General features: G+C 37.0%; 1 protein-coding gene, 3 long non-coding RNA genes and 1 pseudogene across 10 annotated transcripts, besides 6 other annotated features; 1 reads left to right on the top strand and 4 right to left on the bottom strand.

The window, feature by feature from the left end:
* Positions 18,525 to 18,725: a silencer, noted in NCBI's record as "peak693 fragment used in MPRA reporter construct". NCBI's record gives its function as "represses an SCP1 promoter by STARR-seq MPRAs in K562 erythroleukemia cells {active_cell/tissue: K562}" and the evidence as "EXISTENCE:reporter gene assay evidence [ECO:0000049][PMID:32103011]".
* On the bottom strand, positions 55,664 to 67,537 carry LOC124904598 (uncharacterized). The gene is made up of 3 exons (XR_007067047.1): positions 67,426 to 67,537; positions 67,146 to 67,241; positions 55,664 to 55,801 (listed from the first exon to the last, which is right to left on the bottom strand). It is a non-coding gene; the product is annotated as an uncharacterized LOC124904598 (long non-coding RNA).
* Positions 75,330 to 75,993: an enhancer, noted in NCBI's record as "OCT4-NANOG hESC enhancer chr1:215588487-215589150 (GRCh37/hg19 assembly coordinates)". NCBI's record gives its function as "activates a minimal SCP1, AML or CMV promoter by ChIP-STARR-seq in primed H9 embryonic stem cells {active_cell/tissue: H9 hESC(primed)}" and the evidence as "EXISTENCE:reporter gene assay evidence [ECO:0000049][PMID:30033119]".
* On the bottom strand, positions 112,899 to 114,639 carry VDAC1P10 (voltage dependent anion channel 1 pseudogene 10; annotated as a pseudogene).
* On the bottom strand, positions 254,047 to 485,595 carry KCNK2 (potassium two pore domain channel subfamily K member 2). 7 transcript variants are annotated; one of them, XM_017001249.2, is made up of 8 exons: positions 485,182 to 485,595; positions 454,783 to 454,870; positions 404,459 to 404,769; positions 366,387 to 366,504; positions 321,778 to 321,938; positions 318,954 to 319,140; positions 296,045 to 296,184; positions 254,047 to 256,309 (listed from the first exon to the last, which is right to left on the bottom strand). In XM_017001249.2, the coding sequence occupies exons 2-8, from the start codon at positions 454,784 to 454,786 to the stop codon at positions 255,992 to 255,994; spliced, it is 1,239 nt and encodes a 412-aa protein (XP_016856738.1). In that variant the 5' UTR covers positions 454,787 to 454,870; positions 485,182 to 485,595; the 3' UTR covers positions 254,047 to 255,991. The 7 variants fall into 7 exon arrangements, with proteins under 7 accessions (XP_016856738.1, NP_001017424.1, XP_011507826.1 ...); NM_001017424.3 differs by lacking the exon at positions 454,783 to 454,870; XM_011509524.3 differs by lacking the exons at positions 454,783 to 454,870; positions 485,182 to 485,595 and adding an exon at positions 408,995 to 409,336.
* Positions 338,846 to 339,383: an enhancer, noted in NCBI's record as "NANOG hESC enhancer chr1:215325097-215325634 (GRCh37/hg19 assembly coordinates)". NCBI's record gives its function as "activates a minimal SCP1, AML or CMV promoter by ChIP-STARR-seq in primed H9 embryonic stem cells {active_cell/tissue: H9 hESC(primed)}" and the evidence as "EXISTENCE:reporter gene assay evidence [ECO:0000049][PMID:30033119]".
* Positions 407,520 to 408,042: an enhancer, noted in NCBI's record as "H3K4me1 hESC enhancer chr1:215256438-215256960 (GRCh37/hg19 assembly coordinates)". NCBI's record gives its function as "activates a minimal SCP1, AML or CMV promoter by ChIP-STARR-seq in naive H9 embryonic stem cells {active_cell/tissue: H9 hESC(naive)}" and the evidence as "EXISTENCE:reporter gene assay evidence [ECO:0000049][PMID:30033119]".
* Positions 408,813 to 410,955, top strand: LOC124904511 (uncharacterized). Its single transcript, XR_007066878.1, has 2 exons — positions 408,813 to 409,047; positions 409,178 to 410,955. It is a non-coding gene; the product is annotated as an uncharacterized LOC124904511 (long non-coding RNA).
* Positions 435,062 to 435,780: an enhancer, noted in NCBI's record as "OCT4-NANOG hESC enhancer chr1:215228700-215229418 (GRCh37/hg19 assembly coordinates)". NCBI's record gives its function as "activates a minimal SCP1, AML or CMV promoter by ChIP-STARR-seq in primed H9 embryonic stem cells {active_cell/tissue: H9 hESC(primed)}" and the evidence as "EXISTENCE:reporter gene assay evidence [ECO:0000049][PMID:30033119]".
* A 2,408-nt stretch (positions 485,596 to 488,003) lies between the features above and the next one.
* LOC124904510 (uncharacterized) lies at positions 488,004 to 542,616 on the bottom strand. Its single transcript, XR_007066877.1, has 4 exons — positions 542,501 to 542,616; positions 503,386 to 503,549; positions 493,736 to 493,852; positions 488,004 to 488,498 (listed from the first exon to the last, which is right to left on the bottom strand). It is a non-coding gene; the product is annotated as an uncharacterized LOC124904510 (long non-coding RNA).
* Positions 489,195 to 489,464: an enhancer, noted in NCBI's record as "active region_2534". NCBI's record gives its function as "activates an Ori minimal core promoter by ATAC-STARR-seq in GM12878 lymphoblastoid cells {active_cell/tissue: GM12878}" and the evidence as "EXISTENCE:reporter gene assay evidence [ECO:0000049][PMID:35858748]".
* Positions 542,617 to 576,716: the final 34,100 nt, after the last annotated feature.

Below are 576,716 nucleotides of genomic sequence, written 5' to 3'. Positions count from 1 at the left end.
AACCTTCTATCTCAGTTTTCTCATCTATAAATGGGGTAATATCTATTTACAAGATGCTAGCAAGGATTCATATTCGGCTAAAATCTAGGTAAAATTGATTTATCATTTATAACTATCATTATTATAGTAGAGTGGTTGAAGGAGCTTTGAGATTAGAGACTTGAATCATAGTTAAGTCTCCTTAGATTTTAGAAAAAGCCAAGCTAGAGAGTAAAACAGCAATCCAGCTGCTGAAATCCTCAATAAATACAGGAAACTGTCCTACAAAAGTAGAAAATGAAGCTAAGTTGCTATCAGTTGGAAGCAGGAGGTTCAAAGAAGGAGCTCTTCTTGCATGAAGATAGTTGTCAAAGGCCTAGAAGCCACAACTAGGAGCCAGGACAATGTGAGCCTTTCCTCGAGGCCTCATGGTCAGGTGGAGCATGACCAGCACAGATACAACTGGTTTTTAGTATATCAAATGGTATGACCATCTAAGGAGGGAGGAGAGTGTTAAATGAAGGTTAAAATAAAATGAAATGAAAGGAGTAATGGGGGTGGGGGTGGGGGTGGCTAGAAGAGTGCTTATCAGGCATTTGGACCCTGCAGTTCATGGGACATAAGAGAGTGAGAGCTTCACATTGAGAGGGTTGTACAAAAAGCAATACCCTTGAAGGATCCAGGCTCAGTTTAAGGAAAGGTAGTGGAGGGATGTTCCTTGAAGAAGTGAAAGTCAAATGTAGATATATTCCATTGCAAATTCCTTATTTGCAACATTTAAAAATATTGTCTAGTCATCATTTTTTCCCAGTTTTTATCCTCCTTTCTTCTTAGATTCTCCCTTACTTTCTACTGCTCCAAATGGATTTTTTGGAAGAAGGATAAGGAACACTCTGGTACCTTATATATCCTATCTCAGATCTTGAATTGCGTTAGTCCAAACAAATCATGATCTGATCATTCTTTGCCACAGGCTAAATACATTCCAGAAACCGAGTCCTAAAATACTTGAAAAAAGTAATCCTCTAATTATAAAGGTCATTTCCTCAGATTACTCAGAATTGATTCGTGACTCCCAGCTGTAATGTTAAATGTAAAGTTCTCATCAGTCATTGTTCCAAGCTGAAAGAGCATAGCTTCTATAACTCAAGAATAACAAGAAACCACTTACCCTGAAACAGAATCAGCCAACTTGTTCATATGCTCCAGCACCTCTTGAATAGCACAGAGCTACTCAAAACATGTATTAATTGTTTCTTTTTGGAAGGCCCAAGAATTATAATTGTCATGTATTAAACAGACCTTTGCAAATGAAGCCCCTTCTTTTTATATTTAAATCTTTTTTCTTCCACTCCTTAAAAGGAAGATTATCTTTACAATAAAGAGCTAGTTATTTTCCAATAACATTTTGAGTTACTGGAGTTCAGGAGTTAGATGTTTGGTTTCAAAAACATCTGGATGCAGTGGCACATGCCTGTATTTCCAGCTACTCAGGAGGCTGAAGTGGAAGGATTGCTTGAGCCCAGGAGGAGTTTGAGACCAGCTTGGGGAATATACTGAGATCCCATCTCAAACAAAATAAAACAAAACATCTGAATGTGCATATATTCATGGAATAGAATAAAAACAACAATAGTAACAAAAAAACTTCAGTGACTCCTGCTTATCATTATAAGAATAAACGTCTTCAGATTTTATGGGTACAATATGGTTGCTTTTGATACTTCTGTGATGGAATACCACACTAATATCTGATATTAAGAGTTAGCAATTTTGAGTACCACTACATGCTGTACTACTCTGATTTTGCAGATGAGAAAATCAAAACTCAGAAAGCTTAAATAACTTATCCAATGTAAGATATCTAGTGAGTTGTAGGTTCAGAATTTTAAGCCATGCATTTTTTTTCTCAGTTCTATACTGCTTATAACCAAAATGTTAATGATTTCTTCCAGAAACATAATTAAAAATACCATACTGTTATGTTAAAAACAGTAGTGGAAAGAGCAAACAAGTTTTACAGACATTTATTTAAATTAATGCTGGTAAACTGGAAAGATTGTTGACCAGGTATTTACATTTAGATGACAATCTTCCCCTTATTATGAAATAAGTAGAGAAAAATGCATGATGACTTAATTTCCAAATATTTTCCTTCCAAGATATTGAGTGAGAATGATACATTGGAAAATTTATCACGAGTTAACAATTTGCATCAAATTAGACAGCATTTAGGAAGCAAAACAATTGGCTTTAAGACAAAAAATTTCAAATTATTTTCATATATCCTCAAAGATTGGGGGAGAATTACTAAGGGTTTACAGACGGGGCTTTTCCAGCCAACATTTTCTCACTCAGCCATGTTTCTAACCTGCTGTCTCTGTTCTAGGGTCTTCTCTGACTCCAGGCATTAAGTCAGTTGTTTCAATGTGATGTCCTAAGCCATTTCCCCAGAGTTTTGTCACCATCCGCACCACCCCATCAATTGTGACTTCCACCCAGCCACCTGTCACTCTGAGTTCTGAACTTGACTTTGAATGCTAAATTTGGAATAAGAGGTCGTCCCAAAATACTTTTGAAGGATCACAATTTTAGGTGGCTACTCTTCAAAAATTAAACTCTGCTGATTTCAAGTACAGTTCAAGTAACACCAATTACTGAGAAATAGATCAATTCTAATAAATTTTAAGTTGCTATTTTGTACAGCTAAATTGATAGTTACATAAATTCTTGCAAGGCTTATAATTAGTCGTCAGAATCGAAGTTTGCCCTAAAGCAATTCAAAATGAGCTCTGATTCTAATACATTATTGGTGTTTCTGTGATCTTGCCTGAGCAAGGTGAACTATACCACCTTCAGGAATATCTCTCTCTTCTTTAAAGCACAGTGACATGATAATTCATGTAATCTGTCTAGATATCTTCCTTAGGTCCTGGCTTTGGATGTGTCATTAAACCTAATGGTTTGGATGCATGGGAAAACTTGAATGGATCTTCACACTCTAAGGTGTGAAGATAAAAGTTGTTACAAGCATATTGAAAAAGCTCGTGAGTCAAGTTTAACTTGTTTTGGTTTAATATCTCTTAAAGGAAAGTAAAACATTCACCTCTATTCAATCTTTTGGCTAAACAGTAATCTAAATAATTTAGCTTTCATTATCTTTGTATTTAAAGTAAACCATTTTCTGACTTGAATTTTCTGTGTTTTGGGATACATAGGCAAAGTCAGCCATTGTCAAAAAAAACTGCAGAGAGAGAAGACTGAAAGTAAAGGTAACAGGAGATAATGGTGGGGATTTAGAGTAGAAGGAAGAGGGCTAGAATTCAGTGAAGGGTACTGGAAACAGTTTTTGGATAGCAATTTGGGCTAATGCAATGTTGTACACCTTTTTTAAGATCTTCATTGCTTAGGTTAAAAATTAATGTTAGTCTCAAATAACTCAGAAAGAATGAGAAAGTTACAAGATGTGAGTTTGTTTCAAAGAAAATATGCAAGTCATCTTTCAGTCTATTTCAGAAATGTTTGCCTTTCAAAATTATTTGTTATCTTCTTGCACCTTTTGGATATCCTCTGGACATAGTGTACTTTCTAGCAATTACCCAGAAAATATCTTCCAACTCATATCCTTTTCTTACAATGTGACTTTTTCATTTCCTAGCAGGAGGTAGTGCCTGTGTCGTTTCTTCTTGAAAACCGAGTGAATCCATGTGCCTATCATTATCCCGTGTAGATGTGTTGCTATGTGACTTCTAAGACTAGACAATAAAAGGAGAAATAGCTTCCTTCTGGCTCTTTTTCTTGGGACACTTGCTCTTGGAACCCAAACCTCATGCTGTGAGGAAGTCCAGGCTACATGTGGAGGCCTTGTATACATGGCTCTGGCTGATAGGCCCTGCTGAGATCCTAACTGAGACACAGGTAACTACTGAGGTAATGTGAGGAAGGAAGGTCTTGCAATGACAACAGTGCTGGACATCATCTGGTTGTAACTTCAGGAACATCTATGGAGTAAGAATTGCTTAGCTCTGCCCAGTCAACTCCTAGAACTGGAAGAGATGAGAAATGATTGCTGCTGTTTTATGTTTCTAGGTTTGCAGTTGTTTGTTATGCAGGATGTCAGAATTAGACTCACCCAGATGAAAGCCTTTCAAATAAAAGCAAATGCACTAATTGTAAAAAAAAATGCATTATTGAAATTAAAATTTAAGAATACTATATTTCATGTTTAAATAGAGGGAGGTTAGAGGGCATAAGAAAAATGGTGGATGCATTTGTTCTGTCTTCCCACTTAGTTTTTTCCTTTTCAGTAAATGACTAGGACTGATAAACATCGCCAACATCATGGCTCCATCAGCAGCCATTCTTGTCTGCTATTGCAGCAGGGCTTGGGCTCAAAATAGGGCAGCCAGTTTTTCTGGGATAGTCTTGGTCTATATCTGCATGGTCTCAAGGTTATTACTGAAGACATTCCCCTGTCCCTCCCTTTTGTTCTCAAAAGGGTCCTAGCTTGGACAGTAGACTATATAGTTATTGTGGTCTAAGGGGACTGGTCAAATACACAGCCACATAGCTTATTATTCTCTGCATTTTTCTCACACAAATTGAAGTGATGGTAAGTGTGTGAAAACTGCTTTGTGTTGATTAACCTAGTAAGAGCACATCCACGGATCATGTCTCTATGGAGGGCACAATGGCTAGGCTTTCCCACATCCTGGTCAGGGAACCCATGAACATTTGGGTTACATGGTTGTCCATCATAGTCATACTGAATTTACAAAGGTTATATATCCACTGCGAGGTTTTGCTCTCATGAAGCATCATTTGAGCTGTGGGCAATAATCAACAGAGTACCAAGGACGGCATGCAAGGTTCATTTGTATACAAGGTAAAGCTCAGAGCTTCCTTCTGTGAGGCATTGCCACATATCTTACTACATGCAGTAAAAAAAGTAAGGAAAAAATTCTTGAAGTACAAAAGTCCTCAAGCCATCATATACTGCCTAGATTGTATTCTGACTTGCTAAAGAAAATGGAAATAGGAGTCCAAAGTCAAGACAACTTGCAGAAACCAATATTAATCTTGTAGTCTTATTAGACAGTCTTACACAAAGGCAGAATGAAAAAGAGCCTCAAAAGTTGTGCAGAATAATACTCTCTGTTCAGGAAGGGGTCCAGACAGCTCTTTATTCTGGTTTAAAAAGTATACAGAGAAAGAAATTCCACTGTTTTTATCTTGCTGAGCTGTTCTAAGGTCTAAAAATTTTTACAATCAGCAAAGTTTTGTTTGGACATTCACATAGATTTTTCAAAGTGCTTTCATATATGTCATCACTGACATCGGGTAGACAAAACAAACTGATTGAATTTTTTACTCCAAGTATATAGTTAAAACCTATAATAGATCTAGTTACTCTTAAATTTCATGAGATTCAAGTCTCTCACTCTCATATCTCCTTTTTTCACATTTAGATCATTTTGAATGACTTTTCAAATCAGACATTTTCCTCAGCTTTCTGCTTCCTTCTGGCAAAATACACAGAAGTCCCAGTCCATGTTTTTATCAAGCATTTTAATTCATTATTTTAATGTAATATAATTTCCCATTATAAAATGTACATAAATGCAACTTAGGTTATTTTACCTTTCATATGAGTAAATTTATAAACAGGATATGCTGGTCACAGAGAAGGTCTTGAATTCATGAGTATGCACACAAAATAATGTACAACTGAAATAGTCTCAGCATTTTGCTGCTCTCACAACCTGCTTCTTTCAGCTCAGCTATTTAAGTAACATGTTGATCATTTTCAATAGAGTTTTAAACTGTTAAAAGCACTCACATTTTTATAAATCTTTTAAAATAACAAATATCCTAAAATTATATGCTTAAAATTTATATAAACACTAGATATACACAGGCAGTTTAGAATTATTCACATTTACATGTTTATACACATTTTATATTTGGCGTATACAGGCAGAACATGATAGCAAAAGAACCTAGATATTATAAAAAGAAAAGTAAGATTTAGCCTATTTTCTATATTTGTGCTTTCTTAAAAATGTCAAAATCTATTGCCGCAAAAAATACCTCTATTGATAAACATTGGTCCATATCTGCCAGCATCTGTAAACCTAAACTATAGTATCACAAGCATTTGATTTAAAAATTATTAGAGAAGCAATTTCTTATCTTTAGCCCCTTGCTTGCTCTATATTTCTGATGATATTGGGTAAGCTGTCCTTTTTCTAGCATAGTTCATAGGCCAATGTTATATTAATCCACTTTTAGTTCTTTATTTATAGTAGGAGAGGATAATAAATAATAGAGCTAAGAAAGTGAGGAGAAGGAACTATCAACAGCACAGTGTTGGTAGGGAGAGTGATTTATTTCTCATTGTTAAACATCACTGTTGAAATGTGTCAACCAGCTTGAAGGTCAACTATAAAATGTCAATACATATGAAATGCAGACCTCATGCAGGAGAACAGTAGAGAATAATCAGAAAACATTCCTTTCCATGGCTGAGATAATGAGGCACTTGCAGAGACATAATAGTTTCACGCGATTTCCTTTGACAGCTCCAAGTTCAAGGATAACCCTGCTCTCACACTACGGGAATAAGAGGAGCTTTGTAATAACTTTAGCCTAGGACCCCATAATACTAGGATTAAAACAGTATCAACTTTGTTTAGTTGAACAACATACACTGAGGTTTCACTGTGAATAGAGAGCTTTACACTAGGCTAGAACACATTCCTTAAGGAAGAAGTGGAGAAGGAGAAGGAGGGAAGGAAATCAATCAGCGGACAGCAGAGACCAGAGCAAGTCATGAGGGAGGCACTCAAACAGAGCTGGAGGATTCAGAGAAATTCTTATCCAGTGAAACCACCCCCAAGTCCCAGACCTTCCTCCTGTCCTGCTCTTTGTTCTGGCTTTTTTCAATCTAAACTTCAAAGGAATCTCCATTTCCTGACTTCCTTCTCTTCCCTCTTTTTTAGCCTTTATAGAAGATTGGAATCAGGATCAGATCAGGCGCACAAAGAAAATTTAAACCTATGTAAAAAAGAAATCTGCAATTTCTCCTTGTCACCTGTGAACCATATCCCACAAACAAATTCTAATGGCGTAATTTAATGAGGTTTCCTTTTTAGACTTCTGAAAATCCTTTAGCATAAGAAATTTTTAAATTGAGATTACTGTTCTTTTGGGTCTTGTGTCTCAAATTTGGCATTTAGAATTGATCTCCCCAAAGCCATCCTTCTTTTAAATAGAGAGAATTTGTTAAATATACAACTATATTTGATTTTATTTTTATTTCAGTGTGAGGCTTTTTATATAAACACAAGTCAGAAAAATATTTGTAGACTGTAGGCATTAATTAGCTATTTAGAAAACGTATATAACAATGTAATTGGTCACGTGAGACAGTAGACTAGAAAGCGTGGTTCCAGCACATTAAATCCACTTCCACTCATGGAAATTCACAACACATGAATTGCTGCTGAGTTTGTTCTGGTGTCTTGGTGTGATGGTTAATAGGTGTCAACTGGATTAAATTGAGGAATGCCTAGATGGCTGGTAAGGTATTGCTTCTAGGTGTGTCTGTGAGGGTATTGCCAGAGGACACTGACAGATGGGTTGGTGGACTGGAAGAGGAAGACCTACTCTCAATGTGGGTGGGCATCATCCAATCTGCTGCCAGTCTGTTAGGACAAACCAGGCAGAAGAAGGTGGGATAAGTTTGTTTGCTGAGTTTTCTTGTCCTCTTTCTCTTCGTGTGCTGGAGGCTTGCTTCTGTTCCTCCTGCCTTTAGATATCAGATTTCAGTCCTTAAACTCTGGGACTTGGGGGCTCTCAGGCCTTCAGCCACAGACTGAAGGCCACACTGTTGGTTTTCCTGGTTTTGAGCCTTTTGGACAGGGACTGAGCTACTATTGGCTTCTCTCTTTTCCAGTTTGCAGACAGTCTGCTGTGAGATTTTTCCTTGTAATTGTGTGAGCCAATTCTCCCTAATAAACTCCTTTTTATTCCTATACATACTTATATCCTATCGGTTCTATCCCTTTGGAGAACTCTGGTCAATAATACACTTGGCTTGATATAAAAAGACAGGAGGGTAGGGCATCCTTTATTAGTGGAACAGGAGTTCCCCTCTATGATAGGTTTCTAGAATTCCAGTGGACTCCCCAATGCTTCATTACAATTTATAATTTCTTTATGGAAAGAGACTCTTCAATCTCATGGTAAGAAGTCAGGCTTTAAGGCCTGATGCACTGTGAGGTGTAAACATACTGACATTATAAAAGATATAAGTATTTTGAGATCAAATGTTAGAGCTGAGGACTGCTTAGAGGCCATCTAATCTCACTTACTGTGCAATGTAGGAATCCTTCATTCCTTCCAGTTGTGGATCATAACTCATTTCACAGATAATTTTGAGAATCCGATGAAAAATATGGACCCTTGCCCCAACATATGCATATACAATATGAAACGTCGGACAAAATCATTGAATCCAAATTGTCATTTATTCTGCCATTAAGCAGATGTTTATTGAGCACTTACTATGTGTGAACCAGGTAGTGTTCTAAACATTTGGAAGACATCAGTAACTTCTTGCCTTCACAGAATTTATATTCTCTGTTCACACTGCTGGATTATCTTTGTTTTAAATTTAATGTTTTGAAAATAACTGACTGTTGGAACATGCCACCCTTGCCAAGTTGTGAACTGTAAAAATAAGAGCTATGTCATGATCTCGTAGGGGCTCCTTGCTGGATACAAGAAGCCATCTGCTCAGTGTAACATGCCCTGCCACACTCATCAGTAATCATGCTGTTGAAGTCAAGCATATTTCCACTGAACAACCTGTCTGTCCGGATTGGTAGGTTAATGTCTCATATGGTTATTGTGAGGATTAAATAAGATGCTCTTCAGATAAAACATGCAGCATAGTAACCTGGTATGGCTCTAATGCTATCTGGTCATGAAGTGCTCTAATGCTGTCTGGTCATGAAGTCCCTTTAAATATAGACTAGCATATTTGAAATAAAAAAATATGATTCAAGCTAAGGAATTCAATCAATAAAAATAAAGGACAGTGTGGGATATGTGTGTGTATTTATTTTTTTTAAATTTACTTTCCCTCTTTTTGCCAATAAGAGCTAATTTAGAAGTATGTTTCCTCAAGTTTCACATTTACTTATAATTCTATCCTATAGGACTTATCCACACTGGATTTTATCTAATTACTTTTATAATACTGAGAACCTCAGTGGGTGTGCCAAGACCAGCTCGGTTGGGGAGACCCTAACCCAGTGGCGCTAGAGGAATTAAAGACACACACACAGAAATATAGAGGTGTGAATTGGGAAATCAGTGGTCTCACAGCCTTCAGAGCTGACAGCCTCGAACAGAGATTTACCCACATATTTATTAACAGCAAACCAGTCCTTAGCATTGTTTCTATAGATATTAAATTAACTAAAAGTATCCCTTAAGGGAAACGAAGGGATGGGCCGAATTAATTGCAGCAGGAACACACCCTTAAGACACAGATGGCTCAGGCTTTTGTTTGTGGCTTAAGAATGCCTTTAAGCGGTTTTCTCCCCTGGGAGGGCCAGGTGTTCCTTGCCCTCATTCCCGTAAACCCACAACCTTCCAGCTTGGGCGTTATGGCCATTATGGACATGTTACATTGCTGCAGAGACTTTATTTATGGCCAGTTTTGGGGCCAGTTTATGGCCAGACTTTTGGGGGCTTGCTCCCAACAGGGTGAAATAAAACCCATTTTGAAATAGGTTGACCAGACATGTCTGTATAGTCAATGAATTCCTCAGGTGCAATGTCTTGACTTCAACAACCTAAGGTTTTCTGTAATTGGTTGTCGAACATGCCCCATCCTTTGGTTTCAGAAGCTCAGGTTCTCCAAGTTTGAATGGAAATCTTAGTATTTTAAGAACACAAATGTATTTGGTTGTCTCAGGTCCTTCAAGGTGATGAAATAGTTGATCATTTGTTCTATACCCTACCTTTCTATCATTTCTCTATCAATTCCAGGACTTTGCAATAACTAAAACAATTTGTAGGATCTCAGTACTTTCAAACACAATATTAAGATAAATTGCATTTGTTAAGATTGTTATAGTGATAATTTTTCTTCATCATTTAATGGCTGTGACATTTAATAGAGGAATGTAATCTGAAATTGGTAATCATCTCATATTTGCATATTATGTGATCTAGGTCCCATATTCTGTTGATCTTTTCCTTCACTTTCAGTTCGATCCAATTTCAATTTTCAAGAATCCTTGTTCTATTCTAACCTGAAAAATGACCCAGATTTTGTAATATGATTTTCTAGCCTTACATTTATCATACTGCTGACAAGCCAAAATGTATTAAACTGTTTAAGTCAACATAATTTAAGTTTAGGAACTTTCCTTTACCCCCTCTTTGTTTTTTACCTAGCTCTGGGCCTTGCTCATTGGGTGCAGCTTTTTGAATTTAATATATGTCTTGTTATGTGTAAATTGTCTCCTGACATCTGCCTTATGCAGTGTGGCACCATTCTGAGTAGCTGACAATCTACCCAACACAAAACACCTGACATTGCTTGTCTGTTTTGAATGAGCTCAGGCACGCTTCCCAAGAAGTCCATGATTCTTTGGAAATGAATAGCAAGAAACTCTTAAGAGGGAAACGAAACATTTTGTTGTTCTTGGGGAAAAAAATACAGAAACACACAATAAAAACTTCTCTAGTATGAACATGTGCAAGTTTCACAATCATACTATTAAATTTTGCATTCGCAGGTTGTTCAAAGTGTAGTTTACCTGATCAGCCTGTGTCAGATAGCTTGGTAGCCAACAGCAGTCTTTTGAAAACATAACCAATAAAAAATACTAGATCTAAGCCCAAGGCTAAACTGACATAGGGGTCTTCTCAAACTAAATTATGGTAGAAAACATGAAGATGAGGTTTTGATAATTCAAAGCAAGACTCACCATTATAAAACTGCATGATGATTAGGGCTAAATAGTTACTTTCATTTAAATAAAAATATTCATATACTGTTATGTCATACAGTCTTATAGTACTGAGAATTGAAATGCCTATCATGTACATGGTGAAGATATATGTAATGGAATACATTTGTAGGGTTTTTTTTTGGCATTTTGAAAATGCATTTTGTATTATTATTGTCCTTTATCTTATGTGGTAAAAAACACAGAACATAAAATTGACTTTTAACCAATTTTAAGTGGACAGTACAGTAGTAACTATATGTACCTTGTGTAACAGATCTCTAGAACTTTCTCATCTTGCAAAACTAAAACTGTACACATTAAATAGCAACTTCCTTTGTCCTCCTTCTTCCCAGCCCTTGGCAATCACTATTCTACTTCCTCTTTCTAAGAATTTGACTGCTTTAGATATCTCATATAAGTTAAATCAGGTAGTGTGTGACTGGCTTATTTCACTTAAGGTAATGTCCTTTAGGTTCATCCATGCTGTAGCATGTCATAGAATTTTCTTCCTTTCTAAGCTGAGTAATATTTCATTGTAGGTATATATCACATTTTGTTTATTCATGCATTCATTGTTGATGAACATTTAGGTTGCTAGGTTGCTTGCACTTTTTAGCTATTGTGAATAATACTGCAATGAACATAGGTGGGCAAATATTGCTTTGAGATCTTATTTACAATTCTTTTAGATATGTCCCCAGAAGCGGGATTTTTGGATCATATGGTAATTCTATTTTTAAGTTTCTGGGGGAACTTCTATGCTGTTTTTAATAGCAGCTACATCACTTTACATTCCTAAAAACAGTGCACAAGGATATAACAAGTGTCATAAACAACACTTGTTATTTTGTATAGCATAAGTGTTATAACCAACACTTGTTATTTTCTGTTTCTTACTTATTTTTAATTATTGAGAGTGCCCATCTTAACGAGTGTAAGGTGTTATATCATTGCAGTTTTGATTAAAATTTTCCTGGTGACTAGTGATGTTCAGTGTCTCTTCATATGTCTTTTGACTATTTGTCTGTATTTTTTGGAGAAATGATATTCAAGTCATTTGCCCATTTGTAAAAATCAGATTTTATTGTTGTTGTTAAGTTATAGAAACTTTGAATATATTTTAGGTATTAACCCTTTGTCAGTATATGGTTTGCAAATATTTTCTCCCATTTGGTAGTGATATGGTTTGGATCTGTGTCCCCATACAAATCTCAGGTTGAAATCTAATCTTCAATGGTGGAGGTGGGCCGGATGCGAGGTATTTGCATCATGCCTACAGTATATCATGGTTAACATCATCCCCATTTGTGCTGTCATCATGAGAGCGAACTCTCATGAGATCTGGTTGTTTAAAAATGTGTGGCACATGCCCCCACTCACTTCTTTCTGCTTTAGCCACATAAGATGAGCCTTCTTCCTCTTCCCCTTCCACCATAATTTAATTTCCTGAGATCTCCCCAGAAGCTGAGCAGATGGCCAGTATCATGCTTCCTGTATAGCCTGTAGCATTGTAAGCCAAATAAGCTTCTTTTCTTTATAAATTACCCAGTCTCAGGTATTTCTTTATAGCAGTGTGAGAATGGACTAATACAGAAAATTGGTACTAAGGAGTGGGCATTGCTATAAACACACCTAAAAATGTGGAAGCGACTTTGGAACTGGGTAATGGGCAGAGGGTGGAAAAGTATGGGGGACTCAGAAGAAGAAAAGAGGATGAGGGAAAATTGGGAACTTCATAGAGACTTGTTAAATTGTTGTGACCAAAATTCTGATAGTGATATGGACAATGAAGTCCAGGCTGAGGAGGTCTCACATGGAAAAGAAGAATTTATTGGAAACTGCAGTAAAGGTTACTGTTGCTGTGCTTTAGCAAAGAGTCTGGAGGCATTGTGCCCCTGCCCTAAGGATTTGTAAAACTTTGAAATTGAGAATGATGATTTAGGGTATCTGGTGGAAGAAATTTCTCAGCAGCAAAGTGTTCAAGATGTGACCTGGCTGTTTCTAACAGCCATGCTAATACACATGAGCAAAGAAATAACCTGAAACTTGAACTTATATTTAAAGGGGAAGCACAGCATAAAAGTGGAAAATTTGCAGCCTGGGCATGTGGTAGGAAAGAAAAACCTTTTCTTTCTGTGGAGAAATTCAAACAGGCTGCATAAATTCACATAACTAAAAGAAATGCAAGTGCTGATAGCCAAGACAATGGGGAAAAAGCCTGGAAGGCATTTTAGAGAACTTCTGGCAGTTCCTCCCATCACAGGCCCAGAGGCCTAGGAGGGAAGAGTGGTTTTGTGGGCCAGGCCCAGGGCCCTGCTGCTCTGAGCAGCCTTGGGACACTGCTCCTTGCATCACAGCTGCTCCAGCATCAGCTGTGGCTAATAGGGGCCCAGGTGCAGCTTGGTCTCCTGCTTCAGGGGCTGCAAGCTATAAGCCTTGGTGACTTTCATATTGTGTTAAGCCTGTGGGTGCACAGAATGCAAAAGGAGAGGCTTGGGAGCCTCTGCCTAGATTTCAGAAGATGTATGGAAAAGCCTGAATGTTCAGGCAGAAGCCTGATGCAGGGGCAGAGCCCTCATGAACGTCTACTAGGGCAGTGTGGAGGGGAAATATGGGTTGGAGCCCCCACAGAGAGTCCCCACTGAGGCACTGCCTAGTGGAACTGTGAGAAGAGGGCTCCCATCCTTCAGACCCCAGAATAGCAGATCCACCAACAGCTTGCACCATGCACCTAGAAAAGCCACAGGCACTTAATACCAGCCCCTGAGAGTAGCTGCAGGGGATGGACTCTGCAAAGCCACAGGGATGGAGCTGCCCAAGGCTTTGGGAGTCCACCTCTTTAACCAGTGTGCCCTGGATGTGGGACATGGAGTCAAAAGAGATCATTTTGGAGCTTTAAGATTTAATGACTGTCCTGCGGGATTTCAGACTTGCATGGGGCCTGTAGCCCCTTTCCTCTGTCTGATTTCTCCCTTTTGGAAAGGGGAAAATTACCCCATACTTGAACTCGCATTGTACCTTGGAAGTAACTAACTTGTTTTTGGTTTTACAGGCTCATAGGCAGAAGAAACTAGCCTTATTTCAGATGAGACTTTGGACTATGGACTTTTGAATTAATACTGAATTAGTTAAGACTTTGGGGTACTGTTCATTGCACTTTGAAATGTGAGAAGGACATGAGATTTGGGAGGGGCCAGGAGTGGAATGATATGGTTTGTATCTGTGTCCCCACCCAAATCTCAGGTTGAAATGTAATCCCTAATACTAGAGGTGGGGCCTGGTGAGAGGTGATTGGATCATGGGTGCAGTTTCTCATGATTAACATGATCTTCATTTGTGCTGTTGTTGTGATAGTGAGTTCTCATGATGTGGTTGTTTAAAAATGTGTGGCACCTCCCCCCTTCTCTGTCTTCCTCCTGCTCTGGCCATGTAAGATGAGCTTGTTTCTCCTTTGCCATCTGCCATGTTTGTAAGTTTCCTGTGGAACCCTGAGCCAATTAAACCTCTTTTCTTTATAAATTACCTAGTCTCAGGTATTTCTTTATAGCAGTGTGAGCATGAACTAATACAGGTAGGTTGCCTTTTCACTCTGTTGATTGCATCTTTTGTTGTGTAATTGTCTTTTGAGAAGATACTCTTGCTTGTTTGTGCAGCTGTGGCTTTTCTTATTGAATGTATGTTACGTCAATTTTTTGATGATTGATTGTGTTCCTGTTTAAAGCTGTTGAGGATATTTAAGATTTTTGCTTGTTGGTTGGCCTCAAGATTTGGAACAATGCCATTCCTCCAGGCTGCCACAAAATGCCCTGTCACTATTGCAATTTATAATCTATCCACATACCATGTAAAGTATTTTCTGTTTTCCAGTTGTGAATCACTTCTTTTTGTCCACAGTTAAACAGCTCATTGGACATTGCCTATAGCTGATTCTTTACATTCTCCAGTGCAGATTGGTTTTACCATAAAGTACTGGAAAATTGTACATATCAAAGATCTCATTCCTGGTGATTTTGTGCTGTCATTGATTATAAAGTTAGAAATACTTTTTAAAGCCATAAACTATGTAAATTCAGAATCTTATTTTACTTTTTCTGGAAGATGTTTAGTGAATGCTGAATCACTGTCATTAATCACTAAATATAATCTTTGTGGTCAGCCCAAGGATCCTAGCTTGGAACACTCTATCCTTAGTTGCCTTCATGGCACATTCCTTTGGATCTCTGCTCATTTATCATCTTTTCATTAAAGCCTTTCCTTATCCTCACTTCACCCAACTTCCAAGCTGGCACTCCTTATAAACCTCACTTTGCATAGTTTTTGACAATAGTTCATATTCAAAAAATGACCTATACAGTAGTTCCTCACTTAACGTTGTTGACAGGTTCTTGTAAACTGTGACTTTAAGCCAAACCACCTATAACAAAACCAGTGTTACCATCAGCTAATTGATATAAACAAGAGCTAAGTTGCTATGGCATATTTCTTGTCACAAAAACACCACTGAACTTCTTAATAAGGACCAAAACACTTCTAATATTAAATATTGAAATAAACATGAGCTGTTCATACATTTAAGAAAATTTAATCAAAACAATCAAGGTAATTATTTACTGAAGTTTGGTGAATCAGTGATTGATGGCGGTCATAATGGTGGTGGGTTAAACCAAGAAATAAATGTCTGTGAAGTGAAAATTGGAAGGAGAACCTCCTAACACCATGTAGTTCAAAAACAAACAATTGCATATAGGCAGGCTCACTAAGGGCCTGCCTCATTTATTGTCATGCATTAGTATGTTTATCTTAGACATGAAAATTTATTTTTCGACAATAATTTGTACTCATTTTCTGTCACACTTAACTCCAGTTCAGGGTTGCAGGTGGCTGGAGTCCATTCCAGTAGCTCAGATGCAAGACAGGAACCAGCCTTGGACAGGCTGCCATTCCACTGTAGGGTGCACTCACACACACCGACACACTCTCACTGGGACCATGCAGGAACACTGATTCACCTAACGGGCACAGCTTCGGGATGTGGGAGGAAACCGGAGTACCCGGAGAAAACCCACACAAATGTGGAGAGAATGTACAAACTCTGCACAGGCAGAGTCCTCCTCCGGGAATCCAGTTCTTTTCTCATCAACCTTATAATCAAATGACATTGAACGAAGTGATACAATTTGAGGACATGCTGTATATTTATTACTTATTTGTTTATAGCCTGACAGGTAATATATTGTAATATGTACTACTGTCTCTAGTGTTTAAAATGTTTAAAACAATGTCTGTAGTATTTAAGGAAGAGGATATTTCATTTTCTGCTCTATTCCTAACCCTTAGAACTATGCCTGGCAAGTAGCGAATATCCAGAGTATAACTATTAATTAGATGAATGAATAATAAAAGAGACTAATTACTCACAGACCCATACTTTTGCTGGAGCCTGCCACCATACTATGGACCTTTTGGTTCATTCCTTGCTTTGAGGATAAATGCCTCAGTGGACAGAGGGTAGCTTAAGTAACAGAATTTAGTGCTAGCTTCTCAACCTGTAGTCTTGATAGAAATTCAGTTTGAGTGTTTCATTATTGGAACATATGACATATAAGATATATCTTCTTCAGATTTATCATCTAATTCAAAATATCTTTTTGTTTTGGTAAAGTCCAACAATAAACAGATGTGACTGGCCTTACGGATTAAACTACCTTTTGCCTACTTAGGTAGGTGTCATGGTATGTATTTAGGCTAGGATTATAGAGATTTAAGCAAGAATAAATGGGCTTAAACTGAGTGAAAGAATTTTATTAACTACAGCAAGCTTCCCTGATTATCATAGTGATTTAAAAACTGCAAACTGCACAGTAACAGTTGTTTCCTAACGAGTCCTCAGCATGTGCCAGACATGGTGGGAAGAGGCTTATATCTCACGTAATACTCGTGACAGCCACATGAAGGAATTCAAATGTGAACTCCCATTCACATCTAACAGATGAGGAGCCAAGGCTCAAAGAATGGTATGAAACTTGTCCATGGCCAAGGTCTGGGACCTGGCAGAGCTGGAATTTACAATCTGATGCTCTTGACTGCAAATTTTGTCGTCCTGACCTCTGTGCATTTCTGTTTATGCTATTACTGAGAGAGAACAAAACCTGTCTACTCTCAAAGAACAACTCAACAAAATAAATAGAATTGACCTGGAAATATAAAAGAGAATGACTTGTTTTAATTAAAAATCATCCTTCTTTTATAAGTCTTGACCTATACAGACCACTACTCTGTCTTTTATGGTTCTCATAACCTCCTCACTTTCTCTCTGTGCTTTGTGCAATTTCTGCCTGAGACACTGTCAGAAGAGCAGTTTCCTCAAAAACCAGAAGACACTGTACACCGAGAAGATGACTTTAATAGAAGTGGGAAAGAGGGCAATTTGTCTTATGTTTAATTTCATGATAATAGACTGATCCTATTGATGGAAAAGTTTACCTTAAACCTCTCCTTTCCCCATCCCATTTTTCTCACAAAAATAGCATCCCTCACTCCAGGCTTTCCTAAGTATTCTATAAAAAAATAGTCTTTTTGAAACTCAGACTTGAAGACAGTGCTTAAAAATCAATAAATAAAAGATAGGTTATGAACCTGATCCATTAGTAGCCAATCAGGGGCTTTCATCCATGAACTTGCTCTGAAGTAGGCCATTGGTATTTTAAGTGCTTTTTCATGATGGAAAATAAATTACTAATAGGAGACATTAATATGGAAAAATATTGTCAGTAAAAAAAAAGTAGTGAATTTAGTTGCTCAATCTGATTTTAACAGAAGCTAAAATCAAACACGTATTTAAAGATACTTTAATTAATATTTTAAAAATCTATATATATTTTTTTCTGTTGTTAATTAAGAAGACAAAATTGCTGAGGGTGACCTGCAATGTGTGCTGAGGACTTCCTTTCCCCTGAGAAACAGATGTCCTGTGTAACCTTGTATATCTGTAACCTGTCCAGGGGGCTGAAATACCTTTCCATGGAAGAATTTTGGGGGAAAAATGGTACAATGTTTGTTCTAAATCTCAATTCAGAGCAATATCTGATAAAAAGATGAACAGGCTGGCAAGTAAGATAGAATATCTTAGAATGAAGGAGGGCTTATTTATAGCTAATACTAAAAAGTGTCTCTACAACTTGACCAGAAGCAAGATAACATCACTGGAAACTTACCTGGCAGGAAGAAAAATGTTATAGACAACTATCTTTGATGAAAATTGTTCCTGATGTTAATAATCTGGATTTACTCTTAATCCATATTTCAATGTACTGTCTTTGTTTAGAAAATTTTACATGTATCCTGAAATTAATATCTTTGTTTATGAGATAGAATAGAAGCTATTTAAAAAGTTAAAGTAGATTCTCTTTTATTTGTTGATGTCTGCATACTGCATATTTACTGACTCATAAATTATCTTAACTGGTTGTATTGGTTTCCTATTACTGTTGCAAAAACTAGCACAAACTTAAAGGTTCAAAACAGACACAAATATATTCTATTACAATGCTGAAGGTCAAAAGTTGGATACGGATATCAGGGCTGAATACTTCCTGGAGGTGCTAGGGGAGAATCTGGCTCCTTGTCTTTTCCAGCTTCTAGAGGGTGCTTGTATTCCTTGACTCTTGAAAGCCAGCAGTGTAACCTCTTCCAGTCTCTATCTCTGCTTCCGTTGTCATATTGCCTTTTCTGACACTACCGCTTCCCTCATATATGAACCCCTTATGATTACATTTGACTCACTCAGATAATTCTCCTCATCTCAAGATTCTGAATTTTACACATCTGCAAAGTCCCTTTTGCCCCGTAAATTAACATATTTACATGTTCTAAGGATTAGGGCATAGACATCTTTGAGGGACCATTATTCTGTCTCTCACACTAGCTAAACTGCTGGATATAGATATCTTCTTAATCCCATTCCAGCTGAGTCTGAACATGCCAAGATGTTTTTCAGTTTTATTTTTACTACATAATTAATAATAAATATATGAATGAATTCTCACTGTAAAATATGCAAATATTATGATAAAATCAAGTTTTACTTGATTACCACCACATTTAATTTCCAGTCCCTTCCCTCAAGTAACCATTATTATCAATGAGCAACTTGTATGCTACTAGGACTTTTTACATATTTGCATATATATTGCTATTCAAAAATGGTACATAGAATTGATTTTTGAAAGTATAAATGAGATGCTGTACATTTTTATGTTCAAGCAACTTTTTTCTCACGATATATTGGAAGTTCATAGAATGAATATACTATTAATTTCCATTTCTCTGTTGATGTTTTTCTTATTTTTTTAAAACAAGCACTTTTAATTCATGCTGCAATACATTACATATGCCTCTTTGCAGACTTGTCTGAGTAGTCCTTTAGAGAAAATCTCCAGGACTGGAAGTGATGAGGCCTAGGATACATGTTTTAAATAATTTAACAAATGCCACATAGGACTGGAAGTGATGAGGCCTAGGATACATATTTTAAATAATTTAACAAATGCCACAAAATGTCTCTCTGAAGTAGCTACACCAATCTGCCACTAGCAATTTTGGGGAGTTTCTTGTCTTCCTTAGGCGAAACAGCATTGGATATTACAATGCTTTTTTACATTTTCCTAATCAAATTGTGTTTAAAAAAGCTATCTCATTCTCATTGTAATTTTCATTTTTTTCCTAACCAATGAGGCTGCATATCTTCTCATGCTTACTGGTTATTTAGGTCTTCTCTCTTGGAATTGTGTGTTTACATTCTGTCCCATTTTTGTGGGTCTTTAAAATATTAATTTGTAGGAGTTATTTTCACATACTGTATACTAACTTTTTGCTTATTATATACATTTCAAATATATTTCTCCTTTTTATTGTTGGGTTTAATAATCTATTAATGGCATCTTTTAACATAAATAGGTTATAATTTTTATGTAGGCAAATTATTCTTTTAATATTTTATTTTTTGTATCTTGTTGAAGATGACCTCATTTATTCCATGTTTGTAGATGTATTTTTCATAATTACCTTAAACATTGCTTTATATTTGTATCTTCAATTTAAAACTTGTTTTTATTATTTCTGTGAGGTAGGGACTTCACTTTTTATTATCAAAGTTAACATTCAATTACCCCAACCCAATTTTTTGAATACCATATCATCTCCTCAGTAGCTTGAAAAGTAGTTTGAATTATGTTAGTCTGTTTCTGAAGTCTGTATTCCGATTTATTGATATCCTATTCTATTCTTGTTTTAATACTAGCCAATTTTGATTTCTTATGTTGTTACTATGTTTAGATATATTTTGATAATCCCTTGTCTTTGTTCTTCTTTTTAAAAATGCCTTTTATATTCTTATGGTGAAGACCTCCTACATGAATTTTTGAATAAGCCTGTCAAACACCTTCAGAAATCCTGTTGGAATTTGGATTTGGATGATACTAAATTTAGGACTTGTTTTTGGAGAATTATAATAATAAATTTCTCCAGTTATTCAGAATGTCACTTCTGTTATTATTGATAATTTTATGTTTTTTTTTATAAAAGCCTCAATACTTTTAGCTAATTTATAACTACTTCAGAAGGTTTTAAAAATACTTTTATTTATTGTCTTAGCACTCCATTACAGTGTTTTAATTAAGAAGTGATAACAAAGAAAAAATTTTTTCCCGTTTCTGATTTTTTTTTTTTTTGGAGATACAGTCTTGCTCTGTTGCTCAGGCGGGAGTGCAGTGGTGGGATCTCAGCTCCCTGCAACCTTCATTTCCTGGAGTCAAGCCATCCTCCCACCTCAGTTTCCCAAGCATCTGGGACCACAGATGGACGCCACCATGCCTGGCTACATTTCTTTTCTATTTTTTGTAGAGGCAGGGTTTTGCCATGTTGCCCAAACATGGTCTCAAACTCCGGAGCTCAAGTGATCTGCCCACCTTGGACTCCCAAAGTGCTGGAATTAAAGGCGTGAGCCATAGCAGCCGGCTTGTTTCTAATTTTCATCAAACACTGTGATGTTTACTTTAGGTATTTTGTAGAGACCTTTTATCAGTTAATGAAATTCATTTTTAGTTTTCCTGAAGAATACAGTGGTGACTTCGTTTGTAATAATTTGTTTAGGCTGTTTTATTATAGTTGTGTCATTGGCATTTAACTGCTGTGGCCTCAGTGAGAAAGTTTCAGCACTGTGATCTTCTGACCTGACCTTGGCGAGTGCCACCAGATACCAAGGAGACCATTCTGCCTTTCTGAAGTCTCTACCTGCAATCTTGGTTCCTACTTGAGGGAGATACCTCTGTGGCCTGCTCCTTTGCCCGTGTGTGGATATGATGATGAAGAGTAAAACTGCTGGGCTATTTCTACTGAAGTGCCCAAATTAATCACCCAGAAAGTGATTAAACCTGGCCATTCCTTTAGCCTTCATCATCTATGAGAATTTGAAAACTGTAGTCTTCTTTAAATCTACTCCATGTGTCAAAGAAGATGAAGTGCATTCAATGAATAAAAAAAGGTACAAATCCTTTTTTCTCTGGAATGTTACATATTTGTACATAATAAAAATATATTTTCTCTCCTTTGTGGTAATTAATGGTGGGAAGGGGAACTAGCAGCATGTCCTCAGTTTGTTCTTGAATTAAAAATACAGAGTTCAGGAGAGCTTGGAGAGTTGTTCCATTTAAAGTTTTTGAATATATGCACAGCTGTTGCCCTAAATAAATAGATCATGTGGCAAACATCTAATTGCCCCTCTGAGACAATGCTTCAGCATCTTTGTTTTGCCAGTCACATTCATATCACTTCTGCTGTCATTTGCTTAGCTATAATTCAGTCACCTGTAGCCTTGAGTAACTGTAATGGAAACTGGGAAATGGAGATACCACATTGTGGTATCTCCTCTTGCTATCCAGAGGAGAATGCTGTTGCATCCAAATGTACTCCTAAGGGAGCATTCTTTGCTTTGATTGTGGTTGAAGGTTGCCAAGACCACAAGAAAATATACCTTACTGAACAAGATGTGGGTATTCCAATCATTTCATAGTGGACAAATTTTACTCCTCAGGCTTCTGTATTATATTTTGAATAAGCTACTAGAACTTGATGGGAAGTCCTAGGATGACAGAAGTCTAACTCTGAAAACATGACTTTAAATAGAGTTTGGAAAAGCTTGTTTCATTTTAATTTTTTAACAGTATAAATCATGCAAGCTCTTACGCAGATCACCAATCAAATAATCAAATGCTTTATTGCTCTCCCAGATTACCCCACCATTATCTTTGCTAGCTCTCTTTTTGTTTAATGTTAGATGTATCATCATTAGCTATGTTTATGAAGTAGCTGAATAAGAAAAAGGCCCAGTCTGTATATTCTGAATTACCAAAATTTCTTAACCAATGCATTACTAAACTAGCTACATCTTCTTTAAAAAGTCTTGATTGCCTTTTCAGTCAAATTACTGGTTATTTGTGATAACTTTTGCCATTTTAACTTTGTGGCATTGCAACAAGCATCTTGAGTTTTCTGTAGAATTTTTTTCTGAATCATTTTAAAAAAATGAGGTATGTGAAATGCAAAAGTTTTCTTTTGTTTGTATTTTTTCATTGTCATCATAAAGAAATTCTCCTTCAGTAAGTTGAAACAGTGAATAAAAACTGACCTAACTTATTACCTCACACATTATGAGGCTGGGAAAATATAGTACTAAGATTCTAGATGTATATCTTACAGTTCATAAGAGCAGTTTAGGACAGTAAAACTCTGATTTTCTAGGTCTCATGGTAAATCAACATGCAAAGCCATGAACTCTAGGCTCCAAACCTGAGAGTTAAAAGGATCTCAGATAAACTATTTTTAACGAAGTATCTTATTGAACATGGTTGAAGGACAATATTTTATATTTTTAGACATCCATTTAGGTACTCATGCAGCACTGTGAATATTTTCAGCTGAAGCCATTAATATCTATTAATATTAGCACTTACTACTGTAGTAATATTAGTGGCTATTGCCTTAGTTCCTACCTGATCAATTAATAATAACCATTTATCCTCTGGGTGCCTTCTATGAGCCAGGTGGCATTTTCCTGCTGCCATATGCCCATCAGTCTGTAAGTATTGTTCAATATTTAAGTGACATTTAGTTCAATTCACTTATGAGGTTGACTTTGGTGTCATGTATAAAAGGCATTTGATTTTAGTGATTCTTCTTCCTTCATTAGCACAGTCTTATTGAAGAAAAACAACTAATGCTTGGTCATGCATCACAATTTAAATGTGGTAATAAGGCACATATATCTACTGAATGAAAACATTTTTAAAATCATGGCTTTGTGTATTTTTCTTAAGAAACAAATTCCTTTATTTAGAAATTATTTTCCTAGAGGTGTTAGAAGAAATTTACAACCCGCAACATGTCAAAGCTCTTCATCTGTTCTCAGTGCAACCAATTAGGACTATCCAATAAAAGTAATAAGATGCTAAAGAAACAGCAGGGAGAAGATACCATGGCTCTGCCATGTTTAGACACCAAAGCCATCCAATAGTGTGAAATTGCGAGCCTTAAATGGGTCTTATACTGGGCCCCTATGACTTAAACAGATGAATCCTGTCATACTAGTAAATGTAATTACTTTCACGTTTTTTAGCAATTGAGATTGGAAGATCAAACTGGAAGTCAAAGTAATTGTATCAAATGACTGTGATAGTATTTTTCCTGAAGGTATACAATTGTGGCTAGGATTATTAATTCAGAAAATGCTTGCCATGGTGAAAGCACCAGCAACTTGCAGTTCTGAAGTATGTTCCTCTTTTTTCCTTTTCATTAAATTCTGTCTTTGGGGAGCTCCTTATAGGGGTGAGTTTCTACCAGTTGTGTGTGGGTCCAGAGAACTGATAGAACTCTTGCCCCACTGAGGGGATGGTTATGCCAAAACACAAAGAGACGAACCAACAATTGTCTTTGGTTGAAGACTCAAACCAATAATATATGCTTATTGTAATTGATATTTTTTCATTTTATTCCAAGAATTTAGTTAAATAAACCATATCTAAAGTTTTATACCAGTTGGAATAATCTAGAAATTCCAGGAATTTATTAGTCAAAACCAGAGATTAAACAAATAATATTCTTCTAATATTTGTTTTATAATTGAAATTTAATTCTGAAAATGATAAATAATTAATATAGGAAATAAAATTGGTCTTACTTTTTCATCTTATTTTTTTTCATCAGGTTTATTGAGTATAATTTACGTGAAGTAAAATTTACTAAGTTTTAGTGACAGTTCTATAAGTTTGACAAAGCATACAGTCGTTTAATCACTACCACAACCTAGATAGAGAACAATTCTATCCTTCTATCACCACCTTCCCTGCTCCCACCAAATTTCTTCTTGCCTCTTTATAATTAACCTCTCTGAACTCCTAATCTGAGGTAACCCTGATCTGTTTCTGTGACTATAGTTTTGTCATGTAAATGGAGCCGTACGGTATGTAGCCTTTTGAATCTGGCTTTATTTAGCATCATGCATTTGTGATTCACCACGTTGTTGGGCATATTAGCAATTTGTTCATTTTATTTGCTGAGCAGTATTTCATTGTGTGAATGTAACTCTGTTTGTTTATCCATTCATCTTTCTGCCCATGCTGAAAGACATTTTAGTTGTTTTCAATTTTTGCTGACTGTGAATACAACTACTATAGACATTCACATACAGGTTTTTGTATGAATGTAAGTTTTCATCTTTCTTTTGTAAATATCTATGAGTAGGATTGCTAGTCATGTATAACTACATAGGAATCATTTTGCATACTAAACATACAAATATAATAAATTATATTTATATGTCCCTTAGTTAATTACTTTAAATATATGGTTTTTAAAAAAATGTCATTAGTAACTCCAGCTAATCTGACTCATACGTATCATTTTTTTGTCACATTATAAAAGTTGCCCAGGTTAGCTTTGTTCACTAACAGTATCTTTTTGTCTTGATTAATTTCAGAATTAAAATGTAGAAAAGATTTTTTTAAACAAACCACTACATTTTTAAACTGATTTATTATGCTACAATATACTTTTCTTACCTTTTGACACTAGTGTCATTCATTGCAAATTTAAAAAGTCAGCTTTGATAATGGAAAGACATATTGGATAATGGGAACACACAAACAAAAAAACTCATCTTATGTCCTTTGTCTATCAAGTAAGTCCTTATAAGGACTACCAACATGTTGATGGATGTCTCGTGTTATCTTCACATGTTTTATATCTCCTGATCTATTTGATCACATAAGAGGGAGGGATGGGAATGGAGGGGATCCAGAGAGAGAGAAAGAGAGAAATAGAAGAGAAAGGAGGGAAGGAAGTAAGGGAGCGAGGAAAGAAGAGGATAAAAACCTGAATAGTTCACAGATTACACACTCAATGTCTGTTTGCGCTACACTGAATGACCAGTTAGCTAATAATATCAGTATATTTAATGTTAATAAAATGATAGAAATATTGGTACTTTTTCTATTGATTTGTATTTTATTTTTCTGCTCTTCAAGAATGGTAGGAATAGAGGTCATTTCAACTATGTTTATAACGTGAATGCTTGAAAGAAAATGCTTTACTTCAAAATATGAATTCCACACTGAGATATAGTCGTCAAGTATGATTTTTATTTCCTAGGAGATTTTAACAAATTAGAATGAAATGAAAGTCTTGTTGATTTCTTAGCACAGCCACGACACATTTAAGTTATAATGATTATAGTTAACAATAATAATAATTTCCCGTGTGAGATCCCCCTCCTTGCACTACATCCAGAAACTGCCTCCAGGCAGAACACTAGAGTAATCATAGCGCTCACCCTGCTGTCTTCTCTTATCATGGAACTTAGTCCTGCACTATCCATTGTACAAATTAATGTTGTATAACAGATTTTGTCCAATTTTTCAGGTGTCTACATGAAAAGGGTAATTTTAATTCTAGTTATTCATCATGGTGGGAATCAGAAATTAACACAAAACTTTTTAATGAAGGATACTGCTGTTCTTCCCCTTTGCGCACAGGACCCTTTAGTGTGTTTCAAAGTGTGGTCTACAAATCACCTGCATTATTATTTCCTGATGAATCTATTGAATGCAGATTCCTAGGCCCTAGTCCAGTATTTGAAGGGAAAGGTAGAAATCCAATCTGAAAAGCATTCTAGGTGATTCTTAGCACTGGCAAATCTTGAGCACCCCAGCATTGGACTGTCCATTTATCTTCTGTACTTAAGACATCACCATTTTCTCAACTTGCTAAAATAAAATGTATAGGATGCCAGAGTGGGACTTCACTTAAAGAGCTCAGGCAAAGCAGCTCATTTACATAGAGAGCAGAGCCCTGGAGATCAAAGCAATGGGTTTATTCCTTGAGTACCTTTCACAACTGCTCCCTGATGTATGGACATTCAGTCTGTGTTGTAGGTATACAGGTAGCATCTCCTTTATATCTAAAGATAGCACATTTTCACTAGGATTACCAGCTCACTGTGATGCCTAAGAAAAATTTCCTTAAAGTAGCCTGGGGGGTGGCATCAACTACTGAGTGATGCACTTAGATGACTGTAGAAAGAGCCACCTGGTGCCCTAGAGATGAAAACATAAAAAACATAATACTAATGTAAACAACTGCTCAGAAGACAATTATAATGGCCAAGGTATCTGTTTTGTTCCCTCCATTTCCCTTTTCTGTCTTCTTTCTTCAATTCTTCCAGATACCAAGCTTCAGTATTAGTCACTTATCGAGTTACTGACTGAAGCTACCTGCATTTGAACAGAACACATCCACAAATAAAGTATTTTAATAGTGAAAAGATAATAATAGTTTCCTGGCAATAATAACAAGCACATGGGGGCTATTTCATCTATGAGAGAGTGTGTATGTGTGTATACTGTGTGTATGTTAGTGCTTCAGAGATGCTTGATTTCCTAACAGGTAAATAAGAATTACATGTATTATTATGTATAGTCCCACAATAGAATTCTATACAGTCATTACAAAGAATAAGGTACATTTATACATGTATTTTTTTTTTTTTTTTTGAGATGGAGTTTCACTCTTGTTGCCCAGGCTGGAGTACAATGGCATGATCTCGACTCACCACAACCTCAGCCTCCCAGGTTCAAGCAATTCTCCTGCTTCAGCCTCCTGAGTAGCTGGGATTACAGGCATGCACCACCATGCCTGGCTAATTTTTTGTATTTTTAGTAGAGAGGGGGTTTCTCCATGTTGAGGCTGGTCTAGAACTCCTGACCTCAGGTGATCCGCCCATCTCGGCCTCCCAAAGTGCTGGGATTACAGGTATGAGCCACCGCTCCCAGCTATACAGGTATGTTTGTGTAAAAATAAATAATAGCAATAATAATAGATAAGCATATACATAAAAAAAGATGAAGGGATATGTTACATTCTATTATCAGTGGTTATCTCTAGAAGATGGATTTTTTGGTGGAAAATTTTCCTTTTCAAAGTTAATTACTTCAGTCATGTTTGAATTTTGTATAAATTGAGTAATCAGAAAAATAAATACTAAAACTCAGGAGGACTGTCAACTTTGCCTAAGTAAAGGCTTGTCTGATAGATCCATAAATTAAGAAACAAAATACGGCCAGGCGCGGTGGATCACGCCTGTAATCCCAGCACTTTGGAAGGCCGAGGAGGGCGGATCACTTAAGGTTAGGAGTTTGAGACCAGCCTGGCCAACATGGTGAAACCCTGTGTCTGCTAAAAATACAAAATTAGCCTGCCGTAGTGGTGGGCACCTGTAATCCCAGCTACTCGGGAGGCCGAGGCAGGAGAATTGCTCGCACCTGGGAGGTGGAGGTTGCAGTGAGCTGAGATTGCGCCACTGCACTCCAGCCTTGGCAAAAAGAGTGAAACTCTGTTTCAAAACAAAACAATACACCAACAAACAAACAAACAAAAAACAGAAAATACATCAGCTTAAGAGTTTAAGTATTTACCATATTTAATTAAGAGAAAAGGTGTCTTATCTTAAGAACGTGAAGCTGAAACACGCGAGTTACAGTTTCTGTTTCACAGATACTGATCATCTCATTCCCAGTGAGTTAAAGGGAGGTTTGATAGAGAAAGGGAAGGGAAAAACTTATAAAGTGATGTCTGGGAGAGAGGAAAGAAGAGAGTGTGACATGAGTATGCAACTGGACTAAAGTATTAAAAGCCAATTTGGGGAAGGTAATTAATATAGATGATGACAGCAGCAGCAGTAATAACTGTTGCCAAACAGTGTGTGAAACACTTCACTATTTTATTTCATTTAATCTTCACATTGATTCTTGTGAGGAAACAACCTCTCTGAACCTCAGTATCCTCCTTTGTAAAAATGAGTATTACAACAGTGTCTAATTTGTAAGCTTGCTGTGAGAATTGAATGACAAGGTGGGTATAAAACAATCAGCACGGTGTTTGGGACACAGCAAGAACTCATTGCTTGTTGCTTATGGTTATTATTATCCTTATTTTATAGATGTGGAAACTGAATTTGAACCTTGACCAATATCCAAGAAATAGTAGGTGACACAGATGTGGATATTGAATCTGAACCTTAATCAATGTCCAAGAACTGCTAGGTGACAGAGCTGATATCTGTGCCTGGGCTTATCTGTTTCCAGATCTGCTTCAATATTCATGGACAACAGTGACACTTTGGAGTCCTGTATAAACTCCCTGCATATTTCATCCATTTCAATTATTGTCTTTAGAGCGGTAAAGTACAAAGGTATCTAATTAAGATCTATGGTAGTAGTGTTGGTGATACATTCATTAGAAACATCAACAAAAACAGATCGTACATTTTCTAAAGACAAGATCATGTTCTATAGGTAGAGTTTTAGGTTGGAACTAATTTTTTATAGAATAGTACCTAAGTTACTAGGTACTTAGGGTGTGATCACCTTGCTTTCAAAGGTTAGTTAGGAGAGATCAGCGTGTTGCCTGTGCAGTGACTCTGGCACCAAAGTGACAGATGGCCCAGTCCAGGGCTCTGACCTGCTTCCTCCTGTCTGCTGCTTTCCTGGCATAGTAACTTTGCCAGTATAATGGGAACTGCTCCAAAGCAGAGCTTATAGTGGGGTTAAGCAGGGCAGGGCATTGCCTTTGCTAGCCATGATATGTAAGGATAAATTGAGACAAGTCACCTTGACCAGGGAAAAGTTGAAGCTGAATGTTGGGCTGCCTGGCCAGGAAGCATTTTTTTGTTGTTGTTAAACAGGCAAATCTGTTGTTATGTGTGCCTTAATGGAAAATGCAGAGCCACAGCATAGCAATATAAGGTGGTGTTGACTCCAGTTCAGCTTGTCCTGAACCATTGATTTCCTAGCTTTGGATGCTAAAGAGAAACTCCTGGCTCAGTTATTCAAACTGAAGACATATCCCCTGATGGAGGAGGGGGTGAGACATGAAGTTGGAGGGAAAAGGTAGCAACAATGGGGCTCACAACACTGACAGTTTAGAAGCAGCCCATATGCCTGACACAGGATGACTACACGATGGGAAGACAAGCCTCACTTGAACACAACCCCAAAACCAGAGGAGTTGAGTTTGACCTACTCATCTCTCCTGTCTGGCACCACCATCTGCTTTGAGCCAAAGTTGCTGTGGGACACAGTGGTTGGTATATGTGTTGATGTGTATCTATCTGTCTAGGGTTACTAAGAGGGAATTGGAAGCAGAAAGCAAATTCTTGAATGTCAGTCACCCATATAAAGTAGGTTGCCATTCTACCAAATCTCTGAACAGAGGAAAGTCATGGATTTGTAAAGATGACAAGAGAATGTCCATTCACTTAGCCCCATAGGAAGGTCCTGGTTCTCTCATCACCAGGCTGGATCTATGATGAAGAGCAGAACTTTGAGCCAATGGGCCTACAGTGAGAATGGCTATTGCTGCATACTCAGAGGGACAACATTTTTCTGATATCAGGAGGTAGCAGGAGTCGGGGAAGGGTTGAGGAAACAAAAAAGGGAAAGGAAAATCAAGGAGTGAATCAATAGGGAGGTGTGTTTGCAGGTGAGGCCTCGAATTTTCTAGAGTATGCAGCTGCAGCCACTCTGTAACTACTTAAAAATTTGATAACTCTTATTATGCCACCACGTAGCAATGGCTATCTCTGGTGGTAAGATAATCAAATTTTTTGGGGGGTAGTATGTTTACTTTTCTATGTATTCTAGCTCTTCTACAGTAAATATATATTACTTACATAAGTAAATAAATGAAGATCCCCCCAAAATAACTTGTATTGAGTGGTAGCTATAAAGAAAAATAAAGCTGTGAGCAATTGTCTGGTATGTAGGCTTTAGAAGACGATCTGAGATCTCATTTTCCTCACCATGTCCTTTGCCTCCCTTGCCAGGTACACAGACACATTGCTCCCAATCAGCTTTCAAAGAGCACATTTGTGCAAATGGAGAAAGACATGTAAAAAAAGACAGTTCAGTAATCTCACTTCAATTCTAAATGAGGGATTTTGTTTAGACCTCTTAATACAATTTTACAGTGGTTTACTAGGCATTATCCTTGAGTGACATCAAAATATCATTGTCTTCTAGTACTTGGTAAGGAATTAGGTATGCTTGCTAGCAGCCGGGTTTAAACCACACAGAAAGTGAAGGAGACAGTATTTCAGCTTGTGAATGGCTCCTGCTGTTGAAGATCAATATGCTTATGTGTACCATACACACACACACACACACACACACACATGCATTTATATAAATGCATGTATATTATGTATGCATGTATATTATATGTATATTAGTTTTAAAAGCAAATTCAGAGATAAGGCACTATAGTTTGTCTTTACTATTTGTGTTTTTTTTTCCATTTTATGGTGCCTTGAAGCAACAAAAGATGTTGACGAAAACATGTTTTTTTATGCCAGCTAGGAAACCTAATATGTGGAAAATTAAACTGGCTGTTCCTTTCTGAGCCTTTTTGGATATCATAGATGCATGATTCTTATTTGAATGAAAAGAGAAAAAAGTTTTTCAGAATGCTCAAAATACTAGGGTTTAACGGTTGCTTTGATTTAATTTCCTTTAGGAAAACAACATTGCCATTGCTGAAAATTAACAAATAGATGAATCCATTAAAATTCTTCCATTAATTGGAGGGAAATTGTTTCTCTATTACAAACTACCGTAAAGTCACTGTAGTAACTACCAGAAAAATCACTGTGCTTTTAGTCTTGCCTGCCAGTGGCACAGGGAAGACAACACCATTCCTCTTCTATTCAAGCTACTCTCACAGGCAGCAGCTTGAATATTTCCATCTCTATTAAGACCACAGAGAAAGGCTTCCTTCTATAAGATCCTGTGAAAAATCAGTGTTGAAGAACTCCTTGTAGACTGAGAATTCCTTAGTGTCAGTCAATGGAAAACTCATTTGACCCTTCAGAAATACGTACTTTTAAATTTTGACTCTTCTGCTCCAGCAGGTAGCTTGTAGCAAAAGACAAACTAGTGGGCGTCTAAGAGGACAAGGAATGGTACAAATCCAGGCATTAATGCATTGCTTTGATCTGGCTTTACAAGTGACTTACCATTCCATTAGATTTTCCCCATGGGAAATTGAAAAAAAAAATGCTTCCACTGGCTCCTGGCACAGTGCTTGTTTCCTTCAAGGATGACCATCTCAGGAACACACCTGCACTCTAGCAAAGATTTTGTTCACCGGAACAAAAGGGAGGCACAAAGTCATTCTGAAACATTCCAAACTGCTTGGAACATGCCACGTATTAACAAATCCTCTTGTATGTTAGATCATTCTAATTGGAATGTCTGCTAATGCCTTTTGTGAACAGGAACCTTTGTAATTTTAGTGAGGGGAAGAAATGACATCAACAGCTTTCATGAGATCTAAAACATATATAATTGTCATCAACATGATAAGTTTTTTACATCAATAACAAAATGAGTTTTGGGGGGTAAATAAACTACAGGAAGATGTTTTTACATTTATTTGAAAAACAAATATTAAAACAAGCAGAGATGTGCAAAACTTTTTTTGGAGCTGGATTTTAGCTTTTTGTACAAGATCATGCAAATCAAATCAAACTAAAAGCAAAATGAACATTATATAAACGATGTACATTTCTAGTGAAAGGAGGTGTTAAGAGCTGTGAAAGGTCTCAGATTTTACTCTATTTACAAGTTAACAAGTTTCATGGATGCTGGCAGAAGACATGAGACTCCTGAGTCAGATTTGAAGGGCAATTTATTATTCACCTCAATAGCAGTAGCCAGAGTATCTGCACTTTGTGCTGATTCTCTGAGTCTTCATTCTCACAGGGTGATGCAAAGAGAGCCAAATGATATCAGTACATACAGAGCATTGTATTATAGGGAAGGAATTCTGAGCTTTGGGTGCCTGAATTTTTTATAAAGGGTAGTAAGTATACTTTCATTTTGCTCTCAAGTAAGACATTACCTTTATTATGCTGAATAGTAATTATACCTGCCCTTTGCTTCAGAATATTACATTTATCTTACAAGGCCATAAGCAAACTGTCTCTTAGGCCTGGAGGGAGACATTATATTCCAAGGCTGTTTGCTATGTGAGTACACTTGAACTAATAGTCCAGAACAAAGGGCAGCTGGTGACTTACTTGCAAGATGTGTAGAAATGTGAGAAATCCATGAAGAATTGTCCCCCAGTGGAAGTATTTGTTTGGCAGCGACGTTACATTCAAGGCTTAGCATTGTTATAGGCTGGCGCAAAAGTAAGAGCGGGTTTTGCCATTTAAGTCATGGCAATTACTTTTGCATCAACCTGATAGTACACTTCAGACAATCAACCATTTATTCGGTGAGTCAGTGAGTCACTCATTCATCCAGTCAATGAGTTAGTCCGTCACTTAATAAACATTTATAGAGTGCTTGCCATGTGCTTCATATTGTGTAAAGAACTAGAGAAACAAAACAGATGAAAAAAGTTGAAAACTGTACTTTAGGAGTTTACATGCTAGTGAAAAAATAGTAATTAAAAAGAGGACATTAATAATAATATTTAGTGGAGATAATGTTGCATGTTCACCGTAGTTTTCTTTTCCTGGGTACACATAAAGTCTGTATTTCAGCCTTCTTTGTACTTGTCATTAGGTTGGAGCCATGTGACTGAGTTCTGGTCCACTGTATGTGTGTGTAGTGATGTAAAGTAGTAAGAGACCATGTGTTTCAAAATATCCCATAAGACCCTGAAGTTCTATCTATTTCTGCCATGGAATCCATGGAAGCCAACCAGAGCCACAAAATATTTATTATCTCCTGTTCACAAGTGAGGAAACAGCATCATAATACAATGTACTAAATATGATAATGAATATGATACAGGTTGAGCATCTCTAATCTGAAATCTGAAATGCTCCAATATCCAAAACTTTTAAGACCAACATGATGCCACAAGTAAAAAATCCTACACCCGACTCCGTGTAATTGGTCACAGTCAAAATGCAGATGGATAAAACATTTATTCAGTGTTCTCAAGGGAAGATTCATTAACAAATTTGCCAGCGTCATTACTAACGATAGCCTCATGTCAAAACAAATCTACAATACTGATAAGACATCACTGTTTTGGGGTTATTGCCTCAGAAAGACACTGACTACAGTTGATGAGACAGAACCTATGGGAATTAAGGCTGCCAAGGACAGAATAACTGTGCTGGGATGTGCTAATGCAACAGGCACACTTAAGTGTAAACTTGCTGTAATAGGCAAAAGCTTGCGTTTTTGTTTTTTTCAAGGAATGAATTCTCACCAGTCCATTATTATGCACACAAAAAGGCATAGATCACTGGGGACATCTTTTCTGATTGGTTTCACAAACATTTTGTACCAGGGGTTTGTGCTCACTGCAGGGAATTGGACTAGATGATGACTGCAAGATTTTGTTATTCCTTGACATCTGTTCTGCTCATCCTTCAGCTGCAATTCTCACCAAAAATAATTTATGCTATGCACTTTCCCCTACAAGTGACCTTATTAATTCAGCCATGTGACCAGCGTATCCTTAGACCAATGAAGCATAAATATAAAAACAATTTCTTGAACAGCATGCTAGCAGCAATGAACAGAGGCGTGGGGGTAGAAGGTTTTCAAAAGGAGTTGAGCATGAAGAATTATGTTCAGTGATGATGAACAAGTGGTGATTTTGGAGGATTCTGCACACCAGTTGAGAAAAAATGATATCTGACCTCCTGAAATATGCAAAATTATACCTTCAATATGCAAAAATTATACGTTCAGAGTCCATCAGTAAGCTGGAAGAAGTGAATATCAATAATGAGGCTCCAGTTGTTCATTACCAACAGTGAAACAGCCAAAATGGCTCTAAATCAAGGTGATTGTGATAATAATGACAATGAAGATAACATTGATAACCCTGCTGAAAATGTGCCTAAAAACAACATGATGAAGATGTGTGATGGGCTTATGGAAGGACTAGCTCAGTCTGCAATCATAACAAAACAAGAAATCATGTCAGTTTATAAAATCAAATAGAGACTTCTGAGAAAAAACTGTCGTTAATGAGGCAGATGACTCTGGAGGAAACATTTAAAAAAGCCATTTAGCAGAGTGTCTCCTTATCCCTAGAAGACTCACTTTCTGATTCATCAACTGCTTCTGATGTTTCTTCTCAACTGAAAAAATAAAATAAAATACAGTGTATAGTACACTTTTAATTAAAACACAGCATCATAGGTGGAGACTGCCATTGTTTGTTGTTGCTGTTTAACAGTTGATACAGGTATTTTGGGGATGCTACTGTGCTCCTTAGTTACCCTGGATGCATATTTTTTTCACTGTGTTAATGATTTGACATATAATTTACTGTTAAGAATTTATGTATGAGTAAGTACAAGAAAGTGGTTGCTTATTGGTAGCAAATATATTTAGAGTCAGGAATAATGGTGACGCCAAACAACCACAGTTTGTCCACATGGGTGGCTGAGATAGCAACATCTTTGCTTTCTGCTGGTTCACTGTACACAAACTTTGTTTTATGCACAAAATTATTTTAAAATATTGTATAAAATTACCTTCAGGCTATGTATAGAAAGTGTATATGAAACAAATGAATTTTTTGTTTAAACTTGGGTCTCATATTTAAGATATCTCATTACGTATATGCAAATATTCCAAAATCCAAAAACAAATATTCGATATCTGGAACACTTCTGGTCCCAAGCATTTCAAACAAGGGATACTCAACCCGTATATCTTTTCAAATACCATGACCAATGACCAACTTCTGGGTAAGAATCCTGACTTATTCATTTGATTTACAATTCTTACCAAAGGGCTTAGAGGAAGACATAAACTTGTCTTTCAAGTCAAAAAGGAGATTGTTCTATTATTTTAAATTTTAGACTCAGGGGGTACATGTGCCGGTTCGTTACATGTGTATTTTGCATGATGCTGAGGTTTGGACTTCTATTGATCTTGTCACCTAAGTAGTGAACATAGTACCCCATAAGTAGTTTTTCAATCCTTGTCCCCCTTCCTCCCTTCCCATTTCTGGAACCCCACTGTCTACTGCTCTCATCTTTGTGTCTGTGTGTACCCAAGGTTTAGCTCCCACTTTTAAGTGAGAGCATGAGGTATTTGGTTTTCTGTTTCTGCATTAATTCGCTTAAGATAATGGCCTAAGAAGGAGATTGTTAAAGTAATGAAGGGCATAGAATTAAGGGGAATGTTTATTTTGTTTGCTTAATTTAGTTTTTCTTCTAAGATAAGAAATGCTTAAATATGTTCACAGGTAAAATCATAGAGAGGAAGAGAATCCAGTTATTGAAAGAAAGGTCTTGAAGGGAGGGTAGAAGAATAAGATCTAGAAGAGCTGATAAGTAGGTGAAAAACTTACCTGGCCATATGAAAAAGAAAAACACAACAGGAATAACCATTTGAATGATAGCTTTGGGGAGAGTTTGTTTTTATTTAAGATAAAGAAGGTAGAGAAAACACTGAAAAACAAGCTTAGGATATAGATTCCAGGCATTACAGAAAAACAATAATCAGGTGTTGTCTCTCTTTTACATACCAAACTCCTTGTTGGGGCATTCACAAATATCTCATTTAATCCACCTAGCATTTTATAAAGTAGCTATCATCATCACTATTATTTTATAGATGAAGTCACAGAGATTCATAGAGGTGAAGTCATTTACCAAGGTCATATAGCTATTAAGTGTGAGAACCAGGGTTCAGATCTGATCTGATTGACTCCTCGCAGCTTCCACACTAGAATAATCTGATAGGGGAGACAGAAAGAACTAATTATGTCCGCACTTTTGGGGAATTTAACTCAAGTTACCTGTCAGTGGCCTTCATGTTATACCACCTAAGTCAGGGGCAAAGGAATCTGCCCATGCACCTCCACTCAGTACCTCCACAAAGGCACTGAAAGAGTTTTTATGAGGTTTGAAAATTGGACAATTGGTCAATTAACTGATTGTTATAGAGGTCAGCTCACCAGTGTTTACCAATTTAGGTTCATGATATTAAGTGATTTGAAAGGTAGTTTAAGCATCACTTAGTTACAACCTCCCCAATGTGAATGCAAATACAGAGAGAATTAAAAGGTGATGCCAAACCTTCAATATCTTAGCAGTAGCATTTCCTTATTATTCTTTTCAGAGCCATCCTGATTTCTTTGAAGAGGTAAGCATATATTGCATAACTACAAGAGATTTATCAAGTCTGAATTAAAATTGTGGAAAACAATTATTATCTAAACTTATTAAAAAGACCCTTAGGATCTAAAATTATAGCTCCAGAATTTTATTTGTTATAGTTTCTAAATCTAAAAAGTACATTAGTTCACAATAAATTCCAAAAGTAACCTATAAAATAAGTCTTTAGAATGGAAAGAAATAAATAATGATAGTGACATTTTCAACCATGCTGGGAAGCTGGCAGGATGATGATAGAAGAGGTTTGGTACAGATTTCCCGTAAGGTACCTGAAGCATCACAGTGAGCACTACTCAGCAATGGAAAGAGATAACAGATTACGAGGCAAGGTAAGTGAACAGCATTTATAATATAGGCTTGGAAGATATTCTGCTTACTCTGCCTTTCTTCCACAAGGCACTGCTTGCACACTCTAAGTTTTTGACCTTGATGAGACTCTGGTTAAAGTGGCCCATCTAATCCAACATTATGCATTTCAACAGCTGCCCAATGAAGGAACCACTTTTCTGCTTCCAGGAACACACTTTTCCCAGAAGAGTTCTCCTGTCTGGCAACATGACTGAAAAATGTCTACAAAAGCCTTTCTCTATTTTGTGGCTTAGAAATAGGATCTACATGCTAAGTACAAGCCCTTCACTGAAAGATGCCAGAGTCCTCCTTGAACTCTAAACCATCTCTCAAAGAGTCTTCCCCAGGTGCTTTGGGGACTGTGCAGCTTCACTCTAAGGAGGAGGAAAGCCTGAGAGTTTTCCTTGTTTCAACATCTGCCTTCCTGTGTGGTCCAAGTATAATGGTCTGTTCTTAATTTTTCAGTCTTCAGTCTTGCTTCCTGAAACTTGAGTTCTGATTCTTGCTTGGTTAACTTTCTCTTGACTGGTGGGGACAGTGCTCCAGAAATGTGCTACACACTGCAGCCTTGCCTATGGTTCTAATTCTGGAAGTTATCTGGTCCTACCAGGATATGCCCTATGTTCCATCTCCTACTTCTGGCACTCATTTAAAATCTCTGGAGATTTAACACCACCGATATATATCAAGAACCCACTAGATCTCGGCTAACCTCTGCAAGGCATCCAAAACATCTGAGTAAAACAGTCCTTTTAAAATTTTTATCAAATAAGCTTATAATTAGAAATTCGGTAAATCTGCTTTAAAACAACCCTAGGATCTGAAATCATAGCTTCAGAATTTTATTTGTTATACTTTCTAAATCTAAGAAGTACATTAGAACTACAGTCCTTAATATAATCTAATATACTTACTAGCATTCCAATAAAGCTCTTGAACACATAATAATTTGCAGTATTCTTTATTAATTCAACCATAGAGTGTGACAATGCAGACTTGGAACTACTCCATCTCATCCATAGCTGCTGGGCCGCTGCATTCTATATTCTGCCCATGATGACCCCCTTTGATTCCTCAGACTGTACTTTTCCATCTCTTGATTTTATTTCATCTGTGTTAGAGTTCTCCTTCTCTAGAAAGACTTCCCTGACCCTCTATCTCTCTTCCAAATCTGATTTTGACCCTGCTCACTTGTTCTACAACTCCACACTTCCCTCATCAAAGACTTTATCACTGTATATTGTGATTATTTGATGATTTTCTGATTCTTTCATGATTTGTAAGTTCTAAAACAACAGTAATCACTGGTTTTATTCTTGTATTATTGTTCCTATCACAGATAATGCCCGTCATTTGTAAGTAGTCATTACTTATTAGAAGATTTTGTGAATGTCTCAGAAGCCTGGCATTTGAGCTCAGGTTCCCATTTTTGTTGATTCTGCCAATAGAAGTTTCAATAATAGCACTGAAGATAATACATTACTGCAAGTGGTGTTTCCAGGATCAAATGATATAGTGTAGGTGAAAGTGATTTATAAGCTATAAATATGTTAATTATTACTCAGTCTTCTTAGCTATGTTTGTATTCCTCTTACAGTATGTTAATTTCTACTGCATTATATGTTCCTCTTATGATTTGCTTAATTATTTCATGGGAAAATGTTGCTTTTTTCTTTACCCTGAAAATTATAAGTAACAGAAGATTTCATTTATTTTTTTCCTATGTACAGCCCCCACTATCACCTGAAGAAAGTTATAGAAAATTTAGGGCAGAATTTTTTGACCTACCAATTGGTTTGCTGTTATAATTTCCACACCAAGAAAATACTTAACCAAACTGTATTTTAATTCTAAGACTTTATCTGTTTCTGTTTAACACAGTTAACAGCATAAATACACAGAAAATGATAACTTAAATACGTATCAAAATTAAAACCTCTCATTTCAGACCTATTGACATTTCATCTCTGCTGTGTGATCCAATAAAAAAGCAACTACGTAGATTATTTGAGCAATATTGGGGTTTTCATATATACTAATAAGATGCATTCTTTTCAAAGTAAATATAGAATTTATTTTGCAACAAATATCATTATTAATGGTGCTTTGGAAGAGAGAGCATATTGAATTAATCATAGGTTTTGGCTATGGAGAGTACGTTGAATCAGACCAAATGTCCTACCATGAAGAATTATAAGAGCTAGAAATAATTTAAGAGAGGAAAACAAAATCATAAACAAAGCTCCAGCTGTTTAAATATATTATAGAACAAGTAAACAGAGAGAACTTGTAGGGTCAAGATTTTAGAAATAAGGAAAACATATAAAAGTAAGCAATACAGAACTCCCATCAGAGTATCTGCCCATTTGCACTGAGGGATATAAAGCCTGAGCAGAAAATGGTAGCCTTGCAGTGGCGACAACCTGGTTAGGCTGGGAAGATAAACATTGGAGCTCCAGGCTCCCAAGGCAACCAGAATTTGTAAAAAGAGAACTTACCCAACCTAGCAAGACAGGCCAACATTCAAATTCAGGAAATACAGAGAACACCATAAAGATACTCCTTGAGAAGAGCAACCCCAAGAAACATAATTGTCAGAATCACCAAGATTGAAATGAAGGAAAAAATGTTAAGGGCAGCCAGAGAGAAAGGTTGGGTTACCCACAAAGGGAAGCCCATCAGACTAACAGTGGATCTCTCTACAGAAGCCTTACAAGACAGAAGTGAATGGGGGCCAATATTCAACATTCTTAAAGCAAAGAATTTTCAACCCAGAATTTCATATCCAGGCGAACTAACTTCATAAGCAAAGGAAAAATAAAGTCCTTTACAGACAAGCAAATGCTGAGAGATTTTGTCACCACCAGGCCTGCCTTACAAGAGCTCCTGAAAGAAGCAACCTGACCCTAAAGCCAACACTTTACTGCTTCCACAGTAAAAATGGGGAAGATGCAGGCCTTGTAGGAATTTCCAAGGAACAAGTGAAATTAATATCAGAGCAAATACATTTTATTAGTGCTCTTACAATCCTAAAAGAGGCAATAACTTAAATGACTGGAACCACCAAGGAATTTGAAATTTACTTTACCAGTGTCTTTCAAATACGTTGAGGAGGTCCAGCCCCTGAAAACGATGGCATTCTTCTCAGAACATCATGAAATAACGATGTAGCCAAGGACATCATTGGAAGTAGGAAAAAACTTTACTCTCAGAAAATATGCTTGCGTTCTGAACCTCTAAATAGGACCACTAATATATATAATATTTGGAGAAATCATGTCTGTTATCAGGTTTTTACTTTCATATTTTTGCCTATTGGTCATTCCTTTTACCCTCTGTTAACAGGAGACAAATGGTAGCAAGTCTCATTTTTCTGCATTTAGGAAAAAATCAAAGATGAAATAAATAATATTCTGTATTATTTCATCTTTCTATAATTTTGGAAAAGAACATGATGTCCTATGGCAAGACAATAAGCTTGTTCATCTTTTGGAACACTCCCAGAGAACAGTCAGGAACCACTGGACAGACCAGAAAATGTCCTAAGCTTTGTTACTTTGAGAATACCTTTGCCATAAAAGCTTTTTTAGTTGTATATTTTGAAAATAATTGTATAACTAAGGAATATTTATTGAAAATTTTTGGGAAATAAAGATACTCATAATATGACTTTTCCAATATGCTCTTAATACTTTGGAAGAATTTTCATCAATAAATATAAATCCTGTTTATTCTTTGGCCCTTTATAGAGGAGATAGCCTGGAGTATGGTCTTAGAGAATTTGAGTTTGTGCTGGAGTCTGCCACAAACTCCTTGTGAACTCAAGAAAATATTGCTCTTCCTGGTCTCAGTAGAGGATGAGGAGGAATCTATGTTGCCAACCAATTTCCAGGGCTTTTCGTGTGAATACATTTTATATTAGAGCCTGAGCTTTCTAAATGCCAGTGTTATAACTAGTGCCAGGCAGCCCCTAGTGTAGATGAAACAGATTTCTATACAGCATAATGTGTGTAGGTCCAACTACCCAACTTCTTTGTAGGTCCAAAAAAAGAGAGAGAGGAAGAGCTCAGTAGGATACTGGAAATGTTCCAGAGCTGATGGACCCAGAAGTCAATAAGTTAGTAAACATGTGTTCAGCACCAACAGTATCATTATAACAACCATAAACTTAATTGGCACTATTTATTGGACTGTAAGAAAAGGAAAAACAGAGAATCTGAATTACTGTCTGACACCCTTTCCTTATACATTTTCCTACATTTAGGAAATATATATTATATATTTCCTAATATATATTATATATTTTATATTTCCTGATATATATTATATTCCTAATATAATTCCTAATATATTCTGAATAGGAATCAAGCAGCCTATACTACGGCTGAGAAGCCACACTCTAAGGGCTACACAGCTGGTGCCTTAATATATTCCTAACATATATTATATATTTCCTATATATATATATTTCCTATATATTATACATTTCCTATATTTATTCCTAGATTACATAACTTAATGTAAGGAGTTGAGGTTCTCCACCCATCAAAGTCTTGAAACCACACACTTCAGAAAATAAAACCTATATTATATTGGGAGGAGGCTGCTCTTTTCAACCCAAATTTAGCAGAGTCTAGGTCTAATAGTATAGGAATGTGGCAAGCCCCAGGGGATAATTCTTCAGGTTTACTCATGGCATGGTAAAATAACAATACATGGTTGTTTCTCTAGAAGGTTACCTTTTTTTTCTTTCTTTTTTTTTTTTATATGGAGTCTTGCTCTGTCACACAGGCTGGAGTGCAGTGGCTTGATCTTGGCACACTGCAACCTCCACCTCCAGGGTTCAAGTGATTCTCGTGCCTCAGATTCCTGAGTAGCTGGGATTATAGGCGTGCATCACCCCACCCAGCTAATTTTTGTATTTTTTTTAAGTAGAGACGGGGGTTTCACCGTGTTGGCCAGGCTGGTCTTGAACTCCTGACCTCAGGTGATCCACCTGCCTTGGCCTCCCAAAGTGCTCAGATTAAGGCTACTTTTTAAAAGGTGTTTTTAAAAGGGCTAGTAACAAAGACTTGAAGGGCACCCTGTAACCAGCACGTTTTGACAGAAAACTGTTACAATACCACCAGCAGCTCCCTTCCTACTCTCCACATATTACTGGCCACAAAGACTATGCTACACTGTGGCTTCAAACTCTGTATAAGACTCTAAGAGAGCCAACTTCAGCCTGGTGTTTCCTCATGGAGTCCCTCACTAGGTTCCACACATACATTTGGGCAAGTTCCTTAAAGTTGCTATATTACAGTATAAAGTGAGACGCAGTCAACAAACCTCACAATCTTTGCAAGCCTCACTCTTCAACTAGTCACAGCTGATAACTATTCTCCTGAAGTCTTGTTTTTCAGAGACCATTTACCCCAGGCCACTACAAGCCACAGATTCTGAGTATCTCATTTTGTTTCATCATGGAAGTTGTTTCATGTTCAAGCACAATCTGGTTAATAACAAATCCCAGATTTCTAACTTTGAGGTTTTGTTTCCTAGGATCACTGTTGGTAGGTACCACGTGTTTTTATCTAGACTAGTGAGGAAAATAGAGCTCACTTTAGATTTTTGAATAAAAGAGATTGAATGAAGGGAATTGCTTATAAACGTGCTTAAGGGGATGAAAGAGCGAAAGGAAAAAGAGGTTACTTTAAAATGAGGATATTACTATTGCTTCTGAACTCGAATCTGGCATGAATGTCAATGGTACTGATGTTCTGCTGCTGCAGTTAAAATTGCACAACCTCTTCTGAATAGGAATCCAGCAGCCTATACTACGGCTGAGAAGCCACACTCCCAGGGCTACACAGCTGGTGCCTTAGCATCAGCACAAGCAGAAAAAAACATCTGAGGCATTTTCCCTTTTTCCTATCTTCCATTTTTCCATGAAGGCCTCCCGTTGCAGGACCCAACTAGAAGCCAGCTTACAAAGCAGTCTTGGGAATGCGATTATGCAGTTTGCAGCTTCCACATCATCCCCCATACCTACTTGCAGGGAATGCAGTTGAAAATGGAGCTGTTCAGAGAGAAACGACAGCTGAAACAAGAATGCTATTAACATATGTCAGCTCACTTATTTCCCCCTCACCATCCAGGATGGCCATGCTATGTAGGTGTCCATCTTCAACTTTCTGGCAGTCCTATTGGCCTGGAGCAAGGCAGGATAGAAGTTACAAGAAGAGTAGAGTTTACCAAGTTGTATGAAAGTGTAAGATTTTCTGTTATATTTCAAGTAATGAAATTTCAACTTATATGTATGTCTACATATAGCTAGCATACTCTATCAAATAGCATCAGTGCAATGCCTTAGATAGGCATCTTCATTAATGAATGTTTTTGGAGTATCCTCTAACATGCTGTTTTGTCAAAGGAAAAAGAAGCAAAATAAGTGCTACTGATTAGCTTCCATAAAGCATATACCTCTGCTTTAAATTCTGGCCATTAAATGTCAGTCTTCCCATATCCTAATTTGTTGGCCATCCACAATATCTAAGAAAATTCATATCACTTTTGTGCACCCGAAGATGAATACTAACTTGATCAATCAAGTTGAATATTCTGCACAAAATCTCCGTTCAAGAAATTTACCAATTCTTAAGTTCTGTATGAGAGGTGAGGGATCACAAAACAAGCAAAAGTACCGCCACGGGACTAAATATCCAAGCCAGAGTTTTGTTTGCTTGTTTTTTATTATTGACATTTTATGGTGCTGAGGGGTCAACTTAAATTCAAGGATGCTCAAGAAGGCAGAGCCTAGTAAACACATCATGTGTTCAGTTGAGATGTCTGAAGAGCTACACTCTGGATAAGGAAAACAGTAAATAGAATAGCATTCACAACATCTAAAATACCGCTTGGAATCATCTCAATCCGTGATGGGATCAAAATCACTTACTCATAATCTATCCAATTATCGGAAGAAAATTAAATTCTCTCTGGAGAAAGTAACATAATCTATAGCTTCTGAAGTTTCTTACATAAAATGTCAGCATCCAAAATTAATACACATGTAAGAAAACAGGGCCAAACGAATGAAAGTCAAGAGAAAAAAGACAGAAGAAACATACCCATAGATGATCCAGATATTAAAATTACCAGTCTTTAAAAATGATAATTAATATGTTCATAAAACAGGGGAAATATTAGAACTACAGCAAGAAAGCTAGAAAATATTAAAAAGATCAATTAAAAATTTTAGAACTTAAAATTTTAATAACTGAAATTAAAAATTTAGTAGGTGGACTTAACAGCAGATTAGACAGAGCGGAAGAAATGATTGATGAACTGGAGAATAGGCTCATAGGATACACACACACATACACATATACACACATATATGAAAGCATCCAGAAAAAAACTAAGGCAAATGCAATGTGGGAAAAGGCCTAAAGATCTAACAGAAAGGTAATCAGAATCCCATAAAACAGTAAAGAATGAGATATAAATAAATTTGAAAATATACTGGCTAAGAATATTCTAAACCTGGTTCTAAATGTCAAGAGAGATTCAAGAGTCTCTAGATTCCATACAGAATAAAATCAAAGAAAAGCACACTTAGGCAAATCATAGTACAGTTGCTTTTTAAAAAATAAATTCTTAAAGTATCCAATACAAAGAAAACAAAGATACATTGTTAAAGGAACACATTAAGACTAAAGATGAGGTTTCAGCAAAAATAATTAAAACTTGAAGACAAAGAAAATAATTTTTAAAGTCTTAAAAAATGACTACCAACTCAAAAATACATTCTTCGAAAATGCAAGTGAAATAAGCAACAACAAAGAACCCTGGAAGGATATGTCATCCGCTGGCATAGGCTAAAGAAAATATAGAGCAAGTTTTTCATTAGAAGGAAAAGAATTCCAGTTTAAATCATGAAAATCCAAGGAAAAAAAAAAGAAAAATGAAGAGTGTAAATATGGGTAAAGCTATACAAATACTGACTTTTAAAAACAATTAAAATGGTCCTATGGCATTTCAAATATATGTAGAATTTAAATATATAAAAATCATAACACAAATTTGAGAATAGGGCATATGAAACTAAGAAAGTAGTGAAAGTAAGAATTTAAGATAGACTCTACAAAGCAAAGGATGCCTGCTGCAATCTCTAAGATAAACACTAAAGAATAATATAAAGAAGAGGAGGGCAAGATGGCAGACTAGATGCAACCAGGTGGAACAGCTCCCACCAAGGGACCAAGACTGCTGGTGTGCTCCTAACAGATCTCCCGAGGGAAGGCACTGAGAGTGGATGGAGGAAAGACACTAAAGTTGGGCTGAAGTGGAAGAAAGCTGGGAACCCTACATAGGGCTACCACACACCAGGACCTGTTCCTGGCCCACAGTGGTTCTGGAGGAATGGGTGAGTTGAACTGGCAAGAAACAACCTGCTCTTACCATGAGCCTCTGAAATCCCAGCAGGAGGAGATCAATCACCAAGGACACTGAAGTTTGCAAGGACAGCTGCTTAGAGAGGTAGTAGTGGCAGTAAGCAAGATGATATGGAGCCTAGAGGGTTTGGTGCGGGAGCATCTGTAGTGGTAGAGGGTTTGGTGCAGGAGCATCTGTAGTGGAGCACAGCCAGGGATAGCCATTTCCCTAGGCTCAACTTGCTCCCATAGGAGATTTTGGTTCTGACCTCTGTAGGGTGGTCTTGCCCATCGGATGGAGCTGGTCCAACCTGAGCACCCCTTGGACTGCTGGGCTCTCCCAGAGCCCTACCCTGGTCACTCCTGGTGGCAGGGCAGTCTTGGGTGTCCTGAGATCATAGCTTCTGCACTGGTGCACCACCATGCTTGAGCAGCAGAGAGCTCCAGTGGGGCAACCCCTATGGCCACACACCATTTTGCTCGCCCCTTCTTCATATTGTAGCTTCCCAAGGGCCCATGGCAACTCCACATATCACTTTTCTGCTGTATGTCTGCATGGATGGGTTTTGCTTTCCTGCACCTCCTGAGTGTGGGAATGCAGTCTGTCTCCCCTCCACCCCTGTGCTAACCATCATTGCAGATGGAGCCTTGGTGGGCACAGAGCCAGACAACCCTGCCCCCACCAGTGCCCTACACTTGTGCTAACACTGTGCAGAGAACAGTGGATCCTCCCCTGCCCTGAGCAATTACTACTGTTTGTGGGGCACAGAAAAGGCATCCAGACCTGTGCCTGCCAGTAGCCCCCCCCAACCCCCAGTCAACACACTACCTCCAGCATGACCTGGCACACCAGTCACCAGCAGGCCTCCCACCCATACCTAGCTGTGCTGCCATCACTACTGTGGTGAATGCTGGCAAAGAAGCCGGCATTCCAACCCCTGACAGCACTCTGCCACAGCCGCTGCACCTCGGCACCCCCCACTGCAACAGATTCCTAACCTCCAGGAGCCAGAGAACAAAGTTGGGGCCCAATACAAGTCCCCTTATGTTAGAGCACCCACTCCAGGAATTGGGAGCTGAGTGTTGGCCACTAAAATCTTCCAGAATTGAAGCCAGTCAGCTGAAATCAGCTTACACTACAATCAAACCCTCAAGGTCATCAAATAGGATAAAAGGAAAAAAAATTCAAAGGTCAGCAACCTCAAAGATTGAAAGTATATAAACCCACAAAAATGAGAAAGAATCATTGCAAGATCTGCTCCCACTCCCCAAAAACTCAAGAAGATAGAGTGCCTTTTTTCCTCCAGACAACTTCCAAAGCTCTCCAGCAGGAGTTAACTGGGTTGAGATGGTTGAAATGACAGAAACAGAATTTGGAATATCCATAGGAATAAAGATAATTGAGCTACAGGAGTACATTGAAACTCAATCCAAAGAAGCTAAAAATCATGATAAAACAATGCAGGAGCTGACATACAAAATAGTCACTATAGAAAAGAACATAACAGACCAGATAGAGCTGAAAAACACACTACAAGAATTTTATAATGCAATCACAATAATTTAATAGCAGAATAGAACAAGTGGAGGAAAGAATCTTAGAGCCTGAAGACTGGCTTTTTGAAATAAAACAGCCAGACAAGAATAGAGGAAAAAGAATGAAAAGGAATTAACAAAACCTCTGAGAAATATGGGATTATGTAAAGAGCCCAAATTTATGATTCATTAGTGTCCCCGAAGGAGACGGGGGGAATGGAACCAACTTGGAAAACATATCAGGATATCATCCATGAGAAATTCCCCAACCTAGCTATAGAGGCCAACGTTCAAATTCAGGAAATGCAGAAAACCCCAGTAAGATACTTCACAAGAAGATCATTCCCAAGACACATAATCATCAGATTCTCCAAGGTAAAAATGAAAGAAAAAATTGTTAAAGGTAACTAGAGTGAAGGATCAGGTCACATACAAAGGGAAGCCCATCAGACAACAGCAGACCTCTCAGTAGAGAAACCCTATAAGCCAGAAGAGATTGGGGGCCAATATTTAACATTCTTAAATAAAAGAAATTCGAACCCAGAGTTTCATATTGGGCCAAATTAAGCTTCATAAGGAAGGAGAAATAAGGTCCTTTTCAGAAAAAAAAAATGCTGAGGGAATTTGTTACCACCAGACCTGCCTTACAGGAGTTCCTGAAGGAAGCATTAAATATGGAAATGAAGGATCATTACCAGCACTACAAAAACACACTGAAGTACACAGACCAGTGACATCACGAAGAAACCACATAAACAAGTCTGCAAAATAACCAGCTAATATAATGATAATAGGAACAAATCTACTCATATTCATACTAACCTTAAATGTAAATTGGCTAAATGCCCCAATCAAAAGACACAAAGTGGCAAGCTGGATAAAGGATAAGACTTATTGCTATGCAGTCTTCTAGAGATTCATCTCACATGTAATGACATATATGGGCTGGAAACAAAGGGATGGAGAAAAATGTACCAAGCAAATGGAAAACAGAAAAAAACAGGGGTTGCAATTCCAGTTTCTGACAAAACAGACTTAAAACCAACAAAAATAAAAAAAAGACAAAGAAGGGCATTATATAATGGAAAGAGTTCAATTCAACAAGAAGGTCTAACTATTCTAAATATATATGCACCCAACACAGCAGCACCCAGATTCATAAAGCAAGTTCCTACAGGTCTTTAAAGTGACTTAGACTCACACACAATAATAGTGGGAGATTTTTAACACCCCCCTGACAGTATTAGACAAATCATTTGGACAGAGAATGAACAAAGCTGTTTAAGACCTGAGCTCAGCACTGGATCAAATGGACCCGATAAGATATCTACAGAAAGCTCTAACCCAAAACAACAGAATATACATTCTTCTCATCGCCACACAGCACATACTCTGCAACTATCTGATATTCAACAAACTTGACAAAAACAAGCAATGAGGAAAGGATTCTCCACTTAATAAATGGTGCTGGGAGAACTGGCTAGCCAAATGCAGAAGATTGGAACTGGACTCCTTTCTTACACCACATACAAAAATAAACTCAAGATAGATTAAAGACCTCGCTGTAAAACCCAAACCATAAAAACCCTGGAAGACAGTCTAGGCAATATGATTCTGGACATAGAAATGGGCAAAGCTTTCATGGCAAAGACACCAAAAGCTATTGCAACAAGAACAAAAATTGACAAATGGGATCTAATTAAACTAAAGTGCTTTTGCACAGCAAAGGAAACTATAAACAGAGTGAACAGACAACTTACAGAATGGGAGAAAATATTTGCAAACTATGCATCCAACGAAGGTCTAATATCCAGCATTTATAAGAAGCTTAAACAAATTTACAAGAAAAAACAAATAACCCCAGTAAAAAGTGGGCAAAGGATATGAACAGACACTTTTCAAAAGAAGACATATATGTGGCCAACGATTATATGAGAAAAAGCTCAACACTGATCATTAGAGAAATGCAAATCAAAACCACGAGATATCATGTCACACCAGTCAGATTTGTTTTTGTCAGGTTTGTAGAAAATCAGGTTGTAGAGTATGTGCCATGTGGTGATGAGAAGAATGTATATTCTGTAGGTTTTGGCTATTATTAAAAAGTTAAACAATAACATCCTGGTGAGGTAGTGAAGAAAAATGCTTATACACTGTTGATGGGAGTGTAAATTAGTTCAATCATTGTGGAAGACAGTGTGGTCATTCATCAAAGACCTAAAAGCAGAAATACCATTCAACCCTGCAATCTCATTACTGGGTACATAACCAACGAAACATAGATTATTATTTTATAAAGACACATACACACATATGTTCATTGCAGCACTATTCACAATAACAAAGACATGAAATCAACCTAAATGCACATCAATGGTAGACTGGATAAAGAAAACGTGGTACACATACACCATGGAATACTATGCAGCCATAAAAAACGAGATCATGTCCTTTGCAGGGACATGGATGGAGCTAAAGGCCGTTATCCTTAGCAAACTAATGAAGACAGAAAACCAAATTGCATGCTTTCATTTATACATGAGAGCCAAATGATGAGAACACATGGACACATAAAGGGGAATAACACACATTGGGGCCTATCAGAGGGTGGAGAGTGGGAGGAGGCAGAAAATCAGGAAAAATAACTGATGAGTATTAGGCCTAATACCTGGGTGATGAAATAATCTGTAAAACAAACCCTATGACACAAGTTTACCTTTATAACAAACCTGCACATGTACCCCTGAACTTAAAATAAAAGTTAAAATACATGTACATATATATATATATATATATATATATATATATAATTGCAAAGTTAATGACAATTGAAAAGTCTAATAAATTCCCCTAATCCAAAAAAGCAAGAAAATTTTGATAACAGAAAACATAAAACACGTGAGTCAAGTAGAAAACAAATAGTGAAATATAATACTTAAATTCAAATATAGCATACCTTACTCTTGACTCCTTTTAAGAAACAATTTAAAATAAGGACACCAAAATGTTGAAAGCAGAAAATAATGGAAAATATACTATGCAAATATAATAAAAATGGGTTTGACTTGGTTAGACTAAATGTCAGATGCAACAGATATTGAAGAAAAATGACTATTACTCAGGACAATGGAAACATTTGATAATGATAAAGTGTTAATTCATCAAGAAGATATAATAAATATTCATTTGTATCCAAGCAATATTTCCTGCTTCTGTATCTCTCTCTCTCTCTCTCTCCTGTGTCTCTCTCTCAGTCAATGTGTGTGCATGTGATTTTATATATATATATATGTTTTAAACATTTTTATATGTATATATCAGGTACTGTAAGAGATATAAACAAACAAAAATTAAAATTTGTCTTAAGTGACATATATGAAATATTGTTCATAAAACTATAGAATACGCATCGTTTTCAAGTGCCCATAAAACAAGTCTCGACACAATTCTAAGAGTTGAAATTATAAACCTTAGAAAAATAGTTCAGAAATAAAAGAGACAATCTATAAATTACCAATATCAGCAATAAAAAGGGTAAATTACTGAATCCTAGAGAAATTTTAACAATAGAAAATATTTTGGACAACATCATGGCAATAAATTTGTCAATTTAAATAAAATGGACAAATTTCTTGCAAAACACAATATAGAAAAGTTAATGTAAGAAAAATATTAAAGGTTGAATAATTTAAAATTTATTATGAAAAGCAAATTTATAATTAAAAGCCCTCCAGAAATAAAATTTTCAGGCCAGAAAGCTTTGGTGGTAATTATTTCAAATATTTAAGACTGAAATAACACTAATCTTGTACCAATATTTCCATAAACAGAAAAAGGTGAAACTTTTTTCAGCTCTTAAAAAATGATTCCAGCACAATTTTTATACAAACATCTGACAAGAAAATTATCAGAAAATAAAATTACAAGGCAAACTCTGTAATACAGATAAAAAACACTGAATTTGGAAATAAAGGCGTAGACAACTTACTTAACAAAATGATAGCAAAAAACTTCCCTAGTCTTGCAAGACATATAGACATCCAGATACAGTAAGTTCAACAGTTTCTGAATAGACTCACCCCAAAAGTTCTCCAGGGCATATTATAATGAAACTATTAAAAGACAAAGATAAAAAGAATTCTAAAAAAAGCAAGAGAAAGTTATCAGGTGATACATGAGACAATTCCCATCAGACCAATAGTGGATTTCTAAGCATAAACCTTACAGGTCAGGAGAGAATGAGATGACATATTTAAAGTGCAAAAAGAAAAAGAAAAAAAATTACTGTACACCAAGAATATTATACCCAGCAAATCAATCCTTCAAAAATGAAAGATAAATAAATCTTCTTGGATAAGCAAAACTGAGGGAATTCACCACCATCAGATTAGCCCTATAAGAAATGTTTATGTAAGTTCTACATCTGTAAGTAAAAGGAAAATGTCTACTATCATGAAAATACACAGAAGCACAAAGCTTCATTGGTAGAGAAGATACACAAATGAGAAAGAGAAAGGAGTCAAATGTCAATACTACCAAAAAAAAAAGCACTGAATCATAAAGGTGAACAATCAAAAAGAAAAGATAAATGACATACAAGACAATCAGAAAACAATTAACAAATGACAGAAGTTCTCACCTATCAATAACAAAATTGAATGTAAATGATTTAAATTCCTCAACTAAAAGATATAGACTGTTAAATGGAATAAAAAATTATAACCCAATTATATGCTGTCTACAAGAAACTTATTTCACTTGGAAAGACATGCATAGACTAAGAGTGAAGGGATGAAAAACTTACAGGCAAATGGAAACTAAAGACATGCAAATGGAAACTAAAGACATGCAGAAGTATCTATACTTATACAAAAAACCCCTGTAAGTCAAAAAACATAAAAAGAGACAAAGAAGATTATTATATAATGATAAAGGGATCAGTTCATTAAGAGAATATAGCAATTGTAAATATGTATGCACCCAACACCAGAGCATCCACATTTACAAAACAAATATCATTAGAGGTGAAGAGAGAGACAAAATACAATTATAATTGGGGACTTTAACACTCCACTTTCTGCAGTGGGCAGATCATTTAGACAGAAAATCAACAAATGAACATCAGATTTAATCTGCACAATAGACCAAATAATCCAAACAGATATTTACAGACATTTAATCCAACAGTTATAGAACACACACTTTTCCCATCAGCACATGGAAAATTCCCAGAATAGACCACATGTTATGCAACAAACCAAGTCTCAAAAAATTAAAAACAATCAACATCCTATCAAGTACCTTCTCAGATCACAATGTAATAAACTAGAAACTAGTAACAAGAAAAACTTGAGAAAATACAAATACATGGAAATTAAACAACCATTGGTTCAATAAAGAAATTAAGAAGGAAATTAAAAAATTTTTTGGAACCAGATGGAAACACAACATACCAAACCTATGGGATACAGAAAAATCAGTGCTCAGAAGGACATCTATAGCAATAAATACCTACTTCAAACAAATAGAAAGATTTGATATAAACAACTTAATGATACATCTCAAGGAACTAAAAAAGCAAGAATAAGCCCAACTCAAAATTAATAGAAGGAAACAAATGATAAAGATCAGAGTAAAATTGAATGAAATAAAGACAAACATAATACAAAAAAATCAATGAAACAAAAGTAAATTCCTCAAAAAGATAAACAAAGTGATAAACTCCTAAGTAGACTTACCAATAAAAGAGAAGACTCAAATAAATAAAATCAGAAATGAAAAAGAAGACATTACAACTGATAACACAGAACTACAAAGGATTATTAGAGACTATTATGAACAACAAAATGTTAATAAATTGGAAAACCTAGAGGAAATGGATACATTCCTGGACACATACAACCTACCAAGATTAAATCATAAAGAAATCGAAAACCTGAGTAGAACAATAATGGGTGATGAGATTGAATCAGTAATAAAAATGTCTCTTAATGAAGAAAAGCCCAGGACCAGAGGACTTTACTGCTGAATTTTATAAAGAATTCTCAAATTACTCCAAAAAATTGAAGATAAGTAAATTTTTTCTAACACATTCTACAAGGACAGCATTGCCCTGATATAAAAACCAGACAGACATAAAAAAAGAAAACTACCTTTTTGGGAGATAGAGGCAGGCAGATCACCTGAGGTCAGGAGTTCAAGACCAGCCTGGCCAATGTGGTGCAACCCCATCTCTACTAAAAAAAAAAAAAAAAAAAAAAAAAATCCAGGTGTGGTGGCAGGTGCCTGTATCCCAGCTACTTGAGAGGCTGATGGGGAGGTGGAAGATTGAAGTGAGCTGAGCTCATGCTGCTGCTCTCCAGCCTGGGTGACAAAGTGACTCCATCTCAAAAAATCCCCCCAAAAAACTGCAGGCTAGTATCCCTGATGAATATAGATGCAACAATCCTCAACAAAGCACTAGCAAGCCAAATTGAACAATTCATCAAAAAGATGATATACCATGATTAAGCTGGATTCTTCTTAGAGATGGAAAGATGATTCAACACACACAAAATAATATATGTGATACATCACTTTAAGAGACTGAAGGACAAAAACAATATAATCATCTCAATAGACATAGAAATTCCACATTTCTTCATGATAAAAACTCTCAATAAATTAGGAATTGAAGGAATATGTCTCAACATAATAAAGGCTATATATGACAAACCTGCAACTAACATCATACTGACTAGTGAACAGCTGCAAGCTTTTCCTATAAGAACTGGAACAAGAAAGGTATAATGCCCACTTTAATCACTCTTATTCAACATAGTACTGGAAGTCCTATCCAGAACAATCAGGCAAGATAAAGAAATAAAGAAATCCAAACTGGAAAAAAGAAAGTCCCTCTTTGCACACAACACAATCTTATATATAGAAAAACCTAAAGACTCCACCAAAAATCTCCTAGAATAGATAAATGAATTCAGTAAGTGCACGATATAAAATTAGAATACTAAATCTGTAGTACTTCCATAAAACAATAACAAACTAGGTTAAAAAAGAAATCAAGAATTCAATTCCATTAATAATAACTATAAAAAATAAAATACCTAGGAATGCATTTAACCAAGGAGGTGAAGACTTCTATAATGAAAAACTACAAAACAGTGAGAAAAGAAATTGAAGAAGACACAAACAAATGCAAAGACACTATTTGCTCACGGATCAGAATAATTAATATTGTTAAAATGACCATATCACTCAAGGCAATCTGCAGATTCAGTGCAATCCCTATCAAAATACCAAGAACACTTTTCATAGAAATAAAAATATCCCCAAATTTGTATGGAACCAAATAGAGCCAGAATAGCCAAAGCAGTCCTGAGCAAAACATAAACAAACAAAAACCCAAAATTTAAGGCATTACACTACTTGACTTTAATCTAATACAAATATATAGTACCAAGAACAGCATCATACTGTCATAAAAATAGACACATACACCAACGGAAAAGAATAAAGAACCCAGAAATAAATCCATATACTTACAACCAACCATTTTTGACAAAGACGTGAAGAAAATACATTGAGGAAATATCCACATGCAGAAGAAGGAAACTCTACCCCTAACTCTTACCATATAAAAAAATTCAAAATGGACCAAAGACTTAAATATAAGATCCAAAACTATAAAACTACTAGAAGAAAATATAGGGAAATGCTTAAGGACATTGGTCTAGGCAAAGGTTTTTATAGCTAAAATTTTGAAGACACAGGCAATAATAAAAAATAGACAAACATGACTACATTAAACTGAAAAGCTTCTGTACAGTCAAGTAAACAATAGAGTGTAGGAACAACTTGCAGAATGGGAGAAAATATTTGCAAGCTATTCATCTGTATTTAGAATAGACAAGGAATTCAAACAAGTCAACAACAAAATAAATAAATCCATTAAAAAGTGAGTAAAGGATATGAATAGCCATTTCTTAGAAGAAGACGTACAAATGGCCAACGGGTATATGAAAAAATGCTCAACATCACTCATCATCAGGAAAATGCAAACCAAAACCACAATGAGGTATCATATCACTCCAGTCAGAATGGCTATTATCACAGAGACAAAATGTAACAAACGCTGGCAAGGATGATGTGAAAAGGGAACTCATACGATGTGGATGGGAATTTAAATTAGTATAGCCATTATGGAAAATAGTATGGAGGTTTCTCAAAAAACTAGAAATAGAACTATACAATCCAGCAACTCACTAGTGGGTATCTATCAAAAAAATGAAATAAGTATATAAAACGAATACCTGCACCTTCATATTTATTGATACACTATTCACAAGAACAAGGATATGAAATCAACCAGTCTATCAATGGATGAATGGATAAAAAAGGTATAAATACACAATGGAATACTATTCAGCCCTAAAAAAACATGAAATCTTAGACTGTGTGCAGTGGCTCATATCTATAATCCCAACACTTTGGGAAGCTGAGGTGGTGGATCACTTGAGCTCAGAAATTCGAGACCAGCCTGGGCAACATAACAAAACCCCATCTCTACAGAAAAATACCAAAATTACCTGGGAGTGGTGGTGTGCACCTGTAGTCCCAGCTACTTGAGAGACCGAGGCAGGAGGATTGCTTGAGCTCAGGATGTCAAGGCTACAGTGAGCCATGATTGCACCACTGTATTCCAGCCTGGAGGACAGAGCAAGACTCTGTCTCAGAAAAAAAAAAAAGAAAGAAAAGAATGTCATTTACTGGGACATGGGTGAAACTGCTGGTAATTATGTTAAGTGAAATAAGCCAGGTAGAGAGAAACAAATATTGCAAGTTCTCACTCATATGTGGAAGCTAAAACTCTTGACCTCATGGAGGTAGAGCATAGAATGATAGTTACCAGAGGTTTGAGTAGTTGTGGGGAGAGAGGCGATGAAGAGAGAGGTTCGTCAGTGGTCACAAAGATACAGTTGTATAGAAGGAATAAGTTCTATTGTTTGATAGTACAATCAGGTGAGTATAGTTAACAATAACTTATTGTATGTTTCAAAACAGAACAGAAAATTTGAAATTTTTCCATCACAAATAATAAATTTTTGAGGTAATGGAGATGCTAAATACTCTGAATTGGTCACTACACATTGTATGCATGTATCAAAATATCATATGTACTCTATAAATAGGTACAAGTATTATGTATCAATAAATAAGGAAAGAAGAGAAAAAATATTCTAATACAGATGATTGAAAGGGAAAATGATAATATCTACAATGTACTAGAAAGATAATACATCCTTGTCCAGGTGGTTTATTCTGCAAATGAAGGTTAGTTTAATATGTGAAAATCAATCAATGCTATTAACAACATTAAGAGAATAAATAAGATAGATAATATGGTCATCTCAATATATATATTAAAATATTTGATCACGTTTGTACTTATTCATTGTAAATAAAAATCTCACAAAATTAAGAACAGAAAATATTCTCCTTAATCTTATAAAGGGCATCTACAAAACATCTACATTAACTTTATATTTAATAGTAAAATATTGGAAGATTTTCAGGTGAAATCACAGACTGAACACAACTTCTATTCAACGCTGTAATACAAGTCCCAGCCACTTGAGAGAAATAAGAAAGAAAATCAGGTAAAGTCAAAGAGAAATGAAGATGTCATTTTCAATTGTAATGATTATTTATGTAGACAACCCCAAGGAATCTATAGATAAACTGTTAGACTTAATTAATGGATTTAGAAACATTTGTGATATAAAGTCAATGTCCAAAAATCAGAGGTATTTCTATATATTGGTAAACAATTCTTTAAGACAAAGCTTATATTTTTTATTATAAAAATTAGTTTTTAATATGAAAATTATAATTACCAAAGACATAAAAGTAATTTAATGAAAGATCTACAAGAACACAGAAGACCTGAAAACATTACTGAAAGAAACTAAAGAAGTCCTAAATACATGAAATAATATATTGCATTCATGAATAAAGTTGTTAAATATTACAATATATAATTTGTTGCTATATTTATCTATAGATACAATGCAATCCCAGTGAAAATTACAGTCGTTGTTTTAGAGGAAATATAAAGCTGATTAAAATTTATATCAAAAGGCAAATAATTGAGAATAGGCAAAGTAACTTTGAAGAACAAAGTTAGAAGACTTAAATTACTAGATTTCTGGTCTCATTTAAATATATAATTATCAAGTGTATAGTACTGGCATAAGGATAGACAAATAAGTCAATGGAACAGAATGTGTAATTCAGCAACAGATCCACACATATTTGGTCACCTAATTATAATCCAAATATTACCACAACAGATGGCCTTGTCTATAATAGTGCTAGAACAACAGGCTATTCCTATTGTGAAATGAAGAACATTGATCTTTACTTCATATCAGCCATAAAAATGAAATTCAGGGAAGATGGCCGAATAGGAACAGCTCTGGTCTGCAGCTCCCACTAAGATTGACGCAGAAGGCAGGTGATTTATGCATTTCCAATGGAGGTACCTGGTTCATCACACTCGGACTGGTTGGACAGTGGGTGCAGTCCGCGGAGGGCAAGCTGAAGCAGGATGGGGTGTCATATCACCCGGGAAGTGCAAGGGGTCGAGGAATTTACTCCCCTACCCAAGGGAAGCTGTGAGGGACTGAGCCTGAGGAATCGTGCACTCCAGCCCAGATACTGTGCTTTTCCCATGGTCTTCACAACCCACAGACCAGGAGACTTCCTCTGGTGCCTACCCCACCAGGGCCCTGGGTTTCAAGCACAAAACTGGGTGACTGTTTGGGCAGACACTGAACTAGCTGCAGGAGTTTTTTGTTTTGTTTTGTTTTGTTTCCATACCGCAGTGGCACCTGGAACACCAGTGAGACAGAACCAGTCACTCCCCTGGAAAGGGGTACCTAAGCCAGAGAGCCATGTGGTTTGGCTCAGCAGGTCTCACCCTCACAGAGCCTGGCAAACTAAGATCCACTGGCTTGAAATTCTTGCTGCCAGCACAGCAGGAGTCTGAGATTGACCTGAGATGCTGGAGCTTGGTTGTGGGAGGGGCTTCTGCCATTGCTGAGGCTTGAGTAGGTGGTTTTACCCTCACAGTGTAAACAAAGCCACCAGGAAGTTCGAAATGGATGGAGCCCACTACAGCTCAGCAAGGCCACTGTGGCCAGACTGCCAGATTTCTCCTCTCTGGGCAGGGCATCTCTGAAAAAAAGGCAGCAGCCCCAGTCAGGGACTTATAGATAAAACCCCCATCTCCCTGGGACAGAGCTCCCAGGGGACGGTGCGGCTGTGGGCGCTGCTTCAGCAGACTTAAAAGTCCCTGCCTAACAGCTCTGAAGAGAGCAGCGGGCCTCCCAGCACAGCATTTGAGCTCTGCTAAGGGTCAGACTGCCTCCTCAAGTGGGTCCCTGACCCTTGTGTATCCTGACTAGGAGACACCTCCCATTAGGGGCCAACAGACATCTCATACAGGAGAGCTCTGGCTGGCATCTGGCAGGTACCCCTCTGGGACAAAGCTTCCAGAGAAAAGAACAGGCAGCAATCTTTGCTGTTCTGCAACCTCCGCTGGTGATACCCAGGCAAACAGGGTCTGGAGTGGACCTACAGCAATCTCCAGCAGACCTGCAGTAGAGGGGCCTGACCGTTAGAAGAAAAACTAACAAACAGAAAGGAATAGCATGTCCACTCAAAGACCCCATCCGAATGTCACCAACATCAAAGACCAAAGGTAGATAAATCCACAAAGATGGGGAGAAACCAGTGCGAAAAGGCTGAAAATTCCAAAAACCAGAATGCCTCTTCTCCTCCAAAGGATCACAACTCTTCACCAGGAAGGGAAGAAAATTGGATGGAGAATGAGTTTGATGAATTGACAGAAGTAGGCTTCAGAAGGTGGGTAATAACAAATTCATCCGAGTGAAAGCAGCATGTTCTAACCCAATGCAAGGAAACTAAGAACCTTGAAAAAAGGTTAGAGGAATTGCTAATTAGAATAACCACTTTAGAGAAGAAAATAAACGACCTGATGGAGCTGAAAACCACAGCACAAGAACTTTGTGAAGCATACACAAGTTTCAATAGCTGAATTGATCAAGTGGAAGAAAGGATATCAGAGATTGAAGAACAACTTAATTAAATAAAGTAAGAAGACAAGATTAGAGAAAAAAGAATGAAAAGGAATGAATAAAGCCTCAAGAAATATGGGACTACGTGAAAAGACCAAATCTATGTTTGATTGGTATACCTGAAAGTGATGGGGAGAATGAAACCAAGTTGGAAAACACTCTTCAGTATATTATGCAGGAGAACTTCCCCAACCTAGCAAGACAGGCCAACATTCAAATTCAGGAAATACAGAGAACACCACAAAAATACTCCGTGAGAAGAGCAACCCCAAGAAACATAATTGTCAAAATCACCAAGGTTGAAATGTAGGAAAAAATGTTAAGGGCAGCCAGAGAGAAACCTTGCGTTACCCACAAAGGGAAGCTCATCAGACTAACAGCAGATCTCTCTGCAGAAACCCTATAAGCCAGAAAAGAGTGGGAGTCAATATTCAACGTTCTTAAAGAAAAGAATTTTTAACACAGAATTTCATATCCAGGCAAACTAAACTTCATAAGCAAAGGAGAAATAAAATCCTTTACAGAGAAGCAAATGCTGAGAGATTTCATCACCTCCAGGCCTGCCTTACAAGAGCTCCTGAAGGAAGCATTAAACATGGAAAGGAACAACTGGTACCAGCCACAGCAAAAACATACCAAATTGTAAAGACCATTGACACTATGAAGAAACTGCATCAACTAACAGGCAAAATAACCAGCTAACATCATAATGATAGAATCAAATTCACACATAACAATATTAACCTTAAATATAATGGAGTAAATGCCTCAATTAAAAGACACAGACTGGCAAATTGGATAAAGAGTCAAGACCCATCAGTGTGCTGTATTCAGGAGACCCATCTCACATGCAAAGACACACACAGGCTAAAATAAAGGGATGGAGGAATATTTACCAAGCAAATGGAAAGCAAAAAAGAGCAGGAGTTGTAATCCTAATATCTGATAAAACAGACTTTAAACCAACAAAGATCAAAAGAGACAAAGAAGGGCATTACATAATGGTAAAGTGATCAATTCAACAAGAAGAGCTAACTATCCTAAATATATATGCACCCAATACAGGAGCACCCAGATTCATAAAGTAAGTTCATAGAGACCTACAAAGAGACTTAGACTCCCACACAATAATAATGGGAGACTTTAACACCCCACTATCAATATTAGACAGATCAACAAGACAGAAAATTAACAAGGATATTCAAGACTTGAACTCAGCTCTGGAACAAGCAGACCTAATAGACATCTACAGAACTCTCCACCCCAAATCAACAGAATGTACATTCTTCTCAGCACGACATCGCACTTATTCTAAAATTGACCACATAATTGGAACTAAAACACTCCTCAGCAAATACAAAATAACAGAAATCATAACAAACAGTCTCTCAGACCACAGTGCAATCAAATAAGAACTCAGGATTAAGAAACTCACTCAAAACTGCACAACTACATGGAAACTGAACACCCTGCTCCTGAATGACTACTGAGTAAATAACGAAATGAAGGCAGAAATAAAGATGTTCTTTGAAACCAATAAGAACAAAAACACAATGTACCAGAATCTCTGGAACACATTTAAAGCAGTGTGTAGAGGGAAATTTGTAGCACTAAATTCCCACAAGAGAAAGCAGGAAAGATCTAAATTGACACCCTAAAACCAAAATTAAAAGAACTAGAGAAGCAACAGCAAACAAATTCAAAAGCTAGCAGGAGACAAGAAGTAACTAAGATCAGAGCAGAACTGAAGGAGATAGAGACACGAAAAACTCTTCAAATAATTAATGATTCCAGGGGCTGGTTTTTTGAAAAGATCAACAAAATAGATAGATGGCTAGCCAGACTAATACAGAAGAAAAGAGAGAAGAATCAAATAGAAGCAATAAAAATGATATAAGGAATATCACCACTTATTCCACAGAAATACAAACTACCATCAGATAATACTATAAACACCTCTATGCAAATAAACTAGAAAATCTAGAAGAAATGGATAAATTCCTGGACATATACACCCTCCCAAGTCTAAACCAGGAAGAAGTCGAATCCCTGAATAGAACAATAACAAGTTCTGAAATTCAGGCAGTAATTAATAGCCTACCAACCAAAAAAAGTTCAGGGCCAGACAGATTCACAGCTAAATTCTACCAGAGGTATAAAGAGGAGCAGGTACCATACCTTCTGAAACTATTTAAAACAATAGAAAAAGAGGGAATCCTCCCTAACTCATTTTATGAGGCCAGCATCATCCTGATACCAAAACCTGGCAGAGACACAACAAAAAAAGAAAATTTCACGCCAATATCCATGAAGAACAGCGATGCAAAAATTCACACTAAAATACTGGCAAACTGAATCCAGCAGCACATCAAAAACTTATGTACCACGACCATGTCGGCTTCATACCTGGGCTGCAAGGCTGTTTCAACATACATAAATCAATAAACGTAATCCATAACATAAAGAGAACCAATGACAAAAACCACATGATTATCTCAATAGATGCAGAAAAGGCTTTTGACAAAAGTCAACATCCCTTCATGCTAAAAATTCTCAATAAACTAGGTATTGATGGAATGTATCTCAAAATAATAAGAGCTATTTATGACAAACCCACAGCCAATATCATACTGAATGGGCAAAAACTGGAAGCATTCCCTTTGAAAACCAGCACAAGACAAGGATGCCCCTCTCACCACTCCTATTCAACATTGTATTGAAAGCCTGGCCAAGACAATCAGTCAAGAGAAAGAAATAAAAGGTATTCAAATAAGAAGAGAGGAAGTCCGAGTGTCCCTGTTTGCAGATGACATGATTATATATCTAGAAAACCCCATCATCTCAGCTCAAAATCTCCTTAAGCTGATAAGCAACTTCAACAAAGTCTCAGGATACAAAATCAATGTGCAAAAATCACAAGTATTCTTATACACCAACAACAGACAAATAGAGGGCCAAATCATGAGTGAACTTCCATTCACAATTGCTACAAAGAGAATAAAATACCTAGGAATACAACTTACAAGGGATGTGAAGGACCTCTTCAAGGAGAACAACAAACCACTGCTCGAGGACATAAGAGAGGACACAAACAAATGGAAGAACATTCATTCCATGCTCATGGATAGGAAGAATCAATGTTGTGAAAATGGCCATAATACCCAATGTAATTTATAGATTCAATGCTATTCCCATCAAGCTACCACTGAATTTCTTCACAGAATTAGAAAAAACGACTTTAAATTTCATATGGAACCAAAAAAATAGCCTGCATAGCCAAGACAATCCTAATCGAAAAGGACAAAGCTGGAAGCATCACACTACCTGACTTCAAACTACGCTACAAGGCTACAGTAGCCAAAACAGCATGGTACTGGTACCAAAACAGATATATAGACCAATGCAACAGAACCGAGGCCTTGGAAATAACACCACACATCTACAACAATCTGATCTTTGACAAACCTGACATAAATGAGCAATCGGAAATGTTCCCTATTTAATAAATGTTGTTGGGAAAACTGGCTAGCCATATGCAGAAAACTGAAACTGGACCCCTTCCTTACACCTAATACAAAAATTAACTCAAGGTGGATTAAAGACTTAAATGTAATACCTAAAACCATAAATATCCTAGAAGAAAACCTAGGCAATACCATTCAGGTTATAGGCATGGGCAAAGACTTCATGTCTAAAACACCAAAAGGAATGGCAACAAAAGCCAAAATAGACAAATGGGATCTAATGAAACTAAAGAGGTTCTGCACAGCAAAAGAAACTATCATCAGGGTGAACAGGCAACCTACAGAATGGGAGAAAAGTTTTGCAATCTATCTATCTGACAAAGGGCTAACATCCAGAATCTACAAAGAACTTAAACCAATTTACAGGAAAAAAGCAAACAACCCCATCAAAAAGTGGGCAAAGGATATGAACAGACACTTCTCAAAAGATGACATTTAAGGAGCCAACAAACATATGAGAAAATGCTCATCATCACTGGTCATTAGACAAATGCAAATCAAAACCACAGTGAGATACCATCTCATGCCAGTTAGAATGGTGATCATTAAAAAAGTCAGGAAACAACAGATGCTGGAGAGGATGTGGAGAAATAGGAACGCTTTTACACTGTTGGTGGGCGTGTAAATTAGTTCAACCATCGTGGAAGACAGTGTGGCAATTCCTCAAGGATCTAGAACTAGAAATACCATTTGACCGAGCAATCCCATTAATGGGTATACACCCAAAGGATTATAAATTATTCTACTATAAACACACATGAACATGTATGTTTATTCCGGCACTATTCACAATAACAAAGACTTGGAACCAACCCAAATGTCCATCAATGATAGACTGGATAAAGAAAATGTGACACATATACATCATGGAATACTATGCAGCCATAAAAAAGGATGAGTTCATGTTATTTGCAGGGACATAGATGATGCTGGAAACCATCATTCTCAGCAAACTATCAGAAGAACAGAACACCAAACATCACATGTTCTCACTCATAAATGGCAGTTGAACAATGAGAACACATGGACACAGGGAGGGGAATATCACACACTGGGGCCTGTCAAGGGATGAGGGGCTAGGGGAGGGAGAGCATTAGGAGAAATACCTAACGTAGGTGATGGGTTGATGGGTGCAGCAAACCACCATGGCATGTGTATACCTATGTAACAAAACTGCACGTTCTGCACATGTACCCCAGAACTTAAAGTATATATATATAAAAGACTGAAAGAAGGGAAAGAAGAGGTCAAACTGGAGCCATTCTAGTTATGTGACGTTACCCTATATACAAGGAACTTGGATGCATGGATAGTAGATAAGTCAAGCTATAATCCCCTGAAAGGAAAGTATGTATGTTTATATGATAAATATGTCAAGTATCTAAATAAGACAAATGTAAAGACATGAAAGTTTACAATTAAAAAAAATAAAATTCAGATAGAATTGAAGAAAATAAAAACAATAAAACTTCTAGAAGATAATATGGGACAGGGAATATCTTTATGGCCAATACACAGGCAAAGATTTGTTAAACAAAGATTTAGTAAACAGAAAACAAACAGCTATAACCATAAAAGAAAAGCTTAATGAATGAATTTGATTATATTAAAATTAGAAATTCTTTTTTATTAAAAGTTACTATTAAGAGAATGAAAGTCAAAACATGGGAAGAATACATTTATAACATATATCTAATACAGGATTGTACAGATGAATGAAGTCCCACAAATTAATTTTTAAAAAGTAGGATAATCTAATTAATACATAGCAAAATATTTGGACCAGAACTTCCCAAAGGAATTTATCCAAATGGCCTATAAATATTCAAAATAATAGATACTCAACTTTTAAATCAACAGGAAAACGTAAGTTAAAACATGAAAGGATACTATACATCTCCCAGAATGGCTAACACTAAAAATCTGACAATGCCAAGAGTTGATGAGAATGTAGAACAACCAAAACTTTTATATACTGCTGGTAGGAAATCAGATTTGCAAAATCATTTTGGAAAAGTGTTTGACAGCACACATAATCTTCAACTCAGCAAATCCACTCCTGGGCTTATTCCCAAGATAATGTTTACACAGTATATGATCACCAGAAGACATGTATTGGAATGCTTACAGTGGTGCTATTTGTAACAGCAGCAAGCAATTGAAATGCACATCAATGGAATACATTAGTAAGTTTTGATACATTTTGCAGGGGAGCTAAGCAATGGGGGAAATTGCTGTGGTACCATGGGTAAATCTCACAAAGATACCTATTGAGTGAAAAAAGCAGACACCTAAGTGCCCATGCAAATGCAGTTTGAATGATTCCATTAGTTTAAAGTTCAGAAACAGTCAAAATTAATTTTTGGTGACAGAAGTTGAAGCAGTTACCTTTGAGGTGGTAATTACTAGGATGCGGCACAGAAAAGATTCCCAGGATGCTGGTAATACTTCATACCTTGATCTGTGTGGCAGTGGGATAAGGATGTTTTCTTCTAAAAATTCTTTGAGCTACATAATTAAAATTTACATACTATCGTGTATGTCTGTTATACTTAAAGCAAAACTTAGAAAAATAAACAACGCTAAATTTCTGATATTTTGTGTTAGCCATACTTGAAGGGATAGTCTTGAACTCTTCTTATTTGTAATGAAAATATTTTAGCATTTCTATAGATAAACAAATGGGCTTGGCTAATGTATAGTTCTAGAATTTGTGTCACATATTAAGATACTGCTAAACCTATTTCATCAGACTATCCGAAAAATAAGCGTATTTAGTGCAATGCACATATTTTTCCCCAATAATAAAGGGAGCAATTTGTTTTTTCGGTACATGAATTGTTCATTTATTTCCTGTGCTTCTTTCCTGAGTTGACTACTTCAAATTCATTTATTTTTAAATGCCTACAAGGAAAATGCAATAATCACAACTCAATTCTACAATAATTTTTTTTGTCGGCTGCAGTTTAGTGTCTGACCATCAATTTACCTTGGTGTCATGATGTGCACCCGTCCCTGCACCTGAGCCCTATGTCACCGTGACCCAGAGGACCAGATGTCTTCACTCTTGCATAAACTGCGCTCACTAGCTAAGCACCTGCTACTGTTAAGTTGGCTATCCAAATAATTAATTATGTAATTGTCATTTGTGAATACTGTTTTCTAAAGAAAGTAACAGGAAGAAGTAAAATGGGAGGGAAACTGAGTTTTGGTTGACTTTAAGAGGGAAGAAACTCCCAAAGCACATTTTCTTCTTGGAGCAGAAATAAATAATCTTTCATCCACAGTCTGCCTAATTATCCCTCACAGCTCTTCATCATAGAACCCCAATCTCATTTAGACTTGATTGATTTTGTTAGAAGTCTCATCTAATCAGGATACCCTTCTTGATTTAACCTGACTTCACCCTGAAATTGTGCTCCAATATAGCGAGAGAGACAAGACGATGCGTAAAGAAAAGCAGGGTCAGGGGAATGTGAGTTTTGTTCCTTTCACACTCCATTGTAAGAAAAGTGTATGTAGTCAGGAATAAAATCTCCAAAACCGTTTTGCTGCTGTTTTGGTGTGGATCAATTTAGCAGCTACTGCGGATAATGCATTTGATACTCAAACTTCCTTACATTAGTGTGCCCTAAGGACATTTTTTAAAAAAAAATTCTAAGCTTTTTGTTTTAGTAAATATATATGCATTTTCTTAGATGTTTATTGAAATAACATGTAATGAAAAATATTATAGAGTAGTCATCCGACTAAAAAAATTGAGAATAAATGGAATACTATTCATAGTACTTTTTCTGTTTTCATCCAGCCTTCAGAAAGATACATACTGCAGTTGCACAGGAAAATTACTTTCTTAGCTATAATGCTATGGTCAAATAACTCCCCTCACAAGCTACATCTCACTGCCTTCTTTTGTCAATGAAATTGAATTGAACTGTAGGATAAAGATTTGTCTCTCTGATTCTAAGGCTAAACCTGCTATGCACTCTTTTTCACCAGAAGGCTGTCAATAGGGTGTTGGCTGACTTGAGCTTCCTTCTGTTCTATTAAATGTAATGAAACACATAAAATGGAGGAAGTTTAAACAGAGTTTTAATGCACCAGAGGCAACCATCAAAATCAACCCCTCCTCTTTTTCCTCTGAGGGCTAATTTCAGCATTATCAATTATGGAGTAAAAATGGGGTTCATGAGTACATTACAATCATATAGAGAAATGAAGTTGCATTTCTACATTATCTGTGACATGACTTTAAATTTAAACCTATGCTTGGCCAAGAAAAGAAGTTTTAGAAGAAAAAAGAGAAAATATGGTCAATTTTTAAAATAAAAGATGGCAAGCTAATAATAGCAATATCACTTTACATCTAGGGATAAGTAACTTACTGGAGGTCACGTAGCTCACAGATGGTGGAGCTGGGCTGCAAATCCAGGAAAATGGTCACCGTGGTGCCTACTCAGGAACTCCACATCTCACTGCTTCTGTAAGAGTGAAAGATGATAGATAAGAAATAATAGGGTCAAGGGTAATTTTTAAAATATGAAGAGAACTGACATTTGGAAATAAAGTTAGATATGATTGAAATTTGGGGAGGGGTTGGGGAATTAATGGAATGAGGTTTCTAGGAGACAGGAGGGGAAAGCATTAGAAGTGAGAAGTATCAACCTAAATAACAAACAGAGAGGCTCTCTAAAGAAAATGATATTTTTGGGGGGGAATAGGGCACTGCAATGGTAATATTCGTGCCATAGTGACCTATGTGCACTAGTTTTAGGGAGGTAAGGGAAGACAAAAGTTTTGAAAGGAAAAATGACATAATTGTTTTGAGATAATTATCCTTGGCCTCAAAGATCAATAACAAGGGTGGCACCAGTTCAAGGTTGGACAGGCAGTTGCTGGGCAGATGTCCCTGCAGAAGTATTTTTTTGTGTGTAAAATTGTGATGGCCTTTGTGCAAGTTCACAGTTTTTAGTCTTTTGTGATAGTTTCTGTTATGGGGCATTTATTTGTGAGAATCCTTCTCTCCACGGCCTTCCCTGTTTCTATCTGCCAGGGTGTTTTTTGTTCTATGTGTGAGTGTGTGTGCATTTTTACACAAGTGACTCTATTTTGATCTTGACAAATTTCACAAAGCAAGGGAACCTCTTCCCTTGGGATAGGAAATAAAAAAGAAAGAAAAGACAAAAGGGCTTGGACTGATGAGAAATGATGATGAAAGGGCTTTTCTTAGGAGGCTTCTCATTTTACAATAAGGAAAGAGAGTGCAATCCTTTGAGAGTCAGGAAGGGTAAAATGTGGGTTGGAGGGAGAGTGAGATGTAGAACAGAAAAATGTATGTGGCGAAGGAGAGGTCTGTGTCTGAGGTATTTGGAGAACCCCTTGTTTGTGCCTATGAACTGTTCTTCTGGTAATTTAAAAAAATCCTGAAATCCAAGTGATTTTTATCTTGAGATTAAGTTAGATGGCTGAAATACAAAAATGATATCCCAGTCCACATCCTTGTCTGTATGACTTTCATAAGCAGCCATTATTAGAGTCCTGCAAAGCTTCTACTGAAAGAACAGATTTTATTGTAGTTAGATGACTTTTCAAAGTATCAAGGAAATATGAAATCAAAATAGATATAAGTAATTCTAAATCAGACTCCCCATCTATACACAATGAAACCAAAGAAGAGGAAGACAGACTGGAAATGCTTTCTTAAAACAAGAACATTTCACTCTCAGTATAAAGATTTTAGTGTCTGACCCTGCCCCTAAACAAAAGTCTCTAAAAATATTTATTTGAAATTATAAGACAAGAGATAAGATTATTTGAAGATGAAAGAGCTAGAGGATAATGTTTGGATTGTCATGACAGTATTTTCTAGACATTCTATTTATAAGTAAAAAAAATCAGAATTTGTAGCTGAAGCTTAAAATATGTTGTTCAAAATATCTTAATGCACACTTGCTGCTGCATTTGTCTTTTAAAGTTGCATATTTAAAAATAGGCAAAATAATGTTTCATCTTAAAATGCTTAACTTTTACATTATTTTTATATGTTTAGGTTGTATTTTTCAATGATACTTTATTCCATTTTTATCACCTAATGGTTATATCAGAATTAGAAAATGTGTTTAAGATTTATATCTACATTAATTTACATTTTTATTTAAGTTTTTTTCTGTTTAAAATCTATTATATTTTTAATTTCATTGGTTTTTAAAAATATGAATCCTGAGTACTTTTAAAAATGAAATATTGGCATTAGTGTGGTATTTCAAAATTATAGTGAATAAATACCAAAATGCTAGTTTGTTATTTTTGCGGCAGTAATCCAATCTGAGCAATTGAAGAGACTAGCATTAAAATGACTGATCATGAGTCATTTTTGACATTAATTAAAGCCAAAGGCATCTAATAAACTGAGGGCAGAGGGAGGGGCATTGAAGCTGGAATCTAGTTAAAACAGGCTATAATTCTCTCAGCTGCTATATCAGCCAAGGGCCAGTTGGAGGAATAAGAATCACTTTGGCAATTTTAAGTGAAAAGTGGCTTACTACAGAGAATTAGATGCTTAAATAAATCACTGCAAAGGTTGAAAGGAATGGGCACTAGGTTATGTCCCTAGGGAAGACTTGTAGAATGAAATGGCTAAGCTGACCTGCCAACAAAGCAGCCACCCTCTATTACAGTTAGAAAGTTGGGGGATCATCATCCCTGGTGCCTGTAATTCCAGCTACTCGGGAGGCTGAAGCGGGAGAATTGCCTGAACCCAGGAGGTGGAGGTTGCAGTGAACTGAGATGGCACCATTGTACTCCAGCCTGGGTGACAGAGCAAGACTCCATCTAAAACAAACAAACAAAACCCAAGAAAAGAAAAGAGGATCAGGAGGGCTGCTAGAATTGATGAGTTCAAGAGCAATCTGCTGTAGTTGAATCCAGGATCAGGAGGCTCCCACTTTTACTGCTCCAGCTGCCTCTTGACACCAACAAAGTTGGCACCGGGATGCCAGAAAACTGATTTGATTCCAGTTGCCACCAACACTACTGCAACTGCTTTTCAGTACCCACAAAGCTAGTGACTGAACATTGATACGCCACTGCAGAAGAACCTATGTCTCCATATTTTTGTGTGCCAGAAGCAACTTCCAAAAGCACAAGGATTTCAACCTCTGTCTTACTTCTGCTTCCAAATCTTACATGAATGGATCTAACTGGCAAAACCAAAATCACATCCAGAACTCAGTTGTGAGTGTGGGAGATACTGATTCTGGTTTTCAGTGTCCACAGTTCAGGAAGCTACAACTAGAAAGAAGGTACAACTAGAAAGAAATATAGTTGAGCAAATCAGTCCACCATATCCACCACAGCTGGGATGATAAAACTATAGCATAAGGAGCACATATTAATATTTACTGTTATGACATAATGGAAAATTACCCAAAGGAGACCGATGTCTACTTATATAAAGTATCTAAAGTAATCAAACTCATTGAAACAGAAAGTAGGTGATTGTCAGGGGCTGCAGGGAGGGGGAAATGGAGAGTTGTTCACTGAATATAGAATGTCAGCCATGGCATATGAAAGTACTAGAGAGATGTTATATGACAAAACGCATATAGTTAATAATACTATAATGTACACTTAAAGCTGTTAAGAGGGCACATTTATGCTATGTTTTCTTTTTTATTACAAAAAATAATAAAAGAAAAAAAGAAAAGAGAGGCCTATGTAGTTCAGAGACTTGGCAGTAGCCTGAAAATTCTGGTTATAATAATCATTATTTATGATGATTTATACTTGAAATGATGCATGTCAGCTATTCTCACTGTAGATTCAAATGTCAAGTGTTTGGACTTAGTTTGCAGTCTTTTTTTTTTTTTTTGTAATGTTAGGGATAAAAAATCACATCAAAGCAAAATCTTCCTACAAATGCAATTTTTGATTATTTCATAATTTTAAAAAATAATTAACTGGCCCTCAAGTTAAAATAGAACATCTTCCCAAGAATCTCTGGAAACTAATTCAGAGTACTGGTATCATATTTTACTTAAGCAGTTCTGTTTATATGGAATTTAAAAGGTATGAGATGGTATTTCCAAATTAATCAGCAAAATAGAACAGATATAACACAGAATGTTTTAATTACTTATTTACAAAAACATTAATTGTGAAGTTTTCACTATTGTGAAACTTGTCATTTTTTTTTTTGTATCTAAAGCACGTCTGAAAATTTAAATTACATAGATACAGCAGGAGGACCAGATTTATCTTTGCACCTAGATACTTATTTTATGTGTAAAAGGGCCAAGCGCCTAAGGCAGAAAATTAAATCCCTTCTGGAGATTTTTAATGGCTATAATCTTGTAATCCCAGACAGCCAAATCCTTATAAACTTCATTTTAAGAATTGTTTTAGTATTTCATGGATTTTGTTTTGTTTGTAGACTTGTAGGTTAATTGATTTTTGGAGGGAAAATAAGGATATAAATTTTTAGTTATTTTATCATTATGAAGTTCAAAGAAGTGAATTAACCCAATGATCAAGAGTTCTATATCATAAAGCCTACATAAATTTATTAGGAGTATTTATTTTTAATTTGTGAATTATATTTTATTTGTAATTTCTAGATTTGATTTTTCTAAATATTATTTTCAATTTTCAAATATGGTGGCAATATCTTTGGGAAAGTCAAAAATGGAAATTACATGGTCCATTGCATATATTGAGAAGTAATACTTTCCTTAATCAAAGAATATGAAATTCTATTGCATTGTTTTATTCAGTCTAAGCTTCTGCTTTTTCCAGGGATATGGTTAATAGCTTTTAAAGAGGAAGTTTATCCTCCTACCCCTCTCTGGGATGGAAGTTCTTAGCATATTACAAAAAAGAAACAATTTCCTAACTGTTCTCTGACCTCACCCCCTCAAAGGTTCAGTTTCTAAACAAAAGGCATTTTAGTACGCAGATATAGATTTTGCAGATGTTTCTTATCTCAGTAAAACTGACAGCAAAGGTCAAGTTTAGGATGATCTCTTTAAACTCACTGGATTCCCTCATCCTTAGGTCTGTTTTATTCTTCTTTACAGATAATTTGACAATTCCCAGAGCTGAACCAGACAATACAAAGACTCTGTCTAAATCACAGGCAAACTCTTGGAAGGAAAATTAAAATTTCAGTCCATTATATGATATCCAGATATCTGGATGTTTGATATGGGGCAGACAACACATCTGAATGTTGCTGTCTGTGCCAAGACCGTGGGTGGCAGCAGAGGTAGAGAGAAAGAAGAACCAGGACTACAAGAATGGAGAGGAAACCAGGAAAGGAGGAATGGGGAGAGGGAACAGGCCAGACCACACACAGGAAGTTCCTGGAATACTGAGGTTGAGGAAGAGAGGTGAAGCTTGCAAAGGGGCTGAAGGTCAAAGCAAAGCCAGATTATTTAGGCAAATGTTAGGTTTTGGCTTTGTTGAAATGAACAATAGATTCTTCTAATGTTATCAATAATGCAGCACCAAGGATTTTCAAACCTTTTTTAACAAATGAAAAGTCAAGAAACTAATTGCATCAGTTTTTTTCTAGATCACTTAAGATTTTTCATATTTTCCTGACTGTAGGATCAACGATCAGCCTTTTGTTCAATCACCTCTGTCACAGGACTAAGTGGTTCAAAGGCATCCAGGTTCCACAGAAAGTGACAGTCACACTAGTAGATATCAAATCTTTGTTTTCAAATTAAAAGTCTCTTCAGAGGAGTGGCAAATTAAGTCAATAACGATATAGGTTGTTATTAAGATAATGCTAACCTCATGGAATGAGGAAATCTCTTTGCTTCTATTTTTTGGAAGACTGCCTTCCAAAGAGATTGTAGGAAGTTAGCATCATTTCTTTCTTAAATGTTTGGTAGAATTTATCTGTGACAACATCTAGGCCTGATGCTCTTTTTTTTTTGGAAGGATAGTAATTGATTCAATTTCTGTAACAAATATAGGCAGATTAAGATGACCTAGTCTTCCTTGTTTGAGTTTTGGTAGTTTGTATCTTTGAAGGAATTAGTCCATTTCATCTAAGTTATTAAATATTCTTTTACTTTTAAGTGTCCATAGAATCAGTAGTAATGAATCTTCTTTAATTTCTGACATTGGTAATTTGTGTCTTCTCTCTTTTTCTCTTGGTTAGTTTGCTGAGAGATTTATCATTTTTATTGATTTTCTTCTTCAATGAACCGGCTTTTGGTTTTATTGATTTTTCTCTGTTGTTTTCCTGTTTTTAATCTTATAGATTTCTACTTTAATTTTTCTTCTACTGCTTTAAGATTAAATTATTCTTCTTTTTCTAGTTTCCTAAGGTGGAAACTTAGATGACTGATTTTTAGATATTTTCTTCTAATGTATATATCCAATGTTATCAAGTTCCCTCTAAGCACTGCTTTTACTATATGCCCCAAATTTTGGTAAATTGTAATTTCATTTTTATTTGGTTGAAGTCCTTCTAAATTTCTCTAGACTTTTTCTTTGACCCTCTCTAGTTAAAATCATAACTTTGACATTTGATACTCCTAATTTCTTTGTAACCTTCAAATATACAATAAAATTTCCTTATTATGCATTACTTGTTTCTCTCTTTCTGTTAATATAGAAATTCTACAAGGACAAAGTCAGGAAGCATCTTTAGCTTTGCTTAATGAGGTAGTACAAATACTTAAAACTGTGCCAGATATATAGTAGGCACTTAAATATTTGTGTTGAAATAATAGAAATGTTATAAAAAGCTTGACACAGAATAGGAGAGGGGAAGAAATAGTCTTTGAATCAGGCTCTTAAAACTTTGGATATCGGATTTTTATTTTAAAAAATTGCTTTTCAAATTCTGTGTAGATTTTCGATAAATTTAACTCCATCGATGTCTGAGTAAAGATCTTTTGCCCATTTGATCTCATCTAATCAGAACAGGAGATGTTTTTAATATAGTACACTAGACATATTTTTACATCTCTAGAGTCTGATTATAAATTCTGGCAACCCTGAATCAGTCACCAACGACTTCCAGTCAATTACAAAATTATTGACTCTGTGAATCACAGCACATGCATCACATTTTTTATATCTATAAAGAAAGGAAAATGTACGTAATGTGATTGCTCAAGTTAGTATTCATCTTTGGGTGCACAAAAGTGATATGAATTTTCTTAGATGTTGTGGGTGGCCAACAAATTAGGATATCGGAAGACTGACATTTAATGGCCAGAATTTGAAGCAGAGGTGTATGCTTTATAGAAGCTAATCTGTAGCACTTATTTTGCTTCTTTTCCCTTTGACAAAACAGCATGTTAGAGGATACCCCAAAAATATTCATTAACGAAGATGCCTGTCTAAGGCATTGCACTGATGCTATTTGATAGAGTATGCTAGCTATATGTAGACACACATATAAGTTGAAATTTCATTACTTGAAATATAACAGAAAATCTTACACTTTCATACAACTTGGTAAACTCTGCTCTTCTTGTAACTTCTATCCTGCCTTGCTCTAGGCCAACAGGACTGCCAGAAAGTTGAAGATAGTCACCTACATAGCATGGCCATCATGGATGTGGTGAGGTGGAAATAAGTGAGCTGACATATGTTAATAGCATTCTTGTTTCAGCTGTCGTTTCTCTGTTTGAGCAGCTCAATTTTCAACTGCATTCCCTGCAAGTAGGTGTGGGGGATGATGTGGAAGCTGCAAACTGCATAATCGCATTCCCAAGACTGCTTTGTAAGCTGGCTTCTAGTTGGGTCCTGCAATGGGAGGCATTCATGGAAAAATGGAAGATAGGAAGAAGGGAAAATGCCTCAGTTGTTTTTTTCTGCTTGTGCTGATGCTAAGGCACCAGCTGTGTAGCCCTGGGAGTGTGGCTTCTCAGCCGTAGTATAGGCTCCTGGATTCCTATTCAGAAGAGGTTGTGCAGTTTTAACTGCAGCAGCAGAACATCAGTACCGTTGACATTCATGCCAGATTCGGGTTCAGAAGCAATAGTAATATCCTCATTTTAAAGTAACCTCTTTTTCCTTTCGCTCTTTCATCCCCTTAAGCACGTTTATAAGCAATACCCTTCACTCAATCTCTTTTATTCAGAAATCTAAAGTGAGTTCTATTTTCCTCACTAGTCTAGATAAAAACACGTGGTACCTACCAACAGTGATCCTAGGAAACAAAACCTCAAAGTTAGAAATCTGGGATTTGTTATTAACCAGATTGTGCTTGAACATGAAACAACTTCCATGATGAAACAAAATGAGATACTCAGAATCTGTGGCTTGTAGTGGCCTGGGGTAAATGGTCTCTTTAAAACAAGACTTCAGGAGAATAGTTATCAGCTGTGACTAGTTGAAGAGTGAGGCTTGCAAAGATTGTGAGGTTTGTTGACTGCTTCTCCTTTATACTGTAATATAGCAACTTTAAGGAACTTGCCCAAATGTATGTGTGGAACCTAGTGAGGGACTCCATGAGGAAACACCAGGCTGAAGTTGGCTCTCTTAGAGTCTTATACAGAGTTTGAAGCCACAGTGTAGCATAGTCTTTGTGGCCAGTAATATGTGGAGAGTAGGAAGGGAGCTGCTGGTGGTATTGTAGCAGTTTTCTGTCAAAACGTGCTGGTTACAGGGTGCCCTTCAAGTCTTTGTTACTAGCCCTTTTAAAAACACCTTTTAAAAAGTAGCCTTTGTCAGGCCTCTGAGCCCAAGCCAAGCCATCGCATCCCCTGTGACCTGCACGTATACGCCCAGATGACCTGAAGTAACTGAAGAATCACAAAAGAAGTGAATAGGCCCTGCCCCACCTTAACTGATGACATTCCACCACAAAAGGAGTGTAAATGGCCGGTCCTTGCCTTAACTGATGACATTACCTTGTGAAAGTCCTTTTCCTGGCTCATCCTGGCTCAAAAAGCACCCCCACTGAGCACCTTGCAACCCCCACTCCTGCCCGCCAGAGAACAAACCCCCTTTGACTGTAATTTTCCTTTACCTACCCCAATCGTATAAAACAGCCCCATCCTTATCCCCCTTCGCTGACTCTTTTCGGACTCAGCCCACCTGCACCCAGGTGAAATAAACAGCCATGTTGCTCACACAAAGCCTGTTTGGTGGTCTCTTCACACGGACGCGCATAAAATTTGGTGCCGTGACTCAGATCAGGGGACCTCTCTTGGGAGATCAATCCCCTGTCCTCCTGTTCTTTGCTCCGTGAGAAAGATCCACCTATGACCTCAGGTCCTCAGACCGACCAGCCCAAGAAACTTCTCACCAATTTCAAATCCGGTAAGCGGCCTCTTTTTACCCTCTTCTCCAACCTCCCTCACTATCCCTCAACCTGTTTCTCCTTTCAATCTTGGCGCCACACTTCAATCTCTCCCTTAATTTCAATTCCTTTCATTTTCTGGTAGAGACAGAGGAGACACGTTTTATCCGTGGACCCAAAACTCCGGCGCCGGTCACGGACAGGGAAGGCAGCCTTCCTTTGGTGTTTAATCATTGCAGGGACACCTCTCTGATTATACACCCACGTTTCAAGGGTGTCCGACCACCCAGGGATGCCTGCCTTGGTCCTTCACCCTTAGCAGCAAGTCCCGCTTTTCTAGGAGAGGGGCAACTACCCCTCAACCCCTTCTCCTTCACCCTTAGCGGCGAGTCCCACTTTTCTACGGGGCAAAAACCCCCAATCCCTTATTTCCACGCCCCAACCTCTTATCTCTGTGCCCCAATCCCTTATTTCCGCACCCTGACCTCTTACCTCTGTGCCCCAATCCCTTATTTCTGCACCCCAACCTCTTATATCTCTGCACCCCAATCCCTTATTTCCACACCCCAACCTCTTATCTCTGTGCCCCAACCCCCTTTCCCACTTTTCTGGAAGATAAGAACCCCCAAACCCCTTCTCTCCATTTCTCTACTCTCTCTTTTCTCTAGGCTTGCTTCCTTCACTGTGGGCAACCTTCCACCCTCCATTCCTCCTTCTACTCCCTTGGCCTGTGTTCTCAAAAACTTAAAACCTCTTCAACTCACACCTGACCTAAAACCTAAATGCCTTATTTTCTTCTGCAATGCCGCTTGACCCCAATACAAACTTGACAGTAGTTCCAAATAGCCAGAAAATGGCACTTTGAATTTTTCCATCCTGCAAAATCTAAATAATTCTTGTCGTAAAATAGGCAAACGGTCTGAGGTGCCTGACGTCGAGGCATTCTTTTACACATCAGTCCCTTCCTAATCTCTGTGCTCAGGGCAACTCATCCCAAATCTTCCTTCTTTCCCTCCCGCCTGTCCCCTCAGTACCAACCCCAAGTGTCGCTGAGTCTTTCTAATCTTCCTTTTCTACAGACAAATCTGACCTCTTCCTTCCTCCCCAGGCTGCTCCTCGCCAGGCCGAGCTAGGTCCCAATTCTTCCTCAGCCTCTGCTCCTCCACCCTATAATCTTTTTATCACCTCCCCTCCTCACACCTGGTCCGGCTTACAGTTTCGTTCCGTGACTAGCCCTCCCCCACCTGCCCAGCAATTTACTCTTAAAAAGGTGGCTGGAGCCAAAGGCATAGTCAAGGTTAATGCTCCTTTTTCTTTATCCCAAATCAGAAGCGTTTAGGCTCTTTTTCATCAAATATAAAAATCCAGCCCAGTTCATGGCTCATTTGGCAGCAACCCTGAGACGTTTTACAGCCCTAGACCCTAAAAGGTCAAAAGGCCGTCTTATTCTCAATATACATTTTATTACCCAATCTGCTCCCGACATTAAATAAAACTCCAAAAATTGGAATCTGGCCCTCAAACCCCACAACAGGACTTAATTAACCTCACCTTCAAGGTGTACAATAACAGAAAAAAGTTGCAATTCCTTGCCTCCACTGTGAGACAAACCCCAGCCAAATCTCCAGCACACAAGAACTTCCAAACGCCTGAACCGCAGCGGCCAGGCGTTCCTCCAGAACCTCCTCCCACAGGAGCTTGCTACACGTGCCGGAAATCTGGCCACTGGGCCAAGGAATGCCCGCAGCCCGGGATTCCTCCTAAGCCGCGTCCCATCTGTGTGGGACCGCACTGAAAATCGGACTGTTCAACTCACCTGGCAGCCACTCCCAGAGCCCCTGGAACTCTGGCCCAAGGCTCTCTGACTGACTCCTTCCCAGATCTTCTCCGCTTAGCGGCTGAAGACTGACACTGCCCGATAGCCTCGGAAGCCCCCTAGACCATCAGGGACGCCGAGCTTCTGGTAACTCTCACAGGGGAAGGTAAGCCCGTCCCCTTCTTAATCAATACGGAGGCTACCCACTCCACATTACCCTCTTTTCAAGGGCCTGTTTCCCTTGCCTCCGTAACTGTTGTGGGTATTGATGGCCAGGCTTCTAAACTTCTTAAAACTCCCCAACTCTGGTGCCAACTTAGACAATACTCTTTTAAGCACTCCTTTTTAGTTATCCCCACCTGCCCAGTTCCCTTATTAGGCTTAAGACACTTTAAATTATCTGCTTCCCTGACTATTCCTGGACTACAGCTATATCTCATTGCCACCCTTCTTCCCAATCCAAAGCCTCCTTTGCGTCCTCCTCTTGTATCCCCCGACCTTAACCCACAAGTATAAGATACCTCTACTCCCTCCTTGGCGACCAATCATGCACCCCTTACCATCTCATTAAAACCTAATCACCCTTACCCCACTCAACGCCAATATCCCGTCCCGCAGCACGCTTTAAAAAGATTAAAGCCTGTTATCACTCGCCTGCTACAGCATGGCCTTTTAAAGCCTATAAACTCTCCTTACAATTACCCCATTTTACCTGTCCTAAAACCAGACAAGCCTTACAAGTTAGTTCAGGATCTGCACCTTATCAACCAAATTGTTTTGCCTATCCCCCCTGTGGTGCCCAACCCCGTACACTCTTTTGTCCTCAATAACTTCCTCCACAACTCACTATTCCGTGCTTGATCTTAAAGATGCTTTTTTCACTATTCTCCTGCACCCCTCGTCCCAGCCTCTCTTTGCTTTCACTTAGACTGACCCTGACACCCATTAGGCTCAGCAAATTACCAAGGCTGTACTGCCGCAAAGCTTCATAGACAGCCCCCATTACTTCAGTCAAGCCCAAATTTCATCCTCATCTGTTACCTATCTCGGCATAATTCTCATAAAAACCTACGTGCTTTCCCTGCTGATCGTGTCTGATTAATCTCCCAAACCTCAATCCCTTACAAAACAACTCCTTTCCTTCCTAGGCATAGTTAGTGCAGTCAGAATTCTTACACAAGAGCCAGGACTGCACCCTGTAGCCTTTCTGTCCAGACAACTTGACCTTACTGTTTTAGCCTAGCCCTCATGTCTGCGTGCAGCGGCTGCCGCTGCTTTAATACTTTTAGAGGCCCTCAAAATCACAAACTATGCTCAACTCACTCTCTACAGTTCTCATAACTTCCAAAATCTATTTTCTTCCTCATACCTGACGTACATACTTTCTGCTTCCCGGCTCCTTCAGCTATACTCACTCTTTGTGGAGTCTCCCACAATTACCATTGTTCCTGGCCCAGACTTCAATCCGGCCTCCCACATTATTCCTGATACTACACCTGACCCCCATGACTGTATCTCTCTGATCCACCTGACATTCACCCCATTTCCCCAAATTTCCTTCTTTCCTGTTCCTCACATTATTCAGGCCCCCTCCCTTCCCTACACATCAAGCTCGAGGATTTGCCCCCACCCAGGACTGGCAAATTAGCTTTACTCAACATGCCCCAGTCAGGAAACTAAATACCTCTTAGTCTAAATAGACACTTTCACTGAATAAGTAAAGGCCTTTCCTACAGGGTCTGAGAAGGCCACCGCAGTCATTTCTTCCCTTCTGTCAGGCATAATTCCTCAGTTTAGCCTTCCCACCTCAATACAGTCTGATAACAGATGAGCCTTTATTAGTCAAATCAGCCAAGCAGTTTTTCAGGCTCTTAGTATTCAGTGAAACCTTTATATCCCTTACGGTCCTCCATCTTCAAGAAAAGTAGAATGGACTAAAGGTCTTTTAAAAACACACCTCACCAAGCTCAGCCACCAACTTAAAAAGGACCGGACAATACTTTTACCACTTTCCCTTCTCAGAATTCAGGCCTGTCCTCGGAATGCTACAGGGTACAGCCCATTTAAGCTCCTGTATAGACGCTCCTTTTTATTAGGCCCCAGTATCATTCCAGACACCAGACCAACTTAGACTGTGCCCCCACCGCCCAAAAAAAAAATCTTGTCATCCCTACTATTTTCTGTCTAGTCATACTCCACCATTCTCAACTACTCATACATGCCCTGCTCTTGTTTACACTGCCAGTTTACACTGTTTTTCCAAGCCATCACAGCTGATATCTCCTGGTGCTATCCCCAAACTTCCACTTTTAACTCTTGAAGTAAATAAATAATCTTTGCTGGCAGGACTATGCCGAATCTCCTTAAGCACTCTCTAATCAGATATCCTGAGTCGTCCCAATTCTTAGACCTTTTATACCTGTTTTTCTCCTTCTGTTATTCCATTTAGTTTTTCAATTCATACAAAACCGTATCCAGGCCATCACCAATCATTCTATACGACAAATGTTTCTTCTAACATCCCCACAATATCACCCCTTACCACAAGACCTCCCTTCAGCTTAATCTCTCCCACTCTAGGTTCCCACGCCGCCCCTAATCCCGCTTGAAGCAGCCCTGAGAAACATCGCCCATTCTCTCTCCATACCACCCCCCAAAAATTTACACCGCCCCAACACTTCAACACTATTTTGTTTTATTTTTCTTATTAATATAAGAAGGCAGAAATGTCAGGCCTCTGAGCCCAAGCCAAGCCATCACATCCCCTGTGACTTGCACGTATATGCCCAGATGACCTGAAGTAACTGAAGAATCACAAAAGAAGTGAATATGCCCTGCCCCACCTTAACTGATGACATTCCACCACAAAAGGAGTGTAAATGGCCGGTCCTTGCCTTAACTGATGACATTACCTTGTGAAAGTCCTTTTCCTGGCTCATCCTGGCTCAAAAACACCCCCACTGAGCACCTTGCGACCCCCACTCCTGCCCGCCAGAGAACAAACCCCTTTGACTGTAATTTTCCTTTACCTACCCAAATCCTATAAGACTGCCCCACCCTTATCTCCCGTCACTGACTCTTTTCAGACTCAGCCCACCTGCACCCAGGTGAAATAAACAGCCATGTTGCTCACACAAAGCCTGTTTGGTGGTCTCTTCACACGGATGCTCATGAAAGCCTTAATCCCAGCACTTTGGGTGGCTGGGGCAGGTGGATCACCTGAGGTCAAGAGTTCGAGACCAGCCTGGCCAACACGGTGAAACCCCGTCTCTACTAAAAAAAATACAAAAATTAGCTATGTGAGGTGATGCACGCCTGTAATCCCAGCTACTTGGGAATCTGAGGCATGAGAATCGCTTGAACCTGGGAGGTGGAGGTTGCAGTGAGCCGAGATCGAGCCACTGCACTCCAGCCTGTGTGACAGAGCAAGACTCCATATAAAAAAAAAAAAAGAAAAAAAAAGGTAACCTTCTAGAGAAACAACCATGTATTGTTATTTTACCATGCCATGAGTAAACCTGAAGAATTATGCCCTGGGGCTTCCACATTCCTATACTATTAGGCCTAGGCTCTGCTAAATTTGGGTTGATAAGAGCAGCCTCCTCCCAATATAATATAGGTTTTATTTTCTGAAGTGTGTGGTTTCAAGACTTTGATGGGTGGAGAACCTCAACTCCTTACATTAAGTTATGTAATCTAGGCATAAATATAGGAAAATGTATAAGGAAAGGGGTCAGGCGGTAATTCGGATTCTCTGTTTTTCCTTTCTTACAGTCCAATAAATAGTGCCAATTAAGTTTATGGTTGTTATAATGATACTGTTGGTGCTGAACACATGTTTACTAACTTATTGACTTCTGGGTCCATCAGCTCTGGAACATTTCCAGCATCCTACTGAGCTCTTCCTCTCCCTCTTTTTTTGGACCTACAAAGAAGTTGAGTAGTTGGACCTACACAAATTATGCTGTATAGAAATCTGTTTCATCTACACTAGGGGTTGCCTGGCAGTAGTTATAACACTGGCATTTAGAAAGCTCAGGCTCTAATATCATATAAAATGTATTCACACGAAAAGCCCTGGAAATTGGTTGGCAACATAGATTCCTCCTCATCCTCTACTGAGACCAGGAAGAGCAATATTTTCTTGAGTTCACAAGGAGTTTGTGGCAGACTCCAGCATAAACTCAAATTCCCTAAGACCATACTCTAGGGCAGGTCTTCTATAAAGGGCCGAAGAATAAACAGGATTCATGTTTATTGATGAAAATTCTTCCAAAGTATTAAGAGCATATTGGAAAAGTCATATTATGAGTATCTTTATTTCCCAAAAATTTTCAATAAATATTCTTTAGTTATACAATTATATTCAAAATATACAACTAAAAAAGCTTTTATGGCAAAGGTATTCTCAAAGTAACAAAGCTTAGGACATTTTCTGGTCTGTCCAGTGGTTCCTGACCGTTCTCTGGGAGTGTTCCAAAAGATGAACAAGCTTATTGTCTTGCAATAGGACATCATCTTCTTTTCCAAAATTGCAGAAAAATGAATTAATGCAGAATATTATTCATTTCATCTTTGATTTTTCCTAAATGCGGAAAAATGAGACTTGCTACAATTTGTCTCCTGTTAACAGAGGGTAAAAGGAATGACCAATAGGCAAAAATATGAAACTAAAAACTTGAAAACAAATGTGATTTCTCCAAATATTATATATATTATTGGTCCTATTTAGAGGTTCAGAATGCAAGCATATTTTCTGAGAATAAAGTTTTTTCCTACTTCCAATGATGTCCTTGGCTACATCATTATTTCATGATGTTCTGAGAAGAATGCCATCATTTTCAGGGGCTGGGCCTCCTCGGCATATTTGAAAGACACTGGTAAAGTAAATTTCAAATTCCTTGGCGGTTCCAATATTTAAGCTATTGCCTCTTTGAAGATTTTAAGAGCACTAATAAAATGATTTGCTCTGATATTAATTTCACTTGTTCCTTAGAAATTCCTACAAGGCCTGCATCTTTCCTATTTTTACTGCAGGAGCAGTAAAGTGTTGGCTTTAGAGTCAGGTTGCCTGAGTTTAAAGTCACTTTCTGGCTCTGTGACCTTGCATACATTATTGAACAATGTTGTACCTTATCTGCACAATGGGGCTTGTAATAGTCCCTGCACCATAGGGTTGTAAGGATTAAATCAGATAATCCATGTTTGTTCCTTAGTAGAGGGTTGGCATTCTTTACCACTATATACAGGCACAGACATAACATATAGTTGAGCCCATTTGCTCAGATTAAGAGGCTCTTTCTTAAATAAGAAAGTTTAAAACTTGGCACAGTGAAGCCAAATTGCCAAATACATATCCTGATGTTCTGAGTATTGTTGTACCTCATCCTGGTCAGCTGCTTCCCCACTAACTATAGAGATTTCGAATTTAGGAAGATTTATAATTATTTAGTCATCTGGCTTTGACTTCTTGCCTAGACCTTTGTCTGCACTGGCCAAGAAATAAGAAGACCAAAACATTGTCAATTTACTTGTGACTCTACTTGCACAGTAACCAGCAGGCCTCCTCTACTCTCCCCTCTTTGCAATTTCCTGTTTAGGCAAAGTCACTACATCATACTCACCACGGATTTCCAGTGTAAGTCAAGACTTTCTCACTAAATAATCTGAATTCTGCTACCAGGATGTTGTTGTGTTTCAGGTGATGGCTAAATCAGCTACTGATGTGCTTTAACTTATAATAACTGTAATATTTTCATTTCATTTTGATGTTTTATCCTCATCAAATTGATTATTTTCTCTGCTAGTTAAAACTGAAAAATCATAGGCTACTAAAATAAAGAATACCCAGTCAAACTGCCTGTCGATCACGTTAAATTTTAGCTTTGCTCTGCTAACAAGGTGAAAGGCAAAGTATAATTAGCACTAATAGCATACTTTTATAGTCCCATCTCTCTCACTCCCAGAGAAAAGTCGATGTATTCCACATTTGAATAATGAACAATGAGCATGTAAGACGTGCAACTACATTTCGGGAGTCAGTGGTTTAACCTAGATTATCCTTTTTTAGCGTTTGGGTTCTGCTTCTGGGAAAAAACTTGGAGGCAGGCTAACTTTTGAAGCTGTTTTAAAAATGACCTTGTTTTTGTCTCCTCACTCAAGTTTCTCCTGGGAATATTTTGTTCTAGGACATCATGCTCAAGTCCAGGGTGGGTACTCCAGAAAAAAAAAAATCTTCAAATAAGAGCCTTCAGTTTCCCAGAAAAAATAATAATGACTAAAGAGAAATGAATAAAGCAAAAGTTTTACAAGGGGAAAATATTATTTTCAATACTGTAATATAGCAATGCTAAAGATCACTCCTTAGCCCACCTCTGTTCCCATCCCACTTCCTCAGTGTTGAATCTATTAAGGAAGAATTCAGATCTGGTTGTTATTAAATTAACGAACTCAGCTCCATATGGGGGCTTCTGTGAACTCAGTTTCACCCCTTAACTGGCTTCTGTGCATTACTATTACAGAGTTGCTTTATATTCAAAATATCTCGTCAGTCTAATAAAACTCTTGAGTGCATACTAATAACAATTAAGCACAGTGTTAGGTGTGGCAAACAGAGATGTAAAGATGAGTGACACAGGTTCTTTTTTTTTTTTGCCAGAAAAAGACAAGTGGTTACATAAAGAAATAATCACAGGACACTGAGGTCCATGGAAACACAGAAGTTTGGATAATGTCAAAGGAAAGAAAAATGGAGGAATTGGATTGAAAGCCAGCAGAAGTTTAGATGGGGTAGTAGGGAACACTTCATAGAGAACATAGGAAACCCTGAATAGGGTTTGTAATGTTGAGCAGGAGTTTTTCTAATAGAAATAGTGAATGTGTTATGGGAAGGGAGAATAAAAGAGAACAGAAAGAATTTCAAGGAGAGGGAACAGCAGATATCTAAATGTTTGGAAAAGCATTGACTAATGAATGACCCTCTCAAAATTTAGGCAAATTTGCATCTCCAGACAAACTATAAATGTCAGTTTATACTTAGGAACTTAATAATGAGATAATCTCACATGGGTTGCAGAATTTTAGTGACTGAGAGGACCACAGAGAGCTTTTATTTTTCCTTTTTTAAATTTAACTTTTATTTTAAGTTCAGGAGTACAGTGCAGGTTGTTACATAGGTAAACTTGTGTCATAGAGGTTTATTGTACAGATTATTTCATCACACAGGTGTTAAGCCTAGTATCCATTATTCATTTTTCCTGATCTTCTCCCTCCTCCCACCCTCCACTCTCCAAAATGTCCCAGTATGCGTTGCTCTCCTCTATGTGTCCATGTGTTCTCATCATTTAGCTCCCACTTATAAGTGAGAATTATGCAGTATTTGGTTTTCTGTTTCTGTGTTAGTTTGCTGAGGATAATGATCTCAAGCTCCATCCATGTTCCTGCCAAGGACATGATCTTGTTCTTCTTTTATGGCTGCATAGTGTTGCATAGTGTATATGTACCACATTTTCTTTTCCCAGTCTACCACTGATGGGCATTTAGGTTGGTTTCATGTCTTTGCTGTTGTGAATACGGCTGCAATGAACATATGCATGCATGTGTCTTTAAAGTAGAATGAGTTATATCCCTTTGGATATAAATCCAGTAATGGGATTGACCACAGATTATTTCTAGATGAGATATGTTCAGTGGTTTGAGAAGCCTGAGTTCCAAGGAGGGGTCCCAAGGAACACTGGCATTGCCAGAAGAAAGTCTGGGGGCAAATAGGTCAAAAGAGGCAGGCTCTGCCTCTGCAACTGCTTACTTCAATCAGACAAGAGTCTCGGTAGCTCTTTTGTTGGGCTTCTGGCTTTATAAATGAGGAAACTGGGGTCCAGAGAGGTTAAGTGACTCACCCAAGACCCTTTGGCTAATTTATCATGAAGATGAATCAGAAAACCATAACACAGTGAATGTGTTATGGGAAGGAATGTGTTATGTGTTCCAGTTCAGTTCTTTCCTTAAATTGTACTATATTTCCTCCTCCATATTCAAGTCATCCATGAATTACAACTTGTAGAACAAGAGTTTTAATTTTTTTTTTGAATGACCTGAGCACAGTATTTATAGGCCATATATATTTTTTCATGATTTGCATTCCCACAGTAACATTAGTAGGGAGGGCTACTCTTCCTCTACTCAGTATCAGAGAAAAGCCTGCAATTCAATACTATCGCATAGATCTCTGGAATGATCCAAGGATGTTATTTTTCCAGGTATTGTTGCTATTATTACCACACAGTAAAATGATTACTATCATTCTACTAGTGACAGTTGTTACTCCCTTATCTTTAGCATCCTCCCTATACCTCAAATTCTAGTGGCTTTCTGGGGCACTGAGAATTTTTTTTTAATTTGCAATTCTTTCAATGACATTGGTTATCCAACCCATTACTAGTAGGGTAGTAATGATGAGGCTAAGTAGATAAGAATTGTGGAGGTGTGTGTATTCATATCCTAGAAGTATGCTTCTTTCTGAGACATCTCCCACATATGAATGCCATCTTCGAGGAGTTTTATATATATATATATATATTTTTGAGATGGAGTCTCGCTCTGTCACCCAGGCTGGAGTGCAGTGGCACAATCTTGGCTCACTGCAAGCTCTGCCTCTTGGGTTCATGCCATTCTCCTGCCTCAGCCTCCCGAGTAGCTGGGACTACAGGTGCCCGCCACCATGCCTGGTTAATTTTTTGTATTTTTAGTAGAGACGGAGTTTCACCGTGTTAGCCAGGATGGTCTCGATCTCCTGACCTCATGATCCACCTGCCTCAGCCTCCCAAAGTGCTGGGATTACAGGCGTGAGCCACTGCGCCCGGCCTGAGGAGTTATACTTAATATTCTTAGGCTATGCAAATCCAGTCAGTGAAAGGTTTTGGATTTTTGGTTCTCATTCATGAATTGTTCAATGTATTTATTTGACTATCACAGTCTTTTTTAATAAAAAAATGCAGTTTTTGTTTTTGCAGAGGTTATATTTTATTAAATGAAATAAAAATCCTATTTATTTGATCAATTATACACATTTCTATAGTTGTTTTGGATCCACATGGATGTAGTTGTTGGATATTGATGACCTACAAAAACTAATAATAAATGATTCTATTTTTTTGACCCCAAATGCCAGGTGAATTAAGTTGGTTTAGATACTTATACGATATCATCTCAAACTAATTACTAGCTTCTGGTCAAAATCATGGTTACAATAGAGGCTTATATTTCTGCTCGGTAAGTTAGGTAAAATAATGCAGCCTAGATCAAGTGAGCAAACATTACTATTAATATTATGGGCTGACTTGTGTCCCCTCAAATTCTTATTTTGAAGTCCTAACCCCTAATATCTCAAAACATGACTGTATTTGGGGATAGGGTATTTAAAGTTAAAATGAGGCCATTAGGGTGAGCCCTAATCCAACGTGACTGGTAAAGAAGAGAAAATTAGGACACAGATGGCCACAGAGGGAAGACTGTGAAGATACAGGAAGAAGATGGTTATTTATGAGCCAAGGAGAAAGACGTCAGAAGAAATCAACCCTGCCAATACTTTGATCTTGGAATTATAGCCTTCAGAATTATCAGAACATAAATTTCTGTTCAGTCACCCAGTCTGTGTTACTTTGCTATGGCAGCCTTAGCAAACTAATACAATTGTTTATATGAATAAAGGAAAATTGCATTTTTATCAGTCAAAATATGCTAGGCTGCACTTTGGTAATAACTGACAATTATCAGTGTTTAAAAAAATTATTTCTAGCTCATGTTATATGCAAATTTCAGTTCAGTAGGCCCTGTTCCTAGTTGTTCTCATTCAGAGACAAACTGATGGGCCTTCTCATGTGAAACACTACTGCCATCCTGGGAATGTGAAAGAAAAGGACAATTTTTGTTTGGTTTTAAAGACTCCCACTGCGAAGTGACACGTCGCCTCTTCTCATATCTCACTTCAAGAGGGACATGGGGAGGGCAATCCCCATTACTTGATGAATGGATGACAACCTGAAATATCAGTGAATGGTACCAACAACTACTATGATATTTAACATATTCTCTATTTCACTTAGGATTTCCAGTGCTCAGTAAAAAAAGAAACACTTTAAGTTCAAGGGAAAAACTTACCAAGACTGTTGAGATAAGAACTGTCACAATCATCCTGATGACAAGCACAGTTATAATATCATGTTTTTAGATCTAGATGATAATATTTGTTTCCAGTCCTAGTTTACCATGTCACTAGCACAGTAAGAAACTACAGAAGCAAATGAAAAAATTAAAAAGAGGGGAGGATAAGAAAAACCTTATATTTATCAGGAGAGGAACATTTATTGAGTGTTTCACATGCCAGCCACATTACAAGTTAACTATCAGTCAACTCATACTATCACCCAATAAAGAACAAGATCATTTTATGAATAAAATATGAAGCTCAAAAGATGTTAACCTGCCTCAGGGCAAGAGTATAAGTCCACACAAACCCAAAACTCTTGCTCTGTTCCTTAAACCATGGGTTTTTCAATCTCCAGTTGTAAGCTATTGGCGGGTTAAACAATTGTGGCCAGTATTTTTTTAAGTGCATGAATGTAATAGAAAGGATCAGTGATTCATAAATAATATTTCTTAAAACTTTTATTTCATTGATACACATATAATGTTACTGTGTACATTTGAAATATACACTTTATTCCATACTGAAAAAGGAATCCTGCATCAACCAAGCTTGATGGTCTCATCCTCAATTCCTGTTCCCTCACATAAAATCATTTATTCCTTTAAAATGTCCTGACTGGGTCTATGATCAAGAATAAAAAGATTTTATAAGTCAGAGAAATGCAGATCAAAACCGCAGTGAAATACCATCTCACACCAGTCAGAATGGCTATTATTAAAAGGTCAATAAGCAACAGGTGCTGGTGAGGCTGTGGAGAAAAGGGAACAATTATACGCTGTTGATGGGAGTGTAAATTCATTCAGCAACTGTGAAAAGCAGTTTGGAGATTTCTCAAAGAACTTACAACTACCATTTGACTCGACAATCCCATTACTGGGTACATATCCAAAAGAAAACGAGTTGCTCTACCGAAAAGACACATGCACTCATATGTTCATAGCAGCACTACTCACAATAGCATAGATATGGAATCAACTTAGGTGCCCATTAATAGTGGATTGGATATAGAAAATGTATTACACATACACCATGCAATACAACACAACCATAAAAAAGAATGAAGTCATCATTTACATTAGTATTTTTCCTAATGCTATCCCTCCCCCTAGAACTTAAAGTATAATAAAAAAATGGAAAAAGAAAGAATGAAGTAATGTCCTTTGCAGCAGCAACATGCATGCAGCTGGAGGCCATTTATCCTAAGTGAATTAACATAAGAACAGAAAACCAAATACTGCATGTTCTCATTATAAGTGGGAGCTAACCATGGTGTACTGATGGCCATAAAGATGGCAACAATATACACTGGGGACTACTAAAGGAAAGTGCTGAAAAACTAGTACAGGAAGGAAAGGGTTGAAAAACTAGCTTTTGGGTACTATGCTCAGTACCTGAGTGACAGGAGTGTTCATACCCAAAACCTCAGCATCACACAATAGACCCATGGAATAAACCTGCATGTGTACCCCCTGAATCTAAAAAAAAAAAGTTTTAAAGAAAGAATATAAAGATTTTATTATAAGGGATTATATAACTTTTGATAGAGCAAGAACTCCGTGAGGATCTCTTTTTATATTTTTTAAAGTCTGGAGTTTTGAGAAATATTTTTGGTCAGGAAAAGTTAAATTGGGGGAGAAACATCAGCTTTTGTTACTCTGAATTCTCTAAGTGGAAATTTGACTCGTTGGGCCTGATTCTTCTGCACTGAGCCTGGAGTACACATCTGAGCACAAAATCATTGCCTGAATAATAAAGGTATTCAGTGGATGTTTAGTAAATACTTACTGATGTAGGGCACCGGTGAGTATAAAGTATTATCAGCCTATTTATCAAAAAATCTGGTAGATATTCAAGAGATGTCACTGTGGCACAGTGTGCTAGCTGCTACTAAAACCTTTGTTGTCCTTTTGTTCCTGGGCACCCAGCTAAATTGCATCTCCCAGCCTCCTTTGCAGTTATGTATGGCCACAGGGCTGAGTTCTAGTCAATGAAATGTGAGTGAGTAGAAGTGATATGTTCAACTCCAAGATCTAGCCCATAAAAACCTTACATATGTGCTCATTCATATTATTCCCTCTTTCCAGCTAGCTGGAATGCAGATGACCCCAGCATGGACTTGGAAGTCATATGTTGACGATGACAGAGCTTCTGTCATCCTGGGTCTCTGAATAGCTATGTGAAATAGGACAGCCCCACCCATGTGTTTTACCACACCAGTACTTTTATACAAGCAAAATTTTCTAAAACTGCAACAAGAAACTTCTGTTGTGTCTGAGCCTTCACCCATTGTGGGCCTCCCCTAATTAATACAGAGTGAAAGTGAATATTCCAGATAAGTAAACCAGTTTAGGTAAGAATTATGACCAGTCCTAAAAGTCTATGAGAAGAAATCCTTGTAACCAGAAAAAAAATAATTCAACTTGATTGATTCCCTATTGATGTCTTTCCACAGATTTTATCAGATACCTTTGAGGCTTCTATTACATTACAGGTCAATGGTGATAAAATGATGGTTAAATGTTTTATATACATAAATTTCAGAATGTACATTTAAGTATAAGAATGGTGTATTGTATTCTCAAAACACCCAATGCAACATGCCTGAGCTTGTACTCAACTAGAAATGTTCTATCAGCAAGACGAATGTGATTATTGGTTCTTGAGAGTATTATTTTAAGGTTGTGGAACAAAGTCAAGAGTGGTTGCCCAGCTCTCAGTGTGAAGCTTTGCCCCATGACATGTTTTGCAGGTTAGCATGCCTTCTTGGTGATTTGAGATCTTTTACACAATATAGTAAACTCTCAAGATTGTTAATAATAAAGAATTGAAATTTAGTAATAAGATCCAATGTCAACTGTGAGGCCTAAAAATTGTTCAAGTCATGATACCAGTTATAAAAAATGCACAACATATTTATAAACTCTTGATGATAATTAAGTTCACTTATTTATCTTCATATAATATATTACACTTTGCTTTTGAATAGTGGGTTATAACCACCATCACATTTGCTTCACAATCTGCCCACAAGATCGAAACACAAGTTGTTAGGTCAATTAAATAGATGAGAATAGTAAGGCCTAAATAAGTGAAGCAATTTTCCCAAGGCTACATAGCTGGTAGGATATAGGACTGAGTCTTAAACATTGGTGTTTGTCTATTTATACCATTTGTTTAAATATAGCTCCCTGCATTTTATGACTTTTCAAACAAACTACCTGCCAAACAAAATTAAGAATTAAGAGAGCTACATTCCCTTAATTTGGGAACTCGAGATTGAAAAGACTCAAAAAGACCAACTAAGAACATTTATTAATAGGCAAAACTCATGGTTATGGCTTTACAGGTCAGCAAAATATATGTGCGGAATGCATTCAGAGACTTAGACAGTAAAATGTGCTAATGTATATAAAGCATCAAACACAGTGCTTGGCATCTATGCCCTCAATAAAGGCTAGTAGGAGCTGAGTCCTCATAAAGTATTGCGGGTGACACCATTTCAGCAAAATCCTTACTTTCTTGAATAACTCATTTGCAGAAGATAAACTTCTGAGAGTTTGTAACTGAAGGATCATTGATCAGTGTAAGTAAAAGTTAATAAAGAAAAGCTAGAGGCAAAACAAAGGAGGCAACCTCAGCCAACAGGTTCCTTTTCTATCTCCAGAAATACAAACAAGGACTAGGCAGCATTTGCACTGTGAAAAGCAAAGACGAAAATGTTAGAAGGCCCTTTCCTTAATTCAGAATTATGGCACATATGCAGTTGATTCTTTGAACAACATGGATTTAAAGTGTGCAAGTCCACTTATATGCAAATTAAAAAAAACACTGAAAATTTTTCGAAGACATGAAAAATAATTTTAAAACACTCAGACAAACTGAGTAGCCTAGAAACATTCATAAAATTAAGAAAAAGGTAAGTAATGCATAAAATGTATGTAGCTACTAGTTTACTTCATCATTTACTACTATAAAATATACAAAAATCTATTATAAAAAGTTAAAAGTTATAAAAATTTCTGCACACAAACACAGACCTTACATGGTGCAGTTTAGTAAAATGTGAACAAAAGTAAAGATGAAGTATTAAATCATAACCGCATACAATTAACTGTAGCATATACTGTATGAATTTTATAGCCACCTCCTGTTACTATTGCCTTGAGCTCAAGTGTTGCAAATACTGCTCAAAATTTCATGTGATGCTAATTATCTCCTGATGAACATTTTGGCTCTCTAGCAAATTTCATGTTGCAGTAGAAAGTGATCTTTCATGGTTCTCATGTATTTTCCATCAAGTTTAGTGCCATACCTGTAAACCTTGAATAATAAACTGGAACTCATATGAAGTGCCACTTGTGATGCTGAAAGTGCTCCTAAGAAGCAGGGAAAAGTCTGAGATTAAAAGAAAAGCTGAATTGCTTGACATGTCAGATTGAGTTCTATAGCTACAGTTGCCGGTCATTTCAAAACAAATGAATCGAGCATAAGGACTATTGTAAAATAAATAAATAAAAAGGAAATTTGTGAAGCTATTGCTGCCTCTATCCCAACAGGCAAGAAAATCTTGCACATTTTGCAAAATACCTTTAGATCTTGTATTGAAAATGCAGCTTTTATGTGAGTGCAGAATTACTATAAGAAAGGTATACCTACAGACTCTAATATGATTCAAGAAAAAGCAAAGTCATTCTATGACAACAACTTGAAGAGAAGGTGGAGGACTTAAAGCTGGAGAATTTAGTGCCAGCAAAAGATGGTTTGATAATTTTAGAAAAAGGTGTGGCTTTTAAAAATGTCAAGATCATAGGAGAAGTAGCTTCTGTCAACCAAGAGGCAGTAGATGATTTCCCAGATGCCATTAAGAAAATCATTGAGGAGAAAGGAATCTGCCTGAACAGATTTTTAATGCAGACAAAAGTGCCGCTCTGAAAAAAAAAACCCACAAGCCAGAAAGAACATTTATTATTAAGGAAGAGAAACGAGCAACAGGATTTAAGGCAGGAAGGGATAGGCTAACTCCACTGTTTTGTGCAAATGTAATCAGATTTAGGATCAGGACTGCCTTATCTATAAAGCCACTAACCCTTGAGCCTTGAAGGGAAGAGGTAAACATCAGCTGCCAGTCTTTTGGTTGTATACGAAGAAGACCTGGACAATGACAGCCACTTTTCTGGGTTGTTTCCATTGAAGCTTTGTCCCCGAAGTCAGGAAGTACCTTGCCAGGAAAGGACTGCCTTTTACTATTGGACAATTATTTTTGCATTGGACATGCCCCTGGCCACCCAGAACCCCATGGTGTCAAAGTGATCTGCTTATCTCCAAGCACAGCATCTTTAACTCAGCGTCTAGATCAGGAGTTCATAAGGACCCCTCAGACTCATTACACACAGCACCCTATGGAAAAGATTGTCAATGAAAGTCTAGAAGGATTGCAGGACTGAAAATATCACCATTGCTATAGAAAAAGCTGGGAAAGCCATCAACCCGAAACAATAAATTCCTGCTGGAGAAAACTGTGTCCAGATGTGTGCGTGAATGCCGAAGATACACAACAGAGCAAATCAAGGAAATCATGAAAGAGATTTGGATATGGCATAAAATGTAGTGGGAGAAGAGTTTCAAGATATGGATCTTAGAAAAATTCAAGAGTTAATAGACACCACGCTAGAGGAACTAATAGGAGATGACTTGATGGAGATGAGTGCTTCTGAACCAGTGCCAGACAATGAGGATGAAGACATAGAAGAAGCAGTGCCAGAAAGCAAATTGACGTTAGACCATCTGGCAGAAGGGTTCCGCTTATTCAAGATTGCTTTTGACTTCTTTCACGACATGAACTCTTCTATAATATGGACACTAAAACGAAAGCAAATGGTGGAAGAAGAACTGGTACTGCACAGAAACCTTTTGAGAAATGTCAGACAGAAATTACAAATTTCTTTCTTTCTTTCTTTCTTTCTTTCTTTCTTTTCTTTCTTTCTTTCTTTCTTTCTTTCTTTTCTTTCTTTCTTTTCTTTCTTTCCTTCCTGCCTTCCTTCCTTCCTTCTTTCTCTTTCTTTCCTTCTTTCTTTCTTTCTCTTTTCTTTTCTTTTCTTTTTTTGAGATAGAGTCTCGCTGTGTCACCCAGGCTGGAGTGCAGTGGTGTGATCTCAGCTCACTGCAACCTCCGCCTCCTGGGTTCAAGTGATTCTCCTTCCTCAGCCTCCCGAGTACAGGTGCCCGCCACCACACCCAGCTGATTTTTGTATTTTTAGTAGAGACAAGGTTCCACCGTGTTGGCCAGGATGGTCTGGCACTCCTGACCTAGTGATCTGCCCGTCTCGGCCTCCCAAAGTGCTGCGATTACAGGCATGATCCACCGCGCCCGGCCTTACAATGCATTTCTATAAAGTTACACCAAATGTGCTTGCCTCTCCTATCCCACCTTCTACCTTCTCCGTCTGTCCCAACTCTGCCACATCTGAGATAGTAAGACCAACCCTTCCTCTTCCTCCTCCTCCTTGGCCCACTCAAACTGAAGATGATGAGGATGAAGAACTTTATGAAGATCCACTTCCACTTAATGAATAGTAAATATATTTTCTTGATGATTTTCTTAATAACATTTTATGTTTTCTTTATTTAAGAATACGGTATATAATACTTATAGCACACAAAATATGTGTTAATTTACTGCATATGTTATCAGTAAGGCTTCTGCTTCTCATCAACAGTAGGCTATTAATAGTTAAGTTTAGGGGGAATCAAAAGTTGTACAAGAATTTTTCACTGCATGAAGGTTGGAGTCCCTAATCCTCACGTTGTTCACTGGTCAAATGTTTTACTAATTGTATGATTCTATTGGAATTTAAAATGTCTTTTTTTTTTTTTTAGTTTTGGTCTTTTGGTCTTTTTTTTTTTTAAGACACAGGGTTTTGCTATATTGTCCAGGTTGCAGTGCAGTGGCTAGTCACAGGAATAATCCTTGTGCTCTATGGCCTCAAACTGCTGGGCTCAAGTTATCCACTTGCCTCAGCCTCCCAAGTAGCTGGGACTACATGCACGTCTAGCTCAATAAAATGTCTTTAAAGAAGCAAAACCGGCCGGGCACGGTGGCTCACGCCTGTAATTCCAGCACTTTGGGTGGCTGAGGTGGGCGATCATGAGGTCAGGAGATCAAGACCATCCTGGCTAACACGGTGAAACCCCGTCTCTACTAAAAATACAAAAATAATTAGCCAGGCATGGTGGCAGGCGCCTGCAGTCCCAGCTACTCAGGAGGCTGAGGCAGGAGAATGGCATGAACCCAGGAGGCGGAGCTTGCAGTGAGCAGAGATTGTGCCACTGCACTCCAGCCTGGGCGACAGCAGAGCAAGACTCCGTCTCAAAAAAAAAAAAAAAAAAAAAAAAAAAAAAAAAAAAGAAGCAAAACCATGAATGCTTTCTTAATTCCTTAATGTTCTTCTTGAGACTAATTTTTTTATCTGACTGTAAAAATTTGTTTTGATATTATCATCACACAGCTACAAAACACTAACTGTTGTGATTACAATGACATTGGAGCACAGTAAAGCCCGGGCATCAGAAGATGAAGCCTTGGCTCAGCTGCTTATTTCCAGTGTTAACCTTGGGCAATTTACTTTACTTCAAGGATTCTCAATTTTCACACCTAAAAAATGAGGAGGAGTTGGCTGGGCATGGTGGCTCACGCCTGTAATCCCAGCACTTTGGGAGGCCGAGGTGCATGAATTGCCTGAGGCCAGGAGTTGGAGAACAGCCTGGCCAACATGGTGAAACCCCGTCCCCCATCTCTACTAAAAATACAAAAAAGTAGCTAAGCGTGGTGGTGCATGCATGTAGTCTTAGCTACTCAGGAGGCTGAGGCAGGAGAATCACTTGAACCAGGAAGGCAGAGGTTGCAGTGAGCCAAGATCGTGCCACTGCACTCCAGCCTGGGCGACACAGCCAGACTCCATCTCAGGAAAAAAAAAAAAAGTGAGCTTAGATAAGGTAACTTCAAATGATTCTTTCCAAAGGCAAACGTCTCCAGACCAACTATAACATTCCCTTATTCTGTGTCTGCAACATTTTCTAAACATTTGGAAAGATTTGAGAAATAAGACACTTTGTTCATGTCATTATGAGAGGTGACAACGTGCTGGCGGCCCTCGCTCGCTCTCAGCTCCTCCTCGGCCTCGGTGTCCGCTCTGGTCCTGCTCGGGGAGCCCTTCAGCCCGCCACTGCGCTGTGTGGGCCCCTCTGCGGGCTGGCTGAGGCCGGAGCCACCTCCGTCAGCCTGCGGGGAGGTGTGGAGGGAGAGGCCCCGACTGGGGCTGTGCGTGGCGCTTGCGGGCCAGCGCGAGTTCCAGGTGGGTTTGGGCTTGGCGGGCCCCGCACTTGGAGCGGCCGGCCAGAGCTGCCGGCCCCAGGCAGCGAGGAGCTTAGCACCTGAGCCAGCAGCTGCAGAGAGTGCGCCGGTTTGTGTCTAGCTAAAGGATTGTAAATGCACCAACCAGCACTCTGTGTCTAGCTCAAGGTTTGTAAATGCACCAATCAGCACCCTGTCAAAAAGGACCAATCAGCTCTCTGTAAAACGGACCAATCGCTCGCTGTAAAATGGACCAATCAGCAGGATGTGGGTGGGGTCAGATAAGGGAATAAAAGCAGGCTGCCCGAGCTAGCCAGTAGCAACTCTCTCTGGTCCCTTTCCACACTGTGGAAGCTTTGTTCTTTTGCTCTTTACACTAAATCTTGTTGCTGCTCAGTGTTTGGGTCCGCACGGCGTTTGTGAGCTGTAACACTCACCACGAAGGTCTGCATCTTTGCTCCTGAAGCCAGCGCGAAGGTGTGCAGCTTCAGTCCTGAAGCCAGCGAGATCGCGAACCCGCCAGGAGGGACGAACAACTCCCGCCAGGAGGAACAAACTTCTCCAGACGTGGCGCCGCCTTTAAGAACTGTAACACTCACCGCGAAAGTCTGTAGCTTCGCTCCTGAAGCCAGCGAGACCGCGAACCCACCAGAACAAAGAAACTCCGGACACATCATCTTTAAGAACTCACTGGGAGAGTCTGCGGCTTCATTCCTGAAGTCAGCGAGACCAAGAACCCACCAATTCTGGACACAATTGGATACTATAATCGATAAAGGTTTGCATCTTCTCTTTTTATTGATTCGACAGTAAAATGTTCAGGGAATCTTTGGTGGGCTCTTTGCTTTTTTCCAGTCTCTTGCTCTCACTTCTCAGAATGCTGATATCTAAAAGTTTTTAATTTTAACTTTGAAAGAAAAATTTCTTACCCTCTTCTGCTTTCCTCCTTCTCATTTGTATTTCCCCTAGCTTGGCCTTCAGAAATTCCCAGTCTTGCAAAGGCAAGAGGGAAACACAGCAAGGAGCAAGGTTGTCTGCTGAATATTTGCCAAGAGGAAGTTTGGGGAAATGCCACATGCATAGTAATTCCAAGTAGTATGATGTCTCTTCCTGTAACTCTTCAGATTCTCAATCCGGTCTCCTGAGAAAGACAGTAAGTAGTGCTAGTGCTTTGTTTCTTTATGTGTGAGATTTAGAACTTCATACTCAACTGCAGTTAAGAGTCATTTACAATTCCACAGCAATCTATAATTGTTCCCTTTTCTCTGTAAACTCCAACATTTTCTTTGTCTTGATAATAATTTTTCTAACTGGAGTGAGGTAGTATGTCATTGTGGCTTTTATTTGCATTTCCCTGGTGATCAGTGATGCTGAGCCTTTTTTCATGTACCTGTTGGCCATTTGTATGTCTTATTTTGTGACATGCCTATTAGAGTCTTTTGGCCATTTTTTGTGTTGGGTTATTTGTTTTTTTGCTGTTCTTTATATATTCTGGATATTAACCCCTTGTCAGATGTACAGTTTACAAATATATTCTCCCATTCTGTCGGTGTTTCTTCAGTCTGTAAGTATGGCAGTGCGAAAGCTTTCTAGATTGGTGTGCCATTTGTCTATTTTTACTTTTGTTGGCAGTGCTTTTGAGTCTTATTTAAAAAATGCTTACTTGACCAATGTCCTGACGTTCTCCTCCAATGTTTTCTTCTAGTAGTTTTATAGTTTAGGCTCCTAGTCTGAGGCAAGGCAGGTGCACAAACTCCCCACTACTCTCCAAACTAGATTTATGGCCTGTGAGGCCTGGAGAACTCTCCTGCCGCAAGGACTTCCGGCGTGTGTGGCCACAATGAAGACCACTAGGCATCTTCAGTTTACCTTTTTCCCATAAGATAAAGTACCCCGACTCCAAATTGATCCTGGCAGGGAGACAAAGTGGCAGAGGCAGTGTGCGTTGCTCCTCTCTCTGTGGTGCAATGCTAGGCTTCCATGCTCTATAGGGCTTTCACCACTTCCCTGGTGCTCTCCAATGTATTTCCTCAGTCTCTCTACTCAAAATATAGGTGTTGATTTTTAGTTTTTATTCCTTTTTGTGAGGGGGGAATAAGTGCCATGTACTTCTAGTTGGTCATCTTGCTGATATCATTCTGATTACTTACTGCTCTTAACTTGAGTTGAAATTTAGTTCTTGAACTATTCAGATTTAATCAAGACTACTTTCTGGCAGTGTATGGGAGAACTAGAAAGTTTCTGTTTGTTACTGTGTTCATGGGTATTCTTCCAGTGATTCTGTTTTCATTTCAATAAGGCAACAAGTCTGGTAAATACGGCAAAGGATAATAGCTTCCATTCTGAAATTGTATGCTAGATTTTATTCTAATGTCAAATATTCCACTTGCTTACAATAAAATACAACTCACTAAAGAGACACTTTTAAGTTTTACTTTTTGGAAAATTGGAGAAAACTTGACTCCTGTCTTTCTCCCTCTGCTTCAGCCCTTTCTCTGACTCTCTTCCTCCTTTTAATTCATGACGAGGTTGCTATAGTAACAGATTATAATCAATTGTTTTACACAAGGTAAGTGCCTATTAATTATCTGAATAAATGAATTTCTATATTTTGCTTATTTAACCAGTTTTTCTTAATGTCGTAATAAATGCTAGGTCAATCACATTTACTTATTGAACATTTATGTTTAATAAGTTTAAACATAAGTTTTATAAGCTTATAAACATAATATGCAAGACATTCTAGTACTAAAATGCAAGTAGAAAATCATTTCACTAAGTGATTATAGTACTGTAGATGACTCAGTAAAACTTACATACAATCATCAATAATGTGGCATTGTATATAGATATTTGAAAATTAATAGAAAAGAAGTTATATGAGCACAATGATTGAAACAATGCATTTTGAACTATCTGGACTGAACAGAATGAAAGAGAAAAGACTTGAACATGGTTAATAGCAGTTATTTTTCTAACCTTTGATAAAATAAGTTAGCCAAATACAATTAGGGGTGCATATGTGACGGTTTCAGTGAAGTAATTTGTTCAAGCAAGGGTAGACCGCTTACACACTCCAACCCATGGCAGTTGCTTTCTTTATAACCTACTTAACCAATTGAAAGTCATAGTCACATATTTTTAGCTTAATCAGGAAACATCCTGACAATTAGAAATTAGTATAGTTCTCTTTAAAATACTATCTACTGTTCAAATCCAGGCTCAAATATGAATCACTCATTAACTATTGCTCTCTCTCTGAACACCCATAGTGTTTCATTAGTTATATATCTGTGCTTGCTTAGATTATTTGTGTATTTGGCATAGCTATTATTATTATGAATGTTTACAGTACCCAATCTTTGTGTAATGTTCAAAACAGCAGAGACAATTGGGTCGCACTTACTGAATGCAGCTTGCAGATATGTTTTGTTGGTCCACATCACATTTGTTCATATTGAATCAATAGCCATCCTTTTGAAAAGATAATATTTATGTAAACATTCAGATTTCTAGTAAGTTTAAGAAGTTGGATAATCTGGCAACAAAGGGTTGTCATTGTCATTAAGGGAATTTTTTCACTACAATATTTGGTCAAAGATGGTGATATGGTTTGGCTCTGTGTCCCCACCCAAATCTCATGTCAAATTGTAATTCCTAGTGTTAGGGAGGGTCTGGGTGGGAGGTGATTGGATCGTGGGTGTGGATTTCCCTCTTGCTGTTCTCATGATTGAGAGTGAGATTTCATAAGATCTGGTTTCTTAAAAGCATGTAGTAACTTCTCCCTTTGCTAAATGATTATAATACAGTAAACGATTGAAGAAAACTTACGTACAACAATTAATAAGATGTGGTTGTATATAGGTGTCTGAAAGTTAAAAGAAGTTATAATAGAAAAGAAGTTCTCTCATGCTTTACATGGTAAGACATGCTTGCTTCCCCTTCACCTTCCACCATGATTGTAAGTATCCTGAGACCTCCTGGCCATGCTTCCTGTATAGCTTGTAGAACTATGAGTCAATTAAGCTTCTTTTCTTCATATATTACCTAGTCCTGGGTAGTTCTTTATAGCAGTGTGACAATGGACTTAACACAGAAAATAGGTACCAGAGAAATGGGATATTTCCATGGGACATTGCTAAAGATACCTGAAAACGTGGAAGCGACTTTGGAACTGGGTAACAGGCAGACGTCTGAACAGTCTGGAGGGCTCAGAAGAAGACAGGAAGATGAGGGAAAGTTGAAAACTTCCTAGAGACTTGTTGAATGGTTGTGACCAAAATGTTGATAGTGATACAGACAGTGAAGTGGCTGAGGAGGTCTCAGATGAAGGTAAGAAGCTTACTGAGAACCAGAATAGAGGTCCGTCACTCTTGCTATACTTTAGCAAAGAGCTTAGAGGCATTGTGCCCCTGCTCTAGAAATCTGTGAAATTTTAAACTTCAGAGAGATGATTTAAGGTATCTGATGGAAGAAATTTCTAAGCAGCAAAGCACTCAAGAAATAGCCTGCTGCTTCTAAAAGCCTATGTTCATTTGCCCAAAAAAAGAAATGACCTGAAACTAGAACTTATATTTAAAAGGGAATTAGAGCATAAAAATTTGGAAAATTTGAAGCCTGACCATGTGGTAGAAAAGAAAAACCCATTTTCTGGGGAGAGGAATTCAAGACTGCAGAAATTTGCATAAGTAAAGGAGAACTGAATGTTAATAGCCAAGACAATGGGGCAAATGCCTCCAGGGCATTTCAGAGACTGTCACAGCAGTCCCTCCCATCACAGACCTAGAGATATAGGAGGGAAAAATGATTTTGTGTGTTCACTGCTTTGTGTGGCCTTGGGACATGGTGCCCTGCATCCCAGCCACTCCAGTTCCAGATGTGGCTGAAAGAGTGCAAGCCCCAAGCCCTGGGAGCTTCCAAGTGGTGTTGGGCCTGTGGGTGTGCAGAAAGCAAGAGTTGAGGTTTGGGAGCCTCCACCTAGATTTCAGAGGATGTATGGAAACACCTGGATGTCTAAACAGAAGTCTCCTGCAGGGCTGGAGCCCTCATGGAGAACCTCTGCTTGGGCAGTGTGAAGGGAAAATGTGGGGTTGGAGCCACCACACAGAGTTCCACTGGGGCACTGCCTAGTGGAGCTGTGAAAAGAAGACAACCATCTTCCAGACCCCAGAATAATAGTTCCACAGACAGCTTGCACCATGCACCTGAAAAAGCTGAAGGCACTCAATACTAGCCTGTGAAAAGAGCTATGGGGCTGTATGCTGCAGAGTCACAGGAGTGGGGGTGCCCACAGCATTGAGAACCCACTCTTTGCACCAGTGTGACTTGGATGTGAGACATGGAGTCAAAGGAGCTTGTTTTGGAGCTTTAAGATTTATTGACTGCCCTACTAGGTTTTAGAATTGAGTGGGACCTGTAGTCCCTTTGTCTTGGCCAATTTCTCCCATTTGGAATGGGAGCACTTACCCAATGCCTGTACCCCCATTGTATCTTGAAAATAACTAAGTTATTTTGATTTTATAGGCTCATAGGCAGAAGGGACTTTCCTTGTCTCAGATGAGACTTTGGATTTGGACTTTTGAGCTAATGCTATAATGAGTTAAGATTTTGAGGGACTGTTGGGAAGGCATAATTGTATTTTGAAATGTGAGAAGAAAATGAGATTCAGGAGGGACCGGGGGTAGAATAATATGATTTGACTCTGGGTCCTCACTCAAATCTCATGTCAAATTGTAATTCCCAATGTTGAGAAGGAGCCTGGTGGGAGGTGATTGGGTCATGAGGATGGATTTCCTCCTTGCTGTTCTCATGATAGTGAGATAGTGAGTTCTTATGAGATCTGGTTGTTTAAAAGTGTGTAGCACTTTCCCCTTTGCTGTCTCTCACCTGAGTCACTGTGGTTAAGATGTGCCTTCTTCCCCTTCACCTTCCACCATGATTGTCAGTTTCCCGAGGCCTCCCAAGCGATGCTTCCTGTATAGCCTGCAGATCTGTGAGTCAGTTAAACCTCTTTCCTTTATAAATTATCCAGACTCAGGTAGTTCTTTATAGCAGTGTGAGAATGAACTAATACAGCTGGGTAGTAGCTGTCACATTTTGTCCCCCTTCAGATGATGTGCCAACTCTCTGCAGTTTGTATTCTGCCTACTTCAAACATTTATGATACTTGTCTAGCAATTGCAAGAATTAGAGTTTAAAATCTTTGATTTTCAGTGATCAAATTTTATTCTCATTTGATCACTGCAAATAGCTGTGGGATATAGAGGGTAGGTATTCAATAGATAAGAAAATTGAAGACCTGGGGGTAAACTAAATTATCTAAGTTCAAATAATTAGTCAACAATACATAATGTTTTTTATCTTCACCTTCCAGTTTTTCTACTCAATGATACTGTATCTATGAAAAAAAATAATTATTTCTAAAGTCTTCAAATTACAATTGAAATAAAAATTGGGACATTTGGTTAATTTTGAAGATTAAAAAAATAGCTTTGTCAATATCTATAAAAATGCATGCTTGGATTTTGATTGAGAAGGACTTAAATCTATAGATCACTTTAGGAAGAGCTTTTTAACAATAATGAATCTTCCAGTTAATAAGCATAGTATATATTTTAGTTTAATTTGTCATAAAAATATTGTTTAATATTCAGCATCTTGGTCTTTTTTTTGTTAAATTTATTCCTAAGAATTTCATTATTTATGATATTTTAAATATTATTTTATTGTAATTATCAATTGTTTATTGCTTACAGAAACAGTAGATTTTGTACTTTACCTTGCAAACTTAACACTTTCACATAATTAGTTCTAGTATCCTTTTTGGTAGATTTTAAATAATATTTTGAATATATAATTATGTCATCTATGAATAAAGATAATCTTTTTTCTAATCCTTATGTATATTATTTTTTTTTTGTTGTTATAGCACTGGCTAGTACAACATTAATAGAATGGTGGCAGAGACTATCCTTACTTTGTTTCTGATGTTAACAGGACAGCATTTAGCCTTTCACCATAAAGTATTATGACAAATGTAGGTTTTTCATAGATTCCCTGTATCAGGTTGATAAAGTTCACCTTCAGTCCTAGTTTGATGAGGGTTTAAAGCTTTATATGAATGGGCCTGGACCCTCATTTATTACTGATATAATCCCTACTTCTAAAGAGATGGTTTCTGACGGGTGTACCGGTGACCCATGTATTAGGAGGTTTTTCCTCTCTGCCTCATGGGAACTATTCCTATTTTTGTATTTATTGTTTATTGTTTTTTTAATTGGCTCTTCCCTGGCTTCAGAAAGTTTCTTTTTAACTTGTTTAATTTTTAATTTTTGTGGGTACATAGTAGGTGTATATATTTATGGTGGTACATGAGATGTTTTGAAATAGGCATGCAATGCATAATAATCATATTGTGAAGAATGGCATATTTATCCTGTCATTTGTCCTTTGTATTACAAACAATCCAGTTACACTCTTCTAGTTATTTTAAAATGTACAGTTGTTATTATTGACTATATTCATTCTGTTGTGCTATCAAATAGGTCTTATTCATCTTTTGATTTTTTAGAATTATTAACCATCCCCACCTCCCCTTCACTACCCTTCCCAGCCTCTGTAAGCATCCTTCTATCTTTGTGTCTATGAGTTTAATTGTTTTGATTTTTAGATCCCACACCCTTCCCAGTCTCTGGTAACCATCCTTCTATCCTCTGTGTCTATGAGTTTAATTGTTTTGATTTTTAGATCCCATAAATACATGAGAATATGCAATGTTTGTCTTTCTGTGCTAGGCTTATTTCACTTAACATAATAATCTCTAGTTCCATCCATGTTGTTGGAATTGATATGATCTTGTCATTTTTTATGGCTGAGTGTACTCCATTGTGTATATGTATATTTTCTTTATCCAATTATCTGTTGATGGACACTTAGGTTGGGTCAAAATATTAGCTATTATGAACAGTACTGCTACAAGCATGGGAGTACAGATATATTTTTGATACACTAATTTCCTTTCTTTTGGATATATACCCAGCAGTGGGATTGCTTTCTGGGGACCATTTAAAGTGTTCTCCCTAGTAACTGTACTCATTTACATTCCCACCAACAGTGTATGAGGATTCCCTTTTCTCCACATCCTCACTGGCATTTGTTACTCCTATCTTTTGAATATAAGTTATTTTAACTGGGGTGAGATGATACCTAATTTTAGTTTTGATTTGCATTTCTCTGATGATCAGTGATGTTGAGCACATTTTCATATGTCTGTTTGCCATTTGTATGTCTTCTTTGAGAAATACCTGTTCAAATCTTTTGCCCATTTGTGATCAGATTATTGAATTTTTTTCCTATAGAATTGTTTGAGCTCCTTATATATTCTGATTATTAATCCTTTGTCAGATGGTAATAAGGTTTGGTTGTGTCCCCACCCAAATCTCATCTTGAATCGTAGCTCTCATAATTCCCACGTGTTGTGGGAGGGACCCAGTGGGAGATAACTGAATCGTGGAGGCAGTTTTCCCTGTATTGTTCTCATGGTAGTGAATAAGTCTCACGAGATCTGATGGTTTTATAAGGGGAAACCCCTTTCTTTTAGTTCTCATTCTCTCTTATCTGCCACCATGTAAGACACACTTTTCACCATCCACCAGCATTGTGAGGCCTCCCCAGCCACATGGAACTGTGAGTCCATTAAGCCTCTTTTTCTTTATAAATTACCCAGTCTTGAGTATGTCTTTATCATCAGCATGAAAACAGGCTAATACAGATGGGTAGTTTGCAGGTATTTTCTTTCATTCTGTGGATTGTCTCTTCACTTTGTTGATTGTATGCTTTGCTGTGCAGAAGCTTTTAAACTTGATGCAATCTCATTTATCCATTTTTTTGCTTTAGTTGCCTGTGCTTATGGGGTATTTCTCAAGAAATTTTTGCCCAGAACAATATCCTGGAAATTTTTCCCCAATATCTTCTTGTAGTAGTTTCGTAGTTTGAGGCCTTATATTTAAATCTTTAATCCATTTTGATTTGATTTTTGTATATGATGAGAGTTAGGGGTCTAGTTATATTCTTCTGTATATGGATATCTCATTTTCCCAGCACCATTTATTGAAGAGACTGTCTTTTCCACAGTGTATGTTCTAGGTACCTTTGTCAAAAATGAATTCTCTGTAGGTGTGTGGATTTGTTTCTGGTTTCTCTATTCTGTTCTATTGGTCTATGTGTCTGTTTTCATGCCAACACCATGCTGTTTTGGCTATTATAGCTCTGTGGTATAATTTGAAGTCAGATAATGTGCCTTCTCCAGCTTTGTTCTTTTTTCTTAGGATAGCTTTGGCTATTCTGGGTATTTTATGGTTCCATATAAACTTTTGGATTGTTTTTCTATTTCTGTGAAGAATGCCATTGGCATTTTGATAGGGATTGCATTTAATCTATAGATTGCTTTGCCTAGTATGGACGTTTTAACAATATTAATTCTTCCAATCCACGAACATGAAATATTTTTCCATTTTGTGATGTCCTCTGCAATTTATTTCATCAATGTTTTATAATTGTCATTATAGAGATGTTTTATTTATTTAATTAAGTTAATTCCTAGGTATTTAATTTTATGCTTGGCTATTGTAAATGGGCTTACATTTTTTATTTCTTTTTCAGAATGTTCACTTTTGGTGTATATAAATAGTATTAATTTTTTTGTGTTAATTTTGTATCCTGCAACTAAACAATTTATCTGTTTGTTTATTTGTGGAGTCATTAGATTTTTTTCAAATATAAGACTATATCATCTGTAACAAGAGAAATTTGTCTTCTTTCCCAATTTGGATGCACTTTATATCTTTCTCTTGTCTGGTTACTTTAGCTAGGACTTCCAGTACTATGTTGCATAACAGTGATAAACGTGGGCATCATTGTCATGTTCCATATCTTAGAGAAAAGTCTTTCCAGTTTTCCCCATTCAGTATGATGCTAGCTGGGGGTCTGTCATATATGGCTTTTATTATGTTGAGCTATGTTCCTACTATACCCAGTTTTTTGAGGGTTTTAAATAATGAGGAAACGTTGAATTTTATCAAATGCTTTTACAGCATCAATTGAAATGCTCACATTGTTTTCATACTTCATTCTGTTGATATAATGAATCACATTGATCGATTCACATATGTTGAACCATACTTATATCCCAGGGATAAATCCCACTTGGTCATGATGAATGATCTTTCTAATGTATTGTTGAATTCAGTTTGTTAGTATTTTGTTAAGGATTCTTGCATTAATATTTATCAGAGATACTGGCCTGTAGTTTTCTTTTTTTGATGTTTCTTTGTCTGGTTTTGGTTTCAGGATTACACCATACTTGTAGAATGAGTTTAGAAGTATTCTGTCCTCCTCTATTTTTTGGAATAGTTTGAGTAGAATTGGATTAATTTCTCTTTAAATGTTTGGTAAAATTCAGTAGTAAAGCTGTCAGGTCCTGGGCTTTTGTTAGCGGAAGACTTTTTATTATGGCTTCAATCTAGTTACTTGTTATTGGTCTATTCATATTTTGGATTTCTTCATGGTTCAATCCAGGCAGATTGTATGCATGTAGTAATTTGTGCATTTCCTCTAGATTTTCCAATTCATTGGCATATACTTGTTCCTAGTAGCCATTAATGATCCTTTGCATTTCTGCAGTATCATTTGTAATGTTTCCTTTCTCATTTCTGATTTTATTTGTATTTTCTCTCTTTTTCTTAGTCTGGCTAAACTCTTTTTCTTGTTTAACTTTGTTTTGCTTTGTTGATCTTTTGTACTTTTTAAATTTCAACTCTATTTCTGCTCTGACCTTTATTGTTTCTTTTCTTCTACTAGTTTTGAGTTTGGTTTGCTCTTGCTTTTTTCTTAAGATGCATCCTTAGATTGTTTATTTGATGTTTTTTCTTTTTTTATTTTGATGTAGGCACTTAATAGCTATGAACTTCCCTTTTAGTATTGCTTTTGCTGTATTCCATAGGTTTTGGTATGTTGTGTTTCTATTATTATTTTTTTCAAGAAATTTTTCAACTTTCTTCTTAATTTCTTCATTGATCCACTGGTCATTCAGGAGCATATTGTTTAATTTCTATGTATTGGCATAGTTTCCAAAATTCCCCTTGTTTTTAATTTTTAGTTTTATTCCATTGTGTTCAGAGAAAATGCTTGATGTTATTTCAATATTATTGAATGTCTTAAGACTTGTTTTGTGACCTAACACATGGTCTCTTCTTGAGACTGATCATTCTTGGAATGATCCATATGCTGAGGAAAAGAATGTGTATTCTGCAGCTGTTGGTTGAAATGTCTTTAAATGTCTATTAGATTTATGTGGCCAATAGCACAGATTAAGCCTGATTTTTTTTGTTGATTTTCTGTCGGAAAGATCTGTCCAATGTTGAAAGTGGGTTGTTGAAGTATCCAGCTCTTATCATATTGGGACCTATCTCTCTCTTTAGCGCTAATGATATTTGCTTTATGTATCTGGGTGCTTCAGTGTTGGGTGCATATATATTTAAAATGTTATATCCTCCTGCTGAATTTATCCCTTCATCATTATATTGTGGACTTTTTTTTATCTCTTCTTAAAGTTTTAGTCTTGAAGTCTATTTTGTCTGATACAAGTATAGTGACTCCTGCTCTTTTTTGGTTTCCATTGGCTTAGAATATCTTTTAGCATCTTTTTATATTCAATCTATCTACATGTATCTTTATAGGTGAAGTGTGTTTCTTGTAGGCAACAGGTCAGTGGATCTTGTTTTGTCATCTATTCAGCCACTGTGTGTCTTTTGATTGGAGAGTTTAGTTCATTTACATTTAATGTTGTTATTCATGAGTAAAGTCTTACTCTTGCCATTTTGCTATTTGTTTTCTGCTTATTTTGTGATCTTCTCTTCCCTCTTATCTTCCCTTAGTGAAGGTGATTTTTCTCTGAGGATATAATTTAGCTTCTTGCTTTTTATTTTTTGTGTATCCATTGTATGTTTTTTGGTTTGAGGTTACCATGAGGCTTGCAAATACTATCTTATAACTCATTATCTTAACATGATAATAATTTAACACTGTTTTCATAACAAAACAAGCAAAAGGAAAACAAACTCTAACTTAGTGTCCCTGCTTTTTAATTGTTTTTTTAATTCATATCTTATTGTACTGCCTATGTCTTGAAAAGTTGTTTTTATTTTTGATGGATTCATCATTTAGTCTTTATACTTAGGATAAGAGTAGTTTACACACAACAGTTATCATGTTATAATATTCTGTGTTTTTCTATGTACTTACTATTACCAGTGAGTTTTGTACCTTGAGGTGATTTATTATTGCTCATTAATTTTGTTTTCTTTCTGATTGAACAACTCACTTAAGGATTTCTTGTAGGACAGGTCTGATATTGATGAAATCCCTCAGCTTTTGTCTGGGTAAGTCTTTATTTCTTCTTTATGTTTGAGGGATATTTCTGCTAGATATACTATTCTAGGGTAAAAGTTTTTGTTTTTTCCTTCAGCAGTTTAAGTAAGTCATACCACTCTCTCTTGACCTTAAGGTTTTCACTGAAAAGTCTGTTGCTCCATTGTATGTTATTTATTTATATTCTCTCATTTCCTTCAGGATCTTTTCTTTATCCTTGACCTTTGGGAGTTTGATTATTAAGTCCCTTGAGTCAGTCTTCTTTGGGCTAAAGTCTTGGTGTTGTATAACCTTCTTGTATTTGAGTATTGACATCTTTCTCTAGGTTTGGGAAGTTCTCTGTTATTATTCCTTTGAATAAGCTTTCCACTCCATCTCTTTCTCTACCTACTCTTTAAGTCCAATAATTCTTAGATTTGTCCTTTTGAAGCTATTTTCTAGATCCTGCTGGTATTCTTCATTGTTTATTATTTTTTTCTTTTGTCTCCTCTGACTGTGTATTTTCAAAGAGCCTGTATTCAAGTTCATGAATTCTTTCTTCTGCTTGATCAATCCTGCTGTTAAAAGACTGTGATGCATTCTTCATATGCCAATTGCATTTTCCAGTCCCGAATTTCTTCTTGATTATTTTTATTTACTTCAATCTCTTTGTGAAATTTGTCTGATAGAATTCTGAATTCCTTCTCTGTGATTTCTTGAGTTTCTTTGAATTTCCTTAACATAACTGTTCTGTCTGAAAAGTCACACAACTCTGTTTCTCCAGGACTGGTCTCTGGTGCCCTTATTTTGTTCATTTGGTGAGGTCATGTTTTCCTGGATGGTTTTGATGCTAGGAGATGTTCTTTGGTGCCTAGGCATTGAAGAGTTAGGTATTTATTGTATTCTTCACTATCTGAGCTTGTTTTTACCCATCCTTCTTGGGAAGACTTTCCAGATATTTGAAAGGACTTGAGTGTTGTGATCTAAGTGTATTTGCTTTAAGAGGCACCCCAAGTCCAGTAACACCGTGGTTCTTGCAGACTCTTAGAGGTACTGCCTGTATGGTCTTGGACAAGCTCTGGGAGAATTCTCTTTACCAGGCAGAGATTCTTGTTCTCTTCCCTTTCTCTCAAACAAATGGAGTCTCCCTTTCTGTTCTGAGGCATCAAAAGCTGGAGATGGAGTGACACAGCACCCCTGTGGCCACCACCACTATGTGCTGGATGAGACCTGAAGTCAGCATAACAGTGGGTCTCGCCCAAGGCCTGCTGCACCCACTCCCTGGCTACTGTCTATGTTCACTCAAGGCCCTGGGCACTACAATCAGCAGGTGGCAAGGCCAGTCAGGCCTGTGTCCTTCCTTTCAGGACAGTGAGGTCCCCCTGGGCCCTAGGTGGGTCCAGAAGTATTGTCTGGGAGTCAGGAACTGCAGCCTAAAACCTTAGAAGCCTACCTGGTATTCTATTACACTGCAGCTGAGCTGGCACTTAATCCACAAAATGCAGTCCTTCCCACTTCTTCCTCCCCTTTACAAAGGCAAAGAAGGCTCACCCCATAGCCACCACCACCACCACAGGCCACAAAGAGTACTGCCAGACTACTTCTGATGTTCCCTTAAGTCCTAAGGGCTCTTAAGTCAGCCTGTGGTGAATGCCGCCTGATCTGGGACTCACCCTTCAGGGAACCTCCTCTGGCTCAGGGCAGAATGAGAAATGCCATCTAAGAGTCAAGTTTTGGAACTGGGGACCCCAGGAGCCCACTTAATGCTCTATCCTCCTGTGGCCATGCTGGTACCCTGGTACCCAAGAAGCAAGACAAAGTCCCCTTTACTTTTCCCTCTACTTTTCTCAAGCAGAAGGAGTTTTGTCCCATACTTGCCACAGCTGGTAATATACTTAGTCTCCCCTGAAGCCAGCAAGCTTCGGAGGCTCACCCAAGGCCCTTGATGTAGTACTTGGGTATCACTGCTGGTTATTCAGGGCCCAGGGGCTCCTCATCTAGCAGGTGATGAATGCCACCAGGTGGGGGTTCTTTCCTTCAAGGCAGCGGGTTCCACTGTGGCCCAGAGTGTGTCTAGAAATATCATCTGGTAGCTAGGGCCTGGAATGGGGGCCCCATGACACTGAATGGTGCCCTATCCTGCTGTGGCTGAACTGGTATCCAAGAGGCAAGACACAGTCATCCCCACTCTTCCTTCTCTTCTCCTCAAATGGAAGGAAGGGGTGTCTTTTGGAGCTGTGAGCTGTGCAGCCTGGGGTTAGAGGAGGGATGATTCCACTACTCCCTTATCCACTCCAGCTGGTATATCAGTAGGTCGTGTTCCCCAGCCCACCAAGCCACCCACTGTCTCTAGGCCTAGTTCAGTACTAGGATTCATAAGAGCTGCAGTCCTTGTGGCATAGACTGCCTTTCAAGTTTACTTAGAGACACAGGGCACTGTTGCCCTTGGAGGTGAGGTTTGCAAGAACTCAAGTTCTGACTGCTGGGATCTGCGATTCCACTCTGGCTAGGGCTGGTTTAAATGTTCCCTCTGTGGACAGGTGTCAGTGGAGTTTGGTCTTGTTTTTCTTTTTGCTATAATAGGACAGCACTGAGTGCAGTGCCTCACAGTGGCTGTGTTCCCTTCTCCCAACACCCAGAGATGCTCTCCATACCAGGCTTCTGGTACTGCCAGGGCCAGGGGAGGGGTTGTGTTGGTGATTCAGGACTGTTTTGTCTATTTCTTCAATGCCTTTTTCAGTGATATAAAGTTAAAACCAAGTACTATGTGTGCTCACCTGATTTTTTGGTTCTTAGTGAAGGTATTTTTGTGTGTTTGTATGTAGATAGTTGCTAAATTGGCGTCCTTGCAAGGGGACATTCAGTGGAGCCTTCTATTCCACCATCTTGCTCTGCTTCTTCCCACAATGTTTCTTTTAAAGTATTTTCAGATCACTACTCAGACAAAAGACCTGAAGGAATACTTGTGGAGATCACTGGAGCTATACCTCTCTGTGGCTTCCTTCTCTCTGATAGCCTGCCCATACATTCTATTAAACCTGAGCTCCTTGAATTCTGACCTCTATCAGAAACTCAGCAGGATGGCCAAGCTCTATTTGGCAATCCCAAGTGTTGGACTCTCAGTGCTGCTGCCAGGAAAGCACCTCTAGGCAGGAAGCTACGTCAATCATAGGGCTTACTTTGTTTCCCTTTCCTTAGAGATTATAATCCAATGCTACCTGCTATATAGTGTATTAAAATTCTTATTTATTTAATTTTTCCAGTTTATGGAGAAGAAGGTAAATCCATTAGCTGTTACTCCAATATGGCCAGAAGTTAGCTTGATTCAATTTCAAGGCAGAATTATAGTAATAGTTTAGCAACTTAAACTGCTTATGTATGTTTGCAATTTTTCTAATATTCTTTGTAAGACTACTTTGTTTTGGCTTGAGATATTACCAACCCAATGTTGTTAGAGGGACTGGCTTATTACTTGGTCCACAAAAATGAATTAAAACTTTGAAAATGGATTAAGAAACTGTAGTTTCTCCCTCTAATATCAGGGAGTGTAGGATATTCCCCAAATTTTAAAAACAGGTGATTATTTTCTAAGAGATCTACATTATTATATCTAGTTGCCTGGTATAAACCTATATGAGCTAATCTTTCATTTGATTGTGTAAAAAGGAATCAGAATGCACTATATGAGAGCTCTCAAACCAGCCTGTGTGGCTTTTTGAAATTCTGATTATTGTAACAACTTTTCATTGTGGTGAGACATAAATATATAGTTCTTTATTTGTATTTGACCTATGAAAGTCATTCCTATAGAATATTAACATAAAATAGTGGGTCAGATAAATTTATCTTTGGTTAATTTTGATTAACTACTCCCTTGTAATTAAAGCACTGAATAAAATACTAAAACTTTGTCTTAATTGTTGTTTTGGGTAAAAGTAATTCTTTAGCATGAATTTTTAATTAGATTTCCCAGAAAAGAGTTTGATTATAGAGTATGTTACTCTGTGTGAATAGGACATAGCATAAAGCTGGGAAGTAGGAACAGGAATGGGAAGATGGCAGAGAGGGAAAAACCTTCTCTCTCTTCTTTTTTAGGTTTCAATATTATGTTCAAGTTTTATTTTAAGTAATGTCAATTGCAACATTTGAAGGGGAGGATTTAATTCCACAAAAAATGGAAGACTTTAAAATATACCCATTAAACTACTAAAAAATAAATGGAGTGGTGACAATACAACAGAAATTCAATTTAGATTCTGAGTATTGTTACCATGTGATTAAAATCACACAGACTCTTCCAAGCTTATAGCTGGAGCTCCTGGAAGCTATTTCATATTCTGGTGCAAGGGCAAAAAACCACAACACGAGAAGGAATTAAGTCCTGAATTACTGGCTTCATCACATTCATCCTCTCTACTCCTAAATGGCCAAAATAAACAGTTACCACATCCTGCAGACCTTTTGGTGTAAAAGAGGTGATGATGAACTGAGATGGGGAAAGGGTCATGAATATCTGTCTAAAAAAGTCCCTTTCAGGTGAGTTCGTACACACCATCAACCAATGAGCCTCTCATCTATTAGGGTTAAGAAACCAAGGTTTGCTTCTTAGGAAACCATAATTTTATTCATTTACTCACTATGAATTTACAAAGTGCCTCTATATTGTCAGCTTCCATTTGCAAACATTTCTACATAAAAAATAAATCTGGCATTTCTACAAAAGCCAAGTTCCCTCCAATTCTGCAGCCGAAAAGACCTTCTTTTGGAATTGAGTTTCTTCTGTACCTTTGAAAGGGTAATACCTTAAAGCTGAATCATTTTTAATCCAGAGGCCTAAGATGATATTTAGCAATACCTGCATCCCAGAAATATGACATTAAAAGATACATTAAATTATGAAGATACTTATGCTGCAAAACAATTTTAAATTAGACAACTATACAGCATGCACTTACACTTGAAATTCCAGTCTTAGATCAAGCTTGTGAGCCTGAACGTTCTTACCATACAGGAAAGCTGACAGTGTCAGTCTGATACCTGGCTTTAGGGTCTGAATATATCCTAAACCTAACAGGCTGAAGTTGTTCAGTTTATCCAAAAAGCAAGCATCAGGGTTGATCTGATACTTGGCTGCTATTTCAAAGCAAGTTTTACATTTTTCTGCTGTCCAGCCAAGATTCACAGTGCTCTCAACTTCCTTTTCATTTTCTGGTAAATGGAGCCACCAAACACTATCCCGTCATTCACATTAGTGTGAAGCTGGAATTCATCAGTCTTCTAGCTAACCACAAAGTTGCTCTGGGTCCCTTGGGACTTTGCAGTCTCAAAATTCATCTGGTAGCCAGCCAGCCAACCCTTGTACACAGCACCAGAAAGCCTCTGATTGAAGGCTCAGCAATTTCAAAATGCATGTCACAGCTCAGGTTGATGTGCTACCACAAATATTCTGTCTTGATTTTAGCATTTTTGTCTCCAGGTTAGGAAGAGTCAAAGGTCAGCTTTACTTTTTCTTCCCCAGTGAGTAGGATGAATCAAAGGTCAGCTTCAGTCCATGTGTGTTATTCTTCATGGTAATCTCAGTGCCTAGTGTATTGTCAGTGTTCCATTTCTCTGTAAACATCAGGCCATGGTCTGTCTGTCTGTACTTGGTTTCCAGACTGCCCTTCACTTTGGTGGTCTCGGTGTTGACTGAAGCTGAGCTTGTAAATTCCAATCCATTCTCAGAATTTTCTTTCAAATCAAGCTTTATTAGGCCAAATCCATAGCCCTTGGTGAAAACATCCCTGGCAGGTTTGTCAAGATCAGCACATGTGGGCAGCACAGCCATCTTCTGCTCAGAGGTGATAGCCACGTGAGCTCAGAGGAAGCTACCACATGAATTGTGGTGCAGAGGTAGTAGTGGAGCCAGCAGTGGGGCCAAGGGTGGAATGGCACTGAGAAGGAAAGACTTTCAAAAAGCCGAAGAAAAGTTGAGTGAAGATACTGAAGTTTGACTAGTGTTGTGGGTTGAATTGTGCCCCACTCCTAAAAAATATGTTGAAGGCTGCTATGGTTTTAATGTGTCCCCAAAAAGTTTATGTGTTGGAAACTTAATCCCCGTTGAGATAGTATTGAGACATGGAGCATAACAAGAGGTCATTTGGTCATGAGGATGAAGCCCTCAAGAATGGATAAATGTCATTATCATGGGAGTGGATTAGTTATCATGAGACTGAGTTGTTATAAAGTGAGTCTGGCCCTTGGTGTCTCTCTCTGTCTTGCACCCTCACTCACCAATGATGCCTTCCGCCATGGCATGACCCTTTCCAGGTGCTGGCACCATGCTCCAGGACTTCCCTCTCCCATTCTGTGAAAAAAAATTTCTTTTTAAATAAATTTCTCAGTTTGTGATATTCCATTACAGCAGCAGAAAATGGACTAAGACAGATAATTCGTACTGGGAGGAGAGATATTGCTATAATAATAACTGATAATGTGGAAGTGGCTTTGGAACTGTGTAATGAGCAGAGGTTGGAAGAATTTGAAAGAGCAGATTAGAAGAATCCTAGATTGCCATTAATGGAGCATTAGGGGTAATTCTTGTGAGGACTGTGAAGAAGACAAGAAGTGCCAGGAAAGTCTAGAATTCCTTAGAGATCACTCAAGTGGTCATGATTAGAATGTTGATAGAAATATGGTCAGTAAAGGATATTCTGATGAAGTCTCAGACAGAAATAAGGAATACCTTATCAGAAACTGGAGTAAAGGCCATCCTTACTATAAAGTAGCAAAGAACTTGGCTGAACTGTGTTCATGCCTGGAGGCTTAATGAAAGGTGGAATTTAAGAGTAATGAGCTAGCATATCTAGCAAAAGAAATATCTAAGCAATGAAGGATTCAGTCTGTGTGTCTACTTTTCATCACTTACAGTAAGATGTAAGAGGAAAGAAATGACTTATAGATGGAATTTATAATCTAAAAGAAAATACAACAGAAAGATTTGGAAAACTCAGTCTGTGTTAGAGAATGAAAGAATTTTCAGGAGAGAAAACCAAAGTCATGGCCCCACAACGATTTGCTAAGGAGATTAGTACTAATACAGGGATTATCAAGATAATGGTAAAAAGACATTGCAGGCATTTCAGATACCTTCAAAGTTTTCCCTTCTATCACAGGCCCAGGCTCTAGAGGAGCAGAATTGTTTAGGGGACTTGCTTCCCAGATCCACTTCAGGTCTCTGCTCCCTGCATTCTGGCACAGCACTCTTCACCTGCCCCAGCCATGGATTAAGTGGCCCCATGTGCAGCTCAACCTGCCACTTCAGAACATACAAGCCAGAAACCTTGACAGCATCCATGTGGTGCTAATTCTGCATATGCACAGAATGCAACAGCTATAGGGACATGGGTTCCTCCATGTAGATTTCAAAGGATGTCACAGAGAGCCTAAGGGCCCAGCTAGAAAACTGTTTCAGGAGCAGAGCTGCGGCAGAGGTTCCCTACGAGGACAAATCGTAGTGAGACCATGGAAGTGGGGCCACTCCGAAGACCAAAGAACTGTAGGGGTCTCAGCATGCAACTCTAGCCTGGGAAAGCTGCAGCCGTGAGACTCCAATGCAAGAGCACTGAAGCGTGGAATGAGACCAGCACAGCCATAGTGTAGGGCTGTCTGAAGCTTTGGGGGCTCAACTCCCTCCTCAACCCAGGGTGTCCAGCAAGATGAATGTAGAGTCAAGGAAGATTATTCTGGAACCTTCAGATTTAGTGTTGTTTGACCTGTTGTGTTTTAGACTTACTTGGGATCAGTTACCCCTCTTTTCTAACCTATTTCTCCCTTATGGAATGGGAATGTCTACACTATGCCTGTCCCATCATTGTATTTTAGAATCAAGTACACTGTTTTGATTTTACAGGCTCAAAGCTGGAGGAATTTGCATCAGGATGAATTGCACTTAGAGTCTCAGCCATGTCTGATTTAAAATGAGATTCTGGACTTTAGAATTTTGAGTTAATGCTGAAATGAGTTAAGCCTTTTGAGACCATAGGGATGGATTGATTGTATTTTGCACTGTGAGAAGGACATGAAGTTTGAAGCCAGAGTGGAATGCTATGGTTTAAATATGTTCCCCCAAAAGCTTATGCATTGGAAACTTAATCCCTTAGGAAGTAGTATTGGGAGGTGGAACCTAATAATATTGATTAGGTCATGAGGAAAAAGCCCTAAAGAATGAATTAATGTCATTAAAGTGGGAACAGGTTAGTTATCATGAGAGTGTGTTGTTACATGGATTAAGTAACAGGATAAGTAATAGGATAATAAGTAATTAAGTAATAGGATAGGAGTATTCTCTTTTCTCATATCCATGTGATGCTTTCTGCATGGGATGACTCTCACATTGTGCTGGTGTCATCATGCTCCTGGACTTTCTAGCTTCTCAAAACAGAAATAAATTTCTTTTCCTTACAAATTGCCCAGTCTATGGTATTCTGTTAGAGCAGCAGAAAATGAACTAAGACAAAGTTCTAACCCCTGGTAATTAACTTAATGTAACCTTATTTGGAAATAGGGTCTTTGTGGGCCTTTAATCCAACCAGACTAATGTCCTGGTATGAAGAAAGGAGTGGACAAAGCAGACGCACAAGGAAGATGTCATGTAACAATGGAGGTAGAGATGAAGGTAATGCATCTACAAGCCAAGGAACACCAAGGACCAACACCATCACTAGAAACTAGGAACATGCAAGGAAGGTCTTCTGCCACAGCCTTCAGAGAGAACGTGCCCCTGCCGACACCTTGACTTTGAACTTCTTTTAGCCTGCAGAACAGTGAGATAATAAATCTCTGTTGTTTAAGCCACCTGGTTTGTGGTGCATTGTTATGTAAACCCTAGAGAAAAGGATATAGTACCAACATTATAGGTCCAAGAATAAGAATTTAGAAGTATTCATATATGTGTGTGTATATGTGTGTGTGTATATATATATACACACATACTATATAGAGATATACTATATAGAGTACTATATAGAGATATACTATATAGAGTACTATAGAGTACTATAGAGAGTACTATATAGAGAGTACTGTATAGAGTACTATATAGAGATATACATACACATGTGTGTGTATATACACACATATGTATGTGTGTGTGTATATATATATATGGCACGTAGCATTGTGCCTGGCAAATAGTAAGCATTTATTAAATGCTAGCAAATATTAGCTTGAAGGGAGAAAACAATCAATGGTAAATCTGACTTTAAAATATGCCAAATACAGACCCTGATAATTATAATACTGAAGGCATAGCATTAGGGTAATATGTAATAAGTGATTAGTAAGTTCCTTCTTAACAAGTCTTTTTGGACAGTCAGTTCAGAGATATATATAAAAAAAAAACAATGAACCTATCTAGCTATCCATCCTTTCATATAATGATTTGTTTGGAAAACCAATTTCAATGGTTTGTGAAATGCAAACTAAGTGTAACCATTTAGCACTTATTTTTTGCCTGTTCCAAAAATTTTTTATGTTAATCTTTTATGAATCCGAAGTTACTTTTTTATCTTTTTTCAAAAATGTTCTGCAAGGCCTTTAAAAATGGCATAAAATGCCCTGTTCTTCATGCCTTACAATAGAGCAAGTTTGGCAATATCAAAAATAACTGGACCACATGTTTCTCTGGAAGCCCAGGTATACTTTATTTAAAAAGAAGTCAGAGAGAGAAAATTACAATGCTTTTTTTCTTTTCAGGCCTGACATCCAGAATAAGAAGACTTTTTCATCCAGAATTGTATTCTGGCATAATAGTAGCTGACAGGTGAAAGCAAAAGATACTAGAGAAGTAGTGCTATAGTGGAGTACTATATTGAGATAATAGAGAAGAAATGAAGTGGTATATAGAGACACCAGAGAAGAAGTGCTATAGTGGAGTACTATATAGAGATACCACAGAAAAAGTACTATAGTGAAGTACTATATAGAGATACTAAAGAAGTGCTATAGTGGAGTACTATATAGAGATACTAGAGAAGAAGTGCTATAGTGGAGTACTGTATAGAGATACTAGAGAAGTGCTATAGTGGAGTACTATATAGAGATACTAGAGAAGAAGTGCTACAGTGGAGTACTATATCGAAATACTAGAGAAGAAGTGCTATAGTGGAGTATTATGTAGAGATACTAGAGAAGAAGTGCTATAGTGGAGTATTATGTAGAGATACTAGAGAAGAAGTGCTATAGTGGAGTATTATGTAGAGATAGTAGAGAAGAAGTGCTATACTATATAGAGGTACTAGAGAGGAAGTGCTATAGTGGAGTACTATATAGAGGTACTAGAGAAGAACTGCTACAGTGGAGTACTGTAAGAGTGGTGAAGAAGATTCACAATCTCCCGGTTTTAAGGAGCTAGTGGGATAAACTGGATATGTAAATAAACTATTACAATAGAATGTGATAAGTGCACATGTGATAAACTATTACAATAGAATGTGATAAGAAAGTATAATAAATGCACTTGTGAGGAACTCTGAAGCTTACAGGAGCGGCATAAAAGCCAGACTTGAGAGAATCAGTAAAGATTTTCTATAAACATGTCATTAGACTGATATCTTAAAGAATGTTATTAAGTTAATACCTGAAAGAAATACTTACAGGGAGTCAGACAAGAGGGAGAGTTTTCCTGGCAGAGAAAATAACATGTATGAGGACTTGGAGATGAGAGAGAGATTGGTGGATCTGAGAAAAAATGGGTTAATATTGGCTGCAATGTAGATTATAAGGCATAGTGACTTGAATGATCATGTAAAGATGATAGGTAGTCAAATATTATGAAGAATCTTAAGCACTATATTAAGGAGTTGGAATTTTATCCCAGGGGTGAGAAGGAGCCATTTTATGATTTTAGGCAGGTAAGTGATATGATTAGTTCTGAATTTTAGAAAATGTACTTTTGCTACTGTGGGGAAAATAAACTGAAGGGGGCTAAGATGACAATGAAATATGAGAAACAGAGATGAGTCTGATGGAGCAGTAGAGGAGAGTCACGGTAATGACTTTAATTAGGGTAGAGTTCATCATTAAAGAGGCAATGAATGGATTTGAGAAACACTTAAGATGTAGAATTAACTGAATTTGTATGTAGGCAGTGAGGCATAAAATTCAGAGATGGGGAAAATTAACTTTAGATAGGAAGACAAGCAATTCTAATATAAAACACAGAATGGGTATGGATTGAACTAACTTTGAAAGTAATTGGCCTAATATCCAGAATTTACAAGGAACTTACACGTATTTACAAGAAAAAAACAACCCCATCAAAAAGTGGTCAAAGGATATGAACAGACACTTCTCAAAAGAAGATATTTACGCAGCCAACACACATGAAATAAAGCTCAACATCATTGATCATCAGAGAAATGCAAGTCAAAACCACAATGAGATACCATCTCACACCAGTCAGAATGTCGATTTTTAAAAAGTCAGGAAACAATAGATGCTGGTGAGGCTGTGGAGAGATAGGAACACTTTTACACTGTTGGTGGGAATGTAAATTAGTTCAACCATTGTAGAAGACAGTGTGGCGATTCCTCAAGGATCTAGAACCAGAAATAGCATTTGACCCAGCAATCCCATTACTGGGCATATACCCAGATGAATATAAATCATTCTACTATAAAGACACATGCACACATTTGTTTACTGCAGCATTATTTACAATAGCAAAGATATGGAACCAACCCAAATGCCCATCAGTGTTAGGCTGGATAAAGAAAATGTGGTATATATACACCATGGAATACTATGCAGCCATAAAAAGGAATGGGATCATGTTCTTTGCAGGGACATGGATGAAGCTGGAAGCCATCATCCTCAGCAAACTAATGCAGGAACAGAAAACCAAACAATGCATGTTCTCACTCATAAGTGGGAGTTGAACATTGAGAACACGTGGACATAGAGAGGGGAACAGCACACACCAGGGCCTGTTGGGGTGTGAGCAGGGGGGGAAGGGAACTTAGAGGATGGGTCAATAGGTGCAGCAAACCACTATGGCACACGTGTACCTATGTAACAAACCTGCATGTTCTGCACATGTATCCTGTTTTTTTTTTTTCTTTTTTTTAAGAGAAAATAAAGTAATTGGAAGCTGGGTATGTTCCCATCTATAGACTTCTGTTTTCTCTGGAAAGTAGGAGACAAAGGTATTGGCTGAGAGTGAGGGAAAAATGGTCAGATCTAGGGCTTGAGATAGAGAAAAATTGAAAATAGTGAAGAATGAGAATATTGAGAGCTGAAAAGTTAAACATAAAAAATTTCAAGGAATACTTGAATGTCCAGTTTAGACTGTTTATCATTAACTTGTGATAGCACCTGTGTGTGTGTGCACTTGGGTGTGTAGTAGTAGTAGTGGTGGTAGTAGTAGTCATCGTATTTAACTACATAGGTTTGGAAAAGGCAGATACTTTGATTTACTTAGAGTTTGCTATACAGAAGAATAGTTGATCAAGAGATTTGAGTATTAATAAGAGATTTGTATAATGATGAACCAACTAGTACAAACTAATCAAGACAGAAAATGAAGACAAGAAGAGAAAGACGGGTCTAATGACTGCAGATATCTGTGCAAAACCTAAACTATGTAAGTGAAATGAAAGAAGCACAGAAATGTAATAAAAAATGAAGAAGATTGTAGAACTGGAAAGCTCTAGTTAATGAATAAGTCCAGGGCATAGCCCATAAATTTCTCTGGATGTCTAATGAAGAGGTAAAAGTCCCTGGAAATATAAAAGTGAATAAACTTGGAGGCCAGAGTACTGGACGGATCAAGAGGGAGTTTAAAATCACTGGAATTGTGGTAAGACTTGGGGATGGAGAAGAAAATCTTGAGTCAAATAGTAAAGCCTTTATATAGAAAAAGGAGCTGACAGATGAAACAAAAATGAGACATTGAGGATTATATACAGAAGTAACATAAACTTTAAGGTTTAAGAAAACCTTTGGATGGGAAAAATAATGTTCTGAAAAGGGCAATAGAGAATAAGAAGAACATGAGTATAGGATGAAAGAGTTTCCTAAAATTTCTAGATAACAAACTTATTGCATTGACAATGCACAAAAAACTGTTGCACTAATATTGTGTTTTCCAGTTTATCACTATATACCTTTATGTATCTTGAATTATACATAGATCTATGTGTTTTTGTTGAGGGTTTTATGAATTGTATACTTTTATAAGTGGAGTGCCATATATCAGTAATAGGATGCCAAAAATGCACGTTTTCTCATAACTCTTGAAGTTTAAATAATGTTTCATTTCCTAGCTACCGTGTTGGCCATTGCAATTTCCTCTGGTCGCAAATCAGACTGCACTGTCACTATGGTTCTGGGAAGAAGACTGAACCCAACAGTTTTGAAAAGTTGTTTTGAATAAGATAGGCTTCAAAAAGGTGATCTTGCAGTATTTATTATTTCAAATCATTTGAAGAGTTTTTATTGTCCTGTTTATTATGCTAAGTTAATTGTTTCTATGATAAAGAGATCTCCCAAAGGAAATATTGTCTTGCCTAAAAAAAACTAATGAAGCTCAAACTGTACATTTTGGCCTCACTTCACAGGTTTTGGAGAACCTCAAATCTCAAAGCAAATTTTTATTCTAAAATAAGTGAGAGAAAGTCACAGATGACAGATCAGTTCCATTACCTGTAGAGTCTACCAATTAAATAGATGTTCCTTGGCAATATTTTAACCTGCTATTAATCATTCTGGTTCAATTTGAATTCATGTAATTGGATGCTCTCATTTCCTGAGATAAAATTATAGTGAAAAGGAAAATAATCCCTCTATTTTCCATACTTTTAGGCCCCCATCTCTGTCACTTCTTTGTGGTTACTTGCCAAAATGGGCTCCATTCAACCAAGTTATACTGTCTTAAACATGCTGCTCTTCTCCTTCAGTCTTCTCCACAAATTCTTTCTATTCTTCAAAAGCCTCACTTCATTTGGTGTCACCCCTATGGGAAGTCTTGAATAGATTAACTTCACCTAACTGTATGCATGCTTCTGCTTTCTAATGCTTTAGTAATATTTGTAATTCCTGTCTTAGTGGAAAAGGATATATGTATTTCATCTCCGTATCCCCAACTCCCAGCACAGTACCTGACACATAGTGGACAGGCATATCAAAATTGCTCCTTTACACCATTTGTCTTTGGGTCATATTTTTTGTCCATCTCTGGATTCACTCTGGCAAGCTGCATAAGTTACTATAGTTTAAATAGGACCAGATATAGCAGCATAGGATCCCTTTGGCAAACTATGGATATCCACTTCTACAGCTGTCCAAAATTATTCTAACACTCTTAGATTCAGGTATTACATGCCTAAGTGTCTAGGAGTCTCTCTAAACAGAAAGATAAATTCTGACTTGAGTTTTCTCACAGAATGAAATTAGAATTCTGAAAGTTAGGCTTAAATGTCAATGAATAAGCCAAAAGTAGACCAGTTTCTTTCAAAGTCTAAGTTCCTTAAAGGTCTGTGTCAAGTCTATAAAACTGACACTGCCTAGTACTTTGGAAATACATATAGAAAGAGACATTAAATATGTTTTAATAATAATTTGTATATAACTACATAAAGATTAAAATATTAAAGGCAACTATAATAATCAAAAGAATGGTGAAGCTCCAAAGTAGAGGCAATGTGTGTAGTGAAAACAACACTGCATTAAGCATGACAGGACTCAGATTCTAATCTATCACAGTTGGGTGGCCCTGAGCGATTTGCTTAATTTTTTTGAGCCAGATTTCTCTTATTTGTCAGATGAGATGGTTTGAGATGTTGAAGGATAGTCTTTAAGATTCTTACAGCTTTTTTAAGCTGTGATATTTTACAGCATTTTAGAAAAGTATAGAGAGTAGTATGATATAATTATGGTTATTAGAATACAATGAATATATCAGAGCTGCTTCCCTACAGAGAAGAATATACATTATTAATTTCACAAAGGCTATGAAAAGGTGTTCCAAAGTGCCTAGGAAACTGAACATACAGTAAATATCTGTATAGTTTATAAAGGTTGGAAAGTATCTCAGAGTTATCTTTTAAACATTTAGTTTTGCAATTGAGGAGCGTGAGGTTAGAGAAGTTAATTTACTTGCTTAATTTCACACTTAGCAAGCAAATTGTGAAAATTACACCAGGATTCAAGTAGGTGGTTAACAACAAGGTAAGTAGTTACTCTATTTTGCCAGTCATTTGCATCAAAGAGAAAAAGTGAGGTTTGGGCAACATCACCAACAGCTAATATTCAGTGTGATAAAAAGAAAATTACTTGCAACAAATATTGTTAATATCTTCAATACATAGAGTTCTTACAAATCAATAAAAACTTAACCAGGCCAGGTGTGGTGGCTCAAGCCTGTGATCCCAGCACTATGGGAGGCCAAGGTTGTGAGGATAGTTTTTGCCCAGGAGTTTGAGACCAACCTGAGCAACATAGGGTGACCCTGTCTCTGGAAAAAAATGCAAAAATTAGCTGGGTGTTGTGCATGCCTGTAGTCCCAGCTTCTCAGGAGCCTGTTGCAGGAGGATTGATTGAACCTAGAGGTATAAGCTGCAGTGAACTGCAGTGGCACCCCTGCAGTCCATCCAGGGTGACACAGAGATACCCTTTCTCAAAAAAAAATAGGTAATAAAATAATTTTTACAATGTAAAAGTAATGCTCATACAAGTGATGGAAATGATTAGAAATTCTGATTAATTTGAAAATTTATTTGCTAATTTGTAAAGAACTGCAAATGAAATCAAACCAAATGAATTCCTTGGTCAGAATCAATGCTGTATGGAAAAGCATGATGTCATGTAAGTTAGATATTTTGTAAGCCTACAAATGAGGTTTGGGAATAAGTAGTATGGACAGGGAAGACAAATACATATCAGAAGTGTACTCCAATTAGTAGCATTTTTTGCCCTTTTATAAGGGGAATGTTCTAATTTAATCAACCTGTCGCATGGTTGCTGGATGACCCCTCTCCTGCCCATCCCCCACTCCCCTGAAAAATCAAGGGGCTTTGTTGTTAAAAGTTCAAATATATTGCAATGTCTATAGCAGATTAATCATGAATCCATTAAGCTAAAAAGGAGAAGGCTGGGAAATCAACCATGTGACAGATTGATTAAATTAGAACACTCCTACCCTGGAAGGCCAATTTCTTCTAACTGGAATCAACACTTTGGATATGTATGTGTTTTCTCTGTCTGTACTATTTATGCCAAAACCTCATTTGCAGACTTACAAAATATCTATTTAGAGTCTTCAGCTCCCAGTGTGAGTGACATAAAAGACAGGTGATTTCTGCATTTCCAACTGAGGTACCAGTTTCATCTCATTGGGACTGGTGGGTGCAGCCCATGGAGAGTGAGCTGAAGCAGGGCGGGGCATCACTTCATCTGGGAGGTGCAAGGGGTTGGGAAATTCCCTTTCCAAGCCAAGGGAAGCCATGACAGACAGTACCTGGAAAATCAGGACACTTCCGCCCTAATACTGCACTTTTCCAACCGTCGTAGCAAATGGCACACCAGGAGATTATATCCCACACTTGGCTCGGAGGGTCCCACGCCCACAGAACCTTGCTCACTTCTAGCACAGAAGTCCGAGATTGAACTGCCAGGTGGCAGTGAGGCTGGGGGAGGGGCATACACCATTGCTGAGGCTTGCCTAGGTAAACAAAGTCACTAGGAAGCTCAAACTGGGTGGAGCCCACTGCAGCTCAAGGAGGCCTGCCTGCCTCTGTAGACTCCACCTCTCGGGCAGGGCATAGCTGAATAAAAGGCAGCAGAAACTTCTGCAGACTTAAACGTTCCTGTCTGAGAGCTTTGAAGAGAGCAGTGGTTCTCCCAGCACAGAGTTTGAGATCTGAGAACAGACAGACTGCCTCCTCAAGTGGGTCCCTGACCCCCGAGTAGCCTAACTGGAAGAAACCTCCCAGTAGGGGCTGACTGACACCTCACAGAGCTGGGTGCCCCTCTGAAACGAAGCTTCCAGAGGAAGGATCAGGCAGTAACATTTGCTGTTCTGCAATATTTGCTGTTCTGCAGCCTTGGCTGGTGATACTCAGGCAAACAGGGTCTGGAGTGGACCTCCAGCAAACTCCAAGAGACCTGCAGCTGAGATTCCTGACTGTCAGAAGGAAAACAAACAGAAAGGAATAACATCAACAAAAAGGACATTCACACCAAAACCCCATATGTAGGTCACCATCATCAAAGACCAAAAGTAGATAAGACCACAAAGATGGGAAGAAACCAAAGCAGAAAAGCTGAAAATTCTAAAAATCAGAGTGCCTCTTCTCCTCCAAAGGATCGCAGCTCCTCTTCAGCAATGGAACATAGCTGGACGGAGAATGACTTTGACAAGTTGACAGAAGTAGGCTTCAGAAGATCTGTAATAACAAACTTATCCGAGCTAAAGGAGGATGTTCGAGCCCATCACAAGGAAGCTAAAGACCTTGAAAAAAGATTAGATGAATGGCTAACTAGAATAAACAGTGTAGAGAAGTCCTTAAATGAGCTGATGGAGCTGAAAACCATGGCACGAGAATTACGTGACACATGCACAAGCTTCAGTAGCAGATTCGATCAAGTGGAGGAAAAGATACCAGTGATTGAAGATCAAATGAATGAAATGAAGTGAGAAGAGAAGTTGAGAGAAAAAAGAGTAAAAAGAAATGAGCAAAACTTCCAAGAAATATGGGACTATGTGAAAAGACCAAATCTACGTTTGATTGGTGTACCTGAAAGTGACAGAGAGAATGGAACCAAGTTGGAAAACACTATTCAGGGTATTATCCAGGAGAACTTCCCCAACCTAGCAAGACAGGCCAACATTCAAATTCAGAAAATGAAGAGAATGCCACAAAGGTACTCCTCGAGGAGAGCAACCCCAAGGCACATAATTGTCAGGTTCACCAAGGTTGAAATGAAGGAAAAAATGTTAAGGGCAGCCAGAAACAAAGGTCAGGTTACCCACAAACAGAAGCCCATCAGACTAACAGTGGATCTCTTGGCAGAAACTCTACAAGCCAGAAGAGAGTGGGGGCAAATATCCAATATTTTTAAAGAAAAGAACTTTCAACCCAGAATCTAATATCCAGCCAAACTAAGCTTCATAAGTGAAAGAGAAATAAAAGCCTTTACAGACAAGCAAACGCTGAGAGATTTTGTCTCCACCAGGCCTGCCTTAAAAGAGCTCCAGAAGGAAGCACTAAACATGGAAAGGAGCAACCGGTACCAGCCACTGGAAAAACATGCCAAATTGTAAAGACCATCGATGCTAGGAAGAAACTGAATCAACTAATGAGCAAAATAACAAGCTAACATCATAATGACAGGATCAAATTCACACATAACAATATTAACCTTAAATGTAAATGGGCTAAATGCTCCAATTAAAAGACACAGACTGGCAAATTGGATAGAGTCAAGACCCATCAGTGTGCTGTATTCAGGAAACCCATCTCATGCACAGAGACACACATAGGCTCAAAATAAACAGATGGAGGAAGATCTACCAAGCAAATGGAAAACAAAACAGAAAAAAAAAGCAGGGGTTGCAATCCTAGTCTGTGATAAAACAGACTTTAAACCAACAAAGATCAAAAGAGACAAAGAAGACCATTACATAATGGTAAAGGTATCAATTCAACAAGAAGAGCTAACTATCCTAAATATATATGCACCCAATACAGGAGCACCCAGATTCATAAAGCAAGTCCTTAGAGACCTACAAAGAGACTTGGACTCCCACACGATAATAATGGGAGACTTTAACACCCCACTGTCAACATTAGACAGATCAACAAGACAGAAAGGCAACAAGGATATCCAGGACTTGAACACAGCTCTGCACCAAGCAGACCTAATAGATATCTACAGAACTCTCCACCCCAAATCAACAGAATATACATTCTTCTCAGCACCACATCACACTTATACCAAAATTGACCACATAGTTGGAAGTAAAGCACTCCTCAGCAAATGTAAAAGAAATTATAACAAACCGTCTCTCAGACCACAGTGCAATCAAATTAGAACTCCAGGATTAAGAAACTCACTCAGAACCACTCAACTACATGGAAACTGAACAACCTGCTCCTGAATGACTAATGGGTATATAACGAAATGAAGACAGATATAAAGATGTTCTTTGAAACCAATGAGAACAAAGACACAGCATACCAGAATCTCTGGGACACATTTAAAGCAGTGTGTAGAGGGAAATTTATAGCACTAAATGCCCACAAGAGAAAGCAGGAAAGATCTAAAATTGACACCCTAACATCAGAATTAAAAGAACTAGAGAAGCAAGAGTTTCTATATATATAACTTTCTCTCTATATAACTTTATATTACTATAAAACACTAATGAAAGAAATCAAAGAGGACACAAACAGAAACATATCTCATGTTTATGGATTGGAAGAATTAAGACTGCTAAAAAATCCATATTGCCCAAAGCAATCTACAGATTCAGTGCAATACCTGCCAAAATTTCAATGTCATTTTCCACAGAAATAAAAAAATCCTTAAGTTCTAATGGAACCACAAAAGACCATGAAGAGCCAAAACACTCTTGAGCAAAAAGAACAAAGCTGGAGTCATCATACTGACTTCAGAATATATTATAATGCAATTGTAATCAAAACAGTATGATACTGGCATAGAAACAGACTCACAGACAAATGGAATAGGATTGAAAGTCTAGAAATAAATCCATGCATTTATGGCCAATTGATTTTTGATAAAGTTGCCAAGAACACACAATAGGGAAAGGACAGTTGATTTAGTAAACAGTGCTGAGAAAACTGGCTATCTACATGCAGAGTAATGAAATTATAACTTTATCTTACACAATGCACAAAAGATCCACTTACAATGGAGTAAAGACTTAAACGTAAAACCTGAAATGATAAAACTACTAGAATAAAATATAGGGGAAATATTCTACAGTGTTGGTCCAGGCAATGATTTTTTGGATATGGCCTCAAAAGTTTAGGCAACAAAGGCAAAAACAGACAGTGATTACATCAAACTGAAAAGCTTATGCACAGCAAAATAAGAAATTAAGGAAGTGAAGAGACAACCCACAGAGTTGGAAAAAATATTTACAAACCATACATCTCATAAGGGGTGAATATCCAAAACATATAGAAAACTCAAGCCATTCAACAGCAAGGAAAGAACCCAATTAAATAATGGGCAAAGGACCTGGACAGATATGTCTCAAAAGAAGACATACAAATGGCCAACAGGTTCATGAAAAAATGCGCAGCATCACTAATCATTAAAGAAACACAAATTAAAACCACAATGAGATATTATCTTATACCTGTCAGAATGGGTTTGATTTAAAAAAAAAGTGTTGGCAAGAACATGGAGAAAAGGAAACCCTTGCACACTGTTGATGGGAATATAAAATTAGTATAACCATTACAGAAAATGGTATCAATGTTCCTCAAAAGACCAAAAATGAAACTACCATATGATTCAGCAATTCCAATTCTGGGAACATATCAAGATGAATTGAAATTAATATGTGGAAAGGATATCTGCATTCTCATGTTTATTGCAGCATTATTTACAATAGCTAAGATATGGGATCAAACTAAGTGTCTATCATGGATGAATCAATAAAGAAAATGTGGTAATATATACACAATGGAATACTATTCAGCCTTTACAAAGCATAAAATTTTGTTATTTGGTACAACATGGATGGGTCTAGAGGAAATTATACCAAGTGAAATAATCCTGGAACAGAAAGATAAATAGCTACAACCTCACTTACCTGTGGAATCTTTTAAGAAGTTGAATTCATGGAAGTAGAGAGTAAAATGATTGTTACTAGAGGGTATGGGGTGGAGAGAGAAGGAATGGGGAGTTACCCATCGAAGGGTACAAGTTTATAGCTAGACAGAAGGAATAAAATTTTGTCATCTATTGCACAGTAAAGTGACTATAGTCAATAATAATTCACTGTAAATTTCAAAATAACTGAGAGTAAATTTCAAATGCACCACTACAAAAGAATCAAGTGAGGTGATATATACATTAATTAGCTTGATTTAATTACCTCACATTGTGTACAGATATCAAAACATCACACTGCACTTCATTATTGTAACATAATTATGATTTGTCAATTAAAAATAATATAAAAAATAAATACCCACTTTTCCAATAAAAATAAATGGCCTCGATCAATTCTTTTTCTTCGGGTGTGCACATGTTGCCATTTGCATCAAGAGTCTTACAACTTTCACTTTCTTTTCATGGCATACTTCCACAGGAGAGACCACAATTGAGAACTGCCCAGTTGAGCTAAGCCAAGCCACAGAACAATGAAACATAATAAATTACTGTCAAGTTTTGGGTGGTTTGTTACACAGCAACAGATAACTAAAACAATGGCAATACTAACAAAGACCATGCATATTAAACTATGGCAGGGCACTAGAGAGTTGACTTAGTCCTAGGGCATGATAATGAAAGTGTATTGCTGTTCTGCTAAGTAAATAAAAAACATTTTTAGTGGTCTTTCTAACAAACACAGGGAAAAAGTCATCTGTCAGATCAATAGCTGCATACCAGAGACTATGTCCTGTGTTAATTTGCTCCAGTTTAGAAATCACATTTGAACTTGAACATAGTTGTAATTAGATTCACAACTAATGAAGATTATGATGAAGATTATGATAACTTGCTGTTGTTCTCCAGTGACAGTAAACCTGTGTGCTATACAGCAAAATAGGTTGGTTAGTTGAGTGGGCAGACAATATAGATACCACTTCTGCAGGCTTCAAGTTTTTGCTGGTGGCACTTATATCTGAGATCCCTTAAAGAACGTGATACTGTTTTTGTTTACTCTTTTGGCAAGAAGAAGTTTTCCAGTTTCCCACATGGCCTTTCCTACTATAAAACTTTCACTCCATAGCTAGCAGAACCAATATGGAAACCCTGCCAATTGCTGAGTAGTTCTGTTACCAGAATGCATTCTAGAACTGAGAAAATAACCAGAAGTTTGGTTGGGTAAACAATGGACCCACTGTAAGATGGACATAAGCCTAGCTTTGGGGTCCTCAGGGGTCAAATCAAGTGACAGCCAGTTCCTGAGAACTCCTGGACATTCTGAATATACCTTTTGTTTCCAAAAGCACAGTCACCCTGGTAAGGGGAAGCAAGTTCTTTCAGAGTGGAATATTTGTAGTATAAATGTTTGGCAGTGTAGCAGGGCACTTCTTCAAGAGGATATATAATTTTCTTAATTCAAGGGGTGCTGTGTTTGGGAACTACCTGAAGCCTGGGCACTGGATAAAAAGTATGCCTCACTATATTTGTAGCTCAAATCATCATACCCAGAGATCTGTTTGTTTTTGTTTGGTTTTACTTGCACACATCATTTATTTCAGTCACAGGGACACCGCTGTCAATTAGCCACTGCCGAATGTCAAATTACTCTGATTACTGCTCTTCTGCAGTACAACGAAGAAGTTCCAACATATCAACTTAATTTAATGTAGGCCATCTTTAAGTGAAGGTTTTAGTCAACCAACAAAATGAAATTCTAGAATCTACCCCCTACTTACTTGAGCCAATGCATTAAATCCAGAATTTTTGATAGTGCACTCATATCAGTAGAATTAGCCTAACTGAACATTACATTCATTCCATCTCAATTGAATACCCAGACAAATTTTCTGTGTTTTTGTTCATAGAAATTGGCAGCATTTTGCAACTTTGTGTTTTCTTCCAGGTCAGACTTTGTACCTATTCCTCTAGAAACTGCTGGGATTCGAATCTAGTTATTGGTCATAAAAGCAATGAAAAATAGTGCAAGTAGATACCCTACAAGGCATCTCTTTCAGGGTAGGTCATTACATGTTTTTTTTTTGTTTTTTTTTTTTTTCAGGAAAATGGATCATCATTAGAAGAGGAAGGACTGTTTTACAAGCCATGGAGGTTTAGTAGAAGTTGGAGGTTAAAATTGCTCAGTACAATTGGAATCTATTCAAATATCCCATCTCAGTTTTCAGGGACTCATTGTTAACACCCAAACTTTAACAAAAGCAGCTCTTCAAGGATTTAAATTTTAATTTGTATTATAATTCAACCAATTGCAGGATTAGATTTTGAGTTCAGTTTTCAGAAATTTTAACCTACAGATACAAAATATAAGGGATTGTTTCTGGGAATGCACAGAAGTCCTATAAGACATGAGCTCAACTTTTCTCTAAGTTCTCCAGCACAGACAGGGATAGCTACCTGACTCTACAACCTTATATTGTTTTTTTCCCACTCTTATGTTCCAGTGTGCCAGGAACTTGGCCACTCAACCTTAACAATACCATCATGCATTACTTCAAGTGATTACAGATGGTAATTTAAGTAACTGATTTGTCACTACAATGAATAGACAACTGGTGTCCATTTGTCATTACCAGTGGGGTCATTAATGTCTTTAAATCTGATCATAGCAAAAAACTATATGGCCTCATTTTTTAGAGTTTTGACATCTTCGAACAGCTATTGGTGCTAAAAACAGTATCACTCTAGATTTAGCCAGAAGACAGCAATAATGTAAGTATTACAAGAATAAGGGGTTTAATTAAGAAGGAGGACTGACACAAATGTGAGAATAGTGCAACTGAAGTTTGGAAGAGGATCAGAGAAAGTCACCAGTTGCTGCAGCCTGGAGCACTGAAGCAGATGGAAAAGCCAGAACATGTGGGGGAAGTCTGAGAAGTCGTGAGTATCTAGCCACCAAAGTAGGGCTAGGAAGTGAGAAAGAAGAGTGGGCAGTAGAGAGGCCTGTGAACCTGGCACATTGTCTGTTTTCCTGTCTAGTGTTATTGTGAGAGATCACCTCAGTCTCCTAAGAATAATAACTTCCCCTCTCTTCTGAATTCTAAATCTTAAATGAAATTTTCCCATTGGTAAACTCTAAATTAGAACCATTCAAAGAAGGTAATTTTGGACAACATAAATCCAAGCCACAGCTAGAAGTGGAGGTGCCACTCTAAGTGTCCCTTAAATGATACTAAGTAAGAGTCTCATATTTTCCTGTGGAAATGTATCAAAGTCTGTAGGCTTCTCTTCATAGACATCTTCCAATTCAGAATCCAATCTTTCCCAGCAGCTGGGACAGGAATCCTGATCATGGGAGCTTCACCAGAATTCCTTGAATATATCCATCAGGAATACAAGTGGTCAGAGAACAATGTGCTCTCTGTGGGAACTTCTGCATGAAATCTTGTCCTCAATGAACTTAAGCCTTTAGTGCCCTCAATAATCTTAATTGTCTTTTTACGGTTAAACTTCCTTAGCAATCGGCTGAATTTTAGGTAATTTTTCAATTGACACTTTACATATAAAATCAAAATGGTAGATGAATGTTTATGTATATGTGCTTTAAAAGCTAATGGAGAAACAGTACAGCATAATGAATCAAAGATTCCAAAAACAGGTGCACATCAACACAGTTCATGTTTTAGTAAAGCAAGTGAAGACACTCTGGAAGTAGTGTGTTGGAGTTAATTTGTTCCAGCTTATAAGAGCCAAATATTAAATGTTCAGGAATTTTGCAAGCTGACTGACATCACCATCTTGAAATTGGCCATGGTGGTAGCATTTACACAGTAGAAATTAGAAAACAGATTTTTTTTTAAGGCCTAGTTGTTAAATATCTATCAGCAAACCACTACACTCCTGATATCCCAATTTACCCTTTGCCAGCTCTAAATTCTATGCAGGATCAACATACTTAAGTAGTACATTTTTCATTACATCTAAGTTTTATTGTCTTTTGAATTTAGAAATGCTGATTTGATGCGGGAGCAATTAGCAATTAGAATTTATTAATATGGAGGGTCCATTTTAGAAAAAGCAATTAATAAATTTTCTACAGATAGCAGAGATAGACTGCAGGAACACAGTAAATGGAAGCCATTTGTAAAAAGAAGTAGGTGATATCTGGGTTCTTCCTTTTACTATATTTACTTTGTAAATCACAACATGGTACATGTTGTGATTCTTAAAGAGATTTTGGATGCATATCTAGGGTAACTACACATTGTATATGTACAGTGGCAGAAAGAAATCATAAGTAATTTCATGTTAACTCGATTTGTCAGTGATGATGGATCTTTCAAAGAGTGTTTTTGTCAATACAAAACCTGAGTCAAAAATGAGTAATTAGTTAATTAGTCTTATTTTCAGGAAGCCTATTTATTTTTATGGTTGAACTTCCTTAGAAATTGACTGAATTTTAAGTAATTTCTCAACTGGCAATTTATATATAAAACTAAAATGCTACGTAGAGTTACTGAATTTTGATGAATATTTTTGCATATGTGCTTTAACAGTTTTATTAGGGTACGATTTATAAACTATAAAAATTTTCCATTACAATTGTACAACTCAGTGACATTTGGGATATTTATAGAGTTGGCAATCATCACTACAATACAGTTTTATAACGTTTCTATCACACAAGAAAATGTCTTTTAGGCTGTCATTAATTCCTGTTCCAACCCTTAACTTCAGACAACCATTGATCTGTTTTCTGCATCTGTAAATTTGTGTATTCTGGATATTTCATATAAATGGAAACATGCAACATGTGGCCATTTGTATCTGGCTTGTTTCACTTAGCATAATGTTAGGAGATTCATCCATGTAGAGCATGTATCAGTATTTCATTCCTTTTTATTGCTGAATAGTATTTGATTTTATAGATTTATCACATTTTGTATATCCATGCACCCGTTGATTAATATTTGGATTCATCATTTGCATTAGTTAATGTAAATAATACTTTCTTGAACATACACATACAAAACTTTGTGTGGACGTATACTTTTATTGTTCTTGGGTACATTGCCAGGAAATGGAATTTCTGTGTTGTTTGGTAAACTTATATTTAACATTTTCAGAAACTACCAAACTGTTTTCCAAAGTAGCTGTATCATTTTACATTCTCACCAACAATGTTAGTGAACTCCAGTTATCCCATATCCACACATATACTTAGTATTGTCTATGTAATTGACTATAGCCATTTCAGTGGAATAATGCACAAAAATGTTCAGGATTCACACAGTGAAAACTACAAAATATAAAGCTGCATCTCATGAATTGTGATATGTTGTCTTTTCATTTTCGTTAAATTTAAAATAATTTCTAATTTTCTATTTAATTTATTATTTGGCTTATTTAGAATTATTCTATTTAGTTTCTATGTACTTGAGGGCTTTCCAGGGACCTTTCTGTTAGTTATTTCTAATTAAATTGCGTTGTGAACAGAAAACGCACTTAGTATGATGACCTTTGTAAAAAATGTATTGAGACTTATTTTGTACCCCACCCTATAATCTATCTTGGAGAATATTTTTTGTGTACTTAAAAAGATTATATATTTTGCAGTCATTGTTTGGCATGTCCTAAATATGTCAGTTAGGTTGAATTGGTTGGTAGAATTGTACAAGTCTATACCCTTGCTGAATGTTTTTCCGAAGTTGTTTTATTAGCTATTGAGGGCAAGATATTGAAATACACAACTATTACCTTTGAAATGTCTATTACTCTTTTGAGTTCTGTCTATATTTGCTTCATGTGTTTAGGGATTCTGTTGTTAGGCATCTATCTATCTATCTATCTATCTATCTATCTATCTATCATCTATCTAATTGATATGTTGACTCTTTTATCATCATGGAATGCTCTCCTTTGCCTTTAGTAATATATGTCACCTTAAAATAAATTATTTTTATATTAATACAGCCACTCCAGTTCTCTTGTGGTTAGTTTGTGTGATGTATCTTTTTTTATTTTACTTTAAACCTATTTATGTCTTTGAATTGAATGTGTGTTTTTTATAAACAGCATATAGTTGGATCTTGCTACTTATCCCATTTTACAACCTTTATCTTCTATGTAGGGTGATTATTCAAATTTAATGTAATTATTGATATGGTTGGATTCATGTCTGCCATTTTATTTGTTTTGTGTTTTTCTTTTGTTGTTGTTATTGTTTTGTTACTTCTTTTCTGCATTCTTTATATTAAGCAAATATTTTTTAGTATATCAGTTAATTTCTCTGTTGATGCTTTTACTGTATTATTTTCACTCATTTGCTTACTATTTGCTCTAGGGATTACAGTATGCATCTTAACATATCAATATCTATTTCAGAATAATAACACTTCTTAATAATAATAACAACTGAATTCTGGTAAAAAATAGACTTTGCTCTAAATTATACATCCTCTCCCAACTTTAGGTTATTATTGTCAAATCTATTATTACATCTACATGGAGTATGTTATAAACCCAATAATATAAGTGTCACAAGTATTGACTTTTTTATTTTTTTAAGTCTAAAAGAAGAAAAATATATTTATGAAGTCCTTTATTACAACCTACATATTTACCATTTCTAGTAGCTTCATTTCTTACTGTATTTCACTTATATCTGCTGCCCTTTTCTTTTATCCTTAAGAATTTACTTCAGTATTTCTTATAAGCCAGGTCTGCTGGCAACAAGTTATCTTTGTTTATTTGGGAATGTCTTTATTTCACTTTCACTTTTGAAAGGTATACTTGCTACATAGAATTATTGTTTGACATTTTCCCCTTTCAGAATTTTCAAAATAACCATTTAGGTATAATGCACACACTATAAAATTCACCACCTTCAAAGTACAATTTAATGGTTTCTTGTAGATCTATAAATTTGTGACTTGATCACTATTATCTAATTCCAGAACATCTTTATCACCTGAAAACAAACTCCATACCCATTAGAAGTCACTACCTGTAACCTATTCTCCTCAGCCCCTGGCAACCACTGATCTACTTTTTGTCTCCATAGACTTGCCTAGATTGGATAGTTTATGTAAATTCAGTCAAACATGTGGCCTTCTGTGATTGTGTCCTTTCACTTAACATGTTTTCAAGTTTTATCTATATTAGTGACATGTAACAGAATTTTATTCATTTTTATAGCTGAATTACACCTCGTTGTTTAGATATATCACATTCTGTTTATCCATGCATCAGTTGATAGAAATTTCGTTTGTTTCCTGTGTTTGAACAGTATAAATACTGCTGCTATGAACAATTATGTAAGACATTGTTTTCATTTCATCTTAGATATTTAAGTAGGAGTGGAATTATTGGATCATAAGGTAACTGTATGCTTCGGTTTTCGAGAGACAACTACTTTCCAGAAGTATGCTTCTCTCTCAGCACTTTGAATGTCATTCCACTACCTCTAGCCTCTACTACTTCTGCTAAGAAGTTAGTTTTCAGTTGCTTTTCTCTAGCTGTTTTCAAAAATTTCTCTTTGTTTTTAACTTTCAAAAGTTTGACCATGATATTTCCAAACGTGAATCTTTTGGTGTTTCTCCCATTTGGGTTTCATTTATGTTCTTGTATTTGTACATGCAATAGATAATGTTTTTTATGTAATTTGGGAAGTTTTCAGCCATTATTTCTATATACACACATCTCTCTCTCCCTCTCTCTCTCTTTACACACACACACACACAAATATATGCATATATATGTGTATTATATAAATTAATATAGCCTAAGAGACCTAAGGGACAATAATAAGTACACCAGCATACATGTAATGCAAGTCCCAGAGTACTGAAAACGTTGTTTATTTTTTTCTATGAAAATGCTTTAGTAGGTGAAACCATATACTATTAAAATGCTTTAAAATGCAATAACATGCAGTGTGAAGATACGACAAATATCAAGTGCACACACCGTGAGATGTGGGTATCCTAGAACACATTGTGAGTAAATAAAGAATTCACACAACTTCCACCCTTCCCCAGTAACGGAAAGCTCTAGGGCATCTCCTCCTCAGCCCACTTCTCAGCTGTGATGTCCTGGTACTGTTGGTACTCGGACACCAAATGATTCTGTATCACTCTCAACCTCAGTGAACTCCATCTCATATCTTTTCTTACTTGAGACTTCCATTCCGTGCATATTAGTATACTTATTATTCTCCCTTAAATATCTGAGGCTGTATTTTATTTTTCAACCTCTTTCTCTCTGTTCTTCTGATTGAAAATTTCTATTGATCTTCGTTTATGGATTCTTTATTCTAGCTCAAATATTCTGTTGAGTCCAGTCATTATAATCTAAAACTTTTGAATTTCCATTTGATTATTTTTAATATAGTTTATATTTCCTTATTGAGAATATTTTGATGAGATGAGTTATTGTCATTATATTTTCCTTAACTTCTTCAAAGTTTTCTTCTGTTCTTTGACTATAGTTATAATAGCTGCTTTTATGTCATTGTCTTTTACATCCAACATCTGGAGTCACTTGGACTCAATTTCTATTCACTGCTTTTTTTCCTCAGCATTGGGCACAGTTTCCTGTTTTTTTCTTCTCTCATAAATTGTGTTAAAACCTGGAAATTTTAGACAATATATTGTTTCCAGATTCTGTTTTTTAAACTTGTTGATTTTTGACACAGTAAATAGTTTCCTCTGGCGTGTTTTTTATCTTTTAAGTCTGAAAGATTTCATGTATACCAAACAGTGATGTATGTAATATATATGGAATTTATGACTTATGGTAACAGCTTAAAAAAGATGTTCTCAGTCTTTCTAAACCTGCATGTGTCTTCACCCGAATCTTATCCCTATACATTCCTAGCCCCTTAGGTATCTTCAAATAAAAAATAAGTCCTTGATTTTCTTTACTCTTGCCATATATGTATACATCTGTAAAAGATATGCCTTTTTTGTTTTGATTTTATTAAAATGCTGTCATGATGAATGTAGTCATCTGCAACTATATTTTTTTTCCAGACAAAACTGTGATTCTAAGATTTATCTCTATTGATGTATTTGGTTATTATTTGTTTATTTTCACTGATATGTAGTATTTCACAAAGTGTCTCTTTTGTTCTCTCATGATTGATATGGTTGTTTTTAAATGTTTGCAATCGTGAACAATGCTGATTAAGAATATTCTTTTTTGTGTCTCACCATGCACATGCATGTATATTTCTTTAATGTATAAATCTAGAGTATTGCTTGCTCATTAAGTATGAACAAGCTCAGCTTTACAAATTAATGCCAACTTTTTGTTTTTTCCCCATAGTTATGTTTTTAACTTCCCATCAGCAGTAAGGGCTCTAGGAACTACACATTTTTGCTCACACTTCGTATTGTTAGTTTATGTTTCTTGTAGGCATGCTGAAAGTTTCTCCTGTGGACTTTTTATTTCATATCATTGGTCATGTGCTTACTTATACAGTAAGCAATTTATGAAATGTAGGTAGTTGCATGTAGATTGACAGAGTCATCTGCTGTATTTATCCCTTAAGCTGCAGAAGATCTGTTATTACATCTATTGCAAGTACCTAAGTTGAAATTTTGTTGGTGTTAATAGTGTTAAGATTTAGCATAGTGGATTAATTCAAAAAACTTTGATGAATTATCTAAACAGAACCAGGAATAATAAGGTGGGTAATGAGTCCAAGTGGTTAGCCGAAATGCACTGAAATTGGCAGGGTGGTAAATTAGATGAAACAAACACTCTATGGAATACTTTGTGGGCACAGAGTGCCATGTATAAGGAAAACTGCAGTACCATACAGTTTTCTGTAGATTTCCTGCCCTGACTTTCCATCAAAGGAAACTTATTCATCAGAAGTCAGTCTCAACAGGAAAGGACTGAAAAATAATACTTGATGGATCTGAGGCAGAATGGTGTTATAGAACTGAATTGCAATTTCAGTTAAGGATACAAATTGGTTACTACAGAGTAACATTTGTGTTCACTCTCTCATTGGCATGAAAGCAGAGAAATTATATTGTCTTTTGGGTTTACTGCCCAGTTCAAGGGGGAATATCTCCTCCTATTGCCTTTAGATATTAAAAAAGGACATCGAAACTTAAATTCCAAGGCTATTCAACATCTATTTAAATTGAATGGGATATTTGAAACATGCTAATATTAGAAAGTATTAAACAATTAGAGTAAAACTCTAAATTGTACAGTACTAGCAATAAAAAAACCCAGATCATTAAAAGGTCAATGGGATTGCTGAAAGCACAATGACATAATACAGTCTATCTACCAGCATCATTAAACACTCAGGAGGGGCAAAACTCCTTTGAGAGAAGCACGTGAAGACAACAAATCACAGTGAGCTTCTGAAGCTGCAGCTGCTTTTAGTTTCTTCTAAACTTTGAAGTTATCTTTGATTTTTAAAAAATCTTCCTTTTATTATCAACTTCGTCCCTTCATAATATCTCTGGTATTCATCCTTTCGGTGTTAGTCAGAGTTCTCCAGACAAAAAGAACCAATAGGATATATTTATATAGGAGATATATATCTATATAAATATCACACACACATGCACAAACGCACATATATATATAATGGATATCACATGTACAAACGCACACACACACATATATATATATATATATAATGGATATATGTGTGTATATATAAAGTAGTGTGTGTGTGTGTGTGTATATATATATATAACCAGTCCCTACCATCTCATGAATCTATTCCTTAAACCAGCTCCCTAGCCTATCACATATATATATGTCTCCTATCATATATATATAAAATATATATATATCTTATCATATATATATATATATCATATCATATATATATATATATATCATATATATATGATAGGATAGCTAGGGAGTTAGTTTAAGGAATAGACTCATATGATTGTAGGGACTGGTAATCCAAAATCAGTGGGGCAGATAGGTGGGATGGAAATTCAGGTGACAGTTGATGCTGCAGGCCCGTGTCCAGGCTCCACAGGGCAGCAGGCTGGAAAATCAGGTAGAGTTTTTAAGTGTAGTATTGAGGAGAATTATTCCTTCTTCAAGAAACCTCAGTTTTGACTGTTAAGGCCTTTAATTAATTGGATGAGGCTCACCCACATTATAAAGGGTAGTCTGCTGTACTCAAAGTCTAATGATTTAAATATTGACCAAATGGCTATGGTTTGAATGTGTCCTCCAAAGTTCATGTGTTGGAAACTCAATAACCAATGCAACAGTGTTGAGAGGCGAGACCTTGAAGAGGTGACTAGTTCATGAGGGTTCTTCTTTCATGATTAGATTAAAGTCATTATCTTGGGAGTGGGTTCATTATTGCAGAGGAGAGTTCCTGATAAAAGGATGAGTTTGGCCTCCTTTCCCCCACTCTCTCTTGCTCAGGTGTATGCACACATAAGCAGGATCTCTTGCCCTTTCACCTTTCATGATGGGATGATGCAGCAAGAAGGTCCTCACCAGATGAGAGCCCCTGACCATGAATTTTCCAGCCTCCAGAACTGTAAGAAATATATCTCTGTTCTTTATAAATTGCCTAGTCTCAGTTAATCTGTTATAGGGGCACAAAATGGACTAAGACACATATCTAAAAAATACATTAACAGCAACATTTAGACTGGTGTTTGACCAAACTACTGGGTGCCACAGCCTTGCTAAGTTGATGCATAAAATTACCCATCACATTTTCCTTTCCGTTTCCAGAAACCACTACCTCAAACCTATGCTTTTATTACCTCGTGCTTGAAATGATTAAAACGGGTCATCTCACCCCTGCTCCCCACAATGCTGGTCTTTCCTCTCCCAGTCTCTTCATTCTTCAATTCACCTCTTTTTTTTCTTGCTATTGCTATATTCCTAAAATATTTTCCCCTCAATATTCTTTATTATCTTACCCAGGATATCAGACCATACTGATTTACAGCTATTCTATGACTCTCTTTTTGCTTCATTCTTGGTGTTTTTCTTACCCTTCTCCACATGACCAGCTCATTCTGTGCTAGTCAAATCATAGCTGGGCTATTGCATTTCCTCTTAGTTTTCTAATACTCTCCCTATTGCAGACCCATTCTAATTATATCTATTCCAATTCCCATCATGGTCTCATATCTCTGGAAAATTTATTCCATCCATCCTCAGTAGCATATGGTTTAGCAAATACTATTCTCCATTTGTTTCATATGTTAACTTTGTCCTCTTGATCAAATTGTAAAGTACTTAAACTTTGGAATTGTGTTAAGTTTATCTTGTATGCATCATCTTATTTAGAACAGTGCTAGCGATGGTTGCATGAAGGAGCTATTTGGCCATTGGTTTGGTTATAGTAAAAAAAAATCTAATATATTGTGCAAGTCAAATTTAAATGATGCATAAAAAATGCAGTTAAGGAATAAAAAATTACAGTATCCTGGGCCAACCTTTACACCATTGAATTAGAGCCTCTAAGAATAAGCTCAACAATCTGTCCTTAAAAAGCTCCCAAAGGTGACTTTGATCTTGTGAATCTAAATACTGATATTTGGAAATTAGTGTACCGATTGCTTACTATTTTTTTAGTATCCTAATAATTGACACAAACATTTTGAGTATTTTTCCACTGAATAGCTCTGAAATGTGTTCATATTGTCTTTGCTTTGCATTAAGCTTCCTGTTACTTTTTTACCGATATTACATCAATATTTTCTTAACTATTCTCCATACTTCCTATTAGGCTCCTCTTCAATATTGCCTCTATATTGCAGTCAGAAGGTTTTGTGTTTAAAAATTGTAAAGTTGATTGTGCTATTTAAGCATACAATGCTTTATGCTTTCCCCTCTGCAGGATGAAGCTCAGTCTTCTTTACATGGCTTATAAAGCTACTCAAGATGTAATATCTGCCTGCCTTTACACGCTATGCTTCTTTCATTGCCTTCATCCATTCTGGACTACTCAAAACAGCTATATCTTCTTATGGGTCTCTGCCTGTGTACCTTCTTAGGAGACACATAATTCATGCCATTCATCCAAGTAATATTTACTGAGTTAATAATACGTAGTCCAAGCATTTGCCAGATACTAAGGCTCCTGAGACTAAAGATACAGCCCTCTTCTTCTGAATGAGATAAGCAAAAACTCATTCACAAAAGTTACTATGGAGAGAAAACATTACTGCCAAGACTAAACTAAGAATTTTGCATGAATGATCAATTTTAATCTTCACAATGATACTAGAGGGAGCTGGGCTAGAGCCCAGGTCTTTTGGAATCTGGAGCTCATGTCCTTAACCATTATGCTCTCCTGCTACTGTATTGAAAGAGTTAAGGGGAGCCACAATCATATCATAGGGAACTTCATAAATTACTCATAGTACAATCTCCTAGATTAACAGAAAAGAAAATTAGATGAGATAAGACTACTACTTTCCCCTATCTCTTCTTTGTGTTGCATTGGGACTAATATTTTGCTTATTTTAATAGTAACAGAAATTAACAAATTGCCTCCCATGTGGCAGTTACCAAATAAAAACTTGAAAGTTCCAGTTCTTTTCCTTCAGCTGTCTCAGATCACGTTACCAGCTTTCAATGTTTCGGCACTGACAGAGTTGAGTTTGAATCCTAGCTGTGGTCTTTTATTAACCATTTACTCTTAGGAAAGTTATTTAATTTCTCATTCTTAGTTCTTTCATCTGTGAAATGGAAAATACAACAGCTTGTAAGCCATATTAAGTTTTCATGAAAGGTTTTAAGTAGGAGAAAGACATAATTAGATTTGTATTTTGGTATAATTAACCCTAGCAACCATGTGCAGTGGTCCAAGTAAAAGGTATTGATGGACTAGACTATAATGTTAGCAGAAGGTGTAAACAGAAGAAAACTCAGGGATATCTACATACTAAAGTCTTATCAACAAAGTGATAGAAGTAGGACTTGGTCTTCACAACACTAACCCAATTGTATAGACCTGAACATAAAGCCTTAAGTTTCAAACTTCCTCCCTATTGTAATTCTCAATTCGCTTGAATTAGTCTCTGAGTCTCAGTCTACTGAATGAAAGGTTTGTATAAGATAATAGCTAAAACAATCTCTTATTAAAAATTCCATAATTCTGTGAAACATGTAGCTATCCATTTAATGAGACAAGAAGTCGTTAAAGAGTAAACATTTATAAACCTCACATACATACAAAGAAAGCATTTTGAGTGGTCTAAATCTCCTCTTTTAAAGTAGAGCATTGAGAAACATCTTAAAGTTGAATAAACAAGAAATAGCAATGAATGTATGTTATTGAAAACCTGGAGGTAACTAGCAGAATAAATACATAGAACTGCTTAAAACTGGTCTATTTTGAGACACCCCAGAAGGTAACTAGATCCTGACTAAAGATTCTGATGAAGAAGACTTGGGGCTCTATTCTGATATTTCAAGGCAGCTCAACCAGGTTCTAAATAGAGAAGTGCCTAGGAGACGCTAACCTTCAAGGGGGAAATCTAGACTACCCTTCTAGAAAAGGTCCTGAAGTTTGCAGAATGCTCAAGAAGACATATCCCACACTAAGAGAGCTCCTCTATCCCTAAATAGTTAAGGAGCCTTTAAACTTCCAGAGCTCTATAACGGGGTAACTCTGAGCATAACTTTAGTGTTCATTAAAGGAACATGTACAAAAATATATCAATAAAAGTCTAGGCCAAGCTTGATGGCTCCCACCTGTAATCTCAGCATTTTGGGAGGCTGAGGCGGTGGATAGCTTGAGCTCAGGAGTTTGTGACTTGCCTAAGCAAGATGGCAGGACCCTGTGTCTACTAAAAATACAAAAACACAGCCAGACATGGTGGTGTATGCCTGTGGTCCCAGCTACTTGAAAGGCTGAGGTGGGAGGATAGCTTGAATTCCAAAGGCAGAGGTTGCAGTGAACAAAGATGGCACCATTGCACTCCAGCCTGGGTGACAGAGTGAGAACCTGTCTTTAAAAAACAAAAAAACAAAGACTCTAAAAACTGGGCATATGCAAAACATTTTCTGAAAATTAAATTGACTTGGTATTATAATTTAAATTTTATTTTAATGTCATTTTTTGAGAAACAGTTTTCAGTAATGAAAAATGGCATATGCTTGACTTGAATATTGAGTTAATCTAATCAATAAAATTACTTTCTTAATTACTTTATGCTGAAAAACTGCATAGCATGCTAATTTATCAAGCTAAAAAGAAATCAGTAAAAATTAAATAATTAATGATATGTGAAACTGTAAATAAGAACGTAAACTTTATGTAAATGGAAGCTTATACTGATTATAAACATGAGTAAGAATGAGACCTAAGAATAAACTTATGTCTGTAGTGCAATATGGGTGAGCTTAATATCAATATGTTGAAATGTGATCAGGGTTTATTATACACATCAATGTTACATTCGCTTTTAATAGAAGACATCTGGAGCAGTGTTCTTAAAGAGAGAGGAAAATTGTTTGTTATATATGCCTTATTGCCAGCATTGGAATTGAGGCTAATATTATTAGACTTCTCCATAGGGGATTTTCATTGGCTAAAGTCCAACTTGCTTAGCAGAACAGCTACTGTTAACAGCCGTCTCTGCGGATTTCTTGGGCTAATGTTCATTATGTTCATAATCTTTTAAAACTATTTCAGTTCTTTACAGAATGGGTATGCAAATTTAAATAGTAGAAAGGTCTAGACTTTAATTATAATAAACATGTTACTGGTAATGTACAAAAGGGATCATACATTATCTTTAAGTGCTTTTGTGTTTCAATATAAACCAAAATATGAGAAATTAGAGAATTTTTTTCAGGCATTGGGTGTTCAATGCACCAGGCTGAGCAAGAAAATACAGTCATGAAACTAAAACTATATCCATACATATTATATTAATTGTGACATTTATATAAAAACTAAGTCTGTTTCTAGAAAAAATTATGAGTCTCTGCTAAATTCTAGACATTGTCATAAACACTGGAGATATAAACATAAGGAAGACATCCTTCCTGCCTGCAAAGGCCTCATCATGTGATGAATAAGAGAGACATAAAAATAGAAACATAGTAAGTCAACAGAATATGCCTGGTAATAGCTATGCACAATGGAAATTTAAAAATTTAAATAAGAATGTGAGCTGATGATGAATGAAAACTTGTAGTATCTCAATATTTCAAGTCAGACATAATAAAGAAAAAAGGAAGGGAATATAATATCTAAAATAAGAGTGAAACAAATAATTTTTTCTGGTTACATATACATAACCATCTGTCTATCTATCTATCTATCTATATATAATAGGAAATAACTGGATTGACAGATTTTCTTAAGTTATTAATTTTTAAAATTGAAATAATAGAAATGATGGTAGGTTTGTACATTGGGTAAACATGGTCAAGTAAAGAAAAGGCCTTATAAACAAGATGCATTGCTGGTACGTGGAATCTAACTACACATCCTCTCTCTTCTGGGAGATGATGGTTCTGGGTGACCTTAGCCTGTATGCTTAGATATTAATGAAGCACTCTGGGATAAAGAGTAAGTTGAGTTTGAACAAGACAGAGATGGAAAGGTGCCAAAGGAAAAACTAAAGTGGGAGGGAGAAGAGGTAGAGATAAGGAAAAATTTATATGTCTGGTATTGCCAGCCAGACTCCTCCCTGGTTTTAGGCCAGGCTGCAGCTGATGACTGGCTCCCTTGAGAGGCAGGGGCTCCCAAGTGGGGATAAAGTCAAAATAGTTTCTGCTGTCTTGTTTCCAAGTTATTAGTAGGTCAAACTGCTGGCTGCTTGTAGGACCAATGGGAAACTGTCCATCTGGACAGACTTAATAAAATGTCTTAGTGGCATGCTGTGTTTAGGCCACTAGCTGGCCTTTGGGTCAGAGGATCTACAATTTCTAGGGCTACTCTCCTAATTCTTCATACCCATGGGATAATTTCAACTACTCTGTGATTTCTGCTTTTCTTTACTTGACCGATTGTAAGATGGACACCAAATTCAATTTTTTTCTAACATTGTAAATGAAGTGTTCAGTTTGGTTACATTAGCTTGATTCATTTGATTTTTGTGAAACTAGCACATTAGAGAAATTCAAATTTAAATGCGATATTTATGACATTCTTCATGGATAATAAAATAAATTTCTGGTCTATTAATGTTTTATGGTTATTTATTTCACTGATTTACTTTATTACTGTCCACTCTCTGAAGTGGCCGACTTAACAAAATTGTTAAGGAATATAAATTATTCATTTCAATATATTCTTCCCAAAGTAAGTGATATAAGATTGCACATTTCCCTTTAAATAGTAAGATTACCGCATGTTAAGCATAGCAGAGATGTACAAAGTCACATTAAAAAGTTGCAAGAGCACCAATATTTGTAAGATCCAGTTGTAACTTGATGAGCACATTGAAATAAAGAGTCAATTAGAAGGTGAATTTATTCACCTTATAAAAGAGATACTAAGAAGTTGAACATTGGCAGGATCAACAGAAGCAGGTTGAGAGTTAGAAGAGTTGACTCACAGGTACTCCAGTCCCATTTGAAGGCATAAAGTGTGATGGCTACTATGGTGATGAATATATCATTATCAAGGCTTGACTTGATTGAATGTTGGCTATTCTGACTTCTTGATCTGACTTAGTCTTTGTTCACCAAGAAACTTGTTGATAAACACATAGCTCCCCAAGCTATTCTCTGTAGTCAAATGGGCAAATTAACTGCCCATAAATAATTATAAATTAATAAACTGACAGTATAACAACATGCTAATAATATAATAAAAAATTTAAATTAGCAAATTGAAATTTTAGATTTACAAACCACCCTTGTATTCATTTACTTCTGGCTGAGAGATGTAGCCAGCCCTAGGATGCTGTCAACTTCTTAACCCATAAAGTTGAAGTTACATTCAAAACAATTAATCACCAGAAAATGAGTGCTCCACAATGAAACATCCAAGAATAGAGTTATTTAATAGCTCTTTCCTCCTTTTTTACTTCATTGACTCAGCAAGGCTTCCTGAGCAACCATATGCTCATGTTATCCCTTCTATTTGACAGAAGATCCTGGAGAGCAGATATCCTGCTTAATCAATCTCTTTAGTTCCCATGCTCCATAATGCCTTATTCTTAGTAAATGTATTCAGTGAATGAAAGAGTAAAAAACAGGTATTTCGCCTTCATCCTTAAGTTACTACATATAGGACTGGATGTCACTAGCAAGAGGAAAAGCTCTAGTTAAATATTTGCTATATTTTATTTCAGAAAGGAAATTATAAGTGATTTTTATCTCTTTGCTTTATGTTACAGACTCTAGAACTATGGAACTTGAGATACAGCCATGGGAAAAGTCCTATGGAACTGAAAGATTTATGGACATAGAATATTATAATGTAACCATGAGAATGGGCTATTTAAATGGCCTGGAGATGAGAATTTCTCATTAAATCATTGTCACATCCTTAACCACTAATTTTCAAAATATGAACTTGAGACTCCATCTATTTAACATTCCAAATAAAAATAACCAGGAGAACTAATAATATGTAGTATGTAGTAAAATTTTACATTTATTGAAATTATTTAAACGACATATGAATCCATGAAACATGGAATAATGGTAGTAATAATTTCTGCTATATAATAGCACTATGTGTCAAGCACTGTTCTACATGTTTTAAAAGTATTAATTTGCCTACTTCTCACAACAATCTTAATATTATCCTCATTTTATGCTGAGAAAACCAAAGGGCATAAATGTTAAATAATATGCCCGAGGCCACTTTCCTTATAAGGGTCGGACATAGAATTTAAGGTGAGGCACTCTGGATCCAGAGTCCATGCTCTTGATATGGTTTGGATCTGTGTCTCCACCCAAATCTCATCTCAAATTATAATCCCCATAATCCCCACATGTCGAGAGAAGGACCTGGTGGGAGGTGATTAGAGCATGGGGGCTGTTTCCCCCATGCTGTTTTTGTGATAGTGAGTTCTCACGAGATCTGATGGTTTTATTAGTGTCTGACAGTTCCTTCTTCGCATGCTCTCTCTCTTCCTGCCACCTTGTGAAGAAGGTGTCTGCTTCCACTTCCACCATGATTGTAAGTTTCCTGAGGCTCCCCAGCCATGTGGGACTGTGAGTCAGTTAAACCTCTTTTGGTTATAATTTAGCCAGTATCAGGGAAGTTCTTTATAGCAGTGTGAAAACGGACTAATAAAGCTCTTATCCATTAAAATAAATAAAACAGCGGTTGTTAAAGTTGGCATATTAGAAGACCTACTAAATGTTATTCTTCCTTATTTATTCTAATGTGCTAGTTTAGTCATTCTAAGGTGAGAAACAGCAAGCCAAAAATATTGTGGATACTTAGGAGGATTACAGCTGTAGGATATCTAATTAACACATTTAATTTATATGCTTTATATAAATCTGGCAAAAATAAAATTGATACACTTAATTATAAAATATTTTAAACACTCAAAAAAGTAGCAAATAATATATTCTGTATTTTTCCTTACTTAGATGTAACAGATGTTAACATATAAATATATGTACTTTAGAATTCCATCTTCAACTAACTTAAGAGAAATATGAAACTCCAAATCACAGAATTAGAGGAAGATCTGCCAATATTAATAAAGTTAATGTGTATGAAGATGTGGAGTGAGAATACCTATGGCTGCAGATCTCAATGAAAGCCATGAGAGAGCACTTTCCAAAGAAATGATTCCCCTTCTGGGTCACGGAGCTAACAATTTCTATTAGCAACACTGGGAAGGAGCGGGGGGCTCATGGTGGGTCCTTCCTTGTGCTTACTAATGAGTCACACAGTGTTGGGAAGGTAAATGCAGAATTAGTGAAGGAATCATGCAGGCAAAACATATTTGCAGGAAGCAGTGTTTGGTGCGGCAGGAGTACGAGAGAGGGCACTGGGCCTCTCTGTAAGTCCCAGTGGTCAAGAAAGAAGCAAAGGCTCCCTAAACGTAAATCCCTGTGGTCCCTGTGCCATAAGGAGAGTTCCTCCTTCGTAATTCCCTACTGCAAACAATGGGTCCAAGGAGACCTTCCTCATTCAAAGATGAGTCATTAAACATAAACTAGTATAGGATCCACATACAAAGATAATCAAAGATAAAAATAGCATAAGAACAGAAAAAAAATGACAGAGAATATTTATGAGAAAAATGTTGGCACGGAATAAAAGAAAAATTTAACCAAATATATCACTGTGAATTTAAAACCCACAAAAAACCATAATGAAAAAAGTACACCCTACAAAAAGAAGAGCTTAAAGCAGAGATATAAGATAAGGGTCTCACTCTGTCGCCCAGGCTGGAGAGCAGTGGTGTCATCTTGGCTCACTGCAACCTCCGCCTCCCAGGTTCAAGTGATTCTCCTGCCTCAGCCACCACCAACTTTTTTTTTTCTTCTTTCTTCTTCTTCTTCTTCTTTTTTTTTTTTTTTTTTTTTTTTTAGTAGAGATGGAGTTTTGCCATATTGGCCAGGCTGGTCTCGAATTCCTGACCTCAAGTGATCCGCCTACCTGGGCCTCCCAAAGTGCTGAGATTACAGGCATGAGCTACCATGCCCACCCTAAGATCTTTAGAAATATATGATAGGGTAAAAAAAGAAAATGAAAGATGAGCTGGCATGGCCCAGAATAAAATAATAAAACCATGACAAAAAGTACCAAATTGAATGTGACAAATACAATAACATATTAATTTGTTCATGCTACAGTGAACAAATTAATATGTTACTTTAATGTTAATTTAATTGTTTGTCTCAATGAATGAACAATTGAGAAACTTCCATGTGACAGGCCCTGGGGATATGGCAATGACCTAAAGAGTCAAAAATGCTTGTCCTCAAGGAGTTTGTATTCTAGTAGGGGGAGACAGACAATAGACAAATACACATGTGCACAGATGCACACTCATATATAGTTTGTCATATGCTGATTAGTGCTATGAAGAAAATAAAACTGTGAAGGGGTTTAGGGAATTCTGGATGTCGAGATGTATGTAATTTTATATAGGGCAGTTGGGTCCTTCTTGGGTGGATGATTTTAGAACAAAAACCTAAAGGAGGTGTAGGATAAGGCATGCAGGCATCAGGATGAAGAGCTTACCTGGCAGAAGCAACAGAAAGTTTGAGGAGCTGCAGTGTTCCAGTGTGACTGCAGAGGGGAGAGCAAGACAAGGCAGAGAGGTGTTGGAGATGAAATGAGAGAAGTAGCAGAGACTTGATATTTTTAGGGCCTTGTGAGCCAACATTGGACTTTAGTTTTAATTCTGGGTGCAATGGGCAGTCATTTAAAGATACTGAGCAGAGAGGAGACACTATTTGACCTACAGTTTAACAGGATCAGTCTGGCTGTTGTGTTCAGAATATGTTATAATGAGGGGAAGGAGAGGGTGGAAGCAGAAAGAACAGTTAGAAGGCTATGGTTACAATTTGGTGAGAGATTAGGATGGCTTGGATTCTGGTGTTAGCAGTGAAAGTGGTATGATTCTGATATATTTAAAGGTAAATTCAAAGGATTTACTCTTCTCTGATTGGATATAGGGCAAGAAAAAGAAGAGTCACAATGACTCCAAGGTTTTTCCCTGAGCGGTTGGAAAGATCTAATTGCCATGAACTGAAATAAAAAGAGACTGAAGAAAAAGCTTAGGAGAGAAGATCAGAGGTTGAGTTTTAGGACATGTCAATGGAGATGTCTACTAGACACCCAGGTGAAGATGTTGATTAGAGAATTGAATCTATGAGACTGAAGTTCATAAGTGACCAATAATAAAGTATTTTTAAATGATGCATATTTATTTTAAGGTCACTAACTTTTTATTTTATTTCTTTTGCTCTTCACTAATTTATAAGGAAACATTCAGAACATAATTTACTATTAGCAGAAGGCTTTTTATGTACAAGCAAATTCACACTCATAGTTGTATTTGCTCATCATGGAACACTGCTATGGCTGCTATATACTAGCCAATCGTCTTAATGGAAGGTACTCAGTATTCATTGCACAGCACTCGGTTTACCAAATTAGTCCTCACGTGGTATTCATTGCTCTACTCACACTCTTTTTCCCCTGCTTCCCATCCAGAGGACTCAATTCTTTAGGTTTCTTGTATTTATAGTTTGCTCTTGTATATATACATAATGCTCATAACTAATAACAAGTAAAGAACAGTTCCATTCCTTAGTCTTGGACTGTGGAACTAACTCATGTCATAAAAGTATTCATTACCCTTCAAAACGGTAGGAGTTCTGCTGCCAGACTTTGGTTTATATTGTTAGGTTTCCAATGTGCTTTTGGGTGGTTCTCTCTCCTAATAATTGCCATTAATAAATCCATCCCAAGTTAAGTCCCAGAAATGTTGCCACCTGCTTTCTTTGTTCCTTGAACTTTAATTTTAGTAGTACTTTAATAAATTATTGACAAGTGGTTTTCTTAAAAAAGTCTATGTGCTGAAATATTCCCAAATTTGCCATAACTGTTTATTTCAGAGCATGCATTTTTCCAGAATGTGAAAGGAGAAATGTTTCATATCTCATAAATATGCACCTATAAAACTAGTACTTTGAGTGGCAATTGACAACAAAGGAGTGTAAGATCAGAAGTTTCCTTCCAAAGTTAAATGTCACCCTGAAGCTAGCTGTAGTTCCAAGTGAAAGACAGGAGGTGGATTTATTTTAGTCAGAGTAGCTGGTTTAGAAGCAAATTTTGGCTTTGAAAATTTCTATTATATTCTTCATCTTCTTTGGAAAACAAATAATTTCATCAGGATACTGATTATTGATCACATTTCATAAACTATTAAGGATAAAATATTCAATATCTTTCATTTCATAGATGTGAAAGGCAAGCCACAGATAAGTTAAAACTATTTGTATAAAAGAGAACAATTTTTAAATAGAAATGTATCTTCTCTCTAATAGTGAATGAATTCATTCCCTACCTTGCATTGGCTTTATAACGTTTTTTGAGTGTACAAGAGATGATTTCTAAAAAAGGGAATTAAAGAAAAACCTGTCTGAAGATAAAGCTATGATTTCTCTTCTATTCTAGATTTGCTAACATTCGAATGGTGTGAGCTCAGCACTGCTTGTTGTTTAAAGGACTTCTTGTTGTTGACATTTTCTTCTTTGTTGAGATAGTCATTTTCTAAATAAGTTGAGAGAGTCATTTTCTGAACCAAAATAGAATAAAATTGGATATCTACATTGCATATTCTTCTGTGTGTAAGTAACATTTGAAGTTCTTTTGAAAAGGCTGTTTTCAAACGTTTTTCAAGGAGTCAGAATGGTCATGAAGGAAAGTCATTAATCAAACGGAGTATTCATGGAGACCACTAAAGAATGCAGAAATCAGTGTAAGGTAAAGGAAAAGAGTACATAGGTAAAATTTGTTGAGGTAGGAAAAATTGCCATATATTCTCTATGGTAAAGTATAAAAATGTATCTAGGTTGCAACACGAGGCAAGGCAAAATTTCTCAGTCCTAGACAAATATTAAAATCATCTAGAGAGCCTTTAAAAAACCAATACCTGGACCCCAGCCCAGCCCAAATATATCAAAATGGGGGTGGCAGCCAGACACTGTAATTTTTAAAAGTTCCACAGGTGATTCTGATGCGCCACCAGGGCTGAGGGCCACCAGAGTAGGGAAATAAAAGGAACACAAAAATGTGAGGCTTAGATAAAAGAATAGCTACTCAGACTGAAGGGTAAAAGTGGGTCTGTCTTAATGTCAAAAGAATAAGTTCCTTTCTTGATTTTATAGGATCTATTATTTTTCTCCACCAAACTGAAACCAGAAGGTTTCCAGCCTCTGAAAATGCTCTGTGGGGCTACCAGAAGACATGTAATTCTTTACCATTTGTAAGCTAAGTCCACCCCAAAGCCACCCTTTTTTCTCTCACAGTAGCATGATTCTTCTCCATCTCCCTAGCAATTTTTTTCCCTTTAATATCATTAGCACAGACATTGCACTTTTCCATGATAAGCAACCATTGTATTCCTTTGGTATTTAGTGTAGAACCTCATAAATCATTTTTGCTTTATGCGGTCAGCTGTCACCTTCAGCTTTGCTTTTAATTGTTCATTCATTCATCAAATATTAAATGAGTGCTTACTATGTGCCAGGCATTGTTCTAGGTGTTAAAGATGTAGCAGTGAAGAAACCAGGCAAAAATTACTGTCTTGTAGCACTCATATTCTATTTGTTCTTTTAGTTATTTGACTGACATACGCAAACTTTTTAAACAGATTTATGTACTTTATAGCTACCTTGATAAAAGTCCCTAAGCAGTTGCTTCTGAATAGTTGATGCTGTTTTTCTTTTCTTTTTTATATCATAAAACTGAGTTTTGTTCCTTGAACAAGAAAGACATAGTTCCTTTGATGAGGCCTGAGCAAGAGTCACCCTCAGGAATTCTCTCATTTATCCAGAATGGATGAGTCTTCAGATGAGAACAAGTCTGCTTAGACAGACTTGTGTGATTTCAACTACTCAGATCTTTTAGTGGGGAATGAATTTGTGGAAAAGGATTTTTCCTAGAAAAGGCATCATGTTAAATTATGCTGTAACTTTACCTCATGCATTGGGCAAGAAAATGTTCAATAGCTATAAGACCTTTTTCTGTCTTTAAATTTCTTGAATTATTGCAGTTAAATGACAACTGGCATCTTTTGAAAACGAATCATGTTGTTTTTTAGCTACAGGAGGGGAAAAGCTTTGAAGTAAAATTAACCATCTGAGATTCAGAATTTTAAAATCTCCCCTGGGGATAGGAAAGCCAGTCCTGCTCCACTGAAATCCATGGGACTAGATAGTCACTTCCATTACGCAGAAGGCAAGCCATGCAGTGCAGCAACCTCACTGGAAAGGCAAGATAACTGAGCAAGTTGACATCAGCAGTTGAAGTAGCAGATGGTGACAGCACTGGAAAGGAAGAAACCAAGGAGGCCATTGATCCTGTTGCCTCATGGTTGGCTCTTTATGATGGGGGAACTGGAGGAAATAAACGTCTGTTAAAAGTCTAAGTAACCTGTGGCAGAGAAAAAAATGTAAGCTTGAAAACCTAAGTTCTGTGCAGTGAATGTGGTAGCTTTGTGGCATGAGGGGGAGCTGAGCTCAGGATAATATAGTGAGATGCAAATTGTTAAAAGTTTGAAGAGATAAAAGAGAACAAGAAATCATAATTACATTGCAAATAGCACCTCTGGACTGTAAACTCCTTGAACTCAGGAGCCTTGTATTATTTATCTTTATATTCTCAGCACAGTGCTTGAAGCAAGGATGCACTCAGTTGATAACTGCAGAATTAAAGCCAAAGTGAAGAGTAATAGCTGCAGTTGCAGCAAAAGTAGCAGGAACTAAAACTGGACTCTTAAGTTGGCATAGTATCGTGGCTTGGTATTTGGATGCTAGATTAAATGGCAAGCCCCTGCAACATTTAGGAGATGCAGAGAGAGAAAGAGTGAGAGAGACAAAGAGAGAGGGAGAAGACTCATGTGGATAGGGTCAAAGTACAAAAATGAGTAAAGAAGAAGGTCACAAAAGGATAGTGGAGTTACACCATATTACATTTAATTGATGAGAATTCAACTACATACATTTGCTTTTTTTAAAAAAAATATGTATATATAATGGGAATTTTAGTCCTCCATGAGACTCAAAAAGCAAAAGCCCTGAAGGTTGCCTGAGAGAGGACACAGGACCTCTCTTCAGATATCTCTTTTGGTCTCAGGATTCTCTTAGTGCAAGTGTTTTGCCAAGCTTGGGGAGATTGTATAGTTTAAAGACACATTTTTTTTTCATATAACATGGTTCTTTCTTCATTTTGTGCTCAAAGCTTAGAGAAAACCAGTGTGTTGGATGGGTCAAGAAGATGATGTAATGACCCCTAGGGTAACTTTTTTTTCTCATGTGTAGTATACTGTCTGTTTTCCCTCTACATTAAATGGAGAGAGGTGACATTTTAATCTTATTTCATGGTTACTATGCATATAAAGAGTTATGATTTTATTTTTAAAAAATTAATCAGATAAAATATATTGACTGTTTTTGCCCTATGGTTCATCAACATGTCTACCGGTGAAATAGTGGAAAAAGAAATGAAGCTAGAGAACTGGACTGTTTGCCTTTGGAAGCAGTCGATTAAAACTAACATTTTGTGATCGTTGCATGCAAGGCAATGTACTGGCTTCAGTAAAAGTACAAAGAAAACAAGAAAAATTTTCAAGATTTTTTTGGCTTTTTGGGGAAGTGCATCTAAATACATAACAACAATTCAAGAATCTTATAAAACAAGATAGTTACAAATCAAAGCCAATGCAGTATCAACCAAGTACATGTGTATCAAGAGGCTTCATAGTAAATATGTAATTTGGCATAGGAAACATTTAGTGAGGAAAAGAGTCGCTAGTAGAGATATCTTGTGGATCTTATTTTGAAAACGTCGGGAGCATAAATGAGGGAAGAAAAGGGACGTTATTTTGCCAGGTAGAGGCATTTCGTGTGTAAAGACACAGAGGCAAATGACATGTAGATGTTCAGTATAGGAGTATCTCAGGAACAGAATGAAATATTGGGAACCATAAGAGATCAGGTTAAATAGACACTGTAACTGCAAGTATATTCCTCTTAAATTAGACTGATGATAGATACAAACCTTGCGGTAAATTTCAGATATTGCTTAATCATTAGGAAAAATATAAGAAACTTTCTAAGCCAGAAAGATCTCCCTCATTTCTTGTACATCATGCTTTTATATCATTCCTGATTTTATGTAGCGATTCAATGACCTCATTTCTCAGCAACCCCCACACCCCAATCAGTTTAGATTTCCTTGAGCTTTTCAACGCACCATAATGGTTTTTCCTTTATAGCTGTTTGGAGGAGAGACTGCACACCTACCATTATCAGGGCTCTGCCAGCCCTCATCCCTTCATTGCAATCACACACTGTCTGCCAAATAAGCAAACAGAAGCCCCAGTTTTTTTGAAATAGACACATGTCAGAGACAGAACCATTATCAGCTTCTCCAAAATTGCATTTTCACCTGCTTCTGTGGAGTATGATCCTCTTATTTAGGAGGAAATTATTCTGAATATTATTTAGGGGCTGTCTATCATCATAATGAGCCTTTCCTTGCCTCTCCTTCCTCCCCAGTGATCTCACTCACTATTTTCCCAAGAATTCACTTGCTATGATTTTAAAAGTTACAGGTCTAGTCCTGTCTGCTTTCAACACAAATGAGCAAGTGTCGTTATTTCTCAGAGGTGAGACCACTGTGGGGCAGTGGTTCCCAATCTCAAAGTCAATTTATTCATTAGAGTTTACTCTGTACTCTGGCACTGTTAGGAATCAGGTTTATCCTCTTCTCCAGAAGGGTCATACCTCACTACAGAGCATCTTCTTAGGGGAGGAGGGGAAGCAATGGACAGAAAACATATGGAATCAGAGGCCAGCAGAAAGAGCACTTGTAGTCCATTTCTTAGTGTTATTAACCAGCTGCCAGGCCAATCCATTCATGTCTCTGGATTTCATTATGACCTCTAAAATGAGATATTTGGGCTACATAATTCTAAAAAGTTGTTCCAGCTCTAAAATGCTATGACTTTGTTTTTTTTCTAGATTATAAGAAAACCCCCAGAAAACAGACACACTGAAACACGTGTTTGTCCTGAAGAAATTGTTTGTGATTTTTTATAGTGTCCTATGAGTACATGAAGGAGTAGAAGATCTAGAAAGAGAGAAGCTAGATTCTCAAACAAAGGCCTCACAGTTTGCTCTAAATGGCTTCTATTTAATATGCTCTCTATCTTTCCATAGGGGCAAAGTTACAAGCAGGACGTTCAAACAATATAATTTCTAAAAACCAACTTCCGTATTGTTTTCTAATAACTCTGTCAGAATCATATGACTTACATGAAAACTGACTTCCTGTTATCATCAAGAAAAATAGCAGCCTTCCTATTCTGTATCAAATATTTAAGTAAAAACAGTTGTTTACTCAAGCAGCAGCCGAATTCCCTATAAAATGGCATTGCTAATTATGACAATTTAGGAAACATGCTTTATTTATTTTTAGCTCAGTGGTAATTGAAGATAAAATTGTATGGAAAATGTGACACAGGGGCAAAAACAAACCACCAGTGGGAAAGAAAAATGAATGCAGCCCTATTTTACAGGAGGCCTCTCTGTTTTAGAAATGGGATTTTAAAACTATGTTAATAAAAGTTCTCTTTTAAAAATATTTGGTTTTAATGGGCTTTGAGCTAGATCTAATGAAATATCAGGGAACACAAACACTAATGTCATTACTTCCCCTACAATTTGTTTCAATTTATCCTATGAGTATAGCCAAATATTCCTAGGTTTCTGTACCATCTTTCTCTAAAATGGGAACATGGGACTGATGTACCTCATGTGGTTAATATAAGAAGACAATTACAAAATGTTCTACTAATGATTAAAGGAAAGAAATGATAACAAATACAATCATTTATAAACAGGAGCAAAATAAGTTCTCCAAAAGGCTGAGTTCTGTGCAGTAATAAATTCCTTGATGTTTATTTGAGTTAAACAAATTGCTGGTTACTAACTTCAAACATCGGCAATGATGTAAGGCCAGTTGGGTGGGTTTTCCAATGGGACACCAAGTCCTTAGGCCTCTTAATTGATGGATGATGTGTTCCGCCTATTGTTACTTTGGCCATATCCTTGCTACAATAATTCAGAAAATGTAAGGAAAATCTCAGATATTGTCAATAGGCTGCTTGATTAAATTTAAATTATTTGAAATGTTTGATTAATTTAATATTTTAATAATTGAATAGTTAATATGTTTATTTCAAAACCAAAAATATAATGAAGCCTCCCTCCCCCATCTGCTCAATTCCTTACTCCACCTCATCCTCAAGAAACTCCTGTTTAACTGAATTCAAGCTGACTTGTGTACATAAACAACTTCTTTTATTTGTCTTTTTAAATGTGTTTCATTAAGATGTTGCTGTCTAATGAGTGTAGGAGAGAAACAAGTAGTACAGAAATAGAAAATATCTTGTCCATTTGGAAATAAAATAAGTATTATTTTATTTTCATATCTAAAAAAGGAACAAATCTCTATAAAAATATTATCTTCCCAATGCAATCACATAGTTGGAAATAACTGGCTTAATGGCAACAGGAAATTACTAAATATTGGCAGTAAAGTCTATTACTATAATTGATTTTATTGTATGTTTGTTATTATAATGTTTGTAATCAATCCTAATTAGAAGCATATAAACAAGTAACCTTTAGCTGTATATAATAAGACCACCAAATAAGAACAGCTGTAGCCATTTCTTCTTTGTTGTTTTAAAAACACACATTGGCAATTATATTAGCCTTGATAAGGAATAGGACCATCTTTGTTTTTTAAGTAGTGGAAGTCTAATAGATTTGGGCTAAGCATGGTTTTAGAGTTATGGTGTGGTGTTGTGCACATATAATGTGATGATTCAAGATTGTATAAAATTATTTCTAAAGCATTTATTTTGAAGTAGGCAACAGGGTAGTGTACCAGTTCAATGTGAGTAATAGTCCAAACTGCCTCTCTGGATGTATCTCTTGAATGATTCTGAAGAATTTATGCCAATTGGAGACTGTCTTGTCTTCAGGTAAAAATGCATCTTTAAGTTCAAATTTATAAGCCAGAGGAATAGGGTTCTTCTGTATGCTAGAGATGCCGACTTTCATTCTCAGCAATCATTTGAGAGACATCTTGATGTTTATAAATTGTCTTCATGCCTTATGAAATTCAATGAAAAACTTGCCTCTTACCTGCTTTTGCCTCAGGGATGGGTTTGAATGTCTTCCTCCTAACCCTGCCTTGCTTATCCTACTTTAGAATGTCACTTTAAAATGCTTCTTCACAAAAATAAATATCTTTATTTGTTTACCCTTCTAGAATCTTTCAGCCAACTTTTATTGATAATGCTTTTTTCTTGCTTTTTAATGTTATATTCCTAATACTCTATATTATCTAACATTTTAATCTTATTTACTTCATTTTTCTTTTCTATTCTAATTTTTATCTTGCCATTACATTGTATTTATTTTTTTCTATTATTTATTTTGCATTTTGCACATCAGAGGTCAAAATAATTACTACAACCAAAATTGTGATTTTCATTAAATAATCATGGTTTCAATATACTGGGTTTTTTTGTACCATTATTTAAGGTGAAAAGTAAATTTTGGTTCTGAAAATTTTTGAATATATGGAGTCATATGAGTAATTTGAGCGTTCAGTTTATTTCACTTAAAATAAGCCACATCTATGGAATTTGGGGCCAGCATGATAAAATGAGGAGGGGGGACAGGGAGAATGGTTGTACTGTTGTCACTTTATGCCTGCCTTCTTTTTCAGTGGCAAGAATGACATTTTTCATTCAGTAATTTTGACACAAAATCTCCAGGGAGAATTCCAGCTTGGGTCACTTGTTTATTCTTAAATTACTGTAGTTAGAGTCATGAGATAGCTGATTTACCAGGTCTAGATAGCAGGGAAAACTCTAACCAAACCACATAGAATGTGTCCTCAAGAGGATATAAGGATACTGTTAGCAGAGGAAGAAGGGGTTTCTAGGCAGGCAAAAATAGCACATATTTGCTGTGCACTGTGATAGTTGGCTAAAAGCTAGAGGCAAAATTCTATCAAGCTGACTTTAATATTTTGAGCTTTCAAGTCATTCATGTCCATTGCAATAGAAGATAGATTTCATGTGGCTTGAAATGAAGCTCAGGGAGAGCTCTTATAGTTTAGTCAAGCACAATACAAGAGACAAAATTGATGGCACCCCTGAATTAGTGAGAATAAGACAAATGCTTCACTCTTCAAGAATGTAATTTCTATCCTGCAGAGCTCTGCTGGATGAAAACAAAGAGGAAAAGAATAAGTTTAAATATATAAATCACCTGATATCAAGCTTTGCCTTGATTCACTGACAAAGGAGCATGATATGCAAGCAGATGAAGGGCTAAACATCAGACATAAGTAATGTAAGAACAGAAACAAAACTGGAGAAAGGTAGGCATGAACGACAATCTCTTACTTAATAAAAGCAATGACAACTTAAATAATATTTACCTGATGAATTGGGCCATACTTTAGCCATCATGTTAATCAGCATATCAGCATACTCCATCATGTATATATCAACATGTCATATACATATTAATGTAGTTTGGATGTGTCTGCCTGCCCAAATCTCATTTGAATTATAATCCCCAGTGTTGGAGTTGGGGCCTGGTGGCAGGTGATTGAATCATGGGGGTAGATTTCTCATGAGTGGTTTACCACCATCTTGGTGCTGTCTTTGCAATAGTAAGTGAGTTTTTGTGAGATGTTGTCATTTAAAAGTTTGTGGCACCTGCTCATTCTCCCTCTTGCTTCTGCTCCAGCTATGTAACGTGCCTCCAACCCCTTCCCCTTCCACCATGATTGTTAGCTTCCCGAGGCCTCCCCAGAAGCTGAGCAGATGCCAGCATCATGCTTCCTGTACGGTCCATAGAACGATGAGCCAATTAAACCTCATTTCTTTATAAATGACCCAATGTCAGGTATTTTTTATAGATATGCAAGAATGGACTAATATGCATACACACACAATATAATTTAAAATTAATGAAAGAATAGAAGAGAAAGTAATACTAGCAAGACAAGATCAAACTAGTATTTAATCTTATAAAATTCCATGCCATAGGTATGGAGAATCACAAATTTGACTTGCAGTCTACTAGAAGCCTAGGAGGAAAGAGAAATCAAATCCTTTACACAACTCCTAATATCTGGTTACTTAGAAGAAGCATAAACACTTATGGCACTGCCACAAGAACAAATCACCTTATCACCAGAAATAGCCCATGTGATATTATAGTTAGTGCTCTCAGTGACAGCATTCTTAAAAACATTCCATGTGATAACAGAATGGCTGCCTCCAGCCATTTTGGTGTTTTCTGCTTTTTTGGATCTTGCAATTCTGTGGGTGTGATGTGGTATCATTTATGGTTTTGATTTGCATTTCCCTAGTGAATAATGATGTTAGGCATTTTTTTATGTGCTTGTCGGCCATTTCGATTTCTAATTCAATCTCTTTGCATTTAACAGGTCTGTTCAAATTTCCTGTTTCTTCCTAATAAGTTTTAGTGGTTTGCATGTTTCCAGGAATTTGTCCATTTCATCTAGATTATCTCACTTATTGGCATAAAGTTGTTTGTAGTATTCTCTTAAAATCTTTTTTACTTTTGTAAGGTCTATACCCCACTTTGTTTTCTTAGGCTAGGAATTTGAATCTTCTGTCTCTCTCTGTCAGTTTTGCTAATTGTTGAACAGTTTTGTTCATCTTTAAAATAAAACAATTTTTTGTTTTGTTAATTCTATTTTTTCTATTATCTATTTCATTTGTCTCTACTTCAATCTTTATTATTATTTCCATCCATCTGCTGGCTTTGGGTTTAGTTTGTTCTTCTTTTACTAGTTCTATAAGAGTAGATATGGTTACTGATTTGATATCTTTCTTCCTCTTTAATGTAAATATTTACAGCTATAAATGGTTCTCTGAACACTGCTTTTTGATGCATGCCATAGGTTTTGGTATATTGCATTCTTCTTTTCATTTATCTCAAAGTACTTTGTAATTTTCTGTATGATTTTTTCTTTGACCCATTGGTAGTTTAAGGCTGTATTGTTTAATTTCCACATATTTGTGATTTTTTTTCAGTTTATCTTCTGTTGTTCATTTCTAATTTCATTACATTATATTCAGAAAACATACTTTGTATAGTTTCCACACTTTTAAATTTATTAAAACTTATTTTGTGGTCTACCTAAAAGATTGTCTATTCCTGAAGAATATTCCATGTACACTAGAGGTGAATGTGTATTCTTCTCGTTTTGGCTAGAGTGTTTGACAGATGTCTGTTAGGTCCACTTGATTTTTAGTGTTATTCTAGTTTTCTCTTTCCCTGTTGGTTTTCTGTCTAATTGATTTATCTATTATTGACAGTGGTATACTGAAGTTTCCAACTATTGTTTTTGAACTGTTTATTTCTTCCTTCAATTCTGTGAGTTTTGCTTCATGTATTATGCAGATTTATTGTCTGGTGCTATATACATATATATACAGAACCTCTTAATAGATTGGCACTTTTATCATTATAAAATAAACTCTGTAGTAACAATTTTTGTCTCAAAGTCTATTTTGTCTGATAATGTAGGCACTTCAGCTTTCCTTCAGTTACTGTTTGTATGGTATGTTTCCACCTGTTCACTTTTAATCTGTTTGTGTCTTGGATTATAAAGGGTGTGCATCATAGAAAGCATGTACTTGGATTTTTTTTTTTTTTTCGTAGTTTCGCTCTTGTTGTCCAGGCTGGAGTGCAATGGCGTGGTCTTGGCTCACTGCAACCTCCGCCTCTGGGGTTCAAGTGATTTTCCAGCCTCAGCCTCCTGAGGAGCTGGGATTACAGGCGTGAACTAACATGCCTGGCTAATTTTTGTATTTTCAGTAGAGATGGGGTTTCACCATGTTGACCAGGCTGGTCTGAAACTCCTGACCTCAGGCGATTCACCTGCCTCGGCCTCCCTAAGTGCTGGGATTGCAGGTGTGAGCCACTGTACCTGGCCGGGTCTTTGTCCTAAAATCAGTTCTGTCAGTTTCTGCCTCTTGACTAAAGTGTTTAATTTATTTGTAGTTAAGGTAATTACTGGTAAGGTAGCACTTACATCTGCAATTTTACTATTCGTTTTCTATACCTCATGTCCTTTTGTTCCTCTATTTATTTATTTTTATCTTATTTTGTGTTAAAGAGATATTTTCTAAAGAACTGTTTTAATTACTTTGTAATTTCTCTTATTACATATTTTGAGTTTTTTTTTAACTGACTGTCCTGGGGTTTATAGTTAACATGTTAATTCATAACAATCTGTTTAGAATTATTATCAATTTAATGTCAATCACATATAAAAACTTTGTTCCCATATAGATTCATTCTTTCCCGCTCCTTTGTGTTGTTATTGTCACTTTAATTATGTCTTTATATATTGTATAACCATCAAAACAGATGTATAATTGTTACTTTATGAAGTTGCTTTAAAATTATATTGGAAAAGAAACAACAAAAATATTTTTATATTGTATCTTATGGTTATCTAGCTTGCTACGTTTACCATGGTCTTTATTTCTTCATTTATATTTTAGTTGCTGCCTAACATCTTTTTATTTCTGCCTAAAGACACCTTTCTAGTATTTCTTTTACAGAAAATCTACTAGTTAAAAGTTCGCTCAGTTTTTGTTTATTTTGGAATGTCTTAACTTCTTCATTTGTGAGGGGCAATTTTGTTGGATACGCAACTCTTAGTTGACAGGGTTTTTTTTGTTTTTGTTGTTATTGTCTTTGTTTTAGTCTTGGCAATTAAATAGGTCATACCACTGTCTTTTGTCCTTTATTGTTTCTTATGAGATACTGACTGTTAATCTTATTGAGGATTACATTATATCATTCACTTCTCACTGCTTTCAAGAATCTCTCTTTGTCTTTGTCTTTTGACAGATTAATAATGATGTCACCTAGCAAAGATCTCTTTGAGTCTGTCTTACTTGAAATGTGTTGAGCTTCTTGAAAGTGCAGAATAATCGTTCCCATCAAATTTGTGAGGGTTTGGTCACTATTCAATTTTTTTTCTGCCTCTTTATCTCTTTCCTTTTTACACTATCATTATGTGTATGTTGGTGTGCATGATATTGCTTCACAGGACATTATTATTTTGTTTTTTACTTTTTTTCTTCCTGTTTGCTTAGACTGAATAATATCAATTAATCTGCATTCACATTCTTGGATTCTTTCTTCCCCTGATCCAATGTGGTGGTGAGCTTCTCTAGTAAATTTTTCATTTCAGTTAATGTATATTTCTATTCCAGAATATCCATTTTATCCTTTTTTATAATTTCCATGTTTTTATTGATATTCTGTCATCGATGAGACATAGTTATTACTTTCCTTTAGTTTGTTAAGCATGGTTTTTCTTAGCAGTTTGAAAATATTTAAAATAGCTGATTTAAAGTCTTTGTCTATAAAATCCAATGTCTTGGCTTTTTCAGGAACATTTTCTATTTACTGTACTTTTTTGGTCTTGTGTATGGACAATACTTTCTTGTTTCTTTGTCCATCTCTTAATTTTTTATGAAAATTGCACATCTTAAATAATAGAATGTGGCACTCTAGGAACCAGATTCTCTTCCCTTATCCAGGTTTGTTGTTGTTGTCACATTGTTTCTTTAGAGGCTTTTCTGACTAATTCTGTAAAATCGATATTATTTGTTATGTGTAGCCACTGAAGTCTCTGCTTAGTTAGCTAATGATTAGACGAAAATCTCCTCAAATACCTCCAGTCAAAGTCTCCCAGGCTTTAGAAAGAGCTCCACGTGCATGTTTGTCAGGAAGTTGAGAACTCTGACTTAACCCTCACATCCAGCTTATGCAGAGCTTCAAACTCAACCAGAGCAAGATTTAAGGCATTCTGGTTCCCAGGAATATGATAGGGCTTTAAAAAGCCCCATATCTTTAGTTTATTGTGGTTTTCCTTTTAAACTTTTTAATTAGCATTTTGTTTTCTTCAACTTTTATCCACTGTGTCATGCAGCAGCAAGTTAAACAATGGCCAGTGATTGTTTTCCACAAATGACTTAGGAAAAAGACAGTTCACACAAGGAGAGGTCCAAGTCAGGTTAAATAAAGGCAAGACTTGTGAAAGACTCTTAAAGGGAATGACTAGATAGGTCAAATGATAACAATTATCTGGAAATGGGGCTTTCAAGGAGCTCCAACACCATTCTGCCTCCTGCAGTGTCTGCCAGCCTGCTGATTTTCACTATGATTTCAGGCAGTTGGTTTTTAAGATTACTGCAGGATTGTAGGAGATGATTGTAATAGGGGAATTAGAAATTTCATAAAGCTCACTTTTCTTACCAGTATTTTTTTAAATGAATGCTCCCAGGGTTCTAAGCCTGTGGTTAATTTCCAAAGTTCTGAAAATGTTGATTCTGACAGTGTTTATCAGTGATCTCATGACTTTTATGAAAGGAAAGATTTTTGGAGCTCTTCACTCCACCATTTCTGGTGATGCCATCCCAAAAAGTTTATTTAAATAAACATATTTTAACACTTCATATGGCCATTCATATTTTACAGCTGGATATCAGCCTCACTGCTAAGCACACTTGGTATGTGATATGGTTTGGCTGTGTCACCACCCAAATTTCACATTAAATTGTAGTTCCCATAATCCCCATGTGTTGTGGGAGGAACCTGGTGGGAGGTAATTGAATCATGGTGGTGGGTTTTTCCTGTGCTGTTCTCGTAATAGTGAATAATTCTCATGAGATCTGATGGTTTTATAAAGAGCAGTTCCCCTGCACATGCTCTCTTGCCTGCCACCATGTAAGATGTGCCTTACTCCTCCTTCACCTTCTGCCATGATTGTGAGGCCTCTTCAGCCATGTGGAACTGTGAGTCCATTAAACCTTTTTTTTTATATATATATATACATAAACTACCCAGTCTTGGGTATGTCTTTATTAGCAGCATAAGAAAGTACTAATGCAGTAAATTGATACTGGTAGAGTGGGGTGCCACTATAAGGATTCCTGAAAATGTGGAGGCAACTTTGGAAGTGGGTAACATGCAAAGATTGGGACAGTTTGGAGGGATCAGAAGAAGACAGGAAGATGTGGGAAAGCTTGGAACTTCTAGAGACTTTTTGAATGGCTTTGACCAAAATGCCGACAGTGATATGGACAATTAAGTCCAGGCTGAAGTGTTCTCAGTTTGGAGATGAGGAATTTGTTGGGAACTGGAGTAAAAGTCACTCTTGTTATGCTTTAGCAAAGGGACTGGTGGCATTTGGCCCCTGCCCTAGAGATCTATGGAACTTTGAACTTGAGAGACATGATTTAGGGTATCTGGTAGAAGAAATTTCTAAGCAGCAAAGAATTCAAGAGGAAGCAGAGCATAAAAGTTTGGAAAATTTGCAGGCTAATGATGCAATAGAAAATAAAAACCCATTTTCTGGGAAGAAATTCAAGCCTGCTGCAGCTATTTGCATAAGTAACAAGGACCCAAATGTTAATCCCCAAGACAATGGGGAAATGTCTCCAGGACATGTCTGAGACCTTCACGGTAGCTCCTCCCATCACAGGCCCAGAGGCTTAGGAGGAAAAAATGGTTTCATGGGCCAGGCCCAGGGTCCCCCGCCGTATGCAGCCTAGGAACTTGGTGTCCAGCATCCCAGCTGCTGCAGCCATGGCTAAAAGGGGCCAAGGTACAGCTCAGGCCATGGCTTCAGGGCCCCAAGTCTTGGCAGCTTCCATGTGGTTTTGAGCCTGTGGGTGCACAGAAGTCAAGAATTGAGGTTTGGGAACCTCCCCCTAGATTTCAGAGGATGTACGGAAATGCCTAAATGTCCAGGCAGAAGTTTGCTGCAGGGGCAAGGCACTCATGGAGAACCTTTGCTATGGCAGTGCAGAACGGAAATGTGGGGTTGAAGCCCCCACACAGAGTTCACACTGGGACACAGCCTAGTGGAGCTGTGAAAAGAGGACCACCATCCTCCAGACCTCAGAATGGTAGCACCATTGACAGCTTGCACTGTGCACTCGGAAAAGCTGCAGACACTCAATGCCAACCCATGAAAGAAGCTGGGAGGGGGGCTGTACCCTGCAAAGCCACAGAGGCAGAGCTGTGGGAGCCCACCTCTCACATCAGCATGACCTGCATGTGACACATGGAGTCAAAAGAGGTCATTTTGGAACTTTAAGGTTTAATGAGTGCCCTATTAAATTTTAGATTTGCATAGGACCTGTGGCCCCTTTGTTTTGGCCAATTTCCATTTGGAATGGGTATATTTACCCAATGCCTGTACCCCTTTGTATTAGTATCTAGGAAGTAACTAACTTGCTTTTGATTTTACAGGCTCATAGGCGGAAGAGACTTGCTTTGTCTCAGATGAGACTTTGGACTGTGGACTTTTGAGTTAATGCTGAAACAAGTTAAGCTTTTGTGGGGGTCCTGGAAAGGCATAACTGGTTTTGAAATGTAAGGACATGAGATTTGGGAGGGGCCAGGAGTGGAATTATATGGTTTGGCTCTGTCCCTACCCAAATCTCGTCTTAAACTGTAGCTCCCATAATCCACCACATGTTGTGGGAGGGACCCGGTGGGAGGTAATTGAATCATGGGGGTGGGTTTTCCTGTGCTGTTCTCATGATAGAGAATAAGTTTCAGGATATCTGATGGTTTTATAATGGGCAGCTCCCCTGCACAGGCTTTCTTGCCTGCTACTATGTAAGATGTGACTTTGCTCCTCCTTCTCCTTCTGTCATGATTGTGAAGCCTCCCCAGCCACATGGAATTCTGAGTCCATTAAACCTCTTTTTCTTTATAAACTACCCAGTCTTGGATATGTCTTTATTAGCAGCATGAGAACAGACTAATAGAGTATGGTTTCCTAATTGTGAACTACTAAATTTAAGCATTATTTTTTTTCATAAGTAAAGAAAAAATTAATGACTTTTCCTTCAATCTGGTGTTATCTGGAAATCTGTAGATTTTTAGCTGGTGTTTGCTCTAATGTTATGCAGATGGAAGGTGTTAATTATTTTTCTAACACCTCTTAGTGTGTAAGGACTACTGGCTTTTATTTTCTTTTTGCTGAGACTATGCTTGTCCCACTGGTGGGAGCATCATGCAGAGCCTCTGTTTCTATCACTTTACCACACAGAACTCTGATTCCATAATATAGAGGTCTTATCTCAGATTTAGCACTAAATCACTTGCTGAAAACCACTTTCAAATAATCTCTCCACATTAAAAAAAAATGATTTTGTAAAGAGGCTGCTCTAGGTAACAATTTAAATTTTTTTTCAAACTGAGAAGAATGAGATAGACCATGGGCATGCACATTTTGCATTTGTAACTTCAGCATCTTTTAGACAGAAAAGGAAGAAATTAAGAGAGCAAACAATAAAGGTGCAACAACTACTTAAAGCAGTGCATCTCAACCATGGATATGCCTTAGAATATCCTGAAGAGCTTAAAAAATATCCATGCCTAGTCTCCTCTCCAGAGCAATAATATCAGAATCTCTGGGAAAAGGGACCAGGCTTTTGCATCTGTTGAAAGCTTCCCAAGCGATTTTTAAAAGGCAGTCAGGAATGAAAACCACTAGCATAAAGCATGTATTGAAGCACAGTGCCATGCCATGTGTCCTCACAAAAAATACCTGAGAAACCTCAGCACTGGAAGATCTGCCCTTGAAAACACTTGGAATATGTGGAAGAACTGGTACCTTGAAGGAAATGGTCAGAGAAACTACAAGTTTGCAGGCAGAACTAGAAACAAAACCAGGCTCTGAGTATCTGCATAATATGTAGGGTCATTAGTCACGGGGTGAGAAGGCAAGATTCTTGGATTCTATTCAGCAACTAACACTGAAGTGCCTAATTGTGCTGGGCTCTATCCTATGCTAACTAGCCCTGTGATCTTAGATAAGTTATTTGTGATATCTAAACATTGGATTCTTCCACTAGCCCAAGGCAAAGTTCTTAACTTATGCCTATTTGGCCATAAAGTCTATTTCATCTTTTTGTGATTATGTCCTTCCTACATTTGAAGGGCTTACATATAATTTTGTTTACTAAAAAGCAATGCTAGAAAGTGGTAAGTTTTATTTCTAATGCCCTTTGTCAGCAATATCAAAATCAGAAAGTCATTTATTAGTGCTTAAAATTAAAAAAATACTTTTAGTAATCTTTAAAATTTGGAAGTCAGGAAACCACTAATTTGAAAAATAACTAATGTCTATATTTGATGACTAGTTTGAGGAACACTAACCCAAATTATGCCAACAAAAGTGTTTGTAAAATATTATGGTTTTTGAAATGTGAAATGTCAGATGCCTTTGTTTTTCTTATTATGGTTTAAGTGTAGGTCCATTTAGAAATTCTTTTGAATTTTTAACTATAATTTTTATTTTAGTTTACTTTATTTTTATCAAAGGTGGCACTGGAGCTGACTTGAAGAAATAATAGTGCTAGTTAAAAAGGCTAATTACAAATCTAATTTCTTTCCAAAATTTCTTTTAGAACTAAGCTAAATGAAAAAAAAAATTAGACCTTTTTTTTTTTGAAAATGATGGTTTCCTAATCCTATATTAGTGAGCTGTTAATTTTATTTTCTGAATTATTAACAATCACTTGGAAACATTATAATAATTTTGGTAATTGGGGCAGAATACTCTAGTCATGTCAGTGGAGTTCCTGAAATGAAGGAATCATCCAAGTGTTTAAAGAATAACCCTCCACCTGGATGTGGGAGCAATTGAATCTGTTTTGTTTTTGGTTTTTGGTTTTGGGCTATAATTTTTTCTCTAAGCAGGCCTATTTTAGATCCAAAGATGCAGGCTCTCAAAGACCATAGAAGATAGGACATTTCCAAGAGTAATACCAAAGGTTTTTCCCCAGTTCTTTTCTACTCTGTCTGCCTGTCTTTTCTACAAAAGCAAAGCAAAGAATCAAACACTGCCCAATGAATTCAATACATGTAAACGAAACTGGGCAATGAGACCCCAATCTTCATGGCTTAAGCATGTAATCATCAGATTTGAGTTAATGAGATTTAAAAAACCAATTTTTCTTCATAACTAGAACAGTACATGGCTTAGAATAAGTGCTCAATCAATATTGGTTGAAAAATGCATGAGTTGTGGTCAGATAATTAGACAGGTATCCAATGCCTTTGAACTTTTTGTTGTTTCATAACAACTTTAATAACACATCTTCAGTCCAGTATTTTCTCCTACAATTCTGAAGAATTGTCCACTTCCATGTCAGATGAACCATTTAATATTTGGACCAGTCTTCAAACTTTTCTAAAGTGATTTCATATTTACTCAGAGAAAAAAACTGGGAGATAAAGGTGCAGAAAGGAACCACCAATTCTTGCCAAAAAATAAAAGCTTTGGCTGAGCACATGCAAATGCCCAAATAGTCCAGTTTATCAAAGATGACAGTATTAAAAAATGGTCAACATCAGGTACTCCAAAAGGAGAGAAACAGGAAGAGAGGCAAGGGTAGAAAAACCACCTTATTGGGCTCACTATCTGTACGATGGGTCCAATAGAAGCCCAAATCTCAGAATTACACAAACAATATATCCATGAAAAAACCTTACATGCACCTCCTGAATTAAAAAAAAAAAAAAAGTCAACGTTATACCCCAGGTCTGCTGATTTCTAACACAGATCAGGTATTTCAGTCTTAAAGCCTATCCTTCAGCTTGTACATTATTAAGTTTTCTGTCATTTGAGTGACTAGCTAAGAAGATCAAATTATGTGTTTTGAGGGCCAACCTGTTTAGAGTTAGTGAGATTTACTGGCAAGCACATGATTTTTTGGAGTCAGATACACTTGATTTCCAAATCAGGTTTCTAACTATTGGCTGTATGTCTTTGGTCATGTTATATCCATTCTATTTGAATTACAATTTATTCATGTAGAAATAAGAATACCTGTTGAAGGCTTGTGTAAGAATCAGTTGAGTTACTGATATATAACGTCCTTGGCATATAAAGAGCACTCCAACTTAGTTTATTTACCACTTTCTTTCATCAATGACATCTTCATAATGAATATTTCTTTGTAATAATGAAGTAATGAGCTCGTGAATGAAAAAGAAACAATAACTATAGAGGAGGCATAAATGGAGCACTTGCTGTATTTAAAATTCCAAAATGTGATTGTCACACAGCTTTGCTCTGTGTTTCTGTGTGTCTCATATAAGTTCACTGTCACTGGACTTAGGGACCATTCTAATTCAGTATGATCTCATATTGATTCTTACCTTAATTATATCTTCAAACACCCTATATCCAAGTAAATGAAGTTCTGGGTAGACATGAGTTTTGGGGCACTATTCCATCCATTATCATCTTATAGGATGCTCTCATTCATTTATTGCCTTCTAGCTTCCTTGACCTTTCAAAGATATCTATCTCAATCACTTCTTCAAGGCTTTCTATTTCCCCTTTCCTCCTCACAGAGCATGTTTCTACCTAAATTTTGCATGAAGAATTAGTTCTTCATGCTCCTTAAAATCCAGCTTCTTCAAAAAGACCATCCTTGACTTTAATTATTTAAATAACACCCACAAGCCACTAAATAACTTCTTACAAGTCACTTGCTATTTCATTACCTTGTTTTATTATCTTTGCTGTAATTATGACATTCTAAAATTGTATGTTTTTATTAATTTGTTTTACTTGCTGTGATGGCTAATATTGAGTGTCAACTTGATTGGATTGAAGGATGCAAAGTATTGTTTCTAGGTATGTCTGTGAGGGTGCTGCCAAAGGAGATTAACATTTGAGTCAGGTAACAGAGAGAGGCAGACCCACCCTCTATCTGAGTGGGCACCATCCAATCAGCTACTAGCATTCTAGGATAAAAACAGGCAGAGGAACCTGGAAGGACTGGATTGGCCTGAGTCTTCTGGCCTCCATCTTTCTCTTGTACTGGATGCTTCCTGCCCTCAAACATCGAATTCCATGTTCTTTAGCTTTTGGACTCTTGGACTTACTCCAGTGGATTGCCAGGGACTCTTGAGCCTTCAGCCATGGACTGAAGGCTGCACTCTTGGCTTCCCTACTTCTGAGGTTTTGGGTCTCAAAATGACTTCCTTGCTCCTCAGCTTGCAGGCAGCCTATTGTGAGGCTTCACCTTGTGATTATGTGAGTTGATACTCCTTAATAAACTCTCTTTCGTATATACATCTATCCTATCAGTCCTGTCCCTCTAGAGAACCTTGACTAATACACTTGCTTTTTTGAAATCTTACACTATTCTATTCCAAGAGAATATAAAGTATGTGACAACATAAACATGGTTATATGTTTTATCATTGCATCTTCTGTGCTTATCTTAGTAATAAGAACATAGTGGCACTCAACAAGTATATGTTGAAAGAATGAATGGTCAATAAAAACAAAGAATATGAATTGGGAAGCAACTGACCTGACCCTAGTCCTAACTTTGCCACTACCCAGCTATGTGACCTGGAGTACCACATGCTACCTCACTGGTTATCAATTTCTCCATTTAGTAAGTGAGGAGGTTGATTGCTGAGTAACTTTGTAATTATATGATTCTGTTACTACAGATTTCAATAAGTCTTTGACTACATTTTTATCAGAGACAAAATTTTCAGGTAAGAACAACTGTTATAACTGTGAATAAACCTCATACTGTGGCTCAATTCATAAATTAATTGGAGAGTTCTAAGTTTCAATACAATTAGGAAAACAATTTGTTTTTCTTTATAAGTTGGTTTTTTATGAGGGAGGTCATCAATTATATTTGCTATTTTGTCAACTGGTTCCTGAGCATATTTCGGATAGTTTTGATCCTATTAATATCGTGGGTCAGAAACTCCACTGGGCTGAAAGCAGGGTGTTGATTTACCCAACCACGTTATGCTACAGAGAAAATTTCTGATGGGAGTGATAACTACTGAAACTCCCATTGATTTTAAAAAGAAGGTAAAATTTGAATCTTTCTTCTAACTTCCATAACTTAACAGAAATTCAGGTTAAAATGTGGCACATATACACCATGGAATACTATGCTGCCATAAAAAAGGATGAGTTAATGTCCTTTGTAGGGACATGGATGAAGCTAGAAACCATCATTCTCAGCAAACTATCGCAAGGACAAAAAACTAAACACTGCATGTTCTCGCTCACAGGTGGGAATTGAACAATGAGAACACTTGGACACAGAAAGGGGAACATCACACTCTGGGGCCTGTAGTGGAGTGGGGAGAGAGGGGAGGGATAGCATTAGGAGATATACCTAATGTAAATGACGAGTTAATGGGTGCAGCACACCAACATGGCACATGTATACATTTGTAACAAACCTGCACATGTACCCTATGAACTTAAAGTATAATTAAAAAAGAAAAAAAAATCTTCTCTATACATACCCCTCAGACATTGTTTTTTCTTGAGAACTCTATGCAATGCAGCCTGCCTGTGTACAGATTCCGAATACACTTTCCAGAGAATAGCAGATATTTTCTGCTCTTAGTTGACCTCCTCTTGGAACAAAATATCAGTAACAATACTACTCCAAAGGCAGGGAACGTCAGCTTTCAATGACTATTTCAGTGTCAGCCACCGTGCTCATTATCTGACTAACAAAACTAATTTTGTTGCAGCCTTTGAGAGAAGATAATGTAGGCCCCTGAACACATAATAGCTGATCCTAAATCCAAAAGTGTTTTATATCCAGAGCAGCTGCTACCCTCTTGGCGATCTCTGAGATGTATGAACTTGGAAAATCTATTTCTTTATATAACATATTGAAATTTTCTTCTCTATAATAAAAATTTATACATGCCATGCTTCAGCTCACTGCTAGGAAAGCATGCAACTATTAAAGTTATGTAAAAATAATGTGAATTGCCCCAGGCTATTCACAGTCCTTCATCCAGTCCTCATTTGACCCATGGTGGTCCGCTGGATATTAACCAACATGCAGGGGTGGTTTGTGATCACGCAACCAAGCATCTTTCTCTATGAGTTGACTCAGACATGATATTTTCAGTTGCTCTCAGTAACCAAATAGCTCTATATGCCCTTTTAATATAATAATTTAGAAATGAATGACAGTTGTATAGTGGTTCCAAATGTCATACTCTATAGCAGTAACATGGTGAGTCTTAAAGTTATTTATTCTGAAAGAAACATTTATTCTCTGTGTCATTGGTTTAATGATGAAAGGTATTCTTCATGGAATGAGAGTTGTGAGGGAGGAGGAACATCCAACTCCACATATTGAATGAGATTGTTAAAAGAAAGCATGGTAGCATGGAAGTGGAAGCAAAAATTATAGCATCTGTATTGTAAAACTATACATCTATCTGCACCAGAACCCTTCACCTTCCTTTTCTCTTTTTTTCTTCTGCCCACTTCCCTTCTTCCCCTATTCCTCCTTCTTGTTCTGTTTAGATTAATATTTTTGCCTACTCTTTATTATTACTTAGGATATATTTCTAGAAGTAAAATTACTGGGCCAAAGAGAAAATATCAACTTTTAAATTTTTCTAGCAATTGATTTTACTAGCTTGGTTGGCAGCATCTGTGGCTTATCATTAATGGAACCCATACACAGGAGTCAGGAATCCTTGCTCTATGAAGTCTACATTAATAAAAAAGCAGTTACAGATAATTATTTTGTGTCAAAAACAGGGCATTGTGGCAATATAAATAGTCCAGGAAGATTTTTGATTCCAAGTTTTCAATCAAGATATAAGAATAATACATTTTTAAGAAGTGAAGGTGCAATATTGACCCTCACCTCTCAGTGTTACAACTATGAAGATACAGGGATGCTTTGTCTGTTTGATGTAGAAAAAGTTCTGGTTAGTTTATTTATTTATTTATTTTTTTGAGACAGAGTCTCGCTTTGTCACCTTGGCTGGAGTGCAGTGGTGCGATTTCCTCTCACTACAACCTCTCCCTTGTGGGTTCAAGCAATTCTGTACCTCAGCCTCCCAAGTAGCTGGGACGACAGGTGCGCACCACCACACCCAGCTAATTTTTGTATTTTTAGTAGAAACAGGGGTTTCATCGCTACTAAATCTGTTGGCCAGGTTGTCTTCGAATTCCTGACTTCAGGTGATCCACCGACCTTGGCCTCCCAAAGTGCTGGGGTGAGCTTTTTAATTATTGTTGTTAAACTACAAAGTAGAGCATAGCTATGTGGGAAATCTCAGGTGGAGTCATCAATCCTGCCTCTGTACTAGTGCAGAGCAGAGTACTCTGGTCTGGATTTATGATGAGCTCTGCCTCACTTCTCCTCTGGAGTCTCTCTAATATAAAGGAATGCAATTCCAAAACCCTCAGCTAGAATAGCTAGCCTCCACTTTTTGTCCTAGTTCCAAGCCTTTACTGCAAAAACATTTAACAGTACTCTTCTGTAAACGTTGCCTCCTTTCTCTCTTCCCAACCTTCATTTACCTGTTTTTAAAATTACCAATGTGAAGACATGATGTAATCAGGCTTTACCACATTTAGTGAAATATCACATTTACTGTAGATTTTCCGAAAATAAAAAATCAATGGAAGTTGAAATCATCTTGAAAAGCCTAAATAAAAGCATCTGTCTATCTAGATTAGAGTCTGACACAAAGATAACTCTTAAGAACAATTAACCTGTTAAAAATAATAAGGGTGAACCTTACTGATAGAAGATAATACAGGAGCTCTGCAAATTTAGCAACTTGAACCCTCTGCCTATATTCGCATGAAAAATCAGATGGTACAGTTAGATGATATATATAGTATATGTATGCAAAATGTAATAAACAATTTAGTCAAAATGTTGGAGGAGAACAATTTAATGGCTACACATAATCTCAAATTTTTAAAGGTCACAGTTCTCTCTTTTTTTTTTTTTGGTATGATTAGTAAGATGCCTAGAATATATTTGGGCTTCTATCAGTAAAATAATATAGAAATACTACAGAGTACAGAGTGTATATAGGACTTTCGACTGGGCCTTTGACAATTCAGATCTTCAGAATGTTTTCCATTATTTTAATGAGAAGTTTATTACCAGTTTTAAAAAGATATTTGTTTTAGGAAGAATTTAAGATGGAATTTTTTTGGTTCATTTTAAACATAATTTGTCAGTTTCAACATATTTTATCTGTTTCTTGGGAGATTAATTTACATATAATAAAATTTACCAATTACAAGCATATAATTTCATTATTTTTGACAAACATGTATGGTTGTATAACCACCACCACAATCATGATATAAAACACATCAATCCTGAAAAAGGTTTCTTCGCTGCCCTTTTCTGCATACCTTCTCTACACCTTCCAACCCCTGGGTAGCCACTGGTGTATGTAAGTTCTGCCTTTTCTAGAATTTTACATAAATGAAATCATATGGTATGGGGTCTTTTGTGATTGGATTCTTTCACTGAGCATCATGCATTAGATGTTCATTCCTGTTGCATACATATATCAATAGTTTATTCCTTTTTGTTGCTGGGTAGTATACAAATATTAAAAAATAAGACTAAAATATATAAAAAAAAACAATGTTTTCTGATGATAGTAAGCATTTTGGAGTAACTACCCTAAAGATTCTTAAAGAATTACTTTGTAGTCCTGCTTGCAACTAAATCATCAACAGAGAGATGAGCTCATTGTTATGACAAGGAAATAACCAGAAGATTAATTGGGCCTAAACAAATTCATTTTAACTTCTATTACTCCTCCAACATAGACATGTCTGTTTTGGGCACTGAATTAATCAGAAAAAGTCTCTAGCGCTTCAAGTATGTTTATGTTTTACTTCTAAAGTAGTTAAACAGCTTATAAAAATTTTTCCTTGAACTGAATGAAAATGCTCTTCCTGGGAATAATAACATAAACTCATTTACCTTTTTGATTGTTTATTCTGCTGTTTGTGTTAATTAGCATAGACATCTGTGCTTGTAACTGAATTTTTCTTTATAGTATAACCTTTTTGCTGCTAATGGCTTAAACTGCAGTGAAGGTATATGCCTGGACTTCATGGAGAATGAAATTGTTAGTCAAGCAGCACAAACATCATTAGAACAAAAATATGAAATAAAAAGTTCTTACAATGAGGAAAAAAATATAGACAAGCTTCAAGTTTTTAGTTCCTTTTAATTTCCATTCTTTAAGCTTAGAAACCAAAGTTGCTGTACTTCAAATATGTTCCATATTGTAGAGCATAAGTAAGATGTAAAAATTTAGTTTTGTTTCATAGGATCAAAAAACTACCTATCAGTTACTATGCTCATTACCTGGGTGTCAAAATAATCTGTACAACAAACTCCCAGGACATGCAATTTATTCATGTAGCAGACCTGCACGTGTACTTCCTGAACCTAAAACAAAAATTGGAAATAAAAAAATAAAATCCACCTCCACTCATTATTTTTAAAGTACTACTAAAAAGCCAATGATAAATTAAGAATAGAAAAATATACATATTCAAATATTCCCAAAAAGGCAGGAAGTGGTAAACAGAGAAAGAAAAAAAACAGATAAGCATGAAGCAAATAATAAAATTTTAGACCTAATTCCAAACATATCAATATTATATTAAATATTAATGGATTAAACATTCAAAAGGCAGAGATGGTCAGATTAGTTAAAATTGAAAAACTCCATTATGCTATCTACAGGAGATGCTGTTTATTTATGTATTTATGTATTTATTTTTTATTATTTGAGACAAGGTCTCACTCTGTTGCTCAGGCTGGAGTGTAATGGTATGATAACAGCTCACTGCAGCCTCAACCACCAGGGCTCAGGTGATTTTCCTGCTTCAGCCTACCAATTAGCTAGGACCACAGGAACCAGCCACTATACCCAGCTAATTTTTATACTTTTTTTTGTAGGGACAGGATCTCCCTATGTTGCACAGGCTGATCTTGAACTCCTGGGCTCAAGTGAAGAGATGTGCTTTAAACATAAAGACACACAGAGTGAGAGTAAATGGTTAGAAAAACAATATGCCATACAAAAAAAAATCAAGCATAGGAAGGCTAAAATGGCTCTGTTAATAGCAGAAAAAAAAGCTTAAGGCAAGGGGTATTATCAGAGATAAATAGGGACATTACATAATGATAAAGATGTCAGTTCATTAGGAAGACGTAACAATTATGAACATACATGTACAAAATAAGAGTTTCAAAATACATAAAGCAAAAATTGGCAAAACTAAATGAAGTCAACTGTTCTACGATCATAATGAGGGAATTTAATATTATTGACATTCAGTGGATAAAACCAGGCAAAAATTTAGTAAAGACAAATGATTTTAACAATATTTTCAACCACCTTGACCTAGTCGATATTTATAGAGCACTGTACTCTGTAATTACAGACACACATTTTTTTCAAGTACAACCACCTTGACTTAGTTGATATTTATAGAGCACTATACTCTGTAATTACAGGCACACATTTTTTTTCAAGTACATGTGGTACATTTATTAAGATAGACCACAGGCTGCAATCAAAATCAAACAAGATAAATTGTCTATCTAAAGGAGCAGAATTGAAGTAGAAATCTCTCTCTCTTTCTCTCTCTCAATATATTATATATATATATATATATATATATATATATATATATATATATATATATGTATCACCAGGTGTTTAAAAATTGAAATCATCACCCTTCTAGGCAATAAATGATTTAATAAAGAAATTATAAATTAAGTGAGAAAGTATTACAAACAGAATGATAAAAGTACAGTATAATAAAATTTATAGAATCAGTGAATGCAATGAATTTAGGAAATTTATAGTGTTAATGCTTATATTATTTTTAAAAAGTTCTCAAATTAATGACCTAAAGTTCAACTTCAAAATGATAGAAAAAAATGTATACATAAAATCAAAAAAAGGAAAAGGGCACAAGTCAATCAAATATAAAACATACAAATAGACTTTAAAAGGATCAAAAAATTTTCTAAACCCCTAGAGACTAATTTTGAAAAAAATGGAGACAACAAAATCACCAAAATCATAAGTGGGAGATTATCACTATAAATCTCATAAACACTAGAAGTATAAGACAACAAAATGATAAAATTTATACCAGCAAATCAGACAACTAAGATTCAATGGTGACATTTATTTAAAAAATGCAACTTACCAAAATTGATACAAGACAAATAGAAAAAATCTTAATTTTCTTAAATTTATTAAAGCAATTTTATCTGTTATAAAAATTTCCACAAAGAAAATTCTAGACTGATTGATTTCATTGGTAAATGCTATAAAGTATTTTTTTAGATAACAACTTTATTCTAACTTTTTCAGAAAACATAAGATGAAGAACTACCTTTGTTTGGTCATGAGACAAGGAAAACCTTCCTATCCAAATCTGACAATTATATATAAACATGTTTATTCATATATAGGTAACATAAACATAATATTAACATCTCATTAAAATCAACGCATTACTGTTTTAAAATATTAGCAAATAAAGTCGAACAATATTAAAACGGACAAGTCATAATAATCAAGTAGAGCTTATTCCTGAAAGGCAAAGTTAGATTGACATTCAAAAATCAATTTCATTCATCATACTAACAAAATAAAGAGTAAAATCATATGATCATTTTGATAGATGTCCCCAAATTCTCCAAAATTTTGACATAATTAAACACTTCTTAGTGATAAAAACTCTCAGAAACTAATGAGCAAAAGGACATTTTTGAATCTTAAAAGGACATTTTCAAAAAACTTCACATATTAATTAATAATAAAATACTGAATGTTTTTCCTCCAGGATAGGGAACAAGCAAGAATTTCCATTCTCATCAGTTATATTAAACACTACACTAATATCTGAGGTCATTATAATAAGGCAAGAAAAAAATACATTCAGATTGAAATGGAAGAAGTAAAACTGTCTCACTTAGTAGATAACATAAACATTGTCATTTAGAAAATGCCTATTAAAATTTAGAAAATTATTTGAAGTAATGGACAAATTTAGCAAGGATGTGAGATAAAAAGTTACATTACAAAAATCAATTTTATTTTTATATACTAGCAGCAAACAATTGAAATTTAAAAACAATTCTATTTGAAACAATACCAAAGCACTTTAAAAGTATTTAGAAATAAACTAACAAAAATACACAAGACCTGTACACTGAAAACTACAGAATGTTCCTAGGATAAACTAAAGGACACCTACAGAACTGGGGAGTCATATCATATTCATGAACTTAATATAATTAAGGTGACAATTTTTCTCTAATTTATCTGCTAACTCAGGAAAATCCCAAACAAAATGCCAGAAGATTTTTTTATTTGTGAAATTGATAAGCAGTTACTAAAATTTATGTGCAAATGAAAAAGATCTAGATTAGACAAATCAGTTTTTTAAAAAAGAATGTTTCTCAACTTCATTGGTCATCAAAATGCAAATTAAATCAATAATGAGGTACCACTTACACATCCATTAAAATAGGTAAATTTTAAAAGACAGATTGTACCAAAGTGAAGATGTGGAGCATCTGGAACTTTCGTATACCTCTGGTGATAATGTAAAATGGTACTATCACTTCAGAAAATGTAAAATTATGAACATTTAAGTTTGACATTAAGTGTACATAAGGATTAAACATACACCTACCATAAAAACCAGCCATTCCACTCTTAAATTTACTCAGGAGTAATAACGACACGTTTTCACATAAATAGGATTTTTCATAGTAGCTTTATTCATAGTAGCCTCCAAATGGAAATAACTTAAATGCACATCAAAAGCTGAATGGATAAAAAAAATGTGAACACTACTCAGCAGTAAAAAAGGAAAAGAAGTGAAAGTAGACAGATACAAAAGAATACATAGTACATGATTCCATTTATATAACATTCTAGAAAATACAAACTATAGTAACAAAAAGCAGATTAGGGTTTTCCTGGGAATGGGATGGAGCAGGAAGGAATGGTTACAAAAGTCCATGAGGAATGTAATATGTGTGGTGGATATGTATCTTGATGGTGGTGGTGATTTCATGGGTGAATATATGTATCAGAATGCATTTGATTGTATACTTTAAGCAGATGCAGTTTATCAGATGGAAATTATACCTCAGTAAAGTTTAGTTTAAAGTGATAAAATGGTTGGCTGAACATATACTAAACCTCCTTCATGGTGAAAAAGAAAAGCAAGGTTCAAAAACGAGAAGAGTTTCTGTGTATGTTAGAAATGAAAAAGCGTCAGTTACCTGGGAACAGCCATACCCAGATGCTCATACCTGCAGCAAGATATAAGGTGCCAACCTATGACCAGGAGCAGAATCAGCATCACCTGTAAAACTGGGACTCAGGCCTGTGCTACAGATGCAGGTGAAGGACCCAGAATTGCACCACCAGTAATGAGCTAAATCCCCAAACATAGATGCCCAGAGCTTGTTGGGTTTGAAGCTGTGTCCTGAGCAGGCTTCAAGACCCACTCACAGGATAGCTGTCATAACTCTGGACACACATACATAAATGAGATTTTAAACCAATGTAAAAGCAGACAGTAAAAGATTCAACAAACTGAAGAAATATGGTCAAAGATTAAAAAGTTTTCAATAAAGAACTTTTTAAAAGTATTTTTAAAACATCCCAGAAAAATCAAAGGAAAAATAAAAATAGCATCCATGAATGATGACTGTATATTGGGTAGGTATTTATCCTCTTAGATCAAAATTACTATCCACAAATGTGGAGATTTAAAATAATGTAATTTTTTTAAAAATAGAGAGTGAAAGTATTCAAGACTATCCCTAGAGTATGTTCAGTCTGTGTGTGTGTGTGTGTATGTGTGTGTAAGTGACAGTGATGAAGTGTATCCTTTAAAGAAGAGGAAGAAAAGACTCCAAAGGTAGAAGGAAAAAAAATAGTGTGGTAAAAAAAAATGTGGTAGAAAAAAAGAAGACAACATTAAGAGAGAATTTGTTAAGAAAGAAAGAAGCAGCTGGATCTTGGTGTTTTCCTAGGTTCAGAATTTAGTAATTTTCTCTCTTTAATGTTTCTCTCTAAATTACTTTATTTATCAATATGTTTTATTGCCATTTACATAATGATAATTCCCCAATCATACATATATACATTTCCATATATTTATATACATGTTTATATATAAATGTATTCCCACACTTATATCTGACTTTCCCTCTGAGCGCTAGACATTATATCTGACTGCCGACGTGAAAAGTAAATTTGGATGTCTTAGAGATGTTGCAAAGTTGACTTGTTCAAAACTGAATACTTATGTTCCACCACCAACTGGCTTTCCAACCATTCTTGCCCTTCCTCACCTTAGTATAATACCACAGCTTACAACTTTTTTGAGCCTCACATGTGGATGTTCTCCATGATTCCTTTCTGTATTTTATCACCAATACATTAAGTCACTAGAATGTTATTGGAATCTATCTGCAAAATATGTCTACTTTTTTCTACCTCCACTACTATGTCCTGGATTAAGCCACCATTATCCCTTGCCTTGGCTCTTTACAATAGCCTCCTCTATTCTCCTAGCTTTATTCTTGCATTTCCTGTCATGCTCAATGTAACAGATAGAAAGATTCTTCGAAAACACTAATCAGACCTTATCTCTCTCAGGCTTAAAATCCTCCAGTGTCTTACTGTTTCACTTAGAATCATATGTAAACCCTTTACCACGGCCTATGATGTTCTGCTTGATATCACCCCTCCGCAACTCTCCAAACTTGTCTTATGTTCCTCTCTCCTTCCTCAGACTGCTCAAGACACAATTGCATTTTTCCAGCTCCTTGTCCACAGAAGCTCTTTTCACTTTGCTTCCTGCCTCATTCCTCAAGCAGGAAGGCGCTTTCTCCATTCTTCATGTTGCTAGGTCTTGCCGACTCTTCCAGGTTCATTTTACTTTTTATCCCCTAGAGAGGTCTTCTCTGACACTATTTAAGAGTACTTCCTTGTTACTCTTTATCTCAGTCACTGATGATCTTTCTACACAGCACTTATCATAATTTTAACTATTTTTAATGTATGTACTCTGCTTTTGCTCCATCTCTCCCTGCTTGGCTGCAAGCTAGTGCGTGAGGACAGGGACTCCATCCATCTTCAACCTACCATGGAGGAGACAACTAGCACATGCTGTTTAAGCAATAATTCTGGTTATTTAGGCATGCTGTAATTAAAAAAGAGCTTGGAATGGCAGAATTAATAATATTTGTTTAAATTTCAACCATCTCGTGTCATCAATGACCTAAAAATAAGTTACATTTATTTATCCTAAATCAAAATTAGTTTAATAAACTTAGGAAAACAAGGTTTCTCTGACACTTTTTTATGGAACAAAAGATTCTCTAATAGACAAACAATATTGAGAGGTGGAGGGGCATTCCAGGATACTTAGTGAGCATTTCCTATGAAAGAGTAATTCATCTTCAGTGTAGGAAGGGCCTGACTAGCTCTCTGAAGACATAAAATTATACAAAGTGAAGCCATTAGGTTGAATTTAAGACATTGAAGCAATATTTTAAAATGGCCTTGTTTTGTGAATATGAATAGCAATTTGAGGTTATGTGAGGTCACTGGTAGAATAGCTTTTTCTGCTGTCTCTTTTGGGATTTTGGATAGAATGGGGTGGTGGGGGTGGGTGTTATATTACTACCATTGAAAGCAGCTTCAAACTCTGAAACAATGCATTGAAAGGCCCATTTTTTTCTTGGCAGCTCCCAAGTTAGAGAGTGTGGGTGGCAGTTGATTTTCCATTTTCACCATGTGCCAAATTCCCCTGGATTTGATTTGATCCAAATAGCAGGTAACTTTAGTTAAGTGATAAGAAGTCTAGTTGAGGAAGAAGGGGAGAAGGAAAGGATAGAGGTACCATCAACCTGTCATTCTGGGTTTATTTGTTGTTGTTTTTGTTTTACTGGCAAGTGTAGACATCAAGGTCTACTTATTCAACTAAATGCTTTAGTTTTGGTTTTGTTAGTATTGGCAGTGGCTCGATAAGATTCAGCTCAAGCATCTGAGATCTTGTGAGAAGCTATTAGCTCTGATTTACTTCTTCATGGCATAAGTACAAGGGTGATAGGTCAGTGTATCATAGGGCGGAAGACATTATGGTCTAATCATTTAAACTTTTCATGTTGTGATATTGATAAAAGTGTCATGTAGGGGCAACCCCTTGTCCAGGAGATGCCATTATAGGAGGCAGAAGGAAAAAACTAACAGTAGTGAATTGATTGCAGTAATGACTCAGATTTTTTTACTCTTCTTAATAACCTTGCTCTCTTGCAGTATCCTTCCACAATGATTGATGTGACTTGTTTTGACCAAAGAGATGGAAACCATGACACAAAGACAGATTGGAAAAACACTCACAGTAGAGCTTGCTCCCTTGCTGCTCTTGAATTCTGCCACCATATGAACATACCCAGACTAGCGTCCTAGAGATGGAGAGGTCATTTGGAGAAGATTCGAGGTGCCCTAACTAGCCTTCTAGTCTAACAAGAAGCTGACATCTGACTGAAAACACACTAGTAAGCTAGACTGACAGAATTGGAGAGCTGAGTATAGCCCAAATTTTTGATCTGCTGATCTGTACATGTTGATAAATGGATGGCACAGCCACTAAATTTTAAGATGTTTTGTTGTGTAGCAAACACCAGCTGATACATCAAGGTATGAGTAATAGATCCATTCTAAGAAGGGGAAACGAAATCAAGATCCACCAGATATTTGTATCTACTATTGAAAATCACTGGATTAACTGTTCTGTGAGTTGGAAACCAGATTTGTCTTTAGGAACATTTCAAGTGCTCCAGTATGATTGTATATGCTTATACAGGAGAGGTCACTAAACACCTCTTTACTGACTATATCTGATGCAGAGGAGCTAGGATAGTTTTAAGGTGTTTTAATTAAAGTGGTTTTGCTCTTTTGAAGTTGAGTGGAAGGCTATTCACCAGGAGGCTCTTTCCATTGCGGTCTAATTCTTGTGTGGCCTATTTTCCATAACAGTACTGGAAAGAATCCCTAGGAGACTTTATTACAGATTGCAGGGGTGGCCTGTACTGAGAAAAGAAAATATTGAATTATAACTTAAAATTTGCTGCAATATTTCCCCAAATCATCATTTTTTTTTAAATTCAAGAAGCCAGGTGTGAGTTTATGGGGATAACTGAAGGCCAAAACGAAAGCTCTGCTGTCTCTTAGAAATTGTAAATACCTTGAAGCATGCCTTCCAAAAACACAGCACAGCAAGAGCTCCTAGGAGAAGATAGCAGCTGAAAGACCAGTCTGGTATCCAATAAAAAGGAATTTTGCAAATAGTAATAATGACTCTGAGGACCTGCCCTGTGCAAGCCACTGTAATTTGGCATGTCAGTGAAATAAAATAGAAAGCTTTAAAAGAGTTTTAAATTAAAAGAGTTTTTAAATGCATCTGAGGGCATCACACTCAAAAGGGATGTCATAAACGTGAGATCCTGTGCAAAGTATGTTTATGCAATACATAGAAGACAATGCCTAAGGGACAGGTATTCTTTACTCTCCCCAAAACAATGTGGGAGAGGATCAAGACAACAGAAGGTACTGCAACAGCATCTGCCATGCAAAACATGGACTGAATATATGTGGGCTCAGGAGCCTTTTCAGTCACATCTGCAGATACTGACTGGATAAAAGTCAAATGTGTTGGGAATTTTATTAATTATTCAATCAGGCAACTGTCTGATGCTAACCAATATATAATCCACCAAAATTTACATCTATCTAATACTCAGCCTTTCTACAGGATTCTTCTCATGCAAATTTTATGTTCAAAAGCTGCAGTTTCAGAGACACCAAAATGATCCAAATCATTTCTATACTTCTTACAGAGCATAAAAATTGCTAGGATTCCTGGAGTTCATACTATTTGTGTTTGCCTAGGCACTGTTCTAAGCTTCAGGTATGAAGGGAACAAAATATGTTAAAGGGTAGTGTTTCCCTTGCTATTCTTTAGATGAGCTTTTCCCCTTCAGTCTCCCTTATTCATTAAGGTATGTTTTGTTTTGCCAAGCAGGTTTTCAGATTTGGGGGGTTTTTGTTTGCTTGTTTGTCTGTTTTTGGTAATGCAGAAGAGAGAGAATGGACAGACGAGAATAGAAACCAGCAGTGCTTATCCTAGTTAGATATCCTAGTTTGCCTGTTGAATCAGAGCTAAAGTGCTCTCTCTCTTTCTCTCTCTCTCTCTCTCTCTCTCTCAGAGAATGTGGGAAATTGATGAAGCAGGCAAAATAGAACTTTAAACATTCGGAAATGTTTAGTTTTTTTAAATATGCATTGAGAGTTGGGAAGAAGGAAAAAAGATGGGAAAGTCGTGGGTAGTCTAAGGAATTGGAGAGAATGTGGGGGAATTTTGCCATATAAAAAGGATGCACAGCAGCTGTGAGTATGAGAGACTTGCTTGGCAAGGGGTTAGGAATTGAGGGGGGAGCAGAAAATATTTGGAAAGTGTTGCTGTGCTTATGAATTGAATATTCTCTAATTTCTTTGAGGGATACAAAGACACTTGGAATTCCTTTTTATTTATGTTAGGTTGTTCTTCTTTGAAAATGACTTCATGCAATGACTGAGATATCTTATATAACCAGGGTAGTTGCTGAGAGGCGACAAATAGAAAATGGTGTTACTTCTTTTTCCAATGATTATAATCCATTTTCTGCTGACTCTCACTTACCGTACCAATGACATCTTAGGTGAAGTCCGTAAACTTCCTCTCACTTCCCATTATTAAAGTCTAGGTTGGTTTTAGTCAAGCTTAACATTCAATCCTGTTTCCACATGAAGAGTTTTTTCTCTCTCTCCTTTTGGTATTTAGCTCCTCAATACAAGGAGGATTCATCAAGAGAAAAAAGGTGTATCAGTCAGATTCCATCAGGAAATATACCATAACTCAAAATAGGATAATCAAAGGAGTTTATTCACAAAAGATATTTACAAAGGTAAGTGTAGAGAAAACAAAAAGCATAACGCAAAAACATAGACAGGGCTTAGTGGCAGCCAAGCTTTTACCACACCTGCAGGGAGAAGGGTCAGATGTGGCCACTGGGACTTGGAAGGAGAGTTATGTAGAGTCAGCCCCTTTAAGAATCGTGGTGACCTGTGTCAAGGGACACAGCCAGCTTGTCTGGTCTTGTAGGAAGGGAGCCCTAACCTTACTCTTCTATCTCACCAATTTCTTTCCAGGGTTCTCAACTGGTGAAACCCAACTAGTTTCAGGTTTCAAAAAAATCTACTGATGTAGTTCATGCAGTTGATTTTCTGGGATCAGAATACAGGGGAAAAGGGTGAAGAATGGATCTGGACAGGCAAAAGAAAGCTATATCTTTATCCTATCAAGAGCTGCCCTTCTCTTTCATCTAATTCATGTCTCCAGCATAGGAAAGCAAAAGGTTCTACCAACTATCATAACAGGGAGGAGTTATTTCCACCAACTTATAATCCAAGTTGGGAGCTAAATGTTTGTTACTGCTGGTATTCTTTATATAAGGAAGTGTGGAGAAAAAAAGAGTACAAAGGAAATGGTCAAGTAATAAAACAGATTCAACAGTTCTTGCCACCCTATCTGGTCATGAGGCCTGAGATGGTAATAATTGCTGTCGACTTCCACCACTCATTCCATGTTCCCCTTGACTTTTGCCAGCTCCTCATTTAGAGGGTGGTTCGTTTATATCTGCAGGATCTGAGTGTTTGCTTGTTTTGTTGTTGTTTGTTTGTTTTGGTTTTTTTTTTTTTGAGATGGAGTGTCGCTCTTGTTGCCCAGGCTAGAGTGCAATGGCACGATGTCAGCTCACTGCAACCTCCGCCTCCTGGATACAAGCGATTCTCCTGCCTCAGCCTCCTGAGTAGCTGGGACTACAGGCAACTGCCACCACGCCCAGCTAATTTTTGTATTTTTGGTAAAGATGGGGTTTCACCATGTTGGTCATGCTGGTCTCGAACTTCTGACCTCAGGTGATCCACCCGCCTCAGCCTCCCAAAGTGCTGGATTACGGCGTGAGCCACTGTGCCCGGCTGTTTGCTTGTCTTTTCTTTGTTGGATTTATGAGTTTTTTAATTTACCAGACAATGGGGCAAAGGAACAATAAGAATAGCCCAGTTAAATTATTTGGGTTCTAAACATAGCCATCCTTACCTCAATTGTGTAGCAGCACCTTAATTTCTTCCAGCAAATGGGATCAGCACTGTAACCACTGATTCTGCCTCTGTTGGTTCACCTTTATGAGGAGCCCAAAATGGCCAGGAGATGTTTTCAGCTTCAGTGTATCAGGAATATTACTGTTTCATGGTGGAAGTCTCTTGGGGATTAGCAACCACAAATCTACTAAACCTCAGTGGCTTAAAATACTTTGGTTACAATTTTGTTCTTTTTTTTTCCCCCCCATTTCTTCCTTTTTTAAAAAAAACTTTTTTTTTATTACTATAAGTTCTGGGATACATGTGCAGAGCATGCAGTTTTGTTACATAGGTATACAAGTGCCATGGTGGTTCACTGGACCCATCAACCTGTCATCTACATTAGATATTTCTCCTAATGCTATCTCTCCCCTAGTCCCCCACCTGCCAACAGGCCCCGGTGTGTGATGTTCCCCTCCCTGTGTCCATGTGTTCTCATTGTTCAATGCCCACTTACGAGTGAGAACATGCAGTGTTTGGTTTTCTGTTCCTGTGTTAGTTTGCTGAGAATGATGGTTTCCAGCTTCATCCATGTCCCTACAAAGGACATGAACTCATCCTTTTTATGGCTGCGTAGTGTTCCATGAGTATGTGTGCCACATTTTCTTTATCCAGTCTACCATTTATGGGCATTTGGATTAGTTCCAAGTCTTTGCTATTGTGAACAGTGCTGCAATAAACATACGTGTGCATGTGTATTTATAGTAGAATGATTTATATAATCCTGTGGGTATACATCCAGTAATGGGATTGCTGGGTCAAATGGTATTTCTGGTTCTAGATCCCTGAGGAATCTCCACGCTATCTTCCCCTAACTTATTGTAGTTATTCCACCTTAACTTTGATTGTCTGAGTGGCCTTTACCAATCTGAGATGCCATAATTCCCACTGAGATTAGTGAACCCAAAGTGTAATAGCATATTTCTCTGCTACTTTTAGTCTTAAGGGGACAACCACCACAGAGAGCTTCAAAGCTACTGACATCCTTTCACAAATGCATTTCTTAATGCATTGTCTGTTTTCCAGGCGAAGTGGCTGAGCAAGTTGCACATAACATACACCTACTTCCTGAAATAATTGGACATTTTTTTCTTTTCTGTAGTATGTATGTGAATAAATTTCTGGCAGTTTGACCTCAATAATTGTAAGCCCTGATTAAATCCATATTTTGATTATTCAGCCCAGCAAACTATTAACCCACTTTCTTGAGCTCAAGGCAACAAATTAATTCTGAATCTCAGGTAGATGGGACATAGGACAATGAATTTGGCTCCATCAGGTCTTATGTTCTGTCCCTGTTGGCTTAACCCTCTTAGAATCTGTTTTCATAAATCCACCTCAGTTCTTGATGGCATACATTGGTAATGCCTTGTCATTGCATTGATGTAAAGGTTTTCTCCTTGTAGAATAGGGCTTCCCTCACTCAGTCTGGGCTAAGTGTTTTATTAGGATTAGAGGCAATGAAAGCTGGCAGAGTATGTCTTGAACAAACATGGGCATCAGCTTGAGAGCCAATCATTAAAATATTATTTTTTCCAGAGAATAACAGTTGAGATTTCTCTACTGGCAAAGGATGATCAGAAGAATTTTGAAGTTCATGTTTCTCAGTTATAACTTCTGGGTAAGATGGAGTAACAGGGATTGAATTCACCTTCCAACTAAAAAACTGAACACCATGACTAATTAATGGTTGTCGAGATATTGGACATCAGAAACAACTGGGTTTGTTGCCTAGAAGATGAGAAACAAATAACATGAGTGCTATGATTACCCATCTTACTTTCTAGAGAATGTTTCCAGCCTACAGTGTATTGAAGAAGGCCCCAGAAAGAGCTTGGTGGCCTCCCAAAGATAAGCAGACTTTAAGAGGTCAGGAGGACAAGTCAGCTAGAGTACAAAAAGCAGAGTACCAGAGAGAAGAGAGCTACATAGAGAATGAATTGCAGAAATCTGCAGAGGCTTACTTAAATTGAACTAAAGTCAGTTTAGTAGTGACCAACATATACAGGTAAGGAAACTATTCAGGCTAAACAAGGAACCACTCTAAAGGATTAGAGAAAACAATTCCTGGTGCTCCAATAGGGCTGAGAATAGTACCTGTTCCCATCAATGGAGCAACCTCATAATTCAAAAGGCATTTTAGAGTCCTACCTCAGCAGTAGTGAGGTTACCTCTAGAACAAAGCTTTAAAACAAGACCTGAAAGAATTGAACTAGTTTCAAATAACTTAGCCATGTTCTTTGCTCTTCATTTTCTGTGCAGGTTTAGATTTCCATCTGATATCATTGTTCTTTTCCCTAAAGGGCTTTCCTTTAAAATGTCTTGTAGTGTAGGTACACTGGCAATAAATTCTTCCAGTTTTTCTATGTCTTAAACAGTCTTTATTTCACATTTTGTTTGAAAAATATTTTACTAGATAAGGAATTCTAGGTTGACAGTTATTTTTCCTTTCAGTACTTTAAGGATATCTTCTAGTTCGCATTGCTTCTCATAAAGGTCTGTTGTCCTCTTTATGTGTTCCTCTGTACATGATGTGCTTTTTTTCAGTCTGTCTCTTGTGATTTTCTTCTTTTGTGTGTGTGTGTTTAGAGTTTTCTGAGCTTCTGGAATCCATGGGTTTATAGTTTGTATAAAGTGTGAAAATTTACCAGACATTATTTCTTCAAGTATTTTTTCTTCCCTAATTCCTCCATTGAAGACTCCAAAAACAGGTATATTTGGTTGCTTGAAGTTGTGCCACAGCTCTCTGATGCTCTGTTCATTTCTTTCAGTCTAATTTTCTGTCTAAATTTTGAACTGTTTCTATTACAATGTCTCCAACTTTCATTACTCTTGGTTTTTTGTTGTTGTTTATGTTGTTTTTGTTTGTTTGTTTGTTTTTGAGATGGAATTTCGCTCTTTTGCCCAGGCTGGAGTGAAGTGGTGCAATCTTGGCTCACTGTAACCTCTGCCCCCTGGATTCAAGCAATTCTCCTGCCTCAGCCTCCCGAGTAGCCAGGATTATAGGCACATGCCACCACACCCGGCTAATTTTGGAATTTTTAGTTGAGATGGGGTTTCAACCATGATGGCCAGGCCAGTCTCGAACTTCTGACCTCAGGTGATTCGCCCACCTCAGCCTCCCAAAATGCTAGGATAACAGGCATGAGCCACCATGCCAGGCAGTTCATGAATCTTTTTTTCTGCAATGTCTAATCTGCTGTTAATTCATTAAGTATAGTTTTCAACTCAGACATTTTTGCTTTTATCTTTAGAAATTTGATTTGTTCTTTTTATATGTTTCATGATTTTTCTTATTGCATCTTTTCTATAGCTTCTTGAATGTGTGCAATACACATACAATAATTGATTTAAAATTGTGTGATTATTATATGTCATTTCTAGGTAGATTTTAATAGATTGATAATTCCGAGTTTTGATGAGGATGTGGAGCAACTGGAACTTTCAAATAATGCTGATGGGAATGTAAAATGATATAACCACTACTGAAAATGTTCATATCTCCTATATAACCCTGCTATTTTACTCTTAGGTATTTATCCAAAAGAAGTAAAAGCATATGTCCACATATTGACTTGTATATAAATGCTCATAACAGCTTTATTTTTACTAGGCAAAAACTGGACACAACTTAAATGCCCATTAGCAAGTGATTGGATAAACAAATTATGTTATGTCTGAAGAAAGGAATACTACTCAGCAATAAAAATGAATGTTACAATCAACAACATGTATAAATCTCCAACAACATGTATAAAACAATTGTGTTGAATGTAAGGAGTGAGACAAATTAAAGTAACATAAACTCTTATAAAATCCTGGAAAATAAAAACTAATCCATAGTAATAGGAAGTAGATCAGTGGTCTGCATGGAGATAAGAAAGGATAGGAAGTTGCAAATGACAGAGACTACAAACTTTTGCAGATGGTGGTTATTTTAATTATCTTTATTGTAGTGATGGTCTTTATGTATGTATATAGATGTGTGTGTGCGTGCACGTGTGTCAAAATTGATCAAATTGTACAATTTAAATATGTGGGGTTTATTTTTATATAAGTTATATCTCAATAAAGATGCCTAAAATGTAAAAAAGAAAAAAGCAACATAAAACGAGCAAAAATTTTCTCTCCCTCATTCTTACCTGCTTAAATGTCTCCCACCAATGCATATGGTTCCCAATCTTTCCTCATAATGCTCTTTTAATAGTAAGAAAGACTTGGCAAGATTGAGCATTCAATTGTTGCAATAATGCTGCACTCATTACAATCAGACTTGACTTTGTCCTCAGTCATATCTTCCCTGAGACTGCCAGAGATGATGAACTCTTTCAAAGCCACCACCAAGGCCTTCTGGTTCTCCTCACAGATTTTAATTGCATGTTCATGACTTTTAATGTTTTTTTTTCATCCTATGCACACTCACTAGGGTAGTAAATGGAAGGTGGATGGCTCCACAATCTGTTGCCATAGAAGGTAAATACCAAAACCATTAGTTATTCCTCCACCTTCCCTCTGACTGCATCTCATCTCATGTCATATTAGTAATAATTTGAGTACCTGGGAAGCTCATCTGGCAGTCAGAATTTTGGGGTAAGTTATTGTAATAATGATTTGGTCCGCCTACCTTCTGAGGTATCCCATTGATGTATGGGATGTCCACACATCCAGAAGGGCTACACTAAACCAATCATAATTCTATTCTTAAAGAATTTAATTAAAAACAAAAAGTGAAGGGTTGACCTAATAACAAGATCTTTTTACTTCTTTACGTTGAGTTACTTGATAGCCGCAATGGGTTAAATGATTTCAACATTAATATTTATAAGCTACTTGGAAATTTTGAGGAGCTTAGGCCTAAGAAAATACGTTAAATGCTAGCACAAAAAGCGAAACAAACATTTATGTCAGCAAAATCTAATTATATCTTAACAGTCATTCCCATATCACTTCCAAGGTAGAATGATTTTGGACAATATGGATCATAAGATGATTTAATGTCTTAGATGTTACTACTACAGACAAATCTAAGTCTCCTTTTAAGCCTTGTTACAATAAGGTCAAAAGAAGGTGAATGACAGGAGGAAGCTTATTGCTTTCCAGGGTAATAAGAACAGGAACTCAAAATTCCAGATGTTTCTGGAAAGCTAGATAATAATCACAGATTTTGTGCTTCCAAAAGTGTTCTTCAGTCTCTGGTTTTGTGCTTTGTTTGTAAAAAGGACATGCATGTGTTCAAACATACGATTTTAGCAATTGGCCCTAAATCAAAATGAAATGTTTTTATTAGCATGTGTTTTCCTTGAGGGTGAAATTAGGCCATCTTCTTCATGCTATGGAAATTCTCAAGGTGCCCAGAGTTTGACCAGAAATGTAGTAGGTTTTCAATAAATAATGACAGTTGGTGATGATGGCATGCTAAGTAGAGAGACAGTTTTTGGATTTGCACCTAAGGATGCAGGACAGTCTGAGTGGTGGTGCTAAGTCCACATGTGTCCTGTCTTATGCGCCCCTCCCCCCTGGTGCTCAGGTTGTTGTAAGGGTCATTTATATTTTAGCTGCGAAGGAACTACAGTTACCATTAAGTAGCATCAACTTAGTTCATAATTATGTTTGTAACCCAGGGAAAGCCCATGTGTTTGTCCATGCTACTATTTTTACTGCCTGTTGAAACATTTTATTCATATACCTCTACAGTTTTGATTGTCTGTTGCTTATCCTTGTAGTCAAGGCTTTTCACTTTCTTACTCTACTAAGCATTTTCAGTTTTATCTTCTGCTTCTCATTATAAATCCTCTAACCCACTAGATGGGCCACAGTGGGTTCGAGGATTTATAATGGTCCCAGTCTTCGCCTTTTTTTTTTTTTTTTTTTGAGACAGAGTCTCGCTCTGTCCCCCAGGCTGGAGTTCAATGGTGCGATCTCAGCTCACTGCAAGCTCTGCTTCCCAGGTTCACGCCATTCTCCTGCCTCAGCCTCCCGAGTAGCTGGGACTACAGGCACCCGCCACCACTCCTGGCTAATATTTTTGTATTTTTAGTAGAGACGGGATTTCACCGTGTTAGCCAGGATGGTCTCGATCTCCTGACCTCACGATCCACCCACCTCGGCTTCCCAAAGTGCTGGGATTACAGGCATGAGCCACCGCGCCCGGCCCTAGTCTTTGCCTTTATATAACCTTCCAGAGCATTTACTATCTATTTGATTTGAATTTAGCAATGCACTCATGCGTTCATTGGATTCTATCCCTGGTCATTGCCTGACTTCTCTAAGATTGGACTGTGACTTTTCACTCCCTGTCAATCTTCTTTCTTTATCTTGACACTTCTCAGACTGTCTTAGAAAAATGGCTGCAGCCTGTAATCCCAGAACTTTGGGAGGCCAAGGCAGGCAGATCACCCTAGGTCAGGAGTTTGAGACCAGCCTGGCCAACATGGTGAAACCCTGTCTCTACAAAAATGCAAAAAAATCAGCCGGGTGTGGTGGCAGGTGCCTGTAATCCCAACTTCTTGGGAGGGTGAGGCAGGAGAATCACTTGAACCCAGGAGGCAGAGTTTGCAGTGAGCCGAGACCACGCCATTGCACTCTAGCCTGAGCAAAAAGAAACTCTGTCTCAAAAAAAAAAAAAAGAGAAAAGGAAAGAAAAGAAGAAAAAGAAAAACAGCTGCAGTCTCTAAAATGAAGACAATAATACCATGTGTCTCATATAGTTGTTCTGAGAAGTAAATGAGTCAATATATGCAAAACTCTCAGAAAATTGCTTGCTGGAAAGTGCAATATAAATATTAGCTATATACAAAGCTATATAAAATTATAAAGTTTTATATATATTTGTTTTATATACACATAACACATGTATGTGTCGTGTGTGTATGTATCTGTTGGTATCATACAAACCTCCTCCCCTTGGCTATCTGGTTTTTAACATTCTTTTTCCTCTTCACATGTAAGTTTGGGAAGTGTTTACTGACATATCTTCAAACTCTCTGATTCCTTCCTCTGTTTAGTCTATTGATGAGCCCATCAAAGGCATTCTTCATTTTAGTTGCAGTGCTTTTGATTTATAGCATTTTCTTTTGATTCTTTCTTAGAATTTCCATTTTTTGTGGATGGAAACCATCTAATCATGTATGTTGTATACTTTCTCTATTAAAGCCTTTGACATATTAATTATAGTTATCTTAAATTCCCTGTTGGATAATTCCCAAATTTGTGCCATACCTGAGTCTGGGTCTGAATGCTTCTTTGTCCCTCCAGACTATGTTTTTCCTTGTCTTTTAATTTTTCTTGTTTTGTAATTATTTACTTAAAGTTGAACATTATTTGTTAGTTGATAGAAAATGAGGTAGTTCTTTAAAGTGAGGTTTTGTGTTAATCTGGCTAGAACTGGGCTGTTTAATTTTTGCTGTGGCTGTGGGTATATAATACTTCAAATTTTTTAGTCTTTTGTTGTGTTTTGTTTTCATCTTCCTTGTTGTCTTTGGGCTTCCCTAAATACTCCTCCTTAAATAGAGGTGGCATCTTGCCACTCTTTCAGCTATGATCCACTGCTTTACTATTGATGTGGTGTAAGCCCTGGAAAAGGCAGACTTTTGTTCTATAATCTTATGATTAAACCTCAGCCTTCTAGTAGGCCTGTGTTTTCATCTGTTATTTCAGAAGCTTTTCTTAGCTCCCCTTCCACCTTAGATGGGACAGAAATGCTAGAGGAGGCTGGAGTTGGCAAATTGCCATTTTCCCAGGTGGGATAAGGCTCTGGTAAAGTCTTTCCCCCTACATAGTAGGTCTTGGTCATGGAAAATGCTCTGGGCATATTTCAAAATGGTTACCTTACCCCTTATTCTGCCAGAAACACAGGAATTTTTCCCAGTTCTTTACCATGAGAACCTGGTGGAGTTCCTGAAGATAAAAGCTATGAGAGTGAGGGAGCTCCCCTAAGACTGTGGTCCCCAGGAGATTCTCATTCTCACATTAACTTATTCTCAGTCTCCAGCAATTTGGCAAGATGATCATTTAAGTTTATGGCCTATTAGTTTATGGCTCCTACAACTTCTGCTCCAGGCAACCACATCTCAGTGGTGATTCTCTGTATTCTCCTGTCTCTCCAGATTTTGGGATAGCAGTTTGCTCTGAGACCTCAATTTTCCAATGTTCCAAGACAAGGTATTGACTTTCAGTTTGTTAAACTTTTTTTCTAGTTGCAAGGACATGAGTGACAACTTCCAGGCTATTTACGAGTGAGAGCTTGGCAAGTGAGAATATTAACTCAACAGAGCTTTGAAGACTCATCCACTCTCCTTTATTTCAATTTAGTGTTTTGTTATTTTGTGATCCTTCTTGAAGGGTAATATTATAACGAGTTTAACCCAGGTTTGTGTCTTTGTTTCAAATTCAGTAAACATTTACTATCTATCTACTGTATGTTAGGTGCTGTTTTAGGTTCTGGAGACACAATGTGAACAAACAGATGAAATTATCTATTTTTTCTTTTGGCCAAAACTCTCAAATAGTCATAGTCCTACCACCTCCTTTAGGTTAAGACCTCTCTGCATTGTTACAAAATATGTCACTCGTTCATACCATCTCTCTCTGCCATGGAATTTCCTTTATATTCTTCACATCTCACCCCGCATTTGAGGCTCAATTCCCCGAGAAGACAGAACTTTTTATCTACAGTGACCTTTTTATCCTTTGAGTTCTTATCACTTTGCGTGTATTTATATATATCTGTTGGGGTAAGGTGAAGAGGTGTTTATTTAGGTCATAATAATATAACACCTTGAATGGGAGGTTTTCTTTTTAACATCACCTATGTTTCAGAACTTACAAATTTTGTAAACAATTAGGATGAAGAACCTGGTTGTCCTGTTCTTTTTCATTTATCAGTTGAGAGCTTTCATTAGTATAGAAGACACAATGAGGTACCACTGAAGAATTCGGTTGTACCCATCACTAGAACCCAAAAAAAGCAAATTCTTTATCTAGTAGGTTCTCTGCTGCACACTGATGGCCATAAAAGTAATGTGGCCAATTTCTCAAGCTCATTTGATTTATCTACAAGCATGAACCTCTCCTTCTTCTTTGACAGCATGCACTTTTTCTGACATCAAGATCCTTGCTTATTAGATCTTTTTGTCTGATGTCCAGTCTGCCATGTATGGTAAACACTTGACTGTATAGCTATTGGATGATATCAGAAAGTGTGAATTCTGTTGCAATCAATCATTTTATTTGTAAGACAATTTATGCATCTGCACTAAACAACTTCAACTCTTTCTTGTTAAAAATAACTGCATGTTATATAAGCATTTCTATAAATACATCCAGTTTTACAATGCTTCTCATATATAACCAATGTGGTTTCTGCACTATCGACCATGGAGACACATATGTGTCCTGTACTGCTGGATTTGCCAAGAAGTGTTTTTGATGAATGTGTGGAATGCCCTTTTTCCAAAGTCAAACATCTGGTTTTGGCACCAATTATCAGGCCAGCTCTATGCTCAGCACAAAAATGGAATGTACTGGATTTGCTTGGGTAGAAGTTGCTCACACAATCCACATTTCCAAATGCCAAGGCTTTTGCAAAATTCATTTGAGTTGATTTTAGGTGTGAGGTGAAATCAAGAACAATACTGCTTCTTGCCTAGCCTAGATTTTTGCTAGTTCTGCCATTCCATATTAATCATTATGTTGCAAGTTTCTGTGTTACAAGGGAAGGCCTTATTGACCAGTGGCATCAAATAGAGACTAATCAGTAATTTCCACATCAATAATCAAGGAGGGTACCTGCAGATTTTTAAAATTGCAGCAGAAGCTGAGTTTAACAGCTTTTATTATTACTAACCTATGTTCAGATGTCAAAATGGAAAAGGCAATTTTGAGTTTTTTTTCTTATCTGTATCATGTAATAGTAGATTGTTCGCTTAAATCTTTTGGCTTATGTTAAATGGCCAGTGCTGGACTTTGAGTCCCTGGAAGTGAGCTCATGCCATATCCTAGAGCTCCTACTATATCCTTTAGTGACATCTTAAAAAAAAAAAAAAAGAAGAAGAAAAGAAATGCGTGTTGAGTTCTAACTATGTGTTGGTCACTATAGTAGGTGCTCAGGATATAGCCATGAGCAAAACAAAGTCTCTACAAAAAAAGGGGCAGGACAGGTAAGAAAATAAAACAATAAATAAATAAATGCACAATACATAAGTAATATAAATCAAAATAAATTAGAGTGAGAGGATAGTGACAGGTGGGATAACATTTAAGCCCAGACCTGAATCAAGTGAGGGCGTGAATTACTCATGTGAATCTCTGAAAGGAGGGTGGTCTGCACTGAGAGAGCGAGAGTGCACAGTAAATACTCCAAGTCAGAAGGTAGATCAACCTGCCCTACCAGAGGCCAAAGGAGCAGTGCAGCTACAGAAGAGTATGCATGGGCCATGGTTGTAGGAAATGGGATCAGAGAAGTAGCAGTGGTGAGATTTTTGTAGATCAAAGGAAGAACTTGAATTGTCCCCAACTGTGATGGGAAGATGTTGGGAGATGCATCCCTATGGGCCTAGCAGGCATAGCAGGGTCAGCTTCATAGTAAATGCGTGTTGAATGGAAATAAAAATCGTGAACATTCAACTACACATTGTATAAACTTTCACAATCAATAAGGACTTTAGAAAGACAAAGTAAATAGGATATAATATCTCGTTCTTTGCCCTACGTTTTCTGCATCTATTTTGAATATGTTTTAGATCCTTCCATATGCCCAGTGACTTTTACCAAATAGTCACTTTAATTCTTTCATCAGCTACAACAGTGGGACAAGATTTATCTGGATCACCCTGAATGACTTGCTATAGAAGGTCTTGGACTGTTTCCACATGTGCCTTGACACTAGTTTATTGCTTCAACCCACCATTCTGTCGTGGAACACAACAGAAGCATCTCTGAAGTCAAAAAGGGAACAAGTTATCTGATTTTTCCTTTCCCACTCAGAGTGTATGCCTGTTTCATTCACATAATCAAAATAGTTTTTTGATTTTTGGTTTTATTCTGGGTCTGTAAAACAGAGAAGGCAGCCAAAATGTATTTTTAGATTTTTACCAGACCTAGAGGGAAAAACATAGGTTTAGAATTTAGACATAGGTTTTAATTCTGAATTATGGCTCTAAATCACAGAGAGGCAGTAAGTGTGCAGGCTCTGAAGTTATGCTTGGGGGCATGCATCTCACATTGCCATTTACTAGTTATGTGGCATTGGGAAATTTACTGACATTTTCCAAGCTTCAGCTTTCTAACCTATAAAACATGAAAAATAATAATAGTATTTTCTTCATAGAGTTGATGTAACAATTACTAAGTTAATGCTATGCATATAAAATGCTTAGAAACTACCTGGAATATAGATTATAATATGTACAAAATAAATATTAGTTATTATTATTGTTATACTCACTGTGTGTCCCTATACAAGTTGCTTAGTGTCTATGACCCATATCTGAAAACTGGGGATTATTGGTACATACTGTTCAACATTAATAAGAAAAACAAATGAGATACGATATGTCAAACACCTAACACACTGACACATAATAGTAATGATCATATTGAAATTGCTATTATTTGAGGTAATTTTAAGATAGTAATTTATGATTTCCGCTTTTGAATATGATTAATTACTAGATTCTGCAAATCACACCTTGGTCTATTGTCCCTGTCCAATAATGTATGTTGAAATGGAAGACCCCAAAACAGTTATCATTCATTTGTTTGCAGTTTAAAAATATCTGATTCAATAAATAAGAAGAAAATGCATGACTGCCTAGAGGCAGCCATCCACAGGGAAGGTGAGTTTCAACATTATTGTGTTCACTAGCTGAAGGCGATTCAGAGATGCAGGGTCTTTCTATCCTTCACTTGGGTATTTGCCAGATTTATCTTCAGATAAGCTATCCTTGGGGTTGGAGGAGGCATCACATCTAGGTCCAACAATGCCCGGAGGCAAAAACAGAAGCTGAAACATGTATCTCAGAAGCCCCCAACAACTCTCCTGTTACGTTTCATTGGCCAGAACTGCATCATATGCCCTCCAATAAATCATCACTAGTATGGAGAAAGGCCTACCTTGACTGGTTTATACCAACCAGGATCTACCTCTGGAGTTAGGTAGGGGCATCCTCCACTGAGTCCTATGGGGAAAGGGTGGAGCAGAACAAAACCAGGGCTCTGCCCTCAAGGGAGAAAGAATAAGATAAATGGTTGACAGCAAATACTGTCTGCAATAGATGATCAACCAAACCTTGCAAAACTACTTGTATTATCCTCTAAAATGAAATTGTGTTAAGATTCTTTTTATATGAGTCCAAAGCACTGACTATTAGCTTGGAATGTAGCTGTTCTCATATTTCTCACCCAAAACTATTACATAAGAAGTGCTTTCCAAGCCTTAGATATTTTCAAAGCAACCCTGTATTTTTAGATACCCAAAGACAACCAGAGGTGGCAAAGAACCTCTCATGGACATTTCAAGTGTTCTGGGTCAGAGACTTTCTTATGGCCAGTTGAGTTGGATTTTTGCCCTAAAACCAAGTTTCCACCTTCCACGATGCCAGTGAAATGTGAGACAGCCAATGCAGAAGGGAGAATTTGTCCTCAAGATTGTTCTTTTTGAGTTTGTAGTAATATTGTTACTGCTATAAGAGGGAAGGAACATGCTAGCTTTCCTCCTTGTTTATTGAATACAGCCTGCCATAAACTCAATTTTATTTTTCTCATAGCTGTATTTTATTTTCATCTGTGTTGGTGCCTCAAATAAATGTCTGGAAAGACCAGCTGGGGAGGATTTGATACCAACAGGAATCACTTTCTAAAAAGTAGTTGAATATAAGGAGCACTGAGAAAGTTAAAAACTAAACAGTGGGGAACTTTCCTGCTGGGAGTTTAAATTGTACCGTCAACATCAACCATACACTGGCTACAAGGACATAATTAGAGAGAGAGAGAAAGCACTTCGATTTGAAATTCCATTATAGACTTTTATAAAAGGAGTTAAATAAGATGCTGAAGAAAACTCACTGTAAATAAGCACTTTCTGACATAGATTTAATTTCTGTAAATGGAGGTACCTACTCTTCTTTATCTCTTAATAGTCTTTATTCTGCTCGCAACACTCTACTGTCTTTAGATATCCATTATTCATTACCAAATCCAATGATCCTTTCTCTATTATCCTTCTCAGCCTCTCTGCAGTATTTCACTTATTCCCTTGCTGAACTTTTCTTGCCCCTTGGGGCCTGAACTAAATATATTTGAATTAAAGATGTCAATTCTGCATTCTAAATGGAGTGATGGAGCCAGTGGCCACTGGAAGTCAGTGGAGGGTCAGAGATGGGGAATAGTCGCTGATTATCATATGGGGATAGGCAGTGTGAGTCTATCACCAAATCCATAGTCATAAGAGTCAGACCCTCTGAGCTCAGACAGAAAGGTAGAGATCGAAGCAGTTAGACTGAAGTCTTGTTGGATTCAACTCAGAACAACTCGATCAATGTATAGTTAAGTCACTAGGATGAAGACACAAGACAAACGAAGGCACAAGTAAATAAACCGGAGGTACTAGAGTTAAGAAGTAAAGCAAAGAACTTTCCCTGTGTAGCACGAATCACAGAGAGAGGTATGGAGGAGCTATAGTTACAGTCTGTTTCATTGTCATAATAATTGCTTTTAAGATCCAGAGCCAGTCTGGTGTTTGGAAAACAAAAAGAAAATAAATATATTTTATCACAACCCAAGAGTCTTCTTTTCCTTTACAAATTGTCATCTCAGGTGAGTAGAAAAATTCTGAGGAGTTCTATGCCCGGGGAATATACATGGTGGAGGCGCACAGACACAGAAGGGCGTGCTACATGGCTCAAGTGACATTGGCCTCTCTTATTTTTCTCTTTCCTTCTTTCTTGAGGATTAATCATTTTCTATCCCCTGATTTGTTTAATCATTTCTCTCCTATGGCATAATAGTAGCTCTTCCACCCTCTTCTCTTCTTGAAAATTTTACTTACTTTTCTGTTTTCAAATCTACATACCTGGTCCCAACCTCACACTTAACCTCTAGTTATGCATTTTAAAACCACTTGCAAAATATCTCCACTGAGCTGTATCTAGCTGTCACCAACATCTCAAGGTGAACTCCCTTTCATCAAACCTAGACTTCCTGAATTCCTTATTTTTTTGGTTGTTGTTGGTATTGTCTTCTCAGTCACCCTGTCTTGAAACCTCACTAGCCTTTGAATACACATTCATCCTTAAACTTCAGGCAAATCCTTCTGAATTCTAGACATTCTAGCTCTTCCACCTCTCTCATATCCATTTACTCCTCCATACCCACAGTCATTGCCCTTATTTAGGCCTTACTTCTCATGTAGTCCATTATAATTTTCTTCAAACTGATATTTCATTTTCCAGTTGCTTTCCCTTTCATTCTGTCCTATACAGACTTGCATAGTAATTTACATAAGGTATATTTCTGATTACGTAAGGTATATTACTGCATAGTAATTTACATAAGGTATATTTCTTCAATGTATCTCTATCACCACTGCCAATACTATAGTCAGTTTTTCATCTGGATTACTGCAATAGACTTTTTATAGCCTATTTACTACTTCTAGTTACCTTGACTCCAATCAAGTTGGTAACCTGTGAATAAGTGACTATTTCTTAAATCAAGAGTAAACACTTTAGATCTCCATGTATAGCGCTTCAATGGTTCTCTAATATTCCCTCAGAAAAAAGTCTGAATTCCTTTACATAGTTTTGAAGGTCTTTCAAGATCTAGAATCTTTTTTCATCTTTGATCTTACCTTTCACTATCACTAGCCAACCCCTCCACCTCCCACAACCCTCTTAGGGTACAAAACAAAGACGTAACTAATAGCAGATGTTCCCTCTTATCAGACAGACAGCTCATGTGGGTAGGCACCAGTTTACTCTTTAGCAATTGGCTTAGGGCCACTGTGTAAACAAAACCTGATGCTGTGTTTCCACGACACCAGAAACCATGTTGGTTGAAAATGAAAAATTCAGTCAATCATCTGGAGGCATCCCAAATATCCAGATGTTTGGCATCATTTTGACAAAACAGCCAGATGATTCAAAAAGAAATTTTCACTTTTTCAGTTAGAATATGTTTTGGTCTCCTGTAGTTATCAAAGGGGCCAACATGTCCAAGTGACTTTGTTGAGATAATGAGTTCCAAGTGGAATTGAAAACACCAAAGGGATAAGGAGGAATGAGAACTGTGGTTATTGCACTTGTAGGACTCTAAAAACAATAAAATCTTCTTTCTTGTTGTAAATTGTTGTTAATTAACAATAATCTTTGTTGTTATTTGTTTATGCTCCCAACGGGAACTGTGGCAATGGCATCCATATCAAGAAACTTTCACAAATACACTGACATGCATTAGGCATGAGTTGACATAAATTGCTCTGAAATGACTGGAGTGTCTTTTATGTACAAACCATTTAGTTACCTGGTAGAATTAGCATTACATTAAGGGTTTTAATTTTAACTGAGCTAATGTTTCTGTGCCTCATAGCCAAGACAAACTGAAGAGTTGAGGAAACTGATCCAATGGAAAAATTTTCCTCCAAACACAATAAAGACTTTATATGAGCAGTCAATGGGAAAATTAATATTTGTTTTACATCACCTGAAGAAGAAAAATAAGCAATAATTTAATTTACCTATAAAATTAACAGTAAAATTAAAAGAGGTGCTTCAACTACCCTGCATACTGTAAGGTAGAGGCTTAAGAATTGTAACAGAAAAGTTTGTCTAGTCCAAAAAACACTGAGACATGTGGACAAACCAAAGGAGAACCGATGAAGGTAGTTTGTAGAATAAAACTGACATTTATTTAAAATCTAAGTTTACACAGTCTGTTACTGAAATCTCTGCATGTACTAGAGATATTCATTAGTGATTTCAGATTATCTGGGCAAACACACACTGCTAGGGGGATCAGCCGTAACCATTTGTGACTTGGAGAATCTTTGGTTAAAAATGGCTGCTATCTTAAATGTGTTTAGAATTATTCAATGTTTAACAATGGAAAAGTTCCATTGCAAAATTTATCACAAGTTGGTTGAGATTCATGGAAAAAAATATTTTCATTGAACAGAAAAGTGATGGGAAAATTTTCAAGGTAGGACATTAGCGATACACATAATGCGGGAGATTAACAAACACCAACACAGGAGCTTCTGTTAGCGTTGAGCAGCGATGATAACAACAGAAAACTCATCTCAAAGCAAGAAATAATCTAAGCAGAAAAGTGATAATTCGCTACTATTTTTCTACTATATAAATGCTTTATTCTGTTCAATTGTGTGGAAAATCACATTAATGTGTTGTTTGGTTCTTTATTTTTTTAAATTTTTGTGGGTACATAGGTGTGTATATTTATGGGATACATGAGATGTTTTGATACAGGCAGGCAATGTGAAATAAACACATCATGGAGAAGGGAGTATCCATCCCCTCAAGCATTTATCCTTTGAGTTAAATGTGTTGTTTAAGTGAATATAATTTCTATTTTCCTCAGAGAAGAATTAGTTGAGTAAAAACATCTCGTGTGCTCACTGCACCAATTACATCTGTAACTACATCAGTGATATATGTCTTGGAAATCATTCACCTGGCTAGAAACATGGGGGCTAAATCAACAGAACTTCAGATATTCTTTCAGCTCTAGAATTTTCTGATCATGCTGAAAAATTGGCAGATCTGCCTGGTCTATGTACAGGAAAGAGTGAGGCTTTATGGGAATAAACCCTTGTTTTTAAAGTCATTAAAGCTATAGGTCTTGAAGAATTTTGTGAATTCCAAAAACAACATGTGGCCCTGCTTCTATGAGACAGATGAGGGCATTTTATTATCTTAGAGAAAAGGCAGCAGTTGATGGCTTCCTGTGGGTATAAGTTATTCCTTGGGAATCAGGACAAGACTCAAAGGCCTATTAATTTCCATAGATACATACATCCTGTCCACTCACGCACATGCATAAGAGTAATTAAAGTTTTGAGTGGAAAACTCTTTACCACATGGGACACAAATACGATGTTGAGACCAAGTACATGGAATATATACTCAAACATTTGGTTATAATTAGCCCTAACTAGCATATAATAAAAATACATTCAAGGAACTAGGGTGCGTGCTGAGCTGAAAGCTGATAGTTCTTTAAAGTTCTGTTCTATTATTAAATTTCTTCCTCTTTCATATTAAACTTCAATTAAATAGTCTCATTGGTTCATTGGAGTAGGTTTCCATTCAAAATGAACATTTGTCAACAGATACATTTATAAACAGCTGTGGTTTTCTTTGGGTATATACAGTGTCATTATCCAGACCATCTGGCCATTCTATGATGGTGTTTCTTATTTGAGCTCTCTCTCTGACATAATAATTTGTCATCTTCAGTCTGCCTCATTTCTTCAGACAGACCTTCTCCTGCTCTCACACCTCATGAAACAACAAAAACAACAACAAAAAGCAATAAATTATAAAGGTTACAGGAGGTGAATAGATATTTCTAAAGGTCACTGAATGGCCTGATAATTCTTCTTTTTTCCTCTTTTTACGATTAAATGGAGCCTGATTAGAGAGAAAGGTCAATTTAAAAACAGAGCAATGCAATATTAATATTTTTAAAAGAAATTGTTTCCAAATATAAATATTTGCTGGAGTTTATTTGTCTGATTTATTTGTTTCTTTAATTTTAGAATCCTTGGCCAGTTCTCAAATGATTAAGAAAAAACAGTTTTATTTTTCCAGGGCTTATCATGCTAGCCCATGCTTTTCTTACCAGCAATTTTAGTCAGAATGATATAACCATGGAAAGAAAATGAGAGGGGAGTGAATGTGTTTGCCTTAAAAGCTCCATAAATGAGCAATATAAGAACCTAAAAGTATGTACTTTACCTATGCAGAGATAAAGAGCAAATAAATGTTTAAAATGCAGGAAGTTATATGGAAGTGGCATTTTTAATGAATATGAGCCAAATATAAGCCAAGTGTATTGGTAGTCAAAGAAATATGAAAACAAAAATTTAAGTCACATTCTTATCTTATTATGAACATATAAATTATTAAACTTTGGTTGTCAAAATTATGTATAAATTTTAAATAAAATTATATTAGGAAACAAAATATTGAATATGAAATAAGAGATTCTTATTTCCAAAGTGTGGACTGAGGTTATCAACGACCTAGAAAACCCAGCAGGGCAGCTTGATCACTGTAGAAAACTAAAACATAAATAAGCAAATTAGAACTTTCAGCCTTCCCAATGTCAGTGAACATTCGCCGTCTGTAACATCAGTGGAATGAGTTTGACAAAAAATGGCAAGACTTTATTTAAAGGAATAATTGATGACATGGAAGAAACAAAGGAAACAGAAAATACTTACAGGTAAATGAGCTCTGTGAAACTGCACACCTACTGTATATAATTATTCAAATAACCAAATACTGTTTTCTAACTTTTATATTATTAAAAAAATTTTTATTCTTAAATTACTTGTTAAATGAATTATTTAGGACACAAAAATATGTTATAAGAGATAAATAAGGAAGAGTTGAAATTATTGGTAATTCTTTCAAAGCTCCATGAAAGCAATGTAGGTGCTGAAAATGTTTAGCATTGTCTTTGTGAATAATGTCTTGTGTAAAAATTTACACTATGAAAATAATCATCAAAGGCTGCTAACATCACAAAAAGAGGGACAACCAGACATCATGTATCTTCTAATGGGGCAAAACACCACCTAAGAAGTAATTTTGCCTGAAAGAAAATTGAACCTGACACTGATTTAACTACTCCAACTGTCTAATAACTTAAATGAAATATAGAGGAAAGAGACAACGGTAGAATGACACCCATGGGTGATGCAATCAGAAAAATTCAGACTGTGAAGAATTCTATAGGACAAAATACAGTCCCTTTAACCAAAAGAAAAAAGGAATAGAGATATCAGAGGAGTATATATAGATTTTAAAATATTTAGGAAATATCCCAATAAAATACAATGTATAGACCTAATTTGGATTTAGAAGCAAAAAATATATTATAGAACTATAAGATAGCTGGGTATTCATGATATTTTGGAATTTTAATTTTGTTAGATGCAATATGACATCGTGATTATATTTTCAAATGATTTCATATATTTTATAGATGCATACTGAAATGTTTAGAGATAATATGCTGTATAGAATTTTCTTTAAAATAATTTGAGATAGGGGCTAAGTAGGTAGGGAAGAGATAAGATTGTCCATTACTTGAAAATTGCTAACAGTATATGTGATTTTCTTTTATACACGAAGGAAATTCTTCATATTAAATATTTTGTGAAAGAAGTGACTGGTCATGTAAGAGAAATACCATTATACCACATTCTCTTTAACATAGAGTATTATTTTTAATATACAAATTTAATATACAAAAAACTAAACAATATTATAATGTAATTTTAAAGACCTTAAAGAAACTTACTCACTTTGAAAACCAGTGCATGACTTGCTGCAAACAACAATGAAATAGTGACAACATCTAAAAACGTCAAAAAATTATTTTGCTGTTATTAATTTAAAAGAATAAATAGAAAGTTAACAAAAGATGAAGTGATAAGAAGCTAAGGTAGTTTAATGATTGTCTCTTCAGACAATAGAAATGAAATGGAAGAAAAGCTTTTCACTCACTAGGGCTATAACTCTGCACATCTCTGAATCATTCTCTTCAGGAATGCATCTCTCCTAATCTAAGAGGAAATCATCAGGAAGGAAATGACACAGAAACTTTTCAAATGCTTTCAGGATGTTCGCATCTAGATTCCATAAAATACCTTACCAACTCCTCTGTTCTGTCAATGGTATCACCATTCTCTTAGTCCACAGACTTGAAATCGTCCGATAATTTTGGATCCTTCCTTTTTTTTTCAACTGCAATTGCAGTCAGTGAACAAGTCCTGATGAACCTTGTTTGTCAATGGGTCATGTATTGCCCTCTTTTTCCACCTTTACTTTCTAAACTTCACATCTGGCTCCTATTTAATAGTTGAATCCTCACAGTACTTAACTGACAGCCTAGTCTTCCTAAAATGCTGATTTCATCACATCATCCTATACTGAAGAAACTCCAGTAGTCCCCTCTGATGTCAAACTATATTTCTTTGCCTGGCTGTCCACATTCTCCTAGATTTGTCCCCGAGTTATGGATAGATTTTGCTTCCTTCCACCCTGAAGTTTTGATCTATACTCCAGTTCCACTCTTCACCCTTCTCCACTCTTCTCTTGTCACCTGGATGTCTATTTTACATGACTCGCTTGTCCTCTACCTATTGAATTTGGGACTTCTAGGTTAAATAAACCCTAAGTCAAAGGACTTCTGGGTTAAATAAAACTAAAGACATTTAAAAGATATTTGCCTTTAAAATAAACTGGAAGAAAACGAAACCAATTAGTTTTCTCTCTGTCCTAACTAGAAACACAGTAAATTATATAGAATCTCCAAGTAAAGGGGAACATAAAAGTTATAAACTCCAATCACTTTCCAAAGCTAAATTCTTCCTTAGCGTAGTCTCTAGCTTATGTTCCCTTTTTCTCCCTCAAGAAATTCTTTCCAAGTTTTGGCAGTTTTCAGTTTTTGAAAGTTTTTTCTTATGTCAAACTTTCTATCTTCCCAGAGTTATGTCCATCGCAATCCTATGTGCTACTTGGAACCTTTATGACAGCACTTCAAATATTTTATGACAGCTATTACTTTGCCTACTTTCTCTAGGCTGGAGATTTCCAATTTTTAAAACTGTGCCTGAAAGAACATTGTTTTTCAGACCAGTAAATTTCCTGACCCACAGAGCCTGTTGACCAAGCCTTCCCTATAGCAGTCACGCTACCTGATGAGAGCTCCATGCTTCATATATGTCACAGGTGCCTGGCTCCTCTGTCATATGTGAGCTCCTTAAAATCAGTGACTGTGTCTTTTTCCTGCTTGTATTCTGAGTGTTTAGTCCCAGTTACTAGTGTTTTCGTTTATTTATTTTTTAAAAAAACATAAATGGATGGATCATAGTTATTTCCCCTTTTAATGCTTTTAGTGTGTTTCTCCTCTCAGAAATGAACTCAATAGTTCAAGTGAAGTCTGACCAGTATAGTGAGGATTGGAGCCTTCCTTGTTCAAGATAGAATATCACACTTCTTAGAATGCAGCTAGAGATTACATCAGCATGTTTTCTTCCAGCTATACCCACTATTTACTCATGTCAAATGAATTTTAAGTTAAAATCCAATTCATTTTTTTCATATTATATCAAATCATATATTCATAGTATATATTAGTGCAGAAGCATTTTTTATCCAAATATACAAAAATTGATGTCACTCATGGTAAATTTATTCTTACTGGATCTATCAAACCATGCTTTAAGAACATTCTGGATTCTGACATTATCGTCGTTTATGTTTGTTATCTCTCCTATTCTTGTTTGCTAGTTGTGAGCTAGTCCTCATAATCCTCTTTCCAATATATTGATAAAAGCATGTTTATTTATTTACTTATTCAGTGACTATTTATTCTGTATCTATGACATGTAAGCACTTTTCTAGGCACTGGGGAATTCATTGGTGAGTAAGAGACATGACCTCAGGCCTCATGCCACTTATATTCTAGGCCAGTGGTTTTCTAACTTTAACATGCATCAGATCAACCTAGAAGACTTGTTAAAATACATATCACTAACCTGGCCCCACCACCAAAGTTTCTGATTTAATAGGTCTGGTTTCCAGGGTCTTGGGGGAGGTGAGATTTTATATTTCCAGCAAGTTCCTAGATGCTGTTGATGTCGATAGTTCAGGGACCACACTTAGAGAATCACTGTTCTAGGGAGGGACATACATTTAAATGCCAAGGACTTAATTAAAAGTGAATGTGAGTTCACAGGACTGAAGACAGATCCTTGCCTATAGAATACTCCAAGGTTTATTTCATTCTATATGTTTGTGTCTAAAATAAAAACAATAGGTTGGCTTAATTAATTATGCTAAAAGAATGATCCAATATATTGAAGATGAGTAGAGGGCAAATTAATAGAAAATGAAACTTGTCTTAGATGAATTAATCAGTTGATTCAATTAAAATAAAATATTTAATATAATACGAGCTAGAGTGCTACTTATGCAGCTGGAGTGATTTTTTAAAATAGCAACTAATATACTAGATTGAATAATATAGTCTCAAGTATTTGGTTCAAAACTAGTAAATGTCTAATATTAATATAACTGTGAATAAAGAAATGAATGAATAAATAAGGATCAAAAAGTTAAGTGATTTTCTGAGTAGTGATCCATAGATAAGTGGCAGAATCTGAACTTGAACTCAAATCTTCACAAGAGAGCAGAGTCAATAGTACATTAAGAAAAGTAAAAGCTTATTTCAAAGTCACTATCTATCTCCTAGGTAGATATGAGTTACTAAAAGTTTGAGCACTTATTTTCACAACTGCTCTTAAGTTTAGGCACCCTGTGAGACATGAACAATGGTGCATCTGAATGTCTTGGAAAAAATCCCTAATCTCAGATCATTAACTATTGCTTGGATGAAAGCCAAAGAATTGTACAACCAGTACTGGCAGCTGTGATGTGGCAGATAGGCTTCTAGGAAAATTCACGGGCTGACCCAGCCAGCTAGGGCCTATTTGGTCTGTTGACATGTGCGCTCTCCACACTGACTGCTGAGCTGGAAGTGGACACTGAAGAGATGGGTGGGTGGGTTTTAAAGGTTCTAACTTAGGGCCCTTTCTGTAGCCTGTAGGCAGGTGTTCCGCTTCCAGAGTGATAAGTACACCATAGACCTACCACAATGGTTTGTTTGAACCACTCTTTGTGCTATTCTGGGGATGAGCCTAATAAATTATAAATCACACTTACTAGTGAGCTAAAATATGCCTACACAATGTCAAAACCTCTGGTGTTTATTAGCTCATCAGATGAATGGTTCAGCTTCCAAGCACTGAAATGGCTCTGGCTTCTTATATCAATGACTTTGAATTTTTCACCTGGAAACTTACTTTGGTTTGTTTTAGTCTATGTCTATTTTGGGCCCAGTAATAATTATTACTCCATTATTTTATAAATATTTATTTACCCTATTAGTGTCCATGTTCCCCCAAGGATGAAGGCTACATATTTTATACTATTTAGTTTAAAGTCAAATGAAATCAATTTTAGTTAAGAGTCTTATACCATTGACTGAAAAGGCTTGAAAGACTCCGGATAGTCTACACATTCAGAGCAAGAAGCTGGGGTTTGTATAAATAGTGACAAAGCAGGCTGCTATGGACTGAATCATGCGTCCCCCCATTCATATGTTGAAGCCTTAACTTCCAATGATGTGATGAGTACTTGATTTGGAGATAGGGATTTTAGGAGATAATTAGTTTTAGATGAAGTTCTGAGGGTGGGTCCCCTATGATGGGATTGGTGCCCTTCACTAATCTAAGAAGAGACACCAGGCACAGCATGGTTGCTCATGTCTGTAATCCCGATACTTTGAAAGGCCAAGGTGGGAGGAACGCTTGAGGTAAGGAGTTTAAGACTAGTCTGGGCAAAATAGTGAGACCACAGTTCTACAAAAATAATGAAAAACAAAACGAAACAAACAAAAGGTTGCCCAGACATGGTGGTTCGCACCTGTAATCCTAGAATTTTGAGAGGCCAAGGTGGGTGAATCACTTGATGCCAAGAACTTGAGACCAGCCTGGCCAACATGATGAAACCCTGTCTCTACTAAAAATATAAGAATTAGTCAGGGGTGGTGATGCACGCCTGTAATCTCAGCTACTAGAGAGGCTGAGGCACAAGAATCACTTGAATCTGGGAGGTGGAGGCTGCAGTGAGCCAAGATCGCAACATTACACTTCAGCCTGGGCATAGAGTGAAACTTTGTTTCAAGTAAAATAAAATAAAATAAGATAAGATAAGATAAAATAAAATATAAAATAAAATAAAATAAAATTGTAGTTGAAGACACACCAGAGAGGTTAGTCTTGCTGTCTCTCCCACTCACCCTCACTCCCACCTCCTCAGCCCCCTACTCCCACACTCCCACCATGTGACAGCATCTATAAGCCAGGAAGAGTGCCCCCACCAAAACCCAACCATGGTGGCATCTTGATCTTGGACCTCTAGCTCCAGAATGGTGAGAAAATAAATTTATGTTGTTTAAGCCACGCAGTATATGTCAGCCTGAGCTGACTAAGACACAGGCAAAGTGTTTTAAATGAAACTTTTGGATGAATTAAACTGTCTCCACTAATAACATTCTTACAATTTTTCTGCAAATGATACGACTCAATTTAACTTTTTTAAGACTCATTTTACTGGATGTTTGGTCACTGAGAAGTCATGAGTTGATTATTTTATTGTATGACATTGCAGGTATAACCTATTAAAATAACAAGATGACTCTAAATGACTTTTGATGCGGTTACAAACTCATCAACAGCAAGAAAATAGTGGAAAATTCATATCCCTTCTCTTTTCTTCTGCAAGAAAATCATTGAAATTCAGAGCAATGCCCGGAATCATGATTAACTAAGTTGGATGTGCCATTCTTAGAGTATATAATTTGAAATGCCACACATACTCCACCAAACTACAGCTGTATCTTAATAGAACGTGATAGCAAGCTAAATTGTGTATAAGATTCTGAGGGCTTAGGAGGATCTGATTGGCAGAGAACCAAACAAAGCCATCCTCTGAGTCAGTCAGATGTTCAGATTTCCAGTAAAGGTTCCACAAACAACTACCCAAATGCATTGACAGTCAACTGCCAAAACAACAGCTTCTCTTTTTTTTCCAAAGCAGTACTTGTGTACAATCCATAAACAAACTGTCAAAGATGTTGTACATCTGGACGACACAGTTGCAAAGTTAATTTTGGTTGGAAGAAAACTACATCCCTGGTTTTCATTTGAGTGGAATTTTGATCAGGGAAAGAATTATATTGTGGGCATTTCTAATGTTTCTAAGGACACGTGCAATAGTGCCACAAGCTGCCAAACACAGAGGATTCTGATAAATAAAATTAACCCTTTGAGTGAAGTCTAGGAAACAGTGAAGGCTTCAACTCATGGACTGTTTAGCTTCATGGACCAGCAAGTATCCCGGAGCATTCGACATCACATTATAGACTTGAAAGTTCAAGATTCATATTACAAAAATAACTTTCTTCTTATGTATGTATGTTTTCTAAAAATTAGATAGGTGTCTACTAAGTGGATGATGCTACCTAGTGCATGAGAAATACTGAGTAGTTTCTCTTGCCTTACAGGATTGTGGTAAGTTTTGTACTCTTAGAAGGAGTAACCACCATTATCAAAATAGTCAAAGTCCTCTAGCACCTTTGCTGATGCAGAGCACTTAGGGCATTAAACCTCTCTAATATTTCTTTCATTCCTGATATTATTGAGATTCATCTAAATCCAGTGTCTCCAGGAAATGACAGAGAGTCAAACATCTCTTCCCATCTGAGTCCTTTTCAAAATAAAAAAAAAAAATAACCATGTGCATAATGACAGGACTCACTGAAGAGTAATTATAAGTGTGGAGAAAGAAAAAAGTGAATAACTTTCATGATATTGCACAACTGAACCCATATAAAAGCCAGATTCTTTCCACCATGTTCTTAATCTTTCCCACTTCTCCCCTGAGTAGGTTATGGTCAACTGCATAATACAGCTGCCTTCTATTCTGTTGTTGCAATGGGCTCTTGATAGTTTCCATCTGCAGTCTGGACCACCTCTGAAGTCTACTCAGTTCAGATTACCACCGAACAAAGTGTCTGAGGTTCTTTCAACACTCAACTATCAGGTTCACCCAAGAATATCTGTCCTAGCAGCCTTCATCACCATTCTAAAAGAAGTGGCCTTCCACTTCCATACAGTTGAGTAAAATATTTATATAACCTGGGCTCAAGATCCTGACTTAAAATATGAGTAAAGTCAACAACAAAAAAAAGGTTATAAATGGATGAATTGGAGAAACTATTTATTTTTACAAGGATTGAAAACTTGGCCAAAGAATCACCACAATTATCCTAAATAATAATAACTCCTAGTATAATCACTGTATACAACTTGTTTAATAAATTTTACCTGCAACTGTATATGCAAGCAAAAATATCACCTTTTATGTCAGTATTTCATACTTTTCAAGTGTATTAACTCATATTTTCTTAATAACAATTTTATAACCAATTTAGAGCAAGAATGGTGTCAATTTTATAGCTGAAGATTCTGAGAGAAATTAGAAGACTAGTCTAAGATCATATTGATTGGGAATTAAAATAAAAAGTCAGGTTTTAATTTCAAGATCTCTGTGTTTTCTACTATACAGTGTCTACTTCTGAACCTTTATACTTAATAAAAATATTTAGGGGAATTAACACATGACAGCCGTTGCTATTTAAGGTTTAATGATTAGGGATCCTAAGTATTAAGGATTATGAATATTAACTCATGATCAACATTATAGTCCATCCATGACTTTATATATTTTTCAATGTCATCATAAATGGCTGTCTGTTGACCTCAACACTTCTTAATTACACCTTAAGCACAAGGACAGGCTCCATCTGTATCTAGGAAATATGAAGCCCTATATATTTTCTAGTGAGCAGGGAAGCAAAATTTGCTATTAATCTCATATTCACCTGTGACTTACTTCTAATAACTGTGCTTCTGTGTTGATCTTCTTAAAAAGCTACTCTCTTAAACCTTTGTTCTGGTATCTCTTTCCTCTTGCCCCAGTTCTTATCTTGTTTTAATGCCAGGCACTTTAGTTCCTTTAGTTTGAGGGATTTTTCTTGTCCTAATAGTCCCTGTATCTTCAAACAGTACTCATCACCCTTGCACAAGCATTCTCAGCCTTGGAGGGAGATGTCCTTCATGCCAATGTTAGTCTCCCTGCTGGGCTCAGGAGGGCTGCCTGGTGAAGATACCATAGACGTGGAGTCCAATCGTGATGGGTTTAGTCATTCATTCCTCACTTTCATCCACTAGCTTTAATCTCTACTACAAATCCATCAGGTAGGTATTAAATTCCCATGTACAAATTATGAAACCAATACAAGTCATTTGGCCTCCAGAAGTCTCAGTTTCATAATTTTTAAAATGCCACTACCATTATTACTTAACCAGGGACTCTGTAATATTGACTAGAGATTGAACTGCCCTCGATCACTGCCTTTCAGGCTTTGTGGATTCTCTATAGATCCTAGAGCATGTGTCAAGGATCCCAGATCCCTTTCTTCCTGGTTAGCTATACTTTATGGCAATCTGGGCTTCCAAATGTCTCCAGGACAAGTATAAACTGACAGAGCAAAGTATAGCAGTTTAGATGAGCACCTTCTTCACATAAGTTTAAAACAGCAAACACACATTATGTACTATGCAATTTAAAACAATTATTCACTTTAGTTCACTTCAAATTTCCCTATGTTATTATTCCCCTTTGTACTTGCAACAGTCCCATGTTCACTTTACCTTGTTTTGTTTTCCCTCACAATGCATATTCGTCATTGCTCTCTGGCATTATGTTGTAGATTGATTTGCTTATTGTCAGGGCCCCTTTCATGAACAAAGACTCCCCTTATGAAAAGAAGGTTTTCTGTTTTGTTTACCTCTTTTTCTCCATACACATAGAGGATTATGGGGCATCCATAGTTTTTCAATAATATCTGTTAAGGAAGAAGGGAGTGAAGGAAGAAAGGAAGGGAGTGAAGGAAGAAAGGAAAGAAGGAAGTAGGAAGTGAAGGGAGAAAAGAAGGAAGGAAGGAACGAAAGAAGGAAGGAGCAGAGGGAGGGAGAAAGGGGCATGTTTGGGTTAAGTTTGGGAAAGATAAAAGTTTTAATTTTGATAATGATATCTAAGACTTACTGAGTACTTATATGTGCTAGTAAGAAATTGATATATACTAATTAATCTAATAGTGCAAATACATGTTAAGAGATAGGTAAGATTGGGAAACTGAAACACAAAGAGGTTCAGTTACCAGTTGATGGTCACACAGTTCATAATTTAGTTGAGTTAACATACAAACCCAGGAAATTTAACTTCACGTCTCATACCCTTAATCTCCATGACGTATTGCTTCTTGCCAGTAGTAACTGATTCACTGAATAAAAAATGAGACTGATCATCTATACCTATTCAACAAAGTAACCCGATGAAGCAACTCCAAGAATGTTATTAGCAACTATTACTGAATTCCATAAACTCAAAAAATCCTCCTTGTTTAGGCAACTTTACTGTGAACACTTGAAATAAGAAGACTTGGAGAGCAAGAGACAGAGAGTGAGAAGGACGAGTCTGGATTACACATTTCTTATCCAGACCCAGTATAGATTAATAAATCACAAACCATTGAATTCATAAGACATCCTCATGCAACTCCAAGGGTATTTCAAGGAACCTTCCCATCTGGAATCTGTGCTGATTCTTTTCATATTGTATTTCCCTAAGGATGACTCACAGGAAATTGAGGTTTCAGAAATATGTTGTGTTTTTTTATGGCACTTCTCTACCTTCACCAAAAAGTTTTAAAGATAAGCGACTTTGTGGTTATGTTTTTTTCTCACTGAGTTTAAATAAAAAAACACTTTTTCAATTTTTTTTACAGCTTCTCTAATTGTAATGATGTTTATACCTACACGATGATGATGATGATGGCAGTGATGATGATCCTCTTGATTGTGGTATAAATATTCCAGTAAGTGAGGGTAAAAAGAGGGTGGAAAAAACCCTCAATAAGAGATATAATTGCAGTCAAAAAACAGTTGTTGGGCTTAAGTATTACATATATGGAGCTATGCTATATATTGTGAGAGTATGAAAAATATATGGCATCACCCTGTCTCACAGAGTACACAGTGTTGGAGTCAAAGGTAGACCAGATGTCTCCAGCATGAGATGAGGGCAGTAGGTATAAAACAGGTATCAGGTACAATGACCACACATTCACTGGGAAATGATTGATTTCAACTGGAGGATCACTCAAGCTTTTGGGAAAGGGTGACATTTGAAATAGGTCCTGAGAGATTGTATAGACTTTCTTTAAAAAACACCATGAGGAGTAAAGAGGAAATTTGCAAAAGGTGCCAGTATTAATGGAAGGAGTGGCTTCCCTCCCTCTATTTTTTCCTTTCTTCCTTCTTTCTTTCATTCCAATGCCTTATATACTCTTAAATGTTTAATGGGCCAGTACAGAAGTTCATGAATCTCTTTTCAGTGCCTAGAGTGATGTAATGTTCAATAAATATTATTATTTTATTTTTAGTTGACAAATAATAGTTGCATATATGTATGAGGTACACAGTGATGTCTTGATACATATATAGTGATTAGATCAGGATAATTAGCAAATCCATCATCTCAAATACTTATTTCCTTGTGTTAGGAACATTAAATATTCTCTTTCTAGCTATTTGAAACTATATATTATTGTTAACTAGAGTCATCCCATAGAGGTACAGAATAATAGAAATAATCCCTCCTATATAGCTGTAATTTTTTTCTTTGAGACAGAATTTTACTCTTGTTGCCCAGGCTGGAGTGCAATAGCACAAGCTTGGCTCAGCACAACCTCTGCCTCCCGGGTTCAAGTGATTCTCCTGCCTCAGCCTCCTGAGTGGCTGGGATTACAGGCATGCGTCACCATGCCTGGCTAATTTTGTATTTTTAGTGGAGACGGGGTTTCTCCATGTTGGTCAGGTTGGTCTCAAACTCCCCACCTCAGATGATCGGTCCACCTCGGCCTACTGAAGTGCTGGGATTACAGGCGTGAGCCACCACGCCCAGCCATAATTTTTATTCTTTAACAGATCTTCCCATATCCCTCCTTTCTCAGCCTCTAGCATCCTCTGTTCAACTTTTTACTGCTATGATATTAGCTTTTCTTAGCTTCCACATGAGAGTGAGAATATTCAGTGTTTATCTTTCTATCCCTGGCTTATTTCACTTACCATAATGTCTTCCAATTCCATTCATGTTACTGTCAATGACAGGATTTTTTTTCTTTTTTATGGCTGAATAGTATTCCATGGTGTGTGTGTGTGTGTGTGTGTGTGTGTGTGTGTGTGTGTGTATATATATATATATATATATGCCACATTTTCTTCATCCACTTATCTGCTGTTGGACACCTAGATTTGTTCCGTATCTTGGCTATTGTAAATAGTGCTGCAATAAACATGGGGGTGCAAATGTCTCTCCAATATAATTATTTTCTCTTCTCTCAATAAATATTATTGAAAAAAAAGGTTATCATGTGTACGAATGGGCACCCAGATAAACAATTCTAATTTGCAAATTAAAGCAAAACTTTCATCTATCTAATTTATTATTTTGAAGTAAAAAAAATTATGAAGATCTATATGAACCACCCATTATGTAATTGCAAGAGAGAGAAAAGAATGAATAAGAATTCAGGCTCTGAGCTATCTGGAACAGGAACCATATCTTTACTCATTCAATAGATATTTTGTTTAGTACTTACAATATGCCATCTTCTGTATTAAGTATTATGTACAACAATGAATGATATGGTCTTTGCCAATGCTGTGCATGCATTTAATGGGAAAGAAAGATAGGTGATATAGGTGTATGATGCTAATGATTATTAGATAATGTCTACTGTGTCTATTTCCAGGCACTATATTAGGCACTACAAACACACCGTTTATTTGGTCACCCATCCTCTACGGAAGGTATTATCTCCATTTGACACATAGGATTTAAAGCTTAGATAAGTCACACAACTTGTCCAAGGTCACACAGATATTTTACTTTTTTTTTTTTTTTGAGACAGAGCCTTGCTCTGTTGCCCAGGCTGGGGTGTAGTGGCGTGGTCTTGGCTCACTGCAATCTCCATCTCCCAGGCTCAAGCAATTCTCATGCCTCAGCTTCCCCAGTAGCTGGGATTACAGGTGTGCACCATCATGCCTGGATAATTTTTTGTATTTTTTGTAGAGACGGGGTTTTGCCATGTTGGCCAGGCTGGTCCTGAATGCCTGACCTCAAGCAATCCGCCCCCACCCCAGTCTCCCAAAGTGTTGGGATTCCAGGCATGAGCCACTGTGCCCAGCCAACACAGCTATTTTAAGTGATAGAGTTGGGATTAAACCTTTCAGATTCTGAAATCTATGCTCTTAGCTGTTCATTCTACAGTTATAGGCGTTGGAAATAGTCATTTCTTAGATTGTTGCCTATGTTGAATCTTAAGGAATAATTACAAACGTATATGGAAGGAAAGGAGTGGAATGGATGTTGGAGGCAAGAAAACAAGTATTTCATGAAGACTAGGGCACATGGTGTGTTGGAAGAAAGGTGTCGGAGATATGGTTAGAAATACAGAAATGAGATGGCTTATAAGAAGCACTGGATACTTAGGCTCAGGCAGTGGCTCACCACCCTGGCAAAACAATAGAATCAACTGGGGAATGTTTAAAAAATGTAAGAGGCTGGGCACCTGTCCAGACCAGTTAAAATGAAGTCTCTAAGGGTAGGGTTCAGGCATCTGCATTTTTAAAAGTTTTCCTGGTGTAATTCTAGCACGGTGTTGGGTGAAAAGCACTGGGCTGAAGTGATGGGAACCATTGAGGGAGTTTAGGCCGAGAAGTGTGGCAGATGGAAAGGAGAGGCCCAGAGTAGAGGCCGGGAAGTCATTGAGAAGGAAGCGCATCAGTGATGGCGAGGGGCTAAGGAGAGTTAGGAGCAAAAGGGAAGGAATTAAAGGGGGAGATGTAAGAGATAATTAGGGAGTGGAATACACAGGTTTGATATCCACTTGGATGGGTGGGCTGGATAAGATGAGGAAGTAATAGTGACTCTTCCATTTCCAGTTTGGGTGACTGCATGGAAGTTAATCTCTTTTATTGAAAGGGCAGATACAGGAGGAAGGGCAGGTTTGCGGAAAAAATGATGAAGCGAAAATTCTGTGAATTAGACTAAGATGGAACTCTCAGAGGAGTTGCAGAAGAGCCAGGGAGAGTGACACTCCAACAGCTAGGAGAACAGGAGCAAATTGTCAACACTGTCAAACATCTCTGGAACAAGGGACGACATGATTTTATTGAACATATTTAAAACAAAATACCATCCCATGATGTAGTTTTTCTTCCTCTGTCTATCTTCTAAGAAGATTCCTGCTCGGGATGTATAAACAAATGGGGATAAGTGCATAACTGGAAGAGGCCTGTGCCATTTATGAAGTCATTGTCCCCAGCTCCAAACTGACCCTCTATGCTCTGCTTTTTGATGCTAGGGCAGAATTCCAGAAACCACATTTCTGCTTTGTTAGGCTCTGCCAGTGAGGGGCACTAGTGAGAGACTGCAAGGCTGGAGAAGGAACAAGCAACAGTCTTGGCTGTATTCTCCCTGAGGGCTGTGACTACTAGCAGCACTTCAGAGTTTGTTGTTGTTGTTGTTGTTGTTGTTGTTGTTGTTGTTGTTGTTGTTTTGACTCCATAGTACACCAGTTTGCTTGTTTGTTTCAACGCAGCAGGTGAAACCCGTTCGTAGTTTTTCCCGCACTTGCAGATCAGCTCCATTATGTTCTCTGCCTGAAAACACCAGCACCAACTGTCTGCTGACCCCTTTTCCGTAGACAAAGGTCTCAAGTCTACAGGGCCTTTTCTCCAAGCTCCAATGCACCAGCACTAGCTGAACAAGCACCTTCTCATCAAATGGCTTAATTTCTGCAACAGAGAGCCCCTAGCTAAGGTTCTAAAGATTAATAATTGCAAACTCTCCCGTTTGTTCCCTCAGCCCTAGGGGTGGTAGCTACTTTCTGCAGTTTATATCTTTAAAAAAAAAAATGCTTTCTTTTATCTGTTTAAGAACTTTGTAAATAGTTAACAGTTCTTTACATTAAATTTTCTGGGTTCAAATAGCCAGTACTGTGTCTGTCTCCTGAATGGGCCCTTCCTTACACAGTAATTGGTTCCATAACCAGAAATTTATTTTAGGAAACAAATCCTTAAAGTTATGTTGGATTAATATGGTCATGTCCTTAGATTGAACGCAATATCAAGATCCTTGCCAATGGTAAATGAGGTGCTAATCACTAATTGCATGTAGATGCACTACACTTAATCACATCACCACCTGTGGTTGATTGTGATGAAGTGTCTACTGAAGCAAGAACCTTGGGAACCCAAGTGACTATTTCATTTGACTCTTACTGGAGTAAGGATGCCTATGTGGACTGTGGTATGGGATGGATTCTTATGAGCATCTACTTATTCAATCCCCATGCCAACCCTAGGAGGAAGCATGATCACAGCTTAAATAAGGTCATATCATGGCTTGATCTTCCTATCATGATGCATCCTCATTAGCTTTTTGCTGTCAAGTGCACAAGAGTGGTTAGAAGATGGAAACTATAAACATAGGTCTTTAAACTCTCAATTCAAGTCATGGTCAGAGAACCACAAACTTTTCATGACAACCCTAAATAAGTCTCATTTTTCTGCAGCCATGTGACCAATATTTTAAGAAGCTATACTTAAAATACTGTGAAGTTTGCAGAATTACAATACGTATTGAATTCATAGCCTTACAAAGTCTCTCACAAGAAAGTGAAAGCATTGATAAGGAAGAAATGGGACTCAGAAACTTGAAATGGACAAATTAATTCATACTCAGATGAGGCTGAGAATCTTAGATTCAAGTCACTCTGAGCCCCCCTGTAAATACATGCCAATTGCTTACCTGAACAGGCTGAGAATTCCTAATCTGAACATCCAAAATCTGAAATATTCCAAAATATAAAATTTTGTGCATGCCAACATAACCTACAAGTGGAAAATTCCACACATAAGTACTTAACACAAACTTTGTTTCATGCACAAAATTATTGTAAAATATTATATGAAGTTACCTTCAGGCTACGTGTATAATATTTATATAAAACATGAGTTTCATGTTTAGACTTGGATTCCATCCCCAAGATACTTCGTTATATGTATGCAAATATTCCAAATCCCCAAATTTGAAACACTTCTGGTCCCAAGCTTTTCAGATAAGGGATACTCAGCCTGTAGCTGAAAAGACAAGCTTTCCCTTGCCTGAAAACTCTGCAACCATCTGTCTAGGAACTGGACTGTTGTCTTGCAAGTGAATGCTCATTTTATGTAAGATTAACCTCAGCCATCTCTTATTGTCACTATAACTGACTTATAACTAGGTTCAGAACTCAGCATGCTCCATGGGTCTGGTACAGAATCTGACCCAAAGAAAAATAGCTTATACATCAAAATAATTGCAAGATTTTGTAAATAATATTGATAGAAACCTAGGAAATATGTGTAGGAGATAATTCCAATGGGGAGTTAGAATAAGGATGGTGAAATGTAAAACTAGATCAGGTCTAACTTATTAAATAAGTGGAATTTTGAAATATTCCTAATATAGTGGGTTAGGCTGTAAAGCCAGAAGTGATTCTAACAGTTTCTTTGTTTTGTTTACTTAAAATTGAACTTAACAGTGTCTTAAATTGAATAAATTGAAGTAGAAGGAGATAGCAGAGATTTCATGGTAAGATGAAGTGGAAGGAATCCAAAGACATAGGGAGAGAAGAATATTAGGCAAATTGTATAATATGCAAACGTGACACCTATCCTCCAACTACATCACCCTAACCAACCCAATACCTTCATTACATTATTGAGAAACACATACATGTGCAAAGCACCTACATCTTTACATAGCTCTGTGATGGCTGTCTTCTGTAAGCCAACTATGAGTATGGAAAATAACATAACTGAGATGGAATTTCTGATTTTAATGGAAATGATGAGATCCTGGGGTAAAAGGAATGTTTGTTTTACTTTTTTGTTTACATTTGTTTTACTTTTTCTGTTGGCAGTATTTAACCACCAAAGATAAGACAGGCACATTTACCATAAAAGTTAGCCATGGTTGAGTAATATAATGGTTTTTTTTTTGGTTTTAATTTTTTCCCCTGCTTTATTAAAATATAATTTACAAATAAAATTGTATATATTTATGGTGTATAACATGATGTTTTACTACATATATATGATATATATGAATATATATATTTGATACATATATAGTGAAATGAGTACCACAATCAAGCTAATTAACATATTCATTACCTCACATAGTTATCTTTTTGTGTACATGTGATGAGAATACTAAATCTACTTTCTTAGCAAATTTCAAGTATGCAATATGTTATTATTAATTATAGATACCATGCTGTATTTCAGGTCTCCAGAACACATTCATCCTGTAACTTAAACTTTTTACCCTTTGATCAACATTTTCCCAGCCCTGGTAACTACCTTTCTACTCTCTGTTTCTATGAATTAAACTTTTTTAGATTCCACATGTAACTGAGATCAAGCACTATTTGAATTTCTGTGTCTGGCTTTTTTCATTCAGCATATTGTCTTCCAGGTTCATCTGTTTTGTTGCAGCTGGCAGGATTTCCTTCTTTTATAAGGCTGGATAATAATAGTCAGAATGTTTTAACTTTCAGGGATTTTGGGAAGCAGGTAATTAATCAAGTTGTTCCTAGAAATGAAATATATGGGGAGTCAAATAAAATGTTTCTTAATCTATATAACGGGAAAAACTCCAGCGGTGTGGTGGCCAAAAGCATGACTTGAGTTGCCACAATGGAGAGTAATGGCTTCTCACTTCGCTACCAGACCTAGGCCAATCCATAAACCCAAAGTCCTTCTGCTGAAGAAGAAATTGGGTTCCTTGAGAATGGATGCTGCAGCACTGCTATACATACATCCTATAAATATTTCGCTAAGTTTTCCCCAAAGGAACTTATAGATATTTACTAGAGTTAATGCACATTGGGGAAAAAGAAACACCCAGACCTATCAGGGATTTTTACACTGGTCCTGAATTAACATTAATTCCTATAAACTCCAAATCCTACTGTAATCTATCAATAGTGAGGGATTATTGTACTCAGGAAGGAGATGGCATCTAAGCCCAAATGCAAATCACCATGAGATCTGAATGTTCATGGCCCACCCTGTGATTATTTCCCCAGTTTCTGAGTATGTAATGGGAATTCATGTACTTGGACACCAGCAGCATTCCCACATTCGCCCTGTGACTCATAAAGTAAGGCTCAATATTGTAGGAAGGACCAAATGGAAGCCACTAGAACTTTTTCTTCCTACCAGGATAGTAAACCAAAAACAACTGCATCCCAGGGAGAATTGCTGAGATTAGTGCCATCAAAGACTTGAAAGATTCATGGATGGTCCAGGCGTGGTGGTTCACACCTGTAATCCCAGAACTTTGAGAGGCTGAGGCAGATCTCCTGAGGTCAGGAGTTTGAGACCAGCCCGGCCAATATGGTGAAACCCTGTCTCTACTAATAATACAAAAACTAGCTGGGCATGGTGGTGCATGCCTGTAATCCCAGCTACTCGGGAGGCTGAGGCAGGAGAATCACTTGAACACAGGAGGCGGATGTTGCAGTGAGCCGAGATCGTGCCTTTGCACTCCAGACTGGGCAACAAGAGTGAAACCCTAACTCAAAAAAAAAAAATTAATGTATGGTGATACCTGTAATATTTTACTTAACTTGCTTATTTGGCCTGCGCATAACGTAGATGGCTCTTGGAGAATGACTGTGATTATAATAAAGTGAATCACATGGTAACTCCAATTACAGTGGCTCTTTTATGTTATATCTTTACTGGAGCAAATGAACACAACCCCTAGCACCTGATAGCAGCTACTGACCTGACAAATAATTTTTTCTCCATACCAGTTTTCAAGGTCTGCCAGAGTAGTTTGCTTTGCTCCTTGGCAGGGCCAAAAATACACATTTGCTTTCTTGCCCAGAAGTATGTCAACTCTCCAGCTCTCTGCCACACAGCATTTTGTAGAGATCTTAATGGTCTTGATAATTCCACACATCACATTAGTCTATTACATTGATAGCATTTCACTGATTAGATTTCATGAGAATATTTTAGGTACTTCCTGAAATGGGAACTAGAGAATGGCAGATAAACTCAGTAAAATATCTGGGATCTGCCAACTCAGGTCCAGAGATTTTGAGAATATCATTTTAGTGCTCTGTGAAATGAAGCTGTAAATAGACCCCAGGCTTTCTAGATGAGATGGACTCTGTGCGGCTTACAGAGATGCCCAAATCAAGATACTAGGAAGCCAGTGGCTATGGTGAGAGAGAGAAAGGTGGTCACTTACCCTTTGTTCTTGAAGAGAGCAGCTCCAAATAAACCTGTTTGCACCTCTGAGCCAAGATAGTTCCAGAGCTGAGACACCATGACTGGCTGGAAGGCTCCTCCTACCAGCCTGAAAGTGGCATGCAGAGACTTCTGGTTTGAGGCTTAGAAACTACACAATCAGGACTCAGTTATTTCAACCAATCAGGATGGAACAAATTTAAATTCTTCATTTACATATACAGGCCTGATTGAGGGCTGTGATGGGAACTTTTCCTATTTACGCCAAATCCCCTCTTTGTTCTCTGCAACTGTGCTTTCATTATACATCCAAGGCTGTGTCTCCTCCAGCATCGGATGTATATGTAAATATATATAAAATATATACAATATATTTATTTTAAATATATATATTTATTTAAATATAAAATATATTTTAAATATATATTTATTTAAATATAAAATATATTTATTATATATATATAATATATAGGCATATATTTTATATATACATATAAAATAAATCGCTCCCTTTTTCCTCTGGAGATCTCATGGTCTTTTGTTAATACTTCTAATGTGAAAGACAAGTTACTGCACCTTGGACCATCTACCACAAAAAAAATGAAAAGGCATAGTGCTTGATGGTTTGTGTGTTTGTTCATGTTTCAACCAACATATAACAAATTTAACTGTGCTAATTTTACCTCCAAAGGGCTTTGAGAGGGACCTGGGAAGAGAAGGCTCTGGTGCCCTGCAGTATAAAGCAGCATTTACACTTTACTTTATGACCCAGCAAATCCAGTTGTATTAGTCTCTTCTCACACCAATAAAGACGTATCTGCAACCGGATAATTTATAAAGGAAAGAGGTTTAATTGACTCACAGTTCGGCATGGCTGGGGAGGCCTCACAATCATGGTGGAAGATGAAGGAAGAGCAAAGGGACGCCTTACCTGGTGGCCAGCAAAGAGAGAACTTGTGCAGGAGAACTCCCATGTATAAAGCCATCAGATCTCATGAAACTTACTGACTACCACAAGAATAGCATGGGAAATACCTGACCCCATGATTTAATTACCTCCCATGACATGTGGGAATTATGGGAGCTAAAATTCAAGATGAGATTTGGGTGGGGACACAACCAAACTGTATCACCAACGATACCTGAAGTGCCTGAGTGAAATAGGAATGCCTATGAGCCTCTTATAAATGCCAATAGGATAATCATTGTGAGGGCCTTTAGGATTTTGGAGAAAATTTATGCCTTCTTTTACAGATAAGTATTTTTCTTTTCTCTTGAGAAACAGCTTCTGGCTTTTTCCTAAACTAGGATTAGAGACTAAACACCAAACCATGGGATATTGAATGGCCAAGTAACCTTAGATCTCCACCATGATTTGGCACTATCTGACTCACTAAGACGTAGGTTGCACATGCACCAAAGCAACCTGTCATCAAGTGGAGACAGTATACAGTCATGCATTGCTTAATGACAAGAATGGTTTTGAGCAATGCACTGTTAGGTGTTTTTGTGATTATGTAAACATCATAGTGTGTACTTACACAAACCTAGTGTGATAGTGTAGCCTACTACACACCTAGAATATCTGGCACAGCCTATTGCTCCTAGGCTACAAACCTGTGTGGCATGTTGCTATATTTAATACTATAGGCAACTGTAGCACCATGGTAAGTGCTTGTGTATCTAAAACTATCTAAATGTAAAAATACAGTATAAAAGATAAAACATGGTTCACCTGTATAGGGCACTAATGGAGCTTGCAGGACTGAAAGTTGTTCTGGGTGAGTCAGTGAATGAGTGGTGAGTGAATGTGAAGGCCTAGGACATTACTATACACTACTGTAGACTTTATAAGTACTGTCCAATTAGGCTACATAAATTTATTTAAAACTTTTTTTCTTCAATGATAAGTTAATTTTAGCTTTCTGGATGACCACCATTGTATATGCAACACATCATGAACTGAAACGTCATTATGAGGTGCGTGACTGCATATGAGATTGTGCTTGAGCAGGTCCTGAAGCCACACAAGTAATTTGCATGAGCAGGTGCCTACAACTCCTTTGAGTAACTCCTGCTGCCTTCCTTCCTTTCTTATAGTCTCATGATTTTATGACCAGGTGACTGAGGAAAAAAAAAAAAAAAAAACTCAGGCCTAGTACAGATGGTTCTACACAATATACTAACACTACTGAAAGTGGACAGAGGCAGCATTATGGCATCATTCAAGAGTGGCCTTGGAAAACTGATGAAGGCAAACCTGACAGGGTCCAGAGGTTGAGTGGTGCATTTGGTTGTCTATCTTCTCTGGGCGTAGACATACCCAATCGGAGGGATGAGTCTACATTGATTCATAAACAGTTACTAATGGTTGAGCTGGATGATCAGGGCCTTGGGTAACAAAAACCCCATAGAATGAGAATACAGGGGACAAAAAGGTCTGGGAAAGGGGTTTGCAGATGGAACTTTTAGAATCACAACAGAGTGTTAAAGTATTCATTTTACATGTGAATGCTCACCAAAGGACTTCCATGGCAAAGGTGGATAAAATGACACACTTTGTGGGTGTCAATCAGCCTCTTATCTCAACTACTAGAACACATGCTAAATGGATCAATGCAAAAAGTGGCCATAGTGGTAAGAACAGAGGCAGTCCATGGCCTCAACAATATGTTGAGACAACAACATGCACGACATGGACAATGAGTCCATGTCTCAACAATATGTTGACATGGACATGTCTCAACAACATGCACAACATGGACAATGAGTACATGTCTCAACAATATGTTGAGACAACAACTCACCAAGGCTAGATGCCCAACCTACCAACAATAGAGGCCAGCACTCAGTGCCATTAAAGCATGATTCACTAGGGGCATTTTCTAGACACTTGAGGTAGCAGACTGATTACATTGGACACCTCCCCACTTGGAGGGGCTACAAATATGTCATCACTGGAATAGAGACATATTCTGGATGCACATCATATTTTCTCCAGAACAACCATTTGTGGGTTTACAGAAAGTCTTTTTCATTTGTCACGTTATTCCACATGGCATCTCTTCATAAAAAGAAACTCATTTGGAGAACATATGGACACAGGGAGGGGAACAACACACACTGGGGCCTGTTGTGGGGTGAGCTGGGGGGAGAAAGAGGATTAGGAAAAATAGCTATGCATACAGGTGCAGCAAACCACTATGGCACATGTCTACCTATGTAACAAACCTGCACACCCTGCACATGTACCCCAGAATGTAAAATAAAAAATAAAATTAAATTTTTTAAAAAAGAAACTAATCTCACTGCAAAGAATGTAGCAACAGACTCATACCCATGGGGTTAATTGATCTTACCATGTTCCCTCATCACTCTGAAGCATCTGGCTTAATACAAAGATAGACTGGCATGTGGAGAATTCAGTAACGGCACCAGTTAGAAGACACTTTGAAAGCATTAGGGTTCTATTTCACAAGATACAATACATGATTTTACTATTAAACTTGGGAGCTTCTCATTTTGGGGACAGGATAATAATGTCTTCATTTGTGAGATAGATAGTTGCATTGCCTTAGGCAGGAACAATGTCTTTTGTTGTTGTAGAAAAGTGTCAATATGTGTAGAAGACTTTATATGGATGCTAAGTAGTCAAAGGGAGAGGACTGTGCCAGTTTTTAAGCTACTCCCTTTTAACTTCAAATACACACCTGTATAATCTGCTTTATGACCCCGGACACGGGTCTCAGTAAATCATGTTCTGCTTTGCCACCTGGCTCTATGTTAGGCTCTGCCGATAGGGGTTTCTAGAAGTAGATTATAAAATTGGAAGAAGCGGAGCAAGAGGCTTGTTCCTTCCTCTCTGCTTTCTGTGAGCTATTTGTTTGTTTGTAATGCCTGTCAGAGGCACCTCAGCACAACTTTTTCATCCCAGAGACAGAGTTCCTTTCTAGAGCAGTGCCTGAACTCAGTTTACAGCTTTTTAAAGATCTGCAGAACCAGCTTAATTATGCTCTAGCTTAGGGACCCCAGCACCTGCTAAGCAGTACCTTGTCCTCAGAGGTAAGAGTTTCAGCCATGTGGGGCCCCTCCTTTAAGTTACTAAGTTTTAATAATTCCAACTCCTATCATAAGAAGGTAGGTCCTTCTTATGATGGCTTCTCTATGATATCTTGAATTTCTCTTTTTATCCTTGCATTTTCTTGGTCAATAATTTATTTCTAGTTAACAAATTCTCTCTGTTCTCGCTTTGTTCCTTGACTGGACTCCTACTGATACAAAGCCTTAGAAAGTCTACAGTGATGTGTATTAGAAAACAATGGGGCAGGGGGTGGGGTGGGGCGGATTCAAGATGGCCAAATAGGAACAGCACTGGTCTGCAGCTGCCAGGGAGATCTACGCAGAAGGTGGTGATTTCTGCATTTCCAACTGAAGTATCTGGTTCATCTCATTAGGACTGGTTGGACAGTGGGTGCAGCCCATGGAGGGCAAGCCAAAGCAGGGTGGGGCGTCTCTTCACCCAGGAAGCACAAAGGGTCGGGGAATTTTCTCCCCTACCCAAGGAAAGCCATGAGGGTCTGGGCCCAAGGATCTCCAGCACAGATACTGTGCTTGTCTCACGGTCTTCATGTCTAAAACACCAAAAGCAATGACAACAAAAGCCAAAATTGACAAATGGTATCGAATTAAACTAAAGAGCTTCTGCACAGCAAAAGAAACTATCATTAGAGTGAACAGGCAACCTACAGAATGGGAGAAAGTTTTTGCAATTTATCCATCTGACAAAGGGCTAATATCCAGAATCTCCAAAGAACTTAAACAAATTTACAAGAAAAAAAACAAACAACCCCATCAAAAAATGGGCAAAGGATATGAACAGACACTTCTCAAAAGAAAACATTTATGCAGCCAACAGACATATGAAAAAATGTTCATCACTGGCCATTAGAGAAATGCAAGTCAAAACCACAATGAGATACCATCTCACGCCAGTTAGAACGGTAATCATTAAAGAGTCAGGAAACAACAGATGCTGGAGAGGTTGTGGAAAAATAGGAATGCTTTTACACTGTTGGTGGGAGTGTAAATTAGTTCCACCATTGTGGAAGACAGTGTGGCGATTCCTCAAGGATCTAGAACCAGAAATACCATTTGACCAGCAATCCCATTACTGGGCATATACCCAAAGGATTATAAATCATTCTACAATAAAGACACATGCACACGTATGTTTATTGCGGCACTATTCACAATAGCAAAGACTTGGAGCCAACCCAAATGTCCATCAGTGATAGACTGGATTAAGAAAATGTGGCACATATACACCATGGAATACTATACAGCCATAAAAAAGGATGAGTTCATGTCCTTTGCAGGGACATGGATGAAGCTGGAAACGATCATTCTCAGCAAACTATCACAAGATCAGAAAACCAAACACTGCATGTTCTCATTCATAAGTGGGAGTTTAACAATGAGAACACATGGACACAGAGGGGAACATCACACACTGGAGCCTGTCGGGGGGTGGGGGCATAGGGGAGGGATAACATTAGGAGAAATGCCTAATGTAGGTGACGGGTTGATGGGTGCAGCAAACCACCGTGGCACGTGTATACCTATGTAACAAAACTGCATGTTCTGCACATGTAACCCAGAACTTAAAGTAAAAGTTAAAAAAAAGGAAGCAGAGAGAACAATTGTAAGAAGATAGAGAGTAGATATATCAGATAAGCAGAGAAAGAAACGTATTACGAGAAATTAGAAGAGTTTGTGGAGAGAAAAAATTGGGGGAATGGAAGGTTTGAGAAAACTGTCAGATTGTGATAAAAAATAGATTTTTGAGGAAATAAGTGGATGTGAAGGTTTTTACACAGTTTTGCCACACAGAGTGACAAAATTCCTCTCTTTGGCCTTTCACACAAAGTTGTATAAAGATTTCAATTGCTTTACAATTCACTGTGGACGTGTATTGCAGGGATGTGTATTGCAGGGCACCTGGCAGGGCAGCAAGTAAGTGGCAACCCTTAAGGACACAGACGCCTTTGGAGACAGTAAACATAAACAAATTAGAGAGGAAAGAGGGGACAGTAGCTAGCTCATTTTCCAGACTCAAACCTCAGACTAAACATAGTTTGGAATAGAGAATTTGTCTGGAAATCTGGGTGTCTAAGCACATGCTAACAATAAGACTGCTGAGGTCCTCCAAAATGCAAACTGAAAATGAGTGATTATTTGTGAATACATTAAATTAAAGGAAGAATGTAACACTAGTATCAGAGCATAATAGTTCATTTTGAATCTCTATGTAATGTGTAACTTGGAATGATTTTAGATTAAGTTATAATCATACATTCAAACATGTGATGTATATACAATCAATTTCCTTTCTCTTTGAAGTGATACATTAAGAGAAAAGCAATGGCCAAAATAACACTAAATCTCTAACATTGTCTACTGAATCCAAACTGGGGTCTCCCCCACCCTATGAGGAGACCCTCTATGACAGAGTTTTTCAGTTCAGAAACTACCCTTTTGTGGAGGGACTCCGGAAAAATAATTGCTATGTATTTTTAAGTCTGTTCTCCAATAAAGAGTTTACAGTATACGCTTTCTTAACTGAATGTTTTATTCGTAAACAGTAAAAAAATATCATGAGAAAGGGAGGTCCTAACTTCTGTGCATATTCCTCTACTCTGAAACATGCTACAAACTTGTTCTTCAACTTGTACTTCACTTAGGGTTGCTAGAGTTGCCACCGACAGGGGTCATTAAGTACAAACCCAGGGAGCAAAATCATGAATGCCTCCCCTTAACACTCAGAAGCTGGTGTGCATCGTCCCCCTTCAAGAAATTCTGTGAGGTTGCCAATGTGGAGCATAGGCATGGAGACCTTGGAAGTATCTGCAGTTTTGTCTCCCAAAAAGTCATCCTTAGCTTGGTTGACAATATATGCTTGGTATCTTTCTGCTTAGCCTCTGGCTATTAAAAGAAATTTGGGCATAAAAAATAGATTGGCTTCAGGGTGATCACGAGGGTGAGTTTGAAGTAGCATGCATCTGTGCAATAGGGAAATTGAGAAACACCTGACAGGATCGAATACAGAAAACTGGCAAATCGACATCGTAACAGAACCAGGGAAGGACCCTAAATAAATCCATCTTATTCATGCTTCACCCTATCTATGTCTCTTCTTCCCATTCATGTTACTTTAAAAGTCTAAATTTCAGATAAATTATAAATATATATAATTAATGAGAAATAAAAACTGAAAAGTAAAATTCTTATCAGCCTATGACTAGTTAGCCTGCATAAAGTTGATTCTTATCTCAATCAATGCTTAAACCTTATGATTAAATGTCAGTATTTATAAAATTTATGATGGTGCCTAATACATAACACATGCCCAGTAAAACTTACTGGTTCCCTCTGTATACAGAGGGAAACAAATAAACACATTTCAGTCTCCCCAGGCAGCCAATTCCAAAATTTGTACAATTGGTCAAAAGAGTAATATTGTATGCACAAGTCTGCAACTTAGAATGCAAACTCCTTGTATGTGAAATTGAATCTTGGTAATAATGTTGTTTTCCTATTACATGTTTCTTTTACTGTGAGCTTCTTCAATATTTTTGGAATATAATTTAAATTTTGATTTAAACACTGGGAAAGTGACATTTAAAATGCATTTTCTCCAAAATTGTTAACCTAGGTCAGTATACTTACAAGGTTGGTCTTTGCTGGAAATGCAAGATTGAAACATTCAACCACACTTTTGCGTAATAATGACCATAAGCAAAAAAAATGTCTCACAGTAGAGATTAAACAACACTAGCTGAAATATGTACACTCTGGGAAAAATTATATGTTAATAATCAAGAACCAGCTAGCAATTCCATCTCTATTCACTGAATGTTAACATCTCTCATCTGTTTTGTTCTTGCCCATATTTATTCCCTGACAGCCAGTTGATCACTTGGGTCCAATAGGGTTTTTTCAGTCTTTCCTGACTCTAAGCTTCTAATCTGCTTCTGAGACATTACAGTTGGAATTGCCTTGGAGACAGATAAATAGCTACTGTATGGGAAATCAGAGAAACAAATATTCCACTTGGCAGCATGCTGGCCTGCTTTCTAAAAATCTTCTATAGCAAAGTGACAATTAAGACATGCCAAACATGTTTACAATCTCCACTGAATGAAATGCCTCTCGAAATCGAACAAATGCCATGACACCTTTTGTCTCAAATATTAATGGCCAGCATGCCCTGGACTTTCCTCTCTCAACCTTGAATGAAAGGATTCTGCTATAGTGAAATAAGGTTGAAAATAAGAGTAACTGAGTTATTCTCTGGTGTCCAGATAAACTAAGCACTCATTCCTTCTACTGGAAATATGAGACTGTGCTAATTTTCCTTTCTGAATGACTTAGCTGGTCTGCCCTTGGTCTTTTTCCATTTCCCTTTCTACTTTTCAATATGTTAGATGAATTTTTTTTGCTCAGGAGATTACAAAAGAAGGTATTTTGACCCTAAAGGTATAATAGAATCAGAAATTTTTATCTTAAAGATATTATTCGGTCCCAGCCCCTATATTTGCAGGATAGGGAAACTGTAGCTCATCTTACTTATCATCACACAGTCAGGCAGTGTCAGGATTACGACTAGAACCAAGACTAGGGCACTTTCTATTCCAACATAAATAGTTCTCAAGTTCAACTTAATATACATTTCTCTGCGCCAATATCAAATTGGAAAATTTCAGCAAAGATTATCACTAGACAAATTTTCTAGACTGAAAGAAATAACAATTTTCCAAGGGACATTTAATTCAATTCAATTTAATAAACATTGCTGAAACACCAGTATTTCAGGCATAATATAGATATTCTTCTTCAGGAAATGATTACTTTGTTAAACCCTTTGACTAGGTCCACATAATAGGACAGATTGTCTCTTAGTGATTGAAAGGGCTAGGAGCTAGTTTATTGCATGCAAAGAGCCTGAACTTGTTCTAACTTCCATTCTGTGTCCTGAAGTTATGTTGTTGTGCCATTACATTTGAATCCCTCAAGCAGTCAAAATATAATCATTCCTAGGTTGGAAGCCTCTTTCAACCCATTAGTGTATAGAAATACTCACCAGTTAAAAGATATTTACGATGTTAGCTTCCTGAGCCACCAAGGGTATGCCTTGTACATGCATGAAATAAAGAGTTTACTTAAAAAGGTAGCAAAGAAGAAACTGCTATTTGCTATCATTTAGATGTTACTCTGGTGTCCTTTTAATTTGAGGAAATACCTCATTTATTTTGTTATAGTAACCTGAGGATATACCTATTCTGGCCTCCAGTATACTTGGAATCTTGAAATGATTCTACCTCTTCTCTATTCCTGCTGCCAGGGTGTTTTTGTTTTGTTTTGTTTTGTTTATGGGGAGGGGGTGGATTAAGAGTGACAGTGAGTTTGCAGGAGGAAGAAGTTGCACACTTTACTGTTCCCCAAACATACACCCTAGAGTACCAATAGTGGCAACGTAGACTTGGGATTTTTGGTTTTTGTTTTTTAAAGGAATAGGCAGGCACGGTGGCTTATGCCCGTAATCCCAGCACTTTGGGAGGCCAAGGCAGGTGGATCACTTGAGGTCAGGAGTTCAAGATCAGCCTGGCCAACATGGAGAAACCTTGTCTCTACTAAAAATGGAAAAATTAGCCAGGCATGGTGGCAGGCACCTGTAATCCCAGCTACTCGGGAGTCTGAAGCAAGAGAATCACTTGAACTGGGGATGTAGAATTTGCAGTGAGCCGAGATCACACCCCCACACTCCAGCAGCCTGGGTGACAAGAAGACTCTATCTCAATAAATAAATAAATAAATAAAATAAATAAATGGCCTGAGAAGTTCGGCTGAGGTTGAAATTTAGGCTCCTTCCTGACGTAGGGCAGGATTAAGGAAGTGGTAGCAAAGCATCTCCATTCTGTCTGTGTTGATTGGTCCTTAGGTAATCTGAAAGAGCAGGAGCTGCCCTCCCAAATCAGTCAATGATTTTCTGAAAGAGCAGGAATCTTGGCTCAGGAAGTAGCTGGTGTTTCTCATGGACAAATTCCCTGAAGCATTTTTATAAGAAAAGTATTGCTGACAACCACTGAGACAGTAATCTACCATGGGAACTGTGTGAATATAGGTTATAGGGCTTTCTGGGATGCAGCTTAGCAAAGTGGGAAAACCAGCCTCTTTATAGTCTGACAGATCTGGTTCCGATATGTGATTCTGTCTGTGCCTTTTAGGCATTAAATGGTTATTATTGTGATGATAGCTATTATAATGATGAGAACATAATCCTGGGTGTGGAGAGGCAAGACTATCTGCAGATACCCAGGGTATGGCTGAACTTGACTTGTAGAATCTGATACCATTGGTAAACTTTAGGAAAATACGCAACCCAATGGGCATTTGAGGACAAGGTACCCTGGTGCAGATCTCTTCAAAAGCATCTCAACTCTAATAAAAATTATAAACTCACGGCTGCCAGGCTCAGTGGCTCATGCCTGTAATCCCAGCACTTTGGGAGGCCGAGGTGGGCAGATCACGAGGTCAGGAGATCGAGACCATCCTGGCTAACATGGTGAAACCCCATCTCTACTAAAAATACAAAAAATTAGCTGGGTGTGGTGGCGGGTGCCTGTAGTCCCAGCTACTTGGGAGGCTGATGCAGGAGAATGGCATGAACCCGGGAGATGGAGCTTGCAGTGAGCCGAGATCGTGCCACTGCACTCCAGCCTGGGCCACAGAGTGAGACTCCGTCTCAAAAAAAAAAAAAAAAAATTACACTCATGTCACAACCTTCCTCTGACACATTGCTAGTTTCTCCTTTCCTCCCCGACCTACCTCCCTCTCACCCCAATCCCCTCTCCACACACACAAATATACACTCCAAAAAGCTTAAGCCACTGGGCATAATGGATGATGAAAGTGAAAAAAAAAAGTGCTGTATTGAGGAATTATAATTCAATACTCAAAGAAAATGTGTTATATAAGCCATATATAAACTCCCAGTAAAAGAAAACATATCTTCTGTGAGTAGATTAGAAGGTATTTCCATCTCAGTTCATCAAGCAACTTATATCAGTAGACCAATATTGTCTACGAGCTTCTTCCCTTCCTCTCTGGAGACCTGAAATATAAACATCTCTTATTTCCAGTGATCCATGGAGTACAGTCAGGAAACCCAATCAATCTTGGTTCTGTTCTTTAGGTGAGGTTTGAGGGGTCATTACTAAGCTTTTTTTGTTTGTTTGTTTTTCTTTTTTTTTTTTCATACAGGCGCCTGCCATTAAGCTCTTAAGGCTCATTCCAGAGCATTCCATTAGGGACGTTTCCTTTCACTTTAAGGTAGGATTATTAACATTTAATCACTGTACTTACGTTCAGCTTGCTAACACTTGATTCAAGAGCCTTGGACCAACTTTAGATTACTTCTTCAGATTTCAAAAATATATAAGAATGTATTGCAACTCTGGAACTCAATGAGCAAAGATGAGTTTTTCCAGTTAATTAGAGATATTATTAGGAAGTGTCCTCTTACTCTTTTTATCAGAACATTTATTGGAGAGTGTGACTTAAGTCAGACCTTTATGGTTGCTTCCATGTCATTTATTAAATATAATTACCTAATTTCCACAAGCTGTACAGATGTAATGAGCACACAGGTTTTTAAAAGAAGGATCAAAGCATTGAGAAACTCTGAGAATTTAGAGTTCAGACGAAGCACAAAATGCAGTGCAATTTTAGAAGTTTCCTTTAGCTTCTGAATAAGGTCCTTTATGACACTCTAGGAAGAAACAAATATTTTAGTTCAGGTCAACTCAAAACAAAATGAAAAAGAGACTAAGGTACCGTTAGTCCCCTCCTTCCATGAACAAATCATCTCCCTTGTAGTCAAGATTCTCCTCCAGGGCCATAGCCCATTGTGTCTCCCGTCTGGGCCACCTGCCATTCTCTGGATCTGAATTACTTTCAGTCTCTGACAGAATTTCACAGGAAAATTTCTTTCCCTTTCCCTTCGGATTTTACCTGACTTTCACTGTGCTTTTAAAGTGTCAGTGGGTTACTATACATGTTTCTCTCTGCTCCTTAGCATAATTTGGGGGAATTGTATAGTTTTAATATATTGTTTTTTCAGATATGCTTATTACTATAATCTCTGCATATATAAGATGTGATTGCTAAATAATGATTTTTTTCAATTACCATACAATGACATACACCCTGTAACCCTTCACCTTGATATATCACTCTGTAATCATCAACCATATAAAAACATGTATAGTGCATATTTTTATATTTAACATGAAAGTCTATATGGTTTTAAATATTTCTCATACATTTGCAATGTTTTAATATTTAACATTTTTAATATTCATATTTGATTGAATTTTTCTCTTATAATTTACTGATACTGTTTGATTTTAGTTTTGATAATAAAAATGTAGCAGAGATTAAACTTTGAGCCTCAGCTGAAATTTAGATAGCTCTAGACACGTCTTGCTAACTGATGTTCTGTGCCCAACAGAAGCCTGTCTGGAAAGGGAGTGCTGGAAGGGAAGCACAGCGTGATGATTTTAGATTTTAGCACAGCAACAAAATTCCAGGACCAGAAACATTAACTTTCAGTTCAGCATGGTGGTTGCCATTTAAAATCTGTATATACCCAGTCCAGCACATAGACTCATTTCTGTATATGAGAGGCAAAGGGCTGCAAGTAAAAATGAATATAATTTTGTTTTTACTCAATTTCTCAGTAAAGTATTAAGGTCACAAAGCAAAATTGCTCTGGGATATTTACCATCATTTTGCAACCAACAGTGGCACGGCTTAAGCAATGAAGATTCACAGATCTGATGTGTTTCATAACAGCAGTAGCATCTAATGGGAAAAGGGAGACAGCAGTGCCTAGGGAGTGCAACACCTACTATTTGTGGGAAAAATTAGAGACACCTCTGAAGATGCCAAGAAATACCTGTGAGGTGAACATTTGCCAGAGGATAAGGAAAAGACCCCAACAACTTCAAGTTCTTACTAATCATGGTGACCTCATTAGTTCTTCTTCTCTAATGATGACTGGAGAATATGGTTACATATCTACACTCCTAAAACATTTTTGTATTTGAAGATTTTTTTCCTTCTTAAAATCATTTCCTTGGGATAATATCCCAGAAGTGAGATGACTTTGTAAACACTGGAGTAATATTTATGTGTCTTTAAAAAATACATTTTACTTCTAATGGGATTTTCAAAAGACAGGTCCTTTAGGAGACCAATGGGAAAAATACTTTGGGGCAAATGAGACATTTGAAACCACTAATATTCTAGGCTGTATCAATCTTCATATTCTTCATTCTCAGAGGGCTGGCACTAATTAACATCTCCCTTTACTAACTTTAATTGATCAAAGAAAGAAGTATGGCTTCTGAATAGATGTAATTGAATATGCTGTAATTATACCAACTTATTTGAGATGATTGCATCTAATCTAGTTTTGGAGACATTAAACATATAGATTAGTTTAAAGCATAATGGAAGATTCCCTGTACCTTTGCTTTATGTTCAGCATCAGCCGTAGGCTATGCCAGAGACTTCCTTGCCTTTTGGTCAGTCCTGATACGTTTAATGTTTTTTCTTACCTAATAATCTAGTTCCTTGGGATCTGGAAGGTAAATATTTCTTTTATTGAAATTGGATAACAGAACTAAGTAAACTAGGTTTACCTGCAGAGATTATTCTTGGTAGCAGAAGTGAAACCCTGCAAAGAATCACGCAGAGATATTCACCCCGATGCACTTAAAAAAAATAGTAAGTAATGAAAGGATGCACATTTTATTTCATACTTAATATTCTTTCAAAGAGTGGGAGACATCATTTCTACTTTTACTTCTACAGTGAGGTGCAATGATAATTTCTTGCCCATGGTATGATGATTTTTTTTTTTTTTTTACTGAAACCATTATTAATACTCCATGACTGTATAAATAGAATGAAAGCCAAAGGACCTCAAACTCAGAGTGTCCGCAACCTAACTTCAACTTACCCTTACATTTTTATCACTCACTTTCTCCCTCAAGCCATACCAAGTTAATTCCTTTGTCACAAATATGCTTTTAGTCATAGATGGTAGATATGAGTCTACATGGGATCAGGAGTAAGGCCAGGTCAAAATAAAAGTGGGAGGGTTCTGGGTTTGTCTAAGAATGGGGGTAGACGTGGCCTATTAACTACATTCAACTCAGTCAATCACTGAAAATCTGGGAAAATAAAAATATTATAAATTCTGGAAAGTCTGTCAGGCCAGCAGAGGCTGTTGCAGTAGGCAACCTCTAGAAGGAAACAGGGTGGGAAGAGGTTGTTAGTGCTGAGATATGGTGCTCCAAGTATTGGTGTTCACCGGAAAAACCAAGGAACAAGGAACCATCTGCTATCTTTATTTGTGCTTGTCCTCTTGTCCTCTGCCTACTACCCTATAGGTCGTGTGGCATAAAGTCCTTGTGGCAGTCACAGAAGTGCCGCATTCAGATCTCCCTTCAAGAAAACTTATGTTTATTGCAGGACTATTCACAATAGCGAAGACTTGGAACCAAGCCAAATGTCCAACAATGATAGACTGGATTAAGAAAATGTGGCACATATACACCATGGAATACTATGCATCCATGAAAAATGATGAGTTCATGTCCTTTGTAGGGACATGGATGAAGCTGGAAACCATCATTTTCAGCAAACTATCGCAAGGACAAAAAACCAAACACCGCATATTCTCGCCCATAGGTAGGAATTGAACAATGAGAACACATGGACACAGGAAGGGGAACATCACACACCGGGGCCTATTGTGGGGTCGGGGGAGGGGGGAGGGATAGCATTAGGAGATATACCTAATGTTAATTGAAGAGTTAATGGGTGCAGCACACAAACATGGCACATGTATACATATGTAACTAACCTGCACATAGTGCACATGTACCCTAAAACTTAAAGTATAATAAAAAAAGAAAAAGAAAAGATAACTTGCTATTTGATATATAGCTGTTGAACCCCTTTTAGCTTATGAACCTTTAGCTCTACTACATTGTTCACACCAGTGCTTCTGTAGGACGCCCCTAGGCAGCAGCTGAACATGGTAGTTATAGTGGGACCAGACCATTCCTGCTCAATGCAAGATTTCTACAATGACAGCTTTGGTTGAGGGCCTCACACTTTTAAAAGCCAATCTAGCTACTGCTGCTTCTGAAAGTCTTAGATGCCAGCAGCAGAGATTAGCATTGAACTCCCAATATGGCACTATTCATCAAGAAGACCAACTGGCCACTTGGTTACAAGTTGACTACATTGAGCCCCTTCCATCCCATCACTGAAATGCTAGCAGTTTGTCCTCACAGGTATAGATAATTACTCTGAGTATGGGTTTACCATTTCTGCTTACAAAACCTCAGCAAGCACCACTATCCAGGGACTTACAGAATGCCAGATCCACAGGCATGAGATATTACCCAATATAACATTGGAGCAAGGAACCCACTTCCCAGTGACAAACGGGTGGGAGTGGGCTCATGCCCACGACATCAACTTGTGTAATATGCCAGACCATTCAGAAACAGCTGGTCTTATAAGTGCTGAAACAATGATTGAAAATACAGCTAAAGCACCAGCTTTGGGGGAAATAATTTTCAAAGATGAAGTGTCATCCTTTGGGATGCAGTACATCCATTAAGTTAAGTCCTCTATATGGTGTCCCCAGTAGGAAGGATACTTGTGTCTGGGAACCAAGGGATGAGAGATGTGGTTCCATTTTCCATCATTTACAATGGCTCATTGGGAAACGTTCTGCTTCCTGTATCTGAGCTCTGCAAGGTTGTATATCCTGGTCCCCATGGAGGGGGTGGGACGTATGCCCTTACAAGGAACACAAGGGTCCTGTTAGACTACAAGCTTCAGTTGGTGTCAGGGCACTTTGAACTCCGTGTCCAGTGTTCAGCACATGAGAACAAGAGACTATTTTCATGAAGGTTATTGACGATAATCACCAGAAGAACATAGGATGGCTTTTGCACAGTGGAGGCAGAAAGGGATGTGTTTGGAACCCAAGTGATTCAGTTGTGTGTCCTTGGTACTCATCCAATGTGACTGTAAATGGATAAGAGCAAAATCCAGTGTGAGATGGATATAATTATCAAGGATTTGGGTACCTTCAGGAATAAAGTTTTGAGCCACGCCATCAGGTAAGGCACAAAGATCTGCTGAGGTTGAGGGAAATTTAACATGAATAGTGGATTAAAGAGACAACGAGTACAAGTTGCAACCCCAAGCCCAACTGCAACAATGAGGGTCATGGGTCATCCTACTACCCTACTTCTTCTAAGTTTCCTCTCAGGAAGAGCAACTCATAGCTACTGAGCAAGTGTGCTTGCAAAAGCATACTGTGGTGGCCATAGATATGTCCTGCTCTGATCTGCCTTTAATAGAAACTGCTATGAGGAGCAAGCATAACTGATTTTACAGCCTCTAGCTGTCAGCTTTTGGGCTTCATTCATGCCAGGCTATGCTTCTACCAGGCTGTTCCAAGCCAATATCTGAACATGGCGGGTGGGGGTGCTGGAACTAGAACATTTATTCCTGATGTGGAATGCCTTTAATGGTGAACTTTGGTTGGAGATTCCTCAGTGGCCTGACCAGAACTTTCTCAGAACTGTATTGTGATCTGAGTTTCTTCCTACCCAATCTGTCCTTCCTCCCTCCTTTCACAGGGATCACACTGCACTGCAGAAAGAAGACTCTCCTTGAATATTTCTCTCTCTCCCCATTCACACTTCATAAGTATTATTATGGATTGAACTGTGTCCCCTCAAAAGATATTTCCAAGTTCTAACCCCTGGTACCTGTGAATATGACCTTATTTGGAAATTGGGTCTTTGTAGATACAATTAAATTACAATGTGGTCATTAGGATGGGCCCTTCATCCAGTAGGACGAAACACTGCATGTTCTCACTCATAAGTGACAGTTGAACAATGAGAACACATGGACACAGCGAGGGGAACATCACACACCTGGGCCTGTTAGATGGGGGAGGGAAAGGGGAGGAAGAGCATTAGGACAAATACCTAATGTATGTGGGGCTTACAACCTGGATGATGGGTTGATAGGTGCAGCAAGCCACCATGGCACATGTATACCTATGTAACACTTTCAGCACATGATCCCAGAACTTAAAGTAAAAATTTTAAAAAAATAAATTAAAAAGAAAAGAGAAATTTGAAAAACACAGAGGGAAGAAATCCATGTGAAGGCAGAAGCAGAGACTGGAGTTATTATACCACAAATCAAGGAATGAATGCCTGGGGTTACTGGAACCTGAAAAAGACAAGGAAGAATCCTCCCCTAGAGGCCCTGGAGGGAGCATGGCCCTGCTAACACCTTAATCTCAGACTTCCAGACTCCAGAAGTGTGAAAGGGTAAATATCTTTTGCTTTAAGCCACTCTGTGATATTTTGTTATGAGAACTTTGGGAAACTAATATAAGTATTTCCTCAAATAAATCTCTTGCATGTCTAGCCTTGTTTTCATATCTGATTCTCAGAGAACCCCAAATATGACATTTATCTACTAGTAAGGAGATAGACACAACCTGATATCATGACCCATGGAAGTGAGAGAAGAAAAAGGTGGGAAGTAAAATACTCCACAAACATTCACTTTTTCCTTTATCTCAAAATCCCATTACCTTTGCATTACCATTACATCTTACATATTAGCTCCTCCATGATAGCTTCTGGGAACCTTGAGATGAATGAACTCTTACCTCCTCCAAACCTAGTGGTTTCTTCATAACTCTGATGGCATATACCATTGATAATCTTGTATTCTTTCTGCATATATCTTAAAGAAATTCCATTTAAACCTGGGTGTGTGTTATTTCAAAAATGATATTAGAGCAGATCTGATTCTTGAACACATTTGCCTTAAAGCTTAATGTGTGACATCCGTCCAACAAAAACCAGTATTTTGTGTTCAAATGAATGGAAAAATCTGAGGTTCTGGGATATGTTCTGAGAGCTTGGAGCAATTTTCTGTTTACATTTTTGGTATGATGTGGTACATTAGACACATTAAAATATGGGGTGATGAATTTATCGACTTTTTAAAGTATAAGTAATATATAAAAATTAATGTTTGTTTTATCTGCAGTTATGACTTGTTTTGATATGTAGTTTTTATTGAGCTATCCATATTCTCTCACATCATTTCTTAATTATTCTAAGCAAACATCTGAAAAATGACTAGCCAGGAACTCTGGAGTGTGCCTATGAAACAGAAGGCAACTCTCTGGCAACTGGGAGCATTTACACTGTTGTCACTACTCTGCTCTGCCCAACTGAGCAAACTCATCCAGACAAAAATTAAGTTAATCATTCTTGATCTTCTTCTTTGCTAAGAGCCATTGTCACATATTTGTCTGAAAGGTGGAAAAGAGTGACATATAATATTTGCATCTACAACAGATTTGACAGACTTGATCCTTAAGGTGCATATCAATTTCTTCCCAGTCTCTTATGGCCATTGACACACCCCTTCTTATTTACCTTAGGCAAAAAGGAATTGCGGCACCTGTTAAACCTATCATTCATATGCAGAAATGTTTTTCTGAGGATAAAGTATATATATGATATGTAATAAAGGCATACTTAAATATTCAGCAACATAGAATGCATTTCCCCTTGGAGAACCAATATAACCTACACCTCTAATAACCAGTTTTTCTTTGCTTTTGCAAGATTTACATTTAACTACACAGGATGGGTTATGAATTATCTGAAAGTAATAGTCTACCCCAAAATTATTGTATTAGCTAATGTTATTAAGAGCTTGAACTTACATCTGAAACGAAATGTAATTTTCTTGAATGTAGAATGAGGTTTAATTGTTTTAATCAAGAGTATTCATGTCTAACACATCTGTGTATATGTGTACTTCCTACTTACCTACTCTTCGAGTATAAGCTTGACTTAGTGATTCATTTTTAATGAATAGAGTAAAAGTGGAAGTGAATATGTGTGACTTCACAAACTAGATCATAAAAAGCACTCTGGCTTCCTGCTTGCTCTCTCTTTCTCAGATCACTTATTCTATGGGAAGCCTGCTGCCATGCTATGAGGACACTCAGGCAGTACTGTGGAGAGTTGCACATGGTAAAGAACTGAGCTCTCTTGCCAACATCCATGTGAGTAAGCCATCTTTGTAGTAGATCTTCCTGTCCCCCTTCAAGCCTTCATATGATTGCAGACCTGGCCAACAGCTTGACTACAACCACATGAAAGACCCTAAGCCAGGATATCCAGCTAAGTCATTCCCAGAGTCCTGATCCTTTGAATCTTTTTGCGATAACAGATGTCTAACTTGCCAAGTTTTGGAGTAATACAGATTATTACGCCATGTTTTAGGGTAATACTGCGCTATTAACTAATACAGATTCCTTACTGTAGGACTCCTCAAAACCTTTAAAACCTGTTGGTGTTAGTTGTTTAGGTGTAGGGTACACTGTATTCCAAATTTTTTGACCACAAAACATTCTTTCTTTCCCCAAAGAATCTTAAAGGATAATGTTTCTGTAAATATTTTTGGGAATGGCTGTCATAGAGATTTTTGATAGTTCACAGTAACTTCAACAAGAGATCAGATTCACCTAGTTAAGTAACAATTTCAAAGTGGTCAATTTAGAGAAATTTTGGAGAGCCCAGATGCACTTGGCTAAGTAGGACGTAGAAGTCAAAAACATTCCCAATCTTTGATTTTCAGTGCATTTCCTGCAATATGCAGAGGGCATTGCTGCACCTAACTGGCAGAAATACATCAGTATCTGATTAAATAGATATTTTTTCTGCTAAAATCCATTGCCATAATAATTCATGAAAATTTACGTCCTTCATTGCAATGTTGGTCATGTTCCATAGCTGGTTGTAAGAAATTATCATGCTGCAAATGTTAAGCCTTTATAATTCAGCTTTGTCATGGGGAGAGAATTTACAGATTAATAGGAAATGTATTTTTTCTTTCCCTTCTGAAACTCAAAGAGCCTCATTTTGCTGAAGAAAATTGCTACTTGAATTCAGATGAGATTAAGACCATTTCACGGAGACTACGCCATTGCAGCAGGCTTCTTCAGATAACACATGTGGAAAGGCTCAAAGAGGAATTACATGATTCTTTGGGTAAAAGGGTTTTAAGAAAAGTTTATTCCTAGGCTATTTAACTCCAAAACGCAAACACAGCAGATGGAACTGCTTACTATCTGACCACTTCCCTTGGTTTTAACAGTTGCCCATGGATGAGGCAATGTAATTTTGGACCACAATATCAGAAAAGGGTTTGATTTCATTCAATCTGAACATAATCAAGGAAGCTCTCTGTTTAGCCCTTGAATTGAGTCAACTCAAGTCAATGAAACTGCAGGCAACTTAGCTAGCTTCCTTCATTTGTCGAACTCATTATCTTGATTTGAACTAATTTTTGACCTGAACCAATTCTCTAACAGTATGTCTTAGTTCATGAGTATCTCTCAACTGCATATGTTTAATCAAATACTCACCTGTTTATATTCCTGGAGCATGTAACTTCCTCTTGGTTGACATCGCTTAACTCCTTAGACAACATATATAATAGTTTACTTCAGTGGTGCTAAGCTAGGTGTGATTCCCCCAACAGGGGGAACATTTGGCAATGTCTGGAGACATTTTTGGCTACCACGTCTTGGAGGGTACTACTAGCATCTAGTGGGTAGAAGCCACTATTACTACCAAACATTCCCATAGTAATAGCCACTATTACTACCAAATAATTATCCACTCCAAAATATCAATAGAATAGAGATTAAGAAACTCTGATTTGGAAGCCAAGTGATATTTTTCCAAGTCGTGTACTGCATTTAGCTATTAATCACTCTCCCCTAGTCATAGTTTATATATAATTGAACTTCACTAATTTAACCATTTCGTGATTGGCTTACCCTGCTTGTTTCACTTTGCTTCTGTTGAAGTGCATGAGCTAAGTGAAAAACTTCAAATCCCTCCAGCCTAAACCACAGCTATATAATTTTGATGCATCCAATATTTCTTTGTGTCTTTCGCAACCTTTTCAGGATCCTACCTGAAAAGTATTCCAAATGGAATCCTTCATTGCTCTCTGTTACCTATATGAAGCCGTATGTAAAATTGTATTATTAGAATTCAGTTATGAAAAGGCTCTGTTTTCATGAGACCTGGATGCACTTTCTCATCATTGCTAATGAGAACAAAGTCATGATAAATGTTTCACTTTTCACTATGGTTGCCCAGAGACTAAAAGCCACATAAATGGCCGAGTCATCACTTCTGTATTTTAAAAAAATGTTTATGTCTCCCACCCTGAACCTGACCTTCTCTTCCAATATATGACTTCTACAGTCATCTTCAAAACAGAGCATGAGATAGGGATTCAGGTGCATGTGATATTTGGGTGTGTGCACTCTGAAGAAAGAGTATGAAGGCAACAGGAGAGGACAGAGAGAGGCTCTAAGCAAAGATGTTATCTCAGCTAGAGTCTAGCCTCAGCCTGGCCTCATGGGGAGCTCTGGAGTGTAAGTCTGCTTTTTGTCATCCTTATGGCAGTTATTGGCTGTGGGTCACCCGTGTTGGGGTGGGACTGAAGCGGCTTCAAGTCTGCAGAGGAGTGTGCTTCAGAAAATGCAGCAGCTGTAAACTGTTAGCATCTAACACTAAGAGCAGCTGATGATAGGGCTTCCAACTCAGTAAAGGCAATCTGGCTCAGGCAGCAACAGAGTCCACTACAGTTTTCAGGCATGATTTCATTGATGTTTTTCCAGTTTCATGCATGAGTTAGTTGTGTTTCTCTTTTTCAAGAAGAGATGTCATGGGAACATATGTTAAGATTAATAAAACCAAAAGAAATAGTTTGGCAGAGATAAAAAATATACACACATATACATGCCTTGCTGATGAAAATTGTTTACCATAAAGAAAATGTACACAGTAATTACCATAGTGCCAGCCAGTAATTCTTGATTAATGTTTAGGAGGAAAATGTTCTAAGATCATCCTATTTAATTCATATGAGGTTTTTTTTTTTATTTGCAATGAATACCCCTAACTTACATAGGTCATTCAAGGCTGGGTTAATATTTAGAAGAGAACAGCCTTTTATTTTTAGCAGTATTAACTATAGCGACTTCAACTTCTCATTATTAATATGAAGTTCTTGTAATATCAGCAATGCCTACATTTGTTTCTTTACCTAGGACCCCTGACCTGAGCTCATTTGAGTATTCTAACTGCCCATGGAGGGTTTTCACTTTGGTGATCCCACTGGCACCATAACTTCAAAACATCTGTTTCACTTTCAAACTTTCTCTTCCTTTCTGGTAGCTTCACGATCCTAATCTGAGTTGAAGGCACCAGTATCCACCCAGTGCCCCTCGCATGGTTCAGACTCAAATCCCGCTCACAGACTGCTCCAAGAGTCCTCTGACTTCCTGCCAGACATTGCATCCCCTCACATTGATTTCCACATCATTGCCAAGGTGACTGTTCTACAGCACAAATCTATTCACATCACTCCCTATTTTAAAGTTTGAAGTGACTTTTCACTGCCAAATCTAAACTTCTCAGGAAAGAATTACAGTTCCTTCTGAGGAGCCTGGCTGCAGGCCAAAATCCTATGTGCGATCTTTCAGGCCCAACCATAGGCAATTTCAAGGATTTGCCTGGCAGGACTCATGGGGAAGGGTGCCTCTCCATATTAGATGTGATGCACAGCCAAAGCATTGGAACTTTCTGGAGGGAGTTGCAATCAGGAACTCAGGAGCTTCCATTTGGAAAGTTCCTTATTGGGAGCCTGGGTTGAGGCACTTTTCTCAACTCTGACTTAGTATTTCAACTCCTATCCCTTCTTTTCTTCCACTTTCTGCCCCCAGCCTCCAGAGTCTGTGGGAGGCAGGAGGCTTTGACTGGGAACTCCTCAGTGCTGAGATGATTCCCCTATCTGTGCTACTAGTTGTCTGATTCTCACCCAGTGCCGTTCCATGGGGAAATAGGGAACACTGGGGAGCCTTTCTCATGTGTTCTTCCAGTAAGTGAATAAAGGCTTGATTGTTACTTTAAGTTTACTTCTTTGTCCTACTTGACCACCTCAACCTCTGGCAGCTGAACACCTTCATCACCCAGTTCTCATCAATTCTTCTAGCCTCATTTTCTCTAATGTATATGGGATTTATTATTATTAGTTGTAGTAGTAGTATCATCATTAGCAAATATTTATTGAGCCCTTAAAATGTTCCAGGAATTACACTAAACACTTCACATGTATTTGTTCGTTTAAACCTCTGAATAATCCTAAGATTTGGAACCCATCGTCATTTTACATATTAGGAAAATAAGGTATATAGATGTTGACAAACAAAAACCTTACTTAGGGTGTGGCAGGACAGAGGAATGAACTCAGGCCAACTGGTTCCACACTTTGTGTTCTTAAGCATTTTGCAATATCATCACACACACACCCTGCTCAGCCCACACAAAACAATCTGCTAGTGCCTAATCATGCTAAACTTTTGTTTGTCCTTATACCTGAAATCCAATGAAATTCTATAGCTCTTTTGAGATCTAACTCAGACATGAGTCGCTCAATAAAGCCTTTCTTCAACTCAAGTTGATAGCTTTTCCTTCCTCAGAGTACTTGTACTACTCCTAGTACTTCTTTGCACACCTCATTGTAATATTTATCACCTTGTATTTTGGTTGTTTGTTTTCATTGTTGTCTTACCCATGGCTTGCCATTTCCTAGAGAGCAAACATTGATTTGACTTAGTGTCTAATGATTGGCACTCCAAAGAGTCTTGATAAATGTTGACTTGATAAACCATAAGCAAGATAATATTTTGTTTGCATATACAATTTAGTCAGTGAAGAGATTCATACATTTGGCTAATTTACTTGTCTACATATCTAGACTCTGGCAATATTAGAGAAAGTTTTTCAATGCACGCGTAAATTCTGAATTGCTGTTCCCAACTGACTGAGAATCAAAATGAGTTATTTGGATGTCTTGACAGTATCTTGGTGTTGTGTCTTCCCAATCCTGAAGTACTTGGTCAATGACAAAATTTGAATCGGACCAGATAATGTCACTTACTAATACTTGTTTTAAATTTTTCAATAACAATCTCAAAACATACAGTCTAATGTGAAAATTACTTAAAAGTCTAAAATGTTTTTAAACAAATTAGACAGAATGATAAAAAATCTACATATTATTCTCTATTAATTGTATAGTGCAAAAAGGGATACCATATACAAAATCAAGAATCAATTGAATGAAATACAATAATTATTCTATGAATTAATTTTACAATCACACCATGTAAGTGATTAATATTCTCTATTGAATACTGTTCAAATGTGCCAAATAATGGATTGCTTCCAAGACTTTATCAATTTGTTTAAGCATGAAAAAGCTGGATTTTATTTGGCAAGGATAATAATTGTGCATTTAGCTTTCTACTAATAAAAAGGCATCCACTTACTAGCATTAGCAAATATGTTTTGAAGTTAATTTCTAAACAAATCTTCAAGATTAAACTATAATTGAAAAGCTTTGATAGTATCTATTGTGAGTTTAAGTTTAGAAATACAAACAATAAATTTCTTGCTTATAAGTAGCAAGAGTATATAATGACTAATAAACTGCAAGTCTGTCTAGTGTGAGAATTGGCTTTAATTCATACACCCACACACATGCACACACACACACACCACACAATAACTAGTACCAGCTTATCAGTTAATAGTAGTTAATAGGAGAAATAACTGCTGTTTGTATTTCATTTACTAGTAATCAGTGGAAGAAGACAGATAAATGTGGAGCTAAGAAAATATGAGTTATTTATGCACAAGGAAACTTCAGATGTTTACAACAGCCAAATCCCTGTTTTTATTCATTCATTTATCATGTATTTATCGAGCACCGATTTTATGTACTCTGCTAGTATCTGGGAATAAAATAGTAAGCTAAAACAAATGAATTACATTCTAGTGATAGAGACATATAATAAATAAGAATAGTTATGAATATCTAATCATAAACTGAAGGAAAGAAAGAGGTTTTATAGAGCATATTACAAAGTTACCTGAATTGGTGTTAAGGAAGGCTTATCAGAGAAAATGATAGTGTAGCTGGGTTCTGAAGGATGAGTAGAAGTTTTTTAGGTGAAAAAGGTTAAGGAGGAAAAAGAGAGTGAGCATTCTAGGTAAAGGTACAACATCAACACAACCTTGTGACAGAAGTGAGAAATCTAGTGGAGCTGGGGTTCACAGAGGTAGAGAGGGATACAAGATGAGTCTGGAGAGGGTGGCATAAAGTAGACTAATTAGAAGAAGGCCTTGTAGACAATTTGCAAATTTAAAAACAACTCTTCACCATCAATGACAAGAAAAGAATGATATAAAAGCAGTTGAGTGAAGGGAAAAGATGGTGTTGACTTGGATTAAGGCAATGGCTGTGTACAAATTCAAAACATATTTAGTTTACAAGTCAACAGCTTGGTGATAAGTGGAGATAGAGTTGAGGAAGAGAAGAAGATATCAAGGATGACTTGCCCAGCCAGAGGGATGGTCATGCCATCCGCTCAAATAGATGATACCAGAAGAAGGCCAGGTCTGGGGAAAGATTATAAAAGAGTCTTGGTTCTGTTGAGGTCCGTTTTAGAATTGAAGATACCCATGTGAGTTAGCTTGATGAATCCAGAGCAAGAAGTCCAAGTCTAAAGGTTCAAAATAAACAGAATAAAGACTAGGCAGTGAGTTTTTGGTGACTATACAAAAATACTTTAACAAGGAATGCCAGATAAAAAGAAAAAATAGTTGTAAATTGAGACAAGCCTAACACAATGAAAACATTTTGTAAAGCTAATACTAGGAAAACAATAAACGGCTTTATAAATATTAGAAATTGTAAAAGCCGGGGTTTAGTGAACAGAATCAAATCAAAACAAAAGAGCAAGACCAAAACTCCTGTTCCATGAAACCAATCCCTGTCTTTCAGGAAGTGGTAGTTGAGTTATGGCTGGGGAAGTATCATGTATGAAACAAGAGGGGAAAATCTTTGAGAGGGTCGTTGAGGTGGTTGGGGGAGGAAGAAAGCAAGTGTAGCTTATGAAGCTCCCCCTATATTAAGATAACTACAATACGTTACCCTCAAATGTTTCTGTCAGAAATAACCAGGTTATCCTGTTCTATCTTGGAACTGACACATGAGCATATGCAAGGCCAGTTTCACTATGAGAGGAAATTTTATTTTATTTTATTTTATTTTATTTATTTAGTTTTATTTTTTTGAGACAGAGTCTTGCTCTGTCGCCCAGGCTGGAGTGCAGTGGTGCAACCTCCACCTCCAGGGTTCAAGCAATTCTCCTGCCTCAGCCTCCTAAGTAGCTGGGACTACAAGCATGCGCCACCACGCCTGGCTAATTTTTTTGTGTTTTTAGTAGAAATGGAGTTTCACCATGTTGGCCAGCTGCATCTCGAACTCCTGACCTCAAGTAATCCACCCGCCTTGGCCTCCCAAAGTGCTGGGATTACAGGTGTGAGCCACCGCACCTGGCCAGTTTCACTATGGGAGGAAATTTAAGTAAAATCATGCTAAAGCAAATATCACACATTAATTGTAATGGAGTTATGAACGTTCAAATAAAAAAACCCTTTAGTTTATATAAAAACAAAGTCATACTTACATTTTAATAAGAAATGCAAATCCCAAATAAGTTACAGCTTTACTAGACCAGCAAGAATTAAAAACAACAAAAAAAGAAAGACAAGTTGATCTAGACCTCTAATTCTTAGGAATAAACAGCTATTTCAAATCTTCAGAATGTCTAAATTTGTTTTTTGGTATTCCATTTAAAACTTTAAGTCTCTTTGAACTTTAAGCTTTAAGAGTCAAATAATTCTACTGATTTTTGACACAGAATTAGATGGGATTTGGTCTTTTATGTCATGTGTTCCTTAAAATTTGAGAAATAAACAAAGCCTTACACACGGTTCTTTCTTTTTTTGAAGGCCAAGATGCACATTATTCAATTTCCTCTTGGCCTCAGAAGTTTTACTTTCTTCTGCATTACAAGAGTGAAATACTATTGGAAAACAAGGTGTGTCACATGGACTATGTAGCACAGTATATAGATCTATGTAAGAAATTGAAAGAACTCCAAAAGAACCACTTTCACATTTAGTGGCTGTAAGGTTGGATAGAGAGCATATTCTAAAATCTACATCTAGGGATATAGATTAGGGAGTCCCTGATACTTTCTGTTCTAGTAGTTTTTTTTCAAATATCTTTCCAGGAAAAACTACTCACTCTTATATTGGCCTAATGGAAAAATAAACTCACTAGAAAATTCCACGTTTTGTCAAAATCTTTATCAAGTTTCTCCCTACAAGAAATAAACAAAATAAAGCTTGAGAAAATAAAAGTGATTTCAGTTCACATAATACACACTTTCTTAAAATTCCCCTAATCCTAAGGGTAATGTGGGGGGCTAGTTTCAGAATACTTACTGAGCATCAAATTGTTTAGGAATTAATCAATAAATCTATGTAGGATACGAACAAGGTAAGTAGTCCAAACATTTGTGGTATAAGGTCTAGAAGATCGGTTGGTAACTACCTTCTTTAGACTTCAATACCACCAGGATGCTTACTTGTCTTTTTCTTACAAAAAACACATTCAGGCACCTGTGTTCAGCATTCAGTCTACTTCAGTGTCAAGACAAGGTCTAACAATGATAAAATATGGCATAAATATATGGTAATATAATAGAAACAATCTTGAAACTATATGCGATTTCAAATATCTTATTTCAAAAATGAATTTCAGTATATTTGGTTTTAGTGAGTAGCCACTGAGGAAAACAGTCTGCATGTATTTAGCAAGGGTAGTATCAATGCATCAAAAATATTTCTTAAATATTTTGAATAAAGGAGGGACACAAACTCAGCATGAAAAGTAACATCCTGGAGTTCTACCTACCTAGATCATATCTGAATTCTCAGCAGCAAGCAGGAGACTCAGAAAATGCTGACTTTAATTACAAACTTTATTTGTCAATACAATTCACAGTTTATACATGGCGCATTCCACCATATAAATTTTCGGAACAGTTATTTGAGGAAATGGGTGTAGCTTTCTTTCTAAAAGAGCCTGACTTTCTAAAATTTTGGTTGGATTTTTTTTAACTTTATAAAAGTACTTTTAACAAATTAATTGAATATTTACATTTCTAGCTTAAATTTAAATTTTGGAAAATAAGCGTCTATTAGTTTATTTGCTTCTTTTAAAGATTCTGGGTTTATTTTTCAAGACCCTAATCTGAATGCCACTTATTCAGATACAGCTCCCACCCCCACACACAAAAAAGTAAAAGAAATCAGTTTGCAATTATATTTAGGGAAATTATTTTCTTTCTGCATTTTAAAAATTATATATATATACAATGTACAGCAGATCTAAGTATGAAAATAAAGGAAAGGGTAGCAATTTACGGGGTGCATTTACTGAATTTTTTCTGAATCTTGGAACCATCCAAAGAATTACAGGATATAAAATTAAACTAAAAAGAATAATCAGCCTCTTTTATGTGAAAAAAAAACACAGCAAACTCTCAAAATTTAAATTGTGCTATAACAGCTTTTTCTCTAATGTCAGAGATGAATTATGCCTGCAATCTGCATTTTTCCATGTGCAAAGTCACAGTGATCCCAACTTCAACTTCTGCCCTCACAGCCAAGTCACAACTCCAAAAGTATACCCACAGAAGGCTAGGACTGTGCCCTGCACTCACCACTGTGCCACCTCCTCTCATCTGGCAAAAGTCACCCAACGAAAAGAAAATTATATAAGCCTTTCATACATCAAAAAGCAATTAGAAGCTGGCAGTATACTGTTTATTAGCAAATACTTGTAACACATTGTTTTGCTATTTTCTTTCCATCAGAATGATAATTCACACCCACTGTTTTAAATCCCCTCCAATAATATCCATTTTTAACAGTTTTCTTCTGTCAGGTCATTTAGATAGATAGATAGATAGATAGATAGATAGATAGATAGATAGATAGATAGATTTTCTTCTTCTGCCTTTAAAAATGTATAGTTATTAATAAATGATAAATTCCAAATACTGCCAGGAAAAAAGGGGATTGTTTGCGAGCAGCCAATTTTACCAGCCTGGTCATAATTACACTGTATATATGTACCACTGGTACCTGAGTCAAATAAATACTCAGAGGGGCCACCTCTGCACCTCATTTCTCTGCAGTGCCTTTAACGCTAGGCAACGCTGAGTGTTGCTTCAATGTCCATCTAATTTGGCATCTATTTCATCTTCGGGCATCATCACTTCAGTCATTTTACACACTGTTTCCAGCAAGGTATGGTATTCAAATGGGAGAACTGGGGTAAAAGACTGCAGAGGTGAGCCTAGGGGTGGGGGCAGGGAAGGAGAAACCACACATTAGCTAGAGAGGTTCTGTTTCTTCATAAGATAAGGCACTGACAGAAAATTTCTTAGGTAAAAGGCTGCATAAGAATTTCTTGTCATTTACAAAAAAAAAATTGTTGTCATCCATAAATGGTCCATATCTAGGCTCAGTTAGGTAGACCCTGAAAAGTTAAGAACTGATCCCTCAAAGCTACATTGTTACCAGAAACAATTCTCATTCATTCTGAGGCCTTATGGCACATTAGGGAAAGAGAGAGGAAAACAGTCTGGGCACAAAAAGGCATCAGACATTGCTTGTCATTCCACTCATCAAAGAAAGTGGACCGTTCAACAAGCATCATCAGAAAGAAAGTGCTGGCTCAGAATTCCAAATTCTCTTGATGATAGATGACCATGATGGGTGTATCTATTTTGTTCCCCCTTTGAGCTCATGCACAATTTAAAAAATGCTACCAGCAACAGTCATAAAGAGCATAGAGAAGTCCTCACCTATGGCTATGCCTAAGGTTATTTAAAGAGAGGGCTATTTGATGTTCTCAATCACAGCAATCTCTTCACCAGCACAGTGTGGCGTCAAACCATTCAGATAGATACTCTCAGTCTTCAGTAAGGGAGGCAAGACATCCCTCTCGCTGGTCAGGTGGTTCACTGACAGGGTCCTCCTACAAGGAGTCAGCTCCTGATTGTGGTTTCCAGCCAGTTCTGCCGAGAGCTTCCGCTTGATGGAGGTGGCCCGCTGGAACTTGTCATAAATCTCCACACTCAGTCGCCTCCTGGTTTCTTTGAATTCGGCTGTGACGTTGGCTGTCCACTCAGCAGCGTGTGCTCTGAACTCTCCCACCTGGAACATACAAGCAGAGAAAAGATAAAGATATTGACATGCCGATCAACATTTTCTATGCTTTATCTTCAGTTCATTTTATTTTGGGATTTTAAAAAGAAGAGTGGAGTAGTCTTTTACAGCACTGGTGGTCTGAGAATTGATGAAATTAGGCAGGGTATACACAGCAGGATTCTATCTTATATAGATATAGCTCTAAAATTAATCTATGAACTTAAACTCTATGAATCAAACAATATTTCAGGGGCTCTACATGTGCTTGTTTTTTATACATGAATCCTGTCATTGAAATTTTTGATGCTGTAAAAAGGCAATCTCTAGCTTTTAAAAAACATTTTTAGTATTTTTTTCACTTGTATCTAATTTCAAGAAGTATTGGAATGTACAAAGGGCAGTAAGATATAGTAGAAGAAGCAAGGCAGAATAAAAGAGTCTGCAATATGAACCCAGGTGACCTTGTTTAGTTCTGAAAACAGCAATGCTGTTTGCTCAGATGTGAACCTAGTTTTCAGAGATCAGAAAAGGTGTGTGCAAGAGCGTTGTATCCAACCTCATACTGGTCATTTAGGAATTCTCTTTTTCCTAACTAAGCAACAAAATATTTTGTTTCTGCTTTCAGGGAATGCAAATAAATAATAACTGTTAAGTCCACCTTGAAGCCCACTTGGGAAACAGTTAAACCCAAGGCACAGTTTCTCAAAAAGTGTTTGTGGAATCCGTGAAGTTACTCAACCTGTGGGCTGCCACCTCCTCAGCTGTAGAACAGACATCTTCACAGTACACACCTAACAGGATGGCTGAGCTAATGAACTTTACAAACTGCAAGATGTTATGCATTTATTATTATGTAGTTATCTTTTGAGAATTAAAGAAAAAAAAGTGCCATCGATCACCCTGAGTCCATCAGACATTTTCTTTGACCTCTTTCAAAACTGCATCCGTATGTTTGTGTCCTAAAACAGAAAATATGACCAATTGTATGGGAATCTTTATAATCCTCTTAACTAACCAGAATTTAATAATCTAGACTGTCGCTTAAAATAATCTCCTAATATGGAACAACTCCTCCATTTTCTTCTAGCACTTCTGCTTTCAGCTTGGGAAACCCACTGAACTCATTTCTTAAGTGACCCAGGCTCTCGTTTGCTTCACAAGCAAACAACTACAGCTCTGTCTAATGTGTTTAATTTTTGCCCTCTTGATTTTTCTTTTAAAAAATCAACAAAGGAAATATAACTGATAGTTTCTAAATGTTTACACTCATCTGAATTATTGGAGGGGATAGATATTATAATATGATATGTACACATACTTGGAAGTAAGGCTATAGATATAAATGTGTGTGTGTGTACGTGTGTGTGTGTGTGTGTGTGTGTACTCAAAAACAGAAATGAAACTTCAAATATCCAAGGTGGATAGGAGGATGGTACATGGCAAATCAACTCTTTTTTTAATCCACACATAATCATACAGACACATACATTTGGGGATCTATTTTTTATTTTAACAGGCCTTTTATTTCCTAGTTATACTGTCTTAACAAGAAATAATTGCTTGATATCTAGGTCTGGCTCTGAAAAAAAAGCAAAGCTGGAAAAATGAGAACTCTATGGCATGTAGAATCAGCAAAATCAAGCTTTCCTTAACCACTGAGGCAACTTAGGGGAAGCTTGCTGGGAAAGAGGTGCAAATCTACAGGAATTTATCCTGGAGATACTTACTGTTCCTATAAGGGATCCTGTCCAACTATACTTAGATATAGAACTGATTACTAAACATGTAATTCTGTTTTGGGGGGACTCCCAGGTTAGGAAGGCATAGGCAGTATCTATCAGTGGTAGCACCCAGTCATTCGGATTTGGCTCCTACAAATTTCATGCACACTTACAAATAAACCCTCCCACAGTTTATATTATTTTTCTATTTTTTACCTAAGTCATGTCTCAAGTCTTGGGGCACAGTCAGAACTGATGGATCTAAAATGAAATCTATTCCATCAGGTTTATTTTGGTTACCACCAGCCTCTTACCTCACAGCCAGTCTTTCATGAACAGAAGGGCTGTAGACTTTCACAGAACCCGCCACCACTTTACTTTGGTAATTGTCTTCTTTTTTGTGTTATCTTAAAAAATATGTTTTTAATATAAAAGTAATAGGCTTTGTGCATCAAAATTCAAATGTTCACCTATATACTTGCTAATTTTGTCTTTTCTAATGAGAATGTAAGCTCCATATACATCCTCAGCACCTAGAACCTCGTATGTGGCACATTTCCAATAAGTACCTGTTAAATGAATAAATTTATCACTGGAAATACACATACTCTGTAATCTCATAACACAATGATAGTAATTGGCAGTATTATTTATAGCACACATGCTATCAATTGTTTTTCTTCTATCTGTAGACACTAATCTTACTTTCTGCCTCTTCCATCTCAATTGTCATCAACATTTTGCAAAAAAAGGTCTTATAGTACACACATTGTTTTGTACATAGCTTTTTTCTCATCGAATTTTAGTCCTTTTATCATGTTAGTACTCATTATTTCAGCTCATAGTTTATATCAGCCACCTAGCACTCCCCAAGGATAATGGCTATGGCATGATTTAATCATTCCCCTATTGATGAACATTTGGATAGATTTAATTTTTTTAGCTGTTACAAATAACACTTCAGTGAATATTCTTGTACCTACACCTTTGCTAATGTGTACAAAGTATTACCGCAAGTGGAAACACTGGGTCGAAAGGCATGAGTATTGATATGGCTTTGCTGTGTTCCCACCCAAATCTTATCTTGAATTGTAGTTCCTATAATTCCCATGTGTCATGGGAGGGACCTGGTGGGAGGTAATTGAATCACTGGGGTGGGTCTTTCCCGTGTTGTTCTCATGATAGTGAATTAGTCTCATGAGATCTGATGGTTTTATAAAGGGGAGTTCCCCTGCATTTGCTCTCTTGCCCGCTGCCACGTAAGAAGTCCCTTTGCTCTTCCTTTGCCTTCTACCATGATTGTGAGGCCCCTCCAGCCATGTGGAACTGTGAGTCCATTAAATCTCTTTCTTTATAAATTACTGAGTCTCAGGTATGTCTTTACTAGCAGTATGAGAACAGACTAATACAAATATTTTCTGATTTTGCAGACACTGATTTTCTGTCTGATTTTACTGGAGAGGCAGAATAATGTGCTGGATCTAAACCTCTAAGTTTGAATTCTGGCTCCACCACATATTCATTGTGTGTCTTAGGGTAAGTTTTTTAATGTCTTTAGCCTCAGTTTCTCCTGTGAAGTGGAGGAAACCACGGAATCGTCCCTATAGAGTTGGTATAACAATCAAATAAGTTAATATATTTAAAAGAGCAACACCGAGCACATAGCAGGCACTAGATACACATACAAAATTTTACACAATCTCATGACATAGACCTGTATTACCAGTGAGAGTCCTTTTTATTATGCGTTTATTGCATAATATTTATTGCCTACTATTTATTGAGCATTATTTTCAGACTCAGAATTCCCAGCAGCCTCACCATTTCTTTTCTGCACACTTAGGTATAACCTTTGCATTTTTGTAGCAAAAAGCACCTTATCATTGGCACCTGCATAGAAAGTATTTTAAATGTTTTTATCATCTCTTTATTGCAATTTGAATCTTAAGTGGTCCCAATAAGTTGGACAAAGAATGAAAACCTTTCTTAGACTTGACTGAATTTTCTCGAGAAGTTTCACAAAGTCACCATGATCTCACAGGTTTGCACTAATGGCAAACACACAGGAAACAGGAACATGTAGAGCCGAGTGCTTCTACCAGTTAGTGATTCCTGCCAATTAGGAAAAGGCTGAATGCAAGAAAAGCTCAGACTTGTTGGAGTCCATAAATTATTAATACTTAGTTATCTTTAATTGCATTCAATTTCTGTCAGAGGCTGGTATTTTTGTCTAATTTTGGAAACTTTTTTTTTCTCATTTCTGTAGAATTCCCAGAGGTGGAAAAGTAAACTCTGCAAATCATAAAAGCTGTAGTAACAATCTGTCAGAAATGGGGTGGGACAGGTGGGGGGATGAATGGGAGCCTCACCTTCTAGCTCTATAACCACATTCTGTGTGCCCACAGCCATGCAATTTAACCTTCTTTAAGCTTCAGATTCCTTATCTATAAAATAGGGCTAATAACCTATTTCACAGGACAAATGAATAAGATATATATATACGGCTATATATATATATATATATATTACGGTCTTGTATATATATATATATATGGCTGTTATGTGTGTGTATATATATACATATATATATATATATATATATATACAGCCGTGTGTGTGTGTGTGTGTGTGTGTATATATATATCTACAGCCATGAGCTACACGATTTTTTGGTCTGCATATACAGCAGTGATCCAATAAAACTATAATACTATATTTTTACTGTACCTTTTCTATATTTAGGTATGTTTAGATACACAAATACTCACCATCGTGTTACAAGTGCCTGCAGTATTCACTACAGTAACATGCCGTAAAGATTTGTAGCCTAGGAGCAATAGGCTATAGTATACAGCCTAAGCGTATAGTAGGCTATACCATGTAGGTTTGTGTAAGCGCACTCTATGATGTTGGCACAATGGTGAAATTGCCTAATGCCACATTTTCTCATAACATAGCTCCATCTTTAAGCAATGCATGACCGTGTGTGTGTGTGTGTGTGTGTGTGTGTGTGTGTGTGTATACACACACACAGATATATATATCTATATATATATCTGTGTGTATATATATCTATATATGTATATATATATATAATCTGTGTGTGTGCATATCTGTGTGTGTTCTCAAAATATAAAGGGCTATACAATTATTAATTATGATAATAGGTGAAGATGATATGGTTTGCCAAGGGTGCTTTAATTATTTATTACTTCTAAGGCCTAAACATCTTTTAGAGGAGTGCAGAGCAAATTCATGCTATATAGAAATCTACCCTATAGCGGGTTACATTAAGGTGAGGATACACTGCCTCAATTTCCTAAAGATACTGAAAACAATACATTGACTCATAAAAGTGTGCACTTGGGCAACTCATCTAAACCACCAATAATAGTATCTGTTCCTTTTTAAAAACAAAATCTTTTTTTTTCTTTTTTCACTTTTTTTTCTTTGTTTTGAGACAGGGTTTCACTCTGTCTTCCAGTCTGTGGCATGATCATGGCTCACTGCAGCCTTGACCTCCTGGGCTCAAGCAATCCTCCTGGCTTAGCCTTCCAAGTAGCTTGGACTATGGTGCATGCTCCCATGCCCAGCTAATTTTTTTAATTTTTTGTACAGATAGAATCTCCTGAGGTTGCCCAGGCTGGTCTCAATCTTGTGAGCTCAAATGATTCTCCTGCCTTAGCCTCCTAAAGTGCTGGGATTACAGGTGTGAGCCACAGTACCCAGCCTGTTCCCTCTTTGTTGTACCCTTTCTACTATTATTTACAATGCTTTAGGAATATAACTGCCCAAACCCAAAGCTTGAAAATCAGGAGAAACAAAAGAGAAAATAGAGGAGTCCCTCAAAAACTAAACCAAGGCAAGAAAGAATTAATCATTCACATTCAAAAAAAAAAAAAAAAGAAAAACAATCTTGACCTTATAAGATTATAGCAGGGGTATCTAATCCTTTGACTTCCCTGGGCCACATTAGAAAAAAAAGAATTGTCTTAGGCCACACATAAAATACACTAACACTAATGATAGCTGATGAGCTAAAAATAAATATATTGCAAAATATCTCATAATGTTTTAAGTTTATGAATTTATTTGGGGCTGTATTCAAAGCTATCCTGGGCTGCATGCAGCCCACGGCCCATGGGTTGAACAAGCTTGGTTTATAGCAATGTAGTCATTATTCACCAAGTAACACATAATCCCCTAATGTACGGACTCATATCTTTTCCTGGTGATAAAATTGTCTACTCAAACTCTAAAGATGCTTTTTTGTTTTCGAAGAAATTCAAAAATAAGTTCCTGAGAATATCACATTTATATAAATAAAATTTTTTCTTAATAGAAATAATGCTTTTGGTGTTCTGGATAATTAAAATTAATCCTTGTGCATTAAAATACTTTTGCTTCATCAGATTTTTATAAAAAATATTTCAGCAACTTAATCAAATAGTGTTTCATCTTCCTATGACCAAGCAATCTGCATTACTTACTAAACCAAGCTGAGGACAAAAAGTGAGGAAAAACAGCTCCAAAAAATCACAATGAATGTTCCTACAGGTCATGTAATTTACGGAAGAAAGAGGTCTTTACTGGAATTCCATGTATTCTTAACTTTCACATGATGCTCACAGCCCAGGTGATCTGATTTACAGAAGAAAAAGAAGGAAATGGAGTGCTATATATAAACAGGCACTTGTTCTCCGACTCTACTGGAACTGTTCTCATCCACCTCACTAAGTTCTCTGTCCTTAACTCGCCGGATCTTCACAGCTGCAAATGGCACTGCTCCGTCCCTCCCAATCAGTGTTTGCTCTTAGTTTCTGAGTCAGCACACTCTCATGGCTGTTGTCTCACTGTTCGGGTCAATTTTCTCAATCATCTTTGTAGCTTCATTTTCCTTTACCCTCCTCCTTAACTACCTTTGTTCTGCAGGGTTCTATTTTCATTCTCCCCGGATAATCACATCCTTCCGATTGTTTCAATTACCATCTATTTGCTGATGACTCCCAAATCCATATTTCTAGGTCAAATCTTTACTGAATTCCGCATCTGTATAACTGACTGCTTATTAAGCCTCTTCACTTTCGATGGCTCCCAGGCATCTCAAACTTATGTCCCTAAGTGAAATCATTTAACTTCTTTAACTTTTTTTTTTTAACTTAATATCACATCATGGTACCACTAAGTTTCCTAAGGTGAACTTCAATATAATCCCTTGCTCCTCCTCTTACTGAATCTTACATCAAGTTCTTACTCAGATTTGTTCATTAAAGCAAATCTTACAACCAGCTCCAATTCTTGCTTATTTACCTCTTTTCCTCTCAATTCCTTCACTTCTTTCCATTCCTATTGTCAAAACCGTGGAAGAGTCCACCATTTTGTCTCATGTGTATTACTTCTGTGGTCTGCTAACCAATCTTGCTGACTTAATTCCCTATCCCCTCAAATGCATTCTCCACGCAGCCGCCAAATTGCCCTGTAATGAACACAAATCGACCTAGTACTTTCCCCTGCATAAAACCAATTGATGCCTGTTTCACTTACAATAAAGTTCCAACTCTTTAAAGTGACTCATGTAATCTAGGGCTTACCTGCTGTTTCAGCCTCAATTCTAATTACCATCCCTCTCAAACTCCATGTCGGGGGCCATCCTGAACGTTTCTTTTATTTCCTCAAAATTCTTCTCTCTCTTTTGCCTTTGTTCATTCATTACCTGTTTTTCTCTCATCCAGAATGCTGTTTCCCAGTCCCTCTCTAGGATATTTCCTACTCATGTTAAACTGGACATCCTCATGGAGCCATTTCCCAATCCTCTAGAATACATTAGAATCATTTGCTAGTTGTGCCCATACCCCTCTGTACTTCCTTAGCATTACTGCTCAACACAACTTACTACAATTACTAGTCTGATTGCTCTCCTGACTTCATGACACTAGAGAGGATATGTCCACCATATTCTATTCAGTATTCCCAGCTCCTAGAAGAGTGTACATAGTTAGAATTCAGTCAGTACTTGCTGGACAAATAAATGGGTAAGTGAATAAAGGACAAATGAATCAATCACATTTTTGATACACAATCCAGTACAAAGAATCTGCTTCCTGGTTGACTCTGATGGGATAATCTTGATCCTCTCAGCAGGAAGATGCAGCCGGTGAAAAGCACTGACTCATAGCCATCTCTATTCATAGTAAAGGTCCAAAATATGTTTCCTCAAACTAACTTTTTAGTCATTGCAGAGACTCCTCAGCATTCTAAGAAGCCTATGATGCTAATATCTCATTCTCAAAGTGAAGAACATCACGCCTATTGTATATATAGATCTTTTAAATCAGATTTTCTTTCTTTCTTTTTTCCTTTCTGCTTACCAGCCCTCTAACTCTTTTCACCTCTCTCACCACTTTTCATGACAATATCTCACCAGGCTATTCCAGAACCTGAGCTTTATCATCTTTACGGAATGCAATCTTTGAAGTTAAAGAAAGGTTGGCCGGGCGCGGTGGCTCATGCCTGTAATCCCAGCACTTTGGGAGGCCGAGGTGGGTGAATCGCGAGGTCAGGAGATTGAGACCATCCTGGCTAACATGGTGAAACCCCGTCTCTACCAAAAATACATAAAATTAGCCAGGCGTGATGGCACGCGCCTGTAGTCCCAGCTACCCAGGAGGCTGAGGCAAGAGAATCGCTTGAACCCGGGAGGCGGAGGTTACAGTGAGCCGAGATCACGCCACTGCGCTCCAGCTTGCGGACAGAGTGAGACGCTGTCTCAAAAAACAAAACAAAACAAAACAAATAAAAAACAAGACAAACAAACAAAAAAGATATGTTAACAATTTCACTTCAGAAGAATCACTAACATCTTCCTCTGCAACTATAAATGTTAATCCTCTGATAGCTTTTCAATGGAGCAAAGTATCATGATTACAGAGGCCTAGAATCTGCCTCCTCAATAATGGTTCCAAACCTTACTGTCCTCAGGTTATCTAACATATCTCAAATAATGTCAAGAAAGCCCTTGTCATGGTGGCAACATAATTTAAAAACAAGCACTTGCCATATTTCAACATTTTTAGAGTAATTTTCCTGAAGTACATAAGATTGATAGGGTGGCCTAAGAAGGATAAAAGTTCTCTATTCTAGAAGTTTGAAATGTGTGAAATTTACAGTAAGCTCATTTATAACCACAAGGAATATTTATTACTCCATTGACTCCAGTCAGCTACGTGGCCAATTTTTTGAAGGTAAGGACCATTGTTCTGTTTCTTATCAAGTTCAACCTTCCTTCCTACCCTCTCCACACTGCAACATCTTGGATAGTGCTGTGAGTATAGTAATTTAATAAAATAAGTTTAGTCTTCCCAACTAGATGGTAAGTTAATGACAGAGACTATGCATTCTATCAATTTCTTCTCCTCATAAAAGTACCCAACATGGTAATTTGAATAGACCAGACTCCTACATACATTCTAACTGACTGGTAAGAGAAATCTGTGACCATTGACTGACATAGCCCTCCTCCTGTACAAAAACATTCTGGAACTTTCTTATAAAGGTGATATTTTCATAGGTTCTCTACCAGTGTGTGTTGGTACGGCCTGAAGAGAAAGCAACTTATAAACCAATTTTAATCAGACTAAAATCTTCATATCCTTTGATAAAAGTCAATAATTTATAGAAATTAATTCTGACCACGAATTTCCAGCAAAGGAAAAGGCAAGTATGTAAGAAGATATTCTTTGAGCCATATTTTTAATAGCATAATCTTGAGGCTAATAAATGTCATGTATGAAGTCAATGTTTATGAGAAGCCTGTCAGCTACAGAAACCATTTTTCTTACTACTATGGTTGTATTAAGTAAACTGATAAAAAAATAAAATTGCATTTTTACCAACTGATTACAGCTTTGTAAAATAATGGATGCATATCATGATATACAAAGTACATAAAAATGGAAACTATGGATTTTAGCAATTACCTGTTGAATATCTATTATATGCCAAGTCCTGGGCTTAGTGTTGGCTTTCTTGAGGTAAAAAGTTATTTAAGTAGTATTTTTATTCCCTTTTAAGTCTCCCTTTACTGGTGTTATATTATGCAGTATATAGCATATCCAGCCCTAAATAAACCTTGAGGAGGCAGAGTTCTTTATGAGGTGCTATTTATTTGCTCAACGCAACCCAAGTATCAGAAGTGGACTGCAATTGCCCCTAGGAATTTCTCTGATTCAGATATCACAGTAAAAAAATACCTGAAGAAGGTATTTAATTTTCAATGGTATAAATTTTAAAATGATTGAGATTATTTGAGTCTATATTTCCAAATTGTAGCTCTACATTTTTGACTAAAGTGTAATTCATTATATTTTACTACACACACGAGTGTGATAAAGGGTAGTTGCCAGTCCTGAATTTCATGTTTGCATAATGTTTTCACTTTTGTAAGTTTCCTTGGCTCCCTCTAGCTCTACTCCAGGTCATTTGAGTAGTTATTTCCTTGTCACAAAAAGTGTAACATGATTTAAAGAAAATTTTCAGTCTTTTCAGTTTGAAAAAAAATTTTTTTCATTGCATTTTTTAAGTGGTCTTTATTAACTGCATTTCTAAGGAGATGATTTGCCTCCAAACGACTCTGCAAAATGCCAACTCCCTATTTTTGCAAGAAAGTAAAGCCAATTTTTGAGGAGCAGTACTTCTTAATACTTTCTTTCTCCCTCTGCTGTTTTTGAGCCATGCGTCTGTAACATGAGTACGTATCATCCTACCATGACTTTTGATAGAATAGCGTCCAGAGTCCGTTTCATGTAAAAATGTTTTCTCCACATGGCAGAAATTGTTGTCTCCCCTCTAAGTGGGGTTACCCACTTAGAATTTCATTGTTGAATTTCTAATTTTGAATTTAGAATTTCATTGTTGAATAGTAGCTAATACCCAGGAGGTTCTCCAATTTTAGATAATGCTGTTGCATGAGTCCTGTTTTCCATAAAACTCAGCAATCTCCAAGAGATTAGACATCGTTTCATTTTCAATATGCTGCTTAACTTATCTATATAAACTTAGACAACTCCTCAAATTTAGACTAATTCTAAACAAAATTATTTACTTAGCTTAATTATCTGTTTCACTTTGACTTTCAGAGCCATCCAAAGCTTTGTCCTCCTGAACAAGGCTTTCGCACTTCCATGCCTTTCCATACATTGGAAAACCTAACATTCTCTGCTTCAGTTTTTTTTTTACCCAGCATACTTTGCCCAACTACCTGTGAGCTTTGAAATCCTGCAATACTCTTTATAGAATTTTGATTTCTGGTCATGAATAAAAGTGTAAAAATAAAATTTTCTAGTTTTCTAAATAGTCCATCTCCAAAAGATGAGTGTCCGAACAGCATTATTACAATTATTTGCAGTCAGCTACCTTAGAATAGAAGTATGTGGTGTGATTTGGAAATGTGAAAATAGCAATTCTTCCAGGTGTTCTATGGTAAGAAAGCAATTCATATTTTATTTCTCTCAAAGCCCCTTCCACCATGCATTCCTTTGACTCAGGGCCTTCCCTTCTCACTTTATGTACAAGGTCACTTTTTTTCCCTTGCAGTCCTACAATCTTGTCCTAATCAGTTTCTTCCTATGGAGCTTACCCTGCCTTATCTATATTTTTCATTTGAATTGGCTATACTTTCTCTTCTTAAGCAATCTTCAACTGACTATAAACTGTCATTTGTCAAAGGTAAGCCAGTCCTGTCCCAGAATCATCACTAGATAAGGGATTTCTACCTGAAACTCTGAACTCTGTAAGGTTTTTCCAATTACCAACAGCCAACTCAAGTATCGATAATACTTGTAAGAGTTTTGACTTTTTTTTTTTTTTTTTTTTTAGAAAAGAGCTTATTCTGTACAGATATAATCATTGTTTTTGATGTGGGGAACCTTTTCCACCTAACGGATGGCTTCAAAAGAATCTGAAGCAAAGCTGAGAATTTAGGATTTAAGAATGACCATTTGGAAATTTTCTTCACCAGAAATAAAACTACTGAAGTCTTCCTGATCTTTGACCGGGATTTTTTCCTGTCCCTTTTGGAGGTGGTATTTTAATTTTAATTTGCTTTTCTCAGTGCTCGAATGCTTATATACCTTAATGCTTTGAAGAAAGTTAAATATTAAAAGTAGCTGAGTTAAAAACATCCCTCTAGCTAAATTTGTAAAAATAATTAGAAGCCTACTTTGCATTCCAATTTCAGCGGTTGCCTAGACTAAAATTCCTAACAATTATCATTAATTCATTTTCTAAAGTATTGACATTTCATTGTATTGTTGAACTGTGCTGGTAAAAGGAACATTTCCAATTATTCTCTTTACCAACCAGGTTTAAAGAAAAAAAAAAAGCCTAAAAGGATTATTTAAGTATCACATTATCTTGACAGAACAGTACATGATGTTTTCTCTGGTTTTCTGAGAAGTATATGTAATATTCATAAGGTCTTCTTAACCTAACCTGCTTTTTTTGGCTAGTAATTTCTCTACTTCTTAATGTTACATATATTAATGTAATTGTGTAAAGATTAATTACAAGAGTACTTAATCTTTTTAAAGACAATGTCAAGAAAAATAACACTAAAATTTATAGCATTATTTTAAATAATATCTTTCTTCTAAAAATGTCTAAGTATGAAATACAGTGTTAACTGTCTTAATGATGAGGTGTGGCTGCAAAATCAAACACTCACTTGTTGCAGAGTAAACTCAACTTATTTTTGTCATCATATCACTGAGCATCCTTGAAATTCTCTTCACTGCTCTGCTATTGGGGTTTCTTTAACAATCCATTTTATGAAGCTCATCCAAATTACACGATTGCATTGTAAAGATGATAATATAGTTTGGATAGTTGTCCCCACCCAAATCTCATGTTGAATTGTAATCCCCAATGCTGGATGGAGGTGGGGACTGGGGGGAGATGTTTGGGTCATGGGGTCATGGGGGTGGATCCCTCATGGCTTGGTGCTGTTTACACGGTATTGGGTTCTTACGAGATCTGGTCATTTAAAAGTGTATGTCACCTCCCACCCCACTCTCTCTTGCTCCTGCTTTTGCCATGTGACATGCCTGCTCCCACTTTGCCTTCCACCATGAGCAAAAGCTTCCTGGGGCCTCCCCAGAAGCAGATGCTTCCTGTACAACCTGCAGAACCATGAGCCAATTAAACTTCTTTTCTTATAAATTACCCAGTCTCAGGTATTTCTTTATAGCAATGCAAGAATAGCCTAAATATAGATGAGGATACTGAATTTCAGAAACAATATAATTTGTGTGCTTAGATAAATTTTCATACACTGTTATATGATTGAGTTATAGTAACTAGATACGGTTGATTCCTGAACAATATGCATTTGAACTGTGTGGGTCTACTTATATGTGGATTTTGTTCTGCCTCTGCAATCGCTGAGACAGCAAGACCACCCCCTCCCTTTCCCCCACCTCCTACTAAGTCTACTTAACATGAAGAAAATAAGGATGAAGGCCGTTATGATGGTTCATTTCCACTTAATAGTAAATATATTTTCTCTTTCCTATGATTTTCTAAATAACATTTTTATTTTCTCTAGCATATTTTACTGTAAGAATATAGTACATAATAATTATACAAAATATGTGTTGACTGTTATCAGTAAGGCTTCTCAATAGTAGCCTATTAGTATTTTTTTGTGTGTTTTTTGTTGTCGTTGTTTGTTTGTTTGTTTCTTTTGAGATGGAGTCTCACTCTGTTGCCCAGGCTGGAGTGTAGTGGCGCGATCTCAGCTCACTGCAACCTCCGCTTCCCCAGTTCAAGCAACTCTCCTGCCTCAGCCTCCTGAGTAGCTGGGATTACAGGCACCTGCCACCACGCCTGACTACTTTTTGTATTTTTAGTAGAGATGGGGTTTCACCATGTTGGCTAGGCTGGTCTCAAACTCCTGACCTCATGATCCACCCACCTTGGCCTTGGCCTCTCAAAGTGCTGGGATTACAGGTGTGAGCCACTGCGCCCAGCCAAGTAGTTTTTTAAGGAGTCAAAAGTTATACAAAAATTTTTGACTGTGCAGGGAAAGGGGTCAGTGCCCCTCACTCCTGCATTGTTCAAGGGTAAATTGTTATTTGTCAGGACAATGTGGAAACTCTACAAGTACCACTGTCTGATGACCCGGGTGGTAATAGTGATGAGGCGGTGGAGGGTAATCATCTGTTTGTTGTTCAAGTTCTTAAGGTATTCAGAAAATGCCAAGTCAAAAGTAACAACTGAATAAAGAGGTGGACTGCAACTTTAAGTCATTTGCCATAATATGCATTCATTATGTATTTAGCAAAACCAAAACATTTAATGATGTTTCAAATCTCATTCAGGAAACCTAGATTTAATAGTATTTATTTATAACAAAACGGCATTTTATGTTCACTGCAGCAATACAGGACCAGTCCACTAAAACATGGTTTTGCTTCCTTTTCTCTTCCTCTCCCTTTTCTAAACAATTCAGTCCCAAAGCAGTGAAATGGAGCAGAACTAGTTAGCCATCCGTGCAGTTGCTTTGGGAGAGGGCCATGGTACCAGAGTGAAATGTCAGAGCCAGACCAGCATGAGAAGAATGTCTACTCAAGGGGTGGTAGCAGAGTGTGGGTTTCAGAGTCTGAGATGGGTGACGAGGTCAACCCAAAGAGGGAGGCCCAGCACATAGTGTCAGAAACCAAGCAGGGTGGAGAGGGTGTCCCTGCAGGGTTCCTGGTGGTGGCAGTAGCGGCAACTCAAGATTGGCTACACACAAGGAGACTGATCAAATAACATATTGAGAATAACAAGAATCAGAAGCTTCACCATGGATGAGAAAGGAATTACAAATATAAAAAAGCAGAAAACCAGAAGTAACTCTATTATATCAGATTGGAACTAGAGATACCAGTATGAATTCATGGTTCTCAAAATATATAGATATAAAATAAACAGATATGGAAATATGCATATGCATGAGTATAAAATATATTCCTTAGCTCTGTCAACTAAGAGTGTGTAAGAGCAGTGATACCCCCATTAGCCATAAACACTCATATATTTTCTCTAAATATTATTGTCCTTTATCCACTAAAAGAAATCATGGCACCTTGGAGAAATGGAGGATTCAGGGCTAAGGTAGAGAAACTGTAAGTTGAGTCTGGAACATCTAATGTGCTGCAGTATAAGGAATTGCTCAAGGAATAATGGGGATATGCCAAAAATTCAGAGAAGTTTCAAGGGGCTCCCAGTGGCCAAGCCTTAGACAACTTGAAGATCAAAATAAATGATTGTAACAGATTATAACCCATTGGATTACGGCAGAAACCCATGAGTCTGTATTCACATAAATAAACAAACAATAAATTGACAGTTTGATGATGAAAGGGATAAACATAAAATCTCAAAATGCCTTTCCAAAAAAAATATGCATTAAATAGACAGAGAAAAGAGGAGATTTCCAATGGAAAAGGCTAGCAGACAGCACCTTCTGTCATCTGGTTAATAACATGAGTCATGGGATGAATCAAAATTCTGCATCACCTGATGGATGCAATGAGAAGAGCTTTCCCTGTGCTATTTAGCCTTATGTTGGGTATCAATTCACTTTGGCATTTATGTTTCAGTGGCACATTTAAGGAGATACATAATAGTTATAATTAAATGTCAGTGTTTAAATTTCAGTGATAATTATATTTTTTCTAACTATTTAACCTAAAATGAAGAATGTATTATTTAAACTAAAATCTTAAAATAGGCATGGACAGGATTGGATCTTCAAAATATCCTCAGAGAGGCCACATGCAACATATATGAAGGCCAGTGCTCTGGAACACTGCTGGGCAACTCTAGTACAAACCTCTTTTCTTTATGAATTATCCAATCTCAGGTACGTTTTACAGCCACACAAGAATGGACTGACACAAATGTCTAGTTGGTAAAATCAAAGATGTACTTCTTTCATCCAGATCTATGTGTCTCTGTGAGTTATCTTTTTCAGACATGACAGCTATTAAATTAATCATCAAAATAAACTGCATGACGAAGCAGAATTGGGATTTGCTACAAGTTTTAAATCCAGATTTGAAAAAATAATGAAGCATACAAATCACATTTCTCCTATTATTAATGTTTAGTGAGAGCAAAAAGGTTTTGTATGATCAATAAGTATGATTAAAATATTTTAGCACTATTTCATACTCATCATTTAACATTTGTACTTTTGCACACATTTTAAACATGTATAATATATTAGTACAGAAACAGTAGTACATCTTTGCAACTTACAGATATGCATACATTGCAGGCACATGCTAAAATTTTTTTTACTACTAATAATTTACAAAATTTGAAGATCATAGGATAAAAGAAAGGAGTTGATGAGAAGTAAGGAGGGAAACAGGACATTTAGGAGGGATGCTACCGTGGTGGACCAGGGAGGTGAAAATGGTAGTTTTGGAGATAGCGAAGCATGCATCAAAGTGGTGGTATAGAGACTGAAAATGGAGGAGAGCATTTACATGCTTTGTTCATGGAATCACTAGGACTTGTGATGCATAAGCCATGGGGGTGAGAAAGAAGACAGCATCAGGAATGACTGAGAGGATTCTGGCATGAGCTACTGGATGAATGCGGGGTGATATTTACTAAGACTGGGACATTAGAGTAGGACATAGTCGGGTAGCGATACTAGGATTCCATGTGGGTTATGTTAAATTTGAGGTGGTAAATATGTGGTTGATTTATAAAATATTCCCCTTCCCAGCAGCTCCTGCCATCCTCTTGGGGAAGTTTCCATTTCTATGTCAGTGACTCACCTTCAGACTTCCCAGCACTTTAACCTTTGCTGTAGGTCAATATCCACTCCCATGTTCATAGATAGGATCTAATCTCTGACCACAACTCTAATCATTCCAGCTGTTTTACTCTATTTCCCCTATTATCCTATACTGTGACTGCATTAAGTCTTGCAGACATTTGGTCCATTAGTGCCTTAGTGAAGTGGTCCCCTTTTGACTCCTTCCTTCACTCCTCTATTCCCCTGTGAAACATCATCTCTTCACTGTCCAGGGTCTTATGAATTTCTTCTTTGGACTTCTAGCACTGTATCATGGCTACTGGTTCATGTCTATCATCATGTTTCCTATTAGAGTCTTGTCACTGAGGGCTTAGATTGTGTCCTATTCATCTTTCTATCTCTAGCACCAATCTCAGTGCCTGAAATATAATGGCTGCCCAACAGAACTTTAAAACCCTGAATTGTGCAGATAAAATTTACCGCTTTTTCTTTAAACTACCCTAAGTCCATCATAATAATTAAAACAGACTTAACAATGTTCAAAAATCCAGTTTAATAAACTAAAGGTGGTTATTTTAAAATTTAAAGCCATTAAATCTACTTTGTATTCATATTGGAAATTCTATTCCAAGAAGTGACAGATTTCTTTTTCCTGGGAAATCAAGGGAAGAAATTATTTAGGTTTCTTGGGCTAAAGTAGTCTCTGATCTAGTGAGTTACCAGAATTAGTGTCAGTGCAAGTTAGAGATGAGCAGCTGGAGAGTTTAAGAGTGTGAAAGGAAGATGAGAAGTGAGTAATAAAGATGTGAGAAAAGAACAAGTCTTCATTTTGTGGTTCTTTGTTGCTGTTGTTTTCAGAGGTTAATGCATGTATATCTAAACACATGCTCCATTGGTTTAATAATATCTTTATCATATTTAAACTCTGCCTAATGGAATGTGGGAGAAAATATTCAACATGGTTTAAGCAGATCCAGGAAAATGATTTTTCCAGTTTCTTTTTCAAAGGTGAAATTGCTTCCAGAAATTTGTCTTAAAACTCTCCCATGTACAATTGCATGGGTGTGGGTGGTGGACATTTATAGCAATCCTCTGAAATAATTGACAATCCACTGATGAGCCAGTGTTCCCTTTGACACTGGATAAAATGAAATACCCAGGCAGCAAAAGAAATAGAAGCCCAAAGATATTTCCCAAGACTTGCTTTAGATTTGGAAAAAAATAAGTAATGTGTATTGATACATTTATGTCATTGTCCCTGCAGTTAGTCTTTTACTCCTCTTCTTTCTGTTTGCAAAGATATCAATTACAGACCATAACGTTTCTAGGAGGAGAAACACAATCTATATCATTAGCACAGAAGAAACAGCTTTGGTTTAAGACAGGTTACTGCCAGCAATTCTGATCTTAGTCTATAGCTGTGCTGTGCGCTTCAGAGCCACTGCCATTGTGGCTCCTGGGTGCTTTAAATGCGGCCAGTCTGATTTGAGATGTGCTCTAAGTGTAACATACACACCGATTTTGAAGATTTATTATTAAAAAAGAGCATAAAATAGCTCATGACTTTTATGTTATTCAATATTTACAGGTCAAATGATAGTAGTTTAGATATGCTATTGGGTTAAATACAATATATTATTAAAATTAATTTCACCTGTTTATTTTTACTTTTTTAGTAAGACTATTAGAAAATTAAAAATTACATGTGTGGCTTGCATTTCTATTTTTATTGGAAATAGAAATACAACATTCTATATATGATATATAACATATATAACATACAAGTAACATATAGCATATATAATAGTATTATGTATAAAAATACAACATACTAATATGTTACATATAATAATCTGATATACAAATATATATTATAACATATAATATACAATATTAATACATTATATGCACTATAGAATATATATTATATATTATCTAATATACAATATTAATATATATTCTATATTAGTGGTTACTTTATGAAGTGCTAGTCCACAGAGCCCTTTCCACACCATCTTTAAACTGGACTACAATAAATCATGCTTTTATTCTTTTATGAATATGTAAAAAAAAAGTTCAGAAATCAAGAAAATAAACCAAAATTGGAAAACAATGCAAAATCAGAAATATCCCTCATCCTATTTCAACAAGTAAAAGTAGCAGTGAGGGTCTAATAATGCAGAGTATTCATGCACATTAAGTGAATGCTCACAGCTGCCTTTCCCAAACTAAATATAGCACTGCCAAATTAGTTCTACAGAAATGCTGCTCACTGTGCAGGACATGCCCTGTCTTACAAGCATGCTGCTGTATTTTAATTAACTTGGCTAAACTGTAATGACGATGCCTAAGAAACAGGAAGAAAAGGCAGAAAATAAAATAAGGGACAATGGAAATATTGTGGAGGTGACAGGAAGGCAAAGCTGGCATCTCACCCCAGAAGAGTGCAGGGGCTTACCCTGAGCCTGGTGAAACAGATCAGAAGTGCCGTGGGCCTGTCTCCCCAGCTGTGTCCATTGATGACTTCTGAATTTGGAATATGGGGAAAAATAATGCCTCTGAATGTAAGGATAAAATATGGGACTCTTCCATTGTGAAAGGAAATCAAAGAGCCTAATACTTTAGTGTCCTTTTAACAAATGTTCCTAAACAGTATCCTAAGGTAGCATGATAGACACACACATGGCCACCCTTTGTCTGTGGCCATCAGAGCTGTCCAAAGCATCTACTTATATTCCATGAAAAGTCAAGGACTGTGACAAGAGAGAAAATGAAATGGAACTCCTTCACTCCCACTGCTAGTCACCTCAGGCAAACTTTCATATTTAGCACTTATGATATCACTTTATGCTTTAGAGAACATGATTTGACCTATTTTTTTGTATCCATTTAACAGGGAGCTGTGTTATAATGGGTTTCTGTTAAACCTTGGTCTAGTTATTTTATGAAGCCTGTATTACATCAAGTAATAAAGGGGTAAGAAATATTCAAGAAGGAGACAAGAGGCAGAGGAGAAGCAAAGACAAATTCAAATGCCTCTCCTGGTGCCTTACCAGTATTACCTATTGCCTTTTATTTGGTATTAACTGAAAAAAAAAAATCCCCCCAGCTTCATTAGCTTCATTATCTCTTATTAAATCAATGCTTAGTGAGAAGAAACTTCTTTTTTGCCTTTGTCTGATTTTAACATCTTCAAGGTTCATAACAAAGTTTCTCAAAGGCTTTAACTATTCCCAGGTTTCTCTCTCACTAGCCTCCTTATCTTCTTTCTTTCAGATGTAAAAGTTGGTTGCTCATGCATTTCAAATAACGGAAGATAAAAACTGCCAGAGAAAGAGAAAGCAGGAGAGAATTAACCAGTTCATTTTTCTCTAGTTTTAAAATACCTTCAAACTACCAGTTTCTCCAATAGGGGACAATCCATATAGACATGATTTTTTTTTGGTTTTTGGTTTTTCAATTTTTTATTTTTTTGAGACAAGGTCTCACTCCCACTGCCCAGGCTGAAGTGCAGTGGCATGATCTGGGCTCCTTGCAACCTCGACCTCCCGGGCTCAAGCCATCCTCCCACCTCAGCCTCCTGAGTAGTTGGGGGTACAGGCATGCCACCACACCAGGCAATTTTTTTGGTATTTTTTGTAAAGATAGGGTTTTGCCATGTTGCCCAGGCTGGTCCTGAACTCCTAGGCTCAAGGGATCTACCTGCCTTGGCCTCCCAAAGTGCTAGGATTACATGCATGGGTCACTGAGCCTGGCCATGATTGCTTTGTGAGACAACATACCCAGCTACCTGATAGCTTTAGTAAACACAAAAATATGACGCTATTCATGGATGCTGATATGGTTTGGGTATGTATCCCCACCCAAATCTCATGTCAAATTGTAATTTCCAGTGTTGGTGGTGGGACCTGGTGGGAGCTGATTAGATCATGGGGACAGATTTCACCCTTACTGTTCTCGTGATAGTGAGTGAGTTACTGTAAGATCTGGTTGTTTAAAAGTGTGTAGCTCTTCCCGCACTCTCTCTTCCTCCTGTTGCAGCCATGCAAATCATGCCTGCCTCTCCTTAGCCTTCCACCGTAATTGTAAGTTTCCTGAGGCCTCCCCAGCCATGCGTCTGTACAGCTTGCAGAACGGTGAGCCAATTAAACCTTTCTTTATAAATGGCTCAGTCTGAGGTATTTCTTTACAGCATTGCAAGAATGGACTAATACGACGCCAACCATGGATAAATAGAACATATTTGTAACAGTAAACAGGTTCAAAGAGGCAATGGTGTAGAAATATAAAGGTAGAGTTCTTTCAGCCCCAATTAGCAGTGTCATATTAGAGATGAATGCAAAGACCCACAAATGGACAGTAGGATAAATTAAGATAGAATATTTATTAAATATAAAATTCTAGAGCTTTGACATTACCCAAGAACTTTTGAGACAACACTTTTTACTTAGTTGCTTTTCATTTATAGACTCTACACTTTTCATCATAAATCCTTGGGTTGATTTGGCAAGGTGGGGCGATCCACAAGCAATTTCAAATTTACATGTCTAACAATTCCTCTGTGTATTTTAAGGAAATACTGTTTCATGAGACTCAGCTTTAGCTAATTACTATTCATTTAATAGTAATTAATTAGTAATTTATTTAATAGTAATTTTATAGTAAAATTAGGATAACTTCTTTTTCTTTGAGACAGAGTTTTGCTCTTGTCACCCAGGCCAGAGTGCAATGGCATGATCTCAGCTCACTGCAACCTCTGCCTCCCGGGTTCAAGCGATTCTCCTGTCTCAGTCTCCCGAGTAGCTGGGATTACAGGCATGCGCCATCGTGCCTGGCTAATTTTTGTATTTTTTTAGTAGACGTGGGTTTTCACCATGTTGGCAAGGCTAGTCTCGAACTCCTGACCTCAGGTGATCCACCCACCTTGGCCTCCCAAAGTACTGGAATTACAGGCGTGAGCCACTGCGCCCAGCCCAGGAGAATTTTTTTATAAAGTTTAATCTGCTTATTTAAAATAAGAAGAGTGCTTTTAGTTGGCAATTTTTTATTAGGCCTCCTTTCAAAAAACCATTACCCTGCCCCTACACAAAAAGAACTGCAGGAAGTGTGTGAGTATTCCCACTGGTAAAATGCAGAGTAACAAAAGCATTGTCTATCTTTGATGTAAAACTATATAAAACATTTCCATTTGGATAGCCTGTAAACTGCATGATGTCTCAAAGCCAGGAACGCATTTATTCCAGTCAAGCATAAGCCCCCCTCACTTTTCCCTCTCGAACTGTGAGAAAACATACTGACTTGTTTTATGTGTAGTCCTTAATGCAGCACTAATATAAAATGTCCACATTAGCATTCAAGTGCCAGAAATAGCATCAGTACTCTGAAGATCTTTTAGTATGAAACACTGTCAAAGGGAGAGAGAGGTAGAACTAATTCTTTCCTGGAGCTGCTCATTCAGAATTCCTAAGTGGATCAAAGGGAATCTCAGATACATCATCTCTAATAAAGAACATTCCTGCTAATTTCCACTGGAAGAAGAAAACTTGTGTTGTTTGGAATTAGCAATCATTGTGAAGCCAGCATTTCTGAGCAAAAGTTTTTAAGTTAAAAATAGAAGCAGTTGATTATTTAGCATTATCCATCAAAGGTAACTATATTTTCTCATTGGAGAGGTTGGAAAAACACACCAGTTCCTCATTTAGAGAACCATAGTGAATTAATTTCATGTTAAGAACACACTTTCTCTAAGCACCCTTTCACTTTATCCAATACTATTACTATGCTTATTGTTCTCTAGAAACATATCAGCTGGATAAAAATAGCCCTTCCTGCCTGCATTTTTCTTCACTCAGCCATAGATTTCACCTTTCAAATCAAATACATGCCCTTCAAATCAGCAAATTTGTCATTTTACACAGTTTAGAAAGTTTAAAAATATTTAAAAACCTTGAAAATGTTATTAATACTTAAAATAGAATCAACTGTTATAAGGGGCATTTCATACGTAGGAAGTGGGTACTCTTTAGCTAGAAAACAGGGAGTCCTAAGGACCAATTATTTAAAAGTAAAACAATGTAAGTATTAAACATGCAAAAAAGCTTCCAGCCATAATACCATCACATCAGGAATAAAAATGAAATATTCCTGACATTTTGCTGCAGCTATAAAGTTTTGAACTAGCTTCTTGTTTGATACATCAAACTTTGTACCACCTCTTACAGTAATTTCTCAAGATTTTCTTTATTAAAACATGAATCATTTTAGCCTCTTGAAAATTTTAAGTAGCTTATTTGCCAAGCTACTCAAATATAAAATTAATCACTCCTTAAATATTGTCATTTGATTTTATATCTGTAAGCAATAATAGAATGAGTATAAACCACCAAAATAAGTACAGTTTGGTTCTACTGAAAACATTTTTAAAAATGAACAAAATTAAAATCTTATCTTTAGTTTGACAGAGATGAAAATCTAGCCCTTCAACTTTTATCAGTGAGATATAGATATATTAATATTGAAAATAAGCATGAAAAACAAAATCTCTACATTATTAAAGATTTATCCATTTTTTTCTGAATTCTATCCCTTCTGAGTTGAATCATTTTCTCTCTACACCCATTCATCCATTCAATTCAACAAGCATTTATTGAGTGCCTGTTATATGCTAAGCAGCATGTCACTTGATTTTGATAAAGCAAAACAGCAACAATTGCTTGTCTTACAAGAAATACTTTCTAGGAAGAGAGACAGCCAGTAGACAATGGCACATAGTAAGTTAGCACGTTGTATGGAATGTTAGACGTTGGTGAATATGATGAAAATGCAGAGCTGGGAAGGGAGAACCAAGGGTGCTTGGGGAAAAGGATGTCAATCTTAAATAGAATGGCCAAGGTGGGCCCCATTGACAAGTGGTGTTTGATGAAAAGACTTGACGATGTTGGGAGGTGAGCCAGGTAGGTACCTGGGAAAAGAGCACTGCTGACAGAGGGAACAGTCAGTGCAAAGGCAGCAGGACAAGAGTGTTCCTGGTGTGCTGGGGGAATCACAAGGGGACTAGCGAGGCTGGAACAGAGTGAGCACTGGGAAAGAGAAGAGGAAGAGAAAAGGCTGGAGGAATGGGGGCTGGATCATCTAAAACCTTTTATGCTGCTTTACAGACATTCGCTTTTACTCTGAGGAAAAAGGGAAGCCATCAAAAACTTCCAAGCAGAGAAATAACATGATACGACTCATGTTTCAAAGGATTATTCTGGTGTCTTTGTTGAGAACAGACTTTACATAAAGCAAAGGTGAAAGCTAGGAGGTCTCTGTAATAATCTAGAGTGAGCTCATGGTGGCACAGGAAAAAATGATGAAACAAGTGAGAAGTGATTGGATTCTGGATACATTTTCAGATCACTGTTGAAGGGCAACTTGATAGATGAAATGTAAAACAGGAAGAGAGATAAGTCGGGGTAGTACCTTCTTTATGCAATTTTCTCCAGTTCACCCAGTTAAATTTAGTAATTATCATTTTTGTGCACCATTGCATGTAAAGCATATTCTGTATATCTCTATTACCGTATCTACCCTGTAGTGATTATTAGTACATGCTTATATACTCCCTTGTACCTATAAATTTCTCCTTGAGGGAGAATGCTACTCTCTCTCTATATATATATAAAACTGTATTCCCAATACCTAGTAAAATGCCTGACACATCATAGACAATCAAACCATGTCTATGAACAAACAAATCAATGAGTACTCCTGGAATGAAATAATTAGTGCTATGCATCTTTTCATAACAGTCCTCAACTTGCAAATCAGAGACACTATTCAGCAAAATCATTATTTTTTCTGTAGTCAGACTATACTGACTTTTGTTGAACTTGTGTAGTTTGCATACTGCACTTCATGAAGCTTCAAAATAGGAAAGCAATTCTTACCCTGCCCTGCTTATATATGACCTTGTTGCCTTGCCTGTTCATTCAGAATCATGTACTGAACATGAAACAGTAGTTATTAAACCAAAGTTGTGTTTAAGTTAAATCCATTCATCAGGTTCTCAAAGTGTGGTAGAAATGACACAAATGAGAGCTAAGATGAATTTATACACATACATATGTGTGTACACACACATATATGTACATACACACACTATATACTATATGTACTATATATTTATAGTGTATATTTATATATAGTATGTATAGTACATATATATTTATATATAGCATATCTATAGTGTATTTGTATAGTGTGTGTATATATATATTATATATATTATATATAATATATATTATATATTATATATAATATATATTATATATTATATATAATATATATAATATATATAAAATATATTTTCCTATTTTGAAGCTTCATGAAGTGCAGTATGCAAACTACACAAGTTCAACAAAAGTCAGTATAGTCTGACTAATATGTACATATTTTATATATATTATATATGTTATATAATATATATTTTATATATAATATATATTTATATATATTATATATTTTATATATAATATATATTTATATATATTATATATTTTATATATAATATATATTTATATATATTATATATTTTATATATATTATATATTTTATATATTATATATTTTATATATAATATATATTTTATATATTATATATTTTATATATAATATATATTTTACATATAATATATATATTATATATATTATATATTTTACATATAATATATATTTTATATATAATATATATATTATATATATATTATATATATTTATATATATATTATATAATATATATATTATATTTTATATATATTATATATTATATATATGTATTATATATAATATATATTATATATAATATATAATATATATTATATATTTTATATTATATATATTATATATAATATATGCATATTTTATATATAATATATATATTTTATATATAATATATGCATATATTATATATAATATATATATTATATATATAAAAATATGTGTATATTTCATATATATAATATATATTATATATAAAATATGTGTATATTTATATATTTTATATATAAGATATGTGTATATTTATATATATTTTATATATAAAAATATGTGTATATTTTATATATATATATTTATAACTAGATATCATAAAAAATGCCCTCACTAAAAGAAATAGCTTCTCAAGAATAGGCAACAGGGCCAGGCGCAGTGGCTCACACCTGTAGTCCCAGCACTTTGGGAGGCCAAGGCAGGTGGATCGCTTGAGGTCAGGAGTTTGAGACCAGCCTGGCCAACATGGTGATACCCCATCTCTACTAAAATACAAAAATTAGCTGGGCGTGGTGGCAGGTGTCTGTAATCCCAGCTACTATGCATGCCGAGACAGGAGAATTGCTTGAACCCAGGAGGCGGAGGTTGTAGTGAGCCAAGATGGTGCCACTGCACTCCAGCCTGGTCCACAGAACGAGACTCCATCTCAAAACAAAACAGAAGAATAGGCAAAGGGAAATTGAAGGGGCCACTGACATATTACAAACTTTGACATTCGTGAGAAATTCCTTGAAAAAAATCATCATATTTATACTCACAGTTTCCAATTTTGAAAATGGATTTCTTTATATAGTAAGATATCCCAATAAACTTTATTTTCTACCTAGCTTTAGGGCAATATTTCATACGTAGCATTTTTCTCAGAAGATACTCAAGGGCTTGCTGATGTCGGGAGCTTATGAAAATAGCAAAACTAGAGTGGTTATGAACAAACAGCTGCAAGATGTGAGAAGCATTTTTGTTGTTTTTGTTTTGTTTTTAAACTTTTATTTTAGGATGGGGGATGCATGTGAAGATTTGTTACATAAGTAAACATGTGGCATGGGGATTTGTTGTACAGAATATTTCATCACCAAGGTATTAAGCCCGGTACCCAATAATTATCTTCCTGTTCCTCTCCCTTCTCCCACCCTCCCCCTTCAGGTAGGCCCCAGTGTCTGTTGTTTCCTTCGTGTTCATAAGCTCTTATCAGTTAGCTCCCATTATAAGTGAGAACATGCAGTATTTGGATTTCTGTTCCTGCGTTAGTTTGCTAAGGATAATATCCTCCAGCTCCATCCATGTTCCCACAAAAGACATAATCTCATTCTTTTTTATGGCTGTGTAGTATTCTATGGTGTATATGTATCCATTCTGTCATTGATGGGCAGTTACATTGATTCCATGTCTTTGCTATTGTGAATAGTGTTGCAGTGAACATTCACTTGCATGTGTTTTTATAATAGAATGATTTATATTCCTCTAGGTATATACCCAGTAATGGGATTGCTGGGTCAAATGTTATTTCTGCTTTTAGCTCTTTGAGGAATTGCCACACACTGCTTTCCACAATGATTAAACAAATTTACAATCCAACCAACGGTGTGTAAGTGTTCCTTTTTCTCCATGACTTAACCAGCATCTGTTGTTTTTTGACTTTTCAATAATAGCCATTCTGACTGGTATGAAATAGTATCTAATTTTGCTTTTGATTTGCATTTCTCTAATGATCAGTGTTTAACTTTTTTTCCATATGCTTGTGTTGCTGTTTAATTAAAGGTGAAAAACCAGACATTTTAGGAATCCAAAATAACTTGATATGCTGGATGGGAGCTAGAATTTATCAGTGTAGTAAAACCTCCTTCATTATGAAAGTGACTACTTTGGTGAGCGTATTTGTTTATTTATTTGCTTGTTTACTCACAGACATGTAAGTCAAGTACCTGTCCACCATTCTTGGGAACAACCTTACATAAGGAAACAATTCAAATGCATGTGCTTCAGACTAAGACAGCCAGTGTCACAGTTAATCATTTAAAACAGCAGTCCCCAACTTTTTGGCACCAGGGGCCGGTTTCATGGAAGATAACTTTTCCACGGACAGAGCTGGGGGAATGGTTTCAGGATGAAACACTTCCACCTCAGATCAACAGGCATTAGATTCTCATAGGGAGTGTGCAGCATAGGTCTCTCGTGTGCACAGTTCACAATAGGGTTCCCGCTCCTATGAGAATCTAATGCCGCCACTGATCTGACTGGAGGCAGAGCTCAGGCAGTAATGCTCACTCACCCACCGTTCACCTCCTGCTGTGCGGCCTGGATCCTAACAGACCATGGACCAGTACTGGTCTTCAGCCCAGGGGTTGGGGACCCCTGATTTAAAAAGCTATCTCCATTTGGGGGAGAGTATGTTTGCACATACATTATCATTGTGTCAACTGGTCTGCTAATGTGGCCTCTATACCACAGGGGAGGGGATATCCAATAGAATGAATTTGTCTGGAGCGGTAAGCAGAGCCCTATAAGTATTGAGAAGTGAAATGGCCAAGAGGAAATTCTTTAAGAAGATAGCCAAGAGATTCTAGAAGCAGCACTGTCTGATTACCAAGCATGGAGTTTTTATTTTCTGCTCTGTAATTCCCTTAAATTATCTGCAGGACTTCTATAAAGTTATAATCTGTTTCAGCCTTATATTAACTGTGTTATAGGGAATAAAGTGAGGGATCAATATGCATTATTAGAATGTCATGGCCCCAGAGAGAGCTTCAGCAGCAGGAGAAGCAGTTATGATGTGCTCACGTGAACAAAGAAGAGGGAAACCTGGAGTGACAGTCTTAGAGGGACACATGACAAGTCTAAAAGGCAGAGATTTGTGTAACATGCAGATGCAACACATTGGTCTGTGGAGTTGAGACGCAATAATTATTCCATAGTCTGTATGTAATCAGAACAGGATTTTGAAAAGTTTTAGTTAACTAATGAATAAAGAAAATATAACATAGATGTGTGGCTAAATATGATTTTCCATAATGTAAAGGTTATAATCTAGTGTGAATAGATTTTATAGTACTTGGAAATATGAGTTTCAAATATATTTCCTTAGAATATTACATTGAATCATGTGAGACTGTGATTCTTAAGGTCAAAAACAGCTGAATGTCAATAATTTCACACAGTTCAACTTAATAAATTTCAAAAATAATATTATATAAGAGTATTCTACTCTTCCATATCTGAATGCTTTGATATGCATTGATTTTTTGAAAACACATTCAGTTCAATATTTCTTCTTATGGAAATTTTACATACAAAACCGATTCAGCATCACTGGACTCAATCTTATATGAGTATATAGAATCAGAAACAGAGGTAACAGTAAGGCTGAGAGCAGAAACTGCCTTTTTACAGGATCTGGTCTCTGGAATTTACAGCCCATGAAGGGTTTTCTTAAAAGGCTGGTTGCTCTATTTTACTTGAACTCTTACCTTGATGCTTCCGTTTTACTAAAACTACTAGTGAATCTTAAATAAGATAATGTAGATAATACACCTAAGCCTGTCAGAGATTTTGGAAGCTAAAATAAAACTTACCAAATATGAATGTGGCACATAAAGTCTAAATCTCCCAAATTATTATTTTAACTCTTTCCTTGAACAATACTATTATTAAAATAATAATATTATCCTTGTAATTGTGTCCTTGAATTAGACAAACAATGATTGGTGTGTTACCAAATTAATCAGGATAGCAAAGGTTATATAGAACAAATAGCCCCTTCATCTTAGTGGCTTAAGGCAACAAAGGTTAATCTCTTGTTCTGGCTAAATATCCACAACAAGTCAGCAGGGGACTCTGCTCATTGTAGTTACTCAGGGACCCAGGCTGACATGGCATCCATGATCTCCTATGGTAATTGTGCTGGAGGGCAAGAAGATCTTGAGGCACTCACAGATGCAATTAAATCTTCTTCCCAGCCGGACACAGTGGCTCACGCCTGTAATCCCAGCACTTTGGGAGGCCGAGGCGGGTGGATCACCTGAGGTCAGGTGGGGAGTTTGAGACCAGTCTGGCCAATATGGTGAAACCCCGTCTCTACTAAATACACAAAAATTAGCCGGGCGTGGTGGTGTGTGCCTGTAGTCCCAGCTACTTGGGAGGCTGAGGCAGAAAAATCGCTTGAACCTGGGAGGCAGAGGTTGCAGTGAGCCGAGATCATGCCACTGCACTCCAGCCTGGGCAACAGAGTGAGACTCTGTCAAAAAAAAATCTTCTTCCCATTCACTCATATGAATTCTGCCCACAAATCCTTGGCCAGATCTATTTATATGGTTAACCAAACACAAAAAAGAAGAGGAAGTAACAATCCTAATATGTATCTGGAAAGAGAGTCAAATGAAAATATTTCATGATCAATACTAATGACTAGCACTTTTGCTGGAGAAAGAATAGACATTCTACCTGGTTTTGAAATAAGAGATTGTATGTGTGCACATGCACACATGGGCACACATATACATGTATACACATGCATGTGAGTCGTTTATTAGAAGCTGTTCATTTGGTTCAAATCAAGTTTGAGGCAGGAGGAGCTAAATTCTCTTATTACAATTAGGGTCCCATCCACTGAAAGCTAAACAAATCATCATACTTTGTTGCAAAAGATGATTAAATAATCCCTGACTTGATTATTCAAAATGCCCCCTACTCTCAGTCCCAACCAATCATAAGCTAATATTCATTTAGAAAAAGCCATCTTAAAGAGGAACTAAAACCAAGTTCATTTTGATCTATGTTTGAAAACACATTTTCTTCTGTTCTCAGCAAACATAGCTTGATTTTTTGTAAAATGAGATTTTTTTAGCTCTGAATACAGGCAAGTGCAATACTTTGGTTTGCTGAAGAAAGTCCAAAAACAATTTTGAAAGCTAAGTTCATGGTGGCCACTTTTCCTAACACAAATTCTCAAAACAGGTAACAGTCTCGAAATAATCAAAAAAGAAAAATAATATTATATCTTGATGCACTAAATCCTCATAATGTGCTCTCTAGCTAAAGAAAATGAAATTACTTATAAAGAGCTTTGAGACAGAAACTATTAACTTATTTTCCTATTATTTACAAAGGAATAGAAAAAAAATTATTCTGAATTTCCATTACCAGATGACATTCTGTGAAATACATGAATCAAAAAAAAAAGTTACCATTTATACTGAGAATTCAACCTAAAATTTAAAAAAAAGGAAGAAAACAAAAGTAATCTTCCTGCACATTTTTATTTTTTTAAGAAAACATTGAGCTATTGCCTCTTAGTTTAATAAAAGGAAGAATCCAGACAGGGTCTACCTCAATAGAGACAGCAAGACACTAGAAAATGTGTGGGTCTAATTCAAGAAAAAAAAAAAATGAGCATGTGGGTAGATTTTAGGAACATTTAATGTAGAAACTAGTTCTTTTTTTTTTTTTTTTTTTTTTTTTTTGAGACGGAGTCTCGCTCTATCGCCCAGGCTGGAGTGCAGTGGCGCGATCTCGGCTCACTGCAAGCTCCACCTCCCGGGTTCACACCATTCTCCTCCCTCGGCCTCCCGAGTAGCTGGGACTACAGGCGCCCGCCACCGCACCCGGCTAATTTTTTGTGTTTTTAGTAGAGACGGGGTTTCATGGTGTTTGCCAGGATGGTCTCGATCTCCTGACCTTGTGATCTGCCCATCTCGGCCTCCCAAAGAGAAACTAGTTCTTTAAAAAGTCCATAGAATATCCAACATATTTGAAATTTCTATATTCATTTTTTTACTAGGCTATTTTGGTCTCTGGTTTTGTGATTAAATTCTAGCCATATACACACCCTCAATAGTTTTTGTTTGTTTGTTTATCTTTTCTTTTGTGTTTACTTATTATTTCAACCAGGTAAAATGTTTAGACCTATAAGCACTCATGATATTTTATGTTCTACATAGAACAATATATGATGATATTATATATATATATAGTCTTAAAACTTTATAAAATTGATTTGAGATAATTTGATATTAATTTATTCAGAAACCCATGTGGAAAGAAACAAGCATTCAGTAAGCATTCAGCCACATCACATACACTCCTCACCACATCGTCACAGCAAACTCATAAAGGAGGTACCATTACCTTAATTTTACCAAAAAAGAAATAGGGATTCAAAAGAGATTAGACATTTTGGTGATGTTTGCAGAGCTAGTAAATAGTTGAGATAGAATTAAATCTCAGTTCTGTTGGCCTCAAAACCCACTCACTTTTCGGAAATCATACAAATCATTTCTTTTCACTTGAAAGAATATAAAAATTTTAGGTTGATTTCACTGATCTATACCATAAATAATTAGTAACCAAATTAAATACAAAAATCCCTTCTCTGTAGTTACACAGTAACAGATGGGTAAGCCTTGGGCACAGGTTTCTGATGAGTCAGTATTACCCACATAAGGAGAAAAGAGGAAAGAAGGAGGAGAAAGGAGAGAGGAAGAGGGAAGGGAAGGAGGGAGGAGAAGAATGGGGGAGGATGGGAAGAAGTGAGATGAGAAGGCAGAGGCAGAAATAAATAATAACAACAACAGATAAGAAACATTGTGAGCACTTGGGAAGCAGCATAGCTAAAACGTTAAAAGGCTGGGCCATGGAGTCAAGTCATCTGAGTTCATTATTGATTCTTCCACTTTACTAGCTGTATAACCTTTCACAAGTCACTGTACCTGTGTGTGTTTCTGCTTCCTTATTAGCCATTATTATTTGACAGCTGTGCATTTTACATCATTCTCTCATTTAGTATTAAAAGGGAAATAACTTACAATGTATTCTAGAAGTGTTTCCATTTCTGAACGTCTTCAAGTCCTATTTCATTTTTAGTATACATTTTGACTTATTAAGGCCTTCCTGAAGTTAGAAGCACAAAGGTTCATACATGCAACATAATACTGAGGCTACATAGAGACATAATTAGGGTCTTGGTTCTGCAGAAATGACTGCTCATACAATTCACTTAGGAATTAGACATGTCTGGGCTTCTGGCAGTTAATGCTGCCTTCAAGCATAATTTAATTCTTGCCTTGTTTTATTCTCCTCTCCAATTGCCTATTTACTAAATAGACAATAACTTGCTGAACTCAGACTGTGACTAGAGAAAGAAAGAACTTTCTCCTTTGCTTGATTAGGCAGAGCCAACATTGACCAGCAGATGAACTTCAAATCTGATTGCTCTGACCTTTTCCCCATCACATAGTGAAGGACACCCCTCTCCCCGTGGGAAAGAGAAGACGGGTCTTTTGTGTATTCCTTAGTTTGAACAGCCCATTGTGACGCTTCCTGCTTCTATTTTATTTTATTCTTATCCTTTGGTCAAAGAAGAGTTACAAGTGTAAGACATAAACCTGAGAAATTTTACAGTCAATGAATAATATGCCCATAGTCCAATTTCAAGTAGTCATTTATAACTACTTGAATATCTCAGTAAGAGAACAATAACAACAAGAAACACTGCCAGAAAAATTGTACCAAACAGTATTGCCCCCCTGCCCTACAATATGATAGAAATCAAAGCAATAATTACAAAGTCTGATATATAGTCTGAAGATCAAAGAAAAGAAGGAAGGGAGTGATGGAGGGTGGGAAGAAGAAACAGAAAAGAAAAAAGTAAAAGCAGGCTACATTAAGAACTGATCTCCAATCAAAGACTAAGTACCTTCTTAGTCAAAGCTTCTTTTTCTAGCATTGGAGGAAGAAAAGTAAAAGCAAGCATTATAAAGATCAGTAAGCGAACACACCACCTACGCAATCCTCCCAATAAAGAGATGGACTTCAAACTACCACAGATGAAGAGTTACTCCCAGCACCCAATACAGCACTCATCACATAGTAAGAACTTAATAGCACTTTTTGAATGAATTAATAATTTAGGAACTCAACATTAAATAATTCTAATTCCTAACTGGTCTCCATGCCATGGCTCAATTCCCCAGGGCACCATTCATATGGATTTCTATTAGTCATGCTCCAAGGGCTCCCATTTCCATAAAAACACTGTGACTGTTGCCCTTTGAAATTGTGTTTTATGTGGCCGGAACTATCTTAAGATATAGCTACTGTATTGCACCCATGCCAGGGAACAAGATTTACATTGCTTTCTACAAGAGTGGTGCATCAGGAGCACAACCTAATGGGGAATTCTAGTTACTTTATTCATCGATTTTATGTTATTATGTTAGCCTTTTCTTGGATTCTTTTTCTTCACCATTTTCTTTAGCCAATATGATCTACCACTGTAACCATCTTCCTCTCTTCAAAACCTCGATGCCTTTGCCTTTCCAACAGACCCAACCACAAATCAATTTATTTAACTACATTATTTGCTAAATAGTCTCCACATCCCACACCTTAAGTGAAGGTGTTACTCCAGGTTCTGTTTTTACCTCCACTATTGACTAACTTTACGAATCTTCATTAGGTGAATTCGTCTATATTCACAGCTCTCAGGTAGTGATGGCCCCAAACTATCTTCCCAGCTTTAATTTCTCCTACATTCCAGGCACGCAGATGCAATTTTCTAGAATTTAACTACCTGGATATCGGCTACGTCTGCAATCACAACATGTCCAAAATAAAACTATCTCATTGCTCCAATTTACGCAAAATCTCTCATTTTCCAGCATTCTGTAATCCCACCCAAAGTTAGAATTATGGATGTCATTCTCCTTTTCTCTTTATTGTGCACAATTAATGGGTTACCAAATTCTGTTCCTTTTATCCCCCAAATATGTTTGAAATCTGAACTTTCATCTCTATCCCACTGCTACCCTAGACCCTTCGTTTGATAGTATCTGGATACTTGCAATAACTCTCCCAACTGATTTTCCTGAATCCAGCTTTGTTTGCAACTAATTCATCTTCCTCACTGTTGCTAACATCATTCATTCCACTTACTTAAAATCCTTCAATGGCTCCCTAAAGTTTTCTGAATAAAGTCTAAGCTATTCAAATGGCATATAAAATCTTTCAGATTGAAAGCACTTCTCCCATAAGAAATAATGATAAAGTGATCTACTGCAAACTTTCCAGGGCCCAGGCTGCAACTATTTCTTAATTGCTCATCTCTGGCAAAGATAAAGAGCCTCCAAGTCCCAGCTCTTTTCCTGAAACAGTCATTGCCACCCAGAGTGAAATTTAGAGGAGACCAAATGCTGCCACCAGGTAATTAGCAAAACAAAACAAAGCTATGTTCTTTCACATTCTCAGGCCCCTTCACAAAATTGGGGTGAAATAAAAATTCAGGGACAGTCTTTCAAGGCTTCTTGGCACTAGCGTTGTCCAGTCAAAGGGTGTAGTTTTCATACAATACAATGCCAACTTACTAAAGTGAGAGCCTCTATTTGCATAAACATCTCCGGAGACTAAGGAAATGATATTGGTAGAGAAGCATTGCTTGCCTATCAATTCACTGTGGCCAGCTGTGGTGCCACCCAGCCTGACAACACTAGCATGCTATGGTGTGGGCCGCAGTGGTGTTTATCTCATATGTGCACAGGAACACCCAAACACCGGTGCTTGGGCATCGATAGAAGAAATATGTAGAAATCACAGGCCCTTTCAAGCTCAAGAAATGTAAACAGTAGGAACCTGAGGTATGCCTGTGTGTAGTAACGATGCTCTACTCCCTGCTTTCCTCCTAAGCAAGCACAGATTTTACCTTCTGAGTCTTGTGGTCACATCTTATTTCTATTATGCCTCCCTCAGGTAGCAGTATTATTGTATTATCCAGAATATCTAAATAAGTTTTATTTTGTAAATGGAAACATTATTTCCTCAGAAGAGAGTACATAGTTTCATAGAAAAGATAAGTTAGCTTACCAATCCTTTCTGTTAAACATGTGCCTACCCTCCACTGGAGCTTAAAAAATAGACAAAGAAATGCTTTTACAGAAATGCATATGTTTCCATGGAAAACTGGAAAATTACCAAGCTCATTATTGTTTTCCTTGATGCAGATCAACTATAATTATATGTGGCACTTTTGAATATATAGTATGTTTCAACAAATCATTTCCTCTTCAAATATTTCAGATGGATTAGCTATACCATGTTTTATTTCAGCATGTTGATGGAAAACAAAACATAATTTCATTAAAACTATTCTTCATTGGAAACAGAATTTATTTTATTTTTTATTTTATTTTTATTTTTTTGGAGATGGAGTCTTGCTCTGTCACCCAGGCTGGAGTGCAGTGGCATGATCTCGGCTCACTGGAACCTCTGCCTCCCCGGGTCCAAGCAATTCTCCTGCCTCAGCCTCCTGAGTAGCTGGGACTACAGGCACCCACCCCCATACCCAGCTAATTTTTGTATTTTTAGTAGAGACAGGGTTTCACCATATTTGCCAGGCTGGTATCAAACTCCTGACCTCTGGTGATCCTCCCGCCTCAGCCTCCCAAAGTACAGGCATGAGCCACAGCGCCTGGCTGGAAACAGAATATGTTTTAACATAAAAAACAGAAATGGAATAAGGGCATATATGACTAGATCTATATTTTCACACTTAAACCTGTATGGTTTAAGCAGATTTGTTTTTGAAAAAATAATATAAGACTGGGGTTATTAGCCAAAATCTTTTCATTCAGGGAAAGCATGTGTCCAAGTATTATCACTTGGAAAATTTGAAGCTATATTTAATTTTGTATTTTTTATATTTTGTACCAGTTAAATCTTTTAGTGAAGAAGATTCCCAGTTATCAAAAATGTTTAGTGTTTTTATTCATCAAAACTGAAAACTAGAAATAACTTTGTTATTTCTTAACACTTTGGGAGTTTTTAAAACTAACAGCGCCCAGAATGACTTGGGCATGGAAAGTAAGGAATATCTATTGAGCAGTCACCTGGCATTTGTTCATTTACACAGAGATGACAACTAGAATATATTTAGTTGGCTTTTATTGATTTATACCCTTTAGTGAGTTATTTCAAAACTAAAATTGTCTAATAATCGTTTTCCATTGCTTTAGAAATTTTAACAGTATTTTGTTTATAAAAACTTTGGCCATGATAATATTTTGAAAATTATAAGGGGCCTTTCCCTGTCTTTCTTCACATTCTCTGTTGAATTCATGACCCCATTTTGCAGTTCCCTAAATTACATTATAAATCAGAAAATACACATATCTACTCCAATTGAAAGCTCCATTTCAACTGGCTCCCCTGTCCAGAGCAGCTGAAACTTTGGAGGGTTCACTTAAAGCTCTGGTCATAGCCTTGACTCATGGGAGCTTTCGACAGATGCAATCACCAGAAAGTACATGCTACCCAGAATATTAGGTACATGCCAAAAGATGTGTGGTAAGAAAAAACAAAAAACAAAACCAAAAAACCCTGCAATGTTTAACTAGCATGAAAACACAATGCTACACCTCATACTTTCAGTTGAGAGTCATGAAGATCACTCATAAGTAGGGACACAACCTTGTTTTTTTTGTTTGTTTGCTTGTTTGTTTGTTTGTTTGTTTGAGACAAAGTCTGGCTCTGTTACCCAGGCTGGAGTACAGTAGCGCCATCTCTGCTCACTGCAACCTTCGCCTCCCAGGTTCAAAGGATTCCCCTGCCTCACTCTCACTGTAGCTGGGACTACAGGCATCCACCCCCATGCCCAGCTAATTTTTGTATTTTTAGTAGAGATGAAGTTTCACCATGTTGGCTAGACTGATCTTAAACTGCTAGGCTCAAGTGATCTGCCTGCCTTGGCCTCCCAAAGTGCTGGGATTACAGGCGTAAGCAACCCCACCCGGTCTTGTTTTCATTTTGAATAAATCAGTTATGTAGAAATTTGTATTTATTTGAAAAGATGGTGTTATGGCCTGATTTGTGTCTCCCCAAAAGTCATATGTTGAAGCCCTAAGCCCCAGTGTGACTGCATTTGGAGACACGGCTTTAAAGAAGGTAATTAAGGTTCAATGAGGTCAAAAAAGTGGGGCCCTAATCCGATAGGACTGGTGTCCTTTTAAGAAGAGAAAAATATACCAGAGTGTGCATGCTCACACGATCTCTCACTCTCTCTCATGCATGCACACAGAGAAAAGGCCATATGAAGACACAGTGGGAAGGCACCACCCGCAAGCCTAGCAGAGAGGCCTCACCAGAAACCAACCCTGCTAGCACCTTCTTGGACTTCTAGCTTCCAGAATTGTGAGGAAAAAAAGTCCCATGTTATAACACCCAGTCCGTCCTATTTTGTTGTAACAGCTAGAGCAGACTCATTACTTTGGAAAAGTATGCTAATTCTTTGACCCAGCTAGTCCTATCACAAAAAGCACTGTTTTTTAGTAATACAAGTTTTAAACATTTAAGCAGATATTCTATACCAATTTCATCAATTTATAAAGGTACAAAATTTCCCTCTGTACTATCTGTGCCTTAGTGGCTTTCAAACTTTTGGATTGTGGACCACAAAAATATTAAGATATTAAGTGTGTATGTATATAATACATAGTTTATTTATAATATTATATCTGTGTATTTGTGTATCGCAAAACAATACTTTTCCTAACTACCTGACCGTATGAAATAGGTTCTGCTCAAGTCTGTTTTATTTAAGAAATACATGCTTGTGTGCATGTGTTTTCAAATCCATTTGAAAGCCAGATTATTGCTTGATGTTTGAGTAGTTCTCTTTTTAGCTATGTTGTCCAAAACATTCCCTAGCTACAATTTCCATTTTTTCCCTTAGCATCTCAAGATACACATGAAGTACACATGAAGAATAACCATCCATTATACTTCTCTCTCTCTCTCCCATCTCCCACCGCCCCCACACACACCACACTCACACACGCACACCACATACAATGAGCCTAAGGTTAAGGCAAATCCATTGCGGTCCTATTCAAAGCAAGGCTTTTCATACAGTTTAAATTATAGTGTCAAGCATATTGTCTTACTGACTTGTTTATAATAAAAATATTTCAATTTGATGATGCAACTAAGATATAGACTAATGCATACAGACTGAATAAGTAAATTCCCAATTAGGAAATATGGTATCCTTGAAGTAAAGTATGGATAATTTACATTCTTGCTAGTTCACACAGGCACCTTGGGTATGAATAAAAAATTGTATGACTTGGCCTGGCACGGTGGCTCATGCCTGTAGTCCTGGTACTTTGGGAGGCAGAGGCGGGCAGATCACTTGAAGGTCAGGAGTTCTAGACCAGCCTGGCCAACAAGATGAAACTCCGTCTCTACTAAACATACAAAAAATTTAGCTGGGCATGGTGGTGTGAGCCTGTAGTCCCAGATACTCGGGAGGCTGAGGTGGGAGAATCACTTGAACCTGGGAGGCAGAGATTGCAGTGAGCTTAGATCATGTCACTGCACTCCAGCCTGGATAACAAAGCGAGACTTCATCTCAAAAAAAAAAAAAATTATATGACTTGATAATTTTCAAAGAAAACATTTGTAAAGGGAAGTTAATTTCATCATTTTCTATCTTATTCTATTTCTTTTGGGTGTATACTTAAAGAATTCATGCTTATAGCCATGAAAGAGTCTGACACTGATATCTGTGGTCTAGGAATAGATAGTTAAACGAAGGCAATGGGTACTATAGGGACAGGTTTTACAGATTTGTTGTTCTCTGAAACAATTAGCAAAGTTGACTAAGACCCAGAAGCAAGAAATACACATTTCATAATAAAACATTACCCTGTCACATTCAAACTAATAGTGATCCTGGATATGTAAATATGAAATCAAAATTTAATTTCCAAACAATAGAATTTCAAAATCAATATTTAAATTTCAAATTTTCCCAAATTTCATGGGTCAAAATTCTAATGTTCACTTCTATATGTTTAGTTGTATAAGATAAGTAAATTGACACCTTTTAAAATTGTTAAAATCTATATACAGGGAAAACGGCCATAATGCATACAGCTTTGGAATATATATACATGTGTACGTACAAATTTATATAGACATAAGAAAAATAAAATAAGTTAAAGGTAAAAAGCCTTCCACATTATTTAAAACATCCACTATTTCATGCTACTGATATCTTGATACAAATATTTTCTATTATATTTTTATTTACAGAATAAAATTTATTTTGTGCTCTTGAGAACAAAAGAAAGAAAACAAAAAAAAAAAGAAATAATGAAGAAAATGTTTCTAGTTACATCCTTTTTCATTAGAAATTACCCTCAGTTCTGAGACAGCAATTGGCACAGAAACATTTTCTAAGTGAATAAATTACAACTCATATATTTGCTCATAGCCTAATACAGCAAATTCATGCCAAATAGAAAATATTAACATTTTAAAATGTTTAAATATTTTAAATGTAAACATAAAAATAATTTAAAATAACCTTTATTGAATTAACTAAATAGAAGTTTTTTGCACACTTCTTAATTCTCACCTCTTCTTTTGTCTTTTTAGATATCACTCGGAGCCAATCTCCAATCATGCTCAGGACAGCAGCAAAGTAAGCAAGCCCTACAAGGATCCAGAACCACACGACAGGCTTATAGAAGTCCAGATATTCAATATCGGATCCACCTGGAGACAAAACAAAGTAAAACAAAATAACTTCATAGTCTTAAAAGTAAACAATCTAGGTATTGCTAAAATTACTAACTAAATTTTGGTTTGCAAAACATAGAAATCTAGTATTCTTATCAATGGAGTTACATTATTTTCTTCATTTTGAATTTCTCCTTTTCACTCGTAATTCTTACCTATTTTTCAAGAACAAGTTGTTTTTCTTAATGAAAACTTTCATTGCTTCTTCAGATCATCATGATTTTTCCTTGCTCCATGTTTCATTTACATTTATATAATCCATCTCAGTCTAGTACTTAATTATTCTATGTGTACTAAGTTTCTTTTTCCACCTCTATTTTAACAAATAGAAGATAGGGATTACACTTTTATTGGTGTGCATTTAACTTAGCATATTTACCTCATTGCCAATAAATACATGCTAGCTAATCAACTTAATGCCAAACTGAACAGCAAGTGAACAACTCTAGTGATGGTTCTTATTTTAAAGTCATCAATACAATGAATCACTAACAAATGCCAGAGACAATGACTTGATGGTTCGAATGAAAACAAATAGAAATTTGCAGGTAATACTACCATTCATTATTCTCTGACTTTTCTGAGAAATTCCCATGACTGTCATAAAATAAAACCGTAGCTCTCAAGAAAAAAAATATTGGCAAGGCTCTTGTTTTTTTTTACTCTAATCCTTGAAGTACTTCTCCATCCACTTGGAACAATAACTGTACCTATAAGAATCTGGGTTCATTTCAACACACCCTTTGTTTAGTACCCCATTAATATGGGGGCATTTATTAAGTCCCAACAGTGAAACTATTTTTATTTTCACAAGTAAGAAATCAAATACCTCCCTTGAAAAATTCATAATTTAGCCCAAGAAATCCTCATATAGACAGTTAACCTCAATGGGGTATATTGCATGATGGCAAAGAGAATAAAAAAGTACTATGAGAGGACATAGAAGAAGTGATTTTTACTTCTGGAAGAAGGAAAGTAAGAAGGGGAAAAGTGAGTCTTAGGTAATGAGGATCAAAACATGGAATAGCACAGTGTGGAAAATATATAGTATAGTCAAATGACTTTTAGTCATGGATGAATCTCCACATGTATTGGGCCAAAGAGCAGATAAGTAGAAGAGAGAAATCTAGAAAAAGTAGGCTGTATCAGATTGTAAAGATTTGATCTTAACTCCATGGAGAATAGGTAAAAGTCTCTCGGGAGATAAGTCCTGTGTATTCGTGTTTGACTATCTCCACAGAAAGATCTAGTGGCAGAGAAGAACAAATTGACAGGGAAGCCCCATGAGAAGCTTTTGTTCTGAATTAGCTAAGAAATTATTGTGTCTGAGATAGGGCAGAGATGGCAAGAAGAGTCATTTTACAGGCCGAATCATCAAGGATTCATGGCCAATTACTTGGTGGGATAAGTGAGAGGAAGAGCTCTCTGGTGACCAAAGACCAAAGATATTGTAACTGAATAGGGGAAGAAAGAGTGACTTTAAAAAAAAAAAAAGTAATTAAAACTGAGAACTGACAGGTTCGAAGTGCTTGAGGTAATAACCAACAAGATCCTTACATGCAAATCTAACACTTAATAGAACAGGGCAGAAGATAAGGATTTTAGGACCAACAGCATAGAGACTGGAGGTGCTTAAACAGAGCATGGATTTGCCCAATTCACAAAAATTCAGCCAGTAAATTGCAAGTATATCAAAGATCAAGTATAAAATACTGAGTATAACATTATTGTAGAGAAATTAAATTTTGCTAATAAGTTGCAGGTATATATTAAAAATCAAGTATAAATTGCAAGTATATATTAAAATCAAGTATAAAATACTGAGTATAACATTATTGTAGAGAAATTTAATTTTGCTAATAAATTGCAGGTATATATTAAAAATCAAGTATGCATTGCAAGTATATATTAAATCAAGTATAAAATACTGAGTATAACATTATTGTAGAGAAATTAAATTTTAAGTTGCTCATAATGACATTTTCAAATAATAAAGGGTCAATAAAAAGCATTTTTCTGTCAGGTAAATAATTTGAATAGGCATCGTTCAGCTTTCTTTTGGGACAAAAATAATTTTAGAACACATTTTACAAAGTGAATAATATTACTTTCAAATATTATAAAATTTTTACTTTTTGCAACATTAAAAGCTTATTTCTGGGAATAATTATAAATGCATCTCGTGATGGTTAAGAGTTGGCCCATGGAGGATACGGCTCTAAAACTTCACAGAACTGACTTAAGAAATATGTGTGTAAACCTGTTACATGATAGTCTCACCAGTGAATTTCATTTTTTCAAATGTTTCCATTTCAATGAAACCAAAATGACATTTTTTCCCAAGTACTTTCCCTTTCAAAACCAGAAAAAATCTTCATCCAAATATTTGTGACTCATTTAACACATAAGTTCACCAAGATGTTGACTTTAGAAGAGTTAGTTCATGCTCAGATTACTTTTTATAAGTCTTCTTTCTTATAAACAGGATGTCACAGTTTGAAAAGAGTAAATTAGCTTAATCACTAAAAGGTCTATATTTGGGTAAAATGTTCAACCCACAAGTTTTAGTGGAGTCTAAGCCCAGGGGAAAAAAATGCTTTTCCTTTTTAAATTGCCACTCTCAAGATGAAATACTGGCAGTCAGATGATCTAGGAAAAACGAATACTATATATAAGAAATATTGTCAAACAACTCCCAAATCCTACTCACTTGCTGATATCTAAGATTCATGAATTAATTTTCACATTAATCAATTCACTTCATCTAAGAATCTTATCCAAATTAACATATCTGTGATGTCAGGATAACTTGCTAAGAAAAAATGTTTTATTTTTAAATTAGGAATAAATTAGGAAATACCTTTTAAAAAACTTCTTGACTTTTACAAGCATTAATTTCAGTCTAGCTATGTTGAGGAAACCTACCTATTTGTCTCTGGCTTACTAAGAATCGAGTGTAATTTCTATTATTGACTTCTTGTTATTGACAGGGCCACTGCCCCTGTCTCCCACGCTCTGTTTTTTCTCTTTCCACAGACTTCTGAGATGCAGCCTACAAGATGCTACAGCCCACTCTCCCCTCCTAGGTTCCCCACCGACCTGGCAGAAATATTCACTCCACTGCTCTTTTTTCTTTACTACCACTAAAATCATGCACATAAATCCTTTCCATTTTAAGAGCTTTCTGGCTAATCATAATAGGACAGTAAACAGATGGTAATAAAAATAACAAAAAAGTGTGGAGGTATAAAGGTTTTGGGAATCTTATAAACTTTTCCAAGTAGTTAAAATAAGTCTACTCATCCTGACATTCTTATATGACATGTGACAGCTTCTTTTAGATGGTGTAATCTCTCTCCGGATCTCTTGCCCTTATTGCTTGTGTAAGGAACTCAGTCAGAGCCTAATCCAATCTAGTAGATTAAACTACAAAAAATATAGCTCAGGAAAGTTCAGGCTGGTATTATTGCTAGGAAACCATTATCTCCACAAAGCAGGTTTCCTAAACATTTGCTGGAAACAGTCCCTCTACCCAGCATTAAGAAAGCCCTATTCTAGCTGGCTCCAAAGAATCATTGATTAGGCAACAGAACAACCCATGAGGCCGTGGCAGACACCTTTTAAAAGGCATTTTTTTTTTTTTTTGAGATGCAGCCTCACTCTGTCACCCAGGCAAGAGTGCAGTGGTGCATTTCGGCTCACTGCAACTTCCACCTCCCGTATTCAAGCGATTCTCCTGCCTCAGCTTCCCGAGAAGCTGGGAATACAGGCACCTGCCACCACGCCTGACGAATTTTTGTATTTTTAGTAGAGACAGGGTTTCACCACGCTGGCAAGGCTGGTCTTGAACTCCTAACCTCAAGTGATCTGCATGCCTTGGCCTCCCAAAGTACTAGGATTACAGGCATGAGCCACCATGCCTGGCCCCTAGAAGACTTAAAAAAAAAAAAAGAAAGAAAGAAAAATTGGCTCTGTAAACCCTGCCTAACCCAGTTAATATGCTCATTTCCACTGATTTACAGAATATTCAAAATCAGATTGGAAGAGTGGGATGAGAAGGAAGACTTACTGATTACCTCCATGAACGAAATCATTCCATCCTAACACCCTGTGGGTAGGTGTTGAGGGGAGTTGCATTCTCACGCTTCACACTTCCATTGACTTAGGGCAGGGCTGTTAGTTAAGACCATGCGGCCATAGAACTAAGTCACATTGCCAGCTTCCTTTTGCAGCAATAAAGCTGATGATCCAATTGCCATCACTCTCATGGTCTCTTTGGAACTCAGGAATGAAAGACCAGTTTGTATGGGCTCCTTGAAATCCCAACAGTAAGTATCCCACTTTAAAATGGAGATATCACAATCTCAGTAGAGAAAATAACATATGTCAGGCCACCCAAGAAAGGGGTAGCAGAGCTAGAGTTTAACACAGGTGTCTGAATAGCTCCAAAACACAGGCTCCTTCATTGAACCCAGTGGTCCACGTCACCTATGATGTCACCTACTGTCCTTCTTATCATTTATCCACCAACCTATTTTGCTCATACTGCCTGGGAGGTACTTAGCTAAGGCAGGAAATACCAAATTGCACAAGGCATGCCTCTTCTCCTCAAGGTTCTCACCTAGAAACCACGTGGGTCTGAGGACAAGCATCATTCCACCAAGAGCCTCCTTACCTTGCTCTGTCCTCTCTCCAGCGTTCCCAGCCATCGGCCCTCTTCGATGCTAAAGAACTTGGGCATACAACATCCCCTCTTAGTTAAATATAATTTTCTTTTTCTGTGAATTTTTTTCTGAATAACAAAATATTTAGGAAGGAAGAAAAAAGATATATCCTGGTTTTAAAGGATAACCTAGCCACTCCGGACTAAGGTTATCAGTTCCATACATCTCTTCTGATTTTCTAAAATGGCATATCTGTTACAGAATATAAACATAGATATATAACTCCATTTTAAAGAAAGTAGGGATCATTCCTTTAAATCAGCCTATAAGTATTTTAGCTTAAATATCAAACATGGATTTTAATTTTGGGGGGTTTACTTGACTTTACTTTTATTAATTAAAGCTATCCTGTCTTAATATGAAGGAGGGAAAATCTTAATTTCTGTTTTAGTATATCTTATTGTGTTATTAAGTAATTTTACTGAATAAGGTGTTTCTCACTGCTTCAAGGACTGAGAACCCCTTTTAATGATGTTATAAATTCTATTTTCTTTATAACAAATGGAAATATGACTTCAGTATTAAACAACAGCTTACCTACTAAACTAAACTTTTCATATGCCATTGAGTCGGAAAACCAGAATGCCAAAAAAGGTGTCATTTGAACTTATATTTGGGGATTTTAAATTTTAGCATTCAAGAAGTTGTCCGTGTCCCTGTAGGTACTTGTTCTTAAATTGGGAAAACTGCCATGAGAACAGCAGTCTCATGATCATAAAGAAAGAAAAATCAACACATGATGTCACTCACTCATCCTTTATAAAGATGGAACAGTATATAGATGTACCCAATTGTTATTCTTAGAAATTGTCTTTAAATCTCAATCTAGAACAATTTGGAATATTTTTCACGGAATGTAGTACAATTTACTTCCTGCCTCACAAAGCCGTAATTATCAATCACTGAATGCTTTTCTCCTCAATTTTTTCTCCACATGTTTTTACAATACTTCTATATATCCATTCAGAACCCTAAAAGTTAAGTAACTTTTTGGTTTGTCCACAGTCCCTAAGACTTCTGAACCATTTGGGTCAAATCCCACTTATTAAATCATGCAGATGGCCATTATTTCTGTTGTGAGTTCTCCGAGAGTCACAAGTTAAATCAGGGAGTGACTAAACCCTCTACAGAATTTTCCTGTATTATAAAACAGAGCAAATAGCAGGAAGAGAAAAAGATTCCCTACTTAGTTGTTGCTCCTGGATTTCATACATTCTGTCTTACAGGAACAGGAACTAGAGCAATTATTCTCACTAAGTGCTAAGCACAGTATCTAATATACAATATGTGTCCATTAAACACCTAACCAAACAAATGACCAATGAATATAAAACATCTCCCTAGCAGTCACACAAACCCTCCTTTTCCAAACAAAGCAATTTTTCTGAGCCATTGTGATGGTGGTAATGACTGCTCTTCAACAGATCTCACTCTTTATCAGGTACTTTCCTTGTTATCTGTTAAATTCCTGGCAAATTTCTACTCAGTTATCAGCTCAACAATAGCAATTTTAATACCTGGCCTTTGACATGGTTGCAAAACTCTTAGTCAACACAAGGTGCTGTTTTCTAGAGGGTCTCTACTTGAACTAACTGCTTGGGGGTTAGGGGAGAAACATGCCATGGTTTTTTAAAGAGATTTATGTTTTCATAATAAAATTCTCTTAAATTGAGCAAGCTCTGAGCACTCCACTGAATGAGTCATAATTTCAGTTATACAGGAAAGCAAATAGTTTGCTTACTAAAAATTACATTTCCAATAATGACTTTGAAAATGTAATTCCAAGAAGACTGAATCCTTAATATGAGACATACAAATGTGTGCTTCCCAAGTAAAAAATGTGATGGCAAATGATTATAACACTGTGAAAAACTATAAAAATGTAGTAAAGGTAAATATGCCAGAAGAGGAAAAATTTTACCTGGGAAAGTCCCAAATTGTATTGTACCTCTATAGGAGGGAGCACAGGGTACTAAGCAGGAAGCCTGACTGACCTGGTAAGCATTCAAAACTACATGTGTGATGAAGAAAATTTCATTATTTAACCAAATATACTCAATTTCACTGATCAGAATTCCATGATGATGTATTTGGATGGTTAAATAAATTCATGCTCAGATGGAATATGTGTTTTCATAATATTAACCATGAGGATTTCTTAGAACATCTGGATTTTTGCCTAGAACTTTTGGATTTTATTAGAAAACTAGGTAATGTGAGGACACTGCTTTGTGAAACTATAAATTCTTCTCTGGTTTTTTCACTCTTTCACATTACCCTTTACAAAATATTAACCTCAGGTTTATGAAAAGGAGTACTATTTTTCTTTCTTTCCTCTTTTTTTTTTTTTTTTTTAAATTTTTGAGACAGGGTCTTGCTCTGTCACCCAGGCTAGAGAGCTGTGGTGCAATCATAGTTCACTGCAACCTCGAATTCCTGTAATTCTGAAAAGGAGTGTTAAGGACTTCACTGGGCAGCTTCTAAACAAGCTGTGGAAATGAATTCACTGGCTTGTATGACCCCTTTAAGGTATAGACCCTAAGGGTTTATATTAAAGGAGCTACCAGCCTTGAAAAGAAATTTTAAATTGTGTTAGGTTGGGTAATTATTTCACTTTTCTCTAATTTTGAAGAAGAATCACTAACACTTTATGTGTTTTTTTTTTAAGTCTTGGACCTTTGTAAAAGAAGACAAGTTGTAAAAAAGCAAGTGTTCATACATTACCGTATAATTAATAAGACTTCTTAGATTTTAATAAAGAAAGAGAAAAGTTGATTTAGCTCTCAGGAAGGCAAGCATGACTTAACTTATCACCTGAGACTTCCAGTCAAATAAAAAATAAAATGACAAAAGTTAGGAAACAGAACGTAGAGAATCAACACTAATTCTCACATACAATTTTGCCATTAACTTTAACTTATCTGTACAAATTTGATTATACATCATTATTGATGCTTTTAAAATCCCAGCAATTTGGGCAGCCAAGGCAGAAAGTTCGCTTGAGCCCAGGAGTTCAAGACCAGCATGGGCAACGAAGGAGATCTCATCTCTACAAAAAATACAGAAAATTAGCTGGGTATGGTGGCATGTGCCTGTGGTCCCAGCAACTTGGGAGGCTGAGGCAAGAGGATTACTTGAGCCCAGAATGTCGAGGCTGCAGTGAGCCACGATCACACCACTGCACTCCAGCCTAGGCTACAGAGTGAGACTCTGTCTCAAAAAATAAAAAGATAAAATAAAATTAAGTAAATAACACTTTGCAAAATAATTTCCTTTCTCTCTTCTCACCCTTTAGGAAGAATTACTCTGCACTTGCCACTCTTAGCAACAGGGGTCTGCTTACTCATATGTCAAATAAAAGTGTCTACAGATTCTGTGGCCTCCCAAGTGCTTTTTAGCCCCAGAACACTGAGCACTGAGAGAGAACAGAAAGTGCCATCGGGAAGGAGCAGATACCAATCACTAAGGTAACCAGTCACTAAAACATGTTCTCTGCATAAATAAATATGAAGTTAAAATTTTCTGGGAGATCTCTTCCTGTAGAGAAAGTACTAAATGCTGAATTCCTATATTCAGTCACATACACAGAGACACCTGAGCACTGCCTATTTATCTGCACCGGTGATCTCTAAATGCTTTTGATTCATCACTCACAGTGATAAATGGCAAAGTATTGCACATTACTTATGAATTAGAAATGTATTATGCTCTACTATATCATAAGTATTACGATATATAAAAATAAAAAGTGAAGAAATAATGAGATTTAGAAATACATAGAAATAGGAGTTTTCATATTTTCTTTTTTTTCAAGATGGGGCCTCGCCCTGTTGCCCAGGATGGAGTGCAGTGGCACCTTCATAGCCCACCGCAGCAAGACCTCCTCCCACCTCAGCCTCCCAAATAGCTAGGACTACAGCTGCATGCCACCATGTACAGCTAATTTTTAAAAATGTTTGTAGAGACAAGAGTCTCACTATGTTGCCCAGGCTGGTCTTGAACTTCTGGCCACAAGTGATCTTCCTGCCTTGGCCTCTCAAGTGCTGCCATTTTGCCACCATACCCAGCCTAATCGTCATGTTCTCTTATCATAGAAAATCTACTTTTCTTGCTCATTCCCTGGGGACAAGCACTATTTCAGAGTTCTGGTCTAAACCACCCCATCATCACTTGTTCTTAAGATGCTTCTAATAATTATACTGATGTTAAGAAATACAGATCTATTACAATCTGCATCCTAAACATTTATAAATCACTTTCCAAAATATACTTCTTTTCCTTTAATAACACCACAGTTTGAAGAATACATTCTTTAAGTTGCCTTCAGAAAAGTTCAATATAACAATGTAGCTGAACCCTGATCCTCCTCAGAGCAGATTTTGCAGGTTTTGCAGATTGACATCAAATATTAAGTGTGCATTATGGAAGGGACGTCTTTGTTTCCTTATGAGATTTATAGCCCAATAGAAAGATGAGGAGGTTCAAGTTAGAGCAATTCCTCTTGCTTTTCCCTGGCAAAATAGCAAAATTAAGCGAGAACACTGTCTTTAGGACATCTAATAGCAAGAGGGAAAGTTCTAAACAGTAAATAATTGATATTTCCCAGATGGGAAACTCACTCAATAGCTAATTTTACAGTCATAAGGTACCCAGAAGCAAAGTCTAATTTTGTGTACTCTATTGGACTATATGAGGCAATTCTTTTCCAAGATCCTTTAAAAAAATTCACAATTTCTGTTTTTCCAAAGACTCTTGCAAAGGGCACACATCTGCTACCCAGCCGTTGCCACATCTGCCCCCCAATCCACATTCTCATTCCAAAAACACTCCCTGGACACAAGGACCTGGAATGTAAAGATTACAGTACTAGAAACAGGGTATCATAGCTTCACAAAGACCAACACAGCCACAAAAATATATAAGTTAAGGAGATAGTGATGAATCAGCAAAAATAGTGTCAATTTATCTTACTCAGCATCTGTCATATTAATCACATCAAATTCTTATGCTAATTATAATTAACGTATATTTCTATAAGTTTGTATTATTTCCTCTGTCAAATAAAAAAAAATTAACAGATTTGAAGATGGGTAACAATATAATAAAAGCTAGTAAAAATAAAGTTGTTTATTTGATTATTCTTATTAGCACACAGCTATCATTCTCCTATTCTCCTATGATACTATGCCATGACTCTGAATTTTTCATCTTCTACAAAATGATAAAGAAAAATATTTTTTTCCTAAGCTGGTTTATACAATGGTCACAAATATAATATTGTTTAGGACTCCACCCACATTCATTTTTATTTATACTTTTTGTATTTTTTTTGGTCTCAGATCATGAGGGCCACATACTGAATTGACACTGTTAGTTGTTTAAAATAACACTGATATGGTTTGGGCTGTGTTCCCACCCAAATCTCATCTTGAATTGTAGTTCCCATAATCCCCACCTGTCATGAAAGGGACCCTATGGGAGGTAATTGAATCATAGGAGTGGTTTCCCCCATGCTATTCTCATGATAGTGAGTAAGTTCTCATGAAATCTGGTGGTTTTATAAGGTTCTCATTCTTCTTCTCCCTGTCACTATGTGAAGAAGGACATGTTTGCTTCCCCTTTTGCTATGATTGTAAGTTTCCTGAGGCCTCCCCAACCATGTTGAACTATGAGTCTATTAAACCTCTTTCCTTTATAAATTACCCAGTCTCAGGTATGTCTTTATTAGCAGCGTGAGAATGGACTAATACAAACACATACAATACGACATCAGGCCTGAAAATATAAAACGTGTCACATAATACCTATATATTCCACAGTTGCCATAAGGCCTTGTTAGTTATATTTAAAAAGTGATAAGACAGCCTAAGATTAATGCATCACAAGTATATTTTTGTTATCATCACTATATCTCACTTTCTCCTGTAATAACAAACTTTCCATTTCTACTTAAGCCAGTTATACACTTTGAATAAGAGGTAGAAAAATGAGTGTTTCAGGACACAAGCTTATCTTATACGGAGTTAGAAATGTCTCAAATTCTCCTTCCCACATTCTACTAATTATGAAACTAAAAGATCTTCAGCAGAGTGATGCACCCTCCTTTCCCAGGGTCCTCATCCAGAGAGGATATACACTGGTACATCTAGACTGTAGATGTCCTCTGTACATCTACAGTGCACAGAGAGGTGTACACTGTATTTTTGACCAAAAGCAAAGCTTTGTTCATAAAAGTGTCCCCATCTTCATGGATATTAGTGGCTTTGTCTGGTTGAACCTTAATTAACAAATCAATAGAAACAGATAAATATTAGCCCTCTCTGAGATCTTACAGAACTTCAGAAAGTATTTTCTGTTCTAAAAATATTTAAGTAAGAAATTTGCGTCAAGGAAGAACAGTAAACAGCCAAAAAGTATAAAACTCTCTTAAAACTAAATTACACTAATGAGAATTTTAATAACACATTCCTACTCTAATTTTTACCATGTTTTTAATACTTCAAACTGAATTTTTTAAGAGAATGGTTTAGATTTATGGTAGCTGGTAAAAATGATCCATAATAGATTAGCACACTTACTTTTACCATTATTGTATTTTACTTAAAATTGGAGTTAGAACAATAGTAATAGTGGGAAATATAATTGCGAAAAAGAGAACTGAACTAATAGGCACATAGGACCTTACAGATACAACAATAAAGCAAATGGCAGTTGAAATAACACATATATCATAGAAGAGGAAAAGTTTTTAAAATTTGAGTAGAAAAACGTAGACACTTTAGGTCTACATGACCTATTTTAGGTTAAGTTAAAAAATGCTGTCCTAAGTTTGAAAATTAAGTGGGTAAATATCTTAGAGAAAAAAATATTTTACGTAGCCAAGAACTTCTTCTGAAGTTTGCAGCTGTTTTTAAAACTAAGGCAGAAAAGAGCCTAAGTAGAAAGGGCAAAGATAAGTTAAACCTGAATTCTTGTGCCACTAAAAATAATAATAATAGATTCATTTTTTTCCCCAAGATGGAAAAAATGATTAATGGCTTTTAGTGTGCTTCAGTCACTTGAAAATAGCAAGATAGTGCATAAAGATCAACCCCGTAAGCTTTAATTCAAGAAGGAAAATGAGAATTCACTGGAATCATGTAGGAAACCCCAGAACCCGGGGAGGAGAACATGGGCAAACAGCCCCCATGACAGCATCTGGCTGATAAAAGTGAGTGAACCCTCAGGATATGAGAGAGGCAGATAGCCTCCCTCTGTGACTCACCTTCCACTGGGATCCAAGCAACCCAGGCCAAGGGAGAAAGCTTGTTTCTCCCAAGCCCTGGAACTAACTTGGGGAGAGCTTGGAAATGCAGTGAGGGAAAGGCACTGGGAAAAGCTGCAGCCATTTTCCCAGACCTGGGACAGAGAGCAGGAGGCTATTTTTAATCTGGACAAACATAAAGTCAACAATTATGTGGTGACCCAGTAGTGTGCCCGCACAGGATTTTAGTCGTGGGCCAGAGACTGGAGTGCTTGCTCTCGAGTGGGGTAGGAGCTTCCACAGTCAAAACTGTGGAAAGTGCCTCAGCAGTAGGTGCTGGAATTGTGCTCTCCTCCGTCACAGGCCTGGGTAGGGTGGGGAATGCTGCTGCTGCTGCAGTTTCTCTTGGGCAAGGAGACTTGCAGGCAGGGGCAGAGTGGTGACCTGGTACCAATCTGTATGTGTCGTTACTGAGTGCCCAGGATGCTCCCCTGAGATTGTAGTGCAGTGGGCCCTTTCCACTGAAACCCCAGGGAGAACTCCAGGCATTCAGAACACCCACTTGCCTGGCTCAGCAGCCTAAGCTTCCCAATGCTTCCTGGACATAGATTGTTGTGCAGCAAACCCCTCTCCACTCCAACCCTAGGCAGAGCTCCAGGCATTTGGAGCACCTCCTCAACTGGATCAGCAGCCTGAATAGCTCTGCCCTTCCTGCGCATAGATCATGGTGCAGTGGGGCCCTCTCTGCTCCACACCCAGGCAGATCTCCAGGCATTCAGAGCATCTGTTTGCCTGGTTCAGCAGCCTGAGTCATCCCACCCCTCCTTTGAAGAGATCTTGGTGCAGGGGGGCACTCTCTGCTGCATGCCCAGGTAGATCTCCAGGCATCTGGAGCAACTACTCTCTTGGATTAAGAGTTTAGATCTCCCCCATCCCTGTATAGAGAACATGGGGTCAAGGAGTTCCCCAGCTCCATGCTTAGGCGCACTTCTGGACACTCAGTGGCCATGCACTGGATTTTCCCTCAGTGCTAGTGCCTGTACCTGCCATCAGGGGACCTGTATGCAAACCTGCCAAGCCCAGCCCTGCCTATCGTGGCCTCCCCTGGCCTGAGCAGAGAGCTCAAAACACTGAGCAATCCAAAAATCAGCCCATTGCCTTATGCAACAGAAAGATATTCCCGTTAAAAAAGGATTAAGTACATACCCAGCCTCACTGGCCACAGCTGGCTCTTACCCATAAGTGCCATCTACTGGCTTATAAGTTGACAGCATAGCTCAAGATAAAACCTGCTGAGAGAAGTACATAGGGCTATAGCAGCAAAGTCAAAATACCCTGCCCAGTATTCTCTACAGTCACACCCCGTGTAAAAAGCAGGGGAGAGGAGGAAAGAAAAGAGGAACATAGCAACATTATAGAGAAAGAAAGAAAAATAAAAATATGCTATTCATATAAAAATAATTACAATAATTAGAAGTGGCAGTGTCTCCAGATGAGAAAGAACCAGGGCAAGAATTCTGGCACCATGAAAAAATCTGAATGTAGTGACACCACCTAAGGATCACAATAGCTACCCAGCAATGGCCCCAAACCAAAATGGAAACTCAGAAATGACAGATAAAGAATTCAAAGCATGGATTGCAAGGAAGCTTAACAAAAGCCAGTACACAGTTGAAAATCAACACAAAGAAATTTCTAAAACAATCTAGGAAGTGTAAGAGATAAACATATTAAAATAAATCAATCAGAGCTTCTGAAATTGAAAAACTCACTTAAGGAATTTCAAACTAAAACTGAAAGCTCTATCAACAGACTGGACCAAAGAGAAGAAAGAATTTCAGAGCTTGAACTCTAATCTTTTGAACTAACACAGTCAGACAAAAATAAAGAAAAAAGAATTGTAAGAAGTAAAGAAAGTCCTTCAGAAATACAGGATTATGTAAAGTGGCAAAATCTAAAAAAATTATTGGCATTCCTGAGAGAGACAGAGATAAAGAAAACAACCTGGAAAACATATTTGAAGGAATAATTCAATAATATTTCCCTAATCTTGCTAGAGAGGTGACATTCAGATACAAGAAATCCAGAGAACACCTGTGAGAACTATACAAAACAAACATCACCAAGGCATACAGTCACCAGACTGCCTGAGGTCAATGCTAAAGAAAAGATCTTAAAGGGAGCTACAGACAAAGGTCAAATCATATATAAGGGGAACACCATCAGACTAATAGTGGATTTCTCAGCACAAACCTGACAAGCCAGGAGAGACTGGGGTTTTTTTTCAGTATTTTTAAAGAAAAGAAATTTCAACCAGTAATTTTATATTCCACCAACCTAAGCTTCAGAAGTAAAGAAGAAATAAAATATTTTTTCCAGACAAGCAAGCATTAAGGGAATTTGTTACCACTACATTAACCTTACAGGAGATACTTAAGGGAGTTCTAAACATGGAAAAAAGAAATGATACCTGCTACCACAAAAACACACTTAAGTATATAGCCCACAGAGGTTATAAAGCAAGCACAAAGTAGAAACTACAAAGCAACCAACTGACAACTACATAATCGGATCAAAACCTAACATATCAATATTAACCTTGAATGTAAATGGTCTAAATGCCCTCGCTTAAAAGGCACAGAGGGACAAGTTGGAAACACAATCCAAGACCTATCCATCTGCTGACTTCAAGAGACCCATCTCACAGATAAAGACATCCTTAGGCTCAAAGAAAAGGGTTGAAGAAAGATCTGTCACACAAACAGAACATGAAAAAGAGTAGAGGTCACTGATTTATATCAGATAAAACAGACTTTAAGCCAACAACAGTAAAAAAGGACAAAGTAAGGTATTACATAAGGATAAGAGGTTCGATTCAACAAGAAGACTTAACTATCCTAAATATTTATGCACCCAACATTAGACCACCCAGATTCATAAAACAGGCTCTTCCAGATCTATGAAAAGACTCAGCTAGCCATATAATAAGAGTGAGGGACCTCAACACTGCACTGCCAGCATTAGAAAGATCATCAAGGCAGAAAACTAAGAAGTTCTGGGCTTAAATTCAACACTTGACCAAATGGACTTAACAGACATCTACAGAATACTCCATCCATCAACCACAGAATATACATTTTTCTCATCTGCACATGGAACATATCTGAAGATCAACCACATGCTCAGCCATAAAGCAAATCTCAATAAATTTAAAAAAATTAAAAGCATACCAACCATACTCTCAGACTACAGTGGAATTACAATAGAAGTCAATACCAAGAAGATCTCTCAAAACCACACAATTATACAGAAATTAAACAACTTGCTCCTGAATGAATGTTGAGTAAACAAGAAAATTAAACTAGAAATTAAAAAAATTATTTGAGATAAATGAAAACAGAAACACAATATACAATATACAGCAAAAGCAGTGTTAAGAGAGAAGTTTATATTGCCAAATGCCTACCTCAAAAAGTTAGAAAGATCTCAAATTAAAGATCTAACATCACACCTAAAGGAACTAGAAAAACAAGAAGAAACTAACTCCAAAGCTAGCAGAAGTGACTAAAGTTAGAAGAGAAAAAAAATAAAAGAATAAAATCAGAGCAAAACTAAATGAAATTGAGACTCAAAAATCCATGCAAATAATAAAACCAAAGGTTGGTTCTTTGAAAGGATAAGCAAGATCAATAGACAGCTAGATTAACAAAGAAAAAAATGAGAGAAGATCCAAATAAGCACAATCAGAAATGACAAAGGTAACATTACAACTGGTCCCACAGAAGTCCAAAAGATTCTCAGAGACTATCATGAACATTTCTATGCACACAAATTAAAAAATATAGAGGAAATAAATAAATTCCCATAAACACACAATCTCCCAAGACTGAATCAGAAAGAAATTAAAACCCTGAACAGACTAATATTGACTTCCAAAATGGAATCAGTAATTAAAAAAAAAAATCTACCAACCAAAGGAATCCCTGGACTAGGTTAATTCACATTCAGATTCTACCAGATGTACAAAGAAGAGCTGGTACAAATCCTACTAAAACTCTTTCCAAAAAATTGAAGAGGAGGGACTCCTCCCTAACTCATTCTATGAAGCAAGCATCACTTTGATAACAAAATATGGCAAAAGACACAATAACAAGAAAAACTATAGGCCATTATCCTTGATGAATGTAGATGCAAAAATCTTCAACAAACTGAGTCCAACAGCACATCAAAAAGTTAGTTCAACATGATCAGGTAGACTTCATTCCTAGAATGCAAGGTTGGTTCACCATATACAGATCAATAAATGTGATTCCCACATAAATGGAATTAAAAACAAGAACCATACTATCATCTCAATAGATGTGGAAAAAGCTTTTAATAAAATATAACATCCCTTCCTGATAAAAATCCCCAAGAAATTAGGCATTGATGAAACATATGTCAAAATAATAAGAGCCATCTATGGCAAACCCACAGTCAACAGCATACTGCATGGGCAAAAACTGGAAGCATTCCCCTTGAAAACAGAAAGAAGGTAAGGATGCCTACTCTCACCACTCCTATTCAACATACTACTGGGAGTCCATGCCATAGCAATCAGGCAAAAGAAAAAAATAAAAGCATCCAAATAGGAAAAGAAGAAGTTAAACTATCTTTCTTCACTAACAATATGACTCTATACTTAGAAAACCTTAAAAATTCTGCCTAAAGGCTCCTGTAATAAACAACTTCAGTAACATTTGAAGATACAAAATCAATGTACAAAAATCAGTAGCATTTTGTATACCAATAACATTCAATATCAGAGCCAAATTAAGGACACAATCACATTTATAATAGCCACAAAAAAACAGGAATACATCTAGCCAAGGAAGTGAAGGATCTCTACAAGAACTACACAACACTGTTTAAAGAAATTATAGGTAACACAAAAAATAGAGAAATATTCCATATTCATGGATTGAAAGAATCAATATTTTTAAAAGTACCATACTGTCCAAAGCAATCTATAGACTCAACGCTATTTCTATTAAGCTACCAATATCGTTTTTCGCAAAGCTAGAAAAAGCTCTTCCAAAATTCATATAGAATCAAAAAGGAGCCTGAACAGTCAAAGTAATCCTAAAAAAAAAAAGCTGGAGACATCACATTACTCGACTTCAAACAACACTACAAGGGTAGAGTAACCGAAACAGCATGGTACTGCTACAAAAAAAAAAAATATATATATATATATATACACATATATATATAGGCCAGTGGAGCAGAATAGAGAACCCAGAAATAAACCACACACCTACAGTCATGTGATGTTTGACAAAGTCAATAAAAATTAGTAGTGAGGAAAGGATTCCCTATTCAATAAATGGTGCTGGGATAGCTAGCTAGCATATAAAGAAGGATGAAACTGGACCCCTAACTTTCACCATATACAAAAATTAACTCAAGATGGATTAAATATTTAAATGTAAGACCTCAAACTATAAGAATCCTAGAAGAAAATTTAGGAAACACTATTCTGGACATCAGCCTTGGGAAAGAATTTGTGACTATGTCCTCAAAAGCAATTTCAACTAAAACAAAAATTGACAAATAGGACCTAATTAAACTAAAGTGCTTCTGCACAGCAAAAGAAACTATCAACAGAGTAAACAGACAACCTATAGAATTGGATAAAATAAGTATAACCTATGCATCTGACAAAGGTCTAACATCCAGAATCTTAAAGGAATTTAAACAAATCAACAAGCAAAAAACAACACAATTAAAAAGTGGGCAAAGCACTAAAAAGTGGGCAAAAGACATGAATAGACACTTCTCAAAAGAAGACATTCATGTGGCCAAGAAACATATGAAAAAAAACTCAACATCAGTGATCATTAGAGAAATGCAAATCAAAACCACAATGAGCTACCATTCCATGCCAGTCAGAATGACTATTATTAAAAATTTAAGAAACAACAGATGCTGCCAAGGCTGTGGAGAAATAAAAACGCTTTTACACTGTTGGTGGAAATGTAAATTAGTTCAACCATTGTAGAATACAATGTGATTATTCCTCAAAGACCTAGAACCAAAAATACCACTGGGCCCAGCAATCCCATTACTGGGTGTATACCCAAAGGAATATAAATCATTCTATTATAAAGATACATGCACACATATGTTCATTGCAGCACTATTCACAATAGCAAAGACAAGAAATCAACCCAAATGCCCATCAGTGATAGACTGGATAAAGAAAACCTGGTACATATATACCATGGAATACTATGAAGCCATAAAAAGGAATGGGATGATGTCCTTTACAGGGACATGGTTGGAGCTGGAAGCCATTATCCTCAGCAAACTAACACAAGAACAGAAAACCAAACACCACATATTCTCACTTACAAGTATGAGCTGATCGATGAGAACACATGGACACATTGGGGGAACAACACACACTGGGGTCTGTCAGCGGTGCAGGGGTGGGAAAGCAACAGGAAGAATAGCTAATAGATTCTGGGCTTAATATCTAGGTGATGGGTTGATCTGTGCAGCAAATCACCATGGCACACGTTTGCCTATGTAACAAACATTCATATCCTGCACATGTACCCCTGAACTTAAAATAAAAGTTGAAGAAAAAAAAGTGGGCAAAGGGCATGAACAGACACTTATCAAAAGAAGACACACAAGTTTCTAACAAACATATAAAAAAATGCCCCACATCACTAATCATCAGAGAATTGAAAATCAAAACCACAATGAGATATCATCTCATAGCAGTCAGAAAGGCTATTTTTAAAAAGTCAACAAATAATAATGCTGGTAAGGCTCTGGAGAAAAGAGAATGCTTACACACTGACGGTGGGAATGAAAATTAGTTCAGCCTCTGTGGAAATCAGTTTGGAGACTTCTCAAAGAACTAAAACAGAACTACCGTTCAGCACAGCAATCCTATTACTGGCTATATATGCAAAGGAAAAGAAATCTAACAAAAAGTCACATACACACATGTGTTTATCAGAGCCCTATTCACAATAGCCAAGGCATGGAATCAATCCAAGTGTCCATCAGTGGTGGATTAGGTAAAGAAAATGTGGTATATACACACCACGGAATACTTTGCAGTCATAAAGGAGAATAAAACCATGTCCTTTACAGCAACATGGATGCAGCTGGAGACCATTATCCTAACTGAATTAATGCAAGAACAGAAAACCAAATACCCTATGTTCTCACTTATAAGTGGGAGCTAAACAATGGGTACTCATGGACATAAAGATGGCAACAACAGACACTGGGGACCACTAGAGTGGGAAGGGAGGGAAGGGGGCAAGGGTTGAAAAGCTAACTATTGGGTACTAAGCTTGGTACCTGGGTGATGGGATCAATCTTACCCCAAACCTCAACATCGCACAATATACCCAGGTAACAAACCTGCACATACACCACCATATCTAAAATAAAAGTTGAAATTATTTAAGAAAAAAATCAAAATATGTGCTTAACAAAACAAAAAAAAAATCAGAGGCAGACATTTGGTATCAAAAATTAGAGAGGAAATGTAAAATTCTGAACAACCAGTGATTATATTCCCTTCATTAAATAAAAATAAATATTTAACTCCACCTTTCTGTATACCTTCAGTGTCACAGAGTCACTATTTGTCTTTGCCACTGTTATGGGCTGAATTGTGTCCTCCAAGATATGTTGAAGTCCTAATCTCCAGTACCTCAGTAGGTAACCTGATTACCTCAATAGATGCAGAAAAGGCCTTTGACAAAACTAAACAGCCCTTCATGCTAAAAACTCTCAATAAATTAGGCATTGATGGGACGTATCTCAAAATAATAACAGCTATTTATGACAAACCCACAGCCAATATCATACTGAATGGGCAAAAACTGGAAGCATTTCCTTTGAAAACTGGCACAAGACAAGGATGCCCTCTCTCATCACTCCTATTCAACATAGTGTTGGAAGTTCTAGCCAGGGCAATCAGGCAGGAGAAAGAAATAAAGGGTATTCAATTAGGAAAAGAGGAAGTCAAATTGTCCCTGTTTGCAGATGACATGATTGTATATCTAGAAAACCCCATCGTCTCGGCCCAAAATTTCCTTAAGCTGATAAGCACCTTCAGCAAAGTCTCAGGATACAAAATCAATGTGCAAAAATCACAAGCATTCTTATACACCAATAACAGACAAACATCCAAATCATGAGTGAACTCCCATTCACAATTGCTTCAAAGAGAATAAAATATCCAGGAATCCAACTTACAAGGGATGTGAAGGACCTCTTCAAGGAGAACTACAAACCACTGCTCAACAAAATAAAAGAGGATGCAAACAAATGGAAGAACATTCCATGCTCATGGATAGGAAGAATCAATGACATGAAAATGGCCATACTGCCCAAGGTAATTTATAGATTCAATGCCATCCTCATCAAGCTACCAATGACTTTCTTCACAGAATTGGAAAAAACTACTTTAAAGTTCATATGGAACCAAAAAAGAGCCCGCATTGCCAAGTCAATCCTAAGCCAAAAGAACAAAGCTGGAGGCATCACACTACTTGACTTCAAACTATACTACAAGGCTACAATAACCAAAACAGCATGGTACTGGTACCAAAACAGAGATATAGACCAATGAAACAGAACAGAGCCCTCAGAAATAATAGCACACATCTACAACTATCTGATCTTTGACAGACCTGACAAAAACAAGAAATGGGGAAAGGATTCCCTATTTAATAAATGGTGCTGGGAAAACTGGCTAGCCATATGTAGAAAGCTGAAACTGGATCCCTTCCTTACACCTTATACAAAAATTAATTCAAGATGGATTAAAGACTTAAATGTTAGACCTAAAACTGTAAAAACCCTAGAAGAAAACCTAGGCAATACCGTTCAGGACATAGGCATGGGCAAGGACTTGATGTCTAAAACACCAAAAGCAATGGCAACAAAAGCCAAAATTGACAAATGGGATCTAATTAAACTCAAGAGCTTCTGCACAGCAAAAGAAACTACCATCAGAGTGAACAGGCAACCTACAGAATGGGAGAACATTTTTGCAATCTACTCATCTGACAAAGGGCTAATATCCAGAATCTACAATGAACTCCAACAAATTTACAAGAGAAAAACAAACAACCCCATCAACAAGTGGGCAAAGGATATGAACAGACACTTCTCAAAAGAAGACATTTATGCAGCCAAAAGACACATGAAAAAATGCTCATCATCACTGGCCATCAGAGAAATGCAAATCAAAACCACAATGAGACACCATCTCACACCAGTTAGAATGGCGATCATTAAAAAGTCAGGAAACAACAGGTGCTGGAGAGGATATGGAGAAATAAGAACACTTTTACACTGTTGGTGGGACTGTAAACTAGTTCAACCATTGTGGAAGTCAGTGTGGCAATTCCTCAGGGATCTAGAACTAGACATACCGTTTGACCCAGCCATCCCATTACTGGGTATATACCCAAAGGATTATAAATCATGCTGCTATAAAGACACATGCACATGTATATTTATTGCGGCACTATTCACAATAGCAAAGACTTGGAACCAACCCAAATGTCCAACAATGATAGACTGGATTAAGAAAATGTGGCACATATATACCATGGAATACTATGCAGCCATAAAAGAGGATGAGTTCATGTCCTTTGTAGGGACATGGATGAAGCTGGAAACCATCATTCTCAGCAAACTATCGCAAGGACAAAAAACCAAACAGTGCCTGTTCTCACTCATAGGTAGGAATTGAACAATGAGAAAACCTGGACACAGGAAGGGGAACATCACACACCAGGGCCTGTTGTGGGGTGGAGGGAGCGGGGAGGGATAGCATTAGGAGATATACCTAATGTAAATGACGAGTTAATGGGTGCAGCACACCAACATGGCACATGTGTAACAAACCTGCACGTTGTGCACATGTACCCTAGAACTTAAAGTATAATAAAAATATATATATTTTAAAAAATAATAGTAATAAGATTCTTAGGCCGGGCGTAGTGGCTTGTGCCTGTAATCCCAGCACTTTCAGAGGCTGAGGCACCTAAGTTCAGGAGTTCAAGACCAGCCTGATCAACATGGTGAAACCCCATCTCTCCTAAAAATACATCAATTAGCTGGGCCTAGTGGCACACGCCTGTAATCCCAGCTACTCAGGAGGCTGAGACAGGAGAATCACTCGAACCCAGGAGGCAGAGTTTGCAGTGAGCCAATATCGTGCCAGTGCACTCCAGCCTGGGTGACAGAGCAAGACTCTATCTCAAAAATAAATAAATAAATAAATAATAATAGAAGGCTCCTGTAAATGTAATTAGTTAAGATGTGGTTATGTTATACTTGCGTAGGATGGGCCTATAATATAATTTGACTGGTATGCTTATAAGCAGAAGGGAATTTGGCTGCAGAGACAGAGAGGCACAAGAAGAAAAACATGTGTTGAAGGAGGTAGAGATGGGAGTGATACAGCTGCAAGCCAAGAATTGCCAAGGACTGATGACCTCTACCAGAAATTAGGAAGAGGCTAAGAAAAATTCTACTGAGTCTGAGAGGGATCATGGCCCTGCTGGTACCTTGATTTCCAACTTCTGTGAGACAATGAATTTGCTTTGTTTAAAGCCACCCACTTTATGGTACTTGGGTATGTCAGCCCTAGAAAACTCATACAGCCCTTGTGTTTCGTTATAAACCTAAGTGAAAAATCTATCTAATAAACCCCTGTTAGAAGAGTAACATGGATGCCAGGAAAAGCTTACCTGCAACGTAGTCACCAAATCCAATAGTTGTTAGAGTGATAACCACAAAATAAATGGCGTCCAGGGCACTCCAGCCTTCTATGTGTTTGAATATGATCGCAGGCAGAGCCACAAAGAGTACACAGCCAAATAGTATAAATATGATTGTTGAGATGATGCGAATCTTGGTCTGACTAACATTCCACTTCTAGGGATGAGACAGAAAGGTGTGTGTATATATATATATGTATATAAATGGGGGGAGAGAGAGAGAGAGAGAGAGACAAAGAGAGAGAGAGAGAAATTACTTGTATACCCACAAAGTTAACCTATACACTATTATGAGCAAATTAGCAAGTAAGCATGTTATTTTATTTTCTTTTACACTTAGTTTTTAATTGTCTTTACTTATGAAAATTAGGTATCATCAATAAATCAATCAATGCTAACAATGATGCTACTTTATCCTCACATAGCTTTACAACAGGTGAAATTCTTTTGAAAGGGTAAATTACATTTGCCCTGAGAATGCAATTTTAGATTTGCATCATTATTTGTTTACCTAGAGTACTTCTGAAATATTTCTATTCTATAATCATACATACAACTGATTTCAGGCCAAATACAATCCAGAACCATATGAAAATGGAGACACTGAAACAAGAATTAAGTATTTACAATTGTTCATTGATAAACATTAATTTCATAAAGTTTTTTTCTGTCACTTCCATCACTTTTTCTTATCATCAATTTAATTGATTACAGCATAATACTAACAGCTTAACCTTCACAGTTTGATTCCAACATGAACCAGGTGAATTCTCTGTTCTATGATACTAAATTGTATAACTAACAAAGCTATAAGATCAGCAGGTAAGGATAAGTCTTCAATATCCCTAGGCCATAGCTGTCATCAGAATACCCATTTTTTAAAACTCCTTCTCCAGTAAAAAAATCTCTATAGTGTAATGCATTAAATGAAGTTGGTATATATACAACAGTTTATATCCAGATTTCTATTCGAGGCTAGTTACCATATATTTTAAATCTGACTGGATCTGTCCTATTTACTGTAAAAAATATAGGTCACAAACTACACCATCTGAAAATCACTGAATGTTAGAGCTTGAGAATTTTTAAAGACCTATGAAATCACAGAATGGAAAGGGTACATAGACATTCCTCTAGTCAACCATCCTCATCTTACCTGTGAGAGTTAAATGAGTTCATGTTTACAAAGATTATACAATAGTGCTTGGTACCAAACACTGAACCATGATTACTGGAATGTCATCACCATAAGGGCATGGAACTTTTTTTATGCACTGGTATATATGCAACATAAAAAATATTACCCAGCATCTAGGAGGCACTAAAAAATTTGTTGAATGAATGAACGAAGAATTCAACATTACCATGTTTATGCCGTCAATCTGCCCTCTTGATTAATATAAACAGATAATTCTTTTAAATAAAAGTATAATACAAAAAAAGAATAAAACTCCAATTTTGGAATAACTGTGTGATTCTATTTCAACACAATGTTGAACAAAATGCTTGAGATCTAACTTTGATCTTAAATCATGACTAGTGCTAAAACTGGAACTGTAATCCAAATTGAGAAAACAATACTCGATATTTTATTTCATCAGTAGAGTTAAATGTAAATATTTTGTTGAACTTTGTGTGAAAGTATAAAACATTACTAAACAATGAACAAAATTTATTTGCAACAGTGGTGCTAGAAGTAACAAATCCTTTATAATCCCACCCTCTAACAGGAACAGTTACTTTTTCCATAATTTTCTTCCAAGAACTCAAGTTTATCATCATAGTATTCTTATTTTTCACTTAAAATTCTAACAAAAGCATTTTCATTTTTTGTTGACTATAATACAACTTGAAAATCTCCATGTATTCTACACCTTTGGTTCTACTAAATTACATTGTGTAGATACATTCCTATCAATGGCATTACTGAATTAAGTTATATGATCACCTTTATTATGTTTGTTATTTAGACTACATCTTTCCCAAAGGGGCTTTATAAGGGTATCAAAACAAATTTTAAAATAATAAAGTACAGTCAGTCATTTACTACTTATGTTAAAGTTAAATTTATAATGCCACCTACCCTCAGAGTGATGCCTCCATAGTACCATTATTCAAGTTATACAAATAAGAAAATGTAGGTTTGATGGGATAATAACTAGTTTAAGAGAATATAGCTGGGAGACACTACATATGAAATTTAAATCTGGCTGGGCACGGTGGCTCAAGCCTGTAATCCCAGCACTTTGGGAGCCCAAGATGGGCAGATCATTGGAGGTCGGGAGTTCAAGATCAACCTGGCCAACATGGTGAAACCCCATCTCTACTAAAAAATACAAAATTAGCCAGGCATGGTGGCGGGTGCCTATAATTCCAGCTACTCAGGAGGCTGAGGCACGAGAATTGCTTGAACCTGGGAGGTGGAGGTTGCAGTGAGCCAAGATTGCACCCATTGTACCATTGCACTGCAGCCTGGGCAACAGAGCAAGACTCTGTCTCAAAAAAAAAAAGAAAGAAAAAGAAAAAAGTAAAAGAAATTTGAATCTAAGACTTTTGAATTCCTACTTTTTTCTGTTTATACTTTTGAGTTTTTCTCATGCATCAATTTATTCATTCAGATTAAGTATAAACATAATTAAAAAACAGTGAGTTACATGCCAGTAGAGATGCATATAAATTGTTATGGAAGCCCTAATAATTGAATGTCTAATTGTATCTGAGGTGACAGAAAAGATATAATTTTTTAAAAAAATCAAACAATAAATATACGTAGTTAAATATCTATCATACTCACAATAAACGTATCTTCCACTTTGGCAATTCCTTTTCCAAATATGGTGCCTAGCTGATCTCCAACTCCAGCCAAGAGAAAACCAAAGAGGGGAATTCCCAGTAAGGCATAGATGATACAGAATATTTTGCCGCCTTCTGTGCGTGGTGAGATGTTTCCAAATCCTTTAAAAAAATTACATTGTTTACAAATGAATAATAGTTGTTTAAAACATATGAACTCAAGATTGATTCAGAAACTCCAAAAAATTGCAAGATATCAATAATTGATTTTGACTAGTTAAGAATACGTTTGTATTACATACTATTGTAATATGTTCTAATATAAGATATTCTTATAAGCAAATATTTCAAAAATATACAAAGTATAGTTAATATTCCAATTAAACTGTGAGATGATGAAAACTGAGGTGACGACACATGCAATAATGTTTTCATTATCATTATTATTTTTTCAAAATCATATTTTCATTAAATATTTCTTTTTTCTTTCTTTTTTTGCTTTAAGTTCTGGGATACAATTGCAGAATGTGTAGGTTTGTTACCTAGGTATACATGTGCCATGATGGTTTGCTGCACCTCTCAACCCATCATCTAGGTTTTAAGCCCTGCATACATTAGCTATTTGTCCTAATGCTCTCCCTCCCCTTCCCACCACCCCTTACTGGTCCCAGTGTGTGTTGTTCCCCTCCCTGTGTCCATGTGTTCTCACTGTTCAACTCCCACTTATGAGCGAGAACATGTGGTGTTTGGTTTTCTGTTCCTGTGTTAGTTTGCTGAGGCAGATGGCTTCCAGCTTCATCCATGTCCCTGCAAAGGACATGATCTCATTCCTTTTTATGGCTGCATAGTATTCCATGGTGTATATGTACCACATTTTCCTTATCCAGTCTATCATTGATGGGGATTTAGGTTGGTTCCATGACTTTGATATTGTAAATAGCGCTGCAATAAACATATGTGTGCAAGTGTCTTTATAGTAGAATGATTTATAATCCTTTGGGTATATACCCAGTAATGGGACTGCTGTTCTAATGGTATTTCTGGTTCTACATCCTTGAGGAATCACCACACTGTCTTCCACAAAGGTTGAACTAATTTACATTTCCACCAACAGTATAAAAGTGTTCCTATTTCTCCACAGCCTCTGTTGTTTCTTTACTTTTTACTAATCGCCATTCTGACTAGCATGAGTTGGTATCTCATTGTGCTTTTGATTTGTATTTCTCTAATGATCAGTGATGTTGAGCTGTTTTTCATATGTTTTTTGGCCACATAAATGTCTTCTTTTGAGAAGTGTCTGTTCATATCTTTTGCCCAGTTTTTTATCGGTTTTTTTTCTTGTTAATGTGTTTAAGTTCCTTGTAGATTCTGGATATTAGACTTGTTAGATGGGTAGATTGCAAAAATTTTCTTCCATTCTGTAGGTTGCCTGTTTGCTCTGATGACAGTTTCTTTTGCTGTGAAGAAGCTCTTTGGCTTAATTATACTCCATTTTTCAATGTTGGCTTTGGTTGCAACTGCTTTTGGCACATTAAACTTACTTCTATCTCTCTATTGCTGATAATCCTGTTGACTATAAAGCTTTCATTATCATTCAGAACACACTGAGAATACTATATTGCCTTAATTCGAGAGTATTCAGATATGCTTAAGTTATTTAAAGATTAAAGTTTAGTAGCAACTTTAAAGTATTTTTATTCAATATTTACCAAAAAGCAATATCTAAAAACTTAAAATTATTAAACTTCTTTAAAGTTTTAAAGATCTTAAAGCCTTTCCAGTTTTGTGCAAGGATATCTACTTGTTACTATTCAAGTAGCTCAACTTCATTTACTTTTAATAGCAGAAGCACTGTCTACACATATATGCTTGGGTTAAAAAATATACTTCTAGAAGTACATAGAGTACCTCTTTTGATCAGCAAACCTCTTACTGTCCTTCATATTAAATTAATTTGGAACTTTGATTTTAGTTATCTGTTACTCAAAAATGTGAGCAGATATTTTGGGATTGGTTTTTTTTTTTTGTCGTTGTTACTTTACTTTCCAGTTTAATGACCATTGTAGTTCAAAGATTATGGGCCGTGTGATTTTTACTTGTTGGAATCCATTGAGATTTTCCTTGTGGCTTTATTATGGTCAATTTTTGTATTTATTTCATTGTTATTTGAAAAGAAAATGAATGTTCTATTTGTCTGATACAAAAAGAACATGGAGTGAGGGTGAGCTAATGTTTAGTCACTTTAACCCACATATTTTCCCCTACAATATTTCCATCTTTCTCTTCCTCCTACTCAAACAGTTAGTCAATTCCGTGTTCATTGCTAGTCAACTCATCTACTGAGGGATTTGTTTTCAATGTATCTAATGTTCAAGAACTTTGACTTTTTTTTTCCATTAGCCTGTTCTTATGCCATGAAAATAATAATTATATTAATTTCTTTTTCAGTGTTGAACCACGTAGTAACTCAATTCCTTGAGAGAAATCCTACACTTTCTTTACTTAGGACAATTTCTACGAGTAGTTGAAAATTCCTGGTCATATCCTCATACTTGTAAGCAAAATACAATACTAGATTGGTTAGTATTTTAGTAGAAATTTATTTTCTAGCCTTAGTGGGAACCATGATTTTTCTGGTGGTATATGGAAGATTCTGGTTCAAGGAGCCCAGGCTGAAGTAGTGCTGGTGAAGGAGGGGAGACTGGAGTCTGGACTTTCATGTAGGAGTGCATTGTACAGGATTTCTGGGGACAGGTTCTCCCAATTCTCAAAGCAGCCACCAGTGTACAGCTGCCTTACTGTTTCTCAGGCCTGCTGCCTGCTCTGGGAATATCTGTAACACAGCTCTGTTTGGAAAACACAGCTTGATTCTGGAGGCAAAGACTGGAGGCAGCTACCAAAAAGTTAGGATTAGTGGTTCCACAGAACTTGAACTAATTTATAGGCTGACTGCCCTTGGACCCATTTCTGCTTTTAATTTTGGTGACTTTATGAAGTTCTCTTGGAAATTTTCATCTTTTGAATCCTCTGTTTTGCTTCTATGGGGGATGTGGGCTCCTCAACTCAAAAAGAGTTCATGGTCCCTCTGCATCGGTATGACTCATAACATCCCCAGATCCACTCCTGTTGTGTCAGTCACAATGCTTTCCCTGCCCTCGAGCACACTATGGAAATTTTCAATAATTATTTTTCTATGTCTCTGTCATCTCAATGCAACTTTTTGGTGATGTGAGGTAACTGCATGTTTACATAACAAGGAATTCAATATCTGAATTTACTGAAATCTTTTAAGATGTTAGATATCGATTATCTAACAAAAATTCCACGGTTTACAATAAGGCAATCACACATCATGTTGTTTAAAACCATTTTACGTTAGAGCCTAAAATTAACTGATTGAAAGATATCAGTCAAGAGAAAACCTAGCAAGAGTTTAGCAGTATATTATAGCCATTCCTGGAACCATCATTCCTTAGTTATGTGACCTTGGGCAAATTATTTCCTCATCTGTTAACAGGGCATATTGTTATTACATACTTCATTGAGTTTTAAGTCCTAAAATTAACTGATTGAAAGACATCAGTCAAGACAAAACCTAGTAACAGTTTAGCAGTATATTATAGCCATTCCTGGAACCATCACTCCTTAGTTACCTGGGCAAATTATTTCCTCATCTGTTAAAAAGGCATATTGTTACTACATACTTCATTGAGTTTTAAGTACCAAATAAAGTACTATGTGAAAAGTGCTTACTCTATTATACTATATGTGCTCAATATATGTTAGGTATGATAATAATTCTTATAATCACTATTAATAATAATATTTGTAGAAGCAAAGGTTAGAGGATCAGTGTATTTAGCCTCATCAGTATGCAAACTATTTAATAGCCAGGTTAATGCAGTCATGATTACACATTGTTCTTCCACTATGTTCTGAATGTTTTGTCAAATTATAGATGCCATTCTTTATAAGGGACAATGGCAAAATAGCATGCTGTATGCTAAGGCAACTTTTCACATATAAAAGTTGAAGGAATTGGAGGTGTTTGTGCTGAAGAAAAGAAGGCTGAGAGTAGAAAGATGCAGGCTAGCTGATTCCAACTATGTGAATGATTAAAACATGGAAAAGGAAACAGACCTATTCTGATGCTTCAAGGCAAAGAACAAATCAATTGGTGCAAGCTATGGAAAGCAAGCTCATGCTAAAGTAACTGTGGCCAAAATAGAGTAAAGGACTATAAGAGTCAGACAAAAGCCAGATAATCACTTGCAGTGTGTAATACTTTGGACTGATGGTCTTCTAGGATTCCTTATGATACAAAGTTGTAATGAATCAGTAGGCAAATGTACATGCATAGTAAGAGTAAGGTTCTCTAATATCTGCTTTTGCCATGGATTACAATTACTCATTCATACATTCAAAATTTTTTATTAAGCATCTACTATTTGCCAGGCACTCTGCTAAGCACTAGGGCTGCAGCTATGAAGTAGACAGACCTGATCTCTCAAGTTGACAATCCAGTGAGGACACCTGCAAGAGACTGATACAAACGTGTGATAAGTGTGTGCCACAGAAAGTACAGAATGTTCCTGATGCACAGGATGTAAGAGAATGAGACATGCTGCACACGATAAGTGACCCTGAAGCTGTGATCTGAATCTGAGTAGAAGTTACTCAGGTAGCATAAATAATGAAATTAAGACAGAAATAAATAAGTTCTTTGAAACCAATGAGAACAAAGACACAATGTACCAGAATCTCTGGGACACGGCTAAAGCAGTGTATAGAGGGAAATTTATAGCACTAAATGCCCACAGGAGAAAGTGGGAAAGATCTAAAATCAACACCCTAACATCACAATTAAAAGAACTAGAGAAGCAAGAGCAAACACATTCAAAAGCTAGCAGAAGACAAGAAATAACTAAGATCAGAGCAGAACTGAGGGAGATAGAGACACAAAAAACTCTTCAAAACATCAATGAATCTAGGAGGTGGTTGTTTGAAAAGATTAACTAAATAGACCACTAGCTAGACTAATAAAAAAGAAAAGAGAGAAGAATCAAATAGACACAATAAAAAATGATAAAGGGGATATCACCACTGATCCCACAGAAACACAAACTACCATCAGAGAATACTATAAACACCGCTACGCAAATACACTAGAAGATCTAGAAGAAACAGATAAATTCCTGCACACAGACACTGTCCCAAGACTAAGCCAGGAAAAAATCGAATCCCTGAATAGACCAATAATAAGTTCTGAAATTGAGGCAGTGATTAATAGCCTACCAATCGAAAAAAGTCCAGGACCAGACAGATTCACAGCCAAATTCTACCAGAGGTACAAAGAGGAGCTGGTACCATTCCTTCTGAAACTATTCCAAACAATAGAAAAAGAGGGACTCTTCCCTAACTCATTTTATGAGGCCAGCATCATCCTGATACAAAACCTGGCAGAGACACAACAACGCCAAAAAAAATTCAGGCCAATATCCCTGATGAACATCGAGGCAAAAATCCTCAATAAAATACTGACAAATTGAATCCAGCAGCACATCAAAAAGCTTATCCACCACGATCAAGTCGGCTTCATCCCTGGGATGCAAGTCTGGTTCAACATACGCAAATCAATAAACATAATGCATCACATAAACAGAAACAATGACAAAAACCACATGATTATTTCAACAGATGCAGAAAAGGCCTTCAATAAAATTCAACTCCCCTTCATGCTAAAAACTCTCAATAAACTGGATACCGATGTAACATATCTCAAAATAATAAGAGCTATTTATGACAAACCCACAGCCAATATCACACTGAATGGGCAAAAGCGGGAATCTCTCCCTTTGAAAACCGGCACAAGACAAGGATGCCCTCTCTCACCACTCCTATTCAACACAGTATTGGAAGTTCTGGCCAGGGCAATCAGGCAAGAGAAAGAAATAAAGGGTATTCAAGTAGGAAAAGAGGAAGCCAAATTGCCTCTGTTTGCAGATCACGTGATTGTATATTTAGAAAACTCCATCGTCTCAGCCCAAAATCTCCTTAAGTTGATAAGCAACTTCAGCAAAGTCTCAGGATATAAAATCAATGTGCAAAAATCACAAGCATACACCAATAATAGACAGAGAGCCAAATCATGAGTGAACTCCCATTCACAATTGCTACAAAGAGACTAAAATATCTAGGAATACAACTTACAATGGATGTGAAGGACCTCTTCAAGGAGAACTACAAACCACTGCTCAAGGAAATAAAAGAGGACACAAACAAATGGAAAAACATTCCATGCTCATGGATAGGAAGAATCAATATTGTGAAAATGGCCATACTGCCCAAAGTAATTTATAGATTCAATGCTATCCCCATCAAGCTACCATTGACTTTCTTCACAGAATTAGAAAAAACTATTTTAAATTTCATATGAAACCAAAAAGAAGCCCATATAGCCAAGACGATCCTAATAAAAAAAAAAAACAAACCTGGCAGTATCATGCTACCTGACTTCAAACTATACTGCAAGGCTATAGTAACCAAAACAGCATGGTACTGGTACCAAAACAGATGTATATATAGACCAATAGAACAGAACAGAGGCCTCAGATATAATGCCACACATCTACAACCATCTGATCTTTGACAAACCTGACAAAAACAAGCAATGGGGAAAGGATTCCCTATTTAATAAATGGTGTTGGGAAAACTGGCTAGCTATATGCAGAAAACTGAAACTGGACCCCTTCTTTACACCTTATACAAAAATTAACTCAAGATAGATTAAAGACTTAAACGTAAGACCAAAAACCATAAAAACCCTAGAAGAAAACCTAGGCAATACCATTCAGGACATAGGCATGGGCAAAGATTTCATGACTAAAACACCAAAAGCAATGGCAACAAAAGTCAAAATTGACAAACGGGATTTAATTAAACTAAAGAGCTTCTGCACAGCAAAAGAAACTACCATCAGAGTGAACAGGCAACATACAGAATGGGAGAAAATTTTGGCAATCTATCCATCTGACAAAGGGCTAATATCCAGAATCTACAGGGAACTTAAACAAATTTACAAGAAAAAAACAACCCCATCAAAAAGTGGGCAAAGGATATGAACATACACTTCTCAAAAGAAGACATTTATGTAGCCAACGAACACATAAAAGAAAGCTCATCATCACTGTTCATTAGAGAAATGCAAATCAAAACCACAATGAGATACCATGTCATATCAGTTAGAATGGTGATTGTTAAAAAGTCAGGAAACAGATGCTGGAGAGGCTGTGGAGAAATAGGAATGCTGTTACACTCTTGTTGGTACTGTAAATTAGTTCAACCATCGTGGAAGACAATGTGGTGATTCCTTAAGGATCTAGAACCAGAAATACCATTTGACCCAGCAATCCCGTTAGTGGTTATATGCCCAAAGGATTATAAATCATTCTACAATAAAGACACATGCTCATGTATGTTTATTGCAGCACTATTCACAATAGCAAAGACTTGGAACCAATCCAAATGCCCATCAATGACAAACTGGATTAAGAAAATGTGGCACATATACACCACGGAATACTATGCAGCCATAAAAAAGGATGAGTTCTTGTCCTTTGCAGGGATATGGATGAAGCTAGAAACCATCATTCTCAGCAAGCAACACAGGAACAGAAAACCAAACACCACATGTTCTCACTCATAAGTGGGAGTTGAACAGTGAGAACACATGGACACAGGGAGGGGAACATCACACACTGGGGCCTGTCGGGGGCTGGGGTGCTAAGGGGCCAGGGGAGGGATAGCATTAGGAGAAATACCTAATGTAGATGACTGGTTGATGGCTGCAGCAAACCACCATGGCACATGTATACCTATGTAACAAATCTTCATGTTCTGCACATGTATCCCAGAGCTTAAAGTATAATTAAAAAAAAAAAGACAGAGAGGGAGAAAGAGCAAGCCCCATAAAAAAAGTTTCCCAAGTAGCAGAAATAAGTAGGGTTCATGATAAGGCTGATGAACAATACATGTAAGTTCTTGGAGGAAAAATCAAAACGTAATCCAGCATCTCTGAGAAACTGAAAGAATTTCAGATGGTTAGAAAAGAGTGTGTGAGAGTTGCAGCAGATAAAGGAAGAAAAGAAAGCTAAAGCTAAATAATGAAGAATCATATCCATGCTCAATAGTTTGGGCTCTATCATGTAGGCTGACTGACCAATGCAAGACTTTTAGATGGATCCTATTACATGTTTATTCCGGCTATAAAGAGGAAGATGTTTATAGAGAGGCAAGAATAAAGAAGTGTCAAGTCCAGGTTCCGATATGAGTAATGGATGATCTCGGCAACATTTCTCTGAGACGGACACAATGAAAAATGACCAGGTCTGGGGGATACCAGGGTAGGATCAAGGAAGGTAAGAAAGATAACAAATTTGGAGTAGGTTGATTTTGATATGCCCAGAGGAATAATCAAAGGAGAGAGCCACAGAATATGGCATGTATAAGTCTGAAACCCAAGAGCAACCTGAACTAGATCTACAAATTATGGGGGAGATAAAACAACCAGGAGGAATGTACAGACTCAGAAGGAAAGAGAGCCTACGACAACATTCCAAAAAACACCAACACTTAAAGTGTAGAGATGGCAAAGAGGGCCCTCAAAGAGACTGGTTATAAAAGGATAAAGGGAAGTGAGTTGTTAGGAAAGTCACAGGAAGAGCAAGCTAAAAAAGAAGAGAATGATGAACATTACCAGCTATTTTTGAAAGGTTGAATAAGATCATCACTGAAGAATGTCTAATGATTTAGCAACAAATTGGGTATCAATGACGTCAGAAGTGGTCATTTCCATGGAGCAGTGGAAGGAGAAGCCATACAATAAACCTGTGCTCCTGGAGCCTGTTTTCTTTCTTCTCTGTTTCACCTTTTATTTTCAAAATATCTTTAACTCACAGAAAAGTTATAATTGTACACAGAACTCCTGTATATGCTTCCTGTACATGTTAATATTTTCCCACTTTGCTTTCGCACTCTCTCCACATCCAGACATTTCTTTTTTCTGAACCATTTTATAGTAAGCTGTAGACATCATGCCATTTTATCCCTTAGTTCTCTGCTGTGTTATTTCTTAAGAAAAACAGGGCTTTCTCTTAAGTAACCAAAGTACAATAATCAAATTCAGGAAAATTAACACTAATACAGTATTATCATTTAACTTACAGTCTACATTCAAATTCTTCCAACTGTCTTATTAATTCAAGATTATACATTGTATTTAACTGGCATATCTGTTTAGTTTCCTTTAATCTCCCAGAATAGTTCATAAACCTTCTTTCATCTTTTGTGATTTTTATGTTTTTGAAGAATGGAGGGCAGTTATTTTGTAAAATATTCCTTGATTTGAATCTGTCTGATACTTTCTCACAAATGGGTTTAAGTTATGCATTTGGGGCTGAAATACCACATCCTGCTCAGTGCATCACATCTGGGTATATATGATATTAGCTTGTCCTATTAAGATGATATTGACTTTGAGAACTTGGCTAAGGTAGGTCTGTAAGGTTTCACTACTGAAAAGTTACTTTTCTTTTCTTTTGCAATTAATAAGTTATTTGTAGGGAAACACTTTATGAGTATGTAAATATTATGTTCCTCAAACTTTTATGCACTAGTTATAGTATCAGGAAAAAACAAAAATGCAAATACTGCTAGAAAAGAACACATGAAGGGAAATAAAACCATAGGATAGTAAATAAGATGATAATCCTTTAAAATGCTCCCCAATTGTATTACATATATAGCAAGGATATTCTTCTTTAAAAATGTACTTTTCTATTTTAGGTAGTAGAAAAAACCCTATAACCGTCCGCCTCTGTCCCCAGTAGATCCTGATAGGGGAAAGAAGGAATTAGAGAAGACGCAAGTAAAATTCTTGTCCACCCAGTGTCTCCTCAATGGAACACAGCTTCAGAAATCTCCACAAATTGTAAACAATCCAGAAGTTCCTATATGCTCTGCGCAGAGGACAAGGAGAAGTTGAGAGCCCTGGAGTACAGAAGGGTGCCTAGAGTCAAGATGAAGAATCTGCCATGACTGGCACCTTGACACCTAGGAAAGTCTGGCAGGACCATGGGCTTTGATGTAAGGAGTCTCCGCACTTAACTCATTTGTCTCTTATCTGCTCTTATCCACTAATGCCTTGTAATGTTCTATAGCAGAGCAACATGCACAAATAATTCATCAGGGCAAGCATGACAAAGGCCTAGAAAGCTTGCATGAAGGTAATTTAAAGAAGAAAAAGGCCATCCCAAAGTTTAAGAAGTCAGGAAATGTTCAACTGACCTACTTGGGAGGGTGAACCATTTCTGTACATGATCCAAGAATAGAACTCTAGAACTCAACAACCTCTAACCCATCCTCTATTCTAACATCAATAAACTGAGTACCAAAAACTTGAAGGACTTGCCAAGTCAGCAGGGTGCACTATTTTGACATGGGTTCACTGATTATCTCAGAGTCCTGCTAAGATCCAACACTGTCCTTTATTGCCTTCTCCAGGTCAATAACTATGTGGCCTGGGGTAGGGCAGGCGTCTGAGTTATCCTATTTCATCCAATTCTTTTTTGTTTGTTTGTTTGTTTTTGCATAAGACGACAAATGTCTCTACAGTCATATTCATAAGACGTAACCTACCTCTAAGATGGCAAATGTCTTTAGAGTCATATTCATAAGAAGTAACCTACCTCCAGGAAGGATCAGGGAAAAAAATAAATAAAAGATACAACTTTGGTTTTATTTTTATCCTCCCTGTGGCATTGCTAGAAATAGGCTTTACTGTTTTAATAATAAAATCCTAGCTGTCAAGAGGACTTAATTTGATCTACCCCACGTAAGTTAAAAGAGCATAAGAAATGAGAACCCCAAGTTTACATCAATCACTGACTCAGATTTACCCTGGAGGCCGCTATGGAACATCCTCAGAAAATCTGTCAAAGAATGTCCTCAGGAAGTCTATTTACATCACCTATAAAATGGCCCAAAATCCAAAGAGAATTCTAGATGTTAGGATAGCCAATCTACCTTTCACTGACCACAAAATGGAGACAAGTCCCTTGTCTGGATGTGGGACAAGTCCCTTGTCTGTCTCTATGACAGACAACAGAAGAGAGACCTAAGAGAGGAAGAATGAGGGATCCTGATAGAACCCTTCTCTGAACATTCTCTGCTTCACTTGTCAAATATTTCTTTAGCCGCCATTATACAGAACTCTAAAGCTGAATCTGTGTCTTGGAGGAGGCATCCCTCACAGAGTGATTACTCCCCATGGCACCAAAAAGGTGACTTGGCAGTTTTTCAACACAAAGGGCTTAATTAGAGCTCCCTCATCCATTCTCCTGGTGACCCAATCAGGTGGTTCTTTAGAGAAGGCTTCCTGATGCTTTCTTCCCTCTCTTCCCTGTGTACAATGAAAGTAGACTTCCCTCCACAGATGTACCACAGGTTCTAACCAATGAATACAGACACTAATTAAATGATGTGATATTGTTAACGGATTTATAGGCATCAAATGAAAGATGTCCATTGACTATAAGCGGTAGAGTAGACTGAGCTTTCTAAAATATTAATATTTTTAATTGTCTGGACTCCTGATCCTTTCCCTGGTCAATCAGCAGCATCTTCATTGCCTTAAGTAAAATAGTACTATCACAGCAAGAAGAAAAATGGGCAGAAAAGTATTAAATTTTGTTTTAACTCTTAAAATAAGGTATTCATACTCAAAATGTTTCCCTTGAGGAAAGTAAAGCTTTCAGTTTATGGCATAATATATGCATAACAAGAGAGTGGAAGGAATGGCAGTCATTCTGGCTTCCAAAGAGCTTGAGGAATAGAGAAGATTGCAGATTAATGACGCATAATCTTCAAGGAGGTGGGGAGGGGCAGTGGCCAGAGGACTGAACCTTGGATCTGGTAGGGAGAAGGGGTTTAATACTACAGCTGGCTTAGCAGCTGTTTGGGGGGCTCTAATCATGCATTTGTGTCAGAAAACTGCTAGGTCACTTCTTTTTGTGCCTTGGGGAGTGGTCACCCCGTGAGGGATATCTCCTCTGAGACAGATTCAGCCTTAAAGCTCAGTATAATGGTGGCTAGAGAAATCTCTGAAGGAATTCTGCATGACGGCTTGAAATTATCTTTAATAGATGATATGGTTTTGCTCTGTGTCCCCACCCAAATCTCATCTCCAATTACACTCCCCAAGTGTCAGAGGAGGGGCCTTGTGGGAGGAAAATAAATTTCTGGGGTTTTTTTGAGACAGAGTTTTGCTCTTGTTGCCCAGGCTGGAGTGCAATGGTGCAATCTCGGCTCACTGCAACCTCCACCTCCCAGGTTCAAGTGATTCTCCTGCCTCAGCCTCGCGAGTAGCTGGGATTACAGGCACGAGCCACCACACCCAGCTAATTTTGTATTTTTAGTAGAGATGGGGTTTCAACATGGGGGTGGACTTTCCCCTTGCTGTTCTTGTGATAGTAAGTTCTCATGAGATCTGATGGTTTAAAAGTGTGTTGCACTTGCCCCTTTCTCTATAGCTCTCTCCTGTTGCACCATGGTAAGACATGCTTGTGTCCCCTTCACCTCCGCCATGACTGTAAGTATCCTGAGGCATCCCAGTCATGCTTCCTGTTAAGCCTGCATAACTGTGAGTCAATTAAACCTCTTTTCTTCATAAATTACCCAGTCTCAGGTAGTTCATTATAGCCATATGAGAATGGACTAATACAGTAGAAATATTTGTTCCACAGAAATTGGCAAGCTCTGTAATTTAGATCTTTTTCCCCATCAGCCAGCTAACATTTACCAACACATTACAGAGTCAAATGTAGGGGACTGCAGGCAGTCTGTGCCAAAGAGCTGGATGGATGCCAAGCCAAGGCCTCTGGAATTTAGATGAGTATATCACACAGAAAAGTTAGTATTTCTTTTTCACATCACTTTCAAGGAAGGCCTTCATGGACAGCTATTGTTAAGTTCACTGCAAGCGGCAAGGGGATCATCTAACAGGAGGCCTGCATATGCTGCTCCTGGCTGAACAGTCTCAAGTGAACAGGCATTTTTATGATCAGAACTTAATAACACCACAAATAAATAAAATTCCCATCAATACTGTGTACTTTGTAATTATATACTTATTTGCAACAGTTCATTTTAATGTCTATCTTCCCTACTCAAATTTGAGCTCCGTGAGTGTAGAGACTGATTGATTACATTATATATATATATACACACACACACACACACACAGACTACCTATAATATATCTACAAATATATACACACACACATAATTTTTCATAATGATAACTCCAGAACTTTGCATGAGTACTTCCTTATTAACTAATGGATAATTGACAATCAATAAATATTCTTGACTGATTGACACGCAAATATAAACACCTCAAGATACTTTAGAGAGTGGGTATAGTAAAAGAAAAACTTAGTGAAATACAGTGTTTCTTTGTGGGAACTCACTAAAAAATTAAATCTCGGCCTGGCGTGGTGGTTCATGCCTGTAATCCCAGCACTTTGGGAGGCCAAGGCGGGTGGATCATAAGGTCAAGAGATGGAGACCAACCTGGCCAACATGGTGAAACCCCATCTTTACTAAAAAATACAAAAATTAGCTGTGTGTGGTGGTGCATGTTTGTAGTCCCAGCTACCTGAGAGGCTGAGGCAGGAAAATCACTTGAACCCAGGAGGCAGAGGTTGCAGTGAGCCGAGATCGCGCCACTGCACTCCAGCCTGGCGACAGAGCAAGGCTCGGTCTCTAAATAAATAAATGAATGAATAAATAAATAAATATCTTCCTGAATAAGTAACAAATTTACTATCTTTGCAACAAAAATTCGTAGTTTTAAAAATTATATAATTTAATGAAATTATTCTAAAATCCATCTGGAATAAAATGAATAATAATAGTCAATAAATATTTAAAAGGAACACTAATAGGAGATAAAGGTTGCTTCCAAATTATAAAGATGTTATCAACAGTTTTAAAAATTAAGTTATGAAGCAAATTAATGAATGAAAACAATATAAAGCATAAAAAGGACTCCAGTATGTAAATGAATTTAATATTTGATAAATATGATATTCTAAGTCATTTTAAAAGAGTTGATTATTCACTAAATAGTGATGGGGAAAGTAGTAGGCTACTTCAAAATAAACTGTGTCTTTATCTCACATTATACACTAAATATTATCAGATGGATTAAATCATCAAATATTTAAAAACATGACTGTAAAATATTATGAAAAAAGGACAAGAGAATAATTCTTTAAATGTAACTACTAGGTAAGAGCCATAAAGAAAACAAAGGATAAATATGAATACTAAAAATATAACAGTGCTGGTACCAAAACAGACATACAGGCCAATGGAACAGAATAGAGACCTCAGAAATAGCACCACACATCTACAACCATCTGATCTTCGACAAATCTGACAATAAAAGAAATGGGGAAGGATCGCCTATTCAATAGATGGTGCTGGGAAAACTGGCTAGCCATATGCAGAAAACTGAAACTGGACCCCTTCTTTACACCTTATACAAAAATTAACTCAAGATGGATTAAAGACTTAAACGTAAGACCAAAAACCATAAAAACCCTAGAAGAAAACCTAGGCAATACCATTGAGGACATAGGCATGGGCAAAGATTTCAAGACAAAAATGCCAAAAGCAATTGCAACAAATACCAAAATTGACAAATGAGATATAATTAAACTAAAGAGCTTCTACACAACAAAAGAAACTATCATCAGAGTGAACAAGCAACCTACAGAATGGGAGGAAATTTTTGCAATCTACCCATCTGACAAAGGTCTAATATCCAGAATCTAAAATGAACTTAAACAAATTTACAAGAAAAAAAAAAACCCATCAAAAAGTGGGCAAAGACACTTCTCAAAAGAAGACATTTATACAGCTAACACACATATGAAAAAAAGCTCAACATCACTGACCATTAGAGAAATGCAAATCAAAACCACAGTGAGATACCATCTCATGCCAGTCAGAATGGCGATTATTCAAAAGTCAAGAAACAATAGATGCTCACAAGGCTAAGGAGAAATAGGGACACTTTTACAGGTTGGTGAGACGGTAAATTAGTTCAACCATTGTGGCAGACAGTGTGGCGATTCCTCAAGGATGTAGAATCATAAATTAACATTTGACCCAGCAATTCCATTACTGGGTATATATCCAAAGGAATATAAATCATTCTACTATAAAGACACTTGCACACATATGTTTATTGCAGCATTATTTACAATAGCAAAGTCATGGAACCAACCCAAATGCCCATCAATGATAGACTGGATAAAGAAAATGTGGTACATACATACCATAGAAACTATGCAGCCATTAAAAAGGAATGAGATCATGTCCTTTGCAGGAACATGGATGAAGCTGAAAGCCATCATTCTCAGCAAACTAACACGGGAACAGAAAACCAAACACATGTTCTCACTCATAAGTGGGAGTTGAACAGTGAGAACACATGGACACGGGGAGGGGAACAGCACACACCAGGGCCTGTTGGAGGGTGGGGAGTGAGGGGAGGGAATTTTAGAGGACAGGTCCATAGGTGCAGCAAACCACCATGGCACACGTATACCTATGTAACGAACCTGCACGTTCTGCACACGTATCCCGGAACTTAAAGTAAAATTTAAAAAAAATTAAATTAGACTTTAAAAAGAGATGTCAGAGAAAAAAAAATATATATATATATATAACAACGCTATATATCGAAAGAAGAACGTAAACAGCATGCAAAGGCCTAATGATTTTGCCAAGAGACAGTAAAGAAAGACCCAGACATCTCTGTAATTGGTCCTACCAGGACTCTTTTTGATCAAAAAGCTAAGCTTTCATTTCATTTTCAGGACTGAAGATGGCCCAGATCCATCATGTTTGCACTTGTGATTTGAGATATTCTCCTAATTTAGTCTTCCACCACAGTTATTTAAACCTTGGATCGTGACTTAAGAATATACCTAGTTACTGAGAAATTTCAGACACCCATAATGATAAATTGACAAACCCCACATACGTTTTTGTTTATGTTTACTTGGGATACTTAATGAAAGCCTATCAAATAGCTGACTTTTACAAACAAGTTCACCTCCACTGAAAGATGTCAGGCTAAACTTGTAGTAAGCAACACTTTTGGATAATAGCAGCCTTTCTACCCTCTATGTGAGATTTACTGAAATTAAGTCACAGAGTTAAACTGTTTAGACTTGTTGGGTGCAGTTTATATACTCTGGATTGAAGAGTTCTATTTGACTAATAGGAAGTTCCTGAAAATCTTGAATCTCTTAGCCAGCTTCAAATGTGGAGGCAGTAGTTTATTGTTACATTTATTGACAATAGTAATGATAAAAGCAACAATAAATTAAAATTGCGTTGGTATAGACCCTTCTAGAATTAAACACATTTTTAAAAACATGTAAGTAACTCTGACTAAACATGTGGGAGGTAGAACTCTATTACTCCAATCTCATGGAAAGAAATTTTAGATAAGAAAAAAAGTGCATACTATTATGTTACTCTATATCATAAAGTACTAAGCTATACATAGAAACAAATCAAATATCACTACAGCAATCAATAAGATTTCTGTTCAATTAAAAAATTTTCATTGAATACCACTTGCCAATCACCATGCTAGTTACTGAGGAAACTCAGATGAAGAAACTGCTGATACAAAATTTTCAAAATTAATAGTAAAATCAGCTAAATATGCCACCCACTGGCTTTTCTTTATACCATTAATGAAGGCACACAAAGAGACAAAGATTTACTACACTGAAAACCAGGGAAGACAGCATGCATATGAGAAACATTCTCATTAAAACACTGCACTTAAATAGCTGGGACAGTATAATTTTGGGCTCCTGATGACTGTGATCTCTGAAACTCAAGAGCAAGCCAACTAGGAAGTGGAGAGGAAACTGTTTTTGCATTTCTCTACTATCAGTTGTGGTGCATTTTCTGGTAGTGCCATATGTCTCATTTTCTCTACCTCCATCATAATTTATCCCTAAGTTAGTTCTACTAAAATGTTCTATCTACTCAGAGGCCACACGGCTCTCAGTATGCAGCATTTAGGCACTGAGAGTAGAACAAATTCAAGACAAGCCTTGAAATAACTCCATACTGGGACAAAAAATGTTAATGTACTATATCAGGGAATTCTGCAAGGATCTAAGGATAAATGAGGAGTGAGGAGTTAAAGGAGTGTGAACAAAAGAATGGAACAAAAGCCATCCTACTCAACATAAGCCTCTAAACAAAAAGTCCATGAATAAATCAAATGCTTACAAAGGTAAATACAATCAACACTTAGAAGAAGAATTACTGTAAATGAGAATAATTTCATGAAGTAATGGACAAGAGTTAAAAAGATGTAGACGTTCAATAAGTAAGGTAAGCATGGTTAGGCTAAAATTCCTGGGTTCTTATTCCCCACACTACAACATTCCTACACTCCCAGAAATAACCATCACAAATATAATAAAAAACAAACAAAAAAACCTCAACAGCAACAAAGATTTATAAGAATAAATACAATAATATGAAAGTACTGTATGGATAAAATTACAAACGAAAGTTCCAAAATGAATGACATAAAAAAAGACCTGGAGGAATGAAGAGGTATCAATTTTTATCAAATCTATGCATAAATATAATGCACTTTACAATAAATATTTTGGAATTGTTTTTAGTGGAACTTCATGAACTTATATAAAAATCATCTATAAATGTTTTTAAAATGGACAAAAAATAATGAAGTCAAAAGATTTGCCTTACATGATATCAAGATTCACATTAGCAATTAAAAAGCAATATGATTAAGACAATATGGTATTGGACAGGGTACTGAACAGAGAGAGGCAGACCAATCCAAAAGAATAAAGAGCTCAGAAACAGAACTAAACATATTTGCAGGCATCAGATTCTACCAAAATTAGGAGGATGAACTAACCAATGAATAAGGGTGGCCTACTCAATGAGATTGGAAGGGCCTTCAACTGTCTATATTGTGTTTTGTTCAATAATAACAACAAAACAGCATGAAGCAATGTTAACATCTGATAAAGGTAGATGTGCAATATTTTTTTCTCTAGACACTTCTACACATTTGAAATATTAACCAATAGCAAAATAATGAGAGAAAAGAATACCTATAAATATATTACATTTATAGATCAAGAAGACATTGGACAATAGTCTGTACTACTTCTTTTATTTCTTTAAAAACTAGAAATATAAAATTATTTTATCATGACAAAGAATATCTATCTCAAAGTATTTAATATCATATTCAATATTACAGCACAACTGGATGAATTCTCTTAAAATCAGGAAAAATGATATCCATTTTACAACTATTTTTATCATTACTCTGAAAGTTCTAGCAGGTATAATGAAAGAAAAGAAATAAAAATATAATTATTTTAAAGAAGGAGACAAATATATTAGTTGTGCGTGGAATTAAATACCTAGTAAATAAAGGAGAATATTGAAAATTGAATAAAGAAAATTGGAAGATGAATAAAGAAAAGCTTAGTAAAATAGCTGAATGCATGATTAAAATATGGAAAACAACATCATTATAATATTTTAGCATTATCTTAAATGTGCTAAGTGAAATGGAAAAATATTTATTCATGATATTAAGGGAAATATAAAAATTACCTAAAAGTAATCGTTGTAAGTTATATGCAAGAATTTTAGAGAACAGCTTGAGCTAGTGTAGAATGGGATGAAATGAAGCAGAAAAGAACAGAATAAGGTCAGAAATGCTGCATACTAATTTTTAAACGTATCATTACATTTAAAAACATCACAAACGTTGGAAATTAAACAATTATTCAATTAATAGTGATGGAGAAATTGATTACTCTTTCAGAGAAAAAAAATTCACCCTATGTGAAAACAAGCAACAGGCAAAATACACATAAGATAACAAATAGAATACAAATAAGTTAACCAAACCGAAATATTTCCCTATTGGTCCCCTCTGATTATGTTACTTTCCTTGCTTCAAATGCACATTCTCCCATGCCCCCTGCTCTTACCTGGCTCATGCCTAAGAATTATTTTGTTGTTACTTGGGTTAGATATCAATTCTCCAAGAAGCCATCTTTAAGCCCTCAATACATAGTCCCAAGACTGGATCTGAACCCCTCCTGCATGCAGGGTTCCCTTTACTAAGACTGATCTTACTAGATCATAACGATCAGTTCTATAATCAGAAGTTCCGTAAGGTCAGGGGCCATGTTTTAGTCATCATGATAGCCCTGGTATTCCCACTGGATATCTAAACAATACCTAAATGCTTCCTAAAGTTATCTTCCTACAGTCTATGCTTCGTGGTAGCCCTCTCTTCATTCTACTCAGGCAGTCTCTCATCTTGAATGTTGAGGTTTTCAAGAATACCTGATAAAGTTTCAGAGTGTGGACCTAATTGTCAAACAGCTTTTCAATGTGGCCTTCACTGAAATGGTGGGGTTAAGAAAAATATTACATGAAGATATCCCACTAGTGACTCCTGATTATCTTTCAAAATCTCTTCTGCACATGAGTTTTATCTGCACTTCGTACTTATTGAGTTAACTTCTGATTAGCATGCTTCCTTTAAAAATAATCGTACTAGCTTATTTCATGTTCCTCCCTTTAGTAATTCAGAGTTTTGACCTTAGCGAAAGGCTAGCAGATAACTATGGCCATAACTCACTTTGTCTTGCCATTCTTTGTTAGTGACCTTTTTCTTTAACACCTCATGGGTTGCATTACAACACTTTCTTCATAAAGTATCTTTTCATAGAAGATTGTCTCTTCTCCAGCATCCCTATGCCCACTGACAGATGTGCCGAGGAAGTCTCCTAACTCTGTGTGCTCTGGGGAATACCTTAATCTTTTCCTTCTCCCGAACACTCATGGCATCTATCACCACCATTTGATTATGTTTAAATAACATAAATTGTCACCACAGGGCCAGAGCTCCTGAATCTCACTCATCCTCAGACGACAGAAGGCTTTGTAGGCAATGAGGCAGACCTCCTTACCACCACAACCCCTCCATTCTCCTTCCCTGCTTCCTAGCAGTTCCACCGCCACTACCTCAAAGCATTAAAACAGCCTGTCTGTGTTTTTTCTCACACAAATCCATCTCCTAATAACCAACTCTTTCTAAAGCGCAGCTTCAGTTTTGATATTCTGTAGTTTCAAAACCCTTAAGTGTTCCAAAATCGTTCAGCACAAATCATCACTCCCCTTGTGCCAAGACTCCCCGGTGTACCATTGCTCTCTACCTTTTAGAAACTTCAGAGTCATCATTACTCGCTGAAAAAAATAAGCTGAACTTTCCCGATTCCTTCATTTTTATGTTGTTTTCTCCCTCTAGCTGACACAAGGGTGGACCTTCAATTATCGTGTTGAAATCCTGTCTGTCCTTTCCTCCCACCTCACACCACTTTCACACACAGTCATTCCTTACCCTTTCAACCAGCTGTGATCTTGCCTTCTTTCAACATACATAGTACTTTTCTGCCATTAGAGGAACTATGTATTACTCTAACGTGAACTCTCATCATTCGGTTACAGGCTTTGTCTCTCTTCTTAATCATAAACTTGTTGGGAGCAGAGAATCTCTGGGAATTATTTTTCTTTCCTTTATATATCTTGTATAGGGATTTGCTCAGAGCAGATATGCAAGAAAATATGCTGAATTGAAAAGAGCAATCTATAGGTTTTTATTAATACCGCATATTTTAATTGAATAGACATATTCAGATCTAGATAGTTCTACTGTTCTAATTACTTGTACTCATTTTTATTTTATTCTGGACAGCAAGGAAAAGCAAAATTATTGATACGTACATATTTAAAAAAAACACCCTTAAAAATAATTAATGTACAGGCATGGTGGGTCATGCCTGTAATCTCAGCACTTTGGGAGGTTGAGGCAGGTGGATCACTTGAGCCCAGGAGTTCAAGACCAGCCTGGGCAACGTGGAGAAACCCCATCTTTGAAAAAAAAAATTAGCCAGGTGTGGTGGTATGCACCTGCAGTCCCAGTAGCTCAAGAGGCTAAGGTGGGAGGATTGCTTGAGCTCATGAAGTTGAGGCTGCAGTGAGCCATGATCACACCACTGCATCTCCCGCCTGGGCAACAGAGCAAGACCCTGCCAAAAAAAAAAAAAAAAAAGGAAAAGAAAATAAAAAAATAATAATTAAAATATCATTTCAATACAGAACCATTTAAATTACTTTAGAGGCAGAAAAACAACATTAATAATACAGGGCAAAAGAGTTGAAAGTAGGATGAGAAAAAAGAGCAACATACATTTAGGAGATGCCCTCAATAAGCAACCTAAAAAGAGCAAACCTTTTAGAAATCAGAGTGAAATGACAATCACATCTCGTGTTTTTGTTTGTTTGTTTTTTGTTTTTTGAGACAGAGTCTCACTCTGTCACCCAGGCTGGAGTGCAATGGTGCAATCTCAGCTCACTGCAACTTCCATTTCCTGAGTTCAAGCAATTATCCTACCTCAGCCTCCCAAGTAGCTCAGATTACAGGCACCTGCCACCACACCCAGCTAATGTTTGTGTTTTTGTTAGTATAGACAGGGTCTCACCATGTTGGCCAGGCTGGTCCCGAATTTCTGACCTCAGGTGATCCGCCCGCCTCAGCTTCCCAAAGTGCTGGGATTACAGGCATGAGCCACTGCGCCAGGCCACATCTCGTGTTTTTAGAAAAGTGAGTCAAAGCTACTGTTATGCAGAGGAAAGAGCCTAATCAAACACTGAAGAAGAAATATGATTCCAGAAAAATATGATTCTAATTACAAGACAATATCTTTGTGAAAAGATCTGTTCATTTTAGAATTTTCACACATCGTACACTGTTCCTCTATAACACCAGTTTTAAACTAAGGATCCATAGCAAAATCATATATGGAACTTTAAAAATCCACTTCAGAACAACTAAATTATTTTCTTCTGGAAAGGGAGGATGGTACATGTGCATTTTAAAATACCTACAGAGGTGATTCTGATTCATGCCCCTGTCATAGATGCAAGGTTTATGGGTCGCAAGCTATATGAGGCTCTGTAGGAAAAAAAATGAATAAAAATTAAAAAGAAGACCCATACAAATGAGGAGTCTTAATTTTCAGTCTCGAGGTAAACCTGCCTCTGTCTCTTTGTACATAGAACAATATTGATTAGATTTATCTCTTCTAGACAGCTATGACATCACTCTATTACTATATTTTCATCAATAATAAAATAATTTTCATTACCAATAAAAAGGGTAATTGCGAATATTTCTTGAATGCTCACAATCTCACTGCATATCAGATACCATGCTGATCCCTTCATGTGTACGCTTATTTTAACTTGCTCAACAATCCTACGAGGTTTAAGTACAACTAGTTATCCCCACTCTCTGAATGTGGAAAGTGAGATTTACTGAAGTGAAGTAATGTGTACAAAGTTAAACAATTGTTAAATGTTAAAGCTGAGATTTAAACTATTAATTCAGTTGCTTGGAGCAAGTGTTTGAGATTAAGGCGAGAGATATGGGTCCTCAAACTTAGCGTTTTTCTCAGTTGCATAACTACAACATATAAATCTGGTTTGGGACATGCCATTCTGCAAATATGCACTGTTTTACCTTGTCAGACTGGGAAAGTATGTATATATAGGTGCATCAAAACAAATGCATTGATTAAAGTAGGTAAATCAAAGGGATGTTTTGACATTTTGTGTCAACTTTAAGTGATCAAACTTCCTCTTGGCCCAGAAACAACCGCGCCTGCAGTTCAAACAGTATTTCACAAGATGGCTCCCTTGCTATTTTTAGTTGCAACTTACATAATAAAATCCTACATGACAGTTGTAAATTTCAAAATCTATAGGAAGTTACAAGTTTCTTATGTTATTTTTTGAATGAGCTTCTACCAAACATTTTTTGGTAGCAAGATACATTCATATAACCTAGAATTGCAGCTAAACGTTGAAGGGCTATTCCTTTGCAAAGAAATTTTGCCAAAGAACAATAATAATCTACCTGTAGATTGTTTCCAAACTTTCCCAGCTGTTTCCTGAATACATTTGAAATGCATGCTGTTCTCATAGTCCTTCTCAGGCTCCACAAGTGTCTCACAGTGAGAATATTTAACTATTCTGGATTTCATTTCGAGTGTTTAAAGATATGCATTTTGTTAATAAAACACGAGCACTAAATATTGGCCAACTATTTTATCTGAAGCTCAAGCCAATCAAGAGAGAACTGTTCAAGGCGTAATAAAATTATATTTCTGTCAATTGCTGTAAATTCATGTGTTATTTAAATACTGATGATCTGATTCTCCTCTTATTCCAAGAGGAGAAGAAAAATAATTCTGTAGCATTAAGGAAATGGAGAACTATTTCTTAGCACAAAATTTGAGTAACTTAAGTTTTCCTGTGTATTGAAAGAGATCATAAATTAGGAATCTGAACTTCTATCACAAAGCACTTTCTGGAAATCACACTTTAAAGAGTATTGTTAAAAGACTTTTCCAATATAATTTGATGTTGTATTCCTGACCAGACTTGGCATCAAACAATAAACCATAAAATCAATAAATAAAAGTCTACTATAGCAGTAAACTGATAGAACTATATAATTCCTCTGTCATCAAATTGTCCTAAAGTAACACATTAGACATAACATATATTTTTTTCATTTTAGAAAGCTGGATCTTGGTGGACATAAGTAATCTAAAGTGCCAAGAAATCCATGCTATCTTTGATTCACAGTAATTTTTCTCAACTGCAAATAGACTTATTCAAATTTATTTTCAAGTGTACTGAAGGTAACGTAGCATAGCAGTTAAGACTTCAGGCTCTAGAGCCCAGGTGTCTTGGTTTAAATCCTAGCTCTGCTACTCTGTCACTGAGAAAGTTACACACTGCTATGTGCCTCAGTCTCCCCATGTATAAAACAGTAAAAGGAATACATAATATAACAAACATAAAGAACTTAGCATGAAGCATGCCACATAGTAAGCAGTCCATGAGTATCAGCCAGCTAAAGTCACTTTCATGGCCACCAAGCATAGCTCAGGTAGTACCACTGAAGCTCAGAATAAGGGTCTGATGTCAATAAAAAATAATGGTGGCAATGATGATGATGCTAATGATGATAGCACTTTCTCTCCTGAAACATATTTCAAGTAAGGAGTGGTTGAGTCAAAATTCTCTTTTCACACTCTTCACTTTGCAGAATACGCAACCATAGAAAACAGCTACTTGATATTCAGTCAAATAATCTGTGAAATGAAGTGCTCTAAATTACTGTTCACCTTTCATTCTCCTAGCCAAACAGACATTAGCAGCTGTGAGAATATTTAATCCTTCATTAGTAAGTGGTATAATAATTTTATGACAGCAAAGCCTGTTATTTTGAAGGCGTTAACTTTGACATCCCTCACAGAATTGCTCGACCGTATCTTGTTTAAGATGGCCTATTAATTTTTATATTCACAATATAAACCACCACGAACTGAGGTGGGAAAAGCCTCTGAATTTTTTAAGCAAAATCATTAAATGTAAGCATAGACACAGCCAATAGAATTCTGACCCCATCACTACACAAAGTGGAAAACTGAGGCCAAAAAAAATGAAATATTGGTGGCAATAAGGCAGAATAGATTGAAGAGATAAAACTCAAGGTTTTCAAGTACTGACTGTCTATATTGAATATAATTTTACTTGAAATAAGGGTGTAAGGAACGAGCCGTGCCTTGACTATTACCTTGTGGTAGCAATTCAAAACTCATCAACTACTGTCTGTCTCAGACAGGAGAGAGAAAGCAAGTGACAGCCAACCCACCTGAATGATGTGTAACTATACAGATCCTGAATCTGAGTGATGACAGCTGAAGTTGGGTCATTTAGATGAAAGGCTACATCACTAAAACCATTAAGGGGCATCGATTAAACTCAATTTAATGCAATATCCATTACCATTTTTAAAATTCATCTCTGGTATGGGATTCGGCTCCCATGTACACTTTTATTTTGACAAATATCTTCAAAATAATTTATTTCTGTATCTTAGTTTTTAAAAGATACACATTAGAAAAAAGGGCATATGTTTACATTTTTAAAAACTGTACCCTCAGCATCAAAAGAGTAATGCCATTTAGCCTAAATATCATACAAGGTTTTCTCACACATGGTAAAGGCAGATATACTTTACTTAATTCAATATTTACAAGTAAACAAAGTGTTGGGAGACACATCAGAGATATAGTCCAGTGTTTTTCATACTGATTTCTTGCAAATTACTTGTAGACAGTAATTTTCCAAAGGTGACGATTTTTACTTGTAGAAAGTGTTTTCCAAAGGCAACAATGGCATAGCCCTTCCACTTAGAAAGATAGGGTCTTAGAACTAAGTCCCTAAACCATTAGGAGGAAAGGCGAACATATATCATCAGTTCACTTAAAATTTGTGGTACAACATAGATACTCTACATTTTTCAAAATGTAATTCAATACAGGTCTGGCTCCCCTGGCCACTAGAGGCAGAGGTCAGAGTTAAGAGGTTATAAGTGCCAACACTACAAGCTAGGCTCTGTAGGCTTAAAACACCACAATGGCATGTGCCTGCTGCATGATTAGGCACATTGTTTAATTTCTCAATGCTTTGGCGTACTTATCCAAAAATGTGAATAATGGAAACAACCACCTTATAGGGTTGTTATAAGAATGAAATTTCATAACATATGTAAAACACTTAAAACCTGGCACATACCACATGCTAAATACTGTTACACAAGAGACCATACAAAAGGCAAGTCTTTCAATCTAATGCCATAATTTTTCTGACCTATGACATTTTAAAACCCACTGATACCAAGGCCTACAATGTTAAGGGCAAATCAAAAGTGGCCCAGCCAGTGTACAAAGGCAAATCTGTGTGACCTCAAAGTCCTGCCCTCCTATAGAAACAGGCAGCCTTCCCTTGGATACAAAACACTTCCACTTCTGCCTCACCACAGATACACTTACACAGACACACACACGCATAGCACATGCACAAATAGATCTATTTATCTGTTTTATACATGTTAGAAATTCAATTTAAAAAAAAGGATTCTAGGGCCTGGGAGGCAGAGAAGAAATATGAAAGCCACTATTCCACATCACACTTCGTCTTCGCACCTTAGTTTCCTACACACTTTCTCATTTGATCTTGAAGTGAAGTACAAACACAAAAAAGATAATTATGAGAAGGCCCACCCTTGCTCTAAATGTGGACTCTTAGTGTGTTTTCCCCTTTCTGTAATCTCTTCACAGCTATGATGACTACCTCAGATTACATCCTTCATCCTAAATTTAGTCTATTAGAAAAGCAAATGCTGGAACCCAGGATTTTAGCAAGAAATCAACAAAACAACTTTCAAAGACAACTAAGAAAAGCAGCTAGAAAAAAAAAATATTTCTTCATTTCCATAACAATTCAGAGCCTACAGAGAGAGAATATGGAAAATTTTATACTCAGCAGAAGAAAGTAGACTGAAATGCACTCATTGGCAACCAACTATAACTATGCTATTCCACTACTGAGCCTGCTCACATTGAATCAAGTAGAAAGAACATTTGAGGCTCCAACTTCACTGTCTGTCCACAAATTAGAAACACCAATCCAAAGTAAAAACAAGTAACGTAAAAAAACAGAAAAGAAAGATCACCTTTTAGACTCCATTAAAATTGTTCCTCTCATTCCCAGTCTATTTTGCTGTTCAGTTTTCCCCAAAGCTATATAATTAACACATAACATGCTATATTACTTACTTTCCTATTAAGTTTCTAACTAAATTTTTGTCTATTTTAATATAATACTTCTAGATTATGTACTCCAACCATGTAGAAGTTGTTCCATGAAAACTCTGTAAATATTTTGTGAGGAAATGGAAGAATGATTCAAAAGAGCATGTCTCCAAAAATAGTATACTGCAGGACCCAGAATATGTTTGGAAATCACAACAGGAGAGAATAAAACGTAAAGCCAACAAAAAATAAATTCACTGTGATTTAAAGACAAAATTAGGAAAAGAGATGAGTAAAAAAATAGATGATTGAAAGGAAACTGAATATGCAATTGCAAAATTAAAATCTGTATTCAATGTAATTAAGGAGTAGAAGAGAAATAGTACAAACTCAAGTCAGTGATGCAGCTCACAGAATATAAAAGATTTCCCAGAATTACAGAAAAAAAGTAATGGAAGAAAGAATTTCAAAAGACAAATGAAATATAGACAGAACTGAGGATACGAAAGCAACAGAAAATTTTCCAGCGTCTTTGAAGATGGAAAGGCAGAACCATCAGCATAGAATAGCTGAAACTATAATGTAATAGAAAACTTTCTCTAAAAACAACGAATTAACTGGAATAAGTGCAGGATTTTTAAAAAATCTCTTAAAAAATGAAAACAGCAGTTAGTTGGAAAATAGATTACTAATAAAAGAAGAAATTCAGGTTAATATCAAACTTCTCCCTGCAGTTGCCAGGAGACAATAAAGAACAATTTATAGAGTTGTGGTAGGAAAAGTTGTGATCCCAGAATTTTATACCCAGCCAAATTAGCTTTCATGTGTGAAAGCAAGAGAAAGCCATTTGCAAGTATGAAATATTTATTGCACCTATGTACCTTCATTTAAGAAAAGTATCTGAGGGTTATATAAACTAATCGTGAGATAAATCTTCAGAATAACAAGATACAGTCATGTGCTGCGTAACATTTGGTCACAGATAGACCACATATACAACAGCAGTCTCAAAAGATTATAACAGAGCTGAAAAATTCCTATCGTCTAGTGACATCATAGAACAACATATTACCCACGTTTGTGGTGATGCTGATATAGAAAATCTACTGCACTTCTCATTATATAAAAGTACAGCACGTACAATTATGTACAGTACATAAAACCTGATGATAGAAAAAGTTACTATGGTACTGGTTTATGTATTTACTATATTATACCTTTTATTATTATTTTAGATTGTACTCCTTCTACTTATAAGAAAAAACGTTAACCGTAATAGATATTCTAGGAGAAGTTATTGTTATCATAGGAGATGACAGCTCCATGCATGTTATCAATAAAGACTTTCCAGTGGGAAAAAATACGGAGGTGGAACACAGTGATATTGATGATCCTAACCCTGTGTAGGTCTAGGCTAGTGTGTGTGTTTGTGTCTTGGCTTTTAACAAAAATATTGAAAAAGTTTTTAAAAATTAATAGAAAAAAAGCATATAAAATAAGAATGTAAATAAAATATTTTTGTACAGCTGTAAAATGAATTTTAAGCTAAGTATTATTACAAAAGAATTAAAAAGCTCAAAAACATTAAAAAGTTTATAAAGTAAAACAGTTATGGAAAGCTAATTTATTATTGAAGAGAGAAAAATATTTTTCATAAATTTAGTGCAGCCTAAGTGAAGAGTGTTTTTTAAAGTCTACAGTATTGTGCACCAATGTCCTCGGCCTTTACAATCACTCACCACTCACTCACTGACCCATGAAAGCAACTTCCAGTCCCACAAGACTCATTTATGGTAAGTCCCTACACAAGTGTACTATTTTTAAAAAATCTTTTATACCATTTATTTTGTGCATCTTTTCTATGTTTAGGTATGTTTAGATACACAAATACTTACCATTATCTAACACTTGCCTACAGTACTTAGTACAGTAACATGCTGCACCTGTCTGTAGCCTAGAAGCAATAGGCTATAGCAGATAGCCTAGGTGTGTACATCTAGGTTTGTGTAAGTTCACTCCATGATGTTTGCACAGTGAGGAAGTTGCTGAATGACACATTTTTCAGGAAATGTCACTGTCGATAAGTGACACATGACTGTATATGGCACATCACACTGTTTTTCTCACAGTTTAAGTGACATATATTGGATCTCACATTGGATGATACAACAATTTAGATGACTGAATCACCTTGCCTAAAGAATGAGTCAACAAAACTTTTTTCCCCCTTAGAAAAGTAAAGACAGACAGTATAACTAGTAGCCACTGTAAATGACAAGTAATGGCTTTCTGTATCAGTGAAGTTCATATTATAATACCTGAGTCATTGTTTATTTTTATGTTTTCATTTTGAAGCCTAATAAGTCAATGAAAGACAGATACTTATGCCAGCAAACTCAAATTTATAACATCCATAAAGACCAATGATACTGGCATGTTAAATATCTCTAAAAATCAGTGATTATGGTATAATATCAACTAAGTCAACTATACATAGGAAAATCACTGTAAAAGAAACATGGTCCTATCTAGTTATTTCCCTTTTTTATACACTTCTGTATTATTCTATTTTTATGTTAATCACATATTACCATATATGAGAAAAGACCAATCTATATATATACTTTGATAACAAGTCACCTCATAATATTTTTAAAAATCGGGGAAAAAGGCATTAAAAACTGGTACTGGATTAACTCATACATATATATGTCATACCATACATATACTTTTTTTTTGAACCTCCACCTCCTGGGTTCAAGCAATTCTCCTGCCTCAGTCCCCCAAATAGCTGGGATTGCAGGCATGCACCACCAAGTCCAGCTAATTTTGTATTTTTAGTAGAGATGGGATTTCACCATGTTGGTTAGGCTGGTCTCAAACTGCTGATCTCAGGTGATCCACCCACCTTGGCCTCCCAAAGTGTTGGGATTACAGCTGTGAGCCACCACACCCAGCCATGTATATATTTTTTTAAAAAATACCCATTGCAAACAAAAAATGGTCATCAACATGGGATTCATGAAATTATGACCTATGCCTAAAAGGAAAACTATGTAGCTGCTAAAACAATAAAGCAAATCTTCAACGAATGATTTTTTAAAATTTCATGACCTCTTATTATGTGGAGGTAGCAAGATATAGTGAGCTTCACTTGTATAACAAAGGAATGTATCTATATTAATTATAGACACACACACTTTCACACACACATATCCATACATAAATGATTCCTAGAATGATAAGAAATGGTAATCATATTTGACTCTGTAGGGGATGAGACACTGAAGGATCAGCTGCAGGAGGAAGACTTACCTGTCACTCTACATTCTTTACACTGCTTGTTTGTTTCTTATTGCTTAATGATGTATAGACACTCCTTATTAATTTTTAATAAAAGCATATAGTATTTTATTTTAAATGAGTATGCTATTAATTCCTCACTATTTGTATGCCCAAAGTTGCCATGTGAAAGAATATGATTTTCTTTCTGCATTAACATAAGCAAAGCACCTATCTTAAGTTGCCTTGATTTATATGCCCTTCCTAGAGTTTCCATGAATTTAAAAAGATAACCAGCACTGCACATCTTTGGACTTTCAGCAAACATTTATAAAAGTCAGCCAGGAAATACTGTAGAAAGACAAAGAGTGTATGCGAAGTGATTTGCAATCAAGTCTATGCTATTACTTTTCTTTCTCTCATCATCCACATCAAGAGTGGCTTTATCATAACAATCTCCTTTCTATTATCATAAACTCATAATTTTCTTTTTTGAGACAGGGTCTCCCGCTGTTGCCCAGGTTGGAGTGCAGTGGCATGATTATGGCTCACTGTAGCCACCATGCTCGGCTAATTATTTTTTCTTTTGTAGAGACAAGGATCTTGCAATGTTGCCCAGGCTGGTCTCAAACTCCTGAACTCAGCAATTCTTGGCCTCCCGAAGTGATGGGATTATAAGAGTGAGCCGCTGTACCTGGTCTATACACCCACAATTTCTATCCCCTGATTTTTTCCTCTAAAAATATAGTGATCCCTTTTTCTGACACTTAGATTTCATTTTCTTGAAATTTTTCCCCCAAAGTCTGAATTTTTTAAACCAGAATGTCATGGCTTGAGATTGGTAGCACTCTAGTTTTCTTAAATGTAACATTTTGTATCATATTTACAGAAAACAACTCAGAATCTGCAGGAGAGGAGTACTGAAAATATCTGACACTATAACATCACCCAGAGCTAAGCAGTAGAATGAGATTTTCTTATTTTTAGAAATACATTTCCCTGTGGTTTCCGTCTGAGCCCTATATACTCAGTTTTTGAAGCAGTTATTTTGTCTGCTAGCACCTACATTGGAACATGTTACTACGTTTCTAATACAGTATTTTCTCTCAATTTTTGAAGTAGCACAAAATTGCACTTTTTATCAATCTGAAAATTAAAACAAATTATACAAGCCAATGGTTCTAAACCCTTTTGTGGTTTATGGACCCCTTTGAGAATCTGATATGTGCTGTGGACCCTCTCTTCAGAACATGATTTCAGGCTCTTAAAGCTTATCCAGCTGTCTTCCAATAGTTCATAAAAATTGAGTCACAAACCTTATTTCAATCTTCGATGAAAAACAGGGAAAAACAAATACAGCAGCTTATTTAAAAATGAGAAATTTTATTTGCATAGTAATTAGGTTATTTACCACTGTTAAATACATTATCCTTTTGAGTTTTCACAAAACCCTGTGAGATAGCAAGTGCAATTATTATCATTCATCTATTAGAAAGTCATTTAGACTATTCACCTGAAGGAAGTAAATAACTCGGAAAAGTTCAATGACCTGGTCAAAAGCACAAAGTGAAAAAATATTAGAATCAGGATTCAAATCAGGTATTCTATTTATAAATCTTATTTTTCTTCACCTTACATTCTTTCCTTTAGTCCAGTATTTGGCAAACTTTTTCTGTAAAGGAACTGATAGTAAATATTTTCAGCTTTGGAGGCCATACGGTCTCTGCTGTAAGTATTTGATTCTGCCATTATAGCATGAAGGCAGCCAAAGTCAATACAAAACAAATGGGCATGGCTGTGTTCTAATAATTACATAAAACAGGTGACATGCTTGATTTTGCTCATGGGTTATAGTTTTCTGACCCTGAATTATCACCTTTATGAAATAAATGACCTAAATCTTTTAACTTATTTTCCTAAATAGTTTGAATGTTTTTATCATCGTGATATTGACCTTGTTAAGTGATCATTGGTACAATACTCTAAATGCTAATGGAAACCCTAAGTAATATCATCACCAATAACAGCAAAATCTCTGCCAAAAACCTATGATAAAACTGTTACATATTAATTTTCATTTTTATTTTGAGACAATTTCACTGATGAAACCATCATCTAGGAAGGTACTTTTGAAACATAATCCCCTTCAATAACACAATAGGAGTCAATATTACATGGAAAAAATTAAATTTTTTTGGCATTAATAAAGTTAAGAAGACACAGTTTGGAAAAGCAAATTAAAATATAAAATACAGTTTTTTATCATGTTAAATGACTTTGGATATTGAATAACATTAAAGGAGGGTATAATATTAGTATACGTGTTTACAAAAAGATTATGGAAGTCATCAAGGCTGTCATCAGATATCCTGCTTCACTTGAGCACCCTTGAAGTTGGTTTGGCCAATGTCATATGAGTGAAAACAACATGTGCACTTGTATAAAGCTTTATCAGCCGGTGTTCAATGTGCCTCATTCTGGTCCCTAAGCCACAGGGATCATGGAAGAACCTGGAACACCACCTGCAAAGGTCTCTTAGCGAGTACAATGAGGAGAACCCTCCTGCCTATCCACACTGGACACTGACTGTAAACAAGAAATAGACTTTTGTAAGGCCATCATGATATGGGAATTGTCACAGAATATATCTTAGCATATCCTAACTAATATAAGAGCATAGATTTTAAAAAATCATTTAAAAAGGTTTATACTAATATTAATCTTTATTATGCTTGGTTAATTAAAAGAAATACCTCAAGATAACATTATATGCTATTTTGAGGCCAGGCATGGTGGCTCACACCTGTAATCCTAGCACTTTGAGAGGCCGACGGTGGGTGGACTGCTTGAGCTCAGGAGTTCGAGACAAGCCTGGGCAACATGATGAGACCCTGACTCTACTAAAAATATAAAAAATTAGCTGGACATGGTGGCACACACCTGTAGTCCTAGCTACTCAGGAGATTGAGGCAGGAGAATCACTTGAACCTAGGAGGTGGAGGTTGAAGTGAACCGGGGTCATGCTACACCTGGGCGACAGAGTGAGACTCTGCCTCCAGAAGTAAAAAAAAGGTGGTAACATTATACACTATTTTGAATGATCACATTTTGGATTATCTAAATATCATTAAAATAACTGGTTGGTAGGCCAGGCACGGTGGCTAACGCCTGTAATCCCAGCACTTCGGGAGGCTGAGGTGGGTGGATCATGAGGTCAAGAGATTGAGAACATCCTGGCCAACATGGTGAAACCCCGTCTCTACTAAAAATACAAAAATTAGCTGGGCATGCTGGCACGTGCCTGTAGTCCCAGCTACTCGGGAGGCTGAGGCAGGAGAATTGCTTGAACCCAGGAGGCGGAGGTTGCAGTGAGCCGAGATCACGCCACTGTGCTCCAGCCTGGGTGACAGAGCAAGACTCCATCTCAAAAATAAATAAATAAATAAATAAAATAAAAAATAACTGGTTGGCCATTTCATTAAATTAAAATAAAAATTAACTAGGTGAAGAAATAGTCAAGTGTGACACAGTCTTGTGGGAATAACTGGTTTGGGACTGAATTTTGTACATTCAAACTATGCTAAACAATTTTTTTTTTAATTTTTATATTATAAAAATTAGGGGTATGAATTAAAGCTATAAGAAACAATCAATTTTATTTTTTAAATATTAGTGGCAGAAATAAATATGTAAAAAATAATATTGGCTTACACTAATAATAAAATAATAAAAATTAGTCAATAATAAAGTTAGCTTACCCTAAAAATTAGTATACAGTCATTCAATATACAAACTATTTTCATATATGCAGCCTCATTTAGTCTTCACAACTCTTGAGAAATACTAGCCCCAGTTGACAAATGAGAAAATTAAGGATAATAGAACTGTGATTTGCCCAGAATCACACTAGCTTTGCCTAGCTAGTGGCAAAGACAAAACCCTGAACCTAAGTTTTCTGAAGTGAAATCTGATGTTCCTTGTACTGTATCACTCCTTTAAAAAAATGTAGAGTTATTTTCCTTCTAAGCAGCATAAGCAAAACTAGTCTGCATCAATATGTACAGCACATGATTTTAGTTGTAGTATAATGCTAATTAGGAGGTCATGTCTGCAGTCTTTTTTTCCATCAAGTTAAAACATAGCTTCACAAAGTTGTCTACAGGTACCACTGAAATTATCTATTAAAACATGTATGCTTTAAACATAGGCTATTTAGGCTGAATATGACTTATTTCATATTCCTCATGATACTATAATTTATAATAAGAAATATATATATATATAGGTCTTCATCCCAAGTTCCTGGCACAGAGCCCCCTAAAACCCTTGTAATTTCTAGAGCAAAAGGGTTACTAGGAGGATCTTTTATTCTAATAATCGGTCTTTGATCCTGGTTCTTGACACAGAGCTCCAATCCCTTAGAATTTCCTGGGTGATAGGAGCATCTTTTGTTCTAATGAGGTGATTCTTACTGGGTTCCTGGATAGCTTCAGGATGGCGGCTGGTCACCAGAAAAAAAACAAGCCATGACTACAAGTTTGGAACTTTCAGCCCCATCGCAATTCTCCAGAAAGGTGAGAAGAACTGGAGACTGATAATCAACCACACTTAGATGATGAAGCTTTCATAAAAATCTCTGAACTATGGGGTTTGGAGAGCTTTGGGGTTGCAGAACACATGGATGTATCCCAGAGAGGTTGTGGAACCTCCTCACCCCTTCCTACATCCCTTTCCCTATGTATGTCTTTCATCTGTATCCCTTGTAATACCCTTTGTAATAAACTGGTAAATGTCAGTAAACTATTCCCTGAGTTCTGTGAGCTGCTCCAGATGAAACCCAGGGAGGCTCGAACTTGTGACCAGCATGTGGAGTGGGGACAGTCTTGCGGGACTGAGCCCTTCACCTGTGGGATCTGATGCTAATTCCAGGTAGACAGTGTCAGAATTGAATTGAAGTAGAGGAAACCCAGCTGGTGTCCAGTGGAGAACTGCAGAAAAATCCCACACATCTGGTGTCAGAAATGCCCTGTGTCAAGTCGTAAGAACACAGTGGGAGAATTTTTTTTTTCTTTTACACCCTTACTTTCATTTTTTCTTCTCTAACTGCTTGGCTTTGGCAATTTCACTCTTTGTTAGCATCTTCAATAAGGGATATTTACGCCTAGAGGGGAGAGGTAGGACACACCAACCAAACTTGGCCTCTTGTTTGTTGTTTTTGCTTTAAAATTAAAGTTGGAAGGGGAAGAAATTTAAGATTAGCAATTAATGTGCATTTTTGGATAACCTGTGGCTTTCAGTAGTTCATATCATCACTAGTCCTCCCAATGCTCTGTTAGAACCAAGAGTTGGCTGTATGGAATTCCTTTCCATTTGGAATAAGTCACGTCAGCATTGTACTTTAGGTGCACATAAACCACAATAGTTAAACATGAACTTCATTTGGCACAGGTACTTTTTTTGTAAACATCATGCAATATGCACCCTACCACATAAATAACAATGCCAATTTTCCAAGAGTAAGTAAGATTGCACAAGTCTAAAATTAAAAAAAAAAAAAGAATTAGGAAGAAAACAAACATGCAGCCTAATTACCAGCTGAAAGTAGACAGGCCTGAACATTGCCACATTCCTTTCTTATCAAACAAAACACCCGAGACACATAGAAAAAAAGTTTCTGATAATCATTACACCTAGTTTTAATCACATTCAGAGCAATACTTGGATGTCTGGTGGTCAGTCAGATGCTCTGCAAAATCTATAATCTAGAATGAACAGCTCTGCATTTCAGAAGTTAGGAAGGGGGAATGACAAGAAAAAATAGGTTCTGTATTTATTCAGGGCATGAACTTCATGACTATTCCTTGCTTCCAATTTTTGGATAATTTCAAGATCACAACATTTAACAGTGATTGCTTTTCAGACGATTAAAATATGCTATTGAAAACTTTTCAAAATTATTCAGGAATGGGTGAAAGTGTGTTTTGTTTCAGAATACAAGCAATTCCTGACTTGAATTACACTAGAGATATGGGCAACTATGATGCTGCTACCCAATATGCAAACTTTCTCTTGCTGAAGCTTCTGTTAGATCTATAATATATTGTTATGTTTTCTCCTGTTACCAAAAACAAACAAAAAAACCCAAAACAAAACAAATTATGCCTAACTTCTGGGAAGATTATATCCCTAATGTTCTCAAATCCCTTTACAGCTAGCACAGGATTCTGGGTACTAGGTGCTCTTCTTGCCTGATGTAACATACATAGGCAATGAGAAGAGAAGACTAATCTATTTCATTATTGCTTTGGAGTCTACAATACTATTTATGTAGTAATTCAGCTTTATTCCCTATCAAATATACTTTTTCACTCTGCCAACTTAGCTATCATTCATAAGAAATTTTCTCTGAGAAACACATTTTAACTTAGAAAATAAATAAGCCTACATGAAGATTTTTGAGTGGCAGGAGCAAACGTTACTAATAATATTCCGATATGGGTTTTGTTTTCATTAATTTAAGTAGATGGGATAAATAACACAAAATAAAAGACCCAAATTTAATTTCAATTTTTGTATTTCAAATACACAATACTGAAAGTACATATTTTGGAAAAATAATCATCTACTTTCACGAGCTTGCATAAAGAAAAATGCAATGAGATTGTAGAGTAGGAACTGGAAGTCACCTTGCAAAATTCATTGTCTTTTAAGCTGCCTGAGAGAACCTCAATGGACTCCCAAAATCCAATACACAATTCTCTGAGAACATGCAAGAGACTAGTGAAATGCCACAGAGTTATGAGTGTACTAAGTTAATAAGTTAGCACCCAACAGGCAGAGCTACAATGACGACATCCTTTGGGAAAAGGCTTACTGACAAATTCCACACCACTGCTTCAGGTCCATTCATTTCCAAGTTCAGGCAGTGGCTTCTGTGGTCATAAAGTTGAACAGAAAACACAATTTTTCCTCATCCTTTCAAGTTATAGTTTTGTCCCACATCCAACAGAAAGAAAGGTATTAGACTCCCTGCTGAAAACAAGCATAGGCTTTGCGGTGTTCAGTATACTTTCTGTATTTCCAAAAGTGACTCCTTTTTATCTGGAATTGCTTGTTAAAATTACTGCAAACTTTTAATTTTCTTCCTGGTGTTTTTTTGTTTTGTTTTGTTTTCGTAATTACTTAAGCATTATACCAAACTGGAAAAATACAAGTTTGCAGTAAGTCTGTGATTGTTATCATAATAGCTTTAGCAATTCAATCTAGGTAAAAGCCAACTGAAAGCCCCAGTGGCAGGTTCAAAATATAGAAACAAAAATACAAACAGAAAATCACAGAAACTGTTTAGCCAAATTCAATCTCTACACTCCGGTGATAGAAAATAAGAGTCATTTGAAAATATGAGAAATGTTGCTCTAAGGAAAAATTAAGTTTTTCATTAAGACTGAAGAGAAATGCTTTGGTATCTTAAAGTCACTGTAGACCATAGTGGCCTTCTTGTTATTTGCATTCTGACACTCAGATATAATAATTGAGTGATAAATGCAGGCAACTCCTAACCCTGACATTGCAGTTTACTTTCCACTGGAGAATATTTTATTGTTTTAAATATAATTATATTAAATTATATTAACATATAACTAGATTAATATATAATTATAATTAATATAATTTTATATATTAATAATTTGCATACATTAATATCAATATATAATTTATATAAAATAATATATGAATATAATACATAATAATATAATTATATAAAATATAAATATACTAATTACATATTACTATATCAATAAAATTAATATGTAATATATAATAAATTGATATTATATTTATATAATTATAAAAATTATAATTTTAATGCTTCCAAGTAATAAAATCTTCTTACATTTTATTCTAATCTTTAAATTGGTCTTGAAATAGAATACAGTTGTCCATACGTCATTTTTGCCAACTGCCTTTCCCATAGTTTAACTGATAAGATTAAAAAAAAACTTAAAAATAAAAAAAACTTGCTGGGCGCGGTGGCTCACGCCTGTAATCCCAGCACTTTGGGAGGCCGAGGCGGGCGGATCACAAGGTCAGGAGATCGAGACCATCTTGGCTAACACGGTGAAACCCCGTCTCTACTAAAAATACAAAAAATTAGCCGGGCGCAGTGGCGGGCGCCTGTAGTCCCAGCTACTCGGGAGGCTGAGGCAGGAGAATGGCGTGAACCTGGGAGGCGGAGCTTGCAGTGAGCCGAGATTGTGCCACTGCAATCCGGCCTAGGCTAAAGAGCGGGACTCCGTCTCAAAAATAAATAAATAAATAAATAAAAATAAAAAAAACTTAAAAATTAAACGCTAAGCCCTCTAAAGCATTATTCTGAGAGGAGTATATCTCCATCTGTAAACTTTTTTTAAGACCACATATCTGTCCACCTTTCACCCTCCTCACTGCTACCTCCTTAGTTCAAGTCAACATCTTTTCCCATATGGATTAATAGATTAACAAGTCTGTGAGATGTTTCCTCCACCCAGTTCTCTGATTCTCTAACAACAACAATTCAATTCAATTCTGTAGGAGTCCAGACCTACAGATTAAGAGCTCAGTCCACAGGACAGCTTCCAAGTCAGACACCAGTAGCAAATGGCATGCTGTGCTGCTCACATTTCTTTCTGCCTGGCCAACTGCAAATTCAGGGGTTCCTAGGACCTCTCCTCAGATTGGTTAACTCCCTAGAAAGATTCACAGAACTCTGGAAAGCATTTTCCTTACTAATGCTGTCTATCATAAAGGATATAATTTAGGAACAGCCAAATGGAAGAGATGCATTTGGGTATGCGTAGAAGTAGGGGGTACGGAGCTTCTATGTTCCACAGCTTCCCCCACCATACTACCCTCCCACCACCAGTATTCACCAACCCAGAAGCTCTCTGAACTCCATCATTTAGGGGATTTTATGGAGCTTTCATGAAGTAGGCCTGACGATTAAATAATTGGCCATTGGTGATTAAACTCAACCTCTGGCCATTCTTCCCTCCCCAGAGTCCTGGGAGTGAGGCTGAAAGTTCCAATCTGATAATCACATGGTTGGTTTCTCTGGCTATTAGCCCCCATCTTGAAGCTATCTAGCAGCCCACCAGTAGTCACCTCATTAGCATAAACTCAGACATGGTTGAAAGAGGCTTGTTTTGAATAACAGAAGACATTCCCATCACTCAGAAAATCCCAAGGTTTCTAGGAGCTCTGGGCCAAGAACCTGGGTCAAAGACCAAATATATTTTTGTATTATACCACATTTTTCAATGGTCTTCTGCTTCAGCTTTTGCCTTCTGAATGACAGCCAGCATCACATCATGCTTGTTTGTCTTTTGCTTAAATCTTTCAGTGGCTGCCTACTGAATTTAGAATGTTACCAGGACCTATAGAGTCCTACATGATCTTGCTGCCTCTTATCTCTCTAACCTCACTTCTTTCTCCGGCTCCCCTTCCTCCAGTCCCCCAGGCACTGCCTCATCTGTATTCTTTGAACATGCCAAAATCTGTCCCACCCAGATCTTTGCATTGTTGTGCCCTTTGCCTTCATTAATCTTTCCACTTTTCTTTACATAGCTGATTTATTTTCATCATTCAGGGTTCAGCTTAAATGTCACCTCCTCAGAGAGTTCTTGAATCAGCCTCTTTAGAACACCTCCCACTCCTTACTCTGGCTCCATCATCTACTCTCTGTCATGAGTTTCTTTTGCTACATTTATTGCAATCATTCATGGTCTTGTTTTTAATGTACTGATTGATCATTGGTTTCTTCAACCCCAATATTTCTAGTCTTGCTGAATTCAAGAAGAAACAAACAAACAAACAAAAAATGGGGGTAGGGGGAGAAGGGAATGACTAAAATGAATCTTCCTAAAATAATACAACATATAAAATCTTGGCCATATTTTTACTCCTTTCTCACAAAAAAAATCAACTAGCACTGTCCATGAGTTACAAGACTGCTGCCTAAATACTCACTTCACTTTCAATATTTTGACTCTTGTCTCTTCATTCTATTAGTCACCAAGGCCTATTGATTCTTGTATCTAATTATTTCGACATTTTGTGGTTACTCCTGTCCTTCCACACCAACTCCAATCATCCCAGTCAATACATCCCTCCTTCCCTGGGTCACTGCAATGCCTCCTAACTGCTCTCTCAGACAAACTGTCAGTATTTGCTAATCCTCTTCCTGACAAATGTCACTTTTAAACTTTTACTTCACTTTTATTAAAAATCCATGTTCCATCTTATTGTAGTAGATCCTCAAAAATGGGATTATTTTCAATGCATTCTTTTCATCTAAAGCAGTCAACATTACTTCCCCCTACTTCTTTAAACAATTCTTCTTTAAACAATTCCTTTAAACAAGTCTACTCTAACACTTACCTTTCTATCACCAAAACAAATCCAGCTAACTTCTCTTTTTGGATTTTTGCTTAGTCATGCCACAGACTGGGAGGCTTTTTCCCCTTCCTCAGTCTAAATCAAAACATTTTCTTCAAGTCACAGTTCAAATCCAACTTCCCCACTTAAGCCTTTCCTTTCAGTTCCAGCCCATGTATTCTTCCCTTTTTCTCAATTCTCATAGCACTGAAACCCCTGCTCTGTGTTACATTTGATTATCCAAGACTTATTTTTGTTATTCTTCAGTCATTTCATACGTGGAAATGTTGTCTCCCAAATGAGATTGCAAGCAGGGACTACGTCCTTACTTCCTTTGTACTCCTGGCAGCAGCAGAAGTAGCACAGATCCAGCAGGAGCTTCTTACATTGACTTACTGATTAAAATGATTCTGAGGATGAATCCCATCAACTCCCAGCAGCCATTCTAGATAAATGGCAGTAGCCAAACAGACCACACTGTCTTTTACCTCTGATCTTTTCCACATGAGCTCCCGATGCCTGCAAGCCTCCCTTTCCAACTTTCTTCACCCAGCAAATTCCTAATTCTTTCCAGTCAACTGGGACAATGCCTACTAAGGAAAAGGAAGCATCCCTCAACTCTTTCTCACTCACCTACCCACCCAATATCTATGTAAAGTGTTGCACCAATATGTTCCCATTAAATGCTCTTAACTCACAACTCTTGGCACACTGTATTGTAAATGTGTATTTATTCACACTTCTCCCTGACTGATCTATGTACAACTTAAAGTCAAGGAATTTATTTTTTATCTTTACAGCAACAGAGTGATAGTGTTTTATTATTTGTTGAATTAATAAATAGACAAACAAACTGGCAATGAAATCTGTTGAAAGGGCTAATAATTTAGCCTCACAGGTATCAATATGGTGTTATGTAATTTCCAATAAGTCATAGTTCAGACCATATGAAATGCCTATTTGTTTTTAGTTTCAAAAATAATTATTATGCACCCAATATGTATCAGGCATTTGGAGATACAGACAAGATGCAAATAATTAAAAATCCCTAACTTCATAGAGCTTGCATTTTACTATGAAAAATCAGCAAGGGACTATGGCTTTTGCTCTGACTGAGCTGGAAACCACAGCAGAGTTCTGAACAGAAGGTTTCTGCAATGCTGCTGGCATGTGATGATGCTGCTTTGGACAAAAATGGTGGCAATTTGAATGTGGAGCAGTGGTTAAAGTATGTATATAATTTAAAGGCAAAGCCAACAGGACTGGTATATGGAATGGAAGTGGCATATGAGAGAAAAGGAATGGTCAAGAATGGATTTCAGTCTGTGAAACTATGGAATAGAATTTGTGAAGAATTTGGAAGGGTATAACTTTGGAAAGGATGTTTAGATATATGAAGAGAATTCTAAACTTTGGTCTTAAATTTTAATATTTTATTTTGTATAACTTCCTTGGGCATATTTCCAAGGAATAGTAAGGATCATGTCTGTTTCTTAGAAAAATTGATGAAATTGAACACAAAAACCTTGGACAACTGTGGCCAACTCAGCTCCGTGAAGCACTGCCTGTACCAGGAACCCTATAAAAGCCACTGCAATTTATTTTCCAAAACCCTCCCAACTTCTAATGTCATTTTAAAATGTCTTATGCAATGCAGCTATTGCTAAAGGTCATAATTTCTATGATTGCTAAAAATCACTTCAAAGTTCACACAATTATTATCATTAGCAATATTATTAATTATACTTTGAATTTTATGGAATAATGACTTTAATGTCAAATGCACACTTAGGGAAGAGGCCAAATTTTTTCCCTTGCCCAAGACCACCATAACCTAGTCCAAGATTAGAGGACATGGTGTTGACCTCAAGAGTAAAAGACCATGCAGTAAAAAGTCCTCATGTGGGTCACTCAGAATGACTTAATCCACTGAAGACTAAAGCCTGAGATAGAACAGTAGGAGATCTGGGCTGTCAGGCAACTACCTAAAGGGCCTAAATGATCAGCTACTGTGCTTAATGGCTATAATTTGGAGTAAGGCTGGTAATAATGGTTTATTTTTTTTCATGTGTTGAAGTGTATGTCTGCAAAACTTACTGTATTAGGGGATTCAAAAAATGAGACTGTTTATAAACATACAGGGCAACAGTAAGTCTGTATAATGACTGAGTCTCCTGCAAAATAATTTAGTGGTGGTCATGATGAGTTATAACTTAGACTTTTGAATTTTCGTTGGCAGAAACAAACCATTCTCACTCAGTCTGTAAGCTTTTTTTCTTCTAGACTCTAAGTAGTTTACACAATAAATAGTTATTTCCATAGTAGAAATGGCCAAGATGTCTAAGCCCCAAACTTAACCTGTTATTATGGTTAGAAATCAAGGTTGCCATTCTTCCAGATTTTCACAGCCACACAACTTTTGACCTAGCTGATGGAAATGTAAGAGTAAACATAGTTTCTTGACCTCTTAAAAAAGGCAAAAAATCAGCATGCTAAAGTATGTATTTTGCTGGCATGTGATCCAGCGCAAAGAGGCACTATAGTGGACTCATAACAATAGAACAGTACAAATACCTGTAAAAGGAAAACTTTTAAGTCAGAGTTCATCCGTAAATTTTCCATGTTCTCTTATTTAGTACTTTGATATAATCTACTGATATGAAAATGTTATACATGTCATAATTTATGAATGACATCAAAAAATAAGATTAAAACTTTTAGGGTCTCAATTTATCCCATAATCTGAAACTAGTCCCATGAGATGAAAATCTCTTCACAAAGGTATGTGGAAAGAAAAAACTCCCTTTTTTACATATATTTTCTCACACCTGAAATTCCTTCATAACTATGATGAGCCCATTTCCTTCTCTTTCTTAAAAAATATGCTTGAAATGCATCTCTTTCCATGAACAAGGCAGCTATTACCCTTCCCAAGTCTCACAGAATGACAAACATGGCTTTCTTTTTTTTTTTTTCAAATTTTATTTTATATATATATATATATATATATATATATATATATATATTTATTATACTTCAAGTTCTAGGGTACATGTGCACAACGTGCAGGTTTGTTACATATGTATACATGTGCCATGTTGGTGTGCTGCACCCATTAACTCATCATTTACATTAGGTGTATCTCCTAATGCTATCCCTCCCCCATCTCCCCACCCCACAACAGGCCCTGGTGTGTGATGTTCCCCTTCCTGTGTCCAAGTGTTCTCATTCACAAACATAGCTTTCACTGTGGGGTCTGTGTTTAGGTTTCCTGAATAGCTTTTGGGCACTGAATGACAAACTAGCAGAGAGAGGACATTTACATGTACCCATTCTGCCGCTTTAGAAGATGTCAAACATATGTGTCAGTGAGTTGAAAAAACAGACCACGTTCCATTATGCAACCCTTTCAACATTATAACAAACAATGCGATTAAAAGGTAAAACATCAGGGGTCTAAACTTTCATACTTTTTATAATCCTTACATTTCAGTGTTAAATTTTTATATATGTGCTACGGGCAAAATATAATGTATATAAAAAAAAAGCCCTGAAGTAATCATCATAAATGACCATATAACAGGCACAATCTGTTAAAATGTAGAGTTAAAATTTACAAATTCGAAAAGGTGATATCACGTAAGAACTTCCATGAAAAGAATGTCAAAATTGCTACACAAAAAATATCAAAAATTCAGGAAAATTAAAAACTAATTGCCTAAAGAAATAATCATTTTAAGCTGTTTCTTGACATTACTACCATTAGTCAAATGACTGCTGCATTGCTTCTGTTTCACATGTATTTTAAAGTCAACTCAGTATTCTAAAATAACTAATTCATTTCCATTATTCTTTTGTTTAAATCTTTAAATCCCCTTTTCAAAATCAATTTACTATAATCTAGTTTTTCTACCTTAAGTAGATCATTTTGCCCAACTATACAAAAAATTCAAACAAATGGATTTTAGCTCACAAACGGTATCAAAACAAAAAACAAAAATAAGTTGTCTCCTACCTATGGTTGTAATAACAGTGCCAGCAAAGAAGAAGGAACTTCCCAAATCCCAGTGACTGATTTGATTGGAGGTGTTTCCTAACGGTATAATCCCTGCATTTATTGCTGCCACTATTTGCTGCAAGTTTAAAAAGAAATTTATCAGTACACATGAATCACACAGAGGCATCAAACAGCATATATTCCACCCCAGAAATGACTTATTTGACAAAGAGAATCAACTCTAACATTTTGCTCTTCCATTTAAAATGTATAATATAGCTTAAAACTTTATACTGGAGAATTTAATAACAGTTAAGTTATAAGAAACTGACATGTGATATCAAGTGAATTGATTGGCATGAAGGTTATAATATTGCACCAACATGCTTTCATATTGTCATCCATTAACATATTTAATGACTTATTTGAATTAACAACTAAATTTAACAATGTCCTCCAGTAACCACCACAGCATAAAAATAGCAGGTTGCAAACTATAGTTACAATAATATATAATAGCTTCATCATAAAGAAAGTATTTCCAAAGTGCTGCTCATTTCAAATGTTAAATATATGATCCAAGTCTGGGTTGGCTATAACTGTACCAAGCCTATATCATAAAGAGCTAGCAAAACAACTTAAGATGAAAAGGAAAAGGCAACAGGACTTCACTTTCAAGCTTAAGGCAGTCCATGTAGATGTAGACTCTTAGAATTTCTACAGATTTTAATAAATTCTATGACAATAAGAATCACCAAAGCTCTGTAGATGACAATCTGCCAGCAATATTACATAGAGACCACTAAGATCTATTGCTGAGAATGTTGAGTAGTACTAAGAGAAAGACAGAAAGATGACATTATAATCCCTTCTTCAATCATCCCATGTTGGGAGGTGGGGGTTGGAGAAGGAGAAGCACAAAAGATAAGACAATATGTTAGGAGAAAATGTACAGTAGAAGAGAGACAGATTACAGAGGATGATGTTTCAGTTGGAAATATAGCTTTGGAGATCTTTACTACTTAATCTTCATATTATAGAATTGGAAGAAACATCTTTTGATAAGGAAATTAAAGGCCAAGAGAAGAAAAGTGTTTGGTTTAAGGTTACACAGTTTGCTGGCAAATGGACAATAAGTACACTCTGAAAACGGGGTACTACTCAAGGAAGTCACAGGCACATGAAAAAGAACAGGTAACCCATAGCTGAAATGTAATACAAAATCTCATTTCAGAACTGACCATTATGAAATATGTCTGATTTGTCTTAATCTATGAATTAAAATATCAATAGTTCTGTGTAAATTAAATTACATTGCTTTTATTTACTTTAACAGTGATATATGATCTTTGTAAAAAAAAAAAATAAGAAAATACAAAAAGGCATAAAGAAGATAATAAAAAGTACCCATAATTCCAGAATCCAGAGATAACCACTTTTAATGTATTACAATATCTACCCCTGGTAGTTTTATATCCTCTTTTACATATTTGTATTCTCTACTCTTACTTAGTTAATACTATTCCACATGCAGGTTTTTTTTATTACCATATTTATTTAATCATTGCCCAATATGTAGATATATATGTTGTTCTAAAATTTGAATTAATATAAAATGTGCTGTTGTGAACATATTTATGTATAAATATTTTCCTATTTCTGAACATTTCCCCAGGAGAGATTGCTAGGAATAAAGTTGTCACATTAAAGATTATGAATGTTTTCGGTGGGGCGTGGTGGCTCACGCCTGTAATCCCAGCACTTTGGAAGGCCGAGGCGGGTGGATCACGAGGTCAGGAGATCGAGACCATCCTGGCTAACATGGTGAAACCCCATCTCTACTAAAAATACAAAAAACTAGCCGAGCGTGGTAGCGGGCGCCTGTAGTCCCAGCTACTCGGGAGGTGGAGGCAGGAGAATGGTGTGAACCCGGAGACGGAGCTTGCAGTGAGCCGAGATTGTGCCACTGCACTCCAGCCTGGGCGACAGAGTGAGACTCCATTTCAAAAAAAAAAAAAAAAAAAAAAAGATTATGAATGTTTTAAGCATTTGATGTATAGTAGCGAATAAGTATCTTAGAAGGTTGTTTCCATTTACAACTGCCCCCCAACAATTTACAAATGCTTAGCAATATTTCTAATATTAATGACATTTATCTTTAATGAAGTGATAAAATATGGTTCCATTTATATAACCCTTATCATGAATAATACTGAACATGAATGATTCCTTTATCTAATATTAAATGCACAGAAGTATATACATATACACACATATGCACAACACACAGTGAAGCTTGAGATAGCTAATTCTATTCATCTAACTCTGTGTTGTAACTATAGTATCAGATAAGGCAGGTTTCCCTTCATTATCTTTCTTTTAAATGTTTTTGTAGTTATTGCTCTCTTATTCCTGTATAAACTTTAGAATTTAAATCTTACAAAAATTTTTATTTTCATAGATTTAACACATTTCCATTGAAATATGTTGAATACTTCACATATGTTAAATGTTTGGAAATAGATGAAATCTATAAATGAAAAAGTAAACACTATTATAATACTCAAACTTCATACCAAGGAAGATGGTATGAATCTCTATGTATTGAGTTCCCTATACTATACTGATTATATATACCATATAGATCTATAAGGTTATTCCCAAATATTTCACTTTTTTTCCACTTTGAATTATAATTGGTTATTGCTGTTGTATACATAAATATATATTGCCAATCCTCTGCACCAGCAATTCTCAAAATTTTTATCTTAAAATAGTTTACAGTCTCAAAAATTAATGAAGATATCAAAGATCTTCTGTTTGTGCCAGTTATAACTGTTCACATTTCCTGTATTGGTTTGAATTTCTGATTTTTAAGATGTTCTTGTAAAAATATCAAGAAAGCCCATATATGTTAACCTAAGTGATCTATTTTTACAATAAATAATTATGTCTCTAAAACAAAATACATAGTGAGAAGAGAAACAATTTTACAATTTTATAAATCTCTTTTAATATCTAGCTTAATAGAAAACAGGTGTATTTTAATATGTTTCTGCTTTCAATCTGTTGGAATAGCACATCACATAGCTGCTGGCAGACTTCATTGTAAACTCAAAAAGTGAGACACATTATTATGTATTTTTTATATTGAAAAGACAAAAACATCTTAGTACTATAGAGAAAATATCTTTGGCCAAGTGTGGCGGCTCCTGCCTTTAATCCCAGCACTTTGGGAGACTGAGGCAGGTGAATTACTTGAGCTCTGGAGTTGGAGACCAGCCTGGGCAATACAGTGAAACCCCATCTCTACAAGAAATACAAAAAATTAGCTGGGCCTGGTGGCATAATCCCAGCTACTAGGGAGGCTGAGGTGGGAGAATTGCTTGAGCCTGGGAGGTCAAGGGGACACTGAGCTGTGATCATGCTCTCCAGCCTGGGTGACAGAGCAAAACCCTGTCTCAAAAAATAAATAAATAAAATAACTTGGATCTTAACAAACCTCTGAGGGGGTCTTGAGGACCACATTTTGAAAACAACTATTCTGTACTGAACTTGTTATTTTTGTTTGTTTGTTTGATTTCGGTTTTTACCTGGAAAACCAAAGTAAGCAATGCTTTAAAATAATGGCATTTTATCTCCACATCTTTCAATAGCTATATATTATTGATTTTCAACTCTTATTGGACTGAACAGTCTTTCCAGAGCTAAGTTAAATAAGAATAATGACAGCAGATTCTTCATTTTTGTCACATAAAGTCATCAATGGTTTAAGTGTTTAATCACTAAATATATTGGCTGTTGGCAAGAAAATGGCATTTAATTAAATAAAATATGACAACAAGCAAACAAAAAAAGACATAAAACTTTAAAAAACTAAAAAATAACTTTGGAAAATATTTTAAGATAGCAATAAACATACAGGGGATGGAACAGAGGTAATAAGTGAAGAAATATAAAATGGTTCGATTTTAGCATAAATCAAATAAAGTTATTGGTTCATACACTCTAATCTAGTGAACTCATAGGCTATGTAGCTTAAAAATATATATCAAGGCTTCCATAAATCTGAAAGAGTTGCTTGTGATCATCATGCTGTTATCTAGTTACTCTGGAGGGAATGGTTTCACAGTTAATAAACATGGAAATGCCACAGATTCACGTGCACACAAACAATTAGGCACAGGTACAGGGTCATCTAGGTTTGTAACTCTCAGGAAGAACTAAATGTTTCCAGTAAAAATCAGGGAAGGGGAATTTAGACAGATTATACTTGCATCAAAAGTATATTTTTAGATTTTACGTACATTTCTTCAACACGTTCATTTATTCAAAAATATTTAGCAGTTGTATATGGTACTAGGTGATGGGGAAGCAATAGAAAAGAAGAAACATACATGGTGTTGTAGATGAGAAAAGATAAGGTAAGTCTTCAGACTCCGCCCCCATTAATTAAAATTATTTTATTGACTATAGCAATTGATTTAATATAGCCTTCATAACCAGCACTATGATTTTAGCTTATTCTTTTTCTCATCAATAATGAATTACAACATCACCCAGACACTTGGATAAAGTCCACAAATTATTTAAATTCAAAAGAAGACTATAATCAGAAACAGTAGTGTCTGGCAACATGTGGGTTGTAAATCATTATCACAGAGCTGTAATTATTGAAACAGAGGTTTGAGATAGAGCTGAGGGTATGTCAAATCACTATGAGAATGAGTCTACCATGAGGTCTTTTCTCTAGAATATTCTTGTAAGTCTATTTTGTATTTTTGTATGAGGTGTCTTGGTCAACATCCACAGGAAACTGGATGTCCTTTCCCACTCACTGACGTAGAGCTAAGAATCTCTGAAATTTCAACATCAGTTCAGGTCATCAGAGTACTTTTCCAATGCCTTCATGAGAACTGTTTCTGGGTGTGTCACATTATGTGGCTAAAGTAACATAATCACCGAATAGATAATAAAATTTCACTTTTTCATTAAAAGCAACATTTCTGTACAATCAAGTCATGTTGACAACTTATGAATAAGTTGAATGGTTTAGGTTAAGATAAGCGAAGATGGAATCCTATATATTTCATCCTAATACATGATTACCTGAAGTGCTGATTAATAAGAAAGGGCTTCCAAACTTAAAACTTGCCACAGAAACAGTAAAAGATAATCTTGATTGGATTCACATTTAATTTTGCTCCTCCGTTTATAGACAAGTATAGGATGGACACTAGGAAAATTAGTTGAATACATGGTTCCACTTAAGAGTGTAGCATTAAACTTAAGAAATAGAGCTCTAGGAGGCTTATACTCATACACATGATAAAGATAATTATGGAACATCTTGATTTCCATGACAATGGTGGCTTTAGAATCAAAGTTCACAAAGTTCCACTGTGAATTTGTGGATTTTTGAATTGTAAATTGTAAATGCTGTCTCAATGCCATCTGGCATTCTGGAGCTTTATTCACTTTAACACCAAACAATGATAAAACACACTTACTTGTAAGTATATGGGACTAGTACAGACTTGGCATTCAAGGAAGTGACTGACAATCATGAAAATGTTTCTGTCAGTCCAACTCCAAGGAACAGCTTTTTGTGTGCTATAAAGTACTAGAATGGCCATGTTTTCATTAAAGAAGAAGATATAGGGAATTTAGCAATTTTGGAAAAGGCTGAAGAATGTACTGCTTTCAGAGTAGGCTATATTGTGGATCTTAAAACACAAATGGCACCAGAAGTTCTGATTTTACTTATTTTTCCTATACTGAGATGTTTATGTTCATCAAAACAGTACAGAATGTTTTGAACAAATTCCTCCTCTGTTATCATCAGGATTTCATTAAAATATGCTGTCACACCTATCATCCTAAAAGTAGAATCACATTAATAATTTGAACACTTTTAAGTGATAAAGAAAATTCTGAACTGCAGGTACAAGGGGTTAACACCTAATTAGTTTATACCAATGATATATGTATAACTGGTTCGATGCCAACTTATTTTAATTGGATATTTAAGATTTTTTCCGCTTTTTCTCCATTTTTAAAAACGACATAATTTCCAATAAGTTGTACAATGGCCAAATCCACTTATAATTATACTGACATATATACAGTAACACAGCTCCTGAAACAGTAACAAGTATCATCTTGCCAAATTTCTGGTAGTTGCAATTATAGATTTTTATTTGCGACCATTTCTTTGCGGGGGAAGCCAGTTTCCACACTGAGAAGAAACTAGTCTTTAGATAACGAATCCAATCACACATCCACAACACTACATGTGACCACTTCAACCCATGTAAGCAAGATTATTTTTAAAAACTTGAAGAATGTGGGATGAGGAAAGTAAAATAATAAATGATGCTCTCATTGCCAAAAGACTTTGTGGGGAGATAATAGTGGGTATCATTACGATTTATGGTTGCAGCACAAAAATAATCATCACCCATCAATAATACACAGTCATGTGTGAGTATTGTTGCCAAAGGCTACAGGATCCTCATGCATCTCATTCTTAACCTCTGGCTATGTGTCAACACTATGATTACCTTATTCCAGATGATGTGAGCTGTTTTGAATGGTCCTGCTATTAAAACCAGAGAGTATCTCAACATGGCCCTTACTCTTACAGGCTCAGAATTTCACAGACTGCACTGGTGGAGCCTAGGCAACCTTGACTGGCAGGTTTGAAACAATGAGGAACCACACTGGATTATCCATTTTCTAAGTATTTTTAAAATTTACTGGACATATATATCTGGAATGTTATTTATGGACATCATTTACACAAGACACTCCTCCTCTAACATCAGTAACATGTGGCAGTCTTAATGATTGGGCTGCTTCTTGGGCCATTTTACATATTAAATTAGGTTCCACTAAGGGGCAGCAGGATACTAGACCCATCTTCTTTACCTCTTTGTCCTTTCATGATATTCTGGAAACTAAAGTATGTCATTGGGTTCCTTGCATAAAATAATATTCCTGTCGAGTGCCACTAGGACCCTTAATAACCGAACAAGGAAGCAAACAACTTCTTGAAAACCACACTACACTAGCATATTGCTCTTCAAGAATATTCCATGAGCAGTTCTCAGTTAATGCTAACACTAGGCTGAAGCATATAAAATTGCCAATATCTGAGCATTTGGTGCAGGCAAAATGGCAATTAAATATGAGCATGCAAAAGAATAGTACTTGTGTTTTGATGAACAGTGTGTATAACATACTAAATTTCACTGCAGTATGATATTTATTACTGCAGAATTAAGGCTAATTTCCATGAACAGGAAAAACATTGTTACTAGCATATCAATCGATTAGGCTCTCATTACAGTTCTACAGTGAAGGATACATACTTATCAAAGGAAAACCCTTTATTGCCTAGAATGTTATTCTGAGAGAACACAGAGTGATTGTTGAATCCTTACTGGAAATTCAAGTTGTATTCCATTTTTGCATACATCTGAGAGATCCAGAGATACTATTTAATATTTAAGATAATTAAATTTTATAGAAGTTAATTCATATATCTGTGATTTGATATCAAATTTTGTGACTCATTACATGAAACTAGTTTTTCAGAAATTCTGTAGTTATATGGACATGGTACTTGTTTTATTTTTTTCTAGGAAAAATAGAGGCATCTGTCTAAATATAAAATGCAGAAATCACAAAGTTACATTCCACAATTAAATGTAATGTTATAGAGTACTGACAAATGTTAGATTTTCAAAACCTAGCATCAATAATCTTTTTCTTTATAAAAATATATATTTGATTTCATGTGGAGAAAAGAAATGGAGTAGTACTTTGCATATTTTATACAAAACATAGGTGTTTAAATCATACTACACTTAGAGACTGATAAGCATATTTTCAAGGTTCCCCCCCCAGCATATTTTGTAAGGAAGATTTTGTAAGAAACAATATGCCATAATGTTTCTTACAAAAATATGAGTCAAAATATATTTATTTCATGAAGACTTTATAAAAATAAAATTTAATTCTTATTACTTAAAAGGGATATTATTTTCTACAGAAGGCAGTTTCTGCACACCAGACTTTAAGGAAGCACGTCTAAAAGTAAATATCTTGCTTACCTTCTGATATATTTCCTTCCATTTGGGGATTATGCAATCGAGTGTCAAAGCTATTTTTAAACAGACTAATGAAGTGTACAGCTTTTTTCTTGCTCTTTTGAAAGTGTAAATTTATTTTCTGTTAGTAGAAACAAAAGCTTAAAATCCAAAGCAGGGAACAACAGATTTGAGAGCAGATATCATTGAAGGGCCAGAAACCATGAAGCATACTGCTGGGTATTTGGGTTGTCTTTCCTGGTCATATCCATTTAGGGAGATTTTTTTAATCATAAAAGTAATATACATATTATTGGACATTTGGAAAAATAATACTAAAGAAAAAAAATCAGTCACGGTTCCTAAAACAGTATTTTGCAACATGCATATATTCACGTTTTAATAGTTGTAACAATAAATCTGCTGAAAACTCTTTTCATATAACATAAGCATATTCCAAGGCATTTTGTAGTCTTCAGAGCTATCATTTTTAAGGACTTCAATATCTCACTGAGTAGCTACATTTAACATAGTTTACATAACTATTCCTCTATTATTGAGTAAACCTGTCTAATGTCTAAGGGCAAGTAACCATTAGCTGACTTGTTACAGGGAAGATTTATATATCAGGCAAGGGCTGAACTTGAAACACTGAAATTCTTTTTCCTTTGAGCCTCAATGAAATGAGCACAGTGGTGTATAGAAAAAAAAAAAAAAAAACATGATGAAGACCCTGTGCAACTCTAAAGGAGCCAGTCTACATATGTGAAGCAAGCACACTGAAGCGGCATTTCCCTGGTGTGCATTTTTCCATGAGTCTTCCTAGATTCCATATTACTGTATGGAATAATATTTTATGGGACCATTAATCTTTGTCTATCTTTCTGGCCACCTTCTACCCCATCTCAGCATGAGTGGAAGAAAAAGATTAATTTTTTTAAAAAAAAAAGGAAAGCATGAAAGAGAAGGAGGTAGAAGAAGAAGTCAGAAAGAAACCAAAAGGCAAGGAGAGAGGAAAAAGATCAAGGTTGTTTAGTTAGTAAGGAAGACACAGTTCTAGGACAGTAAGATATTTATCTAGGCAGTTCCTTTAAAAGAGGTTGTCCTTAAAATAGGATTTGAGTAGGCAGGAGACTGAGATCAGGGAGACAGTACCTGAAACAATATTTTTGTACCATGTTGCCCAAGGCGTGCTACACTAACCAACATTTATTTACACATTATTTTTCTAAGGCCTGAATTTCTAAACTGATGAGAAGAAAAAGGCTAAAATGTGAAAAAGGATGTTTTTCTCTGTCAGTTACACACATCCATAGGGTTCCTAAATTTGGAAAACCTCTCGTTTTTTTCCAATATAATGTCACTAATCTCTATTCATTTGATTTCCCAATGCACTTAAGCCTATAGTTCCATAATGGATACAAGTTTAAACAAAAAGAAAGTGTTTTGTACCTATATAAAGGTAATCACAGGCAGGGGAAATGGTTATGAAAATTATTCAAGTTTCCACAGAAAGGCAATATTTTTATGTAAGTTTTAAAAACAAAAGGATTTTTTCCTGTCCTTCCAGAATCATAGTGAGAACTGAAATTAAAAAATCATAGTAACTAAAATATCATAGTGATGATTGAAAATCTCAAGCTTTGTACACACACACACACACACACACACACACACACACCTGACAAAGTAACCAGTTAACACAATTTATATTTGAATAAATCAAACTTCCTACAACCCAAATTAGTCATGAGTAAAGGCACTATACTAAGACATTCCAATAATATCCTGATAGACAGATCCTGTTTCAGGCCCCATAAAATGTGTATTTCTCACTTTGAGTGAGTTGACTCATTGCCATTAATAACCTACAAGAAATTTCTGTGCTTTTAGGCTCCAGGTAAAACTTCTTAATATACTGCATGGGAAGTTTATTAATGACTTGCTAACATTATGCAGAGAAAAGGAAGTCTTGCAAAACTGTTTAATATGTTTATATTTCTTGGCTCAATGTCACAAAATCAAGACAGCAAAAATAATATATAACTTCCCAAAACATAGTGATTCATACTGATTCTGTCTTAGCTTCTTAGCTTTTTCCAAGTTTCCCCCGCCTTTCTCAATTACACACCCATACACTCACCAGTTATAGCAAATACTGAATTGGTTGAACTCTATTTTGTTTGAGAAACAAGAACCTGATAGAATTTCTTGCCCTTTTTTGAGCCAACTGGAATAATGGAGCTACCCTTTGACACCTGTCCAGTAGTTATTACACAAAAGTGCAATTAAACCTTTCCCTCAGGCACCTCTTTGGCTGGCATGAGAGTGTCACACCACAACCATCAGCGCTGAAAATGAACTTGGCACCTTTCCTCATGTTTTCTACATTAGTCACTCACTTATACTGTATTGTTTGTCTTCATTCACAACTAAGATACTAATCTCAACAATGCTTCAGAGCACAGCACCCTATGAAAGGGAAGATGCTTCAGAATTCTCATAATAAGCATGAGGCTGGTGGGTCTTCTCTCCACTTCATCTGTCTCCTAACTCCCACAATCCAAGAATATGTTTATGTTGGTGAAACATGCAGAAAACTTTTAAACCAAGCAGGGAAAGAGAAAAGTCAAAAGTCACAAAAAAGCAACATGCAGTCTCTCGAGGATTCAGAAGAGGCATGAAGGGGAAAGGTTATGGGCATTAGGAGATGACTAACTACACTTGAACCTCACTCACACTTTCATTTTTAATCACTTGCTGTATATCTGTTGGGGCTGTACATCTGTTGGGATTACATGCCTGTAGTCCCAGCATTTTGGGAGGCCGAGTTGCGCAGATCACTTGAGGCCAGGTGTTCAAGACCAGCATGGTCAACATGGGAAAACCCCATCTTTACTAAAAATACAAAAGTTATCTGGGCGTGGTGTTGCACACCTGTAATTCCAGCTAATAAGGAGGCTGAGGCATAAGAATCGCTTGAACCTGGGAGGAGGAGGTTGCAGTGAGCCGGGATCGTGCCATTGCACTCCAGCCTGTCAACAGAACAAGACTCTGTCTCAAAAAAATAAAAATAAATAATATGTTGGGTGTCCTCTAGACAGCTACTTCTCTTTAAGCTAACTATTTGAAACAGCAGTGCAAGACCGGAGGGGCTTCACCAGAACCTTGTGAGCATTATGCATATAGTGTTACTTAAGAGGAATCAGATACATACTTATCTTTCACAAAAGCTGAGGCAGAAAGAGGCTAAGTGGGTCACTTGGTCAAAATAAGTAAAATATGCCAAAAGAATAATAAAATAACTTGGCAAGCCAGGTTCAGGTCTTGGGGTTATATTAATAGTTCAGTTGTATTACTGCTTTGGTTGCCTCACCTTGCATATAGCTATCATTTACAATATTATTTCTATGTGGAAATACTGAAAGTTCTAAGCAAAAAAAATACATTCATAAATGAATTTTTTAAAGAACTAACTCATAAAGTTGAACGTCGGTGAACATTTTATTTTATCCACGTGTATGATGCATTCTAAATAGTCATCAGGCCTTGTCTTATATGTTTATGTCGCATATGGCCTATGTGTCCAGTATAATGTTAACTACTCAAGAATCATTTGTAGTATATTCTATGCTTACTGATTTTTGAGTAGACATAAAATCACTATCATGAACTGTCAGAATACAGTATAGTCATCTACTGTTAAGCGACACGTGACTACACTGTATTCTGTCAGTTTGCGATAGTGAGAAATGTGATACTGAGAAAGGTGTGGTTAGGCAATTTCATCATTTTGTGAACATCATAGAGAGTACTTCCACAAACCTAGATGCGATAGCCTACTGCACACCTAGGCTATATGGTATAGCCTATTGCTCCTAAGCTATAAACCTGTACAGCATTTTTCTGTACTGAATACTTAAGGCAACTGTAAGACAATGGTATTTGTGTATCTAAGCATATGGAAACATATGATAGATACAGTAAAAATTGGGTATAAAAGTAAAAAATGGTACACTTACATGAATGGAGCTTGCAGGACAGGAAGTTGTTCTGGGTGAGCCAGTGAGTGAGTGGTGAGTGAATGTGAAGGCCTAGGACATCATTGTACACTTAGGGTACACTGAATCTATTTTTAAAATAAAACTAACTTTCTTCAATAACAAATTAGCCTTAGCTAATTGTAAATTTTTCACTTTATAAACTGTTTAATTTTTTGACTTTTGTACTAGCACTAAGCTTAAAACAAAAACACATTGTACAGCTGTATAAAAATATTTTTTCTTTATATCTTTATTCCATAATCTTTTTTTTAACTATTTAATTTTTTTAACTTTTTAAGCACTTTAAAAAAAAAAAACTAAGACACAAACAAATCATCCTAGGCCTGCACAAGGTCAGGATTGTCAATACTACCGTCTTCCACCTTAATCATGTCTCACTGGGTTTCTCCCAGGGGAGGGAAAGAGAAGACTGACTGAAACATATGTCCAGCAAGCAGACTTTCCAAAAGGCTTCTTGAGGGACTGGTGCCTGTCTTGTCCAGCTAACAGCATTAACAGGACCTAACACGCTCTAGAAGTCTGGGAGCCACTGAGAACAAAGAAGAGCTGAGCAGCATGTGGTAGCTCCAGAGAGAGCAAGAGATTACAAGCCCCTGAAAAAGAAAAGAGTAAATCCCTGTACTTGGTAACTTACAGGCACAAGTCCAGAGAACGCACAACTATAAAAAAGATTTGAGGCCCACAGAATCTCTAGGCAGGCTGATTAGGGCTGATTGGTGATTAGGTATTTCCCCACATGAATCCAGTCCTTAGAGATTTACAGAGGTGACTCTTTATTTCACATGCGTAGATCCAATCATAAAAGTTACAAGGCACATAAAGAAACAGGGAAACATGGCCCAATTAAAGAACAAACTAAATCTCCGCATACTGATCCTAAAGTAACAGAGGCATATGAATTATCTCATAAAGATTCAAAATAACCATCATAAAGACGTTCAACAAGCTCAGAAAAATAATGTATGAACAAAATAAGAATGTCAACAAGAGACATAAAATATAAACAAGAACCCAACAGAAATTTTGGAGCTGAAGAATACAATAATTTAGTGGAAAAATTTACTAGAGTGGTTCAACTGCAGACTTGATCAAGCACAAGAAAAAAACAGTGAACTTCAACAAACATCATTTGATAGTATCCAGTTAAAAGAGCAAAAGGAAAAAAATAATTTAAAAGAGTAAAGAAAGCCTAGTGACAGAGGATAAACCATCAAATGAATGAATATATACAACAAATAATAGTCATATATAACACCCTACAGTTAACATTATACTCAATGGTGAAAAACTGAAGCTTTTCTTTTAAGATCAGGAACAAGACAAGGAGGCCCACTCTCACCATTTCTATTCAAACAGTACTGGAAATCCTAGGTAGAGCAACTTGGCAAGAAAAAGAAATAAAAGACATCCAAATCAGAAAAGAAGACACGAAATTACCTCTGCTCTCAGATTACATGAAAAGACATGCAGAAAACGTTAAGTGCATACTACTAAGTGAAGGAAGCCAATCTTACCAAGCTACATGCTATATAATTCCAACTATATGACATTCTGAAAAAGCAAATTATGGGGACAGTAACAAGACTGTGATTGTCAGGATTTAAGGGGTTAGGCAGAGCATAGAGTATTTTTAGGGCAGTGAAACTATTCTTTAGGCTATTGTAATAATGGACACATGACATTGTATGTTATCCAAACCCATAGACTCTACAACACCAAGACTGAACCTTAATGTTAGCAATTAGTTGATAATGATGACAATAATGTGATAGTGATGTGTCAATGTAAATTCATGAATTGTAACAAATGTGTAACTCTGATGAAGGATGTTGATGATGGAGAAAGCTATGCATGTGTGGGGGCAGGGAATATATGGGAAATCACTGCACTTTCTGTTCAATTTTGCCACGAACCTAAAAATGCTTTAAAAATAGTATATTAAATTTTAAAAAAATGTTTGGGATTAGAAAATGTGAAAAAATCTAGAACAAAACAAAAATAAATGTCGAAACCATGTGATGCTGTCATAAACACAGGCATATGGACCAATGGAACAGAATCAAGAATCCAGAAATAAAGCTATGCATATATAATCAAATGATCTTCAACAAGGGTGTCAAGATTGCATAATGAGGAAAGGATAGTCTTTTCAATAAATAGTTTTGAGAAAATTTGATATACACACCAAAAAGAGGGAAACTGGACCCTTAGCTTACACTATACATAAAAATCAACTCAAGAGGGGTTAAAGACTTAAACATAAGACCTAAAATTATAAAACTACTAGAAGAAAACACAGTGAAAGCTCTTCAAGACATTGATCGAGGCAAAAATGTTATGGCTAAGACCTCAAAAGCACAGGCAACAAAAACAAAAATAGACAAATGGGACTATATTAAACTAAAAAGCTTCTGCACAGCAAAAGAAATAATCAACAAAGTGAAGAAGCAACCTGTTGAATAAGAGAAAATATTTACAAACTATTCATCCAACAAGGGACTCATATCCAGAAGGTGCAAGAAACTCAACCCAACAAACACTAAATAATCCCATTAAAAAATATGCAAAAGACATAAATAGACATTTCTCAAAAGAAGACATACAAATGGCCAGCAGGTATACAAAAAATGCTCAACATCACTACTCATCAGAGAAATGAAAATTAAAACCACAATGAGATATACTCTTACAGAGTTAGAATGGCTATTATTAAAAAGATAAAAAATAACAGATGTTGGCAAGAATATAGCAAAAAGGGAACTCGTATACACTGCTGGTGGAAATGTAAATCAGTACAGCCACTATAAAAAGCAGGATAGAGATTCTCAAAAAGCTGAATAGAACTACCATACAATCCAGTCCAGCATTAGGTATTTACTCAAAAGAAAAGAAATCAATATATCAAAGGGACATATTGTACTGTACTCTCATGTTTATTGCAGCACAATTTCCAACAGCAAAAATATGGAATCAACCTAAGTGCCCAACAATAGATGAATGAATAAAGAGGTGTGACACACATGCACGCACACACACACACACACAAATAATACTCAACAATGAAAAAGAATTAAATCATGTCACTTGTAGCAACACGGATAGAACTGGAGATTATTACATTAATTAAGATAAGCCAGGTACAGAAATATAAATCTCACATGTTCTCACTCTTACATGAGCGCTAAAAGAAGTAAATCCCACGGAGGTAGAGAGTGGAAAGAAAAACACTAGAGACTAGGAAGGGTGTGTGGGCGGGAGAGGGGTGGGGAATTAAGAGAGGTTGGTTAATGGGTACAATCATATATGTAGGCAGAAAAAATAAGTTCTAATGTTTGACAGCAGAATAGGATGACTGTGGTTAACTTAATATATATTTTAGAGTAGCTGGTCGAGAGAACTTAAAATATACCCAACACACAAAAATGATAGACACTTAGGTGACAGATATCCTAAATACCCTGACTTAATCATTACACATTCTATGCATGCAACAAAATTTAACATGTACTCCATAACTATGTACAAATATAATGTATCAAAAAATTAATTAAGAGAATGAACTATATATATGCATATATATATGAATGAATGATATATATATGCATATATATATAGTTCATTCACTTTTACATTTCAAAAAACAAAATGGTAATAGCAAACTATTTTCGTTTTTTTCCACTTTATGCTTTTTACATAACATTATATCCTGAAGTTCACTCCATGTTAGCACGTGAAGATATTTCTTCATCTCTCCCTCCCTCTCCCCAACCCCTCACACACACACATCCACACCCACCCACCCATCCCACCCCACACAGATGAATACTACTGTTTTATTTGTTTACTATAATTTAAACAACCAGACCTCTGTTAGTGACTGTTTGAGCTGTCTGCTGTCTTTTGGTATTAAAAATAGCCCTGCTTAATAAACCCTTTACCAAAAAAAAAATGACTTCAACATAAGGCCTGAAACTATAAAACTTCTAGAAGAAAACACAGGGGAAAAGCTTCATAACATTGGCCTTGGCAATGATTTCATGGATATGACCCCAAAAGCCTAAGCAACAAAAGCAAAAATAGATTAATAGGACTATGTCAAACAAAAAAGCTTCTGGGCAGCCAAGGAACAATCGGCAGAATGAAAAGGTAACCTATAAAATATGAAAAGCTATTTGGAAACCATATACAATTGTCTCTCAGTATCTATGAGGGATTGGTTTCAGGATCTCCTCAACCCATGGATACCAAAATCTGTGGATGCTCAAGTGCCTTATATAAAATGATATGGTATTTGCATATAACCTACACATATCCATTAAATCATCTCTAGATTACTTATAACAGGGGTCCCCAGCCCCCAAGCCACAGACCCATACCAGTCCATGGCCTATTAAGAACCAGGCTGCACAGTAGGAGGTGAGCGGCCACCAGGGAGCTTTACCACCTGAGCTCTGCCTCCTGTCAGATCAGTCATGGCATTAGATTCTCACAGGAGCTCAAACCCTATTGTAAAGTGTACATGCGAGGGATCTATAATAGGCTGTGTGCTCCTTGTGAGAATCTAATGCCTGATGATCTGAGGTGGAATCGTTTCATCCTAAAACCATCCTCCCCTGACCGCCATTGGTCTGTGGAAAAATTGTCTTCCATGAAACTGGTTCCTGATGCCAAAAAGGTTGAGAACTGCTGACTTATAACACCTAATACACCATAAATGCTGTGTAAATGGTAGTTATACTGTGCTGTTTTTATTTGCATTATTTTTATTGCTGTACTATTGTTTTTCAAATATTTTTCATCTGTGGTTTGTTGAATCCCTGGATGCCGAACCCACGGATACCGAAGGCTGACTATACCTGATAAGAGATTTATACCCAAAATATACATAGAACACACATGACTCAATAGAAAAAAAAACAAATAACTTGATTTTTAAAATGGGCTAAGGACTTGCATAGACATTACGCCAAAGAAGACATGCAAATGAACAAGTATATGAAAAGATGCTCAACATCACTAATTATCAGAAAAACACAAATCGATGAAATAGTACTTCACATATACCCCTTAGGATGGCATCATCAAAACAACAGAAAGTAACAAATATTGTCAATAATGTGGAGAAATTAGAACACTTGTGCACTGTTGGCTGGAAGGTAAATGGTGCAGCAGCTGTTGAAAATAGTATGGAAGTTCCTCAAAAAATTAAAACTAGAACTACCATATAATCCTGCAATCCTGTTTCTGGGTATTTATTTACAATAGCCATACAAAAAAATAAAATACCTAGGAATACGTCTAACCAAGAAGATGAAAGGTCTCTACAAGGAGAACTACATGACACTGCTGAAAAATATCATAGATGACACAAACAGATGGAAAAGTGTTCCATGCTCATAGATTGAAATAATATCATTAAAATGGCCATACCACCCAAAGTGATCTATAAATTCAACATTATTCCTATCAAATTAAAAACATCATTTTCACAGAATTAGACAAAACTACTGTAAAATTCATATGGAACCAAAAAAGATCCCAAATAGCCAAGGCAATCCTAAGAAAATTAAAAAAAAAAAAATCTAGAGGCATTACATTATTTGACTTCAAACTATACTATAAGGCTACAGTAACCAAAACAGCATGGTACTGGTACAAAAACAGACATATAGACCAATAGAACAGAATAGAGAGCCCAGAAATAAAGTGACACACCTACAACCATCTTATCTTCAACAAAGTCAACAGAAATAAACAGTAAGGAAAGAACTCCCTATTAAATAAATGGTGCTAAGATAGCTAGCTAGCCATATGCAGATGAATGAAACTGGACTCCTACCTATCACCATATGCAAAAATTAACAGGATGGATTAAAATGTTAAAAGTAAAACCTCAAATCATAAAAACCCTTGAAGAAAACCTAGGAAATACCCTTCTCAACATCAACCTTGGCAAATAATTTGTGGCTAAGTCCTCAAAGGCAATTGCATCAAAAACAAAAATTGACAAGCGTGCCATAATTAAACTAAAGAGCTTCTGCCCAGGAAAAGAAACTATCAACAGAGTACACAGACAACCTACACAACTGGAGAAAATATTCTCAAACCATGCATCCAACAAACTCTGGACCTAATATCCAGAATTCATAAGGAACTTAAATCAAGAAAAAAAAATATCCCTATTAAAAGTTATGCAAAGGACATGAGCAGACACTTCTCAAAAGAAGACATACAAGGGACCAACAAACATACAAAAAATGCTCAACATTGCTAATCATCAGAAAAATGTAAAATCAAAACTACGATGAGATACCATCTCACACCAGTCAGATGGTTATTATCAAAAAGTCAAAAAAATGACAGGTGTTGGCAGGACTGTAGAGGAAAATGAATGCCAGTACATTGTTGGTGGAAATGTAAATTAGTTCAGTCACCGTGGAAAGCAGTTTGAAGATTTCTCAAAGAATTTTAAATAGAACTACCATTCAACCCAGCAATCTCATTATTAGGTATTTACCCAAAGGAAAATAATCATTCTACCAAAAAGACACATCCACCTATATGTTCATCACAGCACTATTCACAGCAAAGCCATGTAATCAATCTAGGTGCCTGTCAATAGTAGATTGAATAAGAAAAATGTGGTACATATACACCATGCAATACTATGCAGCCATTAAGAAGAACAAAATCATGTCCTTTGCAGCAGTATGGACACAGCTTACTCACTATCCTCAGTAAACTAATGCAGAAACAGAGAACCAAATACCACATGTTCTCACTTATAAGTAGGAACTAAACATTGAGTATGCACAGACATAAAGATGGGAACAACAGACACCGGGAACTACTAGAGCAGGGAAGAAGGAAGGGAGGAGGGCAGGGGTTAAAAAACTATTGGGTACTATGCTCAGTACCTGGGTGATGGGATCAGTAATGCCCCAAGCCTCAGCATCATACAATATACCCTTGTAACAAATCTGCACATGTACTCCCTGCATCTAAAAGTTGAAATAAATAAATCAATAATAATTAAAAATAAAAGAATTGAAAACAGGACATTCAAGAAATATGTGCATTTCCATGTTTATTGCAGCATTATTCACACTAGCCAAGAGGTGGAAATGTCCATCGATGGATGAATGAAGAAAGAAAATGGGGTATAGACATACAATGGAATATGATCCATCCCTAAATAGGAAGGAAACCCTGTTACATGCTACAACATGGATGAAACTTGATAATACTACGCTAAGTAAACCAATCACGTAAGGACAAATACCGTATGTTCCCACTTATATGAGGTATCTCTAAAATGGCCAAACTCATGGAAGCAGAAAACACAGTGCTGGTTGCTAGTGGGTGGAGGAAGGGGAAAAAGGGAGACTTGCTGTTCAGTGGGTATAGGGTTTCAGTCATGCAAGATGAAAAGTTCTACAGAGATCTGCTGTGCAGATAGTCAATGGTACTGAAGTGCACATAGTCAACGATACTGTATTAGACATTTGTAAATTTGTTAACTGGGTAGAGCTCTTGTTACATGCTTTTTCCCACAACTAAAAAATTAAGTGCCTGATATAACAGAACAGTTTAAAAAGATGGTACATCCATAAAAAGGCATACTACAAAGCCTCTAAAAAGGGTTCTACAAATCTATATTTTAGAGATATGGATAGATGTTCATGATATATTACAAAATGAGATAATCAGGTTATGAAAGAATATGTAAGATGAAACACAATTTGCCTAGAAAAAAAACCCCATAGCCCCTTACAATGCTAGGCACATAGTAGGAACTCAATAAATATTTATTTAATTCATAAAATTTTCATTCATTTACCATACAAAATAATTTTTAAAATTCTGAGTTGTCTCACTTCTCTTTACTAACATGTTTTGTATTTATGATCCATTAATTTGTGAAGTCCTTTTTAAAAATCCATTTATAACCTCACTTGGGCATTTTGGTGATGAGATACTTCATAAAGACACCACCTGCTTTTATTTTCCCCAAGATTCAGGAGGATTTTTCCCTAGTTCTAAAATTCTGAGACGTTTCACTAATTCATTCAGCAATGCACAGGAGGCAGCAAGCAGGCACTAGCAAGAGAACAGATGATCAATGCAAAACAGTGAGTCACACCTGCAGGGAGTTTGGGGCAAACTGCTGCTGTGTAGGGCAAAGAAGAAGACATATGGGTTACCGACTCAAAGAAATGAAAAGTGCTGGAATAGCTAGCTCTGATCCTAGAACGATGATGGTATTTATAAGAGAAAGAAAAAGTAAAAAGGGGACATTAGGAGGAGGAGAGTTTGAAAAACCAGAAGTCACAGATCCGGTGTTTGTTCTATTGCTAACCAGTAGTATGCTCTTAGGAAAATGACCAAATTGTTTATTTTCTTAGCTCTAAAATGACAGAGTTTGAATAGACAATATCTATGGTAGATCCCAAGTTCCAAATTCCATGAGTTTATGCCTTTGAATGTTACATGCAATTAATTCAAAATATATTTTGATACAACTTTGCTGAAAGATTCTTTCTTACAATTGCCTGCCTTTCAGATGTAGTCACCATTTTTTGCTGGTTCTTTGTATTTCCTTTTAGACTCAAAAACACTCATCCCAGTTTGGCCTATATATAAGATTAGCTTATTTTTTTCTCTTCTTCAATAGAAAGGAATCTCAGTAGGTTCCTATTAAGAAGGCTTATCTGAAGCAATTTAATCCTGAATCAGGGGAAAACGATAGGGAATAAAACAGACACACAGACACACAAGCTGTCTATGGATCAGGAAATAATATGATTGCGAGGTTTTGAATAATGGAGAATAAAGCAGGAGTTATTGTCCCGTCAAAAAATACTTATTTGCATAATAGCACAGTACAGCTGTCCAAGAAAAATGTGCCTCAGGAATGATATCATTATTATAAAATAACATCATTTACCATTTTAATTAAGCCAAATTATTTTAAATTACCCTCATGAAATAGATTTTTAGGCCTGCTTAAATCAAGAGCCAAATGTCATTGTCTGATAAAACATCTCCCAGAAATTAAAACTGATGTGAAGCTTTGGAACTCGTTAACCAGAGAGAAAATAGGAAGCCTATATTTATTAAGAATAAAATAATTACATAGTCATTTCTGGTAGCATGTAAGCTATAACATGTCCAGTAATATCAATCTTGTGGAAGATTTTTAATACAAAATAAATTTTAGAGGTGAAATAAACATCTTTTATCTTAAAACAGATGTTAGAATTTGTTTTGAGAAAACAGAAATAAAGAGCTCTACCACAAAGAGCCCATGCATGAGAATCATCTAGTATCATCTATGCTCATAAAAATTTATCTTGTTCTTGAGGAATCTTAGACACATTAAATTCAATACCTAGTAGCAGCTTCAGAATCCTTAACCAGCCATCTCCTCTCTCCCTATATCGTCCCAGAGATACACACATTACCTGTCTCATCACCCTAAGCATCTCTTTCTGAAAAGTTCTCTCCTCTCCTACTATCCCAAACCCTGTGTGTTCCCTCTTGGTCCTCATTCTCGAAAATTCTTCACCAAACCAACTTTCATAAACATTTCTCCAATTAATCTTTCTAAATGTATTTGATCTAATCCCTCTAACAGGCCACTGCATGACTGTCACATGTTTCTTACATGGGGGTCTGTTCTGAAAAATGCATCCTTAAGCAATTTCATCCTTGTGTGAACTTCATAGAGTGTACCTCCACAAACCCAGATGGCATAGCCTACTACACGCCCAGACTATATGGTAGAGCCTTTTGCTCCTAGGCTATAGAACTGTACAGCATGTTACTGTAATGAATACTGTAGGTAATTATAACACATGGTAAGTATTGGTGTGTCTAAACATAGAAAAGATAAAAAAAATAGTGTACCTGGTATAGGGCATCTACCATGAATGGAGTTTGCAGGACTGAAAGTTGTTCTGGGAGAATAAATGAGTGACGGTGAGTGAATGAGAAGGCCTAGGACATTACTGTACACTACTGCAGACTTCATAAACACTATGCACCTAGGCTACTAAATCCATTAAAAATACTTTCCTTTCTTCAATAACAGATTAACATTAGCTTACTGTAACCTTTTTATTTTGCAAACTTTAAAATTTTTTTTAACATTTTGACTCTTTTGTAATAACTTAGGTTAAAACAAACACATTGTACAGCTGTACAAAAAGATTTTCTTTCCTTATATCCTTATTCTATAAGCTTTTTTATTTTTATTTTTTACTTTTTAAATCAAACAGTTTTAATGAAAACTAAGACACAAACACACATATTAGGCTAGGCCTACACAGGGTTTAGGATCATCCATATCACTGTCTTCCACCTCCACATCTTGTCCCACTGGAAGCTGTTCAGGAATAATGACATGCATGATGCTTGTCATCTCCTATGATAACAATGCCTTCTTCTGTAATACCTCCTGAAAGACCTGTCTGAGACACTTTTACAGTTAACTTATTTATATATTAATATAAGGGATCCCAATTAGCCTCCTTTAATCATTACATATTGTATACAGGCATCAAAATATCACACGTACACCCAAGATACGCACAACTATTATATATCAATTTAAAAACTCAAAAAATTTTAAAAATAAATAAAACAAAATAACATAATGGAAACAGTATAGTATAGTGAATACACAAACCGGTAACACAGTTGTTTATTGTCATTATCTACTATTAGGTAGTACATAATTGTATGTGCAATACTTTAATATGACTAGCAGTACAGTTGGTTTTTTTACACCAGCATCATCACAAACACTTGAGTAATGCATTGAGATATGACATTTTGATGGCTACGTCATAGGCAATATGAACTCTTAGCTCCATTATAATCTAATTGGACCACCGTCATATATGCAATCCATCATTGACCAAGATGTCATTATGCGGCATGAGACTGTATTTGCCTAGCACAATTATGATGCAATTGTCTATTTCTTTTGAAATTTTCCATTTGTTCACTTCCCATTGCACCTAAAGCCCAGACCACTTGTCCTACCAGGTCTACCTCCCTCACCTCATCCCCTACAGCTGTCTTGATCCACCAGAGATGGCCCGATCACATCAGACCTTCTATGGGTCTTAGAACACATCAAGTATGTTCTAGCCTTTGCATGTGCTGCCTTTTCCTTGAACACTTCCTGCCCACCCCAAAAAACCTTTATTTGACTGACTTTCCCTCATCCAAACCTCATCTAAATGTCATGTCCTCACAGAAAACTTTTCTCAACATGGCCCATCTAAAGAAGCCCACCTCCCATCTCTATCTCATTAGGCGTTGTTTAGTCTTCAGATGATTAGCACCTTCTGAAATTATCTCGTTCAAGTAGATATTTGTTAATTTTTAGTCACCCCTCACTAGCATAGCAGTTCCATGAGAACAAAACTCTCAGTTTAGTTAAATGTTGATTATATCCCATGCATAGAACAAAGCCTTTCAAAAACAGAAACACAGAATGGATAAATGAACGAACATGAATTTTAACTATTTCTTGCTTTAGATGTGTAGATCATCACACCAACTATCTTACTTCAGGCCTCTATAACAGCTAATATGCTATCTGAATAAAATAGATAAATGCAAAAATGTTTCTAAGTAGGGATTCAGAAAGAGAATTCAAAATAATCAGTATGTTTCCAAATATCCAAACAAATTCAGGTTCACAAAACTATACTGCAAATCAATTATCCTTTTCTTTTACACGAATGATAAATTATTTTGAGCAATAATTACATGTAACTTTGTCTTACAAAATTTTACTTAGTAACAACTGGGAATAATTTTCTCCCATGTTTTTGTTATGCACTTGATGGTTTATGGATGGTTTGCGACAAGTGGAAAACAGCAGAAGCCTGCCTCCCTTTCTGAGAAGCAGGAGTAAATTGGGTGTTCTGAGAAACCATCTCCTAGTACAATAGGAACATCAGAACCGCAACCAGCAATGTTTAAATTTCTTTATGGACTGTGATGCCATTAGCATTGTAAATATTTTTTAACTAAAAGAGGCAAAGTCACCAAATTAAGCTTTAAAGTAAAGGTTAACAAGACCTCCATCATATTCACTGGCTTCAATGCTTAAGAAACACCTAGGTTGCAGGCATCTGAGATCCTGCTGTATAAAACAAATGCTGCCCACTAAACATAATTTGTAAGCCTCTCTATGGCTATTCTGAGGAAAATAAGACGTTCCATTTAGTCCCAATGCAAAATAAAATATATGAACTCTAAATTCATCTAATAATTGTGCTTCTCCTTTCTCACCTATTTTGGGCTGCCCTGCTTGGAAATCTGTTTAGGCATCCTGACCACACTGTTACCCTGTTGAGAACACACACAACACCATAGACCCATGGTGTAGTGACTCCTGGGTTAACAGGACAAAACCTTACTAAGGATTCCCCTCCACATCTAGAAGATAAATGAGGTACCTCTGCCCTCTAAGTTAACCCCAAAATGCCTACATGGACACAAACCTGTGCCTCTTTATTCACAAATCTCAGAATCTACTTTCCTGGTGCTATTAATAGCACACTGGTGCAGAAACCACATGACGTCCAAAGAAAAAGAAGTTAATTTTATTGTATCTGTCACTGAAATCAAATGTTTTCAAATCACCCTTTATTGCATATAAATAATAGTGACAGGAAAGGAGAATTTTTTATTTTCCCAATGGGAACATGTCCTGTTTTAACAATTATGAGTTCTTGATGAATTCCCTTCTTCCTCTAAGGAAGTGTTAGCTAAATAATAAGAACAGATACATAATTGTGGAAGAGGAACTTTACAATAGCCAAGAAACCATGTTGAGACCTTAAAAATGAAAAATTTAAGAATTAAAGACTTTTTTCCTTAAAATGTGCTTCACCTTAATCTGTGTGGTCATGTGATGGGGTCTACTGAGATCCCCCTCCCTTTCCTCTGTCCTGACATGTACCACTTATTTCCCTAAGCTTTCCTTCACTGCCGCATCACCAAAGAATACATTACACATTATACTTCTACAAGCTCCTGGTAACTTTCATTCCTTAAGTACTTCTAAAAAGAATACAAACTTTTTAACTTAGCAGTCCACAAATAGTAGCACTTTCACTCAACATTACTGTAGACTGAGGATACACTAACTAGAACTCTCTCATGTATGTATAATAAATCCAAAAGAATCCTTAGTTTTCTTATATATACTCCAATGAATACCATGCAGCCATAAAAAAGAATGAGATCGTGTCCTTTTCAGGGACATGGATGAAGTTAGAGGCCATTATTCTTAGCAAACTAATGCAGGAACAGAAAGCCAGATAACATGTTCTCACTTATAAGTGGAAGCTAAATGATGAGAACACATGGTCATATGGAAAGGAATAACACACACTAGGGCCGATCAGAGGATGGAAGATGGGCTGAGGGATAGAATCAGGAAAGATAACTAACAGGTACTAGGCTTAATACCTGAGCGATAAAATAATCTGTGCAACAAACACCCATGATGTAAGTTCACCTATGTAACAAACCTGCACATGTACCACTGAGCTTAAAATAAAAGTTAGATAAATACATGCATACATATAATTTATCCATAAAAGAAAAACAGAACACCTAGTCTTCTGAGAAACACTTAAAGCAAAACAGAGTGAAATCACATAGAGAATAATATCTTTGAACACATATGCACTCCTAAGTCATCATAGAGAAAAATAAAACAGCTCTGTACAGAGAAACCATCCTCTACCAATCAAATAGCTACTATAAGGTGACAAATTAGGACAGAGACAAAAATCAATTCACAAAATGTAAGTTGTCATAAAAAGAAGATTATCTACAAAGACTGAAAGATAATTGATTCCTTGTACAAATAAGTATGTTTGGCTAGAGATCTAAATGAAAGAATTTTAACAGTTCAAAACAGTTAAAAAATGTAGATAAAATAAATATATATTTGAAGAGTAAGTGTAATGCTAGGTATCTGTTCTGTGATGTTTTAATATAAAATTGAAAAGGGAAATATCAAAGTCTGGAAATATCATCATGATCTTTAACAATGAGAAATATATTCGACGTTTAATTAAATTTTTAAAATCTCACAATCCAGGAGAAAGAGACACATAAATGAGAGTTGAAGCTTATCCTTGTCACGTGAAAACTAACAGATTTGGGGGAAAATAAGCAGGCTGCCCTTTTCAAATAGTGGTTCCAGTGACCTAAAAGAAGGCTCAAGAGTCACCATGACTCTTTGCCTAAGGACATAATTAAACAATGCCAATATCACTAGGGAGATAATAGAATTGTTTTAAAAAAGAAAGAGAGAAAAAACAAAAAGCCACCCATGGTAAATTATGATTCTCCTCTTCTGGAATACTGCCCACAGTTTTAATGAACACTTATCAAAGTCTTAACTAAGCAGAATGTATGTCTGCAAAGGACAACTCAAATAGGCAAGGGACACTATAACTGCCAAGGAACAGATTAAAAAACAAAACTACTAGGAAGACAAAGACCCAAGATAGACATGATCATGGATTATAAAAACAAAGAGTTGAATGAGAATTAATTCTAGATGTGATCGTATCATCCAATTCCCTTACTGGTAAGAATATTACCTAACCTATGCGGATATTTAATCAATGATAAAATAGGTGTGAAGGAGACCATCAACCATGCCTATGAGTTCAGAGCAGATCCCAGTTGAATGGCTGAAAGGAGCCACCTTTCATTTCCCAGAAGTCTCTTTTGTCTTGTCACAGGTTCTATTCCTCTCTATTTTACTTATTAAAAGAATTGGCCATTTGGACCAAAGGACCACAAGGAAATATAAACTTCTGTTGCTCATCTTCAAATTCTAAACTTCACTTTAAAAGAATCACACCATCACTTTCACAATCCCAACCAAATATCATAAAGGAATTGACACCTTCTAGAAAGTAACCATTACACTTTATCTGCTACTAACCATTAGAGAAAATTGTCAAAATTAAAGCAACTGCATGAAACCATAAGGAATGAACTCACAAAGGTAGCAGAGGACAAGAAAATTATGTAATTTCAAATGCTGCCAAAAAAAAATTTTTCTTTATTAACATTCACCCCAAAAGGAAGCCATAGCCAATAACAGAAGAGCCATTTAATTTTTTTTTTTTAAGAAAAAAAGGAAAGTAAGAATGGGGGAGGGAAGAGAAAGAGAGGGGAAGAGAAGGTATCAGAATGGAAGGGGGCAGGAAGAGGAAGGAAGAAAGAAGCACACGTCTGTAAGTCCTAACCTGAGAGCAAAACCATGGCTGTCAATTTAAGAACTTTTACTTCTGCACTACCATACGTGTCTAGAATCTTCTTACATGCCTTTCCAAAGCATTATTTTTACCACAATCATACTTTTAGTCCAGACATTAATATGTCATTGGTTAAATTTTACCATTATCCACCAGCTAAGAGAACTATTCTTAGTACCTGCAGGTATAGATTTTTACAAATGCATTTTAGGTAAAAACTCCCTCCTTTCTCGGTTGATCTATTAATTATTCTGCTTGCTGTTCATGTGGAAGCAGGACTGAAAGGCAGATCCCACTTAGATGCTGGGTTTTCTATCTCTAAGGATCCAGGTTCCACCCTCAAAAGAACACAAAGCAAAGCACTATTGTTGAAGAACTTTTAAAAATTAGAAGGGTCGAGAGAAGAAAACTGCATGTCCTAGGATAACTGTGATAGGCTCCACTTAATGCAGTTCCGAACATCGTGGAATCAGAGGTATCTCAAAAACATCATAAATCTGAGAGGGAAGTTTTCTACTAGAAGGAACTCAATATTTTGGCTTAGCTCCATGTTCCATATCTTTAAAAATGTGTTGTATCAGTTTGTCTGTGTTGCCTATCAAAACATGTGAATTCAAAATGGTCCATGTCATGAAGATTCTTAAAGCTACTTTACCACAAACAGCCACTGTGCGAGGTTCCCTATGATCCACCCTACCTTGCCCCAACAGCACAAGTGGACTCATGAGTCAGAACCCCACTGTATTAAGTCTTCTGTGTCAAAGCCCTTGAAGACTATATTTTAAAGCAAGACTTAGAAAATTCTTTGCTGCCTATGAAATCATAAATGTTTGAGGTTATGAATATCCCAGTCACCCAGATTTAATCATTATGCACTGTATGCTTGGATCAAAATATCACATGTACACCATAAATATGTACAACTATTGTGTATTCATAAAAATTTTAAAATAAATATTTTTAGTAGGAAAAAAATGTTACTAAATCATCCCCTAACAATGGTAATTGAAAAATGGAGACAGCAAAATGGCATGCATACGTGATCCTATACGTGTAAAATCATGTGTGGAAAGATGTGTATGTGTGTATGTTCACACACACACACCTTGGTATATCCATATATGCTTATAGGTCTAAAGAGAGGTTTGCTTTCTTCTTTCTACCTTCCTGCATTATTTGAATTTTGTGCAACAAAAAACTATTATTACTTTGTGAATGCTAGCAAGCAAGAAAGGATAAAAGTCGTATAATCCAACAGGTAGCACGTGAATTTAGTGTGTCTTTGCAACTATTTCCCCTTGCCCCCACTCTTGCCTTCCCTGATTTACCTCACCTAGTCATGCCCCGGCATGAAGAATGCCCAGTCACACACGTTTTAGCAAAATATTTTATTTGCCCTTTTGTGTCCTTATAATTGTGCTCAGTTTACCATGAGTAAATGTTCTGCCTTCACATCTACAGACCTGCTGTATCTTCAGCTGCTCATCCTTGCTAGTACAGCACAGAGCACACAGACGACTAAAGCAGTGTTTACTGGGTTTACAATCCAGCAGCAATTTAAAATTAAGGAAGCATGTCCTAGAGGCACAGATCATAAATCTGATTTGGTTTGTAGGGTTGGGTAAAACAGGAGCCTGGGGTGAAAAAAACGCAACCCCATAACATCGCTTCTAAAGAGGCCATTTGGTACTGTGGAAAGAAGCGTTAGAGTCACCTGAATAGAAGCTCTGCAATTTTAACGTTTGCTGTGCCACTTTCAGCATCTCAAGCTGAAACAGGCAGAGGGGTCCTTGGTTAAACAATATGTGCCTCAATTTACTCATCTGTAAAACGGTGATCATGAAGAAAAATCTTTCTGTTTCCTAACAAAGCAAGACAGAAGATTTATCAAAGTATCTCTAGGAAGATGCAGACTTGAACTAAATATTTATTGGGTATCTATTATTGCTAGACATGTGTTGCACGCATTCCTGTATAACTGTCTAAGAGGAAAGAACTGGAGATGGGGTCATAAGGAAGAATCTGGTTAAGGTGCCATTTGTTTCTTTCTGAACTGCAAGGCGCTTCATCTGTCTGTCCCTCTGTTTCTCCATTTTACAAATACGAATTACTACATATGTGCCTAAGGGATGTGAGAATTAAGTAATATAATTTACTTTAAAGTGTAAAATGATATACAAATATGTGATAAAATACACAAACGTGGAATATACAACTCTTAGAATTTTAGAGCTATTATTACAATTAATATTGACAGATCTACATTGGTCAAACCTTACTCTAATACTGTCTGTCTGACTGAGCTCTACATTTAAGTCTTGTTTTTAGCTTAGACTAAATAAGTTTTCTGCCAAAAAATATTTTGAAATATACGAAAATTTACATGCAGAATAATTTCTCATTCTCAAATAACCATCCCACCTATCAAATAATATTCTAGCCATTATTTTTAAATAATATTCCTTTTTAATCACATCAGTTTGAGTGATATTTTATTGATATATACCACTTATATGGCATTTTTCTCATTTTGTATCCAATATTAACTTGTTAATCTTCATATATTCTTCAAAGATAAAATTTTCTGACAGACTACTTTCATGTTTTATAATAAAAACCTAATTATTAATAAATAGTACATGAAAATGTCTCAATTGCTACTTGATGTAGTTATACAAGAAAAAGTATTTTGCAAGCCAGCATGAACATATGGGCAGAGAGTGAAAGCAAGAATGATTTATTCCTCTAAGAAAGTAGCACGTGGGGGAGTCCTAGGAAAATTGGAAATTGACATGGTTTTCTTTAAGATTTCTATATCCCCATTTGGTAGCCCAATTCCCTCTTGGAACTCTCACCTTTGCAGCACTGACATTTAAGTAGCATCTAGTTAATCTGGTAAAATAATTCAAGCTACTAGGTTAATATACATCCAAGAAGGTTACAAATGACACTGCTTTAAAGTGCTTTTTTCCAGAGATTAACCGAAAGGACAGAAAGTATTTATGGGATGTTTAGACATTTTGCAGGCTATTTTTATGTCCCTAAAATCTATAATTAGGTACAAAAAGTTTTATGAGAAGAGCAAAACCACTGGTAAGAAAAGAAAGCCTTTTTAGATACTTTCTGGACAGCATGTTATCTCTCCATAAATAAAAAATAATTGTACTCTTTCTAAGACTGAAGTCAAATATCCAATATACCTGAGTGCTTACACAAATCAGAATGACAGCCACCAAATCATTGTATTAGGTTGGTGCAAAAGTAATTGCAGTTTTGGCCATTGAAAGTAATGACAAAAACCGCATTTGCACCAACCATATACAATATATATATATTATATATTTTATATATTATATATATTGTCATGTAATAATATATATTTTTATATATAATATATAATATATTTTTATATATAATATATAATATATAATATATTTTTATATATAATATATAATATATAATATATTTTATATATAATATATAATATATAATATATTTTATATTATATAATATATAATATATAATATATTTTATATTATATAATATATAATATATTTTTATATTATATATTATATATTTTTATATAATATATAATATAATATATAATATATACATATTATATATGTATATTCTATATATATCCTATATTCTATATTATATATTGTATATATATTCTATATTATATATTATATATACTATATATTATATATTATATAGTATATATACTATATATTATATATCTTATATATACAATATAGTATATATATTCTATATTATATATATCCTATATTTTATATATAATATATAACATATATTATATGTATATTATATGTACATTATATATTATATATATTATATGTATATTATATGTACATAATATATATTATATATTATATGTATATTATAGGTATATTATATGTATATTTTATATATAATATATGTATATTTTATATATATGTATATTTAATATATGTATATATATTCATGTTTCTTTTAAATGGCCCTTAAAGGAAAATAATAAAACCTTTGGAGGTCTGGCAGCATAGAGTGATACGGTTTCCTAAAATGAGGTAAATATCCTTGAAATCTTTTGGATTCTAGTCCTTACAGATTGCTACATGTTGAAGTGCTCCTGGAACCACATTAGAATCTCTGTTCATTTCAACCTACACTCATTCCCCAGATGTTTTTATCCAGCGTCTTGATTTTAAATAGCTTCTATATAATGATGACTTCCAAATGTGTATCTTCAGTCTGGCCCCTCCCGCAAACTCCAAACTCATATTTGCAGCTTCCTACTTAACATCTCCACTTGGATGTCCTAATAATCAACTCAAATTTCACATGGCTGTGCTGACCTGAAATCAGTCTGAGCTGTTTTGCTTAAATACAGCACTGTCCCTTGGTAAAGGCATGAGACACGATAACCAAGAGTATCACTTTATAGCCATGGTCTGAGGAGTTTCAGGGAGGTGGGTACCAGCTTGTCAGCATTGCTTGTTAGTAACAGTGCAATGGATGATTTGCACCTGGTCTTGGTGAGACTCTGGGGAGCTATGTCGCTGGAACTGGTTACGCAGGAAACACATCCCTATGTGACCAGCAAGATATAAGAAGCCCAGGCTGACACCCCATTTTAGGCTATTTGGTTCCAAAATGTTCCATGCACACATCAGTGGTTCTTGATTCAAGAGAGGAGTGTCCTGGTATGGCCTTGCAGAGGAAGTATCACTGGAGCTGGCACTGGCCTCTGCAGACCCCTTGCTGTCATGCAGCCTTTGCCTCTGATGCATGGCTTTACTTGGGTACTGCTGCTATATGTCTATCATTTTCCTGCAATAAACTGTGGATCTGTAAGCCCTGCTATGTGGCATCCCATCAATCTTCCTCAATAACTAAAGCATGTATAACTGACACAATTAGTGCAATGTCCAAAGCTAAGCTCCTGACATTATGCCCAAAACCAGTTCTTCTTCACTCTTTCCCATCTCAGGAAAGTGGGAGCCCCATTCTGTTCATTCCCTGGGCCAAAAATCTTGGGGTTGTCCTTGACTCCTCTCCCTTGCACTGCACCTCTGGTCAATCAGCAAACCCTATTAGCTTTCCTTCCAAAATACATCCAGAATCTGATCGTATCTCACAATCTCTTAGGTCAAGCCCCCCTCATTTCTTACCAGGATTATTACAACAGCCTCCTGCCTGCCTCCCCTGTTTCTACTCACTGCCTTGTGTGGTCTATTTTCAACACCACAGCCAGGGAAATCCTCTTGAAATGTAAGCCGGAGCTGGATACTTATCTGCACCAAAAAGCCGAACTCCTTATGATGATGACTTCCAGGGCCCTACATGACCTGGCCCCCATTACCTGCCTGACATCACCTTCTACCTCTCCATCCCAGCATCCTTGTAGTTCTTCTACATGCCAGGAACTCTCCCCTCGGTGAGAACCTCTGTATGTGGTGAGCATTCTGCCTAAGTGTTATTCCCCAGACAGCTACTTGGCTATTTCCCTCACTCTTTACTTAAAAGTCACCTTATTAGTGAAGCCTCCTTAGTGACCATATCTGGAATTAATCACCAACGCCATCCAACATTTCCAAGCCCTCTCCACTGCTTTACTTTTTCTCCCAAAACTTGTTCTATCAAACATATTACCTTCCCCAGCAAATGTAAACTCACGGATGGTACAAATTTTCTTCTGATTTTATTCTCCACTGTCTTTCAGCACTTAGGACAATGTACACAGTAGGCATTCAACAAATGCTTTTGAATGAATGAATGATTATGGAATTAATATAAAACAATGTTTTGTTTTGTTTTTAAAGGCCACTATCACTGGTATTCTAGAGAAGGCATGTTTATTTATTTATCCTGTAGCTCCGAGTATCCTCTGCTACACAGCCAAGTGCCCACAAAACTGACACCAAGTGGAGGAGTAGGCCTAGGATAAAGCCCACCTCCCTGGTATGGAACAATGCTCCATGGTCTACTTTGTCAAACCTGCTCATGCCCCTGCCCCTCACACCCAGATATTCAGTTACTGGAGCATACCATGCCCATTCTGCTTAGAATGTCCACTATTCCCCTCGTCTTCCCCTAGAGCACTATGAGGCACCTTAAAATCAAGTTTCCTTTCACATCTTCTGTATCTTCCTCTCATTAAATGCTTAATTTCTTCCTCAGGGCCCCAACACGTAGGGATTCCAGCTCAAGTCTGTAAGTATTTCTACGGTAATGCTATTGTACCTATGTTAATAGCTATCTCCTTTGATTGACATGTAGGAAGAAGCGCCTTGAGAGAAGCCATGTGTTTTTTTTCCATCATCTTAAATGGCTCAACACCCACCATTGAGGTAAACACATTGGAGGTCCTCAGTAAATGCCACTGGATGAACGAAAATGAGATGCCTAGTATAAAGAGAAGATAATCCCTTCAGCAGGAAGACTCTGAAGATCTAGACCTGAGGCCACCAGATGACCTTGTCCAAACATGTCAGTTTCTTCACCACAAAACAGATAGAATATCTTCCCAACCTAGCTCAAGAAGGAGTGGGGCTCAAATTAGAAAACAAAAAAGTCAAATGTCCTATAAGATATTTTTATTGTCAATATATAGATCATAGATTTCACTCTATCTTTTAACCTTATAATTGATTCAACTAACACAGAAATAAATGAAGACCAGATATGTCTAATGTGACCATCCTCTACTGGTTTGCCACATTTAAATGGGAAAATGCTGATATAATCCTGTTGTCCAGAAAGAATATTAAGATTCAGTTTATATACTTTTCATTTTGGAAAGAAAGATATGCTATATGTACAGAGAACTATAATATTCATTATACCTTAACATATGGAATAACAGGAAACTTTACATCAAATATTTATTAAATTATTTTTAAAAGCAGTAAATACCAGAAGTAAGTGCTAGAGTTTATCCAAACATTTGAATGACAGTTCTTCCACCATGCACTCTTGGAAACTGAAGCGCCCCTTACTTCAGTTTCCCTATAAGGTAAAAGCAGATAATAAGGCACCTACCTATTACGGTGGTTTAAGAGAGTTATGTGAGATAATATAGGTAAATAGTTAGAATAATGCCTTGCACATAGTAAGTGCCAATTAAATTTTGGCTATTGTTAATGGTATCCGTGGCTCTTAAAATTTAAACAGGCGGGGTGCAGTGGCTCACATCTGTAATCTCAGCTCTTTGGGAGGCTGAGGCAGGTGGATCACCTGAGGTCGGGAGTTCGAGACCAGCCTGACCAATACGGAGAAACCCCGTCTCTACTAAAAATACAAAATTAGCTGGCCGTGGTGGCACATGCCTGCAATCCCAGCTACTCAGGAGGCTGAGGTAGGAGAATCACTTGAACCCAAGAGGCAGAGGTTGCAGTGAGCCGAGATCACGCCATTGCACTCCAGGCTGGGCAACAAGAGCGAAACTCTGTTTCAAAATAAAAAAAAAAAAAGAAAAAGAAACCTGAACAATTTGCCATATATGTTTCTGTACTGACATCACATTAGTTTAAATGTAATGGGAGTTGAAAATCATATTGCTCAAAACATGTCAGATTGGCAAAGGTATCTGTTTTGATGTCTTTGCCCCTCCTCAACCTTGTCTTGAAGGTCCAGTGCCAAAAACAACACTTAGTACATACACACATGCTTCTATAACAAAAGAAGCAGTTGATCTCATCTGCCTTAATGCTCCATTACCCATATCTTCCCTCACCTCCCCAACCCCACCCTGAGACACAACCACAGCATGAAATCAAGTTGCTATAGTCCAATCAGAGGAGTAATTAATAACCTAATGCCTGAGACCAGATTAGACTAACTGCACCTGATATTGGCCCACTGTCAGACCACTCACTTCCTCCTCTGTCCTCACTCTCCATAATATGTAGCAGAATTTCTTCAACAACACTAGAACTGAAATGCTAACTACTCCAACTGTTTCCCCCCTCAGCACTGAAAGAAGGTAAGCTCCAAAAGAGCAGAGACTTCTAGGAAAAATGCCTGACCAAAAGATTCTGAAGATCTGAACTCTCATCCGAATGATGCTATCTAATCCTTAATGTTGTGGTATTGCTGCCCAATAGATAGACTTACGAGGTTTTAAGGGATGATTAAATGGGAAAATAAATGTGAAAAAAAAGATTGGGAAATTTATAAGAATCATATGAAGGAAGTGTAATTCTAATATATGATTATTGGCTTATTTACCTTCCTCCCTGTTTACACACTAATCTTGATCCTTGAAGTCATGGCATTGTAATGATTTCTTTTATCAAAATAAATTATGTTTAAAAAGAAAAAATGATTATCAAAACCATTGGATTATAAAGGTGAACAGTGTAAGAGTAAATAAAAGGTAATTTCTGCACTGAAAAATATTGAATTGATATAAAAAAGATTTTTATGAAGCAAAAATAATCAGCAGAGAAAATTAATAAAGCTAAAATGGATTGCCAATGCAGAGCATAAAGAAAAAAATTAGGTCATATTTTGATTTCTGCTTGTTTCCATTTCAAAGACAATGTAGCAAAAAGTGATCAGTATTCACCACCAGATTGCTCCTACCTGCCATGACCTTCAAGTTATCTTTAGAGTTCTGAATAAATCTGGGTAATACTGGACGGTGAGACCATTTTCAAATTCACACATAATTTCTTCCAGTGTTGTCCTGAAACGCTGGTCATGGTTTTTTTTTTTTTTTCCTGTCCTGTCCAACCAAGCATCTCACTCCAGGTGATAAGAATGCAACTACATGAATCAGAGGCTACAATCCAATGAAGGGACAAGAGAGGAAAACAATAACCACAGAAAACAAATCTAACACTTTCTGAGCACCGAAACACTTTATGTGGATTATCTCTTTACCTCACAACAACCCTACTTGATAGATACTCTTTCCTCATTCCAGATAGATCATTTAAGGCTTAAAGAGGAAAACTACTTGTTTAAGATGACACTTCTAATAAAGCACTCAACTGCAGTTCAAAACGCATCCTGCCTGCTCTCAAAGTTGAAGCTTTTACTGCTACACCATGCTGCCTCCACCAAGATATCCAAGAGCTCTTCTTCAGAAACCGAGGGAAGTGGGGATTTTTCAAAGATTTTTAGTACCTCATAGGTCTATGTGGCCCAAAGAGAGAATGAAGTGAAAGTGATCTTACATGGGACCAGGGAAGGGGGCAGTTGGGACAATAATATTAGCTGACACTTTCACTGCCAATACTAAAAAGGTCACCATCATCTAAAAATCATAGAGAATTCAGTATATAAGTGAACAGCATTTTCAAAACTTAAGGCAAATTTTCAGATGCAGAAATTTCTGAATGCGGTAGAAACTAAATAGGTGTCAGAGAACACTAGTTTTGATATCTTTCAATAAAACTTGAATAAGAACGTGTATGCATATGCTGTAAATTGAGAGGACTATGAAGGGCAGAGATAGTATCTTGAGATCCATGGCAAGAGGAAATGAGAGAAAGGGTCCTCAAACAAAAAGCAGGATTAAAGCCAACAATAATTTTTCCCCTCAGTCCACTATTCCAACTCATTCAAACAATGTAAAACCAAATATGAAATAAGAAAGAACATGCTCAGATGATGACTCACAGATAATTTCCATTCCAATTTGAATTAAATCAGGTAAGAAAAGTGGGCTCTATAGGAAAACAAATGTGTATACAATTAAAACATTTTCAACAACCAGTCAAGTCACTCCTTGTGAGAAAATTCTAAAGTTTTCTTCTTCACTAAGATCCCGATTTGACCAATGAATTGTTTTATGCAAAAGAAATCTACAAAAACCAGAATACTGCCATCTCTAAAGAGCCTAACTGAAACTTACTGTGATTAATTTTTAAAACAAAAATGTTTTTCTGTAAGGATATTGTTCTGCTATTATAAAGTAAATTAGAACTAAGTTAGTTTTATTCAAAAACTCTTTTTCTGTGTACTAGTAAATTTCTCTTAGCTGGGGGTTAGAGAAGCAATAATTAATCACTTATCTGCAGATACTTTAAAAAGGTAGTCATCAAAGTTATACCTTGGCTTCAGAGGTAAGCTACAACTTATTGACCTGAGCGGTACCCATCTCAAGAGGGTCACATCATGAATTCATCTTTTCTATCTTATGATGGCCACTGCCAAGATTAAAGCACATTTCTGTATATTTTGTTTTCCTCCCCTTTGCCACAGCAATGTTTCTCAGTTGACAATGATTATCCTAACCATGAGGACCTTCAGCGTGGTAACCCCAACCCCATGGATGTCCACTGGCACTTCTAAGACAGGGCAAAGGGAAAGAAAGCAGGAAGACAACAGGAAAGAAATACAGAAGAACAGAAGCAGAAGAGGATGTGAAGGAACACTGGGAGAGAGAACTAAAAGAGGAAGAGAAGAAAAAGTGGCAGAAGTGAGAATATAGGCAGGAGAAGTGGAAATGAGACAAAGAAACTGGGGAAAAGAGCTATATGTTAAGGCAAATGAGGTGGGATAGGGCTCCCACCAGCACACCTGTAATACACTGGGCTACAAGTTGTCTCCTCCTATCACTTTATTTCCCATTTGGGGGAACAGAGTAACAACTCCTCCCATGCCATTACCTGAATGAGTTCATCCAGCTCCGTCGAATTGACACAGGAATGTTGGGATATGAATGTTTGCTTCTGGATCACAATGGTGGTCCTCTGTGAAATCTCATGAGGCTGCTCCAATGCTTTGAACACGGTGGCTCCGATGATCAGATAGAGGACAACCACCAGGAATATCGTGGAGACCGTCTTCCATTTCATAACATTAATGGTCGTGTCACTCTCCACCCGGGAAGCAAGCACTGTGGGTTTCGTGGAAAACGAGAGCCTCGGTTTGGAGTTCTGAGCGGCAGATTTAGGATCCAGCAAGTCAGGTGCCGCCACTGACAACAACAGAGAATGAGGGTTAGGTTGGAGGAGATGAGAAGGGAATTGGTCGGGCTTCTTCTTTAAGGGGTCAGAGAAGGTTGATTGAATTCCGCTCGCTCTCCTAGTGGAAGCTCTGGAACCCAAACCAGGAGTGCTGTCACTAGATCTCAGGACCACATATATGGGTTCAAGGAAAGGGGGCTGGATCTGTGCTCTCTGCTGCTATTGGAGTTCAAAATGAGAGGAAAAAAACTGGAGTCGAACCAAGAAACTTCAAAAAAAGAAAAGAATGCCTGAGGGCTTCTTAATCAATTTCTAAATTTACATCTGTCCACTGTGCCGGTCCACAAAGAGATACTGAACTCCTAAGAGTTGATGGTACTTAACTAGATATTTGAATACTCAGGAAGACGGCTCATGGTTATTCTCGTTCTCAAGAACTTTATATCACAAGCAAGCAATATAAAGAACATTCTCTATTTTCATTTTAAAATTTATTACAATAAATGAATTGCATTATAAAAGAATTTGTGATCCAAACATTGTTACTCAAAATAAATCATTCATCATTTTCTGGTAAAACATGGTGGTAAATAAACCACTCGATGGTCGAATCTTGTCTTTTTGCCTGTCCTCCAAAGTGGGCTCATGATGAAACATTCTCTGTATTTTGTTTTTCAATCTTGGACATGTTTTACCAATAAAAGTTACTGCTAATCATTGTGTCAATCCTAGGCACAACCTAGAGAAGACAAGTAACTTCCTTTTCAAATGTGAACAATATCAAGAAAAAAATGAAAACCGTGGCTCACACCTTGACTGTCTACATGCTCTGTTCAAAGCTAATTGCTCCATTAGAGTGGATTTATATGGTTCCCTAACAAATTGCCATATAGTCGGAGGTGACTATAAATCCATTTATTATTTATCACAGCTGTTCAAAAATATCATTAATGGATTTCTTTTTCAAAAATATAAGAGATACTAGACTTCTACTTGCTAAGAGGAAAATAAAACACCTACTACAGGACATTTTGTGGAAAGACAACATTGAACTAAAAAAGGTTAATAGAATGGCCGAAAAATAAGACTTTTAAAAACCATCAACTCAAACAGAATAATCAGCTTAAAGTCCATAATTGCTACAGATTTCAGTAAACTTGCTATCGTGTATATAATATAGATTATAAAATGATAATCTTATCTAAAACACACTTTCAGGTAAGTATATAAGAAATCTCCATGGAATTGCACTCAAATACCCTACAGGCATCTGAAATTACTTCAGTATGAGAAGCTAATAAAAAATGCCAGTTTTCACATGGCTACCTACCCTGCCCTCTTACCTAACACTGTGAGTTAATTGTAGGCTACCATAGTTTTAATTCATAAAATACATCTGTAATTCCCCATCAAAAAGAAGCTTTGCAAACAAAGATATTTAAAACACTAGACCTAAGTAGTGTTGTAAAATGATGGCAGAAGGCAGGATCCTCAGTCAGCAAAGCTCCAAATGGATCTGATTTGGAAGAGATGAAATTAGAGCTGTGATGAGGTTTCTGTACCCATGGCTCCAAGTGGAGATTCCATGTACATATAGCTTATTACAGCAATTTCCTAAGGTTCAACCTACTACACAGAGGAATGCACATGTTTCTCTCCTGATACATTCACCTGTTCCAAATAAAGCCACAAGCTAGTAGATACCTTTAAAATATTTATAAAGACACCTTCACTCAAAATTAGCACTGGGCATGTGTTTAATGCTATAATTAAAAAAAACTGTTAAAATGGAAGTGCTGATAATAGCTAAAATCACTATAATCTGCAGACTCCCCACAACCTCCTAGCTGCTTAGTGAGTCTGAGTGAAAAACAAAAGTCATAATTTAAAATTTAGCCATCTTTGGAACAAAAACAACAAAAAAATCACATAGAAGTTCCACAATTATCTCTCTAAATGAAGATTTCCAAGTCTCTCCTCCTCAGATCTCTGTGCTCTCCTATTTGTGATTTTTCACATCAGTGGTTTACACTCTGCAGAACCAGAAAGCACTAAGACTGTTTACCTTGATGGCACCAAATCCCAATCTGAAATTCCATTAAGACATTGCCACATGGCCATTATATGCTTTTTGGGGAAAGGGGCAGGTATTTTTAAGAGTGTGTGTGTGTGTGTGTGTGTGTGTGTGTGTGTGTGCATTAACCTAATACATTTCCAGAAGGAGTTTAATTCTTTTAAGCTGTTGCCTTATTTTTTAATTAGCAGAAATATATGTAATGTACATTTGGCAGACAGAATGGACAGAAACTGATGAAATACCAAAATAATATTTTTAAAAAATAAAAGCAGACTTTTATCTTTAATACAGGGAACCTCTTGGTTTCCACCTCCACGCCATTTGATGTATGATCAGGGAGAGAAGCTGCCCCTTCCACACACACTCAGCACCGTCACTACCCACTCCCCTCCCCCAGCTCATCACAGTCTTCTGTTAATCCCGGTCTTCTGTTCTCACCCAGATATGTCTTCGCTCCAGCGGCGACTGACCACTGAATAGCAGCGGAAGCAAGCTTTTTTCAGCACCACTGCCTGTCCCACCAGGCAATGGGCAACAAGTGTGACCGGGGTCACCATGAGTCCTGCCTGCCGGCTACTCCCAAGGGCTGACCCTCCTTCTCCATGGGAAACTCCCCCAAGGTGTTCCAAACCCATACCTCAGGCAGATGCAAAAACCCCGGGCACCGGCGGGAGAGGGGGGAGAAGCGGCGTGGAGAGGATCTGGCAAGGGTTTGCCTCCAAATCCAGATTATGACCCAACACTTTGGACGCGAAGCGAAGATGGGAAACGGCCGCTTGCTGAGAGGGGGCATTTGCAGTCCTCCCAGAAAAGGCTGGGGCAGGAGAGCGTGCGGCCAGAGGGGTGGGGGTACCGGAGGGGGGGTCTCACCTCCTGCTCTATAGCCGGGTCTCTCCCGCGAGGCGCTGGGAAGCATGAGGCATGCAGCATTCAAAATGTTTTTTGAAAAAGACGGACTTGAAGCTTTTTTTTACAAACACGCCATTGTACTCACTTCTTATTCAGAGACGGGCTGCGCGCTCCGAGCTGCACGGGCAGGCATTTTCCCCGGCTTTGTTTTACAAGGTGGGGAGAGCGGGGCTGGACGCGGGAGGGGGCGGGGGGGGGAGCGTGAGAAGAAACGAAATCGCGGGAAGGAGGGGACACCGGCGGGCTGGGCAGAGGGCGAGGCGGAGGCCAAGTTGGGCTTGGGCGCCGCCGCCCCCGCGCGCGCCTGCTGCCGGGCCCGGGTCACCCGGAGAGCGCGGGCGACCCGGGTCCCGCGCCTGCCCGCCGCCGCCGCCGCCGCCGCCGCCGCCACGCGCTCAGCCCCGGGCTGCTCGCTGGCCCGGCCCCGGCACGGCGCGGCGCGGGGGCGGTGGGTGCAGCCCCAGCTGCCGTGCGCCCCGGCGTCTTTGTGCGCGAGCCTCGTTCAGCCCCTCTTCGCATGTCTTTGTGTGTCTCCCCCCGCAATGCCCTCCGTGCCCCGCGGGGGGTGTGTGGCACGGTCCGGGCGCCCGCAGCTCTGCAGCCCTCCGCTGCTCTCCCTTCCCGGCTCGCTCCTGTCGCCCCTTGCCGGCTCGTTTCCCTCCTTTCGGAACTCCCTCCTCTTCGCCTCCTCCCCCTCCTGTCTCACCGCCAGGGCTTGCTTCCCCGCACCTCCTCCTAGCCCTACCCTTGCCTGCGTCGCCCCTGCAAGATGCTCCCTTCTAAAGATCCTCTCTTCCCTCTTCCTGGGGGCACAACCCCTTGGCTCACCTGCTGCCTCCTCCCCTCTCAGCCCCTTCCACTAACCCCCATCCCCACCCCGCAAAATCCTCACTCTCGCTGTCTGGCATCCACATCACACTGCGCTGCATCCTATCTCCTTCCCGACCAGCGTTCGGGGTGTGGGACCGGGTGTGGGACCAAGCTCTGGGACGCGAGTCCTTGGACCCCTGCACTAGGGCGTCCTCCTCGCCCTCGTGGCCCCCCAGACCTGTACAGGGAAGTGTCCCCGTTGGCGCCTTGAGAGCCCTGGAGTAGGGGAGGTAATGAAGACCCTGGCTTCTTCCAGTCTACACCTTCGGGAAGGGTTAAGGAGTCACCAGCTCGCCCCACTTCACCTCCGGCGGTGCTGGACATGAGCTGGGCGCTATAATCTGCAGAACGTCCGGGACCGAAAAGGATGGGGAACGCACCTGGAGCCAGGGCGAAGACATCTAGAGATGCAAAGGGAATGGAAGAAAACCCGGTTAGGTTCTCTCAGAGCAAGACCCCTTTGCTGGAAACATAGGTTTCTAAGCGCGGTGGGTGGGAGCAGCAGGGTGGGAGAACTCAGACTCCAGCCTGAACTTAGCGCTCCCCGACCTCCTCCCCATCAGGATCCGTATTTGGCAGGTACCAGACCCCGCCCAAACTCCAAGACCCCGGCGTAGGGACAGCCAAACTCGCAGCGACAGGGGGACGGAACGGAACCCACCAAGGAGGGGAAGAAAGCCAGGAGATCAGACGTTGCTGTCGTCGTAATAGGCGAATTCTCTAACAACACACGTGATGTAGTGGAACTTCAATCCGTTTCTAAACTCTCTTCCTTCCCACTTTCTCAGCGGGAATCCCCTGATGACCTCCACCCTCCCATCCCAACTGCTGTTTGCTAGAGTTTTTCTTCCATAACTGCTGCTCGGCCAGATTGGAGTATTTTCCCAGTTACAAGAACTTCTTAGTGAAAAATATAGACGTAATTGTAGGGGAAAAAAAGCTTGTAAATCTTTTGCAAAACTGTTACCGTCAATGATAAAAATGCAATTTTTTCTAGATTCCAGAATACATTCAGCACCTCTTTCCCCTATTAAAAAAAAATCTTCCTAATATCCTTCCTGCTGGAATTCAAACACATTTTTCTCAACTTATGTGCTCAAAAGTAATACAATCAGATGTCCTTTCTAAAATGTGAATCTGATCCTCTCACAATCCTTACAAAGTCTCTAGGTCACCTATAATGTGCTTCCTGATCTGGCTAAATCTTTTTCATTCTAAGTCTTCCTGGGCAGTTACCTTCCCTCAGTGCACACACCACACACACACCAACTTTACATGACTAAGGTATTTTATCAGTAAGGTTCTCTAGAGAAATGGAACATATGTACACACACACACACACACACACACACACACATTTGCGTGTACGTGTGTGGGGTAACAGATTTATTTTAAGGAATTGGCTCAGGATGATGGGGGCTGGAAGGTCCCTCTGAAATCTACAGGGCAGCTCTGGCAGGCTGGAAACTCAAGCAAGAGTCGATGCTTCAGTCTTAAGGCAGAATTTCTCCTTTTCCAGGAAATCTAATTTTTGGCTCACAATTGCTTGTGATATAGGCCCACCAGCATTACCTAGAGCAATCTCGTTTTGAAGTCTTACTGTAGATGCTGAACACATTTATGAAACACCTTCACAGCAACACTTAGATTTTAGATTCGTGTTTGATTAAATAACTGAACACTGTAGCCTAGTCAAGTTGACACATAAAACTAACCATCACAGGTGTTACCCTGCAAATCTCCATGCTGCCCAGAAATTTCCCTGGAATCCTGGCCAGTCAGGTGTTTTACTATTTGCTTCCCAGGTCAACTCGTCTTTCATCTATCTTTATACTTGTCACATGATGTTTTGCTTCTTTAAACTAGATTGTATGCTCAGTGAGGGCATAAACCATATCTCTCTGTTCACCATAATATCTGCAGTAACTAGCATCTGCTGCTAAATACGTGTTTGATAAACATCTGAGTGAAATCGTTATTCCTACTAAATAGCTGACATTTTCTTATATTCACCTGGTCTCCCTCCAGGTATTTGGAACCAGGGTATACCCTACATACATGAGAAATGAGATGAATTCACTATATTCTGAATCATTTTCTACCCTGTCTCATAGGCTCTTTGTTCTCCAGATGAAATTTCCTCAAATTTTTTTGAATATTATTTTCATTTTTCCCATTTTGTTCGCAATTCGATTATTCTTTTTCATTCCCCCCTCCGAGTTTTCTGCAAATTTAACCGCATCTTGCCCAGCACTAGTCCTCTGTCAAACTGGCTAATGCTTACTAGACTGGGAGATTAATAGTTTGAATATGCCTGTTTAATAAATTAAATATGTTTTGATATATGCTTGCATAGCGCTTCTGTTTTTCCAGACTCATGGAACTTAGGTCTCATCATGAATCCCAAATGCTGGATTGCCATCTTCCCTGCTTTTTGCTATCAATTCATACATAGCAGTTGTCCTCCACATTCCCCTTTGTATTATTTTCATTATTAGGCCCCACATTCATGTAGGGTGCTTGGGGGTTGGGGGAGAAGTGATGTAACTTACAGAGATGTTAAGATAAAAAGATAAAATTTCAGACTGTAACATTAACAGGAATCATCCCAACAAGCCAAATGCTCAGCCTCACAAATAATTTGAAAGAATCAAGAAACCACCCAGTCCTCCCACAGTCTGCCCCCGTTAAAAGCCCTCTTGTTCCAAATGTAGACTTACTCATGCTGTTTGAAGTAAGAGGGAAAATAATGTAGTATACTAATTTGTATGTCATTGCAGCTGGAGGAATGAGGAAATAGGATGGTTTATCCCATTTAGCTTTATTCCTGCATCACTCAGTGATATGGTTTGGATTTGTGTCCCTGCCCAAATCTCAAGTCAAATTGTAATCCTCAATGTTGGAGGATTGCCCTGGTGGGAGGTGATAGGGATCATGGGGCCAGACGTTCCCCTTGCTGTTCTGATAATGAGTTCTCATGACATCTGGTTGCTTAAAAATATGTAAGCACTTTTAATATCTGCAGTAACTAGCATCTGGTACTAAATATGTGTTTGATAAACATCTGAGTGAAATCATTCCTTCACTCTCTTCCTCCTGCTCCAGTCATATAAGATGTGCCTGGTTCCCCTTCACCTCCTGCCATGATTGTAAGTTTCCTGAGGTCTTTCCAACCATGCTGCCTGTACAGCCTGAAGAACTGTGAATCAATCCAACCTCTTTTCTTCGTAAATTACCCAGTCTCAGCTAGTCCTTTATAACAATGCAATAATGGACTAATTCACTCAATATATATAAGCCCCATCGAAAGTATAATAGAAAGAAAAGATGGAATACATTTATTTCATGCTGCAGGACTACTCAACACCTCTTAACTTTAATTTAATGAATAAGCAAACTGAAATTATATAATTAAAAAATTTAGTTCTCCAAAAATTCCATACTGCCCTTATTCTGGTGCTTTCAGATCTATTGTTCTGCTCCAACTAGCAGCATGAAATCTACAGGACTTCACTTTTATGTTTATTTTGATTTTTGACCTTGGCCTATTCAAAATGTCATAGTGAAAATTAAAATTAAAAAATGAGAATGTCACTGCCTTTTCTTGCAGTTCCAATCATATCTAGGATTTTGGAGTCAAAGAGACGTCTGTGGGTATTCTGCCTCTACCATTTCTGAGCCATGTGAATTTGAAGAAGTCACTTTTTATTTCTGAACATCAGTTTTCTCATCTATAAAATGGAGATAATACACTGAACTCACAAGAGATTGTTGTAAGAATCAAAGTGAGACAGCATTTATGTGTTCAGTATGTCCATTCCTGATATGGTTTGGCTCTGTGTCCCCACCCATATCTCACCTTGACTTGTAATCTCCATAATTCCCACATGTCAAGGGTGGGAACAGGTGGAGGTAAATGAATCATGGGGGCAGTTTCCCCCATGCTGTTCTCATGATAGTGAGTTAGTTTCATGAGATCTGATGGTTTTATAAGAATCTGGCATTTCCCCTACTGGCACTGATTCTCTCTCCTGCTGCCCTGGAAGAGGTGCCTTCTGCCATGACTGTAAGTTTCCTAAGGCCTCCCCAGCCATGCGGAACTATGAATTAATTAAACCTCTTTTTTATATAAATGACCCAATCTCAGACATTTCTTCATAGCATTGTGAGAACAGACCAATTCAGTTCTAAAAAGAGTTTTATTATCTCCTGCGTTTGATCAACCATATGAACCAGGGGAGCTCCTGACCAAGCAAGAACACCAATGAATTCCAACTCTATAATACAATCTTGTCCAGCCTGCGGCCTGCAGGCTACATGCAGCCCAGGATGGCTTTGAATGTGGCCCCACACAAATTCATAAACTTTCTTAAAACATTACGAGGTTTTTTTATGATTTGCTTTTAGCTCATCAGCTAACATTAGTGTTAGTGTATTTTATGTGAGGCCAAGACAATTATTCTTCTTCCAATGTGGCCCAAGGAAGCCAAAAGGCTGGACACCCTTGCAATGAATCTTGCCACTTATTTAATCTTCTGAGCAACACAATTGCACAGGTATGAGAAGATGAAAAATAAATCACATTCATCAGATATTTACTGAGTGCTTAAAATTCTGATAAGCCATAAGAAGAAGGCACGAGGTAAAGTGGGAGTATTTACTTCTAGAGGGTCAGGGAAGGCTGGTGTAAAGAAGTGATGTAAAAATTAGATTCTGAAGATGAGATGAGCAAGGGTGGAAAGGGAAAAGCATAATGGAAAGAAAGGGCTTCCCCAACAGAGAGAAGAGCTCGGAAGAAGACTGCAGTTGGAAGAAGCTGGGAGAATTTGGAAAGCTCAGAGAGTGAGGCTTGGTGGTGGACAGTAATCAAGCTGAAGAGGCAGGTAGAAACCAGGTCAGGTGGCATCTGGATTTTAATTAATGAGACCTGGATGAATTTTCATCGCAGAAGAAATCTCATCAAGTGCATTTTAAAAAAATCCCTCTGGTTGCTATGTGCAGAACAGGTAGAAGGTGAACAAAGAATGTAAGCATGTAGATAAGTGAATTTGGACATTATTGCTTTAGCCCAGGTGAGGGTTTCATAGTGATATTGTTGGGAGTAGATTGGAGAGTTGCCAGTAGATCAACAGGGCTCTGCGTCCCTTTGGATGTGGGGAGTGGGTGGTGACAGAGAGGGTAGGCATATTCCTAGAAGTTCCAGTTTACTAAAAACTCAGGGAGAGACAACAGTTAGGCAGTACTTCGATGAAATGTCTTTCTGATGTCCTTCCAAAGGCACTTACCACCCCTTCTCATACCTGTTGTGTTTTATATGAGACTCATCCCTGATTGTGAATGGAGTGTGTGTCTTGGGCCTCAACCAATATAGTCAGAATTTCTCAGCTTCTCAACTGGTTCAGGCATGGGCCTATGACACACTCAGAAAAGCAACTTTTGCTCTATACCGCTGACCTTGAGCCTGAAAGCCTTGGAGGCTACTATGCTAAGAGGAGAGGAGAAGCTGCCTGAGAGTGAAGCAATACAGAGCAAACAGAACCATGATGACCAAGTCCAGGTGATAACATTTGACCAATCCTCCATGTCAAACCACACCTTAAGCCACATACATATTCTTCTTGTTTAAGCCAGTTAGTGTTGAGATGTCTGACACTTGATATCAAGAGCCTTAATTGAAACATTGCAATGCAAGAAATAGGAGAAAATGACAAATAACTCAGCTCTGTGGGGGGTCCCTAAGTTGACCCCCGCAATGATTCCTGCCTCATAGTATTCAGGCCCTTGTGTTTCACCCCTCCCCTCGAGTGTGGCTGGATTTACTGACTCCTTCTGATAAATAGAATATGGCACAAGTGATGGAATATCCCTTTCAGTATTAGGTTACAAACAGTCTGGGGTTTCTCCTTTGTGCTCTCTCTAGCTCTCTCTTGATTCTCTTTCTGTGGTAGAAGCCAGTTTCACCATCATAAATCAACCCTCCAGAGAGGTTCATGTGAGTAAGCCTGCAGGTGGAGCTCCTGAGGCCTTCCAACAGCCATGTAAGTGAGCTTGAAAGCAGGTCCTTCTCCAGTCAAGCCTGGAGAGGACAGTAACCTCAGGCAACACCTTAATTTCAGCCATTTGAGAGACCCTGAGCCAAAACCACACAAGTAAGATGCTTCTGCATTCTTGAGCCTCAAAAACTGTGAAATCATAAATGAGTCTTGTTTTTGCTGCTAAGTTTTGGGCTAGTTTTCTATGCACCAATAGATAACTAATACAACCTCTAAGAGTCTGATTCCAAGCCAGACTATAAAGTTTCAGACCTGATACACAAATTATTTTAAGAAGGCAATTTTTCAAAGGCCAAAATTTATTCATTTTGAAGAATTCATATTCCTAAAATTAGAATGTGTTAATGAGAAGGGAGTTGGACATCACTGGAAGAATGGAAAAGGGAGCGAAGAGGTAAATGTTAGCAATGTCCGTACAAGCATTGTCTACAATTGTAGATTTCAAACTTGAATGTACATTAGAATCACCTCCAGGGATCGTTAGAGCACAGATTATGGGGCCCACCCCCAAAGTACCTGATGCTTCTTGCCTGGGGGGTGGGCCATGAATAACAAGTTCCCCGGTTATTCTGCTGATGCTGCTAGGGCAGGGACCACACTTCAAGAACCACTGGATGAGAGGCAGGATTCTAGTTCATTCTGCCCTGATAGCTTGGTGGTGAGGAACTGGCAGTTGTGAGAAACTGGGCAGTGCTGAAAACCTGGGCTACATGGCAACTCAGGTCCTCTACCAACATGGCTGGCTAGAAATTTGTGGCAGACACTGGCACATAACAACATCCACTTTCAAGCTTAAAAGTGTGAAGTTCAAAAGTTCTTTTGATTTGCAACAGCATTACAAATTTTTTGCCATTTATGCCAATAAATATATGTATTCATTCAGTAAACCAGTACTTATCAAGCACCTACTATGTAGCAGAAAGAGATTTTCCAGTATTTGGGGATATAGTGGTCAAAAAGATGCAACAAATCCTCGTCATCATGGAGTAAACATACTAAGGAAAGAATGACACTAGTGAAACTGTGTCCATATCTATTCAGTAAAACACCATTGAATTCCTGAGTGGGTTTCAAATTAAAGTGCCTCACCCTGAAATTTTTTTAAATGTTACTTTACCATAAAACTTTACAAAATTCATTAAAATTGGCTGGTTCATTTCATACAAATAAAAATTCCTAAAATATATGACATTCAACAATATCTTTTTAACAGCTTTGCATATTTGCTTACATTAAAACAAACATATACACCCAAATATATGAAGAAAGGTAAGTTTTTAAATGTAAACAATGGTCTTTGCTTTATAATAATAGTTCTTAGTCTGATATGATTTCTTTTTAGTTTTGAAAATTCATGCAGGTCAAAACACCCATGTTTTGCATATGAAGATTAGTGCTTTAACCAGTGTACATACAGCATATGTTAATTATTTAAATTAAGATAACATTCATATTTAACTTTGCCCAACAGAGAATAAGATATTGAATAAGGGCATTATAATAAAAAGAAATCTTTATTTAATGATACTCTGTTATACCAGAATAAGTTCAGAAAACATTAGAATTTACTCCATTTTCGGGAGGAAATTCTGCTGTGGGATTTCTTTTTCCCTTTCAAAGCTGAGTGACATAATAAACTCTCACTAGGAAATGAACACAGCATATTTAGACTTCAACGTTTCTTACCTCTGGCATCACAGGTAAATCCTCCACCGACAATCCTCCACCAACAATGAATTTGTCAGATAATTTTTTAAGTGTGCCAATACTAGGCAAAGCAATTATATCAAATGTGATGCTTTTTAAAAGAATCAGCCATAAATCCAGAAGGAACTACAGCATTCTCAGTGTTTCTTGATGACTTTCATTATCTAATGAATTTCTAGCACATCCAGTACTTTATTTGAAACTTATATTTGTTGTGAACATTTGCCAGTCCAGCATTTTGCCTTCACCTGAGATCACAAATTCTGTTAGCACTGAATGTGGCTTTATGAAGAGCAAATCAATACAATTTCCCTTCTAAAATGAATTCACAAGACATAAATGGAATAAAAAAGCAAAAAGAGGATGTATTTGGAATCTCCTAAAGACATTTTTAAATGTGTTCATTAACCAAAGATGTTGACTTCACCCTATATATATGGAATCTAATTCTCCCTTTTACCTTTTTGCATCATGATTAAATGAGCCACATGAGGCTTGCTCAAGACCACTTGTTAAGTTTATGGAAGGATTGAGATTGAAAATCCATGCATCACCCTGGGGCATTTCGTTCTAGAAGAAAACCCTTAAACATACAAGAAAGTGTCTTTTGTGGAATTCCAAAATCTGTTAAGATGGTTGTGTGATCTCCCCAAATTGTACAAAGTGATCAAGGCAAGACTGCCACCACCATTACCTCAGTCACCTCTCCTCAGGCCTCCACTCCACCGATCTCCAGTCCATTTTCCACACTGAGTCATGTGGAACTTTTACAAACAAAATCTGGCTTGAAGTATTGAATTTCTCATTAAAATCCCGCACTAGCTTCCCATTGCCTTCAGGATAGAGACTACATCCCTAAAGGCATCCCAGGGCCATAAACATCCTGTCCTGTCAAGAATAATAACAAGAACAGGAATCATAATATTAAGTAACATCTATCAAGGGCTTACCATGTCCAGCCATTTCACTCAGTATCTCATCTAATCCAAATAAGACGCATGTGAGGTAAACACTGTTGTTATTCTCAAAGAAGTTAAGTAACTTCCCCAAAATAGCACAGCAAGTAAGTCAATACACCTTGCTATATAGGGCCCACACCTGCAGGCTCCATGATTTTCTCTCTGTGGTTTAGTCACTGGCCGGATTCCAGTTTCTTGAATGTATCTTACTCTTCCTTCTTTCCTTAGAGCCTCCACACATACAAGTCCTTCCAGCCTAGACTGTACCTGTCTCCCTCATTACCAGAAAAATAAGTTCTATTTATCCTTCGGACCTCAGTAAAAACACATCTTCCTCAGAAAAGCTCCCCTAACCTCCAAACAAGATCAACCAATGCATCCCAACATATACTCTCACAGCACTCTGCACCCTCCATTTATTACCCCTTTGCAAGAATTATTAGTGCTTGTTCCAACTGTTATTTAGTAACTTTCTGTGTTTCCTAGGGCTGCTATAACAAAGTGCCAAAAACTCATGTAGCTGAAGTAACAGAAACATGTGGTCTGCGGAGTAGAAGTCAGGAATTCAGGTGTCTGCAATTCCTTGCTCTCTGTGGCAGCTCTAAGGAAGAATCCTTCCTTGCTTCTTTTGGGTTCTGGGGCTTACCAGCAATCCTTGGTGTTCCTTGGCTTGTAGACGCAGCGCTCCAGTCTCATGGCCACCTTCTCTCTGTGTGTCTTCACATCCTTTTCCCTTTGTGTGTATCTGTCTCTGTGTCCAAATTTCCCCCTTTTTAAAGGACACCATTCATATTGGATTAAGGTCTATCCTAATGACCTCATTTTAACTTCATTACCTCTGTAAAGACCTTATTTCATAATAAGGTCACATTCTACGGTATTGGGGTTAGGACTTCAGCATATCTTTTCTATTATTTATTGTAGTGGGGGGACAAAACTCAGCCCATAACATTGCCTATAAGACCAAAACAAATTCCAATAGACAAGGGACCTTGTTGTCTTGTTCCTCAGCACAATGTTTTACATGTAGTATGCAAAAAATCATTATTTATTAAATGAATGCAAGACCATCTTTAAGAGGTATATTGTAAGGATGCTGTAGTTAAGCAGAATTCAGAATCTCTGGATTTCCAACACCTACAGCACCAGGCAGGTAACATGCCCACATGAAGTGGGCCCAGAGAACTGGAGAAAATATTCTCATCAGCTTTAGTTGATTACTGCTGTGAGAGAACATAGACCCAGTGTGTTAGACCTTCCAACTTTTCAAGAGAAGCCTGACATCCAAATTGTTTTTAGAAGAAATTTTCCAATTTTAAGAGAGGCAACTAATGCAATTTTAAAAAATAAACATTGTTTATGGCAAATAAAATGTGTTTGCAGGCTAAACATGGTCTTAAGTTCTCCTGGTTGCAGCTTCTGCAAAAGCTCTCTTGCCTGCCACCATCTAAGACATAACTTGCTTCTCATTCACCTTCAGCCATGATTGTGAGTCCTTCCCAGCCATGTGGAACTGTAAGTCAATTAAACCTCTTTCCTATACAAATTACCCAGTCTCGAGTATGTCTTTATTAGCAGCATGAGAACAGACTAATACAGGTAACATCAGATATCCTGTGAGATCACACCGACAATAAAATGCAATGGGTCTATTTACTCATATAGTGTAAGTGTTAAAATATCTCACTTCAACAGCAGTCATGCAGGGCCAGCACTAAGGAGATACTTTCCTCTGGAGTAAAGTGTAAATAGTGTCAAAACACACACTAATCAAAATAAATAATAATGCAATATTTTAAAAATCAACATTAATACAAAACTCCATGTTGAACAAAAGATTACAATTATAGACAAAGGCAAGATCTAACCTTGCACTTGCACAAGTTGGCCTCACTTGCCTTACCCTAATCCTTGCCTGCTTGCCTGTTTCACTGACATTTACCCTCCCCGCTGGATCACTGTTTATGGGACCTGTCTTCTATTGCATTGATTCCCCCTTCCTGGAGCTCCAGGTATTGTGGTACATTACAGAAGAAGCAGCTCCTCATCCACCCAAAATTTTATGCCCAAACATGCATTGCACTGAAATTTTGATGATGCAATTTATGCCTTCTGCAGATTCTTCTGTTCATCTCCCTTCTCTGAAAGAATAAATCATTTCTTTTCCTACAAGGTGGTACCACTCACTTCTGATGGAATTGCTATAATTATAGCTTTCTCCTAGGCTTTTGCTTATTACCTGCTGACTTCTGCAACACTACTAGATGCTTCAGATGGGGATGTGTTTCTAGTCCTGCAACAGCCTGCTACTGGAGCATAACAGATGCAGGCTAGTTACCATGGAATGCTCTTATGTTGATTCAGTTCTCAGCTCGGAAATCACAACTGAAGGGTTTTAAGGCTTGATATTATAGAAAGCACTTCTGACCTTTCCTAAGCAGTCACTCAAAATATAGACACTCTCATCTATCATCCCTGCAAACCCCTCTATGTGATAATGTGCATGATTAGGTAATAACTGAGGACAAAATGTTGATTCAGGGTTGTCACAAGCTTCTCTGAGACCTTGAGAATCACAAGACATGTCAAAATCACACCAGAACTAACACAGCCAATTATGCAAATATATTTATGGAGTGTCAAAACACCCATTGGGAGAACAATTGGAACCAGCATGGAAACTCCACTAGTTCAGAATTCTGCTAACTATAATTTAAATAAAAACAAGATATGATGAGGAAAATTAAGCTTGGCCCTAAGTTCCCATGGAATCTGTTTCTTCATATAGTAGAAGTAAATTAATTAGAAAAATTTAATTACATTAATAATTGATTTGATTAATTTAATTTGCTCAGGACAATTGCCTGATCATATATTCTGAGTATATTCCTCTGTGAAACTTTCCCTCTTCTTTACCTCTGATACATTTGATCGTAATTGCATGTGTCTTGATGTATGCTCATAGCATCTTTTATGCTGTGAGTCTTTTTGTCTGTATGTCTGGCTTCCTCTACTAAACTGAAAGCTAATAGGACAGCTGAAGGAAGGCATCTGATATGGTTTGTCTGTGTCTCTACTCAAATCTCATCTTGAACCGTAGCTCTCATAATTCCCATGTGTCATGGGAGGGACCAAGTGGGAGATAATTGAATCACGGGGTCAAATCTTTCCAGTGCTGTTCTCGTGATAGTGAATAAGTCTCACAAAATCTGATGGTGTTATGAAGGGGAGCTCCCCTGCACAAGCTCTCTTGCCTGCCACCATGTAAGACATGCCTTTTCTCCTCATTTACCTTCAGCCATGATTGTGAGGCCTCCCCAGCCATGTGGAACTATAAGTCAATTAAACATTAAACCTCTTTCCTTTTTTTTTTTTTTTTTTTTTTTTTAAGACGGGGTCTCACTCTGTTGCCCAGGCTGGAGTGCAGTGGTGCAATCTCGGCTCACTGCAAGCTCCGCCTCCCAGATTCACGCCATTCTCCTGCCTCAGCCTCCCAAGTAGCTGGGACTACAGGTGCCCGCCACCACATCCGGCTAATTTCTTTTTGTGTTTTTTTTAGCAGAGATGGGGTTTCACCATGTTAGCCAGGATGCCTACGATCTGCTGACCTTGTGATCCGCCCACCTCGGCCTCCCAAAGTGCTGGGATTACAGGCATGAGCCACCGTGCCCAACCTAAACCTGTTTCCTATATAAATTACCCAGTCTCAAGCATGTCTTTAATACCAGCATGAGAACAGACTAATACAGCATCTCATCTGAATTATTCTTTGATTTCTTAGTGCACATCATGAGTATGCAAATATTTTTTGAATGGGTGTAAGTAACCACCATTACCCCAATACACACAAAATCACCAGTTCTTATTAACTCCAAGAAAGATTACATCATAACCATGACTTTTATCATCAAAAAGCATTTTAATTCACACCAAGGGACTTCGGGTACATTGAAAGTCATTGTGTTCCCTCCATGACCTTCATTATCCCAAGTAATTCTGTTACAACATAGATTCACATGAAAATTAGCATTGTTTACAGATAAAGACTGTGAACTACCTAGATTTGAATTCAGGCCCAGCCAATTGTTAGTTGTGCCTTGGTTTCCTCAGCTGCAAAATAGGGGTGAAAATTATATAAACCCCAACTTGTTAATGAGACCCCAAAAAGTTAACATTTGAAAATGTGTTTAGAATAGTGCCCAAATATATTAAGAACTCAATAAACATTAGTCACTATTAATACTAGTATTACCACTGTCAGCACTGAACCATGGAAAGAGGGAAGGAAGATGGGTCTGGGAAGAGAACACAAAAAGGAGGAGGCCAATTATCCTCTGGGGCTTGGCCCAGAAAACACTGGAAGCTGGCTTTTAGGAATCAAATGAGCAATTGCAATTCAGGAAGTAATCAGGTAATTCAGGTTGCAAAAGAAGGAGTCAAATTCCAGCCCCTCTGTTCCAGAAAGGAGAGGACCCTCCAACTTAGGCAGCTCCTTCCTAGGGCAGGGAGCTTTTGCTAGACACCCTGATGTGGGAAAAGTCCTTACCAGGATGCGGCCAACAAAGCGCAGATAGGTGAGAGCCAATTCAGTTAGAAAGGGAGACAGTAGGGGTGTTCACAAGGCTACACTGGGTGTCTACGCATCTATCCTCACTGTTAAAGATGTGAGGATGCCACCTTCTTTACAATGGACATACTCAGATTTCCCTGAGTACATTTGTACTGCTGCTATCTGAAACTGTCCATTAAATTGTATTGACTTTATTTTCCATCTCCTTAGCAACCGTGATTGCTTTAAATGCTTTGGGTTTGCTTGATTTTTGTTTCCTTTCATTGTTATCAATGTTGTTTTCTGGACACTGATAAAACTTTTCCACAAACAGGATTTCAGTTAAAGTAAAACTTTTGTAGCCCCAAATAGCTGGTTGCTAAGGGGATCAAAGTGTGAAAATAACAAATAAACACAATAAGGGCCCCAGGAAGGGAGTTTTCTATTAAGTCAACAGGTATAATATGTATATACTACTAAGACTCATATGTTATACCTGTTTCTTCTTTGCAGATTTACCAGGGATGTCCCTTATCCCTATCAACCCAGTATCACATTATGCTCATCTTAATTAAGACTGAGATGTCAAATGTTTATTGTTCTATTTTTAACAATTGCCAATGCAAATCTACCAGCCACCAAGTGTAGCTATTAATAGAATAAATTATATTTTTGTTTGTTTGTTTTTGTATCTACCCCAACAATGGAATGCTAAGTTTTTTGGTGTCTTTTTGTTGAGTGAAAAACAAAAACAAAAAACCTTGTTTAGTGTTTAGTGTTTTCTATTGAGAGCCAATAGTGCATTGTTCAGATTCCAGAATGCCTTGCCAACCTTCTTGGTAATTAACTGTAGTGTTTCTTTCGCCTGAAGTAATAGATGTCCTCTGTACCATTTTCATATGTGGCATTATATTCTTCATATACTGTACCTGCATATTTCTGGCAATGTGAATCTTAACTCCACATGTCTTATCTGGTGACAGTGGCCCCAAAAATTCAGTTTGGGGTTGAGTACCCCTTTACTATGTTCTCATAACACATAGTAGGAATTACATAAGAATTGAAACATCATTATCATTTATATAGTACTACACTAAACACTCCAGAGAGTGGGTGATTAATATATGAAAACCAGGTAGCCCTTACTGAAGAGTTGGATATCTAGCTGGGGAGATACATTTCCAAGAAATTAAAAAAAAAAAAAAGAAAAAGAAACATAAAGACAACAGACTTGGAGAAGACCATATAGAAACATATGCTAAGGTACATAACATTTATTGAAATAAATTACATGGGCGAATTTCCCAGTTGTATTTTGAGGATCTCTCACTAACAATATTTTGTTTGCAATTAGTTTGAAATATTAAATATGAAAGTAATTTTTTTTTGAGATGGAGTCTCACTCTGTCACCAAGGCTGGAGTACAAGTGGCACCGTGTCGGCTCACTGCAACCTCCATTTCCTGGGTTCAAGCAATTCTCCTGCCTCAGCCTTCCAAGTAGCTGGGATTACAGGCACCCACCACCACGTCTAGCTAGTTTTTATATTTTTTTAGTAGAGACGGGGTTTCACCATGTTGGCCAGACTGGTCTTGAACTCCTGTCCTCAGGTGATCCACCTGCCTCAGCCTTCCAAGTAAGTAAATTTTTAAAAATTCAACAAGTGTGATGATTTTTTTGCCATGACTCTGACCTAGATTTCCTCAAAGTCTTCTAGGAAAGGGTCCTTATAGAGTCAATCATTCTATTTAGAAGCCATTACATATGATTGTGATCATCACATATTATTGGGAGTATTTGTTATATCCCTCTTCCCTCTTGACAATGAGGTCCTTCAGGTAGAGTCCCCATAATCCTAATACTTGTGTTCTCAATGTCTAATGCATGGTAGATTCTCAAACTATTTCAGCAGCCTCAGAGACTTTTTTAAAAAATTATATATATCATGTAATTTTTTAAATTGATAAATAATAATTGTACATACTTAATGGGATACATGTGATATTTTGATACATGAATTATGTAAATGTTTATTTAGTAAATATTTCAAAGTACAAAAAAGAACTGAAGATAGTATAAACCTGGATTTTAAAAGTACTAACAGTTGGCGGACTTGCTTTAGATAGATTTCCTCCTTTTGAGGAAAAACAGTTACAGCCATAGTCCCAGTTCAGCCCAGCCCACCCCGTTCGTTTTTTTCTTTCCCCTCTCCACAAAATAACCACTCTCCTGGAGTTGGTGTTCATCTTTCTTGTGGGAATAAATGTATTTTTCTGATGTATGTATGTGACCATAAAAATATAAAGTGTTTTAAAATTTACAAAAATTATATCATATGAATTTTTTCAACTTTATTTTTTTATTGAAAATGTATGTTGTCAAGATTGACGCATGTTGAGACATGCAGAGCTTTTTCTGAATGATACATTTTCCCTAATCAAATTTAGAGTAAAAATCCTTATCCTCCAAAATCTACTACCTGGCCTGAAGTTATAAAAAATAAAAGAAGATTCCGAGGCAAAGAAAAAGGGGCAGAGTCCTTTTCACACATTTTCACACTATCAGACTACCTTGGTCAGCCCTCTCTACTGACTATTGCATGGAAGCAAAAAATCCCGAGTTTAGAGCCAGGAATCAGAAATGAGAGGCAGGCTTGAATTACCAGGCAGGCTGGTCCAAAGAGCCACACCAAAAACAGCCCCACAGCCACCAGATTCACACTCACTTTTGAGCACTGGCAAGGAAAAGAGGTGGATTCTCTTTTGAAATTTCTTTAATTTTTTTTAGCAGTCTAATTTATGTCTTTATTAAATAGTATTTCTCAGTATCCATATTGATTTTGGTTACGTTCAGTAGCCAAAATAAACAGGAATACAGGGGTAAATTTGGTAGACTTTTAAACAGTTATATCATATGTTTCTATCAATTATTTTGTGCACTTATTCTTTTATTCAAACAGGAAATTATTGAATATCAGTTATATCTTTTTTTATTGTACTTTAAGTTCTGGGGTACATGTGCAGAACATGCAGGTTTGTTACATAGGTATACACGTGCCATAGTGGTGTGCTGTATCCATCAACCCGTCACCTGCATTAGGTATTTCTCCTAATGTTATCCCTCTCCTAGCCCTGCACCTCCCAACAGGCCCTGGTGTGTGATGTTCCCCTCCCTGTGTCCATGTGTTCTCACTGTTCAACTCTCACTTACGAGTGAGAACCTATGGTGTTTGGTTTTCTGTTCTTGTGATAGTTTGCTGAGAATGATGGCTTCCAGCTTCATCAATTTTTTTAGAGACAGTCTTACCATGTTGCCCAGGCTGGACTCAAACTTCTAGGCTCAAGCAATCCTCCCAGTTCAGCTTCCTGAGTAGGTGGGACTAAAGATGCATGTCATTACATCTGGCTTTCTTTGAAATTTTAGAAGAGACATCCTTCCTTTCTTTCCTCCCACTTTTCTTCCAAAAACATATATCTTGTCACTAGCCAGACCAAGTCAAAGCATGGGTTACTGATGCAAGGTGTCCAAATTTTGCCATCTAATAAAGATATATAACATTTGTAAGAACAAGGCACTGACTTAGAGAGACTTGGTAGTTAATTACATGAACAAGTTCCTAAAATCGTTTGCCTTCACAAATCCCTTTTACCATGTGGTTCCTGGGCACCTAATTCTCATTTAACATGAAACTGAGGCATTAAGAAGTCATAATTTACCTCTAGTCAGTAACAAGACATCAGGGCTAAGGAAAGAACTTGGTTTTGAGGTCCTAAATGCTCCAATAAATATATTTCATATCTCAATTCATGAATTTGATGCTTAACTTCACTTCTTCCTTTTCTTTTTTTTTTCTGAATATTTGGGTAAGGCTAAAGATCAAGTCTAAGTCATTTGTGGAAATTTAAAGAGCATATAAATTTCTCTGTAACTTCTGGTTCACAGGTGTACATATTTAAAGAACAAATGTACAAAATCAAACTTTGAAACCAGATAAAATAGATGACAGCCGCTGGCTTTGTAAGATTTATCTCAGGGCTTCTACAAATTAGGAGTGCCCCTAAAAATCTTGTTCCATTTTCAGAGTTCTGTTTAGAAGAAACTTTTAAAATACTTTCTGAAAGTATTTAGATAGATATGTAAAAGTAAGAAAACAAAGCCTTGATTATATAACGTCTAATTTCCCAGCTTAGAACTACTTTAAATAAACACTATATTGAAATACCTAAAACGTTTAAATCCTGTATTACTTTCAAAGATTCCCCAAATCAAATAACAAATGAACCTGTTTGACAAAACACAGTTAATATTTAAACACTTTAACACAATACTGTGACATCCCACAAACACAAGAAATAAAGAGGGCATATAAGGGCAAGAAATTGGGAGGAAGAGGAAGTTAGAATCTTTTCTGTTTGGAATGGCAAAGGAATGTAATAATATAATATAATTACAAGATAGGGACTTCAGAGTGGACATGTCAATACAAAACAACTGTGCTGTCAATGAAGCTTGGCCTTGACGTTAAAGAAAAACAGAGTGGCCCCTGTTTCTCAGCTCCCTGAAGACGATACTCTTAGATGGTATCATCCTCTTCTTCCCTGACCCAGGTGCCAGCAAGCCATGGTTTTCTGTGTTACCTGCATTTCTTTAAGGATCAGCTCTATGTCTGAGTAGTGAGCTCCCTGGAAAATACTGAACAAGTCCAGGCCGGTTGGAATCACCCAGGGAAGCCAATGGTGCCTCGTGCAAAATCTAGGCAGTGGATACTGCAGTCTCATCACCGAGGTGATGCAGTCAAACATCCTGTCTAGGACTTGGGCAGTTTCTAAATTTTCTGAACTACATGAAATCCAGTTGTTTAAATTTTTTTGGTTGGATTCATATTACACACACACACAAACAAAAACACGTACACACACACACAAACAAAAACACGTACACACACACACCCCCGAGGCATTATAGCACAAAAAATTGTTGAAAATGAAAAATTGCACACTTTTGTCCCAGTTTTCAAGATATTTTAGATGTTACAGGTAAAAGCAGTACTTTAGCATAAATGTTTCACACGGAATCTCCTTTCTCTAATTTTCTTTGCACTACCACAAGTGAATCAACATAGCTTCCTTCTATTACGATCAAAAAAATGCTAAAAACTTGATAGATAACAGTGATTTATTTTTCCTCAGTCTTGTCACACACACATTCCCCTCATACACACATCACAGTACTTTTCCTACGTTTAAACTCTACTCAAGCGATTTCATCCATAAAATCTTCCCAGACATGCTCCGTATGCCTCTTGCCCCTCTGGTGACACTTTATCTGTGACCTTTACAAATCTAACCAGCTGTTAATTTTGGTTTCCCTTTGAAAATATTGTGAAGGGAGCTCTGTTTCTTTGCTTTCTTTCTCCATTTCCATTTGGCACCCTATCCCTCCGGTTCTAATGCTTGCCAGGACCCTCAGTATGACACTTCCTTAAGGAAAAGAAGGCTAATGTACCGTGTATTATGCCTCTCTTCTATTCTCGTCCCAATCACAAGAGACCTGCTCTCATGCCATTCTCTCAGAGGAGTCTGAGCGAGAGAGGAGTAGCTAACGTGGTATATTAATTTACGATCATTGCTTCTTTCAGACAATATAGGTGCATTTCAAGGAGGTCTTCCTCAGAGAATTTAATGGTATTATTACTGTTAGCACAGTTCCTCCCTGAAAAAGCAGGAGAAAGTAGCTTTCAGGTAATCATGATATGTTGAGTAGAAAGTCCAAAATGCAAGCATTCATGGAGATGAGGATGGGGACAGGTGAGCAAGATGGACCTGTTACCTCATCCTGTTCACCTGGGTGACTGCAGCAGTCTCCAAGTTGGTGCTCCTGCCACCACCGTATCTGTTTCTAATCTTTTCTCCTTGCTGTGGTCAGACTACAGCTCTGACAATAGTACAATCCAGCTGAAAACCTGCCAGTGGCTTCTCACAGCCTTAGGGATAAAATTCAAGCTACTGGCAAGAAATAGAATGTTCTTCAATTGCATGTTTCTCCAGCTTTGTATTCTGTCTTGCTGCTGCAGTACCCTAGTTCCCAGCTTTATTATTGTTTATTGCTTACCGTTCCCACAAACAGACCACTCTCCCATTCTTCATTCTCTCACTCCTTGACCCAAATCCATCAGGCTAACTTCCACTCAACCTTCAAAATTCTTTCCAAGATTGAGCATTGCTTTCCCTGTTTTTCCTTCTCTCACAGGAACCTTTCTGGAATCCTTCTTCTAGACCCAAGTTTATCCTTTTCATTCTTATCCCATTGTATTGTATGTCCTCATTGGTTTTCTGGTGTGTTCATTCTCCTATAAAATCAGGGTCTCTATCTTTTCCTTCTTGTATTTCAAAATTTCTGACCGGCACCCAACACATAGTTGAGTTGGTGTTGTAATACATGTTTAAAGAGTGAATAAATGAGTTTGGAATCAGCAAAAATTAAAAATACCAAAGAAATTTAAAAGCAGGCCTTTAATTTAAACAAAACTTCTGTGGTCTTATTTGCACAGTTCTGTAGCCAACTCTCTCTCAATAGTGATGAAATTAACTTTAGCCCATCCCACATCTAATTATCATAAATAAAACTCTAAGCCTAAAACAAGAACTCTACACCTGAAATGATTTAGATAGTATCTAAATCACTCACTATCTAAATCATATCAGGTGTAGAGTTCTTGTTTCCATGTTCATCCCACCTTCCCCTTAGAGGTTGCCCTTTTTTGAAGTCTGATTCGATATTTATTTTCCCAGTGTGTTCCACCTGTGTGTAAATATCTGATGTTGTAGACTAGCTATGGTACTAGCCATAGGATTCAACAAGTTTAGCTCATGAGCTGAGCACATGCCTTCTTCATATCTGAAATGGTTTAAACTGATCCAAAGTAGTACAGTAAAACAAAAAATTCAAACCAGTACTGACTGCCTTTGTTTGCTGCCCAGCATTCATCTCCTCTCTTTAAATTAAAGCCCAGACTCTTATCTTGTCTTTGGTTTCCAGTATAATGTTTTTTATTCCCAGAGAGCAATTTTCGGCCTTTTGAACAGGCTTAGACAATTAACTCTGTCAGAGACCTGTCTGGTGTTTAATGAAAGCCATGTATTGGTTAGAGCAGAAAGGGAGAGTGTTACCATTATAATCATAATGTTGTGTTGAAGATTGTTAGCATCTATTATTATATTACAAATTACTTCAAACTGTTGTATAATTTATTAATAATTTTTAGAATTTAGAGGCTGTGTTTAATTAATCAATCTATAATTCCAGGATGATTTCCTTTTAAAAGTAAAACAAATGAAATCCACTAATTATTCCTTCTTTATTCCTCCTACCCTTAGACAATTTCCTACATAATTTTCTCCTAAGAAGCATCCTGAGCCATGGAATCTCAGTCTTATCCTTTATTATTAAAACTAACTAGTAACAAGGACAATCATCTTTTATTCTGAAATTTTTTTTAAAAAAAAATGTACTTCCCTTTTAAATCTGTTGAATTATCCAAACTACAAAATTAACTCTAAAATATTTTTATATGAAGGCCCCAAGAGTTGCTGCTAGTGAATTGATTAACTTTCAATTCTCAAGACAATTTGCATACTTGACAGACTATCAGAAGTTTCTTTTTAAAGCTTTATAAATGATTTTTGAATCACAAAAATCCCATGCCAGTAAAGCAATTAAAATACTTGTTCTTTGTCTGGAGATTTTTTTTCTTTTAACTTTTAAACCCAGAAACATGTGATAGTCTTATTTCTGAACCCATTCCTCCCAAAAAACCAAAGTCCCTTTAAGAGGAACATTGAAACTAAATTTGAAAAAGAAATAAACCATATAAATACTGGTAAACTCACACTTCTAACTAATTTCAAAATTTAAAGAATGACAAACTTGATTTTTTTTTTTACATGAAAGCTGAAAGCAGATGCTTCAAAACATTTTGACAATTAAGCCAAGGCCATATTGTTTGAAGTTGATACTTGGTGGTAATGACAAATCCATTAATACTGAACTTTCATTCTCATATAAGCTAGTTAACATATTACCATTTCCTGACTGATTAGATAAAATTGCAAAGTTTTATGTATACACAAAAGTATTTCTAATAGGAAAAATGGTGTAGTAAGTTTATGTTCATCATTAGAGCAATGGTCAAAAAATCATAATATCTATATGTTGTTGTATATTATATACACGTTAAATACTATTTTTGAAGGTATGTATTTCTATTAAAATACAGTTGTGTGATCCAAGTTTTCCTAACATTCATGTCTTCTGTAATCAGAAAACTTACTTAGAAATTTTAAAAATATATAAATAATCTTCTAGTTGCACAATCATATAGTCTTAATATTTAGCTTAAATAGTTCATTGTGTTCCTAAATTTATTCTTTCATATTTTTATAATGATGTACCTAAGAAACCAGATTCTGTGCTAATATTATTAGTCCCATATTTTATAGAGAAGGTAATTTATATTCAATGAACACCCAAGTCATCAGAACAAAGAATGAGTTTCAAGTGAACACTGTGGACTAGTTGATACAAAAGTAACACACACTGCTCCCGGGCATGTAGATAAATATAGATTCATAATTTTTTTCTACGGCTACTCTGATCTTCCTCAAAGCCCTCACCTCCTACATGGCATGAACGTTTCTTAAAAGGAAACCGGATCCAATTAAGTTTTAAAGTATATTTTTGAGCCAATAACGTATACCCTGCATCTAGGTGTTACTCAGTCCTTTGGGAACATTTGCACTGGCCTTCAGACTCTTTTCTTCTTTTGATCCTTTCAAAGACAGTGTCTAGGCTACAAGAAAATATTTACCTCATCTCTTGGTGGCAGGAGGATAGAATCAACTGGTCATGCCACGCCTTCGTTGTGCATTAGCTGATGCCTCTGAAGTATCAGCCTGGTCTCTCCTGGAGCCTACTGCTAGCATCTCCCCTTGACTCCTCTGGCCAATACATCTAGACTCATTTTTCTCTGTTTAGTTGCGGCCGAGGTTCTGCCTGCTCATTTAGCCTCCTCTCAGCGCTTTCTGGCTGGCACTGCGGACTGAATCTCTGCCAGGTCTACAGGTCCAGGGCAGGCCTGTTGGCTCTCACCTCAGTACCTGAGCCACAGGGAAAGTGAAGGGAGCAAATATCACAACTAAGAGGAGGGAGTACCTTTACTTTCTGTCACAACCTGGACACTCCATGTCCCTGGCCATGCTGATGTGCCGTCAACTGCATCGGAAGCCCCATGCCCATCTGTCTACATTGCCTCAGCACCTCCCTGCTGGAGGGTCTCCTCTCTAAAAGGGAACAGATGCCACAGAACGTCAGCCATGGGTGTTCCCCAGGCTTATGTAACACACACATCTGAAGTCCTGGGGTTCAGACCAGAGGAGAGAAGAGGATGCATTTCTGGATTCTGACCTTCTACCTCCCAGTTCTTCTTTTCTATCTTTCTCCCCTTGTCTAGGCCCAGATAACATGGCCTTGTCTTTTACTTCCTCTTCTTTTTGCCCACAAATAAAATTCTGTGATCTAGTTGGGCCAGGCCTTTTGAACCATTAAATGGGAGCTATAGAATTTTAGAAAATCATTTCTCTTTCAACAGTCTCCAAACATTTCTAATCCCAATTTCACCCCAAGGCGATGGATACCTTGAGCTGACTTGGGAGAACTGTGTGTACATTGAAAGTAGAAAATATCTTATTAATATTTTTCTCTATATAGTATATAATGCTATTTTTCTGACTATTGACTTAGCAAATTTTACTCATTACTAACTTACCAAATTAAGGGAGCACTCGGAAGGCTTTCAGACTTATTGGCTTAAATATAGGGTTGATTACCTATAAATTTCAAATACTGGCAAGGATTCTGTGTTCAGAGGTTAAATCATTAATTCAGCAGCGTTCACTAAAGTAATAATTAGGTTCAGATTATATGCTGCACACATCTCTTGGCACTAGGGAAAGATTCTGTGAACTAGATGGGCAAGGCCTCTGCTCTCCTGGAGCTAAAATTCTAGGGACAGGGGGAAATAAATATGTATGTGTGTGTGTATATATATATATGTGTGTGTATATATATACACGAATATATATATGTATGTGTGTGTATATATATACACGAATATATATATGTATGTGTGTATATATATATACACATGTATATGTGCATACACACACACATACATACATACACTCACACACAACAGAAAAACAAGTGAGAAGAGCTCATGTAAAGAAACAAAATAGTGGACTGTGACTCAAAAGACTGAGTGACTTTCACATGGAGAGGTCATCTAAAGCCCCTCAGAGAGTGACTTCTAAGCTAAAATCAGGATGACAAGAAGGAGTCTGGCTATGAAGATAAGAAAGAAAAGAAACAGGCATTCAAAAGGCCCTAAAGGGGAAAAGAACAACACTTGGCAAGTTCAAGAAACATAGAGAAAAACATCTTCACTGTGGCTCCAGGGTAGATTGCAAGGAGAAAAGTGGAATGAAATTGGAAAGGTCAGGGGGGCGATTATGTAGGGCTTTGTAAACAAGGAGAAAGGGTTTGGATTTTAAACATAGTACAATGGGAAGCCACTGCAAAGGTTTAATTGGAAGTGGGGGATTACTTTATCTTTGAAGAAAGATTGAAGGAGGCAAAAATGGAAACAAAGGTCGTTATAGAAATCCTTGTGGTAGTGAGGTAGTAGAAACAGGTAGTGGATAAGTTTAGCGCATACTTTGGAAGTAAAAGTAACAGGATTTAGAATTATTGATGGGTGAGAGAAAGAGGAATCACGAATTCTCTGAAAAGATATATAGAGGAGAAAAAGCATATATCCAACTCCAATCTGCATAACTAATGGTCCTGCATTCTGTCTTCAATTAACTCTCAGCTCCTGCTGCTAAAAGACAGAAGTGCAAGGTGCAATCCTGTATCCCCTAAAAGGAAAAAAGGAAGAGGGAAAAAGTCACAAACATGAGGAGTGAGGACCTCTGCCAACCAGTGAATTGCAAGTATTTATCTAGTGAAGGGGCATGGCTGTGAGAAGGACAGAGAGATGGTATCCTAGAAGAGAGCTTGAGGCAAAGCTTCAATTAGGTCCACTAGCATTCAAAAACAAATTTCTCATGTTCTCCTTTTCCCTTTTCATTCCTCATAGTCTACTTTCCCACTCCCTATTCCTGGGGCTGCTTCTCCATCTCTTTATTATTCTCACTTTTGCCCTTCATCATCCTCACCATCATATTGTCAGCATCCCCCTCACCATCACCCTCATTGTCACTACTATTCACTGAGCACTAAACTGGTACACATTTATTGTCTGAATTATTTCTTGCAGCTTCCCTGTAAGGAAGATATGATTAACCCCCTTTGGGCTTGGTGAGATGAAGCAGCTTGCCCAAAGTTGCCAGGCCAGGGAGCAAAGCCAAAATGTGCAAACAGGTCTGTCTGACTCTGAAGGCAGTGTTCTCATCCTATCCTCCACTGCTGTACAGCACCCTTCTCCTTCCTGCACTGCCCTTTCTCTCCCTGATGCAGCCCCCAAGCTTTCTTCTCTTACCTTTGTTTCTTCCATCTTGCCATTGTTAATATGGAATTTTCTATTATTATAAACAGAAAATAGAAGCTATAGACTATTCAAGCAGAAAGAACTTCAGTGGTGGAGTCAACATAAAAGCAGGTCACTGTAGCTTCCACTCCACAAAATCACTGTTCCTAATGTACAGATACAGATTGAGGCAGAAACCATATATTTCACTGTCACCCATGTGGGTCCTGCCTCAGCTGTCACACCCAAAGCCATGCTGTTTGCAGAGACTCTACTCCTTCTGCCCTGCTCCTTCTACCCTGACCTCCAGTTCAGTTCCTCTGCATTTATGGGACATTTGTTGTATGCCTAACCAGGGTTATAAGCACTTAAAAGATCATTTTGCATCTTTTTTAAAAAAATATGATTATCCTATAACTCTTTTATGCTTAAATATGCATATCTCAACTTCACTCCAAAAAAAAAAAAAAAATACTTGTACCTCTGGTTTGCTATTGTCCCAAGCATGGGCTTAATCCAACTTTGGGGTAATAGGCAACACAATGAATATAGCTAGGAAATGGCTAGGGGCAGGTTTAGGAAAGGAGTAGCAGTGTATACATTTAAAAAAGAATGAAAAGGCAAAGTAATAAACTTACACAAACTCACTCTTAGCTAGATAGAGGTTAAGTCATTTACATGTAGTTCTTAAATAAACATTTTAGATAAATACTCATATTATTCCTATTCTACCTATAAAGCAGTTTAGTTTCTATGATAGTAAACATTTTAGATAATTACTCATATATTCCTATTCTATCTATAAAGCAGTTCAGCTTCTGGGATAGTAAGCAGGATTTGAATGTGGTTCTGTGGTCTCTGCAGCCTGACTGAACTTTTTACCCCATGTACATCCTGCCTCGAAAATAGAGTGGATGACTGGATGTGATGGCTCATGCCTGTAATCCCAACACTTCAGGAGGCTGAGGCAGGAGGATCATTTGAGTCCAGGAGTGCAAAACCAGTCTGGGCAACATAAGGAGACCCCATCACTACCAAAAAAAAAAAAAAAAAAAAGAGTGGACACAATCCTTTACAAATCTTTTATACATTAAAACATTTACATGACTATGGCATTATTGTATTAACTCATTTCTCTCCTTCTTCTTCTTTTTTTTTTTTTTTTTTTTTTTGAGACTGAGTCTCACTCTGTTGCCTGGAGTATAGTGGTACAATCTTGGCTCCCTGCAACCTCCATCTCCCAGTTTATGTATACAACAAGGTACTCTTGATAATCTTATGCCTCTAGTTTTCTTTTATTTTTAGTGTCATTATAAGCCACCCCTTCAGGTAATATGAATTTCTTTCCTTTTTTTTTTTTTTTGAGATGGAGTTTCACTCTTGTTGCCCAGGCTGGAGTGCAATGGCGCGATCTCGGCTCACTGTAACCTCCCTCTCCTGGGTTCAAGCGACTCTCCTGCCTCAGCTTCCTGAGTAGCTAGGATTACAAGCATGCACCACCATGCCCGGCTAATTTTGTATTTTTAGTAGAGACGGGGTTTCTCCATCTTGGTCAGGCTGGTCTCGAATTCCTGACTTCAGTGGCTGATCTGCTCACCTTGGCCTCCCAAAGTGCTGGGATTACAGGCATGAGCCACCACTCCCAGCTGACATATTTTTAAAAATGAAACGCAGATGAATTTATCTTTGAGGTGACCTTAGGCTTTAAATTTTTAAAGCCTAACTTTGACTTTAGGATTTGCAGCCCACAAGCCATTGTACATAAAAGAGAAATCTCCAGGAGTTTTCTGTGCCACAAGGGAAGAATCCATCAAGGACAATGCCATGTATAATCACTGAATTTAAATTTCCACGTTCATTGGTTGTAGCCATTTCTCAAGTACATCAAAAGGTCAATGGCAGGTGCCAAGCATTCCTCTGCTAGACCTAACAAACATTCCTACCAGATACAGAAATCCAACCAGGAAGCAAAGCGTTTGAACTGCCATGAATGGAGGGTGGGAGGAAAGCATGGAAAGAAGAAAGACTAGAAAACTTTCTCTTTATTCAAGTGGAGAAAAGTGAGACCTTAAAGAATATAGGAAGCTGTAAAGGGCATCCTGGGGCCTATTTTACTTCCTCATAATAAAATGAAAGCTCTTCAACCAGTAACTAGAAAAGCAGGTTCCTTTCCTTTGTTACCTACATGAGCTCCTGAGAATGTAAATGTACTTGAAGCTACAGAAGCAGTTCTGTGGGGATGCTGTATTGCATCTTGTTTAAAACCAATGAGCAGTGCAACATTCCTTTTTTAGTTCTTTTTCATAGCTTACTTTGTATTCATGAATAACTGATATGTGTCATATCCTCTGTGAAATGGGAACACATTCTGAGCATGTACTGAGAATTTCTAATTGCAAACAGTGATTGGGACATAAAAGACACTCGTGTAAAGGTGCCATGAACAGACTCAAAGAGTGATAAATCTTAAGTCTTTCTTTGAGGTGTACCCAGGTATACTGGTGGTATATTTTAAGAGACAAAGTACCATAGATACTTTTAAAATAACACAAACTAGTTATTCAAGGTCAAAACTTTCACAGTTTCCATGTATTTTAGATTTAATAATAAGTTATGATATTCATATAATGTGCCTAAATAAGCAATCCATCTGATCCAATTACCACAGAATTTTAATTCTATGTTCATTATTCAAATTAGTGATTTAACACTTGAGTTGTGTGCTCAAGGTTCAAATTAGTGATTTAATGATATGGTTACATGAACATTCATAGTATTTGGTAAAGACAAGTAGAAACAAACCTTGTGGGAAGAATACATTAGAAAAAATGAAAAACAATTTAAAGTACACATGCACTGAGAAGAGTCTTTTTGAGCAAGCCTTGATTGGTTTGTGTGGAAAAAGGCTAAAAATTCCCCCCTTATAACTCAAAACACGTCTCCATTCAGGTCATATTTTCATTGTCTCCACAGATTTACATGGTTTGCATTATCACTTGTTATTTATAGAAAAATACACCCTGGCTACCTTGACACAGAACTTGCAAACTTTTCCCTCTGCACAGTAACTCACGGTTGGTGCTTTCCTGTCCCCAGCAAAGCTCGGTAGAACAGCGGTGGGTGTGCAGTGCAGCCTACCGGAGAATCGAAAATCTCAAACATGCATCTGGTATATGTGTGAGGAAGCTAAGTTCCCTATACACTGAACAGAATGTGGCACCTTTTATACTCATGTGATGAATTACGTGTTCCTGGTGCAGGGATGGTCCTGAAGACAAAGCAGCCTTTGAAAAACTCTCACCAGTTTTCCAAATTGGCCTGGGGGTTTCTGCAATCAGAGCTAACATTTAAAAGGAGCTGTGTGTAAGTAACTCTTTCAGACTTGGTGGAGAAAGACTCAAAACTCCCTTTGACAGTCTTCTACCTACCAAATTCCTCTCCACCAAAGAACATGACATTGACAATTCTGCATTAAGGGAAATATCGGCAATCATAGGTTTCTTTAATCATGAATTAATACCTAGAGAAATAGCACAGCTCGAATAATATAGCTGCAGCTCAAAAATTACAGACTTGTATCTTATGCTGTCTGTGCTATCATTTATTTAAGGTGAAAACTGATTTTGATTAACTGAGAAAACTCACAGCTTTAAACTCCTCAATACACTCAAAGCACAACAGTCAGGGGTTGTACTTTGTTTTTTTGAGATGGAGTCTTGCTCTGTCGCCCAGGCCGGAGTGCAGGGGTGCTGTCTTGGCTCACTGCAACCTCCGCCTCCCGGCCTCCAGAGGTTCTCCTGCCTCAGCCTCCCGAGTAGCTGGGATTACAGGCATGCATCACTATGCCCGGCTAACTTTTGTATTTTTAGTAGAGACAGGGTTTTGCCATGTTGGCCAGGCTGGTCTCGAACTCCTGGCCTTAAGTGATCTGCCTGCCTCGGCCAGGGATTGTACTGAGTTCAAGAATATCTATCTAAGGCTTTTGCTCTACCTTTGTAAGCTAGAAACACAATGCAAAAGAGAGGAAGCATTCATTTATTTATCAATTTTTCATTTGCTAGAATTTCCTGGTTGCAATTGTGATTTGAGTTCAAGCATAGAAATATCACTTTTCCAGAGGAATTCTCTGTTCAGAAAAACATTCAATATCTTGTACATTTAACATCTTCCACCATTTGTTTTAATTTGCCTTGTCCACTTTATCTCTTATCACCTACTTGTCTGTTCATTTGTTCATTTACTGCTTAGTCAACAAAGTTCCCAATGGCTAAACCCGGGTCCTAGCCCACGCCAGAGCCTCAAACATTTGTCAGTTGACTGATTGATTTCTGCTATCTCCCTGCCCACCACCCAGAATACCTAGGGAAGATGCATCAGTCACTGTCACTCTTATCCCAGCAGAATTTCCTGGGATAAGAAAGACATGTAGCATTCCCTTCTGAGAGTTTGGTTTTCATGTCTTTCCATGGACTTGTTCACCTTGCCTGCATTTTACAAATGGAAGCCACGGACTCATCGTTAAATGGCTGAACTAACCTGCACGTCCTGCACATATATCCTGGAACTTAAAATTAAATTAAATTTATTTTTTAAAAAAAGAAAAGAAAAGAAACCAAAAAAACCTGCAGGTGAGAACATGAGAAGTTTGCATCCTCTGACTTTGGAGAAAATGAGTAACTTATTGCTCATCTCCTGCATCCAACCATCCAACTTTGACATAACTACTGTTTATAGAAAAGAAAAAAAGAGGAATCTGGTACTCTGGCAAAAACTCAAGAGAAATATCCACAATTATGCTCATCTATCATATGCTACTTAATTCTACCCAATAGTCATGATGCAAAACTGTTCCTCCTCCATTCTTCCTCATCACAAAAATAAATGACTAATAAATACTATTCTCTCATTGCTGATGTCCCAAACCTAGGAATCTACAATCCTTTCCCATGACTTCTAATCCAAGGTTTCTCAACCTTGGCACTGCTGACATTTTAGGGGGCTAACAATTCCTGTTGTAGAGGGCTGTCCTGTTCATTTCAGGATATTTAGCAGCATCTCTGGCCTCTGTATGCTAGTAGCACCTCCACAGTTATCACCAAAAAATGTGAGCATACATTTTCAGATATCCACTGGGGTTGAAAATCACCCCCTGTTGAGAACCACTGAATCTAATAGCAAGTCTTGAAAGCTGAAATTCCAATGTTTATCCTGAATCTGAATCTCTCCCACAAAATCCATCATGTGACCTAGATCTAAGCCACAGCTTCTCTCACTTGGACCACTACAGTCCTTTTCCATTGCATTCCATCAGTCCATCCTCTGCTCTATAGGCAGTGTGATATTTTTAAAACTGCAATCAAGTTATGTCATTTCTCTTCTTAAAAACTTCTAATGGCTTCTTGCTACATTGAGAAATGCTCACTCTACCACCACCTAGAACCAACCTGCCCCCATCCATGATTCTCTAGTTTCACCGGTTTCACCCTGTGTTAATTTTCGGTGTGTTTACATTCATCATCTCTATTTGAAATTATATTACTTGTTCATTTTTCACCTGTCTCACCTGCTATAATGTAAGCTCCATGACAGGAAATATCATATCCATATTATTCACTGCAATATCACCCATGGGCTAGAGCAGCCACCTGGCACATAGTAGGTACTTAATAAATGTTTGCTGGATGAATAAATTACTGAATGTTAGAAATAATAATAAATGTTATCTGTTTGCAGGTGAGCATATTCTTTACTTAAAATAATATCTTGTTTTTATATTACCAAATCTATTCAAAACAATCCAAAATTTTCTTATCTCACCTCAAATTAAAGTATAAACTGTTCTAATCACCTGCAAGATCCCCCCTGAGCTGGGAAACTACTACTTTCTTGACATGATTTTCTAACCCTCCCATGCCACACACTTCACTCTAGCCATATACGGATCTTCTTTTATTCCCAAACATGCTACATTCCCATTTCAGAACCTTGCATCTGCTGCTTCCCAAGCCTGAATGTTGTGCCCCAGATATCCCAGAACTCACTCTTTCATGTCCTCCAGGTTTCTGGTCAAGCATCCTCTTGTCATAAGGGCTGTCATCAATTACTTTATAGACAGTAATAAGAAAGAAAAAGCAGCTCCTGGCTACTGTCAGCTTGGAGCTGCCCTGGCTCTAATGGCTAGGTATGGCATTCCCCTTTTGAATATAAACAATTTTATAGTACACCCACATCTGACAAATTTACTCTGTAATATGATGGATCAAGACAAAAACAAGACAGCTCTGTAATTGTGTCTGAGCAGAGAAAAATTAATGAAACCCTCAAATATTTTCCTTGTTCCTGCTAATATGAGTGACTGCTTTATCTTTATCAATTTTAGCTTCAGTACACTTTGTTCCTTCCATCTTCCACATAAAATTATTAATATTAAGATCCATGCATGGTGGTGCACATCTGTAATCCCAGCTACTCAGGAGGCTGAAGGAGGAGGATTGCTTGAATCTAGGATTTCGAGGTGGCGGTATAAAATGATTGCACCTGTGAATGGCCACTATCCTCCAGCATGGGCAACAAGGCCCTGTCTACAAAATAAAAATAAATAAGCTTTCAAAAGGTTATTAAGGCAACCATAGAATTGCTTTGACTCTCTGACAGTACTGAATCAAGATCAAAACCACACTTCCTTGAAACATCCCCCAAATCACCTCATACAAGCTCAAATCCAATAATAAGCCCCTGTTAACAACCTATTACTGTGACATCCCACAGTTCCCCATAGTGTAATGATGCCGGGAGCTAATAAACTCAACTTTGTTCAACTACAAGTTTGTTTACAGTGGACTTGCTTGGAGGACATCGGCAGTAGCAACCCCCAACTCCAATGAGCACTTAACATGACCTTAAGTAAGATGATCATATATCTCAGTTTGCTGGGGAGAGTCCAAGATTACACCTCTTGATTTTATATGTCATTTGGTTATTGACAGTTCTCATCCTCAAAAATGTCCCAGTTTGAAAGGTAAATTGAACATAGCTTCAATCTGCACTATTTTTTTCAGTGGCTTGAATCACTATCTGGTACATCAAACTTTTTTTATTGGTTCTGTCTCTCTTTTTATTTCTCTCTCTGTATGCTCCCTTTCATCCTGTTCCTCTACTAAAATATGAATGAACGAAGTACAGGAACTTTATCTATTTGTTTTTATTGTACTGTCCCCATCACCTATAGTACTTCTTGGAACAGAGAAGTCTCCCAGCAGATATCTGTTGAATGACTTAACTAATGAATAGTTATGACATGACACTGCAAGAAATCTTCGAGTTCGGAAAACTTTTTGAAAAATCATTCAAACCCCCAAATCAGTCATTTTTCTATATACTAACATGTAGAAACTGACATTAAAATACAGTACCATTTATGATTACTCCAAATAAAATGAGATACTTAGATATGCCTTAACAAAATATGTATAGAATCTGTATGCTGAAAATTACAAAATGTTAATTAAAAAAATCAAAGGAGACAAAAAGTAGAATTTCATGGGTTAGAAGACTCAACATAGCAAAAATCTCAATTCTCCCCATGTTGATCTATAGGTTTAATACAACTCTTATCAAAATCTCACCAAGGTTTTTTATAGACATAGATAAGCTTATTATAAAATTTATGGAGGAAGGCACAGGCTCTAGGATAACTGAAACAATCTTGACAAATAAGAATAAAGTGGTAGGAATCACTCTACCTGATATGAAGACCTGTTATAATGCTATAGTAATTAAGGTAAGGTGATATTGATGGAAGGATAAACACATAGATTCTGAGAACATAATAGAGAACCCACAACTAAATCCACACAAATAGCCCCAACTAATTTTTCACAAAGATGTAAAAGCAACTTCATGGAGAAGGAAAGACTTTCATCAAATGGTAAGGAAGCAAGTGGACTTTCATTGGCTAAAAAAATAAATAAATAAATAACCTAAATCTAAACCTCATATTTTATTCAAAAATTCACTCAAAATGAATTATGTGCCTCACTGTAACATGTAGAGGTGTAAAACTTTTAGAGAAAAATAAGAGAAAAGCTCTAAGACCTAGAGCCATGAAAAGGGTTATTTGACTTGACACAAAAAGCACAATCTATAAAAGAAAAGAATTAATAAATCGGACCTCATCAAAATTATCAACTTTTGTTCAGTGAAAGAACCTGTTAAGAGAATAAAAAGACAAGCCACAGACTGGAAGGAAATATTTGTAAACCATATATCTGACAGTGGACTAGTATCTATAATATATAAAGATCTCTCAAAACAGTGTAAACAAAATCTTGATAGAAAATGAGCAAAAGACAGGAAAAACACATTTCACTGAAGTGGATGTAAGATGGCAAGTAAGCACATGAAAATATGTTTAACTTCATTCAGCCATTAGGAAAACGCAAATTAAAGCACAATACAATATCTGATAGTTACCACTATATATCTATCAGATAGGCTAAAATAAAACTTAGTGACAATATCAAATGCTGACAAAAATGTGAAGAAACTGGATCACTCATATAACGCTGATGGGAATGTAAAATATTATACCTACTCTGGAAAATAATTTGACAGTTTCTTATAAAAACATGATCCTAAGACCCAGCAATTGCATTCTTCCACATCAAGGAAATGAAAACTTACATGCTCACAAACACCTAATACAATGTCCATTGTGGATTTATTTGTGATAGCCAAATACTGGAAGTGCCCCAGATGCCGTTGATGGATGAATGGTTAAACAGTTTGGTACATCATGCCACGGGATACCACTCAGCAATTAAAACAAAGTATAAGCTATTGATACATGCAAACTCAGATGCATGTCCAGGCTGGGATGAATTCTCCCAGGCTGACGCAGCCAGAGCAGGGAACAGAGCTTTATGCATTAGTAGGGCTGGATTTTAATCCCTACTGTCCTCTTGGTTGAGCACTCAATGGTAAGGCATACTCCTAGCAAAAAAGGGCATACAATTTACTCTGGATATTATTGGGGAAAAACACTTGTGGCCCATTTGACTTGAATAAAATTTAAGTCAAAATTCATACAAGCCTTTTTAAAAAACAGAAATGTGAGAGAGGTTTTGTTTTATTTGTTGTTGTTGTATGTGTTTGTTGCTAAAGTATGATTCTCAGCAAGACATAAGATCAGCTGGTGTTAGACATATATTCAGAAAACCACAAAGGCTCTGAAGATTTTGCATGAAATTTTCCCTTTAATCACTAAGCATTTCTTTTTAATCTCACACCACTGGAGTTCTCATGAAAGCTTTTAGTCTGAATGCTACTCACACTTTGCTTAGAGAGAAAACAAAAAGATTTTCACAATATTTCTTCTTCAATTCTATGGTTAAGTGCTGAACTGATGACTTAGAGTCAATACCAAATTCACAATTGATAAAAGAAAAAAAGTATAACTTTTTCTGTAATTAGTAGTGATGTATCTGTTGATGAGGGATTGTACGCAGCTATGTGTTCATTCAAGTATGGGAAAAATAAAGACTGTTTTCTTAAGCCAAGGAGGCCAATATTAAAACCCAGGAATATCTTTGAAGGCCTGTCAAGTCAATAAACTTAATTGGAAATAATATTATCAGAATGTTCACTGACGTTACTCCATAAATTCTGGGTCTCTGATCAATATTGTTGGTAAAATTCCATGAAGAAAATAATATTGTGGGGGAATTCTCTGCATTTTCATCTACACACATTGACTTTCAAACTCTGCACAGTGTGTGAAACACCAGCTTATTTGCCTCCCTTGATACAGATCTAACCGCTATTCACAGAGTTCTATCTATAGACATAGAATATATCTGTATTGAAATATTTCATTCCATGTAAAAATTGTTAAGGGAAAATATGATTGATTAGATGTGCAAGATAAGAGCTGAGGTGTATGCATTATTAAAACAAGAGGAAAAGTTCAATTACTCTAACATGTAAAAAGTAATTTTCAGAAGCTTGGCAAATTTTCTAGGATATTTGAAGTTTTTCTACTAACAGAGGGAGCAAACATCAATACCATTGCTTACATTGCTTAATAGGATTGATGTATATTCTATCATCATAGAATCTTAATCATAACTTAATCATGAAGTTATGATTAAGATTAAAGACTTAAAAATCAAAGAAATCTAGGTTCAAATTTAGGTTCTGTTATTTGCTAGGTGTGTGACCTTGGGCAAGTTACTTAATCTCTCGAAACTTCAGTTCCTAAACCTTACTATGCCTCAACTCTAAAATGAAGATAATAATGTTAACTCTTTACTCAGTTGTTTTGATAATTAAATTAGAAAATTCAAAAATGCTAAAGTTCTGTGTCTTTTAAAACTAATGCAAAATGCTTAGCACAATGGCCACATGGCAAGTATTCAATTAAGACATTATTTTTATTAGTATTGTCCAAAACCCACTATTATTATGAGAATTTATGCTAACATAGCTGTCCATTTTCTGTGTTAAATCTTTTCAAGGAGAACATTAAATCGTATTTAATTTTCTGCAAGTTAAAATCAGGCAATAATTTCCTATTATGATGCTGAAATTTCCAATTTTGAATTTAAAAAGGAGCCACATTCTTAATGATTTTCAATGTTTTCCAGACTCTAAGAAGTTGTGAAATTAACTTTGACTTGATCATCTTAGATAGTTTCTAGAACATCACTATAGAGATATTTTTAACCCCGGAAACAAGAGATATATAAAGTCATCATTCCATTTTCATAAATATCAGTTTCTCTTTTTACAACAAGCTTAACACTGAAAGTGATCTATAATCTGCTCAAACTTCAATACTTCCTTGGATCAAAAGCTTGTGACAAGCAAGCAAATCCAAAGCTCAAACTCATATCCCATGGTAAAGTCAAGAAATATATCTTTTGATGTAATTTTTTTACCATTACCTCAGTCTTTAAGTCATGTTATTTCTGTTTTTCTAAATTTTACATAAGAGGAAGACATAATATCTTTATACAAAGTAATACAGATTTTAAAAGCTGAGAAAACTGATCTGAACCTATGAATATGGTGATAATCCAAAAAAACCTGTACCTGTTTATTCTAACAACAGCCTTCTCCTAACTGTGCTATATGTAGTTTTTGGCCTGTGAGCTTTCAAAGTTGAAAGTACAAGCAACAAAATGAGTATTTTATATCAGAAAATGAAGTCTCCCCAAGTTCTATATGCTTAAATACTAAGATCAAACTTGACCTTAGTCAAATATAGTCCCCAACCATATTCACAACACCTGGAAAATGTTAAACTGATATAGCATTGAAAACCAAAATTCATGAATATATACATATATTTGTGTATATGTATATATTCTTCGAGGATTTTTTCCCAAATATATACCTTTTTATGCCAAGGGCCATCTCTATTAAATGTAGAGCTGCTGTATTTCTCAAATCATATTTTCCAAATCAAAACCATCTGGTAACAGATATTTCTATTCACTCCAGAGGACAATTCCATTAGGCCTATTTTCCTGGCAATGACCTAGAATTTACAAGTCTGAGTACAGCTTAAAATCTAAATATGTGTAAATCACTCCCGTATTGTGAACAATTCTTGTTATACCAGATTTTTCCACGGTTACATGAACAATTAACGTGTGTGATTCAACCAACAGAAAGCTGTAGAATTCCATGTGTTACATTCTGGAGGTATTTTTACAATATACTATGTGTCTGTGTTTTGCTAGTGGTGAATTCTTCAACAGAGTAATTACTGCAAATTGACTGTACTGATATTAGCATCAAGGGACACATTCATAAAACACACATCAGCACTTTTACAGAAGTCACACATTTGTTAACACGGCAAATCCAAGGACAACAGAATGGAAAATTTATTTACAGGTGAGAGCCCAGGAAAACCTATTGTGAAGACATAGGGCATCTTGAATAACTATTAAGGGGCATTATTTTATTTAAAAAAATTATTCAAGACCACATTTTACACAAATTAAAGAGGGCTTTTAGATAATTCAAGGACAGGTTTTTCATATGCTGTCTATCAAACCAAACAAGGGTTATATGGATATTTTGAGTTATTTCATATGCATTTAGGAATAACCCAAGATATGCATAATCCTTAAAAATCATTATCTCAAATATTACAAGGTCATCTTTCGATGAACAGCAACAAGCAGGATTACAGTTCTCTTTGAATTTTAGTTTGCAAAGGAAAATTGTCACATTCAGAAATGAAATTAGATTCCTCCAGCAGCTCATACAGGGACATAATTAATAGTACAAAGACCCAGACAAATTACACCCCAACACCAGTATTGGGTTTCATATTGGACTACCAACGGTTATTCTATTGATAAGAATAGTTGTTGCCTCACAATTTGGATAGTCCCAAAGTTGCCTTTAACTCTGTTCATCTTTTTTGTTTTTTATGTGGTTTTTTTTTTTGGTTTTTGTTTGTTTGTTTGTTTTTTGAGACGGAGTCTCGCTCTGTCGCCCAGGCTGGAGTTCAGTGGCACGATCTCGGCTCACTGCAAGCTCAGCCTCCTGGGTTCACGCCATTCTCCTGCCTCAGCCTCAGGAGTAAGCTGGGACTACAGGCGCCCGCCACTGCACCCAGCTAATTTTTTGTTTTTGTTTTTGTTTTTTTTAGTAGAGACGCGGTTTCACCGTGTTAGCCAGGATGGTCTCGATCTCCTGACCTCGTGATCCACCCGCCTAGGCCTCCCAAAGTGCTGGGATTACAGGCGTGTGCCACTGTGCCCGGCCTAACTCTGTTAATCTTTTAAGAAATTCTTGCCAACTCGTCATCAACACACGTGTGCGCGCGCACACACACACACACACACACACACACACACATACACTTATCCCCAAGTACCTAGTTATAGAAAACCACCACAGCCCATCAGGATCCCTAATTATGGTCCAACTTTTATATGTTCCCATAAAATGGTATCAATTTGTAGTTCCACTTATTCAGGATTTCACTTTTTACTGCATGGTATTATAACCGGTGATAATTGGTTAATCTATTAATTAAATCAATTAATGGGTTACTTTGCCAAGCAACCACAACTTCTAATATGCACCCTAATAGGAAATATCTACCTATAATATAGGTATTATTGTTATTATTATTATTCCCATTTGATAGGAGAAAATCAAGAGACACAGAGAACTAACATGCAAATCCAGGTGCTGACTCAAAAATCCCACGTACTTTCATCAATTACATCATTCTTTCCAAAGGGAGTATTGAGACATTACTAGGTGTTTTGTTCAACTAAACCAGGGAAAGTCTGGGCTAAATAAAAATTAACAGATTTCTTCACCACCGGAATTCCTAGATCTGATGTTTTGTACAAAGCACCAAGAAGGGTATAATATTTATACTGCTTCTGAAAATTATTAACATGTGGTTGCCCTTTTTCTCCCTGCTCAGACTATCATGTACGACTAGTATTTTCCTAAACATACTTTGGAAAAAAAACACATTAAAGTATATGGTTCTTTTCCATATTCATTAATTTATTGTACTTAAAGAACCTGTACATTTTTGTAACCTTGTGTCCTTCTTTGACTCAGCAAAATTTCTCTACTATTTCTTATTTTCTTCCATTATTCTTATTTGTTATCTTTGTTTGATCCCCTTATTTTCTATATCTTTTGGAGATTCTTATTATACATCTATCTTTTCTCTCATCTTTTTTATTGTGTTAATATTTTTGGCATCATCTACAGATTTCTTGCATTTGTCGTTAATGCTGCTAAGTCAATTTGGGGGAAGAATCTAACTTTTTGTTTACTACCCCAAGATTTCTTTAGACTTCTTATTGTGGTAAAATATATATAACAATAACATTTTAGCATTTCATCCAATTATAAGTATACAGTATATGGCATTAAATACATTCAGATGGTTGTGCAAGCATCTACCATCATACATCTACAGAATTTTTTCATCTTCTTCAACTGAAACTCTGTACCTGTTAACCACTAACTCTGTTCCTCCCTCCCCCAAGCCCATGGCAACCACCATTCTACTTTCTGTCTCTATGATTCTGACTACTCTAGGTATCTCATATAAGTGCAGTTGTATTTGTCCTTTGGTGAATGGCTTGTTTCACTTAGCGTAATGTTCTTATGATTCATCAATGTCATAGTATGTGTCAGAATTTCCTTCCTTTTGAAGGCTGAGTAATATTCCATTGTATGCATATACCACATTTTGTTTATCACCCATCTGCTGATGGATATTTGGGTTGTTTTCACCTTTTGGCTATTGTGAATAATGCTGTTATGAACATGGTGTACAAATATCTGTTTGAGTCCCTGCTTTCAAATCTTTTGGCTGTATGCCCAGAAATGAAATTGCTGGATCAATGGTAATCCTATGTATAGTTTTTTGAGGAACTACCGTACTGTTTTTCACAGCAGCTATATTTTACAGTTTCACCAGCAATGCACAAGCATTCCAGCTTCTCCACATCTTTTCTAACACTTCTTAATTTTTGCTTTTTTCCCTCTAATAGCTATCTAAGAAGTCACTTGCATTGTAAGAAGTGATTTGAATATTGACTGCTAGACCTGTGAGGGCACATACTGGTTTATCACATGATCATGGGCACCTGGAGAGTAGGGAATACACAGAGGCTGCATAGCAATAAACATAGTAAATGTTTTTTATACAATGTCATAAGAGATAACATTAAATTCAATAAGAGAGCCTAGAATGAAAGGATACATTGGCATTTTGTCTTGTATCCTTGTAAGTAGGAGCCATTGTGAATTTAGAAAAAGTTAATTAGGCTAAAACACAGGTATTTGCAAAAAATTTTCTGGAGGTAAGCCCACTTAGGAAATGGCAAGATAAGTCATGATTTTATGAGAGAATAAAGTAGGTACATCAACCCAAGAGGTTTATAAAATGAGAGGCAGGATGTGATAAAAGAGGGAGAAGTAAAAGGTGACACTAAGTTTAGTGTCTTGAATAAGCATCAAGCAATAGTGCCAGTGACTGAAATTTTAAAATGTGATTGTAAAAACAGAGTGTTTGTTCTTTCTACTCTTCTACTCTTATTCTTAGTCAAATTAATTCAGTGCTTCCTTTGTCTACTCATTTTACTTCTGCTGATGCCCTTTCTCAATATTTTATTTGGACCAGAATATGTTCTTTGTTTCCACAAATCATCAGGCAGACTTTATCACTGACCCATCCTATGACACTCTACTTCCTCCATGAACCTTACCAAGTTTCTTTTCCTATCCCTTGTTTTCTTATCCAGGGCCTCTAATGACAACACCCCGTCTGGGCAACCCACATCTACAAAATGCAACGGAATGATTTGTTCAGTACTTGTGCCCCTGATCTTATGTCCTATCTGTGTCTTTCTGCATAAATATTATTTGCTCAGTACATGTGCCCTTGATCTTATGTCCTATCTGTGTCTTTCTGCATTTGCTTAGCATACAGCTTATAGCATCTGATAGGGCTTGGCTCACCTTGAATTGCAGCTCCCATAATTCCCACGAGTCATGGGAGGGAACCCGTGGGAGGTAATTGAATCATGGGGGCAGGTTTTTCCTGTGTTATTTTTGTGACAGTTAATAAGTCTCATGAGATCTGATAGTTTTATAAGGGAGAGTTCCCCTGCAAATGCTCTCTTGGCTGCCACCATGTAAGACGTGACTTTGCTCCTCCTTCCCCTTTTGCCATGATTGTGAGGGCTTCCTGGCCATGTGGAACTGTGAGCCCGTTAAACTTCTTTTTCTTTATAAATTACCCAGTCTCTGGTATTTCTTCATAGCAGTATTAAAATGGACTAATGCAGTATCCAACCTGATGGTCTATGACAAAATGATGTTTAACAGGCTGTGCCCTTTCCTTAAGTTACAGACCTGAAAATATAGCTTGCAATCTTATTGGCTCACCTGAAAATCATCAATGGTAGAAATGAAGTCTTAATTTTGTGCACAATCCAGGCACATATAAATTAAATAATTCAACACATAGTTTAAGGACAAATATCTGAGTTTAAAATTCAACATTTTCAGCTAGCTAATATCAAGATCTGACTACATATGATTTTCTTGAGTGTCCACAGTAAGGTAGATAGAGATAATATGAATCCCAGAAAGTTTCCCAACCTCATTTTAGGAAAAAGTTAAGTTGGCCTTTCCTATCACTGTGGATCAGAATTGCTCACAAGAAACAAAACTTACCAACACTTGATTTTTACCTCTTTTTATACTTTTGAGCTCCTCTCACCAGCTAACTATGGGTTAGCACATACTATGTACCAGGCACTCTGTTATGAACTTTACGTGTACTATCATATTTAATTTTTATTACAACTTCTGGAAGTGGCTTTTATTATCCTCAGTTTATAGACAGGAAAACTGAGGCTTAGTGAAGAAAAGTTACTTACTCTAAATAAATCGCTAAGAAGTGGCAGAGCCGCTTACTTAATCTCCAAAAAGAAAACAAAATGGAAAAATGAAATGAGGCATAATCTTCTAAGTGAGTGTTTGATTTCTGACACATTGAGTGCTGATGCTGGACATCTAATGGTTTTCCTTAATTTAGCCAGAAATAAGATGGTAGATGAGGAGAAGAGTGAAACATAAGAATGCAAAAGCTTAAAAGGAAGTGAAGCCTTGAGTCTGAGGTCTCATGCTGTTGCTTGAAGTTCTCATTCAGACCTTCTTTGCTTGGCTAGTTCAAGTTGGGGAGCGACTAAAGAGCCCTCCACACACAGCATGGTTCCTTCACATTTGCCAAACACAGATGTTGCCCAAACAGTGGTGTCCTGTCAAATGTTGGATTTGAATCTCAGTCTTCAGAATTTGACATGTCTGTTGAATATTTTAATGCTGCTGGGCATTGAAAGTTGATATCCGGCTGAGTCTCAGTTACAGATGTGAGAACTGGTTTGCTCAAGACCTCATAGCTAGCAAGTGGCCACACTGTATCTAAACCCACAAAGCACTTCCTACTACATCATGCCAGTTCACAGAGGTAGTCTTCACTTCTAGTGATAGCCACTTGCCTGCTTCATAAGCAGATACTTCCGTTAACTGGAAGTATCTCTGTTTCTATTAAGCCCCAGGATCCCCATTAGTCACACAGTTATGTAAATTGAGGCTCTGAAGGAATAATTATCTTTCCTAATATCACACAATTACTTAGAAGCTGAGCCACATCTGGTGTAATCCTAATGAATAATGTCTTTAAAGTCAAACTGGCCCAGGCTCAGATTCCATCTTGCCATTGAACTAGGAGTGTGACCTCGGGCAAGTTATGCAACCTCTCTAATCATCTGTTTTGTCATCTGTAAAGTGGAAACAATAGTATTATTTGTCTTATGGACACATTTAAGAATTAATGGTAACAAGTTTCTAAGGCTGATAAATTATTATTTTCTTATTAGATAAGGGTATAAAGCAGAGATGGGTTAAATAACTCACCTAACATCCCATAATGCTAAGTGGGGAGTTCACATCCAACCCAGATTTCCTGACTCAAAAGCCTGTGACCATGGTGTCACTGTAATGTAATGTAAAGTACTTAGCACGGGAACTGAAATACATTAAAACCTCAATCCAGAGCTCCTTCTCTTATACCATGCTTATCCCTCCCCACTTGTAAAAATGTCCAAAGAATGGCATTCCATAATGTTCTGCAAAGTGGCACTTCCAGATTGCTCAGTCTCCAGTTAATTGTAAATCACTGTAGAAATTCCACTCTCCCGGAAGGCAACAAACAACGATAGGAAAAGCCTTCATTCATCCCTCCTCTGTCCCAAGTACCTAGATCTCAGGATGTTCAGAGAAGATGAGTTCTCCAGGATGTAAATAAAAAATTATTAGAAAGCAAATTGCATGCGATGGCAAAGATCCAAGTTCTGAACTATCCACAGTCTGAATTGAGAAAAGCACTTGTAGAAAGGGAATTTAAAGAGAAAAAATATTTAAATCGTCCATTAAAAAAATTGTGTTTGGTTTCTGAGGATAATGTTAATGGTATTCTGAAGTCATAAAGTGTTCTCTTCTCTGCCTCCTCTCTAAGTTTTGTGATTACCTTTATATTTCAATTGAGTTCCTCTATCAAATTACAAAATAGCTTACCTTCAAGTTACTTCTCTTCAATATCCAATACTATGTTATTTGGCAATGATTCACTTCTAGTTTGGAATATAATGGAAACATAACTATAGATGGGGTTTATTGCAAAACTAGAAAAAAGATTCTCCGAAGTGGAGGTGCTAAGGAAATTATTATATAACTCAGTGGCTTCTCTGATAAGTGGCTGATCGAGCTACCCTTCATCTTTCAAGATTAATTTTGTTTTTCAAGATTAGCTTGTTAAAAGAGGAGTATATTCAAGTTGGAGTAATTTTTTTTAGGTCAATGTAGTTGATAAAGGTTAAAGACCAATCAGGACACCAAATGGCACTCTCTTGTTAGCTTTAGTGTATGGGCAAGACTTACAAATTGACTCCAAATTTGATTTTGCATTCTTATAGATAGTCTTAAAACAAAATGAATAATTACTATCTGATTTGTATCTTGTTTTCTTTCAGGTACAAATAGTAGGCACCTTTTCATTTCACCGACATTGTCAGTCCAACCTAAATTCTACCCGAACTGAAATCTTCATTCTTTTTTTTTTCATAGCATAATTGCTTCCATGGCAACAACAAATGTGAGTATTCTCTGCTGCAGGTAAAAATGATCATAACATATTGATAAACCATCTTAAGATTCCATTTTTATGTAAATGACCTTAGAAGAGAGAGAGAGGAGAAATAGAAGAAATAAAGTGGCATTCAAAAAGCAGAAGTGCTGGGAATAAAATGTTTTTCAGTGGTTTCAGTGATGTTTAAAGAAGGATCGAATTGAGAGAAAATTTCAGATAATCATACACATTTATTATTAATGAAGAACATTTCTTTAAAATATACCAAGGAACAAAGGAAAAGGCTTCCCTGTTCTAGAAGTATAATCCATTGGTTCTGTTTTTATGTCCCTTAGCAAACTCATTGGGAACAAAATTAGATATATAGAGATTAAAAACAAGGAGTGACTCCAGAGCTTGTCTTCAATGCTGGAAATGTTAGGTGAATCCTTAGACAGAACTTTCTAGATGATGTTCACAAATTTAAATTTAAAGAATAAAGTTTGGACCCAGAAAATGGAAGGGGCTACTCCCTGAACATACTATCTCCATTCACTCTCAACTCTTACCACAGTTCTCTATCTCCTGAAAGCCCAGCACCTGCTGGAAACAGCAAGTAAGACCTTCCTAGATGACATGAACAAAAGAGTCATGAACTTCCTTCATGTGGGACCTGACTAAAGCTCAGAGGACAATATTGATGAGCCCTAAGGCAAGGAAATGAATGAGGACTACCATAGGGAAGGCTTACTTGCTGAGATTCTTAAAGCCCTGGAGGGGACTGGTGAGTCTACAATGTTCCTAATGAGATTCAGGGTCTCTAATCTCTGAAAAGTTGAAGATAAAAATAAAGATAAAGAGTTGAAGATAAAAAGGTAGACTGAATTTTCTGCTCTTGCCCCAAGATTAGGAGAACATAAGGAGACTGAAGAGCTAGAATCTTCTTCCTTGTGTCTTGGAAGAAGACTGACAACCTACATCACTGAACACACCAGCTGCCTTCTACCACCTAAGGTATATCTCAAGATATACCTTAGGTATATCCTAAAGGATATCTCAAGAAAGAGAGAAAATATAAATAACCATAATTATGAATAAAAGAAATTACTACAGATTCTACAAGTCTTAAAAAGATAATAAGGACATATTCAGAAAAAACAATGCCAGTCAATTTGATAAAATTGGCAAATACTCTGAATAACACAAATTATTAAGAATTATAGGAAAAACTAGATAATCTTAATTATATTACTATCTTAATATTCATTATTAATTGTTAAATAATTAAATTCACAATTTAAAACCTCCCACAAGGAAAAGTCTAAGCTCAGGTAACTTCACTGGTGATTTCTGCCAAACACTTAGTAAGAAATAATATACACAACTCTTTCAGAAAATAGTGGAGAAAGGAATTTTAACATATTTAACATTTAACGTATGAGGTCAAGATAACCCTTATCGAAATCTTGCAATGTCATTATAAAAAAGAAGATGTGAAATCAATATCCCTCATGAACTTAGACCTATAAATCCTGAACAAAATATTAATATCTCAAACCCAGAAATATATAATAAAGTCAATTCATCACAACCAATCAGACTTTATTTCAGGAGCATAAGATTGGCTTAACATTTGAAAATCTATCAGTATAACTCACCTCATTGAAATAATAAAGGATAAAGTAAAATCATACAATCATTGGAATAGATATAGAGAAATCATTTCACCAATCATTCTTAATCACAAAGAAAAAGCTCTCAGCAATTTTCTAAACCAGATAAATAATTGACTACGAAAAGAAAACAAACAAGAAACACTAAAACCTTATGGCTCGTAGCACATTTAATAATGAAATATTGAATAATAAATGCTTTGCCCTTCTAAGATCAGGAGCAAGATGAGAATATTCATTCTTACCACTTCAATATTGGACTGGGATTTTAGCAAGTACAATAAGGCAAAAAAAAAAAAAAAGGAATAAAAGGCATTAAGAATGAAAAGGAAGAAGTAAAATAAATCTACAGATGGCATCACTTAGTAAATTCTAAAGCATCTACAAAGCAAATATTAGAACAAATAAGTGAATTTATCAAGGTTGCAGGATACAAGCTCAAAACATAAAATCAGTGTAATTTCTATATACTAGTACAAACAATTGGAAAATCAAATTAACTAAACAATAACACACACAAAAACATCAAAATATATGAAATACCAAGGGAAAATTTAATAAAATGTTTGTAAAATCTGTACATTGAATACTACAAAACATTGTTCATAAGCAGCAAAGATTTAAGTAAATGGAGAGTATATTCAAAGATTAGATGAATCAATCCTGTTGACATAAATATTCTACCCAAACTGATCTACAGATTTAACACGTGTCAATTCAAAATCTAAACAGGCACACTAAAGAAACTGACAAGCTGATTCTAAAATATATTTTAAAATTCAAAATATATAGAATAGCTACAGCAAAGTTAAAAAAAAAAGAACAAAATTGGAGAACTTTAAACTAATGTTAAAACTTTTTATGAAGCGAATGTTAAGATGGGGCCATGCTGATGTAAAGATAGAAAAATAGATCAATGGAACAGAATAGAAGTTCAAATGGAGACTTACACATAGATAGATGACTGGTTTCACCAAAGGCATCAGAGAATTTCAGTGGAGGAAGGGAATGTCCTTTCAACAAATAGTGCTGGAACAACTGGATATCCATATGGAAAACAAATGAATCATGATGTTTATCTCACCATACACACTCAAAAAAATCAATTTGAGGGGAATTACAGACCTCAAAGTAAAAGCTAAAATTATAAATTTTCTAGGAAAAAAAAAAACACATGAGAGCATCTTCATAACATTGAAGTAGGCAAAGATTTTTTTACACAGTTAACAGAGAGCACTAACCATAAAAAAATTATAAATTGGAATTCATCAAAATTAAAACCTTCTGCATATCAAAAGACAGTAGACTAGGAAAATATGTTTCCTATGCATATATTTGACAAAGGACAAATACTCAGAATATATTTAAAAAAAAAACTCCTCAAAACCAATCAAAATCCGCAATACCAAATGCTGATAAGATGCAGAGCAATAGAAACTCTCATTCACTGCTTTTGGAAATATAAAAATACACAGCTGGGTTCGAAAGTAATTTAACATTTTCTTATAAATTTAAACCTATACTTACCATAGAAACCAGCAATCTCACTTCTATTTTCACAAGTGAATTGAACACGTATGTTCATACAAAAACTTGCCCACAAATGTTTATGGCAGCTTCATTCAAATATTAAAAACTGGAAAGAACGAAGATTTCATTCAACAGGTGAATGCATAAACAAACTATGGTATATCTATACAATGGGTTACTACTCAGGTGATTTGTGTAACAACGTGGATAAACCTTAAGTATATTTTGCCAGGTGAAAGAAGGCAGACCAAAAGACTACATATGTAAGATTCAATCATATGACATTATGAAAAGGGCAAAACGATAGGAAAGGAGAACAGATCAGTGGTTTCCTGGAATTGGGAGATGAAAAAGAAGACAACGAAGGAGCTACATAGAGTAATTTGTAGAGTGATCGAACTATTCTGTATGGCACTGGGATGGTAGATTCATAACTCTATGCACTTGTCAAATTCCCACTGAACTGTACAATACAAAAAGTGAACTCTGCAAACTTATAAAAATTAACCAGGATGTCAGGGGTTGACAGGATAGCATGTGGACTGTAACAAACAACTCTTACAAATGTTTGACATTACATCACTGAAAGGTAAAAATGCTTTTGACTTAACTTTGGGAAATTGTTTTTACTGGATACTATAAGTACAAAGACAAAATTATGTGTATACAAACACTAACTCGAGTTGGTAAATTTGTTTCTCACAGGGGTAGGAGTTAGCAAATTTGAAACTATTTGTATACTAGAAGTGAACAAATAAGTAAATAAATTGTAGGTAATGGAAGCCAGGTTTTTCACTGTCAGAGAAAAAAATGTTACAAATAAGCAATAGGTGAGGGCAATTAGAATCCGTGATGCTGGACTGGGATAATCAATACCAACATGAATGCATGTATATTTTAAAATATTACGGATAAGTAGATACAGAAACATAGAGATATGTATGTACATGGGTTAGTAAACATTCATACATTCCCTTGTTCTGTCCAAAGATAAAGCAATATTAATGTAAAGATAAAAAATAGATCAATGAAACAGAACAGAGAGTTCAAATACAAACTTACACATAGATAGATGACTGGTTTCAACAAAGGCATCAAAGAATTTCAGTGGAGGAAGGAAATGTCTTTTCAACAAATGGTGCTGGAACAACTAGACATTAGAATGACTTGAACTACAGAGACTGACAGCACAAAATATTGGCATGCATGTGCAGCAACCAGAACTTTCAAGCCCTCTGGTGATACTGTAAAATGATAAAAACCCCTTCAAAAAACAGACGGTTACTTATAAAGTTAGATACATGCTTACATTAGGATTCAACTACTCCATTCTTACTATTGAACCAAGAGAAATCAATAAATAAGGTCGCAAAAAAACTTGTACAAAATAGTAACTGTATTCACACTAGCAAAAAAAAAAAAATGAAAACAACATAAGTGCCCATCAGCTGGGGAGAGTATAAACAAATTTTGGTATATAGATACAATAGAATACTACTCATCAATGAAAAGCATTGAATTACTGAGAGATTTTAAAACATGAACTTCCAGTTTCTATTCTTGGCACATAAGAAACTTGGAAGTCACCACTCCATTCTAACTAGTAAAAAGCTGAATAAACTAAAAAAGTCAACAACTCTTTTTAGATCCATCAAAGAATTGAGATCATGGAACAAACCAATTCCCCCTAAATTGGAGAGAACAACAAGAGAATACAAAGAAGGGCAACTCACTGGAGCAGAAACCACCAAGGAAACTATGTAGGGAAACCTGAAATGTAATTGATGAATTACTGAAGACATAGTGTAGACAAGACCAAGAGATAAAACTTGCAAAGGGATCCAGTCATTGGAGGTCTCCACAGTTTTGTGAGGAGACTCACAACAGTGAATACTGGGAGAAATTCCCTCATGCTTCAGACAGGGAAAAGTTAAATAAGGAATCATTTTGAAACATATCAGAGCATTCTATTCTTACTAGGGAAGATCTGCCCTCAGGAGAAATTATTTAACCACAGCCTACCTGCTGGGGTTTTATCGGAGACTAAATATTCAACCCCAGACCCCTCTATCCTTCCACATGGAAGAAGAGAAATAAGCAACTCCAGTCCTCTAGCCATCCTGTCCCATCTAATGGGGTGGGGAGTTACTGAGGCACTGAGAAGCAGGTGTGAAGTTCACAGTCACAGTTGGAAGCACAGGCTCGCTAAAAGACTGAAATGGAATCATGGCAATGTAAAACACTTCTCCTCCCCTCATACCTTACCACCACATTACTAAAAGCCTATTTACAACAGTTATTTGTACCCAGTACATTATGTCTGGCTTTCAAGAAAAAAAATCACATACCAAAAGGCAAAAAAATAAAAAATAAACACAGTTAAAAGAGACAGAGTAAGTATCAGAACCAAACTCAAGTATGGCAGGGCTGCTGAGATGATCAAATTGGGAATTTGAACAATTATGACTAATATGCTGAGGACTCTAATTGAAGTAGACACCATGTAAGAACAGAGACAATATAAGCAGAGAGATTAAATTTTTTAGAAATAACTACAAAAAAAAAAAAAAGAAAAGAAACTGCTAGAGATCAAAACCACTGTAACAGAAATGAAGAATGCCTTGACGGGTTCATTAATAGAGTGGACATGTCTGAGGAAAGAATTTCTGAGCTTGAGAGTATGTCAATAGAAACCTCCAAAACTGAAAGTGAAGAGAAAAAAAAAGACTGAAAAACAGAACAGAAAATTCAAGAATTGTGGGACAACTACAAAAAGTGTAACCTACATATAATGAGAATACTGGAAGAATAAAGAAAGAAAGGAAATGGAGACATATATGAAACAATAATGACAGAGAATTTCTTCAAATTAATGGAATCGCAGAGAACACCATTCAAGATAAATGTCAAAGAAACCTACACCTAGGCATATTATTTTCAAACTACAAAAAAATTAGGATAAAGAAAAAATTCTTAGAGAGGATAGAGGGAAAAAGAACACCTTACCTACAGAGAAGCAAAAATAATAATTACATCGAACTTCTTGAAAACCATGCAAACAAGAAGAAAGTGGAGTGAAATATTTAAAATACTGAGAGAAAAAAATCCACTAACCTCAATTTCATACGCTGGGAAATTATCCTTCAAAAGTAAAGGAGAAATATTTTTCTGACAAACAAAAATTGAAGAAATCTGTTGTTAGTTGACCTTCCTTGCAAGTGTTAAAAGAAGTATTTTAGAGAGAAGAGAAATGATATGGATCAGAAACTCAAATCTACATACAGAAAGGCAGAGTTTAAGTGAAAGAATAAGTGAAGGTAAAATTATAAAAAAAAAGTTTACTGTTTTTTGTTTTTGTTTTTGTTTTGAGATGGGATCTCACTCTGTCACCCAGGCTGGAGTACAGTGGCATGATCACAGCTCACTGCAGCCCTGAACTACTGAGCCCAGCGATTCTCCACCTCAGCCTTCCTAGTAGCTGGGACCACAGACATGTTCCACCATACCCGCCTAATTTTAAAACATTTTTTGTAGACACAGGGTCTCCCTATGTTGCCCAGGCAGGTCTCAAACTCCTGGGCTCAAGTGATCCTCCTGCCTCTGCCTCCCAATGTGCTGGGATTATAGGTATGAACCACTGTCCCTGCCCTTCTAAAAAAAAAAAAAAAAAATCCTTAATTGATGTAACAGATAACAGTTTGCTCAAAATAATAATAGCATCAATATACTGTACTCGATTGTGTATGCTTATGTGCAAGTGAAATGATTGACCGCAATGATACGAGAACAGGAGGGAAAATTTAGAATTATTTTGTATTATTATAAGGTACTGGCACTAGCAGTGAAGTAGTATAATGTTATTTGAAAGTGGACTGGGATTAACTGTAAACATATATTGGAAACTCTAGGACAAGCATTTTAAAAAGTAAAATAAGAAATATAATAAGAAAATCCAAAAGAATTAACAAAATAACTCCTGGAACTACTGAACAATCTGAGTAAGAATGCAGAATATAAGTCAATATACAAAAATCAATTGGTATCCTCTATACCAGTAATGAACAAGTGGAATTTGAAATTAAAAACACAATACAGGTTGAATATCCTTTATTTTCAATCTTTGGACTGAAATATTTAAGATTTCATATTGTTTCAGATTTTGAAGAATTTGCATTATGCCAACTCAGCACCCTAATCCAAAAATAAGAAGCATCTTGTTGGTGCTCAAAACTTTTTGGATTTTAGAACATTTTGGATTTCACCTTTTCAGATTAGGGTTACTCAACCTGTACTATTTATATTAGCACCCCAAAATATTTAGGTGTAAGCCTAAAAAATGGTATGAGATCTCTAGGAAGAAAATGGCAAAACTCATGAAAGAAATCAAAGAGCTAAATAAAGGGAAAGATATTTCATGTTCATGGCTACGAAGACTCTATATAGTCAAGATGTCAGTCCTTCACAGCTTCTTAATCTGCAGATTCAATGCCATCCTGACCAAAATCCCAGTGGCTATCGACAAACTGATGCTTAAGTTTATATGGTGATGCAAAAGACCTAGAATAGCCAACATAATATTGCAGGTAAAAAAGTCAGAGGACTGATAATCCCTGACTTCAAGACTTACTATAAAGCTACAGTAATTAAGACAATGTGGAGAAAGAATAGACAAATCAATCAATGGAACAGAAAAGAAAGCCCAGAAACAGACCCATATAGATATGGTCAACAGTTCTTCGACGATGAAGCAAAGGAAATACAATGGAGAAAAAAAGGTCTTTTCAACAAATGATGCTGGACAACTGAGTATCCACATGTAAAAAAATGAATCGAGATGCAGATCTTACATCCTTCATAAAACCCAAAAGAAATCACAGAACCGAATGTAAAACACAGAACTATAAAACTTGTAAAAGATAACACAAGAGGCTGGATGTAGTCACTCATGCCTATAATCCCCAGCACTTTGGGAGGCTGAAGTGGACAGATCACTTGAGCCCAGGAGTTTGAGATCAGCCTGGGCAACGTGACAAAACCCAGTCTCTACCAAAAAAAAAAAAAAAAATACAAAAATTAACTTGGTATGGTGGTGCACACCTGTAGTCCCAGCTACTCGGGAGGCTGAGGTGGGAGGATCACTTGAGCCTGGGAGGTCGAAGCTGCAGTGATCCATGATCACACCGCTACACTCCAGACTGGGCCACAGAGTGAAACTCTGTCTCAAAAAAAAAAAGATAGGTAACATAGAAAATTTGTTATTATTATCATTAAAACACTGAGCAGGCTGGCTGTGGCTTTGGTGATGACTTTTTAGATACAACACCAAAGGCACAATCCATAATAGAAAGTATGTATAAACAATAAAGTTTATTAAATTAAAATTTTCTGCTTGGCAAAAGAGACTATCAAGAAAAGGGAAAGACAAGCCACAAGCTGGGAGAAAATATTTGCAATGGAAATACCTGATAAAGGACTGTATTCCAAAATAAAAGAACTCTTAAAACTCAGCAATGAGAAAACAAACAACCCAATTAAAAAACGGGTCAAAGACCGTAACAGACACCTCATCAGAGAAGATACACAAATGACAAATAAGCGTATGAAAAGATGCTTCACATTACATGTCATCAGGAAAATGCAAATTAAGATAACAATAAGATACTACCTCTTAGAATGGCCCAAATCCAGAACACTGAGAGCACCAAATGCTGGCAAGGATGTGGAATAACAAGAACTCTTGTTCATTTCTGGTGTGAGAAACAGTACAGCCACTTTGGAAGACAGTTTGGCAATTTCTCACAAAGCTAAACATACTCCCACCATATGATCCAGTAATTGTGCTCCTTCTTATTATCCAAAGGAATCAAAAACATGTCCACACAAAAACCTACACAGAGGTTTATAGAGGCTTTATTCGTTATTGTCAAAACTTGCAAGCAACAAAGATGTCCTTCATGAGATGAATGGAAGTACACTGTGGAATCATACAGTCTGGAGTTTATTTAGATTGGCTTCTTTTATTTAATGATATTAATTTGTTTCATATTAATAATCATATTAAGTGATGGTAATTTAATTTTAAAAATAATATTCTGTTTTTGAAATTTAAGTATATCCAAATATATTAAATATATCAATATTTATATTCATATATTAAATATATATTAATATATTAAATATATCAAATATTTATATTTATATATTAAATATATATTAATATATTTGATATATTTGGATATATTTATATTTAAATATCTAAATATATTCTGTTATTTATATAAATTCTTAAGTAACAATATTATTCAGCACTAAGAAGAAATGAGCCATCAAGCCATGAAAAGACATGAGTGACACTTAAATTAATACCACTAAGTGAAAAAAAAATCCAAATAGATTATATGCTATGTGATTCCAAGTATATGACTTCTCGAAAAGGCAAAACTATGGGGATAGGAGAAACATCAGAGGTTACCATGCGGTCGGGGAGGGAGGGATGAATTAGGTGAAATACAGAGAATTTTTAGGGCAGTGAAAATGAAACTCCTCTGTATGATTACTATGCTGGTGGATTTTGTTCAAAGTCATAGGATGTACAACACCAAAAGTGAACCCTAAATTAAATTATCAACTCTAGGAGATAATGATGTATCAATGTGAGTTTGTCAATTTTAAAAAAACTCTGGTGGGGGATGTTGATATTGCGGGAAGCTTTTCATGTATGGAGGCAGGGGTAAAGGGTATGTGGGAAATTTCTGTACCCTTCAGTGAATTTTGCTATGAACTTAAAACTCTTCTAAAAAAAAAAAAGCCTGTTTTTTAAAATAAGTGAATTTCAAAAACATTATTCTAAATGAAAGAAAGCTTACATTTAAATGAATTATTAAATTATTCAATTTATATGAAATTCAAACACAGCAAGATCTGTCTATGGTGTATAGAAATCAGAACAATGTTGTCTAGGAGTGGGAAGGGATTTCCTAGAAAAGGTCATGAGTGAACTCTCTGAGGTGGTGAAAATTTTCTTTATCTTAATGAGATATAAGTCACATGGTAAATGCATTTATCAAAACTGAACGGTACCTTTATGATTTGTGCATTTCACTGAATATAATAGGTCAAACATGAAAATTTTATTCAAAGAAATATGCATAGCTTTTAAATGTCTGTTATTAAAGAAGAAGAACTAAAAGTAATTTAGGTTAGTAGGCTTCATAAGAATTAAAATGATAATGACAAAACAAGAGAAAGTAGAAAGAGGAAATTAAGAAAGATGATGCTGAGATTAAAAGTACAAACATCTTGTAAAATATAATAATAAAATTGAGACAGAATCCCAAAAGTTATTCTTTTATTTTTTATTTTATTTTACTTTATTTTATTTTATTTTTTGAGATGGAGTTTTGCCCTTGTCGCCCAGGCTGGAGTGCAATGGCACAATCTCAGCTCACTGCAACCTCTGCCTCCTGGGTTCAAGCGATTCTCCTGCCTCAGCCTCCTGAGTAACTGGGATTACAGACCCGCCACCACGCTCGGCTGATTTTTGTATTTTTAGTAGAGACGGGGTTTCACCACATTGGCCAGGCTGGTTTTGAACTCCTGACCTCAGGTGATCCACCCACCTTGGCCTCCCAAAGTGTTGGGATTACAGGCGGGAGCCACGGTGCCCAGCCCAAGCTATTTTTAAAGAACATTAAATTAGATAAATATGTTAATCTTAGTTCCAAAAGGAAAAAAAAGAAAAAAATTAATATTTTTAGGAATGAGAAATGAGACAACCACACACAACTCCAGAAAGAATTAAAATAATATTAAGATATATTGTGAACAAATCTATGGCATTTAACTTTAAATGCTAGTGGGAAAGGATCATATTTAGTGAAATTCAAAGTTATCAATGTAAACTAAAGAAACTTTTGTTGGCCAATTTCTACAGAAGTGAATGGAAGGCAAGTTAGATCCAACAGATATTCTCATAGATGAGGTCTATCAAACCTCCTTTTAAAAAATGAAATTCATCCTATCTATACTACAGAAAATATGGAAAGTTTCCCAATTTTATATAAATCTAGCATAAATTAAGTATCAACATGATTGAAATAGATCAATCACACGGAGGAATGTACATGTGAATATTTTAAATAGAATATTAACAAACAGAACCCAGCTGTATGTCAACAGAAAACCCCAAACTGGCCAAGTAGGGTTTACTCTGGGTGTGCAAGAAGAGGTTCAAATTAGCATCCACATAATTTAGTATTTCAGCAAATTCCAGAATATCTCATATGATCACATTAATAGATGTTGGAGGGACATTTGATAATATTTAACAGCTAATCCCAATAAAAATCTTTAGGTAAGACAGAAAAGTTAATGGAAATATTTCCGATATTTACCAAAACCAAGACTCAATGTATTCTCAACATCGAAACGATAGAAAGAATCCAATAAAACCCAGGAATCAAACAGAAAGCTTGTTATCACTATGTTTATTCAATATTAATTTGAAAACTCCAATGAAAACAGTGAGATAAGGAAATGAGTTGTTAGAAATTTTGTAAATGAAGAGATAAAATTATCTCCATTTTGCTGATACGATTATGTACTTAAAAATCCAAGAGATTTACAAAGAGAAAAAAACTACTGGCATTGATAAGAATATTTGATAGAATGACTGTGTATAAACAAGGTAAGCAGACTTAATAAATTTTTCCTTCCTAGTAACATACTTGGAAAAAGAAAGAGGAGAAAAAAAATGCCTTGAAAATGACAATGTAAACTAAATAGAATAAGCAAGGGATAGAGCCCATGAAAGCTATAAATCCTGTTGTAAGAATGAAAAATGATCTGAAACAATAAAATTACATGCCCTGTTTTCAAATGGAATAAATTAATATAAAAATTAGTCTTCCTAAGATAAGGACGTATGTATATGTTTGTTTACACATACACACACACATACACATGATGTCATTCTCAATAGAATTCCAAGATTCAGTTATGTTTCATTTCAACTTGAATTGCATAAAAACTTAAAGTTCATATGGAATGAAAATCCTATGAATAAACTAAAATTAAAATAAGGGAATATTTACCTAACCAGGTATCCAGATATACCATAAAGATACTGAAATCAAAACAATATAGGGATGGCAGATATATGAAAAAGTAAATCAGTGGAACAGAGAGAGAATCCAGAAAAGACAGAGTGTATACATTAGAATTGGATATTGGTCCAGGGGTTATTCAATTTCAGGGAGAAAAAAAGGTGACCTGTTTACAAAATTTCTCCCCAAGCCGCTATTCATTCTAAAAAAATTAATAAACCCATCTCATGTTATTTACAAAAAAATCAATGGATTAAAGTGTTAAAAATAATATGATATTACTGTTTTACTAGGATTTCTGGGGAAGACCAGGAAAGAAACTAATAAAAAACTTGTGTAGCAGAAGATACTATTAATAAAGACAGTAAACAAATGGTAGATGTAGGAAACATGTTTGCAATGCAGATGACAGATAAGAGTTTAAAAGCTACAATTATATGAAGAGAGCTTTAAAAATTGATAAGAAACAAACAACCACCTGACAAGAAAAATGAGCAACAGATATAAATAAGCTATTCACAGTTGAGTAAATCCAAATGGCCAAAAAATATGTGTATATATATTTTAAATTCACTAACAGGGAAACAGAAACTGAAGTAATAATAAATGATCACTTTAACCCTATGAGGCCAACACAAATTTTAAATAATGATAACACTGTTGGTAGGGATATGTGGAACAAAGCATGTTCTACATTGCTGCTAAAAATGTAAATTGGTACAGCTTTTTAAGAAAGCAATTGGGCAACATTTATTAAAATGTAAAAATACATAAACCTTTTGACCAAGCAATCCCACTCCTTCGTATATATTCCATAGAAATACAGCTGCCAGTAAATAAGGACATGTGAATCCAGATGTTTATTGCAGCATTCTTTGTAGTGGCAAAAATATGTACACAAAGGAATAAACCACGGTAATCCACAGCACAGAATATTATTCAGCTATACTTTCAGACCTAATGGATTTCCAAAAGTTACTACTGATTCAGAAAAAAGTAAGATGCAAGAAAAATTGTGTACAATATGGTTTATTTCTGTAGTGCAAATAATGACAAAAACATACTCACATATATGTGTATATGTATGCACATAATATATAATGTGACATAAACTTAGGGAATCTTTTGAAATAATGCAGAATAATACATATTAGTCCACACTAGTTAAGGGGGTTTACAGGTATTAATATTTATATTACTTAAAGTAAGTGGTGTAGGAGAGGTAAATATAGGAGAATGAAGACAGGGAATAGGGAACAAATAAGGAAACAGAAAAAGGAAAGAAAATGTTATACTGAAAAGAAAGCCTTATAATAATATCACTTACATAAAAGTATAAAAGTCCATATGTATGCATATTTTCTGACCTGGAGGAGCAATTTATAGCACCTTTATTGAGTGTGCTTTTCTAGAGTACTTTTTATGTCTGAACTTATTTAACCATCACCATAATCCCACAATAATATTGAAAATATTATCCTCATTTAACCAATGAGAAAACTAAGAGGTTAAGTAAGTAATTTATGAAGAGTTACATGATTATTTAGCTCCAGGGTTTGGATTTGAACCCAGGCACTGTGACCCTAAAACCTTGGCACTTAACCATCAGATAGCTTAGCTTTTAACAAATTTATGTCCAAGACATATTATAAGGCTAAATTCACAAATTGCAACATAATGTGTGTAACACTGTTTTATCTCAGTTAAAAAAAAAAAAAAAAAAAACTCCTGTAGATACATAATGAACATATGTTTTATAGACATATATTTGTTTGAGCAAGAAGAAAGATGTAGTTTAGTCCACAGGCTATTAAATTTGTTAGCTCTGGTGGGTGGAGATGGATATAAAGACAAGAGTGGGGCAATTGGTTTTGGTTTTATATACCGCTAAAACATGTTTGATAAGTACCTAGATAGTCTCCTACACAGTGTATAAAAGTTAATTGCTGAGATGTTTTGTTTTGTTTTGTTTTTCTCATTTAGGGCTCTTTGATATTTAAGCAACATTTGTTCAATGGGAATTTCAGGCATGAAAAGCTTTATAAAGGAGGTGGCACTCAGTATATAGGTAAGATTTTGAGATGTCAGAACAATTACATGAAAAAAAAATTATGGCAAAATATTGCAAGACATCTTTAAGCCTACTCCTTCAATAACCTGGGCTAGAGGAAGTGTTTTTGTATGAAAGCAATGTTAGAAGTCTGAAAGACGGCATAGGCTTATACAGCCTTGAATGCTAGGATTAGAAACATATTATTCACTGCGTAAGTGAACTGGGCTCCTGCAATACTGGACCTCTTAAAACTGTGCACTAACCGTATGAGAGTCTGATATGGATGCAGCCTTGACATCAGGGAGGGTCCTAGGCTTGGCTCCAGCCTGCAAGTCCTTTACCTAATACTGGCCCCATTCAAAGATTGTTTTATTCCATGTGTCTCTTGTCACCCTTGTTCCACAGATGCCTATGGAACATCTGGTAGTTCCAGTGAGTCCACAGGGTGTCAGGTGTCAGTGCAGAAGCACTTGCTCCACTCAGATCCCTATACCTGCCTTAGGAAGTTCATGCCACCTTACTCTTCCAGAAGCAAAATAAATGCCCCATCCATAAAGGACCATGTTTCCTTTCTCCTGCCTACTCCTTGGCAGCAGTTTTACTTCTGCACCCTGCTGGATTTTCCTGGCAATGGTTAGGAAAATCCGCAGAGCTAGGTATGCAGATTTCATCCTTCTCCTCTTTTGTGTCCTAATGACAAGAACATTAAAGGCAGCAAGGTGAAGTGGAGGGGAGACAAAGCAAAACAAAATAGAGTATAATGTAGGATTTAGGTTGGACACATCTCAGATAAAAGCTGCATCTAAATCAACATAGCTTTGAGCCACCTCTCATGCAAATTTCTTCACCTGGAAAGCCAAGTGTTTTGCAAACCCAAAATTTTATTTTTAAAATTGTGCAATTGTTCTGCATCATTGCCATTACTGATGAGAATATATGTCAAAACAAATTCAGGAATTTGGTGCTTACGCAATGACATTCACTGGTTGCTGGACTTTAGCTGGAAAAGTCGTCGAAGCCAAATCAGTTTATAACATGGTCGGGCTCACTGACTAGGGCACTCAACTATTGATTATGATTGTTGTCCAGTGATTTAATGTAAAATACTCTTGCCTCTTTCCATGCTGTAACTGCTTTAATGTAATTCAATTCAGAGTATAAAATGATGTTGAAGTGACATACTTATGGCTGAGGGGCAGATTTTAAAAGGTGATTCATTAAAGGATTACTGAACTGGCACATTCAGTTATGCACAGCTGGATTATATGGCAGGGTTCTCTGTCAAGAAGAGTGCACAGGAAGATGCCTTTGTAGTAGAGGGCTGGCCTGAGCCCAAAGAGCTTATGTATTTCCAAGAATAAATTTCATTCTCTCACCATACAGGAAAAAAAGATACAAAAAAAATAATAATAATAACAAGCCTTAGAGAAAGTTCCTAAAATGCAAGAAGGGATTTTTTGGAAAGGATTTATACAGTTGTTTTACAGTAGCAATAGCTCCATTAAAACGAAAGGCTCATATTTCAGGGCCACCTACTTCAGTTTCAAAATCTGTAGGCTGTGGAAATCCATGTGTTAACAGGCATACTGTTCATACTTAGATATTGTATCACTGAGTTGTTTCTTTCCATTTCTAGTAATTCTTTTTACCCATGTGATTCTAACCCCACTAATAAAGTCTCTTTTAGATTCATGGCCTCTGGGAAGGAAAGAAGGAAGGAGTAAATCACTGACTTTCACTTTAAAAGTCAAAGTCCTTGCATAAACATTAAAGTTGTGAAATCCAGGGTTTGTTTCTTTCTTTCCCATTTTAGACAAGATAAAGATTAGCTGGGCTGGAAAAGAAGAGAAAAATCAGGGAGAAGGCAGATTAGATGTTCCTGGTGTTTTGGGAAAGGGCCATGTACCTTCCCCAAACCATAGGCCAAGTTAGGCAGAAGGAAGGTTGCACATCTTCAGACAAGTTTAGGGATTTGAATGGAGCCCGTGACCTGGAACTTAGTAAGGGAGTGCATTTTAAAAAAATATCCTGTGCCCTCCTTGGCATGATAGCATTTGAATAGTAATGGTTCCATAAGGTATTCAGCCAAAAAAAGGCTGAGACAAATTTGAAAATCCCCTGTGGACCTAGAATGGCACAAGAGAAGAGCCACACACGTCTCTTGTTTCACAAGAGGAGCTCATAAATTGCCAAGCAGATTTGAAGAGATCTGATACAAAGGGCAAGGAAGACATGGTTACAACCTGTGGAGGACTCAACAACCAGTGATGTCACAGCAAATACTTCCAAGGCAGATGTCAAAATAGCCACACCAAGATCTTGGGCCTCTTAAAGTTCTAGAACCCAGAAGAAAACATGGGATTTGGGAAGATCCTGAATTGACTTGGAAAAGACCTTGAAACAATGGAAGAAATTCCAAATTGACTGTTAGAGTGCTCCTAGGAAAGGAAACAATAGGATAGATAGATGGATTAGATAGATAGATGATTAGATAGATAGATAGATAGATAGGAGGGGATTTATTGTGGCAATTGGCTCACATGATTATGGATGCCAAGTCCCACAGTGTGTCATCTGCAAGCTGGAGAACCAAGGAAACTGGTGGTACAATACAGTTGAGCCAAAATGCCTGAAAACCAGTGCAGCCAGTGCTGTAAGTCTCAGCCTGAGGCTGAGGCCTAAGAAACTGAGTACTGCTGGTACAATATCAGAACCCAAAGGTCTAAGACCCTGGAATTCTGATATTCAAGGGCAGATGAAGATGGTTGTGGCCGGGCGCAGTGGCTCACGCCTGTAATCCCAGCAGGCGTGGGAGGCCGAGGCGGGCGGATGACGAGGTCAGGAGATTGAGACCATCCTTGCTAACACGGTGAAACCCCGTCTCTACTAAAAATACAAAAAAGAATTAGCCAGGCGTGGTGGCGGGCGCCTGTAGTCCCAGTTAATCGGGAGGCTGAGGCAGGAGAATGGCATGAACCTGGGAGGCGGAGCTTGCAGCGAGCGGAGATCGCGCCACTGCACTCCAGCCTGGGCGACAGAGCGAGATTCCGTCTCAAAAAAAAAAAAAAAAAAAAAAAAAAGATGGTTGTCCCAGCTCCAGAAGAGAGGGCAAATCCATCTTTCCTCTGTCTTTTTGTTCTAGCAAGGACCTCAACAAATAGAAAGGTGCCTGCCCACCTTGGGTAAGGGCAGATCTTCCTTACTCAGCCCACCGATTCAGATGCCAACCTCTCCTGGAAACACCCTCAGAGATGTGTCCAGACATAATGCTTTCCCAGCTATCTGGGTAACCCTTAACCCAGTCAAGCCGACACCTAAAATCAACCATCACATTGACCAAGATTGAATTTCAACCAGATGAAATAGGGAACTTGAAATATAACTTAAGTTCACTTATAGGAAAATAAAATCATATTTCTTAAACCGTTCCGTTGGTAAGCTGAGAATTGCAGGTACTTAATATGACTACCTGAAGCATAATTTTTCACTGTCTAAACATAGATGAAAATTACTGTAAAGTTAAAAAATATGTTCTTAATATCTAATATCCAACTCTCATCCATCATTGAAAATATAAACTCTGTGTGATTTAAAAAATTTGAATTATTTAAAATAATTGAAATTATTGTCTTCCCACCACGATTGAATTTTTTATATTATACTAGAAGATTAGAGGTAGGCAGACCAGGAGACTTATAAAATGAAATTGAAAGGTGATATCCTATGTATGACATTTTACTTGGAGAGTCTTTAATCCCAATAATGCATCTGACAGTATATGGCGAGAATGTAGCATAAAGTATAAAGCAAACTCTATAATTTACACATCCAAATGAGTATCATTTTTCACTTGTTACACTGGAAAACCATTGAGATCTAAAGGTACTGTGGTTTGGCCCAGCACGGTGTCTCACTCCTATAATCCTAACACTGAGAGGCTGTGGTGGGTGGATTGCCTGAGCTCAGGAGTTCAAAACCAACCTGGGCAACATGGTGAAATCTCGTGCCTACTAAAATACAAAAAATTAGCTGGGCATGGTGGCGCATATCAGTAGTCCCAGCTATTCAAGAGGCTGAGGCACAATAATCGCTTGAACTCAGGAGGCAGGGGTTGCAATGAGCCAAGATTGCACCACTGCACTCCAGCCTAAGTAACACAGCCAGACCCTGTGTCAAAAAATAAATTAAATAAAGAAATGTACTGAGGCTCAACGTATTTTGGGGATTCCTCTTTCAAAGTTTGCTTCTGAGACAGTATATGAGACCCACAAGAAAATAAGTGTTATCACCAATTTAGAAGCCATTCAAGAAGTCTAAATATCTTTGTAGCCAGACTTTATCTTTGATTATTAATACTATTTTTAAGCTTGATACATTTATTCAATAGATTTGGTCCAAAGCATTATTAACAGAGTTCACAGCACAAAGCCATCCTTAAAGAATGCTCCCATTGAAAACATCCAAAGTGCCACACCTCTGAAAGGAACCTAACGAATTACCAAAGGTTTGGCAGAAATGGTAGAAAATGTACACTCACTCAACAAGGGAAAAAAGGGATAATTAATGCTATGAACTTTGATGAATAGATCTATAATGACTCAGGGTGAAATAAATTATCTTGTTTATTCTTTTTTCTCTTAAGTACAATATGGTAAATATATATATATAGTGGTCCCTCTGCTCATGTACCCTCTATATCTAAAATACAACCTGAAATTTTTGAAAAATTGTAGTCTCCTTTTTAAAAACAGAACAATAATATTGTGCCAAAGAAAGGAGGAAAAGCATAAGAGAGGCAAGGCAGCTAGAATGTTTCTTCACGGAGAATAACCAAGCATACCAAAAACCAGAGAATGCAAGAAGAGACAACCTATAACGTGTCTACAATAAATCTTTTTAACAATCTTTCCTTGCCTCTCCAAAGAAAGGATTGTATGTGGCAATTCTGAATGTTGTCTATTCTCTCCCTCTAATTCCAATAACATAGAAGGTGAATGAATTAAAATGTATTCCAAATGAAAATTGTAAATATGATTCAATATTCATGAACAGAATGAGTTTTAAATATTTAACAACCATGAGCGCATAGACACTGACCAGTCGGAACAGATGCGGCAACTAATGGACACTAGCCATTAACTGACATTGTCATGAACAACTGACATTGTCATATTGGGTGTCTCAGCTGATTATTAGCCCTGCTCATGGTGTTTCTCTAGGGGAGAATAACTCCTTTTTACATACAAACAGGTTTTTTTCTTTATATGTGAGCTCAGTAAGAAACACAAAATCTCTATTGCAACATGCTGTTTTTGAAGTTCTATCGTTTGCATCAGAAAAGGTAAAAACGAAGTATAATAGTAAGCAATTTTATCTGCTCAGAAAACTTTAAAAGCAAAGTGAAATCACTCTACTAGACAGCTGTTCTTTGAAGAGGACCTACCAATTTTTTATTATAAGTATAAACATTACATAGAATCTACCTTCTGTTGGAGAAAACCAGTTATTGATAACAGTGGAATAAGGACAACAGGGCTCATGTTATCAGATACGTAGGACATGGCAAGTTATGAAGTTACTCCAGAGAGCAAAGGGTCTTTCTTAGATGGTTTTTTTTTTGTGTGTGTGTGTGTGTTGAGAGAGAATTGCACCCCACAAGTGCTTGTCAGGTCTAGCCAGCTTCATCTCTCACCTGCAGTGGCCCTGAGCTCTCCCTTTCTGTGATTCTGCTCTTGACCCCTCCAATCCATTGGCCACATAGCAGCCAGGGTGATCTTTTAAGAATGCAAATTTGATCGTGACTCTTACTTGCAGGAAACTTTCCAAGAAGTTCTCATTATGTTTAGAATTGAAAGACCAAATCCTTAGCATGACTAAATGATCCTGAAATGACTGGCCATGCGTAATTCCCCAACCTCATTTTGACCCCCTCTCCTGTCCACTCACTTGTCTCCCAACACATAGGACTGAATTCTTCCATCTTCATACTGTGCACATATACTATCTGTGGCATTCTCACTGGCTCTATCTTACTTACCCTTCCATTTCCATTTAACTATCGTTTTTAAAGAGGAGTTCCTTGAGTCTCTAATTATTTTCTTATCATCATGAACTCATGCATTTAAATATTTGATGGATTTCCATTTATTGCAGTTGTTATCCTGCTCAAATTGTCCCATTAATAGTGGCCTTTTAAAATTGGTTTGATAGGCAGGAACCAATCACAAGACCCTATAATTAGTCATGAGAGCTTCTTTACTATCTAATGTAAGATGTTCCAGACTGATATTCTACATTTCTTGATCCACACTTGGACCCATGCATTTCTCAAAGATGTTTGGATTCTTTTAGTGGGAAAATGACAAAACCACAACTTTGATGCTAAAGATTCTCATTCGCAATCAAAACCACAATTTTAATACTGAAGATTTATTTTGCTACTGGAGGTCTGATGATTTTTTTCTAGACCTTTATATTGGACATAGCTGGGAAATATATCAATATCTACATCATACATATTATTACATACATGCTTTATTATATATGTTCTCAATTGTGCATATGCAATTTATATAAAATTATCAGCCACTAATTATTTGCAGACTACTTTTCCTTCATTCTCTCAAAATGCATCTCCAATTGAATACTTGATGTGTGTTATTTTTTCATTCTTTATCAATTGCCCAAGGAGAATTTCACATGTATCTGCCCACCATTTTTGGCATTTCATGTTGTGTCTGCTGGACACTATTTATTTACTTTAATTGACAAGTAAAAATTATACATATATGGTGTATAACATAATGTTTTGATGTATGTATACATTGTGGAAAAGCTATTCAGGATAATTAATGTATGCGTTACCTCACATACTTGTTTTGTGGTGAGAACACAAAATCTATTCTCCTAGTAATTTTCAAGTATACATTATTAGCTATAGTCTATACATGTTGTACAATAAATCTCTTGAATTTATTCCACCTAACTGAAATTTTGTATCCTTTGACCAACATCTCTCTAATCTTCCCAAACCCCAGTCTCTGGTAACCACCATTCTATTTTCTGCTTCTATGAGCTCAATGTTTTGAGATTCCACATATAAGTGAAGTCATGTAATAGTTGCCATCTCTGTCTGACTTCTTTTATACAACACGATGTCCTTCAGGTTCATCCATGTTGTACAAATGATAAGATATCCTACTTTTTTTAACAGCTAAACAGTATTCTATTGTTCATATACCACATTTTCTTTACCAATTCATCTGCTGATGGACACTTATGTTGATTTAATACCTTGACTATTATGAATAGTGCTGCAGTAAACATGGGAATGCAGCTATCTCTTTGATAAAATGATTTTCTTTCTTTGGGATATACACCCAACAGTGGGATTTCTGGATCATATGATAGCTCTATTTTTAAATTTTTGAGGAACCACAATACTGTTTCCAAAAGGGCTGTACTTATACACATTCCCTCCAACAGTGTGTAAGAGTTCCCTTTTCTTCACATCTTCACCAACACTTGTTATTTTTCATCTTTTTTGATAATAGCCATTCTGATAGGGCGAGGTGATATCTCATTGTGGTTTTAATTTGCATTTCCCTAATGATTGGTGATGTTAAGCATATTTTTATACACCTGTCTGTATGTCTTCTTTTGAGAAATGTCTACTCAGGTCCTTTGCCCATTTGTTAATTGGGTTATTTGTTTTCTTGCTCTTGAGTTCTTTGAGTTCCTTATGTATTTTGGATATTAACCCCTTATTAGTGAATGGTTTGCAAATATTTTCTTCTTTTCCTTACAGTATCTCTTCATTCTGTTAACTGTTTCCTTTGCTGTTCAGAAGCTTTCAGTTTGATGTAATTCCATTTGTCTGTTTTTGCTTTCATTTGCCTGTGCTTTGGGGTTCATATACAAAACATTGTCCAGACCAATGTCATGCAGTTTTCCCATGTTTTGTCCAGGGGTTTTACAACTTCAGATCTTATGTTTAAATCTTTAATCCATTTGAGTTAATTTTTATATATTATGTGAGATGAGAGTCTAATTTTATCCTTCTGCATGTGAATATTCCATTTTCCCAACATGATTTATTAAAGTAACTGGCCCTTTCCTTATTGTGTGTTCTTGGCATCTGTCAAAAATCAGTTGGCCATAAATTGGTAGATTTATTTCTAGGCTTTCTATTCTGTTCCATTGGTGTATGTGTCTGTTTTTATGCCAGTACCATGCTGTTTTATTATTACTGTAGCTTTATAGTAGATTTTGAAATCAGGGAGTGTGATGCCTCCAGTTTTGTTCTTTTTGCTCAAGATTGCTTATGTGTTCTATATCTCTTAACTCTTGTATTTTTCATTTTTTTGTCTCCGTATGCTTCATGCTCTGAATAGTTTCTTTAGACATACCTTCCAATTCATTAATCCTCTCTTTAGTGTTCAACCTGTTAATTGAGTTTTGTGTTTCAACTATTATATTTTTAGTTGCTAGATCCCTAATTTGTTGTTTGTCATTTTTATTGACTTTCAGTCATGTGGCTTGTTGCATTGGGTATTCAGTAAGTTTTGATTATACATACACATTTTGTTTCGCTTGATCGTGGGGGCCTGACCTGGAAATGCTTTTCTCCAGAAAGAGGCTAGAGGGATTACTGATCTGAAACCACTTTAGCTTCCTTCCAAGGCTTTTACTTAATGGAGAGGTTTCCAATTGAGACAGAGACCAAGCTCATGATCTCTGCCCTGGTATTGGTATTTGCCTCCAAGGTAACCCTCAATTTTATGTTTGCTCAGTATTATCGTTTCAGTCCATAGTTATTTTTCTTTGCATTTACTTGTTCCCCTTGGATCTCATCTAGTTTCTGCTAACCCTTCAATACATTAAAGATCCTTTTTGTAACTTTTTCAGCTCTAACACAACAAAGAATCTACAAGTGCTGTCAACTGAGAGGGAGTCAAAGGTGATAACAAAGAATTGAAGCTCCATGGGCAAAATGATGCTGGGAGCACACGTCTCTGTCACTGAGATTTTTAACAGAGAAGAAAAAATGTCCACCTGCTAACCATGGGCTCATCTAGAAATTAATTATCCATCTCAGGTCATGAATGGATAAAGAGTTACCCGCCAAAGACCCCAGAGCCTGTATGGTTTTTGTGGAAGCCTCAATTTTATGTGGTTCAGAAATCTCGAGCTAAAAAGTTGACAAGAAAAATGGCTTAGAACCTGCTAATTCAGTCAGATATGATCTGGGGTTACCAAAAATCACTCCATAGAGAGGTAACCACAGCCAGTGCACACAATGGACTAGAGAGGAAATTTTTCCTAGCAAAGTGAGGAATTTAAGGATACAATATGAGGGAGTCCAATATAGAAAAGAAATTCCAAAGACTCAGGCCCCAAAAAACAGAGAATTCACATCTGAGACACTAGAGATAAGAGAGAAATTGGAAAGGAGCTTTAAACTAGTTAAGTTTAAAATGTCCAATATAATGTTTAGTGACTTACCTAATGTCAGCCAGCTCACAAGTTCAAACCAGACAATCTAAGAGCAGAGTTCACTTTCATAACCATTATGATATGCTTTCCTGACCTCTCACATTGTGCCTGGATGAAAGGAGCGGACTTCTACAATACTAGCCTATGTTACTCTAATTTCGGAGTTTAGAGCTCTCTCCCTTTAGCTAATATTCTTATATTTGACATCATAATATCATTAAAACAACTTACAGCTGTATTGTCAACTGGACAGAAAGATAAATATGGGTTTCCACCAACAGTGGAAAATTCATCTCTCTATGGAACTTACCTATTATGCTGCTCAGGATAGATGGAAATGCCAAAGGAACACACCCTTATCAGTTCATGGAAAAATTACCAGATGGTCTCCTTGTATAAGTAAAACCTGATTACAGTGGGGTGAGAATGAGCAGTCTTCCTGGCTGGATGTGGTTTCTTAATTCACATCACATTTGGATTAGCATGATAAACAATCAATTTTTTGAGCCTAGTTCATTAAACTTGATCAATTATGTGTTTCACTTGTTTTTCTTTATTACATATTTCTAGACTACTACCCTCTTGATGGAACAGTATTGTTCCACAGCTGATCACTAATTTCTCTCTGTTAATTTAAATATAACACTACAATACCATCAGTATATTCTGAGAGCCTTAAATTGAGAATTTTTGACATTTTTGAGGCCATCAATACACTGACACCAAGCAGGAGAAAGGCAGTACAGAAAAAGAAAACTATGGATGAATGCCTCTCATGTACATATATGTAAAAATTCTCAACAAAATATTAGCAAATTTAATCCAACAGTATGCAAACAAGAGAACTGTCTTACAGTTAAGTGGGGTTAATCCTGGAAATGGAAGGCTGGCTCAACATTCAAAATTCAATCAATATCATTCACCATGCTAACAAACGATAGGAGAAAAATCACATGATCATATTAAATGAGGCAGGAAAAGCATTTGAAAAAACTGAAACTCATCTATAATAAACACTCTCAGCAAACTAAGAATAAAAGAGAATTTCCTTAACCTGATAAAGAGTATCTATTTAAAAAACTGTAGCTAACACATGTAATAATGAAGACAACATCTTTTCCCACCAATATAAGGAAAAACACAAAGACGTTTGCTCCCACAACTCCTATTTGGCATAGTACTGAAACCCTAGCCAGTTCAACAAGGTAAGTAAACGAAATAAAAGGCACACTGACTGGAAATGAAGAAATAAAATTATCCTATTCATAGATGTCATGATTGATATAGAAAACCTAAATAATTTTCCAAAAACCTTCTAGAAGTAAGAAATGAGTTTAGCAAATTTGTAAGACATGTCAATATGCAAAAATCAATCCAACATATATTTATATACTAGCAATGAAAATTGGAAACAGACATTTTTCAAAGTTCCATTTATAATGGCCCTAAAAATGAAATACCTAGATATTAATCTAACAAAAATATGCAAAATCCGTTTGGTGGTGTTCAAAGAGAAATCAAAGAATAGCCAAATAGGAGAAATTGAGGAAGAGCTAAATAAGGCTCACTTCTTCTGGAAGGCTCAGTATCGTTTAGATATCAATTTTTTCCAAATTTATCTACAGATTTAACACTTATCCCAATTAAAATCCCGACATAAATACTGTCAAGCTGATTCTAAAATTTGTGTGGAAAGATAAATGACCTAGAAAACATTTTTTTAAAAGAAGAACAAATTTAGAAGATTCACACTACTTGACTTCATGACTTACTCTAAAGCTGTGTCAGTCAAGAAAATATGGTATTAGTGGTACTAAATTATGGTATACAGGTCAACTGATTTTTAGTACAAGTGCAAAGGCAATTTGATACAAAAAGGATAATCTTTCCAACAGATTGTGTTAATACAATCGGACATTCATATGCCAAAAAAATACATACCTTGACCCACACCTCATATCTTATACAAAATTAACTTGAAGTGAATCATAGATCTAAATGTAAAACACAAAATTACAAATATTTTGAAAAAAGAAAACACAAAAGAAATTTTTCATAAATTTGAATTATACAAAATTAACTTGAAGTGAATCATAGACCTAAATGTAAAACATAAAAGTACAAATATTCTGAAAAAAGAAAACACAAAAAATATTTTTCATAAATTCGAATTAGGAAAAAATTCTTAACTATGACAGCAAGAGTATGACCCATAACAGAAAAAAGTTCATCAATTGTTCTTTATCAAAACTAAAATCTTTTTCTCCATAAAAGATGGCTAAGGGAATGAAAAACACAACCTAATGAAAATACCTGATAATCACAAGTCTAATAAAGGGCTTAAATCCTTAATTTAAAATGAACTCTCAAAACCAACAATAAGGAAGCAAATGTCCAGTTAAAAAAAATAATAATGATGAACGAAACTGGGCAACATAGCAAGGCACTGACTCTACAGAAAAAAAAAAAAAAAAAACTAAAAAATTAGCTGGGTGTGGTGGTGTGCACCAGTAATCCCAGCTACTTGGCAGGCTGAGGCAGGAGGATCACTTGAGCCCAGAAGTTAGAGGCTGCTGTGAACTATGATTGTTCACTTCACTCCAATCTGGGTGACAGAGTGAGATCCTGTCTCAAAAAAAAAAGAAAAAGAAAAAGAAAAAAGATTTGAACAGATATTTTACTAAAGAAGATAATCAGATTGCAAATAACACATGAAAAGATATTCAACATGTTAAAACCACAGTGAGATTCCACTATACACCTATTAGAACGGGTAAGAAATAAAAACAAAAACAAAAAGCCATCAATACCAAGCACTGGCAAAAATGCGAAGTAACTAGGACCCTCGTACCCGGCTGGTGGACATGCAAAATGGTCAAGCCACTCTGGAAAACGGTTTGGTAATTTCTTATAGAGTTATATGTACATTTACCTTATGATCTGCAATCCCACTCCTAGGTATTTAGAAGAATGAAAACTTGCATTTATACAAAAAAACTATGTCCAGGGCACGTTAAGAGCAGCATTGTTCCTAATCATCAAAAACTGGCAACAGCCTGAAAGTTCTTCACTGGTGTTTTATTGTACCAGAGTTACCCTGGTACAACAAAATACTTCTCAGCAATAAAAAGAAACAAACTACTGATATACACACACAACAACAACAAGAAGGATGAATGTAAGTGCATTCCTCTAAGTGAAAAAAAATCAGACTCAAGGCCGGGCACGGTGACTCACGCCTGTAAACCCAGCACTTTGGGAGGCCGAGGCGGGTGGATCACGAGGTCAGGAGATCAAGACCATCCTGACCAACATGGTGAAACCCCGTCTCTACTAAAAATACAAAAAATATAGCTGGGCGTGGTAGCACGCGCCTGTAGTCCCAGCTACTCGGGAGGCTGAAGCGGGAGAATCACTTGAACCCAGGAGGCAGAGGTTGCAGTGAGCTGAGATGGTGCCACTGCACTCCAGCTTGGGCGACAGAGTGAGACTCCATCTCAAAAAATAAAAATAAAAAAAAATCAGACTCAAGGCCGGGCATGGTGACTCACGCCTGTAATCCCAGCACTCTGGGAGGCTGAGGCAGGTAGATTCTTGAGTCCTGGAGTTTGAGACCAGCCTGGCAACATAGCAAAACCCCATCTCTACTAAAAATATAAAAATTTAGCCGATGTGGTGGCGTGTGCCTGTAGTCCCAGCTACTCAGGAAGCTGAGATGGGAGAATCACCTGAGCCCAGGAGGTCGAGGATGCAGTGAGCCAAGGCAGTGCCACCGCACTCCAGCCTGGACAACCAGTGTGAGACCCTGTCTCAACAAAAAAAGAAATCAGACTCAAAAGATTGTAAACTGTATGATTTCATTTATACTAAAATTCTGGAAAAGGTAAAACTATAAAGACAAAAAACAAATAAGTTGTCCCAGGAGTTTGAGATGGAGGAGGTTTTGACCACAAACGGGAAGCACAAAGGAATATTTTTGGGGTGAAGGACCGTTCTATATCTTGATTGTGGTTGTGGTTACAAGACTCTGTATCAAAACTCATAGAACTATACGCACAAAAAATAGTGAATTTTACTTGATGTAAATTTAAAAGTAACTTAAATATATATTTAATACAATATTATATATAAGTATATTTTATTATTCTATTTATATTATGTAATGTATAATATATATTAGTTAATATAAAGTAACTTAAATATATGTGTTTATATACACACACATACACACACACACACACACACACACACACAAAAAAAAAAAAAAAAAATCTGTGTCCTGTGAGCAGACAATCCTACCCTGAGGGAGTGAGGCTCCTATACCCTTCTCAAAAATAAAACAAACCTTAAAAACATGAAGGAAAAGAAGTGAGAACTCAGGCTCACACTACTCAGAACTCTTGAAAGCCAAGGTATGAAAAGTTGCTGGTTGCTTTTTACACATTGCAGTTCAATTCACCTTGACCTCTTACCTCGGGTTTCAAAAGAACAAAAGCAGCCTAATGGAAACAAAACACTTTGGCGTCATGGTATTTAATGACTTGTAATCGCACCTCTATTAGCTCTGCTGCACTTAGTCTAACCTTAGAGTCTGTTTCTCTCATAGGAGGGAGGAATAATAAGGATAACACAGTCTGAGCTATGCACATGCAGAGCAAGGTCTTCTCTAAGATTCATTCAGTGAAATTCAAAATGCATCGAAGCCCTCTATTCTACGATTTCCTCTTTAAGACTGCATTCTCATGAAATGCCACCAATCAGAAGCATTGTACAGAATGCGTAATGTTAAGCTTTTAAATGAAAAGAAAATTAAAAACTGAACTAAAAGAATATTGCAAATACATAGCTACTCATATAAAAAATTCAGCACTTCTCTTCTAAATAAACTGGTGGTTAACTTGCGAAAAATATCTGGACCTGCTGCTTCATAGTTATATGTTTTTCTCTTGCACCTGGCTGAAACTCTTATTCATACCAAGGAAGACATCTGATTACTAGACTCAAATAAACAGATGTAACTATGCCCCAAGCCTCAAAATCTATTCCTATTAAGAGGTAGTTTATCAGCTTTTGAGGAACTGTGAAGCATTGTTTTAGCTGATGTTGTCACTGTTAATTTGAGACACACACACATAAAATACAGTTGTCCAAGTCCATGTTATCTCAGCAGCCAGAAAAGGTAGCCAAGAGCACATTTGTAATTGACTCCTTTGTAAAATGAAAAATATAAGTGAATAAATATGAATAACTTCATTCTCTTGAAGTGTCTGGGATATACTTATAGTAGAGAAGACAGAGAATTCCAGACACTCAGGTTTTTCTGCACACCTAATTGGGTCTGTACTCAATTATACTATATCTTTTTTTTGTGCCAGATTGGTTGGGCCTCTGTGGATGACACAATACAAAGTAAGAGTTAATTAGTTCTCAAGTTTAAGACCACTATTAAAGCATTAGAGAAGCAGGTGAATCATATATTTCTGGATAAAAATCAGAGATGGCCATAAGACTATTAAACAAATTATACTAGATGCAAAGTCTCATTACTCCATAACCATTTTCATTGGACAACTCTGCTTAATTTCTGGGTTTATTATTCACATTATGCAGCAAATGAAGTAAACATAGCTTCTCTCTCCACTTCAAAGTGAGATAAAATGAAATGATATATATATGTAAATGGTTTTGTAAAGAAAATGGCACTATATCTATGCAAGATATTATTTTCTTTAATAGCTGCTGCTGACACTCTCACAAATACAGTAATTTTCCAGATAGCAAATCTAACAGCTAGATTGTCATTTCATATCTGTGATGTGTAAACATTGCTTAAGCCAGTTTAAGTAGTAGTATAAAAATGGTGGTTCTGCCCAAGTGCTTTGCATATGTGTTTGGAACAAATTGACACAATAAACTAAATCATCAAAATACACTCCCCACCTAATACTGATTTTTGCAGACACCATAGAAAGCTACTATAGGATACATTTTAAAGATGAACAGTTTCAGCCCTTAAACTTTCAAAAAAAAATCATTTCTTCTGAGAATGACTTTGTTGGCTACAGTGGCTTTTCTAAGATGATTAGACATGGTTATATACCAAAGATGAAAGGGAAAATCAATTAGCAATGGCCAATCTGGTGTTTCCACCGTCTTAATCATCAAGGACTATAGAATGACAAATCAAATTGATTTAGATCACCTACACATCTAAAGCATCTAAAGCAAACAGAACACATTACTTTCTTTAAAAAAAAAGCATGCATTCTGATTCCCTTACTCATTTTTTTACTGCACATGTAGATTTGCTTTACAATTTTCTATTAGAAATCTATTAGGTGGAGAATAGATATTTCTATTGAGTTGCAACTTTGAATAGCATTGAGCACAGTGGAGGAATTTAGGTTACTTTAAACAGCTAGAATTTCTAGGACCTCAAAGTTAGAAAGGTCTCTAAAGCCCATGTCGTTTAACCATCTTATCGCATGCTTACTATCTACCAAAAAGTTGACATTAATTATCTCATTTAATCTTCACAAAAAGTACAGGAGGGAAGAACTATTAATCCTGTTTTATATATGGGGAACCACAGTCTTGGTAGTTAGGTAATTTGCCCAAAGTCACTCTGTTTATAAGTAGGGGGTCTGGAATTCCATCACTAATTTGACTGACTGAAAATACTTGTTTTTTCCTCCTTGCTGAGCCTCATCATCTACATTTCACTAGTGGCAGGGAACTCATTCCTCCTGGTGCAACAAATTTTTAGATGGCTCTGGCTATAGAAATTTTGATGTCAAACAAGTAACCAGAAAAAAATATAGCATGCCATAAAAACTAAAGTTATCATTTGTCATCAATAACTACATCCTGATCCTGCTTGTGGGAGGATCTAAACCTACAGGTTTCCTTTTGAAGATAATCCTCAAAATCATAATCATTCTACCATACCTTACTTGGCTTTCAAATTATAATCAGATGGCTTCCTTTTCCTTAAAAAAAAAAAAAAAGACTTAGGACTTCTGTAATATTGTGTCATTTCTTGGTCAAGGTCCCAGAATTTTGCATAATAAATCCAGATGCTTTTAGCCTGAAAAAGTGTTCATGCAGGTTATCAACCAACTTCCTAATTCTTAAAAGAACTTCCAAGCTATTCCTGTAGAATGCCTTGTTTTAATTAGAATTGCTTCTGAAAGATTTGCAATTTGCCTGGATTAATTTACTGTAATAGACTGAACAGAACTGTTGATGGGATAATTTAAATTTATCTATTGTTTTATATGATGTTATATACATTTATATAATATAAGCTTATCCAACGTTAAGCTTATATCCAATGCTATAGATGATTATACAAAAGTAGTTTACCTTAATGATAACCGTTGCTTAGTTGAAGTTGAGGTCAGTTTCTACCCAAAGGATTTCACCACTACTTCTAATCAGATGCAATCAAATCACATATACAGCATTTTTGTTTCCTACTTGTGGCAGCAGAAGGACATGTGTTCAGTTTAGCACATGTCTATACTAAGTGATATGAGAAGAAATTAGAGCACTAGAACAGTGTTAGCTGGCACAAGATAAGATGGAGATGGCATCTGTAGCTTGACCTAACCTCTCCAGCTCTCTCCATACCTCTTGTTTCTCTTCTGCCACTCTAGAAATTTGACTCCAAGAGCTACTCAATTTAACTCCAAGAGCCTTTTGATCTTCACCTTCACCTCTGAGTTTATTTTCATGCCCCTTAAACCTAAAAAGTAGTCTTCATCCCATGAGGACTTGGCCAGTGTCTTGTCCAACCCATCAACCCTCAGCAAAGGGGGCTCCAGAAGTGCTGATCCCAAGTCCCAATGCCACAAAACAGAACCTGGACATTACATACTAATTGGAAATGAGCCTATATATATATATATATATATATATATATATATATATATATACCCACACACATACATATATATATACATACATATATATATACACATATATATACACATATATATACATATATACACACATATATATACATATATATATACACACATATATATATACACACACACACATATATATATACACACACACACATATATATATATATATATATATATATATATATATATATATAGTGAATTGGTCCCCAAACTTAGTGATACCCTTCCAATGTGGAACAAACTCTTCTGTATTTCAAGAGAAAAACAACCAAGAATAGCAATTAGCCAGAAATTTGATTTTTGAGGAAATTCCTTATGGAAAAAAAGTGACACAATGTAATGCCATTATTATATAGTTCTTGTTAAATAGAATTCAATCACACTGAAAGATACATTCATAAAATTAAACCCTGCTGTAAAATGATTACTATACAAACAGGAAACGTGTCCTATTACCCAACACCAGCATTTATTCAGCATTCAAAAAATATTTATTTAGTACATACTATATGACAGGCACTAAAGATGGACTTTGCTACATTTAATATGTACATAGGATTATACTTTTGATGAGTTTTATTCACATTTCTAAGACCACAACAGTATTCTTGTGAAGTGAGAAGTCTCACATAGAGACATCTAAATAATTTCAAATAAAACTACTTGCTAAATAAACTATGGAAATGTAAAAAGAACTTAGGTCTTAGTTCTCAAGATTTAGTTTAAACTATCGTACCTTTTCTTCCCCATTTCCAAGATTCTAAGCCACCTTTTTCCCAATATACACATAAGATTCCCTCAGGAAATAACTAATATTCTAAGTAAACTACAAATAATATGTGTAAATCTGTATATGAACAAATTGATGACAGGACTAACCACAGCATGAAACCAAAGTAAACATAAATTACCAGAATCTAAATGCAATGGAATTTATAGATACACATGTTGATCAATTTTTACATTGCCAGAAGTAACACATCGCAAATAAAAGCCTGATGTAACATGCCTGTTGTATAAAACATGACCGAATTAACGTGCAATTTATTTCAGTGTTGCAAGGTCATGGAAAAAATTCCAGCAACTAACCCTCTGTTGGAACCACCCAATGAGTTTAATTATAGACTTTCATATAATGAAGACTCCTTACATCAAATACTTGCTTGGAAATCTACTCAGCCTACTCTAGAAAATTTGAAAACAAATAAGGTACTTGATTATTGCAAAGATACTCACAGTAGAAATCCCTTTTTGCTCGTGGGTTCATCATTTGGTGATGTTTTCATCAGGAGTCATCATGCTTTTGATCTTTAATGCCGTTCTTCCTCCAAGGTTTCTTGTCCGTAATTTCCAAAACAGAGTCACTTGTACTAACAAGCCATCGTCCCATACTGTTTCCTTTTTGTGTGTGAATGTTACCCTGTAGATCAGTTTCCTGTACAAAAACACTCAAAACGAACAAACGCTGCTGTATGCAAGTGAAATGTGCTACTCAAATCCTCTGTTTTTACAGTCTGGTTCAGGAAGAAATTCCCTGATTAAAATGAGGAACTATATCCCAGTTGTTCCAGAGAATTTAAAAGACAGAAGTTTCTTCCTTATGAATGAGCATATCAAAGTTGCCAGCGTCACTTATTCTCACAAGTTTGTGGCTCAAGCATTTACACACGAAGCATCCACGCACTGTGTGAAGGCTAAAGACCCTCCCAACTGCCACAGTAACAATATCCCAACTATATTTTCAAATCAGGCTTAGTATGCTTTGAAGTACATAATGTTTTCCATTCCCAAAAGGACAAAGAGATCTGCATTGTCAAAAGTTTATTTTTAAGCTCATGTGCTTGCTAAGTGCAGTGGCAAACCGGCTTGGCTTTCCGTGCCTGTAGAACCATTGCTGGAACCTATTAATGCAAACAGATGAATCGTTGGCTGCGTTCCATATAGGCTTTTATTTTTTATCTTACCTTATCTAAATTGCATCGATAATAATTTCTTAAATCAGAAATGTTATCAGATTTCTGAGCATGCTTGTTTTATGATTGTAGAAGCCATGTAAAAAAGTCAAATAAGAGGAAAGTTTTAAATAGTTTTTGCTGAGATAAGAAAGTTAGTAATTAGAGGTAGATGCTGCCTCTGGAAGAAGTTTAAGGGACATTTGGAGACAGTAAAAATGACAACAAATCTTAAGGAGTGAAAAATGAATAAAAGAGAAGAGAAGAGAAAAGGAGAGACAGCAAAAGTGAGAGCAACAGAGAGAGAGAGAGGCCTTGACTATTAGCAATAATTTTTCACATATTTCCTTATTGTTGCTCTGGTTTGTATAACCCCCTACCAGTCTGCTGAACCCACCAAATTTAGCCCACATGTCATCTAATATCAGGCTAAGACTTGTGGAAACACATTATTGCTCTATTAAAGCCATAACAAAATACAGCTGAACATTAGGTAGTGGGGTAGTCCTGAAGTAACACAATCTGTATGATGGAATTTCTAGCCCCAATTTTAAACATCTGGTTTTGATATGGTAATAAATGTGATAATGTACATTAAATACCAGTGTTCAAGTAACATAATCCTTCCATCTGACTGAAATAATGAATACTTTTCAGATCATATGAGAAACAGACACTTATTTTTGTGCACATGCAAAAAATGGCCCTCCCATGGGCACACACTCATGTGCGCGCACACACACACACACACACACACAGCAATAGCACATAAACTGTCAGCTGTTTTTTTCCAGTAATAAGTTTTTACTAGGCCCTTCCTATGCCCTCTTTTCTGGATATCCCTTTACTCAATTGCACTAATCTGTAGGAAATTTGGCTGAGATTGAGAGGAATGGAAAGAGAATTGAAAAATAATAATATGATGTGGACCAGACAGAGATGTGAACCCCTGACCTTTGCCTCATCAGTACTATCTCACACTATAATCTGAAGTACTCAGTCACTGGCAACCTGAAAAAGAAACTAAATCAAATTATCCTTCTCCTGTTATAACTTCATGGGAGTTTCTGTATTGTAAATCCAAATATTACCATAATATAAGACATCAAGTAATGCAGCGCTATAAATGGTGCTAGAGTCCGGAAGTTAAGATCGCTTTAAATTAGCACCTTAGAATTGGGCCAACTGATGGAAAAGTACTATTCCATGAGCATTTGTTGACCTTTTATATTTGTACATGAGAAGGCTGACAGAGGGACTTGAAGGACAGAGAAAGTGTGTGGAAGCTGCTGAGACAACAGTCATGTCGGGAATGACAAATGGTAGATTAGTATTTGGTTGAGAGATAAGGATGAGGCTAATGTTGATTGAGGGCTCCTGTGTTACAAAAAGGGAAAAGGTTTTGTAGTGGTGTATTGCACAATCCATCTCTATTTATCAAACATCTACTATGCCCCAGGCACTGTGTTAAGAATGCAACGTTGTGTGTTAAATGCAATAATATAAATATGTGCAAAGTAGGGAAATAGCAAAGATGAGGGAGGAGTTAATTACATTTGGCAAGATTAAGGGTGAGTTTTAGCTGGACTTGGGAGAGAAACTGGAATTTTACAAGCAGAGGACAGGTGATAGAACATTACAGGTCGCGGAGTTAGCGTATGCAATAGTGAGATGAGTGAAATGGCAAAATTATTCTCAAAAACACAAATAATGTGCATTACTGGATTCTAAAATTCCAAAGCGGGACAGGTGCAGTGGCTCAAGCTTATCATCCCAGCACTTTGGGAGGCTGAGTTCGGTGGATCACCTGAGATCAGGAGTTCGAGACCAGCCTGGCCAATGTGGTAAAACCCTGTCTCTACTAAAAATACAAAAAATTAGCCAGGTATGGTGGTACGGGCCTGTAATCCCAGCTACACGGGGGGCTGAGGCAGAAGAATTTCTTGAACCCAGGAGGCGAAGGTTGCAGTGAGCTGAGATTGTGCCATTGCACTCCAGCCTGGGCGACAGGAGCAAAACTCCTTCTCAAAAAAACAAAACAAAACCAAAACAAAAATAAACAAACAAAAAAACAATAAAATTGCAGAGGACTTCTGGAAATGACAGGATAATTCAGGTTAGTCCCTGTTACTCATGTGATCTATCTAAAGGGAAAAACTAAGTCTTGTATACCTTGATCTCACCTCTATTTCTGGTACATAATGAGTTGACTGATAAACAAATTGCATTGTCACTGTGACCCCCAGCAAGGTGGGGATGAATACATCTTGCTCCAACGGTATTCTGTTCTTTCTCCCAGCAAGGAGTCTTGTTCCAAGTATGTTTGAACCTCAAGAATATTGAAAATTTATTCACTCCCTTGTTTCTTCCTGATGTTCAAAGCTTCATGAGTCAGGTAAATGGTATTTGAAAAAACTGGCACAAAATAAAAACCCCAAGTGCTTTTTCTTCATTTGAGCCAAACCCAAACCTTTTCAAAGGCGTGAAAACATGCAGCCACATTGGTTTGGTTTTCCTTTCCTGGGCTGCTCTCCTTCCTGGTGCTGGCCAGCACCACACAGAAGTCTTGTGACATGAGCCATTTCCACGGAATTTTAAATTCTGCCAAAAACAAGAGGGATTGGAAATTTCGTGAGAATGGTTATTCTTAGGAGATTTCCATCCCAGATTCCTAACTCGTGTGGCTCAGATAAGCATCTAGAATGTACTGCCAAACCTTCTGAGGTCCCCCAATGCACTTATTTCCATTTGCATTTCTACATAAAGACCTCGAAGTAACAGGACATTCAATGGTTTGTTGGAAATATTTTCTATATGCCAGCCCACAATCCTTCTACCTTTGTGGAAATGGGTTTGGAATGCCACTTACAACACAAACATTGGGTTTGAATGTCCCCAGAATATGTTCAGTTTTTAGATGAGACATGTTTACATTCTCCAGAATCTAAACAACCTACCCCAAAGCAACCCTTCAATTATTTTCTGTTCTTTTTCTTCTGGGTGACTTCAAAATATAATGAGAATTATTTTTGGCATATTGCTAAGTGTGTAACTGCACAAGCTCTTCCAATAGGCTCATTTCTCATGAGAAAATTATGTCATAAATATAACCAAAATCTCACTAATTGGGACACTGTATCAGATATTGCTATGAAACACACCTACTACAAAATGGAATGGCTTAGAACAGTAGGCATTTATTGTTGTTCGCTATTCTACAGGTCAACATGACAATTCTGATCTCATCTGGGCTCATTCGGGCAGTGAGTTGCAGGTTGTGTAGGTGATTGCTGATCTTGGCCAAACTCATTAACATGAAACTGAGCTGACTGCAGGCTGATATAAGGTGGCCTCACTAGTACAGGTCTTTCATTTTCCTTGCACAGGCAAGCCCAAGCATGTTCTTAACCTAAGTATGATTTCAAGGCAACCAGAGCCAAGAGGGGAAGTGAAAATGTATGAGCACATTTTAAAGCCTGCGTTTAGGTCAATTTGTTCAGGTCATATTGGCCAAAGCAAGATACAAGGTCAAACTCAGAGTCAGTGTGGGAAGGTACTCACTACCAAGGGATGTGGGCATATATGGAGGCATGGAAAGTTGGAGCTATTCATGCAACCAATTAACCATAGGCACGTTGATGGTAGGAAGCGAGTCATATTCAGTCAGTTGGATGGACCCAGGACAGTATCAAATGCCTCAACATGTGAAACTAGAGTTAGCTTTCAGTACCAGGGCAGAAAAGAGAAACCAAACCCCAAGTTGGAGTGGGTGGGATGTGTCCCAAGAAAGCACAGACAAAACACCAATCTATGACACCTGTGTCAGAAGCTGAGTTAGAGATATGGCCAGACACCACAATGAAGAACATATAATTAGAGCCAAATAAAACCACTCAGAATGGTGGAACCAAAGTTGACAAACACTAACAAGCAGTTAAAAGATGACACTTCTCTGGGATAATTTTAAGAAGGATGGTTGTTTGGGTAGGAGAGCAGTCGCAACATCAATTGCCTACAGGAGACAAGAATGATTGAATGGATTTGATTCAATATAAAAGAGTGGTGAGAATAAGGTCACTGGAGAGCACTGTATTACAGGCACTCCTACTACTCAACTCCAGCCAGTGGTTTCCCTGAAGGACTGAGTGCATAGAATGGCCAGCTCTTAAATTTTTTTAAAGAAGCCTGAAATTTTATGTAATATTTCCTGATTTTTAAAACACTTTGAAAAACACCTGTAGGCATGATTTACCCCATAGGCCACCAGTCTGGAACTCCAGACTGTAGAGGTTTCATTTCCATGGGGCAACCTCTATCTACCTTAAACTGGCTGTCCAAATTCCTGTACTAGGACTGACATCAATAAATAAAAACAGTGATCGCAGCATTCTTGAGTACCAAACACACAATTAAAGACTTCTAAAAGTACTTTTATCTCCCCAAACCTTTTGCATTTCAAGAGTTTGCATTCTTCCATTCTCTATATGAAACTTGGTTGGGTACTTCCAGAACTCCACCCCAAACCTAATTGCCCTTTATTTTTAAAATCAACTTACTTTTGACATTTGCTCACATATTAAATTTCTGTTTATAACTATTTTGGTCTAACAATTGTATTTTGATCTCTTACAGTTTTAATTTCCAGAATGCAAACTTTTTCCTACATAGATCTCTTCCTATAGCATCTGGAAAATATATTTATAATTAAGTATTCACAACTCTTGGTCTTGTATACCAAAAGTCTGTTATCTATATTGCAGTTTTCTGAATTTTAAGTTTATTGATTCAGCTTCTCCACTTGCGTGGTTGGTTCCTTGGTTCTTTTTGTTTATTCTCTAGGCAACCTAGAGGGAAGCTCTTTGAAATCCAAAGATCTATTTCTTCTGCTCTGGGAAGAAATCTCATCCTAGGCATTTTATTCTTGGCATTTTGGGGAAGACCATCCTGTCTATTTCCAGGAAACCATTATTTTACTGCAAGTGGTTAACCCAAGGGCAAAAATAGGGAGGTAAAGATAGCTTTCGTTAGCTTCCTAAACCAGGTCTTCTAAATACATCTTTATTATTCTGTATTTAGGCTTTTACTTGGATCTCAATAATAACAAACACAAATTCCAAAGCTTGATATATTTTGTATTCTATACAAGCTTATATACAGCTCTGTCTTCACCATTAACGCAGATATTTGAAAATATATATTATGTTGTTACTATAGTTATTGCTGTGTCTAGATACATACACTTGTGTTGTGTCAAACACACCTTATGGCCTTACATATTCTCTTGACCTCACCTACTTCTCAGACCCTCAGCAACTTCCTCCATCTCAGCCACTGACCTGACACCTACCTTTGAGACTGCTGCATGGTTTTATACCTGAGGCCAAACAAGTAACATTTCTGGAGTCCCTGGTTCCTCCAATCACTTCCAAACTTAGATTCCAGAAATACACACCACATGGAGTAGGATCTGGCTTCCCCAAAGCTGCCAAAGGACAAACTAATGCAACTTCTTAAGTGTTGGGGAGACAACTTCCAGGGGGCAAACTTTCACCCACAACAAGCAGAAGACGGAATAGAGATGGCATACAAGTGTCATCTCACTTCTTCCCCAGATGGCTGTTTAGATGCAGTTTTGCCACACCATTTGTACAAACAATGCCACACAGGCCAAGCAGGGATGCAGCTGACGATGGCAGGACTGTGTCTCTTTGTGGATCTTTGTGAAGCCATGGTCAGCATGGTAACACACTGTCTTGTATTTGCCTCCCACTTTTCTCTGCCTCATTTTCCTTTCCCTTACTCTAGTCATCTTGGGATTCTTTTCCCAATAAAGCATTAGCATTTAACTCTTGTCTCAAGCTCAATTTTCAAAGGAGTCCAGGTAAGACATCTGTGTGTATATATGTATGTATATAATTCTATACATATGGTTAGACATAAGTACTTTTATATAAAGAGAGAGATGTATTTATATGTAATTATATAGTGATATATATACATGATGTCTTATATGTATAATCATTTATTTCCCTTTGCTATAGTATACAAAATTTATACCATGTAAAATTGTTAAGTACTGTATGGAGATGTTATGAAGTAAGATATTAAAATGAAAAATTTATGAACCACAGAAGCTCCAGAGTTTTGGGGGGTTTTTTTGTTTTTTTGTTTTGTTTGTTTTTTTGACGGAGTCTTGCTCTGTTGCTCAGGCCAGAGCACAGTGGCGTGATCTTGGCTCACTGCAACCTCCGCCTCCAGGGTTCAAGCGATTCTCCTGCCTCAGCCTCCTGAGTAGCTGGGACTACAGGTGCGTGCCACCATGCCTGGCTAATTTTTGTATTTTTAGTAGAGATAGGGTTTCACTATGTTGGTCAGGCTGGTCTGGACCTCCTGACCTCAAGTGGTCTGCCCACCTCGGCTTTCCAAAGTACTGGGCTTACAGGCATGAGCCACCATGCTCAGCCAGTGATTTGATTTTCATCGTTCTTATTTCTGATTTCTAAAGAAGGGCATACACATTAGTTTGCCGGCTGGCAGTTCAGTATTATTGATCCAAATCAGGATCATTTACTTAAATTTTATGCCCATTTATGGTTCATTTTTAGGAATTAGACCATTTGTACTTGGTTGTTCCCTATCTGTGGTTTAAGAATAACTTAATATTCATTCATAAACTACAGTAGAGTCAACACACTTCAAAACAATTAGGCCTGTAATCCCAGCTACTCGGGAGGCTGAGGCAGGAAAATCGCATGAACCCGGAAGGTGGAGGTTGCAGTGAGTCAAGATCACGCCATTGCACTCCAGCCTGGGAAACAAGAGTGAAACTCCATCCCCCACAAAAAACAAAAACAAAACAGTTAGGAGTGAACCATGATCTACACAGCCTTGAGATATATTCCATCATCTAATTTCAATCATAACATTGTAACACTTACCAACCAGAGGAATTAGAAAAGCTACCAAGACAACCTTTTTGATGAGGAGTCTTTTTAGAATTGTTGATCCTAGGCTGTCAGCCTGAGCGTGCCTCAAAGCGTAAAATCAAGGCAGAGGCAAAGCCACCTCTGAGGTAAAGGGAGAAGAAATTGGGTCTCTGGCCCTCTGAGGGCAGAAGCATCACTGGGAAGATGGCACCCTGAGTGTCCTAACAATTAGTCCTTCCAGGGGCTGGAGGCTTCTGAGCCCAGTGTGCCCCTTTTTTTCTGGACTTGATCTAGGGCAGCCCAATGAAAGAAGAGAACCTATGACATAGAGAGAGAGAGTCCAGGGGGAAAAGGGGAAGAGATAGCGTCTGTGACTAGATCAGGGCCTGGCGCATAATAGGCATGTCATGAAGGTTGTATTGAATGGATTACCTAATCTTAGGTCTATGTGGGCAACTTCCACATGCCGTTGAGCAAGTCACTTGTCACTTCCTCACTTTGAGCCTTAGTTTCTCCATCTGTACAGTGAGGATAATAATAATTCTTACTCAGGATAATTTCAAGGATGAAATGCAATAATAATATGACATCAGCTTGTGAATTCCAAAGGACTTAACAAATTCAGAGGTCAAAAGATAGAAAGCTGCATCCAGGTTGCTTTCTTCCAAATAATGCACAGGTTTTATTATTTGTCATACTTTGGCTTTCTCCCCAAAGCAAATCCTGAGATAAGGACTTGTCTGTAGATAGTCAATTTGAGGAGTAATTCCAAGGAGCAGGAGAGAAGGAATGGAAAGAATAATGAAAAAGGGAAAACCTAATTTTTTAGTAAGTCACTGCTATGGGTAATGAACACTTGGTCTTGCTGGAGGCCTTATGAAAAGCTTATTATTGCCTTTTAGAATTGTTCACCTGAGGATCAGCTTGGGAATTTATTCATCTGCTCCCACATTCCCTAAGGGATGCCCCGAGGTGTTCATCTGCTCACTTCTAGGTACAAACAAATTTGACAAGTGAGTGGTCCTCTACCTGTAAAAAGAAATGTACACATAAGAGAAAATACTATTGTCATTAGGTGTGTTGAAGTCCACATTGAAGTGAAGCTGAGAGGATGTGAATACAAGCATCAGAGAGACCAGATACCATTTCATTAGTTAAAAACCAGGGTCGATTTTCTCTTTAGCACTCTTCTACTTAATATAGCATTTTATTTATTTATTTATTTACTTATTTATTTGTTATTTATTTATTTATTTTTATTTGTTTGAGATGGGGTTTCACTCTTGTTGCCCAGGCTGGAGTGCAATGGTGCATTACTGGCTCACTGCAACCTCCGCCTCCCAGGTTCAAGCAATTCTCCTGCCTCAGCCTCCCAAGTAGCTGGGATTACAGGCATGGAGCACCACTCCCGGCTAATTTTTTTGTATTTAATAGAGATGGAGTTTCACCATGTTGGTCAGGCTGGTCTCGAACTCCTGACCTCAGGTGATCCACCCGCCTCTGCCTGCTAAAGTGCTGAGATTACAGGCGTGAGCCACCACGCCCGACTATATAATTTGAATTACAGTATAATTCAGACATTTTTCTGGACCCACTTCCCCACAGAAATTTTATTGAACTTTACCTCAAATCCAGTGCTATACTTTTGTGAAAGCCCGAAGACGCACAGCATTGATTTGTGGGATTTAGTAGCTCTAATGCCTAAAGGATCATAAGAGCGACACATCTCACATTGCTTCACCATCTGTCATCTTGGCCACTCCACTCCAGACATTGCCTCTCCTTATCCTACATCTTCAGTGCTGTGAAGAAATGTGGCCCATTTTCTCTCTCATCTATATGTAGGCTTTGAGAGCTTAGTTTTTCCTAATGAAATTGTATTTTTACCTATAGGAAATTCAGTTCTCATATATGCTACTAAAACATTTTTTCTCCCTATTATGAAATAAGAACATAAATTTTGTTCTATGAAATTTAGTAAAACTATTTTTGAGTCAAAAAATATGATCATAAACACTTTATTTTTCCTAAATTATCCCTTGCACAAAATATAACACCCATGGTAGACTAGCTCAATTTCCCCTTTTATTAATAGATGCTTTCTTAGCTCAAAGCATTTTCCCCCTTTGAAGTTATTACATTTATAACTTTCCTTTCAAATGATGTTTGATTAATGTATGTCCTTCATCACTAAATTCTAAACTCTAGCTTGGTCCTAGTTGTCACTGAATTATCAGCACCTGGTCATAGCCTGGTACCAAAGTAGACGATCAATATACATTTATTTGTTCAGCAAATGGATGAATGAAATTATATCTGAGAACTTATTAATTTCATCTTACATAAATGTGAGAAAAAAATTATAGAGGGAAGAAAAACCCCACAAAACTCCAAGTCCCAGAAAAGAGAAACATCTTGCCCAAGGCCACACAACTAATTTATAGCAGAGCGATTTTAGCAAGTTTGCCTCAGCCGTCTTACAGCCTGTAACTTAGGACTGCAATCTAGTTTGATATTGCCTAACAGAACCGCTATTATAAATCTCCTGCTTTTTCTTAGAGCCATACGCTTAGTTGAAGAAATATCAAAGGAACCTGGTCTCAGCATTCCCTGAATCTTATTTTCCTGTTGAGAGATACTAAGTAAGTTTACAGCTTACATTGAAAAATGGCACTTTGGGCCTATGTTCCTCTTTTGAAATCATTGCTTTAAAATGCGTCTATTTCCACAGGAGCTTTCAGTGACTATGGACGAGAATCATTCCCTGCATCTAGCAAAAATCAACAAATCTGATTCTCACTTCCCAAGAACACATGACAAAAAATTCGTGCTGGTGTGTAAGCACCCACAGAGTCTTGTAAAAACCACTAAGCAGAGTGTCAATCCCCTTGGGCTCCCAAAGGGTCCCAGAAATTCATGTAAAACTAAAAGAGGAGTAAAGAAAATCTGACTTTATTTTAACACATCTTAAAATAAGTTAGATTAAAATACAAACTTGCACTTGGAGACCAAGGTTGGATACATTTTTTTTATTTTCTTGTTATTATTATTTTACTTTTCTATTTTCTTATTTTTTTCTAGTGCAAATACATAGGTGGAACTGCCAGTGTGAATAGTTTTGGCACCCAGGAGGGTGAGCCTGTGGCTTCAGGGTCCAAGTTGAATATACATCTGCAGGCAAGGTTTGGGAAGGATCAGGAAAGGGGAATCAAAAGCTTTTGCTGAAGGCCTGGAATTCAAATTGATGTGACTACTCAAGTATTTTGCCACTTGTTTCAAAATATAGACTTCAAACAGGAAAGTCCTCCCACATTTGTTTATCCTTAATGTGTTTCTGTAAGACTTATATCTGTCATCTGTTATATCTGTTATCACCCAACATTCAAGAAATGCAATAAAACTATTTCACACACAGCAAGGGAGGCCATGCTCTGATAAGGGTATAGAGATTATATTAGATTAAATACGTTAATGTTACTTCCTAAAAACTTGCTTACACATTTTGAATGGTAATTATTCTATAGTATAATAAACCTCAACAGAACCCCTGTAGCATAAATTCCAAATTAGTGTGGCTAAAGTCAATGGCATTTGCTATGAATAGACTGGTAAATAATCTCTAGCAAGTGATCTCCACCTGTGATCTCACCATTTATATGCAAAACCATTTAGAGCATAGTGAGGTGCTTGAATTCTCCTAAGGATGCCATAAATAATTTCTCACTGGGAAAGATGGCTTAAGGCAGCGGTCCCCAACTCTTTTGGCACCAGGGACTGGTTTTATGGAAGACTGTTTTTTCCACTGACCGTTTGAGGAGGGGATGGTTTTGGATTGATTCAAGCACATTATATTTATTGCGTACGTTATTTCTATTATTATTACATTGTAATATACAATGAAAGAATTATACAACTCACCATAATGTAGAATCAGTTGGAGCCCTGAGCCTATTTTCCTGCAACTAAGCGGTCCCATCTGGGGGTGATGGGAGACAGTGACAAATCATCAGGCATTAGATTCTTATAAGGAGTGTGCAACCTAGAACCCTCACATGCACAGTTTACAATAAGGCTCACACTCTTAGGAGAATCTAATGCCACAGCTGATCTGACAGGAGGCAGAGCTCAGGCGGTAATACGAGTGATGGGAAGCAGCTGTAAATATAGATATAGATCAAGTATATATAGATATGAACATAGTAATATAGATACAGTAAATATAGACATAGATGTAGTAAATATTGATGAAGTTCATTCATCCACTGCTCACCTTCTGCTGTGTGGCCCAGTTCTTAACAGGGCATGGACCAATATTGGTCCATGGTCCAGGGTGTTGAGAACCCCTGGTTTAAAGTTTATAATGAAAAAAAAATCAGAGCAACCTCTGTCTGCTACTACAGAGGATAGGATAATTTCTCTTCCCTTCATTTTTTTCTTTTTCTATACTATACCTTGGCTCTTGAAGCCAATGGTACCTAAAAAGCAAAACAAAGCAAAACAACTATAATGGCCCTGCTTTGTAATTTCTTCCATATGTTTGACATGCTTCATAAAATAATTCCACATTAGTTTCTCCAGCCTAGTGTTTGGATCATGACATCTGCTTTTTCCTGTGTTTTCATGATTCATTATGGTGTCTGTACAAACTTGCTGTATAATGTTAAAAGGAATTTGCTTAGATTCCCTTTTCCTGGAATGTTTCCTGGTATCTTGCAGACCCATCAGGTTTCCTGTCCATGGAAGACCTGACAATGCTACTATCAAGCCTAGCTCTGCCACTTACTAGTGTATGAACTCACACAAGTTGTTTTGTCTCTCTAGACCTCAGTTTCTGTATCTGTAAAATGGGGATGCTAATTATAATAACTATTTATAGGGTTTGGGGAGGGCTTACATAAGTTGTCATATGTGTATGACACTTTGATCAGTGCCTGAGCCATAGTCAGTGTCGGTTGTTCTAGTTATTAAAGCCAAAGCACAAGAGATATCCTCTTACCCTACCACACCTTTGCTGGGTTTATTTATTCATTCAACAAATGATTATCAGGTGCCAATGGATACAATCAACACCAAACAGAGTCATATTGGAATTTGAGGTGAAGGAAATTGGTGATACTGATCCAATTTTACTCAAAATTTGGGTATGATGTTATCGCAGATTTTTGCATTAATTTTGACTTTTTAAAAATCTTTCATTAAAATATATAATCTATCTTGATTATGGAGTCCTTTGGCCTTGTTCTTCTACCCACCGCCAATCCCAAATTTATTTTTATGCCCAAAACAAATACTTTGCTTCCCTCACTTAGTCCTTGCCCTAGACAGTTGTAAGCAAAACAGACCCAGATGCAGTCCTCATGTTGCTAAGAAACAAGAGGGAGGCATAGGCTTTAACAAAGTTATCACAAAAACACGTAAATTCTTTGTTAAAAGTACAAGAATTTTAAATTATTCCTTAGACCTGTGGATGAGTGGAAATACTTTTTTTGAAATGAAGAGCTCACGTTTTTCATTTTTGTTTTCCAATAAATACGCATGAAGTCCCTAGCATGTGCCAGGCACTGCTGTAGATGCTGGGATACAGCAAAAGTGGCACGATTTCCACCTTGCTCAAGTTTATATTCTAGTAAGGAAGAGAGACAATGAGCAACACAAGTAGATAAAATGAACCGAATGTTGTATAGTGCTGAGTTGTAAGGCAAGAAGAAAATAAATGAAAGGCAATAGGCCGGGCACGGTGGTTCACATCTTTAATCCCAGCACGTTGGTAGGCTAGGGCAGGCAGATCACTTGAGACCAGGAGTTCGAAACCAGTGTGGCCAACATAGTGAAACCCTGTCTGTACTAAAAATGCAAAAATTAGACAGGCGTGGTGGTGGGCGCCTGTAATTTCAGCTACTTCAGAGGCTGAGGCAGGAGAATCCCTTGAGCCTGGGAGGGTGGAGGTGGCAGTGAGCCAAGATTGCACCACTGCACTCCAGCCTGGGTGACAGAGTAACTCGGTCTCAAAAAAAAAGAAAAAAGAAAAGAAATGAAAGGGAGAGTGAAACTGCAGCGGAGAGAATTATAATGTACGATAACATGCCATCAGAATTGTGATCTTTGAGTAATGACTTCAGGGACATGAGGAAGGAAGCAATGTGAATACCTGGAGGAAAACACTCCAGGCGAAGAGAGCAGCAAGTGTAGGGAAAACCACCTGGAGTGGAATTATATGTCTGGAGTGTTTAAGCAAATGGCAAAGAGGTTAGTGTGGCAAGAACAGTGTGAGTAGGAATTTAGATCCAAAAGATAATCGTGGGCTCATCATGGAAGAGTTTTTAAATCATTATAAGGGCTTTGTTTTGTATTCTGAGCTAGAGACGACATCGCTGAAAGGATTTGAGTCGAAGAGTGATAAGATTTAACTAAGGTTTGGCAGGATCAATCTGGTGCTGTTTATTCTCAAATTAACTCCATGGGACAAGAGAAGAGGCAAAACCAGTTAGGAGGCTCCTACATGATCCAGGCAACATTAATGATGGCGTGGAGCAGAGTAATGGCAGTGGAGAAGATGTTAAGTGGTCAAATTCTGGATGCATTTTGACGTAGAGCCAACAGAGTTTGCTGTCAGCTTGGACGTGGTGTGAAAGAGAAAAAAAAGCCAAGGGTAACTCAAGGTTTCTGGCCATTGCTCATGGAAGAATGAGGTTACCATCAACTCAAATAGGAATGACCATAAAGAAGGAGGTATGGGTTGGAATATACAGGAGCTCCATTTTGGATGCCTATTAATCATCAAAATGAATATGGTGAGTAAATATTTGAGTGTCCGTTTGAACTCTAGAATTCAGGGTGCCAGTTGGGTCTAGGGACAGAAATTTGGGAGTCATCAACATATAGATGGTATTTAAAGCCATGGTAGTAGACAAAACCATGTAGGAATGGGCATAGAATGAAATAGAACATGTTTAGTACTCAAATACATGAGAAGGTACTAGCAAAAATGACTGAGTTGAAGAAAAATTGAGAGAGTGTGGTGACTTGAAGTTATGAGAGAAAGAAAGAAAGTGTGATAAATTATCAGATGCTGCTGGCAGTTCAGGTAGGATGAAGGGCAAACATCACTCATTGGATTTAACAAAGTGAAGTGATGGTAAAAGCAGTTTTAGGAAAGAAGTATCAGTAAAAGTCTAGTTTAGTGGGTTCACAAAAAAAAGGGAGAATTTTTGGAGAATTTCTTAGAGTTCTGCTGCAAAAGGAAGGGGAGAAATGGAAGAGTGAGTAGAAGAAAAAGGAAGTTCAAGAGAAGGATTTTTTTAAATTTTTGTTTGGTGTTTTAAGATGGGAAAAATATTACTTTGTATAGGGAGCAGAGGATAATGGATAATGATAATTAAGAAGACATAATGGGTAGTAAGACTGGTCCAGTAATGACGACGATGATGGTGATGATGATGATGTGTGTGTGCGTACATTGTGAGGAGGGAGAAAAAATGTCTAAGAGAGGAAATGATGAGTAAGAACAACATTCCACACCCACCAAGCCAGTGGTTCAAGGAATGCAAGTGAGACATCCCCAGAGTTTCTGACACAGCAGATTGGAGTGTGGTCTGAGAACTGACATTTCTAACAAACTTCCAGGTGATGTTCAAGCTCATCTTCCTTGAGACCAAATCCACTGCACTGAATCAAAAAAAACCAAAGTACTGTTCACAGAAAAGATTCTTTAAGTTTGTAGCTTTTACAGTTTGGAATCAGCTAAACTCTGGTCCATGTAAAAGTAACTCCAATTTTCATTGACTTTTAAGAAAATGTTTAAAAATTAATGTCTAGATGATGGGCACAATGGCTCACATCCATAATTCCAGGGGGCTGAAGTAGGAAGATCACCTTAGCCCAAGAGTTCGAGACCAGCTTACACAACATAATGATAACCTGTCTCTACAAAAAAAAAATTAAAAAATGAGCCAGGCATGGTGGCATGAGCTGATGGTCCCAGCTACTCAAGACGCTAAAATGGGAGAATCACTTGAGCCCAGGAGATTGAGGTTACGGTGAGCTGTGATCATGCCACTACACTCCAGCCTGGATGACATGGTGAAACTCTGTCTCATAAAAAAAAAAAATACTAAAAAAATTGTTTTTATTTTTCCATGTTCCTTTATACTACTTGTTTGTAAGAATGTTCACTACATAGTGTAGATATAACTATATGTTATTTCAAATTGAGAGCAGAAATATATGCCTTCTTAACCATATTCCTAATATTCTTCAGCACTTCACTTGTTTTATTCATTTCTTTTAATCTGTTCCATTCATCTTTAACGTTTTACTTGAAGCCAATGTATTTGTTCAACAATTTATTCAGCAGATATTTACGGAACACCTATTAAGTATCAGCAACCATTCTAAAACCTAGGGTGCAGCAACAAACAAAAACTTCTGGCCTTTGGAAAACTACATCTCAGTTTGCATAGGAAGAGACAACAAACCAATAAATAAGTAAATTTATATAGTAATTCAGGTAGTGATAATATTGACAAAGGTTTAAAAAAAAAGGAGGGAAGGGGGATAGGGATGCAAGGAAAACTAAGATGGGTGGTCAGGGAAGGCTTCACCAAGAAGATGATATTTCAGCAAGAACAGGAAGGAGGTAGGGAGGTGATATACTCAGGGAAAGAGAATCCAGGCAGGAAATACAAAGCCTCAGAGCTGGCAGCATACCTCCCTTGCATGCTTGAAGAAAAGCAAGGCATCTACTGGAATGGACAGAGAAGAGGGGGAGGAATAGAAAGATCAGAGAGGCAATGGAGGTCACCTCAAGGGATCATGTAAAGTTTTGCTGGCCATTGAGATGGTTTTGGCTGCTACACTGGGTGAATTAGGAAGCCAGTGGAGGGTTTTAAGCATAACACGATCTGGTTTGCCTTTTAAGAGGATCCCTCTGGCAGCTGCCTTGTGAATAGAACATGAGAAGCAAAGTGCACACACAGGGTGACTGTGAGGAGAAGGCTGTGATAATTCCAGCAGGAGATGATAGTGGCTTGGAGGGTAATAGCAGTGAAGACGCTAAGAAACATTCAGACCCTGGGTAGTTTTCGAGGGTACAGCCAGCAAGATTTGCTGAGGAATTAGATGTGAGATGTGGAAGAAAGAGTCAGGGATGACGGCACATTTTAAAGCCTTGTTGAATGAGGTTGTCATTTACTGAAAGGTTCTGTAGTTGCATTTTGGATGTGTCAAGAGGGTGCTATCTAATATGCCCACCAAACACACAAGAGGCAGACAGTTGGATAAACAAGTCTGAAATTTGGGGAACATTCTGAAATGAAAATATTAATTTTAGATTAATCTGTATTGAGATGGTATCAAAAGCCATGAGATGAGATGAAATCACCCAGGGAGTGAGTATAGAGTGATGAGTACAGATAGAGAAAAGAAGTAATATAAGAATTGTGTCCTGGATCTTCCATCATTTTAGAGAATGAAACAACAAGAAGGAACCAGCAAAGGAGTCTGAGAAGGAGTGGCTACGAGGTACTGGGACAACCAGGAAGGCATGGTGCTCTTGAAGCAAAGTCAAAATTATGCCTCAGTGGTAAGGGAGTAATAGGTTGCCAATAAGAATACGGATCATTTTGAGAACACACGGATACAAAGAGGGGAACCACAGACAAGGGCCCCCCTGAGGGTGGAGGTTGGGAGGAGGGAGAGGATCAAAAAAAATAATCTGTTGGGTACGAAATAATCAGTACAACAAATGAAATAATCTGTACAACAAACTCCTGTGACACGAGTTTATTTTATAAGAAACCCACACATGTACCCTTGATCCTAAAGTAAAAGTTTAAAAAACTGTTGAATCATTTGCTTTTCACATGTATTGCATATAATGTTTCTTTTCTGGGATACACAGAAAACACACCATTACTCAATGACTGGGGTCCAAAAAAATGCAATCACATAAAATATAGGATTGCATTATTCTATGGTAAATGAAAAATATTCCATATCGATTTGTGTGTACTTTCATAAAACGCACAAGAGTTCAGATAGTACAATTTGCTTGGTATGAAATTGACTAAACACAGAACTCAAGAAGTCCCTGAAGATCTAGAGGCATTCACTTCCTAACTGTTCCTCTCTCCCACATTAAGAGAAGGAATATACCTGCCCACATTTAGGGGTGAGGAATCTAGAGCCAATCCCCAGTGTCCCAATGTCATTATCATAGAAATGTACTTTATTTTCATTGAGTCCCTGAGATAGATCCACTGATTCTTATTCCCACCTTTTTTTTTTTTTTTTTTTTTAGTTATTTGTTTGGTTTTTCTGGGGAACATTCTCAGCAAAGTCTCCAGGACATAAACTTTCTGAGTACTTACCTGTGTGTCTGAAAAGGACACCTGTTTATTAATTTGTGATACCTGATTTATTTCACAGGCCATCACATTTTAAATTTCAAATAATTCTTCAGAACCTGGAGGACTGCTGCTGCTAGTAAGAAAGATTAGGTACTTTTTGTTTGTTTTAAGTTATGTTTTACTTTCCTTCATCAGGTATTTTGTCACTTCTCTTACCCTTGTTGCTGTGTCTAGATGTCTCCCTTCATTCCACATGGCTCTCAATGGTCCTCTTTCAAATTAAAAATCTATGTCATTCTTGAGTCTTGAGAAACTGTCTTCTATTATTTCCTTGGTAATTTTCTCCCTTTGCTTTTCTGTATTCCATTCTTCTGGAATTCCTATGAATTGGATATCGAAGTTCAATACTGATCCTCTGTATCTCTTATCTTTACCCATTAGAATATTTTCTGTTTCTCTATGCTTCTTACTTTCTGGGTGATTTTTGTGCTTTTTATGCAAATAAGCTCAACATGGCATTTAGGGTAGATTGCCTTCATTGAGGTAGATATGATTTTATAGAATTGAGAAAATTATTGTCAATCACAAATGATAATCTAACTCATTTCTCTGTGAACACATTTTGTAGATATTTGGTGAACTCCCAGGGAGAAAACATGACTCTATACCCACTTAATGTGGTTTTCAGATATGCCATGACTTTTTTGCTCATATTTCATCATATCAACAAAACACGTCTTCTTTAAAAATACTTAAAGTAAAGCTAAAAAATGGCAAACAATTGACTCTCACCTTGAAGTGGAGGGTGAAAAAAAAAGACATAAAATACCTACTAAATAGGTGATTGCCAAGAACACACTTTAACAAACTCTAATTATACCCTAAATCTTGGCATCCATTTCTCCTTAAGAGAACCTAGGAAAATTCCATTTCTATTTCCATGGCTCTGAGAAATTTGTGTTTCTGCAAGGACAATCTGATATACATACACACACACACACATGCACACACAAGAACCACTCTCTCTCATTCTGCTGCTCCACTGAAGTTTCATCAGGGCTTTCCAGTTTCCTGCAAAGTGTTCTACATGAAGGTATCTTGTTGCCTTTTCAGTAATTATTTGTAGATTATTTGTAGTGTCAACCAGAGTCTTTGCATCAGACAATGGTCAATATTCAAATATAGAAACTTGTCCCACTTGTGGCGAACTATGTCCCATCTCCTTCCCTGAAGGTCCTGAGGCTCCTTTATGTAGGCAACCAGCGAGCTCAGGAAAAGGCACTTTCATCTCCAGGGCATCCTGCAGCTGTTTGTCACCAGCCCTCCAAAGTCCCACTACCACTGACAGTACCATGCTACTTAGAGTTTGCATTTGTCACAATTCATTTTTTTTTTAACTCAGCTCTAGTTCCAGTTAGCTAGAGTAAGAATTCTGTCTTCTTTCCTCTGTAAATTTACAGAAAAGAATTGAAAGCAGGGCCCTCTGAGCCTGTACATTTTAGTTACTTATAGTGAGGCCATGGATACACAGCTTAGTTGCATATAGTGAGGCCATGAATCCACAGCTAGAAGAAGAAAGAAACATAATTCATTTCCCAAGCACGTGTCAGTGAGACTCCTGAATGGCAGGACTGTTCCTGTTCAGTACTAAAAACAAAGCAAATGGGCTTTGTCTTGGTTTTTAATGATAGTGTATTAGTCCGTTTTCACACTGCTGATAAAGACATACCTGAGACTGGGAAGAAAGAGAGATTTAATTGGACTTACAGTTCTCCTTGGCTGGGGAGACCTCAGAATCATGGCGGGAGGTGAAAGGCACTTCTTACATGACGGTGGCAAGAGAAAATGAGGAGGATGCAAAAGTGGAAACCCCTGATATAACCATCAGACCTCGTGAGACTTATTTACTACCACAAGAACAGTATGGGGGAAACTGTCCCCATGATTCAAATTACCTCCTACCAGGTCCCTCCCACAACACATGAGAATTATGGGAGTACAATTCAAGATGAGATTTGGGTGGGGACACAGAGCCAAACCATGGCATTCTGCCCCTAGCCCCTCCAAATCTCATGTCCTTACATTTCAAAACCAATCATGCCTTCCCAATAGTTCCTTCAAAGTCTTAACTCATTTCAGGCCAGGCGCAGTAGCTCACACCTGCAATCTCAGCACTTTGGGAGGCCAAGGCGGGCAAATCACAAGGTCAGGAGATCGAGTCCATCCTGGCCAACACGGTGAAACCCCGTCTCTACTTAAAAAATACAAAAAAAAACTTAGCCGGGCATGGTGGCAGGTGCCTGTAGTCCCAGCTACTCAGGAGGCTGAGGCAGGAGAGTGGTGTGAACCCAGGAATCTGAGCTTGCAGTGAGCCGAGATCGCACCACTGCACTCCAGCCTGGGCAACAGAGCGAGACTCCATCTCAAAAAAAAAAAAAAGTCTTAACTCATTTCAGCATTAATCCAAAAGTCCACGTCCAAAGTCTCATCTGAGACAAGGCAAGTCCCTTCCACCTATGAGCCTGTAAAATCCAAAGCAAGCTATTACTTCCTACGTAAGATGAGGGTACAGGTATTGGGTAAATACAGCCATTCCAAATGGGAGAAACTGGCCAAAACAAAGGCGTTACAGGGCCCATGCAAGTCTGAAATCCAACAGGCTGTCAAATTCTAAAGCTCCAAAATGATCTTCTTTGACTCCAGATCTCACATCTAGATCATGCTGATGCAAGAGGTGAGTTCCCATGGTTTGGGGCAGCTCTGCCCCTGTGGCTTTGCAGGGTATAATCCCCGTCCTGGGTGCTTTCACAGGCTGGCATTGAGAGTCTGCGACTTTGACAGTGCAGGCTGTCAGTGGATCTACCATTCGGGGGTGTGGAGGACAGTGACCTCTTCTCACATCTCCACTGGGCAGTGCCCCATTATGGACTCTGTGTGGGGGCTCTGACCCCACATTTCCCTTGTGCACTGCCCTAGCAGAGATTCTCCATGAGGGCCCCACCCCTGCAGCAAACTTTTGCCTGGGCATCCATACATCTTCTGAAATCTAGGTGGAGGTTCTAAACCTCAGTTCTTGATTTCTGTGTACCCTCAGACTCAACACCATGTGGAAGCTGCCAAGGATTGGGGCTCCCACCCTCTGAAGCAACAGTCTGAGCTGTACCTTGGCCCCTTTTAGTCATGGCTGGAGTGTCCGGGATGTAGGGCACCAAGTTGCTAGGCTGCACACACCTGGGCCCAACCCACACAACCATTTTCTCCTAGGCCTCCAGGCCTGTGATGGGAGGGGCTGCCATGAAGATTTCTGACATTCCCTGGAGATATTTTCCCCATTGTCTTGGGGATTAACATTCAGCTCCATATTACTCATGCAAATTTCTGCAGTCGACTTGAATTTCTTCTCAGAAAAATGGATTTTTATTTTCTATCACATTGTCAGGCTGCAAATTTTCTGAACTGTTATGCTCTGCTTCCCTTTTAAAACTGAATGCCCTTAACAGCACCCAAGTCACCTCTTGAATGTTTTGCTGCTTAGAAATTTCTTCTGCCAGATACCTAAATTATCTCTCTCAATTTCAAAGTTCCACATATCTCTAGGGCAGAGGCAAAATGCCAGCAGTTTCTTTGCTAAAACATAACAAGAGTCATCTTTGCTCTAGCTCCCAACAAGTTCCTCATCTCCATCTGAGACCACCTCATCCTGGACCTTATTGTCCATATCACTATCAGCATTTTTGTCAAAGCCATTCAACAAGTCTCTAGGAAATCCCAAACTTCCCCCACATTTTCCTGTCTTCTTCTAAGCCCTCCAAACTGTTCCAACCTCTACCTGTTACCCAGTTCCGAGGTCGCTTCCACATTTTCATGTATCTTTTCAGCAATGCCCCACTCTACTGGTACCAATTTACTGTATTAGTCCGTTTTCATCCTGCTGATAAAGACATACCTGAGACTGGGAAGAAAAAGAATCTTAATTGGACTTACACTTCCACGTGGCTGGGGAGGCCTCAGAGTCATGGTAAGAGGTGAAAGGCACTTCTTACATGGTGGCAGCAAGAATAAATGAGGAGCATGCAAAAGCCGAAGCCCCTAATGAAACCCTCAGATCTCATGAGACTTATTCACTATCACAAGAACAGTATGGGGGAAACCACCCCCATGATTCAATTTTATCTCCCACCGGGTCCCTCCCACAACACATGGGAATTATGCGAGCTACAATTCAATATGAGATTTGGATTGGGAAACAGCCAAACCATAACAGAAAGTATCAGTTAGAGAGAATGGGGCCCAAGTTATCTCTTTCCAGGACTGACCATTTGAGTCATATGACTTATCTGAGCCTCAGTTTCCCATCTGGGAGATAGAGAATGAAACTCATAAGTTTGTTTTAAAGCCTTATTGGCAAGCTTTAGCTTAGCTTTTAGATTAGCTTTAGCTTTAGTTTATTAGCTTGCTAATAAGGCTTTAAAACAAACTTGTGAGTTCATTATCTCTTTTACTTATCTACTTATCTCTATTACTCTACAGATGAGAAAACTAATGTTTCAGGATGTAAGAAGAGCTTTGTACCTAAGAAATGCTTTACAATTTGAAGTTCTTACTGTTTATCTAAAATGACTAAGATCCCCACCCCTCTTCCTTTCATCTGAAACCACAGAAATCTGGAACTTCTAGCCTGATGATAATACAAAAGGATATTTAACATTGCAACTTGGGATAAAGACATTTCCACTTCGGTCAGGGAAAAATAACTTCCAGGAGAAGCAATAGCCAATGCTCCTATCTTGATGGAAGGATGATTAGAGAATTGAGTTTTCTGTCACCATATCTTTGAACCTACTGCTGATTTCCCTGTATTAAAGCAGCTGAAGGATATTTGAATAAAAGGATGATATGTCACTCCAAGATTCAGATATGGAAGAGTCTTTGTAGGCAGAAGTGATCGTGTGGAGAACAAAAAAAGAATTCTCTGAGAATTTAAGACACCATTACTAGAGTCTCAAATTTGAGTGTGCATAAGAATCCCCAGGAAGTCTTAAACACGAAGATTTCTGGGCTTTATCCCTAGAGTTTCTGATTCAGTAGGTCTGAGGGAAAGCCTGAGAATTTGCATTTTTAATAAGTTCCCTGGTGACGCTGATGCTGCTGGCCCAGGGACCACACATTGAGAACCACTATATTAAAACACTGTGTACTTCAGGAGTGATGAAAACCTAGGGAAGGAGAAAGGACAGGCCTTCCCTCAAAGTTCCCTTCATGATTTCTAGTGTGGTATAAGGAGAGCTCAGGCCAGTACAAGAAAGAAAGAACAGAAAAAGAAAGGGATGCAGAATAAGTAAAAAGAAGGACTGGATAATCAGAAGACATGCACCTATTTACATTTAGAAGATGGTGTACTTAATGTGAAGGCCAGTGTATTAATTTGCTATGGCTGCCATAACCAAGTTGCACAGATTGGGTGGATTAAACAACAGTAGTCTATTGGCTCTCAGTTCTGGAGGCTGGAAGTCTGAGATCAAGCTGTCAGCAGGGTTGGTTCCCTCTGAGGCCTCTCTCCTTTGCTTATAGATGGCGATGTCCTCCCTGTGTCTCCACATGGTCTTCTCTCTGTGTTTGTGTCTAATCCCCTCTTCTTATAAGGAAACCAATCATGTTAATTAAGGCCCACCTATCTGACCTCATTTTAACTTAATTATGTCTTCAAAGACCCTGGCTCCAAATACTGAGGTACTAGGGGTTAGGACTCCAACATATGAATTGCAGGGAGATTGGCAATTCAGCCCATAATAGACCAGTAAACTGAAGGTGGTGAGTAAACTCTTCCAACAAAATGACACCATAATTACAGTAAGCCAGGAGCCAGAAAGCAGATCCCACATGAGCAGACACCCCACACATCACACCATGGAGAGTGTCCAGGGATGAGCATTGGTATGAGGAGATATTCTGGAGGATTTTGTGAGACCATAAGAAGATAGCACAGGTTTCAGATCTGAGGAATACCATGGCTCTTTGAATCACTAAAATAGAGTTGTTACAGAACATATAAAATTAAATCTTAGTTTCACCTAATTTTAAGAGATTAAAGCCCAAATCCTTTTTAAATGGGGAGCACTGGTTGGCTGGTGGGTTTCCAAAGAGGGCTTTATTTAAAGAGAAAGAGGCTGCAAACTCTCTAGAAATTAAACCCATGAGCTTCTGCACAGGGCTAGAGCAGGAATGGTCTCCAGCAGGGTTTCTCAGCCTCAGCACTACTAACGCTTGAGCTGGACACCTCTTTCTTATGAGGAGGTGGCCTGCGCATTGTAGGTTGTTGAGCAGCATCTCTAGTCTCTACCTTCTAGATGCCAGCAGCACCAGTTCTGACAGACAAAAATGTCTCTAGACATTGCCAAACAAAACTCCAGTCTTGTTACCTCCAGTCTCACAACAGTTCTGTGAAACAAGTGTCATACACACTTCTTATTGACAGACTCAGGAATGCATTGATATTTGCTTACTTTCACACACGTAAAAGTGTCTCTCTGATTCTCAAATCTATATCTCCTTTAATAGGCTGTCTCCAGGCAGTAGAATTTAAGGACAGGCAAGTTCCTGTCACTGCAACTGACTCTAAATCCCAGAGACCCACCTTTCTAACAAATTGGGATAATGAAAATATCTCAGGTTTCAGACCCAGAGAAAAAGATCGCATCGTAGTGAAAGCAAGGCCAACTTTCATATCCAGCCGGGCTTTCGGGAGCAGCACTGGGTCTCCCTGGGGCCCGTTCTTCTTGCTGCAGCTTGACAGACAGCTGTCAGATAGAAGCTTAAAACTGGCAGGGTATGAAAAACACACCCAGTCCTCTGCGATTTATCAGGCAAAGCACGGCTTGTTAGCCTGTCAATTATTGTCACTAAGGTGCCAGACTGATTTTGGTTCTCTCCTCACACACATGAAACACTTTGTGTTAGTGGAGAAATCCTTTTGGGAATCAAAGTCTTGTGACTTTGTATTTCCATTTTTTTTTTAATGTTTCTTGGATTTCAGAGGTAATTCACTCACGGAGAGGACATAAAAGAATAAACAGACTATCTAAAGAGTACTCAAGGAAGTGGGTTGAAAGCGTGATTTGTCAGGGAAAAGGGACACTCATTTATTCATTCACATGACAATTTTTGCAGAGCACCTAATTCATGCCCAGTCTGGAGCCAGGCACAGGACACTCAACATGACATGTTTCACACCCTCGAAGTTCTCACTGGCAAGCTGCAATGAGGCACTTAATCAATTTACTATAATACAATGGTGCTTAACATCGGAAAAAAAAAGGCTAAGAAGCCATAATAGGAACATAAAGGGCAGGAAATAAAAATTCAGTGATGCCTTGGCTAATTAAATCATCTGAGCTCTTCTATCTGCTGGTAATTCAAAATAAAAGTAACCCACTGGAATTCGTAATTCCATTTGGTTCTTCCTGTTATAATCAATCCCTTAGACTCAATGGCTTCTATCTCATTTAGTTCAGAAAAGACATTCCCCAATATTGGTATACCATTGTCCTTGCAATAATTCTTTACGATTTGTCTTATTTGTGGACTATTCACCTACCGTGAATGATTCTTTTATCCTACTTTTTGTTTTTGTTCTTTTGTTTAACAGAATACATTCACTTTCTTCCTGGCTTTGGTTATTTCTATTGCAACTACCAAATGTCTTACTCCAACTGATAATTCTTGGCTTTTCTTTCTTAGATTTTCTGGGATGAATTTGCATTATTTTAGCAAAGAGACATGAAGAACTAAACAGAACCAGACATATTATTTCTGGTTCTGATCCTGCTAATATGACTTTATTGTACCTCCAACAGCAACTCGGATGAGATTTCAACAAGGACTTGTTTGAAGCCTGTGTATGAAGAATCTAAAAGAGAAATGTAGGTGTTGATCTGTTTTGTCCTTTCAGTGTAAAATGTCATCATTACTTTGAAGTTGTCGTTTATATAGCACTACAATTGATTTTGAGTTTAAAGTGATTGGAATGAAACAGATTAGAAGCCAACAGTAGAATTGAGCAAGTTCACTTGGTCAGTAAAATTTATTTTTCTACAAATAAGTAGTTAAGACAAAATTGGAGCAAATAAAGCAGAGTGTTTAGAAACTGGTGTTTTAAGAGGAGAAGGAGAAACATAGAGCCCTGTTTATTAATAGCTTTTTAAATTCAAGTGACTCAACTTGATATTCTGACATGACAGTGATATGGTCAGATCACCTTAAAATCTACAATAGTCCACCCTCCTCAGTGCCCCCAGCTTTGCTAGGCGAGGAAAGAGCACTGGGAGAAAAGGAGTCTCCTCCACCAGCCTCCAACTTGTCCAGAATGTGTCTTGTCCTGTGCACAAACAGAATCAGCCTCAGTAATTCAAGTTCTCAACACATGAGAGGTTGAAAGAAGTTAAAGAAAATAGTCCATTTCCCTCATTATTTTTTCATCTGATTTTTTTTCTCCTCTTGTGGGAAACAAAGCAGAGAGTGTTTCTTAGTCATTTTCACCCACTCAACAGCAATAGGTAAACTCTGAAAAAAGAAATACAAAATGAGTAATACTTCTTTTGCCCAACACGCATCATCTGCTCCACCAAATTGGCAATACTTATAAGGTTTTGAGCACTTACTACATGCTAGACACTATTATTTATGTTTTATTTCTATTTATAGACTTTGTACTCTTAGAATCCTTGTGAAAACTCTTGAAGTAGGTCTTGATATCCTTATTTTACAGAAGAGGAAATTGAGGCTCAGAGAATTTAATGAACTAGTCTAAGGTTATGCATCCATACAAGTGGCCAAACTAAGATTTGAATCAAGGTCAGTGTGACTCCATACGTCCTGAGCATCCTTCCCGACGTGCATGTGTGCTATATGGCGTCTCTCTTCTTGGACCTGCCATATGCATTTTTCCTGGAATGCCATTCCTGTTCATTTCCAGTCATCTAGTCTTCTCTTTCCCTCAAGTCTCAATTCTCTTCTCCTTCACAGAGTGTAGTCCAGCCTTTGCAGTAATCAACTGTTTCTCTACAGTCCTATGGCACCTCTTTCTTTGGCATTTAACAAATGCAACCTTCTGTTGTTCATCTATTCTGCAGCAGAGGTTAGAAGCCAACATAAGGTGTCTATCCACTAAATATTCAGACTTTTGGAGCTGTAATCTTTCCTGCTAAGACACATGATGTCAGAAACTGAGACTCTTTCATCAACCACCATATCCCCAAGCCCTAGCATGGTAACTGATACGCAGTAGGTACTTGATATAATTTTATTGAATAAATAGATGTGTAGAGAGTCATTGAGGTAAGATAGCAGGAGACCTATATGCCTAAAAGGCAAAGAAGCAGCTTATGAAAGTAATTTATTATTAACAAAGATTCATTCAAGCCCAGTGGGTCCATGTGGGAGAGGAGGGTAGTTTTAAGTGCCACCTGAAGTATGTTATTTTCATTGTCCCCTGGCCCAGCTGTCCAATAACTCTAGCAGAACTTACTCAAAAGTTTGGGGACTTAGAGTTTATAAAGTAAATAAATAAAAGTGCTGCTCCATTAGGATCTCTATAACACGCAGAGTACACAAAGCAATGCTTATTTTTAGCCCAGGCAATAAGCCATAACAAGTGGGCATGGAAAGCATTTTCTTCTCTTGAGCAGGAGGCAGGGATCCATGAGACATCAAAAGAGAGAATCATAGAAGCCTGATTAGGAAGCCAGATTGACCTACACATGGAAAGAAGAAGTGAGGATGACATTACAGATAAATGCTGGCAAGACATCCAGGAAAAACCAAAAGCAAAAGAGAGAACATGTTAGGCTTTCCAACTGGCCAGAAGACCTTTCCCAGCAAGGCATGATGAGACCCTCGGACTCTACTTAAATAAACAAAAAGTCTATGTTGGTTATTACAAGCGAGATCCTTTCTTGGGGATTACTAAACTAGTTGCGAGAAATTTGAGGTGGAAATATTAAGCCACTATCCATAGTAGATGAGCTAGAGTAAATATTGCTAGTTTTGGTATTTGCTTTTTACTAGTATTGTGAAATTTTTTTCCTGTGTAGCCTGGGGATACTCTCGTTATACCAAACTGTGTCCTGATTTCTGTATAGGACTGTAATCCCCTACAAGTTGAGAACTATATTCAATTTGGTGTCCCCAGATCTTGGCAAAATGTTCTTTATTAGACCCTACTAAATCAATGTTTGTTGCAAAGTTGGTAACGATAATACAAATCTTAAGAGATCATTGAAAGACATCCTAGCGTTCTTGCATGGATTTATTAATGCCAGATTTTTTTAATGTTTTGCTTCTACTTCAAAATGTTTCAGCACTAGTATATTCATTATGGCTAATAATTACCCCTTAGCCAATCAAGGGCCTCCTGAAAGCTTTTTGTTTTTCAAAAGCGTCTTCAGTACATATTCTGTTGCTTCAGAAAATGACACTTTGAGGAATTCAGGGTCAAGCAAACTTGCCAAAAACCACATAAACGCAGTACCCCTAGACATCACAAAACAAAGCAGAGGGTACAACCTTTTCCAAAAGAAAACAGATAAAACATGAAAACAATCTGGCCACGGCAGGAGTCCTTTTGTCCCCTTGTAGAATGTCAGATGCACCTAAAGCAACAAGAGCCTATTGGACCCTGAGTTGCCAGGAAACAGATTCTCTTTTCTACACTCTAAAGTCTTTTTTTTTTTTTCTACCACACTGAGAAAGCTGATACTCAGACCCAGTGCAAGAATATGACTCTTAACGACCTGCATTTCTAGAAGTTGAGGGATTGGTGCTCTAATGTAGACCATCCTAACAATGGTTGGGCATTCTTTTGAATCAGAGACATTGATAATAGTAGAAAGTAAGGACTGATTAGCCCTCATTTTAGTCTCCTGACAATAATATAAAGTCCCTTTTATCATTCTGTTAGTCATTCAACTACCCAGGTCAGCTTCTGCTGCAAATCACAGAAACGCAACTGAACCTTGCATAGCAAAAGGGAGAATTTTTTGGCCAAGAAGCCTGCGATGGATAGTGCCAGGTGTCAGCTGGATTTAAAGAAAATAGGTGGGGCTCATTACCATCAGAATGAGCATGACCGGGATGCTCTGCAGTCTCTCAAGTCTTCTCTCTGGAGTTCCAGTTTCTTTCGTTCAGACTGCCTTGTTTAGAGGGTCAGAAACAGGTCAGTTTACTGCTCCTCACTTCTTATCTCTGAGCTTCACGCATCACCAAAAGGGATTACCTCTCTTCCTTTAGTCCATTTTGGAAAGACCCTGGAATGAACTGGTTCAGCTTGGGTCTGATGTCAACCCCTATGTCCAGACAAGATGTTACTAATATTCAAACCTTCCAGCAGGAAAACAAGGTGCAAAAGGGGATTGGAGAGGCTTTCAAAAGGAAGGGGAATGCTGTTCTAGAAGCAAGGAGGGCAGTTCAGAAGACATTAATGATGGTTCACTGTACCAGCTTATACTAAAATTCTACTTTAAAATAAGAAACATTATGCATTTAAAATTAATTTAATGTAATGTCCAAGCGACTCTATCTGAACTTTAATTTTTTCCTTTTTTTCCTACCGCCTGCCATTAATACAGGCAATCAAGAAATTGCTGACCAAGTGCCTTATAAGCAAAAAATAGATCTTTAAAAACTAAATATAAGCAAGCACAAATATAAGCATTTATAAATATTAAATGTCCTCTTAACTACCTGTAGTCTCACCAATTTGTTTCTCATGCCCTAAGCATAATTCTGACCTCTGCATATGAACTGCTTTTCATGGGATATTTTTCTCCTGGCTTCAACTTGTCATTCTTCACCTGTCCCTCTTTGAAAATCCGGCTTGAAGCTTACTTTCTCTGTGAAGCTTTCTATGACCAATCTGACTTCTTTACTCCACCCCTCAGCGCTTTTGCCACTGTATTTGCTCTATTATATTAAGTTTGTTCTTATCATCAGGTAGCTTGCCCCTCTACAAATATCAGAATCCCATACCTTGAAAATGCTAAGTATAGAGTCTAGATGATTAGCATGAATAAATAAATTACACATAGCTTTCAGCTGTGGTTCAAAAGGAAAGAAGCTATTAAGGCAAAAATCTAAAGGTGCACTAAGGGGAAATAACAACTATATTATTTGTCAGTAACAAATGCCATTTATTATGCATTTGTTACATAATTTACAATGTATATTGTGTATTGAACATCCCTCAATAACAAATATATCTCCCAACTTTAGCTTATTTCAGGGAAAATTAGGTATAATGTTCTAATTCAATCAAGGGTTGCCGTGTGCCACCATGTACCAGAACTGTGTTAGGCAATGCTGAGAATACAAAGATGAGAAAGAAGAACCTGCCAATCAAGAAGCTCACAATCTAGCAGAGGTAAAAGAATATGCACGTGGAGCAGCTGAATTAAAGCATACATTGGAGAAGGAAAGTAAGTAGTAGGGGAAGATGAGCCTTTCCCAACTTTCTTGGAAGAATTTGTCCAATGTTTCCACTGTATCTTTTGCATGTTTCCATATATCTTTCCCTTCTGCCTGTTTCTCACTTATGTCCCCCCCCCTCACCTGGGCTGAAATTGTGTCCATTTATATTTGTATGTGTTTCCATAAAGCATTGAATAAATATCTATTGAATGAGTGAATGAATGAATTCATATCTACATGCTGACACAGGTTAGACACAAAAAGAAAACTGCTTGCACACTTTGCTTGGAGATTGGCATTTTACTCTGTAAATGGCAGAGAGTAATCACAGTTTCTAAAGGAGGGAGTAAATATCAGGTTTGTATTTTACAAAGAATACCTGATATAAGCAGAGGATGGACTGGGTGAAGCAGGAAAAGTCAGGTGGCTACTGTAATATTCTAAGCAAGCAATGATGAAGGTCTAAACTAAGGTAGTATTAATGTGGATGGAAAAGCCAGGACAAATATTTGGAGATAGAATTTGGTTTCTGCTTGAATGTGGAAATGACAGAAGAGTCCAGGATAAGACCATTTAAAAGAGAACAAAAGAATCTGGACAATTCCTTAAGGATCATGTAACAGGGGTTTTTCGTGTGCATACAGAGATGATTGATGGTATACGCTGCACAAGCCTACATAATCAGCATCCCTTGTCAATGCTAACTTTTTCTTACCCTTGAATTCCCAACACCTGCGCTTAGACAGACTTGGTTCAGGTATTTCATGAACTGCCACAGTACTTGTTAATTTTATAACTTACATAACTATTCCCTTTTATTTGCCTCAAATGTCAAGGTTCCTGAATAGCAGAGCAGCACATTAAGTAACTTTTGCTAAATTTATAATGTCCTAAGTATTTAGGCAGATTTTCAACATCAGCAACTTCTATAAAATATTATGAATTCTTGGTAATTCCCCCGAAAAGGATGTCTCTAACATGGTGTAATTATTTCACTTAAATTGGAAAATGACATGCAAGCACTAACTGTACTGTTCTGTCCCTACCCCTCACTGAAGTGGCCCTCCCCTACTTAGGCTGGGATCCCAGAGACCATTTTGCCCTAAGAGAGAGTCTCACAAAGAAACAACTGGACAAGCAATTTCAAAAGTTTTTAGATCCACAAATAAGACCAAAGGATTAGGAAGTAGATGTTGTCAGACTGATTCTCCACCCCTACCCCAGTCTAGATAGAGAATGCTGTGAGAGTTAACAATTCGTGAGAGGGGTTGGGGGCAAGGAGGCTGTTTCCTAATTCCTTGCGTCCTCAGGCTCAGGCCCCATGGGGAGCCAAAAATGCCTTCAGCCCTTCAATTAAATGTTTGTATCCAAACTTAGGAGGATCAGGGCATCCATTTTCAGGTGAAGTCTCTGGAAAGCAGTTGGCTCTGCCAATGGGATGTGGCCATCACAGAGTAGAAAAGGGGAGATCTGGGGGCACCTAGCCCTAGAAGCAGTAGGAAACCATGCGAAGGTTGCTGAGGTTCCCTAGACTGGGCATAGCGGTTGTCTGAAAGACAGAGAGCTAGTGAGCTGCAGGAAATTACAACAGGAGTGCTGATGCAGGGACTGCAAGGTGGCCCATACTGTAGGGGTTCAGCTGAAAATGCCGTCAAAATGTCACAGGCACCATTATGGTAGAAACAAGCCTTAGGGCCAAATGAATGGGCCCCAGCAGGCCACCAAAACAAATCCAAATCATGAAATAAACATCTCTCCTCCATTTGCATGGCCTTCTGAGTACAACATTAACTCCAGGGAAAAGAAAGGTGCAATCGAACAACTTCAAACCTGAAATGACAGACAACAAACATAAACGTGACTGAGATTCCCTGATGATGACTAAATTAAAATGTTTGCATCAGAAACGAGGGCTTGAGATAGAAATTAAGTTTTTATAGAAAAACGAATGAATTTACATATTTGCTCAGCTGAGTAAAAGTAACTAATATTTGTACATAAATTAATAACATAGAGATCAAGGGAAGGAGCTCTAGCGTAAGATAGATATATATTTGAGACAATCTCTGCCAATTACCAGCTATGTGGTCATCGACACATAAGTTATGTTCTCAAAGCCTCAGTTTCCTCATCTGATGTCCTGATCTGACTCACATTTTAGATGTTTATTGGTTTACCAAACTTAATTCCTTGCCCATGTATCCAACTGTGCTTGGCAAACAGATCCCATCTTATGCTTCTGATCCCTTTTCCTGTTATTTTCCAATTTCCAGTTCTAATTTCCAATTGCTCCTTTTCTAGGCCTTCCTAAGCCAGAGCCATGCTTTCACAGCAATTAACCCAGGCAAGCCAGTTCAGCCAAGTCCTATACCTAAAAATGCATTCCTTGACATCACTGCTGAGTATCCTTCTGAGAGAGGATGGAGTTTCAATTTAGCTGTTTCTGCTCTGATTCTGAGAATAGAATCCAGAAAGAATTTAGGAGGAGAAAATAAAGATATTTAAGTAGTGATTGAATTAGATGGTGCTTGTAAAGCATTTGGTGTTAACAACTTTAGATGTCAAATCTGTTAATAGAAACTTTGTATGTACAGAGAGCTCCCCGAAAATAAAATAATGACAGAAAATATTCATACCAGCAAGGAACATTAGCACTATCAGAAAGTTCAAGCTGAAGCACAGAGAACAAATCACACGTGCAGAAGCCAACTGTGCTTCAGAGTCCTCATCACCTTTGGATTGTTAATATTAGTATTGTCAGTCAGCCTTTACACCAACTTTCCCAGGATCATGAAAGTGAAGATCGTGTCATTTTATCCAAGCCTACACTCCACTGATTTCCCCATATCCACTCAAAACATTACCAAGATAACTAAAGTCCTCTGGATTCTCTTTCCCAAATTCCATTTTCTTCCCCCAGGAAGAAATCAGCATCCTGAATTTGCTATTTTTCATCGACATGAATTTCTTTATTGTTTGATGCCACAAGCATATTTTCTTTTTGTTCTTTTTTTTTTTTTTTTTTTTTTTTTTTTTTTGCAGAGACAAAGTCTTGCTCTGTCACCCAGGCTGGAGTGCAGTGGTGCGATCTCGGCTTGATGCAACCTCCGCCTCCAGGATTCAAGTGATTAGCTCCTGCCTTGGCCTCCCGAGAAGCTGGGAAACAGGTGCCCGCAACCACACCCAGCTAATTTTTGTATTTTTAGTAGAGATGGGGTTTCACCATGTTAGCCAGGCTGGTCTCGAACGTCTAATTTCAGATGATCTGCCCACCTCAGCCTCCCGAAGTGCTGGGATTACAGGCATCAGCCACCACGCCTGGCCGCATATATACTTAAACAATATATATATATATAACTATGTTTTACAAGTTTTTAAACTATGTATATTTCATTTATTTGCTTATATCCTCACTTCTTTCACAAAGGATTTTAGGTAACTTATAAGAAGACCAGGAAATACAAAGTCATAGTAAAATATAAATTAGAAACTTAAAAATCAGTAACAGAAGGAATACAAATAAAGCTAGAAAATTAAGAGTCAGGAAAAGAAGAAAAATGAACAGATCAATTATACATAATGAAATATTATAAAACTAAATTCCTATTAGAATATTTTAATTGAGGCATGTCAGGTTATTCAGATTTTAGTTTAAACCATGGAGGATTTACTGTAACATAGAAATGTAAAATAGCCCATGCTTTCTCGTAGACTGATGAGAATCTCTTCTCTCCCGGATCAACCTCCCCAGTGGCCCATGACTGACACTCACCTATAGAAGATGTGTGGCCAAAGTGAGGAGGACATAGAGTGCAGGGCTCATAACAACAATTACCAAGACTTACTGAACTATGAATCAGGTGCTGCACTGAGCTCACTACATACAATCTTGAATATAATCCTCACAACAACCCTAGAGCTGCCCCGCTTTACAGAAGAAGAAACTGAGGCTTGGAAAGTTTAGGCACTTGCCTGAAATGAAACAGTTATGTGCACCCTGAATTTCAAGGTGTGTTGGGTTTGTGGGGTTGACTGACATCCAAGTACATCTGTTAAGTCACTGTGCCACCCTGCCTGGAATCTCTGAATTCCCTCCTGCCCTATCTCAGGTCATTTGCAGCCTCTGTCTTGGCAGTCACATCCTAGTATGATCATGCCAATATATTTCATTAATATTTCTGAATTCTAGACTTTCCCGACTTCTGAATGAAACCAGATGGCTCATAAAAGGTGACAAAGTGCATTCAGGCCTGAACCACTAGTGGCAAAGCTCTAGCAGTCGTTTTTCTCAGTCTCCCCCAGATCCCCAAGATAAACTTTCCAGAGAGAAACTAGAATCCCTTCTGTGGCTTTACACCCAATTATACTAGGTTTAGGACACAAAATCCAATCACTTGCCCCTGCAAACAAAATGTATCCTTTAAAAACCCTTCAGAGCTTTTACTTCTTTTGCTTTTTTATTTAAGCTTAAAAATATTAAGAGCCTATCCATTTTACTAGAAAATATTTAACATTGAAAGCGCCTCAGGAGGCACATCTGAAAAATCCAGAAATAAATGTTTTATATTTTATATTCAGCCTATTTTCCTGTAGCTAATTGATTCCATTATTCATGTTTCCACACCCAAAATCTTACTGATTTTTTCTTAGTGCTTATGCACTTCAAGAATGCATAGTTATTAATCAAAGGATCTATGTTCTCCACTTAGCCAAGCTATCCATGTTAAAAATCTTTTCATCTTCCCTCATAAATCAGTTTTTCCACCTCCTTCATCATTTTCATCACTCATGTCTAAGTTCTTTTCAGTTTATTTGAGTTGCTTAAACTCAGATAATGGGAGGTGTTTAGGTCATGAGCACTCTGCCTTCATGACCTAAACACCTCCCTTTAGGCCCCACCTCCCAACACTGTCACACTAGGAATTAAGCTGCCAATTTATAAATTTTGGGGGACACATTCAAATCATAGCAGGTATTTTCCACTGATACTTCATATACAAGTCTATTTGCTACTAAATGTGCTAAATTTTGAGGCAGAACTTTGGTCTCATTGATAAAACTTCCCATTGTTAAAAATTTCACAAAAAGGACACCTCACTTCCAAAGTAACATCATTATGATGCTCTGATTAAAGTTACAGTGACATGGACATTTTTTGCTTTCTGTTGATCAACCGACATTTAATTTGCTAGCTTTCAAGATGGCAGCTTTTCAGGTTTGATTTCATCAGTAAGAGTCTCCTTCTGGTTACTCATTGTCTGCCTGAATTAGGATAATGAAACCCTAGTAATAAGATTCTAGCTGGATAGTTAAGAGCCAAAAACAGCTAGAGATCTGAAAGATCTGATGAAACTTATTCACTGTAGTCTACTTGAATACAAGAGCAGTAACCCTAGAACATCCAGATCCAGGCCTTCTCAGCACAAATGTATAAACAAGTCACAAGATTGTTTTCAGACTGCATTAATTCAGGCATCCTTGTACAGTCATGTTCTCATCTCCAGTTATTTTCAAGATACCTAGGCCCAAATGACTTTCATAGGTTTCAAGGGTTGGTGGCAAAGGTATTTTTACGTGAAAGGCTAGTAGAATATCCTTGGCAAAATTTGGCTAGCAGTGCCAAAATGTATATAATTGTTAGTGAATTCTCCACTATTTAGACATTGATTGTTCAGTGGATGTACCATCCTGATTATTTTCTCCTTCTTGTTCTTCTTTCCTTGGCCTGATGTATAGACATTATTATCTGAACCAAAGGGTGGGGGTGAGAAATAAAAGGTGTTGAAACAGGAAATCACTCTTTCTCGAGTTTCTAATCTATTTCTGACTCCTATGCTAATAGATAGTATCCCTTATTACCAGTCCTGGTTCTCTAATACTGAAGCCAGCTTTCTTTGTTTCTGCATCTAACACAAGGCACTCTGCAAAGTACAAAGAAAACTCTGTAAGTGACAACCAAACAAACTATAGTTTGATGTCAGTTGTATATTTTATCTGCTAAAGTTAGTATTACGGTGCTTGGCTATGTACAATTAAGAATGAACTGTAAAGTGGCAGGATAGAGAATTAAGTATCATCTTCCAGAATCAACCTAAGAAAAGAACCACAGTGGCTTAGTAATGAATGTTGTCTTCATTCATTTTGTGCTGCTATAAAATACCTGAGACTGAGTAATTTATAATGAACAGAAATTTACTGGCTCACAGTTCTAGAGACTGGGAAGTCTGAGAACAAGATGCTGTCATCTTATAAAGGCCTTCTTGCTCCTTCATGACCTGATGGAAGGCAGAAAGGTAAGAGTGAAAAAGGGCAAACCCACTCCCATGAGCCCTTTATATAACAGTATTAACATATTTATGAGTGCTCTGCCTTCATGACCTAAACACCTCCCATTAGGCCCCACCTCCCAACACCGTCACACTGGGAATTAAGCTGCCAATGCATAAATTTTGGGGGACACATTCAAATCATAGCTCATGTTTTCTACTGATACTTCATATACAAGTCTAATTGCTGCTAAATATGCTAAATTTTGAGGCAGAACTTTGGTCTCTTATTGATAAATTTGCCAATCCATTGAAAATCATTATAGATACACCCTGATGAAATCCTGCCATCTCAGAAAATATTAGACTTAGTATTTTAATTTTTGAATAAATTGACTCTCCACTGAATTGGAAATAGTATAGCAATGCATCAGTGATCATGCCATGCAGACATAGTTTTGCCTTGTCGTCTATTATATTACTGTTTCTTATACTTTAACACTAAATTACTAAAAATTATAACCAAATTACTAACACTTATATTTAAATCAGAAAGATATTTAAATGAAGCTAAAATTTCTAATGGGATCTTGAGTGTAATTAGCTGTTACTTGCTGACTAGAAGCTTCTGGATTTTTTTTATTGTGGCCTTGAAATTAGTTATATGAGAGTCAGTATCCAACTCTGGCAACCAATCTTCATCTCTAAGTGAAGCAGTGGTTACTAGTGCTAATTGGACATTTATTTAAGGAAACCTTGGTTAACTGGAAGTTCAAGAATTTGGAATCCTCTGACCGTCAGAATCATCTAGGCCAATCAAATATGAGAGTGAATAATGAATGTGGTGTTTATTTGGTAATTAGGAATCTAAGTGTGTTCAGAGTCAATACTCAAAACATTCACTGGTGACCCCAGTGCAATACTATGCATATAACTGAGGTCATTCTGAACACAAGCTCTCAGTGCGCGCCTTAAAATCCCCTTTTTATTTCAGCTGATATGACAATCATTTCCTGATCACTTTCATTGGTCTTGTTCTACAAAAGCATGGGGCTGAAAAAAATCTAGTTAATTAACAGGTCTTATTGGTTTTTTACTGGACAACACTGCTGAATTTTTCAGTATGTAATTCAGCACCGTCTCCCCTAGCATGACACATACAGAAAACAGATGGTGGAGTCATTCCTAAGGGGGACAAATTGTAATCATTCCAAACATGAAGAGAACGGAACTCACATTTCTTGAGTGCCTAAGATATGTCAAGTGATTTCAAACCTTTATTTTATGTAATCTTCAAAGCAATCCTGTGTGATAGAAGACATTATCCTCATTTTTGAGATGCTAAAACTGAGGCTTGGGGAAACTGATTAAGACCCAAGTTCACAAAGCTTGTAAGAAGCAGAGTTGGGAATCAAATCTGGGACTGCATAATTCCAAAGCTATTCATTACTTCAAGTGGTCTCTTTGGGGGAACCTGAATATAACTTGAAGGAGAAGATGGGTAACTTTACCTGCAGATAAATGAGAATCAGTATCAGCTTGTAAAAATGCTTCAAATGCCCAGTTAAATGTTGTATCCTATATGAAAGCAGATCTCCTAATGAAAGCAAGGAAATCTGGTTGAAGGGGAGAAATACAAGCTGTCCAGGAGGGGAAGAGAAGGTGGACAGCTCAATGGTGTAGCCATAAGAAAGGAGCATCTCTGCCCCTGAATGAGCTCTTCAAGTAGCTGCCTTGCCCCTGACTGAACATTGAGACAGTTAGAAGTCTCAGGTAGGGATCTGAATACCTGAAGCCTTTCTGAGGTGCCTAACTCAGAGGGACTCCAGAAGAACTCCAAGGAAGCCCCCTCCTTCACAGGCAAGAGAAGCCACTTGAGCCAGGCACATCTACTGCTGTGGTTTGAATGTGTTCCCTAAAGTTCAAGTGTTGGAAACTTAGTCCCCATGCAACAATGTTGACAGGTGGAAACTTTAAGAAGTGATTAGGCCATGAGAGCTCTGTCCTCGTGAATGGATTAATGTTGTTATCCTAAGAGCAGGTTTGTTATAAAAGTGAGCTTGCCAGTGGCGAAGCGTAAACAAAAACTGAGATTTAAAAAAAAGTGAGTTTGCCTTCCTCTTGCTACCCCTCTCTCACTCTCTCAACCTCTTGCCTTCCACCATGAGATGACACTGCAAGAAGGCCCTCACCAGATGCCAGCACTTGATATGAGACTTCCCAGCCTCCAGAACGGTGGCAAATACATTTCTTTTCTTTGTAAATTACTCAGTCTGCGGTATTCTGTAATAGCAGCTCCAAAGAGACCAAGACATCCATGCTACTTGAGTTGAATCTCCATGAACAACAAATATTCCCACTCACAGAACTAATGACATACCTGAAGGTTTGTGCCTGATGCTGGGGAGCAAGACTTCCCTTGCTGTTCTTCAACAACTTTTGTTTTATTAGAATTCCAGGCAGAAGATGAAGAATCTCATCCCCCAATAGAACAGTTCTCACAAGAGATTGTCAAGGAAACTGAAATAGCCTGAGCAAGATTGTCCTAAGAAAAAGTAATAACTTAAGAGTGCAATGAAGCACTTCTGGGACAAAGCTGTCTCAGAATGCTGGGAGACAGCACTAACAATAGCAGCCTGGCAGGAGGAGCTAGGAGCTGGCCCTGGTCAAGCAAAGGCTTCAAGCCAGCATTACACAATGAGAAGCCCTAGGAATAACTCTGGCCACACAACAAAGCACAAGCAAATCCCCTTCTCCAAGACAGTTCACGTAACACGCACGTCTATCAACCACTCAAACTCAAAGGGATTTCTCAAGATAACACCAGCTCTTCAATGTTCTCAGCTCTTTAATGCTTTCAACTTGTAACTGCTACTCCTTCTTGATATCAGTATATGTGGGTTTAGATTCAGTAATTGCAAGCTGTAGGACAGTAGCAAATTGTTCCTGTGCTTTGAGAGAGAAGATAGAAAGGGAGTGCTGATCCATACTGCATGTGTAGTGTTGCTGCTCAGAAGCAGAAAACAAAGACACAAATATAGGATTGCTCCCCCTTTTAGGTTACCCCTCACTTCCCATGCCACCTTCCCTCCAACCCCTAAGAAACAAATTTAGGCCTGTGTAGTCCCAATTCTTTATAATTTGACACTTGTCTTCCTGTAGCCCCAGTCCTGCTGTTCCCATGTCAGGAATAGCTGTGGGATTCTGCTCCCTTACAATAAAGACTTAGAACAATAGGTTTGGGTTCATTGTTAAGATTATGAGAAAACACAAATAGCAAAAAAAACATTTTTTTGAAAATCTGTGTTAATTGCAAAACAGAAGAACCTTACATTTCTTTCTTGTACTATGTAAAATATTTGGTCTATTGCTTACCTTCAGTGATTTCAGAATAGTTTCAGAATCAAAATCAACTCACCCTCTCAAGAGAATGAGAGGATAAGCCACAAACAGGGAGAGAATACTTGCAAAACACATATCTGGGAAAGGACTATTATTCAAAATGTACACAGAACTTATAAGACTCGACAATAAGAAAATGAAAGATCCAAATAAAAAATGGACCAAAGTTCTGAACATATATGTCATCAAAATAGATATACAGATGGCAAATAAGAAAAGATGTTTAACATCCAAGTGTCATTAGGGAATTGCAAATTAAAACAACAAATGAGATACCACTACACACCTATTTGAATGACTAAAATCGAAAATGCTGACAATATCGAACACTGGCAAAGATGTGGAAAAACAGGAACTCTCATTCATTGCTAGTGGGAATGCAAAATGGTACAGCCACTGTGGAAAACTGTCAGTTTCCCATAAAAGTAGACAAGCTTTTAATATACGATCTAGCAGTCTCACTCCTTGGTACTTACTCAAGTGAGTTGAAAACTTAGGTCCACACAAAACCTACACATGGATATTTATAGCAGCTTTATTTCTAGTTGCCAAAACTTGGAAGCAACCAGCATGTTCTTCAGTGGGTGAACTGATAAATAAAATGTGGTACATCCGGACAATGGAATAGTATTCAGTGCTAAAAGTGAGCTATCAAGACATGAATACACATGGGGGGATCTTAAATGCATATCACTAGAGGAAAGAAGCTAATCTGAAAAGGCAACATGTTATATGATTCCAACTATATGACATTCTGGAAAAGGCAAAACAATGGAGACAGTAAAACGGCCAGTGACCAGCAGGAATTAGTCAGGAAGGAGGGATGAATAGGCAGAGCACAGAGGACTTTTAGGGCAGTGAAACTACACTGTGTGACACTAAAATGGTAGATATGTGTCATAATACATTTGTCCAAACCTATAGAATTTACAACACCAAGAGTGAAGCCTAATGTGAACTGTGGAATTGGGTGATGATGTGTCAATGTAACTTCATCAATTATAACAAATATGCCACTCTGGCACTGGAAGTTGACAGTGGGAGGGGTTGTGCATGTGTGGGGAAGGAAGTAAACAGAAATGTTATGTGCTTTCTCCTCCATTTTACTGTGAACTTAAATCTCCCCTAAAAATTAAAGTCTATTAAAAAAAAAAATCAATTTAGGCCGGGCACAGTGGCTCACGCCTATAATCCCAGCACTTTGGGAGGTCAAGGAGGATCACCTGAGGTCGGGAGTTTGAGACCAGCCTGACCAACATGCAGAAACCCTGTCTCTACTGAAAATACAAAATTAGCCAGGCGTGGTGGTACATGCCTGTAATCCCAGCTACTCGGGAGGCTGAGTCAGGAGAATCATTTGAACCTGGGAGGCGGAGGTTGCGGTGAGCCAAGATCATGCCATTGCACTCCAGCCTGGGCAACAAGAGCAAAACTCCTTCTCAAAAAAAAAAAAAAATTGTTACCCACCCTCACAGATGAGGACACTGAGGCAAGGAGGGTGTAAGCATCCTGCTATCTGTCATAGAGCTGGGCAGTAGGTGAGTTAGGGGAGAAGAAATCAGAGCCTCGTGTGTCTAAGTCCAGGGTTCTAAAAGACACCTTGTCTCTCATTTTTACACCCCAATTTCTCTAAAGCTGAATTGTGTAGATTTTTTATAGTTTATTATTTTTTGTAGTGTTAGAGAATTTAGAAAGTCTTTAAAAGCAAAATTAAAGGCTAACTCTGCACATAAAGTTTTATACTAATGATCAGGGAACCTAAACACTTCCACCCCAAAATGCATAGTTTGGTGCAAATGTTGGGCAATTTGAGAACTTTTGTAAGTGCTTCCATTTCAATGGAGTTACTGATGTGTCCTCCATACTGGCTGCCCCTTCCTGTTTAGACAGCAGCGTTTCATACTTACTGAACACCCTTTCTCGACACTTCCCTGGCAAATGAACAGTACATTTCATTCTCATCATTAAGTTAGACCAAACGTTAGAAGAAACAAAGTCAAAAGAAAGAATGTATGTGTATGCCTGAATCATAGAAGACTGTCCCATTCTCATCTTTCTGAACCAAATAATTGTATGCAATGCTTATAATATTAGCCATTTAAGGCCCCAGGCTCAGGGCTTGCTGGAAGCTTCCTAACCCAGCCTTAACCTAATCCTACAAGCCTGACTCTCACTTGCCAAACCCATTGGACCTACATAAACTGGAATGATGCATCTGCTGAGTCTGTATCACTCGAGGTTTTCAACAGAAGCTGACTTGGACTGAGTAGGCAGAAAACGAAATTAAAGGTATCAAAAGAAGCTCTCAGAATCAGCAGGAGTGTAGAGAACCAAGCTGAATGTGTTTCCAGAAATGATCACCAAAACTGTGCTGCAGGACTGATGTGATGAGGAAGGGGTTGCTGCCACCATCAAGCATTGGACATTACCCTGTCACTTCTGTGCCGAGACCTACGCCTCATAATCATGGCTACTGACCACTTCAACAGAAAGAGGGACAGAGAGGAAGCACGTTGTGTCACTAGCAACTATATTGTGTCACTAATTACAAAGTCAAAAACTGGAGTGGGTGAACCTGCCTAGCAGATCCTCTGTTACATCCCTGTGCTTTAGTATAAAGGTGATCTCCAGCTTTCTAGGGGAAGGAGGTCTCCACCACCCCCAAAACACAAGGTAAAGAATTTTCCCAATTTTAAACCAAAGGATGTTGTGTTTCCCAAACAAATGACAAGTGCTCATTTCCTGGCACAATAAAACAAGTATAATATCCCCCTATTTTTGAGTTGAAAAAAAACAAGAGGTACAACTTATCTGAATTCATAATGACCAAGGCAAAATTGAAATCGTAGTGTTTCCAGTCCAAAGCCCATTCACTTTCAACAAAGCTATGATGCCACACATTAAAATAAAAAGTTTGAGCTAAATATTTTAAACAATGGGGTAATAAATAAATAATTTAAAAATGTCGGATACATAAGAAAATTTTAAAAAGCTATTGATCACATTTACTTGATAAAGATTTGATAATCTCAAATCAAACAATTGCTGCTGTCCAAATAAGCTACCTACTTTTCCACTTTCAGTTAAGTATGAATGAAACACAGAATCAAAATGATATAATTTTAGATTTTTTTATTCATTTATCTCTTTTCTTACAGGACATTAGGAAATGAGCTGCAAAAGCAGTTTACCATCTTAAGACTGCTTTGATATGGAGTTTTAGATATGTATTGATAAAAGTACATATTCACTACGCTGCTACTCTGTGCAAGGCATTGTTTTAGCCACTGGGAAAGAAATGATGACTCTCCTGTGGAGAAGCTTCAAATCTAGTAGACGATTCAGAGAAGTAAAGGCATCATTGCAATTGTGCAGGAAGTGTAATGCTAGGAGGCTTCGCAAAGGAGGCTCCAAGCCATTAGGGAGGCCACAATCATATTCCTCATTCAACAAGTTTCTATGGTACAGCTTAGATAGGCTTTGCAGAGTTACATGTTTATGACACAAAATAAATATGGTCTCTATTGGTATGTAATTTAGAACCTAGTGAGGAAGATAGAAATTAAACAAATAATTGCACTAACATTTTCCTAAATATAATTGTAGTAAGCGCTATAGAAATAAACAGTTTTGTAAAAGTTTATTACAAGGTAAACCTACTGTAATATAGACAGTGTAGTGGAGAGTGTTGGAAGACTGTTGTGTGTGGGTCTTTTACATTTATGCACATCTTGTCTCACTTTTTGTTCAAAACTTTCTTTTTAAGGATGTTTGTATAATAAATAGCCTTGGACAATAACGATAATGCCTCTTTCTGAAGCAGAGGGAAGATTTATTTCCTGACTAGTACAGTAAAGACAATGTCTCCTTCCAGGGAAAAGACTGGACAGATTTGCTGGCATTCCCCTCCAGAATATCAGGGTTTCTTAAGCTCAAGTTTCCTCAGCTTTGGTACAAACCCACTTGTGTGCAGCATTGACCTGGGCTGCTCTGCATCACCCTAATGAGACTTCAGGGACAAGGGAAACTGACGAGAACATGCAGCTCAGCTGCCTGCTATACAGTGAGTAATAAAGTTATATCTGACCCAGGAGGCTCATGTCTTCTGCCAGCATCTATGAACTGGTAGAGTAACTTGTTAGCTTACACATAAGGTAATAGTTCAAATCATTCAAGGCACCGAGGAGCTGGTGGGAAGTCAGAAATTTTCCTAAGGAACTTAGGTTGAAGCTGGGACCTGAAGAATAAGGAGCCGAGGGTGGAGGTTGATTACTTCTGGACAGAGGAAACCCTGTGGCAGACCTCTGAAGGAATGGAGCATGGCACAACTCAAGAGCTAAGAAAGGACTGGAGTGCCCAGAGCACAGCAAGTGCTGCTAGAAGGATCTCTAAAGGAGGCTGCAGAGGTAAGGAGAAGCTTGATTATACAAATATGTAAGGAATTGAGAATATATTCTGAGACAATCCTCCATGAATTGTCTTCGAGTTGCAAGTACACATCTTGCAAGCTGCCTAACTGCCCTTTGTTCTGGACTATCATTTCAAGGATGTTTGTAATTAAACAACTTTGGAAGATAGAGATAGTGTCTCCCTCTGGAGCAAAAAGCAAGCATGCTTACTGCCCACTATAAAAGATTTGGGTAATCTTGGGCTCAGGGTTCCCCTTCTACAGTGCAATCCATTACATGTGCAGTTGTTATCTGGCCCTCTTGGCAGCACTCTGTAGGAACTGAGGCTCAGGGAAATAGCATGAGAAATGCTGATGCTTTGGCTACTGCTACTGTTCTAAGGAATCTGTGTCTTCTACCAGCCTCCAGGAAGCTGTGATAGACTAACTTGATAGCTTACAAGTAGGATGAAATCTCGGGCCCTTCACAGTTCTTGACAGTACTTTATTCAAAGAACACAAGATGTTAGACAGTGGGCTTTTATAGTTTCATATTTTGACTTTTTTTGGTATAGTAACCTACAAATCCCTAGAAAGTAGTGTCATAAATTGAGGAAATCAAACCATCCACTCCCAGAGTGGTATTTGGCACAAAATGAAACATAAATGTTAAAAATAATCATTGTTTTCAAGGAGCCTAGAATATTCTTGGCACAACCATAGACTGGTAGAATGGAAACCACATGGAGTTAGTGTATTCATTCCTGGTTCTGCCCCCATGCCAGCTGTCTCAGATTGTACAAACTACCTGATCTCATTTGCTCTTAAACCCATCATTCACTAAACAAGGATAATAGAACGTTTGTCACATAATTCACATAAAGGTGGAAAGAGATGATAACACTTTGATACAAATAATATATTTATCTACCAAACACCCTTTAAATCAGCCAACAGTGTCTCTCTTTGAGAAACTTAGCTGTTGATGGGCACTGATAAAAATATTCAAGATAAATTTGCTCTTGATCTAAAACTTTTTATTGTGAGGTCACTGGCAAACCATCCATCTATTTGTGACAACTTTGGTTTTCTCTTTCTAAAAGCTTTGACAAACTCAGGAAAAATGGTAAGACCAGATGCACTAGATGTATAAAAATATGGCCCACTTCCCAATTTCAGGTACTCGATACTTGAAAAACTATTTCAGTAAAGCCACAGGGACTGTCTACATCTCCAGAGGCACAACTACAGAAATGTTGAAAATGAAGCCATCTGCCAATTCCCCAAAACATGTTGAATGCCAGTTTCTTAAAATGCAAGGAGCAGGTAAGTTTTTTGTTTCTGTTTTTAAAAGCAGTGAAGCATCCTCATTCTCAAATTGATGAAACCTAAGTACTCACCAAAGCCAGGTCTAAGCTGCCTCTTTGTAGATTTCAATCTTCTACAAATTCTGAGCAAAGAAATTTGCTTTCCATTCTACTATGACATTTTCGGACATTTGCTTAAGATTATAATAAATTGTAAAGACCTGATAATTAAAGCCTCAATCTGGAGATAACATAACACTTTGGAGTGATTGTTTCTTTGCTGTTTTGTGAATGAGAATGATAAATCCAAGAGAAGATAAAGGACTTTGTTAAGGGAAGCAAGTCTGGCCTGACACCAGTGTTGGAGCCAGTACAAAACAGGCATTGAAATTGACTTATGGGACTTTCAAAACTCACCCAAAAGTCATTTCAACTATGGTACCTGATCCCTCTCCCTTCTGCCTCCACTTTATCCTATACATATTTTTGTCACAGCCTCCATATCACTTTATGCCACTTAGTGATTCATCTGTTGGTTTTCCTCCTTAAAACTAGAGATTGAATTGTATTTTACTATTTACCCTCAGCAATTAGCATAGTCGCTTAACAAACGTTTTTGTTTTTAGATTGAATTACTTAATGACTAAAATATAATAACTAGACTGATACATCACAGTCCAAAATAGAAGTAAAGAAATTATTATAAGAAAGCCATGGGATAGTGTTCAGACAGGAAACTAAAGTATTAAGGTAATATTGCAGCAAGTTGGGGTTGCATTTTAAAACTGTAATTAAAATTCCTTTCTCTTTCTTCCAAAAAAGAGAGTGTGGCCCCCAATGCTACTTAGGCGAGTGAAGAACAAAAAGCTAAAGCTTTTAGGAATGAATTAACAGCATTTGCAGTGACCTAGGTGAGACTGGAGACTATTATTCTAAGTGATGTAACTCAGGAATGGAAAATCAAATATCGTATGTCCTCACCAATATGTGGGAGCTAAGCTATGAGGACGCAAAGACATAAGAATGATACAATGGACTTTGGAGACTTGGAGGGAAGGGCAGGAGGGGGTCAAGGGATAAAAGACTACAAATGTGGGGCAGTTTATACTGCTCAGGTGACGAGTGCACCAAAATCCCACAAATCACCACTGAAGAACTTACTCATGTAACCAAATACCACGTGTACCCCAATACCCCTATAACTGATGGAAAAATAAAAAATAATAATAAAATAATAAACAAAGCTAAAGCTTCTTCCTTCTACCTTTAATTACGGGGAGCACAACATGGCTTTAGAATTGTGAAAGGCCAGAGAACCCCCAAGGGTTTCAAGACAGGTTCCAGCAGGGCAGAGTTACTGGACTCTAGACAAATAGAAAATGGCAGGTTTGTTCCTCATAGAATTCTAAGAAGTTTTCTCAAAGTATTTCCTCATTCCTCTGAGAGCTGCAGTTGGCCTGTGGGTCCAGCAGTCAGAGTTTGTGTCTAGGCTGAGCATCACATGCTCTTCGGGTGCCCCTGTGCCCAACTGTCCTCTTCTTCTCAGTGTTCTGGAGCCCCCTCCCTTGACAGGTGGTTGTTACTCCCAATTTATTCTCAAGCTTGTCAGCTAGGATTATTTTCCTCTATCATCTTAGACAGTTCAAGAGGTAATCTTAGCAAACATATTATCTAATCAATACAATCACTTTCAACTTTATGGTTTGTATACACAGTGATCCTTAATTCTAGCTAATATTTCTACAACCCCACTGCCATGTTCTGAATGTTTGTGACCCCCTAAAATTCGTATGTTGAAATTCTTACCCCCAATGTAATGGTATTAGGAGGTGGGGGCTTTAGGAGGTGCATAGATCATAGGCCTGGAGCCCTCATGAATAGGAGGCTGAGAGAGACCCCTCATCCCTTCTATGTGAGGTTAGAGTGAGATGATGGCTATGAGGAAGGGCCCTCACTAGACACCAAATCTGCAGGCATCTTGATCTTGAACTCCCCAGACTTCAGAACAGTGAGGAACAAATGCCTATTGTTGTAAGCCACCCAGTCTATGGTAGTTCATAATAGCAGCCTAAACTGACTATGACAGCCACAGAACCAGAATTAGCATGATTACAAGCTGAATACAAAAGAGAGAAGGTCGCTGATGAGTCAAGAATTATCCCCCAAATCCCTCTTTACCAAACAAGGGCAGAAATGTAGGCAGCATTCCATATTAGTGAGACAGAGTAGGATGTCAGGGGGTCGTTCCGGCATACAAAAAACCCACAGCTGAGAGGCAGTGAACATCGGGGAACCTCTTGGGAGGAAATAATGGCCAGTTATGGGAACTGGTTCAAAGAGGATAGGAGAAAAGAGTCCCAAGAGCAAGCTAGGATCCAGTGAACTGAAATACTACACAAGTGTTAAGTCCAGGTTCTCATTACAAGTAAGGGTTTGGACTCAAGAGACAAGGAAGGGGAAAGAGCCTATTTAATGAAAAAGGCACGGGTAAGAGCTCACTTCTTCTTCCTAAGCAGGAAGCCTGGGTTTGGAGACGGGAGTTCGACTCAATCTGCAACTGAGTATGAAGAAGGTGCAGCAGGAGACATTTGAGCTCTTGCAGAGACAGGATGTTGCACAACTTGCCACATGATGTTCAAAATATGCGTCACTATCTTGCCAAGGGCCAAACACCACAGGCAAATGAAAAACATATACCCATCTGTCTTAGTCTGTTCATGCTGCTATCACAAAATGCCTGAGACTGAATAATTTATAAGGAATGGAACTTTATTGCTCACAGTTCTGGAAGCTGGGAAGTCCAAGATCAAGACACCAGTAGATTCTGCGTCTGATGAAGGCTTGCTCTCTGCTCTCAGAAGGGCACTTTGGTGCTGTGTCCTCAAAATGGCCAAGGTGGAAGGTCAAAGGGCCTAACTAGTTCCCTTGACCTTTTTTATAAGGGCACTAATCTTCAGATTTAATCATCTCCTAAAGACCCTCCTCTTAATACTATCACATTGGGTCTTAGGTTCCAGCATGTGATTTTTAGGGGGACACAGACATTTAATCCATAACACCATCTGTTTTCAACATACACGCCCACAGACACCGCCCATCCACCTCTGCATAGAACCTCTACCTCATTGATCCTTTACCTCTCCCTTGAGCTTTGATGCATTTTACTCTGTTTTTCCCTTTTTCAGACCTGTGCCCCTCCTCAGCATACTAGCACTCAGTACATAAGAAATGGATCCTCTACCTAAACCACCACTGTAAGCAAGATGTTTGTCTCACCTCTAATGTGCCTCCAGTAAACTTTTTCTTAAAACTTCCTGAAACTTTAAGGGAGAGAAAACAGAAATGTTGTCCACACTTGCTGATGGGATTAGAGAAAATGCTTCTCCTCTTCCACACTTCAGGAATAGTAGCAAACCTCAGAGAACAGGGAAAACTCCCTGCTGAATTTAATGAGGTAAAGCCTCAGAATTCGGAAGTAGCAATTTAATTGGGGACCTCTGTCTATTCATTAGAATATTCATGAAGATGACAAAGTTTCTGAAAGCCTATAAGATAAATAAAGCCAATGATAGTCTCAATCTTAACGATAGAAGCATGCCCAGTGCTTACACAGTGCCTCATACACAATACATACTTAACAAATAATAGTTAAATTAATTAAATGGTTAAATGAGCCAATGAACGATCTATCTTTATTAACCTTTTCCTGGATTTTGCAACTGAAAAGTTGGGAAATTCTTTACAACTAATTAAAACCTGCAATTTAAACACATAGCTAATTCATCTATGTTGGGGACCATGAACAAATCTTATTCCTTCATAACACTGTTTTTACACAGCTCTCTTCTCTTTCATTGTTGGGTAAGTAAGCCAAAACCTTCATGTTCTTCTTAAGAATCTTGAGGCTGGGCACAGTGGCTCACACCTGTAATCCCAGCACTTTGAGAGGCCGACGCGGGCAGATCACGAGGTCAGGAGATCGAGACCATCCTGGCTAACACAGTGAAACCCCGTCTCTACTAAAAATACAAAAAATTAGCTGGGAGTGGTGGCGGGCGCCTGTAGTTCCAGCTACTAGGGAGGCTGAGGCAGGAGAATGGCGTGAACCCAGGAGGCAGAGCTTGCAATGAGCCAAGATCGTGCCACTGCACTCCAACCTGGGCAACAGAGTGAGACTCCGTCTCAAAAAAAAAAAAAAAAAGAATCTTGAAATACTGAGCTCCTAGTACAGAATCCCAAGCCTCAAATCATTTCCACATTCTCTCCCATTTCATCCCTCATAATTTTCTTCACTTTCATTTTATACCTTCCTCCGCATAGTCTTTGGTCAAGTATACAAATCATTGCATTAATGTGTACTTTCCAAATTCCTGATTAAAATTTAATTACTAATAAGATAATAGTAAAGTGGCAACAGATATTTTCTGCATTGCTTTTAAAGAAAGGTGAAGTAATTTATGGGACTTGGAGTTCCCATGAATAGCTTACTTTGTTATAAGTAAAGTTAATTATTCATCTTTTTATAAATAAAATCTAAAAATAAAATATGCCAGGAATAATGACAAATAGATTTGATTAATTTTGTAATTTATTCCATTTCAATGGGTCTGTCAAGATCTTTTTTTATTTTTTGCTCACTAATACAATTATATGCAAAGCCCAAACCATAGAACATGGAATTAATTTCCACCATTTCACTGTCATTATGATTATCATCATCAAAATTATTAGATTGGCCATTTTCCTTTCTGGAAAGGAAAACAATCCTTAAATGTGGAAAACAGTCTACATCCATTGAAATTCTTTCCTATACCGGTAACTTATATGCCCACTGGCTCTGTCATGTATTGGTATTGTTTTGTAAGGAGTATAAACAAGGGGCAAGGGATGCTGAAGTACAAAGTAAGTGACACTCCTCTCCAAGAAGTGGGATAAAACTCAGAAACCAGAATGGCCCGGTCTCTGCCCCCATTTAGTGTGTGGAAGAGAGACTTTCTCTTTTGTCTTGCCCTATGCTCAAAAGCCTTAGGACCAAAAGCAGTAATATAAGGTTTGTTAATTCTTCATTGAGTACCATATGGCAACAAGAGGACACTACCATGGATGTCAGCAATTATTACTAAGCCAATTCAGGCCACCACGTTACTCTTTTGGTATTCTTCTTCCATTAACTATAAGCAATATAAATCATTAATACCATATAATACACTTAAACACTTTTGCCCAATTTAAATTGAAGATAGTCACTGTTACAATTAGGGCTTTGGTCTTACAGACAGACATTCCTGCCTTCTATTCTTGTCATGACTACCAATGGCCAAGTGACCTTATGCACCTGACCTATACTCTGCAGGTCAGTTTCCTCTTCCATACACTGACACAGTCAGTGCATATTTAATCAAGGTCATTAATTTTAGGAAGTGCCAAGCACAAGTGTAGGAGCAGTAAAATACTGTCTTAAAATAGTAACATGTGTGCTTTTCTTTATATATAATCTTACCAATTAATCATTTCCTCAAGGAAAATTAGTTTTTTTCTATAACAAGGACAAAGAAGGAGAAACAATAAATTTGCTGGTTTTCAACAACTCACAAATAGGCTCTTAAAGCTCAAAGAACTAAGACATAGAGTGTTGTGGGCTGATTTATGCCCCAACACCTCCAACTCATTTGTTAAAGTCCTAACCCCCAGTACCCCAGAATGTGATGATATGTGGAGATAGGATCTTTAAAGAGGTAATTTTAGGCTAAATGAGGTCATTAAAGTGGATCCAGTATGACTGACTGTCCTTATAAAAAGGAGAGATTAGGGCATAGACAAGCCCAGAGGAAAGATCATGTGAAGAAACAGAGAGAGAGAAAATGACCATCTACAAACCAAGAAGAAAGGCCTTAGAAGAAATCCACCCCACTGACACCTTGATCTTAGACTTCTAGCCTCCAGAATTGTGAGAAAATAAATTTCTGTTGTTTAAGCCACTCTGTCTGTGGTATTTTCTTATGGCATTCCTAACAAACTAATATGTATTACAAGATTTAAAAGAATGGAGAAAGCCTCAGATTTCTTTGCCTCCAGAAGAAGGGTTGAGGGCCATTCATTCAGGCGGGGACTGGAAGTGTGAGGCAGAATATATTGGAGCCCTGGAGAAGGAGTCTGAAATGAGGAGAGCAGATCTAAGTGAACCACATGGAAGACAGTCCCTTTACAGAGATATTCAACAGAAGCTGACTCTCTCACTATCACTGCTCCTTCCACATGCATTTATTTCAATGCCAGCAAAGAACAATTTCAATCAAGGAAGTTCACTCCAGATTTGACTTAATATTCATTCTATCATAAATAGCAAGAAAAACTTTTGAGTAAAAATTCCAAACAACTATTAATCGAGAAGAGGAAGAAACAGGTACTGTCTAGGCAGATGAATTGTGTAGTAAGAAGATCCTGGAAGGAAGTGGAAGTTTCATTTAAAGACTGAAAAGAATAATTCCTAAGGAAAAGTAAGCTTATTAGAGCAGATTCTGCTAAATAGACATACAGAGGAAAGCTCTAGAGATCAAGCTGCTGTTCAAATATGGAAGATTTAATGTACTTTCTGAGAGGAAATCCTGGGAAAGGGCCTGTTTGAGAAGTAAAATCTCTAAACACTTTAAGATCATTCAATTAAAACAAAAATTGTAGAAACAGTTGAAATTTGAATAGGAACATTAAACCTCTCTGAAAATCAAAAGTCACTCTGTTGGTTTTAAGATATGAAAACACAATATGTGCTTCTTCATGATTAATAAATCGTATCAGAAATACCATATTTTAAAGTGTTTTTAATGGCATTCCATTTTAAAACATTCAGACTAAAATTACCACTTCATTAACTGATTTTTCAAATATTTTTCATACAGTTTCATGGCAGATCTTCCTTATCATGTGTTCTATATTAAAATTATCTAGTATGTAGAAATTTTTTTTAAATGAGGAACACTCTACACTTTCCTTTTAATTTATGTTCAGGTAGAAAATAAAGGAGAAATATGCCTAAAAGATCCATCTGTAATGAGAAATACTGTGTGTAGTATGATGCAAATAATACAGATTCCGAGTTGACCACCAGGTGGTCAGAACTAAAGAGAATAATTCAGAGTAGACTTCCTCCTATCTTGGGTTTTAAATTATGCTGAAAAAGCAAAATATTTTAACAAAGATGGTGGAGGTGGGATGGGTGCAGAGAATCACACTCCAAGAAGGATAACAGGATTAGAGGAAGACCTGACAGAGGGAGCTAGAGGACAATGACAAGCAGATGATCAATAGTGGGGCTGCCCTCTTAAGACGGAAGCCGGAATCTCTTCTGAGGAGGAGCGGAAGGAGCGTGCTGTTCACAGTCACGTAGACATTGCCTACTCTACTGTCTCCAGACCACTGAACAAGGCAAAACGGGAGAGGGGGAGTAGTGAGAAAGACCTACGCTGACTTCAACTGAGGGATACCAAGAGTATCAAACCACAGATGTTCCCTCGCTTTTCTAAGGAGATGGGAGCAAATTAGGAACCTGATCCTGCCATATTGCTGGTCCTCAGAGCTGAGCTCTGCAAGACTATACTCTTTGCTCAGGGAATTAGGTGGCTTACACTGATTTGATAGGAAGAATTACAAATAACTTCTCTCTCAAAATTTTTACGAAAATAAAATGGGATTGTGTGTATCCATACAGTATCATAATGTAAATGATCATAATTATCATTTGAGTACAACTAAGAGTAATGAACTGAAACACCCATTTTCCTTTTGGTTAATTCTCAATTGAAAATAGAGCCATTGCTGTTTGTCTTAATCCATTCAGGCTGCTGTAACAAAGTACCATAGACAGGATGGCTCATAAGCAATAGACATTTATTTCTCACAGTTCTGGAGGCTGGAATGTCCAAGATCAAGGTGCTAGCAGATCCATGTCTAGTGAGGACCCACTTCCTCATAGACAGCCATCTAACCGCACAAGATGGAAGAAACAAAGGGGATCTCTGGGGTCTCTTTTATAAGGACACTAATTCCTTTCATGGACTCCCCATGACTTAATTGCCCCCAATTGCCCCAGCTCCTAAATGCCATCACCTTGGGGGTGAGGATTTCAACATATGAATTTGCCAGGGACATAAATTTTCTGATCACAGCACTGTTTTACATGAGGCTTGAATTTATTACCCAGGTATCTAGATTATCCAATTTCTTGTGCCTTTTCTTTCTCTGATAACAGCCTCCTTCAGTTTCTTGATTTCTATTTATTTCATTGATTATTGGTTTTCTCCTTTTTTGATGTCCATCACATGTTATTAGTTCCTGGCCTTGGGAGTTAAATTATCCATATAAAAAAATATATAAAAAAAGCTTATTTAGAACTTCCTTTTTTTCTTTTTTGTGACACAGAGTCTCACTCTGTCACCCAGGCTGGAGTGCATGGTGCAATCTGGACTCACTGCAACCTCTGCCTCCTGGTTTCAAGCGATTCTTGTGCCTCAGCCTCCCAAGTAGTTGGGATTACAGGGGTGTGCCACCACAACTGGCTAATTTTTATATTTTTAGTAGAAGATGGAATTTCACCATTTGGCCAGGCTACCCTTGAACACTTGACCTCAGGTGATCCACCCACTGTCGTCTCCCAAAATGTTAGGATTACAGCATGAGCCACTGTGCCTAGCCTTAGAACTTGCATTTTTTACAAGGTCAACAATTGATGTGTACACAGGTTAAATGTCTGGGAAGACTTTTATCACATATGACAGGACCACTGACATAAGCAAGCCAATTAAGGTCTACTCTCAGAATTGATATGTGCATTTGAGAGAGAGTGGCTTCCTTTTCCCTTTAGATCTCAAGACATAAGGATTTAACTTGGGATTGCCAGTGCCATCTTATCTACCACATGGAAGAAAGCCAGCCAGAAAAGCATATCCAAGCCACATAAAAAGGAAGGGTTAAAAGACATAAAAGGGTTAAGAGACAGAGTTAGACAGAACCCAAACAGCATTACTTGAGTCCCTGCTATGCCTGGAGTCAGAACACCCTAGAAATTCCCAGTTAAATAAGTCAATAATTTCCCTTCTTTGCTTAAAGTATTTGGAGTTGGGTGATTGTCATTTGAAACAATCACCCTGAAATATAAAATACCAGTCTATTATACCAGTATCAACCATCAAACACCAAAAAACACATTTACCATTCTGGAGCATCTTTCAGGAAGTATATTTAATTTACTTTCCAGTCTATTTCTAGCTGCAAGCTTCTTAGAGGAAGTAATCATTGGGCAAATGGATAAATATTATATCTCATTGTCAGGAAGTTCTCTTTTCTTTCGTATCATGATAGTTTCCCCTTCTGTTTTTTTCCAGGTATCTCCCAACCCTAAGATTTCTAATTAGTTAATAAACTGGCTCCAGCTGTTTCTCCTGTTGTGCAAAATTCAATAGAAGGAAGAAAATCAATTAGCATGCACCTGAACACATTTAGACAAGATTTTCAAGTGGCTTTTTACTATGAAAATCTAGGCAGCCCTATAAAAATAAATCAAGAAGCTTTGGGAATACAATGAGATTAGAAAAGAGAGAGTTTCATTTTTACCTGGGTTAACAATACTGCATATCATATCTCCCTGACATTACGCAAATGATCAGAGTAATGCATAACTGCTAAAGAAAGAGGGGAAGTTCTCTGTATAAACTAGACTATATCATTGTATAGTGTTAAGAATAGGTTTTATTTTCCAGAAAGACAAGAATAAGAATGTCCCTTTGCTACATGATCATGTGAGGCAGAAGAAAATGACTGTTTTTAATCTTCTTGAAAGGATTTCTTGCAGAAGTATCCTCTTAAAGAACCAATCAATTTTCAGTGGGTGCCACATTGTTTTATCTCTATACTTTACCCAGCTTCGTGTAGGAAATACTGAGAAGGATATGTTTGCTCTTGTGGTCTTATCAAAAATGTAAGACTGCTAAGAAAAAGTAGAGAATTCGAATAATTTAATGTTCATGAGTCTTCAAAAACCTTATCTATCTTAATCTGACCTGTAAATATGCCTTAGAATAACTAAGATATTTTAATTTCTTAAAATCCAAATTAAAACACACTTTCCGCAAACAAACTAAAATGCAACTGTTGCATTAAACAAGCTTTATGTTTCTTTATATCTGTGCCTTGGCCATTGTTGGAGATCACAATGTCCTTCCTCTTATTTATGAAACATACAAAATAATTCTTGCCTTAATATCTAAGCATCCAAAATGCACACCACTGATTAGAATTCGCCATTCCATTTAAAGAATAATCCTAGTAGCAAACATTTATGTAGTCCCAAGCTTTGTTGTGATTGCTTTGCCCATATTAATTCACTTAATCATCAGAACAACCTGATAATGCAGATCATCGCTATTTTATGGGTATTCACAGGTATTTTTCGTCATCCCTATTTTACAGGTGAGGAAACAGAGGGATAGTAATTTACCCAAGATCACATAGTGACTAAGCAGCATATCAGTGACACTGCTACACTGACTCTCTAGCCTAGTGAGGGTTTTTTCTCAATAAAGATGAATCTATTTTTCAGAGAAAATTTGGCAAAGTTGTTACATAATAAATAGATTTATACCAACACACACACACTTTATTCTTCCCACAAAACTTAATTTGAAAGCCCCCTCTTCATAATCCTTCTCAGATTTCCCTCATCCTTATCTCTAATCCTCACTTGGAAATAACCTATAAATTCCTATATAATTCTGAAATTTTACATAAATCTTACATATTTTATATAAATCTTACATAATATAATTTTAAGAGTACTTTTCTCAGAAGTCCTTGGATTATAATTGTGTATATGATTTGTTGGCCCAACTAAACTGCAGATACTTGAAAGTTGGAGCATTTTAAATTTCTTATTATGAGGCACTTACTGCAGCATTTTACATGGAATAGATGCTTAGTAATCACTGGTTTGCTGAATTAATTAATACTTCAGCCCAAAATTAACTTTTCCCTGAGGTATTGGGTGCAGGCAGTTTTCTCAAATCTTTTGAAAAAAAAAAAAAAAACAAAGATGATGATAATAGGGATAATGATGAATTATTATAGTAAGCAGAAAGAAAAAAGGAATCTGAATACTGGGTAGTTTATAGAAAGTAACTGTTTTCCAAAAGAATTTTGATAATTAACTCAATTATCTGCAAATATTGACCACCAGTGATTGTGTAGCCACCTCAATATTCCCTACTTCCACTACAAGGACAATTTTGACTTCTTGCAATCTCTTACTGAGAAAATTTGAGGTAAAATAATGAGATGATACATTCATTGCCTCCTGAGCTCAGTAGAAAAACAAGTCACCTGTGCATTAATTCCTAATGCATATTTCTTATTGTACCTTTAGAATAATAAGAGCAAGAAGGTAACATGATGATAATGACCTCAACAGCAATGTTTATCTCTCTAATTTTTTTTAACAACTTGCCAATGATATTTTCTCTTACCTTTCTCAGAGATGGCACAATGGTGAGAAACATGATCCCTAGCATGAAATGCTTGGGCTGAGATCCTGGCCCAGCTTTCTGGCAGCCTCAGGTAAAGCACTTTACCCTCTGGTTCCTGTCCTGTAAGATTGAAACAAACCTTACAAAAATTATAACTGAGAAAATTATGATCGTAAAAGAGATCTGACCTAACTGATTCCATCTTGCTTCTATAACCTCCAAGCTGTCCTTACTCATTTCTGGGTGAAGGCCAAACTAACTACGGGAGGGACTTAGTTTATAGTTTAACTGTGAAACAAAGATAACAGCCCTTTCCCAAAACGAACCCCCTTCCTGCTTGGGGGACTAGACTGCCTTTACAGGTCTAACAAATTCGCTACAAATTAGAAATTATGGTTTAGGAATCATGCAGCTGGAAGCTGTAAGATTCTAAGCCTCCCAAATTGCTCTTCAGGATAACTTCACTATTATAAAACCTAAGATCAGTGCTTGAGATATTTTGCAGACCCTGCACTCATTGAATCAACTGGCACCATCCAGGTTGATAAACTGGCTCCCCTGGTCTTGTGGACCCCACCCAGGAACTGACTCAGCACAAGAGGACAGCTTTAACTCCCTATGATTTCATCTCTGATTGGTTAATCAGCACTCCCCACTTTCCTACCCCCTACCCACCAAATTATCCTTTAAAATCCCAATCCCCAAGATTTCAGGGAGACTGATTTGAGTAATAATAAAACTCCAGTCTTCCACACAGCTGGGCTTTGCATGAATTATTCTTTCTCTATTGCAATTCCCCTGCGTTGATATATTGGCTCTGCCTAGACAGCGGGCAAGGAGAGCCCATTGGGCAGTTACAAGATTGCAATGACAGTCCCAATTTCACAGAGCCATTGTGAGGCTCAGATGACATGCTATGGGCCTAGAATAGCAAATTGTATATAGAAAGCACTCAGTGAGTCTTAGACACTATTTAAAAGTTGTTTTATTGGCAATATTCATATCTCCCTGACATTATGCAGTCATCAGAGAAACCCATTTAAAACCTAACTGTAACACAGAATTTACTTGCATGAGTAAAGAGGTTGTCTGTTTAGTAATGTTCTCAAAATGACCTTAGTCCTTTATTTCCCTGTGAACATTTCTAAGAAGGAAATGGCAATGAAAATTGTTTACTTTTTGATGTAATTATTCTGTTACAAATTCATATTTATGTATATGGTTATTTGCCTCATCAGGTCTTTTGTCAATATGGCTATCATGTTTAATATCCTTCTATTAGTATCCTGATGTAATGCATTTAAGACAGGCATGGTCATTTGTTTTGGTACTTCTAGGCAAGGAGATAATAAAATGAACCATAGAAGAAAAATCAAATGAAGTCTGAAAATCTGTAGATGGAAAAACAATATCTTTTTTAATTTCTGAAGGGTTGTATTTTTCAATTTAATTCATTCCTCCTGAGATTCTTAATGTGATACAATTTGCATATTAATTGTTGCATCTCAAAGGATTAATTGGTTACTTCAAATAAATTCTGTTGGATTTTCTAATGAATTGTCCTAAGTGATGCAGTGGTCGGGGGGAGAAAAACACAGTAATGAAAATGAGCTACAGCCCACACAAGAAAGTTTCTAAAGAACTCTTGCATGCTTAATGAAATTAATCCATGGTTTTAAAAGAAATGAGCCTTATTTAGGAGCAGACTCTCAGACACAGTCCAGGATATTTAATACTTCTCTGTGTCAACTCAGATGCTGAGGGAAGTCTCAAAGGCTGGCAGGGTCTCACTAAAGGTCTGGATCAAGCTGTTAGAAGATTCAGATCTTGACCTTAGTTGTCATCTGGTTAAACACAGATTTGTAATTTGGATTACAGCCACATACAAGGCTATTTCCAAGACTATGTGAAAAATTGCTAACGTGGATCCTTTCTCCCCAGTAGCTTCATGTGTCCTGATAAATCAAAGTTTTCCTTCTTGAAAACTCTAATTTTTTTCTACATTCCATTGAGTGTGTTACCAGCAAAGCTTAAATTCATCTTTCTAATCTGGCCTTCCTTACCCAAACTGCAACAGGTTTCTACAAATCTCAAATCACCTTGCATTCATCAAGGAAACAAGTGTATATCTGAATTAAGACTCTTCATAATTTTGTTAATTAATGGGTAATACTCATTTTCTTTCTTCTTAATCAAGAAACAAAATGTAATTGCTTTTGCTGCCATTACCAATATGTCATGAGCTTTTTGACAAATGATTCCATAAAGTAAAAATTGATTTTGCCATTATAATTGGTAACATAAACACTTGATCAAAATAATTACCTCTGTATTTCTGGCATTTTCACGTTTCTTCCTTGCAAAGTAAAATTTTTCCTAGTTAAGTCCTTCCCAAAAATGTGGAATCACTGAGTGAACAGATTTTTGCTCTAAAACACCTGCAAAAATAGTTATACTTGTGGTCGTCTTCCAAAGAATTTTCATCCTGTGCAGCACTATTTGGCATTTAACACATCAAAGTCATGTCAAATTTTCCAATCTTCTAATCTTCCTTTTACCAGAGGTAGGTGGAATATTGAGTGGCATCATTACAATTCTTTCCTAAATCGGAGGTACTAAAATCTGCAAATGCCATACATATATAATAACTCTTTCTTTTTCACCCTTTTCTTTAGTAAAAGGCTAACATTGCATCTGCACAGGCAAAGCTAAATCCCAAAAGGATGAAAAGCTTTAAAAAAAAAAAAAAAAAAAAAAAACCTGCAGCCGGGCACAATGGCTAACGCCTGTAATCCCAACACTTTGGGAGGCCAAGGCAGGCAGATCACGAGGTCAGGGACTGAGACCATCCTGGCCAACATGATAAAACCCTGTCTCTACTAGAAATACAAAAATTATCTGGACATGGTGGTGTGTGGCTGTAGTCCCAGCTACTTGGGAGGCTAAGGCAAAAGAATCACTTGAACCAGGAGACGGAGGTTGCAGTGAGCCAAGATCGCGCCACTGCACTCCAGCCTGGTGACAGAGCGAGACTCCGTCTCAAAAAAAAAGAAAAGAAAAAAAAAACAAAAACAAACCAAAAAAACTGCATACTTAAAAAAAAAAAAAAAAACCATAGTTTTTGGAACCAAATGAGTATGGCTTGTTTGTCAAAAGTCATAGCTTAATTTTTTGAGCCCACTTTTAAACTATGAAATGTGAAATATTAACACGAATTTATAATACCTAAGTTCCAGGACTATCGAGAAGATTAAAACCATAGAAGATGGGTGCCTTATAAACATTCAGTAAATGGCAACTGTTTTTATTAAAGTATTTCATGGACAGAATTCATCAGTTTCTTTAAGGCCATTTAATTTGGACTGTATACACAAAAACAGGACCCCAAGTGACAAAAATAAAATAGCCTCGTCTCATCTGCACCAGATCTCACAAAACAGGAAAGGACTATTCAGAGGAAGGAAATAGAGAGTGGAGCTGATTACTCTCTGGATTGAATCCTACAGAGAGTCATTTGGATAATTATTTGTTTCATTCATACGTCACCAAGTCAGCAATTCAGCCAGTCCACTTAGCCACTTGCCTTTCTTCCATCACTTCCTATATTTTCCAACTCCATAGGTACGTTTACATGAAAGCCAACCAACACCATAGGAAATATCTTTTGATGTTATGTCAGTTATTTTGAATTAGGCTGGTTTGAAATCAAATAAAAGAATGTGGTTTGCAAATAACCACTGAAAGCATACCTATGGTGTAAATCTTAGATTTCTTGACTTTTGTATCTTTTAATTTCATAGATGGCTTCTTATGTTAGGTTTTCTTCTTCATCTCATTCTATTTATATTTTCTACTTCTCTCATGTTAATTTCTTTCCCCAGCTCTAGCAATAATGGCTTTCATTCTATTTCTTTCTGAATATTTCACTTCTTTGCCAATCTTTACCAGCTTTTCTTATCTTCTTGAGATAGTTTATTGGAACTACTGGTATTTTGGAGATACTATTGTCTATGCGGCTTTAATTTAAACAGAATTTTTATATTTTCTATAGCCAAATATTAATATGGAGTATAAATATTGATGCGATTCAGAACATCTCCAAAATATGAAACCTTGGTGTATTGAATATTTTATGGTGAAGGAATTTGAGAAAAAGGCAGAAGCAGGAAAGTCTCTCTGAGCATCCTTGCCTGAGGTCTCCCCTTTATCAAGCAGGTCATAAACCTAGGAAGAATTTTCCGACCTTCCTCTGAAGCAGACCACAAAAATCTCAAGTGCAAAGTGCCCTCCCTATACCTCGAGGAAAAGAACATCCTAAAGGAAAAGTCATCTCCAAAGACACAGGGGCACAGAGAGGAATCTGAATGAATAGGCCTTGCTGAGTTTCCCCCAGTTTATTACCATTAGATCAGACCCTTTCCACCCAGCCCTATTTCTCCACAACTCTCCACTCTTCATCAAACCTACCATAAAAAATACTCAGGTTTAACTCTTCCTCTGAGTCTTCATTTCCTTATGAAATCTCCCATGTTATGGGAAACTTAAATAAATGTGTATACTTTTCTCCTGTTAATCTATCCTTTGTTACATGGTCCAGCCAATTAACCCAGTCAATTAATCCAAAATGAAAGAAGGAAAAGATACGTTTTCCTCCTCTAAAGTAACATGTTCTTCAAAGATTTTTTTTTCTGAAAAGTTAGATAGACATAGTAGCTATATTTAATTCTTTAAAATTAAGCAAAAGAGGGAGAAAATTAAGTACGTTTTTCCTGAATTAACCAGGTAACGAGTGTGAAGATCAGAACTGGATCCTGAGGTATCCAGATTGCCAGCTTATAGTGCCTGCCTAAGCCAATGCCAAAATACTTGCTCAAATACTTAATCAGGAAATAGTTACTTCCCACTTGATTGCAAAACTTAATGTGGGAGATCAAATGGATGATAATCCTAAATCCATCTGCTTTGGTTATTTAGAAGAGAGTTCATATAAGAACCCTTCCTATCAGAACACTGCATTGTTAAACATGGGACCAGGCTTATTAGATTGCCTGGAGTATCTGAATGGTGATGGCATGACTGGGCTGGAAGTAATTGCAAGGGTCTTCAGCAATCTGAGGACAACTGGAATATTTTGCAGAGGCAAATATCATCAATAGGATATCAGCTCCTTCTATTAAACCTAGAGTGCCATCCACCACTGTTGACTCAACCATGACCAGGTTCACGTTTTGCTGCCAGTGTGGCCACTGTCTTCAGACACTAAGTTTGACAGAGACTTAAGGTCTACTTTCTCTCTAATTTAAACCAAACTGCCGTCAAGCATGGAAAACAGTCCTGTCAAATTTCAAAGCTACTGCCCAACTGTGATGCTCTGGTTTTAATAGATAACAAATTTCCTTGTATTCTGTGGCTTCCTCTCCCTTGTTAATTCTGCAAACCTCTGATTACTTGAAAGATAACACCACATATCAGACTTACAGTGAAGGACTCACGATAGTCATCCATGATCAACCAAGAGAACTCTTACACCTACTTTATTCAGGTTGTGCCAACACCTGAATTAATCATTTTTAATGGTCCTACAAAGACTTCAGAATTAGATGTAATGACTACATAATATCCCATAGAAGCTGAGAAGCAACCACTCCTCTACAGCTAGTCATTTAGATTGCTTTAGCTTTTCCCATATGTTAAATAAGGCAATCATGATTCTCTAATATAAAATATTATGTTTTTCCAAAATTTTCTTCTTACAAATAAATTCTCAGAGAAAGGATTTCTAAATAAAGGTAGTAACTATTAAAGTTTTGATGCCTAACACTAACAATTTTTCTAACAGTGTTGAGCAAGTTTAAACTACCAAGAAGAATTTAAAATATCAGTTTCACTTTGTGTTCTACAACATTGGATTCATTTAAATATCTTGCTAATAAGCAAGACATGCTACTTAATAATTTTAAAAATCTATTTTACTTTTATTGTTAATAATGCTCTTTTTCTTCTTTTATTTATTAATGCTACTGCCTTAAGTGAATGATAATCATTGTTCAATGAACGATTTAAATCTAGAATTTGAAACACAAAAATAACAACCACAAACAAAAGCCTAGGGAAAAAGATTTTCAGCCTATATGACAGGTAAAAAATGTTAGTCTTTATAAAATATGAGGATCTGTATAAATTGATAGGAAAACCATCAAGACTCCAACGAATAAATGAAAAAAAAATGGCCTTACCATTTACCAAGAGGACTGCAGGTGGAAAGAGTAGAGAAATCAAGAGTTCAGTTTATAATATGTTAAAATTAAAGCTTCTATGAAATGAAGCAATCAAGTAAGTAGTTTGGAATATAAACCAGAACTCAAAGGAAAAATCTAAACCTATAGATGTGGCAAACAGCAGAATATAGATAACATTTAAAGGCATGAATACCAATAAGATTATATATAGAGAAAGTATGCAAACAAAAATAGAAGACAAGGCAATAAAAATATTTAGCAATGTAAAGAAGCAAAGAAATGAGAAGGAGACTGATGTAGGAGAAAAGCTGGGAGATTCTGGTGTCCTGGGAGCCACAAGTACAGTGTTTTCAAAAAAAGGAAGAGACAGCTCTTTACAAAGCCCATGGAAAATAAAACAAGATGAGAATAAAAATGGATCAGTTGGATTTGTATATTTTTTCTAATAGCCTAGTGATATCAAGCCTATCTTCCTACTGTGATTAGATTACATATGCCTTGAGGACAAAGGCAATGTCCAATTGTCAATGAAGTCTATCAGAGGACTAGCCTGATCAATGCATAAAGGCACAGATCACAGCAGTGATAGAAGCCTTAGAAGTTACCTGATTAAACCTCCTCGATTCTACAAACCCACACCAAAAAGTGGTTATGCAACTTTTCCATAGTCACCCTGCTAATTAGTGGCTACTTGTAAGGAAACCTGAAATGAGAACCTATACCACCAATATGCAATCTAGGGTATTTTTCACTCTATTATATACTAGACTTCATTTTCAAACATGGACATGGAGGGAATATGAAAACACTTTCTTTTCTATAGCCAAACCCATTTTCCTATAGCTAAGCCAAAGTTTTAGGTCTAAATTAGAGAGAAAATGAAGAGAAAGGAAATGTTGACAATGGATATATCTGTATTGAATCCATGTTGATCTAGATAAAATATATTTCTATACAACAAAATATGGATGGCTCAATAATAATCATTGGGGGAAGTGAGAGAGAGAAAGAGAGAGAAGAGAGAGAAATATAGTCCTTGTTTCAGTCACACTGTCTAGTAAATTAAACCACTTACTCACCTATTTGATTGCTTCCCAGTCAACCTAAGCCAGTTCAAGAGCTACCTAAAGCTGAAGACTTTACCAAGACAACTTTAGTATCTTACCTTGATGTGGTTTCACACATCCCTGCTACTAGTCATAAGAGATACCAAGGAAGAAATTGTTCACAAGTTAATGCAACTCTATTGTGAAGCAAATGCCACATTTAATAGTTTGTGATTTCAGCTTTATATGTGAAACAATGTTTCATTGTGTTTTGCCAATATTTCAATTGCTGACCTAAAATGATAAGCTACTTGTGAGCAAGCACAATTTTTTTTTTTTTTGAGATGGAGTCTCGCTCTGTCACCCAGGCTGGAGTACAGTGGCACAATCTCGGCTCACTGCAACCTCTGCCTCCCGGGTTCAAGTGATTTTTCTGCCTCAGCCTCCCAAGTAGCTGAGACTACAGGCAAGTGCCACCACACCCAGCCCAGCTAACTTTTGTATTTTTAGTAGAGATGGGGTTTGACCATGTTGGCCAGCCTGGTCTCGAACTCCTGACCTCGTGATCTGCCTGCCTCAGCCTCCCGAAGTGCTGGGATTACAGGCGTGAGTTACCACACCTGGCCTATAGTATTTCTTATAATCTTAATGTCGAGTGCCTCCTAACCCCCTCCTTTGTAACCCAGTGCCATGTTCCCTGTACATACTAAGTCAAATTGACAATTCACAGTAAATCTTCCATGAATCACATAATAAACTCTTAGATTGTTTCTTAGCGAGGTCTCTCCACAAGAGGTTAATGTTTTTATTTGATTTTCTTTTGCCCTGGGTGTTCACATTCTTGAGACATTGAAAACTTTGTTCCATAATTATGTATACTGTTATTTGAATTATAAAATGTACTATACAATCTATGTTGGTTTTCAAATTTTCTCATTAATTAGAAATTAAATAACTTAAAATGCTAAGGCATGCCATTGTCTGACGCTGAAGACACAAAAGGGCAGATGGTTCTGGGATAATTATCATGATCCCTCAGGTAGACACATTTTTAAGTCGTGTAAACGGAACCAAGCAGAGAGATTAATCACAATGGAAATTAATAATACCTAAATGCAGCATATCGTGAGGATATTTTACGAAATTTATATTGTTATTTCTAGTTAAATTTATTCCATTTCTAGCCAGCGAACACCTCTTCATTAGTTATTTTTTGAAAAACTTCCACTTTGAGAAAGACAATTGGTCCATAATTTTGAAAGCTTTTCCAATTGATTTTGTTGTCTCCAGGGAGTTCATTAGCTTTGATATAATTGGATGACACCTGTCTTTCAGCCACAAAAGACAAACTTACTAGCACAACATCTCAAAGGAGCACAATATAGATAAAAAAATATGAAGCACAATTTGCCCAGGCAATACTAACACATTTTGCCAATTTTAGTCCTTAGTTAAAAAGAACTTTATCTGGCTCGGTGTGGTGGCTCATGCCTGTATTCCCAACACTCTAGGAGGCCAAGGCGGGCGGATCACCTGAGGTCAGGAGTTCGAGGCCAGCCTGGCCAAGATGGCGAAACCCCATTTCTACTAAAAAATACAAAAATTAGCTGGGTGTGGTGGCAAGTGCCTGTAATCCCAGCTACTTAGGAGGCCGAGGCTGCAGAATCGCTTGAACCTGGGAGCCAGAGATTGCAGTGAGCTGAGACTGTGCCACTGCACTCCAGCCTGGGCGACAGAGTGAGACTCTGTCAAAAAAAAAAAAAAAAGAAGAAGAAAGAAACAGAAAGAAAGAAGGAAGGAAGGAAGGAAGTAGAGAGAGAAAGAAAGAGAAAGAAAGTAACCTTATTCATGGAGAGTAAACTCTTTTGTAATATGTAACTATGTCCTATGTAGGACTAGTTATTGTTATATTGCATTTCCACCTTCTCAGTAGTCAGAGATAAATTATTGCTTTGTTTTTCACTGATGCCATGAGAGACTCAGATAATGTTTCCTTAGATGGCTGTAGACTCTAGATTAGCTGCAAATAATGATTTAACTATTATCAGCTCACCCTGGGAGGAATGGTCTACATGTACCTTGCTGTCACTCCTGGTGCTGGACATGCCATATAACACAGGCCCTGAGACCTCCACTATATTGAGCCAGCTCCATCATTTGTAGCAAATGCTAAGTACTTAGCCATAGTGCTGTGGTAATAACATAACATGAGCAGCATCTGTGTTATCTTCTCTTTTGTTTCATAAATCTTTGAGTCATCTACACAGAGAAAACTGAGCAATATTTGAATTCAGTTTCCTCCAAATATACCCAGGGTCCTGCAAGAAAGAAATCTAATCTCTTAAGCAGATGGTGAAGGACCATATCATAGGCCTGATATACAAGATATATCAGTATGTTTTATGCAGAGTCATGCAATATACTGTATGCACAAAACCATAATGTCAAAAGAAATGAGACACCTCTATCATAGGCTCAGGAATACATTTACCAGACTAATGGTCCTGATGTTGAAATTTAAATCTCTGGACAATGACAGAAATAAGATCCTTTCAATATTTTCATTGTTTTTTGTTTGTTTGTTTGTTTTTGTTTTGGGATGGAGTCTCTCTCTGTCACCCAGGCTGGAGTGCAGTGGTGCAATCTCAGCTCACTACAACATCTGCCTCCCGGGTTCAAGCAATTATCCTGATTCAGCCTCCTGAGCAGCTGGGACTACAGGCATGCACCACCATGCCTGGCTAATTTTTGTATTTTTAGTAGAGACCAGGTTTCACCATATTGGCCAGGATGGTCTCAAACTCCTGACCTCAGGTGATCCACCTGCCTTGGCCTCCCAAAGTGCTGGGATTACAGGCATGAGCCACTGTGCCTGCCAACAGTTGAGAGTTTATCAAACTTTTTATTCTTGAGTAAAAGGCAGTTTAGCGGTTACATGTATCTGCTATGGAGTCAGAATGCCTGGACTCAAACCATGGTTCTACTGCAGAGCTTTGTAAAGTTAGGTGCCTTTGGGCAAGGGCTTGATCTCTAGGAAATTTTTTTCTTTATCTGCAAAATGGGACTTACACTGAAGGCTCACTAGGAGAATTAAAGGAGAAAACATAGGTAAAGTAGTTGGCACAGTGCTTAATGCATAATGAACATGCAGAAAATTATTAGTAGAGGCAAAAACGAGCTACTAATTAATTGCATGTTTGGGCTCCACAGCTAATTAACGTCAGGATTAGAGCATGTCTCTGTTTAATGTTCTCTCCTTTGATTTCCTGCAAATGAAAACTCAAGAAACAGACAACTGACATGATTAAATTCTTCAGTGTGCACCAGAACAGCCAGGATAGGAATAGTATAGATATAAGTTCATGTTCAGGGCTACATTCAGTTACTAGCAGAAGTTCATAAGAACAAAAAATCACAATACTTGTTTTCATCCAACTTTCTGTTTGTCAAACCACATTTCATCCTTATGATCAGAAAATGTAGAATTTAAGGTGAAGTAACAAAAAGGGCTATTTTGTTTTCAGATGTTTTCTAGTTTAAAACAAAAATGTTAATGTCCCAAAACCCACATTTATTTTTCATGTATAAATGTAGATATCCAAAAAGCACAGACTAAAGCACTGCAAAAAACCAAAGCTGAAAACCCAACAACCCGCAGTAAGAACAATAGGAGTGTACTTTCAATATAACATAGGCCGGGTGTGGGGGCTCACACCTATAATCCCAGCACTTTGGGAGGCCGAAGTGGGAGGATCACTTGAGCTCAGGAGTTTGGGACCAGCCTGGGCAACACAGGAAAACCCATCTCTACAAAAATAATAAAAAATTGGGAGGCCAAGGTGGGAGGATCATTAGGTCAGGAATTCGAGACCCAAGACCAGCCTGGCCAACATGGTGAAACCCACCTCTACTAAAAATACAAAAATTAGCCGGGCTTGGTGGCACGCGCCTATAATCCCAGCTACTGGGAAGGCTGAGGTAGGAGAATGGCTTGAACCAAGGAGGCAGAGGTTGCAGTGAGCTGAGATTGCGCCACTGCACACCAACATGGGCTGTCACACTCTGTCTCAAAAATAAATAAATAAATAAATAACATAAAAAATTATTCAAAAATACAATGCATATGTGTATACATATATATTATGTATAACAGGTATATATATTTATATACCTTACAAATTCATGTTTTATAATTCAAACTGCTTAAAACGTTATAAAAATATAGACAGGATTAGAAGAAAGTTCAGAAAAATAAAAAGCTTGTTGAAAGAGAAGATTGCAAGTAAATAGAGTGATTTTTTAAAATGTTCCACTGTTAATTATAATGTTGTTTAGATGGTATTTTAAGCTGTGCACAAACTGTAATGACTTAAACGCTTTTAAAAAGCTAGCTATTTGACTGTGAAAAGTTGCTAATTATTTTTCGTCATACAAGAAAAAAAAACAGAAAAGTAATCTCATTCTCCAAAGAATTCCTCTGTAATAGTTTACAAAACCCCATTAATAACAAATTCTCAAATAGCTAAAAATGCCTATAACTAGGATTACTAATGGCAGATAAATGATTGTTTATTAAATGTTGTGAAGAGTCAATGTAAAGGTAATCATAAAAGTAATATAAACTAAGCCAATTAGAATGCTTAGTTTTTCTAAAGGGGTCTACAACACACACAGGTATACTCACACACTTAAGATTATCTGTTGTTAGCAATGTTAAGTCATATGAATCTCTAATGTAGAAAGTTTACTAAACACTAAAAGTGATAGTCTCATTAAGAAGCTATTTTTAATGTAACTATTTGTATTGAAATTTTCATCAATATCGGTCACATTTTTATAAGTGCACATTAAGCGTGTTTGAGAAATTACCTATTACAGTTTACTGAACTTTTAAAATGCACTTATACCTAGTTATTTATAAGAATACAGCAAAAGGCATCTTTGGCATTGAAAACTACAGTTAAATACAACATTTAACACTATCAAAGACATGTAAGAGACATTCAAATAGAGATACAAATTAACATTGGTCACCTAATAATCTAAGTACATTAACCGCATAGTCAATAATATTATTTAGGAGAATGTAGACAGTTTTGTTTTCATTCCGTGCCTCATCTCAACTCTGCCATGAATTTCGATTCATGTATGAAAACTATCTAAAGAAAAAGAGTACAAAAATGATTGGCTGAAGAGAGATTCAGCCATGTGATCCTCCCCTCTGCATGGTAAGGTGTGATGTGCTGAACATTTTCCAATGGGTGCCAGAGTGTCATGTGACTCTCAGGGTAGCTACTTTTACACAGATTTGGACTTACACTGCATTAGGTGAAGAAAAATACAGTGATAAATCAAGGAACAAAAGCTATTCTCTTCCAATGTCCTGCCTATTTTAGGTGAAAGTTTTTCAGGCCTAGGTTATTCAGAAAAGCATCTTAAATCTGCACTTCACTTTGTATATTTAGTTAACATAACATCTTTAGCTAAGACTCTTTATGTTATCTTTCTACAAAAAAAAGAAACTTTAAATATTTGTGTGTAAACTATACTCTAAATCAGGTATATTTTTAAAACCTACTTTTATTTAATAAAGGGGCGCAGCATAATTGTTGGGTCAACAGGAAGTTAAACAGGAAGTATTCTAATGGGAAAACAATTAGGACATTAGAGCATTTTGGTATTTGACTATTTTCACATAGATTATGCATGAAAATGAAGAATAGCTAAGAGAAGGTTCCTGAAACTCTGGAAAGTTTTATCCAGGGCAACACTAAACTGTGTCTTGCTTGCTGTTCTTGTTGAAAGTGTTCCTTAATGTTGTTCTGTTTGTTCTTTCAGAAAGTTGATGGGGGGGAAAAACTCAAGCTGATTAATAATGTTTTTCTTTGAGTTTGTTTTTTTTGAGTCCCACAGTTCAGTATTTACATAAATGGATGCCCTGCTGCTGTTAAATCATTCATCTATGTTTGTCTAGAAACTGTTTCCTATAAAGCTAAACCCGTATGTTTTGCAAGGATTTTTCTCCCTCTTAAAAATAGACTGAATTTCTCCTTTCCACTACCATTGATAAGTAGTCTAGAATTGATTTTTTGTAAAGTCTCCCCACAAAGGAATATTAGAAAATGAGTAACAATAATTAATGTAACATGGCTACAGTTCATTTATTACCAGATTCCAATTCCTCTTGATTTTCTTGAAGCTTCATCTGTTTATGATGAAGGAAAAAAAGCCCTTGGTGACTTGACTGCAAGAGTAAAAATGCATGGCTATTACAGTCAGAGTTTAGACTATAAAATTGCAACTTGTCTCCTTTTTTTTCCAAGTATCATAAATACTTAACTTTTATTTTTACTAGTTTTGGGAAATACAAGGACAGGCACTTTAAAAAAAATTCTTTTAAAAGCCATGATCATAAATTTATAAGGTTGAAGCCCAAGCTACTGAATTCATTTGTGAAAAAGTCATTGTCCAGTCTTTTCAATCTTGCCAAAAGAAAGAAAAAAAAAAAACCTACTTGTAAGGGGTATAGTAAATTCTGGGGACTTTTTCAAGTCATCAATAATACCATCTCCCAAATACAACCCCAAAGGAATTAATCTTGCTAAAATAAGGAAGAAGCTTAGGTTTTGCCAGTGGAGAAAATGTTGAGATCAATGCTGATAGACTTTATAGATCCTTACTATTACAATATTAGCAGTGGATGGGAGGCACAAAGGCAAATGGCTTGAATAATTTCAGTTCTCTTTTTCTACCTTCCCAATTCATTAAGCTTTAGGCTATTTGATTTAAAAACAAGCTGTGTTTTTACTCAATTATTTTCCACCCCAAATTTGGATGATGGGAACAGACCTCTATTCTGCCGGGCAGCACTACCTAAGGACCTTGCCTGTCCACCACTTTTTCTTTTCAAAAGAGATAAACACGTTCTTGTCATCCACAGCTGCTCCTCCAGATGTTCCTGAACCAGGACCAAAATCAGCTCATCGGTGCTTTAAACGTGGTCTTCTTAGGAATTCTTGAGAGAATTGCTGTCTTCCCTAGGTGAGATCTTTCACAATTTCAGTGCACGGCAGGACAGAGACCATTTCTTCTTAAGAACGTGTGCCTGCCAAGAGCAGGAGGAGGCTCCCTGACCAACTCTGCTAGGGAAAAGCAGCCCACAGTGAAGTGAGCCATCCAGGAAAAGCAAGAATCATAGCTATCAGCTGGGAGCCAGGGAGAGGAGCCGAAGTGAGAGGGTCTGTTATGGAGAAAATCTGAGAGCTTGTTTGCTGTTGAATTCAAAGTTCATTTATTGTGGACTGTGTAGTTTACATATACAACTTAGTTTTATCAAAATCTTACTCGATGGCATAATTAACCCATCTTCATTTTATGAATTAGAAAACCGAAGCTTAGGGAATATACAAATAAGGAGTTTTGGGGGTGCAAGTCCCAAAAATCCAACTTAATTTAGTTGGTTCATATACCTGGGAAGTCTACAGGGTCTTCAGTTCTGGCTGAGTCCACAAATTCAAGATTATCATCATATTTCTATGGCTTCATTTATCAGCTCTCTTTCCCATGTTTTGGTGTTATTCTCAGATAGGCTCTCTCTGTGTGTAAAAAAAATGACCACTAAAGTTCCATGCTAACATCATTCTTACAGCTGGAAATCCCAGTGGGGTGAAAGGGTGCCTTATTCCTGGTAATTCTAGAGAAAAGTCTTGAGGATTGGTTTGACTTGGATCATATACTCATACCTGGACCAATCACTTGAATGGGGTACCCTGACAAGGCCTGAGTCACGTGCCACGAGTCACGTGCCACCCACGCAGTGAGAGGGTATTGCAGTCTCAACAAAGTCACATGAAGAGTTTCCTACAGAAAAGAAGAGTTCAGTTACCACACTAAGTGGGAAAAACATGTTTAGCAAATATAGGTCTGTGTATATGTGTATGTACACACATACATACATATATATGTAAACACACATACATATATATATATATGTATGTAGCTACCACACTCTAGTAAAGGGAGGTGAAAATTCTGCCCAAGGCCACAGTGCTGGGATTCATATTTACCTGAACTACTCCAAATCCCATACACTCCCACTCTAGAGAAGAGAGGAACATGCAGTCAAACCAACTAAAGAGAGAAAACTGACATTATATCCATTAACTACTCCAAAATACTTTGGAAGTAAATTAAGTGGTAGATTCTGATATTCATGGGGTTTGATCCCTACCAGAGCAAAGCAGGAATCCATTGGAGACTAGGTCTTTCCAAATAATGGATTTCTAACTTTTGGTTTATTCTCTCAATCACAAAAATGTTTACTATTCAATCTAATTTATAACCAAAGCATACCATTTTAAAGAGAGCATATATACGGAACATAATGGCTCAAAATCATCAATATAAACAGCAGACACTATAATGTACTACAATATAATCACACCCTAGGGTCCCCTGAGATTGACAGAACTATTTACTTATTTGCCTAATTTACATTTTTGTGTCAGCTTCTGTTATTTTTTTCTGTTACCTTCCTCACTTGTCGAGAAAATATAAAAACTGAAATAAACTTTTATTTTGAGTAGGATAAAAGAGTTGTCATCTACCACTTCCAGCCTTCCTCAATGTGCTTTCACATCTAGTCTGCTGCTTCAAAAGTATAGCGAGCAGAGAAACCAGATAAACCAATCCTATTAGGGGCCTTTTGGGGGTGCGGGGCTAGGGGAGGGATAGCATTAGAAGAAATACCCAATGTAGATGACGGGTTGATGGCTGCAGCAAACCACCATGGCACGTGTATGCCTATGTAACAAACCTGCATGTTCTGCACATGTATCCCAGAATTTAAAGTATATAAAAAAGTACATCTTAATGCTTTGAGAAATTTTTTTGTAAGTGAACTCATAAATAAATTTATTGCTGATGATAGTTCTGTTGTATGACTGAAGTATTAAGATATAAAGTTCCTATGGAAAAAAAAAATTTGATCAGTAACTACATAGGCAATGACTCAAATATTTAAAGAAAAAATAAAACATAAGCTTCATTATATGAAGTAGGCTTCGCAAAATATTGAGGACAAGAGACATAGAGATTTGAGGGAGATGGCAGATCTGGGTAATGCTTTTACTACAGAGTGGAAAAGCGATCATGTTTTTTTAGAGCTTTGGATTTGGAGTCAGACAGATTTGGGTTTAATTCAAAGACTGACCATCTATTTGCTATGTATCCATGGACAAGTTCCTTGCCCTCTCTGAGTTTCAGTTTACTCACTTACGAAACACAGATAGTAACAGGTTCTTCTGAGGGTAGTTATGAGAATTAAATAAGATAACATTTTGAAGTGCTAGTAACAAGTACTTGGAAAATGGTGTTCAAATTGTTGTTGTTGTTGTTACCACTACTTTGATCCAACAAAACCTAATTACATGATAGAGATAAGGTGGACTGGATTTTAATAATATAGCAAGGTAGACAGAAAGGCACTAGAAGCTGAAAAAACAAGATTTAATATTTCAATCTTAAATCTTCCTTAACCACTTTCTAATCCTGTTGGAAAAGAGATCAAGGAAATAGCAGACTTTTTTATCGATATTCAAAATTTTTAAAATGAAATTTACAAATGGGTAGAATTCATTTATACTTACTATTTCATTTATCATGATTTTAGTGGGCTGGAGGTGGACAGATGATGAGAAGTTAATACAGTAATGTCTTATGAAGAAATTTGTACCCTAAGTCAATGAGTATCACAAAAGCAGTGCCAATGTCCAGTCATCCCATTTACCAGACCTGCTAGGGCTGCACATAGAAATCTAGCACGCCTAGATATACAATCATGTCATCTGCAAACACGGACAATTTGACTTCCTCTTTTCCTAATTGAATACCCTTTATTACCTTCTCCTGCCTAATTGCCCTGGCCAGAACTTCCAACACTATGTTGAATAGGAGTGGTGAGAGAGGGCATCCCTGTCTCATGCCAGTTTTCAAAGGGAATGCTTCACAATTGCTTCAAAGAGAATAAAATACCTAGGAATCCAACTTACAAGGGACGTGAAGGAGCTCTTCAAGGAGAACTACAAACCACTGCTCAATGAAATAAAAGAGGATACAAACAAATGGAAGAACATTCCATGCTCATGGGTAGGAAGAATCAATATCGTGAAAATGGCCATACTGCCCAAGGTAATTTATAGATTCAATGCCATCCCCATCAAGCTACCAATAACTTTCTTCACAGAATTGGAAAAAACTACTTTAAAGTTCTTATGGAACCAAAAAAGAGCCCGCATTGCCAAGTCAATCCTAAGCCAAAAGAACAAAGCTGGAGGCATCACGCTACCTGACTTCAAACTATACTACAAGGCTACAGTAACCAAAACAGCATGGTACTGGTACCAAAACAGAGCTATAGATCAATGGACCAGAACAGAGCCCTCAGAAATAATGCCGCATACCTACAACTATCTGATCTTTGACAAACCTGACAAAAACAAGCAATGGGGAAAGGATTCCCTATTTAATAAATGGTGCTGGGAAAACCGGCTAGCCATATGTAGAAAGCTGAAACTGGATCCCTTCCTTACACCTTATACAAAAATTAATTCAAGATGGATTAAAGACTTAAATGTTAGACCTAAAACCATAAAAACCCTAGAAGAAAACCTAGGCATTACCATTCAGGACATAGGCATGGGCAAGGACTTCATGTCTAAAACACCAAAAGCAATGGCAACAAAAGACAAAATTGACAAATGGGATCTAATTAAACTAAAGAGCTTCTGCACAGCGAAAGAAACTACCATCACAGTGAACAGGCAACCTACAGAATGGGAGAAAATTTTCGCAACCTACTCATCTGACAAAGGGCTAATATCCAGAATCTACAATGAACTCAAACAAATTTACAAGAAAAAAACAAACAACCCCATCAAAAAGTGGGCGAAGGATATGAACAGACACTTCTCAAAAGAAGACATTTATGCAGCCAAAAAACACATGAAAAAATGCTCACCATCACTGGCCATCAGAGAAATGCAAATCAAAACCATAATGAGATACCATCTCACACCAGTTAGAATGGCGATCATTAAAAAGTCAGGAAACAACAGGTACTGGAGAGGAGGTGGAGAAATAGGAACACTTTTACACTGTTGGTGGGACTGTAAACTAGTTCAACCATTGTGGAAGTCAGTGTGGCGATTCCTCAGGGATCTAGAACTAGAAATACCATTTGACCCAGCCATCCCATTACTGGGTATATACCCAAAGGACTATAAATCATGCTGCTATAAAGACATATGCACATGTATGTTTATTGCGGCACTATTCACAATAGCAAAGACTTGGAACCAAGCCAAATGTCCAACAATGATAGACTGGATTAAGAAAATGTGGCACATATACACCATGGAATACTATGCAGCCATAAAAAAGGATGAGTTCATGTCCTTTGTAGGGACATGGATGAAATTGGAAATCATCATTCTCAGTAAACTATCGCAAGGACAAAAAACCAAACACAGCATGTTCTCACTCATAGGTAGGAATTGAACAATGAGAACACATGGACACAGGAAGGGGAACATCACACTCTGGGGACTGTTGTGGGGTGGGGGGAGGGGGGGAGGGATAGCATTAGGAAATATACCTAATGCTAAATGACGAGTTAATGGGTGCAGCACACCAGCATGGCACATGTATACATATGTAACTAACCTACACATTGTGCATATGTACCCTAAAACTTAAAGTATAATAATAATAATAATAATAATAATAATAATAATAATAATAATAAAAGAAATCTAGCAGGCCTAAAGAGCGGATCCTATGAGAGGGACCCCCAACCATTGGGCTATAAGAATCTTACACTGCATGATTAGAGAAGCATGCCATTTCTCTGGTTGTTCAAAGGCCAATATACAATAGCAATATGAATTGACAGACCCTTGGCTGCAAAATTGTATTTCCATCATAAGCATTCAGTGTTGAAAGTAGTCTGCCATCTTCCTAACATGATGGTGTGGGAATAGGAGGCTGATGTCCCTACTGGCAGTTGACTAGGATTGATCATCTTAAGCATCAATCCAAAGCTGGTTTGCATGGAAATTCATGGAAGAACAGTTGCTTTTTTTTTTTTTAGATTGGCACAGTGACCTGGAAGAACAATTTTTTTAATAGAAGGCCAACTTTTAGAAGATCGGGGTTGAGAAAGTTAATTATTACCTCTCAGAAGGTAAGGCCATAATGGTGTATAATCATAGCTGCCCTTGAAAAATCCCTTGAATTTACCTAAATCATAATATAAATGAATAACATACACAATTCTGCACAGTAGTCTTATGCACACAAAAATGAAAAATCCCTAAGCTACGCTAAAGGGGCAGGGAAAACAAGAGGTAAGTCTATAGGCAAATATCAAGGCATACAAATCATTTGGCTTTGAAAACAATATTGAAATCTCTAGGTGGATGAAAGCTCAGGGGATAATTCTAGAGTGTCCTATCTCATGTACAGAGCTTACTCCATTCTCTTACAGCAGAAAATCTCCACAGCATTAATAGATTTGTTTGTTATCCGAAGAATTACATCAGTTCTGAAGTTAACTGGGCTTTAGTCAGTTTCCAAAGGTCACACTGATGCAATAAAAACTAATAAATTATTTTTGTTTCTATATGGTGTTTGAGCTTTGTTTTATTTCCTTGGTCAAGAGGTAGTTTGTAGTCAAATGAAAAACAACATGCAAAGCATTACAATAAAAGAGGAAAACTTGCCATTAGTAAGAAATACAGAGTCAAACCCACCAGTTTTCCTCTGTCACCTTACTAAAGGAAAACTACTGTGTGCCAAGAACATTTCCATCCATTATTCAGTTTAATTCCTATAACAATTTTATGATATGTATCCTACTTGTATAGATGAGAAAGCTGAGACTTCAAGAGATGATGTGACTTATCTTAGTTCATGCAGCTCATAAATGGCAATGCTGGAAGTAAATCATTGCTCTTTTAAGTCTAAAGCTCTCTGTAATTCTCTTGCCTCTATATCATACCCTAAAAAAAATCTAGTATTTAGGCACCATAATTAAACCTTAAACACAGCATATAAATTCACTTGCCTCTTTAGTTAAATACACTTACTAAAAATAAGCATAAAATAAGCCCACCAAGTATTCAGCTAATGCATAAATACTTAGTTGTATCTATGCAAGCCAAATTATTGGCATCACCTGGTTCTAAATACTGTTAGAAATATTATGGCACTACTTGGTTCTAGATATCATTAGAAATATAATTGGTAACCTTATCTGACCAGATTACTCATGTGCTTTGGAAGTTCGGATTGCTTAAATCTAACTCAAATAGTTGCCCAGCCAAGAGTTTCCATCCTTGGCTTTTCTTAACAGCCTTGGAAATAAGTCTCACTGTGAATTGTTACAATAGCAAAGAGGCATTTTATTGTGTTCCAATTATTGTGTAGATAATCCTACAATATTATGACAAAGAATGAGATATTTTAATGTAAGAAATTGTAATATAATATTTAACAAATTAAAAATATTATTTACTGAATATTAAATACTCTAAAAATAATTATTTGAGATTACTGAGTCCTTATTATATTCAAGACACTCTTCTTGGTGCTGAAGATACAACAATGAACAAGGTAGAGAAGATTCCTACCTCTATGAATCATCACAAGAGAAGCAAGAGACAAACGTAAGCAAGTAAACAAGTAAATATGGATTACAGATTGTAAGGTAGGCATCGAAGGAAACAGAAAGATGTTATGCATGAAGGTGAGAAAGATCTATCATATTAAGAGCAGGAATAAAAGCTTTCCAAGTAGAGAAAATGGCCAATTCCTGAGGCAAGAAAGAATGGGGTTGTTGCAGCAACAGAGAGTCATCCAGTGAAACACAGTAGACTAGGATGACCAAAGCAAGTGAGCAGGGTCTAGAGTACACGGGGGCTTGTAGGCCACAGAAACGAGTTTGGTGGTAATTCCAACAGCAATGAGAAGCCATTGAAGGCAGATTCAGCAGGGAAGGGACACAGGTGGGTTTGTGTTTAGCCTTCCTGCTGATGAGAAATGCTGACTTTGTGCCAGGCGTTGTACAGAGACCTCTCCTTTCTATCTCATTTGGCGGTCTTATCACCATTGTGACATGAGAAAACAGAGCCACACAACCTAGTTATTTAGTATCAACTCAACTGTTGGGTTTGAAACTCATACATCTGACTCCCAAGACCAAGTACTTAACCACCATGCCTGTCTCTGGTAACTAATAAACAGCCTAATCAATGACACATTTTACATTGCTGATACCTTCAGCATTTGATATTCCATTTCTTGAGACAGACTGGAATCCAAAGTAAATGAATAATCTCTGAGGAATAATAGCATTATTCATCTAAAAATAAACTTGTGCTGGAATAAAGATTCTTAGTCCAAAGGTGAGTGAAGTAATTAGAACTCAAGAATATAAAAACATGTATGGTTTTGGTGCTAAACAGGAGTCTTTTATTTTCACAGATGAGCAAATAGGAGTAAATTAATAAAAAGCATTTAAGAAAACATCACGTGGAATCTCTCTATTTAGTGGTTAGTAAAACTTTATACAACATAAGAATAGACAAGCTATTGTTCTAAAAATGAAAATAGATTTGACTGTTACCTGGATGGTTTCAGTTCAGTCCAATTGCACATAGATGTGTTGACCTCTAGGATATTTCTAGTCTCAGAATCTAGTTCTGACATGTCATGCTCCTCTGATAGCCTGCACATACTGGGACTTTACAGGAAAAAAAATGAAATAAGTCCTGGGTCTTAGGCCTTCCTTGACTCTTCAACTACATTATTTTCTCTTTTCTTATTCTTTATTTTATTCTTTTCCAAAACTGCTGTTATTTCCTTGTAGCTTTTAGCATCTTTTCAACAATGATGTATACAAAGACTCAAGCCCATGTTGCTAAAGAACATGGAATTAAGGTAACAGCATGTTGTATAAATTACCTGGTTCCCATAGAGAATTATGGAGAAGGATCTTAACTGTTTCTAGATATAAATTAATAGGAGCAGTAAACAGTTACATAATGTTTACTATGAGCATTACGCACTTCTCTAAGTGCTTCATGAATGTTAACTCATTTAGTCCTATCAGGTTATGCTATTACTACCTCCATTTTACAGATAGGAAAACTAAAGTAAACATAGATTAAGTAACTGGCCAACGACTTCTGAGCAAGGAAGTGGTGGAGCTTTGATTGAACCCCAGTGATCTGGCCCCAGTAATGTGTTCTTAGAGATTTCTTTCCATGCTGCTTTGATGGCAAGATCAGGAAAATATGTGGAGCCATGAAACTCCTAATCTTTTAATAAATGTCTAAAACTTAACAGAGTATTTGAGCACCTTAAAGTCAGTGCATTAATAGCTCTGATTGGAAGCAGAGTTTTCTACCAACCTAGAATTATCAACCAGAGACACACAAAATAGGTGTTTTAGTACAAAGGCACTGAGAAGAACATGACATAAGCCCTTTCAAAGAGTTCCTGAAATAAAAACCTAAACTATTATTGAGTGCAAACCTGCTAAAACTGTAGATGTCGATGGATGACTTATCTTAGTATCAACCTATAAAAATGAAAAGATTCCTGCACCTTCATTTCATTTCTGCCCATCAAAACTGGACCTTTGGCAGAAAATGAAAAGATTTCATCTTGGGGCCGGGCGTGGTGGCTCATGCCTGTAATCCCAGCACTTTGGGAGGCCAAGCTGGGCAGATCACAAGGTCAGGAGATCGAGACCATCCTGGCTAACATGGTGAAACCCCGTCTCTACTAAAAATATAAAAAATTAGCTGGGCATGGTGGCGGGCGCCTGTAGTCCCAGCTACTCGGGAAGCTGAGGCAGGAGAATGGCAGGAACCCAGGAGGTGGAGCTTGCAGTGAGCCAAGGTCACGCCACTACACTCCAGCCTGGGTGACAGAGCGAGACTCCATCTCAAAAAAAAAAAAAACAAAACAAAACAAAAAAACAGATTTCATCTTATCTATGCACTCACTCTCACAGTGTGAATCAAATATTTGTACTCCCTGAATGATGGGATTAATCTTGGAGTGTTATCCCAATTCTCTAGAAAATAAGAAGCACAAGGTATTAATAACAGCTAAACTGTGGTGGGCCCTTACCATATCCTCAGGAGTTTACCTGCATTAATGCAATCAAACCTTACAACTGCTCCCTGAGGTCAGCAAGTTTGGGTAGGCAGCTCCATACACTGCCACCTGCGTCCTGTCTCCGTACCCCTCTGACCCACAAAGCGGCTCCTTAGTTCCCATTTTGGCTATTTTTCCTTATTGTATAAATGTCTTGGTCAGAAACCTCCACGGGGAATTGGAATGAGTGGCAGTTTACTAAACCTATCCTCCTCGCATTCCCCTAGTAGTAAATAATTTTCCCATCTTCAGGATACAAATGAGGAACTGAAGGTTCAATTGGGTTAGGTAAAGTACCACTGGAACACAGTCAAAAGACAGAACACCCTGGAGTAAGAACTGCTTAATCAAAACCTTGTTTTTATATATAGAAGAAATTTAAAACTCTCAGTTCCATTGCCTGCAAAAAATTTAGAACAAACTCTAGAAGTCAGAATGTGCCTTTCCCTAATGGGAAGTAGAGCGAGGGAGGAATTGTTTAGGTGATAAGGCTGTGTTGTTCAATAAAGGGCACAGAATCAGAACTAGGGAGAGGTGATTCTGGTCCCAGATCTTTACCTGTTAACGTCTCTAGGGTGGGCTTCCTGTGCTGCAAGAGAAAAATATTAACCTAAATGACCTCCAGCTACATCTCAGCTCCAGAATTTCATGTCTCCTTTCAAAGAGCTGCTAGGAGACACAAGATAATCGATGTGAAACCATTTTAAAGATTTTACCATCTGCTGTGGAAGTGTATTATTTTATGGAAAATTATAGCAAAAAATTTCAAAGTGTCCTAAGGCCAAAGGATCCGGGAGATTGTTCCCACTTTGGCCCCACTCTGAGGGCCATCCCACACAAGGGAGTGCCCGAGGAAGAGCCAAAGGGCCTGGAATATTTTGCAGAGCAAATGTCTCTACTTTTGTTTTTTCCCTGATGCTCTTCTCTTCCCCAGCTGGGGTTCCCTTCAATTGATTTCAAAAAAAAGAGCTCCCATTGTCACAAATGAAAGTTGCACCTGCACTCTGCAGAGAAGCAAATGGAACTCACCAGGAGGATGATAAAATAGACAGGTTTTCCTTAAATCAGAGAAACAAAAAACAGATAAATATTAATTTGAAATTACACTTTATCACAGCAGTCATAATAGAAGTCTAAGAAGTAGGCATTCTCCTTAGAGAAATGAGCGGATATCTGTGTATGAAGAGAAGCTACAGAGTGAGGCCAGGAGAGTTGGGGGTGGGTATTTTTAATATGGCAGTTGGGCACAGTCAGGCAAGCTCACATATTAAGAAAGCATCTGTCTATCTCTAAGGGACTTTACCTAAATTAATTTAAAACAAAATAGCTGTTAGAATTCCCACTTCATAGAAGAAGAAAGCAGGCCTGGGAGAGATGACTTGCCCAGGTCACATAGGGAAGTGAAAGCTGACCCCTCAATGGTACCTCCAAAACCTTCTAGTCCTCACATCCTCCTTCTCTACATTTCTATATTTATTATTGAAGTCTGTGTTTTAACTACACTGAAGGGATTGGGTAGAAAAATTGTCACATTCTGGACACAACTGAGTGTTCATAAATATGTCAACATTAGTGGGGCTGTCACTGCTGGCCCAGGTGCAGAAGGTATAGTTACTGCCCCAACACAATTGACTCTCATCCATCTTAATAGTGATGGCAAGCAGATAAATCAAGCAGTTAAGTCTCCTCTGTGTTAAACAAAGCAGATAAATCTCTTCTTTTTGCACTCTCTTGCAGCTTGACCATACTGCCAAGTTAATCAAGTACAAAATGCAAGCTAACCAGACAGGTCTCCCTTGAGTTGCTGCTCAGTGTAATGGAAACAGGGTTATTCTATGGATTAGGATTGGGGAAGCTAACATTTCGATGGGGGTAAAGTATTTGCTTGTGCAGGTTTGCCTCACTGCTTTGGAATGAGCCAAATGTGGAAAGGGGACCAAATCCACTCTGGGAAAGGCAAAGCCCAGCTGAAATGTGCAAATTACTATCATATAAACAAATGCCATTCTTTATCTGGCTCTCAAGGTACAAAGCAGGTTCTTAAGTACAGATTTTCTGAGCTTTTCCTGGCACTAGACACCTTTTTTCTTGTATTTCCACAGAGACCTCATGTTTTCAAAGATTTTTCTATTTACCAAACTTCATTTAAGTAAATTAATTCATTTGTTGAGTCTTATTCATCAAAGATATAACTACTGATCAAAGCTTCTAATCAGCCTGGGATAACTAATATTTCCAGAGTGTGCTAATTATACTTCCAGGCTAAAGCAAAAAACTTGACATTTTAATTAGCATGGGCAGCTTTGCCATACTAAATGAGTTGTTTCTATTGGCTTCTGCAAATACGGAAGATAACTTCCAGTGTCCTGTGGATCCAGGGGCCTAGGGTTCAAAAATAGTGGAGTTCTCTGGCCTCTAAAAATAGGTCAAGGTCCTTTTTATGTAATCCCTTAAGACCTCCTGCAAACCCTTTCCAACATAACTTCCACGTTGCGTTGTAATTGTCTTTTCAAATATACATAATTAGAGTTTGATTACTTAGGTACCATCCTAATTACATAAGCATACTTACTGAGTTTCTTCCAAACATGTGCTTCCCCCAAGAATCCCAATGAATGTTATTTTCTCCAACTCACGTCACTGATGTGTGTTTTGTTACATATCCATTCAGATATTTTGACACATATGCAATGAAATGTTATTCAAAGAAATGAAAATCCACTTCCTCTAACTTCCAATTTGATGAATTAGTAGAAGATGTTTCACGTATCAGGTGAATAAAAAAAGGAGGAAGGGCACAGGAAGAGTGAAAGGATAGGAAAAACATTTTTAAATTTATCAAAAGATGGCCTTATCAAGACAAAGAAGAGGAGGTGGGCATCTGTGCACAGAGAATCAAGTTTAGGACATGTCCATTAGCTACACCTAATGACAGTTTAGAGACTGAAGAGAAAATGGCAAGAGACAGTGGCACAGAAAGCCAATCATGTGTTCACTGAAAAGAAATTTAGATTCTATCCTGACACTTCAGGGAGTCAATGAAGATTTTTGTAAAAGATGTATTTGTGCTTTAGAAAGCACAATGGCTCTGACTATGTGACCAAAGTGTAACTCAGGTGTCAGCAGCATTGACTCTGCCTAACTACACAATAGAAATCCCCTTGAACCACCCCCTCTACCCCACAAAATCCATGTTCTTCCCAAAGAGTAGTGGGAGACAAAAATATGCCACCCCAAAATTTGAAGGGTTGTTGAGCTGAAGACAAGAGGAAGCAGATACAGGACAGCTCTCTGCCCTTTCTCTGTTTGCCCAAAAGCAGAGCATAGACTTATAAAGACAAAAGTTATTGTGCCTCTCCTTTTTTATCAGGGAGAACAAAAGTTAACCGATGAAGATAGCTTTGGACCCTTATCAGCCCAGAGATGATACCAGAGAAACTTGTATTAAGAAGCTTTACTGGCCAGGCACAGTGGCTCACGCCTGTAATCCCAGCACTTTGGGAGGCCGAGGCGGGCAGATCACAAGGTCAGGAGATCGAGACCATCCTTGCTAACATGGTGAAACCCCATGTTTCTACTAAAAATACAAAAAAATTAGCCAGGCGTTGTGGCAGGTGACTGTAGTCTCAGTTACTCAGGAGGCTGAGGCAGAAGAATGGCATGAACCCAGGAGGCGGAGCTTGCAGTGAGATGAGATCACGCCACTGCACTCCAGCCTAGGTGACAGGGCAAGACTCCATCTCAAAAAAAAAAAAAAAAAAAAGAAGCTCTACTAAACAGCCTTTAATCTGCCAGTTTTTTTCCTTCCTCCAAATTGCTGCTGTAGAGACTCAAAGCCCTTTTCCTTTGTCTTGCCACTTCTCTAAAACTTTACTTTGTTGAAGATGCTATATAAGCTGGAATTCAAAGCCACCTCTTTGATAACTACTGATTTTGCGGGGGTCTCCCATGTAAACATGAAATACACAGGTCAATAAATTTGTTTTTCTCTTGTTATTCTGTCTTTTGTTAACAGGAGCTCATTGCAACTACAAACTTACAGGAGCTTAGAAAAAAATCCTGCAGCAATTCCGCTAATGTCCAGGGACATTTTGTTTCCTGGCCTCCTCAGTCTCTGAAGCTTCTGATTTCTTTCAACATCAATCCTAAAAGGAAGTCCAGTTTTCTCTTTCAGTTTCAAACACACACACACAATTTTTTTTATTAATACCAAGTCTTTTGTTTTTTGGATTTTTGTTTTGTTTTGTTTTATATATTTGATCATTTTGTTTTGAAAGCTACACTGAAGATTTCTTAGGGAAGACGTATTAGGTTAGCACAAAAGTAGTTGTGGTTTTTGCCATTACCAATCTAATAGAAAGGGTTATATCCCCATGATGCAAATTGATGGCAATAGGAAGCATTTTTTTTTTTTTTTTTTCAAAATGCCCGTTGGCCATTCACTTTGGCCATTCACTTATTTCTTGCTCCTTGGTCTCCTTTGTCCCATTGTACCACTGAAACTTCCACACTTCTTGGAATAGCCTTGAGAGCTGTGAAAGGCTTCCTCTCTATCAGACAGAACAATGTGTTCACATCCATGCTCTGATGTCAGGTTCCTGCCTCCCTGGCCTGGTGTGATTCTGCTGCCCCCAAGCAGGCATACCAAGGCTTATTTCCATAAAAACTATTTCTTCCTCCGATGAAACTTTTCCATCAACTGTAAAGAGAATTATATTTGTTTCATCTTCTTAAAAATTATCAAAAGAAGGCACACTTTCAATGAAAAAAATGGTAGTTGGTGCAGAAATGTAGTGGAAATGGTAAAACTGAAATAGTAGCAGTGTAAATAGTGAGAGGATTGTTTTAAGAGATAATAAGGAGATAGAATCAACAGTGTCTGAAGACTGATTAGATAACAGCTTTGTGGAGGGAGAGATGGAGTCAAGGTTAATTTTGTTTTCTTACTTGAACAGCTGGGACTATCACATAAATGGTATTGATATCCACCAAGGTAGAGAATAATGGAGGATTATAATATTATTTGTTTGTATGTCCTTTTTCACATTGAGATGTCTGTAGAACATGCAGTGACGATGTCCAGAAGGTAATTGGATTTATAGGTCTGAAACTTTGATGAAACATATTTAGACATCACCAAAATGTCAGTAGATTTAAGCTATAAAAATAGATTACATCACCCTGGACCAGTGTAATACGAGTGAAGAAGAGACATGACAACAAAGCCAGGAGACATTTATGCATAAGAAGTGCAGAGAGAAAGAAAAGCCCTCTCAGGGGCTGGAGAAGCCACCAGAATGGAGAAGGAGAATCAGGAAGGAACTGGTGTATTGAGAGCTGAGGGAGGAAAGTCCCAGAAGGACAGACTAATCACAATGTGAATGTTGTGCAGAAGCTAACATGGGACCACAATCCTCCACTGGATTTTCTCCTATTTTGTTGAGGAAAGAAAACCATTGTGAGATTTGCCAGATTTGAAATTAAACAGCTGTTTTAATTTCTTATGAGTTCTAATAATCTACCTGTCTTTAACCCACTTCTTATCATCGACAGGTAAATATATTCAAAATATTCCAGAATATAGCATTATTTTATTCACAGCTATAGAATAACGATACTGACAGGTGTACATGAGAGACCACACATCACCTCCATTTTCATTGATAAGGCCGAGAGTCCCAAGGAAACCAATCCCAACATTAGCACTGCAATTATCAAGCCTAAGCCATTGCCTAGTGAAAACTAGGCTTATTCAGAGCTGCATGAAATCTTTCAGGTCATTGGGTCAGATATTATAGTAAATTATTACAAATGGTATAGGAAAATAAATAACAGATTATTGAATATTTAGAGACATATCTATTAGGATAATCTGCCCAAGGAGAGTGGTAATTTAATTTTTTTAATCTTATTTTCTTCCTCTCTATACTATTCTCAGACAGCCGTAACAAGATCTCCTTCAGTATAACATGATTCACTGCCTAATGTTAACAGATATCATTCTTTAGGAGAAAAACATAACATCAAGAAATATTCTTCTACCTAAGAGAAAGTATTTTATAGAAACTAATATGGTAGGTGCCATGGTTTCTACTTCAGGCTGCAGGCACCCATTCCATGGTCTGCTGGCCACTCAGAGCTGAGACTTGCCCTGAGCCAGGAGGAGCTGCCTCATCCAGGCTGATAACCCATTGACAATGAAAGTCCACGTCCAACGACTGCTTTGTATGTGCACAAACCCAGATGCCTTGCCTTGGCTCATGCCCTAATTCTGGAAAACGCTATAGAGTTAAACCAGCTCCATCCCTTTAAAATGGGGTGAAGCCTCTGTGTCAACTGCTTCAAGTTCAACTTCTTTCTTCGTCCCAACCTGCTTCCTTTACTCCCTGACAGGCACTGTTCTGAGAGCACTCCCTGCTACTTCTTGCACACGGATCTCAGTGTCTCAGTGTCTGTTTTCCAGGGAACTTAATCTAAGACAACTGATAGTACATGTCCATTTAGATACACCAGATAAGACATGGTTAGACTCCTAAAAGATTTAGTACTATAGATCTCTGTTTCTAAAACTCTAAAATGCAAAGGGACAAAGTCATTATAATATATATCTGTAACTTTCAATCATCTCTGTTGTATGTGCTAATAGCCCCATAATAATGAACACAAGAATTATTGTGTTCTCCATCATGTCTGTATAAATGCCATATTGAGCAGAATATTTTTCATCTTTATTTATTTATGTGTTTATTTATTTTTAGAGACAGAGTCTTGCTCTGTCACCCAGGCTGGAGTGCAGTGGCATGATCATAGCTTACTGCAGCCTCAACCTCCTGGGCTCAAGTGATCCTCTTGTCTCAGCCTCCCAAATTGCTGGGATTACAAACATGAGCCACTGCACTCAGCCTGTTTTTATCTTTAACTCCTACCTCTCACCTTTCCTTCTTGAAAATTTTAGGAAGTGTGTTATTGTGCTTTTGTTGTTGATGGTGTTGTTGTTATTTCTATCTTCCTTCTAATAACTTTGATTTATTCTCAGATTTTCCTGCCTATTTACAATTATTTAACTTTTTTCCCTGTCTATAATTTTCACTGACTGCATAGGCTTATAGAAATGTCTACTATTTTCCTTAAAGTTGCCGTGACTTTTTCTTCGTCTTGATTACTTCTCTCCAATTTTAAAGCATGTTCTTTGACACTTCTGTAATTTTTTAAGAGGAGAAAGACTTCGTTTACTGTAATCATTCCTCTTATGTTTTAAAGTTTATCCTATTTGTTAGCAGTTAGAATGATATTTTAATGGTGTTAGAGAACCTAGAGATGCCCTAAGTATGCCTTGTCAATTGCCCTATAACCATGAGTTCTTCTCTAAAAACAAACATTCTAAGAATGAAACAAACATCTAAACAATGAAACACAAAGAATGAGAAACGAGATATCATTTCAAATCAGGCAAAGACAGAATCAGAACACTTCACTTACACTAAAAGCTTTCTCAGAATGCTACCTAAGCTCTTATTATCCTCCAATTGGTTAAGTAGTACAAAACCTTTAAGAAATAGCTAGTGTACTTAGGCCCAAGAGAAAAGGAGAAAGAGCTTCTGTCCTGTATCTGCCTTCCTGATGGAGGCTGGAACAGGACCAACTGGCAAGTAGATGCACTACCTTTTCACACGGTGATTTCTGCATTCCCCACATCATAAGAATTCCAGAAGGTCCCCTGTGGAGGAGTAAGAAAGAAGGTAGGCGGAAGAGGCAGGTAGAGAAAAGCAGCACCCATACCCCAACACACACACATGCACGCACGCGCGCGCACACACACGCATGCCCAGACACACTCACGCGCGCACACACACACGCACGCACGCGCGCAGACACACACACGCACGCGCGTGCGCCCACACATGCACGCGCGCGCGCCCCCCCACACACACATATGCACTCACGCGCGCCCACACACACACACACACACGCTGATGTACAGGAAATTTGTTATTGTCCTTAAATGTCCACTTCTGCTAAATTTCCCTGCTTTCGAAGAACTAGGTTAACTAGGCAAAAAGAAGTACCCTTACTACCTATTTCTATAGGGCTGCTATTTACCTGATTTGCCAACTCTGAAAGTCAGAATTTTTGTTCTAAATTCATGTAGAATCCACAGGGACCTCAAAACCATAGCTAGTGGCACTCTGTTTGTTTATCACTGCAGGTAATAAATCAGGTGTTAGATATTTTGAATATCAGGCCTAAGTACATAAAGCAATAATTAGAGGAGTTACTTAGGATTCTGTAAAGATGAGAAATGAATTGAGAATGACTAAGTTATCATAATAACAACAGGTAATATTTCCTCTATGTTGACACTCTTCTAAGAGCTTTGCATGCCCAGTGTACTCATGAGGTGTGCCTTATTATGACCTACATTTTATAGCTGAAGAAATCAAGGCTTAGAGACGATTAGTATCACTCCCAAAACTGTATTGTCAGCAGCTAAAATGAAGAATATATATACCATTTTTAGGCAGTGGATTCTGATAACAATTCCCCACATCTTCTTGCCTATGTGGTTAAGGGGAGTAGAATGGGTCTCACTGGATTCCCCCATAGCGTCTCTGACTTGTTCTTGTCCCACATGGTCTAATCAGTTCTAAGATGCTTAAGTGCTCCTTACTAATCCTCAGTCTTAATCTTTACTTAGACAGTTAGCCACTATTGTTTTGAAGATCTCAATGTTTCACAGTTTATTTTCACTCTTCTCTAGTGTGCTTTACATATATGCTCTTATTTTTCCCATCTTCCAATAATTTCTCTTGAAAGCACTTTACTTGCCAGCTACACCCTCTACTTTGTAGCAAAATTCATCCAAACCATTATCTACATTCAATGTCTCCAATCTTTCTCCTAAACCCCCCTGAGCAGGATTTTGTTCCTACCACAGAGTTGAAACTGGTCTTGTAGAGGTCTTCAATAACATCACATTAATAAATCCAGTAGTCAATTCTCAGTCCATGCCTAATTGAATATCCGGCAGTGTTTGGTAAATCGGATCACTATGTTATCTGTGACACTACATATCTGTGATTTCCTTTGGAATTTCCAGGTCTCCCCACTTCTCTGGCTGTCCTGCCGTTCACTGGTGGCCCCTTCTCTGTTTCTTCTGCCAGAAGCTGTTTTTCTGTCAGTCCTTTTAATGTTGGAGTACTTCCATGGCTTAGTCCTCAGTCCTCTTCACTTCTGTATCTATACTCAGCCCTCTGGTGATGTCATCTGGGGATTACAAACTCCCCAATACTCCTGCTCTACATTTTTAGTTGTTTTTGCTGTTGTTCTTTATAGCACTTAACACCTTTGACTGTCCTATACACATTTTCTCTTATTATATGTCTCATTCCATTAGAACATAAATTTCATGCAAGGAAGGGGTCTTGCCTGCTCTTTTCACTGATGTATCCCAAGTACATGGAATAAGCCTGGCACATAACAGGTGCTCAATAAACATCTGTTGAATGTCTGAGTTTGGGGCTGTGGTGCTAAAGCACTATCTTTCTAATCTGAGCATTGTGTTCCTTTTCTGTCTTCCTTTAGTAGCTGACTTCTCCCAAGAGATTCATGTGCTTCTGTGCATCCTGCCAAAAATGGGGAGAGATTTTGTTGTTATTTTTATGGAGGTGAGATTCATAAAACATAAAATTAATGATTTTAAAGTGAACAGTCTAGTGACATTTAACATCTTCACAATGTGCACAATTGCCACCTTTATCTAGTTCCAAAATGTTTTCATCACTCCAAAAGAAAAATCCATACCCACGGAGCAGTCACATTCAATTCTCCCCTGGCCCCAGCTGCGGGCACCACCAATCTGCATTCTTTCTCTATGGACTTACCTATTCTGGATATTTTATATAAGTGGAATCATCCAATATGCGACCTTTTATGTTTGGCCTCTTTCACTGAGCATTATGTTTTGAGATTCATCCACATCATACCATGTATCAGCATTTCACTTCTTTTATATCTGAAGAGTATCCCATTGTATGTGCATACCACAATGTGTTTATCCATTCATCCACTGATGGACTTTTGGAGTTATTTCCACCTTTTTGCTATTATGAGTAATGCTGTTATGAACATTCATGTGCATTTGTATATTTGAGTACCTGTTTTTTAATTCTTTGAGGTATATATCTAGGAGTGGAATGGCAACTCTGTGTTTAACTTTTTGAGGGACTACCAAACTGTTCTCCACAGCAGCTGAACCATTTTACTTTCCCATCAGCAATGTGTGGAAGTTCCAATTTCTCCACATCCTTGTCAACACTTGTTATTTTCTGTGTGTGTGTGTTTTATTATATTATAGCCATCCTAATGGGTGTGAAGGAGCACTTCACTGTGGTTTTGATTTGCATTTCCTGAGAAGCTAATGATATTAACCATTTTTAAATGTACTTGTTGGCCATTTGAATATCTTCTTTGGAGAAATGTCTATTAAAATCATTGACCCACTTCTTTATTGGATTTTGTTTTTTCGTTGTTGAGTTATAGGAGTTCTTTACATATTCCGAACAGTAGACCTTTATCAGATATATTACCTGCAAGTATTTTCTCCCATTCTGTGGGTTGTCTTTTCACCTTCTTGATGATGTCTTTCAATGCATACAAGTTTTAATTTTGATGAAGTCCAATTTGCATGTATATTTTTGGTTGTTCCTT

This window comes from Homo sapiens, chromosome 1 (assembly GCF_000001405.40).
Source record: "Homo sapiens chromosome 1, GRCh38.p14 Primary Assembly".
Taxonomy (NCBI): domain Eukaryota; kingdom Metazoa; phylum Chordata; class Mammalia; order Primates; family Hominidae; genus Homo; species Homo sapiens.
Note: the sequence above shows the minus strand (reverse complement) of the source record. Positions and strands in the feature narration are given on the sequence as shown.

Coding starts and splice junctions, on each gene's coding strand:
- KCNK2 (NM_001017425.3), bottom strand. CDS start 407,751: ATGCTTCCCAGCGCCTCGCGGGAGAGACCCGGCTATAGAGCAGGAG. Junction 404,770..407,705: donor ACCCGGCTATAGAGCAGGAG/GTGAGACCCCCC, acceptor TGTTGTTGTCAG/TGGCGGCACCTGACTTGCTG. Junction 296,185..318,953: donor ATTTGGTGACTACGTTGCAG/GTAAGCTTTTCC, acceptor TTTTGTCTCCAG/GTGGATCCGATATTGAATAT.